At 45.0% G+C, this 576,716-nt stretch overlaps 3 protein-coding genes across 3 annotated transcripts; 2 read left to right on the top strand and 1 right to left on the bottom strand.

The window, feature by feature from the left end:
• Positions 1-21,191: 21,191 nt before the first annotated feature.
• On the bottom strand, positions 21,192-52,184 carry CD9 (CD9 molecule). The gene is made up of 8 exons (XM_054574701.1): positions 51,975-52,184; positions 31,295-31,397; positions 25,189-25,286; positions 24,462-24,536; positions 23,715-23,813; positions 23,485-23,574; positions 22,779-22,862; positions 21,192-21,693 (listed from the first exon to the last, which is right to left on the bottom strand). The coding sequence occupies exons 1-8, from the start codon at positions 52,038-52,040 to the stop codon at positions 21,628-21,630; spliced, it is 681 nt and encodes a 226-aa protein (XP_054430676.1). The 5' UTR covers positions 52,041-52,184; the 3' UTR covers positions 21,192-21,627.
• Positions 52,185-111,419: 59,235 nt separating this feature from the next.
• VWF (von Willebrand factor) lies at positions 111,420-234,156 on the top strand. The gene is made up of 52 exons (XM_054574700.1): positions 111,420-111,620; positions 112,772-112,826; positions 114,373-114,537; positions 121,689-121,791; positions 122,086-122,294; positions 126,211-126,335; positions 138,432-138,648; positions 140,351-140,473; positions 141,276-141,387; positions 142,383-142,429; positions 150,182-150,318; positions 150,813-150,951; positions 152,033-152,133; positions 156,124-156,319; positions 156,866-157,081; positions 160,836-161,076; positions 167,160-167,257; positions 169,532-169,692; positions 177,811-177,914; positions 179,123-179,261; positions 180,416-180,550; positions 182,395-182,541; positions 183,655-183,795; positions 183,949-184,062; positions 185,179-185,335; positions 185,945-186,103; positions 186,765-186,900; positions 188,930-190,308; positions 191,710-191,826; positions 191,917-192,057; positions 192,349-192,492; positions 194,867-195,031; positions 195,961-196,004; positions 196,298-196,475; positions 201,563-201,783; positions 202,846-203,038; positions 203,240-203,581; positions 203,890-204,089; positions 209,922-210,024; positions 210,447-210,521; positions 211,683-211,787; positions 212,943-213,148; positions 214,243-214,392; positions 218,534-218,644; positions 220,870-221,050; positions 221,251-221,291; positions 221,835-221,951; positions 229,830-229,928; positions 230,573-230,701; positions 231,225-231,264; positions 233,211-233,308; positions 233,849-234,156. The coding sequence occupies exons 2-52, from the start codon at positions 112,772-112,774 to the stop codon at positions 234,035-234,037; spliced, it is 8,445 nt and encodes a 2,814-aa protein (XP_054430675.1). The 5' UTR covers positions 111,420-111,620; the 3' UTR covers positions 234,038-234,156.
• A 23,128-nt stretch (positions 234,157-257,284) lies between these two features.
• ANO2 (anoctamin 2) lies at positions 257,285-551,563 on the top strand. Its single transcript, XM_054574699.1, has 25 exons — positions 257,285-257,305; positions 257,799-258,116; positions 313,578-313,676; positions 335,909-336,060; positions 338,864-338,918; positions 341,461-341,512; positions 352,353-352,408; positions 353,580-353,621; positions 360,445-360,509; positions 398,562-398,696; positions 403,314-403,474; positions 408,157-408,239; positions 410,719-410,730; positions 410,955-411,062; positions 474,018-474,095; positions 480,715-480,910; positions 498,593-498,704; positions 500,930-500,987; positions 501,159-501,259; positions 512,847-512,992; positions 534,575-534,727; positions 535,076-535,128; positions 537,123-537,304; positions 549,132-549,237; positions 551,291-551,563. Exons 1-25 carry the CDS (start codon positions 257,285-257,287, stop codon positions 551,561-551,563), a joined length of 2,817 nt encoding a protein of 938 aa, XP_054430674.1.
• The last annotated feature ends 25,153 nt before the right edge of the window (positions 551,564-576,716 follow it).

The raw sequence follows: 576,716 nt of genomic DNA, 5'->3' as shown, positions 1-576,716 counted from the left end.
GGGGTCACCATAGTTGAGTTTTCAGCGTCCTTCTAGAAATGTTTTATGTACATGTAAACAAACACACTCATATACACATTCTTCCCCACCTCATTTATTACAAAAATGTTAGCATGTTATTCCCACTGTCCCGAAGCTTTTTGTTTTTTTTCACTTGTGAATCATTTACTAACTTTTCTCCTTGGTGAGGGCAGATTCGAGACCATTCTTATAACAAGGTGGCCCTCCCTCACTCGCATTCTGAAAAGCCTTTGTGCCAGGGTGACAGGGGGTCCTGGACCTTAGGGAGGGTGAGTGTGTGCATGTGTATTCTTGTGTGTACATCCATGTGTGTGCGAGTGTTTATGTGCATGTTTGCGCATGTGTGTGGCCTGCACACCCCTCAGGCTCAGTTTCCTTCCCACTAAGCAGTATGACAAGAATATTCCTTGGGGGTGATGAGAGGATGGAATGAGGGTGCTCTGAGAAACTGTCTTGTGAATGGTTACGTCCTGTGAATGAGAGGTTAATCTCGGACTGGTGGACTCCGAAGTCTTGTCCATTTTCCCTTGAGGATACTTCTGACCTCTGCTTATCTCTCATCCACCTCCATGTTCTCAGTTGATGGGTCATCTCTCCCACGGGGAGTAAGGAGTAGGTGGTTCCCCCAGCCACCCACCCACACTCAACTACCCGTTTGCTGGCACCTGCCCCACCTCACTCCCTCCCGCCCCCTCTTGAGCACCTGAGGCCTCCTTCAAAACCAGCCCTACTGTTTATTTAGCCTTCCTCCCCAACTCCCGAAGTCTTCAGTCTCTCTCTTAAATCAACATTTGAACATGCTCAGACTTTTCCTGTCTTAATAGGTAAACCCTCTCTGCGGGGGGAGGGGGTGAGCTCCCACTCCTGAGTGTGGGGTTGTCAAAGTAATGCGGTCTCTCTCTCTAGTGCAGAGGGCTGGGGACCATTTTCTGGTGCATGGGGTTCCTGAAGTATTGCAGGGGACTTCTTTCCCCAATGCTGGGGCCCCCTTCCAGAGGGTGGGGCTACAGCCTTAGCATGGGGATCCCTCCCCAGCCGCAGGGAAACTAGGGCTGTCCCTTTGAGGCTCAGGGTTTCCAAAGGAGCTGGGTGTCCTCTTCCTCACTGTGGAGAGGTGAGAGCCACCCTCCAAATCCCCGAAGTGCCCTCCATAGCATGGGGAGCTCCCTCCCCATTGAAGTGGTGCCTGGGCCCCCCTTGAGAATGCAGGTTTCCTAAGTAGCACGGGTGCACCCTACCTACCGAGCGTGGGGATTCCCAAGGTAGCATGGTGGGTTTTCGTCCCCAGCATGATGGGGTGGTCTCCCCTCAGGCATGAGGAGTTTCCAGCGTAGCTCCCCAGGCACCCTCCACTGCGCGCGCGCGTGCCTGTGTCTGAAACCACCACTTTGGTGCATAGGGTTTCCAAATAATGAGGGTGGGGCGCCACCCTTTTAAGTGCAGAAGGGTGGGTGACTCCTTCTTAACACAGAATTCCCAAAGTAGCACGGGGTGCAAAAAGAAAAAAAAATTAAAAAAGAGTAAACCCTCCCATGACCCCATATCACCTTCAGCTGTTTTTCTCTTTGCAGTTCCACTCTCCTTAGCCCATCATATATTTTTTAAATTGAATATTTATTCAGCAAAATGTGTCAGGTGCTGTTCTAAGCACTTGCATGTCTTGACCCATCTAACCCTCACAACAACCACCCAAGGAAGTAGGCACAACTAGTAGCCCATTTTACAGATGAGGAAACTGAGGTCAGAAAGATGGAGAGTGATCACGCTGAATACAATCCACTTACCAGATGTCAGTCCTAATGCTGGTTTCAAAACCAGGCTTGGGACATGCTGGTTCCTTAAATCTTGGCGTTCCTATTTCTCTTCCTATTCTGCCTCCTTTCCTTAGGGGAGCTCATCCCTTTCAATGGTCATTATGTGCTAACTGACTTTCCGCTTATCCTCTGCCCAGATCTTCCTTCTGACCCAAGACTCTGGGCCCTCATTGCTACTCACCGTCTTCAATCGGATGTCTCATAGATACTCAAAACTGCTCCCAGATGAATGTAGGATGTGTTTAGAAGTTTGAATGCCATGCACGCCTGCTAATGGGGGTGGGGAGTAGCGTGGGAAGTGTTTGATCAGATTAGTGCTTTAGAGAACCTCCAGCCCTGTACCCTCCCCTGATTAACTCCTTTCTCATACCTTGGTCTCTGCTTAAGTGTCACTTTCTTGGGGAAGTATTTCCTAAGATCCCTCCTACAGCTTCAGTGCCCTCTCTGTGGCTCTCTGTGTCCTCTTCTGCCTCTATCAGATCACTTCTTATTTTGGATGGTAATTGCTCATTTTCTTTTCGGTGCCCTGTTGCCCCCATGTAGCAGTTTGGCAAGTTTGTTTCCCTTTAGATCTGATGCGCCCCATGCCTTGCACACAGAAAGCACTCCATAAATGTGTGCTGTTCCATTCACGGTGACGTGTTAATGACGCAGACCTGTCTGGAACTGTGTGGGAGGGAAAAGAATTGACAGGTGGTGTGGTTGCTACAAGAGAGGTCAAGGGAGAAGCATGGCAACGGAACCATGGGAGTGCAGATGGCTGTGTGGGCGTGCTTCTGTGTCGTGTCTGGGGTGTCTCTTAATCTTACCATCAAGGGGTGGTGAACTTGGGTTCAAATCCTTACTCCACCACTTACTGCAATGTGGTCTAGAGAATGTTCCTGAACCTGTTTGTTTCTCATTGACACAGTTACCTGAAACTGCTTGGCATAACACCAGCGGGCCAGAGCTCTGCTCCTGGTTTTGTCCCTAACTGTGCAAATGGCTTCCACTCTCCATGCCTTTGTCTCCCATTTGCAAAATGAGAGCTGCGGCCAGACCATTTCCAAGGCCACCTCCATACTTAAGGCCCTTCAGCTTGAGGTACTTTTCTCAGATTAGAGCTCTGGACATTTGACTCAGGAGGAACATCTGTCCCAGAGGAAGATGAGGTGATGTTTCACCCAGCAATCCTACCCTCACCAGAAACCACCGCCCTGCCCACCCAGAGGAGCAATTAGAGAAGTATGTGGACCGAACAGCTCCTATCACAGAGTTTGCTATCACCTCTCAAAAGCATTCTCTTGGGGATTATATTGACTCTGGTCACCTCTCACTAGAAGGGAGGTTGGAATTGCTGATAAGACTCAGAGCTCATAAGACCCCCCCAGGTTTAAAGGAAGCTTATCTCCTTTCAGCCTCACAGCAGACCTGGGAAAAGTGATCTGACTGAACACCTAGCACATGGCAGGTGTGGGGAGGGGCCATATTAGTTAAGTTTCTCCAGAGAGACAAAAACCAACAGAATGTGTGTATACATATTCAGAATGGGATTTATTTAAAGAATTTGACACATGATTATGGAGGTTGGCAAGTCCAAAATCTGCAGGGTAGGCTGTCAGGCTGGTGACCCAGGGAAAAGCCAATGATGTGGTTCAAGTCTGAAGACTATTTGCTGCAGAGTTTTTTCTTGCTCAGGGGAGGTCAGTCTTTTTGTACTATACAGACTTTCAACTGATTGGATGTGGCCCACACATATTATGGTGAGAAACCTGCTTTACTTAAAGTCCACGGATTTAAATGTAAACCCCACCCACGAATACCTTCACAAACACACCCAGATGATGTTTGACCAAATATCTTGGCATCATGGCCCAGCCAAGTTGACACATAGAATTAACTATCACAGAGGCTGTTTAATACCTACAGGTGTTGCAGTGCCCATTTATGATGAGGAAACCAAGGCTCAGAGGAGTAAAGAGGTTCGCTCAGAGCCACAGAGCTCCCGGAGCATGCAGTTATCAAGGAGGCACCGCCTCCAGACTGCACGTGGTAACACTTGAGAAACAACACTCATGTGCTGGGAGCTGAGACACAGGAGGTCATGATTAGAACCAGGTGGGAGGTTGGGTTATTGTACCTCTCAATACCTAGTTAAGATCGGCTCATCCCTTCGCCCCCACTGTGGAAAGTCCAGTGTCTTTCCAAGATTTCTGAGACCGCCTGGGGTGGATGTTGGTCAATCCTGCCTGAGTTCCTGCTTCTGCACAGGAACTTATCATCGTTGCCTGCACGCTTCCTGTTTGTCAGCTAGCAATCTTTCTCCCTCATCCAAAATCTACCGCCTCCCACCTCGCCGTGGGACATCTGTGCTTGTGTCAGGCCTCCCTGATGGCCTAGGGAGATGAAGGGAATTTCACAGAATGGTGATGACAACTGCAAATTGGATATTAGACCAGGTGTTCTTAGAATACAAGCTTCTCTTGGCCATTTCTATAGCCCTGGCTCCAGCTCCCTAATTGCTTGGCATTTCTCCCCTTTCCTTCATTTTCCTTCCTCTTTTTCTTTGCCTTCTCTAATCACTATCATCCTCCTCTCAGAAATATAAATCAAATCTCTTTCATTTTCTTTTGCAGAGGAATTCCTCCATTTCTTAACCATCTTGGTTCCAGGACTCCCTCTAGGTCCTAGGAGGGAGTAAATGCTTTCTGAGAATTCTTTTCCCTCCCTTTTTCTTAATTATATTTTTTTCTGTTACCATTTATCCTCTTATACCCTGTTCCAGCCGCCCCCGCCTCCGAAGATTCTTTTTCTTTTTTCTTTTTAAAAAAAGGATTTTGTTTACTTATTTTAGACAGAGGGGAAGGAAGGGAGAAAGAGAGGGAGAGAATCATCAATGTGTGGTTGCCTCTCATGCACCCCCCACCCCTGGAACCCCCAGGACCTGACCTGGCCTGCAACCCACGCATGTGCCCTGACTGAGGACAGAACCAGCAGCCCTTTGGATTGCACATTAGCACTCAATCCACTGAGCCACACCAGCCAGTGCTTGCTGAGATTTCTTACTGAAAGCAAGCAGGCCTCTGCTTCTCCAGGTGCTCTTAAAAAGGTGGGGTTTGGTTCCTCCTCCTACAGGTGCTGGGATGAGACAGCATCTGAGCCCAACTCAGGCACTGCCCTTCCCAGCACCAGCCAGGTGAGAAGGTCACCTCCACCTGTCTCATCTCTGGCAGATGAACCTCTGTTTTGAGGACAATGTCTCTCAGTCTAACCTCAGCCGGAGGCTCTAGCCTCTGGTCCAACACAACGTTGTCATTTGGCCTCCCCTGTGCTCTGTGAGTAGGCACAGTGGCCAGAGGGCAAGGGGGTCTTGTTGTGAAATTCCACTTGACATTCTGGTATCTGTCAAATTCTGTGCCCAGGTGAATACCCACCATGAAGTCCACAGTATCTCCCTCCTTTGGGAATACTTCAGCCTCTTGCATTCGGAGCTTTTCCTGTACGTCCCTTAGGTATCTACATACCTTGTTCCCTGTTGTGAGCATTGAATGCTGGACATCAAGCGCCCTGAAATGTGTATCCCCAGGTTCCAGAAGCCTTTGGGTTCCTGAGATATGTGTGGTACAGGAGGCTGGTGCTGTGGGCTTTGAAGGCAAAGTAGATATGGCTTAAATCCTGACTCTCTCATTTACTGTGTAGATTTGGATAACTTACTTAATCTCTCTGAGCCTTAGTTTCTTCATTTGTAAAAATGTGGCTCATAATGCATCTGTCACATGGGCTGCTGAGAGGACAAAAAAAGAGAAGATACGGCAAGAGCTTAGCACAAGACCTACCTGTTTAAGTCACGGCCCAGGGAGCAGAGATCCTGGGTCCTGCCGTCTATAACTTTGGCCTCTAGGAGGAGTGGGATCTCACCTGATGTCCCCACCGGTCCCTGAGCCTGGCTTTCACCAGGGTTTAGAAAAGCCCCTGTGGATGCCATTGGGAGATCTGATCTGGTTTTAGTCAATATTACTAAGGAGATCAGAGGGGACTCTATCATTTGTGTAAGTATTAGTAGGTTGACAACCTGAGGCCTGGGGGTCCAGGAAGCTCAAGTTGCAAGTCAAGATGCTCCACTTCACTGAATGATACCCCCAAATGGCCTAGCTTGGGCCATGGGCAGGGGCCCCTCTGCTACTCTGTGTGCCTTCCCCTCTATGTGAGCTGGCCAACTGCACTTAGGGGCGGGCAGCCTTCGTCTAGCTGAATGCTCGTGGTCTCTTAGCCAGAGAGTTTGGATAGAAGAGCAGAGAAGAGGCTCAGTATATTCATTCAATAATTTTTAGTGCCCTAACCAGCGTGGCTCAGTTGGTTGCACATCATCCTACAAAGTAAAAGGTAGTCAGTTTGATTCCTGGTCAGGGCACATGCTTGGGTTGCAGGTTCAGTCCCTGATGGAGTGTGTATGAGAGGAAACTGATCGATGTTTCTTTCTTACATCGATGTTTCTCTCCCTTTCTCCCTCTCTCCCTTCCCCTATCTCTAAAAATAAATTAAAAAATAAAACCTAAAAAAAAAATGTTTAGCGATACCTTCTGTGTGTTAGGCAGTGTCAACTTGAGACCTAGACCTGGTCACCATTTCTCGACTTCCCCATCCAGCAAGCTCTTCAGTCCTCTACTCCGTGCATGGGCTTTACCTGAGGAGCCCTGGGACTTATGAGCAGGGGTCATCCCTGGGCCTCAGTTCCAGGAGAATAGTCTGGAGTCAGCTGGCTCCTGCTGGCTAGTGTAGAATCATGGGAGATTGAGTTGCCAGAACGGTACTGATGGACTGATTCTGTATGACTAAATTTGTTTATCTAGATAGAGGCCCAGAAAAGGATTATTTGCCCAGGGCCTTGGAGGGGGCCATAGTTCTGGGCACTTTGCCAGGCACGGGAACAAAATAGACAATGTCCTTTCCTCCAGGAACTTATATTCTCATTGGCAGAGACAAACTGAGGTCATAGGAACAAAAAAAGGAAGATAGCAGGTTAAGGGGGATAGATTGAGGGGGAGAGATAGAATGAGGAGGGCCAGGTAGGAAGTCCTCACTGATGAGACGGCATTTGAAAAGCAGTGAGAAGTGTGCCTGTGTGTATCTGGGGACAAGCTCTCCAGCCAGAAGAAACAGGAAGTAGAAGTGGGTGCTTGCTTGGCCTGAGCCAGAGGGAAAACCACAAAGACAGAGAGGTAGTGGGACCAGTGTCTGCTGTTCAGGTCAAAAACCTTGGTGTTTTCCTTGACGTCATCCTATCAGCAAATCCTATTATTTTTACCTTCAAAGTTATATCCACTTCTCTCTACTTACTTCCGACTACCCTGGTCCAAGCCATCGTTGTTGTCTCTCACCTGGATTAATTCAATAGTATCTTAACCTGCATCCTTCTCCGTGGTTTCCTAACCATCTATTCCCCAAACAGAGGAGGCTTTTAAAGACATAAACCAGACCAGGATGCTCCTTCTCCTTAAATCCTGCAATGATAGCCCATTTCATTGAGAATAAAACCCAAAGTCCCTGGAACAGCCTAGGAAACCATCTGGTTTCTTGCTTTCTTCCTGACCTGCTCTCTCTCTCTCACTCTGCCTTAGGCTTGCTAGCTTCAGTGCTGTTCCTGGGACCTGTTTGTGCCCTCCTGCCTTAGGCCTTTGCACTGGCTGTTAGACTGAAATAGCTTAAATGTTCTTGTTTATTTCCTAGTTGCCTGTTTTCCCTCTAGTAAATAGCTCTTCACCGGCAGGGCCTTTGTTTTGTTTATTGCTGTATCTCCAGCACCTAGAACAGTGCTCGGCACAGAGTGGGAAAGCTAGGCAACTACGAGGTCTCTCCAGAAAAATCCGAGACATTGTTAATCTAATGAGAATGGTTTGTGTGACATTGATGTAACCTGGCAGCCAAGGAGAGTGGACTGGAATGCGTCTGTGTGAACAGCGATGACCTCACTGTACTAGTCAGTGGGATGGTAGATTCCACTGAGTGAGGATGTGTACTGTGTGGCTATTGCATTCAAAATGACTGAGCGAGTAGAGGAATGGATATGCATCTAATTTTGCATTAAGCTTGAACATTCCTCCATGGAAACTATTCGGATGATTCAGAAGGCCACAGCTATGGGTAACTGGTGATTGGCAGCTTCATCATGACAATGTGCTTATTTATGCATCACATCTTGTGCAGAGGTTTTTGGCAAAACATCAAATCACCCAGCTGATTCAGCCCCCTACAGCCCAGAATTGGCGTCCTGTGACTTCTAGCTTTTCCCATAACTAAAATCACCTTTGAAAGGGAAGAGATTTTAGACAGTTGATGAGATTCAGGAAAATATGACAGAGCAGCAGGTGGCGATGGGGAGAACTGTGTGAGGTCCCAAGGTGACTACTTTGAAGGGGACTGAAGCATCATTGTCTTCTGTGCAATGTTTCTCGCATCTTGTATCTTCTTCAATAAATGTCTCTATTTTTCATAGTACATGGCTGGTTACCTTCTGGACAGACCTCATATTTATTACATGAATCAATTAACAGATTATTATTATTATGAAGTATGTAACCTAAATCAGATAAAGAGGGAGTAAGATCATGAGGGGTGACAGGTAGGGAGGAGATGGTAGGATTGGAGGCACTGGGTTCAAAAAGACTTGCGGTAGTAGAGGCAATGAGTTTAAGTGACAGGAAACGATTAGAGAGTGTGATACAGTCTTGCATTGTGAGCTTGTCATTTGATCATCATAGAGGGCATTATATAAACATGGTTTGCATAGTCTAGTACATACCTAGGGCGTATGGTCTAGCCCATTGCTCCGAGGCTACAAGCCTGTAGAGCATGTTACTGTACTGAATACTGAACTGTAGGCAAATGTAACACAATGGTATGTATTTGTATATGTAAACGTATCTAAATATAGAAAAGGTACAGTAAAAGTGCCATATAAAAGATTTTTAAAAATGACACACCTGTACACACAGGGCATTTGCCATGAGTGAAGCTGTCAGGATTAGAAGTTGCTCTGGGTGAGCCAGTGAGTGAGCGGTGAGTGAACGAAGGCTCAGGCCATTACCATAGACTACTGTGGACTTTATAAATAGTGAATGCTTAGGCTACGCTAAGTTTATTTTTAAAATTTTCTTTCTTCAATGGTAAATTAAACTTAGTTTACTTTAACTTTAAAATTGTATAAACTTTTTATTTTTATCAGGTAAAAATGTTACAGGAAGTAATGTGTTGCACTACAACATTTTGGCAGCTATGATGTCACGAGGTGATAAAAATTTTTCAACTTCATAATAATCTTATGGGACCATTGAACTCATATATGTGGCCCTCTGTTGACAGGAATGTCATTATGTAGGGCTCAGTGTAGCTTTTTGATCTCTAAAACTGGAGTGATGGAATGAAAAAAATCTAGAGCAGTGTTTTTCAAATTGAGAGACATAGCTCCTTAGTGAATCTCAAAATTAAGTTAGTGCACCTATAAAAATGAAGTAGAACAAACTAGGAAATAGCAGAACACAAGGCACGTAGCAAGGATAAGTATTGGATATAAAACCTTATTTCATTTATATGTGGGTATTTATGTATAATGTGTGTGTACACTGAGTCACACATATGGCTGGGACGAACAAGTTTGAAAGCCACTAGGCATGAGAATGGGTGAGGAGGTCAAAAGAGCGAGGGACCAGGTCATTGGGAAGATTTTATTGTGAGTCGTGAAATGACCAAAGCTTTACAGTGGTAGTGCTGGAGAGAAAGGTGTTAATACAGGGTCAGAACTCTCAAAAGATGTCCCAGGCATCTGTAAATGATTACAGCAAGGTAATTCTTAGTCCTTGCTCAACCTTTCCTGCCCTTTCCCAGCTCAGAATCTGCTTTTCTCCCTGCCACCCCCCGACCCCCGCCGCCCCAACCAGCACTTTCCAACCTGTCTCAGTGGCCCTGGCAACCTGCCTCTGACGTAAGGTCACAGGGGCTGGTTTTCCCACTCGTACTCTCCAAATGTGCTCATAAGTGAGAATAGCAACACAGTATTAAAGTCAGCCATCGTTTACTGAGACCCTTTACCTGCTCCATGGCAACCCTGCAAGGTGCGCATTAGCCCTCGTTTTAAGGAGGAGAGCCAGGATGTCAGAGGTTGTCCCAGCTTGGTCTGTGGCAGAGCCAGGATTTAAACTCAGTTCTCTTTCACTCCACAGTGCATTCAGCCTTTGCAATGTGAGCCCACAGCCTCCCTCTCCAGCTCATTGGTTCACACTTACGGACCATCCTCACAGCATGAAATCCAGATTTCTTGGTTTAGTACAACTACAAATCACTACACTTCATGCATGTTGGGTTTTACTGTTCTTTCTTTCAGTGAGTGGTGGTGGGCACAGTGTGTGTTAAGGTAAAGAGCTGATTCAAAGGAGACCCAATGCGGGTAGTGCCTGCATTTGGAGTGGAGAGATACATAAATTTGGGTAGAAAGAATGAGACCAGAATAGGTCAGCCTATGTCAGTCTACTTCGTTTTGTGTTTCCCAGAATTGATTTGGGACTGTTGTGCCGATGGTCTCTATCTGGGTTCCCACTTGCTAATCACTGGGATTCAGGATGATTTCCACAGCATCCCATGGCATGGATAAAGGAGTGAGCTTCGTTTATTTGTTGGGGGGTGGGAGAAGGGAAAATTTACAAGCCCTGGGTCAGCAAGACCCTGGCCTGTTTTACAGGACAAATACAGAAGCAGTCTTGTTAATGAAAGGACCCAGAGGCTGCTTAGGGCTAGTCGTTCTGGATTTGGATTAATCACTGTTGACAGTCCTTGGAAACAGCCCAGTGCTTAGAAACCTTGAGCCTGGGGATGTTATAGTCCTGTGAAGTTGTGGGAAGCTGAACTTGTGGTGCTCTTTCAGACAGCCTGCTCCTGGCACAGCTGACCTGAGGATTTTATTATCTTTTGTTGAGGTGGAGTTCTCACACGCCTATGTAACGGTCAGTGTAGCATGGTGGGCGGGGTGAGAGCCCTGCGATTCCATAACCAGGCCATTTATTGTGTGTCTACTACATGCGAGGCACTTTATATTTGCACCTCATAGGCCAATCAAGTAGGGCTCATGGGTTTCAATCTTACAGTTGCTCTCTTGTCTCACCCTGTTCCTCAGTTGTGTTCTGTGGGGGTGGGGGGGTGCGGGGAGAGTTCTTCTTTGCCCAGGATAGATGTGTGGCAGTTCCATGACTTCCCTGATAACTTTTAGGGTAAAGACTGTCAAATTTAAAAATAAAATAGCCAGCTATTACCCCGCAAAAATGAGTTTATTTGGGAACAGCAGAGGAATTGCAGTCGGGGACATGCAAACTATGACAAACAGGCAAGTCTGGAGAATAAAGGAGAGGAAAGTTATAGAGAAAAAAGAGAGAGTTGGGAGGGGTGATTACAAGGCAAAGTCCACTGGAACTCATACTAGTGTGGCTGAGTTGGTTGGGCATCGTTGTGCATTGCAAAAGGTTACCAGTTCAATTCCCAAAGTACATACCTAGGTTTTGGGTTTGATTCTCAGTTGGGGTGTGTGCGAGAGGCAACAAATTGATGTTCCTCTCACACATCAATGTTTCTCTCCCTGTCTTTCTCCCTCCTTTCCTCTCTCTCTAAAAATAAACAAACAAACAAATAAATAAATAAAATTTATTTAAAAAAATCAGTCCACCGGAGGAGAATAAGAGTTCGGGGTGTCAGTGGCTTCTCATTGGACAAGTGTAGTGGTTTCTCATTTGCTGGGCTGTTGCTGGGCAAGGAGAAAATCTTCCCCTCTTTCTGGGCTTGTAAAGTAAGTTTCTTCCTGCCCACATTTGTAGAATAAATGCAACAGGTCATATCTTCATGAGAGCTATACTTGCAGGGCTTCTTGACTCTATTTGAAAAAGATTTTCCTTTATTTATTTTCATAAGTACTACAGTGACTTTGAGTTGTTAACCACAGCCTTCATTCCAGAATTACAAGGTGCCGTGACAGGGAATAGGCAAAGCTTCCAATTACAGTCAAAGTTATCATCACTTTCCTTGTGCCAGGAGAGGCCTGATGCTGCAAAATTGGTGTGGCCAGCTTTTCCTTTCTTGTCTGCTCACTCCTGCTCACCTAGCTGTGCTTTCTGGGCTAATGGTTGGAGTAGGTTTTAGGAATCTCAGGCAATGGTAAGGGGCAGAGCATGCAGTACGCTCAGAATCAGCCTCTCCACAGCCCTCAGGGGTACCCACAGAAGTCGGAACATGGACCCTCTTTGAGGTCTGAGTCTCGTGTCTGCAGGTCCCATTCTCTGAGTGCGTAGGGTCCCATAACCCCACCTCTTCTCTCTGTTCCCCTGGCATTAACTAGGCTGGTAGCTTTTTCCTGCAGGTAATATTTATGCATTCCCTCATTGTTTTCTTTCTGGCTTTATAGTTTCCAAACTTGTTTAACCAATTCCCTATATTAAACTCCCTCTGATGATTTACCTATTATGGACCTGGTTTTCTTGACCAGACTCTAACAATCCATTGGCGATTTAACAATTTCCAACCAGCCACAATTGAAAGGAGGTGTAAATTATTCTAAACGTAACAGCCAAGTATTTATGGAGAAAATGATTAAACATTTGCTTATGTCAGCCAAGGTGTGATAAAATACTCCTCCTCCTGGGTGAGAGATATCCATACATAACTGCAGTGCTGTGACCGTCCTTCTCTGCCTTTGCTTTAAACCCAGAGGGTGCTCAACAGGTCCCTCATGAGTCAAACTACGAATACGCCTTCCATCACATCAGCATCACCAGGAGAACCTGGGAGCAAGGAAGGAAGTGATAGGGGACTCCATGCTGGTCCAGAAGGAAATGATAGGGTAGCCAGATAAAAAGGGTGGTGGCCACTGAATTTGAGTCTAGGTTTTCTTAGGTCTAGTGGGGACAGGAGGCCTGGTGGAAGAGGCAGCAAGGCTTTCCCTGGGTCTCTTTTGACATCATGGGGTTGGGTTTGTTTCGAAGAGATTCAGAGGATTCCTAACTTTCATTTGCTGAATTACTATCTTTGTATCTTTATTCTCCTGTTCATTTTTGTCCCATTTTGATCACTTCTTCAAAGATTAAGAGAAGCAGACCAGACAGAGTTGGTGCCTCTCTATAAACCAAAGCAATGGTAGCCAGGTAAATGCCGGTGTCTTCTGTCCAAACACCAGAACAACGGGCCACTGTTGCTGCCACTCACCATTGTTTTAGTGAAGCTGTGTGCTCCTCCTCCCCCTCCTTCACTTCTTCCACTCCTTTTTCCTGTCCCCTCCTCCCTTCTCCCCCTCCCCCCTCTCCTTTATCGCCCATTCCCTGTCTTCTCCCCCTTCCTCTTCTCCTCCTCCTCAGCTACCGTCTTCTTTTTTCTCCAGTGCCATTTTAGGGATTTTGGAGTTTTATGCCCCACTTGGCACAGTGCCTCTGTCCTTATGTTTCCTTGTTTAAAAAAAGGGCACATGTGGGACTGGGGAGCAGAGCAGCAAGCCACCTGTGAGAAGACAAAAATGCCAGGGGAGCAGATTAAAGCTCCGGGCATCTCCCAGGCAGGGCTGCCTACCATTTGAGTTGGCTGTGCCTGTGACTCTGGGAGGCAGGGCCTGGACACTGTGGCAGAGACAACAGAAGGGAGCGTGCCCTAGGATTTTGATGCCAAAATCCTGGAAGGGGGCAGAAAGCCAATATACTCCCACAGAGCAACAGTTCCTAGGAATGTATGTGGGGCTCCTCACTGTACGGCCTCTCACACAGCAGCCAGTGGGTTGAGCTCAGAATACGGTGGGACAACGGGACGATGAAGCGTGGATGCTCACGGGTGTGCCCTTGCAGAGCCAGGCTGTGTGGGGGAACATTTGGATTCACCTGCAAGAGACTGAGGAGGTCCTCGCTGTTTTCCCCTGGTACAATCATTTGTCTGCTGTCTTTGTCCCCTTCATTGGCTTGGGGGACATTATGACACATACAGAAGCCCTTACTAAATTCACCCAACAAGCCTTAAATGACAGTCAGGCAAGCCGGTCTCTGCTGAATACTGAAGTGTCTCTAATGAGAAAAACTGTCCAAAATTGGATGGCGTTGGGCATTATTACTGTTTCACAGGAAGGCACCTATGTATGTCATAGTTCAAACAGGAGGTTGTGCGTTCATACCCGATGAATCTGCTAATGTATCATCTTCATTAAATCACAGAAGGACTCAAGCAAATGCCCTTAGTGATCTGACTCCTAGCCTAGGGGATTTAGTAAATCAATGATTGGGATCCTGGCTCTTGGTAGAGAAAATTGTTACTTATTTTTGGAATGATTTTTAATCTGTGTTTTCTCTTGCTTGTGCCTATATCGTTGCTGGGTCATCTGCCTCCTATGCAGCCAGGTAGCTGCCCAGTGAGCCACCTCCACGCTAGCGAAACCCCTTGCTGACCACTCAGAACACGTTGCGGAAGAGGAGTGTCATGTGACATCGTAAGAGGTGGTCATGAACCATGGGGTGTTAGAGGAGGTTTTTGAGAGGATGTGACTGCTGGTTGATCTTGAGCTGGATTTCACCTGGGAATCTCCGCAGTGGTTTTGAACGTATTCCACTCTTGCAGGGTGTGTGAGAACAGCCCCACTAGTCCCTCGCTGCCCTGCTTGGCTGGAATGTCAGCTCTGGCTCCTCAGAGCCTTTCAGAAGAGTGGAGAGTCTACGCTGGGATAAGGTCTGACCCTGCCTGCACTGACAGAGGGGAAGCAGATGATGTGGGGAAATCCAATTTAAAAAGAAAGAAATTGAATTAGCTCTCCAGGGGTTTGCCAGCCAAAGCTTGAGTGAAAACTATTACATTAGCTGCTCAGGCCTCTCCAAGCCAGCATTATGACTGAAAGCAGGGGGGAGGGAGTCTGGGGAAGCGGGTGGAGAAAACAGCGTGGTGGAATAAAGTCCTTAGACTCTTATGATCCCTGGCTTGGGACCCATGGACCTGCAGCCGAGCCTTTGCCGACTTTCCATTGTTCACAGGTCCACATGCGCAATTCTACTGTTTTTAGTGTGTGCTCACACTTGCTTAAGGAGAACACCCCTCAGCAGGCATATTTACTACAAGAATCCCACTGCAGACCCCCTTGGGGTATAGAGGCTATTGGGCGGGTCTCATCTAGGGTGGCTGTCCCAGGTGGCCCTTGACCCAGTCAGCTCTAACCTGGGAAGGTGTCCCAGGAAGTCCTTCCTACTTAGTTTCCTGTGCTTGGAAGGCCATGGGGGATCTTTAATATTGACGCTGCTCCCTTAGCAACAAGCACTGGGGCCAGGGATCCATGGCCTGACATAAGAGACCAGGGATGCTTGTTTTTTCCTCATCAATACCTCTATGTTATAAGTAGAAAAGCTAAGACATTCCCTGAAAAATGAAGTCCATTGTACAATGCATAATTAGTCAAAGATCTGAAATACAATTGGTGTCTTAACCATTTCCCATCTTTAATCAATAAACATTATTCCTCTTAAGAAGAAATGAAAAGTCACCCGTATTAAAATGCTAAAAATAAAGGTGGGCTCTCTCTGGAGCATACTCATGCCTCATCTTGGGTGTGAACTTTTTACTTTCTTCGGATTCTGAGACCGATACGCTGCCTCCTGCCCCAAGGACGCGCGTACATTTTACTTTCTTTCTCCTAAACTCTAAGGATCCCAGTGAGACTTGCAACCAGGGGAGAAATGGGCAGTGGCAGCTCATCCCGGGCTAAGCCCTCGAACCTGTCCCCAAGGCCCCCTTTTCTCTGACTTTTCAGTGAGCTGACAGCAGCCTCACCTTGGCTCACTTTTTCCCTACAGTGTTTCTAGGGCGACAAAGCAGAGCACCACCTAGGCTCTCTCCTGTTGTTTCTTCTACCCTAAGCCCTTCCTTGTTTCACTTTCCTTATTTTTAGTAAACATACTCTTAAAATTAAAAAAAAAGCAAAACTGAAAAACATCATCTCTCTCTAACCTCAACATCTCTCTGACCTCTTCGCTGCATTAACTAGCACCCCAGAATAAAAAGAGTAAAGGATTCATATTTCTTTAAAATGTTAACTAAAATAGGTTTCCAATTTGGTAAACCTGCAACTAATACCATTTCATTTTAAACAGAATTGTATCTTAATCATCAAGCTAAAGTCATAATAATAATGACATTGTCACTTGAAGGTCATCTCAGTCTGCTCACCATGTAATCAGAGACCCTTAAATTAACTCCAGTAGAAAGTCTAAGGGATTCATGGATCCATCTCCTAAGCACATCATGGGATGTGCTAATACACTGGACATTCAAAAAGACAATGACACTAGAACAGCTTATTTAAACTTCTTGTAATAAAACAATACAGAAGTGGAAATCTTTGTGAAATTTTTTGTTTCAATAACAAAATCATTAAAACTTTATACTTGTGTGACACTGTAAGGTTTAAAGAATAAAATAAGCAAGAGAGCTTATTTTAGAGCTTCCCTACTACCTTTGAAATATGAAAGACTGTACTATAACAGTTGCAGGCACAAAGTCCCCTCAGTTCCAAGCAAGTCTAGTCAGCCATCATTATTCATTAAGATAATTTCAAATAGACTAGCTTACAAATAAGCAATACACTACAAGTGCCTCTTTCTACTACCTACTTCTTAGAACAAACATGTTTATACTTCTAACTCTTGTGGATACTATAAGCATGGCGATTGTTTATCACTGCTGGGTGAAATTTCTTGCCTTCCTTCGTGATTTCTTCAGTCTTTTTTCCTCAATGAACAAAAGATTTTCTAAAAAATTTTAACCTTCTAAGTACATCTTATCTCCTAAGGGGGATCCTATCAGCAGTTAATAATGTGATTGGCATCCATCTGTCCACCCCATTTAATGCTCCAAACAAAATTTGTGCAAGTCAGGGAATGGGGCAAAGTTTTCGAGTGGTCTTATTTCATAGAACTCCGGGGGTGCCAACCAAATTTCTATTGATATTTGAAGTTTTGAAACTTTCGGTTGCCTCAGACAGAGATGAGCAGACAGCCGTCCTCCACCTCTGCCAGATGGCCAATTCTTGGGAGGGCGACGGCTCGCCAAGCAGCTCAGGAAAAAGGTGGAGTGGAAGTGGCAGCTGCCGCGGTGCGTGAACGGGGTGAGCCAAGCGCTCCAGTCTGGCAGAGCCTGCAGGTCTGTGTGCACAGTCCAGGGGCGCACACGGGCGTGAGAAGTGGTGCGGACACAGCGGCCGCAGATGCACAGGCGGGGACGCGCCAGGTGACCAGGACTAGAGGGGCGGGGAGGGGGCGGGGTCAGGGTCGCAGGGCAGGGCCGGGCTCAGTCACGGCGGCCAAGTACGCCCAGCAGCAACACTGGGAGGCTTCTTATTGGACGGTGCCAAACAACCTGTTCAGAACCGTTTTGCTAAGACAGCTTGAATGTGAGAGGCAGAAAGATGTAGAGATGATACTGGGGTGGGGGAGAGGAGCAGAGTCCATAGGAAGATGTGGGAGACGAGCCACTGTCTCAGGTCCCGACTTCTCGGCCGGTGGGACAATGTAGGCTAGAACGCACAGAAACTCAGAATTGGTGGTATGACTGCTGAGATTCTGAGCATCCTTCCGACAAACCCCATGATTTAAGGATTTTGGTGCTCTCTTCCTTTGATCTCGAAGAGCCCAAGAATGGCACTGAGAATGAAAAAAATGCAACAATTTCAGAGGTAAAACATTATTTTGAAATATTTTGGGGTTTCCCATAGAAATAGAAACTGTTCTCTTACATTAACCTTTATTAGAGATCCTCCCTAACTCATCTTTGATACCGCCATAATGATTTTTTTTTTTTTTGGCTTAGTGACCTACATCTTTATAAGCGCTCAGGGATGAAAAGGATATAAGAATTCCTCAAGTCCCCATCAGTGCAAGAATTGGCACACGCCCATCTCCAGCCTCTTCTGGGAGGACTGCTACTCCTGGAGAGCCTCTTCTGTTGGAGATTCCTGGTTTTAAGTTTTGTGTTCAGCCAAAATGTTTCCCTTTGAGTTTCACTCATCTGTTCTGTGTCCTGAGACAAACATATACTCCTGGTATAGCCCTTATAACCCTCTAGATATTTGAAAACAAAGATCACTGTGTTGTTGCTCTTCTCCTGGTGGCGACCCGCCCCCCCCCCGCCCCCTCCCGGGAATTCCCTGGTCCTTCACTCTCCTCTTGGATGACTTGGTTTTAGGCTACTCCCCAATGAAGTCTGTCCCCTTCAGGTCTCTGTAGTTGACCACCTCCCTTCGCCCCCCCCCCGCCCCCCCTCCCACGCTCTTCACCTGAGGATATGTTTATTGACTAGAGAGAGACAGGTTTATTGACAGAGAGAGACATTGATGTGAGAGAAAACGAGAGAAAAATATTGATTGGTTGCCTTCTGAAAGTAGCCTGACAGGAGATTGAACCCTAAAACTTTTGGTGCATGGGATGCTCCAACCAACTGAGCCACAGCGCCAGGGCCAGCCACCTTCCTTTTTAAGGAGCGGCTCCAGATTGGAGCATCATCCTGCCTTGGGACCTGACCACGGCATCTGTGACTCTATTGTCTCTCTCCATCTGGACACCCACCTCTCTGGATGGAGCCCAAGATAGCCTCATTTAAGTTTGTGGTAAGCTATAGTTCCATGTCTTATTTCAAATGAAATTGTTTCCCCACCCCACATTTGATGAGCTCTTCCAATCAAAAGATGTTCCAGTTTGTTGCTGTTAAATTTCCTTTTACGATATTAATTCTGGGAGGCATCCTGTATGAAACTGGAGAAAGATAAACCTGGATTCAAGTTTGCATTCAGTATATCAACTGTATGATCTTGGGACAAATATTTAACGTCTTTGAACCTAAAGTTCTCCAACTGTAAAATGGAATAAAACATTCACAACTCATCTGTCCCTTTTCTACCTTCACCGTAGACTGGAAAAATTAAATATGGTCTCAGCCCCCCCCGCCCCCCGCCATAGTTATGAGTACTCATGTGACAGATTTGGGCCAATGATACACAAATGGAAGTTGGCTTCCAGTCTGTTTGAGGAAGCTTTTGCCTTTTAGCTGTAAGTGGTAGCCTCAGCAAGCATTTGTCCTTCTCCATTACTTCCTGCTGTGAAGGTAGAAATGTTTGGAGCTGCAGCAGCTACCTCATGGCCATGAGGGACAAGCCAAGAAAATCACTGAGATGCCATCTTTGACAGTGCCTGGCTGCTAAGTCAACCCCTGTTGTTGCTTCCAGACTTAATACGAGGGGAAAAATCCTATTATCTAACCAGCCAAACGGTGCTTAACCTACTCAAGCTAGGGACTGTGGATTGCTTGACTTCATTTGCTTGTTATTTATTCCTATTAAGATACAGTATTTGGGTATCTTAATACATTATTCCAGACCCTGAAGTCTCTCTTTGAACTATAACTGTGTTACCCAAATTACTGGATATTTCTCAGAGCTTTTTGAACTTTACAGTATTTAATAACATTCCAAGTTATCATTGAAAACATTGGCCAGGATAGGGCAAAGCAGGGTCCCCTAGCTCATTAATAGAGACCTTTCCCTTTGTATGGGAGTGTCTGCCCAGCTATGGATCTGCCTCATCGTGCTGTAAGCCCACCCATACCTCTCCATCTTTGCCCATGAAGCTCATGAGATGCCCACGACTTTTAGTGAAACAAAAATTCCCTGTACTCTTGGAGTGTCTTAATACACTAGTCAAAACCTTGGCCTCACCCTTGCACCACTCTGCTTTAGAGGAGAGCGCCAGGAGTTGGGAATTTCAAAGCATTTTCACTTCTTGAAGGGCACCTGGCGAGGTAATAACCTTTTACTATTCAGCTGTTTTTATTCAAATTTGTTTCACTGGGCTGCCTTAACAGTTGAACTAAGAGGCCAACCTACTCAGCTGTGTATTCCTCTTTTGCTTAAGGAGATTCTTTCTGGACCCACAGCTAATTGTTGCTATTGGCAGAGTCTGTTGCCTTTTTGTGATCTAAAACTTCCTAAAGGCCTTTGCTCCCAAAGCCCTTCAGGTCCTGAAGGCTATGCACCATCTTGGTTTTGCTTAACCTCAGAGTGTCACCTGAGCAGGCTCACCAGGAGTCAGAGCAAGCTTGTTTCACTGGAATGATGCAGGATGGACCAGCTGGTTCCTTTCCAGTGTCTACCAGCTCTCAATGATCCCTCCCCTCTTCTGGTCCTGGGCCCAGTCTATAGGTCAGAGGGTGGCTGGCTCTTTACTACATGCACTCCTTTCCTCTACCTGCCAGGGGACTGGACAAAGATATTTGACCAAAACTGGGCTAGGTATGTGAGAGATATATCAATTGGGTGCCCCTCGCACACACCCTACTGGGGACCTGGCCCTGGCATGTGCCCTGACTGGGAATCAAACCAGCGACCTTTTGGTTTGCAGGCTGGCACTCAATCCACTGAGCCACACCAGCCAGGGCAGCAGTCATTTTGTAGCTCATACAAATTGTTGCCTTTTTTGCTGGCTCACTGCAGCCTCCCCAACTCTTGGACAATGTGTGTTTAGCTATACTATTGCACATAGGCTCAGGGCGTCGGCAGGACCTATACCAACACCAGAGGAACAAGAGCCCACACAAATTTGTCTCTCTTCAGGAGGAGCTGTTCCCTCCTCCCCACCCCCTCTCCCAGATGGTGACGACTCGCAGGGCTACTGCTAACTGGTTCAGATGTGGCTTCTAAAAATCTTGGGCTTGTGAATTCTAGCTTGTTCTTGCCCTCTGCCAACTCACATCCACCTGTCCTTCCTATCTGCCCTGTGGGCTTCAAGCTCCAGTGTCAGATGCAAAGACAGCCATCTTGCAGAGGCTGTTTGGCCAGCTCCAATGATTGTGCAGGGTCAAATCCTTGTAACAAATTCTCTTTCTTCCTCTTTATAGATAATATTTAATATTCTGCTTCTTGGATTGAACCCTAATGGGTACGTACTCATTTATCAACCAACAAATATTAATTGATAACAAATACTGAGCAGCTATTTGCACCAGACACTAGGTTCTAAGTGCTGGGGGCACAGCAGTGACTAAACGAAGTCCCTGCCATCAGGGAGCTCACAATGATTGTTGTATCCCCAAGATACAACACACTGCTGCAAGAGTCCTGGGTTGGGTTTTAGTGTTGACACTATTAATAAATGTGTGATCTTGGGTTAGAATCCCTTCATCACTCCACACCTTGATTTCTTGATTAGTGAAGAAGGAAGACCAACTTTCCAACTACTTCTCTTATAAATGCAGTTAAAGCAAATAGCAGTTGAAAGACATGTGAAAAATACATAGCTCTAAAAAACAAATAAAGGAAGCACAACTCCCCCAAACCAGTCCAGGATATTGTCATAATCTTTTATTATGTATCAAATTGTCTTCAACATAAGTTACAATCTGATTAAATTTGATAGACATTTTTTAAATCTATTCAAAACCAAAAAAATTCTCTTTATGTACAATATCTTTTGTCTAGAGTCTAGCAAATATAGTACCTTTCATTGCAGGATTTCTGCTTAACGTAATAAGCAAAAACAACCAAAAATTATAAACCAAAGCCAACCAAATCCCTTTATCTCTCAACTAATCAATAGTGAATAAAGCATTAAAAAGATAAACACAGAATAACTGCTTTTGTTGTTTAGAAATGCAAAATGAATACTAGAAGTTAGTGGCAAAAAAATAAAACAACAGCAATACAAAAACAATAACAAAACCCCAGGAAAATAACCAACAGTCTTCAGGGGCGAACCTTCCCGCTCAGGAATGCGAGCTGACTCTAGACCATCTCTCGGCTCCTGCGGATATTACAGCAGAGGATCATACTGAAGATCATGCCAAATATCTGAAAAACAGGAGGGAACAGGGGGAATAGCACTGGTGGCTTTGTGGAAGGAAAGCCATGAGTCACTCAGGCCGAGACAAAGGACCAGGAAAATGGTGACCAGGAGGTCAAATGAGTTAACTGTCAAAACAGGAGAGTTGTAGGGATTCTGGGAGCCTGCAGCCACTGGCTAATGCAAGCTACACAGCAACTTCCCTGGAGAACTTCCAGGCTGAGGCAAACTCAGAGCTAAACCGAATGCTTAAATTTCAGATATTCCCAGTCCACACAGGCTGGGACTTTTGCTTCCACCTTTGTGTATTTGTGTGTTTTATATTCTGTTTGAAAAGGTACTGTTATCCCTTTTACTGAAAGCTACTCCAAGCTTTTCTTAGATGCAGATGAGAGGGACAAATAACCACTAAGAATGGAAGCAATTCTCTCTTTTGAGGTAGCCTTGTGAGGAGCAGAGGAGGGATGTGTCTTAAGGGCTCTCCTCACACCCTCCTGGGGAAGGAGGAGAGACCCCAGGGAACCTTGGTTTCTGGGAACTGATTACTACAGAGTAGATCATTTGATGCGTTCAGGCTTCCTTTTGGCTCTCCACCCCTGGATGCCTTTTAGGTGAAATAATTCACATCCATGTGGCTTTTATTGAACTACTTTCTTGGGAAAAAGAACAGGTGCATGATGAAAACATGTTTTGAAGATTATCCCAGGATAACTAATAGGTCTGGGGTGATCTAGATCCTCGCGTGGTCCTACATCCGCCCGTGCACGGTCTGGGGGCTAGCAGCATTGGTGTCATCTTACGCTTACCCCGGAACCTCACTGGCTAAGAGAAGGGACTCTGGAGACACTGAGTTCAGATCCCAAACGCTTCACTCATGAGCTCCGAGACTTTGATTAACTTACTCAACCTCTCTCTCTCTCTATTCCCTAGTCTCTAGAATGGGAATGCTAAGGGTTCCTTCCTCGTAGGTATGGTGAGGATTCCGTCAGTTGATAAATGTGTAAGCATTTAACCCGGTGCCTGGCCAGAGCATGCGCTTAAGCAATGTTGACTACTAAGAGGATACCCCACGCCCCACATCCAGGGCACTCACCATCACCACGGCGATCCCGATGCCCACGGCGCCGATGATGTGAAATTTGTTGTGGAAGACCTCTTTGATGGCCTCAGGGCAGGACTTAGGGGGGCAAACCAAGACCCTGGTTACACACACACCCTGCTCTGGGCGTACCGCCTTCCTCCCACAGCACCCGTTCCACACTCAGAACATTGGTGGTTCCAGAGAAAAGCGGGGGGTGGGCAGGAGTGTTCAGGGGCTTTGGTTGGTGGGTGGAAAGGAGAACCAAGAGATTTAAGAAGGTGAGTTTCTTATATTTGGGTAAGAAATCATGGAAGAGGGGTAAGCCTCTGCTTGGGTTTATTTATTATCTGAGGCTACATCCTATTAATTCTGAATAGATTTAGAATTAGTTCTAGTTTCCAGTCTTGAGCCATTTACAGGCCTACAAGCAGGGGGCAGGATGTGGGGCAGCAGTGGGTAGTTCCAGTGCCAGATCATTGCAGGCAGCTAGAACACTTGGCTGTTTCAATGGTCTGGTCTTTGCTGTCCTTGAGGACACAGAGGCACCAGCGTAGGGGAGAAATGAAACAGTCACCCTGGGATCTTCCATGTGGAAGAATTTATGGAGCACTTGGATGCCTGTCCTCCCAGAACGAGGGGGCAGATTTCACTTCTACCCTCATGGGATTTGCCCAGAGCAAGTGAGCAGGGACCGACAAGTCTTGCCCTTAAAGTTTACCTTAGTTGTGATGGTTGAGAGTACATCTTTTTTGGGGCAGATGTCAGAGATGAATTGTTCCACACCCCCAGCCACACCACAGCAATTCAGCTGCAGAGAGAAGAGCAGGGATGGGGGTAAGAGAAACACATAAAACATGACTGAACTAGAGATGTGCTGGTATGGTACAGCAAATACCCCGTGTGCATGTGTTCTGCAGACTGGCTGGCGTCTCTGCAGAGAAGACATACCGCTAAGTGGATGGCTTTCAGTGTTTCCCTCTGGAGCTCATCCTTGGATTTCAGCTTTTCATAGGTGTCCTTGTAAAATTCCTGGAGTTCCTTAATCACCTATGATGGACAGATAAATGAGAGAGAATAGGAGAACAAATGAACAAATGTCACCTGTGCCCATTCTGTCTTCTTCACACTTAGCCAACAAATTCTTGTGCTTGGAAAATGTTTCTGAGCAGATTGCCGCTCTCTCAGCATCTCTGGGGCCCTACTTTCTTCCCAAGATTCTCTATGAACCTGCTCCTGCCATTTTCCCTTCTCCTGTACCCTACGGTTGGTCCCTTCAGCCCCACTCAGCTCCTTTTCTTTCTAAGGACAAAATGGAATCTCCTCAATCTAATCATAATCATCCTAAGCCATCTTTCCAGAAGAGTTGGGGAAGGGTTGCTGAGGTGTGAGACGCCCACAGACACACACAGACCCAACGGCTATTTCCTGAATGTCTATTATGTGCCAGCTCTGTTCAGGGAACCGGAAGCAGTGGCTGGAACAATACCCGCCCAGGGTAGTATAAACGCTCACATTCCCTGCCCCAAGGAAGCTCACATTCTGAGGGGCACATGGGAATGTGGTGAAATAACAGGCATGATGCAAGCTGACCAAAGTGGCCAGGACGACACCCTTCTACCCTCATGATCCTGCATCCGCAACCTCTCAAACCCGTATCAACCGCACGTCCCAAGCGATCTTACAGAAAAAACCTACCTCGTCTTTGTGCGAGTATCCCCAGATGGCTGCAGCTATTTCAAGGGCAAATATCACCAAGAGGAAGCCAAAGAACTAGAAGGCAAAAAGGGGGCGGGGTGAGGAACAATCCTAGCCAACCAGAAAAATCAGAGTATTCTGGAGAACAAGGAAGAATGACAATTCTCTGGGAACTGGGCATCTGGGGACACAAATGAAGAGGTTCACAGAACTGCAAGAGTTAAGCCTAAGTAAGCGACAGCTAAAGCAGGGGAAGACCTGGGCACAGCTGAGCCCAGAACTGGTATTTCTAAGGAGTTAATTAGGAGCCAGTCGGCAATACAATACCTTTGCTCACTCACAAAATCAGAGATTTGAGGAACTAGGAAGTGAACACTCTGGAGTTTGAGGAAAACTGTAACAAATTCTCGAAACAAGAGAAGGCATATGTACCTATGGATTCAGGGGAAAAAGAGCAAATGAACTGAGTCCTGGCATTTAGTTGCGTTGGGGCGGTGATAAGATAGAGACTCCAGAGAGGAAGAGGAGGAAGGCATCACCACAGAGGAAGAGGACAAGCCTGCTGTGCGGCGAGGAGGCCGCGGTAGGGCCTGGTGTGGAGGGACCCTGGGGGGTTGAGGGCCGCTCATGCCCTTGGGGTGCCCTGTTCACCCCACCCCACCATCTGTGGGACCTTGGGGGTAGGGGGCCCTGGAGTGGGTGTGGGGCACACAGAAGGGACACTCACCAATCCCAGCATGCACTGGGACTCCTGCACAGCCCCACAGCAGCCCAGGAAACCCACCAGCATCATGAGGGCGCCGGCTCCAATCAGAATATAAACTCCTGAGGGGAGAGGACAGAGGACAAGGCATGGAGACATCATCGTGGTGGCCCAGCTATTTCCTACAATTCCTTTTTCCCTCTATTCGACTGTGCTGCCCTCCATCCCTATTGTCCCAATCTCCGGAAGGCAGTGCTTTCTCCTCAAAACGCCGCCCCTTCCACCTTGGCTCTCAAGTCTCCTTCCCACCAGTCTCTCTTCTAGGACCCCATCCCATCAACTCCTCACTCCTCCCTTACCCTCAGCCTTCCTGGGAGGTGCCTATTATCCCTTAACTGGGACCAGGAATTCCCATGGGAACCCCCAGATCCTACTCAGGACACAGACTGGTTCAGTCTGTCAGCGGTTTCTGGCTGGATGAATCCACCCGCACTCACTGAAACGGACCCTCCAAGCTCGGGGTGAATTCCTGGCACTCTCACGAGCCTCCTGCAGGCCTCCACCTGACAGGAGAGGCTGTCAGTGCGAGCTTTCAGCAGCGAGGGGCTGTGCCCATTCAGGCGGCCAGCTCTGCCTGCTTCCCAGAAGGGATGGGTGCCTCCCACCCTGCTGCCGGGGGCAGCGAGGCACGCAGTTACTAACACCCGAGGACGCAGGCTGGCAAAGGTAGCGTAGCTCACTCCAGTGCAAAGAAGACAGGCCTGGTGTCAGGAGGCCCTCGATTTGGTCCTAACTCTGCTACTAATTTCTGTGTGATTTTGGATAAGACACTTTCCTGCGCCTGGGCTCAATTTATTTATCAGTAAAATGAGAGGCTGCTTGCTAGAAAATTTCAAAAGGTCCCTCCCTTATAGCACACTAAAGAGATCTTACTGTTGCAATTTGGTTACTCTAGGTGTGAAAAGGATCAATCCTCTTGTTGGGGGGTGGGGAGGCCAGTGAATGATACTGTTTCTCAGCCCTCAATTTTTGTGACTGACGGAGAGGGTATGTTAAGAAGGGCAGTGACTTCTACAGTTTCTGACTCTGCCCAACATAACGCACATTCCTGGGACAGGGGACACAGTGGAGTATACTAGCCCTAGTCACCCCCTAGGGGATGCCTAGAGGGGCCTCTCTTACAGTTATATTCTGGAGAAGCCACAGTTGTTCTGCATGCAGGCCGCATGGAGAAACGGGCAGAGGAGTCCTGAGCCTCCCCGGCTTTCAGGCATGTGCTACCCACCCTTGGGAGGGGCTGCGGGGAACACCGGCTCTGAAGCCCAGAACGCCCGGGTCTGAAAGCCGCTTAATCTGTCTGCAACACTTTTCTGTCTGACGGTAGTGATGTCCACCATGGGGTTGTTGTGAGGATTAAGCGATACGTAATCACAATGTGCACAACAAATGTGAGCTACTGTTAACCTTAATACCAAGGATGAATTTTTGTACACTTGCTGATCCCTCCCTGCTAACTGGTACCAGGACAACTTTCTTGAAGTAGGGGCCGGACGTGAGAGATTCTATGATGTTTCTGACACAATACACAACAGCATGCTGCAGTGAGAACCCCTGGCAGGTGTCAGTGACTTCACTGTCCCACATCTGCACCCCTCGTATGGGGCTGAGGCTTTGCAGGCAACACACCCCACAGCCTGCAGCTGAAGCTCACGGGCAGCATCGGGCAGAAGGCACACAAGGGAGCATTTGTGTCTCTTCCCCTTTCCCCCCACATCTGTCGTGATGTCAAGTCACGTGGGTTCACTGGCAAACCCCTATGTTGTATGAATATGAGTATTGTTCCTGTGCATGCCTGGCCCAGATTGGGCGAGGGGACAAATGCGGCTTGTCCCCAAGTCAAGTCCCACCCTCCCAGGCAGGGCAATACTGAGGGGCTGCAGGCTGGACTCGGAGAGGCGGCGCAGCCCTGCGCCTGAGCACGGCAGCAGGAGGGCTGACGCGGGGACGCCGGCCTGCCGCGCCAGTGACACGGCCCCAGTTCCTCCCCATCTCGTTGGAGTGACACAAGGAAAGATGAGTCACTCTTGAGCTCCATAGCAGGGGCTGAATAAATAGGAGGTATTAAGAGATCAAAAGGATTTACAAGCATGTGAAATCCGTTGAGTGGGAATGAACAGAGACATGTTTTCTCTAAGTCCAGATCCCAGGTGGTAAAAGCCCAGAGACGCTGGCAGAAGTCGAGGTGTTGGGTGAGCAGCATTAGGGAGCTGTGACAGGAAAATGCATTTCCCGGGGTGGGGGCGGGGAGGGGCGGGGAGGGGGGGGGAGAGAGACACGCCTCTTAATGGGCCTCAGTTAATATGAAATATTCATTCTCAGCCTTAGCAGATGAAGACTTTAGGACAAAGGATCTTGTTGGTTTTAAATCTTGCTTAAGCAGCTGTGGATCTGGGGTGTCCTGGCTTCATCCTCCCCAGTTCCCTGGCAGCTGTGGGATTTTAGCAGCAGCTACAGGGTAGCTCCTCTGCACGCTGCCCCCTGGAAGCCATGGGACCACTGGAGGGTGTGGGCTGCTTCTTAAAAGGGCCATCCAGGGATTCCCCTAGCACGGCTCCTCCTAGCTTCCACCCTGAGCTCGTCAGCAAAGACCAGCCGTGACAGATGACAATGCGTCCCCTTTATAAAACAAGTGAATGCAGGCTCTCTGCCTGACTCATGGAAAAAGTTATTTGTCACGGAGCCTTCTCTAGGATTACTGTATTAATTTGCTTAAGGGCTGTTTATTCTGCTTTTTTTCCAGGCTGACATAGCCAGCTTTTTAAAAAAGCCCTTGGTGTAGCAATGGCAGATGCCAGGGTGTCCTTTACACCAGAAACGGAGCATGTTTTTTACCTGTTTATCAGGGCTCCCAGCTTTGGCTGGGCAGAGAACACAGCCTCCGGTCACCTCAACCCCATCTTGTGAAAAGCCCTCACCACACCTGTTTGTGTGGAGAAGAAAATCCAGCAGAACGTCTGGCCACCACTTGCCTAGGGACAGTTTATTATCTCCAATTAACATCATTAGGGTTCCTAGGAACCCTAACTCTGCTCTCAACAGCTCTCTTGGTCCCTTGCTGTCCCCCTGAAGGCCGTTCTCATTAACGGGCACCACTGAGAACCCGTCTGCCAGGCCCGAGTTCTCTGCCTCAGAGAGGTGGGCGTGTGTTCTCTGCCAACTTCAGGGTGGGGGAGAAGCAGCACAGAACAACAAAACAAACTGCCCCGGGCCACAGGCTGGAACAGGGAAGTCAGCTGACTGTGGGCAGTGTGTTTCCTGGAAATTGTCAGGCACCCCGTCATAAAAGGGGAATCGTCTTGGACTGTGGCAGACGACGGCCTCTGGTTGCCCTCATTAGGTGGCTGTGTTCTGGGATTCTGGGAGGACACCAAGGAGTTAAGAAGGGCTGCTGGCCTGAGACCAAGAAAATGAAGTCCCCCAACATGTTTGCAGCCTGGGATTGCGAATGCTGCTGACGGGCTGACTCTCCCAGGGCCTGACTGCGGGGAAGGCCTATATAAGGCTGGCTGTCAGCTCTTCTGGGTTCACTGTGGACTGTTTTGGATGCTGGAATGTTTCTTTTTCATTTGCTTCTCTGTCTGGTTATGCATTCTGTCTCTACTTTGGGAGCTGCGGTCCTTCTGGGTCCTTCAGGTTTCCTGACGGGTCAGCTGCATGGCCAGGCTGGCCTGTGGGTTGCCCTGCAGATGGTTAGAGGCCCTGTGCCAGGAATGGTCACTCCTTGATGTTGGGACCAGTGGCTGGGGTGGAGCTAGCACTTTACTGGAAGAGGGGTGATGGGTCAATACGAAGGCTGGTGTCACCGTCCAAGTGGGAAGGGGACAGAGTATATAAAGCCTCCTCTGTTCTTTGCCCATGGATGACAATTATTCAGTTCCCCAACGCACTCAGTGAAGGGCAGAGGGCTCTGCTAGACCCAAGTGGCCACCCAGGGGACTGATGTTCTAGTGACACTTCCATGGCCCTCTGTTCCCTGCGCTTCTGCAAGCTGAGCCCTTTCCCGGGCAGGGGGTCTAGCTGCAAAGGGTCTATTCCCTCTGTTGGAGTTTAAGGGGGCAGCTGCCACCGGCCCCCAACTAGGGATTGCTATGTCTCTTTGGGATTGTGCTTTCAAATCCCTAACCTGGTCGCTTAAGGTAGGACCGCTGGCCATGGTGTGGGTCGGGGTGGGAGGGGGGGAGATGGGGAGGGCCTGCAATAACCTAGGGTACCCGAATCTTGTGAGGTTCCCAGAGGCAGGTCCTGACTCCCCGAACAGTATGCTTATCACTCTCCTATCACTCTACATGACTTTCCCACTTGTCATCTGCTGGCCTGGGCCACTCATACTTGGGGTTGCTCTCTTGCAACTATACTCTGGGCAAAGTCAAAGACCAAAAGAGCTCCCGCCCTGTCCCCACTCCTAGGGAACATCCAGTCAGTGCAGTTATTTTCTATTCCTTCGTAGGGGAGACCTGCCCACAACCTAGCACAGGTAATACAAGAAGCAACTACCATGGGACTAGGTTCAAATTCCAGCCCTACCTTTTGATGGGTATGTGCTTAGACAGGTTATTTAACTCCCTAGGCCTTAGTTTCTTCAATGAGATGGGAATCATTCCATGTACCTTAAAGAGTTACCAGGGTTACATTATAGATAACAGCCTGTGTGAGTGAGTAAACAGCACACAGAGAGGGGCTATTTGGGGACCCTATGGGAGCCAGGCCCCCTGCAGAGAACAATGGAGGTATCTGGGGGCTCTGCCTGGAGGATAACCTGCCTGGAATGGACGGCCTGGCTTCCGCATTCCTCCAGTGAATCCGCGCTCCGTGCTCTCCCCAAAGAGGGCTCGCAGCTCCCAGGTGAGATGTGACGTGACATGACAGGGTGCGAGCGCTCAGGGTCTGCCCTCAGCACCCGCCTGCCCCCGCCTGCCCCCGCCTCTCTGGCTCCGCCAGCGCAGCCGGGTGGCATTCCGGGGCTGCCGCAGCCTCACGAAAAGCAAGCTGTTGCTAACACGAGTCAGGGCACTGTGAGGACCAGCTCCCTAAAGACTCTGTGCATAGTTTAAAAAAACATTGTTTTTCTTTCCCTTTTTTTTCTCACAATAGGGAGGCACACCCAAATGACGACAACAAAAATAATAAAAGCAGGGTAACTATCCAGGAGACCGGGTGCCATGCAACCAAGTGGGCCGGGCCTGCTTGGGCGGCAGGAGGAGGGCCTGCATGTGGGCAGCCACCGCGATCTTCCTGAAGGCCTGGGTGATAAGTCTCTTCAGACTGTTTTCTTCATCTTTTTAAAAAAATAACTCTTTGGTGGGTGGGGAGGAAATGACCAAACTTACACTTTGAGCCTGATGACATGATAGCACCATCCTAAAAATAGGGGGCTGCTTTTGTTTCTCGCAAATGAAATGTTTCCTATCCCCAGCCCTGGAAGAAAGGAGAGCCACAGATTCTGTGTGCCGTCCCAGGAACTAAGTGGGCGGCTGTGTTTGACAGGCTTCAGCGCTCTCACTCATTGTACAGAGGTGTTTACGTGGCGATACAGTGGTGAAAAGTGACCGAATGATACTTGGCACTTGGCCTTTATACCTGCACTAGGGGGCCAGAGGGCTGGTGTCTCTGCTAGTCTCTTACTAATTTTACTGTCGCTATCCAGGAGGCACGTCTGTTGAGTCTCAGAGCTCCCATCCAAACAGCGGGAGAGGAGTCACCTCTCCTTTTCCTGGCACTGTGGATTTCCCAGGACAAAGTTTTATGAATTCAGGAGCTGCTTAAGCCTGAGAAAACATGACATGAAGAGAGGATTGGGGACGAGGAGAACAGAGGCTCTTAAACCCTCAAGAATGGCAGCAACTTTAGTGAGCCAACTTCCCATCAGAGAATAGTCGAAAGGCCAGACTTGGCATGAAAAAAGAAACCACATCAATCAGATGCAAATTCATGGGCGCAACAACACAAAAGCAAGGCTTGGAAGGGACGTGACTGGCCAATGGGGTCAGAGCAAATGTCTTTCCCAAGGCCATGCACCTGGATCAACACAGGGTCTCCACAGTTGGAGGGGGCCAAGTCTCCCCATGCTCACCTGTGTAGAAGCTGGAATGAGTATTTTCTTGTTCGAAGATGCTCTTGGTCTGAGAGTCGAATCGGAGCCATAGTCCAATAGCAAGGACTGCAATCCCAGTAAGCTGCAGGAAACACAGGATGTTGGCATTAATCCTGGCTGCCAGGGAGAGCCCCGTCCCTGAGAGCTGAAGGTGAGCCTCCACTCAGTCTCTGTCCCTCACCCGTGTATTTATACTAGCATAGCCAGTGTGGGGTTGGGAGCGGGGGATCAATCCATTTACTAAAAATGTCAGTAAGCTGGGATTGATTACCTACTAGCAGTGCAGCAGTAGAATGGGTTACTTTATGGACAATGGAATACTATACAGCAGCGAAAATGAACGGACTGTAGCGGTGTGCAATAATATGAGTGCATCTCAAGAGGTTAAACAAATGAGGAACCACAAAAATACATTCAACATGATTCCATGTAATTAAATATTACTGTACTACTTAGGGGTGTATATAGATGACAAAGGAAAAAAAGTGATTATTATAAAGTCAGGTGGTGGTGACCTGTGGTAGGAGGGAGGGATTTCTCACAAGAGCACTTTGTGGGGCAGCGTGTGGGGCCCCAGCAATATTCCAGCTTTTGACTTGGGTGACAGTGACATAGATATTCATTTTGTAGTTATTCTTTAAACTGTTCATGTACTACTCCGGGTCTATACCATACAATTAAAAAAAAAAAAGCTGCTCCAAGGGCACGGCCATGCACGAAGGAGGGCAGCTGTGATTCCTTGTCAGACCTCAGAGTCCCCTCTAGGTTCACGTTTGGTCCTCTCCCTTTCCGCACAGGGAAGTCTTACCAGCTGACCTGCCCAGTTCTAGGTGTTAGGTACCTGCTTCCTTACAAGTGATCCTTATAAACATCAGACAAGAAACCTCCACGCAGTCTTCCAATCTTATGAAAATCCCATTTCGTAGGTGGGCAAGTTGAGATACTGGACCGTAAAGGGCAGACTTTCCCAATAAAGAGCCCAGCTGAGCTGCCAAATTTTGGCCTGGCCCTGCTGAACGAGATGCCTGTGGCCTCCTGCCAAGCCCTCCTCCCACCCCCAGGGCCAGCTGAGCTCCGTCTCTCACACTCGTACCAGGACTTGCTGGGGAGTGACTCAGGCTGCAGTGTAGTGGCCAGCTGGACGCATGAAGGGGGTGGGCTATGGGCCAACGCCTAGGCACCAGGTTTCGCCGGCCCACCCTTTTCAACCGAGATGCCCTATGCCAGAGCCCTGCTCTCCAGGAAGCTTGGTTCTCTGCTGGAGGAGCTGGGCTAGCCCAGGGGTGTGGACAGGCCTCTCTTTCCTTCCTTCTTTGCTCTCCTCATTTTCCCCATGACTTGACAGTGGATTTGGATGTGCTGGGTAGAGAGGAAGGATGGCAACAGTGGAAAGGGCAACCCGAGACCTCCGCCAGTGCAGTCAGAACTCTGCCCGCACCCGCAGAGGTGCGCACTGCCCTGGGGTTTCCCCACCGAGGGGCTGGAGTTCCAGGCTCAGAGTTCTACTGCTTTAGTTTTCCCACCTACAAAGCAGGAATGGTGAGATGTGGCCCTTCCTTGCTTACGAAGTACGGCTAAAAATAAATGAGATTATATATTACAAGTATTAGAAGTGATAGTGAGAATTACTGCACTCCTACCCCCTTGGACAGTCACTCCGCATCTTCCTAAAGCTCTCAGTCCTCATCTTAGGGAGGGCATCGCCAGACATCAGTAAGAATGACACAACACGACATGCCCTGTGGTTGGACAGTGCGGAAAAGAAAAACTCATGGGTGCCAGCCATGAAGGAGCAGGAATTTTAGAGTTAAAACAAACTAGAGAGCTTTGGGTTAAAGCAAATGTGACGGGTCTTCTCTCTTATTAAGAAAAGCCATGCAGGTGAGCGAGGGTCTCCTGGCGTAAGCCAAAGACAGCAGACATGGCTCCACGGGGGTAAGAGTCTCTCCGCCATTCCCCTGGGCGCTCCAGTTCCGACCGGGTTCTCCTGACTCAGGAGCACCGCCGTTAGAGCAGGGACGTGGTGGGGCCCTGCTGGGGCATCCCTGTGTGCCGAGCAATAGATAAGCAAACACTAAGTACCAAGTGGCTCTTTTTTTAAGTCCTCACCCAAGGATTTTTTTTTATTGCTTTTAGAGACAGGGGAAGGGAAAGAGACTGAAAGACAGAGAGACAGAAAAAGAGACACACACACACACACACAGACAGACATTGACATGAGATAGAAACTTGAACTGTTGCCTTCTTGTACTCGTCCTGACTGGGGACCAAACCCGCAACCTGGGCACATGCCCTGACTGGGAATCGAAGCTGAGGCTTTTGGTCTATCGGACGATGCTCCAACGAACTGAGCCACACCATCTAGGGCGCAAATGGGTCTTGACTCTGTGGTGTGCAGACACTGGCCTAGCTCCCCTGGGGCCCTGGAGAGTTAAAGAAAGGTGATGCTTCCCTCCTCCCTACCCCAACACACGGAGGCCCAATCAGACCCCTGGAAAATGGAAGAAAGGCCGCAGGCTTCCTTGTGGATGCGAAGCATCCGCCTGAGGACCCTGCTGGCCGGAGCTTCGCATACCCTCGGCAGTAGTTCTAACTTCTGGTGGGCGCTTAGCCACAGACCTTTCCCTCAGTCCTCCCTCTGGCTCCCTTCTTCGTGGTGGTGTCACCCAGGGCGCCTGCGATTTAAGAGAGGCAGCGTCCTTTCTTGTCCTTTCTGTTCTAGGCTTGCCCTTATCAAAGAAGTCTCTTCAAGTCATTTTATTCTTCTCATTGATTAAGTTACCCACCCTACCCTTTCCTCTGCCAGGAAAGTTCTGAAACCTGTCATGAGGAAAAGAACAAAAACAACCCCACCTGAAAGGACTAAACTACAAAAGATGATGGAAGGCTACACCGAGCACAGGGGAGCTTCTCGTGGGCAGGGGCTGGGTCTCTCTGGAGGTGACGCCATGCTTGGATAATGACCAGGCTCCCAAACAGCAAACCTCCAACAAGGCGGCCTCTTCCATTTTTATTACGTTAAGGATCCCGAGCCAATCTGTAGAAGGCCAGTCATTTATCTGGTCCACATGCACTGGTGGTGGGAAGGACATTTCCCGGAGAACTGGAACCAGAAGGGGAAAGACTTCAGTTCTCACCCCAGACAAGGACAAGGCCAAGGTCAGACACAGGAATCTGAGTCCTGCGTGTCTGCACCTTGTCCTGAACCTCACATTACGCTGCTTGGCTGTCAAAGCCAGAACGCTTCGCAGCACTGGGGAAGGAAAAGCAGCTGGCTCTGGCGAAATGGAAAAAAGCGGTAACAGAGCTCAGTCTCACACCTAAAACCTCCCCACAAGTGTGCGGGGAGGGCGGTTGGGGCAGGACTGGGAGCAGGTGGCTCACCAGGATCACGGGAGCCCTGAGGACCTTTCTGATCTGATTACTGAGTTAACTGGCCTGAGAAGATGCCGTGTAAGCTATTAGCTGCCCCATTTTCTGTATTGCTATTGGAGAAATGGCTTCAGTGGTGGGGTCGCCATGGCTGGGGGCATTACAGAGCCATGAAATGGGTATAACTGGCGCCACCTAGTAATAGCCTCCATGTTTGTGTGGGCAGCACTATCTAAGGAGTTCAGGGCACTTCCAAGAAGAAAACACCTTTTGGTGTGGCACAGAGAGGCTCCCCAGCCTCTCACCTGCCTCTTGCCCCCAGCTCCTTGGCTACCAGAAGCAACCAAATGGGACCAGCAAGAATCAAAGAGAACTCTGGCCTTTAATAAAGGGCATCCAGTCAATGATTAAGGGACTCCATAAAATAAGAAAACTGGGTCTGGGAGGCCTAGAGGTTGATGGTTTCCTCTCAGGTTAATAACTGACATGTGGTAGGAATGCCGGTCATCCAGTTGCCATGGCTGCTCTTTGCTGTTACCCACCATTGTAGGTTCTGAGCAGGTTGGATGCAGATGCTCAGATAATTCTCTGCTCACAGAGCCCTCGAAAGGGACGGAGACCTGCCCAAAATCACCAATTGGTCTGCTGGGGATGGAAGTCAAAAATCCAGCATCTCTACTCCCAGACCCAGGCCCTGCCCGGTTGCCTCTCGTTTCCAGTTATAGCCAAAGGGAAACCTTCCGGTTTTGTGGAGAAAAGCTCCTTTGTCTTTGGGCCAGAAACGGTCTCATCCATACTGCAGGGAGAAAAAGGATAGTTTTTTCCCCTTATTGCTTTATTGGAAATGTCTTCATTTCTTCAAAGGATTCATTTTCTTCTCAGAAGATGGGCCATGAGAACAACACAACACATACCAGAGTGAGGATGCTCTACAAAACACTTGACCAGAACTTCTAGACATGGCCAAGGTCATGGAAAACAAGGAGACAGAAACTGGCCCAGACCAGAGGAGATGAAGGAGACTCAACTGTCACACAGTATTGTGGAGGGGGGAATAGCTGGAAAAACTGCTGAAAACTGAGTAAGTCTAGTTTAGTTAACATTAATGAACCAATGCTGGTTTCTTGGCTGTGACAACCGTAACATGGCTGGCAATAAGAGATGGTCCTACAGGGGGAACCAGCAGGGATATGAGGGAACTCTACACTATCTTTGGTATTTATATATATATTTATATATTTTATATAGCCTCCTATATATATATATATTATATATTTATATTTCAGAGAGAGGGGAAGGGAGAAAGAGTGAGAGAGAAACACTGCTGTGAGAGACATCAACTGGTTGCTTTCCATAGACACCCCAAATGGGGACCGAACCTGCAACCTAGGCATGTGCCCTGACCAGAACTGAACTGGTGACCTTTTGGTTTGTGGGATGATGCCCAACCAACAGAGCCACACGAGCGGGGACTCATTGCAACTTTTCCGTTGATCTAAAACTATTCTAAAACTAAAAGTGTATCTAATAGAAAGAAGATGGGGCCTCCCAAGGCTCCCTGTCTCCCTCAAGAACCTGCTCCATTAATCTACCTCTTTCCTGCCTCCGTGCTCCGTCTCTGCCACTGTTTCATCCTTTGCCAACACACATGGGCAGGTCTGTCTACCCTAAAACACCAAACAGAGAACAAAACTTCCTTCAACCTCACTCTGAAAGGCTGTAGACAACTCAGGTCGGTCGCCAACTTTTGAGGCTTTTGCGCTGTCTTCGCATTTTCTGATCTCCCAGCAGCGTGACAGCGATCGCCGCCGCCTTTCCCCCGACCTGCCCCATGGATGGGATCACTCAAAGTTTCCTCCTCTTGGAATGCAGTCCTGGCCTCCAGGGCCTGATGTTCCCCCACCAAGATTTCCTCAGTCTCCACCCAAGGAAATGCAGTCCTTCGGGCTCCACGTTTGTTCTCTCCAGCATCCTCCCCGCCCTGGCCCCCCGCCCCCCGCGCTTGTGTGTGTCTCTAACTTGAGCTTGTGCTCCTTGAGGGCAGGGCCACTTCTTACTCATTTCAGTTGCTCTCCTGCCCCATCCATACTTTGGATAAAACGGTCACTAGTAGATAATTTTTCTGCAAATAAATGATTACTTCAATGAAAGGGAATCTCTGAAACCCACCAGAATTTCCTCTCCTGGTCCTCCCAGCTTGGACAAGCCTCCTTTCCTGTCTGGCTTTTCATCCAGACCCACCTTCTAATATCTCACGAGAAAAGTCAGCCCGCAAAATATACCGAGAAAAACTCACAAGGTTATGTGGTGAACGTCACAATGAGATTTAGGGGCAAGTCCAACAAAGTCTTATGAAAATTTTAAGTCCACGCACTGCTGTCCTTACCCTCGCAAAGGAGTTCCGTTAGACACTCAGATTTTTGGTAAGCACACAACACAGGTAACGCTGCCCCCTGGGGCTTCTGTCGACTTCATGAGACATAAAATGCAGCACTTCTCCAAGCTCAGGCCCACAGCAAACAGTCTCCTGTCTCGTCTCTCACCACTGTAAACACAACGCACTGAAAGCACCCGCCCGAAGTTCAGGATTTCAGTGAAGACCACATGATGGTCTTGCTACAGCGACAGGCCCAGAAATCTTACTCTTAACCACACACCTGTAGATAAAACGAAACGTCTCCAGTTCCAAAGGAGGATTGAAAACAAATCAAAGAGTGAAGCCGCTTAGGGGCACCTGGTTGCTCTGGACCCTGTGCCAAGTGTGCAAAACTGGTTCCAGTTAGAACCTGAGGAGCTATTTAGTAGAGGCGGTCCTGCTGAGGGGAAGATGAGGAGGTGCGACAAGAAGGAAAAGCGCTACTGGCTGATGAAGGGGGGGGGGGGGGGGGTGTGTGTGTGTGTGTGTGTGTGTGTGTGTGTGTGTGTGTGTGTGTGTGCGCGCGCGCGCGCGCGCGCGCGCGGTGTGGGGGGGGTACTGTATCCCATCACGATGTCTGCCTGTGGGTCAAATCCCACTACAGTGAAAATTCCTCTCACAGCAAACGAACCGGACAGTCCTGGTGAGACCTGCCCGTCCACCCCGCCGCCGCCCCCTCCCCCCACCAGGTCCCTTCTTTCTTCTGTAATATGACCTGACTGGTCACATTTGTTTTTTTTTGTTTTTTTTGTTTTTGTTTTTAAAGGACAAACCACTCATTCCGCTTTCTCTATCCAGCTGTCTCAGGAAGCCCAGAAAGTAGTGAGCACATCGTTGTCCACAGTGGTTTCTCTTTGAGCCTGGCCTCAGACTGTGGTCATATCTGTCCCTTTGGGAGGGGTGAGAGGTGGGCAGTGGTGACAGGATGGGGTCAGGGAAGATGGGAGCACTTTCTTTTTTTATGTTCCATTGTCCTCTTAGAAAATGATGGCTTTTTGGTTACTTTGCTGAGCCTGTGGTCAAAGAGATGCCACAAAATTTTTCAGTAAGGGGCAGGTGGCATAACAGAAAGAACACCAAGCAGGAAGCAGGGGACCTTGACTCCATTACTTGTCATTTGCATGTCTGTGTCACCCATGGCCTGATTTACACAGGGTGAATGTCAGAATCACCTGGGGGAATTCTAAACATGTGCCTGTTTCAGCTCCGGGGAGTCTGTGCTCCCAGGCGATTCCTTGCACAACCCTCATAACCCTGTCGAGAAAGGCTGGACTAGTTGAAGGGCGTGGACTCAGGTCTAATTCTGGCTCTACCACCTAGGAGCTGTATGGCACTAAACACTTTCCTTAGCTTCTTTGAACCTTAGCATTCTCATCTGTTAAAAAAAAATTGTATGATTCCTGTCCTGCCTTTGTCCTAGGCAGAAGGTGCATATCAAATGAGGTGATGCATATAAAAGACTCTGAAAATGGCGAAGTGCTAGAGCCAGACAAATTCTGTAGGGGAAAAAAATGATAACAATAATGACCCTTGAGAAAGACACGAGATGACAGTGGGGCGATTCGCGGCACTTGGCGGCCGTCGGTTGCGTGTCCTCCCATGATCTGAGGAGGTGGCTGGGCGGGAGCAAGGCGATTTAGGACACTGGGGCTCTATTTCCTGGTTTCTGTGAGAGTCAGTGAGTGTTGTGTGGTGGGGAGGTGGATAAATTTACCTTCCTCACACCCATACGCTGTCCCTGGAGCTCTGCTAGGATCAGATGGGAACGGCCAAAGAAAAGTGGGGAAGGAAGGTTAAAGGGAGATTGTTGACGAAGACTGGAGGCCTCTGTCCTTCCTTGGATCACAGACTGCTTTCTGTGGGTGAATTAACTCTGTGGAAAGTAGTTATTAAAGGAGCAGATCACAGAGAGGCAGGGGATTTTTACCTCTTCACTTCCTTCAGTAAGATATGCATCAGCCCTGGTTTTTTGTTTGTTTGTTTGTTTTGTTTTGTTTTGTTTTGTTTTTTTAATGTACTGTACTTTGCAGACCTCTTGGCGTGGTTGCCCACGGTGCACAGGAAATAAGCGAGAGACTAAATGCTGAGGATGCAATTACCCTACCAGCCTTTTCTGGAGCCCAAAATACCAGTCACGCTTCACGAAAGCCTCGGAGTGGAGATAAGGGCTTCTATGTTCACACAGGCTTCAACAGTTAAAAACAAGTCAGGCCACCCAGACCTGTGGGCTCCAGGCCTCACCCGTCTCCATGGCAACCCTGGCTCACCACTGAATGCCAAGCCTTGGAAGGGCTGATTCACTGGTCCCAGCACTGCCAGCAAGAACAAACAGGCGCCCAAGCCCCACTGCCTCTTTTAATCCTGTCCTGTAGTAGCTTCCTCCCCCAACTCCAAATGAAGGCCAGAGCTGTTGTCTCTAGAAGGGCAAAGCTACGTGGGCAGGCATGGAGGTCTCAGAGCCCTCCTTCCTCCAGTCCCTCCACACAGTAAAACAGCAACAAAACCAAACTCCACTCTGCTCAGCAGCAAAACCACCACGACTTGCTTTCATTAGAGATCACAAGTAACATGTTGGCTCATGGCAACATTTAAAGATATCAACCAGGAATATCACCAACTTTAGTGTTATTAGAGATGAGTTGAAAACCCTCAGAAATCGCAGTTCTTGAGGACAAGTGCCCCAGTAAGCGTGAGCCTTCTGGGGGCCACTTGTTCCTCTAGGCAACCTCTGTTCTTGGGGCTTCTCCTGAGCTCCCGATAGGAGGGCATTGTCCAGACTACAGAAGGTGGTATCCTCAAAGGCCACTGGGAAGCTTTTTTCTATGTCAGTAGTTTGCACATGTGGTCTCCAGACCAACTGCAGCAGCAGCTGGGAACTCTGTCAATGAGAAAGGTGAGTGGGGTGGGGCCCAGCAATCTGTGCTTTAACAAGTGCCCCCGCCCCCCATGATTCTGATGCTTGCTCAAGTTTGACAACCACTGTCCTAGGTCTTCAAATAAATGCCGAACAATCGGGTAGACACGGAAAAAGCTCTCGCTGGGGCTTCTGAACCCAGAGGCTGGCTTTCTAAATGCCAGTGGGGAAGGACATACAGCCATGGAGCAGGTGTGTGTGTAAGCCTTCTCTGAGCCCAAGGTTCCTGTGTGTCAGAGAGAGATCACAGGCTCAGCCCAACAGGGAGCAGAATCTCGCCATTTCACTTTACACTGTGGAATCTGGAGAGTGTGGCTCAAATGCCCACCTGGCACAGCAAAGCCACGGGGACTCAGCCCGAGGACCATCTTGAACTGCTGCATGGAGACTGCTGAGGGGAGGATACAGGACAATTAAGCAGCGGGGAAACAAGACAGACACTGGCGGGACAACGCCACCTTAAACCCACTGAGCCTGGGAAGTCATAGTGGTTCAAGTCAGAACCTGCATTTGGCTTTCAGAAGCGCATTCACTGCACAAATTCAGCCCTGTGAACGCTCCTCCCCAAGAAGCCAAAATGCCTCCTGCAGCGTCTGAGGCAGGACACCCTTGGTAAAAACTTCCCCCTGATTTCTTCAGCCTGTGCTCTCCATAGGCCAGGCTATGTATGAGGGCGGATTCTTCCTCAAACCATCCTAAATTCTAAAAAAAAAAATTAAAAAAATAGCAAATACATAAACAAATAAATAAATTTTAAAGAATACATGCAGAGGCTGATGGTCAACAATGTTGTAGGTTATTTAGCGTGAGTGTTAACCTGACTCCTGGCAAGCTTTTCTATCCACTAGCAACCCCTGCAGAGGCTAGGGAAAGGAAAAGAAACAATATAATAATAGTAGCAATTATTATCTCTCTGTGTCCCACATTGTAGGAGGTGATTTACATACATTATCTCATTTCATCATCTTGTCACCTTTATTTTATAGTTGAAAGAGGCTCTGCAAAGGCTAGGCAGCAACAATTCGCTGGAAATGGCCCAGGCAGCAGGAGGCTGCACGCACAGTGGGCCACGCAGGCTGCTCAGCTCTGCCCCCTTCCAGGCATGGCGCTGTGCACTGTGCTGCCTGGTGAAGGGGAAGACTGGAAATTCCTAAGAACTTTTCTTGAGAAAAAGGAGGTGGTCTAGACATGTTCAATTTGGCAAGATGCTGACCTAAAACTTAATCTGCCTGCTGCAGCTACGTGATTCAGATTTAGGGCATCAAGCCCAGCCCTAAAGGGAAGGCCGAGAGGCGGGGAAGACACTGACTACTCACCTCTCCTTGGGGTTTCTCTCTCCCTCTGTTGAGCCCTGTAGAGGTGGTGGTTTCAAGCCTACAGTCATTGGGTCCCAGGGACAAGCACCCTTCAGGGCTAACTCTCCCTTCCTTTCTTTTCTTTCCATGGTGCCCACACAAGCAAGTGACTTTGGCTCTGCTTTCCTCTGGGACCTGCTTCATGGTGTCAAGAAAGTTCTAGATAAGAGGGATCCCTCCCCCAACTTTTTAAAAAGATTTTATTTATTTTAGAGGGGGAAGGAAGAGAGGGAAACATCGATGTGTAGTCACCTCTTGCACACCCCCTACTGGGGACCTGGCCTACAACCCAGGCATGTGCCCTGACTGGGAATCGAACCAGCAACTCTTTGGTTTGCAGGCTGACAGCCCCCTGAGCCACACCAGCCAGTAATCCATTCCCTTTTGAAAGCACAAGTGAGCTGAAGGAGAGGTGCTAAGGCTATCCTTCTTGGTTTGGAAGCGGAATAGATTTCTTCTTGTGATTCCTGTTGTTAAATTCCCAGTTAGATTCCAAAAAGGAGCCTCTACTCACTGGGTAGCCTTATGGGGCCATTTCCAGCAAAGTGCCAAACTGGTACCTCTCCTCATCCACCTTTTCCAGAATGGGGAAATCTCTGAAATGGGCGTTTTGTAGACAGACAGAAAGACATATCTGCTAATTCATCTTCTTTAAGGATAAAACCTAGTGGTAAAATTGCAGCTTTGAACAACCCTGCGCAATGTGGCTTTATAGAACTGAACCAATAAGCCATGGATGAGTGTGAACATTTAGGACAAACTTGATCACTGAAAAATTGAGAGGTCTTATAATAATAACTCCACAACAGCTGCAGAAGCTGACATCTGAGCTGCAGCCATGAGCCAGGCATTGCAATAATAGCTTTACATTAAATATCCCATTATTCTTCCTAATGATCCTATGACTTTAGCTCTATTATTACCTTTATTGTCCAAATAAGGAAAGTGAGGCTTAAGGAATCACCAGTTTGCTGCCAGGAATCTTCACTTCTAATGAGTCAACTCCCCCCTCCCCCAACAATCACCATGTCAGTGTTAATACATGTTGTGTGTTACTACATACATGTTGCTTGCTTCCACATCATGGCAGGTTGGAAGGTTGACAACGATAAAAAATCCAACTATCCTTGACAAGCCAGAAACCTTTGGGGGAGCCAACTTCTGTGGCCAGATTAGTGCCCTGAACACTGGGAAGACTATGCTATGCACCTAACTACCTACATAATTCAACATTAAAAAAAAAAAAAATCAAAATGATAAAGTTCGTATACACAAGCCTCCAAAAAAGTGGTTTGCTTGCCCCACAGTTCCTTGGGCTTGCCTGCATTTGCTGGCCTCCTAGGTACACACTAGCCTGCCCCTGCCCCTGCAGCCTCCCTTTCTAGGGATTCTAGTGCACTTGGGGGCCCCCTGGAGGGAGGGCTGATGGCGGCTCAGTAGATAGAGCCTGTGGGTGCTATCCTCTCCCTGTGCCTGGCTCTTTTGAGCAATCATTTTTGAACGTTTAAGCCTGGGCTCGGGCCAGTATAGGGATAGTGGGCACATTCCCTGTGGGAGCGAGTGAGAGATTCCGCAGGGAGAAGAGGAATATTGGAAGACGAGTGCTACTGTAAAGCTGTGACAACCGCTTTGGAACTTAACGGTCCTGATGGCACCGCCTGAAACCCTTCGAGGTAATTGTGACCATCCCAGTCTGAGATGAGGAAAATAGGCTCAGAGAGGTAAACTAACTTGCCCAAGGTCACAGGGTGCGTCTGGAGTGGCTTAGCTGTCAGCTCTCCCTTTCTGTCACATGTGTCTCATCTCTGTTGAAAGGGAGGTAACCTGGTCTCCACTCGAGTGTGGCAGAGGATGAAGGGCCTTGTAAAGTTTTTCTTAGCATCCTTTTATGAAGATTAGGGAGCTACCTGATCTCAGTAAATTCAAGTGTTGAGAAGTCCTCCATTCCAAGAACATCAGCCTCATTTAAAAGACAGAGCCCTTGGCCCTGGCCGGGTAGCTCAGTTGTTTAGAGCATTGCCCTGATTTGCCAAGGCTGCAGGTTTGATCTTTGGTCGGCACATATGAGGGTCAACCAGTGAATGCATGGATGGGTAGAACAACATATCCATGTTTCTGTCTCTCTCACATTAATAACTTAATAAAACCCCAGAGCCCTTATTCTGCCTAAGAGGAGAAAAACGTCAGTTAATACAATGTGCTGGTGTTAAGTAGCTTGGGGTTGAGGGAATAGGAGGGAAGGCCTGTGCCCAAGGTAACCTCTTTCTAAACAAGAAATCTCATTTCAAGTTTCCATTGCCTGCTTGCCAGATGGGTAGTAGTATACACTAGCCAGCCCGTAAATCCATTTTCTGCTGAAAGTAGGCATTCTGATCTTAACCAAAAGTATCTGATGTGGAGGATTGTTTTGGGATGTTTTGCTTTAATTTCTAGGGCACCACTCACTTGTTTTCCATTGCATATGCCTAAGACATCAGGTGGTGTCTGTCTGTCTGTCTGTCTGTCTGTCTCTCTCTCTCACTCACACACACACTCACACACTCACACACACACACACACACTTGCTTATGCACCTTAGCCATGCGGACCAGCTATATCTAATTCCATACATGGAACTGGTTACAAGTTGCTTGCATGGCCCTGAGTAGTAGAAAATGCCCCTTCTTTTACACATTATAAGCAATGTGACGTGGTACATGGATTGGCGGTGTTAGCAAATGGCCTTCCTCCCCCATCATAGGACAGTCTGAGCACCAAACCAGCATGGGGACGAGAGTCACGGTTCCCAAACTGCTGAGCCTAACCTATTTCCTGCCCTATCCCTGCCTTTATTTTAGGTCTCTTAATTATTAGATAGCAAGCACCCCGATATTTGCTATGTCCCACATCCCATTCAAAGCACTTCTCCTGTATTATTTTAGTTCCACAATAGACCCACCAGGAAGTTAACATTAACTTCCATTTTTTCGATGAGAAAACTCGAGCACAGAAGTTAAGCAGCTTCTCTGAGATCACTTGGCAAATAAGTGGCTGAGTTAGAACTTGAATCCCAAATAGTCTGAGTGCAAAGCCCAAATTTTCAGTCATTTTGCTAAACTGTGTCTTTTTGATCCATTTTGTGAATTTCAGAACCTAATTTTTTCACTGTGTCTTTTCTCCCCCACAGCCACATCTGATCCAGTATCAAAAGTGCCATCTTCTATCCTTAAGGGTCCCAAGATAGCCCACCTGCAAGAGCAGAGGGCCCTACACTCTCACTGACAGGAAGGCACCTGCAAAGGCCACGTGGCCCCCAGGTGCGATCTGAGCTTGGCCTCACTCTGTAGACAGGATCTAGTCAGAGAGCCTGCACTTTCTCTTGCTGCCCTCTGGCCTGAGAGCTTTGCCACACCCTTGCTGCACTGGCCAGGAAGTCGGTGTAGACACAAGCATCGGCCTGGGAAACCGATTCTCTGGAGTAACTTGGTACATTTTCTTCTCATCCTTGCTTCAGGACCACTGAAGATGCTGTTGCAGCTGCCCACTGGCCGCTGTGTCCACAGATGAGGCTGTAGTCCATCAAGTGGCCACTGTCCCTGGATCCCCTATAGGAATGATCCCAAGGTGGGGCCCAGAGCCACTGCGCTTTCCACACAGCACCATCCCACCAGCAAAGGGAATGAGACAGCATCACTGCGGATGTGGGCCTGGGACCGCGGGAGGCACCTACAACATGAGGATAAGGCCAGCTTCCCGTCATACTCAGGGTCCCTCCCTAAATTATTGGAGGTAATTTAATTTCCATTTGAAATGAGTTTTCTGGTCTGTGGGAGACCAGAGGCTATCTGGTCTTAGTCAGGGCCATAACTTGATTGGAGGGGGAAAGTAGAATATGAGTAGATCTCCCCAGGTTATATAAAGGAAGCTTGAAAAAGTTTGAGTGTAACATTGTAAATCCACAGTCCAGAAGAAAGTTGTTCATGTTACATTGGGTTTGTGGGGGGCGGGGGGCGGTGGAGGAAGACACTTAACAGGACAGGTTTCCTGTCTCTGCAGTGCCCATTCTGCTCCAGGAGAGCAGAGCTTCTAAGGAACAGGGCTGCTGAGGGGCGCTTGTCACCAATCCGAGAGGGGCACTGATGCGAGGTGCACGTGCACACTGGCACATTGCGACGGCCCACCGAGAAGGGAAGAAGTGATTTTGATTTGAACCTGTGAATAAAAATATCTTGGTCCACTTGGGCTGCTCTAACAAAGTACCATAGACTAGGTGGCTTCCAAATGACAATAATTTATTTTTTATAGTTCCAGAGGCTGGGGAGCCCAAGATCAAGGTGCCAGCAGATTGGGTGTTTGGTGAGGAGTTGTTTCCTGTTCATAAAGGGCTGTCTCCTTGCTGTAATCACACGTGGCAGCAGGAAAGAGGGCGCTCTCTAGAGCCTCTTCTTTTAAGGGCACTGACGCTATTCATGAGGGTTCCATCCTCAGGACCTAATCACTTCCAAAGGCAGGAATTGACAAAGGAATTTTGGGGAGACCCACTCAGTCTATAGACAACTGTCTTTTAAAAACACCAAACTTGTATTGACTTGAAAAGCAATGAGTTCACAACTATGTATGATTTCGCTGATCTTTTCATTTAAAGCTTTACTAAGTCAATTTTATCACTTTTTATGCCATTGATTCAATCAATTCAGATGTAAAGGTGAATTAACACTAAAATGCTATAGGAGTTTGTTTTGAATTCAGTAAAACTGTCTGTATTACTTTATCATACTTTTAACTCCCAGTCAAGGATTTTCTGCTGTGATCCATGTGTTGTGTTTCTGCACTTGGACACAAACATGCAGCTCAGACTGGAGGACAAGCGAGGGGCCGCCTCCTGAGCAGTTTGGAAGCAGTGGCTTGGTAGAAGTCAAGGAATATCGGCTTGCCTGGGCCTCAGGTGTTCACTGGAACCTTGATGTACGTTGGGTAAGCTTTGTATGGTTACTTTCCTAGGAGAGCCAGCAAAAGCCACTCTTTCTGCTGCTCTGGACGATGTTTGGCAAGAGGACTGAACAAGAAGGACCCTAAAATCCCAAATTTTTGATTTTTCTCTAAGCCCACCGTCCTCAAACCTCTCTAGAATCAAATAAATATGGCCTCTCTCCAAGTCACAGCTTCCTCTCACTCACCTTGCTACTTAGCCAGGCTGCCAGTCATCTCAGGAGCCCAAGTCCCCAAAGACCACCTGGGGATAGTCCTTCCTTTCCAGAGTCCTCAGGGGCGGAGGCTTCTAGCCTCCATTTGGTGGGAAGGAGGAGGAGAGAAAAACAGAACTCCACTCCTCCTGAACAAAGGCAATTCACCCACATTATGGGAACCCTAACCCAAGAAGTAAAACTTGGCTAGAAGCTCATAAAGTTGGATTCTTCATGTGGACTAGAAACGTAAACACTCGTTAAATTAATTGAGAGTCAAGGCCACTCCTTGGGCAGTGATGAAGCTGAGAGTCAGAGAAAAATGGCCGGGGCGGGGGCAGCTCCCTAGCCGTGGCTGCCCTTGATTGCCAGGGGGCACTGAGGACTCTCTAACGCCCTCCTCAAAGTCCTCCAATGCTGCTGCCCTGCAATCCCTAGGGAGCGGGGAGGCGACCCGCTTTTCATGGCAGAAACGTGGGATTCAAGACAGAGCGGGGGCTGTCTGGAAGCCAAGGGAGAAAGCCCAAGATGGGGTGTTTATAACCAAAGTCCATGAGCCTCCAGAAAAACAAAAAAGTGGATATAACTGGAGGCAGGTTCCTTTAATTGCATGGAATTCCCTAAAAAGGTTAAGATCTACCAGTCTAGGATGAAAGCACACAGTACTTAAAAACTGTCCAAAACTAAGTATTTTTTTGAGGGGGGGGTGAGGGGAGAAATTACCGGATGAATGTAATTATTATCCAATTATCTCATCTGGAGACAGGACGCTGCTTTCCACAGCTGCATGCCATCACTTGATGGAAAATGAAAATGTCCCTGGACCAGCATTACTTTTTCCAAAGAATGAAATGAAGCAAGTAATCTGCAGTCAGACTTCAAAACCATAATTTTAAAAAAGTGTATTAAGATTAGCACTTTTGGTCTCCTGAGTTCTCTCAGTTGCAAAGAACAGCTCTGGGCAGTTGAGAACATGGGTCTAATAGGCTCTTAGCCAGATTTTCAATGTTCAAACAATGACATCACTGCTCTTCTGTAAGAGGTAAAGATAATTTCTGCAGGGCTTTGGTTGAAAAGACCTGTGGCAGGTCCACAGAAAGTCCTACTGACCCCAACACAGGGGGTGGAGGAACACAGAACCTAAATATGCAACTTCCTGAAACTGCTTCACTCTCCTCTCCCCAACTCAACACAGGTGGATCTGGAACATGCAGCCCCCAACAAGGCAACAGGACCACAGAAGCTACTGGAACCGTGACCTCAGGTCCCCTACCCACAGAGCCAGACACACCTGAGAAAGACCGTAAAGGTTTGTGTTCTTTAGAAAAAAGGTGCTTTTATAAGTCCAAGGTATTATTAAGTTCCAGACTGTGTGACCAATACCAAAAACCAGGCCTCCTGATGAGATGAAATCCAACAGGAAAACAAGAGGCAAATCAAACACAGGATACACAGGACAGTCAGAACAAAAGGGAGGCGCGGGAGCGCTCATTGTGAGGTCTGTGTCCGAGAAGCCTCAACTGCAGAGGAGTGTTCTGTGCCGGCAGGGATGGCCCTCTACAGGGCTGCTATCAAAGCAGTTCCAAATTCGGGTCTTAACTAGCAGCCCCTTCCTTTGAGTACAAAAGAGTAAGGCCTGGAACGGTGCCCATGGGCCACTTTGTAAAGAAAGGGGTAAGGCATGTGTATAGATGAATGCTCCCCATCAACCCCGCAGAAAATCAGGAGTCAGACTCTTTGTTGTTGACAACCATTGTGAAAAAGTAGGGGGAATGCCGTCAGGATTCTGGGCAGGGGAGGGGCCTGTTTTCCTTAGCTCCTTCGGAGATTCGGTCACCTGGTCTCACCTCACCTCTCCCGAAAGCTGCCAGCCTCAGTACAAACACAGCTGGCTTTCCCGGAGCTCCGGTTGTCCGGGTGCCAAAATCAGGAAGCCATTTTACTCAACAGCCCCAGCTGCTTGCTCAGCCCAACACTGAAGGCAACAGTTCCTAGGAGAGGCGCAGGTTGGGTGGAAGGGGCTTTGCCCTCCCTCCAACTAGTCCATACACTGCCCAGACCCAGAATCTCTGCGATGCCGTTTTACTTTTACAAGTGGGGCTGTCTCCCAAACTTTTAGCCACACATAAAATGGAGTTAGTGCCCAATCCAGAGCTGGCAGAATGCCCGTGGATTGGGAGTGTGCTCCTGGGTAACCTATGGTCTACACTTCCACACTTTTTAGGGAATTGGTCCCCACCTCCTCCATCTACTTTCAATTTCTGAGCAACAATACTACAGGAAATTCACTCTGCATCCAGTGCTAAGTGCATCATATACATTCTCATATTTCACCTTTCTCCCACTCTGCGCTACACACCAGCCCCCCGCCCCACCGGCAGGCACCAGCTCCATCTGGTGATGGGTCAATCCAATCCAGAGCCGGTGCTCTGATCACTAGGCTATACCACCAAAATGGCTAAGGACAGTGAAAACAGGAACCTCAGACAAAGAAACCTCACTCAGGAGGTGCAGGGGGAACCATGAGGTTAACAGGAAAGAGGCATAAGAATCAGGCCTCAGAGGTAAATGAATGGTCAAATGAAGCCAAGCTCTGAGGACAAGCCTTAGTGTCCACTGTCCATTCCATTTTGACTCCACTTCGGGTAGTGTGGGAATGTCCTGTTGCGTTAGGCAGTGGCGAAGAGGCTGGAGCACAGAAAGGACCTGCCCAAGACTTCAAAGTGTGCTGGGGCACAGCTGGAGCAGCACCTATCCTCTGAATTCCCATTCACGTCTCTGCCTATGCTTCTAAAAAGCCTCCATTAGGTCCAAGGCAACACCAATTTTTGGGAAAGAGAAGTCCCTTGTTATTTCCATCAGTCAGGGAGGTAGAAGGTGAAAGGCAGTGAACAAAGGGGCAGAGGGAAGTGTGGGGTAGGAACTGAGCCTTCTCAGTGCAGGACTAGGGTTTGGGGGAGAGGCGTGGTGGGGAACAGACCAGGAAGACAGGTTCCTGACCTGGCCCTAAGCCTCGGTTCCCCACTTACAGCTCGAAAATTCACCACTCTGACACCAGTAAAATGTTTTCCTTCTTAACCTTTTTTTAGGGGGTATCCAGGGCCACATGACCCTGGGTAAGTCATTTAACCTTTCTGGGGACTAGTTTCCTGGTCATCAGTAAAATGGGGGTAACACTTCGTTCTCTGGCTATGTATCGTGAGGACTTGGACTTGCAGGCTGCTAAATGCTCCACCAGAGAATCCGTAGTATTCCTTTATTCCATCATCGTTATAGGAACCTTGATGCTACCCGACAATAATTGAGAAAAATGTAGCTCCTGCTTACCCCCGATACCAGATCCCCCTTGTTGGTTTTGTGACGGAGACAAAGGAGAGGACTAAAGCAAGGGGCTGTAGCATTGGCTCCGTCTCTGTGGTCCTGGGCAAATCACCCCCCTCCGGCTCTCTCCAAAGCCATTCGTAGCTCTAAACCCAAACATTCCCTGAGTGAATCATTTCTGTTTTGGAGGACATAGCTGACAAGCAGCACTTAGTCCAGGCAGGGGCAGCTCTGAATAGGGGTGTGGTGGCAAGCTGGAGACAGGAGCAGGCTGAGCAGATCCTGGAGAGGCACTGGGAGCCTCCCATCAGGCTCCTGCGTGTGCTACTGAGCAGATGCGGGTGTGAGGGCTCACGGGTAGTCAGAGGTTCCCCCAAGCCCCAAGCCCTGCTGCAGCCTAGGCGGATGGCTGAGAGCTAACCAATAGACTGGCAGGGGACAGACTGTATTAGGGAAGGAAGAGAGAAACTCTCCAAAGGAAAGAGGTGGGGTGGGGTGGGGTGGGGTGGGGCTGGGTGGGGCCAGCTAGCCTTCTGACATTCTTTTCTGGTGCCAGCAGCTGGTGAGAGGAGGGAGCAAGCCTGGCAGCTAGCTGGCTGGCTGCTGGGAACACCCGGAAGGGGAGGTGCCCACCACAGGAGGGTCTCCTTAAAGCTGGCCAAGGGCTGGGCAGGGGCAAACCTACGTGCCATCCACTTTAGTGCATGTGTTAGGTGTGGTGACTCTTGCAAGAGCAATTCAGACTCTCCGTTGGTCAGTTCCAGAGAGATGATTAAATCTCAGGAGACTTGCCCCAGGTTCATGGGGACCCCGGTGACTGGCTCCAAGGGAACAAGTACATTTTTTGTTCCTAGCTTCTAGTGGCATGCTCCTGTTTTTACACCCATCTCTCTTGGAAAGTTTCCTTTCCAAAGCACTCCTTCCTGACTGCGAATTCTGTTCATCTGTGTGCAGGGGATGTGGCCCTCAGATCCAGGGCACAAAGGTCGCCTATTCCTTGCTTCTGTCTCTGGGTGGTCCCTTACACCCCCAAGGGAAAGTCTGGAGGCGGCGCTCCCCCTTTCCACCGCCTCCCCAAGGCTTTCCATTGCAAAGGCAGAGCGCCACCAGCAGCGGGAGTCCTGGAGCTGCTGGCCAGGTGCCAGCCGCCCACCACCGCCGCCGCCGCCCCGCCCCCAACCCCGTGAAAGTGCGCGCAACGGCCCCACCTTGCCACTCGGCAGGCAGGCGGGGACAGGGGCGCGGCTGGACAGACCCTGGGGCCGGCACCTGATCTCTCCCGGAAATGGAGAGACAGGCTCATCCCACTAAAAGCGCCCACGAGCAACGTGCCCCTCCTTTCCCCAACTCTCCCAGAATTCTCCCCAGTTCAGATACTTATCGCGCTTGGCGGGGGGGAAAAATCAAGACAAGCTAGTCTTTCAGGTAATTTCGAGGGAGCTCGGAGTTTCTCACGGCGGCTCAGAACCAAAATTTGAAAGAATGGGGGAAGGAGGGCGGCTTAAGGTCCCCTCCGAGGGCGGAGGGCCCCTGACTCCAACTCTGTGACCGGGTCCCGGCCACCCACGGCCGGCGCGCCCTTTCCTCTCCAGTGTAAAAGTGCTAAAACCCCTCGGCGGAGCGTCCCTGCGCCACCTAAGACCCTTAGAGCGCCTGCATCCTCCCTTTCTCGCGGCCCCGCCACTTGTAAGACCCCACCCGGTCGGGCACAGGTCTGCCCGCCAAGGTCCTCTTTGGCCAGGCTCTCGCCTTCTCGGGAAAGAAGGTCCTCCGTTTCTCCCCACCGCCTTTCCCTCCACTCCCCTACCCTCGGAGGGGCAGACATGAACTCCAGCCCACACCCCTGGCGAAGGAGACGCCGGGGCCGGTCCCCACGCCGCAGCTCAAGGGAGCCCCGCGCCCCCCCCGCCTGCCCGGCTTCGCGGAGCCCCCTACCAACGTGCCCGCCCCGCCCGTTTCCGGACTCGCGGAGCGGCCAGCTGGCGGCCGAAGTGCCCTTTCTCCTCCGCTCCGAGTCCACCCGGACGGCAGTGCCAGTTACCGACCGCTACCACGGGCAGAGTCCCCCGGGCGGACAGGTGGCCCCGGAGAGGAGCGCGCGGCTGTCACGCTCACTCACCCAGAAGATGAAGTTAAAGCCGAAGAGCAGGTATTTGATGCACTTGGTCCCTCCTTTGACCGGCATGGTGAGAGCTGGACTGGCCTGGGCTGCACTGATCTGGGACGGGGCCGCGCGGCGGGGACACGCAGGAGCAGGTTGGGACTGAGGTGCTAGCAGCTGCGGGTTGTTCTCGGGGCTGCACTTTGAAAAAGTACCACTCCTTCCAGAGAGGGGCGGGCTGCGGTGCGCATGTGCTGTGGATCCCGCCCCCGGCCCGGGCTGGGGCCCCACCTGCCCCGCCCACGCCCCGCGGCCCGCCCCCCTCCCCCAGCGGCCGGCCCCCGCCCAGGTTCCCGGGATCCCTGCCCCAGAGGCCTTCCAGCCCCGCCCTTCTCTTTTTTTCCATTGTCTCTGGCTCAGCCCGCCCTCACCGAATAAACCTTTCCTTCCTTCCCGATCTTCTCTCTCTTTCCAACCAAGCACCCAGGGGTCTTTGCAGACCGCCACCCCCTGCTCCTTTTACCTGAGAGCTAATTGGAGGCCTCACCTTTCGGGTTCTCGCCCTATAGATTATGGCCTTCCCGCCCGAGCCCTCTACTTTGGGAGACCTTCCCCGGGTCAGCTCTCATCTAAAGCCGGCTGACTGCGCAATGAAAGCACTTCTTGTTTTGGCCTCGATTTGGAGGGAAGCTATCAGGCTTCCTCCTGGAGCGGCTCCTTGCAAACCTTCACTCCCTGAGCACACTCTTTTTGGGCGCCTCATGTGGAGTAGGAAGAATTAGAAGCTTGTTGTCCAGGTGGGAAGATAGAAACGAAGGGAAGTGAATAAACGGGGGCAAGGCAGTGGGACTAGAGAGTGCAGCAAAACCAGAAGAGGGGACAAGGGCCAGTCGAAGCAGAAGGAAGCACATTATGAAGAACTCTGTTCACTTATGCTTCTCCTGCCGTTTCTTGAGCATCTGCTATGTTTCATATATTGTACCGTATGCTAAGATGAATTGACCTCTATCCCTCATGAAAGATTCTCAGTTACAGCGTAGATGGAATGTTTGCTGGGGTGGGATGGGGTGGGGGAGATGTAGCCTAGAGCCAGGTAGAGGCATGGGGAGTGTCCCCAACTCTGCCTGAGTCAGGAAAGAGGCATCCCAGGCAGGGGACACTCAAGCAACCAACTTTGGAGGGATAGTCAACAGATGAACCCAGGAAGGAGTTCACGGCCGTGGGAACTTGTGTAAAGGCACAGAGCATGAAGCCACAGGCAGCTGGCTGTGCCCAGAAACCACCAGTAGGGGGTGAGATGGAGAACACAGGAGGAGGAGGAAGGAGCAGAGAACTTGGGGACCACTTAAATGTTGCTTAATGTCAAGAGCAGCTAAGCAGAGGAAGTGTTGTGTCACTGAGAATGGTTGCAGTACAAAACTATGTGAGGCACTCTAATAAGTAGCAAAGCAGACAATGCCCCATTGTACTGGAAAGTCAGAGTTCTCTCACTCGTCTTGGGAGGACATGTCTAAGGAAAGAAAATATTTTGTCTTTTTATAGTCTACTCCCTGCCTCCCCTCACCCCATTAACAAGCACAGCTGGGAGGAGTTTAGTAAATGTTTAAGCTTATAATAGAAACTACTTCTTAGGGTAATTGTGAGTATTGAAAAAGATAATCAACAGCAGGGCTTACTTAGTACAGTGCCTGCTCCAGGAATGCTCAAAAAATGTTGGCTGTTGTTGTTGTTATTGTTATTATTATTAACACTCCAGGAACAATTATGGGAGGGCTATAGTTAAACAACTTACACACAATCAAGAGTTCTTACAGTGCAGGTGGGGAGATCTGAGTTCTGTTCTTGGTTGGACACTTCTGTTTATTTTGGATAAGTCACTTGTTCTTTCTGGGCCTCAGTCTCCTCATCTGAACCATGAACATTTTGGATGGAAGGGGCATCCTGACATTCTCCAGTGCAATAAGCGTCCAGGCCAAATTGTGTTTGTTACAGGCTGTTTAGTTTTACAGGCAACCAGGAAAAGGGGAGATGGAAAAAATATGCTTTGCTTTAGTTGGAAGGGGAAAATCTGGGTAAGCCCCTGAGTCAGAGATCTCATGGTAACATGAGGCCTTCCAGGATTTGTGGTGCTGGAGTGGGAAAACTTTCCCTCCCTTTCCTCACGGCATCCTGTTTCTGGAAAAAACCCAGGTTCGGAGGAGTGTCCGTCCATTTTGGCTTTGTGCTCCCCCTGGTGGTAATATTTGAACATTCAGGGGCCTGGTGAGCTAATGACCCCCTACCTCCATATCCCTGGGATTGCTCATCCCTGCAGCTGTGGGAGGCAACAGGCAGGACCCACATTCTCACAGGTCACTGAGACCCTCCCAGCCACCACGCCAGTGGTCATGTAGAGGCTTGTTTTCTCCTCGATGCTGCTGTGGCATTTGACCCCCTGATTATCCGTCCCTTCTTTCCAGACACATCTCCCTCAGAGTCTCTGGTGCACTCCCTTGGCTCATTCCCTTTATTTCTGGAAACTTTATTTATTTATTTATTTAAAGAAGAAAAGGGAGGGAGAGAGGAAGAGAAACATCTGTGTGAGAGGGAAACATCGATTAGTTGCCTCTCATATGCGTTCCGACCAGGGACTGAACCTGCAACTTAGACATGTGCCCTGGCTGGGGATTGAACCAGCAACCTTTCACTCTGTGTGATGATGCCCAACCAACTGAGCCACACTGGTCAGTGCTAGAAACTTCTTTTCTGCCCCTTTTACTGAGCTCAAATGCTACCACTTTATGAAGACTTTCTTCACTCCAGTGTTTTCCTCCATGGACTACCTTGACTCTATCATGTGTGACTCATTGACCTCCATCAAATTTTTTTTTTTTTTTTTGGGCAAATGAGTCTTTATTCCCGCTGCTGAAAATACACATGCTGCTCTGCTCCTGCCTTGGCCAGTGCCCCAGCCCAGGCCTAGGGCACTGTGTTCGGAGTCCCAGGACCTCCATCCCTGAGTCGTCTGTGTCTGTGCGTACGGAGGGCACTCCTGGGCGACGCGGGGAGGCAGTGCAGGGGCGAGGGGTGCTCACAGGTGCCCCGTCACAACCCCCAGAGGTAGGCAGTCTTGGGCAGGGCGGCAGCACGGTCAGAGTTTGGTGGTCAAAACAGGGCTGACTTGATTGGACCTCGGGTGTTGGAGGGCAAAGATGACAGCATCGTGGACAGAGGCAAAGAGGTGCTGCTTAGTGATGGACGCATCAAAGAAATGCCCGGTCTCAAGCTGGGCCACCACAGGAGTGTGGCAGGCAGCCATGTACACCTCCACCTTGATCTCTTTTGTGTGTGCACAATTTGGTGGTGAGCTCCTCTAGTGTGCACTTGCATTTGATTCATTTCTGAGTTCTCCACAGCGCCCAGTCCCTTGCTGGCCCCGAGGCCCACTGCAAACGTGTGTGGGAAAACTTTAAGGGAGGGGGCCTTCCTCAGGCTCTACTCCTCTGCTCTGTGTGCCCCTCTTTCAGCGCTCTCACTGAGCACTCATCCCCTCTTCTTACTTCCACCATTTCTCTCTTTTTAAAAAAAAATGTAATTAACTTATTTTTATTTTTTATTTTAAAAAAATATTTTATTATTTATTTTTAGAGAGAGGAAGAAGGGAAAAAGAGAGGGAGAGAAACATCAGTCTGTGGTTGCCTCTTGAGCTCCCCCTACTGAGGACCTGGCCTACAACCCAGGCATGTGCCCTGACTGGGAAATAAACAAGCAACCCTTTGGTTCGCAGGCTGGCGCTCAATCACACCAGACAGGGTTAATTTATTTATTTTCAAAGAGAGGGGAAGGTAAGGAGAAAGAGGGAGAGAGACATCGATGTGAGAGGGAAACACAGATCGGTTGTCTCTGTATGCACCCTCTCTGGGGACTGAAACCATGACCCAGGTATGTGCCTTGACTGGAAATGGAACTGACACCTCTTCCCTCTGTGGAACAATGTCCCACCAACTGAGCACTGTTGAGTCAGTGCTACAACAGTGACTTTTAAGGAAAACATTTCGCTGTCCTTTAGAGTTACCAAAGGTCCCCAATTAAAAATATCAGAGTAGGTTATGCTCTTATTGATATGCTGAAATATAGTCTAATTGCAAAGGCTTTCTAGAGGAGTATGAATGCCTATAAGACATTAAGTGGGAGTTTGACATAGGTTCCATCTGCAAGACAAAAGTCAGAGATATTTAGAACATTTTTTGCTAAATATACCCAAATATTTTCATCTTGTTTGAAAGGAATAAGTTCTTTATAACATGGGGTTAAACAAAAAGTAGTGAAAAAGAGTATAAGTCATTGTTTTTGAAAGATGACTTTTATGTCTTCTTGTGGTTCAGTGGTCCATTGTCCTTCTGGTGCTTTCTTTACTCTGGTGTGATGAATCCAAGGTTTTATTCCTGCCAGTTTCACCACAGTTGGGGTGGTGAGGAGTACACCTCAAGGTCTAGTCAATCTTTCTTTTGGTTGTCTTCTGGGGACCTTGTCTTCCAAGTCTTGAGTAGCACTTTATCTCTAAGCTCAAAGGAAAGTAGCAAACCTGCAGGGGAGAGCCCTCTAATACAAATGAGGTCATTTGTTATAACTAAGGTCCACCCGGACAATTTCATGAGGACTCAATTGAATCCCACTTTGAGGAGCCACCCTTATCTTGAGTAGGGCGATAGGTAGAACTTGATCCCAATAGAGATGAGTCTCTTGGCATAGCCTGGCTATATTTTTCTTCAAGGTGTGATTCATCTTCTCTACCTTCCAGAAGCCTGAGGTCTCCATGCTGTGTGGAGCATCCACTTGATTCCTAAAAATTTACTAACCTTCTGTGTAATTTCTGAGACAAAAGCAGGTCTATTATTGCTTTGGATCTTGCCAGGTAGGCCAAAGAGAGGAATTATTTCCTTCAGTAGGGCTTTCACTGTCTCTGAGGATTTCTCAGTTCTAGTAAGATAGGCTTCTACCCATCCTGAAAAGATGTCAACAAAGACTAACAAATACTTTCACCCTTGGACCCTCAGCGTCTGGGTAAAGTCCATTTGCCAGTCCTCAAATGGGCATGGTCCTTGGTATTGTTTACCTTCTTTCTTTCTTTCTTTTTAAAAGAGAAATAAAAAGAGGTAGAGAAAGAAAAAAGAAAGAGAGGAAGCGAAACATCAGTGTATGGTTGCCTCTAGAGTGCCCTCTACTAGGGACCTGGCTCATGTGCCCTCACTGGGAATGGAACCAGTGACCCTTTGGTTTGCAGGCTAGTGCTCAGCCCACTGGGCCACACCAGCCAGGTATACCTTCTTTCTTTTGATGGGGATCTGTCTAGGGGTTGTTCTGTTGGCACACAACATATCTAGCTATTATTTTTCATATGGCTTTAGAAATTCCAGGACTTGTGAGCCACAGTTTCATATACATGGTCAATGAGTCCCTTACATGGTGAGTGGTCTCATGCAAATGCTTCATGACTGGCTCTACTAAATGTTCAGGAAGCAGTATAACTCCTTTCTTATTCTTTCTCCATCTGTTATTGGGACCTCCTTCATCAAAACCCCAGTTCTTAGCTTTCTATAAGTCTACAGTTGAATATTCTGGGTTCATTTGTGACAAGTCTAGAACAGGTAGTGAAGGCATTATAAATGTTCCTTTAGCAGGCTTTTTGGGCTGCTTTATCAGCCAGATTGTTTCTTTTAGCCACTTCAGTGTCCTCTTTCTGATGTCCAGGGCAGTGCATAACCACCATGTGTAAGGTACCTGGACAGCTTCTAATAATTTTGAAATTTCGGCTGCATGCTTAATTTTCTTTCTATTGCAGGTTACTAGTCCTCTTTCCTTCCAGACCAAACCATATGCATGCAAAATTAGGAAACTGTACCTTGAGTCAGTACACACATTCACTCTCTTTTCCTGGAACAATTCCAGTGCCCTCGTCAATGCAATCAGTTCAGCTTTCTGAGCAGAGGTTCCTTGCGGTAAGGCCTTGGCCTCTACTATTCCTTTAAGGGTCACAACTGCATATCCATCCTTTCTGTTTCCTTTGTCCATATAACTGAATCCACCTGCATATAGAATACAGTCTGCCTTTTCTAGAGGATGGTCCTGTAAATCAATCGGCTAGAATAAACTTCATCAATTATTTCAGCACAACCATGCATTAGTGTGGCTGAGCTAGGCTCTGGGAGAAGGGAGGCACGATTTAACTTACAGTTTTGAGGGAGACATTGGGATTTTTGAGAAGAGTTACTTGGATACCTACTCAGTCTTCCAGCAGTGAGCCACACATTTCCTTTTTGCTCTAGTAGGCTCAACACTTGGTGGGGTGCATAAATGGTGATAGGCTGTCCCAAAGAAAATTTTTTATCTTTCTGTAAAAGCTCGCAGGTGGCTGCCACAGCCCTCAAGCAGGCTGGCCACACCTGGACAGTTTCTTTGACAGATATGTGATGGGTTGTGGAATGTCACTAAACATTTGGGTGAGGACTCCTAGGGCAACACCCTGCCTTTCATGAACATATAATTGAAAGGACTTTAGTAGGTTTGGAAGCCCCAAAACTGGTGCAGAAGCCAGGTGCACCTTCAGGGACTCAAAAGCCTGAATGTACTTTTTCACCCGTTCTAAAGCATATCTAACCCTCTGGCCCTACTCCCACTGGAAGTCTTTACAAAGGGTATTGCCCTGTCCCAGGAGTGGCTTGTCCTCCACTGAATTTGGTTCCCTGATGGGTTCAGGGCAGAGAAATCCATTCAGACTCACCTTCTCTGGCTCCCTCAGCTGAGTGAGGATGAAGATCCCCCAGGGCTGGAGGGGCTGTGGGAATCCTGACAAAGCTCATAGCAGCCATAACAACCTGACTCCCTGACCCCTCTCTTCTGAACTTCTGTTATCTGCCACAGGCAAATTCCCTTTTCTCTGGACCATTAATCTGTTTCCTTTTAATCCTGCATCTTTATTCTGTAAAGTCATAAAAGCCTGTATATAAGGTATTTCATTCCATTTCCCTGATCTTTGACAAAACAACTCTAATTGCAGTATAGTTTAGTAACTTAAAGATCTGTTTAGTGGCCAGTACTCTCCTGAGTCCAGATTATATATAAGCCAAGTAGTATTACACATAAAAAATCATTTTCTTTTTAGTCATAGGTTCATAAGCATAGGTCAAACAATCAGCCAAAATTTGCCCCAACGGGCTGTTTTGCAGAATGGAAGCTCCCCCACCATTCTACCAAAAAGAGCTCTCTAATTTCACACAAACAGGAAGCCACAACTTAGATGCCTTATCTAAATTTTAACATGGGACTGTAATCCTGAAACAAAGTGCAGCGATTCAATTGAAATGAAAGTAATGGGGAGCGCTGGGAGTTGGAGAGTCTCCAAGTGAAATCACTAGGCAGCTGCTAAGGAGTCTCCAAAGTTGCACCCCATAGCCTCCCAGTCCAGGCAGCCAACAGGACTCCTCATCAAATACCCAGATTTACTGGAGAGTCCCAAAGCTGTCCTGGAAGGCGTTGCCAGAATATGAAACCAGGAAAATTGCATTCATGCTGCCTGTTACTACCAGAACCAATAAGTAGAGACAGAGATTGAATCTTTATGGGTGCTTTATTCAGATGGCCAGTGATCTGAGAAGACAGCTGGTTATTTACCCTAAAAACCATCTTAACATTGCATCTCAAGCTGACCTTTTTTATAAGGAGATGAAAGGGTAGGTAAGGGGTTTGGAATTCAGGGAAAAAGGTTAGTCAGATAGAAATTGCAGTCTGGTGGTTTTTCTACCATCCCAGTGATGGTGGACATTCCCACTCTGGAGCACAATGGGTCAAATACCACCTTGATCACTTGCGGTCCTCCTGGGGCACAAAGGTTCAAATGCTTGTGGGTCTCCTGAAGTCAAGGTAGGTCCAGTTATACATTCCAGTTCCTGCAACAGCTTTCTATATGCATTCATCAGTAAGCCTATTAACTATAGGCTTAAGCTAAAAATTTTTTAAGTCTTGAGTCCCCCCATCAACTTGGCATTTCCAGTTTATATCCTTCATCTTCCCTCACCTCAGCTCTCTAGGATCTGTTTTCTTTAGAAGACTAGGGGCAGGGAGGTGTTGTAGTTTAATATTGTAGATGTGAAAACTGTCCACACCTGTAGAGAATTTTTATAAAAGTTTACTTGAGCCAAAAAGAGAATAAACCTGGAAGCAAGACTGCACCAGAGCTGAGGTACATGCTCTGTTGAATAATAGTTTGCAGCTTCTTTTGTGCATTTGAAGTTAAAGAGGGACTCTAAAGGTTACGTGGAGGTGGGAAAAAGCAGGGATTGGATTATAGGATAGTTAAAAAGATTATGTTTTCTTTAAAGGGGTTATTTCAAAATGAAACCAGAAAAGTTGGCATTCGTGCTGCCTGTCACTACCAGAACCGGTAAGAATGTTACCAAACAGCAAGTGGAGTCCTGCTGCCCATCGCCACCCTCCAGAGGCAAAGTTTTGGTGACGAAGGAAAGGAGTCTTTATTCAAAAGCTACACAATTTTGGAATAACAGTTTTCCACATGCATTAGTCATTTAAGCCTATCAATGCAGGCTAAAAGTGGTAAATCTTTAGTTACAGCTTTAATCACTTAAGCCTTTCACCTAATCCTAAACTCTTTAACTCTAATTAGAGTTTTAATCACTTAAACCTGTTAATTAAGGCTAAACTCCTTAACACCCAACTTCTATAATTTCTTCCTGAGTTTAAAAAAAAGATTTTATTCATTTGTTTTTTAGAGAAAGGGGAAGAGAGGAAGAAAGAGAAGGAGAGAAACAACAATGTGTGGTTGTCTATTGTGCACTCCTGGCTGGGGACCTGTCCCACAACCCAGGGATATGCCCTGATTGGGAATAGAACTGGCGACCCTTTGGTTTGCAGGTTGGCACTCAATCCACTGAGCCACCCAGCCATGTCATTCCTCCTGTTAGTTTTTAATTATCTTATTTCTATAGGATTAGCTTACAAACTAGAACAACTTAAGGTAGAAAAGCTACACCATTTTGGAAGAATGGCAGGCTTCTGCCTCAGATCTTATTCCCTGTAGGACACTGAAAGAATAACCCTGCCACCCTCTGCCAGGCCAGCCTGATCATAGCTTGTGTCAGAAGTTCCTTCCCATCCAAGACACCATCCACTGGGGAACACAGGCAGCTGCAGCTCGATCATCCAGGCATCCTTGAGGAAGACAGCCCAGGAGCCAGTCTCTGCCCTCCTTTTATTTTCAGGCTTCTGGTCCATAATTCCCTGTGCTCCAGAGCCATTTAGCTTCTCAGAAAATCCCATCCTAAACTGTTTACCATTCCCTTGGGAAACCTCCTCCTATGGCCTCTTGCTACTCCTCCCCAGTGATCTGATCAGATCTCTCTGCATCAAGTAGAGACACGGATTGCATCTTTATGGGCGGTTTATTCAGATGGCCAGCAACCTGAGAAGATGGCAGGTTTTGTGCCCTCAAAAACCATCTTAATATCTCATTTAAAGCTGACCTTTTTATAAGGAGAAGGAAGGGTAGGTAAGGGATTTAAGAAAAAGGTCAACTGGATAAGAGTTGTAGTCAGGTGGAGATTTTCTTAGTACTTCATTATCTGTTGATCAGCAATTCTTTATCTGCACCATGGGCCTTCCCTCCCTGGAACACAATGGCTCAGGCACCTTCTCCAGGTAGGCAGACCCCCTGGGGCACAAAGGTTGAACGGTGACCTCCTGGAGTCACGTGGGCATACATTCCAGTTCTTGGAATAACAGCCTTCCACATGCATTAATCCCTTATGACTATCAACTAAGGCTAAAATCTTTAACTCTTAAGTTCCCTTATCAAAAGGTGTGTTAATCTCGATAGAAACAATGGACAGGCCTTGCTTAAGGCAAAGGTAAAACTTTTACTAAAGAAGTTATATGTCCAGAGTGTAACTACTGTGAATGAAAAACGGGCCACATACTAAACTTGACAAGCTCAGGGGAGGCCTGTATGGCGGCCTTACAAACTCAGAGACCAAGGTAACCACATAGGATGGTCCAAAATTAAAAGTTTCTAACTAAGGTCATTTCTTGGCCATTTGTCATGCCTTAGGGTGGTATTTTTCCCTAACAAAGGTCAGCTTTCACTTTAACTGAGCCTGTCTGTAGTCTTTTTGCATCTAAGATAACATACCTTTGGAAAAGCAGGTGATTTCCTTTTCTCTGTACCCCTCAAAGCACAGCCACTGTACCTGAGCAGAGGCCGCAATTCCCCTCATGGTCATCATCATCATTAATAATTGACCGTTAATAACTGACAAGTTAATTGTTGACTGTTACCTATCCTGTACCCACCTATGTAAGAGAAGTATGCATCTATTGTTTTTACTTTTTCTCCAATCCCAGGGATTTCCCTGCATTGCTTGCTGCTGCCTCCCTGATCTGTCACCAGTGAGTTTCATACAACTCCTTTCTGCCTCCTCCTTTGATTGTAATGTATAAAATAAGGTGCATGACTGCCGTTCTCTGGGGTATTTTCTCAATCCATTAAGATTTTGCTTCCCCACAATTTTCATCAGGCTCAAATAAACTCATAAAAATTCTTACAGGTTTGGGCATTTCATATGTTGACACTACCCACCATGACCTGCTCAGTTAGGGATTTATGATCAGATCTCCCTGTGAGGTTATTTTCCAGAGAATGCTTTTTTTAAATCCACAACATCATTCTTTTGTCATAATTCCTAAAGTTTTTTTTTTTTTTTTTAGCTCTTTTCTACCCATTTTACCTGCTCAAAAACTTCCCAGCTCTGCTTGCTTCTAAATTGTTTTCTATGGCACTTATCACTTTTTAACAGAGGGGAGAATTTTCTTAGTAGTGTACTGTTTATCATCTGCCCCCTCTTACGAGAACGTAAAATCAGCTAGAGCAGGGAGTTTTGACTATTGTGTTCCCAGATGTATCCCAAGTGCCTTGAGCAGTACCTGAAGCACAGCAGGTGCATAATAAGTTTTTGTGGAATGTAAGAAAAGCCAAAGTCCCAATTCTAAGATCATCATAAAGGCCCTCTGCTCTCTTGTCTGTAACCTATACAGTTGACCCTTGAACAACATGGGTTTGAACTGTTCAGGTCCACTTATAAGTGGATTTTTTTCAATAAATATATAATTGGCCTTCCATATCACAGTTAGACTTCCAACTGTTAGTCTAAAAACAGTGTATGTAATTTGTGGTTGTGAGTCCACAGGTGTGGAGGGCAGACGGTATGCATTGTTACATGTCATTTTGTATAAGCGATGTTAACCTAAAAATCAAAAGGCCTTTCAAAGTGAAAGGTAACAAGCATTTATTGAGATCAATAAGAATGGTTATTTGGGCCTCACTGAAGGCAATGGCTATTAATGAGAAGGGGAAGGAGAACAATAACATCAATAGAATGAAAGCCTTTCTATTGGTGCAGATAACATAACATAGTGATGTTAATTCTAAACAATGTTTTTAACTTTCAATCCAGTAGTCATAGTAACTGCTTTCTTGTTACCTTTGCAAATAGTTTTTATTTTTATTTTTTCTTTCAAGAAACAAGTTCGCTTAGGCCCTGTCCAAAGATTCTTTTGCCCTGTCTTTAACATTCCAAAAGTCTGAGGTACAAGGTGCCCAAGGCAGCTCCTCTCGCATGGCAGGTCCATTTTAAAGTGGCTCTGTTCATGCTGTCGTTTACAGGAACTTGAGCATCTGTAGATTTTGGTATCCATGGAGGGTTCTGGAAAAAATCCCCCTTGGATACCAAGGGATGACTGTAGTTAAGTTTTCAGGGAATCAAGAGTTATTCTCAGATTTTTGACTGTACCCCTCAACCCCCACATTGTTCAAGGATCAACTGTATTTACAATTCTGTGTCCTCTGTTGGAATACTCCCTGTATTCCCACATCTACGCCTGGTTCCCACCTCTTCTCGCCTCAGCCCCAGCCCCTGGCTTGCCCTCGCCCCTCTGCCCGGCAGGCAGCCTCCCTTCGCGGAGCCCAGCTGCACTCCCACCGGCGTCCTCAGTCAGCCCAGTCTACTCTGACCCTCCCCCTCACTCCTCTGCCAACTTCCTTCTCAATCACCCACTCGACTCTGGTCAGACGTTTTCCTGGATAGTAATTTCACATTTCATGCATCTTAAAACACACACACACACATACACACACACAAAACACCTCTCTAACTAGATTGTCAGTTCCTGTAGTATCCATCGTCGTTATGTTCCCATAAAGGGGACCTGGTCCCAAGTGGGTCTGCCTAGGGCCAGCTGGTAGTGTGTGGGTCCTTGACGGTGTGCAGGAAAGATCTTACAACACAAGTCCAGGTCATTTTTAGAGGCTGTATTAAGGTGGGGACAGGGAACCAAGGAAGGGTCTAGGGTAGAAGAAGCAACAGGAGAGATGAAGTGGGAAAATGAGCCTAAGGGGCGCTGCTTTAGCTCACTAAGAAGTCAGAGAAAAGGGGGCCTTGGGGACAGGCTCAAGGGGTTAATCCAGGACCAGTTACCGCTGTCCATTGCTCCCTGGTTGTAAGTCTCCTGAGGTCCCTTTGAGTTTAGGAGATTTGTGCCTGTGGGGAAAGAAGAAGGGGAGAGGGAAGGAGAAGGCGCGGGCATGCTCTTGGGAGTGGGGGTGCACGCAGGGACCTTCATTTTGAGGGTTTTCAAAGGCTGAAGGTTTAAGGGAGGCCTTGGGGCTCCCGGGAAGGGTTCCGAGAAAGGGAGAGTATCGCTTGCAGCTGGATGAAGTCTGGACCCCATTGCATGCACACGAGGCCCCTGGTAATCTGGCCTCTGCTGATGTCTGTCTCCCACTTCCTCCCTTCCGACACCTTAAATGCTGTAGCCATTTTGCACTATTTTCCCTTTTTAGTTCCTTCTCCTTCTTTATTAATAACTTCTTTATTTTGGAATAATTTTAGTTTTACAGAAAAGTTGCAAAGATAGTACATCTTACCCCTGTTAACACCTTACATAACCATGATTTATTTGTCAAAACTTAAGAAATTAACATTGGTACAGTAGGATTAACTAAACTGCAGATTGTATTCAGATTTCACCAGTTTTTCCACTGATGTCCTTTTTTTGTTCCAGGATCTAATTAAAGATCCCACTTTCATTCCTTTTAATTCTCTGAACTCACTGGGCTTTGTTCCTGTCTCTCCACCTTTGACCCTGTTATTCTCTTTATATACAGTAACTTTTCTGTTCCTGGCAAACTCTTATTCATCCTGCAGCTTGAACTTTTTAAGGTCAGGGTTAAGGTGGGGAACTTGCTAGGAATGGGGTTTAGGGACCTGGCTGTCAGCAATATTCAGTGGGGAGGATTGCCACTCCCCCTTCCATATGCAGGATCTCATTGGACTGTCATTTGGTTTTTAGGTACCCTTCTTTATGCAAATCCAAGCAAATGCTGACATATGGTATTACTCACTCCCTCCTCCCCCAGCAATGGTTACTGAAGGGAATGTGTCTACAGGGGACTTTCATGGCACAGTGCAGGCTGCTGGTGGCAGAGCTAGAACCGGAACTCAGGTCTCCTGACTTCCGGTGTCATTGGTGTCCTCTGTCCTTCATGTTTTACCTGTCCCCACTTCTTTCACTTGTTCAGTGAGGGTGTGCTTTTGTGTGACATTTGGTGGGTGGTAGGTTTCCTGTGGTTTCTTACCACACTGTATATTTAGAGCAATTGCATTATTCTTGGCTTTGGGGACTTTCCTCAGGCTGCTCCAGGCTAGATTGTCACCGGTGTCCCCACCATCCTTTCACCCACCTCTGGCATGCAGGTCAGGAAACCCCCGGGAGAGCCAGCCCCTGGGCTCCCCGACTCTGTCCATGACCTAGAACTTGGTGCGGGCTTCTGCCACCACCACTGTCCTTTCTGCCCCGAGTCCAAACTGTTTGGGGTGCTTTCCCTCACCCACCACACTTTCAGGCCCTTTAGAAGGCTAGTTCTACATACATTTTCCTCTAAATTTAATTTTTATGTAGATCATTCATTTACATGATTGAAAATAAAAGTATAAAAAAGTAGAGAGGGGAAGTGTCCCTCCTGGAAATTGTTATAGATCAAGAGGGATTTAGGAGACATACCAAGCAAGTGCAGAGTGTGAGCTTATTTGGGTCCTGATTCAAGTAGGGAATTATTATTAAAAAATTATTAATTTTATAATTTTTACCAATTATTACCAATTACTAAATTACCAGTTATTAAAAAAGTCTTGTAGGCAGTTAGGGAAATTTGAATATGGACTAAGTATTAGATAATATTAAGGAAATGTTGTTAATTGTATTAGGTGTGATGCATACTGAATTTTATATGACTAGAATGATATGAAGTTTGGGATTTGTTTTACATTTTTCTGCCTCTTCCCAAAAAGTGAGGATAAAAGTGAAACTGTAATGGGGAATGAATACACTATACTTATATAAAGCTACCCATATTAATCTTAGTAAATATTAAAACTGGCTTGTCACTCTAACCTGATTTCTCTCTGAAAGCTGTAGTTTACATGTTAAAAGTTTCTTTTCTAAATATACTTCACCAGAATTGACAGGTTCCGTTCCTGTGTAAACCTAAGAAACAGCCTGGCCTCGGAGTCCTGCCAACTCAAGGACGCTGACCATAAAGATCCATTTGGGGACCAGCAAGGACACTGCCTGCATGTCCACAGCCCTTCACCCTGATCTTTTTGTTCTGCTTTCCCTCTCTTCCCTCCTCGTAAAAACCCCTGCATGCACTAAGAGGTTAAGTTGTAACCATAACTTAGTATCTCCCAGCTAGTAATCAACTCAAACCCGTGCTTCATTCAGTTCTTGTTGTAGCAGTGAGGTGCGCTGGCATTGGCCACAAATCACAGGCGTCCCAGGAAGGGAGGGATACTAACGCAAATAGAGGGATAGCACTGGAGCAAAGGAGTGAGCTTGGGAAGAAGCTGTGTGACTCCCCTTTCAGACCTGCCCCCGCCCCCTTACTCCCAAGAGAAAAGGCATGTCAGCCTTTTCTCTTTCTTCACCTACGAATTTTTCCTTTAGTGAATTCCCACAACTGCCTGTAAGAATCGCTGGCTTAACCAGAGATGTTAAGATCGACTTTGAGACATGAGTCCCCCACTCTTCCTGGAGTCCCGCACCTGCATAAACCACTTTCCTTTACACTAGCAGCTGTCTTGAAAGTATTGACTTTTGAAATGGCAGGCAGCCAGACCTGCCTTTGGTTACAGAACTAGCTTGGCAAAATGATGGTAAGTGTTGATGCTGGGTGAATGGCAAAGGGATCATTATATTATTCTCTCTACTTTTGTGCATATGAACACTTCTATAACAACAACAACAACAACAATAAAAAAGTCTCCATCCACCCTTGTCCCCTGTCAGTCTAGTTCTCCAATAACCAATATTATATCCTTCTTTATGCAAATAATGTATATTATTACTCACTTCTCCCTCCCCTCTGTTTTTTAGCACCTTCCTACTGATGCACTTGCATTTTGTCTTTATTGTATGTGGTAGGCAGAATAACTCCCCCTCCTTCTCCAAATGTCCACATCCTAATCCCTGAAACTTGTGAATATGTTAACCTCATGTTACAAAAGGGACTTTGTAGATGTGATTAAGGTTTAGGATGTAAGATGGGGAGATTATCCTGAATTATCAAAGTGGACCCAGTCTCATCATGTGGATCCTTACAATCAAAGAATCTTACCTGGCTGTGGTCAGACAGGGATGTGACAGAAGGTCAGAGAGACAAGACAATGCTGGGTTTGAAGCCGAAGGAAGGGGCCACAAGCCAAGGAAAGTGGACAGCTTTTAAGAGCTGAAAAGAGCAAGGAAACACATTTTCCCCAGAGTTCCAGAAGGGAAGACAGCCTTGCTGACACATTGAATTTAGCCCAATGAGACCCAGTGTCAGACCGCTGACCTACAGAAATGTAATATAATATGTGTGTTCAAGCTTGTGGCAATTTGTTACAGCAGCAATGGAAACTGACCACGTCATAACTTGGAGATATTTCTGTACCAGGGCAGAGATTGCAGAAGCATTAGTTCCCCTTTATACCTGGGGTCTGGCATCTGACAGATCTGGACTTGAGACCTGGCCCTGCTACACATAAGCTGTGCAATTTTGGGTGAGTTATATTACCTCTCTGAGCCTGTCTCCTTGTCTGTAAAAAAGTAAGAGCACCTGTCTCATAGGGTTGCTCTGTGGATTAAACCATATAATGCATGCAAAACATTGAGCATACTTCCTGGCACATAGTGAATGCTAAAAAAATGACAGCTCTTCATACCAGCATTAACATTATTATTTTCATAACAAGGAGCTTTCCGTCGGTTCTCCAGGTCTCATCAGCTTTCATGAACCCCTGTTTCTGTAGCAAACATCCCCCCCTTATCCTTTGAGTTTATTTCCTTGTGTGTACAAGCCCCACTTCCCTGGACAGGGGTCAGCAGAGTGAGGGTGGGGCTTTATTCCTCTGCGCTGGGTGTTCAGGATTGTATATTGCCTGAGGGATCGATCCATTCAGAGGTAGCTTCCATGGGACTGCTCTCTCACTCTTTCCAAAGTTGAGGTTCTCTCCCTGCTGTGCTAAGGGCATGTCAAGCGCACAGTTGGTACACTTTTCCTGCCTTTTAGATGAGTGAGGGGTGGCAAGAGTGTAGACTTGAAGGACAGAGACGTGGGGTCCAGTCCCAGCTCTGCTACTTACTTGGCTGGGTGGCCCAGAGATTATGTAAGTCTTTTTTGAACACTGCTTTTAAAAATTTATAAAAAATAAAGGATGAAAACACCTGCCTTTCAGGATTCCCATGGGACTCTGTGGAAAGGATCCCCTACATGGTGAACATTCAATATACCCCGCTTTCCTTCCCTCCTGCTCCAGCCATGCCTCCTGGGGTCCTTAACTGCTTCTTGGGGAGAATGTTTGGAGGATGCCCCACCCCACTCTCTGCTACTCTGGAAGTGCAGGACAGATTTAATCTTTAGTCCTTCCCTGCCCAACCTCAGGCCTTCTTTCCACGTTGGCTTCCCAGCTGAGGCACCCTCTCTCCTCTTTGGGGGAAGTACTATCCTCTCTCACTGCTGAAGACCAAGGCCCAGCCACCCGCCTCCCTGCTTTCCTGGCCTCACTGTGCCTGGTGGTGGGCTGGGACTCTCCTCTCCCTGCCACACAAACCCGCAGTTGCTAATGCTTCTGTTACGCCTAGAAACACCGCCTTATTTTTAGCTCTGGCTCCATCCAGCATACTGCATGCCTCTCAGCACGAACTTGTCCAGATTTGCAAGTTGTTTTCCGAAAGTCTTCAGGCCGCAGAAGTGCACTCAGATAGCAACATTTACATGATCTCTGCCCACTTTCCCCTCCTCTACCCCATTTGTTACTCCGGTCACCCCATTTGCTTGTATATACGTTTCTGCCACACTCTCCCAAGGGTCCCACCATGATCCTGAAAGGTAGGTGTTTTCATTCCTTTTTTTACAAGCAGGTCCTAGCTTTTCCCATCTCCTGTACCTACTCCCTGTCCCTCCCTCCAGCAGAGAGGAACAGTTCCAGGGAAACCAAATGCCGGAGGGGACAAGGGAAGATGGTGGGAAGGAGACATTATTGGCTTTTTGGCCTGTGAGGCCAGCTGGGGACAGTGTTGTTTATGTAACTCCCTGTGCGTCCGCAAAGCACACACCCCCCCCTCCCCACACACTCTGTATCCTGCCTTCCCTGACAGGGGGTTGACTGTGGCTGGATCAGCCTGCTAGCCAAGGCCACAGTGGTTAACCAAGAGATTACTACACTTTCCCTTTCAATTTAAATTTAAGATGAACAAACAACCCCTTTTGGAACAAAGGGTCTTACGCCAACACTGACACAGAAGCCCAGGCTGCTAAACTGAGATACGCAGTGTTTCCCCGCGCCTGGCAGAGTAAGCACATGTGTCTCTTTTCAGGTCAGCTAGATTCCAAGCACCTTTAGCGTGAATCCCACTGTCACTCTAGCTCCTTCTGGGGACTGTCCACTTCTAAGCCTAGGCGAGAAGTTCCTTGAGGGCATGGAACATTTTGTTCTCATTCCTTTATCCTTAGTCCTCAGGGTAGTTCCTTAGGGCCTACTGTAATAGGCAGTTAGACAGATATGAAGGGAGAGGAGCGGAGCAAAGACTTGGGTCCTGGGGTGGGGAAGACCCGGGTACTTAGCAATGGACAAAACAGGGACAACAAGGACCTTGTTCCAGGGTGACCTTTCTTCTTCTAGCATGAGGTTTGGACACTCTGACTTTTCACATTGCTGGGCATGCGGTTTAGACCCCCTGAATTTTCCACCCTAAAGATAACACCTAGATCTCAGTTGTATTTCAGCCCCAGGCCCGGAAAAGCAGCCAAACCAGACAAATGACACCATGGTTGACATCAGGACCAGCTGCACTGATTAATGACCCCCAGCCCTGGAGCCAGCCAATCAATGGAGACATGATCCAGAAAGGACACACCCGGAAAGCTGATGAATGTTCTATTGAGATCCTCCTCTGGAACATCCCCTAAGATTTCCACCTACAGGAGAGAAATAAAAACCCTTTGCACAAAGGATGCAGCATGCAATTCTCTCTGAGGAGCATGCCTGTGCCTTGCCCTTCCCCCTGTTCTTCCCCCACTAGTGTGCACCTCCTAATCTCTAAGGGACCCCACAAGACTTGCAACCAGGGGATCATCAGGCAGTAGCAGCTCGTCCTGGGTTAACCCCCTGAACCTGTCTCCCAGGCCCTCTTTTCTCTGACTTCCCAATGAGCTAAAGCAGCCAAGCCTGGGCTCTCCCGGGGCCTCTTCTATGCTAAGCCCTTTCTCTCCCTCATGAGTATATTTTTGCTGTGACCAATAAAGTCCTGCTTGCTTTACTGCGCTTTGTCTCTTGACTGAAATCTTTCCTCAAGAAGACAAGATACAATCACCAAGATCTGAAAGTAGCCCAGTTGTCCATCAGTAGACGAGTGGATAAAAAAAAAGTATGGGACATTTACACAATGGAATACGATTCGACCGTGAAAAAGAAAATTTTACCATTTGTGACAGCATGGATGGATCTGGAGGATGTTATGCTAAGTGAAATAAGCCAGTGTGAGAAAGACAAATACCGTACAATTTCACTCATATGTGGAATCTAATGAACAAACTGAACTAATGAGTAACAGAGAGAGAGAGCAGGATGACAGCTATTGGGGGGGCAGGGAGAGGTTGGGGGGGCGGAGATTAGGAGGTGGAGGGACTAAACAAGAAGAAAAAAGGAGTCATGGACCTGGACGACAGTGCGGTGGTGGGGGCAGGAAAGAAGATATAAAGGGGCTAAGAAAAAAAATACAGTAGAAAAAAAATAAAAATAAAGACAAAAACTGAGGTCTCTTTGTCTTGCAGGTAACACTACCATATAAGGCACCCTGTGTCTCCTCCCTCAGCACATATCCTTGGGCTCTTGGATGTTTCCTGAAATCAACAGGCGTATTCCCCCGGTGGCCTGGGCACCTGCTGTTCTCAGCCTGGGTCCCTCTCCCTCGGATCCCTCCTTCTTTGGGACCTCTGCTCCAATGAAAACACCTACTTTCACTGATGGCTTCTTGATTTTACATATGACACAGCCCAGCCCAACCAGCATGCCCCATAGCCCTTCCCCTGCCTTGCTCCCTCCTTCGCCCTTATCTCTATCTGACATGGCATACGTTGATTATTTTGGTCTTTGTCTCCTTCCACTTGAATGTACATTTCATGGGGGCAATAGCTGTTCCTTTTGTTGGCTATTGCATCTCCAGGGCCTATAGCCAAGGCACACAGTGGGTGTTAATTTTTATTTGTTGAAAGGAAAGTGGGCACTCATCTGTGCAGACAGATGAGTGACTTGCAGCGGAAGCCTCTCAGCCAGGACAGCTGGGCCCTGGATAAGAGTATTGTCAAGGGAGATTGGGCCCATTGACCTCCTCTGAGGGCAGAGTGGCCACCTGCTAGTCAGGCAGGACATGATGAGTGGGGACGGCTGGTGGGCAGGGGCTCCCCAGGAAGCCACGCTAAGCCTGGCTAGAGGGGAAGGGTCCCTGGCTCAGCAGCCAGCTATTCCCGCCCTCCCCTTCCTGTCCAGTGAGTCAGACAGGCTGGGGAAATGTGCCAGGCAAGTGTTCCTGCCAGGAGTACAGCAGGGTTAGGGGTCAACAAAACAAAGGCTTGCTCATCCACACCTCCCACTCTGCCCACTCGGGCTGCGTTTTCTGTATCTCCCATCTCTGTCTTGGTCCGTGCATATCTGTTACAGGTTGAATTTGTCCCCCAAAATTCATATGTTGAAGTCCTAACTCCCCAATACTTCAGAATGTGACTGCAATTGAACACCATGTCATTGCAGACATAATTAGTTAAGTTAAAATAAGGTCATAGTGGAGTAGAGTGTGCCCCTAATCCAATACGATGGTGTCCTTATCAAAAGACTGCCGTGCAAGCATGGGTAAGTTTTGAAGGCATTTGCTAAGTGCAGTAAGCCAGACACAAAAGAACAAATATTGCATGCTTCCACTTATGAGGCACTGAGAAGAGTCAAATTCGTAGAGACAGAAAGCAGAATAGTGGTTGTCAGAGGCCAGGAGGGGAGGGGAACCTGGAGTTACTGTTTAATGGGTACAGAGGTTCAGTTTGGGATGATCAAAAAGTTCTGGGGATGGATAGTAGTGATGGTTGCAAAACATGGTGAATGTGCTTAATGCCATTGAACTCTACACCTGAAAATGATAGAAATGGTACCCTTTTTATTATGTATATTTTAATATGCACATGAATGCCATGTGAAGAGAAGTAGGTACAAAGGGAAGACACTGTGAAGACAGAGAGAATGCAGTCTGCGAGCTGGGCAGCACAAATGATTGCCCGCAAACCAGAGAAGGCTGAGGAGAGGCATGCGACCATTCTCCCTACAGTCCTCAGAAAAAACCAACCCTGCTGACACCTTGGTCTCAGACTTCCCACCTCCAGAGTGGGGAGACAATAAATTCCTGTTATTTAAGCCCCCCAGTCTGTGGCACTTTGCTATGGCAGCCCCATGGAATGAATACAGTAGTCCCGCCTTTATCCATGGGGACATGTTCCAAGACCCCCAGTGGACTCCTGAAACCACAGATAGTACCGAACCTTAGATATATTATGTTTTTTTCCTATACATACCTATGATAAAGGCACAGTAAGAGATTAACAACAATAACTAATAATAAAATAAAACATTTATAACAATATACTGTAATGAAAGTTGTGTGAATGTGGTCTCTCCTCTCTCTTTCAGGTTATCTTTGCGTACTGTACTCACCCTTCTCGTGATGATGTGAGCTGATACAAGGCCTGTGTGCTCACACGAGGTGAGGTGAATGATGCAGGCGCTGAGATGCAGCATTAGGCTACTATCGACCTTCTAATGAGACGTCAAAAGGAGGATCATCTGCTTTGGGTGATCCTGGATCATTGAGCATGACGATGTCTCTGGTTAGATATCAGGAGCAGAAGATGCCGATGGCTGGGGAAATTTAATATTTTTGGATCGTGATTGACTGCAGGTAACCGAAGCGAGAGAAGGCAATGGATAATGGTGGTGGTGGGGGGGGGCGGGGACTATTGTACAATACCTCTCCTGGGTGATGAATTCTTCCTCTTCAGGTATTCAGGTTATAAGAGGGAGACTATTTTGTGATGACTCTTCTGCTTTTGGCCTTCTTTTGTTCCGTTTGTTCTCTTGGTGTCTCCTTCCCTCCCTTGTCTCCTTCTCATTCTCTCTTTTTATCAGACTGTTATTACCTGTTCAGTGTCTGTCTCCTCCACCAGGCTATAAGTTCAGGAAGCTAGGGATCTTCTGTGTTCATTCACTGCTGTGTCCTCATCCCTTTGCACCTGGAAGCACCCAATGAATGAGCACCTTAAGGAAAGAGGAAGGAGTGAGTCTTGTCCCCATGGGCCTGGTCAGAGATACTTTGACAAAGTGTGCTTATAATAAGCAGGAGCAGTAGAGTCCCCCTTTGACCCCACCACCTGCCCGGGGCCTCTCCTTGGTGGGGTGGGTGCTATTTCAGAAAACCCTGTGGAAGCTGGTCAAGCATCACTGATGCTCTGGGGGCCTGGCAGGGGTCTAGTGGATAAAGCTCTTTCCTTAGGCACATTCAGCTCAAACCCAGGTTATCCAGCCTAATAGGCCAAGAAGAAGGGCTCCCCATATTATGAAAGGCAGAGCCAGGAACTGGATTGGGAAAGAAAAGTACAGAGTAGATATTGGGGTACACATTTCTCTTTCTCTTTATTCCTTCACTACTCTGCTTCTGTGTTGTGGGAATGAAAAGTTGAGGGAGATTAGAAAGAAACAAAAGACTTCTCTTCCTGTTTTATTCACAGATTTAATTAATATTTATGTCCTGACTGTGTGCCTGATACTGTGGCGAGGCCAAGAATGGAGAGACGAATGGATCTAATGACCAACCTCAAGGAGTTCACGGTCTGGACAGGGAGAGAGACAAGTAAATGGTCTCAGAACAGGCCCATGGCTGCTCTTATGGGGTCTATGTTGGTGGCAGTAGGAACAGAGGACACTCTGGGTGCGGGACTTGGTGGATGCTCCATGAAGGAGGTGCCATCAGAGAAAGGCCTTGAAGAGTGAACAGGAGTTTGACATGTAAAGAAGGGGAGGGGGTGGGGAATAGCGAAAGCATCCTACAAGCAGAGGGAATAGCACCTGGCAAGGTGGGAGGTTGTGAAAGGGCTATATTGGTCTGGGGTAATGGGCTGGGGTATGGGGGCAGCGAGAAGCAACTAATGGCACCTGAGGTCATAGAGAGAGTGTGGCCAGAGTGCCCGGAGTACCAGGCTTGAGACCTTGGGCTTGCTCCTGAGAGCGAGAGGAGTAAATGTAGACTTCATGTGTGGGTGCTGGTTATTTTCTGTTTGCACCCCTCCCTGTGCGCCCGCCCATTCTCCACCCTACTCTGACCTCTGTACACTGCTTCACCCCAGCTCCCTGGCTCTCTGGTTGGCGGGCACTTATCCCCACCCCCGACCACATTCCAGGCAGTGGTCCCTTTGTGGCTACAGCTTCTGCCAGACACCCCTTCCTGTGGCTTTAGCCCTCCTTGGCTGTGGTGACAAAGTTTTCTTTTTGCCCCTCAGGCCTAGGGAGGTAGAGACTTCCTGTCCTGCTGTCTCCGGACGCTTCTCCACCTCTTGTGGGTTTTTAGCCCTGTGTTAAACTCTCTTTAGAAAGCTGCTTAGGGTGTTCCCTCTGGTTCTCTCTGGAGGTCCGCCCGGTGCAGTAGCCATGTGGCTCCGTTCGCATTTGGTGGGGAGGGTGTGGACTGGAGTGAGAAGAGGCAGAGGCATGGATGCAGGTTAAGATACTGTTGAAAGTCTGCTTGGGGGTTGGTGGGGGGCATCACAGAAGTGGCAGCTGGGACGGAGGGAGGGGATCAGAGCCAAGAGGCATTTCTGAATTAGAACTGTCAAGTTTTGGTGACACTGGTTAGAAGGGGGAAGAGAGAAGGGAAAGATGGACCCCCCAGTAAGTACCCTGCTTAGAAGACAGAAAGTATCAGTCAACAATTGCCGTGTAACAAGCCATAAAAGCTGATATTTCAGGACCGTGAAATTTTTACTTAACCTCTCTTATCTTGAAAACATGTACGTGACCTCCAGGGGTTGTGGCTTCCATTCTAACAGGGTAAAATTGTTACCCAAATGACAGGAGGTTCAGAGAATGAGAGACAAAACCACTGGATACCAACAAGGCAGATTACGGTGTTTAATTCATGTTTACACATGGGTATAGTCAAACCACCTAGCATCCATTTACCCTTTGGGGAAAAGAGTATCTCAGACTTCCTTTAAGAAACCCCCCTCCCCCATCCCTTGCCCTTGTGGTCGGGTGGGATCGAGCCTGCTGTATGAGTCATCCCTATTGGCCAAAGCCATGGTCTGTTTTCAAAACCAGAGCCAATGAGGCTCAGCTGAGGTTTCTAGGCAAGAGACGGGCTCCTCCCCCAGGGTCTTGGACCACGAACCACTGTTTCTGTTTTGTCATCACATGTGGCCTGAGAAGACATTAGCTCAGGATGGAGATCAAAGCTGAGCTGAGACATAGGGAGAAACCATGACCTTGTGGTAGTAGAAACCCCAGTCAGGCTGCAGCAGAAACCAGGCCAGCCCCATAGCTAGACTTTTCATTTATGTGAGCTCATGTTTGGATTCTGGGCTGTTTTGTTTTGTTGTTATTTGTAGCTGAGAGAGATGTCCTAAATGAAACAATAGCCACCATCAAATTTTGCCTTATATTCTGTTTTTTTTTTTTTTTTTTTTTTTTTTTGGGATAGTGCCCCAGGTGCAAAGTGTAATGGGATCAGGTCCCACAGTTCCCCACTTAGACCAGCTCCTCTCACCTCAAGGCTGTGTTTGTAAAACAAAGTCAGTAACACCTGCTTATCATTGTAAAGGAAACTGAGAAAAAGAAAGATGCACAGCAAAGTGCACTTCAAATTTAATTATTGTTATTGTATTATACTCTCCTTGAAGGCAGAGACTGTGGTGTTTTTGTTTTGTTTTGTTTTGCTTTGTTTTATATGTACCACAGATAGTGCTAAAGTGCCTCACACGAAGCAGGTGCTCCATAAAACAGGTATACCTTTAGTGTGAGGCATATCGAATGCTCTTTGTGCTTATGCTTCCCATACTACAGATGAGGATAATGGAGTGACAGGGGTGAAGGATCCGGCCAGGAGTGCACTCAGGAATCCTGCTCCCTCGATCAGCTGAAACCAACAGTGAAGCTCTGCCTCTCTGAGATGACAAAACACTAGAGGAGAAATCTGGTCGCAAGGCAAGCTTTGTCACCAACCTCCTGGGTGATTTTGGGTCTCAGTTATGTTATCATTCAAAGAGGGCTGATCCTCTCCTGTGAGCATCCATGCCTTCTATGTGCAAGTACTTTGAAGAGCGCACTTGCTGAATCACACGCAGAGATTTAGAGCTGCAAGGCTGCCTCCCTTGCAAGCCCTGCTTGGAAGGTGCTGGGTTAGTAATAAAACTGTGAAGCTTCATGACTCAATACCACCTTTATCCACATGATTCTCCTTGGCTGTGAAATATTTTAGACAGGCACCCTTTCTCCCAGTGATGGAGGAAGAAGCCGAGGCATTGAGAAATTGACTTGCTCAAGGCTATCCAGCTAGTGGGGGACTGTGGCAGAACTCACACCCAAGTTGTATGGCTTCCAGTTCAGGCCCAGCACAGGCCTCTGCTCCATCTGTCAGGAAAGCAGGTGTACCTGAGGGACGTGCTGCCAGATGGGGCTCTACAAATGCTGAGGGGTGGGCTCAGCGGAAACCAGGTTGTCAAGGCCATTGCTGCCCTGGCCACTCTGAGATGGTCTTGCGGTGGCCTGGCTGGAGGGGGCGCTGGAGGCCCAAGTTACCCCGTGGTTAGTTGGCGAGTGGTACCTCTAGCATTCCTGGTGGAGGTGGGGGTGCTTCAGCAGGATTTGGTGACTAGCTTTTCTGGGTGCGAGGGGAGGCGGCAGACGTTGTCTGTTTTGCTGGGCTGTGAATAGCTCTTCCGGCTATTGTGCTTCCCAGTGCCCTGGTCGTGAACATAAACGCAGAGACCAGGATGCCTTTGTAGTAGTCACAGCAACACCCTGTACTTCCCCCGGGCATTCCAAGGGAGCTCCTGAGTGAGGTCTCCAGACAACCACTTCTTCCTCCTCTCCTGGACTCCATCCTCTTCAGGAGGAAGTGGCCATCTTTGTGGTGTGATTTGAGGGGTGTGGGAAGGCCTCTGACCATGCAGCTCTCCCCATGATAGGCAGCCCCCCTTCCAGGTGTTATCTCTTGACCACACAAAATATGAATATCGCAGTGAATAATTTCTGACTTTGGCACTGTTTAATAGCTTCACACGCTTACCTTGTCAATAGTTCTGTGAAACAGATGCCATTGCTATCATCCACATCCCATTAATACGAAGAAAACTGAAGCTTATAGGGGTCTAGAGATGCCCCCAAGAACACATCAGCAGTAAGGGGCAGGCCCAGGGCTCAGACCTTATGTGTCTGATGCAGAAGCCTATGTTCTTAACCGCTCTACCACACTGCCCTTGATGAAACAGAGCCATTTATTCATGAATCATTTTTTAATAATAAAACTTTTATTTTAGAATAATTTTAGATTTGCTTGTTTTGCAGAGGTAGTACAGAGGGTTTCTAAAGATACTATGCCCCGTTTCCCCTATTATTGATAACCTTACATTAATATGGTTCATATGACACTATTAATTAACCAATATCAATATAGTATTATTCAGTAAAGCCCATAGGTTATTCAGATTCCTTTCCTTTCCTTTCCTTTCCTTTCCTTTTCTTTTCTTTTCTTTTCTTTCCTTTTCTTTTCTTTTCTTAAACCTAATGTGCCTTTTCTGTCCCAGGACCCCCTCCCTGATACCACCTTACATTTAATTTCTCCCTAGGCTCCTTGACAATATTGAGGAGTACTGATCAGTGATTTTGTAGTAATTGGGATTTGTCTCATGTTTTTCTCATGGTTAGGCTGTGGTTATGTGGTTATAGGTTTTGGGAAGGAAGATCACAGAAGTAAAGTGCCATTATCATTGCATATCAAGGGCACATACAATAGCATCAGCATGATCTATGACTGTTGATGTTGACCTTGATCACCTGGCTGAGGTAGTGTTTGTCCGCTGTAAAGTTACTCTCCCTTTCTTTTCTTTTTTCTTTTTAAATTCTCACCTGAGGATATGTTTATTGATTTTTTTTATTGGAGGGAGGGAGGATGAGAGAGAGAGAGAGAGAGAAAAATCGATTGGTTGCCTCTTGTACACACCCTGACCAGGGATCACAACCTACAACATAGGTATGTGTCCTGACCGGGGATCAAATATGCCATCTGTTGGTGTACAGGACGGTGCTCCAACCAACTGTGCCACCTGGCCAGGGCCCCCTTTCTAATTCTGTACTTAAAAGTTATTTTTTGAGCACTCAGAGGAGAAGAAACTGGTGACTCTCCTAGAAGCAGAGGGAAGGGGGAGAGGGCAGAGCAGGGTGACAGAAGGCCCAGCAGTAGGAAAACCACCTATGCGTTCCCTGGAGAGGCAGGCAAGGGAAGCTTGACTGCTGAGCTTGGGTCTTATTTTCATGGATTTCATCTCTCTACAAACTGATGCTGTAGTCAGACACAGAGACACACCAACAGAACTGAAAGAAGGTGTATGCTGTTCACCTCTAAACTCCCGTCTACCTCACTGCTGGGCCACTTTGCCTGAGAGTTCAGGAGATACAAATATTTGTTATAAATCCTGAAATTACTTTGTAGATTAGCATCATTAGGTTGCATTATACTTTGGGGTAAGAGTGTTAATTTTACAATAAAAGTATTTAACATAGATCACAAGTTCTGTAACCCTGTTTGGGCACTTCTTCATTTTTATACCATTTGTACTCGTAATCTCAAAAGAAGGAAGTGGCCTGGGCCCTCTCCCAGGACCCCTGAGAGATCCTGCCTCCTCCAAGCACCAGGATGCTAGTGAGACATGAACGGGGGACCTGAGACTCGAAAGATGAACTGGGGGACTTGGAAGGCCAGCTGGCCCAGAGTGGAGCTGAACTCTTGTGGCCAAGTCATGTGCTTCGAATCGTCTATTCCAGAGTGTGAGCAAAACAAGTGGGACTGAACTTGGATCGTTGATCTAGGAGGCTTTGGTCTCAATGTTGGGAGTTACCAGGCAAAACGAAGGAATGCTTTGGTTTGAAGTGACATGTGTGATTTTCAGCAGCTCCTAATACCTGTCACTGTGGCTGACATTAAACAATTCGAGAGAAACATCTTTGGGTATCCAGAGGTCTAGGGGTTACCTGTTAAATGAAAATAGGCCTAAGATATGAAATAAGTAATCCAATGGGGGGGGGGTCAATCGGCTTTTTGAAAAGAGTGGAGCCCTGTGAAAGGTGAACCTAAGACAGAAGTGTGCAGAGGGGTGGTGGGCGGGACAGCGGAGAGCAGGACGGGGCCACAGAAGCGAGACGCCTAGCAACGAGGTGCTACAGGCCTTCAGAGTCTGTGGAAAGCTGTCCTGGTGACGTCCTGTTCATAGCTGGGTGACCTCAGATGAGTCACCCCCCTCATGATTCAGTTTCTCCACTTCTCTGTAACATGGGGACGGTCAGTGAGTCAGTCAGGATGGGACCTTTTTCTTGTCCTCACAGCACATATTTTGTGTCTCTGCCACTGCCACAGCTGCCATCAGCTGACACACTGCCACATACAGAAGCTCAGGGGGCTCTGTATTGAGGGCTTGGCATGGATTATACCTGATTTAATTCTCAAAGCTCTGGAACATAGGCATTGTTAGTGCCCCCACCTTACAGATGGGGAAACTGAGCCCGAGAGAGGTTAAAAAACACACAGATGTCATGGGCCAGGGATGGGTGCAGGGCCTTCACATCCAGGTCGGTTTGCATCACGGTCACTTTTCCTCCATGTGGGTGACGCATGGCCTCCTGTCCTCTTCCTCTTTTCTCTACTTAAACCCTTTAAAAATGTTAAACTGTTTTTAACTAGTGAGCTATATACAAAAAGGCTCCTGGCTCTGGGTTTGGCCTGCAGACCATGGCTTCCTGACCCCTGATAACTTGCAAACAGAAATGCAAACTGCTGCAAAATGGCACATTTTCCTAGATTTGAGAGGGGATGTAAAACCCACTCAGAATCCTGGGTCTGGGAGGGTGACAGGGTTTCCTGTCTGGTGCAGGCAGATCTGGCTTTACTGAAGACCTAGGAGGCTGTGGGCACCAGGGCCTCTCTCAACGCCTGGACTGATGGGCAGCCAGTTACGCCCTCACACCTGCCCTTCTGTCTGCCCAGCCGACTCTGCAAGGAGCCCTTTGCGTGCTCACTGGGCTGGGCCTCTACTTCCTCACTGTGCTGTTTTGCCCTCCTTTCTCCTGAGACTTCTGTTCTCAGTCGGGTAAGGCCAGTCGAGAAGATCCACAATCAACTATTTGTCCCCAAGCCTTTTTGTTAGGCTGCCTTGGTGGCCTGGTGTGGGGTAAAAGGTGCCGAAGCAGGAGAGGCAGAAAAGGGTGGGAAGGCTGCCTCCAGAAGGGAGGAAGGCCATGGCGTCAGGAGGAAGCTGGGAAACCTCTTTGTTGCTAAGGCATCTCAGGGCTGAGGAGGCTTGGGAAAGGAAGCTCTTGTGTAAACACAGGGCATTCTGTTGGCTGCCTTGCATGTATATCATATTCCACCAGTGCCTGTGCGCCTGTGTGGAGGCCGCAGAGGAGAACCGGAGTCCTGGGTTATGGGCAGCATAGGAAATAGTTAAGCCAGGCTGTACCTGGGTTCGAGCCCTGACACCACCACAGCCCAGCTCTGTGACCCGCGTCCATTTCTTTAACTTCTCAGACATTCACTTTCCTCATCTAGAAAATGGAAATGGCAAGACCTATCTTAGCAGGTGTTGTACAGCTTACAAAGTAGCACGATTTATTGAATGCTTCCTCCATAGTAGGCACTTCTCTAAGGGTCTTCTATCTATGTACAGTTTGTCTTCACTATTTGTGGAGTCATATTTTTGAATTTGCCTACTTGCTAAAATTTATTTGTAACCCCAACATCAATACCCATGGTCATTTGAGAACATGTGAAGAGCGCTGAAAAACATAGTTGCCGGTTGTGTGTGACCCTAGCGGAGGTCAAATGGGACAATCCTCTGCCTTCTTGCTTCAGTGCTCATACTGTTCCTTCTATGGTTTATTTGGTGCCACATTTTTCTCATGTTTGGGCCTTTTGGTGGTGATATCAGTGTTCAAAATGGCCCCCAAGTGTAGTGCTGACGTGCTTCCTAGTGTTCCTTAGCGCAAGAAAGCCGTGATGTATCATAGGGAGAAAACACATGTGTTAGGTAAGTTTCGTTCAGGCCTGAATTATAGTGCTGTTGGCTGTGAGTTCAATGTTGATGAATCAACAATATATATTAAATAAAGTGTCTTTAAACAGAAACACACATAAAACAAGGTTATGTATTGATTGGTTGATGAAGATGTGACCATTCTCATGAATAGCATATTTCCCCTAGGAGCAATGAGTGGTATAATATTTGCTAAGTCACTGTTCACAGTGACTTTACAGAACATCACTGCTGTGAAAAACTGTATTGGCTCATTTCGTCACTACAAGGACCCTCCTACTAGGTAGAGCTCTCATTATCATCTCTATTTTATTGATGAGGACACAGAGGCATAGAGAGTTTGCCTAGTTTGTCCGGGGCCGTACAGCTCTACCTGGCAGAGCTGGGATCAAAGCCGGATGATTGCTTTTGAAATAGATAAAGGGGCATGCAGAGAGCCTTAGGCAGGGCCTTGCACATCATGTGCATTGTCAAGGCTCTGCCATGCAATTTTATGGGTGAAAGTGTTTCATATGTTGAAAAATTCTGTACATAAAATGAAAGGATTTGAGCTGGGCTCTATCATGAGAGGCTCATACAGGGAGCAGGAACTTGACGTGTGGGTCAGACCATACTGCTTTGGATACCCATGTGGCAGAACTGTTATTTGTCCACTATATTCTCCTTCTCTTCTTCCACAGTCATTGGATTTCAGTTGGGGACATGATCTCCCAGAACAAAGCCTCTATATCTGGGGCTCCTTTAGAGCCACCGTGGCCAGCCTGCCAAATTCTGGCCACTGGAAGAGTGAGTGCAATTTCTGGGCATGTCCTTAAATGGTAGGGCTCTTCCCCCTATACACCCCCTCGCCCTTCCTTCCTCCTCCTGGCCCGAGCACAGATGTGGTGATAAGCTTGTCTGAGACCTTGCGGTATGGCCAGCCCCCACGGATGTCAGAACAAAAATAAATGGTGCCTGGTTTCTACCATGTGGAGCTGCTGTAGCAACCTGGACCCAGTGTCCACAGTCGTACCTGAGGAAGAAACGCTCTCTATCTCATTTACATCATGGTTATTTGGGTTACCTGTTACAGCCATCAAATCTATAGCCTAACTATGTGATGGTGAACCCAATAATGAAGAAAAAGTGGTAAAACAGTTCTCAACAGGCTAGTTGCTAATGCATTGCTTTTGTTCAAGTATGGGAGCTGGGGCTGGGAAGATGGGAGGGCAGATGGCTATGAGAATTTTCTTGAGAAGGGCCTGGCAAATTGCTAGCCCTCTCTGGATCAGTTTGGAGAGACTTGATGGGGAAGCAGGACTTTGGGGATATTAATGGCAATGAGTACTCTCTCCTGTGCTTATTCATCTCCTGACTTCGTCTCTCCTCTATCATTGGCCAGGCACTCTACTCACTCTCTGTACCTGGGAGTACAGTGAGAAGGAAGAAGACATGGGTCCTGCCTTCATGGCATGATGTAATACAGATTTACAACTCAGGTCATCCTTGACCCTTCTCTCTCTCTCATACTCCATGAAGAATTCATCAGCTTGTCTTGTCGGATCTACTTCCAAACTATACCCAGAATCCTCCTTCTACCTTATCCTTGTCTACCCCAACCCCCTCTAGCCCAGATCTTGCTACTGGAGTCTGCTGCTGTGCCTGCTGTCTACTTTCAGGCCTGACTGTTTGTTTACTTGGCTAGTAGTTTTGGCAGTCTTGGAATTTTCTTGCTGAATAGTTCTTGCTGAACTCCAGAGGATTTCAGTAAACACTGACTCCCAGATACGGGAACCAGAATCATACAGGAAAGGTGGAAGGGAGCCAGAGGACCAGTCCTGGACTTCCCTGGCCAGGGGCCCCCCGAAGTGCACACCCAACTCATTCATTCCCAGCCCCTGTGGGAAGTGAAGTGGGTCATCCTGTGTTTTCCAGTGGAAACTCTTCTTGGTTCTTCTTCAGTGTTCATTTGTTCATGTAGTTGGCAAACGTTTATTAAGCACTGCATGCCACTAGCAAGCTAGGAATACAGAAAAACTTAGCATGGCAATATTTTACAGTCACTGTTTATAGCCTCCCTGTTCTGTATTCTTTCCTCCTCTCACTCTTAAAACTTTTCACTTATCCGTCCCATGCCCTGGACTGGTACTACATGCTTGGGAGCAGGAGTGTGCTGGTAATACTTAACAACTTGCTCACTGGAAAAAAACCCCCTAATCTGTAGTTGATGTGCATGGTGTAAATACTCCTACTATGGCTGCACATAGCAACATTTTCTGCTACCAATATGATGTTCCCACATGCAAAACTGGAAAGAGTTTACACAGCAGCACACCATTATTTAGTACTTCCACCACGCAGATACGGCAGTCTGTATGTAGAATCTCAAGAGTTTAGACAATGGTAAAATGCAAAATAAATAGGAAATGGTGGGTTTTGAGTATTTATTATCTGTTTTATTTTATTTTTTTAAAAGATTTTATTTATATACTTTTAGAGAGAGGGGAAGAAAGGGAGAAAGAGAGGGAGAGAAAGATCAATGTGAGAGGGAAATATCTATCAGCTGCCTCTTTTACATGCCCTGACCAGGACTGAACCTGCAACCCAGGCATGCTCTGACCAGGAATCGAACTGGTAACCTTTTATTTTGGGGAATAACACTCAACCAACTGAACCAAACTGGTCAGGGCTATTTCTGTTAAATATAATTTATTTAATTATAAGTGGATATAACTAAATTTTAAATAATGACCAAATAACAGTATTGAATAACTGATCCACAAAACTGAAAATGTAACAATCAGCTCTTGCAAGACAGTATGAGCTGGTTCCAGCTTATCATGCCTGGAAGCTTGTCAGAGATGCAAAATTCTTGGCCCCACTCCAGAGCTACTGAATCTGAATATTAATGTTTATTTTTAAATTATGTTTTATTGATTGTGCTATTACAGTTGTCCTGACTTTTCCCTCTTTTCCCCCCTCTGCCCAGCATCCCCACTCCCTCAGTCAATCCCCACACCATGGTTCATGTCCATGGGTCATGTGAATAGGTTCTTTGGCTACTCCATCTCCTATACTGTACTTTGCATCTCCATGGCTATTTTGTACCTACCTATTTGTACTTCTTAATCCCCTCACCTATTCACCCATTCCCCCACATCCCTGTCCCATCTGGCAACCATCAAAACGCTCTCTGTATCCATGATTCTATCTCTGTTCTTCTTGTTGCATAGTTTGTTTTTTAGATTCAGTTGGTAGATTTGTATTTTTTGCCACTTTGTTGTTCATAGTTTTGATCTTCTTTTTCTTAAATAAGTCCCTTTAACATTTCATATAATAATGGTTTGGTGATGATGAACTCCTTTAGTTTTTTTGTTGTCTGGGAAGCTCTTCATCAGCCCTTCAAATCTAAGCAATATCTTTGCTGGACAGAACAATCTTGGCTGCAGATCCCTGCTTTTAATGACTTCAAATATTTCTTGCCAATCCTTTCTAGCCTACAAAGTTTCTTTTGAGAAATCAGCTGACAGTCTTATAGGAACTTCCTGTGGGTAACTAACTTCTTTTCTCTTGCTGCTTTTAAGAGTCTCTCCTCTTTAACCTTTCATATTTTAATTATGATGTGTCTTGCAGTGGATCTCTTTGCATTTATCTTGTTTGGGACTCCCTGTGCTTCCTAGACTTGTATGTCTATTTCCTTCACCAAATTAGGGAAGTTTTCTTTCACTATTTTTTCAAATAGATTTCCAGTTTCTTGCTCTTTCTCTTCTTCTAGTACACCTGTGATGTAAATGTTGGACCTCTTGAAGTTGTCCCAGAGGCTGCTTACACTATCCTTACTTTTTTTGATTATTTTTTCTTGTTCTGCATGGTCGTTTTTTGCTTCCTTATGTTCCATGTCATTGACTTGATTCTTGGCTTCATCCATTCTACTGCTGTTTCTCTGTAAATTGTTCTTTATTTCAATTAGTGTATCCTCCATTTCTGACTGGATCTTTTTTATGCTGTTGAGCGCCTCACTGAGTTCCTTGAGCATCCTTATAACCAGTGCTTTGAACCCTGCATCTTACAGATTGATTTTCTCCATTTCATTTAGCTCTTTTTCTGGGGTTTTGATCTGTTCTTTCATTTGGGCCATGTTTCTATATCTCCTCATTTTGACAGCCTCCTTGTGTTTGTTTCTATGTATTAGATAGAGCTGCTTTGACTCTGTGTCTTTGTAGTGTGGCCTAATGTAGTAGATGTCCTGTAGGGTCCAGTGGCACAGCCTCCCCTGTCACCCAACCTGGATATTTGAGGTGTTCCCTTTGTGTGGTCTGAATACATCTTCCTTTTGTAGTTGAGCCTTCATTGCTGTTGACGGATCAATAGGAGGGATTTACCCAGGCCAGTCAGCTGCATGGATTGGCTGTGACCACTTACCACTAACCTCCATCCTCTGTGGAGGATCAGCTGTGCGGGGGCTAGGTGGTGGTGCTCTGACATGGTCTGTAGTTATCTACTGGGTGCGCAGGCTCTGGGGTTTCTCAGGTGGTGCAGGCCAAGTTCAACCCTCACCTGTGTTTTGCCTGGGGCCACCCTGCCTGAGCTATAAAGCAGTCTGAGATGGCTGCTACTTGTGCAGGGCTTGGAGATTCCCAGGCAAAGCCAAGATGTGAATCTTGGCTGGCTGCTACTAGTGCAGGGCCCAGTGCTCACTGAGGCCAACTATAGGATTTAGGAAGTTGTGAAGCATGAGCAAAGGCCAGCCATTTACATGGAAAAACAGCTTGGGTGAGCCTCTAAATTGGGTGGGATAGAGTCTCTGGGGATCTCCAAGGCAGGTCAAACAGTGTTAGCTAAGTTGATGGAATCAGATATGGCATCAGCTTGCCAGCTCTGTAGGGGGAAGATTTAGAAAATGGACAATGACCTTTGCTCAGTGTGATGCCAGACACTTCATTCCCTCCCTTTATGCCACGGGTGCCTTTCAAACTGCTGCCCTGGTACTAGAGCTCAGAGGGAGTAAGTCTGAGGTGAGTCTGTGTATGGGTCCTTTAAGAAGAGCTGCTTGGGACTCCAGAAGTTTCTTCCATTGACTCAGTCCCTGCTAGTTTTTACAGCCAGAAGTGGTGAGGACTTATCTTTCTGGCACTGGAATCCTGGGCTGAGAGCCTGACCTGGGGCTGGAACTCCTCAATCCTGACATATCCCTCCTGAATTTTTATCTACCACACATGGGTAAGGGACCAACCTGTTCCACATCTGTGTCCCTTCTACCAAGCTGGATGGATGTGGTTTCTTTAATTCTGTAGTTGTCAGACTTCTTTTCAACATGATTTCTAACAGTTCTGAGTGATGGTTGTTCTATATTTTAGTTGTAATTTTGATGTGGTTGTATGAAGAGGTGAGCCATGTCTGACTATGCTGCCACCTTGGCTGGAAGTCCCTGTGTATGAATTTTAACACTTTATCAATACCCTCATGTAATTTGTATACATGTTAGTGTTTGAGAAATGTGGCCCTTGAGGTAACCACTGCTTATAATTTTGTTTATATCTTTTAGACTTTTTTTACAACACGGATGCATATAAATTTTATGAAATTTTTCTGGCTTTATCTTTAAACTATTTTAAAAAATAGATATTATTTTTTAGAGCAGTTTTAGGATCACAGCAAAAGTGAACAGAAGATACAGAGGTTTCCCCTGTACCTCTGTCCTCACATGTGCATAGCCTACCCCGATGTTAATATCCCACAGCAGAGTGGTACAGTTGTTACAACGAATAAACCTACATTGACACATCATTATCACCCACAGCCCTTAATTTATATTTGGACTCATTCTTGATATTGTATATTCCATGGAATTGGGCAAATTTATAATGACATGTATCTACCATTATAGTGTCATGCAGAGTAGTTGCACTGCTCTAAATAAATGCTTATAACTTTTCATTTTGCTTTGTTTTTTAATAAAAATAAAATCACATTGTAAAAGTTTATTTTTCCACTTAATAATATGTCTGATAGCTTTCCATGACATCTGTAGAGATCTAGCTATTTTTACTGTCTCCACAGTATTTTAGGGCATGAATAAATCATGATTAAAAAAATCATCTCTCTGAATGGACACATGTTATTTCTCCCTTTTGCTTCAAAAAACCCTAATAATTAAAAAAAATTTTCCTTAACTTTCAATACCTTTATCAAAATCTATCTTTAAGAAGTCCTGAAAATTTATACGACAGGGCTAGCAATAGTTCAAAGGGTCTTCCTTCTTCCCCTGATTTAAATGTTTAAATTTTATCAATGTTTATTGAGATATTTATGCATAAGGTTCTAAGGAAGCTGACAGGTGATAAGAAAAAAAAAAAAGATGTTCTAAATTAAATTGCGGCCACTGGAGAGTGAGAGAAAGAGAGAGAACTGTTTGTGGACCAGCTAACAAAAGACTTCTCACATTCCTGTTTTGCCTGTTGGAATTTTGGATTAATTTCCAGGTGGCTGTTTCCGCAGATTATTTTGGCCACGCACCATCTAACTCCAGGAGCTCTGGGCTTTCTGGACTGCTGCCCACGGCCACTCCACAGGAATGGACATGTCTTTATGGGGACTCTGCTATCCCAGAGGTGGCTGCACTTCACCTTCTCCCATCCCTTTGCCTGAAGCTCATGTAAACTCTTTCAGACTACCTCTCTCTTCCCCCTTCCCCCTACTTGATGTATAAAAATGCTTGCGGAACTCTGGGACAACGGACTTGCTGTCTTTTCCACTTAGCCATGCTGCTGGGAGTTTACACTCCAGGCCCCAAGACTGGTTTTTTGGCTAGCATTTTTGGCTCAATAAAATCTTACTTAAAAAGAGACTTTAGTCATGGAAGTTAAAGATTTTTAGTTTAACATAGGAAATAATAAAAAAAGTTAGATATAGCCCAAGCCTTAAAATGCTGACAGCCTAGCAAAGGGAATGCAATCTGTGGACATATACAGAGATGATAAAATGAGGGAGAACATACACTGTTCTGTTTCTATTCACAGAACACTTCTGACACCAAATACGTGGGTGTTTCCCATTAACCAATTAACCAATTCTCTGACACCAGCTGAGTGTTCTACAATTGAATTAAATTCTGGCACTATCTGCCTGGAGTTAGCATCAGATCCCACAAGTTAAAGGGCGCAGCCACACAAGATTGCCCCCACTGCAGATGCAATTTGCAAGTCCTAGGTCTCCTGTACTTATGACCGAGGGGTTATAAATTGGAGGTCCAACAACCTCCCTTCTTTGGTTTCATAATTTGCTGGAATGGCTCACAGAATTCAGGAGAACACTTCATTTTTTACCATTTTGTTGTAAAAGATACAGTTCAGGAATAGACAACAGAATAGATACACAGGGCAAGGTACGGTGGAGCTTCTGTGCCTTCTACAAACAACTTGATGTGTTCACCAACCTGGAAATTCTCTGACTCCATTGTTTAAGGTTTTTATGGTGGTTCTATTTAATAGGAATGATTGATTAAACGATTGGTTATTGGTAATTGACTCAATCTCTAGATCCTCTCCCGTCCCTGGAGGTAGAGGTTGGGATGAGGCTGGAAGTCCCAAACCTCTAATCATACCTTGGTCTTTCTATAATCAGTCCTCATCATGCAGTTATGTAGGGGTCCCCAAATACCAGCCATCTCATTAAAGTGCAAAAAAATACTTTTCACTCTGGGGATTCTAAGGGTCTTAGAAACTCTTGTGTCAGGAACCAAGGACTAAAACCAAATATTGTAACAATAGATGTTCTTATCACCCCATCACTCAGGAAACTGCAATAGTTTTAGAAGCTCTTTGCCAGGAACTGGGGACAAGACCAAATATGTATTTCTAATTATATCACTACGTAGAGACAGGGCGGTTACAAACAGCTTTGGTGGTATAAGAACATAGAAGTTAGGGAAGAACAACCTCAACAAAGAAACTGGTAGTATTAGAGGCATTAGCCAGAAGTGGGAGGTGTTCCCTTGTCTAGCACCCTCAAACTGCACCACTAGACAGACAAGATGATACTGTCAGCCTTGGGCTCATGGTTGGGGGAGGTGGGATGGGAAGAGAGGAGAGCCCCCGAGGCCAGGGAATATTTTACTAAGTGTAGTGGGCACCCTTTTCTTCACAACCATGCTAAGGTGAGATTCCCCCTCACTCACATTTTTTTTTTAATCTCCAGGTCTAACATCTGTGTCCTTTGTTTCCAGGAACACTGATCCCCAAAGATGCTGAACATTCTATAAATTGGTTTCTCAGCCTCGAGGCTCAACTGGGCCTGAAAGGCTCTAGCTTGTCCGGGTCCCTCTGCTCTGGCAGGAATCTGACTGTGATTATTCTTGGGATGCATTCCAGAGCTGTCTGCAGACCCAAGCCTCGCCTGCATGGCTGGCCTTGGTGCTACACACCACCCATCTTGTCTGTCCTCTTGGCTGTTGGCACATTGCCAGTTGGTCCCTGAACCCTGAATCTCTTATCAGTGAGCTGTGTGGCTCTGAGCAGGCTATTACCTTATTCTACATCCCAGGGTACAGAATGTCCCTCCACCCAGCGGCTTGATTCACCTTCACATCTTGCCAATCCTGTCTTCCAGCCCAATCTAGTAGCCCAAGTCAAATTTGGCTGGAGCTTTTCACTTCACAAACTTAATTCTTTCACCTTCTGTAACAAAGGCCTTACCTATTCCTTAAGAAAGGGTGTTTATTCCCTTGGAAGGAATTTTTTTTCTTTTAAAATTTTATGTATGAAATAATAAATATAAAATACATGTTATGAAACATACTAACAAAATGAACATTTGTGAACACATTACATCATCCAAGAATTAGAATATTGTTGTACCTGCTCATGTGTCCTTTCCCTGTTCCTTATGCCTGCCTCCCCCCAAGAGGTATTCACTATCCTGAACTTTGTGTTTACTATTTCCCTGCTTTTAACAGAATAGCTTCATCATATATGTATAACCACAAACTTCACTTATTATTTACTTTTGCTTGGCTTTTTTAGCCTTATGAGAATGGTGTCATATTGTACACAGAATTTTTTCTTTTACAAATAGTATGTTCTGATCATCCTTACACACATTTCCGGTGCCCACGGATCATAGGGCATGTGAATGTTCAAGTTCACAAGATAATTCCAAATGGTGTTCAAAGTGATTGTGCTAATTTACGTGGTTATGATATTGAAAGTAAATATCCATGATATAACTCTCAAATTATTTAGGTCTTAATTAATGTCTTCTAATAATATTTTGTCATTTTCCATTATATGTATTAAGCATCTTTTGTTCATCTGTTGTTATGTACTTGTAGTTCTGAGTTATGTTAAATAAGTTTCTTTTCTTACAATTATATTTTCTGTTGCTGGTGTATGTAAATGCAATAGATTTTTAAATATTGATCTCATATTTGGTTACTTTGCCAAAATTTCTGTTGCATTTTATAGATACTTTTGGAATAATTATATCAAAAGTTATTAATGATAGTTTTGTTTCTTTATTTTCTCTTTATGACTTTAATTTATTTTTCTTGTCTTGTTGCATTTGCCAGGATTTCCAGTGTGGTTTAAGCAGAATAGATAAGAGTGGGCATCCTATCTTATTTTTTTATTTTAAAGGGAATGATCTTGCATTTCCTTATTAGAATAATGTATCTCATAGCTTTTTGTTAGTTAATCTTAGAGAGATTAAAGAGTTTTTACTATTCCCAGTTTGCTAAAAGTTTTCATAATGAGTGAGTAGATTTGTCAAATGCTTTTCTGCATCTATTAAGAGGCTCTTATTTATTTATTTTTTAAATTGAGGTATTATTGACATACAACATTATATTAGTTTCAGGTGTACAACATTTTCATACATTGCAAAATGATCACCACAGTAAGTCTAGTTAACATCCATCACCATATGTAGTTACAGGAATTTTTTCTTGTTATGGGAACCTTTAAGATTTACTGCCCTAGCAAGTTTTAAATATGCAATACATCATTATTAACTGTAATAACCGTGCTATACATTACATTTTCATGACTTATTTACTTATAACTTGGAGTTTGTACCTTTTGACCTTTTTTTACCCATTTCTTCCATTCCCCACTCCCCACCTCTGGCAACCACCAATCTGATTTCTGTACCTATGAGCTTGTTTTTTTTTTGTTGTTGTTGTTCATTTGTTTTGTTTTTTGATTCTACATATAAGTGAGATCATACATAAAGTATTTGTCTTTCTCTGTCTGACTTATTTCACTTAGCATAATACCACAAGGTACATCTACGTTGTTACAATGGCAAGGTTTTATTCTTTTCATGGCTGAATAATATTCCATTATATATACACAGTATTTTATATGTTATAGATACATATTATATATTATATATCACATTATCTTTAACCATTCATCCATTGATGCACACTTAGGTTGTTTCTATATTTGTGCTATTGTAAATAATGCTGCAACGAACATGACAGTGCTTCTATCTTTTTGAGTTAGTGTTTTTTTTTTCAGATAAATACCCAGAAGTGAAATTGCTGTATCACATGGTAGTTTTATTTTTTAAATTTTTTGAGGAACATCCATACTGCTTTCCACCATAATTGCACTGATTTATTGCACATTACAAAATATCTGAATAGACATTTTTCCAAGGAAGACATGCAGATGGACAACAGGCACATGAAAAGATGTTCATCGTCACTAACCATCAGGGAAATGCAAACCAAAATCACTATGAGACATCACCTCACACATGTCAGAATGACTATTGTAAAGAAGACAAGAAATGACAAGTGTTGGTAAGGATGTGGAGAAAAGGGAACGCTTGTGCATGGCTGGTGGGAATTTAAATTGGTACAGCTCCTATGGAGATGCACATATTTTTATCTTTCATTTTGTTAGTGTGTGGTACATCATAATGATTGATTTTCTGATGTTAAAGCACTCCTGAATTTCTGGAATAAATGAAACTTGGTCATAATGTATTATCTTTTTATGTACTATTGGATTCACTTGTTAATATTTTGTTTAGAACTTTTCACTTTTACCTTTTACTCCATCATCATGAGCAAGTCTAGCTAGTGATTTTCTTACACTATGCATGTCTGGTTTTGGAATCAAGGTTATATTGGATTCATAGTCAGAATTAGGGATGATTTTCTGTGACAGTCTGCTGATACTTCTCTAATAGTTATTTTGGCTTGCTTTCTTTAACAACAGAACTGTAATTTTTAGCTGGACACGTAGATAAAGATTATATTTTCAGTCCCTCATAGGCCCCCAAGTGATGAAATTTTGGCCAGTATCTCTTCATCAGCACCATAGTAAGTCAATTCTTAATAGCTCTGAATCCTGAGATTTATGATTCCTGCTTTGAGAAATAGGTCCTTGACAGCATTTGTTTCTGATAGTGACTACTTTTATTAAACTAAAAAATATGATCTAGTATGTAGACTTTTGTTATTGATTGATTTTTTAGAGAGAAAGAGGAAGGGGGTAGAGAGAGAGAGAGAGAGAGAGAGAGAGAGAGAGAACATGCAACATCAACTTGTTGTTCCACTCATTCATGCGCTCATTGGTTGATTCTTGTGTGTGCCCTGACTGGGAAATCGAACCTGCAACCTTGGTGCATCAGAATGACGCTCTAACCAACTGAGTTACCTGGCCAGGGTTTATAGATTTCTTAATATATATATATATTTGTATATTGAGGTAGGATTAGAGGAATATCTTTATTGCTTCTTGATCTAGATCTGCAGCTTCTCTAGATACATTACCATAGTGGAAAAATGTCAATTCTTTAAGTCACTAAACCAGCCACTTTTTGCATGGGAGGACGTCAATATGAAACATTTTCAGTTTTTAAAAAGATCTTTAAAGACTTTTTCTTCAGTTGTGAGAAAGCTTGCTCTTAAACCATATGAACCAATATGACTTTCATATTAAACTAATGGTATTCCAAACTTAACACTCTTTGTAGTATAATAGGCTGAAGTTTACATTTTTCATGATGATTTCTTTTTTGACCCATGAGTTAATAGTGTACTTAAAATTTTCCAAGTATATGGGAGTTTAAAACAATCATTCTATTTTGTTATTTACTTCTTATTGATTGCATTATACTGGGAAACACATTGGTATTGATTCTTTGAAATTTGCTGAAGCATATTTTGTGGCTTAGTACCTGGTCAATTTTTACAAATGTTCCAAATGTGTCATCCCTAATTGTTTGGATTCTCTATATGAATTCTATGTGTGTCCAATAAATCAAACTTATTAATTGTTCAAATTTTCTGACTTTTCTGTTTTTTGCCTTCTTGATGTAATAATAATAGAGGTGTATTGCCATCTCCCAGTACAATGATGAATTTGTCAGTTTCTCCCTGAGTTCTATTAATTTTTTGTTCTATATATTTTGGACCTACTTTATTACATTTATTTTATTAGGTTTATGACAATCATATCTTCTTAGTAAATTAAATGTCTAAAAAACACTATCGAGCCTCATTTTCTATTCATAATAATGCTTTGTTTCAAAAGTCTATTTTGTCTGATATTAATAAAGCCACCCCAACTTTACTTCAAACATTTCCATGTCCTTGTACTTTTGGTGGGCCTTTTGTAAACATCATAGAATTATGGGGTATCCAGCTTCCAAGGTAGACCCTGGTGGATCTTGTCTTCCAGATCCACGTACTTGTGTAGTCCACTCCAATACTGAATAGGGCTAACTTGTGAAATCAATAAGATATTGTGGAAATAACAGAATTTGACTCCAGAGACAAGATCATAAAGGACATTGTATCTTTAATTTTGCTTTTTCTTGGATCATTTGCACTGGAGGAAAAGCCAGTCCCCATGTCATGAGGACATTCAAGCATCTCTGTGGAGAAGTTGAAGAAGTTGACACAGCACAGCACCGAGAGCCCCTGACAACCAACTGGATCAACTTACCAGCCTTGTGAGTGAGTGTTCCTGGAAGCAGGTCCTCCAGCTCCTGCCAAGCCTTCAGATGGCTGGGGTCCCGGCCAGCATCTGAGAGACCCTGAGCTAGAACCACTGAGGGAAGCTAACAAAGAGCAAAGGGATGTTTCTCTGTTTCTACAAGGAAATACGGTCTCCTGTTTATTTTGAAACTCAGCTCACTTGGTGTGTCTTATTATTTTCCACTTTAGATAGAGAAGTGGCTACAAAGAAATGTTTTTGTGCCCTAAAAAATGACAAGGCCTGTGGAATGATAAATGGCAACAGCTGTTGGACCTCCTTGTTGGAGACATAATAACATGTGGAAGGGATTGGCAAATTGGAGAGAACAAGCCCATCCAAAGACAAAGGGCCCTCATCTCCAGCTGATTGTTCCCTCGTGAAAAGGTGGCCCAGTGATGTAAGACCTGCCAGTTGTCCAAGTCTCCTGGCCACGGGCCAGAAAATCCACTTTTTAATGTAAAATACCCTAAGTTTTTAATATGGACTCAAAATTTAAAAACATACAGAAATGAAACACACACAGAGTCATATAGGCACACTTCTGAGATTACTTTGTGGGAAAGTGAGGGCCAGAAAATTTAGTCCGTTTCTAAAGGCGGAGGAGGAAGTGCCCTGACTCTGAAGCTTCTGCCTGGGTTAGGATCCTCAGAATGAGGTAACCCAGGGAGGAAAGTGTCCCTCATGAATAAGACCCACGTTCATACCTTTTCTTCCCCTCCCTTTAAGCCAAGCTGTGCCCCATTGTGTGATGTCATGTTGATGTCTATATTTATTGCATACATCAAATTATAGCAACTATTAGTAGTGGGCAGGGGATGCCTCCACGTCCACCAGGAGAGGCAAACAGCCAGCCAGAGCAGGAAGTGGGTTTCACAACAAGGGTCACAAGATGTGTCAATAGACACTGCTCTGCCTGGGACAGCGCTTGGGAAATTTGAATTATTAATAAAAATTCTAGGAAGCCAAGTAGCTTTTTAAGAACATTTATCCAATTAAGGAAAGATAAATGACAAGTGTGCTTCCAAGCACCATTATTTTTTTATTTTGAAAAATTTATATTGATGTATAATTTACATAGAGAAAGTAACAGATCACAAGTACACAGTTTAATACTTTTTCACAAACTAAACACCCCCTCTCATCACCAGCACCTGGGTTGAGGAATAGAATATTACCAACGCCCCATGTGCTCCCCTCCTGCTTCCATCCAGTCTCTAAACCCCTCCCTCAAGGGAAACCGCCCTCCTGACTTCTAACAGCCTAGGTTAGTTCTGCCAATGCTTGGATTCTATGCAGATGGAATCTTCAGTCTTGTTTCTTTCACTCAACATTATATTTGCAAGATTCATCCATATTGTTGTGTGTGGGTATAGATTATTCTCATTACTCTATAATAATCCTTTGTGTGAACAGACCACAATGAATGTATCCGTTCCACTGCTGGTAGACTTTGGGTAGTTTGCAGTGTGGGGCTATTACAAATACATAGAAGTATTGCTACATTTGGTTGTCATCTGCAACATACTTTGTAAATTGACTTCTCAATAACTCCCTATGTTTAACTAACTCTTCCCTCTCCCTCTTTTGGTAATATTAAAAAAATAAACATAATTTTAAAGACATTAAGTGTTATTCAAGAACATTGTGAAAAAAATTAGAAAATGCAATATAGAGAAGTTTAAATAAGAAAATTACCACTTCCTGCCAACTACAGATAATGGTGCAAATATGTTAACATATTCCGTCCAGTGTTTTCTTCTCTATATATTTTCCATAGTTGAGATCGTACTATATATGCTTATTCATAAGTATCTCCTTTTTTTTTTAAAGATTGTACCATAAGTATTTCACCATACCATTTGTAACTGTCCTTCAATATTGTTTTTCCTTGCTACGTGATAACCCGTCCCATGTGTATGCCAAAAGCAATTTTACTAATCTCCTGAACTGGGACATTTAGGATGCTTGTACTTTCATTTTGACAATTAGAAACAATGCCGCAGTGACTATCTTGGATGTAGATCTTTGTCTTCATTGTAGATAATTTCCTTAAGTTAGTTTCTACAGGTGGAATTTATTGGATCAAGAGCGTGAACCCTCTGAAGGAGTCTGGTACGTCCCACGTTGCCACATTGCCTTACAAGAAAGTGCCGCCAGCTTTAAGCACTGAGGAAACGAGAGCACACATTTCATTGTATCTTCACTCACGTGGAACATTGTTTTTTATGGAGTATCTTTGTACTGTTTGGTTTTAAGTATTTTAAAATTTCTCTTCTGATTTATTTTTTGACCTGCGAGTTATTTGGAAGTGTGCTTTAAACTTTCCAAATGCGTGAGGATTAAAAAAATTGTCTGGATTAAGTTAAATTTTCAATTTAATTGTATTGTGGTCAGAGAATATGGTGAGTATTATTCTTCAAAATGTGCTGAGAATTGTGCACAATCAATTTTGCAAACGTTAGGATGACTAACCAGCCCAATTTGTTTCAGACTGAGGGGTTTACTGGGATGAAAGACTTTCGGGGCTGAAATCAGGAAAGTCCTTGGCAAACTGGGCTGGGTTGTTTACAGGTACCTGAGAATAATGTCTCTAATTATTGGGTGTAGAGTTCTAAATAAATATATTAGCTCAAGCTTATTCATCACTTAAAAAAATTTTTAAATTAAATTTTTAATTTTGCAAAATTACACATTTGCATGCAATTGTAAGAAACAATACAGAGAAGTCCTTTGTATCCTTTACTAAAAGTATACAGAGTGACAGGACAGTAAAAGTTTCAGAATATTACCACCAGGAAATTGGTATTTATGCAGATTACCTGTCTTATCTGGGCTTTACCAGGTTTAACTTGTACACATAGTGTATGTGTCTGTGTGTGTGTATTTAGTTCTGACCAATTTTATCGCATGTGTAGGTTTGTGTATCCACCACCATGTGAAGATGTGGCCGTCACAACAAAGATTCTCCTGTTGCCCTTTTATAACCACAATCTCTTCCCTTGTGTTTTCCCTTCCCCACTAATCTGTTCATTTCTATACTTTTGCCATTTCTTTTTTTAAATAAAGGTTTTATTTATTTATTTTTAGAGAGAGGGGAAGGGAGGGAAACATCAATCTGTGGTTGCCTCTCACGTACCCCAAACTGGGGACCTGGCCTGCAACCCAGGCATGTGCCCTGACTGGGAATCGAACTGGCCACCCCTTGGTTTGTAGGTTGGCACTCAATCTATTGAACCATGCCAGCCGGGGCTATACTTTTGTCATTTCAAGAGTGTAATATAAATGGAATTATACAGTATGTAAACTTTTTGGGTTGGCTTTTTTTTTCACTGAGCACAGTTCCTTGGCGATCCACACATGATTATCCATGTTGTGGTCAGTAGTTTGTTCTTTTCATTTTTTTCTTTTTAAAGGTGTTATTTATTTTTAGAGACAGGGAAAGGAGGGAGGAAGAGAGGGAGAGAAACATCAATGTGAGAGGGAAACATTGATCGGTTGTCTCTCATACATACCCCTGGTCAGGGATTGAACCCTCAACCTAGGCATGTGCCCTGACTCTGAATCGAACTGGTGAACTTTTGCTTTGCAGGAAGACACTCAACAAAATGAGCCACACTGGTCAGGGCAGTAGTTTGTTCTGTTTTATTGCTGAGTAGTATTTCATGTATGGATGGACCACAGTTTGTTTAACTATTAACCCAATGAAGGACATTTGGGTTGTTTTCAGTTTTTGACTATTACAAATAAAGATGCTATGAATATTCATGTACAGGATTTAGTGTGCATTGAAGTTTCCATTTCTCTGGCATAAATGCCCAGGAGTGCAATTACTGGGTTTAGCAATTGTTTAAAAAAAATATTTATTTTGCCAATTTTATTTGCTAAATTTATGGATAATTGAGAAAGACTTTGATGTTGATTTATCAATGTGTATATGTTGAAGCTATTTTGTAAAATGCATAGAAATTTAGAACTGTCATAACTTTCTGCCTATAAACTCAGAACTCCTGGTCCTGGAATAGTGTGATTCTGGGCTCAGAAATCCTACTGTGCTTCTAGGACCAGAAATTCCACAGGGCAGTTAGAGCGGTTTGAACTTTCCTCTCTAAACTTTATGGCATTAGTAATGTGTGTCATAGTTACTGAGAATGTGAGAAGATTGGTCTGAAGTTGTGCCATTCTTTTGACATGGCACTGCAAGCATGTCATCACCATGGTGATGGTCATGAGGGAAAGAAGCGAGCATAATATTTTGCCCATGTATGTCTGTGCCCCTAGAAGAGAGAGGAAGTAGAGGAGGATAGTTCCCTCTGCCAAGGTGCTGGCTGTATACGATGGGAGCTGGTAGCCTGGGAAACCTGATGTATATAGTTGGAGTGCACTGCCAAGAAAGTCCCCTTTCCTGCGGAGCTCACATAGGAGAAGAGATGCTGCAAAAACAGAAGGAAAAGGCAAAGATGAACCCTGCTGAGACTCTTTCCTCCCCTGAGGCCCCTTGCATTTGCACTAGTAGTCACACCCTGGAGAACTTAACTCGTAGGCAGGCAGAGATCAGCTCACCTGTCCCCCTGCCTCTGGGTGGCAATGTCCCAAGTGCCTCCAACAGTCGCATCTTCCCATGTGTGCTTAGTCTCTACATTGTTTCATCTCTCAAGCCCGGCTCTAGAGGCCCTCATACCTTAGCCCACAGGGATCCCTTTTCCTTGAACCTTACAGCAGTTATTGTCCTCTGAATGCTAGTTTAGCAAAACTGCCTTGAGAGACCTTCAATGAAAGCAGGGCTGTATGGCACGTTTTCTCTGCCTGTATTTAAGTTTCCAATGGCTGCTGTAAAGCATTGCCACAAACTTAGTGGCTTAAAATAACACAATTATCTTACAGTCCTGGAGGTCAGAAGTCTGAAGTGGGTCAAAATCAAGCTGTTGTCAGGGCTGTGTTCCTTCTGTAGGTCCTAGGGGAGAATCGGTTCCTTGCCTTTTCTAGCTTCTAGAGGCCAGCTGCATGCATTCATTGGCTTGTGGCCCCTACCTCTCCAACCTCTGCTTCTGTGATCACTTCTTCTCTGGCTCTGACTCTCCCATCACCTCAAATAAGGACCGTTGTGATTAGACTAGGTTCACCCAGTATAATTCAGGACAAGTTCCTCACCTCCATAGCTTTAACTTAATCACATCTACAAAGTCTCTTTTGCATGTAAAGTGACATTCATAGGTTTTGGGGATTAGGACATGGACATCTTTGGGTCATTATGTGATTGGCTGTTTTCTTAAACCCCATTGACCCCTTCAGTTCCTCATTGTGCCTCTTCTGGAAAAGTCAATTAGCCACGTAACCAGTTGGTCTCCCTTTATTCATCTGGCCCCTCTAAAATCCAGGTCAACTACAGCCAGATTGTTTCACACAGTCTGCTAGATAAACACAAACCCCTCACCCTGGCTCAAGGTTCTTGGCAAATCCTCTTACCACTCTTTCTTGTCTTATCTCCCACTAGTCAACTTTGCCTGCTTTAACCACCAGTCCATTTAGTGATTTATTTATTTTCACATGCCCAGAGCTTTTCTGCCTCTATGCCTTCACTCCTTTCTCTACATCTGGAATGCCCTTTGTTCTCATTTCACCTATCAAAATCCTATTGAGCTTCAAAATAGGGATGACTATGCACCCTGAAATTCCACCTGTAGGAATTTCATACTATGGAAATAATCCTGAGGGTCATGCATAGATAAAGCTTCAAAGATGGCCACTGTAGCATTGTTAATAAAAAGAAAAATTAGAACCAACCAAAGTAAACATATAACCATATGAAACTGATAAATAAATTGTGACTATCATAAAGTGAAATATTACACAGTGAACAAAAGCAAAAACCCCCACAAATTATTAATAAATTGAAAGATATTTATGACATATTTGAAAGCAAAATAACACATTACAGAATGCCCCTGTATAGGATGATCTTATTTAAAATTATATATACATTTCTTAAAAAAAGAAAGTAACATGCTAAACTGTTGATGATACTTGTTTCTGGGTAGTAATATTAAGGGGGTGATTTTTATTTTCTTATTTTTATCTGTCCATTTTTTTCCTTACAATGACCACATGTTACTTTTATGATTATAAAAAAGTAGTTATAATTATTAAAAAATTATTCTACCCATCCTAGCCAGGCCAGTTCACACTCCACCCCTTCCTAAATCCTTCCTTAGCCATCATCCTGGATAAAGGTGAATGCTGTCCCCATGGACCTTCCAGCACTGTTCGTGGGCTCTGAGCACACCCTCTTTATGTTTATTTAAGGAATCACTACAGAGCAACCTGTAGGTGTGGAACTCCTTGTCTGTGGTATGAGGCTGCAGGCTACTCTCTGCCTTGGGAATGCTTACACATCCCATACACCACAACCCGAGGGAGGAAGCCAGGGTGTGAGGCAGGATAACTGGGGGCTCAGTGCTTTGGAGGGTTATTTTCTTAGGGGTCCTGGCCTTGTGTCTGGCTGGTAGTGGGGTGTAGTCTGGAAAGGCAGGCTGCTTTCAAAATTCCATTCCTGTTTTCATGGAACTGGTGGTTTGATTCGGGAGCTAAGGCATTGGCACATCAAAAGTTGCTAAAAGACATCTCGTGACTCATTGTCAAATATACAAAAGCTGCTAAAAGACATCTAGTGAGTCATTGCCAAATGAATACTACGAGGTCATAGGAGGGAATGGTCAACACAGGTCATGGCAGAGGAGACGTGCTCTGTACTGTTGTAGCTTCAGGCCAAGGCAGTGAGGCCCCACGCTGCATATATAAATGTGGCTCAGACACTCCCGTCGCTCAGGGCCATGGAGTAATGTGTACGCTTTCATTTCAAATAGTGTGCTTTTCTATAAAAGAACTTAATTTAATGCCAGGAAGACCAACAACCTCAGTGGAAATATTCACTCAGAAAAGTCTCCCCAGGCAATTTTCAAAATTACTAATTGATCAATTCCAATTTATATATAAAGTATCTATTAAAATCACTGGGCTTAAATTCTCAAATGGAGAACTTGGTGGCTTGGCGTCTGACTTGGGCTTTCCTTAAGAAAATGGTCAAGTGGTGACGATGTGACTCTAGGCCTGCTCGGCGGAGTTCGGGGTCAGGGGGCGGGGACTGGGTCACGCTGTAACCGGTGCTCTCCGCCCTGGGCCCCTCCCACAGCGGCAGCCCCGCCTGCACTGCCTGGCAGGTTTCTGCAGCTACCTCAGCACACCAGATCTCAGCTGTATTCGTTTGCGTTCCCCTGCATTTAGAGAAAAAAGCCTCACTATTCCAGTGAGGGTGTTTTACTGTGCTAAAATAGAAATTTGAGTGTGAGTTAGAAATAGGCAGTGCTGGAGTGTCATACCAGATATGCCAAAATGGGCGCATAACCCCGGTCTGATGTCACCGTTCCCTGACAGAGCAATCTTGTGATTTACTCTGAGCAATTTCCCCCTGACCACAGGGATGCGTGTTTTTTTGGTTTGTTTTTGTTTTTAACCTCTGTGCTGAGAGCAGCTGACAGCTTCCTCAGGTGTTGAGCAATTCTTTCTTGCCAGTTTCAGCCCTGAAGTGACATTTTGATATTATATGCTCATTAAACACCACAGGGAGTTCAGTAAGAATTTCTGGAGTACTGATTTGTGTCATACTCCATGCCAGGCACTTTGGAAGCTACAAAGATGAGTAAAGCATGGTCCCTGTTCCAAGAGAGCAAAGACTAGGAGATAAGACTTAAATAGGAAAATATAAGATGAGTGCCACTAGAGACATCCAGGCTGGGTTTAAAGGCAGGGAAGTGTTCTCTAGTCAGAAAAGCGGGGGACAAGTGAGGGAGGAAAGGCGAAAAGGCTCCTGGAAGTATTACAGGTTTAGTGGGGAAAAACATGGACTTTGCATCAGATGGAAGTGGGTTCGGGTGCTGGCTGCATTTCTGTAACAGTGCATTTATGCAAGGACTAAGTCTATTTGCACTTGGATGAATGGTTGCTAGGAGGTGTAGCGGGTTAAATGTACACCCCAAAAGATAGCTCTACATTCTCACCCCCAGAGCCTGTGAATGGGATCTTGTTTACCAAATGGGCCTTTGCAGATGCCATTAAGTCAAAGATCTCAAGATGAGATCATCCTAGATTACTTAGGTGGGCCCTAAATTCAATGACAAGAGCCCTTCTAAGGGTAAATGTGGTAATTTGTTAAAGTAGCCCCAGGAAACTAATACAGGAAGATTAAGCAAAAAAATGTATAGGAAGCAGAGGACAAATTCTTTCTCTGCAGGACAAGGGAGGGTCATAAAAGGGTGAATAGCAGAGAGGAGGAGTGAGAGGAGAGGGAAGGCACTTCAGATAGTGGAGCCAAGGGAGCCGAGCACAGGAGGTGTCTGGGGAGGGAGTCTGGCGGGCAATGGGCAGGCATTCTGGGGTGCATGGCAGTATCAGGGTGTGCATGTGCACAACAGGGGCCCAGGAGGTAGTTAAATGCGTGGACTACTTGGTGTGAGTCCCAAGAAGATGGGGCACCAGTAATGGAAGAGGTAGGGCTCCTGGCTCACCCTTCTGCCTTCCTCTGGTGGTCATCCTGCACTTGGGCTGTACCTGCCTGGTGCTCGTGATGGAGTTGAAGCAGAGGCCTGGGGAGCCAGAGGCTGCTGGACCCAGATGTCATACCAACAGGGCCTGGACGTTGTTAAACTTTAATGTGGGCTTGGGAAAGAGGAAGCAGCAAGAGAGGTGGACCAAAGATGTGAGGTCTTTGATTTTGTTTTATGAGTACTCCACAATCCCTTCTGGATTCTGTGTCATTCTGTCTGTGAAGAAGGTTACGTTTAATTTGATTTAAAGAAAGTAAAATCATGTGACAAAATTTGCAAATGCAGGTTTATAGACTATGATTTGCATTCAGATTTGAAGATAAATGTTTAAAATTTTGTAATATCTTTGGAAGGCTACCTAGGAAACCGGTAGAAGTATTGCTGAGAAGGAAACTAAGGGACTGGTAGGGTGGACAACTGTCCCAGTTGCTGAGAACTGTCCCAGTTTTAGTAATGAAAATCCCATGTCCCCAAAAGTCCTTCAGTCCAGTGCAAACTGGGACAGTGGTTATTCACCCGGGCGGAAGGGAGATTTGACTTTTCACTGTGAATCCTTTCCTTCACTTTGTGTTTTGTTCTTTTATTTTGCACCTGTGTCTCCTCACCCTCATCCCCTGCCTCAAAAGAACATTACACAATTCTTCTAACTCCTGTACATGAAAAACCAACCCAGCATCAATAAAAATTGAAGTGTAGAATGGAGAAAAACATTCACATATTAATGTGAGAAAAAAAAGAATACTATCTTAAGCTATATAGAGTTTTTACAAATCAATTGGAAAAGATGAACATCTCTGTTGAAAATAAGCTAAAGACACGAGCAAGAAATTCTCAAAAGAAGAAATAAAATGGGCAATATTAAAAAAAACTTCCCCAATAATTAAAAGGATGCATATTAAAACAATGAGCTTATACCGGCATTTGCGAATTAAATTATCAAACAATTAAAACATAACTGTCTTTGTCAGCTAAGGTTACTATCACAAAATCCCGTAGATTGGATGGTTTAAACAAAAGACATTTATTTGTCACAGTTTTGGAGGCGGGAAGGCTAATATCAAGGTCCTTGCAGATGCAGTTCTTGGGGAGGGCCTGCACATGTGGCCAAGAGAAAACTCAGATGCCTCTTCCTCTTCTTATACAGGAACCAGTTCCATCATGGGAGTCCCACCTCATGACCTCATTTAATCTTAATTACCTCTGAAAGGCCCCGACTCCTGATACTATCATGCTGGGCAATAGAGCTTCAACATATGAATTTGGGGCCGGGGGGTGGGGGTGGGTGGTCACAAACATTCAGTCCACAACAATAAAAAAATGCTATGGAAGAGAAGTTGGTATGATTCTTGGCAGGATGTATAAAAGTCTCAACACTTTTTGGGCTTTTTGACTCAACCATTTTTTTCCTAAGAGTTTGTGTTAAGGCAACGTGCCAGGTCACTGGCCTCAGGGCTGTATCTTCTAAATGAAAATTTCAACTGTATAGAAAACTAGAGAGGATAATGTGAAGATATCCATGTTCTAGCCACTTTGGTCCCACTTTAACATGTTTCCATATTTGCCTCATATTTTTGAAATTATTAAATAAATAAAACACACCCAGAGAGGTATAACCCCTTGGGTACCACTCTCTGGATCCCTTCATCTTTCTTCCTACCTAGAGAGCACTCTGTCCTGCATTTAGTGGCCACCACTGCATGCATGTTTACTTTTCCTGCAATTAAACGCATTCATAAACAATAACACTGTTTTATTTTACATGGTCTTTAAGTTGACATAATGCTATCATGCTGTAGAAATCCTCAGATACTTGCTTTTATTTTTTTGCTCACCATTATTTTTGGGATTTATCCATGTTGGTATGCATAGCCTAGATGATTCTTTAACCACTTTTTGGGATTTCATAGAATGAATGTACCCTAATTTACTTGGTCATGTGGTTGAAGTATATTTAGGTTGTTCACATTTTTTTTTTTATTTTTGCGAATTACCTTTGCTGCTACAATGAACATCCTGTGCTAGTTGTTTTGTGCACGTGGGGGAGAGCATATTTGAGTTTAATAGCCATTTCCACATTTTTCTCCAGAGTGGTATACCATTTGTCCTTACAACAGCAAATAGTTCCAGTAGCTCTACATCCTTGCCAATCTGATAGGAAGATAAATAATTGAAGTTTTATTTTGGAGTTCCCTGGTCGTCAGTGGAGTTGAGTGGTTTTTCATATGTTTGCTGGCCAACTGGGTTTTTTCCTTTGCTGTGAATTGCCTTTCCATGTCACTTACCTATGGCCGCTGGATTGTTGGTCCACTTTTTGTTCTTTTTAAAAAGTTAGATATAATTGATATATAATATTATATTTGTTTCAGGTGTACAACATAATGTTTTGATATTTGTATGGATTGTGAAATGCTCACCAAAATAAGTCTAGTTAACACTTAATCACCACACACAGTTACAAAATTCTTTTTTCCTTCTTATGAGAATTTTAAACATTTACTCTCAGCTGCTTTTAAATATACAACACAGTATTACATGCTGTAGAATACATCCATGACTTATTTATTTAGTTTGTACCTTTTAACCTCCTCTACCCCCATCCCTTACCTCTGACAACCACCAATCTGTTCTATGAATCTATGAGTTCAGTTTTTATTCTATTTTTGTTTTCAGAATCCAGATGTAAGTGAGATCATATAGTGTTTGTCTTTGCCTGTCTGACTATTTCACTGAGTATAAGCCCTCCAGGTCCATCCGTGTTGTTGCAAATCACAAGATTTCATTCTTTTTTTTCCTAGCTGAATAATATTCCATTGTATGTAAGTGCCACATTTTCTTTAGTCACACATTCATTGATGGACACTTAGGTTGTTTCCATATTGTGGTTACTGTAAATAATGCTGCAGTGAACATGGGGTACATTTATCCTTTTTTAAAAAAATATTTTATTTATTTATTTTTAGAGAGAGGGGAAGGGAGGGGAGGAGAGAGAGGGAGAGAAATATTGACGTGCAAGAGAAACACGGATTTGTTGCCTTTTGCACGGCCCCAGCTGGGGACCTGGCTCGCAACCCTGGCGTGCACCCCGAGCGGAGCCAGCGACCTCTCAGTTTGCAGGAGGACGCCCAGCCCACTGAGCTGAACCGGTCAGAGCAGGGGCATGTGTCTTTCTGAGTTAGTGCTTTTGTTTCCTTCAGTTAAATACCCAGAAATGAAATTGTTGGTTCATATGGTAGTTCTATTTTTAATTTTCCAGGAACCTCTATTTTATTTTCCATAGTGCACACCAATTTAAGTTCCATCAATACTGCACAAGGGTTCTCTTTTCTCCACTTCCTCACCAACACTTGTTATTTTTCGTCTTTTTGATAATAGCCATTTTTGTTTCTCATTGACAATCTTAAATGTGAAATTGAGCTATTCTTAATCTTTTGTTTCCATATGGATTTTTGATTAGATTACCTAATTTCATGAAAAACTCTGTTATATTTTATTACTGCATTTGATTTATAGACTCATTTGGGTCTATAATTGGTAAATTTACAATATTATGACCTAACATATTAGCTACACAGTATACCTTCCCAATGGGTTTCCTTTAATGTCTTGCAACAAAATTTATGATTTTTCTGCATTTAGTGTTATGCAGATTTTATTGTGTTTGCTGTTTTGCTGATAAGGACACTTTAAAGATTGCATTTTATAATTATATAGAAACATAATAGATTTTAAAAATTAATCCTGTTTTAACAAACTGCTAACTCATAAGATTCTCTTGCATAGAATTCTTTTATGTAGATTCTTTTATGTAGAATTCTCTGGAATTTCCTTATGTAGGTAGTCATATCTTCAAATAATTATTGCTTTTTCCTTTAGAAGCTTCATACCTTGTATTTTCTTTTCTTTTCTTTTTTTCTGTACTGGCTTGGACATCTGTTCCAATGTTGACAAGCAGTGATGCTCTTGGCCACCTTTGTCTTGTTCTGGTTTTAGCAGGGGAAGTGGCTTCTCTTTTACCCTAATTGTGAAGTTTGCTCTATTTCTCAGGTCAAGGATATTACCATCTTTTTGTAGATTACTAAGATGTTTTTGTTTGCTGGTTTGCCATAAATGGATGTTGTTGACTTTTACTCAGAGCATTTTCTGCTTTGCCTTATAATTTAATAAGTTTTTTCTTTATACATTTTGAGCCTATATTATGAAGTACATATAAATCTTTCATTATATCTTCCTGGTGCACTTGTCTTTTAATCATCTTTTATCCTCTTTGTCTCTAATAATGATCTTTCTCCTAAGGTCTGTTTTGTCTGATAGCAGTATTAATGAGCTTTCTCTTGCTTATCATTTGCCTTTTCCATATTTTTCCCTTACATTCTCAGTCTTTATGTTTTAAGCCTGTCTCTTGAACATGGCTGAATTGTCTTTTAAAAGACAACTAATCAGATAATCCCTTATTTTTTATTGTTGTTTACCAAGGATTAAATTTTTATTGTATTATTTATATTATTTGCCCTGCTTTTTCAATGTTTCCTCCCAGGTCAGTCCAAGTTTCCGTGTTTCCTGTTTTTCCCCATTGGCGTGGAACAGGTACATTCGATTCTATTCTTTTAGTAGCCTCTCAAAATTTTGCTATGCGTCCTAGCCTTACCAAACTCTGAAGTTATCACCTCTTTCTTTCTTCTAAGCAACACAAAGACCTTAATACACTTCCACTCTCATCACGCCTCCAATTAGGTGCTATTGCTCTCTGGTATTTTGATTCCATCTTATTTTTTTAACTCTCCAATTTATCATCATTATCGTTATTTTTATGCAATCACTGCCTGCTTATATTTACCTCTGTATTCTTTGTTTACCTTTTCTTTTGGTATTTTCTGTGTGGGTTTAATTTCCTTCTTCCTGAAGTAACTTCTTTAATAGTTCTTTCAGAAAGGACTGTTAATGTTAAACAAACTGTTGTTTTTCTGGGAAAAAAAAAGATTTAATTTCACGAGGTAGAGCAAATGCTACAGTCACCCTCCTGCATGCCTTTGCCCTTAGTTCTCCATGTGTTTCTTGTGGATGGCAGTGCCTGCACCTTGATGCCCGCAGGCCAGGCGTGTTGAGGAGTTAGCACCCCCAGGAGCGGCCCCTGATGTTAATGACCCTGATGGTGTAGGTGTGGGAATACCCCTGCTCTCCTAACCCAAGGATGGGGTCCTTCTGAGGCATGTGTCTAACCCTTTTGCGAGACTTTCCCCATGAGATTAAGCTCGGTTGCCCGTGTGGTGGCTAGCTTAATAAACACGCTTCCTTCGTGCTTTCTCTTTCCTCTATCATGTCCCCACTTTCCTGCCAGTGTTTCCTGTTCTCCCAGATAAGTCGTCTGCAGACTTACGATTCTCAGGGCCTGCTTCTGGGGGCATTCAAGTTAAGGTGCTGCATCTAGTATTTTATATATATATAAACATATATATATGTTTATATATATATATGTTTATATATATATTTATATATACACATATATATGTTTATATATATAAAACATATTTTTTATATATAAAACCACTAGATATATAATATATCTAGTGTTTTATATATTATTATATATAATATATTATAAATAATAATATATAATATATCTAAAATATAAAATATAATACATATATAATATATTTTTACATATAATATATATTATATATAATTATATTTAATAAATATATATATAAAACTTACATTGAAGGATTTTTTTTCAACATTTCTTTTTGGATTTTCTCATTTTATCATGTCTCTTAACACGTTTTTCATTTTTTTCATCTCCTTATCTCTTTGAATAGTTTCCTTAATTCTATCTCCCAGCAAACTTTTCTCTAGAAACATCTAGTGTTTGTACTTGAATTTTTCAATTAATTTACTATGCATTTGCATTTCTAAAAATTCTTTTTCAAGTCTTCCCGTTCTTTTCTCATGATGTCTTATTTTTCTGTTTTCAAATCCTGTTCTTTCGTTTATGATAATTTTAAACACTCTTATTTTTTCATCACTATCTGATAAATTTATTATCTGATGTTCCTAGGGGATCTAATCCTGCTTTTGGTTGTGGCTGCTTATTTTTGTTCATGGTGAATTGCTTTCTCAAGTGTTTTAAATTTTGCAATTTTGAATTCATCCTCTAGAGAGCTTCACCTGTGGGTACCATGTGTGACCGGGGAAGAAACTTTCTCCTTTAAGACAGAGTTATGCTTGTCTCTTCCAGACACCCCAGGTACTTATCTCAGACTAACTTCTGCATCATCCTCTCAGCTTGGGAGTTTTTGGACCATGAAGTAATATCAATGTGAACCTGAAGCCTACATAAGTGTACAAGCCCATGGCTACAAATTCTAGAGAAAAACTTAATTTTCCCACTTCCAAAACAGATGGAGACAGACAAGTTCCTTATCTTCTGCATCGGTGGCTGAAATTTTCTCCTAGCTCACCGTTTGGAAGGAAGGTCCCCCCAGGGTGTCAGCTTCCCCCAGGAGTCTTGTTCCAGTGCTTTTCCGGAGTCAGGCTCAAAGCCTCATTTCCTGTTCTTGGGAGGCACAGCCTCAGGCCTGGAGGGCACCAAGACTGGCTAACCACATAGGCCGGCTCTGCTTCCTGCTCATTTGGGCCCCCTTTCCTCCTTGCTCCTTGGAGATACTCATTATTTTCCTCCCAGTTTTGTGGTGCATTTGAAGAATATTTGTCTTATTTAACCTAGCATTTCAAGATATTTTGTAGTAGATGAATTTTCAGGTTACCCAGCTTTTTAAAAAGCTGCAAATGGAAATCCTTAAGTACCTTTTCCGCTATATTATGCCAGTTCTCCCTCTTCTACCAGTTCTTTCTTGGGAACGTTCCTCTTCCTCTCCTGGGTTGGTAAAGGGAGTGGTGGAGTGTGAGGATTGTGTGTGGGGAGACGTAACGGTTTCCCAAAGCCTTAGTGCGGGCGGCACCACATGAGAAGCAGTGAGGTGGGCTTCCTCACCCAAATATGTCTCAGGCTGCCCCTTGTTGTCCCTGGAATCCCACATGAGAGTCACCTTCCTCCCCTATTTTATCAGCTACCTCTTTTTGAAGGAATGAATTTAGCGGATGACGTTGAGAATTAGGGTCTTGGGAATTGGAGGCTGAGATGAATGATGTGTGTGTGTGTGTGTATGTGTGTGTGTGTATGTGTGTGTGTGTGTGTAGTGCAGTACCTATGTGCATGGTGTGTGTGATGAGTTTGGTGCATGTGTATGTGGTGAGTCTGTGTGTTTTGTGTGTCTCTCTGTGTGTGGTATGGTATATGTCGTGTAGTATGTGTCTGTGTAGTGTGTGTGGTGTGCGGTGTGTGTGTGTGGTGTGTCTGTGTGTGTGTATAAGATCAGGGGCTGAGTGGTGTAAGAATCTTTGGGAGGGCTATTAGAATTAAACCATCCTGGCCGTCATGTATAAAGGCCTGGACTTATGACTGGACCTTTTATCTTTACCTTGTCCATTAACCCTGGCCTGGACCCAAACAGACTGTTTTTGGTCCCTGTTTTCAGGGACCAGGACTGGATCATCCATACCTAATATGGACAGGAAGCATTAGGTCTCTCCTTCCTCTAGGTATGGTGACTACATTGGCTTGGGTTGAGGTATTTTCTAAATTTCCCTAAAATCAGGCCTTGGAAACTGGATCCCAAAGCTCGTTGATCTGGTCTGGACTCCTGCCTTGCCTGACCAGCCTGCCTGGTCATTCCATCTGTGCGGGGAGACCAGAGACGGGGTGTCGGGGGGCACGGGGAGGGCAGGGCAGCTCATTATGGCAGCTGCTAAGAGTTCTCCCACTAAACTGTTCAAAGCCTTATCAGCTTGGAGGTGTTTCTAATACCATTTCCGTTCATTGTTTCCTCTTGGTCATTAAGAGGAGGCCAGTCCCCTGTGTGGGTTGGTGGACGTCACAACTCGGGCTTTATCTTCCTGGCTGCAGGGAAGTCTGCAGCCCTCGGGCCACTGAGCAGCAAGCCAGGGCAGAGCTGCAGCAGTCCCGTCAGCAGCTGCTGGGGAGCATGGCCTAGGGCTGGCGGCACCACTGTGCGGCTGAGTTTTCCAAGCACCTTGGAGACACCCGCAGCCCCGTTTGCAGGGGAAGGTATGGCCTTCTGGGAGGAGGGGTGGCTCAGTTTGGGGATAAAGATCAGGACTGATCCCTCCCTCTGGGAAGCTGGGGTCCTTACTCCCTAGGCTAGACAGGCTTTGTTTAGAGGTTGATTCAAAGCCAGGAACCATCTTAATCGCCCTCCTCCACTTGCCTCTGGGGGTCCTGTGGCTGCTTCTGTTCCTGCCTAGGCTTTCCTGCTTGTGCTACTCTGGCCCTTACTGGGAGCAGCCCGAGGTGCCTGTGTGCGGGGAGGCTGTGGGAGAGGGCATCTGCTCTGGGGCCAAGACTTGGCCATAACTGACATCGAAGTGTTCCTTCCACAGTGCTAGAACAGATTGGGTTTATTTCTCTTTGTTTGGCTGAATGGGACATTGGGTAGGAAAGGAGTTACCCCCAGAGAATCTCAAGTGACAGACTCTGCATTTAATTTAGCAAACTTTTCCAGAGGACTGTGATGGGGTCCCTAAGGGACGTGGGGTGCGCTCTGCCAACCAGGGTCAATTGTCCCTCTCTGGTGGGCCACAGCCTGGGTACCTTTGTCCAGGCCCAAGGCTGCTGGACTCCTCTGCATCTATCAGATCAACTCAGCAAACGCTGTCTGAGCATTTTCTGGGTGCTGGGGATGGAGACAAGTGGGGCGCTCATGAGACCGTGTGGTGACCGACCAGGAAATGTGGTTCCTAAGTGCACTCCAAGTTGGGGTGTCTGGTCCAACTCCCCAGTTTGCTGCCAAAGGAGGGAGGATGGAGAGGCAGGAAGGAGTTAGGTGCACATTAGCTCTTGGCTTCAGCGGGCATGCCAGGGAATGAGGGAGGGCAGGCTGGCCTGGAGGCCTTCAGGGAAGGCGGAGCCTGTCTCCTCTGTGTGGCTCTGAGGCTGCCATTTGGGAGAGGGTGCTGGGGGACCTGGCTCACAGTGATTCTTACTCCTGGGCCTGACCCTGGCCAAAGGTTTTTTTTTTTGCGGGGGGCGGGGGTGGTCCAGCACTCCATGTTCAAAGGCAAACATAGGCCAATGAGGATCACTATTTTCTCTTGCTTAAAAAATAATGTTCTTCTCACTTCATGAAGAGCCAGTAGCACACAGCAGCAGCCATCTGTGGGGACAGTGGTCAGCAGCTCATTTCTCCTGCTTCTTTGCAGATGATTCCTGCCAGGCTTGCGAGGGTGCTGTTTGCTTTGGCCCTCACCTTGCCAGGTAGGTACCCAAGCACTTTTATTCTTCACTCCTGCCCCAGGGCCATTGGGAACAACCCTCTTCTAGACATAAGCAGACACATCCGCAGCTCACCTGGGTGCCCCGCCTGTGCTAGGCTTGTGCTGGCCCTGCCAGAGTCACTAGTTGCCTGGTTAATTCCTCCTGTGAAGGGTCTACGGAGCCCCCAGCCCCTGACTTGTGGCATTCCTCAAGGAGCAGGTACCTGCAGATGTCTTCTCCAGTTGGGGAATTAAGAAGTACAAAGGCCACACAGAGCAGTCCTGTATAATGGGGCTGGAGGAAGGGGAGGAAGGAATCCCAGACGAGGATAGATAACTGGTTTTAGAAGGGATGGTGGACGTCATCTATCTGAACCTCTCACAGTACAGATGGGGAGACTGAGGGTCAGAGAGGAAAAACGACCTCTTCAGAGTCACACAGAGCTCAGGTCAGAGGTCAGTCCTCCTGGGTCCCAGGCCGGCACGTTTCACTGCCCTGCACTGTCTTCCTTCTGTCACTGACATTCTGAGTCTGTGAATGGCAGGAGGGACCTTGGTCTGACACTGGCCTATTTCCACTTAGATCACTCAGGCCAGCAGGGCCCAGCCTGCTGCACACAGGTGAGATGAAACGTACGTGGGCTACACCCTCTACATCCGCCAGCTGGGTGGGTCCTCTGAAGAAGGGACCCAGGAAACTTCAGAGATTTTCTGATGTGGTTGCCCACCTTCCAACACACACACACACACACACACACACACACACACACACACACACACACACAGTGTGAGGGTGGCAGAAGGGTCCCCTCGGAGTTAGCATATGACCTGTAAGAGTTAATACTTTATGGATTCTGTGTGTCAGGCACATAGGCTGATCTGTTTAGAATTAACCTCTTCAAGATACGCAAGTAGATTAATGTGCAAAGATGCTCATTACAATCTATTTATATAACAGAAAATTTGGGAAAATGCTAAGAACCTAACAATAGGAGGTTATACTATATACATTTAGATGCAAAGTGTAATGTAGTCACTAAGAATCATGTTTTGGAAGTATACACAATGGCATGATAAATTCTTGACAGTATTGAAAAATTGGTTATAGTTTGCACAGAATGATCACAATTTTGTGAAACCCCCCCCCCCACAATTGTGTGTACGCTGTAAAACATAATAAAAAGATAAGCACTAAAATGTTAGCTCTAGCTATTGCAACATTTAGAATATTGGTTACAGATGATTTTAAATGTTTTGTGATTTTCTCCTGTATTCTCCAAATTTTTTATAATGAGCATGTATCACATTTTAAATGAGTATGTAAATGGTCTTAAACCAGCCAGATTTCCTGAAAACAACTGTTCTTCCATTGTTGCTATGAGTCCTGGGTCACATTTGGGGGCTGAAAACAATGGCTTCGGTCTCGCTTAGGATGGGGAGTGCTTCCCCACAGCCCGATTTCTGTGAGATGCAGCTTCATTTCTACAAGGCTGGGCTGCTTCGGGCTGGCAGTCCCAGGTGTGCTCACCTGTGGCCTCTCCCTCCAGGGACCCTTTGTGGAGAAGGGACTCTTGGCAGCTCATCGATGGCCCGATGTAGCCTCTTTGGAGATGACTTCATCAACACCTTTGATGAGACCATGTACAGCTTTGCTGGAGACTGCAGTTACCTCTTGGCTGGGGACTGCCAGAAACACTCCTTCTCGCTCATAGGTGAGACCTGGGCACTGAAGGGAGGAACGCTGAGCTCAGCCCCAGCATGTGGGGGCCTGCGGAGGGAGGGGAGTTTCCCTTGCAACAGTGTCTGATTTTGAAGATCCCTGCAGAGAGCAGAGTGGGGAATGGCCTTTCCATTACACAGGGCTCTCCTTGGCTTCTCCCTGGCTCTCTCTCTTCATCCTGGTGGGATGGAGAGTCTTCATGCTTCTCCAGTGATTGTGTCCACAGCTCTGAGGCAACACCCCGGGAGCTCCAAAGCATCAAGAGGAATGATGGCTCAGAAGGTGCTTTGTAACAGGCAAAGGCCCAGCATAAGGGAAGGATCATTGCGTGGTCTTGGTGGAATTCAAGGCTTCATGCAGGGTTGAGCACTTCCGGTGTTACTGGAGAAGTGCTGGTACTGTGCCCATGTCATCTCTGCACTGCCACAGTGGTTCTGAGATTTAGGGACAGATACAGTCACCTCAATTTCCAAAGGGAGACCTCTCAGAGGTTGTCGTACTCTCCCAAGGGCTGACAGATAATAAAAGGAAGATCTGGGTTTTGATCCTGGGTTTGTCAGGGTGGAGGAACTTCCCTCTGTGCTAGGGAGAGGGGGTACTTTCCAAGGCTGGGAGTGAGGCTGGAAGTGGTGATAGGAAACTGTGGTTCGATGACCTTCCCCCAGAAGAATTAAGCATATGTGGGAGGCATGCGAGTGAGGGATGCTACACAGTGTAGCGAAGGCGGGGGCCTCAGCCCTGGGGAGGCTGAGATAGCAATGGACAGACCCACATCGGGGAGAAGACAAGCAACCCCACCTTCCCTAGAAAGTAGAAGGCTGAGGTCCTCCCACTTCAGGTGGTCCCAAGTGTTTATTTTAAGTGGATTTCTCTACTTTAAAAATCATGGTGCATTTGCCGGAGCATGAATGGAAGCTGAGGGCATTGTGCATCGTGAAATAAGTCAGACAGAAAGACACTGTATGATCTCACTTATTTGTGGATTTGAAAAACAAAACAAAATAACGTACCCCCAAATGCATAGGAGAAAGAGGCAAGATTGGTGGTTACCCGAGGGGGACGGTGGGGAGTGGGAGAATTGGATGAAGGGATTCAAGATGTACACAATTCCAGTTATAAGATATATAAGTACTAGAGATACAATGCATAACATGGCGACTGTGGTCAACACTGATGTATGGTGTATTTGAAAGCTGCTAAGAGAGTAATCTTAAAAGTTCTCATCACAAAGAAAAAATGTTTTCTTTTTCTCCTCTCTTTTTCTTGTATCTATTATCTATCTATCTATGATAGCGGAGAGGGTGCAGACCCTGTTCCTGAAATGGGTCGGGGGGTGTCCATGGAAATGGAGGGTAAGGAGAAAGATTTTAAAAGAAGAAAATAATGACATTGTCTCTGTCCTAAGTCTTTGGGCTTTGGTGGTATTTACAGAGAAGGGGACCCTCTGGAGACCCTGGGGTGCCTTGGAGGGGTTGCTGTCTTGACTTCCCACTGTTTTAGCTTAGCTCCACTGCAGACTCCTTACCCTGGAGGTGGGTTTGTAAGCAATGAGATCTTAGTACTAGGCACTGAGTTCACATTCTGGGGTCAGGGGGTTGAGAGCATGTCGGAAAAGCCCCCTCCCCTACTTAAACTCAACTCTGGGCCCCTCCCCCATAAGGGTAATCCCCCCAGTCAGAGGGACTCAAGCTTTGCTGGTGCTTCTGGGCTGAACTGTCACTTCTTTCAGGAAGCACCCCTCCCCTGCCTCCCTGGCCGCTCCAGCCCTCTCCAGCACTGGGCTCATCCATTTGTGCTGACCCGCAGTTTTTTTGTCCCACAGAACCTGGTAGCTCAGTCCCCAGCAGGAAATGGAAGCTTAGAAAGAACCAGAGTTGGAGTCAAAAAACCTGTGCTCTCTGTTCTCCCTCGTCATGGAGTGTCCTTTGGAGAGTGACACAGTGTCTCTCAGTCTCCCTGTCCTCATCTTTAAAATGTACATTCTGTGAGGATCAAAGGAGACACAGTCTTTCCACCTGTGAAGTGTTCTCCGAAGCTTTGTGATTGAAAGCAGCCACCTTAACACAAGATGTGTACTTGTCTTGTGTACAGGATGTGAACTTCATAGAGATGAGGGGCTGCTGGGCCCCTGAGGTCATTTCCATAAAGGTTAGGGTAACATCAGCCCCCTCCCCAACATACCTACATGGGCTTGTGTGGAGGTGTGCCTCTTGGGCCATCCTCTTGTCTTCGTGGCCAAGGAGGAGTCGAAGGGCCGTGTTAGGCCTCTCCGACTCAAAACATCTCAAGTGAGACGCCCGCTCCTATCCTCCCCTTGCCCCCAGGTCCTTATTCTTATGACATCCTGCTCTTGTCAAGTGTCAGTCTTCTGGCAGGTCATTGGCCTAGACCAGGCTATGGATCAGTCACACTTTAATGTAGGTTGGTTTAATTCCCATCCAAAATCATGCTGCTAACCTCAGAGAGAATGGTGGCTACCTTTTCTATTTTTGGTGGAGGTTGCGTGGGTTGGTGGGGCATTGGGATGAGAGAAATAGTCAGAGGAGGCACTGGGGCCAGGGGCAGGGGTCCAGTGGGCTGGGACGCTGTAGGTCCAGTTCCGCGAGCATGACCGTGTCCTCACAGACATCTCTGCTCCATTGTTCTCCAATGACATCCTGTTTTCTCCGTTCTAACTCACAAATTCCCATTCCTCTCTGAGTGTCCGTGGACCTTGTACACATCCTGAGTGAAGTGTTTATGTCTCAGCCTGAGGGACCACTGGGTGCGAGGGGAGGCCCTTTCCTTGACCAGGCCCCCCCGCCCCCCGCCCCCCCCCCCCGGTCAGGCGGGCTCCAGGGGCCCAGGCCAAGGCCACCACCACAGGGAAAAGGAAGAGACGCCAGGAGTCCTGCTTGGAGAGACTGCTCTGTTTAAGCCACACTGCGGGGTCTGGTGCCCAAGCCAGCCCAGAGAGAGCCAGAAACCACCAACAGCGTGCCGAGTCACTTCCCCAGCCCGAGCCTTGGCCTCCATGTCCGTAAATGGTATCAGACCAGGTTTCTCTTTCTCAGAGTTTGGATAATGATCACCTGCATCAGAATCACAGGAGTGGAGGGGAACGGAATGCAGGTTAGGGAGTGACACACTCTAATGTCCCCGCAGCACTCAGAGCTGCTCTGGCTACAGTCGCCAGCCTACTTTCCAAGGTGCAGGGCGTGGGGGACCTTGTTCCCCACCTAGCTCCTCAGTCACTGAGTTCAAGAGCCACGGGGAGACTGTCCCTGGTTTGTTTCAGTCTTTTGGGGTGGAGGCCCAGCCCATCTTCTCCTAGCAGCTGCAGGAAGTGTTAACCGGCAGGTAGGTGCAGTGTGGGTGTAGCTCCTCCATTCTCTCCCCCTCCCCTGGGGCTCACCGGCAATTTCTAATGGCTTGTCTTCCTAATGGCTGCACATTATCCGATTCCCCTGAGTTCTTCAGGGAGGGAATGAAGCAAATAAAATAGAATCTAGAGTTCTCCCCTGCATTAATGGTTAACTGAAAACATAGCACTCAGATGCCCTGTTAGGCAACTTTGTGGTACGAAAGGCGATTTGGACTCGGAGTCAGAAAACCTCGGTGCGGGCTCTGCCCTGAGTGAACAGTTTGTAAACCAGCTATTCTCACTGGGGTAATTCCACCCAGGGAACAGTCAGCAGTGTCTAGAACACTTTGGGTTGTCACAGCTGGGCGTGGATGCTGCTGGTGCCTAGATGCAACTAATACCCTACTAGGCACAGGACGGCCCCACGCCAAAGAAGCAGCCGGCCCCAGCAGCCACCAGTGCCGAGGTGGAGCAGCCCTGTGGCAAACTTAGGCTTTCTGCACCTGTAAAAGGGAGCCAGTCTAGATCAGTGTTTTTCAAACTGAGCCATGACCTATGAGTCACAAAATTACCTTACTGGTTGCGACTGGCATTTACAAATTAAATACAATAAAATAGAAGACATCAGAAAGCATCACAGTGCATGGCACATGGCGAGGGAACATATTATTTTGTGAACTGTGTAAGTGTGTGCATACGGGGCCATAAAGTAGATTGTATTTTCACTCTGTTTTCCGGGAAAAAAGGTTTTAAAGCCACTTGTTTGGTTAGGCTCTGAGATTCACAGTGTTGCCACAGTGTGTGCTTTCTGAATTGACTTCTCCAGGACACACTTCCCAAAATCCTCTGGTGGCCCCCTTGCCTTGGATGAGGAGGGGCTACATTCGGGGCCTCCGCAATTCTGCGGGCTCCTTGTGGTTCAGTCCTCCCTAAGGATCCCAGTCCCAGCCCTGTGTCCCACCCCTGCCCAGATGAGTGATGACCCCATGCAGCCAGCCCTGCACCTCCCTGAGATGGTACCTTATGCAGCGCTCGGTGGGCGGTCAGGCTGCCTCCTCTACTTCCCAGTGCAGATCCCTCCTGGCACCACATAGAGCGGGCCCTTCAAATGCATAAACCAGCACCCGGTCTGAGTCCCAGCTCTGTTATCACTCAGTAGCTCTGTGACAATGGGCAAGTTACCCCGAGTGCCAGCCACCTGGGTGGATGTGAGTCCCACAGTCTCTGCGGCCAGGCTGCCTTCATCATTTCCTTGAACAGGGCGGGGGCTCCAGGCAGAGCCCACAGTGAGAAGGTCGGGGCTCTGTCTCACGTTGTCCTGGTCCCCTCTCATTTGACTTTCTGTTTCTGCTTTATTCTTGGCTTGTCCAGCCTCATAGGCTCTATCTTTCCACCTGGGAGTGAGTGACCTCTGGGCTTTCCTATGCACCTGCTCAGCTCTGCCTCCTGGGGAGAAGCGACCGTTCAGGTGGCTTTATATCCTGGAAGACCTTGAAGAGTGACAGATCTGTAGCTGTGGGGTGGTGGCTTACCTCAAGCTGCCGATGGAATCCAAAAGCCTTCTTTACCCACCCTCTAGCCACACACCCCTGGCTGACTTGTTCGCATAACACTTTCTGAATTTCTGTGAAGGCGAGGGAGAGCCTGCTAGGGGCAGAGGCACACAGGGAGTCCTCTTGGCTCAGAGGCCACATACCGATGTAGTTACCCGGTGAAGCAGGGACAGAACCACTCACCCATCTGCACTGAGGCTAGGGGTGGATGGCAGGGAGAATTGTTTCCAGGCTGCTCCATTTGTTTGTGTTTTCGACATTTTGTTATGGGCATTTTCAAACATATAAAACAGGTGACAGAACAGGACAGTGATGGCCCATACACTCACCACTCAGATACTGCCATCAACATTTTACTCTTCTCTGTCTAGTTTTGTGTGTTTCTCTTCGGCTACCTCCTGGCTGTCAGAAACTTTGCTCTACCTTTTGAAGATGCGCTAGCTGCAGAAGCTGTTGTAAGTGGGAATGCTGGGCAGGCAAGACTGTCTAGTCAAAGAGGACGAAAGCCCTTTACCTTGGCTGGCATCTCCCGTAACTCCTGATGGTTTGTCTAGAGCTCTGCAGAATGTGGTTGGTGGATTTTGGCCTTTCCTGGGGGCCTCTGAGCTGCTAACACTGTATCATTCAAGGCGCTGTTCTTCCAATGGGCTAGTTCAGCAATTTTCAATCAGTGCGCTGCAAGAATTTTTAAAACATGCAACGCCTGAGTCTTCAGACAGGGGCAATGACCTCTTTTCTCGCAGATCATCAAATAAACAAATGACAACAGCCAACACAATGATAGCTGTCCAGTGTGAATAAATTAAAATTATACCTCCTTTTGGTCAGATAGGCAAACAAATGTAATATATTTTCCGGTGTGCTGCAGAATTTTATAACAAGCTTATATGTGCCCTGAGATGAAAACTTTGCAAATTGCCCAGCTAGTTCTTCAGATGTGACAACTCTCACTGATATCTCATCATGAACAAGTCTATTTTCTGGCTCATTCCAGTTGGTTAGGAGTGTGTGTGGGTCCCAGGTGGCCACTGTCCTCAGGCCCCCTTTGGGGAACTCACTCTCACAGACCTCTGTGGGGCTGTGACTGAGGCAACCCTTCCCCCCACTCTCCTTAGCAGGGGCCCCAGCTGTGGCAGTGGGACCACACACCAACAAACCTCCCACGTTTCCTGGGCTTGGTTGCACAGACATTCTTGCCTCCTCTTTTGCAGAGGAGCTGGAGCCCACACTCCTCTGACCCCACTAGGAGAAGGCACATTTCCTCATTTCCAAGGTCAACTTTCCACCTGGACCCTATGTCCCCTTTCTACAGGAACCCCCGGGCACTGTACCCCCCAACCTACCCTCTCTTTTCCCAGCGCCTTCTGTCTTTCTATCCTGACTGGCCACCCTCACCTTCCCTGATTCCATCAGCTTCTTAGTCTCTAAGGCCTGAGGTCAGACTCTCCCCTGATCCTCTGCCTCCTTCTTCTCCATGGCCGCTCAGTTCTCTTTGAATTCCAAGACCTCTGCATGAGGGACAGTTGTCAGGGATAGCGGTGGGAATGTAAGGTCTTCATAACAATGCAAAAATATGTCTCCACCTGTTTTCCTGCTTTCATGTCGTGTCTCTGTTTGTCCTTACAACCAAACCATTGTCACAAACTCAGAGACTAATTTATCATGTGTTTGGCTATCCAAACATCTCTAAGGACAAAACTGATTACTTACTACATCCTTACTAAGTTCCCCAAATGGAGTGAGAGACTCGACCTCTAGATTCTCTAAACACCCAGAGAATCGAAATCAGTAACCTGAGGTAGAACTCATGAGTCTCCATTTTAAACAAAGCACCTGTTTAGGGCTGACCTCATAGAACACTTCAAATAATACATGCTAGAGTACCTGTTAGCAATAACTCACCTCGTTGCTTTTATCTGCTACCCTACGATGTTTTCAACAGATGCATGCTCCTCTTATTTTTGTATTTAGATTATAAATTCCCAGAAGAAAGAGGTTATGTTTTTATATTTTGCTTTTGAAAAATATAAGGGACTATTAGAAGGCTATGTATCCAGAAGACACTTGATGTTTTAGGTGAATAAGAAGATGGTGAGGAACAACATTTTGGGGGAGATTTTTGCTGTCTATTTGTTACATCTTCTGTGGGAAGTGTTCCACTGGGATAAAATTATAAAGATGATGATTATGAATACATTTATTAAGTCTTTTGGATAATGATCACCACTATTGATTCTTGTCTTTCAGGAAACTTCCAAAATGGCAAGAGAGTGAGCCTCTCCGTGTACCTTGGGGAATTTTTTGACATCCGTTTGTTTGTCAATGGTACTGTGCTGCAGGGGGATCAGAGGTAAGTCAGAAGCCCAAAATGTCTGAGTTTAAAAAAGCCTTGGGAATTCCCCTTGCATACACTGTCTCATCTTTCAGATGAAGAAGCTGGTGCCCAGAGAGAGGAAGTAAATGTATCCTGAGGAAGCCAGTATGAGGGCCGGGCCAGAGCCAGGGCTCCCGACTGCTGGTCTAGGCCCTCAGCCATTTGCACCATAGTCTGAACCCTTAGCCTGGGGTTGGGGTTGCAGGATGGGAGGGACAGCAAGAAAATATATGAGAAGCCCAGTTCCTGACCTTATCCTTGTCCCTCCAGCATCACCATGCCCTATGCCTCCAATGGGCTGTATCTAGAAACCGAGGCTGGGTACTACAAGCTGTCCAGTGAGGCCTATGGCTTTGTGGTCAGGATTGATGGCAGCGGCAGCTTCCAAGTCCTGCTGTCAGACAGATACTTCAACAAGACCTGTGGGCTGTGTGGCAACTTTAACATCTTCACTGAAGATGACTTTATGACTCAAGAGGGTAAGCTTTTCTGGGGAGCCATTTCCTGGAGGTGTGGTTATGCTTGTAACATCACAGTTCTCAAACCTTCACCCCGGTTCCTCCCCTGGCATGCCCGTCTCCCTGTGACTTTTCACCTCAATGGACCCTGACACCCTTATCTCTTCACATTCTGTCTCACTGACATCCTGTCACACCCGATCTTGGAGCTCCTCCGACCTTACTTAGTTCAACTCTGAATGCCCTATAGCAACTTATTCATGGTAGATGGTCGGTAAGTGCTAGATGGTGTGAACAAACCCTCCTGAATGCCCACAAAGGAGATTTATGGGTGAAATCAACGCTGCCCCCAAAGGCCAGTTGGTGTGTTTGTGTTCACAAGCAGTAGAAGGTAACATGGACAAAGTGAAAACCACTAGTAGTCTTTAATATTTTTTTGATAATTTCAATTACATGAATCTTTAATTAGTGATGCTTCCTTGCAAAAGCTGAACATTTGTATATGTTCTACTTCTTCCTTTTCACCTGATTACCCTCTGATGAAGAGGTTAGTGTATAGAAAAACAGCTGACTGTTCCTTTCATCAGACTGAAAAATAGAGCATTGCTTCTGTCTCCTCTAGCACTGATTTCTCAAACTTTTTATAATTCAGTGTACATTTTTAAGGCTATGAATTTTCCTTAAGTACTACATTAGCTGCATACACCAATTTTGATATGTAGCACATTTTCATTTTCATCTAGTTCTATTAATTTTCCAATTTCCATTTTGAGTTATTTATTAACCTATAAAATGTGTTGAAAACTTTCAAACACTTAGAATTTTTAGTTATATTTATAACTAAATTTATTTCTCAATTAAATTAGAAATTTGGGTAGATTTGTTTGTGACCTAGGACATGATTTTTTTTTTTTTTGCAATTGTTCTATGTATGTTCCAAAAAATGTATTCTTTGATTGCTGTAGGATTCTATACATACTCATTGAATTAAGTTTGTTAATTGTGTTAATCAAATCTATGTTCTTTTTTTTTTTTAATTCCTAACTTGAGGACATGCTTATTGATTTGAGAGAGAGGAAGAGAGAGATAGAGAGAGAGAGAGAGAGAGAGAGAGACATCAATGTGAGAGAGAAACGTCGATCAGTTGCCTCTCATATGTGCCCCTAGATATTGAACCTGCAACTTAAGTATGTGCCCTGGCCGGGAAGCAAACCCTCAACCTCTTGACGTATGGGTTGACATTCCAACTAACTGTGCCATCTGAGCAGGGCTAAAGTGGATTTTTTTCTATGTTTCATAATTTTGGATGTTGAGCTCATCTTTAGAGGTGTTTTATGTTAATTTTCCAGTGTGAGATTCACTGAATCTCACAGAAGTATAAATTGGAATCCCAATTGTACTTGCAGGCTTTCCCACTACTATAAATTCTCAGAGGAGACTTTTTCTCTCGTAACCAGAACCCAGACCAAAGAAACAAACTATTATTATTTCCCTGTTTCTCAGAGTGGATTTTTTTTCTTGTCAGCTTTCTCATGCAGGGTGCAGCCCTTCAAGAGTCTCAACTTCACAAAGTGGTATCAAGCCCACCTCCCCACGTTATGCAGCCTCTGGACTTATTCCAATCTCCTCAGAGTTGTTAAAACTCAAGCCCCTTGATTGGCAAGATAGTGCCAATCAATAGTGCCTCATTCTAATACCCTGTAGTCAGAACATCAAGTCACATTTGACAGTTCTGTTTTTCAACTTTCTTTCCTTATCCTTCCTTTCCTCCTTGTCTCTTGTAATTCTCTATACTTTTTTTTTGTGAAATTAATCATGGATTCAACAAAATATTTGTTTTTTTTTTTGCAGATTTTAAAGACTTTAAAAATCTGTTGTATAGTAAGCAATAAAACTCCTAGCCCTAGGATATCTTTTCTTTTTCCAGGCTATAAGGTTTAAAAAACTAAAAATAGGACCTATGCTATCAGAGAGAAGGTGGTGCTTTTTGGCAAAAAGTCAGGGATCTGGTGATATTTTGGAAATCCTTCTAAGAGAATTGTGGCTTTAGTTCTTTTTGGTTGGTAAAGACTCAACAATGTTTGTCCTCAGATAGTTAACCTTGCTTCCTGACATCACGGAAGTCAGCCTAGCTGGGCTTTCACTTTGGCTCACAGAGACTTTTCTGATAGCAAGAATATTTGTAATTCTATCTATTAGATATCCTCCTGCCTCATTTCAGGTAGAGCTCCTAGAGTTTCACTTTCTGGAAGGTCCCCAGATGACACAGGGTGGTGGAAGGAGAGCTGAGACCAGGCCCCAGAGGTCTTGATTCTCCCCAGGACTTTCCCCACCCAATACAAAGCTTTTCCTTAATATAGTGTATTAGAAAGCTAGCTAGCTTTTCAGGCAAGGAGTAGCCAAGAACCCAGAGAGCAGCACCTATCACAATGCCAGGAGCACATCAGAAATGCCACAAATTTAAGTGCACTTCCCTTTGGCTTCTCCCATGTATTAGTTTCTGCAATTACCATCAAATTACCACAAACTTGAAGGCTCAAAAGCACAGACATTTATTCTCTCACAATCCCAGGAGCCCAGAAGTTAAAAATCAAGGTGTCGGCAGGATTGTACTCCCTCTGGGGCCCTACGGGAGCATCTCTTCCTTGCCTCTTCCAATCACTGTTAGCGATCTTTGACTTGTGTTAGTATCTTTCTGATCTCTGCCTCTGTCCTCACAACACCTTCTCTGTGTGTGTCTCCGCTCTCCCTCTGCCTCTCTGCTAAATTGCATTTAAGGCTCACTCAGGTAATCCAAGATAAATTCTTCCTCTCAAGATCTTTAATTTAATTTAATCACATCTTTTTGCTATATAAGGAAATATTCACGGGTTCAGGGAATGAGGAAGTAAATGTATCCTTGGCCGGGTGTTATTTTTCTGCTTACTGTACCCAACATGCCAACTGATTATATTTTTAAGGTTCTGTTTTTTCTTTTCTTTCTCCCAGGATAGTTTATTTCTTATTCCCAAGTATACTGTTTGACCTTCAAACATGCTTCACTCTCCTAGACCTGGCTGTGCAAAATGCTCCATTAAGTTCCTTTGAAATGAGGATGCTGCCATGCTATTGGTGCCACTGGTGGCTGCAACAAAAGTAGGCATGTATGGTGCACCATGCCGTGTAGGCCCATGAGGCCCTCACAGCCTGTTGTGGGTCGCTGACAGTGGCATGACTGTTATAGGTACCAAGGCACCGATGCTGTCAGAGCGTGGCAGATGCGGTGATTGGATGACCTAGTCTCCGTGTCACATCTTTACCTTCCTTCTGCAAAAGTGTTTTGAGTATCCACAATCTACCAGATAGGAATTTAGAGAAAAGAGACACAGCCTGTGCCCCGGCTTCCAGAACTGAGTTAAATGGGGGCTGAATAAACACACACACAAAAGTCAACACAAACGATGACGAGAGTTTTGATAGAGGGATGGCCAGGGTGCTGAGACAGCACAGAGAAGGGGCCCACCCAACTCAAGCTACGGGAGTGGACAGGGAGCAGAGTCAGTTCTGAAGGACTTCCTGGAGGAAGTGCTTCAGGAGCTGCATCTCAAAGAATAAGTGGAGGTAGTCAAGGCAGTTAGGGGAGGAGGACATTCCACACAGAAGGAGAGTGGCAGCAAGGGTGTGAGAGGTGTAAATGGACGGGCTCACCCCACATCTTTCATGTTGTCTCCTTCACTGTGCCCATCCATCCATCCCCTCACCACATCCTGGCTGAGCTCTGATGCCCACGCTCTGTCCTATTATGCTGAGTGCTGCAAAGAAAATACTCCCACCCCAGAGGCCTATGCATAAATCTAATGGAAATTGACTCAGGGGATGGCAGACCTGGAGTTTTCCCTCAGATGTCCTGGATCAGGTGTCACTGTGGTTTCATTTTCGTGAAAACTTTTCTCTACAGGGACCTTGACCTCGGATCCCTATGACTTTGCTAACTCCTGGGCCCTAGGCAGCGGAGAACAGAGGTGCAAACGGGCATCCCCTCCCAGAATCCCCTGCAACGTCTCCTCTGAGGAAATGCGGAAGGTGGGTACAGCCCAGGCTGGAAATGGTCTGGGTGGTGCGGGACTTCTGGAATTAAGCAGCAGAAGGACATCTGGTCTGAGGTCCTCTACCTAGAGGAGCAATGGGCCTACCTTTGTGAATCCCTCTGGCTGATCAATGTAGGGCTCCTGTGGGTCCCTTTCTTCCCCCAAACCAGCTGTGGCTAAAGTCTCGTTAACTCTAATTCTAGTGCTATTCTGGTCTTGAAATTCTGAAAATGCATTTGATCTAATGACTTGGTACAGTGAGAGACTCTACTTTTCTGCTTTATACCCAAGGCCCTCTCTCTTGTCTCCAAATATCACCATCATTACATGTCCCCTGTCTGAAATTATGCCAGTAGAAAACAATTCCTATTTAGGTGCTCAGTAAGTGATTGTTTAAAGTACAAATAGGAGAAAAAAGCCCCAAACGGTTACCAACACATCACCAGGAAGAAGGTTACTTTATAGTGGAGGAAGCTGAGGTAGGTGGGGTGGGTGGGGGTGAGCCTGAAGTGACCAGCTTGGGCATTGTGTTAGTTCCCTGAGGCTGTGGTAGGTAGCAACTTATCTTAAATTTAGTGGCTTCCAACAACTGAAATGTATTCTCTTGCAGTCTTGGGGGTCAGAAGGCTGAATTTAGTTTCCCTGGGCCAAGATCAAGGTGTGGGAAGGGCCTTACCCGCTCTGAGGCTCTAGGGAGATCTCTTCTGGTCTCTTCCAGACCTGGTGGCTGTGGGGATCCTTGGCTTGTGGTCACATCATTCCCGTGACTGCCTCTGTGGTCACATGACGTCCTGCGCCTATGGCCCTGAGACTCAGTGCAGATGGTAGCACCTCCCACCCTTCACACGCAGCCCCATTTCTTCCTGTACGGTAGCTGGTTAGCAGCTCTTTCTTCTCAGAGTTGCCCTTCTGATCCCACAAACCACAACCTCCCCCTTGGAGAGAAGAGGGTGGTCATGGGAGGGCATGTAGAACACTGCCCCCTGCCTTTGCCTTCTGCAGGTAGAGGTGGGCTTTGTGTCCCCTGGAGTAAGGTGCTGGGAGGATGACTCTTCAGGTGGGGAAAGACCTCCTGGTGCCTTCCCTCAGTCTGTGGTCCTACCAGAGTGCTCCCAATTTGGGAGGGGACTGGGGAGAAGGAGGCCAAGAACATGGCACTTTTAGCATAAACTCCCCAATTCATTCTTTTTCTTCTCTTTCCTCCCAGTTATCACCCCATTCCTTTTGGGGAGCTGAGCACAGCCCGAGTTTAGGAGAGCAAGGTGCCTGAACAAAACCTACAGTGCTGTGGGTGGCTAGTGGTTCGCCTCCCCTGACCTTGAATGTTTCTAGGCAGGGGTGAGACCAAGGGTGGGGGTGCCTCCTCTGGTGAGGTGAGGTGGGGGCCACGCATATACCTCTTCCACTGAATCAACTCTTTGAGGACAGAGGGGCTTTGGCACATTTTATTTTGCAAACACACACCAGCTCAGTGCTGAACAAATGTTCTTCCACACTTGGAGTACAAAGGAATAGTCTCATTAATCCATAGAAGTGGGAGGTGAAGACAGGATTTTCAAATGGAAAACCTGACACTGAGGCCCAGTAGAGGAGGGAGACGAGGCCCTTGGTCACCCAGGGACAAAGCGGAGGGAAGGAGCGGGGGAAGGTAGGAGGGAGTGAAAATCCATCAGAAACCTTGCTTGTCTCCCTGGGTAACTTTTGGGAGCTCCAGCTGCAAGCTTGCTACTCACTTTGTCTCCTGGGTGCGTTAAAGTCCTTACTAACCAGTGTCCTGGGAGCAACTTAAGAAACTGGTTACCAAGGTCTTAGTGCTGGGCGGAGGCCCCAAACATGCCAGACTTCCCAAGGCACAAGCTCCTCCAAGCTCAGAACACCAGGTTTCAGGTTGTTTACCTGAGGAGCAAGTCTGGCTTTGTCTTAGCCAATCAGGTTGCATTTGTCTGTGATTGGGTCACTCTCATTGGCTAAGAAATACCATTATTCATCTCCTGGGAGGTGATTAAGTGATCTTTGGAACTGTTCACTGCTGGCTTAGTTCCCCTGGGCCTCACCATCAGAAGTCAGGTCTGGTAAATGGAATTGTTTACAAGTGTTTGCCAGTGTGACTCCAAAGCCTTGCACGGTGACAGAATACTATGTGGGGCCGACTACATTGATCTAAGAATTTTCCTTGAGGACCGGCAGAATCTGTTCTCCCACTTCTGTAGTGCTTCCCTGTTTTTCCAAGGTGGCAACAAGGAGTCAACTCATTCTGAGAGCCAGGTCATATTACTTATACCTAGGGGATGAATGTTTCCTTGTTATGCCAACAAAACCCAGAGCCTGTCTGCTGGGACTGATAATGGCTTGTTTGAGTGCATGCAAATTTGCAGTTTTCTCGAAGTTTCAAACAAAGGGCTGGGCTGCTGGAGTCTGGAGCTCAGGGAGCAGGCCTGGTAATAAAAAACCCCAAGCTCTAAGTGCTCAAATAATTGATGTTAATTTGCAGGCCACTCCATTGTGCAATAAGCATTTTAGAAAGATCCTTAGGTCACCTTTTTAAACATTTTGTCTGCCTGGAGAATGTCAGCAAAAAGTGGGACGTTGTGAAGAAGATCTTGTTTTTGTCTGGTAGTCCTGTCTGCAACGTGAAGGCCATGGTTGCAGGGGACTGGATTAGTCCATACAGTGGTCTTGTTAATAAAAAGAAAGACAGTCCTTCCTTAAGACATTTTACCACCACTTGCTGGGAAATTGCCATTATAAATGTTATAAATGCACATAGAATGTACATGTACACATATGATTTCTGTGATGTGAATGGTAGCCCTCTGGATGTGTTGCTGCTGTGCACTGCGTGACCTGCAGAACTGCACTTGATGCTCGTGACCTTGGCCTTTCTTCCTCCAGGAGACATAGTCCCTGCAACTTTCCTCTTCCTCAGGATCACCTCCCCTAGAGTGCGAAGGACATCTCCTGCCTTTTGCTGCTTCTGTCTGAGTGTGAGGACACTTTATGCCGCTGGTCCTCACAGTCCTCTCCTTATGCCTCCTCAGAGTTGGTCATCAAGATGCCCAGTCTTTCCTGAGAAGACTGAGCGCACCAGTTACTACCCAACCCTGGTGGCGAATCCTCTGTCAGCAGCCTCAACCTCAAGCAGGTGTCTGCTGCAGAAGGAATTTCTTTTCATCAATGTTAGAAATAGACTCCTAATAAGTCAGAATGGGGTGAGATTCTAGAGGCTACCTAGTCCAGCCTCTTGCCCACTGCATGCACACTCCCCACAAGCTCTATCCTGATAGGCAGGTGATGCTGTAACCTTGATTTAAGAGTTAAATCTTTGATACATCCTTGCTGAGGTGTCTGGAGGTCTCTTGCAGAGCTTAGCCCTTTGCAGTCCATCCTGGCTCCCTGATAAATTTCTCCTTTCTTTTTATTCCACTAAAGCCCTACCTCAGTGCCCTCGAGCACTGGGGGAAGCAAGATCCTTTCCGTCTTGTTCTCCAGGTCTTATCCAGGAGTTCCCATCTGCTTGTACTCCCATCAGTCACTAACAGTCCCAGGCTGCCTGTTTTCCACAGGCTCCGAATTTGCATTCATTCAGTGAACACAGTCCTTATTCCTGTTGTTCTTTTGCTCTTCATGGCCTCCCATTTCCTCCCTCGCTCCCTCCTCTGAAACAGCACACTGTTCACGGGTAATCCTCTTCCTTCCAGGAAGTCACCTGTCCCACACAAGCTAACATTTGTCAATACTCTTTTGTGTATTTTGAATAACTATACCATGTCCTTCAAAAGCACAAAAGGGCACACAAAATACTCATTTTGTTGAGGACAATGCACTTCACTCTTCATGTTCTCATGAAATATTGTCCAGGCCTTTTATTTGCAAAGTAGGTACCCAGTTCTTTGTATTATTTCTGCTTACAGTCATATTGGGCGGGAGATGACAGGCCTGAAGGGAGGCAATTTAAGCACAGGACTCAGCGAAGGTGCTAAGTGCCCAGGTGGGGTGGGGGTGGGGGGCCGGGTGGTGGTGCCCATGGGCCAGGCCTACATCTGCCACCCTTTTCCCACTCCCTGACTCTTCCATTCACCAAGGTGAGTGTTTGGCCTGAAGTAGATGTTTCTTGGAGATTGGGAAGACTTTTGTTCCATTCATTTGTTTGGTAGGATGGTTGTGATTCATAGAGAGACTGATTGTGGTCAGAGTCTGGTTCAGGCAAGGTCAATAAATCAAAGGGAAGACTCGCATAACCCAAGACCCCCAGAGGAGTTAGTTGTTAGATGACAGCACTGTGACCTGGCCTGGTTTTACTGTCCGGGTGCCCACTCACTGTGTCCCACTGATGTTTAGCTCAGGGTTTGGGTGTGAGCGCAAGCTCGCACAAGCACGTGCACACATGCACATTTCACCGCCCACTTCATCTCTGTTGCTGAGTTAGAACAGCTCTCTCAAGTCTCTCTCTTGTCATATGTAGACTGAGGAGTGAGGATTTACATCGCATGCTTCGCTGAGGTCCAAGAGGCTCGGGTACTTGGTTTGACTTGATCCTCTGTCTTCCTGTACTTATATCCCTGCCCTGCATCTCAGCCTTCCCTGTCCAAGGCAAACAGAACTCTCTCCAACATTGTGTAAGCTCCCCTTTCCTTTAGAGAAAAGTCACTCCTCTGAATGCAAAGTAGGAGAAGGGACAGTGAGCTGATGGGCTTGTGGTGGGGCAGGGGTGACCGTGGTCACTGTGCCTTTGGGGGTCTAGCCTTATAACAGGGACCTGCCACAAGGTTTCAAAGATTTCCCCCAAGTTAAGCAGTACTTGGCCTTTTAGGATACTTATTTAACTAATCATTGAGGAGGATCAGATAAGGTCCTACTGCTCAAGGTTTCGGTTCAGATGCCTCCTTAACATAACAATTTCAAGATCCTTTAACAAAATATTTCCTAAGCAGCTTTCTTTCCCTTCTCCTTCCTCCTGGTGAGGTCAAGAATGAGCCAGAATCTGACAGTGCCCACTAGGACATATTTATTGAAATGTATTGTATGGGTTAGGTGATACTAAAACTGCGCAAAGTGGGCTTGCAATCTCATTCAAGGGACAAGACACACATGAGAAACTGAACAACCATGAGAGATGACTGCACAGGTGCTATGTTAAGTAGTAAACGATGAGTTGCCAGAAGAATGGTAAGTGTAATGGCAGCTCCGGGGAATCAGCTCTGTGATAAGAGCTGATTATCTTTCCTCGCTGGGAGCACGATGGGTGGGGGGTTCCATCCCTGGAGCTCAGGCAGACCCCAGACTGGGAATCTGGGGCTGGTACTTGGCTTCTTGTCCTCCCAGCCAGCTGAGCCGTGAAAATTGCTCAGAGGTCTCCCAGGAGACCAGGACAGAGAAGAGCTTTTTGGAAGGTTGGGAACTTCGCATATTCTCTAGAAGTTCCCACTTCTCTTGAGAGCTGTACACCAGCTATCTTAGAGAGAGTAATGTCTAACTCTGCAAAAACCATCCATTTGGTGAAAATCTATCAACCGGCTTCACTGGGTCTTTGCCAGCCAGACCTTGAAATGTGGGTGGGAATCCCAGGCCAGCCCGAGTTATAAATAGACTAAGGAACCCTCCCCAGCCATCCGTGCAGGCTGACCGATGAGAAATGATGTCCTGCCCTGGGGATGAATTCTTGAACCCACTACTTTGGACCAGTTCAGGCTCTAGGCGCCTCCACACCTCCTCCAGGGGCAGCTACTGGGCACCCACATCAGGGCTGGAAAGATCAGGGCCTGGCTGAACAATCTCACAGTTTATATATCAGCCTCTTTCTTTGTTCACTTTGGTCCTAGGAATGCTCCCCTCCCCTCTCCTTTGTCAGCTGTTTGGGAACAAACACAATAGCTAAGCTTCAGATCTCTTTTTCTCCTTATACTCCCCTGCCCCCATCTGCCCCTGGGGACATGTGTTTCTTTTCTCTCCCTCTCCCTTCAACTGGCGTGGCATCTCCAGGGAAGAGGCCTGGCCTTCTTTAATGAACTGAAAATGTGATTACGATGGGCCACAAGTGGGTCTGCACACCCACCCAGGCAGGGTGAAGTCATGGATTGATGGAGTTCGGGCTGGAGCTCTCTCCAGCTCCTAGCGCCACAGACAAGAGATGAAGGAAGACAGAGGAGCTGATGCCTGGCATTGGAGCTAGGCAGATGCTGGAAGTGTGCAAATTAGCTGACCGCCCTTTTGTCTCCCTGCCAGAATAGTTTAGCAGAGAGCTGAGGAGAAGCCATTTTCGAACTGTTTGGCTCATATTGACAGCAGGCCAATGAAAGCAGTTATAAGCACTTGATTACCTCCGTGTGATCTTATTTAATTTTATTTTGCAGCAACCATCTAAAGTAGGTATTGCTGTTCATGTTAGGGGTACATGCTGCTGTGAGTGACAGGACAGGTAAAGTAGCAATGGTTCACACGTTGCAGAAGTTTATTTCTCTCTCAGTGTAAAGAAGCTCGGGACGCCATCTGTGGTGCTGAGATCCAGTGTCCTTCTGTCTTGTTTCTCTGTTGTTATCAGTATGAGGCTTCTATTTCATGGCCCTGAAATGATGGTAGCTCAAGCCTCAGGCTCACAACCACATTCCAGCAGTAGGACGAGAAGGGAATAAGAAAGGAGCACCCTCTCCTTTAAAAAAATGAAAAAAAAATTGTTTTTTAGAAAGAGGGGAAGGAATGTAAGAGAGAACCACCAATCTGTGGCCCCTTGCACGGCCCAGCTGAGGACTGAACCCACAACCCAGGCATGTGCCCTGACCGGCAATCGAACCAGTGAACTTTCGCTTTGGATGACAATGCCCAACAAACAGAACCACACTAGTCAGGGTCCCCTCCTTTTCTTTTTTCTTTTTGAAATTATCATGTAAATGTATGGCATTTGGTTGCATATAATTAATTAATCAATGGTATTCTTACAATTTTTGCTTTGCTCCTATTCAATCTTAATTTTAAAGTTTTCTGTAATTAGAAAATGAGTCAGAACCAAGAAAACAGGTTTAATTATTTAAAAATACATTTCAGAAAAATTTAAATGCATCTCCTTTTTGTTACCAATGAAGAAATGCAGAGACCAAAAAACAAAAACGTTCATTTGCTTTGTGGCGCCAGACTTCTTTAAAAAACTACAGCGATTTTAAGATATTCCTCTGTGCAAAAGTGTATTTGCAGATCCGTCGGGGAGATTTACAGTTAGCAAAGAAAACATTCCTACTACCAGCCATGATTTCACTGCTTTGTAGCTGTCATGGTGAGATGGCTTTACTCTGCATTCATATTTAGATGGTTGCTTTCCTGGAGAGCCAATCTGGTGCAGGGCGAGACTGGCCGGAGCACTCCTTCCTATTTAGGGCACTTCCTGAAAGTTGCACAGGACCCTTTACTTACATTCTGTTGGGCAAAGCTTCATCATATGGCTACTCCTGGCTACAAGGGAGGCTGGGAAGTGAAATATTTATTCCCAGTGGCTATATGGGTAGGGGAAAATTGAAAACTGAGGGTTCTCTGACTAAGGAAAAGGGAGGAATAGATTTTGGACAACTTTCAGATCTCTTCCACACTTTTCCTCTTTAACCGGTGAGGAAACAGAGGTGCAGAGAGGCAAGATAATTTTCCTAAAGTCATGCCCTTTGGAAGTAAGGGGCTTGGGACTCCACTGCAAGCAGGCTTCTTAGACCTGTGCTATTATATCCATTGAATTACACCGTCCTCTCATCTGATTGTAGAGGAAGAAGGTGGGGAGGGGTTGGTGCATCAAGGATGTGAAACACCATGTAACTTCTGGTTTGGTGTCAGGGCACTGGCCTGTGGGTGGAATCAAGGTTTGAATCCTGCTCGGTTACCCCTTCACTAGTTCTGCAGTTTGCAAATGGTTTAACTCAAGACCCCTTTACACTCTTAAAAATGACTAAGGATGTCAAAGAGATTTTACTTATGTGGGTTATATCTATTGACATTTACAACATTAGTTATTAAAATGGAGAAGTTTAAATCATATTAATTTATTAGAAAATAATCAATACATTATATTTTACATGAGTGACATCTTTTAAGTAAAAATAACTATAAATTCTAAACAAAAAAATGGTGAGGGAGAGGAATGGCATTGTTTCTCAGTTTTGCAAATCTCACTGTCTGGCTTATGAGAAATCAGCTGGATTCTCCTATCTGCTTCTGCACTCAGTCTATTGTGATATTGCACATCATGTAGCCTTTGGAAAATTCCACTGTGTACTTGTGGAAGAATCAGATCAAAGAGGGCAAATAACAACTTAATATTGTTATAAAAATGATTTTGACCTCATGGACCCCTGAAAGGATTTTGGGAGTCTGTAGGGGTCCCCTGAACCATACTTTTTGAACTGCTGACCTAGTAAATTCTTCACTCCATGCCTCGGTGTCCAAATCTGAAATACTGTATTTCTCTCACCTTTCTCTGAGGAGGTTTGTGTTTTTTTGCAGGTGTCTTTAGGCCTCTGAAGGGTCAGTCTGAGGGAGTAGGGAATGTGGTGATCTCTGAAACAGCCCAGTCTGTTCAGGAAACCATTGTAACATAGGAGGCAGGGAGTGGGGAGGGATGAACTAGAGAGGTAGGCGGGGGTCAGGTCCTGGGAGGTCTGGCCTTGCTGCCTTCTGAAGGAACCAGGACTTGGCCCTCTAGCCTGGGCTGGGACATAGCCCGGTTTGCCTATTTTATATTGACCTGGACACACTGGAGGTATAGAGTCACCACAGCCAAAACTTGCTGAGTGAATGTTTGGTCACCTCCTGCCTGCTGGTAGCTCCACCCTGGATCTGAGAGGACACAGTGCCTGCACCAGCTTGGACTTATTTCTGTGGAGACGTCTTGTCTTGGGAACCGGCCTGGGCTGGAGGGCTCCCTGTGGTGGACAGATAAGCCTGGGGCAGGGATGGCAGCTGACGGTGCCACTGTGCTGCAGCTCAGGCGGCTGGCAGTCCTGGCGGCGCTCAGCCTGTGGCCACTCAAGTAGACCAAGCGCAGGCCAGGGCTGAAGAGGAAGACTGGAGGGCTAGATGTGGGGGCTGGGGGAGGGCAGACCTCTCCTTTTGCCTTTCCCGAGAAAGCAACCCTAGCCAGATTTCAGGTGCAAATGGTAGAGGCCAAAGGGATTGTTCTAAGAAGGGAGGTGGCTGTTTCTGCAGAAATCCACTCCATCCTGCAGGCAAATAACCAGAAAATACCCTTCTTGAACGGCTTTCTGTAAACCATTTAGTACCTCAAGGGACCTCCCCGGACATGTGCTGGAGCCCTGTTCCCACTTTTCCTTTGAACAGGAAAAAAAAAAACCGACTGGGGCCAGCTGGAGACGGGCGGTGCTGGACTCCTTCCCGCTGCCGCTCTGACGGGGGAAGGGGCACGGAATGCCTGGGTCTCTTCTCTCCGCTGTCCTGGCTGTGATCTGCGGGTGAGAACCCTGGGTGCCAGTTGTCCCTGTGCCTGTAGGGCTAGTCCTGTGGTGCAGGGACGGCCCCAAGCCACTGTCCTGCAGATCAGGGGATGGCAGCAATCCCTAGAAAAAGACCCATGGAGTTAGTGGCCTTTTGGGTTTTTTTTTTTTCTTTTCTGGCTTTAACTTGTGGATGGGGAAAGAGGTGGGCAAGCGCTGAGCATCTGGCCCTATCAGGGTGGCCCTCCGCTGCCCATTAAGAGTCCAGTAACCCCACCTTTTGGGTGTCATTTCTGATGGGGCAGATGGTATGGCTGAGGCCTCCTTCCCTCAAACATCAGATTCTTAGACCTGCCTGGAACAGAGAGGGCGGTCCTCCCTTATCCCTCTAGTAGAAAGAAACTCCCTTGGTTCTAGAGAGGTGTGACCTCTCCCCCCACAACATCAAAAAATAACAAAAGCAGCTCCTCTGTTCACCATGGAGCCCCTAAGATAGTAGTGCAGTGATCATGTTGCTGTGACAACCATTCACCCTGTTGAGCCCAGAGGGATAGAGATGGTGAAAAGGGACAGAGATGTCCTTCTGTCCGGCTAGCGACCTGCTCACCATTCTGGAAGATACACCTCATGGTGGGAGGAGCAGTGGAAGGGACCTCCGTGCTGGCCAGGGTATCGATGATGGTGGTGATGATGATATGGGGCACCATTTATCACTCTAAACCTCTACACGCATTATTCCATTCACTCTCTACCTCAGCCTTTTTGGGTCGGCCCTGTTATTATCATCATCCCCATCTTCCAGAGGAGATGGGATTAAGTAAGTGGCCCACAGTCACGCCGCTAGTTTGGGGACAAAGTGGAACTTGGATCAGGACTGTGAAGTGATAACAAGTCCAGGGCTGGACTCTTCCTGGCGTTGTCTTCAGAAACTTCAGTTTCCCCTGTGTGAAATGCTTGGGGTGGCAAATGGAGGGATGCGCGTGTCACCTGAGACCTCAGTGGTCACGGGGCCCACGACAGCGGTCCTCATTTGTTGATAGCTTGCTGGGTGCCGGGTCCTGTATGTTTTCACACCACCTATGAGGCAGTCCTGTTACGTCCCCATAGTACTCAGGACACCTTTCTCTAACAAGGTGAGGATGCAGCTCATTCCCCACCACCAGCAAGAAGCAGAGCTGAGCTGAAGCCTATGCTTTTCCTCAGCCACACAATGGCTGTGGGGTCTCCAGACTGAAGGAGGGTGGCTCATAGAGGGAGTGCTGCTGTCAGCGGTTGGCCCCCAGCATACAGAGCCGCAGATCGTCCCCGCCCAGCAGTCTGCAGCAGCTGCAGCTTCCTAACGTGCAGAGGGAACCAGCCACACCCAAGTGCTCGGGCCATCTGGGCCCCTGCCCCCCATACACCCCCCTTTCCTGGGGCTGCTGCAATCGGGCGCGTCTGCCTGGTTCTGATGGCAGACTCTGCCGTCTGGGCGGGGGGCAGGACCCCAGTTCAGTGGCACCATGAGCAGGGCACAGACTTCCCTAGGGCCACAGCGGGTCCCTGTTTCTGGGGCTGCCAGGGTGGTGCTTGCGGACGGTGAGCAGCACTGGGTCAGATTTCCGTCCCTTCAGGCTCTCCACGGCGCCGCAGAAGGTGAGGCCCCAGGCCTGGCTCCTGGCACACCCCGTGGGGGTCATTTCTAGTGGAAACACTGTGTAGAGTCAAACTGAAGACGTTGATTCTAAGACACACCATTATTCCATGTATATCGTTAAGAAAGAAAAAGCTGCCACTCTAACTGTAATATCAATGGTAAGCTGCGCTCCAATTTCAGAGATGTTCAGCTGTAAAAAAGATGAGTGTTTAGAATCATTAAAACACAGAGCACAGAGATGGCAGAGATGTATTTGCTTATATGTTGTATATGCAAATACAACACATAGGAGCGTTTGTTTATACTAATGTGTCACAGGAATAATCAATGACAACAGTTTCAAGCCTGCAAAGTGCTCAAACCCAAAAAGAGCCCATGGCTGGTAGTGTCTCTAGGACAGTTCATAGAATCCTAGCCTGTTTTTGATAATGGGGACTGGTCCTGTCTGGTCCCAGGAATCTCAGGCGGAATGTTGAAAAAAAAGTATTGCTGAATCCTGTCTCCATCATACTGAATTTTAATCCCTGGAGGTGAGGCTCAGGAATGTCTACGTTATAAAACTCCTTGTCCCAGTGAGTGAAGAAGACCAATGTCAGGGAGTAGAGGTGACTTGGTCTGTGCAAAACAGAAGCTGATCAGCCTTCCTGGACCCTGCAGCCACATGAACGCCAAGTTTTCACTATTTTCTCCCTCTCTGCTCTTTCCCCTCAGGGGACACTGACTGCCACCGCGGTTCAAGGGCCTTGGACCCTGCTTTTCCAGGGCTCGGTTTGGGAAGTAATCTCAATCTCAGTACACTTCATGTAGCATGGGTCCAATATCTTTCCTTTGACTGACGGACTGTTTAATTTGATAACTGTTGGCAAACTGCTACCAGGGGCCAGGCACTGTCCCTGTGTGAGGGAGCTCTGTGGGTTTTCGGGGCAGGGCTGGGTTTTCACAGAGCCACACTCAGGAGGATACTAGGTGGATGCAGTGGGGAGCCAGGGCCGTACTCTGCTGCCCTCACTGAGGTGGTGTCTTGTTTCTGCAGGGCCCCTGGGAGCAGTGCCAGCTTCTGACGCGTGCCTCGGTGTTCGCCCGCTGCCACTCAGTGGTGGACCCTGAGCCTTTTGTGGCCCTGTGTGAAATGACTCTGTGCACGTGCACCCAGGGGCTGAGATGCCCTTGCACGGCCCTCCTGGAGTACGCCCGGGCCTGTGCCCAGCAAGGGATAATATTGTACGGCTGGACCGAGCAGAGCGTGTGCCGTAAGTCACTGCCCTCTCGCCGTGGATGGGGAGGTGCTCGGCATCTGGGGAAGAGTAGGGTCTGTCCTGGAGTGTCCCTGAGGAAGCTCTCAGCCTGTGTCATAATTGTGTCCCTTTGCCATACCCCAGCCAGAGAGCGCCTGCAAAGCCGCCACATTTCTGGACCCAGCTCCTGCATGGCCCCTGCCCTTTGTCACCCGGCCATAGAGTGCTGGCCCACAGAGGGAGTCCCCTCCCTTCAAGGCTGTGATGAGGCTTGAAAGGCCTTCCCAGGGTCTCCGTGCCATTTCTCATGTCATGCCGCACGTGGCTCCCCCTGCCTCCCCCAGAAAGTCCATCTCGTGGACACAAAAATGTTCTCTGCCTGCAACCAGAATCTCGGCGGCGCGGCAGCTTCAGTTAGTGTCTTTGCTGACTGCCTGTCTGAATTGATGAAGCACAGGGAGTGGACAAACCGTCCACGGGTGATCCTGGAGATCCTGGCAGGCTTTTATTAAGTTCCTCCCTTTCATTAAATCAGCCTCCTGCCCTCCAGGCCTGGGGCTCACCATTCCTTCCGCCTCACCTCATGGCGCCTGTGGTTTTGATTTTCTAATCTCATTGGGTCCCTAGTCATTGACATTCTCACCATCCCCAAATTATCATGATTAAGGAGGAGCTTGTCCGGTCACCCTGAAAGAAGCCTCCTCTCTCCCCCAGACTTTCCACTGATCAAAACTGTGCAGATGAACAGCAAGTCTGCAATAATTACACAGGTCATATGGACTGATACGATGGGGGAGCCAGGCAAATATTTATAGCACACACACAGTTTCCAGTTTGCATTTTTCAGCGTATAAGTTAGAGCTTTTCGTGTTTGCTGTGGAATGTGAGAAAGGTGGCTGTTAGGCACTGACTGGTTTCTCCTCTGTAAGGTGGAGGGATTTTTTTTTTTTTTTTTTTTTTTAGGTCTTTGGAGGTAGGACAGGGGAGATACCTGATGTTTTTTGGATGAGATGGGGTTTGGAGCAATTGTTTGGTGTCATGAAACCCAGAAAAGAGCTCTGGTCCTTCAGTTGACCTGAGTGTCAGTCAGCCAGGGGGCTGGAGAGAGAGGAGAGCCAGCCCTCGTGCACAAGCTGCTGGGTCCATCGGGGAGGACAGATGTTTAGGTGACACGCTCTGAAGGCAGTCCTGTAGCACAGCGAAAATAAATACAGGGAAGGTGGGTGTGAATGCTATATGCCCTGAGCATTTGAGTGAGGCCAATTTTATGAGAGAAAGGGGCCCTCAGAAGAGAATGTGATGAGGATCTCATTTACTCCTTGCTTGGCCCCGGGAAGCCATTTATTTTCAACCTAGAGGGATTTGGTATCATCCCGGGCGGGGGGTGTTTAACAGAAAGGGACAGAGCACAGGGGTACAAAAAAATGCCAAGTTGTCCATGAAGAACAGATGACCAAGAGGAAGGGGTGGTGGTCCCAGGTGACGCTGCTGGGTCTTAGCCAGGCTCTGCAAGATGACAGATGTGTCTTCAGGGAAGGCATGGTTGGGTGGAAGGGACATTGGCCATTGGGGTGGTATTGGAATAGAGACGGCCCCTGGTCCCCTGAAGACAGAGCCCCAGAGGGGAGCAGACCAAGGCGGCATAAGTGCGCTGTGGCTTGTGAGATGCTGCGTGGAGGGAACTGCTCTGGGGGGACTCCTGAGCTTTCTCTTTCAGGACCAGCATGCCCTGCCGGCATGGAGTACAAGGAGTGCGTGTCCCCTTGCACCAGAACCTGCCAGAGCCTGCACATCAATGAAGTGTGTCAGGAGCAATGTGTGGATGGCTGCAGCTGCCCTGGTAATAAACTTCCCACTTTATTTACTCATCTGAGGCCTTGCCAGTGCTCTTGGCTTAGGGAAGCCAGATGAAAGCCACTTGTGTCTGCTCCCCATCGCTGAAATCAGAGGCCTTTTATTTATTTTTGAAAAGTCTTCATACAGAGTGGTCAGGATTGAGCTGGTATTTATTTTTAATTTATGTTTTCCTGTTGTACACATCCATGAAAGCACCTGTGTCTACGAAACAGAAGGATGGCTTAGGTGCCAACAGTGACTTTGTTTGGGGAGCATGTGGCCCAGTCTGATAGCAATTTTGTAGGAAGTCATTCTCAGGAGGTACTTTGTGAGCTTTGGTGAAAAACCCTGTTAAATTAGTAAGAGCGAGTCCTGTGTGTTTTGACTCATGACTTCCCTACCGGAAGACCTTGAACAAAACTCTTGCCTTGTTTTCATCTTTAAAATGGAGATGAATTATCTTACCCCCTCTCATTGCGTAAATGCGAAAGGTAAACGTCCCACAAGTTCTTTGAGCTTCTTGGAAGAAGTCCTCGGCCTAGACTCATGACTTCCTTTCTGAGAGACCTTGAACAAAACTCTGACCTTGAACAAAACTCTTTCCCCATTTCCTCATCTGGAGAGTAGAGACTAACAATCCCCCTCCCTCATGTTGCCCTAATGGGAGAGATTAACGTCACAGAACAAGTTTTGGGGCTTCCTGGAAGAAGCCCTAGGCTGATGATCACCCATGGGGATTCTATAGGTATGAGATGAATAATGATTATGAAAAGGTTGAGTCTGTGCCTTGATGTCCTTGAACTCAGAGGGACAGCTCCTTGATGAAGGCCGCTGTGTGGAAAGCGCCGAGTGTTCCTGTGTACATTCGGGGAAGCGGTACCCTCCAGGCGCCTCCCTCTTGCGAGACTGCAACACCTGGTAACTGGTGGTCTGGGACAGCTGCCCGGGGGCTGTGGAGGGGAAGCTGGGGGAGTACAGGCAGTGGCAGGTGGAACAGGACCTGGCCTGGGCTGAGGGAGCAGAGCTGGGGATGGGGGGAAGTTTGGGGGAAGCGCAAGGAAGTCAATGATAGAAAGCTAGGATGATATTACAGATATACCTAGAAGGGGCAGGGTCAGGGAGGGAACGACTTTACATACAAACAAGCTTTAATTTAGCTTTCCCCCAAATTAAACTACACTGTGATAAATAGCTCTTTCTTCCTGGACAGGGAGTATATGACAATCAGCAAGCCACAGACAGTTCTTTGCTCCTTGAGATCACTTATCTACTAGGTGGAAGGAGGCAGCGGTGCCCGTGGGAACTCCTGCAGGCCTGCCCTCCAGGGTTCTCTGCAATCAGCCAGGCCTAGCTTGCTTAGCTCAAATCATTTCCTCAGGAAGCTCCTCTGGATGTTTCCTCTGGTTAACGTCACCTGCCCCTGCACACGGGGAATATAATGCCTCCTTTCGTTTCCAGGCCTCCCTCTTCTCTTTGCTGTCTTTCCCTGCCTGGCAGTCTTCCGGGGTCTCCCTGGGGCTGCTGGACACGATTCTCAGTGACCTTTTCCACAGCTTTTCCATCCTCTCTTCCATTAGCTCTGTGTGTGTGTGTACATGGGTGTGCACACGTGCCCTGGCGAGATTGGGGGGAGGAATTTGATTGCTTAGTGCCTGGGTACGGACATAGGGTCCCCTAGCTTTTTTGGTTTGTCTATTTCTCTTCAAAGTTTCTTCCCTTTGGCACTATCTCCAAGGTTCCTCTGTGGCCATAGCCCTGTCCTGTACATGTTTAACCTCATATAGACCCTCCAGCATCAGCGCCTTTCCTCTCCCAGATCCCTTAGGGGCAGTGGTATCTGTGGGGAGCACCCAAACTGTCCATGTACCTGTGTTTACAGAACCACCCATGACCTGTGCTTTTCTCCCCAACAGCATTTGTCGAAATGGCCTGTGGATCTGCAGCAATGAAGAATGTCCAGGTACGCGACCTTTTGCTCATCCTCTGCCTCTCTGAATGGAGAGGTATGTCCTCCCTTACTAGCCACACATCAAGGCAGGGAGAAGGTGGCCTCTCTGTGTGGGCTGGAGGCAACCCCTTGACCAGAGCTCTGGTTTCACATACCAGCTGAGCTATAACCCACTCCTGGGCCAGCTGAGGGAGAACGCACCTGGGCTAAGGTTTCATTGTTCTTTTCTCATGAGAAAAGGATTAAAAAGGATTAAGGTTGAATGAGTTATAAAAACTGTAAGGTCATGGTTGACTAAACAAAGATGACTCAAGTTCTTTGGGAAATTAAGAGGAAGAAGGGTCTATCAATTCTGGTAATTCTCTAAGCTTGAAGTGAGAATTTCTGGAATTTCTGGAATTTCTGGTATGCCTGATATGAAGACCTTGGCATGGCCCAAGAGTTAGGAAAATCAGACCACTAATGATTCCCCTTATCCTGTCCTCATGGAAAATCTATTTAGGAAAAGTCGTCTTATAATCTCTGCCTTTTACTTTCTCTTCTGTTTGGCCCCAAACTCTATATTCTATTTACTGCAAACTTTGCCCATTAGAAGCTCCCTTCTGTCTCACTCCCCAATGCCTGGGGCTCTTCTGACAATTCTCCCCTTTGTGGTCATTCATGTGATGTTTGCTAAGTGTTAGGCCATATGCTAAACACTTTATGTGTAGTGCTTCATCACAACAACCTATGAGGCAGGTATAATTTATTCTCATTTTACAAAAGAGGAAACAGACCCAGAGAGGTTAAATAACTTGCCCAAGATTACACAGCTGCTAAGCAACAGAGACAAGACTCAAATTCACAACTGTCTGACTTCTACTTTTGCCCTTCCCTTTACTTTCCCTCCTAGTCCTTGATTTGTTGCTTTGTAGGAGGGTCTTCCTCATCCTTCATGAGTCCTAGAGAGGCCTCAAGCTTAGTTAAAGACCAGCTCAGCCTCAACTTGTGTGGTAGATACTGCTTTGTGGGTCTCCATGTTTCTAGAGTGCAATAAAAAATTGCAAAGCATACAGCTAGATAACCGTTTTCCTTTCCTGTGGCCCCAAGAGGCCACATTGGCTTTGGTAGGCTAATAGGGGGTTGAGCTTGGACACTGGGAACCTGTTTAGTGTCTGTGGCTTTACAGTTGCTGAAGATCTTACCCAGTGCCTGCTATACTGTGAAAAATCTGGAACTAGCTGAAAAGTGGGCATGAGGGGTAGGTCAATTAATTTGGACCAGGGATGGCTAACTAGCCAGTTTGTCTTCTGTGCAATTCTTGAAGGAAGTATAAAGGATGAAAGATTCCCTTTGCAAGTGATATCAATGCTCCAATTTAACACAATTATACCCCATGAAAGACTGAGGAACCTGTTGAAAGACAGATAAGGTTGCTGCAATTGACCTGTGAAAAAACTTTTAATATCTAAATAATAAGCATTTCTTGTATGAGATCTGTTATCCACAGTAGGTGGAATCAGGAATTCATCTTATTGTGTTTTGTCAGATTGACTATCAGATTAGGAATTCTTAATAACCACTTTCTATAGGGAAGGCCTTCCATCCATCATCCATCCATCCATCCATCCAGCAGTTACTTGAACACCCACTGTGTACATGATGGAATGCTTGGTCTGGGGTAGGCAATAATATCCATTGGTCTTAAATTCAAAAATTAGAAAATAGTTTTGCTGAGGATACAAGAGATTTTCTTGAAGCTTGGATGGGAGGATAACCAGCTCCAACTGTGCAGTCTACTGAGTGGTTTGATATTTTGCCAATCCCACTACTAAGCTATTACTCTGCATATTCAAAGCCTTGGCTCTGACCTTCTGTATTTAGTTCTGGAGTTTAGTTGGTTGTTGCTTCCCAGTGCATTTCAACCTATAGCACACAGGTATGTTTATAAACCTTGCCACGACTCAGCTGTAAGTGGGGCTATCTTATGTTCCCAGTGTGATGATTGCTGGTAGAGCTTCTATTGGGAAGGTTCTAGAAGGGGATATAGTTGGCTCTGCTAGAGAAGCAATGAGCAGACTGGTAGACTGGGGCTTCTTTGCAGTCCCTGGAAGAGCTGATGTTGTGGGTCTCAGAAACAGAGAGCTGAGTTTTGATTCTCTGGAATTAGAGGATAGCGTGCTAGTTGACTATTGCTGTGTAACAAATTATCCCCACATGTAGCAAACAACACACATTTATGATCTCAGTGTTTCTGCATGTTATGAGTCTACATGTGGCTTAGCTAGGTGCCTGTGTCCCAAGGTCTCTCATGAAACTGGTTAAGTTATTGTCTGGGCTGTGGTATTACCTGAAGTCTCCATAGGGGTGAGGGGGTCACTTTGAAGCTGACTCATGCGATGATTGGCAGGCTTTGGTCCATCATTATGTGGACCCCTCCATGGGGCTGCCTCCTGACATGACAGCTGGCTTTCTCTAGGATGAATGATGTCAGAGAGAGTGAGGGAGAGCAGCCCAGTCACAAGCCATGGTCTCTTAAAACCCTGATCTCCAAAGTGACATCCTTCACGTCTGCTGTGTTATATTTTCTAGAAATAAGTCAATATGTCTGTCTATACACGAGGTGAGGGGATCACAGAAAGACATGAATACAGTATGTGGGGACTATGGGAGGCATCTTAGAAGCTGCCTAGCAGAGAGTGTTGTGTGTGGGGAGTGGGAGGGAGAAAAAGTTGCCCAGCTGACTGTCCGTCTATTTGGGGAGGGGCTGGTGCTTCTGTGACATGCTCCTGCTATCTTCATTGCTCACTCGCACCTCTATTTTGGTTAGGAACTTAGGCAGCCCAGGCAAAAACCGTGGTTTCCTCATAGACTTCAGACTCCCTTTCTGTGGCCCTGAGCCTCTCTTCCCTTCCTCTGCAAAACACACCTCTCAGAGAAGCTCTGATAACTTAGTTCTCACTGAACCATAAATGCTTGCTTAGAGTAAATGAGGAAGGAGTGTGCCTGTTAATAGAGACCACTCCTTAAACAAATAAAGCTCTGGTTGTGGAATTTCAAACTCCCAGCGGAGGAGACTTTTCTGCTGGGAAGGTGTAAGTGGAGGACTTTCCATTTGTGGACCGAATCCTACAAGCGTGGATTTGGGATTCCAGCGCGTTCACAGGGCTGAGGATGTGGCCTTGAGGACTCAGGTAGCCTGGCTGGAGTTCCAGGTCCACCGCTCATTAGCTGGGTGACTTTTGGCAAACTGCTTAATCATTGGCAGCCTCAGTTTTCTAATCTGTTAAATAGGGATAATTAATAGCTGCTTCATCCCATGGAAGCTGTTGTGACTTGATGCATGGCGAGTACTCAGTAAATGTTAGCCATTTTCATCTTTACAACCAGAGCTGTTTTATTAGGCAGGGTCAGGCACACACCTGCAGGAGCCTGGAATGGGGAGGGGTGGTGTAAGGTGGGGTGTGGCTGGGGCAGGTGGGGCAGGAGGGTGAGACTGAGCCAGAACCTGCCTTGGGCTTGGTGGTGTGGGAGGCCCGTGGGCCTGCCCAGTCTGGAGGGGGTGGGTAGGGCCTTGATGCGCTTGTTACACATTTGGTTTGGGATAATTTCTAATGCGTTCTAACACAGGGAAACTTCCTTCCTGGCTAACAGAGACAGTGATGAGTAAACCAGGGCCCATGCCTGTCCCATAGAGCATGCATTTCTCGGTACCAGGGAAAGTCTGCTGCGGCCAGCCCCGGCCCATGCTGGGTTTCTGGACTCACACCTTCAGGATAGGCCCGCCCATGGCCGCTTACAGTCACAGCTTTCCTCCGCTCAGTCTGCATAGCCAGACCCAGCTGCCCACGTGGGCCCAGGATCAGGAGGACATCAGGCTTGGGCCTCCTGAAATCAGGCTTATGAGAAGCTGCAGGAGCTGGCCCAGGAGGCACTACTGGGCGGTGTCAAGTGTTCTGGGCTCTGGAGCCAGGCAGGTGCCCATGCGCAAATCTCTGACTCCTTTGGGGCCCTGGGCAAGTTTTTCTCTGTGCTTTAGTTTATGTATCTATAAACTCGGGCTAATAATGACCAACCAGCTCAGGGGAGCAGTAAATGAGATGATACCCACAGAACACTTAGAAATGTACTTTGTACATTTGGCTGAGATTATGTGATTGTGATTTAGAGGCAGGCTTTGGTGAATATTTACATTGGGAGGAAGTCTGAAATGCTTTGCTAAATGTCTCTGGGCTGCTGCTTCTGTAGCTGCCTGGATAAGGATGGAAGTCGATGAGCTGAGCAGAGCAGCCCTTGTTGCAAAGAAAAGGATTTGTTTAGAAGAGAGAACTTGTCTCCTCAGACTTTTTTTTTTTAAATTTTATGTTTTTTAATTTTATTTTTAGTGAGGGAGCATTTTTATTCATGTAGTGGATCTGCTTTAACTTCCGGTTGTTCTACTTCTTGTTATTTTGAGAATCACCTGCTTTTCATTCATTCACTAAACTTTTTTTTAAAAAAAAGATTTTATTTATTTTTAGAGAGAAGGGAGGGAGAAAGGGAGAGAGAGAGAAATATTGATTTGAGAGAGAAACATCGATCGATTACCTCTCATATGCCCCCAACTGGGTATGTGTCCTGACTGGGAACCAAATGGGCGACCTTTTGGGCTTTGTGGGATGGCACCCAACCCACTGAGCCACACTGGTCAGGGCCATTCACCAAACTTACAGTGCCTACCCTCTTTGGCTGGCGACGGGCCCGCTGTTTACTGGGGGCTGCCTTTGGCTGCCTAACTGACTGGGAATGTCTTTGGTATCCTGCCGGCCCGGGGCAGAGGATGGGTGGGCCATGCCATGTGGCCCATTGTTCTGGCTGATGTTCGAGCTCCCAGGGCTACCTGCCACCAGCAGCTTACCCACCCAGGTCTCTGGGTTTCCTGTGCTTGCAGCTCCATCCCTCAATTGTACCAAGGAGATAAGCTAAATAAAATATTTAGATTCTTGATCTTCGAGAAACTTTGGAACATAAATCACTAGGGGTCAGAACAGGAAATCAAATCAGGGGGTTGGATTCTAGCCCTGAACGTTTTGCTTTCGAATGTCTGCACATTCCCTTGTTGACCCCTCTTTTCCTGGACATGGTCAAAGATAAAGGAAGTCCAATTTCTCACCCAGATAAGAGTACTCTTGAGAAAACAAAGGTTGGAGGAAAAATCCTGCCCATTTTGCTTAGCAGAGCCAAAACATTTGAAGGACATATCACGGTGCTTGCAGAGTAATGGTGGTTTCTGAGGAACAGCTGTTTAAAAAAGGCTTTCCTGTGGCAGAAGTGGATTTGGGATTCCAGTGAGTTCAGTCAGCTGCGATGGACCTGGTCCCTTCCTCATTCCCTGTTCTGCTCTGACTTCCATGGACAGGGACCCTCACTCCTGCCCTTCCTGAGGACAACGCAGTGGGAAGGCACGATCTGTTTGTTCCTACTCACAGCTCTTCTGACTCCAAATGTGCGTGATTTTTTTACCCGCCCCCCCGTCCCCCACCAACCAGTTCTCGGACTTTCTGGACACCCGCTGGGCGTCCTGTAATTCAATTCAACTCTGACAGTAACTACCAGAGTTGGCACAGACCATACAGGTGAAGGGCTCAGTCCCACAGACAGCTGCCACTTCAGATGCCAATCACAAGGATTGGAGCCTTAGGGCACCTACTTCTGTGACTTGGCTGTAAATTGGGAGTTCCTACAATACCTTCTTCAGGTTCAATAATTTGCAAGAATCGCTCCCAGAACTCAGGCAAACACTTGACTTGCTATTACAGGTTTTTTTGTTTTTGTTTTTGTTTTTTTAAACAAAGGGTATTATAAAGGATATATAGGGCGAGGTTTGCAAGGGTTCTGAGCAAAGAAGCTTCTGTCCCCGTGCGGTTGGGGTGTGCCATCTTCTGGCATGTGGATAGGTTTACCAACCTGGACACTTTTCAGACAGTTGTTTTGGGGTTTGAAGGAGGTTTTATGATGTAGGCATGACCCATGCAATCAATGTGAAGCCAATCTCCAGCTCGTTTCCCCTCCCTGGTCGTTGGGAGGTTGGAGGTGGGACCGAAAATTCTAGTCCTCTCTAATCATGCCTTGATCTTTCTGTAATCAGTCCCCATCCTGAAGCTCTGTAGGGACCTGCCAAAAGTGGCTTCATTAGAACAAAAGACACTCATTTAAGCCAGGGTATTCCAAGGACTTTAGACACTCTGTGTCAGGAACCAGGGACAAAGACCAAATATATATTTCTTATTATCGCGGAAGGTGATGCTGATGAGAATGGTCTGGGGCCTCCCTACGTGTTCCTGACTTATTCCAGGCCGAGTGTGCCCTCCTGCCCCATGCCATACTGGAAGGGGTCAGCTGCCCTGGGGGCCGGGCAGAGGGACAAAAGCTGGGCTGTGCACCCTGGCCTGACGCCTGCCTCCCGCACCTCCCACCGGAGGGCCAGGCCTGGATTTAAGGCTGTGAGACCTGGCCCCTGCCTGCGCCTGCTCTGCCTGCCTTTCATTGCAAATATGGGCATGAGGGGGCGGGCAGCGAGTGCCTGTGGAGCCTGCCTTTGACAGGGAGGCAGCTGGATTCTCCCTGTGGCCTCTGGGGGCCCCTGACTCTGTGACAGAGCCCAGCACCAGCTATAGGACCCTCCCAGGGGAAAGTAGATCAGTGCCATGGAGGATAGGCCTCTGCTGTTTGGGAGTCAGGGGTACTTCGGCGGGCAACGAGGGCCCCCTACTTTATGGGACAGCCACGGTGTGTATCTATATTTTTCTACAGAGTAGGAAGCAAAATGAAGGGAAATGCATCAAGGGAGCGTGGGAAGCAGATGCCTGCTTCAGCTCCATTGGGTCATTGTGGGCCTTGGAGACGGGGTTGTCTAAGCTGGGGTGGGCCAGTGGGCTGGTGAGACTGGCAGAGGCCCCCTGCGTGGATGCTCTCCAGGATGTGTGATCTCTGGTCCAAAGTGCACTGGGTCAACAGCGCGGGGCCTGGGGGAGGATAGAGTAGTGGTTGGGTGTGTGTGGGGGGAGGTGAGGTGAGGGCCCTGAGTTGCAGGGTGATGAAGGGGAGTCCTTGTCCCCACCCAGAAATGTGTCAGCCTGGGCACAAATGAGGAGCTGGCTCGGGTTGGGGTGAGATCATGGACAGATGGCCTCTGGGCCATTGAAGCCACAGCATGGGCTCAGCCATGAGGAGGTCTCATGGCCGGTCTTCCACCGAGGGAGCGAGGGCGGGTCCTGACCTCTGCCCTGCCGAGCTTGGTTGGCCAGGGCCCTGCCTCCTCCCTCTCTCATCAGCCCTCCTGGCCGGCCTTTCTGCTCGCCTGCATTCAGGGACCCTCCCGGGTGCGGCCGGTCCTGGAGCCCCCACGATGCTGGTGCAGAGGAGGGCCTCTCCTTGGGCGGTGCGCTCTGCAGGCTCCGGGTGCCTGACCCCAGCGGAGCCAGAGGTCCTGGGAGTGGCTGGGAGGAAGGACCAGGAGTCGTGGTGAGCCAAGAGCTGGGAGCTGTGAGCCAGGAGCTCTGGGTTCTGGTCCTGGCTCTGCTACTGAGTGTGGCTCCGTCACTTCCCTTAGTTGCCTGCCTTGATAAATCGGGCATTGAATCGAGTGATCCAATGGTTTGAGGAGCAGTGCCTGACTTGGTCTTCTGGTAGAACTCGCAGACAGTCTTGGCATTTTGGTGGGGGGCACATCGTGCCGGCTTCCCTCTTTGCCACTCCAGACTCTCCCTCCTCCTCCCGCTCTCCCCCTCCTCTGTGCCCCTGCAGGAGACTGTCTCATCACAGGACAATCCCACTTCAAGACCTTTGACGACAGGTACTTCACCTTCAGCGGGGTCTGCCAGTACCTGCTGGCCCGCGACTGCCAGGACCGCTCCTTCTCCATTGTCATAGAGACGGTGCAGGTGAGCTCTGCCAGGGGCTCACCAGGAGGCAGACCGCGGAGGGGCAGGGTGGGGCAAGGGCTTCCGTCTTTCCTAAGCTGCTGTGTACACATGTGTACTTCATTTTTCTAGAGATTGGAGCCAAGATGAGGACATATAAAGTGCACAGGGCTTCCCCTGAGGGTCAAAGTCCCCGATTTGCTTGGGAACAGTAGGCCCAAGGAACAAGATTAATCAGAGGCCTGGGGTCCCTTAGGGGAGGCCAGACCAAAACGGGAAAGGACCTAGGAGCCATAGGAAGCTGGGCAAGGGGATAGACTGGGCTCAGGGCCTTCTTGTCGCCCAACTCCAGGGGGCACCATCGGCAGAGGTCGAGCTGTGAGAATGGAGTTTTCCTGTGTGAGAAAGTCAGAGGCTGTCTGGGGTTGGAGTCTTTCTCTGAGTCTGTGGGTCCTGGACCGGGGCTCTGGGCTGGCAGGGGTGTAGTGACATCGCTTACATGTCCCTCCTGGCAGTGTGCCGAAGACCCTGATGCTGTCTGCACCCGTTCAGTCATTGTCCGCCTGTCTAGCCTGCACAACAGCCTGGTGAAGCTGAAGCATGGGGGAGGAATCGCCATAGACGGCCAGGACGTCCAGATACCCTTCCTTCAAGGTGGGTCCCTCATCCTCACCCACAGCACCCGCCACTCAGCAGCACCCGCTGCTGCTGCCTCTTCTGCGGAAACGTGGGAGAGTGCTGTCACTGGAGGGCAGGCTGGGTACCCTCAGCATCCATCCTGCAAGAAAGAAGGGCTTCCTGGAGGAGGAGGACAAGTGGAGGGAGACGGCCAGATGCTGGATATGAGGAGGCTGCTCTAGGCCTGGGAGGAAGCGTAGAGGGGCAACGGAACCAGAGGATTCTCACTTAGCTTGACTCAAAGGGGAGAATTGAGGGCTGGGTTTTGTGTTTCTGGTTCTACTTTGAGGTGGAAAAGGGTCAGAGGCTGTTACTGAGAGGCTGGGGCAGGGGAGGGCACAGGCTGGTGATGAGTAAGACCCTAGGATGTCATGGGGCAAAGCCAGGTGACCCTATGACCTGTGACAGGAAAAGACCTACCTGTCCAGTGATTTGCAAGGCGCCACTTGTCCTTTTGCCTGGATAATCTCAACCTTCACGCTCAAAGTGGCTCTCAGACCCTTCTCTCTTCTTCATGGCCATCGGCCACCCCGGGGCCCATTTCCTGGCATTGCACACTGCCGGTGACCTTGGGCCAGTGGGCACACAGCATGTTTGTATGTTAGTTTAACGCTGTATGCATCTGCCCATAAGGTGACAAGTTCCTCCAGGCTACACAGCATCGTTCACCTGTGAAGACTGAGTAATTTAGCAGAGGGGCCCAGGGAACGCTCAGGTGTTGGGGGTTCCATGGAAGACAGATCCTCGGCTCAGGACACCTGTGCACAGGCCTCTGCCGCCCTCTTGTGGCAGTAGGGGGAATGGCAGGCTACAGTAAGAATACGGAGGCAATTTCTTGGGGAATCCTACTTGCACTTCACCCATCCTGATCGCCCTTCCTCCTGAGATCCCCTTAAGGTTCATGGCCATCTCCATCTTCCCCACAACAATAATGAATGATTGCTTTCATTGCCACAGTCCTTTGTGAGACACCGCATCTCTCGCCACGGTACATCAGCCTGCCCCCACTCTGCCCTCCCCCCATCTCAGCCTAAGCTCTGTCCCTGATCGGTTTCAGGCGACCTCCGCATCCAGCACACCATGATGGCCTCCGTGCGCCTCAGCTACGGGGAAGACCTGCAGGTGGACTGGGATGGCCGCGGGAGACTGCTGGTGGAGGTAGGTCCGCTCGGATCACTGCCTCCCTGCAGCCCAGCCTTACAAAGTGCCCCTTGTGCTCTGGGCAGAGTGGCTTTGTGTGTGGGAGAAGAATTCATTGCTCCGCAGGCCCTATGCCCCCAGAGCGAGGAACAGGCCTCTCTTGTTTTGAGGGGCTGGTGCGGCTGTCTGGACCGCCTTGTTCGCCCTGGGGGTTCTCAGGTCTGGTATTCCCAAGGCCTTCGGAGGCGGTGGGCTCCCGAGGGGCTGGGAAGGGCAGATTTACTGCCCGGCCTCCTGGCTGCAGCAAGCCCTGGAAGCAGGCTACCCTCCGGGCTGCCCACTCTGGGCAGCAGGGGAAGTTGTGGCTCTTCCTGCCTGGAACCGGTTGCCCTGGGAACCAGATCCCTTACCTGGGCCCTGGGCCTCTGCAGTCCAGGACCACTTCCCCTTGTTCTCCATAGTCATGGAGTCACATCTGGAGCGTGGTCTCTATGTTCCACAGAACTTCCAGATACGTTTTTCTCTGGAAATGTCCCTAGCAGGTATTGTCACTGCCATTTTATAAACAAAGCAAGCAGGGATCCTGGGGGTGGGGAGACGTGTCCGGCACTGCACACTGACTGGCCGCAGAGCTGAGCAGCTTGCGGGTGTCCCCCTGCCTGCTAGACCAGTGCTTCTCGCCTTCTGGTCTTCAGGCGTCTTTGTAGTTTTAAAAAATTATTGAGGACCTCAAGATCTTTTATGAAGTTATACCTATTGATATTTACCTGATTAGGAATTAAATCAGAGGCATTTAAAATACATATTTATGAATTGATTTAGAAATAACAATAATAAACCTACTACACATTAGTATAAACAACATTGTTTGGTGCGGGGGGGGGGATAACTGTGTTTTCCAAAACAAAAATAAGCAGTGAGAAGGGCACCATTGTTTTACAATTCTGCAAATTTATTTAATGGCTGGCTTAATAGAAGACAGCTGGTCTGATGTCCACGTCTGCAGTCTATCTTTTGGAATATTACATGTCATGTTGCTTCTGGAAAACACCACCTCACACTTGTAGGAGAATGAGAGGGAGAGAGCTAAATAACGTCTTTGTATTATGAAAATATTTTGGCCTTGCATGACCCCTCAAAAGGGCATTAGAGACCCCCCATGGGTCCCGAGACCACGCGTTGAGAGCCCCTGCCCTCGGCCATTCCTAGCGTCCCTGGGGAGCGCCCTTCTGTCTCCCTGGGCCCCGTGTTCCTCGGGGCTGGTGGTGTAATCCTGTGATGGGTGTGTGGGGTGTCCCTGAGGAGACCCTGGTTTCCTCCATCCTGATGACATCATGTTCTCCCCCTTGTTTTAAAGTCCCTGAGAGAATTCCAAATTACCTGCCACTTTTTTTTTTCCCTTAAAAAAAAAAAAAAAACCCTTATGGCCACAGACCATAGAGCATGAAGGGATCTTCTTGTCAACCCTTCATTCACAGTTGGAAATAAAAATCCATCATTTCTGGAGCAAGAAAGTGATTTGCCCCGGGGTCTCGTGGTTATTTGGTTACAGAGTGAGGACTTGAACTCAGGTTTCTAATGCCACCTCCTGCTCACTGGTCTTGAAGGAGGTGCTCCCTTAGCCACTTCACTGTCTCACGCCCCGCTCCGCTGCCCAGACGGTGCCCTTGATCTGCGTGACTTCTTCCAAGTCTGCAGGCCCATAACATCTTATCTGGGTGGCAGTTCTCCTCAGGTTCCCCTGTTCTTTGTCTCTCTTCTGAGGAGGGATAGGAAGACCTTTCATAGGAATGGGATGCACGTTATCTTTGGGGGTGGGTTTCAGTTCAGTTAACTAAAAAAAAAGAGGACTTCATCGGTTGAGATCCAGGACAGGGGCAGATGATCCGTGGCTGTGGGAACGTCCTCTGTGTTTTGGCCTGGGGGAAAAAGGGGGGCCAGGAGGCAGGCGCATTGCCATGCGGACCCCGGAGTTTGTGGGGGCTGCACAGTGGAGGACACTAGCTGGAGCAGGGCCCTGGAGGAGCAGGCTGAGCACGTGCACTCAGCCAGAGAGGAGGCCGGCGAGGTGCTGCACGGGCTCCCCGCTCTCCATCCCTCCTGGCGAGGCATAGATGCCCTGTCCCCGAGTGCCGGGAGGCCCAGGCCATGGGGTTCTGTTGGCTGTGGCACACCACCCATCTTAGCCTTGGGCAGAGCAGTATAGGCAGCGTCCTCTCACCGTCTCGTCAGAGGTGTCACTGATCTGAGGTTTAGTTCAGACAGCAAGCGTGTTCTCTAAGTCCTTGCTGAGGGGCTCATGAAGGGCTGGCGGCCAGCCCTGGCCTGGTGTCCACCCCCTCTTCAGCCCCGGGGGAGCCGACCCCTGAGACAGACCAAGGAGATAGAGGGAGATAGCAGTTTAGAGAGTGGAGGGTGAGAGTGAAGGCAGGCCTGGTGGGGTGAACAAGAGGGCGCTTTGGGGCTCGGAGGTTGCTCAGAAAGAGGGGGAGAGCATGCTGAGATGTGGGCAAGGGGGGAGAGTCGTCACCAATTTGGCTGCCTTGCTCAGGGCTGGCCTTGACTGTTGGCATTGCATTTCAGCCTGCGTGGGAGGGGAGCTTCATGCCTTCATGAATTTATTCAATCATTGGTTCCAGCATTCATTTCTTCAACACATCATTGTTGCGTGTTCACAGGAACTCTCAGAGAGGCTGAGGTTGCAACAGTGAAACTAAATAGATAAGAATCCTTGCCTCATTAATTTATATTCTAATGCGGGGGGGCAGACAATACACAGAACCAACAAGTAAATGATATCCTATATCAGAAGGTGATAAGTCCTGGGGAGATAGATAAAGCAGAGAAGGGGACAAGAAGTGCCAGAGTCAGGAGGAGTTACATTTTAAATGGGGCTAAGGCCTGGGTGGCTAAGGGGGAAACACAACATTTGTAAAGGAAACAAGGAAGCATGACTCCATCCTCTTTCTCATTCGTGACATTTACTTGGGTATGTTTTTGTGGGTCTCGAACCTGTCACTGTGTTGTTCATCCTGCGTCTTGTTAAGTCAGAGCTGGAAGCTGGGCGGGGTCATCCAAGGGAGGACCGCACGGGGCCCATGCCAAGTGCGTGAAGGCCTCGGACACAGGGAGCTCATGCAGCGGCATCAACTGCATGCAGAGCTGCAGCCAGGGCTCTGGGGCCCCACCCCTGCGCCATCTTTGAACCGGACCTGCTTTATAGACACCAGCAGATGCCCCCCGCTGTGTATGTGAGAGGCAGGCTCGACTCCCCATGTGGTCCCTGTGCGTGCAATTTGGGCTCAGAAGAAGTGTGACCCCAGGACCCCTCCAGGTCACCCTCAGCAGGCGGCTCCAGAGTCCTCAGTGAGCCACCTCCTCCAATCACAACCCCTAGAGTCCTCTTGGCTCATGGCCTTTTCTCTTCAGTGACAGTGGATGGGTTAAATACAGAAAGGAAGGCGGTGTCCTTTGTCACCAAGCATGAGCTCTGTAAGGACTTGAACCATAACCAACTGAGCCTGCTTAGCCAACACGTGTGACAGATATGAATGTTCAATACAAACATGTTGACTTTGCACTTGGTTCCCGTGGGCATCAGGGCCGGTTGGCTCAGGCATCTGCTCTGGCAGGAGAGGGTGGCTGAGCGCACACTGGAGAGGGCTCCCGCCTGGCTGCTGGTCCCAGCCCTGTGACCTCAGGCAGTCCCTTTTCCCTCTCAGGGACGTGGTCACCATTGATAAATGACTGGATATTCTCTGAAATCCCTTCCAGAATAGCAGGCCTCTGACTCTGCTGATTTAAGTTTGGGGACGGTGCTGGTGGTAAACGACCCTGCACTTAGCCTGCCTGCTTCTTCGGCAGCAGCGCAGGGCTTAGCTGCGGTTCGGTAACTTCTTATTTATCTTTCACCCGGGGAGCATTTTTGATGGCAGTCATCACAATAGCGAAAGGAAACTGTGGCTGCTTTGGCAGCCGCCGCTCCAAGGTGGTCTGCTCTTTCGGCAGCTGTCCCCAGTCTACGCGGGGAAGACCTGCGGCCTGTGTGGCAACTTCAACGGCAACAAGGGCGACGACTTCCGCACGCCCGCGGGCCTGGTGGAGGCCCTGGTGGAGGACTTCGGCAACGCCTGGAAGCTGCGCGGGGACTGCGCCGACCTGCGGAAGCAGCCCAGTGACCCGTGTAGCCTCAACCCCCGCGTGGGTGCGTGAGCCCAGGGGACCCCGCAGAGTCCGAGGGCCCGCTGTGGGTGCATTCCAGTGGACGGCCGCCCACCGTTGGGGGTCGGGGGAGGCGCTCGGTTTTTACCGTCAGCGTTTGCCTATCCGTGGGGCAACCTCTGTGGGCCAAACCCTGGGAAAGGGAAGAGCAGGACCTATTGTAGTTCCGTCCCTCGATCTTCTCAGTCGGTCATAGCAGCAGTCGCCCACACTCTGAATTAAATTATCGTCAGATAAATGCCCTGGGCTGGCCATTTGCAGATTTATCTGCGGCAGCATTTCAGCCCTACCTGAAGGTCCCTTGCTTACCCAACGCATCTCGGAACAAGGAGTGCCCTGGAAATACAGCTGATTATGCACTTAAGCCAAACGTAATTAGGAAAGACTATTGGCTTCGGAAGGTAAATCACAAGGAGTCCCAGAGCCCAGCGTTCTTTTTGCAGAGAGGAGCCGGGATACGGATTTCCGAGTAGGATCCGGTGGCAGGGCCCTCGCTAAGCCCTCTCTCCCCTCCCGCTCTTCCCTGCAGCCAAGTTCGCGGAGGACGCATGCTCTCTCCTGACATCCTCCAAGTTCGAGGCCTGTCACCACGCCGTCAGCCCGCTGCCCTACCTGCAGAATTGTCACTACGACGTCTGCTCCTGCTCCGACGGCAGGGACTGCCTGTGCAACGCCGTGGCCAACTACGCCGCCGCCTGTGCCCGGAAAGGCGTGCACGTCGCCTGGCGCGGGCCCAGCTTCTGTGGTGGGTGCCCTCCCTGCCTGCCACCCTCCCCCTCCCGTGCCCCCCCCCCCCGAAACCCAACAGAATCTGCTGAGGAGGTCCTCAATCTCTGTGCACTTGTTTTATTTGCACCTAGCACTGTCTGCACATCCCTGTGTTCTGACAAGCGTGGGGTGTGGGAACAATTCATTTGCAGCCACTTTTCCCTCCCAACTCCCAGCAAGACACGGTGGTGGGGACTGGCTCGCTCACAGGACATTCTAGCGATTGCGACCTGTTTCAAGGGGCAAGCTGGACCCCTTACCTGGAGGCCTAGAACACGCGTGTCCCTGCCAAGCAGATATTTGCTGTGGTTGCTGCCACCTCGTGTTGGCCACCTGTATGGACAGGCTGTGGAGCGTGGCTCTCTGCATCCCTGCAGGGTCTGTGAAGGCAATGGCAAGGGCACGGACCAGTACTTTGCTCTAAACCTCAGGCAAAACATCGGTGGACTCCTGGCCCAAATCTGGGTCACTGTATAAAGTTCTATGAAGTGGAACGATATCATTGTCCTCAGCTGATTATAGATCTCACTCTGTCCTGTTAAGTTCTTGGTACCAGAGTCGGAATCTGCCCCACGCTCTGGTCCCCCGAGTGGCTAGGTTGTGCTCACCTTTTGTTGTTGTTGTTGTTGTTGTTGCTCTGGGGACACTTGTGAGTGCCCAGTGTGGTCGGGGAAATGGCAGTGGCATAGAACCCGAGCCTTCCTTTTAGAGATGCAGATGGGACTGCTTTCCTCCACGCCTATCATACTGAGTGAAATGGTAATTAGGTCACTGCAGGGGCAACCGAGGAAGGCTTTCTGGAGGCAGTGCACTTGAGTAGGCTTTTAAAAGATGGCTCCCCTCCCCTTTTTGGCAGAAAAGAGTTGTTTCTAACAGTGGAATAGTAGTAGTGATGTGTAGAAGGGAGGAGGGTATTCTGTGGAAGGATAAGGTGTAGTGGATATCCTGATGTTTAGGGCTAGGTAGATGTGCTTGGAGATAAAAACGTTGGTGGTCTTGGTAGAAGCAGAACAATAGGAGCTATGAGAAACGGTGAAACGACTTGGTATCGTGTCCCTGAAGAGAAGTTGAAGTATGGGGTTTATTGAGCCAGCCCATGTTTTGAGTCGAAGCACTCTTGCGTAAAAAAGGAGAGACACGGGTAAGGATGGAGGGGAACAGGTACGTAGATGGGTTCAGTTGTGCCCCCTTGTCCCTCCAGCTCTGGGATGGCACAGGTCGAGCAGCTGGACAAACCAAGGCTGAGACCTTGTCAGCTTCTTGCCTGTGGCTTTCCGGCCATGTGACCTTGAGTCCTTCACTTCACCCGTCCAGACTTCAGGCCCTCATGAGTGCTTGCTGTTTAGAAATGGGGAAAAGTAATGAGGGGTAAATGATGGGATGTTTGTGAATCTGTTTTGCTTGTCCAACAATATTAGAAATTATGCATTAGCCGTGTGCTGTAGCATCTGAAGGATTTCCTAGTTTAGGACATTGTCCTAGAATGCTGAGGACTTACTGAAATATTCTTTAATCACCCAAGAGCAGCTGTTCTTAACCCCCATTGATAGCAGCTTTAGCAGGGACTGAGGGTGGGTTAGAGCATTCTCTGACTCCTGAGTCTTTAAGGTACAGCAGACAGTGCAGGGTGTTGGGGAGAGAAACCTCCGTATGTTTATGTGGAGGTGAACCAGAGCAAAGGCCGCCCAGATGGCATTGGGCTGTTCCTCTGAGCCTAAGGAAGGTGGGCAGGACCCCTGGGTTCATTCTGTTTCCCTTCCTGAGAAACAGAGCTCCCTAAACCACTGACTCCATCCAGAAGAAGAGGTCACACCAATGGGGGACATTGTGGAGCAAGGACTGGTCACGTAGCTACGTTGTGGGATGCTGTGAGGAGATTCGGGAGAAGCACTCACATTTTTTTTTCCCCTTGTAAGTTGGTTGTTTCCTTTGGGAAGGCAGGACTATGGGCTCCTTGAAGGCAAGGACCAAGTTTTACCATCTCTGCCTCGCTGAGCCTAGCACAGCCCTTGGTACACAGTGGGAGCACAACTAAATCTCTCTTAAAAGGAAATGTGCATTTTCCTAGGGAAGGAAAAATTTAATACGGCTCCAAGTCAGTTCTAGAGACTGTCAGAATAAAAGCAGCTCTTAGGTCCAGCTGCTCCTTAATGGGTGACATGTGCCTGATTTCTATCTTTATTGTCCAACTCGCTCCTTTCTTAATCCACCCTTGCCCTAAATACTTATCCAGTGACCAAACCTCTCTGCTGGTTTTGGGGGCGGGGAGGGGAAATCTATGTCTAATATGGTTAGAGAGTTCCCTTTCTCCCCAGCTACCTTCAATGCCAAGCCCAGAGCAGTCGCAGGAGGGGGAGGCTGCACCCCCCCCATCATTTCTGAGCTTCAGGGCAGGGCTTTCTTTTACAGCTTCTGGGAAGTGCTCTGCCCGCGGGTTTCAGTGGGGAAGTGGATTCCAACACCGAGGGGAAGGATGCTGATGGTCCCAGGAGGAGCGCCCCCAGTGAGGTTCTCGTCTCCTAGACGACAGCTGATCATGAACAGGAAAGCATTTTGCTCCTACACGCCCCCGTGAAGGATCGCATCAGCGGGGCGCTCCTGAGACCGCTGTGAGCGCAGCCAGTGGGTTATGTGTCGGCCAGAGTCTGGGAGGGCCAGGCCTTCTCAGCCCAGGCCTGTCTCAGGAGCACCCCTCCCAACAGGAGCCTGCGGAGCTGGGGCCATGTTTTCCCAGTGATGATGCTGTAATAACGGCAGGGGACATTTACCCCAGCAGGGGACATTTACCCCATGCCAGGCATTGCTCTAAACGTGGTTGCTCAACTTAGCTGTCACAACGACCCAGGTGGATGTTGTTATTACATTCCAGGGAGGAAACTGCTCAAAGTCTCATCATTAACTAATGGCACAACTGGGGCTTGAACCAGGAACTTGGGTTTCAGAGCCCCCTCTCTTAGCTGCTTTGCCACTTGGCCACACATCCTTCTGGCTCTTGTCTGTTGTGCTATTTCTATGTAGGAGGCCAGGGAGAGGGAACACTGTGGGTAGGTGTGAGCTGCCTGCTGTGCTGGAGTAGGTGCGAGAGTGTCCCTGCTCTTTGTGACTGATGTGCCCTCAAAAGCATGGTTCCTAAGGGACCGTTTTCTTTTTAGAGCCTAATGGTTAAAAACATGAACTTTGGATCATAGAAAGCTGGGTTCAAATCCTGCCTCTGCTTCTTCCTGTGAGGCATGACCCTGACAAGTCACTTAGCTTAAGTGTCAGTTTTCTTACCTGTAGAAAAGGGGTACCTAACTCACTGAGAGGCGTAAAAGGTATAAAACCTGTGTGAAGGGCAGGATATACAGTAGGCGCTCAGTAAATCATTGCCACTGTTGTTATTATCACTATAGGAGAAATTCCCCTACCCATCAGTTCTAGTTCTCTTCAATATCCACAGCTTCACGGTCCACCAGGATTTCTACTCTGTCCCAGGCTTTGAGAATTCAGAGATGACTGAGCATGGCCCCTCTGGTTAAGCAGAGAAAACATGTGTATCCCTAATTATAACAGATATCTGTGAGCATAAAAATACACTCTGCTCATGGTGGGAAAGAAAATCAGGGACCATACAGATATAATTGGGGGGGTGTCACAGCTGTGAGGGCTGGTGCCCCAAGTCCTAGAACCATATAGTCCTCATCATCTTAATGTTTCCACTGAGGCCTTCCTTCCCCTCCCCTCTCTCCTAGCGCTGAGCTGCCCACAGGACCAGGTGTACCTGCAGTGTGGGACCCCCTGCAACATGACCTGCCGCTCCCTCTCCTTCCCCGATGAGGAATGCAATGAGGTCTGCCTGGAGGGCTGCTTCTGTCCCCCAGGGCTGTACCTGGATGAGAGGGGAGACTGCGTGCCCAAGGCCCAGTGCCCCTGTTACTACGATGGTGAGATCTTCCAGCCCGAAGACATCTTCTCAGACCATCACACCATGTGGTAAGTGCAAGCACCAGGGAAAGGAAATGGTCCTCCAAGTCCTTCATTTCACAGATGGGTAAGCTGAGGTTGCAAGGAAGGAAGGGACTTGCCAAGAGTTACACAGGAAGTCAGGGCAGAGCAAGGACTTCACCCAGGTCTGACTTTCTTATGATGAGGAAAGGATGGTAGGATTGCTTGAGCTTCATTGCCAAGTTTCGTGTGTTGGGCCCCATTTCCCTGCTCTGGGTGTCAGCTTCCCTTGTCTAGAACAGGAAGTGAGCTCTCCTTGTCCCCCTACCTCTTGAGCCTCTTGTCAGTGTCTCAGGTCAAAATGTGTGAACCAGGAGAAAATACATCTCAGAAGTGTTGTCTCAATGGTGCATTGCTGACTTGCTTCGTGCATGTCCCTTAGAAATAGCTCTAAATAGTGCCTGCTTCTTGCAGCCCTTCGCCTGGGCCCTATCTCGTGGCCAGTTTTAGCAGGGTTGCCATGGTCACAAAACATATTTGTAGCAGAACCTTTGTTGAGCAAACACTTCCTTGGCACCTGCTCGGTCCCAGGTGCTGGGCTAGAGATGGGAGATCTGAAGATGAACCAGCAGCGTGGGCCTCAGAGGAGCTGACAGTCTACTAGGGAAGCCAGTTAAAGTGTCCTGATTATGGAAATTTTCACACCGACATAAAAGAGAGAGAATAATGTAAAGGACCCTAATGCATTCATTGCAGTTTCAGTGATTATCAGCACTTTGTTATTTTCAGTTTATCTATTCCCTCCTCCCCTTTTTGGCTGGAATAGTTTATACAAAACCTGAGCTATTCTATCATTTTATTGGAAAATACTTCAATATGTATGTCTAATGGAGAAGTACTTTAAACATCTTAACCATAATACCATTACTAACCTAAAGATTAACAATAATTCCTTGATAACATCTAACATTTAGTCCACATTCACTTTTTTCTGATTGTCTCAGAATATTCATTTATAACTCATTCATTCAAATCAAGATCCAAATGAAGTCTGCACATTGTATTTGGTATGAAGCCTTTTCTCATCATTCCAGTGAAAGTTATTTGTAGCCCCTCCCAATTTCTTGTACCCAAAACAGATTGTTTAGACTTGTATTAAGACAGTTGTGGCCACTGGACTTGGATTTCAGTGAAATGTGTGGTATATCCATCTAGACTGTGACCTTCCCAAGAGCAGAAACATGTGTTAGGTCCTGATCCCCAACACCTAACCCATTTCTGGCAGAAAGTAAGTACAACTGCTGTTTTGAGGTGAAATAACTATAACATTTGGTAGACTCCCTATATCAAGACCTAAAAGACTCCATTTTCTCAGAACAGGGGACGATTACTTCCATTTGGGAGGAATTGGGGAAGACTCAAGGAAAGAGGTAGCTCCTGAGTTTGAGGAGGATTCTAACAGCAGGGGTGGGATGGAGTAATGGGAGGTAGGCTTTGTAGGTGGAGCTGAGTCTTGGGACTGAAACACACAAGGAGTATTCATCAACCACCAAGGTCAGTACTTGGGGGAAACATATGTTGTATGAAGAAAAGATAAGACTGGTGGGAAGTTGGACCCAGTTTCCAGGGTCTTTGAAACTGGGTAAGAACTCATGCTTGATCAGTAAGCAATGGGGACCTTGGAAGGTTTAAGCAGAGGAGAAATAAGATCAAAGTGTAGCTTCAGGAAGTGGGTTCCAAAAGCTGCATGAGGTGTGAAGGCAGGGAGTTTAGTTGTGGGAAGATGTTGAGAGCCTTGTCAAAAGATGGAAAGGCCCTGGGCAAGTAATAGCAGTGGAAATGGAGATGGGGACAGAAGCTAGAGATACTGGGTAGGATGTTTGGGAGGAGGAGGTTTGTTGAAGGAGGCTCCAGGGATTTGAACTTGAAGGCTTGGGAGGACATTGATGCCAAGAACAGCAAGAGGACTCTTGGTATGAAGAAGGAAGACATGAGTTTGGCTTTGGCCTTGGTGACTTTGAGTTATCAAGAGACCATATTAATGAATGAATGGACCAACAGCTGGCATTATGGGTGTGGAACTTGAGTAAGAGGTTGAGTTGGAGAAAAAGACTTGTGTGGTGTTAACAGTTTAGGCATGAGAGTAGCTAGGCTTGCTAAGAATAGTGGACCCAAGAGCAGAAAAGAGGACTGAGTTCAGAATTTGGGGATTCAGAGGGTCAGGGGAGGAGAGAAAGGATCCTATGAGAGAAGCCAGAGAAAAAAGGTGAGCAGAAAGGGCAGAACCAAGACTGGGCGATATCATGGGAAATGAAGGGGATAGGGAAGTAATAACATCTTCCATTGATTTGAGCACTTGGCCTTGGCCCCATGGTTCTTTTACTACCATTGTCTGTCTACAGTTTTTAAGGTGTTTTTTTCTGGAACCTTAAAACCATACTGTTAGGCAGGCAGGGCTTGCTTTTTAAGTCAAATTTGAGGCTTAGAGAGAGTATCGCTTCCCCAAATCATCCAGCAAGTAGCTAGACCCAGGGACTCCCAAACTCTTCATATTACAAAGAGAAAAGGCTGTTGAATTGGGTGATCGGAAAGTCACGGTGGCCCCCATGTTTCAGTAGCATGGTGAAGAAAGTAGCCAGAAAGTAGGAGGCTGGGATGACTTGGAGGGCAGCAAGTGTCAGTAGTTGTTTTTACCATTTTAAAGTGCAAGGAAGGTGGGGGATGGGGTGTAGCAACCCCTGGGTGAACAGGGCTGGGGAGATGGCCTGGCTTCAGGCTCTTCTCAGGGTTCCACATCAGTGACCTCTCCATGACTCCCTCCTTTTCCCATGTCTCCCCTGGAGGCGCCAGGGCAAATCACTATTGACCACCCTGTTTCCCCACTTCATTTAGAAAATTGGATTTCATGGAGCCTGTGAGCCAGAGGCAACTCAGGGCTTGTCTATGGCTGTAGATTTTTCTTGCTTAGACAACACACTTAAAGAATGAGCCCAGCTTCAGCAAATGATGGTGAGGGCCATGGCAAGGGGCTAGGAAGGTGCAGGCACACGTGGGCGGGATGTTTCTTCAGGCCGTTTGCTTGGTCATCAAACAGCTATCACAGTAGAGTGTGTGCTACTACAGACCAGGCTCTGGGCCAAGAATTGAGTTTTAAACCTACCTGCAAGTTTCTTTTTTTCTTAATAAAATTAAGCTTTTGGGTCCTGTCCAAAAGACAGATAGAACATAACATTTGGGGAAGGATATTTTTTAACCAGGCGTTGGTCAAAAACCAGAAGGCATTGGTTCTATATGTGCCCAGACAGGGGAGGACTGATTCTCTTATTCATTCAGCAAATTTTGATTGGACAGCAGGTACATTAAAAATGTTTAAAATCTTTATAATTAGAGAAATACAAATGAAAACAGTGACTATTACTTCCTATCTATTAGACTGGAAAAATTTGCAATCTGGATAATGCCAAGTCAGGGCTATGGGACATGGAGCCCCTGGTCTACTGCTGGTGGGATGTAGGTGGATTCAAAACCTAAATTATAATTTCAAAACCTAAATCTTATTATTTCACATTCCTGCTTGAAATCATTCAGTACCTTCCCCTCAGTAGGCCTTAGGGTAAAGATCAAATTCCTATCATGACTTCTCAGGCCTCAAGCGGACCTGGCTTTGCCTGCTGTTCCTCTCGCCAACCTTCTGACCTTCTCTTAATCTTGAAGATGCATTGTTTCCTTCAAAGTCAAGGTCAATTGCACCTGGGTGATCAACTGGCACAATATATATGCACATTATATATCCACACCTGATATTTCCACAGTTCTGCTCCCGAGCATATATGCGCACTAATGGAATTCTCACACAGGTTCTTAAGGACACATGTATGAAGATATTGATCATAAACATGTTGTTGGTGGTGAGGAGCTGGTGGCAATCTGTGTCTATCACTGGCAGGGTGAAGAGGTAGAAACGTAGTGGATGCTCACTGTAGCGCATCAGGCAACCTTAGAAGCACCAGATAAGTAGGACATGTATTACCAAGGATAGATCTTTAACACATCGTGCTGAATGAAAAAAGCAAAACATTGTGATATGTAAGATAATACAATTTATAGAAACTAAACATCCATGCATGCAAAACAATCACATATTTTATAAGAATAACTCAGGTATACATTAAACAGGAGAATATTGTATTAGTTACCTTATTTTGCTGTGTATAATGAGCACCCATGGCTTAGTGTTACCTATGTATAATGTGTTTCCTTGTTTTTCCTTCCAAAGTTTGGGCACAAAAGTGCACATTATATATGGCAAAAGGCAATATCTCCTGCCTAAAAAAATACTCCCAAATTTAGCAGCTTAAACAATACACATTTTCTGAGGGTCAGGATCCAGGAGCAGGTTGGCTGCGTGGTTTGGCACACATTCTCTCATAAGGTTGCAGTCAAGCTGTGGCCCGAGCTGCAGTCGTTGGGAGATGGGACTGGAGCGTCCATTCCAAGCTCACTCGCGTGGCTGTGGGCAGGAGGCTTCACTTCCGCACCATGCGCACCTCTTCAGACAGTGGCTCATGGCACGGTTCCCCCCAAAGTGAGCGATCTGAGAGAGAGCACCAAGATGGAAGCCACAGTCGATTATAACCTAATCTGAAGTGACTTACAGGATGCCGCTGTTGCCATAGGTCACACAGGCCAACCTTGGTACAATGTAGGAGGAGATTACACAAGGGTGTGGGTGGCAGGGCGTGGGGATCATTGGGGCCATGTAGGCGACTAGATACCAGGAAAGTAGATACCCATGTTAGGGGATGAGGTTGGGATTGGATGGTAGGAATAAAAGAAAATTAAAAAAAAATTGTTGTGTCCATTATGCAAAGCCTGTGCTGGATGCTGAGAATATAATGGCGAGCAAGAGCAGTTATGGCTTCTGCCTTCCTGGACCTTAGAGCCCAGTGACAGAGAGATGTTAATTAAATGAAAACTCAAATACACGTTAAATTACAGTGCACTGAGTTCCAGGAAAAGAAGGATTTGGACTATGAAAGCTTGAAATGCAGCGGGGACAAAGAAGGATGTGTGTATGTGAGCCGAAGTGATATTAGATCAAAAGAAACGGTGTGTGTAAAAGCCCTGTGTTTGAAGGGAGCAATACAACTTCAAGGTGGAAAGAAAGCCACGGGGCTGGAGACGGGAGAGGTAGGCAGAGTCAGATGCATGGGTCCTGGGAAGCCATGGTAGGGATTTGCCTTTTATATTAACACCTAGCGAGGGCGAGTTATTGAAGGATTCCAAGCAGGGTTGTGATCTAGGGTTTGGAAAGATACTTGGGCTGCCAAGAGGAATGTGTTTTGAAAAACACAAGAACAGGGGTGGAAACATCAGTTTGAAAGCTTTTGCACTGTCCAGGTGAGAGGTGACAGTGGCTTGTGACAGGGGAGGTGATATGAATTCTAGAGCTATTTAGGAGGCAAAGTCCAAGGGCTTGGTGATGAATCAGATGTAAGAGGTGGGGAGAAGGCGGTGTCACAGCTGGTCCCTGGGCTTCTGGTTGGTAACCCTAGATGGATGGTGGTATCACGCAGTGACTCAGAGCCCTGAGGACGACTGGCTTGGTGGGGGTCAGGGCTTCCGTCCTGAATATCCTGGCTTTGAAGTGTCTGAGACACCAAAGGTGGCTGTCATATCTCATAGGCCTTTGAATATAGGTCCGAGGTTTCAAAAGAGAGATCCGAGCTGCTGATGTGAATCTGTGAGCCTTCTCTGTAGTGGCCGCTGGGGTGCGGATGACATGCCGTATGAGAAGCAGAGAGAGGCTAGGCTGGATCCCGTAGAGGGGGTGAGTAGTGTGAGGCTGAGGAGGAACGACTGGGAAGTAGGAGGAAAACCAGGAGAAACTTTTTTCTTTTTCTAGAAGAATGGAGTAGACAACAGTGATGAATGCTGTTGAAAGGGGTCAAGTAAAAGAACTGAAAATGGTTCCGTTGAGCTTAGTAACATGGAGGTCCTTGGTGGCCGTAGCAAGCTGTGTTTCAGGGGCGTGATGGGACTGGGAGCCCAGAGAGTGAATGGGAGGCAAGGAAACAGAGATGGTGGTTGTAGCTGCTCTTGCAAAGCCGGGCTGTGTTTTCCCTCCGCAGCTACTGTGAGGATGGCTTTATGCACTGTACCACGAGCGGAGCCCCGGGAAGCCTGTTGCCACAGCGTGCTATCTTCGGCAGTTCCCTGTCCCACCGCAGTGAGTACCGTCCGCCTGGCAGGGCTCTTCTCCACCCTCTGCCCAGACTTCTCACGCGTGGAGTGGGGGAGAGAGCTGAGCTGCCGTGCGATGTGCGTGCCTGTTCAGACACGGGGCAGGATTGCCACAGTTCCCGTTTGTGTGAGTGACTTTCAGGACTAGACATGCCTTTCTTTGCATGTGTAAGTCCAATGATTGAGGCAGGAGGAATTTTATTTTGTGATTTGAAAAAGACTGAATTATCTGCGATATGGAGTCAATGAGACCTCTAGTTTGCCCTTGGTGACCTCAGCCCATGAGCAGCTGTGGCTGAGTTGGTGGCCTCGAATGTGGTGAAAACACCCACCTTCGATGGCCTCCCTCTTCCTAAGGACTTGCTATCAAGGATCCTTCTTTAGAAAGCTTCTCAGATGGATTTGAAAGAGGGGAGTTTGGACCTGTTGCTCTCAGTTTGAAGGTCCTAATAGTTGCTGCTATTTAAGGACATGGCCCAAGAGGGAGAAGGAGCTAGCTGGGCGCTGGTGGGGCCATATTCCCATTTACAGACAGGAGGGCCTACTGGCTTTCAGATGGATCATCCTTGCTTAGAAAGGGCCTCCCAGTCGGGAGAGGGTGCCTTTAGACAGATAAATGGGCTATTTTCAACCTCTAGCTTGACCTCTCTGCCTCTCGCTTTCTTCACGATGCCCCCTCTCCAAGTGGCCCAGCTCTGCACCATGTGTTTGTCTGCCAGCTTGTCCTGGGCGAGAGGTCTGGTCCCCCCACGTGACTGACTGGGGAGCATCTCTCAGCCAGGAGCTGGGACAAGACATTAAGCAACTCATGACCTTGCCCTATTCTGTTCAGCCTGCTATAACGAAATACCACAGCCCGAGTGGCTGGCAAACAGAAATTGATTGCTGAAAGAAGTCTGAGACCAGGGTGCCAGACTGGTTGGCTGAGGGTCCTCTTCCTGCTTCATAGCTGATACCTTCTCACTGTGTCCTCACAGAGTGGAAGGGGCTGAGGCGTTCTGTGGGGTCTCTTTTAAAGGGCACGAATCCCGTTCATTAGGGCTCCACGCTTATGACCTAATCACTTCCCAAAGGCCTCACCTTCTAGTGCCATCATATTGGGGGTTAGGATCTCAAGGGTTTTGGGGGGAGACCCAAACATTCAGCCCATAGCTAATCTCAAGACCACGAAGGCCTGACTCTTTCTTCTTCATGCCCTTTTGCTGTAGCACCTTTTTCACGCTCCCAACCCCTCTCGGTTTCATCCTGCCTCTTGGGTCTGTCTTGATGCTTCCTCTTGCTCTGAGTCTTCTGGTCCAGTCACTGGGAGAGATCATCTCTTTCAAAGTCAGGAAATTCCTAGGATTTTGTGAGATTTGTAAAAACCATTTCACCTTTTAGAGTTTTAGTTTCCTAACAAGAGCTTCCATATAAAAATCAGGCCAAAGAGTCTGCCTTTCTTGTCCTCAGGAGATTGTAAGGGGTGTATATAGGAAGATATAAGGGGTGTGAAGTACATGAGAGTTTTTGAAAGGAAGGTGCTGTATCAGTCATTCGCCGTCATCATTTATTCAGTCAGCCATTGATACCTACTAATTGTCAGGAAATATGACATCTCCATGAACAAAGTAGACAAGAATCTCTGTCTCATGGAGTACGTGTTTTAGTGGGTGAGGCTGAGGTGGGGGTGGAAAATAAAAAACTAAGTAAAATATATAGTCTATCACATGGTGATCAGGAGGGCAAGTGGGAGTCTCAAGGGATGGAATGTTGCAACTGTAAATAGAATTGTTGAGGTGGCCAATGGCTCAGCAAAGGATGGCATGTTAGCGAAAGGCCCCTTTAAAGTTTTTGTGACTAAATTAGTGGTAGCAGTTTTAGGAATGTCCTGTTGGGGCCCACAGAGGTTCCTTTTAAGCGTCCGAACCGCTTGGTCCTTTAAAGCTTGGGTCTGGACATTTCTGCCATGTATCATGATTCATTGCAACCCACTACAGTAGGGTGAAGGGGGATGGGGGGGTGGCCCCCAGAGGGCGGCTGGGGTCAGGAGAGACACCGTCAGTGTGGGCAAAGGTCAGGAGCTCAGCTGAGTGGATGAGGCTGCCACCTGGTGCCACACAGGGAACCTGGCTCAGGAGGTCGGGCAGCACTTCGTCCCAGGGAATGGGAGGCTCTGTGTCTCTGGAATTGAGTGACTACACCTAAGGGACCAAAGGACAGTGTAGAACGTAGGTCTATTCAATCCATCCCTGATGGCCTCTTTCATTTTCCAATCTTCAAGGCAAAAGGAGCTTGTCCTGCCAGCCCCCCATGGTCAAGTTGGTGTGTCCTGCTGACAACCCGCGGGCTGAAGGGCTCGAGTGTGCGAAGACCTGCCAGAACTACGACCTGGAGTGCATGAGCATAGGCTGTGTCTCCGGCTGCCTCTGCCCCCCGGGCATGGTGAGCCACCCGCCGCTGCGCAGGCGTAAGCGGCCTTCCATTTCCCTGCAGGCAGAGAGGCTGAGAAACAAGAGTTAAACCAAGACGGCGACAGTGGGTGGGGGGCGGCGGTGACGGGAATGGGGGTGGTCGTCTGTGGCTCAGCCAGCCGCCAGCGTCAGGATGGGAGATGCTAGGTGCTGGGTTTGATCCTGATGAGATCTGACAAAAATACTTCCTGCACAGAGGTGCCTTAGAGAGCAAAGCAAGAATTTCCAGAAAATACAAGTGAAAATAGGCATTTCCACTAGAATTTTCCCAGGGGCTGCGTTCCATTGTATGATGAGAGGACACACACACATATTTGCATATTATTGGCATATATTGTATGTGTATAGCTTTCTATTTCAAGAGGGGACTTTCATGTCCCTGCCATGCCGTCAGCAAGGCACGGGTCCAACACACCCCTTTCCCACACTGAGCCTAATTTTCCTTATCTGTAAAGTGAGTCGTGAGGTGTTGGCCCACTCTTAACATTCCATGATTCTGAGGCTGGTGTTCCATGTGTGGTCAAAGGCATGGTGGTGTCAGCTGATGGTTGTTGGTACCAATTCAATGCCAACAAGAATCCCCAATTTAGGGTATGGTGAAGAAGAAACTTTATTTAGTGCAAAATAGCTCAATTTTCAATTGTGATACGGCCTGGCTGTGAAAACTGCAAGGCCGTGAGGCAGCCCTGGGGCCAGGACTCTCTCCAGCAAGACAGCTCCGCTCTGCTCTGCTCCTCTGCGGTCTGCTCTGCTCCGCTCTGGCAAGACATCTTTGGCATTTCAGCTCAGTCAGTGGAACACAGTCTTCGGTCATGGGTGGAAAGGAAAAGTGCACCTTCTGAGCCAGAGGGGAGCTGACTTACATGGTCAGAAGTCCCTGCCCCTGATCTCTGATTGGTTGTCTTCATGCAAATGAGGACTCCAAATCCTTACAGTTTGATTGGTCCAAAAGGCATTGTTCTGAGTGGTCAGACTAGTGCTGCTTTGATTGGTCAGAGCCATGCAGCTCCGGTGGGATGGGGAAAGCTTCAGTCCTGTTGGTTGGAACAGGATTCCAGGAACTACTTTATAAAGGCTGGCTCAGGTGACAGAACCACCATGCAGCCAGGCAGTTGAGTGCAGCCTCTCTACAAAGTGCAGTTTGCATGACAAGCCCCTGTGCAGAAATGGCTGCTAGGTTCTGTGTGTGTGTGTGTGTGTGTGTGTGTGTGTGTGTGTGTGTGTGTGTTTAAATTTGAGCCCAGTTAGCCATGAGAAGGTCTTAGTAGGTCTTCTTTCTCAGGGTCCACACTGGTTTGTGGGCTCCTGACTCCTCTGTGCCTCCTGGCGGTGACAATGGTCTGAGCACGCCCAAGTCCTCACCTTCCTCCCAAGCCTAATCTTAGGCTGTTTTGAGTTTAAAAAAAATTATACATATGTTATTCTTGTCACCGTGAAAACCAGGAAAGATTCTGGATTTTTCTTTTTAAAATGCATCTTATCTTCTTGCTTTCCCTGACTACAGTTTCCCAGACCCAAAGTGAGCGGTGAGGGGCAGGGGTGGTAGAGCCAAAAAAGGAGGGGACAGGATGGCTTTCATGGGGCTGGAAAGGGCATTAATGATGCCCAGGCCCTGGCTTGAGGGGCAGGGTCCCGGGCCATGGGAGCTGTCTGCGTTCGGGGGAGGGCACTCGGACCATCGCCGGTGGCCCTCATGGGCCCTGCCTGTTAGGTGAGTGCGGGGCAGATGGTCTGTCTCCTTCCCTCCAACCAACTCTTCCATCTCCAAGACACAGACACAACCTGTTACTCATTCTCCCCTGGGTGTTCCCCTCCGTCTTATTCTCTCAGGATCCTGGAACTGTCCTTCCTAATGAGGGAGCTAGAGATTGACCAGGGAGCACCCCCAGACTAGAAGGTCTTGCTTGGTGCCTTAGCAGAAGGTGGCTATTCAAGGAGGTACATAAGGAGGGGAGAAGAGAAGAAGAGCAAGAAATAGAAGAGAGGAGGGCAAGCTTCCATGTTGCTCCTTTTCCTCCGAGGACCCCTTGTTTTGACTGCCCCTTCACCATACCCAGAGGTGAAATTCTCCCACATCAGACGAGGCTCTGGCAAGAAAAGGGGCATCTTTTAGGCGATTATGTCGGCATCAGGGACTCCTTTCAATGAACTTTTTATTTTAATAAAGGAACTAGTATAGATACTCTTAAATATTAATAACCACAATAATTGCATTATGGTCCCAAATCCCCAGTGGAGAGCGAGATGTGGATGTACAGGATGTGGACATACTGCTGGGAGCTCGCTGGCTTTCCTGAAGCCTCTAGTATAGACAGTCACCGGGTATCTGCCGTGGAGCGGGGTATCTCTCACCCCACCCTCAGGGGATTGGAAACTTGAAAGCTTGAAAGCTCACACTGTAAGAGATTGGGTTATTTTCACAACTGCTTCATTACGATGCTGACTAATGTGCTAATTGCTGAGGCCAGATTCGGCAGAGCAGGAAAGTCTGCGTGATTTATGAAGTGCACAGTGTGTTGGCTGCTGCACAGGACACGTGTTCCTGGACAGAATGCAAAGAAAAAGGATCTGGAAACAGCCTGTTTGGGCCCATCTGACGGTGCAGACATTCTTCCCAAGGGTGTTTCTCTGTTCGGCCCATTCCCTGTGGAAGGTGGTGAAGTTGTGGCATGTTACTGAGGGTTTAGGGAAAAGACCAGGAATTCTGCGTTCTGAGGACTTGAAGGGTGGGGGGAGGATGTAATTCTTTTCTGGGGGGCAGATCTACTTAGAGCAGAAAGAGCCCCTGAGTAGGAACAGGGGTCAGAAGGCCGTGTTCTCAGTCCAGGCTTCACGACTCTCTGGCCCCTTGCTCTTGCACAATCATTCACTCTTGCTCTGAGCCTCAGTTGCATGCCCTGTAACACGGGCCCATAATTTCTGTTCTGGCTTTATCATGCTTGCTGTGGGCCTGAAGGAGTTGTGAGTTGTAGGAAAAAGCACTTGTAACACCAGTGCTATAGAACTGTAGGAACAGCTTTACTTGCTGTTTTCATGAGTAACCAAGGGCCAGTCTCAGAGGCTGCACCCTCTGAGTCCATGGCAGAAACTGATGAAGGGCCTGCTTTCTTAAATTTCCAACCTGTTGTGCACAAAAACTCTTATGAATACAATAGAATGATGAGAAAAAACAAAACAAAGAAAGCAATTATATACAAAATATACGCCCCTCTAATTTTTTTTAGCTACAACAGACACAATACGTTACTCATTCAAATTGGCATATAATTTTCTAAACACCTTCTCTCCATTTCTGTGCTCATATCATCACACGCTGGCACTGGGCCATGGACCACACTTTGAGCAGCGCTGCTCTGGGTTGCAGACTGCCTTTTAGAGCATCTCTCAATGTTCATTGCAAGGCCAGCAGTGTTGGCTTTAAAATGTAGGGAGCAAGTAGAGAGTTCACCCTCTTGCAAGTTGTTCCAGCCCTGGCACCTGTTTAGAGCAGAGGTTTTCCGGTCCACTCCACAAGTTGCAAACTCCATCCGCAACTGGTGCAAAGGTCTCCCTGCATGGAACAAGAGGGTGGGCATGCTCCTGATAAGTGGTCAACATCCTCATAAATGGTTGGTGGAGAAGCAACATAAAAAAGGCACTGAATTGGAGTCTCGAATTCTAGGTTTGAATCCCGGCTCCTGGCATTTTGCTAATTGAGTGGCAAGTCATTTAAAATCTTTGTGTCTGATTTTTATCACCTCTAAAATTGGGTTTGAAGGGTTGTTTGGAGGACTGGATATGACAGTGGCAGGCGCAGGGAAGTTGCTTAGTAAGTGGGGATTTAACGATGGCTATTGTAAGAAGTTCATGGAGGAAAACAATAAATCACATTACAAATAGAGATGCTCTAGGGAATTAGCAGACACTGGGAGCAAGTTTTGAGACCTCAGTGTCCACATTCTAGGGCCCACTGGATCAGTAACATAAAGGGGTTGCACTAGATAATTTCCCAAGTCTTTTTCTTTAGTTCAAAGATACTTGAGTGTCAACTACAACAATTGCCTTTGTTAGAATATTACCTGATTCCACCACGAGGTGACAGCAAAGCACAACCTACTGCCCACTGCTCAGTTCTCATTCTAGCTGTAGATGGAATTCTCTCTAGAGGCACCATCGAGGGGCAGAGCAAGAAGGAACCCCCAAGACCCAGGATTTCAATTCCTCCTATCCCACAGGAGGAGACTGAAGAAAGGGAGGAAAAAGAACCATTCAAGGATAAGTACTTCTATAGTGGAAACCCTGGTTTTCTGACTCCCAGACCAGATCCTTGAGACACTAGGCTATGAGGTGCTCTGGAGAAAATGGGAGATTTTCGCTTACCTTTTACTATCTAGTGAATTGCTGGTATGAGGAAACCTGTCGGCAACTGGGAAGTGCGTTCCTTTCCCTGGTTCTTTGATGCTCAGTTTTCTCACTGGCCCAATATGAAGAGTGCAATGACTTTGGCACTGTTTTTGAAATACAGAGCTTGGGCTCAGGGGCCCATCCAGAGTGGGCTTCACATGTGGGCATTGCAAATCCTGTGAGGTATCATTTAAAAAGTTCCAAGAAAGCACTCCTGTCTTAAAAGTATCTCCTATACTTCCTAGAATTTATCAGCTAATCAGGCTTCCCAAAATGTAATAATCATAAATTCATTTTGGTGAACAAGCAAGAGCTTTAAAAAAGCTCACGATCTTATAAATCCTCATGGGAAGTCATTCATGCCTTAGTGTGAGTTATTTCATCAGATTTTTTTTTTCTTCCTAAACATATAGTTGAAATCAGCTGCATTGAGCTGGAAGTATTGATGGGGTGGGAGAATGTATAAAGGATAGTTGGAAGGCAAAAAAGATTTTGGAGTATGGTGTTCATGTACAGGGGCTGGAGGGAGATGGGGCCTTTTCAGAAAAGAGTAACAAAACCACTTTTCTCCTGCTCCATGGTTTTTGGGGGAGCTGATCAAGAGCTGGTACCATGCTGTCAGTGTGAACCATTCTTGGTAAAGATGACATGACTTGATGAACCATAGCGACAGCTATTTCTGCCTATTATGACATCTTTGAAGGACATCTGTCAACTTTATCTTATCCTTTTGGTGTCCCAAAGGGACAAACCCTAGGCAGTGATGGTTCCCTCCATTTTAAACATGACGTCTAAGGAACCTGCCACAAAGTCCCCTTGGGGACTGCTGAACTGATCCGCCCTGCGTGCCTGGCCCGTTCTCAACCAGGTCCTGTTCATCCTCTGCACTGTGCCTTTATCTTCCTCTCTCCATGGACTTCTGCAGTGCTTAGGACTCCCTGGGTGACTTTGGCTGGGCTGGTGTTATTTGATCTTCTCTCCCAAGTTGGGAACCCCCTGCTGAGAGGTGGCTTGGAAACCTATCCTCTCCATTTAAGGTTATACGCTCTGTCTCACCCCAGCCCCCCCACCCACGGACTTTCTAATCTTTTCCCATGCCTCTGGTGTTTTTCTAGCAGTCCTCACTCAAAAGGTCCTTTCTTTTATTAAAACATAGTTGACATACAATATTACATTAGTTTCAGATGTACAACCAACTTTTTCAAGTCCTGTGCACCTAACGAAGGGATCACCATGATAAATCTAGTGACCATCTGACATGTACAAAGTTATTACGATATTATTGACTATATTCCCTACACTGTACATTATAAGCCCGTGACTTATTTATTTTATAACTGGAAATTTGTACCTCTTATTTCCCTTTACTTTTATTTTATTAAATCCCTTTCCCCAATCCTTTGCCTCTGGCAACAGTTACTTTGTTCTCTGCATCTATGAGTCTGTTTGTTTTTAAAATTTGTTTGTTTTGCTTTTTAGATTTCAAATGTAAGTAAAAATCATACAATCCTATTTTAATATTGTAATCCACCAGTTAGTAATCTCTTTTCACTAAAATGAGACAGGGCAGAGAGGAGCACAGAGGAGCTGGCAGCATAATTTCACAGCCAAGCTAGGCTTTGAGTTTTACCTCCACTGAAGGAGGGATGGCTGCCTGGACCCAGCCCCGGGCCGGGGAGGGGCTACCTGGGCCCTGGTATGCGGGGCTTGTTGTCAGTGGGTTGACTACCTTAAAGAGAAGTGAAAACAACCAGCACGCAGACCAAGAGGCCTGGGAGCCCTCACCCCAGCCCTCTGTAGGCGATGGGACAGCACGTGTTCTGCTGAGGTGAGCTGAGGGCTCTGCTTCAAGGAATCCACCCCTGTGCATCCTGCATCACTTTTGCTCACGTAATGTTTTCAATATGAGGCTTATTTTTGGGTCTCCATTAACCGTAGACTGAGTGAGGATTGGTTCCCCTGCAGATGCATATTTATGTTATTCTTAGAGTGGCCACTAGGTGGCAGGCCTCACCCTTCAGTCAGAGCTGACAAAGCGTGAGAGGATGTGAGAATGCACCCTAGTTGTGATGGCCTATGAAGACTGGCAGACAGATTTTCTTCATTCCCCTCCTGATCCTACCATCTTCCCTACTAGGCACCTCAGCTCATTGTCTTCCAAGTACAGTGGTCTTAGGCGGTAAGAGCTACAAAGAATGTGGTTGACCTGTACCTTCCTCACTCTCTACGCTACCCCCCATCCTGCCCCTTCACTTTGGCTCTAAGAAATCAGGAGACCAACTGAGGCTGGGTGAAGGTGACGGTGAAGTAGTAAAGGCTGTTCTCCCCATTCCCTCCCAACACACGCACGCACGCACGATTTTAGCCTCTGATCCTTGACAGGAAATCTCTTTGTGCAGCTCCAGAACACCAGTTGCCTGGGTTTTGTCTAGTTTCAAGCCCTGGCTTGTCTGGGGAGTGACCGGATCACAGGGAGCCTGAGCCATCCAGAGTAGGGATGTCTCATCCCTCAGGGTGCCTGCTCTAGCACCAGAGTGCCATGGCCCCTTCCCTTGACGGTGACCCAGGGCTCTTTTAGACCCCCTGGGGGAAGGCCACGCCAGGGCGGACACCCAGGGCTGCCTCCTGTAGCTTGGATGGAAGCAGATCTATATGTTAGGGTCAGAGTGGGTTTGGCCAGTTCTTCCTGAGCCCACTGGGGCCAGTCGGTCTTAGTTCCTTTCTCTCCGATCTCAATAGACCTGAGGAGTATAACATGCTCCTTTAGTAACTTCTTGGTGGGAGGAGGGCAGGGAAGTGGAGCGTCCCCTGTGGAGGCCGTGTCAGAATCTCAGGAGACTGGGTGAGGAGGGCGCGTGTGGGTCTGGAACAAGTCTCTGGACTCTGGTTTTGGTCCATCTCTGTCCATGACCAGCATTTAACTTTCACCTCCAAGATATTAAGTGCATTAATAACTGGTTCATTCATTTTATTAATATATTGTCTATTTTCTTCAATTATAAACATAGTAGATGCTCATTAAAGAACATTTGGAAAAAAAGTTTAAAACCAAAAAAGAAAATAAAATTCCCCCATCCTAGCCCACCATCTGGAGGCAACTTCTATATTTCCTTTGTCTTTTTACAAAAATATGTATATATATTTTCATAATTGGGACCATATGTGTATACAGTTTTTTTCTCCCTGTTTTAAAAATTAACAGCATAAATATTTCTCACATCTTTTAAGATTGTCCCAAAGGGCCATTCTAATAGCTCCAGGGGACACCATCACCTGGCGAGTCCTGAGTGGAGTTAATCATGTTTCTATTGTTGAACACTTGGTTGCTTCCATTTTTTTTGGGGGGGGATGATAAATAATTCTATATTAACCTTTGTCCATAATAACTCTTTTTCCTTTGGAGAAATTCTCTGCATGGAATTACTGAGCCTAAGGATGTGTACATCTCAAGGTTTTTTGACACATGCTACCAAAGAGTCTGCGTTCAGGTTCCAGGTCACCATGTCCCCAGCAGGGGATCAGGGCAGAGGGTGGTCAGAGTGTCTTCTGCTGAGCCAGGGAGGATCCGTGTCGATGGGTGCCCGTGTCCACCAAGCCCCAGTCTGGCTGTGGGTCCCTGGCCTGGCCTCTGGCCGAGGCTGCCTTCCCAGCAGGGCTCCAGGTCACTCACTGTGGCCCCCAAGACGTTTTGATTGCTTTCCCTCAGGTCCGGCATGAAAACCGATGCGTGGCCTTGGAAAGGTGTCCCTGCTTCCATCAGGGCAAAGAGTATGCCCCAGGACAGACGGTGAAGATTGGCTGCAACACTTGGTGAGGCCCTGGGAGACGCTTTTGTGGGGACTGAGCCATTGCGGGTGGCGTCAGCAGAGGAGGGGACAAAGGTCAAGATGCTGTGGGGGCAGACATGGCCAAGGACCGCTGGCACTGCCCCCAGCACCCTGAGAGAATGTGACTGCTCTCCTCCTTTTTTTGTCTCTGTTTTTCCTTCTGTAAAAAAGGGGGGAATCTTTAGCATTACCTGGGCTCATTTGCATAAAATCTACTGGAGGTTAGTGTTTCTGTTCAGAGAGATGGGGCCTGGAGAAGATAAGGACCTCGCCCCGTATCACTCATTGCACATGTGACCAAGCTGCCAAACGGCATGGGGTTTGGACGGTCCTTCTCTGGCCTTATGTTGCCCCCCAAGCCTTCTGCCGGCGTGCTTGGAATGGCACAGGTTGGAAAGGGATCTTGTGTGGGTGGCTGGTTCTTCTTCCCCTTCTCCTTGGTCATCCTTCACATCGCCCTCTGCTCTGCTCGCTGTGCCTTTGACGTTGGGGCCGTGCACAGCTTTACGGAAAGTCCCATGCAGACAGGGGCAGTAGGGCGCTGAGCTACCTCTTGGGCCGGAGGTCTGACCTAACCCCCTCTGATGCACAGGGTGGGCTTTCTCATGTCAGTTCTGGTTACCAGGTGGTGCGATGGGGCATTGTGGCAGTTGGCAAATCACTGTAGATTTACCCATGTAACTATGTACACATAGAGCCTCTCCTGGCAGAAGTTCACGGTTGATCACAATTTTCCTGACTCAGAACTTTCCTGCTGTCCTGACTTGTTTTCCCCATTAGCCTCAGATGGTATGCGACCTCAGCGTCTGCTTCCAAAGAGACTCTGTGTCTACACTCAGGCAACCTCCAGGGAGGCCGAGCTTTAAGCAAACCTGCAGCTGGGGGTCTACAGAGGATCTAAGTCTCTTTCCCTGGCTGCCCGGATCACCCGTTCCCTTCTTTGCTTCTGTTTCCCTCTCGTAATGGAGTGCAGCATGACTTCCCTGTCTCTTCCTGGGCTGTGCTTTAAAAATGTGTCCGTTCACGACCGCAACCCCACCCCCCACCCATAATGAGGCTGTAGATCCTCCACTTCTTGAGGCTTCCTGGAAGGTGGGGTGGCACCCGGAACATTCTATGTTCCTTCATGGCCTCCTCATTCTGCAATGCCCACCCCTCACATCTGGCCATCCTTGCCCTCACTGTTCCTAGTGTCTGTCGGGACCGGAAGTGGAACTGCACGGAGCATGTGTGTGACGCCACGTGCACCATGATTGGCATGGCCCACTACATCACCTTCGACGGGCTCAAATACATGTTCCCCGGGGAGTGCCAGTATGTTCTGGTGCAGGTGAGAGGGAGGGAGAGGCGGGAGGGTGCGTCTCTCCTTAGGAGGGGTGGACAGTGCTGGCTGCAGTCTGGGGCTTTCCAGATCAGAGTCTGCTGTTCTGTCCATAGAAACAACTCTGGGGCTGGAGTGATGGTCAAACCTCTGAAAGCGGGGCCTGAAGCGGTCAGAGCTCGAACCTCACAGTGACTGCCCACCTTCCTTTAGTTTTCCTGGGTGGAGACTTATAAAAATAGGAGAGAAGCTCGTTTGCTGACGGGACTGTTGGGGGGCAAGGCTACCGTCATCCCAAATTAGTGCGGAAGCAGAATTAGAAAGAGGCATCTGTGCCTTTGGCAGACACAGCCTCCTCTGTCAGGGTGCACAGTGGGGAGGCGAGTGAGGCTGAGTCTCAGGCTGCGCTGACCCTCCCCGCAAGCACCCTCGCGCAGCAAACAACCCACACAGCCTCGGGCAGACCCCTGGACAGGGGGATGGCGGAGAGGAGCCCTGGAGTTTGCTGTCCGCCTTATGATTCTGCTGTATTCTCCACATTTTCTTTTCTAACCTGGAGCAGTTCAGAATGGGCAGGAAGCGGGTGGGGGCACAGGAAAGTTGGCCAGCAGGATGAGAAAGAACCCTGGACATCCTAGCTGGTGAGTGAAGACATGGGCCCCTCGGCCTTCCTCTCCCATCGTGTGGATTCCTGTGAATTTCTCTTTTTTGACACCATAGTGGGTAAGCAAGGAGATATGGGGCCTTTTCTCTTGAGGATAGAACAGCTCAGCTCTGTGAAGTGTTAAACAAATGTGGTCTTTCTGTCTCCAGTCTTGGGAGGAGGTTAAGTGGGGAGGTAGGTGTGGTCTGAAGGGAGAGCCACAAACCTGTGGGAGCCTCAGCCCCAGAGCCTGAGCTGCGGGCCCGGGGAGCCAGGTAGTGGGGGTGACTGAGCATGCATACCTGCCCAGCATGTGGGAGTGGGGCGGAACCAGCAGCGCCCTGACCGGCCACAGGCAGAGTGCGCTGCGAGTGAGCAGCCCCACCAGGCAACCACGTGCAGAGCATGCTGGGAGTGAGCAGCAGCACCAACTTGCCGAGCCTCAACCACCCAAACCAGAGCTCGATCTGGGAAGAGGTGGCAGGAATAATATTTCTCTCTGGGTACCACTTTCCTCCAGGATTACTGTGGCAATAACCCTGGGACCTTCCGGATTCTGGTGGGGAATGAGGGATGCGGCTACCCCTCTGTGAAATGCAAGAAGCGGGTCACCATCCTGGTGGAAGGAGGAGAGATTGAACTGTTTGATGGGGAGGTGAGTGCCAGCCCCGCTCCTTTCCCCAGGCCCCTTTGTTTCTCTGTCGGCTTGTGAGGAGCAGGCGTCAAGTGTTCGTTTAGAACTTGCGTGAATGGAATACTGTGCAGCCATGAGTGAGTGGAGCTATATCGTCTGACTGTGACATGTTCTGTTAGAACAAGTTACAGGTGCTTATGCATAATGTGACCCATTGCAGTAAAGCAAGGTGCAGAGAGATATGTGTGGAGGAGAGTGGGTGACTTGAGCTGCACAAGCAGAGGAAGAATCAGCACTTGCCCCTGGAGGGTGGAGGGCAGGAGAACTGTCCCTTTTATATATGTGCACATGTAATACATGTAAAATACAACTTTATATACATATATACACATGTATAAAAATATGTGTATTTTGGGAAGTGATGGTATTTTGGGGATTTTTACTTTCATGTTTTTAGTTTTTTTCAGATAAAACTTTTATTTTATTTATTTATTTTTAGAGAGGGAAAAGGAGGGGGAAAAAGGGAAACATCGATGTGTGGTTGCCTCTTGCACGCCCCCTACTGGGGACCTGGCCCATCACTAAGGCATGTGCCCTGACTGGGAATCGAACCGGTGACCCTTTGGTTCGCAGGCCGGTGCTCAATCCACTGAACCACACCAGACAGGGTCAAACCTTTTTTTTTTTTAAAGGAGCTCAAAGAGCAGTAACCAGATGCAGTCCCTGTGTAGTCTGAGCTTTGATGTAGTTCTTAGGGCGCACGTGAGAGCCACCAACGAGATCTCGTGGGAGGTATTGATCTGGGGCTCCACCTGAGACTCTGACTTGTAGGTCTGGCTGGGGCTCAGGACTCTGCATCTGAAGTGGTGGGCAGTCCCTAGACCACAGTTCTGGCTCCGCTGGTCTGACTCTAGCTAGTACTAGGGAGACCCAGGACCTGGGCTCACACCTGTCCTGGTATCTTCATGTTGTCCCATGGCCTCAGCCTGCATCCCGACCTTCTGCAAACACCCATCACTGATGTCAGGGGATGGGAGGCGAATTGCCTTCCCTGTGGAAGAAAACTGCTCAGCAGGTGTGACCTAGGGACTGTGAGTCAGCAGCGCCAGCCCTGTTTCAGAGGAGAGCCGCACTTAGGACAGATGACAGGGTGATGTTGAATAGGAGGTGTGCACAGATGGCTGGCTCTGCATGTTGTGTGTTGCAAAGGAGAGGACCTGTGCAAAGGGGAGACAGCATCTGCCTCAGTTTCGTGAATTAGGGCTCGGAGGAGTCTGCACTGGCAGTGACTCGGCCAGTCAGGGACTCAGGTCAGACTCCTCCAAACTGAAATCTGATTCCTGACGCCAGTGCCGAGCTCCTCAGCCTCTCTGCTCTCTGTCAGCTCTGACTCCTGATGACAGAGGCTCTGGGGATTGGGAGGTGATGGAAGGCAAGGAGAGAGCACACCGCCCATTTCTGTACAGGGATCCATGTTTAAATCAATGGCCTGAATGGAGGTGCTTAAAATCATTGCCACATTAAAAAAACCTGTAGGAGGCCACTTGTATTTAATGATCAAGTGTCAAATAACTCTTTTTGTGGCATGATAGATGATCTTCTGCTAGTTAGTTTCATTGTATTTTTAATCTCATAATTATGATTTTGCTGCCACCTCTATTTCTGTCCCTCGGTCAGAAGAGTCTCAGAGAGTGGCAGGCGAGACAGACACAGAAACGTGCAGGTGCTGGCCCTGAAGGGGCGAGCTCTTACTGAATGCGGCAAGTGGCTTATGGTTCTGGAGAGCCATGGGGACGTGTGTGGGAGAGGAGCAGGCAGGGCGCTGGATACGCCCTCTCCCTGTCTCATGCTATGTCCTCCTTCAGGTGAATGTGAAGAAGCCCATGAAGGATGAAACTAACTTTGAGGTGGTGGAGTCCGGCCGCTATGTCATTCTGCTGCTGAGCAAGGCACTCTCTGTGGTCTGGGACCACCGCCTGGGCATCTCCGTGGTGCTGAAGCAGACATACCAGGTCAGTGGCCTTCTGTCTCATCTTGTGTGTGACTTGTCATTGCGACCTTCTGCAGCTTCCTGAGTAGCAGGAGGTAACACTGCCCCTCCTGACGTCTTGGGGAAGGTGGTTAGTCTGAAAAGGGGATGTAGGAGCAGCATCTTCAGAGAAGGGAGGGAGGGAGATGCATAGGTGTCTGGAGGAGAGAATTTAGGCCCACGCGAGGGCAGGAGGGTGGATGATTAACAAGGGCCGGGAGGGGACAGGGGCCATGCTGTGGGGCTGTTAGGCCTTTTGTTCAACTGTGGGAACATTCCTACACTTTTCCCAGTAACTTATACCCATTGTCTCAAACCAAATTCTCCATATTTAAGCAAAATAGAATAACTCCTATCTCTTTGTCCCAAGACAGGGCGCTACCTATGTTGTAAGAGCATAGCCCCTTTTCCTTTTCAGGTTGAAAATGTCTAGTTCGGCCGGTTGTGTTTGTGTCATTGTTTCCATTCACTCAGTAATTACTTGCTTAGGACTTGTATACTGACATTCTGATAGGTGAACACACAGACAAGTAAGATGTTATGTCAGCCTTGGTGGCATTTGGTATATACAGCATCCTGGCCAGCCTGCTCTGAGCAGGCTGTGGTTCTCCACGGGAGGGGCCTCCCCCTCCCCACCGTCCTCCCCCACCTGCTGTCCATAGGAAAGTAGGGTAAGAGCGTTCTTTCCTCAGCCCTCTCCACTTTCACTGATGCGACGATGAGCCGGCTCCTCTCTCTGCTCAGGCCTTACTGGGGAGAATGATGGCTTACACTGGAGATACCAGGGCCAAGGCTGCCTGACTCCCACTTCTGCCCTTGGCCAACGGCGGGACATGGGCAGGCTGCCTCTCTTCGTGAATGATCCTTTTTCTTTAACTTTAAAAGGAGGTCAGTGAGGAAGGCCGGGAAAAGGCCTTGGCAAGGGCAAGGCTTTGCTGATCGCCCCGGTCTCCTTCTGGGTCTGCCTCCCTGCTCGCGCCCACCCTCCTCTTCCTCAGAGGAGCCCGCCTCCTTTGGTGTCTGGAGCCTTCCTGGCCCCCAATCGCAATTTGCCCTGAGGTTTGCAATGCTCCTGTTCTCAACCTCTGTCCATCAGGAGCAGGTGTGCGGCCTCTGTGGGAATTTTGACGGCATCCAGAACAATGACTTTACCAGCAGCAACCTCCAAGTGGAAGCAGACCCTGTGGACTTCGGGAATTCCTGGAAAGTGAGCCCGCAGTGTGCTGACACCAGGAAGGTACGCTGGGGGTCTCCATGTGGGCCGTGGGTGGCAGGTGGCGGGCCGTGGGTGGTAGGCACTGCAGCAGTGGCAGGGACCTGAAGAGGGTCTCCTGGGTCCTTCTGGGTTGGCTGTTTGGGTCTATTTGTGGTCTCTTGCCCTGTCCCCCAGGTGCCGCTGGACTCGTCCCCTGCCAGCTGCCACAACAACATCATGAAGCAGAGCATGGTGGATTCCTCCTGCAGGATCCTCACCAGTGACATCTTCCAGGAGTGCAACAAGCTGGTGAGGGCGGCAGGCTCACCACAGGCAGGAGAGGGCTAAGGGCTGGCCAGCGGCTTGGGCACTCAGAGCGCGAGCCTCTAGTCGTGGACGCTGCCTTGGAGCCTGTGAAGTGATGCATCTGGTCACCTCTTTACTCCCTTTCTTGTCTTTGGGCTGGGAGAGGGGAAGGGTAATTGACAGTTTTGTGAGGAAAACAATGCTTGCAAGTCATTTCTCTTCTCTGCAAGGCAGAGCTCTTCTGGGTGTCTGCTTCTCCTCTGGCCTCTGTCTTAGGGTTTGTTGCCCTGCAAATTATCTCATCTCCAACACAAGAGCCGGGAGTTTCATTTTCCTGTTACCTCACTATGTCTTCAGGCCCGAGCACCCTCTCCTCTGCCCTCATAAAACCCTTCAGCTCCCAGGTCTTGTCTCAAAAATCCCTCTTTACCTCCAGGGATTTTGGGCCCTCCTTTTATGGCTTGTTTTTGTGTCTTCATCTCCAATGGTGGGAAGGAATCCCCAAACGCGTGCACTCTGCGGTGCAGCACCACCGACGTGGGTGTGACTGGCTGAATGCCTGCATCTCAGTTCTCTCCCTGCCTATCCAACGATTTTCAGCCCCCGAGGACTCCAGAGGATGCTCAGGGTTCCCTGGTTTGGTGGAGAAATTGGGAGAGGAGGCAGTACGAGGAATCAGGGGAGTCAGGATTGTTGGAAGGTCTGGGAAAGAACAACCCACGCAGTGTCTGCACTCGTTCTCACAGCTACTCTGAAAAAGGCCTCTGTGTGTGTAGCGGCATGTTTATGGGGAAGGTGGGAGTGGTTCCTGTGAGTGAACATCGATGGTGGGGAGCCTCCTCTTTATGTAGATTTGGGGTCGGAGTCCAAGAATACTCATATGTAGGCGGGTCCTACTGTCCAGCAAACTTGTCCCATAGCCCCTCAGGGAGGCAACTTGAGTGGATCCTGATGTATCCCCTCTTTCTCCTTGCTGGACGGAGGCAAAGAGAGTGATCAGCATGTGTCCCTGGAGCCCCCATTTCCCTACTGAGACCCCCAGGACATTCCCACCCAGACCGAGAGCCAGAGTGCCTAAGTCTGGTCCTGGGCCTAGGCCACCCTGAGGCTCCCTTGCAGGTGGACCCCGAACCATTCCTGGATGTTTGCATCTATGACACCTGCTCCTGTGAGTCTATCGGGGACTGCGCCTGCTTCTGCGACACCATTGCTGCCTACGCTCACGTGTGTGCCCAGCACGGCAAGGTGGTGACCTGGAGGACAGCCACATTGTGTCGTGAGTCTTGAGATCCCTCAAGACCCCTCAACCCTCATGCATCTAGACTTTAGGACCTTAAAGTGGGGTGCAGGGTGACACCTTCATGGGGAAGAAGGCATTGCTCTAATATGGGGACGGATGGCAGGGGACAGAAGGGAATTCAGACACTGATGTGAGTGAGGAGGGACAAGGATTGAAGACATTACTATATAGAGACCCTTATTCTGGAGAAATTCTGGAGCAGGGAGAGGAGGGGACAGTGATGCAAAGAAGAGGGAAGTGAATATTATCTTTAATTAGACACTCTCATATTTGCCAATATGAGTGATCAACTCATACACTTACGTAGGGTCTCCCTCCCTCGGGCGCAAGCAGCGATTGTTTTTATTTGGAAAGCTGATTCGGAGCCAGCAGGTTCCTGGGTTTGGTGCTTTAAAAGTCCAGAAGCCTCTACCACTGGTGACCCCCGTAGGTCCTCAGTTCCCGAGTCTGCTCGCCACCTCCCCAGCGCCCTCACTGCGACTGCCTCACCGCCGTCTGCGCAGGGCCTTGCTTGGTGCTGGCGCCTCAGGCTGCCCAGGACAGCCTGTGTTTGAACAGTTACATTCTTTTCTTCCGTCCACACAGCCCAGAGCTGCGAGGAGAGGAACCTCCGTGAGAATGGGTACGAGTGCGAGTGGCGCTATAACAGTTGTGCTCCTGCCTGCCCGGCCACCTGCCAGCACCCCGAGCCCCTGACCTGCCCCGTGCAGTGTGTGGAGGGCTGCCATGCCCACTGCCCTCCAGGTCGGTCTCCTGCCCTGGGTGCGGATGGGCTGGGGGGAAGGGATAGGCTGTTAGGAAAGGCGATTGCTTGTCCCGCCTCATCTCAGCCTGGCCCGGTGGTGCCCCCTTCCCGACCCTGTAACTCTGGGTTCTGTTTCCCTGTGTTGCTCCATCAAAGCCCGGCCAGCTATGACACTTGTCAGGTTGGGCTCCTGGACGATGCTTTTGGGTGCTTGCTCATGGGCTCCTCCCCTAGGACAGCACGGTCTGGCCGAGCTTGCTGCAATGTTAGGGAAGTTCTACGGAAAGGTGGCTCGTGTGTCTGAGAAACTGAATTTTCAATTTCATTTAATATTAATTTAAATTTAAATCTAGCCCCTTGTGGTTACTGGCCGCTGTATTGGGTGGCACAGATCTAAGGTTACTAAATGATTCTTCAATGGAACAAAAAAGGCCCTCAGAAGAGAGACGATTTCATTTGAGCTGAGGCTGGGGGGCGGTGAGGCAGGGTGACGGACTCCCCATCAGTTTTTCCAGAGAACGAAGGTTGCTCCCTAAAGAGGGGGGTCTCTTGCCGGGGAGACAGGCAGAGCTGGCTTCTGGGACAGGCCCCTTTAGTTTAAAGTAAGCCTTCCTTGTGGGAAAGGGGAGAGCTTTGTTTCCTAACGACTTTGTCGTGCAGGGAAAATCCTGGATGAGCTTCTGCAGACCTGCATTGACCATGAAGACTGCCCCGTGTGTGAGGTGTCCGGCCGGCGCTTGGCGTCTGGAAAGAAAATCACCTTGAACCCCAGTGACCCCAAGAACTGCCAGATTTGGTAAAACATGGTGATTTGAAGTATGAGCTTTACTATCTTCTCTGGGGGTCTGCTCAGAGAAGCGGGTTTTGGGAAAACTTCCTTGTAATGTGAGTTGAGAGGTAGTTTTTGTTTAGTTTGTTTCCCTCTTTAAGAACTAGATCAATTTCTCCAGAAAATCTTTCTTACAAGCACAGTTAGGCTTCTTCATCTCTTCTCGCTGAAGGATGGGTGAGGTCTGTTATTGTCCTTGGAGGTCACATCTAATCTTGAACAGGCATCTGTGAAAGTCAGGGTTTTTTTTTTTTTGTTTGTTTGTTTGTTTTACTGGAGGTAGAGATGTCGGGGAGCAAAGGGATACTCCTCTCTGATCCCTCAGTGTCCCTTTGGGCCACAGTCAAGGTCCCAGAACAGGGCTTTGTAACTGGAAGGGAAGATACTCAGCGTCACTCTGCTCCCTGAGTTTTCTCGCCTCTGGGAGTGGGGGAGTTTGGAGACAGGGAACGAGTCCCCAGGCGAACCCTGAGTGTTCTCAAGTCCTGCTTCTAAGCAAGGAACATGTATTTGGATGTCGATGTATTCAATACCACTTCTCATGTGAACTTAAACTTGAGAACTTAAATCCACTAGGGAAGGGGCTGTGGCCACAGCTGCCAGAGTCAGATCCCGCCGCAGCCATCTGTATAAACAAGAGCGCACCCTGGCCGGGGTGAGTTTGCTAGCAAACATAGGAAGCTAGAAAGTATGTCACTCATGCACTGTTAACAAAGATTGAAGCAATAAATTGTGTGGACTGCGAGGAAGTAGGAATTAACTTCCCAGGAAGACCCTGCCTACCCACTCTCCCTATGCTGCAAGGAGCCTGTAAGGGGTAAAGAACAAGCCACCCAAGGCTGCACGGGGCAGGAGAGTGCAGAGCCATCTCCCCACCGCTCTCTGCTGGCACACAGCAAGGGGCAGCCACCGGGGTACATGTTACAGCGGCAAACAAGTGTGGATAATAGTTGGAAAGCGGCCTCGAACATGGCCTGGGAAGCACGCCACAGGAACACTTCCCGGGCTCAGGACGCTGCTGCCCTCTCGCCTTCCTGGGGGTGCTGAAGGCTTGGCCTCAAAGGCCAAGAGTTCATAAGAGAAGGTCCCAGCCTGGATTTCACCTGGGGTCTGGCATAGCCTGCTGTGTTCCAGGACACTGGTGAAAGGGAGAAGTGGCCAGGAAGGACTAGAAATTTGGACCAGTAGCGTAGGGATTTGTGTCAGGGGCAACTGTTCTGCTAAAGACTCACGGCACGTGCTTGGGACCGGTTCCTGGCATGCGATAGGTGCTCCCCGTATGTCCCCTGGAGGAATAAACGAATGGGCCACCAACTTACCCCTGTCAAACATCTTGAAGACCCCCACATATTATTCCCAAGTGCTTTGTTCTGCTAGCTAAAGCTGGGGTTTTGAATCTTAATTCATCTTTCCAAAAATGTTTTTAGTCCCATTTTTCCTCTTCCTGAAGCCCTAACATATTAAGCATGGTACAAAATTCATACATTTTATGTTCTGTTATATTAAATACCATAAAGCATTTATCTCCAGTAGAACAATTTACAAGTCCTGGTCAGTGTCAACATTTTAGAGCAATATTTGTCTCTGGGGTTACTTGGCAGAAAGTTTGGATTATAAATAAATATTTATATTGCTAGAGATGTAGGTTGAAAAAAAAATCAACATTCAATGGTTGTGCGGATGGTCTGGAAGCAACAAAGATTCTTTTCCAGGCTCTGGTATAGGTTAAAGCTATGGCTTGTGTAATCCAGGAAGCCTTTGTGGGTGTGTGTGTGTGGGGGGGGGTGTGAGTGTGTGTGTGTGTGTGTGTGAATGCTATTTGGGGACATATGTTAAGAAATGATGTCTCCCATGGGCAGAGAGTGGTCCGTGGGAGCTCTACATTTCAGGTGGGCCAGGCCAGCAGGTGTCTCAAAATGCGTGCTGTGGTTCTGAGCGGGGCTGTGGAGTGCTCAGCGCTCCTTCCTGAACCGTCTCTGTTTCTCTTCCTCTGCAGTCACTGTGATGGTGTCAACCTCACCTGTGAAGCCTGCAGGGAACCCGGAGGCCTAGAGGTGCCCCCCACGGACAGCCCGGTCAGCCCCACCACCCCGTACATGGAGGACACCCCCGAGCCGCCCCTGCACGACCTCTACTGCAGCAAGCTGCTGGACCTGGTCTTCCTGTTGGATGGCTCCTCCAAGCTGTCCGAGGCTGAGTTCGAGGCGCTGAAGGTCTTCGTGGTGAACATGATGGAACGCCTGCACATCTCCCAGAAGCGGATCCGTGTGGCCCTGGTGGAGTACCACGAGGGCTCCCATGCCTACATCCAGCTCCAGGACCGGAAGCGGCCCTCGGAGCTGCGGCGCATCGCCAGCCAGGTGAAGTACGCGGGCAGCGCAGTGGCCTCCACCACTGAGGTCCTCAAGTACACGCTCTTCCAAATCTTCAGCAAGGTTGACCGCCCCGAGGCCTCCCGCATAGCCCTGCTCCTGATGGCCAGCCAGGAGCCCCGGAAGTTGGCCCGGAACTTGGTCCCCTATGTCCAGGGCCTGAAGAAGAAGAAGGTCATTGTGGTCCCGGTGGGCATTGGGCCCCACGTGAACCTCATGCAGATCCGCCTCATTGAGAAGCAGGCCCCTGAGAACAAGGCCTTTGTGCTCAGCAGTGTGGATGAGCTGGAGCAGCAAAGAGATGAGATTATCAACTACCTCTGTGACCTTGCGCCTGAAGCGCCGGCCCCTACTCAGCCCCCTCCTGTGGCACAAGTCACTGTGGGTCCGGTGCACCTGGAGGTTTCATCCCTGGGACCCAAGAGGAACTCCATGGTCCTGGATGTGGTGTTTGTTCTGGAAGGGTCAGACCAAATTGGTGAGGCCAACTTCAACAAGAGCAGGGAGTTCATGGAGGAGGTGATCCAGCGGATGGACGTGGGCCAGGACAGCATCCACATCACAGTGCTGCAGTACTCATACACGGTGACCGTGGAGTCTGCCTTCCGCGAGACACAGTCCAAAGGGGACATCCTGCAGCGGGTGCGCAAGATCCGCTACCAGGGCGGCAACAGCACCCGCACGGGACTGGCCCTGCAATACGTGCGGGAGCACAGCTTCTCGGCCAGCCAGGGGGGCCGGGAGCAGGCGCCTAACCTGGTCTACATGGTCACAGGGAGCCCCGCCTCTGATGTGGTCGAGCGGATGCCCGGAGACATCCAGCTGGTGCCCATTGGAGTGGGCCCTCATGCCAATGTGCCAGAGCTGGAGAGGATCGGCTGGCCCAATGCCCCCATCCTCATCGAGGACTTCGAGATGCTCCCCAGGGAGGCTCCTGATCTGGTGCTGCAGATGTGCTGTTCTGGAAAGGGGCTGCAGATCCCCACCCTCTCCCCTGCCCCAGGTCTGTGGGCGCCTCGCACAGGGGCCAGGCTGGGGGTGGCCTTGACAGAGATGGGACTCCTGGGTTCTAATCCTTGCTCCCCCGCTCTGTGCCCTTGGTCATATCCTGCCTTCAGAGCGCCTGTGCGCGCCCCTCCCAGGCAAGGAGAGGCATCTGGGATCCTCTATTGGGGAGGATCTTTTTTTGTAAATTCAAAGGTAATGCAAGTCTATTGTTAAAATTTAAATAATACCAAAGATATAGAGTAAAGAATATGTACTTATCACACAGCCTTATCCCATCAATCTCACTCCCTGATTGGAAATTACCTGTTAAATTTGGTGACTATCAGCTTTTTGGCCACACTGGATGGATACAGTTATCGTAAGTAGTTGACATTTTTGGGGGCCAGGCCAGGACATTAGGTGACTGGTAACAGGTTAAGTCCTCAGATTCTGTAGCCAGACTGCGTTGTTTTGAATCTCAACTCACTAGCTGGGTGATTTGGGGCCATTTTTTTAGGTATTAATTTTGGGTAAGTACTTCTGTGTATATCAATCCATTTATAAAATGGGGGTAATAATAGTACTTATTTGAAAAATGTTTAGAATAGTTCCCAGCACATAGCAAGTGCTCGAAAAATGCTTGCTACTTCTGCTACAATTATTGCTTTCTTAAGTTCTTAATGGATACTACTGTCTAATCAACTCCTAGTCCTTGAACCTCCTGATCTGGTATGTTTGGGAGCATCCCAGAATAACTAGCCTTCTTTTAGTGTCTCTTCATTCTCATACTTGGTATCAGTGCCTTTGCTTCTTTGTTCTTGTTTTAATCAGAGCCACAGATTTCTTTAAATTCTTGTGATATTTCTGCAGAGGAGAACAGTAATAGCATCATCTTATCAAGTCTCAGAATGGTGTTTAGGCCAGAGTTTTTTCCCTCACTATGATCGTGACTCTGTGTTCAAACAGTGTTTAACATGAATACTAGCCCTTTATAGTCAGAATACTTTAAAACACTTACCTACCCATAAGACCTGAGGACACACAAGCTCATTTTCCAGGGATTTGCTGCTGCTCTGTTTCCTATTGCCATCTTCCTGTTTGGCTGCTCCAGTATCTCTCTCAATTCTAGACAAATTGCAGCCTCCTCTTACCAAGGGAGCAGGTGCCTCTTGCTTTTATCGGGAGGTATTTAAATTGCCTTTGTGTGGTTCTGGAGTCTTCCCAATGCCTCCAAACCTGGGCCCTTCCTTCCTCTGTCGCCCATCTTGCCACCTTGCAGGACCAACGGTGACACCTGCCCTTGATGGTGCCACGTGGTCAGTGGCACCCTGCGTGCTGGCCCATTGAATGCGGGTGTCTGCTGCAGTGGCTGGTCCCCTGCTGGAGCTGGGTTCTCAACCCCCTGCTCTCGTTGCAGACTGCAGCCAGCCCCTGGATGTGGTCCTCCTCCTGGACGGCTCCTCCGGCTCTCCAGCTTCTTACTTTGAAGAAATGAAGAGTTTTGCCAAGGCTTTCATTTCAAAAGCCAATATAGGTGAGTGATGTGCCCAAAGGAGCAGGTTGGAAAGGGGCTCTTTCTGGGGCTCCGCCTGCTCCAAAGTGCTCTTCCGTGCTCTCCCGTTAGGGCCTCAGCTCACTCAGGTGTCAGTGCTGCAGTATGGAAGCATCACCACCATCGACGTGCCGTGGAACGTGGTCCAGGAGAAGACCCACCTGATGAGCCTCGTGGACTATATGCAGCAGGAGGGAGGCCCCAGCAAAATTGGTAATGCGGTGCCGTGGGCTGGGATGCAGGGACTGTGTCTGGTCCTCTTTCTCGGCATAAGGGATGAGTGACCTTGGCCAGTCACTTTGGTCTTGGCCTTAGTTTTCTTTCATGTACAGTGAGGGCCTAGATGCTCTTTCAGGTCTCGTCCAGATCTCACCTATGTGTGAGACTGAATCATTCTGTTTTGGTGGACTGTAAGTCCACCTGGAGACAGGATGCCCAGCTGGCTTCAGAAACTTTATTTCTTGCTTCAGGACTGACTTGCCGTGGTTTGTTCTCCACTCTCAGGGCATGCTTTGGGCTTTGCTGTGCGATACATCACTTCAGAAACTCACGGTGCCAGGCCCGGAGTCTCTAAGGCGGTGGTCATCCTGGTCACGGATGTCTCCACGGATTCGGTGGCTGCAGCAGCTGATGCTGCCATATCCAACCGTAAGTGTCCAGTGGGCGGTCCTGAGACTGTGCGAAACTGCTAGAGGACTGCACACGGGAAGGTGTTACTTTCGGGAGTCCTGGCTGATTTAAATGCTCAACACTCCCGTGTGGACTGGTTTCAAACAGCAAGAAATTATCCAATCCCTGTGTTATTTGGAAACCAAGTAGTAACAATTGTATGTTCACCAGTCATTTGTCTGCATTCTTTAAATTTTAACATTTAATTGCTCCATATTTTTCCTTTGTGACCAAGGGTGGGTCATACTTCATACTTTCCCTTTTTAAAGTGGTGTCTTGGTCTCTCACATGTCTGAGGCCAAAGAGATTCATTATGGGCCCTTGAGAACCACTGGGGACTTTCAGATATTCAGGGCCCTTTTCCAGTACCAGCCTGATGGATTTTGGGGCGGGGAGCTGGATGGACAAGAGACAAAGGCTGCTGCTTTAGGAAGGGGATGATACAGGCGTGGCCCAGCCTTGGTGTCCCATAAAAATTTGTGCTATGAATGTCAACAGAATGTGAGCCCAGACGGGTGGTGTGGCGCCGAGGGAGGGCCGGGTGCATGGATGGCGTTAAGTCCTCTCATGGCCGCCCGCAGAACTGTTCCTCTTTAGACCTTGTTTTGGAGTTATCTTGTCTTTGGTGTCTTCCTGTGACTTAGTCACAATGTTTTCTGTACCACATCTGAACAACTCAAAATGTGCAAATCGCATTGTAGTTTTTCTGCTGCACATCTATTTCTTACACGTACTGGTGGTTCTTTGAATGCAAGGGCAAAGTCTTGCTGATTTTTGTGTCCTCTCTGCGTGATGCACAAAATAGGTATCCACTTGTTCGTTGAATGAATGTGTATGATGTGTTTATGAAATCTACTGTTTTAGGGAAAAGGACTCTAGAAGGGAAAGGATAGGTGCTTGGGTGATACAACCAGCTAATGAGAGCTGAAAAGTTACTGGCAGAAAAATCAGCTCTAACCTTAAGCAAATTGCATATACTTAGAACTTTATGGAGAACTGATTGGAGGTATTTCAGGATGGAGACTTTTCTTTTAGTATTAAGACTCCAAAGTAAGACTTTTGTCAGGAAAGGAAGCAGTTATGTTCTGGGGGTTACAGATGTGATACAGAGCAGGCCATTTAACCATTTAAGGCCTCAGTTTTTTATCTGTAAATGGGCACGCACATACTCATTGCTCAACCCTGTGACATTTTTCTCTTCTCTTTTTACACTCGCCCCCTGGGTGGTCTCCTTCAGGGTCACTTATATACCACTGACTTTGAAATTCCCATCTCTAGCCTGGATCTCTCATTTCAACTCCACCTCGATGCTCTAACAGGCAAGTCAATACAAATTGAATTCATGACCTTGACACTTAAATTTCCTCCTTCCACAGCCTTTCCCATCTTAAAAAAAGGCAATTCCATTCTTGCAGTTACTCAGGTCCAAAACCTCAGCATCCATGATTCCTCTTTTTCTCTCACGCCTCCATCCAATCCATTGGCAAACTGTAGCTCCATCTTCAAAATATATTGAGGACCCCACCACACCACGCCACCCCTACCACGCCACCTGTTTGAAGTCCCCATCCTTTCTCACTTAGATTATCATAATGTCTGTCTAACTGGAGCCCAGCTTCCACCTTAGTTCCCTGTGGTTCATAATCAACACAGCCGCTGTAGTGACCCTTCAGCTCATGTCACTCCTCTGCTCCAAAGTCTTGGCTGGCTTCCCATGTCATTCAGTGAATGCATGAAGTCCTTACTGTGGCCTATGAAGCTTTGCATGATCTGTGCCTCACTCCCTCTCCTGTTTGCTCTGCTCCCACCACCCCTGCATCACACTTCTGCTCTGGAGCCTTTGTACTCCATGTTCTCCCTGCTTGGGATATCCCCTCGGCTCCTTCCATCCTGGCTTCAGATCTTTACTCAAATACCATCTCTTCACTGAACACATCTCCAACCGCCTTGTATGAAACAGTAACTCCTACTTCTGACCCTGAGCACTCCCATATCTCATTTTGTTTTTTTCCTAAGCACTATCCATGTCTGAAATATCAATATTAGATATTTACTTCTTTGTGTGTTTATTGTCTGTCTGTCTCCAGTGTACGCTCCATGAGGACAGGGACTTCATTTGCTTGGTTCACTGCATTCCCACTGCTTAGAATAGTGCCTGATTCCAAGTATGTACGAACTCATTAACATTTGGAGACTGACTGAATATCCCCCTCAAGGGTATGTGTACGTGACCAGTCTGGAAAACATGAGGCTCTAGACAGATACAGGGTGTAGCTTCAGGCTAGTCCATTTTATGCTCACCTGACCAAAGCAGGTTGACGGAGACCCTTCCTTGTTCCTCTCCTAACTCTAGGAGTGACAGTGTTCCCCATTGGAATTGGGGATCGGTATGACACAGCCCAGATGAGAATCTTAGCAGGCCCAGGCGCCAGCTCTAATGTGGTGAGACTCCAGCGAATTGAAGACCTCCCCACTGTGGTCTCCCTGGACAATTCCTTCCTCCACAAGCTGTGCTCTGGTGAGTCTTGTAGTATTTTTTCTCCCTCCTCAAAAAACAAAAAACAAAGACCACAAAACCTATTTCAGAGACCTGAGGGTGTCTGTGCCCAAGATTTGGCCTTGAATGAAGATTGTTATCTAGCCCAGGGCCTTTAAGTCTCTGCTCATGGAAAGTTTGTGGTACTTTCCCCAAGGGGCTATAAGAAATCTCTCTGTGTAGAGCCCTCTTTCCATTCTAACTGCCCATCCATACTTTAGCAGAAAAAGTCTGTGCTTCATTGTACACAGAGATCTTGGATAAAGAAGTGGAAGAGAGAACAGGGAGCCTCAACATCCTGCAGATCATGGTCTTCTTCCCAATGCTCCATATTCACTCTCAGAAAAAATATATATAGGGCTTTGGAAATACAGTAACATAGAATGTAAGATCTAAGCACTGTAGTTTAAATTAGCTGAAGGTTAGAAACCGTGCTTTAACCATATATGGTTTCTTTTACCTGGTTTGATATGTTTTCCTAATGTAATGAGCAAAAAGTCAAAACCTACTACAGAGTTATTGACTTTTCTTCCTGGTAGGAATTTTCCAAATCTCTTTGAAGTTTTCAGGATCTTGCCTCATCCCCTTCCTACTCCCCCCATAGGCGGTGATCTACCAAAGAGGAAAAGGAGATACTGACTGTGAGAAAGCTTTATGAAGCATAGTTATTGCCATGTTATTACTATTGCTAGCATCACCATTATAAATAATCACAAAGCCAGCCTGAAGAACCACGGGTTGCCTGCCTCTCATCTGGTATACCCACACCCTCACTGTTAAGTTCAGTCAGATTCTTTTCAGAGTCAAGTTGACTTCAAGAACTAGCCCAGGTGGCCTAAGCATGCATTGTGAATGGCTTAGAATTTCCGGACAAAAGGCAGGGACTCAGATCTCATTTGTGTCTGTTTCAGAGTTCGTTAGAGTTTGCATGGATGAGGATGGGAATGAGAGGAGGGTAAGTTGCTTTCTGTTGACTTTCAAAGAAAAATCAGAAATGTATATTTGGGGCTCTTGTTCCTCTTGTTAACTTTTCCTTTCTTCTTATGGCTTTGGTCCAGTTCTACTTTTTACCATTACTTCCCGTTTTTTTGGGGGGGGGTCGGATGATAGGGGAAGGTCCCCCTAAGAACCTTGTGTTCTGTGTCCTGACTCCTTGCCATTTAAGCCTATGTCCAAGTCCTGAAGGTGGACTTAAAGTTGGAGTGCCTCATCCTATGCCCTGCCTAAATCTGGTTCTTTCTTTTGCAGCCTGGAGATGTCTGGACCTTGCCAGATCAGTGCCACACGGTGACTTGCCTGCCAGATGGCCGGAACATGCTGAATAGTCATCGGGTCAACTGTGATCAGGGGCCAAGGCCTTCCTGTCCCAACAGCCAGGCTCCTATCAGAGTGGAAGAGACCTGTGGCTGCCGCTGGACCTGCCCCTGTGAGTCCTTTGCTTCACCAGCCTATACAGTGTTAAAGGGACAGTACTTTTAGCTGGGCTGTGCAGAAAGGTAGACCAGAAGCTGACCATCTCAGAAGCACCCTTTCCTTCCTCCCCACATGCACAATGCTACCTTTACCCATGTTCCCTCCTTCTCATGTCCTCTGGACATGTTTTTGTTCAGTCTCGGGAATCCCTGTTCTCATCCCCTGTCTTTGGAGAGCACTTCTCAGGTCATGCATAACCAGAAGGAAGAACTGATTTTATGAGTTCAGGGCTCAGCTTGGCTGTTGGCAGTCTTTAGGAATCTGTGCAGTAGAAGTGCAATAGTGAGAGAGACACCCCCAGAAAACCCCAATCACAGCTATAGCTGTATCAGAGGTGGGTGCAAATAGTTTATCATCATAGTGGCCTGGTTTAAGAGAAGGACATCTTCAACTCCATCTCATACAAGCCTGTGGAGAGCTTTCATCCATGGGGGGGGGGGGTCCTCTGTCACATGGTTGGGAGAATGGCTGCTTATGATAATCATAAGCAGTGGATAGATCATGATTATTATGTTGAACAGACACACTTGTGGGATGCAATAAAAACTGTGTTTTCTTCTTACTCTCCCTTCAGAATTTATTTAGCGGGATAAATTTTCTCCCTGGACTGGATATGAACTCTACCAGACCTCATGTGACTTCTGTTTATCTATAATGAGTTGTATGGTCCCTTTAAATCATAAAAATTAGTCTCAATTTGGTAGTTAGATACCCTCTCCTGTGTAATAATCAAAGTCTTGATCTTGAGTTAGAGCTAAAGCACTTCTCTAATCCCCATTTGGGCTGCCTGCCTCTGGGAAAGGGGTGAGGTCAGCTTATTTCCCAACTTGGAGCACGGAGAGAGGGGAGTTGGAAGGGGGTTCAGCAGGTTCCGGAGGTTCTTACGTGACTGCGCTTCTGCGAAAAGGCTCTGCGTCCTCTGGCCTGGCAGGTGCTCAGGCGGCCGCTGATTCTGGCCTGGTTTCTTGATTTCTTAAGAGTCTCTCTCTTATTCCTCTGATACTCCATCTTGGGGTGCAAGAAGTACTCTATATGCTTTGGCTGGTTGATGCTTCTCCCTGATACTCTACTACTTGTTTTTTCACATTAAACTTGTCATAGACACTCTCTCTTTTGGGGTCCTCCTTGTCCTACAGCAGAAGTTCTCTTGGGATCAGATTTAAAACAACGCCAGGCCATTATTTTTTTTGTGGGTCCTACATCTGGTCCCCAAGACTCACATACATTTTCGTCCCACTGTTGGAGTAGAGTGCTCCTAATTCCCCAGACAGTACAAGTCTCCCTCTTGCTGCCTGGCCACCTCTGGCCAATAGCAATAGCTTCTCTCTTCTAGATTCTTCAGATGTATGTCAGACACTGGTCCCGTGACTGCATGGAACACAAACTCATCTCTAGGAGTGGCCTCTTGAAAGTCCTGCTCATTAGGCTTGGGCGTCCCATTTGCCCCTGGTGGGGCACGTGCGGATGTGAGGCTCACCACACAGTAGCCGCGTTCTTAAATCTCTTCTGAGATTGGTCCATCAGTACCTCTCTGACTCTTTTTATGTCCTCAAAATGAGTGGAAGGCTTTAGGTGTGATAAAACTAGATTTTGGCTATTTTTTAAAGAAACATTTTCTTTTGAATAACTTCAGACTTACAAAAAATTTCCATAAATAGTATAAAGGAATTCCTATACTTCAATCCAGATTGTAGTATCTTATGTAATCACAGCATAATGTGAAATTAACATCAATAAAATATTATTATCTTACTCAGTTTTTGCCAATTGTCCAACTGATGTCCTTTTTTCAGGTGTAGGATTCAACCCAGAATCACACATTATATTTAGTCGTCATGTCTCCATAGTCTCCTTAAATCTTAACAATTCCTTAGTATTTCTTTAATTTTTATGACCTTGAATTTTTAAAAAGATTTTATTTATTTATTTTTAGAGAGGGGAAGGGAGGGAGAAAGAGGGAGAGGAATGTCAATTGGTGGTTGCCTCTCACATGTCCCCTACTGGCCTGCAACCCAGGCACGTGCCCTGACTGGAAATCAAAATGGCAACCCTTTGATTCTCAGGACAGCACTCAGTCCACTGAGCCACACCAGCCAGGGCAACCTTGATGTTTTAAAGAGTTCTGGCTAGTAATTTTGTAGAATTTTCCTCAATTTGGGTTAAATTCAGGTTACATGTTTTGTGAAGAACACCCTAGAAGACATACTGTGTGGTTTTTGGTCTATCAGGAGGAGGCACATGATATCATTTTGTCCCATTATTAGGGATGTTCAGTATCATGGTTAAGATGGTATTCACCTGACTTCTTCACTGAAACATTATTATTTCCCTTCTTGCACAATAATTATCATGAGCAGAGTTACTCTGAAACTATGGAAATGTACTTTTCACCCACTAAGTTGAGCATGCATTGATAATCCTTGCCTGCAACAGCTGTTAACTGTGGTGTTTGCCAAATAGCAATTTCCAACTTCCATCGTTCCCTCCATATTTGTTGGTTTGAATTCTATTGAAAGGAAAACATTTTCTTTTCTGTTGTTTATTAACTCAATTAATTGTTTGTATCAATATGGACCCATGAGTTCTTATTTTATTCTGTGGGATAAATCAATTGTTAGCATTATTTATTTTCTTGTTCAAATGGTCCCAGATTTGGCCACAGGGAGTCCTTTCAGTTGGGTTCTCGCGTCCTTTTGACATGTCTACACCCCTTCCTGTCTCAGATAGAAGCCTGGCTCTCAGTATTCATAATAGATTTACCTATTGGTTTAATTCCAGAATACACAAAAAGTAGTTTCAGGATTGCTAAGCAATACTTTTGTGAAACACAAATCCACTAACTAGAGAGTGTAATATTTGTGTATAGTCCTTTTTGTTTTTAGCCTTTCAGTATATGTAGCAAATTTCCCCCCGAAGTTATTTGGGCTGCCCCTCCCTTCAGTGTAGCTCTGCCATTCACTACCATTAGTTTAACTAGTTTCTGTTTGTATTCCGTTTTGGATTTCCCTCATCCCCATCTTTGCTGATTTTAAGTATTTATTTGATTTTGGTTTGTGAAACATTCTCATAGTTTTAAACGTCAGAACACTACAGAAAAGTTTACAGACAGTCCTTGGCTTACAGTGATTTGACTTAACGGGTTTTTGACTTTACAATGGTGTGAAAGTGATAAGCAGTCAGAAGAAACTGCACTTCGACTCCTGAATTTTGGTCACTCCTGGGCTGGCTATGTGTGCTATGCTACTCTGTCGTGATGCTGGCCCGTGCAGTGGGCTGCAGCCCTCAGGCAGCTGTCGGATCACGAGGGTAAACAACGGACACGCTGCAGTGTGGGCCTTGTGTTAGATGATTTTGCTGATGGAAGGCTGCAACTGTAGGCTAATGGAAGTGTTCTGAGCATGTGCAAGGTAGGCTAAGCTAAGCTATGAGGTTCATTATGTTACGTGCATTAAATGCATTTTCAACTTACGATGTTTTCAACTTACGGTGGGTTTATTGGGATGTAACCCCACTGTAAGTCAAGAAGCATCTAAACTCGGAAATGTTACCCTTCTCTTTCCTTCATCTTTTCTACTCATTTCCACCAATTATTCCCTGGAGGTAGCAGCTTCATTCATTTCTGGTTTATCCGTACCAATGAACTTTGCAATTTTTGATTGAAAATATATCATGGAAATCCTCCTTGTCAGTTCAAAGAGAGCAGGCGAGATAAGAGATATTCACAGAAAGGAAGCAATTCATCTGAGGTCACAGTGCAAGGAGGGGTGGAACTCAGTCCCAAGTTTCTCTGGCTCTGAAGTACTCATTTCGCAGTAACAGTTTATTTTATGGTGGGCAGAAGCATGGTCATTAAGTCGCCAAGTCTGAGCGAACACCATTTCTTTCGCTTGTGACTTACTGCATTCTCCTAGAAGTTAGGGCTGGATTCCATAAGACTTGACAATAGTCAGAGCTGGAGTATTCGGGATCCCTTGCAGCACCGATGTCTACAGGCCAGTAGTGTTCAGTACGGTCACTCGGAAATGACTGGCTGTTCAGGGACTTAGAGGGTTTTAAGTGGAAGAGCGCTTGCAGTGACTGCTCAGTGCCGACAGATGGTACATACAAACCCATCATTTGTCAGTGGCTGTGCTGCCTTGAGGTTCAGGTCTCCCATGCAGGCGGAGACTGCCCAGGCCTTTCTGCGAGTGAGGGGTGTAAGTGTGGCCTCGCTGACTCACTGAACTGCCTCTCAGTCCTTGGGCTTTTATTTACCCACTGCCATAGGTGGCATTATGGTTTGTGTGGAAAGCTCATCTCCAACTTCACTGAGGTCCACAATTAGCTTTTGAATCATGGATGGCAGGGGTGCCTTCCATGGGAGAATTTTCACTGAATTATCTTACATAGATGCAAGATGATTAGTATCCCCAAATGGTGTTTTCATAGGAATCTTGAGAATTTGTTGATTATGTGAGTGAATGAGTGGCAGAGGAGGGAGTGCTGAGACCCACTCATTTGTTTTGGCTTTGGAAATATTTCTTGTGTGTGATCTCTTACGGGATCAAGTCAACATGGCCACTTGTACCATTAGTCACTTGGCAGCTGAAAGGACACATGTGTTTTTAGGTGAACTTTCATTACAATGAGATCGTGAGCTCATGGTTTGCTTAGCTCCTCATGATTTCAATGAGTCATAACACCCCTAGAACTTGACTTTGTTTCCTACGCCAAGGCAGAGTAGAGCATTCAGTTTGCACATTACAGTTTTTTGGAAAATGTGGTCCTATAATTTGCCACATTTTTTATGTAATACTTGCCCTTCTAAGTCTTCGCTAGGAAAACATTTAATGACCAAGTGTTACTTACCTAAGGCCTTCTGCCTCTCAGAATCTTAGTTTCCTAACCTGTAAAGAAGAGGAAAGGAAACAATAGGACCTCAAAAGGCCAGTTCAGCTCTCAGCTCTGTTTATGTGTGTGCAACTTCGTAACACTTACTGCCTCTTTGTATGTGTGGAGTTTGGGTAATGTCATGTCCTTCTTTTGTTCTCCCTTGTCCAGGTGTGTGTATGGGCAGCTCTACCCGGCACATTGTGACCTTCGATGGGCAGAATTTCAAGCTGACTGGCAGCTGTTCGTATGTTCTGTTTCAAAACAAGGAGCAGGACCTGGAGGTGATTCTCCACAATGGTGCCTGCAGCCCTGTGGCGAGGCAGGCATGCATGCGGTCCATCGAGGTGAAACACAACGGCCTCTCTGTTGAGCTCCACAGCGACATGGAGGTGAGAGGTGCCTTCTGTGTGTCCCGTGGCGAGACAGCAGCCACACGGACCTAGCCACAGTTGGTTTTAGCAGATGCTCCTGTTAGGAACTTAGCCTTCTGCCTGGCTAGCAGAGCTCCGCCTTCTTGGGAGGGGCTTATTGCCGTCTCCCTTGTTTTGGTGTGATCTCATGTTCTGAGCCCAGGTTTGGTACCAGTTTTAGGTAGCACTAAATGGTGAAGTTAGTGTTGGTTTCTGGCACTGGTAGAAGAGCGGGGTTGACACTAGTACTGCTTACCCAGCAGGCATGATGAGACCAGTGCCTAGGGCCTGTCTTTCCAAAGGAAAAGAGTTAGTGCCTAATTTAGGGCCTTTGGAAATATTTAGGGCCTAAACAAAATGTGTGGCTCCAAAGTTGAAAAAGAAAACTGCAAAACTGATTGAAATAAATGTTTGGTTAAATGATTACAAAAGGTTATATTATGCCAATTTCTTTACTTGTTCAGTTAGAAATCATAAATATTACGTTATGTGAAAACAACTAATAGATCTCATTTTGTAAGAATTCTTGAATATGCTGAAAAATCATAGTTATATATTTAATGAGTACCTCATAGACAAACATTTTAAAATTAAAAAGAGAAAAAGCCTTCCAAAATTTTTACAGCAAAAATTATATTTATCATGAGACAGGAATACATCTTCATATGTTTGATATGATGTGTGATGGGAGACACTGATGAGCTGGCAAAATAGCAACTTTTCTAGCCTGGGCCGAAGGGGTTGTCCTCCCTTGTATTGTGCAGAGACTCAAGGCTCAAGGTGCACTTCATTCCCTGGGCTATCAGGTTCCAGGTGCCTGGCTCTCTGTACAGCATGATAATAGTCTGCTCTCCTGCCAAGCTCTGGGAAACTCCTGTATCTTAGAGGAGCTGCTGAGAAATAGCAGGGTTTGTGGAAAACACTGGAGCTGAGTGTGGGGAGTGTTGTAGGCTGTTAGTAACTTCAGGGAAAAGCTAAGAGCAAAATTCTAAGATTCCTTATTAATATGACAACTGATGAGTGATTTTCTTCTTCGGGCAGGTGGGAGTGAATGGGAGACTGGTCTCTGTCCCTTACATGGGTGGGGACATGGAAGTCAGCATCTATGGGGCCATCATGTTTGAGATCAGATTCAATCGCCTTGGCCACATCTTCACATTCACTCCGCAAAACAATGAGTTCCAGCTGCAACTCAGCCCCAAGACCTTTGTCTCAAAGATGTATGGTCTCTGTGGTAAGAACACCTTTTTGATTCCCCCCCGCCTTTTATATGTATAAACCTTCCTTGATCTACTCCCAGGCCTCTTGGATGCTTGTATTTCTGGGTCTGGTAGCAAGATTCAGACACTGGTGGGGGAGGGAGAATGACCAGGTCTCTGGCATCAACGTGTTGGCCCCAACACAACCAACTTTGTCTCTTTCCTCATTTCTCTAGGGATCTGTGATGAGAATGGGGACAATGACTTCATGCTGAGGAATGGCACGGTCACCACAGACTGGAAAACACTCATTAAGGAGTGGACCGTGCAGCAACCGGAGGGGACGTGCCAACCGGTTCCTGAGGAGGAGTGTCCTGCCTCCAGCACCTCCCACTGTCAGGTCCTCCTCTCGGCACTGTTTGCTGAGTGCCACAAGGTCCTCGCTCCAGCCACATTTTATGCCATCTGCCAGCAGGACAGCTGCCATCCCGAGCAGGTGTGCGAGGTGATTGCCTCTTACGCCCATCTCTGTCGGACCAATGGGGTCTGTGTTGACTGGAGGACAGCAGATTTTTGTGGTGAGTGTCCATAAGCACCCCTCAACATGGTGAATACCAACTAGCCGTGGGTTCGCTCAACTTCTCTGGGGCTCAGATTCTTTATCTGGGTAATGAGGGTTGAAATCCTGCATTTCTTATTACCCAGGATTCCAGTTAGGATCAGAAGAGATGGTGGATGTGTAAGTTTTTTGAATGTAGAATGAAAGTATGATCATTTCTCTCAGTATTTCCAGTGTTCAGAAAGAAGGTGATTTTAATCACATGTGCCTCTGGTTCCCTCTGGTGGGTATGAGCCCATTTAGAGCCACCTCCTTCTCCATCTGCAGCTATGCCATGCCCCCCGTCCCTGGTGTACAACCACTGTGCACACGGCTGCCCCCGGCGCTGCGAGGGCAACTCGAGTTCCTGTGGGGACCACCCTGTGGAAGGCTGCTTCTGCCCCTCGCACCATGTCATGCTGGAAGGCAGCTGTGTCCCCGAGGAGGCCTGCACCCAGTGTGTTGGTGAGGATGGAGTCCGGCACCAGGTAGGAGCTCTGGTCTCTCCCCTCCCATGGGGCTGCTTCTGCGTGGGGTCAGGAGGATGAAGTGTCCACCAGTGACTGATCCCTTCCAACTTTGGCAGCAGAGGTTGACTTTTATGGCGGTGGCCATTGATGGAGAGGAAAGCAGTATGACACAGTGGCTTTTGAGTCAGATCTTGGTTCGTATCTTGAGTCTATCAGGTATTAGCTGTGTGATCAAACACCAAAGTGTTAACAACACTTTGTTAATATATTACTACTACTACTTTTATCATTATATTCATGTAACTAGATACTATAGGAACCCAGGAGGGGATGGAAAAGAATATTTTATAAGGTGATGTCTACTATTATTAAGATATCTTATATAATTTGCATTGCACAAGCACTATATATTCATTATTTCAACATTTTTCAAAGGTGTGTTTTGCAGGATATTAGCAGTTACCTGTGGTCAAGAGCATTTAAAGAACACTAGCTAAACAAGTGAAACAGGTTTCTTTATTGCAAGACTCTTCAGAGCTTGCAATGGAGTAATGCACGTTCCAGCCATAATATTTAAGAGAGTTTTCACTTCTCAAGCTGATTTGGCCGTGGAACTTGTATGTGTGGTGGATGAGTGAATGTGTGTGTGTGTGCATGTGTGCGCATGTTCATGCAACATCCCCTTGGATTGGGAGCGCACAGAACACACTGATTATCTTATATGGCCTTATATACCTCCAAGACCTCTAAGAGAAAACTAAGGCTTACAAACCTTAGGGCCTTGCCCATGGACTCAGTTTGTAAGTGGTAGAGTTGAGAGTTAGATTCAGAGTTTGAAGCTATGTCTGACTCCAAAGAGCTTGCTCTTATTACTGTACAAAATTGCCCTTTTACTAGGCTGATTTGCTTGAAAGTCATCCATTCTTTTAGCCCTGGTAGGAGTTATTGAGTACATTTTGAAAGGTTCCTCTCCCATCCTAAGACAGCAGACGTATCCCTTCAAAGTTGACAACATTTATATTTGTTGGATCTGGGGCAGCGTGTGTCTGTGCACATGTGAACGTGTGCTGTGGTCCTGTTCTTCATCTTTGACAGTGGATATTACAGAGCGTGGTAGTGGGAGGAGTATATTTGGCTTCTAGCAAAGGAGAATGTGTTTTATGATCACGTGCTGAACCTAAGACCTGGCATCTCCATTATCACCAAGGAGGACCTTTATCATAAGCAATAGGGTTTGGTGACTTATTACTATGTTTCATCACAACTAGGAGAACTCATGGTAAGGCTAGCTAACCAAACTGAGGAATGATGAAAGCAACAATTCCAGTAACTGTGGTATTCTGTCTCTGGCATTGTAAGCCAGGAAATGGACCATTTTATTTTATTTTCTCCAAAGCTCTGTAGAGTTGTTATTACACATCCCACTGAATGGATGAGAAAACTGAGGCTCAGACGGCACAAGGTGGTAAAACTGGCATTCCTATTCACTACATCAGGTCATCCCGTAGTGTTCTAGCTCTGCCATTGATCTCATTGGAACTATGAGCTAAACACTGAGCTAACTAGGTGGCTAGGCGAGCATGAACATCCATTGGGCTGTTACCTGGATGGCTCCATCCCAGTAGATCCTGTTTATTTTCATTGTGGAAACAGATGAACTAAGAAGGAAGCCCCATTCATACTGTACTGCCATATTTCAATTTGCCAAAGTAAGTAACTTCCTGTACTACAATATTCCCCAAATGAGTTGACAGAACCTTACGCTGCTCTCCCTGATTTGCACAGTTCCTGGACTCCTGCTGGGCTCCTGTGATGTGTACCATCTACAGGTGGGGCTAGTATCCAGAGGTAATTTCAGACTAGTTTTGTGGGTAGGGTAAGATAGTCTCACAGGGAGGCAGATATGGTCTCTTCCTTGGCATTCTGTGAGGAGAAGTCAGCTCAAGTTTGCGAAGTGTTTCTGGCTCCGTGAGTGTCAGCTGTCTGCAGGGCACTGAAAGCAGGAAGGTTGTGAATTTTATCTTAGCATCTCTCCCCCTCTTTCCTCCACTCCTCCCCTCAGACCCTATTTTCCCTTTCACTGCTCCCTCACCTTCAGTTTAACACATTGGAACACGCATTTACGTTGTATAAAGAATGCTTCCACACAGTGGAACATTTTTGACATAGAAACCGTCTTAAAAGTAAACTTTAAAATTAAGTAACATAAAATTAATTAATCAAAAACTATGAAAGGAATACAGCCAGTCTTAGTTATTTCAGAAAATATAGAGTAAATGCATGAAAACAAATATCCAGACACCTGCAGTTGCAGCTTTTACTTTTAGAGTAAGAATAAAAAAAAAAACCTAATATGAAAAATATTTCCATTAAATGAATTTTTTTTAACTGAAAAATAAAGCCTAGAATTTTTTTTTTCTTCAGGGAAATAAACCAGGGAATAAATCTCTTGTGGTAACTTCAGAAGGGCAAAATATTTACCAGTTTCCATAGCTCTTGTTTAGTTTACAAAGTGCACTCTAAAGATGTGAGCTTTTGTAGCCGACTCAGAAGGGATCCAGAGACACACTGGTGGTCCCTCTCTCAGTGTGGAGGGGCAGCTGGGGTGCTGTGCTGCGCGCAAGCGCTGCTTCAGTCCGGCACAAAGCAGGAACTGCCTCCAGAATCCTAATGCCTGGAGCCTCCCTCTCTCTCTGCTCCCTGGTATTATGTAACCTATGCAATTCATTTCCATCTTCTCTCCAGCTCTCAGCTGTAGTGCATGATGACTTACTTGTATTCCTTGTTGTTTTCTCTGTAGGCCGTCATTTTGTCATCTTAATTTACCCTTTATCTCCAGCTAGTTCTCATACCTGTTCTGTCTCAGTAATTGTCACATCCTGGACCTGGAACCTGGTGGCTGAGACAGGGCGGCCTGGAGTCGGCTTGTGCTGATGCAGGAGCGCCATCTGCTGGTCCACTTGCTGCACAACACGGCGGGTATGGCCCTGCAGAGCTGGCCGCTAGGGTCTTTTAGAAGCTTAGCGTTAGCAGAAAGGGCTTTTTCAGGGGCCATGGAGTCTGTCTCCTGTCTCGGGCAGGCCTCGTTAAAGCTTCCTGGGAAAATAAAAACCCCTGGAGGAGGAGGTTTAGCACCTGCTTTTGATCATCTCTTGTGGCGTTGCTCACTCTCAGGATAGTTGTAAAGCTGTAGTATTTATTCTTAAAATTTGGTCTCTGAAGTCCACAAAAAAGAGGCTCTTGAAAAAAGGTCCTTTAAAACAGAGAAAAACCCCTTAAAACATATAAAAACTATGACCTTCTCCTTTCGTATCTCATCACTTTTGCCATTTAAAAGTCGGAATACAGACCCCCCTCTCTCCCCCCAGCCCCATTTGCGCTGGTTTCTGGCATCACCGTCAGGGCAGAGAGGCCTGAGGAAATGTGAGACGTTCCCCCACCCCTGCCCCTCTGCCCAGCCTCTCTGCTCCCACCTCAGAGGCCAGCACCCCGGGCCCCTCCCCGGGTCTTCCCAGCCCCTTGCAGAAACACTGGAATAGCAGCCCCTGGAACCTCTTTTTTGGTTTCCTATTCCTAGTCCCTCCCTCCTCCATCTTGCTGCCTTCACCATGGTGCCCGTATTGAACCCTCTCCTTTGGAGGCAGGGTCCAGCTGGCAAAGCTTCAGGGCGGCCCCGTGCCTACCAAGTTAAGCTCAATACCCTCAAATGGGCAGGGAAGGCCTCTACAACTGTGCACGGGCCGCAAGGGCATCGCCCGCCCTGTCCTCACCTGGAATTCTTTCTCTCCCCCTCCCCCCCCAGGCCCTGGCTGCTTCCCCTCTTCACAGGCCCACCTTCGGGAGGCCTCTCGGAGCACCCCAGCCCTAGTGAACTAGTCTTTTGCCCTCCTGTGGCCCCTTTAGTTTTCATTTGTAAAAATAGCTTTATTGAAATAAAGTGTATAGATAATAAACATCACCTAATAACAGGTACAATTTGATGAGTTTCGACAAGTGCGTGCTCCTGTAAAACTGTCATCACAGTCAGGACAAGGACCGTTTTCGTCTCCCCCAAAGGCTGCCTTCTGCCCCTTGTTCATACGTCCGCTGACCCTGACTCTCATCCCCAGGCAACCGCCGGTCTGCTTTCTGTCACTATAGATTTGTTTCCATTTTCTGGAGTTTTATATAAATGAAATCATGTAGCATATACTACTCTTTGGCCTGGTTCCTTTCACTCAGCGTAACACTGTTGAGATCCATCCATGCGTTCGTACGTTCCGGTAGTTTGTTTTTATGGCTGAGTAGTATTCCATGGTATGAATGTATCACACTTGATCTCATGCAACTTTTCCTGCATGAGTCTTATTTCATGAAGTTGACTGTCAGCCACTGGGGCGCTGTGACAGTGTGCATTCAGTGCCTGTCACTCCCGCAGCCCCAGCAGCGTGGCCAGCCCATGGTAGGCGCTGACTGCTGGCGAGCGGCAAGAGTAGAGCATGCGGTTCAAGTCCTGGGTGTGCCAACTGCTCACGGTCCTTCTCTGTGCCTCAGTGTCATCATTTGTACATGTGAATAATAACAGCACTTGCCCAATTGGGTTAAGATTAGTAAGATGAAGTGAATAAATGTAAAGTCCCTAGGGAAATATCAAACGCTAATTATTACTGGGAGGTAGCAGAGCACAGCGTTAAAAGGAGGGATTTGGGGTCCAAATTCTAGCTCTGCTGCTGCAGTCCTGGGACTGCAAGTGCCTCAACTTTCTCCTTTGACAAGTGGGGATAATAATGTAAATGTCCTGCCCACAGGGTTGCAGTAAGGATTAAATGAATCATTTATATAAAGCCTCAAAGCAGTGGCACGCAGCAGGTGCTCTTCAGATGTTGGCTGTTACTGTTTGTTGAGTGAGTGGGAGGCGTCAGGAGAGGATCAGGAGGTTCGATCCTGGGCTGCCTGGGGGAAGGGGGCTATCCTGGAGATCTAAGATCTTTCTGCTCGGGGGACTGATTGCTGACCATGGAAATGGATGGATAAGTGAGACTTTCTTGACCTGGAAACTTGGCAGAAGCCTTTGAGATACTGGATAAGAATGTGTTTATTCAGGGGCAATTTAAGTTGCATTTAATTTTAACTTTGGATTTAATGTAGTGGCTGAGTCTAGGGGAAGACCTAGTCCTGACCTGCAGTCCCCATGTGTGTTAGTGACGGTCTCCCACTCCTCACGACAGTCCTGCGAGGCCAGCTTCAGTGCCCTCGCTTCACAGGTGAGGAGACCACGGCTCGGAGGAGTGAAGCCACACAGGCGTCAGGTCTTCCTGGCGTCAAAGCCCTTACACAGTAGGGCTGCGTGCAACTCTGGGGAACTTGCTTTACCAGCTGGGGGAACCCCCTTCTGAAAGTCATGTCAAGAAACTGAAATCATCTCTACGATCACTTCCAGTACCAACATGGTGACAATTCCGATAGTTTTGCGGTCCTCCTGTCAACTCTTCCCGCCCCATGGTCTTGAATCAATTCCAGAAATGGCTGATGGAGTGATATAGGAATTCTCACTTTCTTGCTTTGCTTACTTTTGGCGCCACCACCTGAGAAAGCAGCAATGACAACTTTCACATTGTTTAAAGTTTGTAGTTTGCCATTCCCCTCAGTTTACAAGGCGGGATGGGCTGTCTTTCCCAGCGTCCCATGCTCCTCCAGCACTTTCCTGCTCAGAACCTGACTCCGCCTTCCACCTTGGGTTTGTTCTCCTGTGCCGCCCTGACAGAGGGGTGGCTCAGGGGAGGCCCACTGGAGGTGGGGGACGTGACTTTGTGTGCTCCACGCTTTCCACCCTCCTGTCCTAGGCTCCTTCTGAACCTCGTTTCCCCTCAGTTCCTAGAAACCTGGGTCCCAGACCACCGGCCCTGCCAGATCTGCACGTGCCTCAGTGGGCGGAAGGTCAACTGCACCTCACATCCCTGCCCCACAGCCAGAGGTGAGTTCATCCTCCTCCGGGGTCCCTGGAGGAAGGAGGGCTCCCTCCAGGCTCTATAGCTACCAGATCCAAATGTGGATTTCCTCAGCCCTGCTTGCATCTCCCAGGACAGCCCACCCTTCCTTACCTCTCTGAGCGGGGGCTTCTGTTGTTTTCACCTGCAGTAGCCATTCTCAGAGCTTAACCTTGCCCTCCTGTCCTGCCTTGGCCCTCAGATTCAACATCTCCTGGAGGGTATGTTCAGGGGTCAGCAGGGCACAGGAGAGACTCATTTTTCGGTGGTCCCATGGCCTGATACCTGCCTCGTGGCCTCCCACGTAGGGCCTGTGCTGGTTTCAGTGGACGAGAGTCTGTAGCCTTTTAAATCTGCTCCAGGCTGTGCCACTGTTTCTTTCTCTGACTTCAGTGACATTCTTTTCCAGCTCCCACATGTGGTCCATGTGAAGTGGCCCGTCTCAGCCAGAACACGGACCAGTGCTGCCCGGAGTATGAGTGTGGTATGTGTCCCACCCTGGGCAGTCCGCAAGGCCCAGGCCCCAGCCGCCGGTCAATGGTGCAGGTGCTGCCACGGGCATATGGTCTTAGGCACAGGGTGTGCGAAGGGAGGTGGGGAAAGGCCGACTAGATTTTCCCAAATATACAAAGGGTAACTTTTAGAAAATAGGATTTGCTTCCTAGAGTAATTCTGCAGTGAATCATTAAATGTCAAATTTGAAAGCGTTAAAAAAAGAATGGGGTAAGCACCAGAGGGTACAGTTGGGGGAACTGCACAGAAATTTACCAAAGAGAAAGTTATGCCACAATAATCTATTTTCCTCTTCATTTCTGAGGATCTAGATGTAGAGAAGGCCACCCACAGGGCACCTTGATTTCAGCAAGTTATTTGTCGAAGGGTTTCATTATTGGTTTGCAAACTGCATTGTGAATAATGGGCTGAATAATGCTATAATTAAATGAATCCAGAGCTGATAGAATTACAGTTAACATGACAGAAGACCTCAGATGCCCTGTCCTGTCCAATGTGTTTATTATGTGGATGAAGACATAAAAAGTAAATATTCTAAGACATTTATTTATCCTGGTGATAGATAGCCTTGTGGGAAAGGAGATCTAACTTGAGAACAGCTTGTGCAAAATAGGTCTGAGAATGTTAACAGTAGATAGAACTGCAGGGATCATTTAGTTCAAGTCGTTCAAGTACCTCGTTTTGCGGACGTTAGTACACTTCTACAATGTGCCAGGCATGTTGCCTTTATTATTTCATGACATCCTTAGACTGACTCTATGAGGTTGACATCCCACCTTGCAGAAAATGAAACTGAGGTCGAGAGGGTTCAAGTGACTTGGCTATGACCTGGAAGTCCTAGCAGATGACAACTTTAATCAATATGAGCTTATCATATGACCTGGATCAATCAATTATCTATTATCTATCTATCTATCTATCTATCTATCTATCTATCTATCTATAATCTATCATCTGTCTATCTCCTCCCTTTCTCCCTACCTTTTTCTGTATCTCTACTTGTATGTCATTATCACCATCTTCCTAAAACTGTGGAAGTCTGCATGAACAAGAATGGAGGGTGCCGCTCACAGGTAATACAACAGCAGACTTGCTGAACTCTGAGTGGATGCTTCTTTTCCCTGTCCCTTAGAGTGTGACCGAGTGAACTGTGACCTGCCTCCGGTACCTCACTGTGAAGATGGCCTCCAGCTGACACTGACCAATCCCGGCGAGTGCAGACCCAAGTTCACCTGTGGTAAAGCCTCCGTGGATAAGGAGGGGGTGGTGTGGCCACTCTTTCCTGGCCTGGGGAAAGTGTCCTGTGTTCTCGTTAACTGAATCTGGGGTTGGGGTATGTCTAGAAAAGAGGGGTTCAGGTCATACCCAGACTGACTCCTCTAAGAATCCTCCCAGCTGGATGTTGCTGAAGGTGTACTGGGTGTGGGCAGAGCTACGGGCACAGCTGTGGGCACGATCCGCTTGGGCTGTATTAGGAAACAGCTGGGTCTGAGATGAAGAAATCTGCGGATCTAATTTTTATTTACTCCCATCCTCCCATACACCATCGAGGGGAAGGAATGTTTCCTTGGTTTGTCCTCATCATTGGATCGTATTCCCAAGTTTATAGGCTCCCCGCTTTGTATGTTTATATTTTTAATCACTAAATACTATAATTTAAGTATAGAGTTGGACTACAGTAAGACATGTCAAGAAATTGAATTCTGTGTTTCGCTACCGAGAATACCCACTTTATTCAAGTGGAGTTTTTGTCCTGTTGATTTAGAATCTCTCTTGAGTTCCTAGATCTAAGACCTCTCGAGTGAAAGGAGAACATATTGTATTTGAAGGAGCTTGTGAATAAGCAGAGGACACAGGATGGTATTCATACAGTACTATTGTGGATTTGACCAATTGCCATCATTGTTTCATTCAACCTTGTTAGAGGACCTAAAACTGTGGGGTATTCTAGGTACTGAGGTGGGGATAGGATCACATAAGCTGCCAGCATAGAAAAATGCTTACCAGCTCATGATGTGCTAGGCCTATCTGGGTCTTAGAGATTCTACATCTGCTGTCTCTTGAGAATCAATAGCTAGGAGGGCCTCACCCCTTCAAGATGTGCATGGGAAGGTGGTAGAGTGGGGATTGAACAGCCTTTACTTCTCCCTTAAAATTCCTAGCTTTACATATCTCCTTTTGGTTAATGTTCTTATTTTTCTGAAGACTAATGTCTTTTTGGGATGTTTGAATACCCCGCAGCCCTTGAACTGCACTCATGTACACTTTGGATTTAATATTCTGGGTCTAGAGTTCCCTGTGTTCTTATTTACTATCTGAACACCTACAAACCCTGGATGATTTCAGTGCTTAGTGTGGAAGGACTAGGGTGTCACCTTGTACCTCCCTTCAGCCTGCAAGAAGGAGGAGTGCAAAAGGGAGCCCCCACCCTCCTGTCCCCCACACCGGACACTGACCCTTCGGAAGACCCAGTGCTGTGATGAGTATGAGTGCGTTTGCAACTGTGTCAACTCTACCGCGAGCTGCCCTCTGGGGTACCTGCCCTCGACTATCACCAATGACTGTGGCTGCACCACCACCACCTGCCTTTCTGACAAGGTAGGGGCTGCTCGCTGTGGCTGGGATGATGGCCCAACACCTACTCCTCATGGAAGATTTGCCTTCCTGCCAAAACAGAGTGCTATATGGCTTGGTGGGTGAGCAGTCCACATTCTCTCTTAGCCTACTGGCAAAATTTAGTTAGCTCAGGAGGTAGTTATAGAGGACCTACTAGGTACTCAGCATGGCTAGGTGCTAAGGTTATAGAAAAAGTATAAGACATCATCTGGCCTTTAAAACGATTATTTGTAGGTTAGCTAAGAGAATAATATGATTGCATGATTATTTTAGAGACTAGTTAATAGTTTACTCATTTGTTAATTGCTATCAATTCATCCACTTAGCCATCCATCCATCCATCCATTTGCCTTGCCTTGCCTGCCTTCCTTCCTTCCTTCCTTCCTTCCTTCCTTCCTTCCTTCCTTCCTTCCTTCCATCCACCCAGTATGTACCAAACAACTACTCTGTGCTGCCAGAACTGGTATTGTGTTAGGTGCTATGGGAGAAATGTAAGCTGCAGTCAACTTATGGTCTTGCTAGTATATATAAGACAATAACCTATAAACAATGCGACAAAGTACCAACACATGGTATGGATATTAAATGCACATAGCAGTTATAGGAGAGGGAGCCACAAAGAAGGGCTCTCATGAAAGGTTTAATTGGCAGAACTTGAAATGAACCAGAACTGCAGAAGGAAGACCTGAGCAGAGTTGCAGCTGCTGGATTATGCAGGGTGAGCACTGCAATGAATGCCAAAGAGAAGCTGCAGTTACCTTTCCCTGTGGCCTGTTAGGGCGAGAGCAGACACTCATTTGCTTGAATGCTCTAGATTTCTGGTCCCTTCTGGATTCTCTTACAGCTCAAGGTTTCTAACTGCCCAGGTTCTGGAGAAGCAGGAGCAGGTCTAGATTTCATGCTTGTTAAAATCTACTCTATACGCATCCCTGCATGTGGGCAGAGACCCTGTTGGTTTTATTTATTGCTGTATTCTCAGAGCATCCTAGAGCAACTTCCAACACAGAGCAGATGCTTTCTAACCTCTTGTTTAAATGAACTGAATGAGTTCACTCATGGAAACCTTGTGTCTACAGGTGTGTGTCCACCGAGGTACTATCTACCCTATTGGCCAGATCTGGGAGGAGGGCTGCGACATGTGCACCTGCACCGATCTGGAGGATGCTGTGATGGGCCTGCTCGTGGCCCAGTGCTCTCAGAAGCCTTGTGAAGAAAGCTGCCAGTTGGTAAGGAGGACTGAAAGGCTAGGCACTGTGTGGGGCAATCAGGGTATGGATCCCACGTAGGAGATCCCAGGAAGAGGCCAAAAAGCCCCTTTAGTAAACTCTTGTTCAAGACCTGGATGAGAGGGAAGGAGGGGGTTGGGCCTGGGGAGAAGAAAGGAGCATGAAGAAGGGATTGCAATGTCATCCTTCTGTGGTTCAGTCCTTGGCTAATGGATGTGTGTGCTCTATGGTCTTGAGCGCTGAGGGCTTTGGAGTTGGTTTGAGCAGAGATGTGAATTAAACTCCTGGAAAAGAGGACTTGACTTTTTCCCTATCTTTTCACCTTAGGCTATCCCTAGAACAGACATATATTCTGAATTTTCTGACATCATCTCAGTTTCAATGTTCTATAGTGTTTTCACATAGATTGGTGGGTTTTCAGACTGTTTATAATTCAAAGTAGACAAAATATGACTACTATTCTCCAATTCAGTTTTAAATTCTTCTCATTGTTGCCTATCCCTGGAGGTTCCTCTGTGTTCTGGGGGACTCTATTTTTGCACATTTAAGACAAATAAGATCCTGGAAAAATGAAGCAGTCCTGTGCAGGGAGAATTGGCGTCAAAATCTGCTTGTTGATTTAATGTTATTATCATTATTATGGGAGTGTTATTAGTAGATAATGATGATGCAAGGAAAGTAACATACATCTTGTGGTTGCTTTTATAAATGTTAACAGCAGAGAAGATAATGCTCTTGATGCAGTTTTAGAAATGTATGGTTTGATGATGGAAGGGAGGGCCTATGTGTAAATCCAGAAATAGGGAGTCTATTCAGCTCACCTACTGTTCTTCCTGCAATGATGGTAATGGGGAGGAGCAGGGTTGCTAGGCAACTTTGAGAGAGGATGATGCTATGGTATCCAGGTGTGTCCTCTGGGAATGCTAAGTTTTGGAAACCTGTTGGTCTCCATCTCCTCCCACAGGTCATGGGAGGCAATGGGAATAACTTGCTATCAAGCAAAGGCAGTACTGTTTAGAGGTCATTTTTATAAAATTGGCACCCAATATATTTAGTGTTTCAGTAGGAAGTTTTGATTGCAAAGAACAGAATCTACTCAAGCTAGCTAACATAAAACTCTCAGGAATAAATATAAGTGGTCATACAACATTTCTCTCCATTTGTCCCATGAGCCCCCGTCTTTGATTGTCTCTGCCCATCTGTTCCAGCTCCTCACTGCAGGTCAACTTCCTCTGGGAGGAAGTTCTGCTTTCTCAGAAATTTTATTTGCATATGGCTTTATTGAATCTGGCTTCAACTCAGCATGGCTTTTCAGATTCAGGGTTATTCCTTTCCAATGTGACTTGTTCAATCTTTTGTGTTTAATAGGTTAACTTCTCAAGAAGAAAACCGATGGGCTCAGCTCAGCCCATGGATTCTCTGTCCTGTCCCCAGTCCAGTCCAGTCAGCTGTTGGGGAGAGTGCAGGTCATATGGGAGAAACTTGGCTCTCTAGAGGCTGTGGTGCTGGAAGCAATTTCAAAAAGAAAATAGGTGCAGGGGTCAAGTGAATGAGTGGAGGAGACAACATCTCTAGAACTCTTGACCATATGTTTGCTCTAGGGAATTGAGTGACCTCTCTCAAAGACTGATGCTCACCCCTTCTGGGGAGGAGAAGGAGGCCTTGTGGTTTAGTTAAAACCGAAGGGTGGTGGGAGGCGGGGCTTTGGTCTGTACAATGTCTTGGGTTGAGGTGGCGGCTTCAGTAAATTGTGATGGTTTCAGACTTTATTCTTCAAAGAGGATGGTATCAGCTCTGGTCTGACACCAGAGACATTTGGGCTCACTTGCCTACATTCATTTGTTGTCTAGGTTGTGACACAAATAAAACAAACAAACAAAAACATTACCACCGTCACCCTCTAATTTTTTCTTTCTCAAGCCATAGTCTGCAGAAATACAATTTGCCCTACCTCCTCCATTGTTCTCTAGTGTTCATGTCAGAAAAAATATGTAAAGCAAGCAAATGGCATTGCTGGCTTCCCAAAGAATGTTACAGGAGTGCCTACCTGCCCATGGCTTTACTTCCTTCTTTGCAGCAGGAGGAATACCCCTCTCTTTTGTACAAACTTTAGAGGGGTTTTTCTTTGACAGCTTATGACCACCTTTTTGACCCCAGAATCAGACTAAATCATGGCATTAGGCACTGTGTTCAAGGAACTGAATGTAATGCATTATATTTTATTCATCTTCATGATACTCCTCCAGAAGGAAGAAGAGGCAAGGCTGTTGTTCCCATTTATCAGATAAAAAGCAGAGCACTAGCACAGAGAATGAAGTTGGTCATAGCTCTGCGGCTCATTGGAAGCCAGTAGACATGGGGTTGTCTTGACTCCTAGACCAGGGTGCCTTCCGTGAGGCTAGATTCACTGGCAGCACCAGCATTTTAAGGGCCCATCTGGTCCAGCGAAGAGACAAGGGACCAGTGCTCCATGACTGTCACCACCATTTCACCTATGGCAACTATGTTTAAAGGATTGTGCTGCTAAATATATTAGGAATTTATTTTTCATTGGCATCTGTCTTCAGATTGGGAGGATATTGGACCTAATATTTCCATTCTTAATTGGAAACCAATGAAAACAGGATGGAGAAGAGAGTAAGGAGAAGGATCTGAGATGTGTATGTTGAAGAGATACAAGGTTGAGGACTTGTAAGGGCATGAGAAAAGAGAGTTGAAAATAGCAGATGAACCCTGGTTGTGCAGCAGGGAAATGGGGGTGTCAGAGGTGGAGGGGATCTTGGAAAGATGGCAGCCAGGAAATTTGCAGGCATGGCTCGCAGGACCTGAGCATGAAAACCTGGTGGGGTTTTGGGAACAAGGCATCTGTCCTCATGGTCATTCGCAGAATTGACAGTGTGTTTTCCCAGATTGGGAGGCAGTAGAGAACACAAAGAATACACCAACCCAGCTTACTCAGCCCTCTCAGAGAGGCACTCAAGAGTGAGGTTGGGTCCCTGCAGGTCAATGACTATCTTTTGGGCTCCCTGAGTCTTTTATGGCAGCTTGTGTATTCTGCCTTAGAGGGTGTCTAGATTGTTGACTTCTTTAAAATACCTAGTACACCATAGATGTACAATAAGTAACTTGAATCAGATGCTAGAAGACTGGGGACAACTCACTGGGCACCTCTGTGACATGGGCCGAGGTGTAAGTAGTCCCATGGAGATGGTATGACGTTGAGCCAAGTCTCTGGAGGGCTTGTGTTCCCCCAGAGAGAGGCACCCGCTAGACTGACATCAAGTGTTGTATGCATCTTGTGACTTGGCCCTGCATGTGAGTGTGCAGAGCAGGCTTGGCCTCCTTGCCCATCCTGAGCCACTTTGCCTTCTCTTTTAGGGACAGAGCTTCAAGATAAAGCCTAGTCTCTTCCCCTGGGCCCTTGGGACAACCACACATGTCAGTGTTTTGCCTCTTCTTTGTATATTGCTTCAGAGTTTTCCATGGAGGGTTTCAGTCCAAATTCCTACAGCTCTGGCCAGGTTGGAGGACCTCCAAGAGGCAAGACAGGCTGGCAGGCTTCCAGGAGGCTGGTCTCCCTGGCAGGTGTTTTGGGGAGGGTTGGTCTCTGTTGCTCTCTCATCTCACCGTGGCCTATAAACTATGTCAAGTCACTCATTGGGGAAACCCAACTCTGCACATTGGTGACAGGTCTTGGGATCAAGGTATTAGCCCTGTTGGAACAGGGACTCGATTCCTGGCATCTTGAATAGTCTTCCCAGTTAGGGGAAGACTATTCAAGATAGTCCCCTAGATTTGGCCAGAGTAAAGATCAGGTCAGGTAGCTCTCACTGAGTGAACTCTGGGCTGTGTGTAATGCTTTCGTAATTTGGATCTTGGTCTCAAGTTGGAAGCTTTCAGAGGCCAGCGTTATGTCTTTTCAGCTGGTGAAACTGAGCCACTAACTCAGTGACTCAATGGTTGATGCTTCCTAGCCACCTCTTAGCATGATTCCAAGGCTGGTGGATAGCAGAGGTACAAATATTCTGTGCAGCTGCCTCTCTGCAAAGCCCCAGAGCTCAGTACACCTGTGAAGCAGATAAGCACGCCTGTGTCTCTGCTGCCGGCCTGACCTCACTCTCCGTTCTTTGTGTTTTTTCAGGGCTTCACTTACGTCCTCCATGAAGGCGAGTGCTGTGGAAGGTGCCTGCCATCTGCCTGTGAGGTGGTGGTTGGCTCGCCACGGGGCGACTCCCTGTCGCACTGGAAGAATGTAGGTTGGGCCTCAGGACGGGTTACCCCTTCTGGGGTTTGGTGCTGGCCTTTGTTCGTCTGTAACATCTGGGCTCATTCCCCCTTTGCTTTCCCCGCAGGGGTTAATTCAGCTGTTGGTGTTATCCAGACATCAGCTGGGCTTACCTCGCCCCTTAGGAGCTAGTTAAGATTGCTCCAGGGTTCCTGTTTCATTGATTTTGGGAGCAGCCCAATTTGCTCCCTAAGAGTTCTGTGAACTCGTGGGGATTTAATGTTCTCCTGTTCACCTGTGAATCTGGGGTCCTGCTTCCCCTGAGCAGTGGTGTAGGGATGGCCTCACCGCCCTGCATGTGCCATGGGCCTGCGACCCCCCAACTGGCTGTGACTCCACAGGCTGCAAGTGCTGTTCCGTACCATGTCAACCCTGGCAGGGTCCTCCGACCTCTTCACTGAGCTCCACTGGAGAAATTTATATCCCAGAGAAACACGCCCTGTTTCTGTTCCCAAAGCCCTTGACCTGTATCTGCAATGTGGGCTGTAGCACTTGCCATATTGGCAGCCCCCCACCCCCTGCACTTGTTTTCCCCGGCCCAGGCGCCCACCCGGCCAAAGCCCCTCTCAAGGCAGCTCAGGCTCTCGCTTTGGATGCTAATTAAGCCATTTTGTGAAATGCAGAGGATTCTCTCCTGGGGGATTTTAGTCCAGGTGCCAGGATGGTAACCATCTCACTCTGATTCATGAGGATCAATGATTCATGGGGAGTGTGGGCCCCGGAACCTCAGGAGGCAGGTGCTGGAAGAGTGTGAGGTCCACCTGGGGGCCTTCCCCTCTGTGTCCCTCCAGTAAGGCCCAAAGGCACTTTGCTTAAAAAGGAAGTCAAAGGTTCAACTCTCTTGCCCCGAACCTGCCTATCTCCTACCCAGGCCCATTGCTCTGGTCTTCCTCAGTGACAGCAGAATGACACATTGAGTTTTTCTTCATGGGTTTCCTCCTCCTCCTTCTAATCTGAGTTCCTTGTGGGTTTCTCTGCCCTGTGTCTCTCCTCCGCACTCTTTTATTTCTTCTGCTTCCCATCCATTCTGGAATCAGGAAGGTTTTGTCCCTCCTCCCTAGACCAGGGTCCAGCTTGCGTGGCGGCTGGCGGCAGGCCTCTTTGGGGTTTGGTACACCTGCTTCCCTCCCTTCACGCCTGGTCCTACATCCCCTTCAGGCTCACATCAGTGACTATAAAACAAAGGGGACCTGCGTTTCTTTCCCCAGTTCAATTCTGCATCTCATCTGCAAGGCTTGGGTGTCAGCGATGGCTCTGCAGCTGCTAATGGGTACCTTTCAGTGACCAGCAGGGGTGGGTGGGGATGGGTCCCTCTTGATGTATCCTAAAGCCAAGGCTCAGCAGGTCAATAATCAGAGGGAGAGGTCTGGAGCGTGGGGCCAGGCCCACAGCAGGAAGGTTTGGTCAGGGGGAGTCAGAAGTCAGGGTGAAGAGAGTGGCTGCAAAGGTCTGGCATTTTCTGCTTTCTCATCTGGAAAGAGAAAAAAAGTGAGCGGGAGCTGAGAGAAGCAGGCCAGGGCCTGAAGCAGGGAGTGGGGGAGTGCACCTTGATGCATCTGGAAGCTGGCGCACACAGACAGCTCTCATGTGACACACCTTCCAGGCAGAACCTTCATGGTGACTTTTCTGAGCCATGTTCTGGACATGTTCAATGCTCTTTGCCCCTGCAGCCAACCCAGGGAGACAGACCACTCATGTATAGCCCTGGAAGCTCAGGGGCCGATGGCAGGGCTGCAGGGGTCAGACACGAGCCCCCCCGTCTCTTGCTGTCTTCCTGCACGGTGGAAATATCTCTGGGTTGGTGATGGGCTGAGGTCCATTCCTCATCTCCTCTATGCCAACCATTCTGTTGCTTCCCGGTCCTAGAGTCTCTGAGCGCAGCTCACAGCCAGTGTTGAGTGGAGTAGGGAGCATCCCGAGCCTCCCCAAGGTGCTTCCTCAGGTGGCGAAGTGGTCTGGGGAGAACATACATCTCTGAGCTAGGATCTTGGTCACGGCGACTTTGACCCAGACTGATGGAAGGATCTGAGATGAGCCCCATTCATTCTCTCTGTGGGCCTTTCCCTGTGGGTGGGACTTAGATGTTAAGCCAGGGCTTGTCTCTAGGGCCCAAACCAGTCCCCTGAGGGAACAGAGCACTCCCACTGGGATCTTAGCCCCAGCCTTTCCTAACTCCTGTGTTCTGACTGCAGGTTGGCTCTCAGTGGCCCGCCCCAGAGAACCCCTGCCTCATCAATGAGTGTGTCCGAGTGAAGGACGAGGTCTTTGTGCAACAGAGGAATGTCTCCTGCCCCCAGCTGGATGTCCCCACCTGCCCCACAGGCTTCCAGCTGAGCTGTAAGACCTCAGAGTGCTGTCCCTCCTGTCACTGCGGTAAGGCATACTGTGCAGGGACCCAACTTCAAGCCTGGTTTTCCACTTAAGGCTCCTGAATTCTCTGCCTCTTTAGCAACTCAGGGAAATGGGCAGAAAAAAGGAGGAGAAGTCTGGGAAGGGATCAACCATGTGCGTGGGAGGTGGGGATTACCAGGGTGTGTCCTGCACGCTCACACCCGGCACCTCTCTCTCCCCAGAGCCTGTGGAGGCCTGCATGCTCAATGGCACCATCATCGGGGTGAGCTGCTGCCTTCTTCTCCACCACTGAGTTGGTGGAGCAGGGGCGGGGGTGTTGTGGAAGGCGTGGACCACTCAGTCATTCTCATGTGGTAATGAAAGAAACCCGGGAGACCTACCTCCAATGCACTTTCATTGCCTCCAGGGCGTCCTCACTTCCTGGAGCCCAGCCTGGGAGGTCTTCCTATCTGTCCAGGGCCTGGGCCCCCTGGAGGGCACGCACCTCCAGGCCCTACTCCAGGGCCTTTCTTCTGCGTACAGAGAATTGCTCCGCAGTCAGTGTGACCATTCCAGTCCATGCCCATTTCCGCTGCCCTGGCTCCCTCTCTGGCATGAAGCTCCCACTCTTACCATGGCCACACCCGAGGTGGGAAGGCAGGAAAGGGAGTGGCCACTGGACAGCAAGAGGGCCCTGATGGTGGCTCAGGGAAGTGCTGGGAGGCTGGCCCCAGCTGGTAAGGCAGACAGCTTCTGGGGCTGAGGGGAGTGGGAAAGTTGGGGGTCAAGGTGCAGGGAGGCCTGATGCTGCTGCCTCTGGTTCCAGCCTGGGAAGAGTGTGATGATTGATGTGTGCACGACTTGCCACTGCACCGTCCAGGGGGGAGCCGTCTCTGTATTCAAGCTGGAGTGCAATAAGACCACCTGTAAGCCCTGCCCCCTGGTAAGAGAGGGTCATCGGGGACCTAGGGGATGGACTGTGTACTGGTGGGACCCAAGCCGTGGGACTTCATTGGGGTTTTTAGATAAAGCTTTCGTTACTTTCTGATTGTGGACAATATTAGACAACCATAATGAAAAGACCAAGTCATCCACCCAGATTTTGTCTCAGAAATTACTTTTGTACACTTTGAACATTTTTTCCATGTTTTTAAATAAACACAATATTTACAAGGCTTGTGATGCCATATTTACAGTTCTGTATTTTTTTTTTTACGTAACATTTAAAAAATCACTACCACTTTTGAAAACATTAAAGATTAATCAACAAATATTTTTCAGACACCTACTATGTGTAAGGTTCTACACAATATTCTTTGGAATGGATGTGCTGCAACCTATACTTTTATTATTGGACATTTAGGTTGTTTAAAACATTTCATCCTGTTTGCACTAGGTCACAATGACCATGTTTGTTATGAATCCCTCCTGAGGGTAAACCCTAAGGGAAAATCATCATTTCTAGTTTGGGAGATGATGACCAGCATTTTATTGTTTTTACTATGGCTCTTATCCCCACGTCACAGAGTGGGACCTAACGTTCAGGAGGATGCCTTCCTAAGAGGAGGCCGTCCTGAGGGGCAGAGAGGGGTAAGGTCGTCTGGAGGGCTTAGGGACAGGGACAAAGGACATTCGTACAGGTGCTTTATACACTCAAGGACAAGAGAATGTTCTGCCTCTGTGTTTTTCATGGCACTTGGTATAGTGTCATGCTCAGAATAAGGGCTTAATAAAATATACGTCAAATGGACACAGTTATTTCTAATAGAATGGTTTAAAGAGAACATTCCTTCCTTTGTCAGAAAGAAGCCAACTGAGGATGTCTTTTTTTGCTATTAAAAAAAAAATACCATTTGATGATTTAGGGTTTTGGGTGTATGGGTGTGTGTGTATGTGTAACAACCCTCTAGAATAGAACTGGACTTGAATCCGGAATGAAATACTGCCGTCTGGAGTTTGTGGCTGCCGTTTGACCTCGGATGTCCTTTGAACTGCCATCAGTGCAGCAAGAGGTCCCCACCAACGCTGTCCTGCGCGGTGGAGGCTGTAGCCAGTTTACGGGAGGCGAGCTTGCGAACTCTGTAACAGCTCCCTCTGGTGGTCAGAGGGTGGCACGGTAACCTCTTCCGCGTGCATAGAAATCCAGCTTTAGAATCCAGTCCACATATAGGTTCTAAATATTTTTAAAATACACCACCCCTTTGGTTTGTGTACTATCCCCTCTTTCCTCCAATATTATGATATATCCCCAGAGCAGTGTACTCACCTCCTCCCTCTTGAAACCACTAAGTTAGCCCTCCTTCTATGTATCTCTTAACCTGTGTTGAAACTGGCCTCAGTTGCCCCCATTCTAGCTCAGCATCCTTAACTGGTGTTATTACATGCCTCTGCAGTGAAAGGCCTCAGGGAGGCCTTTTGCAAGTGTGGGGAGCTGTGGGGAATTAAGGTCAGGTAGTTCTGCTCAAGTTGCCTACATCAGACAAGCGTTAGTGTCAGCAGGGAAGCGAGTCCTTCATTTCCTCCTGTGGAGACAATGCTTATACCTAAAAGGAGACCACCTGAGGGTGGTTTGCATTGGTGGGTGGTTGTCGTGAAGGCTGACAGAGGATCTCTTAAGGAAGGCATGAGGAAGAGCGGTCACCCCAACATGGAACATCCAGAAGGCATCCTGGAGGGGCATGACCCTGAGCTGACCTTGAGCAAAGGGTTGAATGTAGAATAGAGAATCTTCCAGGAAGTGGAATGGGGAACAGACTGGCAGAAGCAAGAATGAGAAATGGGCAGCAGGGGGATAGGAGACCGGAGGGCCTTTGACAGCCAATGGGATCCATGAGAAGTATCTAGGAGATACGTGCAAGGCAGAGTTTAGGGAGGGACACGGCAGGGCAAGGGGAGCAGGACTCATTGGCTGCTCAGACCTAAGCAAGGGAACTCTGTGGCTGGCTGGGAACTTGGCTGGACAGGCAGAGGGAGTGGCTGCCCCCAGAGGAATCACAATGACATTTAGAGCCACATGATTGAATGTTCTGATGAAAGCCCATTCAGGACTGCTCTTCTCCGTGTACGCAGGGTGGTGTACGGAACACATTCCACTGCCTGTGGTTATGTGGTGTTTTATGAACACATATCACTGCCTGCAGTGGCCATGAACCCCAGCAGGGCTCAAATGAGCCCTGTCACTTGGTGCAGCTGCATTTTCGATTTCTAGGGCAGCAGACAGACCAATTAACTCCTTTAAATGGGTTCTGCTGTACTCCCTCCTGCTCCCATCCCTCTTTCCCAACTCCCCACCACAGCTCTAAAATCACTCTCTCTTTCCTATTATCCTGTATCCCTCCTTCCCCACCCACCTGTTCTTTCTTCTCCCATAGCACCCTCTCTTTTTCCTTATTCTTGGCTTAACTGTGCCCTCTGCCTCTCCGGTAGGTAGATTTTGCCCCCATGGCCTCTGTCCCTTCATTTTGCAGCCCCCTCCTCCATTTGTCCTCACCCCTTCACTTCTGGAAAGATTTTCTCCAATTTTATCCTCCCGGGCCTGACTGAACAGGGGGCATGTCCTCTCTCATCTCTTAACATTTACTGAAAAATGCCTCAGTCCGAATTCAAACTCCTATGAAATCCTGCCTGATTTAAGCCCTAGTTTACATCCTCCTACTGATGGTAACCACACACATGCATTCATAATGTTTATCCCATCTCTTTCTCTCTCTCTCATTGACTTCCGTCCTACCTTCCAGGAACTGTGCATTTTTGAAAACTCAGTTTAAAGTTCACCAGTCAAAAGACTACCTGAGGGCGTCACACTTTGGCAGTGACCTTTGTGGAGGCATGTGTGGCCTGGCCCCAGGTACCCCTGTATGTGCTGAGCTTGGTCCTCCCCAGCTTTCCCTATGGCCTACTGCCTGAGGACACATGCAGTTCAGAACCTTGATTTTAGGAGCAGCAAATTGTTTCAGTTCATTTCTGAGGGAGCTCCCCCACCCCTAACGATTCCGGCTGGTTAGGAGCATTCGGCCACGTGCAGCGAAGAGGGAGTGGTGTGGGCGGGGGGCAAGCCTCCTGTCTGGGGGCTCCAGACTGATCTGCTGGACATTCATGTTACAGAAACCTGAGGTTCCCTGCAGAGGAACGTCTACATGGTCATGACTAAATGTGGCAAAATGAGAAACAGAATGACCATGTAGTTGGTTCCTCACTTAACTAAATTTATTCTTTACAAAATTGAGATTATGCTATTTTTAAATTTTTTGAGTGGTGGGGAGAGTTAAAAGAGCTTCAGTTTTAATGCAATGATAAGCAGTGGGTGGCGGCTTTTTGCTTTTTATTTTATTAACGTTGTTTAAAATACTCTTACTGTGCAAAATAATAAGTTGGTTATCCTATATTGTCTCCCAAATTTGGGGGAATTTTTGCAAGACAGAGAAATCATATTGTCTGGAAGCTGCTGCTTTTTCCAATGCAGAAGTATATGAAGGACTCTCATTTTAAGCCTCTGTGAAGGCTTCCTAGCTGACCTCATCTCCTCAATGAATGTTCAATAGGAGTGGCTGCTGAGGGTCAGGTGCTGGGGAGACAAGGATGAACAGCCTAGACATAGTTCGAAATTTGCATGTGTCCCATGGAGAACTAAAAAAATGGTTATTTCAATTGTGTTAAGTGTTATAAAGTGTGTGTGTGTGTGTGTGTGTGTGTGTGTAATGTTGTATCTTAGAAGACCTCTTGAGAAATGATACTTAAAATAATTACTGAAGGATGGGAAAAGGTTCTTTATACAAAGTGCGGGGAACAGCATTCCCGGCAGAGGAAACAACATACACAAAGGCCCTCAAATGAGAAGAAGGGGGCCATGTTCATGGCTGTAGAGGATGCACAGGGTTCGAGTGTAAAAAGCTGGGTCAGAAAATTAGGAAAGACTGATGTCAGGCCTTGTGGGACATGCTAAGGAGATTGGACATTATTCTAGATGCAACAGGAGGCCATAGAAGGTCTTATTTTAACAATTTTTGTAAAATTTATTTTAAATGAGGTATATAGTTTACCTACAATAAACTGCGCAGATGTTAAATATATAGTTTGTTGGAGTTTGATAAGTATATAAACCTTGTAGCTATTAAAATAGTAACATGAAGAAATACAGCTAAATGCTAATAGGGGAGATAAAATGAAATACTAAAAATCAAAAACATGATTAAACCAGAAGACAGAAAAGAATTAACAATAGAACAAGTAACAGAGAAGACAACAGATGAATAGCAAAATGGTAGATTTAAACCTGACCATATGGATAATTACGTTAAATGTAAATGGGCAAAACAAGATACCAATTAAAAATGGAGATTGTCAGACTTAGATAAAAAAGCAAGACCCACTAGTATGATGTTTACAAGAGATGCACTTTCAATTTAAAGAGATAGACAGGTTGGAAAAAAAAGAGAGACAGACAGGTTGAAAATAAAAGGATAGAAAAAGATATCCCAGGCGAATACTAGGATTAAGAAAGCTAAGATGAATATATTAATCCCCCCCGCCGAAAAAAAGATTTTAAGACAAGGAATGTTACCAAATACAAAGAAGGTGAGTTTATAATGATAAAAGAGTAGATTCATTAAGAAAGCACAAGAATCCTAAGTGTATATGCATCAAATAACAGAGTTTCAAATACATGAAGCAAACAATGACAGCTATAGAGGGAGAAATAGGCTTATTTACAATATTAGGTGGTGATTTTAATGTTTTTCTCTCAGTAACTGATAGAACAAGTAGTGGAAAAATCAGTAAGAATATAGGAAATTTGGAAAACTATGTCAACTAACTTGATCTAATTGAAAATGATAGGCCACTACCCTCTAAAACTGTAGAGGACACATTTTCTCAAACACACAGGGGATTCTCACCTATCTTGACCAAACTCGGGGCCATAAAAAAGTTAATAAATATTAAAATTTGAAATCATATAGAGTGTATTCAATGACCACAATTAAGTTAAATTGATATTAGTAAAAACAAGGTATTATAAATGCCCCCCGTATTTAGAAATTAAATAAAATACTTTACAATAATCTATGCATCAAAGAAAAAAATCACAAGTGAAAATAGCAAATATTTTGATGTAGAGATAATAGTAGCTATTCTAGAGACTACAATATGCATCCTTCACTTATCACAGTCTACCTTGATTTAATAATATACCATTTCATGTACAATATACTCTTTTTCCTATACTTTGTGCTGTGATTGTCACATTTTACTTCTACTGAGATAAATTCACAAGACATTGTAATTATTTTGCTTTCAACAGTAAATTATCTTTTATAGAACTAAAAGTGATATTTTATATTTTCCTATGTAGTTATAATTTCTAGTGCTCTCCCTTCCTGTATATCTGAAATTCAATGTTATATTATTTCCTTTCAGCTTGTAAAAGAACTTCTTTTAGCATTTTTAAAAATAGTGTGATCCAAAAGCCATTATATTTCTCAGATTTCATTTATCTGAAATGTCTTTATTTTGCCTTTATTACTGAATAGAGATTTCTGGGTTGAAAGTTTTGAACAACACTTCAAATATGTTGTTCCATTGTCTTCTGGCTTGTATTGTTCCTTATGATAAGTTCATTGCCATTTTTATTATTTTCCCGTGTGCATCCCCTACACCTCCTCCTACTGACTGCTTTTTAACAGTGTTATTCATCTTTGGATTCCAGAAGTTTGAGTATATGCTTTTGAATAGTTTTCTTTAAACTTTTCCTACTGTGGATTCATGGAGATTCCTGGATCTGTGAGTTGATTTTTTTTTTTTTTTGATCAAATTGGGGAAAAAGCTCAGCAAGTATTTAATTTTTTTTTTGTCTTCATTTATCACCTCCTGTCTTTCTGAACCTCTGCATGTATGTTAGACCACTTGATACTGTTCTGCTGGTTATGGGAGCTCTGTATATTTTTTACAATCCATTTTCCTTCCTGTGCTTTAGTTTAGACAATTTCTATTGATCAGGTTTAAAATCCTTTCTTTTCTGCAATTAATCCAATCCAGTGAGTTTTTTAAATTAGGCTACATGTTTCTAGTTCTAGGATTTCCTTTTTTTTAAGTTTCCAGGTTGCTCCTGAAATTCCCCATCTCTGTCCCATTATATCCATTTTTCCTCTAGACTCTTTAATGTATTTATCATAGTTATTTTGAAGTTCCTGCTTGCTAATTGCGGTATCAAGGTTGTTTGTGTGTCTGTTTCTATTGAGTAATCTTTCTCTTGAGTGTTGATCATTTTTTTCCCCATTTCTTTGTAGGAATTTTTTTACTATGTATTAATTAGACATTGGTGTGAAATATGTTGAAGAGACTCTTAATTCTGCTGTTTCCTCTGATAAATGTTAGATTTGCTTCTAACTTAGATTATTCGTGGTTCATCTTGAATTAAAGAAGGTTACCTTTTAAACTATATTAGGGAGGGTCTATTTCAATATTTCTCTTAGTTTCAAGGGTGACACAGTTCTTATATGACATATGTCTTAGTCCTAAAACATAGTTCTTAGTCCTAAGGTCTGGCTCTTTTAAAATTTCAGTGGAAACCTGAGGTGTTTAACTAGTCCTTTCAGCTTGGAGGGATTTGGACTGCAAACCGTGGTTCCCCTGTGGTGTGTGTGAGCTGAAATTTCTCCTCAGCTCTTTACAGTTCCACCTGTTGTTTTGTCCCTGCGCTCCTCAGAGGCTCCTTCATGCATATGTAATTCAGGGATTAACCAAGGATTTGAAGGGAATTTATATGCAGATTAGGGGACTTCTCCTTTTTTTTTTTTTTGCCTTTCTCTTTTCTAAGTTTCCCCCCATTAGTTTTCAGCTATTCTAGGGGTTTTAAACTCTGTCCTCTGACTGCTTAGGCGAATACAGTGGTAATTTTCTGCTCAAGTCCCAGCTGTCTGGTGCCATGCAGAGTCCTCATGGGAAAAGCCATTTAAACATGATTATTGTCCATTATGGTTCCCTCTTTCAAGGATCAAATAACCAATAGTTTATTCCTGATTTTGGCCATCCAGTGTCTTTACATAATTGTTTTAAGTATTTTGTCAATAATTTAGGCTGTCATCTGCAGGAGAGTCAGTACAATATAAGGTACTCTGCCATTACAAGAACCAGAACTCCACTGAGGGTTTTTAAGCAGAGGAGTAACGTGACTAGAGCCGGTTTTAAGAAAGTCATTCTAGCCAATGTGTAGTGACCTGAAGTAGGGGATTATAGCAAGATTAAAGGCAGGAAGACAAATTGAGACTAATATCAGAGTCCAATGGTCGATGATGATTGCTTAGACTAGGTGATGACAGAGGACGCTGGCCATGACAAGCAGCAGATGTGTCTGAGATGCATTTTTGGCAATATTTGGGGATAAGCAGGGGGATTAAAAAAAGGGAGAAGTCAAGGGTGATGCTCAGATTTCTAGTTTGAGAAACTGGGTAATGAAACTATTTACGGAGAAAGGTAAGATTCAACAAGGATAGGATTTGGAGCAAAAATCAAGTTTTGAGATACATTAATAAGTCTTAAGATGACAAAAGATAAATAATTGTTAAGTGAACAATTGAACTTGTAAGTCTGGAGCTCAGGAGACAGGTCTAATTTAATAGGCCTGGCTGCTGGAACTTGAGCGAGATACACATCTGTGGAGAGGGCAGAAATGCTCTCCAGGGGATTGAGAACTGACAAGGGTTAGTTAGAGGTAGATGTTGACTTTCTGAACTCTAGGAGAGATGAGAAGCTGACAAAGTTAGCCTAGCTGTCACTGGGATCTTGTGCGGAGGGTAACCGAGGCTGCTTTTACTCCTGGACACAGGGTTACAAGGAAGAGAAGATCCAAGGCGAATGCTGTGGGAGATGCCTGCTTGTCGCTTGCACCATCCAGCTCAGGGGAGGACAAACCATGACACTGAAGGTGGGACCCAGTTGAACTCAAATGTCCCCCTTGTATCACCATCTGGTTTCCAATTTTGGGATCTTTTCTAAAAGAAAGAGAGACGAAGTTTGAGGCAATATTGACCTCTTTCTAACTTTGTAAAGAAAAGGTGGATAACTTACGGAAGACAAAGAACTGTCTCATTGATGTAGTTCCTTTTCACCCTTCTTGACAAGTTGGTATATGGTGCATGATTTGAAGTTGGTTGAATTTTAACAAATTTCTTCAGCCTGATGTCTGTGAGACTGGAAAGGCAATCAGGGTGAAATAAACTGTAATCTATGAAAGCCAGAATTAACTGGTGGGGTTGGGAGGTGATGCCTGGGTCATCTCTAGTTCTGTTTGATTAGCCAGTTTACCTTCCTATGTCTTAATTCTTTAAGCTTTTAAGTGGTCAGAAGAGTTTGGGGATCTCTACATTTATGCAGCCCTATTCATAGTTAATAAGTTGTAGAAGAGCTCCCCATTTTTTGTGCATTCTGGGTGTGGAGACTTCATAGATACTGTCTCCTCCTTGTTCCATAGTATTCTAAATTGTTTCAAAACTCCATGGACTCAAAGTCATGGTTTGAAGTGGCTTTGTAACCAAACGCTGTTTTCGAATTTGCCTTCTTTGCTTGCAGCGTGATCAGACGTACCAGGATGGCTGTGACAGTCACTTCTGCAAGGTCAATGAGAGAGGAGAGTACATCTGGGAGAAGACAATCACAAACTGCCCGCCCGTGAATGAACACAGATGTCTGGCCCAGGGAGTGAGTCGTCTGCCCTGCTTTCCTCTTGACTGTCTTCATCTCTGACTAAGAATGGAGTTCTTCTGAACAGCGTGCCGTCCAGCCCTAATGTGATTTCCCAGTGCCCAAGGGAAGTCCCTGACCTAGTATAAGAATCAATGAAATTACAGTACCAAGCCTGATGGACAGACAAAACTCTCTGCACTAAACGATGCTTAAAAAAAGAGAAACCTTTCCCTTGTGGAAGGCTGAATGTGTGATCTCTGAATGGGAGGTGAGAGAGAGGACTGATGTCCAGTCTTCCCTGAGAATGTTGATCCTGATGACTCATTTGGGAGAGAATTCAGAATAATCAAAATTGTTTCCGCCTGGTCAGGTAGAGTGGTCATTCTTCTCACACTTGTGGTGGGAAAGCAGAGTTTACACCTGGGGACTTAAACTTAGGGCCGTGAGTCCAGAGCCAGGAATTAGCCTGGGAAGTGACCTGAAAGCTGACCACTATGTACTATTTGTGACTAATCTGGGACTTTGCTGTTTTCTTAAGGGGAAAATCATGAAAAGTCCAGGCACCTGCTGTGAAACATGTAAGTACATTACCAATAGCTTGTCCCTTGAAACCCATCAGACCAAGTCCAGGGACTGTTCTTTGGAGTGAGCTTTATTCCAGAAAAATATTTCTTGATCACTGGCCAGTCATTATGCTCAATCCTGCAGGGATTTATCACTTCTCCCTGAATGTTCTTAGACTGCCCCTTGCTCAAATCCCCTTTCAAATGCCTGGGAATCAGTCTCTTCCCCTGTTCCTCCAAACTCCTCACTGTCTCTAATCTCTTACCTGCCTTTCCCCACATAGATTCTTGGGTTGCTCATCATCCTACCATGAGAGAGTATCTTCTCTCCCCAAACAGAGCTCCTAGAAGACAGGTACCCTTGATCCACGATCTTCACAAAACAGACGCTCAATAGTCATCTATTCATTGAGTGTCACACAGTTATCTCAGAGAGAAAGGGAAGCCATCACTGCGTAACATTAGACACACCATGAGCAGTGGGGCTGCAGAGAACGTATCCTCTCCATGATTATAAGGCTGGTCTAAATTTATTAACCTCCCCTTCTTCACTCTTGGTCCCTCTTGACCTTGCAGTTATGTTATACTGGTTGATCCTAAATAGCTCATAGTAGCAGCCTGGAGATGCGGCTTGACAAGTCTGCATACCAGACAGTGTTCTTACCACACATCTTGTGTTCATGAGCACAACCCTGATGACAGAATTGCTTGCCTGGGCTAATATTTTTGAAGTTCAGTTGTTTTTTTGTTTGTTTGTTTGTTTGTTTGTTTGTTTTGGTTCTGTTTTGGGCTAATAGGCCCATGTTAATTTTGGGGGCGGGGGAGAAAGGAAGAGTGAAAACACGAATACCTTCAGCGTTCAAACATTCATTCTTTTCTTGATGGCTTACTCTGACATTCCCTGTAACTGCTGTAACCAAGTCGCAGACTGAAGAAACAGTCTGAAAGCATCTCTTTCTACGATTCCTGTTTGAATGGTTTAAGGATGTGAAGTCAGAAAACCATCAGAAATGATGAGTTCTCTCAAGGCACACTACACAAGGAATTTGGTTAAGAGACTGTTAATCTGCAAAATGAGCAAAAAAGGGCCTTTGTTGGTTAGTGCTTTTGGGAGGCTGGGACCCTTCATAAGGAAAGTAAGCCAGGCTTGGAGATTTAAATCTACAGAGGAAGCACATAGTATATTAGCCTAAATATGTTTTTTGTATTCATCCTCTTAATGTAGTTGGCAGGCTTTCACTTTAAAATGAAATTATTTGGAAGCTGCAAGGCAAGCTAATATGTAGTTAGGGTGGATTTAGATTAGGAGCCATCCAAGGATGCAGGACTCTGAGCATTCAGATGGGCAATGGTGAGCTGCTGTTAAATCTTAGAATTCTCCATGGGCAGGTAGCATTCAGATCTAAATGCCACTAATACCTGTATGTAAGAAAGCCCATGCCAGTGACCTGCAGGTAGCTATACCCAAAGGGAGGACTCCATAAGGGTTCCTAGGGTCTCCTTGATGCCCCCAGAGACCGTGAGTGCTCTTATATGGCCATGATATTGGCCTTTCCTCTTAACTCAAAGGCAGGGATGGATAGACATTAATTATATTTGTTGGCTACTTCATTGCCCATTAGTTTCTGGTTACTGGAACATGCATAAGAGGATTGCTGAAGTCATTATGGTTTTTAGACTCCTCAATTATATAAAAGCAAGTCTCATCCACCCACATCACCAAAGCAGAGCAAATCTAGGCTCCTCTTGCAATTAAAATTGCACTATTCAGTAAGTTAAACCCAGCAATAACCACATCTCTGAATATGAAGGACAGAGTGAACCAGGGGGACATAATTCCCCTTCCTGTGGCTGGAGTTGGTGATTTGGTTACCATTTCCCACCCCATGAGGGAACCGGGCCGGCAAGTGTTCTATAGAACCCCAGCCGGGCCTGGGTCCCACTGCTCACCCGCCCTACAGGCGAGAAGCCCGACTGCAGGGATATCACGGCCAGGCTGCAGTATGTCAAGGTGGGAAACTGTAAGTCCGAAGAAGAAGTGGACATTCATTACTGCGAGGTAAGCCTCCCTCACTTCGATGAGGCCTCGCGGGGAGGGGAGTCTCCTTGTTTGGAGACATCTCCTTAGTTACATTTCAGAGGGTTTGGAAAATTCACAGGGAGGAGAAGTGAAAAGAACTGGGAGCATTTTATGTTAAAGCAAGTGCTTTATTGAAGTAACTGGGAACTTTTGACCCCAGAAGAAAAAAAAAAACAAACTGAGTAAAGATTCAACAAGTCCTTCAAAGAGAATGGAGAGTTATTTACAGAAGCTGGGGGCGGGGGTGGGTGGTGGTTATGTTTCCTAAAGATCAATAAAACATTCATAGAAATTGCAGCTGGGGGATCGGGGTGTGACGGTACCATATGAACAGAGGACAGGTCAGACGTCCCTGAGATCTACCTTTAGAAGCTGCCTCGTTGTCCTGGGTTTCCTGGGGAGGCCAGAGCTGCCGTGCTCCGAAGAGAGCAGGTTGGGGAGGCAGGCTGCCTCAGAGTCCTCCGTACCCCAGGCTTCTCTGCCATCTCAATCCCCTGTCCCTGTTCTGTTCCACTGCAGGGTAAATGTGACAGCAAAGCCGTGTACTCCATCGACACAGAGGATGTGCAGGACCAGTGCTCCTGCTGCTCGCCCACACGGACAGAGTCCATGCAGGTGCCCTTGCGTTGCACCAATGGTTCCATCATCTACCACGAGGTCCTCAATGCCATGCAGTGCAAGTGCTCCCCCAGGAAGTGCAGCAAGTGAGGCCCCTGCCACCGCTGCGTGGACACTGCTGCCGCCTGCCTTGGCCCAGATGGCCGGAGTGCTGCCCAGTCTTCTGTATGCTCTGCTCTCATGGCCCCTGGGCCCACAATAAAGGCCAATGTCTCATCTTGCAAAAGGCTAATGGTTCACTGTGTCTTCTAGGGTGAGACGACAAGGGTAGGCTGGGCAAATGTAGAGGCTGGTTCTGGCGGAGCAAGCACAGGCTCTACCTGAAAACATTCCAGCCCCACGGCCTGTGGGGAGGCACTGCCAGACTCTGGGACAAAGCTCTGTCTTTGTGCCCATGCAGTGCAGAGGGGAGAGGGGAGTGTGGGGCAGGTCTCCTGGGAGACTCAGCCCCGTGGCTTGAAGTCAAAGGATTTGGCTCAGGAACACTGGGTTCTCTGGTCTCTGAACCCAGGGCCTCAGAGCAGAACAGAGGGGTGGGCCCTGGAGCCAGGCTCCCGCTAAGCTAGACATGGCTATTGCCAGCGTGGCCGGTGTCCTGGGGAAGGGGTTTGCGAGGTGTGCAAGGGTTTCTCTGAGCCCTTAGCTCACTAAGTTCTTGTGTACCCTCTGTGGCCCGGTGGGAGGGAGAGGTGCTGAGGACTGAGGGGACTGCCGATGGGGTGCTGGCAGGTACAGGAACATGGTCCCCCCCCAGGTCGGCCATGCGTGGTGAGCCCCAGACTTGGGCTCAGGCCTGGGTTCCACATAAGGCCCTTACTCTCCTGTGTGGCTTCAACTAAGCCTCTTAGTGGTTCTCAGACTTAGTTCCCTCACCTGAAGAACAGGGATGTGAGTCTCATTTATAGGGTTGGGAGGATAAAATAAGCCTGAAAGTCTGGGGTAACTATAAATTGTTCTTCTATAATGTAAGAAGTGACAAGAATAAAAATGGGGACATCAAGGCTGAAAAGGGGGAAAAGTATCTCTCCCGTCCGTGACAGAGCATTGGGGGTTTCCTCTGTTCTGAGGGGTGTAGAGCTGAGTTTCCTGCAGACCCTGCCCACTCAGGTGTCCTTTAGTGGAGGGGAAGGGGGAGCAGATAGCACCAAACTTCCCCAGTCCCCGATCCCTAAGTGGTGCTGTCAGTCTCAAAGAGAGAGTGTCCTTCCTTAAAATGTAGGGAAAAGTTTATGTGTACATGCTGGCAAGATGATGAAAATTGGGGAGAGCATACCCATGGGAATTAAGAGAAGGTCTGGATATTTGACAGGAATTTGGCGGAGGAATTTGGTGGCAGATTGATCTTCATTCCAGACCCTTTTAACACAAGAGACTCAACTCACTGGAAGGATGATGGAGTTGGAAAGGATTTAGACATCATCTAATCTGCTGCCCCTCCCCTGCCCCTTTCCTGGGGATGAAAGCAGCTTGGAGAACTCCAGTGACTTGCCGAAGGTCACACAGCTGCTGAGTGGTGGGGCCAGGTTCAGAACTCAGGTGCCACCCTGTCTGGTGTGGCTCCGTGGATTGAGCACTGGACTGCGAACCAAAGGGTCACTGGTTTGATTCCCCATCAGTTTGATTACCTGTCAGGGCACAGCCTGGGTTGCCCCAGTTAGAGGCATGTGAGAGGCATCTCACACGTCAATGTTTCTCTCCCTCCCTCACTCCCTCCCTTCCTGCCTCTCTAGCAATAAATAAATAAAATCTTAAAAAAAAAAAGACCTCAGGCATCTTGACACCTAGGCAAGAACCCCAGGGCATGCCACCGGAGCATAACACGGTCTGTTATTTATAGATTCAGCCCTTGCTATCATGGGGACCAGCGACTGCTGCACTTCTCCAGCACTTTTGTTACTTCTGCGGACCAACCTCAAGGGAATACACAGTACAGGCAAATGGCACAGATTGTGTTAAATAGATTTGGTGGGGAGTTTGGTGGGGTAGAGGGAAGAAAAAATGAATGGATAGAAGTTTTATGTAACTGCTCAATAATTCAAAGGTGGTCATCTCTCCATGCATCATCCTGACTCCAACACTGAGTGGCCTCTAAGGTCTCTGTAGGAAACCAGATCCAGTGCAGGGCATTGCCTGTCTCTCTCCTGACTGATCGCCTAACACTCTACCTGGGGGTGAGGTGTTACCGGAGGCACCAGCCAGACAGACTCAGCAGAAAGGCTGCCTCTTTCGCATAAAGTGTCAATTTCCCCACTGCCTCAGCCATCACAACCTGCATGTCTCCTCCTATTTACTGATAGGACAATTCATTCTCAAGAAAAAATCTGAATCAGAAAGGCTGCATACTTTGATTTTTTAAAAAAACGGCAGGGAGCAGATTAAGAAGGATGCAGAAAACGTAGTGGAGGTTGTGGGGTGTGTTTCACAGTCCTCGCTTACTCCGAAGGGCTTCCAAGGGCCTCTGGTCTCAGGGACTTCTCTCTTTTTGCTCACTCTCACACCAGATGAGACAGAGTCCCACGAAGTGAGAGTTTTGGAGGGACTGTGGAGGAGGGAGTATACAGGGACTAGGGGATAAGAAAGTGCTAGGAGAGAAGCAAGGGAAAGGATAAAGGAACTATGGGGGAAATTTTTCCACATGTCTTGGCACTGAAAAGACATGGAGAAGGTTCCTGGAAGTGAATGGGGGAGGGGACATTATTTGGGAGAGAAAGAAGCCGAATGCTCAAGCGTTTGTTTGAGCACCCACTCTGGAGTAGGCCGCCTGCCTTGGGACCCTGGACCCATATCCTTAGAGGCAAATTGCTTGATCTCCCCCCTCCCCACCAGTCTCCTCATCTGTAAAATGGGTATACTAGCAATAATTCATAGAATTGCTGTCGGAATTAAATACTTACTGAGGGTTAAAGCACTGGGAAGGGTGCCCGAGAAAGAGGATGTCCTGTCTAATACACATTTGCCACGATTACTCCTAGGGAGCAGTATAAAGCTTGGGACTGGGACCTAAAACTTACTGTTTTCCCTCTGCTGGGTCCCTGGCTCATTCTGTGCGGCCTGCTCCCCTTTACTGCCTCAGGCTCCTCATCTGTAAAGTGGGGAGATAACATTCTGCACACTGAAGGGCCAGTGGTTATAAATAGCACACGACTTTAACATCATAACTTTTTATTTTTGGGGTCCCAGGTATTAAGGAATTTGTTTAGCTCCAGGGCATCTTGGAATTGTAGACTGCATCATCCATCATGGCCCTTCGGAAGTCTCTAAGTCCCTCCCTTCGCCCATGGCCAGGTACCTAATTGGTCCGAGAGGCGGCAGTCCTCTTGATTTTGGGACTGGCTTCCACAGTTTCCCTCCTCAGCCCTGTTCCAGGGTATCGCTTGGATGCTCATCTACAACCTACCCCTCCTCCCGCCTCCTGCAGCCTTTCTTCCCCTCCTACTTGCCCCTGGTGTACCTATTCCTTCACTCCTGCTCCTTTCAGTCGAGAAAGGTGGGGACAGTTGGCTGCGATCGATTGAAGGCAGGCGCGCAGGGAGCCTCCCCACCCCCACCCCGGGCATTTCCCTGGATAAGGCGGAGGGAAAGAGGCTTTGCGGGTGGGATTGGCAATCCATCAACCAGACGGTTCACGAGATAATCCGGCTGAATATTCACACCCGGCCCAGGTTATGAGGCACCTCCCCTCGGTGGAGGAGAATGGGCAGCCCTAACCGCCTCACCCCTCAGCTCTATTAACCAGGTGCCCCAGTCTCAGCTCTACGGCTGAACGAGCCCTCTTCGGCACGTGGCACTGCCCGCGCCCGTGCGCACGGCGCTCCGCGGGACAGCCGGGCGCGCTCGGCCTCTGGCGGCGCGGGCCGGGTGGCTCGGGGAGGGATTCTGGAGGAGGAGACGGCAGCAGGCAAGGGGCGGGCACGTCCAGACCCAGCAGAGCCGAGATGGAATTAGCCCCGCAGCGGAGTAAGCCTGTCCAGCTGCGAGCGCCACAGCGGGGTAGTCAGGGTTTGGCGTCCTGCGTGCCAGCACCATGGCCACCCCCGGGCTGCAAGGTGAGTGTTCCCTGCTGGAGACCCAGGTCCGGGGCACACGGCAAGTTGTAGGAGGGAGAGGGGCTGGGGGTCAAGGAGCCGGCATCCTAACTCCTACCCTTCGGGATTGGTGACCTCAGGTGAACCCGGAGAGAAGGTGGTGAGGCGAACAGATAGATCCCTTTTCCCGCCGGGGTAGGGGAGCAAGGGACGCCTGAGCAATTTCCCAGTTTTATGGAGGAGAGAGAAGGTGGGACAAGAGGCAGAGGATTGGTAAAGGGTTTTTTTTTTTTTTTTTTTTTTTTTTTTGGTGAGGGACGATCATTTCTTACCTCTGCGACTTTGCCTCTCCATTTAACAAGTTGTTGGATGTTTAGTGTTGCCCAAACAGCTAACAGAGTTTAATTCAGAAACAGTCTGTGTATGACGACAGAGGTTTGGATTGGTCCCAGCAGATTTGACTTTGGCCTCTTTGGAGTGCCCCCCAGTTTTAGGAAGTCCCCCAGCCCTCACCTAACCCTCCTTTAGGAAGGGCATTTGCCTCTCAGGGTGCAGGGAAACCCAGGCATGTCTTTCCTAGGGTTTTTTCTTCGAAGAAAAGCGAATTATACTGACCTTGCCTGTAACAGGGATTTTGTTGGGTGTCTTGTTCCTGGTGGTTTTCAAGAGAGGCATGAAGTGGGAAGTTGCCCAGGCAATTGGCATCAACAATAAGCTGAAGGGACTGGAAGGAGGAGTCACTCTTTGGGAGCAGGTATGGATAGATGCCTCCAGGAACCATGTGGACCCTGGTCCAGGAGAGAAGGTCTCACTGAGAAGGTTAGTTCTAAATTCGAAGGCAAGTGACAGGCAGAGGGAGAATCTTAGACAAAGTCGCAGCCCTCCCAGAGGACTGTGCCAATCACCTCTCTCTGTCACCCTCACCAGCTGCCAGACATCCAGCGCCCTCTTCCTCCTTTCGTTGTGTCTTGCTATGCACCTATCATTTTGGGAACCAAGGACCTGATACGGTCCTTTCTAGCAACCTCCTATGCTCTCTGAATTGCCTCTATGTGGGAACCTGGGCCACTTTGCTGGCTGATTGAAGAGGCTATGTGAAGCGTAGGGTGGGTACCAAACAGCACCCTCAGGTTCTGGTCTAGTTTCCATGTCCTCCTTCTCTGCCATCTTCCATTGCGGGGTAAGGCTAGAAGCCCAGAAGCATTGGGGCCTAAAGTGGAGCTTGTCTATCAGTTTCTCTAGTGAGCCTGACTGAATGCCAAATATTGTGCTCAGTGCTGGACTTACAAAGGTCAAGAAAGGCCCGCACCTGCCTGTCTAGATCTTACGTTCTACATTCATGGTGTCCTAAGATGATCTTAATACTTTAGCAGCCACATGCACTGTTGTTGGATACAGGAAGGAAGAGGTGGGGTCAAGCATGGGCTTGTTCAGACCACAGCAATGAAATTAGCCCCATCTCTACTTCCGATATTTTTAAGATGTACTAGAGGTCTTTCTTTGGCTCCTACTGACAACCTTGCCTTTCCTCCAGAAACTTTAAAAAATAATATATTTCTGTCTGGCTGATGACTTTCCATCTTGGTTAACATGTTGAAACTACTAAAGGATGGTCATTCTCAGTTAGCTGGTGTCAGGTCTTCCTTCTGTTTAGCAAACATAAGAATAAAGCAGACTTCCATGAAATCTTCTGACTTGTTCATTGACAAAGGAATAAAGCCCACTCTCACTGATGCCTGTTATTGATAAACAAATCAAAAATAGCTTTTTTCTAAAAAAAATAACAATACATGTTCATTATGAGGAAAATTTAAATACAAATACATAAAATAAAAATAAGTTACTTGTTTTTAATATTTTGGCAATTATTCTTTGCCCTATTAGATTTTTAAGCCATCATGATTTTTGCCTATATCAGATACATATTTTTATTTATCTTTATTAGTCATCAAACGTCTTAAAAGAAAGGAAGACTTAGATACAATTAAACTTTAAATGAGGATAAATTAACAAGTGTCAAATAATGAAGGATTGGGAACATATTATTATATCACAAGACCTAGACTAAGAATAGGTACTGTAATTGAGTAAAAATTTATCTATGATCTTCCTGACAGGTCAGAAAAGAGACCAGTATGTTACATGGATCTCATTGTCTAATAAAAGGAGACTAGTTCATTAGCATGAAATTTTAAGAAGAATGTCACAGTGATATTTGTGATATTTATGTAAGACACTGCCCAACATAATGAGCTCTAGTTTTATTAATAGGTTTTTAGAAAGTATATTATTTATCACGTGGGCATTTATTATATATTGTATCTGATTTTCTTTTAAATGGGTGTTTCTGTTTTATTCTTTCTGGTTCATTCTACCCTATTATACTTTTAAAAATGGTGTTTGCAAACCATTAGATAACCAGCTAATGAGTTAAACCTATGATGTGAGAAGTAATGGCTGGCAGCGTGTAGAACACTCAGTGGCTAGTAGTGCTTTTGGACTGGTGGCTCTCAACCTCTTTTTCCTCCCCTCTGCAAGACACTTAGAGCCAGTTCTTATACAAGTTTCCACGTTATAATTTCCCTTCAGCCTGAAAATGTCTTTTAGTATTTCTTGAAGTGTCCTGCTGGTGCCAAATTCTCTCAGCTTCTGTTTTTGTGAAACATGTCTTTATTTCAGCCTCGTTTTTGCATGATAATTTCATTGGATGGATGTAGACTAGTGGGTTGACAGGTTTTTGTTTTTGCTTTTTCTTTCCAGCAGTAGGTGTTACTTTATTGGTCTTCATTATTTTGATGGGTTCGGCCTTAATTCATATTTTCATTTTGTTCATTCTTTTTCTTATGTATACTACATTTTTAACCTGGTAACTTTCAAGATTTTATTTTTAGTTTTGGTTTTGAACAGTTAGACTGTTATTATATATTTAGTTGTGATTTGTTTTGTATTTTTCTTGCTCATTTTTATTGACCTTCTTGAACCTGAATGTTACTATATTTTATAAAATTTTGGATGATTCCAGCCACTATTTCTCCAAATATTCTTCTGTTCTATTTTCATTCTCTTCTATTTCTAAAACACTAATTACATCTATGTTAGACTATTTGCTGTTGTCCCATTGGTTCCTGAGACTCTGTTAATTATTTTATTAATCTTTAGTCTTTCATTCTCTAGGCTTGATAATTTCTATTGATCTGTCTTTAAATTCATCAATCCTTTCTCTGCCTCCTCCAGTTGCTGTTAAGCTCATTCAATGAATTTTTTTTAGTTACTATAATTAGTTCTAAGAATTCCATTTAAAAAATAACAGCTTTATTGAGGTATAATCATATACCATAACATTTAGCCTTTAAAAGTGTACCATTCAGTGATTTTTAGTATATTTACAGAGTTGTGCAACCACTATCTAATTTTAGACCACTTTCATCATCCCAGAAATAAACCTCATACTCACTGGCAGTCATTCACCTTTCCCCCACCCTCTAACTCCTGGCAACCGCTAATCTACTTTCTGTCTCCATGGATTTTCCTATTCTGGATATTTTATATGAATGGTGTTTGTGTTTGGGCTCCTTCACTTGGAGTAATGCTTTCAATGTTTAGCTGTATTATAACATGTATAAGTTCATCATTGCCTTTTATGGCTAAATAATATTCTCTTGTATGGATACACCACATTTGTTTATTTATCAGTTGATGGACATTTTAATTTCTACTTATTGCTACTATAAATAATGCTGCTATGAACTTTCAAGTACAAGGTTTTGTGTGGACATGTTTTTATTTCTCTTGGGTATATACCTAGGAGTGGGACTGTTGGGTCATATGGAAACTCTATGTTTAAGTTTTTCAGGAACTGACAGACTATTTTCCAAAGCTGCTGCACCATTTTACATTCTCACCAGCCATGTCTGAGGGTTCTAATTTCTCCACATCCTCACTGACACTTGTTGCTCTTTTTAATTATAGCCATCAACAGCCAAAATGATGTTGAACATTTTTCTCATTGTAGTTTGTCGGCATTTCCATTTCTTCTAAATGTCAACTTAATCTTTGCTAATTTTAAATTAGATTATTTGTCTCTTTATTTTTGAGTTATAAAAATTCTTCATATCATCTGAATACCAGCCCTCTGTCTAGTATATGACTTACAAATATTTTCTCCTGTTTCGCATATTCACTTTATTAATGATGTCTTTTCAATCATTTTTAATTTTTATTTAGGCCAAGTTGTCTGTTTTTTTAATTATTTGTGCTTTTGGTATAATAGCTAAGAAACCCTTGCCCCACCCAAGGTTATGAAGATTTACTGCTATGTTGGCTTCTAATAATTTACAGATTTAGCTATTGCATTTAGGTTTATAATCCATTTTGGAAAAGTTAATTTTTATGTATGATGTGAGGAAAGGGCCCAAATCCATTCTATTGCATGTGGATATGCAATTGTCCCAGCACCATTTCCCCATATCTTTCCCCACTTCTTGCTACCCTTGTTGAAATTCAAGGGCTCATTTCTGGAATCCCAGTCCTGTTGATTGGTCTGTGTGTCTATCCTTATGTCAGTACTACTGTGGCTTTGTGGTACTTAAAATAAGCAAGTGTGAGGACAGTTACATTTGCTTTTGTTTATGTTTTGAGTTTTATTTTTGTATACCCACTAAGAATGTACTTATCTTTACTATCAGAATATATGTTAGCTGCCTTAAAGTTTTGGGGCTTTGTTGAGATCAGTGTGTGTGTGTGTGTGTGTGTGTGTGTGTGTGTGTGATCATGTCCTATTTCTTTTAGAAGCATAAACAGTGGGACTAGGAAGATGCCTGCCCCTCGACAGGCCCAGATCGAGCGCAGGCTCTGACAGTGTGCATGAACAGGGCCAACCCAGCACCTTCATCCTGCCTTTCCTGTGGGGGAAACCTGGAAATGAATCTTCCAAGTGGGCAGGGTAGGGTAAATCGGATCCAGGTCCTTTTGGACCAGGTGAAAAAGGCCAGAGAGCTGCTATCAATTTTTATTGCTTGCTCAGTGTCTCTCTCATGGGACACTTATTCTTTGTATGTCTAGTAAGTTTTGATGGTGAAATAGACATTGTGCATGATACACTATTATCTTACTTTCAGAAAGGTTAAAGAACTAAAAACATTTTTTTTTTCTAGCTGGCAGTTCATTTACTAACTGATAATTATGGTATTTTAAAGATTTTATTTATTTTTAGAGAAGGGAAGGGAGGGAGAAAGAGAGGGAGAAGAACATCAATGTGTGGTTGCATCTTGCGTGCTCCCTACTGGGGACCTGACCTGCAACCCAGGCCTGTGCCCTACACTGGGAGTGGAACTGGTGACCCATTGGTTCACAGGCTGGCACTCAATCCACTGAGCCACACCAGCTATGGCTGATAATTTTGATCTTATTTAGGTTTGGTTGCTACTTTGTTAGGGTATATTTGTGGAAATTCCAAGGTATTTTCCAAGAACTGGTAACTTGGTAAGATTCAACCCCTCAACCCTGTCTCCCTATAGATCTTTGCAAGCCTTGCCCTTCAGATGTTTTAGGGACAGTCTAAAATAAACTTTTCTGTAGTGTGTGGTTCTTATTCCTAAAATGAGGCTCTTGGTATCTCAGCTGGATGCCTGGAGGGTTAGGACATGGCAACGAGGTCTTTGCCGCTCTGGATAGAACTTCAACATCTCCCAGTCCTGTCTGATCTCCAGCCCCGCTGTTCTGAGCCGTGTTGTAGTGGCCTCTCTGGTAAGCCTCACATGTCTTACCCTCTGCATGTGAAGCCTTGCTCTCAGCCAATGACTTGTGAAGGATCCTAAAGAGATATCTGGGAAACTTCCTTCACATAGATTCCTCCCCTCTTGTACTCTACCCCATAATTTCTAGCCATTTTAACTGTTCCAATCCTTGATCTCTGTCTCTTTGGTTCGGAGGGGGGGCTCTCCTCACTTTATTTGGATTCCAGCCTCCTGAAACCCAGTCAATAACTTGTCCTAATGAGCCCACACTTGTGAGTTTTTCTTACTCAGAGATTGCTTTTCTGTGATGATGGATGTTCAATGCCTGAAAATGGTTGACTCATATATTTGCCCTGTTTTATATTTGTTTTTGGAAGAATGTCTACCCAGTACCAGTTATTTTATTTATTGCTGGAAGCAGTTTTTTGTCAGGGAGCTTTTTATCAAAAAGTATTTTGTTAGCAGTTTCAGATGTTAAGTCATTGGCAAGGGCCAGAAATGACAGGGCTCTCGAATATTAATTCAAAGGTGATCCTCATGATTTAGAGAAGAGTGATATTGTTTTTACTTATTTTTAATGATAAACTAAGATCCAAAACTTAATCCTCCTCTTAAGGGAGAGTTGGGCTATTGAACTACCTGTAATCAAGACCAAAACATTTCTTCAAAAATAACTTTGTTATTACTCAAAAATACTTGAATCAACATAAACCTCTAGAATTCTATACCACAAGAGATGGCTTTACTGAGAAATCCCTCTTTGCTTATCTTATAGCTTTTTTAAAAAATTCACTCTTTCACTGAGCACTTACTATGTGCCAGGCTGCCGTAAGGGTCAAAGATGATATCCAATCCCTACTTTAGAGTGTCTCTGTTCACCCGTGGTGGGCAAAAGTGTGAGAGGTTGGTAAATCTGTCAGGTTAGGAGAAGTTTGGGAAAGGCTCTACTGAGTAACGCTCTGACATTGGAGTATTTGACATGGATGGTATCTCAGTGGGCTGGCTTACTGCACTTGTAAGTGGAGTTACTTATTATTATTTACACTTATTGTGTAAGGTACTATATTAGTTAGGATATTGCTGAGTTAGCTGCTCTAACACGTAGACTGAAAAATACATAATGAGTAGAACACATAACAGTCCATTTCTTTCTAAAGTAAGAGTCTTGGGTGGATAAACAATTTGGTGAGGTAGCTCTTTTCCATGTGGCTTTTCAGGGACCCAGGGTAATGGAGGGTCAACCAACTTCAACTATGACTTCCAAGGTGGTCCTGAGAGTTGCTATTCCAGTTGCCTAAAAAGGGGAAAAGAGCATGCAGGAGCCTGCAGGAACATGCACAGGAGGTTTGTTATGGGTCAGGCCTGGAAGTAGCACATATCACTGTTTGTATTCCTCTGGCTGGAATGCAGCCTCATTGCCATATCTAACTGTAAGAGAGGTTAGGAAATATGGTCTATTTGTGTGTTCAGGAAGGAGAGGAGAACGTGGATTTTGGTAAGCAGATAGTAGTCTCCATCATAAGAGGCCTATTAAAAATGATGTTTGGTGTGGTGTGGCATATTTACATTATTTTACTGTATTAAAATGACAGATTTACACACTTGTCTCGCCAAGTAGGCACTGAGATCTTTATGTTTTCAGCACCCAGGGCAAGTAAGGGAAGGAATGTGGTAAATACTTATTAAGTGGTTTATAAATGAGTGAATGAATGAATGAATGAATGAATAGTAATCTAGTATGACTATAGATAGCCAAGACATTCAGTTCCTTTTTTTCTATATATTAAAAAATTTTAATTCAAGTGGTATCTGGCTAGTAGGAGTTAGAGAAAGCAGGTGAAGACATTGTGAGTTTACCTCTAAATATGAAACACATAATTTCACTTGTCCTTGAGACCCAAGCAATTTGATTCTTTTGGATACTACAGATGAAATTGATTTCTCCTTGGGGGACACAATACTTTTCAAGATTTAAGTATACTTCCTTATGAAATTAGTACATTGGGTTAAAGAAATAAGAAAAAGAGAACTTATAAAAATGGATGAACTAGAGATATAGTTTCACATTAAAAATCTTTCTTTTAATAAAAATTTCATTATGAAGGATTTAACGAGGGTACTTGGTAATGAGATTTGACTATGATCCTCTGAAGTTAGGTGAAATGATGAAATTCTACCCAAATGCTACCTTTTTAAAAAGTTGGTTTTCAAATGTGTGCTGTATTATGATGGTCTTATATACCTATCTTGAGGCTCCTCCTGGAATTTTACATATCTCTATTGTCAATTTAGAAGAACATGTTTGCCTTCCCATTTGTTAAGGCAGGTAGACTTGCCTCCAGTTCATCTATAAACTGTGTCAAATCATCTAGGCATAAGTTAACTACACTTAATTGACACTTAGCATTTGAATTTACTTGGATTGTGCAATATCCATTCCTACTCCTGCTGGCTCTCAAGTTTGTGTTCTGATCAAGGTTCTAACGTCTGTTTTAGAAGTCAGGGAGCCAAACTGAAGCTGCAGAAGTGGAGGGTCCTCCCCCGGGGTTGAAGCACACACCGCTTCTGTAGCCTGTGGACCAAAGCATGCTCACGGGTTGCCAAGTGTGGTAGCTTTTCTTCTTCTCCAGTGACAGGCTTTCCTTGCTTTTGGGTTCATGTAGCACCCAGGCCAAAGCAAATCTCTAGTTCTAAACACTTATCTTTACTGGGCTAAATGGCACTTTGTTTTACTTGTATTAAGCTTATGTTGTTTAAGTTCTGGGTGGTTCTCCTTCATTCTGACATGCCTTTTAAGACCTTGTGACTAGATCTGTGCTTGCCTTTTTGATTCTGTTAGTGGTTCTGCAGAACAATGGTCTCAACCCTGGAGGCACAATAGAATCACTCCAGACAAATTGAGGTAGAGCTCAAACATCAGTATTTGAACCTAGGTAGGTAGCTCTAATCTGCATTCAAGGTTGAGAACAACTCTATGTTTCCATTTGTTCTTACCTTTCCCAATTGCTGAATCTCAGTATTTTAAGCTTGGCCTTCCACGACTGCCTCCTCCTCCCCAGAGTAGTTCTTGTTGCTTGTTTCTCCTTCTCTAGCACTACTTCTAGTTCTGTCCTTTGGAATGTGGTGATCATAACTTTACTGACAGTCAAATGGGGATGATCTGGTTTTAAGTAAGAACAATCTGTATTTGATAAATGACAGCAGCCTAGTAGAGGTGAAGTTATGAAAAATCTTTAAAAAAAAAAAAAGACTCTCTTAAGCCTCCCCATCCTCCCTGCCCTGGTTATTATGAAATCTTGAGTCCCTCTTAAAGTCTGACTCAGCAATTATGGGAGTTTCTAGGGTGTCTCAAGTGTGTTCATGAACAATTCTTGAAGCTTCTACATGGAGTTTCCATCTTAGTTGGTGCTTGCTCTTGGGACTTCCCTTTTTCCCAGATTGTGGGAAGACACATGCCCTGCTCCCAAAACTGATTATGTGCCAGGCCCCATGCTCAGGGCTAAGGACCCAGTAGTGAACAAGATGGGCACTCTCCCTGTCCTCAAGGAGAGCACAGTCTAGCAGATGCAGCTTACTGTCCATATGACATGAACTTAGTCATGTCAGTTAACAGTGCTATAACATAGAGACTGGGAATATTTTCTAAAATTTTCAGGTTCATCAATATCCCTCACACCTGCCGAATCCCTCTGCAACCCCCAGATCTCATCCATATCCAAAGGTCTTGGCAGCCTGAGAGGGGACCTATGATTGGAAGAGTGGTCTTAGGCTTGAACCTTAGACCCAGTCCATTTTGGGCAACAGAAATCTGTTCCACCTTTTTGGAGAGGTAAGAATAAGAAAGGGATCATCGATCTTGGTTACACCCAGGAGGAGGAGAAAGGTCAGAGATGGGGGATGTTTGTGGGTGGTAGAGGAGGGTGAGGGACATCGAGAAAACCCAACTACGCTCAGGAGAGGAGTCAATCAACCTCATTAAAGTGTGTGTGTGTGTGTGTGTGTGTGTGTGTGTGTGTGTGTGTATGTGGTGTGAGTAGAGGGGCTGGAGGATGATAATATTTTGCTCACCATTTTAGTATCACTATGCTTTTCATGCCAATGTACTTGCAAAACAGGTTACAGCTGACTAGCTAACAGAACAGTTTTGACCAATTATGTTGTTGACTGGCTACTTCCTCATAACATAAAGGGAGGGACATTTATACTTTAATCTCATCGACCACACTTCAAAATGCAGTGTAGAATGGGCTGCCAATGAGCAGGTTTGGGCAACTCATCCAAGTCCCAGTCTGTGGATTTTGTCATTGAGAAAGCTGCTTCCTGAAATGAATTTCTTATTCTTTTCTTGCCCTTGGTTTTCACTTTTAGGATTTTGGGTCTGAGCATTGACTGTAAGTACCATTTATTAAAATGCCTTTTTAAAGGAGTGAGAGATAAGAATGTCCACTCAGGAAGTCCACGCTTATCAAGTTGTCTTGATTGTCCCTGTTCTTTGCACAGAATAGCCTAGAGGTTAAAAGTGTGGACTGTGAGTATGCCACTTACTAGCTGGTGACTTTGGGAAACTTGCCTGATCACTCTATGCCTGTTTCCTCATCAGTAAATGGGACAATAGTACCTATCTCATAGTGTTATCCTGAAGATTGAATGAGCTGATTCATATAAAGTGCTTAGAACAGTGTCCAGCACATGTAAGCTGTCAGCTGTTAGGGTTGTTGTAGCTGCTGTTATGATGACGGCAGGTCTGTGGGGAAGCCACTCTGTTCAAAATTTACTTATAATAGTGGATTCCCTGATTCTCTCCATCATTACCTCCCAGCATTCACTGAGCTTCTATTGCATCCAGTCTTGTGCTAGGAATAAAAAGACATAACAGACACATTTTCTGAATGTTTTGAGGACTTCCCTAAGTGGTTAGGGAAGGCTTGGTGTACCAGTAGGACTTTATCTGGATGAGATTTAGGCAAGTGGAGAGAACATTCCAAGCAGGGATGATTCCACGAGCAAAGGCACAGCCTGAGGATCAGTCTGGAGATGGGTTTGGCTTAAGAGGAATGTTCTTATCTGATGGACAGATTAGGCAGCAGAGATATGTAACAGCCAGTTGGAAGTCTTTGAATGCCAACTTGTTTGTAAGCCTCAGGGAAATGGAGGTTTTCAGTGGCAGAGTGACCAGTGAAATAAAAGTTTTATGAAGGGTCACCCATAGCAGCAAAGGAGGTAGGGATTCATTTATCCATCTCCTTATCCTGACATCCCATTTATTTTCACTATAGTCAGAGTGATCTTTCTAATGTAATTCTAATCACATTGCTTTCCTGCTTATAATACTTTAACGTTATTATAACTTGTGAAACCAGCATGTTAACAGAGTGGGGATTGGGCTTCGTATACGATTGAGGAGAGGTATCTAGGGGCAGAAGGTAGAACAATTTTAAAGACCAAAGATGAAAAAAAAAGCAAGTCACCTTCTGGAAGCTGCAGGTAGTTTAGTCTCTCTGGAATGTGTGTGTGTAGTGACCAGCAGAAGACAATTGATACTGGGAAGGTTGATAGTAAAGATGGTAAAGGGCCTTATGTCATGTTAAAAGTGTGTCCTATAGATTAGAGGGTCCTTTTGTTACCGAACAAATGGACCTGTGGGAGGGGGGGTGCTCAGATGCTATTACCGACACAACAACACCCCCTTCCCCGGGGTCCCTCAGTTGTAGGTCCTTTGCCCTCTGCCCTTGGAATTATGGCTCTGAATGGCAGAGTTTGGTGAAAAGTAAAGGAACTATTTATTCAAAAGTTATACAGGTTTGATGAATGGCTAAATATCACCCGTAAACCTCAAAATCCCTTTAAAACAATCACCAGCACACACACCGTCTTGCCTTCCCCCTGCTTTGCCCAGTTAGGCCAGTCAGGGGTACCGTCCTTCAGAAGAAAAAGAACAGAAGTCCGGGGCTCGGCTAGGCAGGCCTCGTGGTTCTCAGCACCATCTGCTGCGTCACCGCGATCTCCAGCTCTTAATCCATAACCATGTGGCACCTTCTCATGGCCCACTAGCAAGAGTCCTTTCTCCCCTCTTTCTTCCCACGTGGTCTTCACACTGTTTCCCAGAGATTGTGTCCCTTTTTCTCTCCTGCAGGCCCCTGTCTCTCCTCCTCCTCTCTAGTTACATTCTGCATTAAATAAGTCTTTCAAACCTTCCTGATTAGCTTTGGTGATATGCAAAATAACCCTTTTTACATAGAAGGAATGAGGCTATCCTGTTATTGACATGCAAAATGACTCTCAATGGTCCTGCTCAAGGCTCCCATCCCCCATGGCGGCCCTCCCTGGGGTGGGGAGAATATATTTTTCTTGGACACCCCAATCTCTGGACCCTGTTACAAATACCCTTTGGGGGGGCCCTGTCCGTGTCCCATTACACTTTCTGTTCCCTTCCAATCCCATCACCTAGTTGGACACTAATGGGACTAAGTGGGTGGAAAAGGAGCAGGAAGAGGTAAGCACTCTCTACTCGTGAGGTTGATGATCTGGAAACAGCCAAGCCCAGTGGCTGATTGCAAAGGTCCACGCAAATGATTGCTTTTCTCTCTGCAATCTCCATTCCTCCCTGCCGATTAGGAGATGACTACTTCTCTAGATGCACCTCAAAACTTAAGTTGTCTAGGCGGCCTTTCCTGCTCTAGGCAGAGCTGAGGGCTCCTGCTTCTGTAGGTCCTTGTTCATACTCCAACTTTGTACTTCTCTCATTCGTGAAATTATCTCCTTACTAATTTTCCTTCCTTATTAGTCCTCCCTTGTGAGTGCTTAGGGATTGGTGGAAGATACTATGTTCTACTTAGCCTTATATTTCCAATGTATTATACAATGCCTGGGAAGGAAACTAATCTGGCATGAATGGAGATGTGAGAGATTATATATAGTCCTACCTGCCATCCCTCAGAAATGCTGTTGTTGTGCTTGGAGCATGGTGTGGTGGCGTGTGCAAGTGGGGAGGGGCAGGGGAGGCCGGCTGTGGATGGGTCTAGGAGATGAAGCCGTTTAGATAGGTAGGCAGGGTCCTGATTGTGAAATGCCCCGTATGGGACAGTGTGGTGTTCGTCCTAAGAAGAGTGGAAATCCACTGAATGGGAGTAACTTGGTCAGATTGTTTCAAAATGATAGTACTAGGCGCAGTGTGGAAAGAGGATGGAGGACTGGGAGGACTAAAGAGGATCTGAGAGGAGCAAGGTTAGTGGCGGGGAGACCAGTGAATTCTTAGGTCCACGTTCAAGGCAAGGATGCACCTGTGGCAGTGTCACCATCAGGAAGGGGATGTTTGAGCCTCAAGAGAGAGGGCTGTTCTTTTTTTTATTTTATTTTGTAATTAAAACATTTATCGTGGTGGCATTGGTTAATGAAATTATATAGGTGTCAGGTGTATAATCCTATGATACTTCATCTGTATATTGCATTGTGTGTTTATCACTCAAAGTCAAAGCTTCTTCTGTCACCCTATATTTGACCCCCTCTACCCTTTATTATCCCCACCCTGTTCCCCTCTGGTAACCACCAAACTGTTGCCTGTGTCTATGAGTTTTTGCTTGTTTTATTGTCTTGTTTGTTTATCTGTTGCTTGCAGTTTTATATCCCACATATGGGTGAAATCATATGGTTCTCAACTCTTTCCGTCTGACTTACTTTGCTGAGCATGGTACTCTCAAGATCCATCCCTGTGGTTGCAAATGGCAGTATTACACCTTTTCTTAACAGCTGAGTAGTGCTCCATTGTATGTATGTACCACATCCTTTTTATCCCATCTTCTATTGAAGGATACTTCGGTTGTTTCCACGTCTTGGCCACCATGAATAATACTTCAATTTGAAAACATTTATTCATAAGGAGAGGGCTGTTCTTGAGCCAAGACTATAAGACAAGCAGAGCTGAGGAGGCAGATTTGAAATGATCCTTCTTTTTGTGTGGAGGGAACTGGAAGGTTTTCCTTTGGATTTCTTTGGTTATATGCAGAGGCTGAGAAAGGTGCTGTTTAGCAGGACTTATGGGGCAAGAGGTGAGGTGATCAGCAGGGCCGTTGGTTCCAAATTTTGAGCTCGGACCTTCAAATTTAGGCTGTTGTCCTGGGTCAAATTCACGCAGGGAAACGGTGAGATCTCAGTGTAAGTATTGATCCCAGCTGAAATGAAATCCGTCCATCTCAGGATGCTCGGGGAGGCTATTGTTTCATCTGAAAGTGACAGGGTCTCTCTGAGCCTCCCAGGAAGGCCTGCGTCTTGGTAGATCTCCACTTGGAGTCCTGTTCTTGGCCTGGGAGAATTTGGGTGCTCTGTCTTCCCTCAAGGGGGCCCTGGCCAATCTGGTTTTGCCAGAAGCAATGGCCTTGAAAGGCCAGTGATGGAGGCTACCCGATTTTTCAGGGCACATTACACTTCACCTGCCAGTGGGTAGTAATGAGGCAGGAAGGATGCTGTGAGGGACACGGCGAGGAAGAGCCCAGCTGCCTGGAAGCCCAGCTCCCGCAGGAGGACTTCCCAGCCCTTCTCTCCTGGAGGCTCTGGGCACCTGCTCGGGCCCGGTGACTCACCTCGCCCTCTTCCATGCCTGGCAAGCCCACTTCCTGCTCTTTCTCTGCCTAGCCTGGCCCTGCGTTCCTCTTGCTTGTGCCACCTGGTCCCTTTGAGCCACTTTCTCCCCCTCACCCCATTGCCTACCACACGAGCCTTTCTTACTGTAATAAATTCTCCACATCCTGCTCTGTTCTTCTCCCTACTCAGAGGCCCCTCCAAGTGGCCCCAAAGAACTCCTCCCCGTCCGCACCTCTCCCTTCCTCTAGCGCAGTGTACCGGTGCCCGCCGTTAGAGCGTACGCCTTCAGCTAAGACCCCTGCCCCTGCACACATGCAGGGCTAGTGACATGTGTAGTAGGGTCCTGTAAAGATTTCAGAATGCTTTCGCTTCTATTATCTCAAGGTGTCAGCGTGGACTATTTGTACTTTGGTATAAATCGGCTTCTCCGCCATGACAGCCAACAGCTAAATGAAGAAATGGGCACAGAAGGCCCTGATGGTGGATGGGAACATGCAGGCCTAGAATATGGGGGAACCAAGGCTGGGGAGGGGCCTCGGGCAGGGAAGGACCGGTGGAAAGGCCAGCATTGACAGGACTCCGAAAACAAGCTCCGCCTGGCTTTTTGTTTAGATTTGGGCTTCTCCCTGATTTTAGTCTCTATTATTTTTCCCTCCAAGTCTCTGATCCTATTTCTTAATCTGCCTCTGTAGCACATCCTAAGGTGCCTGCAGCCCAGTAAGATGGTGGAGGTTGGATCTGACTGGAAGGGACAGAGTTTGTCCCTAAAACAGCCAAGACTGGACCTACAAGGGCAAAACAGTGTTTGGTGGTCTCAGATGAGCAAGGAAATCAAATTCCACATTGTAACAAGGGACAGACAGCTGCTGCTTTTCCAGTGTAGTCTAGAAAAGCTTCCAGGAGGAAGTAAATAGGAAGCAGGCAGGTAGCTGGGAGAGAAAGGGAGTTCTGGGGACTTGGAGCAGAGCAGCCGGAATGAAGCGGAGAAGTCAGATGGAGAGGGCAAAGCCCCAAGTGGGATTTGATGTGATCTCTTGCATTTCCATAGCTCAGGTACTTCCAAGGAATGTTGCTCTTTCCTTTTATGGTGTCATCATGCTGGTCCTATGAGGAAAAGATACAGTAATGACACCTTCCCACCTCCAGTCATGGAAGGAATGGCTAAGCACAGAGAAAGTATTTATTTGTCCAAAATTATGGCCAAGCCAGGACTAGGCACGGAGGCTCAGCCTGGCTGCGCTCACTCCTGGTTCCGTGCTGATGGCTAGTCTTGAGAGGGCTGTACAGTGGGAAGGAGAACCGTGTGGTTAAGTCAAGCTTCATGCTTTTCAGGTGGTTCTGTAGAGCTTAGCCTTGTGCTATATCTATGTAGTCCCAAATCACTGCCTGGCATGTCCTGATTTTCTTAGCCTTGGCCTGACAAAGACTGCCCACTGTGGCTTTGGGCCATGCAGACAGGCTGTAGGTGCCTCCAAACAGCAGGCGAAGACCAGGACACTGCCCTCTTTCTCTCCATTTCCTCCCTGCTCTCAAGAAGCGCAGCCCCACCTCACTATCAAGTGTCCCTATGGCACCATTATGCTTCAGTGTCTCTACAAATGGAGCAAATAAGAATATTCAGAAAACTCCAGTTTCAAAGAGATGAGGAATACCAAGAAGAGCAGGAACACGGTTGGAGAAGATATGCAGCACCTTTCAGTTCATGGTAAAGATTTTATACTTTGGCAATGGGGAAGCATCAAAGGGCTTTGAGTGGGACGGTGGAGTAATGTGGTGCACAGTTTAAAAAAACCCCTCTGAGGGTGGAGGAGGAGAATGGACGGGGGTCAGGTGTAGATGTGGGCAGGTGCTGCTGTCAAGGTGAGATTGCCCCCTGTCCACGCCACGACGGAGGCCTTGGTCATTTTCTTTCGGTTATACTTTAACGGTGAAGAGGGTTTCCTTCCCCCAGCCCCAATGTTCCAGTGCCTTACGAGGGTCTTGGATAATTGAAAGAGGGGCTGGTCACATTTGGGGTGGCCATTTGGGGATCTGGGCAGAGGCTTGGGGACATAGGCCCACTGACTAAACCTGGGCTGCCCCAAGGGGTTCTCTTCACTCAGTGACACCAGACAGTAAATGCTGCTCCTTGAGCCCCACTCTCCGAGGCTCCCTGCTGACCAATGGAGTCCACCGATTGGAGCTCAGAGGCCGTCCTCTGATGCCTTTACGTGTCTGTGGGTCCCCCTTCCCTTACCACCTCAGCTGGTGGGACTGCAATCATGTCTGGGGTGGGAGGGAATTAGCTTTATTAGTAATATCTGAATATTCCTGTCTTACACCTTGCTGGCAGATTTTTGAAAGAAGAATGTACTACTTTTGACTTGAATGACTGAAAGAGCAGGGGGCCGCAGCTAGATGGAGAAGCATGTCCTAGCCAGAAGGAAGGATATTCACAAGATGTCCTGACATGGAGCTCCTCCCCCACCGCCCGTCGTCCCTCCGCCAGCGTGCGTGCCCATTCCTGTCTCCTGTTTTCTGTCTCTAGGGAATATCTTCCAGAAGCCACCTACCTTTCAAGATCAGCTTTAGGCTTAATTCCTCTGGAAGCCTACCCTGACCTAGATTCCTGGTCTCCTACAATAGGGACTGGATTCCACAATGTTGAAATAAATGATAAAAGCTTCACGCTGCTGGCCATACTTGTGTTTTCTGCATGAAAGATGCTAAGTTTACCAAGTGCAGGGACCAAATATTCTAGGTGTACTGAAATTGCCAAGCAGAGAGCTGGGCACGTAGGCGCTGCTCCACAACCTCGTAACTGGCCAGAAACAGTGTTTCAAGAGACGAGGAAGAGCTGTTGCTCATTCATTCACTCACTCATTCAGCAGGGAGGGACGAAGGGCTGAATGAAAGGGTGCGATGTATAAGGCATAATCTCCGCTTACACAGAGCTTAAAATGAAAACAAGAAGAATAATGATAATAACCACCTTTTAGTGCAAGTGCAAAGGCTAATGACTGTCCTGGGCACTTTGCATTCCATTTCCAGTTCTCATTCTTATTACAGTCCCACAAGTTTGGGATTCTCCCTGTCTACAGCTGAAGAAACAGGCTCAGAGAGGTCTCAGAGTCAGCATGGCAGAGCGGAGGTCTAAGCCCAGGTGCCAGCGCTGAGGTTGAGTCCAGGCACCCTGGGCTCTGTTGCTCTGCTTGAAAGTGTTTCTCAGAGGTGGGAAGAGACTGAGTGATCAGCGGCGAGACCTCTGCAACTTGTGGCCCCTGTCTGGGATTTTGGTGCCAAGCAGTGTTGGAGGGTCTCATCTCTCAGCCCCCTCCAATTCTAATATGCTGCAGGTCCATGAGCACCTGGGGTCCTTCCCCTGTGCGGTGAGGCTAGGAGTCTCCTGCAATAGCATGCGGTCCTGCTGTGGGCTGTGAGGAGGGCTGTTCTGAGCGGGGCCAAACAGGGGCCTTGGGACTCTGAGGCCTTGGTGGAGCCAGCAGGTGCTTGGGGAGCCCTCAGGGCATCGGAGGCTGTCCTTTTGTCAGAGGACACTCCTGCCCTCGGTGGGCCCACCATTGGTTTGTCCTCGCCTTTCCTCTAGGGGCGCTGCTGGCTGGTCTGGCTGTCCCGGGATGCTAATTTAGCTAATGTGAAATTAGGCTAATTAGTATTAGCACTGAGCATTTAGGCTAATGCTAAAACGTAAGCCTTTGGCATTAATTCAAGGTCTCTCTCCTGACAGTGTCCAACCCACCCTGCCTTGCCTGATGCCACCCTTTTGTGTGGGAATTACAAGAAATTATGACAGCCATGATCCAAAGGGCCTCCTGCTGGCGACTCCAGGCTCTGTGTGAATGTGTGAGTGAATGAGAGAGAGAGAGAGAGAGAGAGAGAGAGAGAGAGAGAGAGAGAGAGTGTGTGCGTGTGTGTGTGTGTGCGTGTGTGTAGTGGGTGAGACGCCCCTTCCCCCAATCCCCACTTTCTTCTCCACTCTCCTCTCCCTTGTGGCCAGTGTGACCCTGGATCTGAGGAGACATGACCATTTTTTTAGAACCACCCCTGTCCCCTCCCTCAGTGCCTCAGTTTCTCTGTGTCCTGGGTTTCCCATCACCTGAAGCGGCTTTGCCGCCTTTGTCTTTCCCTCTCACAGATATCCTCCTGCTCCCTGGCTCCCCAGGCTGGCTGAGCCCTCAGGTGGTGGCCAGGGGTGGGCAGGGACCCAGACAAGGACCTCAAAACCTCAAGGTGCTGGGTCCCCGAGCCCCAGATCTGCAGGGCAGCTCCAAGAGACACACTGGCCAACATTCTGGTGATGAGCACTCCCACAGCAGCTCTGTGAGTACTGGGGTGCCGGGGGGACGGCTCGCCCTGTTGGGGGCCCTAAGGGAGCCTCTTGACTGAGGACACTCCACTTAGGGGGCAGGTGTGTGTGTGTGCGCGCGCACGCATGCATGTGTGTGAGTGAGAGAGAGAGAGAGAGAGAGAAAGACTGGGGGTTTTTATTAGGTCCTTTTCCTTTCTTTTCTCTAAGGCATGAAGCATAATGTCCACACTGGAGTCTTTTGCTCCGAGAAGGGCAGGCCAGGGAAGGAGGAGGTATGAGAGGCCAGGTGATCCCACCTGCTAGGTGTCCACCTGCTGGCAGACTCCCTGGCTCCCCTCCCGCCTCTGCTGTGGTGGCTCTGGAGGCTTTCCCCTGTGCCTGGTTGCCCTGGTGACCTCTCAGGTGGCTGCCGAGGCAGCTGGGTATCAAACTGGTAATAAACAGGGAAACATCCAAAGGGGAGGCAGGTCCCTCCTCTGCTCCGCCTCGTTCTTTCTCCTTCTTTTCTCTCAACATCCCATCTCCACGGGTGTAAGAGGGCAAGAGCCAGTCCCCTGCTGCCGTCGGTGGCAGCATCCTCACCAGTGGCTGGAGAGTATGAGGAAGAGGATGATGTGGAGCTGTGAAAGGCATAGTGTGTAGTGAATCCCTGTGAGGTGGACCAGGTGACCAGAAATTGGCCTTTGTTCCAATGGATCCCGAGAACCTGCCAGTGAGTACTTTGCGTGCGTAAGTATGCATGTTGGCAGATCCGCATGGAGGTGGGTGTGCCACTGTGCATGTGGAGGGCTGTGTGTGTGTCAGAGTGCACTTGCGTGATGTCCATGCGCACAGATGTGTGTGCTGGTGCTGAGAGGCTGGGTGTACGTGACTATGTGTGTGCAGGAGTGGGCCTGTGGCTCTGAATGTTAAGGCAGGGGTTTGCTGCTGCGTGTGCAGGCTGGGTACCTGAGCATATGGGTGTGCATGAAGGCCAGAGCAGGTGTGGAGGCATCCGTGCCTGGGCTGTGGACAGGCGGTTGGAAGGCTGGGTGTGGCAGATGAATTTAGGCCACTCTGTCCTTTCACTGGGACAGTTTGGGCCTCTGGGCCTGAGGGGCTTGCTCCCTACTGCACCTTTTTGGGTCAGAGCAAGATCAGCCTCCTCTGTCTCCTGCCCCTTTCTCACCTGACCTCACTGTTCCTGCTCTGTTTTCCCTGGCCAGGTCATCAACAACTACCTGGATGCCAACGAGCCAGTGTCCTCGGAAGCCTGCCTGAGTCGCACGCACTTCTATGACAACCAAAGGAAGGTTGACTACGTGCTTGCCTACCACTACCGGAAACGCGGGGCGCACCCTGGCCATGGCCATTCACTGGCCATCATCTCCAATGGGGAGACTGGCAAGGATCCCCATGCTGGGGGCTCTCATGACATTGAGCTGGGGCGGCTGGATGCCCTGGAGGAGGAGAGGAAGGAGCAGCGGGAAGAGTTTGAGCACAACCTGATGGAGGCTGGGCTGGAGCTGGAGAAGGACTTGGAGGTGAGGTTGGGCAGGTGTCACAGGATTGTGGGATGGGATGGCCCTGCAGGGCTGGGCTCCTGGGGATCAGCGTCACCTGTAGGGAGGCTTGGCTTTGTTCTGGAAAGTGGCTTTTTTTTTTTTTTTTTTTGGTTTTCCTGGTGGGAAACCAGGTTTTCTTGCCCAAGGACTTGAGGAAGAGTATTGGTATAGTTAGTGACTCTACCTAGGGGGTCCCAGGTAGTAGGAGTGTGTATGTGTGTATATGTCAGTCTGCTGGCTGAGAATCAGCCTAGTAGAGATTTCTTCCTGGTGTCCTGAGGCCCCACCTTGTGGCCTTTTCCATAATGGTTTCCTTGGGATGAAAGCTCTGTTTGCCTGTGGAACTTGGGATCAAAATTCTGCTATGTGCTTGCTTGGGACCCCGGGGGAGTTGATTACATGGGAACCAAATATTGAACACATTTTAACAATTTACAAGTTATATATATTCTCGCCTCTGGTCAGTAGCCAGCTTAAGGGAATCTATGGAAATCTGTTCCTCTACATATCTGTCCCATCCATCCATCCACCCATCCATCCATCCATCCATCCATCCATCCATCCATCCATCCATCCCTCTACCCATCCATGTCTTCGTATCACAGCAATCCTTTAAAAATGATCTGCTAATGCCATGCTCTCCAAACTCATTTCCTACCCCTCCCACTCCTCTGCATCTGCTCCAGCCTTATCTTGTATTGGGCTGGCCAAAGAGTCTGCATGATTTTTTCCATAACATAAAAGACACATTTTCCATTTTCTCCAATAACTTTATTGTTTTGGATATTTTGAGTATGTCGGCTATCTCCTGCATGGTACAACGTGGATTATTCTCGGTGAATGTCTGGATGTGATCACCATCAACTTCAACTGGTCTACCAGAGTAAGGATCATTGTTCAGCGAGACATCTCGAGCATGAAACTTTGCAAACCAGTTTTGACATGTTCAATCTGTCCCAATACCTTCTCCTTACACTGTACAAATCTTTTTTGTGTTTGAGTTGCATTTTTACCTTTCTTGAGATGATAAAGCATAGTATATCAGAAATGTTGCTTCTTTTCTTCCATCTTCACTATTAAAATGGCAACATAAAAACTCACCAATTTGGTAAGTTTTTTAAAAAATGCATGCTGATATGACAACTGTCGCAATACAATCTAACAAAATTGTTTCAAATGAAGTTAAAGACAATTAAGCACTACGAGAGCCATCTTACAGGAAAAGACTAGCTTTTTGGGCAGCCCAGCGTGTGTTGGTTGCCCTCACCTCGGGGCCTTTGGCTGCCCCCTTGGTCAGCCCCCTTCCCCAGGCCTGTGCACACTGGCTCTCTTACTTCACACTTTTGCTCAAAAGCTCCCTCCTCCACACATCTTCCCTGATCATCCCGGTTAGAATTCTTTTGCCGCATTATGCTGTTCCTCGATCCTGCTTTACTTTTCTTCATCCACTTAACCTCACTGCCTGAAATTACACGAAAGGTTTATTTATTTATTTTATCTATGCCTGCACCTGCTCCATCAAGGCAGGGGTCTTCTTTCTTTCTTTAATTTTTTTTTTTTTTTTGGTTTACTGCTGTATCCCCAGCACCTAGGACAGAATCTAAACAATCAAGCAGTCGGTGCTCAAATGTTACTTGAATAAAAAAGTGACCTCCCTGAGGCTTAGGTTCCTCATCTACAAAATAAAAGACACCCTGCTGGAGTGGGTTTTACCCCTCCCATTATTACACCAGGGCAATGAAAACATCCAGCACAATGTTTGATATGCAGTCAGTGCTCAATAAATGCTCATTAGGATTCTTTTAAGAGGTATCATGCTGAGGGGTGAGGGGCCACTCTCATCAGAAACCTGTTTTGTAAGATTCAAGTTAATCCCACCCCCACACTGGAAGGGACCCTCCTCCGCCACCTCCCACCCAGAGGTCATTCATTCATTTCCGTGTCCCCGGGCAGGATTGCCTGTGGCCTGGCTCTGACCTTTGTTGTGCCACTTCTCTGGTTTTTCTTTTCACCAGCGTAGGGACAGTGCTCTTTTAGGGCTACCTGGGGCTTCCTTTCTGTGGGAGTGCTGATTTTTACTTTTGGAAACCCAACGCTTGCTTGGTGCCTCTGATTGGGGTCTGGTGGGAAGGTTTCTTGAGGTACTGGCATGTTCTGGGGGCCCAGGAATGTAACTGAAAGGCAGGTCTGGCTGCCTGCCGCTATGAAAGCCGATACTTGAGAGGCAGGTGCGGATGTAAAGGAAAGTGGTTTATTTGCAGATGCCAGCCACCTGGAAGATGGAGGACTTGTGTCACAAAGCCCATCCCCGCCTCTCAGTGCAGGCAGAGGTGTTTATCAGGGGGGAGAGGGGAACAGAATAAAGACCAAGGGAGGGGGTTGCAAAGTTCTCTATGTGCAGACGAGCACAGTCCATTCCGATAAGGCAAGTGACAGTCCTGTGTGCGTCATCCGGGTTTAGTTGTCCTGGCTTCACGTCATCATGGTTCCAAGGTTGAAGGTCAGCAAATCTTCCGGTTTGGAAGGCTTGAAGGTCGAAGTCTACACCTTTTGAAACTACCATAATTTGCCATGTATAATGTGCACGTTTTTGCCCGAACTTTTGAGGGACAAATAAGGATGTGCGTTATACATGGATAGTACCTGAAATACCTTGTATCTGTTCCTGTGTTTTGTAATTATTTGTTACAGAAAAATTCTTGCACCATAATATATTAAAAAATAAATGCTAAAATCCCTTTATAATACAAAAAACAAGTATCTAAATATTAATGACAAGATATTGAGTTAAGAAATTAAAATGAAAGATTTTTTTTCAAAAGAAAGAAATTTTAGGCCAAAAATGTGGGAGCACGATATACACGGGAGCACATTATACATGGCAAATTACAGTAGTTCTTGGGATTCTTATACAAACCTGCTGTTCATTTACAAGCTACATATTAGTCAGAGTCCACACTTACACAAACAGTGTCAAAAGGATGGTGGGGTGGGTTACAGTGTTCCACTCTTACAGGAACTTTTGCCACTACCACCGTGGCAGGCTGCAGTCCACACACCTGCCTGTGGGTGCCAGGGAGCGGAGGCCTAGACCTTGTTCCCCTGCTCAGCTGGGAAGCAGCATCACGTTCAAGACATGGACTCTGGAGTCCAAATACAGGTGTTCACATCCCAGGCCTGGCATATAGCAGCCTCATGACCTGGGCAAGTGACCTGATTGTTTTGAGTCAAAGTTTCCATGTCTGTAAAGTAGGAATAACAATCCATTCTTCCTTGCGTTTTTATGCATAGACAACTAAAGAAAGCATCTAAAACAGTAATGAGTTGGTGTTACTGCTATTATTACTATTTAGAGTTGCCAGATTTAGCTGATGAAAATTCATGATGCCTAGTCAAATGTAAATTTCAGAGCAATAACAAATAATTTTTTAGCACAACTTTGCCCCATGCAATATTGGGAATGTACTTATACTAAAAAATAATGCATTATTGATCTGAAATTCAAAGATAACTATCCTGTTGACTTTCACTACTCCTACTACTAATCTTGCCCATCTTTGCTGCCCTCCAATATGTTTCATTTTAGTTGCCATTGGATTTTCCTGGCTGTGGCTGGGAATTAAGAAGGACCCGGGATAGCGTTTCAGACTGACCAGTGTTAGATGGGACTGTGGAGCGGGTCCTGGGTTATTGTCCCTGTTGTGTAACCACCAAACACTCCTCCCTCCCAGCCCCCATCACTGGCTTCCAGATCTATTTCCCTCCTCCTTCATGGGGCTATTTCAGGTTACCCAGCTTCCCCGGGGCCCCCCTTCTGTCTTCAGAGCCTCCACCACTCATGTAGCCATTAGGATCTACTGTCTGGCAGTGTCCTCTCTCTCTCTCTGTATTTTCTAAAAATGTATCATTGCTATTGGTATTCGTTCTGGGACCTCTGATGTCGAACTGAGTGAGTCGCACTTCTCAGTCAGTGCACTGTTATCATTGGTCTGCACAAGGACCCTCTCCTTACTTATTTAAATACCCCCTCGTTCTTCACTCTCTGCTCACTCCATAGGCAATCATTCCAGCTCTTTGCGGTTCTGTGAAATGTATAATGTCGTTCTTGCTTTGTGTATTTTTTCCTGTCATTTATGGGGCTTTATTGTTTAGAACAGTTTCAGAGTTACAGAAAAATTAGGCAGCGTTGCTGTATACCCCGTACCCGGGTCCCCTATTATTAACATCTACATCAATGTGGTACATACGACACTATTAATGAACCCATATTGATACATTCTCATTAACTAAAATCTGTACTTTATTTGGAGTTCCATAGTTTTTACCTACTGTCTCAGGGTCCTATCCTGGATACCACATTACAGTTAGTTGTCATGTCTTTTTAGGCTCCCTTGGAGGCGACGGTTTCTCACCACTGCGTGCATTTTCAGTTTACACAAGGCACTCTATTTTATAGCCCATTCTGTTTCCCACTTTTTTCTCTCAGCACTGTACTTTTCAGACCATTCACATTTGGCAGTTTGCATCGAATCCATTTTTTTTCCTAACGGATGAACAGTTTGTAGTCGCCACAATTTACCTAGCCACTCCCATAACGATCATGGATATTCAGGTTGCCTTCAACTGTGTGCCACCTCAACAAGGTTGAGAATGAGTTGTTACCTCTTTCAGGGACAGTGGTCCATAATCTTCTTCATCCCCCACCCCTCACCCCCAGTGCCATGTTGGTGAATACTGGTTAGAGGTGGTTAGAGATTCATTAGCTGGAGCCTGTAAGGGTCTGAACAACTTTCTGGGGGTCTGCTGGGGTCTGGACAGCCTTTCTCCGTGTCAGGATGCTCAGCCTCTGGCTTTGAGCAGCAGCCTGGAGCTGACACCTCACAGGAGCAGAGACATTGTTTGACTGCATGCACCTGGTGGCAGTTTGGAGCGCAGATGCAGTGGCCCCACCTGCTCACTTGTGCCCACCTTTCTGGGCTGAGCTGCATTTTAGGCTCTGATTTCACTTTGATTTTAAGGTACTTGGAAAAAAAAAGGGCTTTTCTCAGACACCTGTTAAAAAGTCCTCACTCAGCCTTACACATCAAAGGAACTTTGCATCCGTCAAACTCTGACTGAATATTGCAGAATTCATTTGTGACTTTTGTATATGTTACTGGGTGTTCTTTAGACAGGATGATAATTGGTGCTATCTTCCATGTGGTGCTTTACTTTTTCATTTTGTGTCCAGATTTCCACACACTGACATTGTCTATGTTCAGATTTTAAAGACTATTCAGTATTCATCAGGCGACTAAACCACAGTTTGCCTCTGTGTTGTTTTATGTTCAGCCTTTCGGTTAGTATTTCATTTAAAGACATCCATGGAGATGTCTATGGATGAAGGTGACACCTGTATCCTCCCTGCTGATTCAGGCAAATGAGGGCCACCTGCTTGGAGACGGGCACCGCTGCTGCTGTCTTCTCTCAAAACTCTCACATCTCACTCTGATGCTAAAACTATGACTTAAAAAATGTCCTGATCCTTAGGAAAACCTTGTTGTTTGGTTTTCTAGGGTGACAGTGTCTCCAGAAGTCTTCCTGTCACTTGCTCCGCATCAGGCATTGAGGGCAGGTTGTTGGGAACCGGAGTGAAGGGAGCGCTCTGTTTCTATGGGGTGAGGGTCCCCATACTTGTGCAGCATCCATTATAAAATAAGTCTATTTCTTCCTCAGGAATGGGGTACTGGTTTACACTCGTAAGAATGGCTATAGTGAATGCAAGGAAAATACAAATGGTGCCCCAGTCCTTACCATTTCTTGGTGATGGCTGTTATGCCCACATGCTTATGGGTAGCAGTCTCACTACTATTGACTTGTGCTAATGACTGGGGAAAATGCGATGATTTCCCCCTGGCTTTGGATGTGTTCCTGTCCCATTTGTCGCACCTCGAAGCTGCTGCGTGCTGAAGCCTTGGGCTTCTCACTTGCTGTCTTTCCTACCCCAGGGGATCTTTAGGGAACACAGCAAAGCCCCAGGAGCCCACACCCCCGGGGCTGCACAGCTCAGCGGGGTAGACCCATGAGGGCTGCTTGGATCCGGCCTCTAAAGGATGGCCTCGAGGAAGTCTGGGGGCGGGCATACAGAGAGAGGCAAGGAGCGGGGGTCAAGTACCCCAAATCTAGGTAAATACCTATTTCTTTTTCAAAGAGTTTATGATTAAAAAAAAATAATGTTCAATATTCTCACAACCCCATTGAGGTGCTTAAGCAGCTATTGCTTCTCCGTCCTAGGAAACCCGAAGTGTCTTGGCAAGCTGGTGAGAAGGAGGGCTGTGCCTTGAAACTAGGTCTCCTAACTCCTCCTCCCCTTAGCCTCTTAAAATAACTTCCCAAGGGTGCCATTTGGGCTACACAGTCAACCAGCCCTGCCACTAAGCACTGCCCCGGTTATGAAAGAAACTGGGCATCGGGTGGAGAGAGGAGCAGCTCGAAGGTTTAACTAGAGGTGGCTGGGAGCTGGGTGTGGCCCTTCTCAAGGTCTTCAGGTCTGGTGTCTTTCCTTCATCTGTTGGCAAGGCCTCACAGAGGTCTCTAGGACTCCTCTGAAGGAGCTGGAGGCAGTTTCTGGTGTGGATTGTTGGCCAGTCTCACCCTATAGTAGCAGAGGGCAAGGGTCAGTGGTGGACCTAGCTCAGGGCTTCTGGCTTGGGCATCCCTCGGCTGGCTCTTTGTTTTGCTGGGTTTCTGTTACCAGATACAATCTGTGAGATATGAGAAAATGGGACCAGAGGCTATTGGAGCTGAAAGGGCTTGCAGTTTTTTTCAGCGCCATCAGAGAGCAGGAACTGGATGTGACTTGTACAAGCTCATGCTGCTCATTAATACTTTAAGGAAATACTGATTATAGAGAGTCCATGCAAACAAATAAGTTAGATGGGCTGACTTCCTTCTGTTAGGTCTGTTGTCCTTGGCATTAACTTGTCTTCCCACAAGGCTGATGTCTAACTGGTGCTTCTGGCGTAACTGTCAGAGGTCCACGGCCGGTGCCTGTTCTTACTTAACCGTATGCTATGCTGGTTGTTAAATATTCTGAGCATCATTTGTGCTTCCTGCTATCGTTTACATCAATCTCTGTATTTGGTGAAGAGACGGTCACCAAATCCTGCTAATCATTCCTCTTCATGGCAGTGCTAGGTGTTTCAGGCTCCTAGACAAACGTGGAGAAGCAGGTATCAGGGAAGAACCCGCAGGCCCCGTTTCTGGCCCCCTCTCCCCTGATTCTCACTTAGCAGACATGTACCGAACACCTACAGGTGCCATGTCCTGGACCAAGAACTGATGACACGGAAGTGAATAAGACATGGTCCCTGCCCTCAAGGATCTCATAATCTATTAAGGGAAGTGAACTTGACCACAGAGTCACACAGTGAGGTCTAAAGTGCAGTAGTAGAGGTAGGAAGAGAGTTCCAGAAGAGTGACTGATGGTGGGGGTGACTTGGAGAAGTCTTAACTCTGCCTTGAAGCTCTTGGCTAAATCACCTTCCTTCTTCCTATCCCCAGATGCTGAGGGCCTCAGCAGAAGTGAGTGGGCTGTGTCTCCTTTTGCAATTAGGTCTCCAGGAAGATGTAGATGCTGGTGAGGACCGTGCATGTTTGCAAGGTTTAGCTAAAGGGTGTGTTGCACATAACAGGGTCTTCCTTTGAGCCTTGAGGTCTGGAGATACCCCGTAGCATATCTGTTGCTTGATGGGTGGTAAGGGTGATTCTGGGGCCACTGCAGCTTTAAGTGTCCCTGGTCCTCACTGAAGACAGGGTTTCCCTGCTACCCCTGATTAGCAGCTCATTAGGGTGCCCCTGTACCTTATATCTGATGAGCCTTGAGGCTATGTGGCAGCATCAGGGGTTCTTAAACCTTGCAGGTTTTGTGAACAGAATTCAGGGGTAAAATTCATAAACTTGAGGGGTTGAAAATTGTACTTTATGTTCACCAATATTTAACTGAAACTTGGCATTACTTCAGTGAAGGATACAGGCGCAAAACTATATTACTGTGAGTTCTTGCAAGTTTGTCACCAATAGAAATAACACATGGATTCATATCACATTATAGTTGTCACACAAATATCCAAAAGCATTTAAGATTATCACTACTTTGGAATTATGGCAATTTTTAGTTGTGCTTTAGGTCTTGCTATTTAATGTGTTGATAAAAAATATGGATATTACTATTTCACATTATGTATAAATATTTTGATAACTATGTTTCTATGTATTTAGTCTCCTCATTATACTGTATAATTATTTCATGCATTAAAAAATACCCTGAGAAGGAGTCCATCGATTTCATCTGACTGTTCTATGGCTCCACGGCCCAAACTAGATTATGAATCCCTGAACATGACCCCTAAAACTTAGGAGAAGCCCCAGGCTCTGAGAGGCCATCCTGCCCGTCAGCTGTGTGAAGGGAGACCAGGTGGGGACACCTGTCAGCTGCTCTCGTGATTCCACTGTCTCAGAGAAGGGTCCTAAGGCAGAGGCATGATTCTTGGGGCAGGTTGACTGTGCACAGCTGTGACATCAGGTGAGCCCCTACATGCCACCTGGCGTCTGCGTGGCTATTTGCATTTGGGAGCATGTGGTTCGGCCCATGGTGTGCCTGAACCCAAGAGGGAAATGCAACAGAAAGAGAATTGGGCTGAGCACTAGAAGACCTGGGTTCTAGGTCCCATTCTGCCATCAGCTGGCTCCCTTCTGGACCTCAACTTCCCTATCTGGAAAAGGGGAAGTTTGGGCATAACCGGGGACCTTCAAACTGTGTACCTGAAAGCACTGGCTTTCCATGACTTCGACTCATGTAGTCTATGCTGAAATAAAAATGGATCATTGTCTCAATTTAATGAAACATTGCATTGATAAAGATAATTTTCTCAACTTAAAATTGCTCTTATGTATCTTTTCCTTAAATGTTTGGAAACTATTATTCCTCACGTGTCAGTACTTATCGAAGACAAAGGAAGTAAGTGAGAAGTAAAATGATGTTAGTGGGAAAACTTAGAATTGGCCAATCATGTTTTATTTTGCAACTTAGTTTTGTGATTTTCTGTTGCTTTTGCTATGGGTTCCTGAACTAAAATCATTCCTTGTTTGGATGTTGGAGTTTCGCACGCTGGTGTTTGAAGGACCGTTGTGAAAGGTTCTGCAGAGAGCACCGTGGCCAGGGGGCGTTCTGCCAGCTCCTGTGGGGCTCCAAGGCCCCCGCCCGCCGGGGCATTCCCGAGCATTCATGATGCATCCTGCTAGAAAGGCTCATCGTGGCTCCAGAAGAGCAAAGGGGGAGTGGATCAGCGATGGCCTTTCTCCAGGGGAGATGATGGTCTTGTTTATATCCAGGCTGTAGACAAAAGCAACATCCCCCATGTGTTCCCAGCCTTCCCTGCTCTGTGCACCGTGATGGTAAGACGCAGTACAGCGGAAGCAAAAGGAAGAGCAGGCACGGTAGTTAGCCATGTCACGATCTTCTGAAGTGGACGGTGCACTGTGGAGACCCCGCCCGTCTACCTCCCATCCCTTTTGACTTGCCCAGGAGTTCAACCATGGCCAGAGTTATGAATCTCCCTAGATAGATTCATGGAAATTGCCCTTTCTGGGAACTCCGGGTCCATTCTGATGTCTCCCAGAATGTGCTCACTGTCCCTTAATCATTGCTGGTTTGGGAATCTCATTTGCTCCGCAGTCCAAGGGATTGGGTGTGGGTCTGGACGACGTGACGGCTGATATTCTTGTAACTGTCTTGCTGAGTTTCTGCTTGGGGATCCATCGCTGCCAGGTGTTGAGGAGTGGGGTAGGTCTGGCCGTGGCTGTTTGAGCCAAAGCTGTGTTTCTGCCTGTCTTGGAGCCCTTCTGGGTGAGAGAACTTCTACTCTGCTCCCCCACAGGCCTTCTTTGGAGGGCTGAGGCTCCCCAGGCCTCAGAGAGGGCCTGAGGGTTTTAGCACCTTTTCAGAAACAGGAAGTCAGAGGGCGTGGATTCTGACAGGTGTGCTGTTCTGTTGTGTCTTCTTTCTCAAGTGCAGACACCAAAAGCCCCAAAGGCGTACAGCTGAAGCCATGGGGCCCTCAGAGTCTGTGTGGGCTCGCAGCTGGCTCCTGGCACGTGGCACTCCTCCGCCATCCATGATTACAGTCCTATGTACGTTGCTGTGTAATGGTCTCACAGTGCTCTGAGACGTTGGAAAGGATGCCTTTGGCCACCTTGGGCCACAGTCTGCGAGTGGGGCCTTGGGGGTCTGGGCTTTGCTAGCAGAACATTTAGGACATCAGTGACTGTCCGTGGGAGCTGCATCCTACCTGGACTTCCCAGCAGCAGGACTTAGTGGGAGGAACTTTGTGTATGGAGGCCAATGAGTGGGATTCGCTGGTGCATACCTGTAAGCAAGTCTCTCAGCCATGCTAAGTCTATTTTCTTAATCTGTGATGTGTAGCCAACACCTTCCATAGGTAGAATGTCATGTAACAAAGTGTCATTATTTCCTCAGTTCTTTGCGGGAATGGTGTGGAGTTCCTTCTTGCTTTGGGTTTTCTTTATTTGCCAGTGGGTCCAGTGGGCTTGCCCACCTGTCTGCATTTTGCTTTTTTTTTTTTTTTGGTCAATAAAATGGTGATGCGTTTTCATTGTTTACATTTTTCTTTTTTTCTTTTTTACTGAATTTATTAGGGTGACATTGGTTAATCAATTTATATAGGTTTCAGGTGTACATTTCTACGGTCCATCACCTGTATATTGTATTGTGTTCACCACCCCAGGTAAGTCTCCTTCCATCACCATTCTTCCCCCCTTTGCCCCCTTCTACCTCCCCCAACCCTCTTTCCCTGGTAATCGCCGTACCGTTGCCTGTGTCTATGAGGACTTTTTTTTTCTCAATCCCTTTACCTTTTTCACCCAGCCCTGCAACCCCTCGCCATATTTTGCTTTAATTATCCAAGTTTTTATTCTCCCTATGAGCTGAGTTGAATTTCCTTCCCATTTTTTGAATGAAAGAACATGTCCAATTGTGGATTAGGCAACCCCAAGGGGAGGCGATGCAGGGGTTTACTGACTAGTTGGGAAATGAGAGATATACTCATAGAGTCACGTATGCTGATTACTTCTTTTCTGGGTTCCCCTTATAAAAGGTCTTGGAATTTCAGTTATTTAAATACCAGGATCATGATTTGGGATACCACTGCTTATCAGTTTCATGATTTTAAGCATTGGCATTTACTTTTTATACTGTTAGTGGCTGAGTGTTTTTGCCAAATTGGCTCACTTTTTAAACCTAAATTTATTTTGAATAGAAATATATTATTATAAAAAATGGAGAACCAATATCCCTGGCCAAAAAGTAGACAATAACTACAAAAATAAACTGCACTAGAGATCAAAAAACATGATTAATTTCTGGCTGGATATAATTGGCTATGGAAGGTCCAAGGCTGCTCACTATTTGTTGAGAGGGAAGCCTATTACGTGGTTCTTCTGAAACTAATATGATATTATCTGTCGATTATACCTCAATTAAAAAATAAAAAAAAATGTTTTTAAAAGGAAGCTTAACCAGTGTCACAGAGGTTAAAGATATATTGGCCTCAAACTGAGGTTTCATCTTTGCAAAATAATTGAAAAGAGACTTTCTCGTTATTTAAAACTGCTATGTGATGCTCTGTTGTATATGTCCCTAATCCCATGCTCCTAGTTTCACACGTGGGCAACAGTATCCATACACCCGCTGGACCTTCACTTGTCCTCCAATATAGTTTGAAGACTTTAAGAACAGGAGTTGTGTTTTATTCTTTATTTTATTTTATTTTTTTGTGCAGTGTCTTGACACTGGTAGATATTCAACAGTGTTTGCTGAATTGATTCAAAGCATGATGTGTAGCAAAGGCAATGCATACAGAGCTGTTCATGGGAGGAGAGATTCCCAAGAGCTGGGTTGGCGGGGAAGGCTTTCCAAGGAAGACGGAAGGCTCTCCCTCCTCCCCGCCCCACCCCCTCTCGCAGCACCCAGATCCTTAGTTTGCTCTCCACCCGAGTCCTCTCCCATTTCTGCTTCTTAGACAGTAGCTTTGGTTCTTCCATCTCCTTTCCCAACAGGTGAAGGAAATACCAGAGCAACCTGCAGCACCCCCAGAGCCACCCGCCCTGAAGGGAGGGCTGAGGGGAACAAAACTAGGGGTGAGAGAAGGAGGGTTGGGGAAGGAGGGAAGGGAAAGAGAGAGAGACAAGAAGTTGAGCTCTGTGTGTGTGAGTGTGTGTGTCTGTGCATGTGGAGAGCTTCTGTGGTGAACCTGAGCCCTTAGGGACTGCCCTCTCATCCAGTGTTGAAGGGATTCTGGTGACTCACTAGGAGAAGAGGTTGAGTCTTGGGGGTTATTAGCAGGTTTTTTTCTTTTTTTCTATTTTCCCTTCCGTCCTTTCCCTCTAGTTCTCTCTCTCTTCTTTCTTTTAGTACCCTCTAGCTCTGTACTGTTGGACAAAGTCCACAGCCCAGGATAATTAGTGTTGTTACGGACTTGGTTATGTTTGTGTTGATGTTAGGCTAGCTGCCATGATGCAATTTGAAAACCCTTCAGGAAAAGATGCTAAAAACCCTTCAGGAAAAGATGCAGACACTGTTTCCCGGGGACAGTATGTCAGGAACTGTCCGAAGACTGTCTTCGAAGGCCTCTCTGGCCCTGGGACCCTTCCTTCATCCAGTCACCAGAAATCTCCTTCCCAGTGTTCTCTCCCTCCTGCCACGGGCCCTCAGGAATCTGGACCCTCCCTCCCTGAGCACTGACTGTTGCTTTTGATGTTATTAGTAATGACAGCAAACATTCATACTGTATTAGGTACATAGAGTAATTCATGTAATCCTTACAAAATAACATTATAAAGTCTGTTACTGCCCCTATCTTGCAGATAAGAGAACTGAGCTTATATAACTTGGTCAAGGTCAAACAGCTGGTGCCAGTAAGGGATTCAGACACTGAGTCTGAGCTCCCTGTCATTGCAGTGTCCCACTTCTCCAAGGCTAAAGCTTCTCTGCCCTCTGAGCTTGGTGTGGGGGAGGGGTAGTCCTTACTCTCATCACTAGGGGTGTCAGCAGCTAAAGCAGGTTCAGGAAAGAAGGGCGGAGGGAGTCTCTGAACTTGAGAGTATTCCCTACTCACGTCTTTGTCCCCCATTTTGCCAACTCTTATCTTCGCTCTTATCTACCTACGTGGGAGGTTGTGGGTTGGGAAATAGCTGGATTCCTGCAGATACCTTTTAATTACCCAGGAGCTGTGTTTGTGGCAGGAACCAATCTGCTCAGGACTACCCCTGAGACAGCTGGATGGATTAGCATCCAGCAGGCAGGGGTAAGAGGTGGCAGGGGCTCCCAGGAGACTGAGGCTGGGGCATGACACAGCAAGAATTGGAGAAAGAGTACAGGGTGCAGGGTGGTGTGCAGGCTACCTCAGGGCTCCAGCACAGAAGAAAGTGAGCCAGCAAAGAATGTCAGCTCTCGTTGGGAACAGGGCTGGCATCGGGAGGGATGATGCTGGCACCAGGGGACCTTGGTCTTGATGTGCTCAGCTCCCCCTTCTCCTGTTGCCTCTCCCGCCTGCTTTCCCCATCACTCTGCCTCCTTTGCATCCTCTCAGATGTTTTTCACTTGGACCCTTCCGTAGAACTCTGCTTGCAGTCATTGCACTTCTACAAGGGATCAAAGCTTTAGGCAAATAAATGGTGGTATACTGGGCATCAGCAGATGGAACAGCGGGGTGGAAATCACATCATCTGGCTCTTCCCTTTTCCCCATGGCCCCCCTCCTTCCTTTACCCCAGCTGTCATAAGCTGCTTACAGTGGAGCCTAATGCTGTAAGAGCCAGGCAACATGTGGGATGGGACGCTCCTCATGTGCAGAGGCTTATGCTGGTCTGGGCTGAAGGACCAGGTCGCTGACATGGTCAGCACATTCGGAGAGGTCAGCGTTTAATGAAGGAAACAGAAGGCGGACGGTTTCTCAGGGTCATGCAGGATGACCCCTGCAAATGTGCAGGTTTATTGCCTGTGTGGGCTGCTTATGGAGGGTGAATGGTTAATCTGCTAACAGCCTCTTGCATTCTGGGTCATTCCCTCCTGCTGTTCGGATGCTCAGGAAATGGAACCTAATTCAGTCATTAATCTTAGCCTAAGCCAAGCTGAATCAGACAGACAGGCTGGGACCTTCCTCCTTCCGACACAGTGTCGTTCCCTCCAGGGCCAAAGGGCTGTAGTTTATCTGCTGTAGCTCTCACCTCCACTGGTTTAGGTAATGGCAAGTCGCCTGCCCAGACCTTGTCTGCACACATCCTGACTGTCTTGCTATAAAGACTAGAACCGAGAGGGGCAGGGCTGGAAGGTTTCCTGAAGGAGAAAATCCTGATGTAAAGCAAAGTCAGAATGCCAGACTGAATCCAAACCCAAGCTCAGCCACCAAGCCATGTATAACCTTGGGCAAATCCTGGGATGTCTCCAATCACGGCAGTCTTATCTGATCTGTTTGAGTTGTTTCAAATAAGACTGGCACATTACGGGTACTTCTCATTTGCCAAGGAAGCAAATGATTAGATAATGTATATCAAAATGCCCAGAGCAGTGCCTGATGTCAGGCATATGCGAGAAGTTATTTTAATTGGTATTCTAGTTCCTTAATCTCCGCCCCAAAGATCCTTGAAACACTTGTCTTTTTCCGGCCTGTAGGTGTGCCTGTCTATACATTGGAAGTACTCTCCCATCCTAATTATCTCTGTTCCTCTGCTGGCCTGGACTAGTGTGAGATCCGACACCTGCCTGCTGTCCAGGTGCCCCAGAGGACCCCTTACAAAGACAGCTGCTTTTCCCAACATCTTTCTAGAGTCTCTGGAAAGCTCGCCTAAGAGCTAAGACCCCATATCAAATACCTCACCAGAAAGCTGAGTGGTCCCCAGGAAGACTCACCTCGAATCATTGGACTGGTGAACAGGTCGTGCACTTTAGTGCCTGGTTTGAGCTAGAAGCCTAGGCTGCTATATTGAGCAATTCTCATCATATTTTCAGTGTATTAATGTACTATATTTTGCCATGCGTAATGTACACTTTTTTGCCCAAAGTTTTGAGGGAGAAATAAGGGTGTGCATTATACATGGGTATAATGATTACATACCATGGGCATAATGGTATAATAATCTCATGTATAAGGCACACAAAAACATGGGTGTGCATTATACACGGGAGCACATTATGTATGGCAAAATATGGTAGTTTTTTTCAATCAGTCGAAAGTGGATAATCAGCCTAATTTGTCTGCTTTCTAACCTGGACTTTTAATCTCAAGCTTGTTTGAAGCAAGGCACACCTGTACCTCTCTCATTGTGCTTTAGCTGCAAAAAGTGTCTCCTCCTACATGTCTAGCACTGTCTAGCTTAGGAACCTACTAGAGGAAGTGAGAATGTAAATGGCCTCTTTTGCTTGTTCTGGCAGTATCTCAAAATTCAGGAGGGAAGTTCTTCTTGAGGTCTAACTTCAATCCCTCCAGAGCAACCGTATGTTACTAAAGGCACAGGTTGGATGGCTCGCACTTGATTGGCCCCTCTGGGTCTAATGTACATGGGGATTTGTCTCGGGGGCCTCATTTTGAGGCTCCCATGTCCTCGGCAATGGAGCCAATGGGGAGGATTGGAAAATATCTTCCTCATGGGCCTGAGGAGGAGGGAGTTTGTCATCTGCAGGTTGGATCTTTTGCTGGCCTTCTCTCAAATTACATGACTTCCCCAAGCTCTTAAATTTTGGTGTTTTTGGCTGATTTGTGTTCTTGCAATTCTTGTCTTCTGTGGCATCTGTAAGCAGGTCAGCTCAGCGTTTTCTGCAGAATCACTCCTGTTGGTGGACTGCATGAGATGTCTGAAGGTCATCTTGTCCACGCCCCTGCATCTGGAATGGGCTTCCTGTGTCCCATTGCTTCCAACATCTTCCCAGACACTTCTCCATCATCTCAGATACTATCTCCCTGTGCCTCATAGTGACAAGGTTCTTTCTAGAGTCTGGCTTGAACGTTTCTTGCTACCATCTCAACCCCTTGGTCCACATAGTCGTGGCCCCTAGGGAGGCAAAGAACAGCTGCTTGGCTCCGCCCCTGTTCCTTCCTTGTTCTTGTTGGGGTATCACCTCCATGCATCCAGCTCGTGAATCCCCCAGCAATTTCTTTGTCACTAGATCACATTGCAAGCTCCTCTCCAAATGCTGTCTGGCTGCTTCCTGTTCCAGGCATCTCCCTCCCACCTGAGTATTTGTGTTTCTGATTATTTATCCCCAGATGCAACGGCCACATTTTTCCAGGTTGAATCTGCTCGTTGTTACTTCCTGCCTGGGTTTGCTAACATCTCCAGGTCCCTTTTGCAGCCGGTGCTGCAGGATTACTCGGCATAGAAATGTGAATTTCTGGCCCTCAGAAAGCAAACCATGAAGGCGGTGGGATGGGGAGAGCCGGTTCCCCTGCTGAGAGGGGCCCCACCCAATCTGAAGTCCATGGCCCTCCCCAGGAGAACGTTGGAACTGACGAACACTGAAAGCCACCGAGTGCTGCCAGCAGGGGGATGACCTAGAATGAGACCTGTCCCAGCTGTCCAGCCTTCTCTTAGTTTCCTGAGCTGAGAGCAAGGAGACACCTTCCTGCCCTCTTGGCCTTGGCTCTTTCCAAACAGCCATCACCAGTTCTAATTAAATACTCAGCAGATGAAGTGACCGGGCGCCAGATGAGGAGGCTGGGGGCCCGTTTCCTATCTAGGGCAGGGGCTGAGCCAGGGTGGTAGGGGCCACAAGTGAAATGCACAGGGAGAGTGAATGTGCCCCCAATATTTCATTGAAAAGGAAAAGTTTATTTTATTTTAATATTTTTCAATTTTATTTTATTGTAAGCCCTGATTGAGAAATCCAGAGTTGGAAGGGACCTTTGAGAGTCTTTAATGCTTGTCTCATTTGACAGTTGGAGACCCATGGAAGTTCACTAACTTTTTCAAGTTTACAAAAGTATTTTAAACCATCCTTTGACTTCCAGATGGGTGCTGAGTATTAGGTATGGAAAGTTTAAACTCTTGTGCCTGGGAAGGGCTCAGAAACGGATGCCTAGCCAAACAACCCAGTCTTCTACTTGTCCGCACCTTTTTACCTTGAACCAGAGCTAGAGGGAGAAGTTGGGTACGGTGGTAGGCTCCAGCCTCCCAGGGCTCTTGGTGCACCAAGATGAAATGGAATTCCAAGGGTGTGAACGGAGGTGAGCTGAATGCTGCTCCTGAGAGACTGTCAGAACTTGAGTGGCAGAGGGAACAGGATAAAAGCGTGATTCATGCGTCCTGCCCCATCCCGAGTCTCTGCCTCTGTACCCTACCACAGCTCCTGAGTTTTGAACATGTTGCTTCTAGTTAGGAGTCTTCCTCAGATGCTGATGAATTTGGAATGACTTTAAAATTCATCTGGGGAAATAAACAGCTGCAGCTTGAAACACAGACACACACACTTGTGCTGCTGTGTCCCCTACCTCCCCCGCTGACCCCCTCCTTGATCTAGGAAAAGTACACACACCCAAACCGTGTAGAAACACAGAAACCCCTGTGAATTATGTGAATGATTTGAATGACCACTCTGAAAAGGAAGAGGGATTAGCTGTCCTGCAGACTGGCAGATACCGCGCCAGGACACTGCGTGGTCTTAAGATCACGTGTCTGGAATCCTAGGGACCTTTGCGTCCCTGGTTTGTGAGCTCTTTGCAAGGCGGAGCTGTTTCTCTCTCATTTAAGAACGTTCTACTTCCCTAGGGAAGTGGGGAGGAGAAAGGGAACAAACATTTGTGGTCACCTGAGTACATGCCAGACTTTTATTTTCTCTTAACAAAATTATTGTGAAGTAGCAGTTGTGCAATTATTGTTCCCATTTTGTAGAAACAGGATTTCAGAGATGAAGCTGGGACTCTGTTTCAGAGCCGGGCACTGCTCTGCTGTTGTATTCCCCTGGGTTCTGTGGACTTGCCTGACCTAGGACCTCAGAATCCATGGTGGGGGGTGGGGGTGTAGCGGCTAACCCACTAAATGCATCTGTTTCCTCCTCTGCAGGTGAAAATGATGCAATTTGGTTCTTTGGCTGAGTTTTTAGAATTCTCAATAACATGAAGTCTGTAGTCCGCTGAGATGTGGTCAGAGATGACTATTAAAGAGAGATTTGCTGGTCCTCTAAGCTGGAAGTACTGACTAGAGCAGCAATTTTCAATCTTTTTTATCTCCTGGCACACATAAACTAATTACTAAAAGTCTGCAGCATACCAAAAATATATATATTTTGCCACTCTAACAAAAAATAGGTATAATTTTGATTCATTCACACCAAATGGCTATTGTTCCCTTAGCTGTCATTTTAAAATTTGACAATTTAAGGGAAAAGAGGTCAGTGCCCCTGACTAAATAGTCAGGTTTTGCATCTTTTAAAAATACTTGCAGCACACTGGGGTTTCTGCGGTGGCACATGGGTTGAAAATTGCTGGTCTAGAGGGACATTTTCATCAGCAAGTCTACAAAGCACCTACTATGTATGGCCGCCTGTTGGGCAGAATGCAGAGTCCCACTCAGGCAGACGACGGTAGAGTCTCTTCCATTTCAGCAAGAGACTGCAAGCTTCTTGGGCTGCAACTTGCTTTCACATGCTCCATTTTTTCCTATTTTTAGAAACACCTCTTTAAACCTATTACCCCTCCAGTCGTGACCTGCTCACTCCTCCTCTTCATAGCTAGGGTTTAAAATAAAACCTTTTTATTGAAGTGTGACATAGAAAAATACTCAAATCACAAGTGTACAACTTGATGAATTATCACTGAGTGGATACACTAGTGTAACCACCATTCAGATGAAGAAAGAGAACACATACAGGCTCCAGAAGCACCCCTGGGCCTCTACCCAATCACAGGCCCTCCCTCCCGCAAAGGTCATGACTTCTAGCATCATACATGAGATTTTCCTAGTTTTTGAACTTTATATAAATGAAATCACACAGTATATTTTCTGTGTCTGGCTTTTTTTTTTTTTTTTTTTTTTTTTTTTGCTCAACCTTGATTGTGTGAGATGCATCTATACTATTGTGTGTAGTGATGGTTTATTTATTATTATATTGGTATTTATTTCCTTGCTTGAATGTACCTCAATTTATTTATCCATTCTACTGTTGACCGACGTTATGGTTGTTTCTTGTTTTAAACTATTAGAAATAGTGTTGCTATGACTATTCTTTTTTATATCTTTAGGTGAATTCATTTCTAATGTGTATATACTTAGGAGTGGAATTGCTAGGTCATATGGTCTGTATATGTTTAGCTTTAGTAGACACTACTGTATAGTTTCCAAAGTGTTTGTAGCAATTTATACTTCCCATTGGCTATGTATGAGAGTTCCAGTTTCTACAGGTACTTGTCAACACTTTGTATTGTCAGTCATTTATATTTTAGCCATTCTGATACATGGTGTGGTGGTATCTCAGTGTGGTTTTAATTTGTAATTTCTGATCACTAATGAGATGAAAACTTGTTCATATGCATTTTTCTTTTTCAGCCATTTGGATATCCTCATTTGTAAACTTCTTGTTGAAGTCTTTTGACCACTTTAAAATATGGGTTATCTGTCTTTTCCTCACTGATCTGATGGAGTTCTCCATTCATTTTTGGTACAAGTCCTATGTTGAAAATATGTTTTGCAAATAACTTTTTTCCACACTGTGGTTTTCCATTTAACTCTTTAATTGTGTCTTTGGTGGATAGAGGTTCTTAATTTTATTTTAGTCCTATTTATTGATCTATTTTTTATGATTAATGATTTTTGTGTTCTGTTTAAGAAATTGTTGCTATCCAAGTCATGAATGTATTTTTTAATGTTATTGTCAGCACCTTTATTGGTTAACACTTCACATTTAGATCTACAATCCACATAATCTAGATTTTTGTGTGTGTGGCATGAGGTGTGAGTCAAGATTAATTTTTTTTTCACATGGATATCTAATTGACCCAGCATCATTTATTGAAAGAATTATTCTCCCTCATTGCTTTGCAGCATTATTTGTATCATAAATCAAGTGTGTGTGTCTGCTTTCTGGGCTCTCTAACTTCATTGTCCGCTTGACTATCTTGTCTTAATACCTTACTACTATTTTTTTGAAGATCTATTTGGCTTTTAAAAAATTTTTATTTATTTATTTTTAGAGAGAGGAGAAGGGAGGGGGAAAGAGAGGGGCAGGTACATCAATGTGTGGTTTCCTCTCGCTTACCCCTTGCTGGGGACCTGGCCCGCAACCCAGGCAAGTGCCCTGGCTGGGAGTTGAACCGTTGACCCTTTTGTTCACAGGTCAGCGCTCAATCCACTGAGCCACACCAGCTAGGGCTATTTAGCTTTATTAAGCAATTCACGAATCAGGCAATATCTCACCTAACAACTGGAAAGGCACTCCCAGTGTCTCATTATCTTAATAGCTGCACTTTATAGTAAGTATCTCATAGACGTTAAAAGTATTTTTACTTACTATTTCCATTTCTTTACCTCTTACTCAAGTTACTTCCATCTGCCTCTGTCCCCACCACTCTGTCCCAAGGGTTCTTATATAGATGACAAGGGTCCTCCAGTTGGTGCTAAACCTAACAGAGTTTTTTTTAGTTCTCAGCTTCCTTAACGTGTTTGCCACATTCAGCACAGTTGACGATTCCTTCCTGTTTGAAACACTACTTCCCCTGATTTTTCTCCTACTTCCCTGGCTACTTCCTCGAAGACTCCTTGGTTGGGTTAGTCTGCTCTGATTTTTAAATGTTAGCCTTCTTCAAATCTCATTCCAAGGCTCTCTTCTGTTCTCATTTTGCAGTTACTCTCCAGATGATTTATTTTATTCCCAACATTTTGGTTGCCGTCTGTAGAGTAAGAGAGCTCACAAATTAGTATTTCCAGTTATACTTTTCTTTAGAGCTTAAAATCATAGATTGCTCCAATTGGAATTTTTCCTCAGTGGATCTCTTCCTGCATTATTGTTTCAGTCCAGTTTTCTTCTCTTTCCTACCTCTTCTCTATGTACGGAGATCCCAGCCAGATAGGATGAGGGATTCAATTTCTTTGAGACTCAGTTACCAAAAATAACTAATTGGGGGGAATTATTTCTCTCAATCACAAGAAAGTTGGGAGAATTACCTGAATTATTTCTGTAAATTTCTTTGCTCTATTTATAGATAGGTAATATCGCCACAAAATATTAATTGTTATCCCACTTAGGGTGCTGTTAAGCACTCTCATCTTTTGTGTTTCTCTGTTTTCATCTTCATTCTGACCATATGGGATGGTGGGGCTTAAAAGGAGGGGGAAACGAGGGCGCAGAAACATCAAGTGAATTCCTCCCACTGCAACTGGTGGGCAGATCTAGGTAACAGGCCCCTCAGTTTTTTTCCATCAGATTCCCCTCACAAAGAGCATTAGTTATTCTCAAAAACCTAGAGGTGCAAAGCCAGCCTCCAGCCTTGACTGTTATTAGTCCAGGGGAGGGAAAGAGGCAGGAAAGGGCTGCCCCTTTGTTCCACGGTGGGACTGAGGAACGAGTCTATTTACACTATGGCTTAGGCCCTGTGGTTCCCCCGATCCTTATCAGAATCACTTGAGACCCTTTCTAGGCCAAAATCATCCACTGTATCTCTGAAAGCTGGGGTTTCAGCATCATAAGTAAATACTAATCAGGATTTCAATTAAATTTAAAGTTTTTCTTTTCTGTAGTCTATTGGTCTCAAGTTTGAGCATTATCAGAATCAACGGAAAAGCTTGTTTATGAATATATCTCCTCATATACTTTTCTTAGTGGTTGCTCTAGGGATTACAGTAGATTAATTTTCCACAGTCCACATAAAATCACCTGAAGGGAAGCGTAGACACCTTACCACCTTATGACTTCCTTTTGTCTCATAGTTTTCTCATGTATTACAGTTACATAAATTGAAAGACCCACCAGCAAATGTTATATATTTTTTACTTTTAACCATCAAACATATTTTTAAGAACTCAAGAAGAGGAGAATAGTTTATTTTATTTACTTAGCTATTTACCATTTTGGTGGCTTTTTCATCATTCTTGATGTTTTTGAACCAGAGCCAGAGGGCTTCTCCTGGGGCTCCTTCTGTCTAGGCTGAGGAAGCCCACTTCTTGATTGTGGACTGCCTTGAGCCTAGGTGGGGGGATAGTGTGGGGACAAAACACAAGTTTCGTGTTAGTTCATATTTTGTTCTTTTCTCCTAATCTTCCTTCATTCCTCAGAATTCTCAAATAGCTGCTCTATAGATTCTGTTCTGAATACGTAGCTACATTCAAAAGGCAAGACACAGGGAGGGTGCGTTCCTGGAGGGCTTGTCTAGGACAGAGCTTTGCAGACCCTACCCTGAGGGTTTTGACTCAGTCATTCTCAGGAAGACCCTGAGAATTTGTACCTCTAGCAAGGTTCCAGGCCATGCTGCTGCTGCTGCTGCTGCTGCTTGTCTCAGACCACATTTTGAGAACTACTGATAATAGTGTGTCTTTAAATAAAGTTGGGAAGGAAAAAACCTCTTTCTCCAGGGTAGACTATAGATCAGATTCCTGCAGTTTCATAACATTAAGGTCTTGATGGTATACTATTTAATAAGCAGAGGTTAAAAGGACAGTTGAAATCTGTTACTTGAGCACGTAAGGAGATTAAAAAAACGTTGTGGAGTATGCTATAGATTAGTTGGCCAAATAGGAACTCTGATTGGTGCTTTACTAATATAGAACTCAAACCCTGTGGAAGTGCTGTGATGGTGAATTTCCATTATGAAGATATCTGCTTTAAGTATGTGTATTTTAAAATACACACTGTGTATTTTAAAGCAGAACATCATGGAGCATCTGTTAACTCTTAAATTTCTTTGTTTACAGACTATGTTTTTTTAATACAGAAGAGACAATAAGAGGAACTAAATTTTGGTCTCAATTCTGAATAGCAAGGAAAAGCTGATTGGCAAAAGAGGAACCCAGCTGTTCGTGCCGTCTTGGCAATGAGGAAAGCACAGAACACAGGGCGTGCTTGGACACATGTACCAGACTTTTCATGTACATATTTTTTAAATAAAAAAAGGTAGCTATGGTCTGAATGTGTATCACAGGAATCAGCATTTTAGAGAAAAGAAACTCAGACAATGGTAAGGACTTCTGAGGTGGCAAAGACTGAGAAGAATTTGAAAGGAAATGGACTCACACAGCATATCGGGATTGTAAATAGACGCATCCCAACCATGGAAAGAGCAGACTATGATGAGGTCGGAATGCAAATAAAAAGACAAACACTTAGAATGAAGTGAGTTAGGGAGGCCCGCATCTTATATGAGCTGTAGCTTGTGAAACAGTGTTTTTTGTGTGACTGCCCGAGGCAGGAGACAGCAGGTGGTCCAGCCTGTGAGTGCAGAGCTGGACATGCTGTAGTGCTGGAGAGGAAGACAGTCACTGGAAGAAAGGGGCATGAGCCCAGATTTCTGTGTGAGACCATGCAAGGTATTTACCCAGCACCAACTGTCAATTAGTGGCTTGTCAATTCAGACATTTCACCTTTGTGAATTCTCCCCCTCTTGCCTCCTCTGCAATGCCCGTTTTCCTCTATGTACCTTTATTTTGTGCCTTGTTTAAATTTGTGTGTAATGAAAATGCATGTTCATCTCTACTTTGAGGATGGCGACTCTGTCTTTTTCAATTCCACTCCCTAGACCCTAACACAAGGCTTGATAAGGGTTTGCCGAGTAGACTTCTTTCTATCTCACACTTTGATGTGTGCCTTTAGAAACCCCTAGAAGATAGTCTCAATAATAATTAACTTCAGATTAGGGTATTTATAAAGAAAAGGCAGTCTGTGGATTTGTTCTTGAGCTAAGGGTGGAAGACCCTCTTCTGATGGCCCAAAAACACTTAAGATAGAATCTTATTCCACTGCTTACTGCTCTTCCAATGTGACCAGCTCAAAGTACATTCTGCTTTGGCCTGTGGACTGGCGTTGAGGGTACCAGCATCTCTCAGAGCCACTGTCATACTGGAGGAATGAGCTCTGCAGTCATAGGAGGCCATGTTACCTTCCCCAGACCCCTGGGGGAAATTTTCCGATTTGAAGAACTCAATACTGGTGGGAATTATCACCTCTGGGCAGATCTGGTTTTCCCAAGATGCTGTTCTAGGCATAAAAGAAAAAAAAAAAAGAGTGGAATTTTAAGCCTCGGGGGCCACAGATAAGAGAAGGCACAGACCTGATGAACTCTATTTCCCTTCTGTGTACTTGTTTTTGCTGTCCACAGACACATTCCTCTGATTGTCCTTCATTTCTGAGCTCTCAGCCCCAGGGGCCTGCAGTATTTGCACAGCTGCCGTGAGTCCTCCACGCCACCAGGAGGCAATAAAGAACCTTGCGGGCATGCTTTGCTAAGTGAAACTTGCAAGCCATAAAAGCTAAAGAAAGGGTTTACTTCTCAGTCAGGTACCAACTGAAAAGGCTTCATTTTCACTCTACTTGGGAATCCCACTTCGTCATTTCTGGCTTAATTGTCTATCCGGTGGGTGACCCCATACCCACCTCTAGCACTCAGAGTGGCAAAGGGGGCTGTGTAGAGAAAAGGAGGCATGGTCCTGGCTCCCAAGAAAACCACAGTTTTCGGAAGGAGATAAAGACAGAAGACACTTGTAGTTTAAGAGTCCATCCTTGTGGAGCTGTCCTGACTTCTTCTGCCTGGGCTCATGGGCACTCAAAACTGGCCCATATTTTAGCAAGTCTCATCTTGTAGTGCAATTACTTATTTGTCCCACTCTTCCCAACCATGAGTAAGCTGGTATCATGTGGAATTAATCTCTACATCTCTAGGGGTGAGCAGAGTAGCTGTTAGGCACCCATGCTTTGGGGCTAAACACAATTCAAATCCCTGCGTACCTGCCAAAGGTTTTATCTTTCTCATTAAGATTTTGCATTTGCACTTATAAAAAGTGGACATATCAGTACTATGTTTCCCACAGAGCTTATGTGAGCGTTACAGAAGATAATACTTTTAAGGAGCTTATCGTTACGCTTGGCATATTGCAAGCATTCAAAAAATTAGTTCTTCTGCTTCCTGCTTTCTCTTCTTCCTCCCTTAACTTCCAGAGCTTCTCACAGTGCTTGACACAGAGAAGGTGTGTGTAAGATGTTAGTTGAATGACTAACAAAATGACAGAACAGAGAAAAACAGTTGTGACTCAGCGATATGGTTACTTGGGCCTTCTGGAATAGTCATCCCCATTTCCTTGGACACTGGTGGCAACGTTCTGCAGAGGAATGGGGCTGCCTCCGGGAATCTCAGTCCCCACTGAGAAAGCAGTGGCTTCCCGGGGTCCGTCTCAGGGCCCCTTTGTGAGTGATCTGCCTTGAATCATACATTTTTACTGAAGGTGCTGCTATGGCAAGTAGGGTTACTTACTTAAATAATTTAATATGGGAAGATTTAACTTTCACTTTCCCATATTTCAATGAATCCATCATTACATTTCACTGGAGTTTGAGGCCAGTGAATGTAGCCCCTTTTCATCTGTGGATTTTATTGTTTATTCCTTTCACTCGCACCCCTGCCACCAAGTTTCAGACCTAATTCTTAATTGTTATTAGATTCAAGAGATATACCATTTACTGTCAATTTGTTGTGGTTGAATATATGTATTTTGAATCATATATATATAATATATATGTATATATAATATACATTATTACATACAATTTTAAATAACAAACTTTATCATTCTAAACATTTTTAAGTGTACAGTTCAGTGGCATTAAGTACATTCACATTGTTTTGCAACCTTCACCACCATCCGTCTCCAAAGCTTTTTTATCTTCCCCAGCTGAAATCCTGTACCCATTAAACACTAACTCCCTGTCTCCCCATCTCTCTACCCCCAGGTCCTGGCAAACACCATTCTACTTTCTGTCCCTATGAATTTGACTTTTCTAGGACCTCATATAAGCAGAAGCATACAATGCTTGTCTTTTTATGACTGTTCTTTGTGTCCTTTTATTTCACTTAGCATAATGTCTTCTAACACTCACCCATGATGTAGATGTGTCAGAAGTCCCTGCCTTTTAAAGGCTGAATAATATTCCATTGTATGTATATACCAGTTTTGTTTATCCATTCATCTGTCAATGGGTACTTGGGTTGCTTCTATGTTTTGGCTAGTGTGAATAATGCTGCTGTGAACATAGGCATACAAATAGCTGTTTGAGTCTTGACTTCTCTCTGCTTTTGAACTTTCTTGGGAGGGTCAGGGTGACTTAGATTTGTAGGCTTGGACAGGCCTGAGAGGGCCTCTCCTCCTAAAATTCAGGTCTTGAATTCCAGGTCAGGATTTTACTCAGAGTCCTCTTCGCCCACTCCAGGCATCTGGGCATTGTTGGTAATAGGATCTGCAGTTACTTCTGGTTGATGCACCGATAGACTCATGTCCCTTTTAGTGAGTATATGTTGATTTGTGATCAGAATCTGTGAGCCAGGTGGAGGCTAGACTATACTAGCTCAGGGGCCTTATTAGCCATGGACAGCCCTCAGAGTCATTCCCATTGTCACTCAGTAAGAATTGTACGGTTCAAAGAAACATTCCAAAGAACTCAGGCCATGCTGGTAATATTGCTTAGTGGTGAAGAACTTGGGTTCTGGATTTATATTGTTTGGGTTCAAGTCTTGGCTCTGCCACTTACTGATGCCCTGGGCATGTTACCAAACCTTTCTCAGTCTTTTTTTTTTTTAATTTGTGGGAAAAAAATACTAGTGTCTTTCTGCTGGGTTTGTTGACAGAATTAAATGAGATAATGCTTTTAAAGCCCCTAGTACAGTGCCTAACATATGGTAAGTTGCTCATTAAATATTAGCTATTATCCACTCTTATTCTTACAGTCACCTCCTTTTGCACAGCCGTGCTCCTTAGTTAGTAAGCACATACCTTAGACATAGCCTGTGTTGTTAGTGCATTTTCCATTCAGTTGCTCTCTTTCTGCAAATTCCTGAGATCAGCTCATCCAACCCAAAAGCTTGGTGAAAGCCCTGACACCTTGTTAAGCCTCACTCCTTCCTAATAACTTTCTATATGAGTCAGGGGCCACCCTGAGTGTTTACACTTTCAGACCCCAGGGTGGGGAAGGGGTGGTGGCTGCCACAGACTTCCAGGCAGCCAAGGCCAACTGGAGAGGTCAACCCCACCAAAGGCAATTTCATCCGGCTTCTACAGAATAGGAATATTAATCTGACATGAGGCCAGAGCAGGCTGGACCAGAGGGAGATGAAATAGTTGAGCAGGAATGTAGTGCTTTCTGGTGGATTCAGGCGATGGATGCTGTAGCAAATCGGAACCAGATTTTGAACATGGTGGTGGTGGATTGGAAGGTGGTGTTCGTACTTTGGGATCCCTGTATTCTTCATTAGCAGCCCTGCCCTGGGACTGTGTTTGTCCTCCTTCACCACACTGGGAGAAAAAAATGGGTTTGTGGGTCTGTCTGCTGGTTTCCCTTTGTTTTTGTTTGGTCCATTTTCTCTCCAGATGACCTAAGAGCAATCTGCAGGCCCAGTGTGTTGTCTTAGGCCATGGGTTGGAGAACAGGGCCTAAGTGATTGCTGTTTCTTTCCAATGGCAAGGTGGCAGCACCCTCGTGGAGCAGGCTGAGCTTCCTGGCGCAGGCGCTGCCCTTGCCTGCTCACCAGCTTTGAGCCGGTATAGAAAGTGTGAGCCGTTCTGGGCCAGGACACAAAGATGGCCTCTTGGCCTAGTGATCTGACCTTGCCTTCGGGCCACCTTGCCATCTGGTTGTGATCGCTCTTCATCAGGAGAGATTTGAGGTTATAGCAGCAGGAAGGAGGAGTGGGGGAGGGGTGAAAGGACAGGCTTTCAGGCCTGCACTTGATATTCAGTCTGCAGATGAGGCTGGTCAGGTAGATGGGTTGAGCATGACGCCTCTGAAACTGAAGCTGCCCTTGAGCTCTGAACGGATGCTAGTAATTTCATCCTCTTCTCTCATGAATTTTACAGTGTCCTTGAGGCAGCAGCTAGAATCACTGCCCACATTGGCTGTGATCTAGTATCGTCTGGTGAAAGGCCCAGATTCGAAATACCCTTCTCTTTATTCCCTGCTGGTGGGGCCATGGAATGTCAGAGTGAAGTGGCCAGGGTCTGGTGGTAGATGTCTGGGTGTTCTATCTCCATTTTTCACTGGCTGTGTGACCCAGGGCCACATATCTAACTTTTCAGTTTCTTTCTCTGTAAAATGGGGATGATTATTATTATATATGCTTGTCAGGGCTGATGTGAGGATTAAGTTAGATACTGCATGAGAAGGGTTTAGAGAAGTGTCTGCAACATAGTGGTTGAAATTCCGAAAAAACAATCCTGTAATTTCTCCTGGGACTATACAGTGTACCTGTCTTTGTGAGATTTATAGCTTTAACCAGTTCCCCGGATACAGGTACAGTGTACCAGAGCTCAAACCTTTTGATTAGGTAAAAAACGATGGTCAACCTACGTTTGCTATTTTAGTTACCAAATTATAAATACCTGGCACGCTAAAGTACATTAAATAAATCCAGAAAATGTCAAAGCTAGAGATGACCTATGACATCAGTCATCCCATTCAAACTTCTGATGTCACAGCAACACCGGGGCCTAGACAGGCATGTCTTGCCAAGGCTCCAACTCCAGGCAGTGAAAGAGCAGGGACTTGGAGACAGGAGTGTTGAGCCCAGTGCTCACACTGCTTCTGCGTGGGGCCTCTTCCCCAGGCTCAGAGTATCTGGCGTAAGAGCCAGAGACCTGGCAGCTGAGCAGGCATCCAACACACTCACATATCCAAACCCACCCAAGTGCTTGTGCTCTTTCCAATTGATGGAGTCAAGGACCAAGCAAAAGAAATTGCCCAGGATTAAACAGCTATGTCACATTTCCGTGTGTTTGTGTGGAGTGGCGGTGAATTTATGAGTAAGCTCCGAGGCTGAAGGCATCTCCAGGTCTGCTTCAGTGACAGAATAGGTGGACCTGTCCCTGGGGGATATGTCTTCCTGCTGGGTGAACCTCCGTTTTACTGGAGTAAGCACAGGCTTTGTGTGTGAACCCCAGATATTTAAGTGAGCCCAGTTTCACCACCCTACCTGGGAACTGACAGGAAGCTGGGGAAGGGAAAACAGAGCCACCCTGATATTTTTGGCTTCCTCCACAAGCTGTGTGTGCTGGTGGCTTCCAGCAAGGCCTGTGACGGGCACTTAACACCCCTGAATGATCAGGGGGTTAGAACCCTAGCCAGAAGGCCACAGGGAGGCATCCGGCTGCACACACCCTTCTCTGTTCTCCGGGTCTCCCTATCTGGTTTTAATCTCATCCTCTTTTTGAGGATTTCCCATTTGTCTCTCTTCTGCCCTCCTTCCTGTCTGTCATCTCTCCAGTGGACAGCACTCCCCAGAGAGGACCAGGCAATGCCCCTGACCCTAGTTTGAACAAAGTCTCGCCTTTTCTCTTGGGGCCTTTGTCTGTTGCTGGGTTTTGAGTCAGGACAACAAAGACAGCTCTGTCCTTGACTCTGGGCGCTTGCCTTTTCTTTTTTCCTTTGCTCCTCCCTAATTGCTCTCTCAGACCACCCAGCTAATGCCTCTCCTGTCTTTGATGTTAGTTTCCTCTGAACCTTGGACAAGAAGACCTGTCACATGGCTCTGGTCCTTTGGCCACTAGTGCCTCTGATGTCTGACCAAACTGTGAATGTCCTCTATCTAGCCAGCGGGCCAGGACCTGAGGCTGGCACCATCCCTACGCCATATAGATCCTAGCCTTTCTGTTTGAAGCTATTTTGAGGATCTGTAGCTCTCAAGTGCAAAGTGGAGGAGCTAGAACAGGAGGAGTTCTGAAGTCAAGCAGTCTCAGGAAGTCACTCAAACTTGAGTTTCCCATTTGTAAAATGGAGACCACACACCTAATGCTGTCTATCCACCGCCTCCTGGTATACTAGGATGGATGCTTGAGTTGATGAGAGGCATCATTTCTTTCAGACCACAGGGGAGGTGACCACTGCAGTGGCTGAGTTGACACAGGTCAGGATCTATTACTATTGCTGTCGTAAAACCTCAGTATGAGACATTTTTGCCTGTTCCTCTCCTTCCCATCCTTAAAGGTCCTTGAAGATTCCACATTTGTTCTCAGTGCCATTCAGCCTTCCTCCTCCAATAGTTGTTTACACTTTGAAATCTCTTTTTCTGTCTCCCTAGCCACCCCTCCCACCCCACCCCACCCCTCACATCCAACCGTAGCCTGAAAGTGTTAATTCAGTTCTCAGCCCCAGCCAGGAAATCTCTATGTGCCAGTAGAGTTAGCCCAGGATGAGCATTATTGAGATTGCTCATTTCTTTCTATAGCTTCAGTCTCCAGCCTGGAATGGAACAATGAGACCAGAAGTGTTCCAGACACATTGTTTGTTTAATAAAGGAGCGTTCTTCCAGCTGAACTGTATGGCTATTTGATTTTCTGGTTTGATTGGTTAACCCTTATAAGTGGTTTGCATTTCTCTTGTTAGAACTGGCAGGACTGGGGGTGGGGGGATGGTGGTCTAGGGGTCCATGAGCCCTTCTGATTGTTAGATCATTACTGCCCTGACCCTGGCCTCTGACCTAGTCAAAAGGTCTGTCCTGCATCCGGAGAATTGGTTAAAGCTATAAATCTCATGAAAATGAGCGTGCTGTATTGCCCCAGGAGAAATTACAGGATTGCCCCTTCTGAATTTCAGCCCCTTTGGCTTTGAGAAGGCTGTTGATTTTATTATTGATCATTGAGTTTGATCTGATGCATTTCACAGAGACTTGGCTCTCTGGTTGAGCTGTTGGCTCCAGGGGCAGCAGCTAGGCTGATGACGAGTTTTTCCATTCCCCCCGCCAGATGCAAGAGGTGGTAGGGTAGATGCAAACTTACTCCTCCCTTCCTTCTGGAAAGTCTGATTTAGATGCATGCATATGTGAGTTTTTTAATGTTATTGATAGTGTACATTAAAAATTGCCCTTGACATACTGCCAGAGGAAGGGGGATAGATGGAATGACCTTTGAAAGACCCTTCTTGGTAAAATAGCTATGAGTATTTTTCTTGTTATTCTGTGGACCATGTATAATTTTTTTTCCCTGAGGTCACCTTTGTCCAACTCTCTGCCTCTGGATAGAACCATCACGAGTATAATCCATTATGCAGACAGTAGGTTCAATGGGGGGTAGTCAATATCTCATCCATCCACCTGTCATTTATCAAATATCTACTAAATTCTAGGGACTATGTTAATCTGCTCCCTGTTGTCTAATTTCATTTGATATTTGTATTCAGTGGAACCTAGAAGACCGTTTCAATACTTTTTAAACTTGATCTTTCTTTTGCATCTGACACATTTTGACCACTTCTTTCCACCTGATATTTCTCTTCCTAAGGTTTTCAGGGTCTGTAATGTGATTTGTCCTGGTATTTCCTTTGCTTCTATGGGCATCCTTTTTATTCTCTCATTTTTCCTTTCCCCTTTATCTGCTTTTGAAGTATCTGTCTTTTGAGTTCTGTCTTAAGCTTTCTTTTCTCCTTTTACTTTCCTTTACTCTTCTCTTTAAACACTCTTTCTGGGCAATTTCACCCATGTCACTATCTCTAAGTTACTATCTACTTACATATGATAGCCGTCAAATATTCTTATACCATGTGCTCCAAGCTCTTATATCTGTCTCCTGACTACAAATGCTGGGATGTCCAGAAAATCTCAAACTCAACATGTTCACAAATGAACTCAGCATCTTCTCTTCAATTATGTACCTTCCTGAGTCCATCTTGAGGGTTGTCCTAACCATTCTCAATCATGCCAGAATCTGAAAGCTGCCCTTAGATTTTTCCCTCCCCTCACATCCATTTGGATACCAAGTCATGTCAGTCGCATTTCCGATATCTGTTCCCACCTCACCTTCCTCATGCCACCACCCTAATCCCAGCGCTTGTGATCTCCCTTCGCATTATTGCGGTGTTTCTTAACTGGCCCCTAAGATTTGCCCCCGCCACCCCGACCGTCTTTATGTTGTATCAGATTGGCCTTTCTAAATGCAAATATGATCAAGACAATCCCTTGTTTAAAATTTTTCAATGGGTTCTAAGCACCTAAGAAGAAGTTCACACCCCTTAAGCATGTCATAGCAGGTCTCTTGCCTATGTCTTTGCTTTATGTCCGGTTAAGTCTCTCTGCTCTCTGACTTGACCCCAGCAAACACCATAGGTTCCAGTCATACCAAATCACTTGCCCTGCTGCTTCTTGACTCCAGACCCTTGCCCTTGCTCCTCCGTCTATCTGGGATTGTCTTACCTCCCTCAATATATTGGTTTTAGCACACTCTTTTCTGTGAAGTCTTCCTTGACTCCTAAGTTTTTTTCCATCCCACTTCTACTGCACCTTGCAAATGCTGTAATACTTTGTTTTCATGTCTGGTTTCCAACAGACAGTGAGCTTCTGGAGGGCAGGGATGGCGCCTTTTATCCCTATTACCTAGTGCTTCTTCACATGGGTTTTGTATCTGGAGAGGGCTCAGTTTGAGCCAGATAGCCCCTAAGATTATCTTTTCTTTTCTGATCTGTATCTCAGCTACAGATACTTAGTCAGTTCTCTGTTTAGACTTTTTCTTCTATCTTTTTCTTTAGACTTTTTCTTCTATCAGAAAATATGAGGACCTCTGAAACTAGCTTTGGTTCTCATATTTGGCTACAGTCAACTCTTCTTTATCTGCCTGAAGCTTCATCTGCTGTTTTGATTATTTGAAGGGAAAATTATTAACATGGACTCAGTTTCACTTAGGTCTTGATCCTGCTCCCTTCCTTTTTGCACTATCTTCCATCCTGAGAGCAGGGAATGCAAACAGCATTAATACCAAGCCATGTTTTCAATGGAGAAGTATGAGGAGACACTGTTACATTTTTGTAGCTGCACCCCCCTGCCCCCCATGCTTGTGGATGCACCAACCATCCCACTTTTAATGTTCCCAGTGGCCAATTCCACTTTCTTTCTTCCAACCAAATGTTAAGGTCACACAGAATATGGTTAGCAATTGACTTCAATATCAAATTTTAGAGCATGCCTTCACCCCCTGCTCTATCTCCCATGGAAAGTGAAATTATAATGAAGTTATTGGGTTCCTTCGGGAAAGTGCCAAATCTCAGTGCCACTGTCCCTGGCTTCTCAGGAACAAATTGCACCATTTCCAGCAAGTTTATATGTTCACATAGGATGCTATGTAAATCAGCATGGAATGAGATATTACCATAAATCTGTTGGCTCACGTAGGGACCACTGTCTAGCTTTGTTGGTGTTGGGTACTTGTTTCTACGCTGTGTGGACCATGTTTAGGAGAAAGTCAACAATGCTAATATCCAGACATTCATATTGTAATGAATTGTCAACTCATTAAATATTTGAGGCAGGCTTACCATTATCCAGGCCTTGGGCTAGAGCTGGCAGTACGTTGGGGAACAGAACTGGTCCCTGCCTCAGGGGGCAGCATGATATGGAAGGGCATTAAAGTCAGGCAGAACTGAGTGTAAATCTTGATTACATCACTTCTTACTCGGTGATCCTGAATAAGTTATTCCACTTTTCTGAGCCTCAATTTCTTCCTCTATAAAAATAGGATTATTCTATATCCCTTACAGAGTTATTGTAAGAATTAGAGAGAAAATGCAGCAAACATAACCTTGTTGGTACAGTGCTTTACACTTAACAGACAGACATATTTACTGTTCACTATTACGTTAGTAATTATAGCAAAATACAAAACCCGTGCTCTCTGGTCTGCTTTCGCTTATAGTAATTGCTACAATTTTTAGTGTCTATTTCTTGACACTGACTCTGTTCTTACTGCTTTACATGTATTAACACACTGAATCCTTACAACAATCTTACAAGGTGGATGCTTGTATTATTTTGTAGAGGGGGAAACTGAGGCATAAGAAAGTTGTATAACTTGCTTAAAGCCACACAACTGGTGAATGGTTGGCTGAGGATTTGAACTCAATCAGTCTTACTTCATATTACATGCTCTTAATCACCTTATTCTACTGCCGCTCCATGAAATGCTCAGATTAATAATGTTTCTAAGTTAATAACTGTATTTGTTTCCTAAGGCTGCCGTTAAAAATTACTTCGAACTTGTTGGCTTGAAATCACAGGCATTTCTTCTTGAAATAACAGGTGTTTCTGCTCCAGAGGCCAGCAATCCAGAGTCAGGGTGCTGGCAGGGTTGGTAAGTTCTGGAGGCTCTGAGGGAGAACCGTCCCACGGCTCTCTCCTAGCTTCTGGTGGCTGCCAGCCGTCTGCATGTGGCATCCTCTGGCTTGCAGCACATCACCCCGGTCTCTGCTCCTGTCTTCAGATGGCCTTCTCTGTAGATCCTTTCTCTTACAAGGTTGCGAGCCATTGAATTTAGGACCCACCCTATCCAGTGTGACTTCATCTTAACGGATTATATCTACAATGATCCTGTTTCCGAATAAGGTCACATTCTGATGTTACGGGGGCACATGAATTTGGGGAGACTATTTAACCCACTTATAATAACCATTTGCTTTTTACTTTAAAGTGGGAATTGCTGAAGTCATGTTTATTTACTATCTTATTATAAAAGGCAGGTGAAATAATTAAAACAATGCTCTAAGAACCTAATCATATTTTAGAACATGACTTTTACTGTTGTTTGGGCCATTGTCAGGCAGTGGACTAAGATGAATACTCACTTCCTTCTTAGTTGGCCCTGGCCCTGGCCCTGCCCCTGCCCGAGCCAGATTCCATGATCACTCACTCGTATTTTGCCCCAGGCTTCTCTCTAATCAGTCAAATGCCTTCATCCATTTTTCATCGAATGGGGCCTTGAGCTCTTTTTCTTTTCTAATTGCTCTCCTCTTCATAGGCTCTGATTTTGCTGTCCCCTTGAAATGCATCAGTGAGAGTAGAGGGGAGTCTTTCTGTCATTCTGGATATAGCGTAGGTCGCATCGGCCTTTTTATGGTAGCAACGTCCTAGGCCTGATTGTACTGCTCACTGCAGTGATTTTGAGCAAGTCACAGCCTCTCTGGGCTTATTCTGCTCTTCTATAGAATTAGGATCATCATGCTCAATCACAAGTGCGTTGTGACTCAGGTGGCCCAATGTGTCTGGATGCTCTTTTCTTACCTGCGTGGCATAATGAACATGTTAGCAGTAGATATTAGGCTGTAGGTTCAGATGAAAGGGACTAGAAACTCCACAGATGTCTGCCTTCTGTGGTTGCTCCCAGTCCCCAGAGGGCTATTAGTTGGGGATAGTTAGCGTGGGAGGTGGCGAAATGGATCCAGGAGGTGGAGTGTCTGGTGCAGACTTTTGATCAGGAGATTCGCCCTTTGATGTGGCAGAATGGAGCTCCCTCCAAGAACATGCCGAGGCCAGCAGGCCAGTTCGCCTTCCCCTGCATTCCCTGGCAGGTACAGTACAAACTCATGTGGCTGGGTGTCAGCCCTGGGCCATCCTCCCACTGGGGACTGTCTGCTTTGTGATAGCTCGTGATCTGTCCTAGTGCTGATCTCCTTAGGTCATGCATGAGATGTGAAACATGTACCACCAGATCAGAGCATTAATAGAACAAGCATTTGTTGGATACCTACAATATATAAAGCATGATATTAGACTGGGGTTGAAGAGTTAAGACACAGAGCCCGCTTTCAATCTCACAGTCCAGTATAGCAGAAAGACAGGTAAACAATTACAGCAATGACGGAAGGGCAGGCGGAGGTGTGACTATCAGTAAGTCCTGCCCTAGATTAAGGGTTGGCAAACTCTGTCCTGCAGGCCAATCCTAGCCCACCATCTATTTTGTAAATAAAACTGCACTGGAATCCAGTGATATTCATTTATTTATGTATTGTCTGTGACTGCGTGTGCAATTCAGCCACAGAGGTGAGTAGTTGTGACAGTGACCACATGGCCAGCAAAGACTAAAATATATACCATCTGCTTTTTTATAGAAAAAAATTTGCTGATCTTTGTTCTAGATAATGGGCCAGCTGGGAAGAATTCTGAGCAGAAAATAGATATGAACCTTATCCTCAGAAGCTTTCTGGATTTGTGTGTTCAAAGAATACACAGAATTCAGAGAAAGAAAAAGGGGAGCAGGCTGGGGGAGAGCTTCGGAGCTGTGTGTGAGGCTTTGCCTGGGAAGTGAGATGTCAGAAAGCCTGGCAGGTAGACATGAGGTGCTGGGAGGAAGCTGTGTGTCCGTACGTACTTGCACAGGTGCGCGGCAGAACTGAGAGGGAGAGAGAGGCCAAGGCCAGGGGGTCAAGCAAGGACAGTGGGTGATTATAACAGGGGATTGCACAGATTCAGTGTAAAGCATCAAAGACGCGGACAACACCTCACCCCACCCTTGACTGCATAAGTGAAGAGAAGTGAGGGAAGGGAGACGGCTTATCTAGGCCCAACCAGCTAGTGAAGTGCTGATCAGTTGCTTAGTCCTGCCTCTCTTCCCCAGGTGTGACCTGAGCCCTGGGAGACTGACCCCGTGGACCTAGCTCTTCTGAGAAAGGGCTGTGAAGTTCAAGTTCCTCCCCAATATCTCCCCTCATTGAAATTTTCTGCAGCGCCCAACTCCTAGTCTTATTTTGTAACCTCTTGTAGGGTTCCTCAGTCTGTAAGCTGCTTGAGGCAGGGTCTGTGTCTGGTCCCTCTCAGTGAAGCCCTCCTTGTTCTGGGAGAGATGTATGAACACACTGAGCGTCAGGCTCTCTCTCCCCCTTTTCCTGAGCACACAGATGAGAGATGTGAGCTTCTGTGGGTGTCCCTTGCTTGGGGTGGGGGCAGAGCAATATGTACTCCACAGTGATGGTTGGTGTCAGTGGGACTGAGAGGCCTCTTGAGATGTCTGTGTGGATGTCACGGACCCCTGACTGGCTTTGCAGCCCCCCATGCAGTTTGTCACACATGCCCTGGCCACATGCAGAATCATTCCTCCAAAATGCTTCATCACCTCTGAGCAAGGAGCTTCTTCTTTAAATACTGAATGTCTCCCAGGCAGCCCCATCAGCTCAGGTGGGACTCAGTCGAATGCCATGCCTCTTCAGTGATTGACAGAAACACCTCATCTGTCCTGAGATGTTGATGGAAAGGCAGCCAGAGATGAAGCTCCTACTCAGCCCATCTGTAATATACAGGACATGCTCCTCAGACCTCCCTCAAGCTTTGAGAGGACTCTCCTTGGCTTTCCCTAGCATGCTGGATGGGCTCCAGGCCCAATCCCTCCAGCGAGGCAGGGATGGGTTGGGGATGTGGACAGGGAGGTGAATACAGCAGACACATGGAACAAAGCTAGTTGGACAGTATTTGCCCGCAGAGTCCCAGACTTTTTTTGCTACCTGTACAGCAACCCAAAAGTTGTCCAGAGTCAGTAGCCAAGTGGGCCCCATGAAAGAACCAGAGAACAACACAGGTCAAAATTTCAAGAGCCTGGGGACACCAGGTGTCATGAGAGAGAAAGCAAGCGATTTAGGCACTTTCAGGCAAAAATGACGCAGTCCTGACTCCTTACTCCCTCACTTTATCCTCCTTACCTGGTCTTATTTATTGACAGTAACATAGAAATAAGGTACTTGCTGTCTAGCCCAGGTTACCAAATATTGAAGGAAGAAAAAAAGCTCCCCTCCCCACTCTGCCCTGTGTAAACAGTACCCTGTCACTAAAGGAAATAACAAAGATGCTTGTTCACCTGCAATATGTACGCCATGAGCCGTGTTTCCTACCCTTCACTTCAACTTTTTGCAATGGCCTTACCTTCACAATGGCCCCACGAAGGATGCCATTTCCTCCATTCTGTGGAGCAGAGCTCGGAGAGGTTAGGTCACTGCCAAGGCCACACAGATTTGTAAGGTGGTCCGTTTCCAGAGCCTGTTCCTTTTCATTATACCCCGCCTCCTCCCAGGTGCACGGGCACATCCCTTTCCTGGGAAAAGAACGTTTAGGAAGCTTGTCCAGACCCCTGGCAGGGCTGGCCTTCTCTGTGGGTAGAAAAGGAGTTCTAAGCAGCATGATATTTTAATGAAATAAGCTATAATTCTATATCATAAAATCCATATTTCCAAAGTATACAGTCTAGTGGTTTTTAGTATTGTCACAAACTTGTGCAACCATCACCTAGGTGGTGTGATTGAGCGTCTCTAGAAAGGCTCCTGGGCCTTCCTCCCCTCTCCCATCAGCCTCCCCATGGCCTGATGTCTGCGTGAGTCAGGGTGGGATAGGGCATTCAAAGCCTCTGTCACAGCTCAGCTGGGTGGGATCAAATCTTCATCAGCCTTTCGTGCCCCAAAAGGGTTGCTTTTTCATGGACTGACCAGCTAGTCACTTGAGAGCCCCCAGTGAGGGAACCTGAGGTTAGATTATGAGCTTCTTGAGGACATTCCAGGGCCTTCCTTAGCTGGACAGGATGTGGGTTCAGTGACAGGTAAGGCAGGTGAAGGGATGCCTGGGACACAGACCCTTCAGAGCAAAACAGAGGCAGGCAGAGGGTCCTATGGGGAGCTCTTGGAAACAGCTGGGTACCAGGAGAGGGAGAACCAAAAACCTATTTTGCCCTAGCTCATTTACCTGGGCCTGGTTAAAGCTGCCTGACATCCGGGAACTAGTTTCTGGACTGCCTCTCTTGAATGCAGGATAATAAAACAAGCTTAGAAGATTGTACATCTCCAGCTTTCTCTGGTCGCAAACATTCATGAAGCTTCCTAAGCATGTTCTGTGTGGAAGGCCTGCGAAAGATTCTAAGTGGGATACTCTGGGCTTGGCAGCCAGGGCCAGCGTGGGTCTCCTTGAGAGCCAGGATTAGGAAACCTGGATTCTTCCATTACCCACTGGTAGGTTCTGATATTCCTCCCTTGGTCCCATTGGTTCCAATGGATCATTTGGAGTGCTTACTCTACCTTAGGCCCTGTGCTGGGGCCTGCCTGCTTGATTATGAGACAGGGGCCAGTCTTTAGGAAAACAATATTTGACTTGGGCCCTTAAAAATGTAAATATCCCTGGGAGGGGGTTCTGCTTTGGCCCCCTAGCCATTTACAATGCACGTATTATACATCAGGTTTTGCTTTGGGACCATGGCAAGGATCGCAGCTGCTGCTGTCCTCTATCTCTGGCTGTTTCCCTGTGGGTCGGCTTCCAGGATTAAGATTGGGACCCCAGCTGGCCCATGTGGTATCTTTGTCATATGGCACAAATTAGAAATAGGTGTCTCTCTCTCTCAAGATGTCTTAACTTTTGTTTTTGGAAAATCATCTTAATATGATGATTTTGTTAGATCAAGACACTTTCCTGCCACCTGTTAGAAAACTGTCATCACAAATATACAAACTCTAAGATATCTTCTCTATGGTTGGTTGCCCCTTAACATGGCATCTTTGTGCCGTGCATGATGTGCACAACTGTGTGTGGTCGCCTTGGTTAGAGTAAGGACTGGAGGTCAGTAATTACCTTTGCTGCCTGGTCCCTGCTGCATCTCTCTTCCAGCAGGAAGGGCCCTCACCCCGAGTAGGACCTTTGATATTTTTGAGTTTTAGAGTATGAGGACAGGGATGGGAGCCATGGGAAAAGAAGAGAAGAAGAAATACGGTTCTATGCAGATGGTGAAAGTCTCTGTCACTCTCTGTGCTCTGGCTCAGGAGGCTGGAGCTTTGCAGCCCATCACATTACACTTGTGCAGAGTGACTGAACTTTGCAGAAGAGTAAGCAGAAAGCAGGGACTGAGGGAGCTCAGCTGTGACCTTCCTAAGGTACCATGGATGGGAAGTGCAGAGCTGGTACCTGGGCCTGGGTTTCTATGTCTCATCAACTTGTCCTTTTTTCTCCCACGACCCTGAGGGGCTGAGCAGCACTAGAATAGTGTGGGCACGGATGAGCAGGGAAGAGTGTGGGCTTTCTTTCTCTAGAGAACTCTCAGAACCGTGGAGTGTCCTGTTGGCTTGGGATCTAAGAAACCTGCTATGCACAGAAGGCACTCTAAACATACCTCCATCCATTGGCCTCTCTGAGGGGGATTTTTCAGCACATTTGGCTTTTTATTGGGTTGGCCAAAAGGTTCATTTGTTTTTTTTTTTTGGAGATGGCTTCAGTAGTGCTTAGCTGTCTTTTACTTCATTCAGAACAATTTTGTTAGATTGTATTGTGACAGCTGTCACATCAGAGTGTATTTAAAAAAACAACGCAATTGGTGAATTTTTGTGTAGCCATTTTAATATTGAAGATGGAAGAATATATGCAACATTTTTGGCATAGTATGCTTTATTATTTCAAGAATGATAAAAATGCAACTGAAATACCAAAAAAAGATTTGTGCAGTATAAGGAAAAGGTGCTGGGACTAATCGAATGTGTTAAAAGTGGTTTGTGAAGTTCCATGCTGGAGATTTTTCACTGGACAATGCTCCATGGTCAGGTAGACCACTGAAGTTGATAGCGATCAAATTGAGACTTTAATTGAGAACAATCAATGTTTTACCACCTGGGAGACAGCCGACATACTCAAAATATCCAAAGCAGTAAAGTTATTAGTGAAAATGAAAAATGTGTCTTTTATTTTATGGAAAAAACTTAAATGGACTTTTCAGCTAACACAGTATTTCCTCTCCTATTGTCCCTATGCTGAGCTTCAAAGCAAGTTTTGGTATTTGCTTCTTTCATTCCTTAAAACATGCATGTTTAGTGAGAACTGTGGCTTCTGAGGGGCTCCTGCCCTCCCTCGGAGGAACGTGACATCCCGACGGCCCCCGCCGCAGTTAGATTTCTCTCCAGGGCCAGCGAGCCTCACTCAAGTTCCCTGAGAATGAGTTTTGCCTTATCCCCGTGATTGCTATTGATTATGATTATTAGTTATGGAGTTTTTAGCTGAAAGGGGGCAGGTGTCTCAGGGAGACCCCTAGAGAAGCCAATCCCTGTGTCATGGCTAAAATCAGAAGAGTCATCGTCACGCGAGAGGGCACATGTTTCATCATGTTCCCCACACTCGTTATCCATCCTTTTCCCCTTGAACCCTAAGCCACCTCTGATGTGTGTTCTGATCTCCATAGGGATTAAGCAAACATGATGCATTTGATTCAGGGGCACCTGGCACTAGGCGCTACGCTAGCATTGAGGGCCTCGAGTTAAAGATGGGGAATCCTCATACATCTATCATTTTGACCCGTGAGAGCCTAGAGAGAGACGTCCTTCCCTTGGCCCTGTGGTGATGCTGGGAGGAGCGCTGTGGTGCTGTCTCCTTGGAGATAGGGGAGCAGACTTGGAAAGGTGCCTACAGTCAAACACGGTGCTGCAGGTCACAGGTGAGTGACAAGCGAGGAGACTGGTGATGCGCTTTAGGAGTCCGGAAGGGCTTTTTGGAGAGCGTGTGACTTGAGCTAGAGCTTGAGAGGACGGTTGCCTTTGGAAATGAGTCCTGGAGGATGCCACCGGGCCCTGCCAGAAGGGATGTGGGCTCCAGCTCCGCCATGGCCAGCACATACTCCGTTTGGTCTCAGCGCTAGGCTTCTCCACCCCTGCTTATTGCTCACCTCTTGCTACCCATTGTCTCACTTGCCACCTGTCACGCACCCCACCCCAAGCCTTCATCTCCTCAGGCTTTTCCCAGCTCCCTCCCCCCTCAGTGTCTATGTTTCTGATTATTCCCCCCAGTTAGAGTTACTTGCATTCTTCTGCATTGAATCTCATTTTGTTATTTCCTGTCCCATATTTTCTAAACTCCCCAGGTCCCTTCTCATTTATTTCCCCATCCTCTCTGGTGCTGTTTGCAGCACCGCCCAGTTTGTTATCATCTGCAGATTTAATTAGCATGGTTGATGATCCCTTTTCTTCCAGACTAGAGGCTATGGGAAGGAACAGGCGGTCTCAGGCGGGGCCAGCCCACAGTGGTGTGTGTGACAGGGTCACGGCTGTGGAAAAGCCTCTTTTGGCTGTGTAGAGGGGACATGTTCCAAACCAGGCTCTCGCCTCATATAGGGAAAAAATGCCCCAGGAGCCAGGTTTTTCTGGGAAAAAAGGGAGGATGCTGGAAACTGGATTGCACAAACCCCTCAATTCAAATTCCACTGGCCAGAGACACCATCTGTAAAATCCAGTTATTATTAGCATTGCACACCTGTTATGTGCCAGGCACTGTGCTAGATGTCTTTCCTGTATCATTGCTGATCTTCACAAGCAGTCTGCAAAGTCACTGTTGCTTCTGTACTATTATGTTCTATTTTACCAAAGAGGAAACTGAGTTTCAGAGAGACTAATAATGTATCCATGGTCATACAGGGAGCAAATGGCAGAGATGGGATTTTAAGCTGAGTCTCTCTGAGCTCTTCCTTTGGTGCACCTTGCCTCTCCAAGACCCTGGCCCACAAACCACTCTAGGCTCATGGATTATTTTCATAGCACTCTTGGCAGATGGGCTGATTTTGGATATTTTTGGAAGGCCACAAAGTAATCAACTCCTCTGTTCTTTTTTATCCTCATAACAATGGATCTTTTCCTGAGAGTCTTTGATCAGCTCATTAATATCAGATTCAAGATCTAGATTTTAGCTAATGTAATAGCCTTTAACTCAAAAACCAATCTCTTTAAGCTTTATCTTAATATCCCTCAAGTCAGAGTCTGCCGGGTAGGGCTAGGGGACTGGTGTGCTAATTGCTAACACTGGCTTTCATGTCAGGCCTGACAGATCCGTGGGCAACACAGTGGTTTTGACCTCAGCTCCCTGAGCCCTCGGGCAGTGACTCCTGATGGAGTGCAGCATATTTCAGGAAGGGTAATGGGTGTGACTTTCCAGTATATTCACTGAAGCACGTTTGGCATCCCTCCCTCTATCCACTAAGTGGTCATGGTACTCACTAGTCATTGTGATCATCGAAAGCCCCATCCATTTCCAAAGGGGATGGTACAACTCTTGTGTTTGTATAAAGATGACTCAGAGACCATCTCAGGGACATAGATGGGGGGGTCAAACAGGTGGCACACTGGCCCTCCAAAGCTCAATTAGGGTAGTGCCTTGAAATATTTGGTTAGAAGAAAGGGTTCTTTAGCTGAAGTTCCTTATAGCTAGTGCTCTAGAAGATTTTACAGCTTCCTTTTTCATGATCAAAGTGGACCCTGTCTTCCTATATAAGATCTCTGTTATGAAGGATTAATGACTCTTAGAAGAAAGAGTCAGAGCCCTGCCTTTAAGGAATCTGCCTCCTCTGATCTGGAGGAGGTCACAGTGGCACATGGGAGGCTTGCTCCCTTGTTCTGTTGACCACAGCCCACTTCAACCCCAGAGCAGATGGACAGTCACTGCTCATTTATTGCATTTCTTGGTCTCCTTGGAGAATGGGAAGATGTTCTCAACATGAGCACCACTGAGAAGGAAGGCATTCTCTCAGGGTTCCCTGATAAGGGGGACTCTTAACATTCTTTATCCTGCTAGAGATATAATGAATCCAGGCGAACATACAGCACTGACCCATCAAGATCACTATTGTGAGGTCAACAGCAGCATGGCTAGCCTTCATATGCTGTGCTTTCTTTCTTACACTCTTTCTCATTTTATTGCTCATTTTCTGTGCCACCCACAATCATTTTTGCGTCTGTAGATCCCATCACACAATGTTCAAAGTTCAACTCAAGCTCCTTCTCTTCCATAACATCATTTCTGGCTCCCCTCACCCAGGGTTAGCTCTTCCACTGGTTTCTTGTATCAGTGAGAACTCTTGGTTGCATTGCAGAAAACCCAACTCAAACTGGCTTGAACAAGAAAGGGAATTTATAAGCTCATGTAATCAGAAATCCCAACAAGTAGGTCTGGTAAGGCTTGATCCAGCGGCTCAAATGATGTTCCTAAGGATTCCCTATTTCTCCATCCTTCTACTCAACCTTTTTCAGGGTGTACTTCATTTTTTTACTCAATGATCCCTTGGCTGACCCTGGCCTTCCTTTTTTGGAGCAAATTGACTGCTTTCTCCAGAAACCCTGGCCAACATCTTCTTGCATCTTATTGGTTCTGATTGCATTACAAACACATCCCAGAGCCAATTGTTTGGGCTAGGGGGATGGATATGCTGATTGGGTCAAGCTAATTGGTCCTGTCCTGGAGTTGATGGTGGGGTCAGTTCTGCTGAAAACATATGGCTGAGACTCAGGAGGAATATTTCTCTCAGAGCAAAATCTGTCAATTATTGATGAGTGAAAGGGAAGACAACAAACAAATGAGCATTTGTTAGTAGTCCTATCCATTTGGGCATTAATCATTGCAGTTATGACGTTATTCATCTGTCTAGTATGTTAGAGATCATTTATCTGGTTTCCAAAGAAACTGAAAGATGTGTGATGGTATGATGGCTTATATTTCTTCTGTATACCCTTAATTCTTAGCACATTGTTGACACACGGTTGTTCCCCAATAAATATTTGTTGAATTGAAATATGTTGGGAGGAGTGAATCATAGGAAATAGTGTAAGTATTACTTAGGGGAGAGATGAGTCACTGCTAAGAAAAATCGAAGGCACATCAGTATGTGTGTTGGGGGGAGGGGAGTTAATTACTGATAGCATGAGGGTTTTATAGAAGTATCTTGAGAAGGGAAGAAAAGTATCAAGATAAAAAAATCACATAAGTTTTGAGTTAGGAGGGACAATAGAGATATGGGTACTTTTAGAGGTAATATGATGAGCTATTAAATGCCTGGAAATGCTTCTCTGAGTGGGACATTTATCATATGGGCCAAAGGAATGAAGGTCAGGAAGGTGATACTGCACATTCCTGCCCAAACGTTTGATGGCTGTTGAGTTCACTGGTGCTCATTGCTGATCCACAGGTGACTATAATTTATTGTCCAATCTGGGACATTACTGATAATGCTAAAATGCTAAACTAGATAGGCTGAGGATGCCAAAGAAATAAACTGGGATGGCCCCATCCCAACTGGGATCTATTGCTCATCCTTGGTGTAAGTATCTATCAACCACCCGACGAGAGAACCTTTTGCCCTCCACTCTGCATCTGCCTTCTATTCCTCTGGGCACTGATATGGTTGCTCTGTCCTGGCCGGGGTGAATGGGAAGCACACGCATTGGTGAGAGTTAGCGTTCTGCAGCATGTGATTCTACTTGCGGATATTTACTGTCCAAAATAGTTTTGCTGTGACGACTAGGAAAGGGCAGCATTTTTCTCTGGTCTTTCCTCATGGTTTATCTGTGACCTTTTCCCCTCTGTTTGGGGCTGGGCCTGTGTGCCTGAAGCCTGGCTGTAAACTCCCTAGCCTTTTTTAGTTGTGGGAGAGGACTTGTCCTTTCTGCCAATATCTTTAGTGCTCATGGATTTTTTATCTTCTTTTTTGATAGAAATTTGGTCTCCGGCTCCTGAATTTTGTTCAGCCTGTTACTTTTTTGCATTGTAAATTCCAAAGAGAAACATTCTGTATTACCTTTAACCTCACTTGGTGTTCAGGTGCATGCCAAGAACTATGACTCAGTTATGATTTCTCTCAGGTGGGATCCAAGAAGCATGGAAGGATGCCCATAGAGGTCAAAGGCATGTGTTCTGTGATTCTAGGAGTAGGGGCAGCTCTTCACTTTGATTGTCAAGGCAGAGATTTGGAAGTGGCTTCTGTGGGCTTGCTCTTAAAACACACACACACACACACACACACACACACACATACACACACACAGACATGTATATACGTTATTGTATGCAAAATACTTTCATGTATATAATTTTGATTCTGAGATATCATGAAGTCATTAATAGCTTTTTAATATTTATTAATTAAAAACTATATTATGAAACATTGTTAAATAAATGATGTTTCTTTGATATAAATAACATTTTAATGAAAAATGATGATAGTTTTCAAAACAAAAAATTGTGGGAAGTGTGGCATTGTTTTATGTTTTTGCAAATCTTTTTTACCTAGTTTTATTGAGGTATAATTGATGTACAATAAACTGTAAATATTTAAATAATATGTTGAGTTTTGACATATATACACACCCATGAAGCCATCACCACAAACAAGATAATGAACATATTTTCTCCCCACTGAAAGATTCCACATGTCCCTGCGAAGAGTCCATCCTCTCCTACAGGTGTTGTTATTCATTACAGTCATATTTTTAAAATATTTATTTATTTATTTTTAGAGAGAGGGGAAGGGAGGGAGAAAGAGAGGGAGAAAAATATCAGTGTGTGTTTGCCTCTCACATGCCCCCAAATGGGGACGTGGCCTGCAACCTAGGTATATGCCCTGGCTGGGATTGAACCAGTGACCCTTTCATTTGCAGGCTGGCACTCAGTCCACTGAGCCACACCCACCAGGGCTCATTACAATTATTTTAACATGGCCCTGAGTTTCAAGAGCTTTGTTGACTTATCCAAAATGGTGCAGTGACAGAGCTGGGGCTGAAGACCAAGTACTCAGGCCCTAGTACCCATGGCTCTCCCATGAACTATCCTACATGGTGAAGAGTTCCCCCCATTTCTTCTGCGGGCTTTTTGAAGTAGAGTGCAGTCAGGAGAACGCTTAGTCCCACTCTGCTGCTGACTCCCCATATAGTACTCCTTCTAGGGCGCTGTGCTGCCCTTGGGGGGCCACTGCAGCTCAGGGATTAGGTGGGAGCAGGCTCACTCAGCCCTTGCTGGGTAGAGGGTCTGACTTCTAAGTGTTCCTGTGTTTCCCTCACTATTTCATCTTCACCTGGGCTTTGAGCAGAGAGGTGTCCTGGGTGGCTCCTGTCTGGAATGCAGTGACATGTAAAGAGGAGAGGAGAGACTGTGGTGGCAGGTCCAGAGATAATCTTTTCTGGGCACCTGCCCATTTTTGTACCTACCTCAAGGGATCCTCTCAGCCAAGAATGCCCTCCCCTTCTCGGAACTTTGTCGATAGCTTTTTGCTTTGAAAAAAATATGACGAGTGGCTGAGTTTTTATTCACACAGGACCCTGGTTGGCTTGTTCCCAGTATTTGGGAGCTCGGTGAAGCCTTTTCTATAAGAGGGGTCATGCTGCTGGTATTTTGGGATCTCTGGGACAGGGTTCAGTGGGCATTTGGTCCTGCCCTTCACCTGTGCTGATGACTGGCCCACCCTTACCAGGGCCTGGTGGGGAGAGGGTTGAAGAGGAGAGGCCCTCGCTCTCATCCAGGGCCTCCCAGGAAAGCAAGGTCTCATCTTTCCTCCTCCTGTCTGGACATTCTTCCCTGTGCTCAGTTCCAAGTTAATGTGTCTCTGGGGTTCCCTGGCCATAGGTTGGAAGCTCCTGGTAGCTGAAGGGAAGCGAAGACTTTGGTCTTAATGACGGTACAGGTAGAGCATGGTGCTCTTTAAATGGAGCCGTTGTGAGGACCATTTCATTTCCTGCTCTCATTTCAAAAGTCTCAAGGCTACACCCCACACCCCTCCTTAGTCCGCGATGATGGCTGCCCTGGCCACAGTCTCAGCACCACCTGGTATAACTCCTCCAGCTGTGTGAACATCAACCACGATGATCTGAGAATGTGGGAGTCCCTGGGGGTTTCTCTCATGCTCCCTGTCGGATCGTGTGCCATTGGTCCTTGCTGATTCAAGGTGACCTGGGCTGCCGCTACCTTAGAAGATTCTGCCCTGCTCTGCCCCTCTCCATTGTCTACATGCTCATCTTCCCACCCTTCCTCTGGCAACTCCATTCCCGGGCCATGATGTGCTGCAGCTGATGTTCTGGGCTCACAGCAGGGGCTGGGACCAGAGTACACTCAGGCGTCTGGGGTCAGTATTGAGGTGGTTTGGCAGGACTGTGTGGGAAGGAGGCTGTGGAGTATCGGTTTCCAGTGTTTGGCTGGGGCTGCCTCCCATTCATTCTTGTTTCTCTAGAGGGAGGACGTACTCTTGTGAAGCCACATGCAATCTTTGGATAACAACAGCAAGCCATAAACAATATGGATGCTTTTACCAGGAAGAGCGTGTGTCCTCTAGTCCCTGCAGAGGGCCTTGGGCAGTAGCTGGAGCACTAAAGAGAGGTGGCTAGGGGTGCAATTATCCCTCCCTTGCCGCCATTCCTCCATCCCTCATCCACCTAATCTCTTGTGAAGGGAGGGGCTTCAGGTTGTCCTTGGATGGGTTGGGAGCCTTTGGGGATGTGTGATATCATTCCCTCACAGGCACTATTCGAGGGACCCCGGCATCAGGAGACCTGGATTCCATTTGGCTGTGCTACTAACACGCTGTGTGCGCAAGCCCAAGCAACTCAGCTTCTTGAGCTCCAGGTCTTCACCTCTTACTTGAGAAAGATATGTTGGGTGTCTTTGGAGATTTCTTTATCCAGAGTCCCTTGGCCAAATCGATTCACTCTTCTGAGATTCACTGTGCCCATCAGCTGGCTCTGCTTTAAGCTGTCAGCATGGAGAATAGCAGCTGAATATCATCATGGAAATCCATGTTTTCCCAGTAAAACATACCACAGTAAATATACCAAGTAGATGGCTTTTGCCCCTTCATTTTCTTCCCTACCCCTGATCCATTGCCTAAGACATGGATATAAGGCTCTTAGACCTGGAGATCAAAATTAAGGTCAGATGCAGCAAGGTACCAACAGTCTTGGTAAGTAAAGATACCAAAGACTTTTACAGTTGACATCCTTTATTTTCCAGAGTGTCCCTGACTCTTATCCTTAATACTATAACGCTCTTATAAGCCTATAAGGCAAAGAGGTGTCAGATATATCCAGTTCCCATTCAGTTCAGGATGTTTTTTTTTTTTGTTTGTTTGTTTTTTTAGCATCAGAATGAGGGTGTGCTGGCACGAGGTCTCTAGGAGAGGGAGCAGAGATCTGCAAACACTGTGAGGACCAGGGGCTACAGATAGGAATGGAGAGGCCCTCCTGCCAGGTCTTCATAAGGTTCCTGATCAGGTGGAAACTTGAATAACTCTAGTTGTCAGCATGAGAAAGGATTCAACAATGCCACTTAAAGATAGCTAAATTATTCTCTTAAAATGGAACTAGACTAAATTTGGTTGGCCAAAATTACCTCTTACTTTCTGGACTATAATAGTCAATTTTTAGACATTGGTCACAGGATCCAAATAGAACCTACTAGGTATATATGTGCACTGACATTACAATACATACTTACTGAGCATTTACTATGTTCTAGGTACTGTGTTGGCTGCTGAGGACAAAGCAGAGAACAAAACATGTTTTTTGTTTGTTTTGTTTTGTTTTTTTCCTCATGGAGTTTAAAATCTCCCCAAGGAGACAAATGTTAAACACCCACTTACAGTAATTGCAATAGTGATTGGTGCTATGAAGGAGAAGGAGAGGAGCTATGCAGGCAAGAGAAGAACCAAGGGGTTCAGGAAGGGCTTCCTGGAGGAAATCATGTTTCAGTTGAGACCCAGTTAGGACTTGGCTCGATCTGGGGGTGGGGAGGATTTTGCAGTGAAGGAAACAGAGTTCGAGGAGGTTCTAAAGTAGGAGGCTGGCTGGATGAGGAGGTACCCAAGTGCGAAGCTTGTAGGAGTAGTTGGAAACCAAGGACAAGAGCTGTGTGGCTGGAGACCAGGGAGGAGCGGGAGAGGTCTAGTGCCTTAGAGGATGTGCATGTGATTAGGCCTGCTGTTGAGGCAACTTTAGAGAGGGAGAAAGGGAGAGAGTGAGAGCTGATTAGGCAGGACAAATTCAAAATTCACCAAAATTCAAGATGGTGACCTTGCTTTGCCTCTTTGTGAACTCAGTTTTCTCTTGGTTTACTTAGTGGCAAGCAGGTCTAGGAAACAAACTGAAAATACAATGTAAGAGAGACTGAGAAAGATGAGAGGCAGGTTATAATTGAGGAGTATTTATTTCCTTTGACTAGAGTACTAATACTCTTTTCTTCGGTGCCTTCCTCCTGAATCCTAGGAATTGGAGAAACAGGATTTGTAGGGTTTTATGAAAATGAAATTCTGAAAGAAGTTGCATTATGTGTGTTGGCATTTCAGCTGAACTGGAGAAACTTTCCTGCCCTGTCATATATTTCACATCTCTTGCCACTGAAATAGTTGCTTCCCTCAGATGGACATGCTTGGGTTTTCCTAGAGGAATCTTTGTACACTGGTTCTCCTTTTTCTGAAGACCAGAACCAAATTATATGTTACAACTCATTTTACATGGACTTAAATTTTAGTTGCCCGGTGGGATTTTGGAGCCCCGCAAGATGATGCAGGGAGTCCAGGGGTCTGAATACCTGAAGGTCTGCGATCCAATGTGCGTTCTTGGTTTTGCACAGGAAAGAATTTGAAGATACGCCAACATAGAGTTTAAAGTGAGAGTTTCTTAGTGAAGCAATGAGATAGAGACTGGCAACTCCACAGGCAGAACAGCCCTTTCCTAGTGGGATTTACCTGTTTTATTGAGGTTCATTTAATTAAGGGGTAGGGCATTCAATAAGGGGGAGAAATATTCAGGATTTTCCCAGGAAAAGGATGGAGATGTTTTGGAAGAGCCCCTTCAGCCATATTGTGTCCTTATGTGGGCTTTCTCTTTCTGATCATGGCAGTGTAGGGTGTGTTGTTTAGTATGCTAATGTATTACAATGAGTGCATAATAAGGCTAGGGGTTACTGCAAGGTGAAATTAGTTCCCATGTTGGATTGAGTTGATCTGCTGTCAGTTCTAAGCCATAAATCTGTTGGGGGTTGGTCTAAATATCTCCATGGTAGTCCTGTAGCCCTTTATAGGTTACAGCTGTTTTGCCACATACCCTATTTCACAATCACATCGATTACTTATTTGTAAAATCTCTTCTAGGGATGAGTTATATGCTCTGATGGCTAATCTTTTATACTTTATGTTGTATTTATGTTGGGTTCATAAAATAATGTTTTTTGATTTTATCATCAAATTCTGAAGATATTTTGAAACTGTGAATTCCTTTAGGGTCCCTGAAACATTTTGGAGATGGAGATGGGGGATGGGTGAAAAAGGTGAAGGGGAATAGAGTCAATGATATTGTGGTAAGTTTTCAGGGTGACAGTTAATTACTAGACTTGGTAGGGTGATCACGTTGTAACATATGTCAAATCACTGTATCATACACCTGAAACTAATATAACATTGTATAGCAATTATACTAAAAAGATTGGGAAAACACCCCCACCACAGAAACAAAAACAAACAAACAAAAACAAACCAAGAAAGTTCAAGGCAGTAAACCAGGATTACTTATCCACAATTTTAATCTAACAGGAATTGTTTTTCTCTAAGTCTTTTCTGTCAATTGCAGGAATTTAATGAGGACCTACTGTGTGTCTGGAGTTGTGCTAGATGCTTGAGGAACACAAAAGAAGTTTCAGATACAGTCTCTGGAAGAAGCAGTCATTTTAGTGAGTAATGGCTGCCATCTATTGAATGGTCCACATTCCAGGCCGTGTAATATAGACGTCATATACTTTACCTCCAGTTGACATGACAGTCCTGAGATGTACCTTTTTCTCCTTATTCCAATCAAGAAACTGAAACTTACTTAGTTAAGCAACTTGTCCAATGTCCCATGGCTGTAAAATCGAGGATTCAAATCTTACTCTGCTTGAATCTGAGGCTGATTCTTTCTACCCCCTACCATACCTCAAAGAATCCAAACACAGGGCAGAATGGAAGTCTGTTGGACCTAGAGAACAAGCAACTTTTTTTTCTTCTTCTCTTTCTTTCTTCCTCTCCTCCTCCTCCTTCTTCTTATTTTTAATTCAATCTATGTTAAACTCCAATATTAGATTCCTGGATTAGTGAAAAGGGCTTCTGCATTTGGTGATGATTCTATTCAGGGGTTTTTGGTTTTTCTTCAGGAAACATAGCCAGTCACACCAGCTAATATTTCACATGAGCTCTCAAGTTTTTCTTTTTATAAGAAGGTAATAATATTGCATGGCATAAAAGGAACATGATGACTAGCTGTTAACGCCACAAAACTGCATTATAGCTTTTATATTCACTTACAATTTCCATCTGAAGAAAGTGGAGAGGAAGCGTGCTTTGCTGGAGACAACTAATGGCCCCATGTTGGGAAACAATGTTGCACTAGTATAAGGTTGGGCTGCAAATGATAAAGCCTCTAAAATTCACAGTGGCTAACTAAATAAGGTAGAATTGTATATTTCACATAGAAATCCAGAAGACAGCCCAGGGCTGCTGTGACAGTTTATAGAACAAGACTGTTGGTACCTTGCTGCATCTGACCTTGATTTTGATCTCCAGGTCTAAGAGCCTTATATCCCTGTCTTAGGCAATGGATCCGGGGTAGGGAAGAAGATGAAGGGGCAAAAGCCGTCTACTTGCTGTCTCTGAAGAGGTGGCCAGGGAGTGCCTTACAACACTTCCGCCTTCACCACATTGGCCAGAAATTAGTGTTATGGTTGCACCTAACTGCAAGGGAAAAAACAGTCTTTAGTCTAGATGCTATATGCTTATTTTAAAAATAAAGGAAAGGAGGATGACTGTCAGGGGACAGCGAGCAGTCTGCCACCAAGGCCATGGGATTTGGCCCTAGCCTTTCTGATCCTTTCTCAAACTTTGAACATCTGTAGCCACTAAATGGACATTTGGTGCACAGTGGAGCCACTAATTCTATATAACGTTGAAAAAAATATTCACCACAAATTAAAAATGAAGACAAAACAAAATACATTAAAATCAATAATAGTCTTGATTTCATCTTAGTGCGAGGGATGGTGCTGTTTGCTTCTTTCACCGAAAACATCATTTCTGAGGCCCTAATGAAGAGCTGGGCTGTTGGTCAGCTGTAGAGATCTTTTTTCTTACTTTTTATTTTCGCTAAATTAGAAAATCTGAATTACAGTTAGAAGTAGCAACAAGTGATCGATGACTCTGTCTATTAGTTCTGGATATTGCAACCATAGATGGACATGGAAATTGAGGAGATTTCTCGCTGAGGGCCACTTCCCTTGTTTTGTCATAACTATGTCTACTTGGCAGCTGAAAGGTTGAGTATTTCATCTTAGGACTGCCTCATAGATTCTTTACCCATGTTTTGAGTCAGTTTTAGTCTAAAAAGCTTGTCTTTATGTCCTGTTGCAGCCCTTGGATGTGATTTTAAACTGTGCTCAGTAACATGTCACACCTGCCTTTGGTGAGAGGAGGAAATCACCTGATAGAGTGTAGACGGCCTGAATTACAATACTTTTTGTCACACTGTCTGTGTAACTGTGGACAAATTATTTAAATATTTCCTGCCTTGGTCTCCTCAACTGTAAAATAAAGATGGTGACATTACCTCCTTCACAGCATGGCTGGAAATATTCTGTGAGCTAAAGCATGTAATCGCCTGATTCTGTCCTGACACATGATACACAATTAAATAAGCATCGTGGTTATTGTTATTCTTTTCAGGTATATGTAAACTCTAGACTATCCTGACTTTCATATCATAGTTTAATATTCTTGCAAAATCCTGGCTTCTTTTTTATTCTTTTATCTTATAAATCATCTGCTTTTATTCCTGAAGAAAGGAAAGGTTCTGGGTGTTTAAATTACTGAATATATTGTAGAGCCACCATTCAAAATCATAGAAGTATTCTTCATTTACATTATGAACATCATAAAATGCCTTTTTATTTTATTCATCATTTCAAAAACATATGTGAGCCCCATGATAGTCAGCGTACATCAGTGGGGAAAACAGTCTTGTCACTTAGTTCTCTGCCTGGCACGCTGGCAAGGCAGGTGGTCAGAGGCTGTGTGTGGATGGCTTCCACTATTATCGTCAACACTAAACCAGGACTGGAGGGTGAGTGGTTGACCACCAGCTGGTCTCTGTGAATGAAGCCAGGGAATGATTTTCAAAAGGAACAGCTGGTTTTATGTGAGCAGTGACATCTTTGTTGAACACACAGTTGGTGCCTTCTCAGTGCTGGTCTCCTGTATCCTGCTTCACAAAATACTCAGTAATTTAATAAAAGCCTCCTTTCCCCTGTAGCGTGAGTTTTCCGGGGGTAAGTGGAATAAGCTGCAAGCACGCCCCTCTGTAGAGCACACTCACTAGGTCCCCAATTCCCACTCTGCCCCTCGGAGGCTGTACCCTAATGCATGTTGGCCAGCACACCAGGATTTTCCCACTATGGTGCACAGGTTTGAGGTGATTTCCAACAGTCATTTGATGAGGGAATTTTGCTATTATTTTGTTCTACTTTCTCTGTGGACACAGTGTTCATGGTTAACTTTTCAGATAGTCTCAGACGTTTCTCACAAATGATAGGGCATTTGTCCATTTTTCCTACTTGTTCTGGTCTCTTTCATTCTTTATGGATAAAAGTAATTAAATTATTGTCAGAAAGTATTTTTATGCTGTGTGCTCTTGTTCTGAAAAAACAAAAACAAAAGCAAAACAAAACTGAGGCTTTATTCGGAGATGAGTAGAAACTAATGGCTTCATGTCATAACCTGACCAATATTTATAAAAGACACTGCGATCAGGGCAAAATGGATTGTTGAGTCATTAAGTCCTAATTTTCAGTCCTGAGTGGTGTGGCTCAGTTGGCTGGGCATCATCCCATGAAGAAAGTTTGCTGGTTTGATTCCCGGTCGGGGCATGTGCAAGAGGCAACAGATTGATGCCCCCCCACCCCCCTTTTTCTCCCTCCCTCCCACCTCTCTAAGAACAAATAAATAAGAGCTTTTTAAGAAAGACCTAATTTTCAGATACTCATCACTGCATTTCTGTTCCTTACTTTTCATTTTTGGGTGAAATCAATATACTCACAGAACCATTTGACCTGGGACATACTCGTACATTCACACTTTATGCTCACACTGGAGCCCTGTTCATGACTGATGTTTATGTTACTATCTGGAGTTATACTATTTACATTGTTACTTATATAATTACTGTTAGGCTTAGGTGAACCACTTTTGTGGTTTGGGGCTATGTCCAAGCACAATAGTAGAATAAAAATATAAACTTAATGAGAAACAGTGAAAATATGTGAATGGAGACAAATGGCAGCTGTCACTGAACGCTGGAAGAAGTGAAGCAAGTAACTGCTGTTAAGAGTTAATAGGATTTTTATGAAAATCATAATTACTTATATTTCAAATCTGTCAACACAATGGTTTAACTTTTCTTTTCCCCTGAAGCTACGAACCCCCAGGGACCACACTCTGGGGACGTCACCCTATGGGTCGTATGAGAACGTTTCCGGATGGAGTATGGGTAGGAGGTGACTGGCCCCTGGTGAAGGTTAAAGAGAACAAAAACCAGAAACTGAAAAAGCTCCTGCTTGGGCCTTCTAGTTTGGGGAGCCAGAAATTTAAGCTATGTTCTTATAAGTGTTTCCATTTCTTCTTCCTTTGTACATTACAGAGTAAAAGCCAAGGATCCATCTTTGTCCGGATACACGCCCCGTGGCAGGTGCTGGCCAGAGAGGCAGAATTCTTGAAGATCAAAGTTCCCACCAAGAAAGTATGAACATGTTTCTTCTGAGTTTGGGGACCTCTTGAGGGATGGATAAATGTGAATAATTTGGGAACAGGGTGAGGTGGGACAGGGGGTTGATGAAGTTGAAATCACACCTACCTCCCCAGGGAGCCTACGCATGGGGCAGTGATGTGGGTGGGGCAGGAAAGGGAGCTGGGGTAGGGAGAGGGACTGGGTTTGGAAATCCTTTCACGTCAGAGCTCCATCTGGGACGTTCTCCATGAGAAGCCAAACAGTGCCCTGATCCAGCTTCTTGATTTCTTCCATTATACTTCCTTTCTCCCTCTTCTTGGGGTCCCAACACTGCCAGGCATTTATTTTAAAGCGAATGTAGCAATAAGAGCAGACAGCAAACCATGCTGTTGGGTCAGCTGCATGCAGGGAAAGTGCAGCAAACTTGCTGCGGATATTCTCGTTGTGACTCTGCCTCTAAGCATTGTGATTGGTGGGTTTTGCTGGCCTCTTCTGTACAATAGAAATCTCCCCATCAGAAGAGTTGATCAAAATTATTTGGGACTAGTTTTGAAATGTTCATACCAGTGTCCCACCTTGGGATTTTGATTTTTTTGGTTGGTATGAAATGAGGTTCTGGCATCAGTGTTGTGGAAAAAGTCCCCAGGAAGTTGTGATCCATATCGGAGTTGAGAGTCACATAGTTTAGATGATTTTTGATGTCTTTTTCAGCAGATATAGTCTATGTAGAATTTAAAAACCTTTTCAGGGAATTCCTAGGTGACAGTCTTCTTGTAAAACAAAATCCAGCAAACGCCTTCAGAAAGAAAAAACATGGCCACGGAGTCACCATTCTCTTTATTAGGCATTTCAGGGGATATGTTTGGGTATTGGCTTTGGCCATTTGAGTTGTCTCTAAGAAGGGTTGTGTGGCAGATCATCCAGTTTAGCTTTTGAGTTTAACCGTGAGTGGTCTATGGTGGTCTCTCTCTTTATCTGTCTCTATCTCTCTCTACCTCTTTGTCTCTGTATCCTTGTCATACATAGACCCCCACACGCACATACACGTACCCATAGTGTCATTTCACAAGTGGCGAGCAACCGTTGCAGAAATCATCTTCCTCATTCTAACTCCCATACTTTCCACCCTCCCCCTCACTGACAGAACTCCACCTTGCCTTCTGTACCACAATATCACCTGCCTTTGTCACCATCTTCGCTATCATTGGCATCCGTATAGTCAGCAATGCCATTCTGATTAGCTCTGTTGGCTATGCTTACACTGTCTTCACTACCAATAGATTTACCATCTCCTTCAAACATCACTCATCAAGTACCATCACATGTGATGTCATTGTGAATCCCTTACTCAGGGAGGATAAAGTCTGGGGGTTCTGTTTTATACAGGTTTATTAAGATAGATAATACCTCCATGGCAGGTAGACACATGACTAGTAAACAATGAACAAACACAGACATGAATATTGGCTACCAACTTCTGCCAGTAAAATGCTTTGGGGTCACATGCCTGAGTGTTGTGGTTTCCTAAGGACCACACCATGATCTTTTCTCCTGCAACTGTACTGCATTGTCCTTTGTCTCGTAGTTTTAAACCTTTCCCTCCAATTACTGCTGTCCTCAGATGCAGTGTGTCATCTTTGTTCTAGGTTTTCGTTCCCCTTCCACTGATGTTCTCCTAGTCTGCTGGCAACATGACCCAAGCCTTAGCCTTGGATAGATGCTTCTGCTTTTCTCTGATGATGTCCTACCTTGGCCAACCCTTTGTCTTCTCTTTACTCTGTCTTCCTTCTAACTTCAGTATATATATTTATTCTCCTTTCTCTGGTTTATCTGACTATCTAATGTTCTGTTAATCTCTAAGATGCTGTTTGCATCTTACTTCCTGTGTTTTTATCTTTGCTGGCTGGTCCACGGAAAGAAGGTGAGCAAAACTCTTAACGCCCATGCGACTGCTTCTGTCCCCAGGACGAGCCTGTTAGAAAGAAACCTAGAGACACGGGAGAAGTGTGTATCCTTCTACTCACCCCTCTTTGTTTCTCTTTCCCATCTTTCACTCCTATGCTTTTTCTTTCCTTCTTCCCTCTCCCTTCCACCTCTCTCTCCTGATGCCCCCCACCCCAGCCTTCCTCTTGGTTCCTTGAACACCCTTCCACAGCTTTCATTTCTGTACCACTTTCTTCTTTTTCTCATTCCCAGACTCAGTCCCCAAGTAGCCCCTGCTGCGTCTCCCTCTGGTCTTTGCTTGGCTTTTCACAAGCTCATACCTTTGAGAGCTTATCTGCATTTGGAGTTTATATGAGCCCCAAACATTTATCCTATTGGAACCTACCATCTATAATTTAGGTGGCACCTGCATTTGAATTTGTAGATGAAATGATGAAGGCAAGGATATATTATAATATAGCTATCTTTGAGTTTCCCTCCATTTAAAATTTTTTTTTGCTTTTATTTTTTATAATTCAAATATGTTTGACATATAGCCTCTTATAAATTCAAGATGTCCAACATGTTAATTTGATACATTTATCTATTGTAACATGATTGCCATTGTAGCAATAATTAGCACCTCTATTACATTACGTAATTATTTTTTCTTTGTAGTTGTTGGAATAAGTAAGTTCTAGCCTCTTAGCAAGTTTGATGATTATAATACAATACTGCTGTCTATATTCACTCTAGTGCTTATTTACTCTAGTGCATTAGATCTCTAGGGCTTATTTACTACTTGTGGCAAGTTTTACCCTTGAACATCTGTTCTATTCCCTTCCCTCCATTCTCTGGTAACTGATATTTTACTCTTTGTTTTTACAAAGTTTAGATTTTTAGGTTCCACATGTAAGTGATATCATTCAGTCCTTTTCTTACTCTGATTTAATCTCACTTAACATAATATGCTCAAGTTTCATCTATGTTGTTGCAAATGGCAGGATATCCTTCTTTCTCATGGCTGAACAATATTTCATCCTGAATATACACAGTGTCTTCTTTATCCATTCATATGTTGATGGGCACTTATGTTTTTTCCACCCCTCCTTCCTTTTTATTTTGGAGGCATAGTATGGTAGACACTGCACTAGAGAGTCCTCAGAAGGCCAGACTTTTAGCCTTGGTTCTGCACTTATTTGCTGTGTGACTTGGGGGTATCACTTCATCTTTTAGAGCTTCAGTTTCCTCATCTGTGATATGGGCATAATAATACCTGCCCTATTTTTCTTAGGAGGTTGTTGTAAGAATCTAATTCTTAACCAGTACTATGGCAGTACAGGAGTTTGTTATTGTATCTGTGTTCTCAAATCTTTTTTTTGCATATTTGAGTCCCCAGTCAGTTTCCTTCCTGACCCAATAGGCAGCCAACCTGATGGAAATCCTACAGTAGGAGAATCTTTGGGGAGACCCTGAAGGGCACAGAAGTAATCCACGCTCTCAGAGAGCTCAGAGTCAAAGGCACAACAGGAAGAATGCATGTGCCCACACATCAAAACACTAATTCTACAGTTTGTCATATAGCAACTCCTTAGCCCAGGACAGATTCCGCTTGTAAATATGTCGGTCCAGGGAATCAGGAGAACAAAGCCAGTTGGTGGCTCCTGCCAGGCTCCATGTATAACAGAAAGAACATTTCCCTGTAGTTTCTGAGCCCCAGATGTGACATAGCTGGACAGTTCTGGTATCCTTCTGTAGATTCAGTCACATGACCCTAATCTTTGTATTCATAGACTGCAGTGGCTTTTTGTTGACCTCACAGTGGGTGTCATAACCAGGGGACCGAAACAGAACTTGGTGTGCTGGGTAGGATGCATATGTTTTTAAAAGTTAATCTGAGACCTGATTGCAGGGCAGGGGTGGGGGTGAAAGCTGGTTCCTGATATGAGAAAGGAGCACAGAGGGAAGGATGAGACAAGAACGTCTGTGGAGGACAAGTGTTGTGCCTAGTGGCATTTTTCTCCTTTTTAAATGAGTCTGGAAAGTGACCACAATGAGAAGAAACTACATTTGCAGAGAGCCACACCCTGGCGACTGGGGGAACATAGAGGAAGACTGAGGCATAGTATGGGACCATATAAGCGTCCTCCAGGCCTGTGGAAGCTTGTGTCATAACTCAGTGGGCTCTGGAGAGACCAGGAAGATGGGGAGGAAATCACGAAATCAAGATCTCAAACCTGGACAAATCCATCGTAATGTGTCTAGGGATTCAGAGTCTTGAGCACGGATATTAACTGGGAGGGGGAGACTTGGAAGGAAGCATTTGTTTTCCAAAAACAACAACAGAAGAGCCAGCATTTATAAGGGACACTCATCCATGCACAGGAAGAGGGTGGGAAGGCCTGGCCTTTGGCCCCAAGCAGCCTGGGAAGGTTTGAAATGGTTGCTTTCTCACCTCTGCTCATTACCAAGGTGGCCTTTCTAGACTGTGCTCAGCATCTATGTTTATTTCTCATTCACTTTCATATATATATGAGTGGATACTCCCCTTCCTTACCTCTTAACATTCTCTTATTCTCCAAATGCTGCCTACAGCAGAGACAAAGCCAGGAATGGATGAGGGGGAGATAACCAAGTCCATTTTTATCAAGGAAATCATGTTAATTCAGGCAGAGTCCACTAAATTGCTAAGTGACATGTCTGGGATGGGTGAAAGTCACTTTTGTCCATTCAGTCAAAGCTTTTGTAGCTATTATTAATAGTGTAAGTAATATCGTACGGGTCATGCATGCTGTCCCCAGCAGCTTGTAAGGACTTTAGCTTTTGAGTCCTTCCCATGCAAAGAGATGCTTTTAACTTCCAGCAAGTTATGCTATTCTTAGGAGTCTAGGTTCAGAGCTCCCCTCATCTCCAAACCAGGAGTAATAAATGTCTCTGAGAGCTGTTGTTAGGAGCAGTGATGATATACTTAGGATGCCTAGCATAGAGGCACATGCAACACAAGATAATTGCTATTATTGCTGTTGTTGGTATTGTTGTTCATATATGATATGTTGGGTAGCACAGTTGGCACCAGATTGGGGCTGCTCCTTCCTGCTATTTCCTTTCACAGCCAACATCTGTAGTGTTGGGGGCGGGGAAACAGGCCCAGTCCTTTAAATCGGCGAAGGCAGCCAGAAGCCCAGACACGGAATCAGAGAGGCGGGAACAGATGGCCTTCGGACTGTGTGCTGGGGGATTTCTGTTTCCTACAGCATGGGTCCTTGGGGCGTCCGTAAACATAATGGCTCCATGTGCGAGGTCTGCAATGCAGTCCTCGGGAAGTCCAGCAGGCCCCACAGCCCAGGAGGGACAGCTTGAAGGCACCCATTTCAAAGGACAGACAGCAGGTGTGACAAGAGGAGGCCTTGAGTTCTACTCCTGGCTCTGCCCCCATGAATTTAGGGTTGATTCATATCTTAGCTTATTTCCCAATACAGGACTGGAGATGGATTACAACCAAAAGCATAAATACAAATGGATCGTTTAAAAGGACACATAAAAAGGAATTATGTAATTGAGGAGGAAGTAGGGAAATAATGATAACTGAAATAAAAAGCAAGGATGATTAAAGCAAGTGAGTCAGATTTCATTCTGAGTTTCCTGGTAGCCAAGGCAGAGACAACTGTGGCTCACATAGTCTATAGAAATGAGCATCTGTTTTGTCGGATGAGGCAGATCTTTCTTGTTATTAAAACATCGTTTTTATATAAAAGGCATAAATAATATAAGGGACATATTGTCAGTAATGAGTTCATATAAGGTGCTCGAATGTTCTTTGTATAACCATTTCTTAATTTGATTCTGGATAAAAACTGAGGATGTAATGTCGACCTGTATTTCAGAGAGGGCTGTCCTACAAAATAATATAGGTAAATTTCTGATGCGCTAACTTGATTCAGAGATAAAGGTTGGGGAAGAAATACCAATCATACTTTTATTCAATCCATGGAATCCATGTTTTGAAATATTTTAATCTACTAAATTGCATATATTAAACAATAATTTATCTTCTCTTTTTCATTAACGGAAAGAAACCACCTATAACTGCCACTGATTCAATGTAAGGAAATTGGTGTTACCTCGCTGAACTAATATAATTCCAGTTAAAAATCAAAGAAACTTAACATTTTTGTTAGCCTGAATGGCTCCTTAAGGAGGAAATATTAATCCTATTAAGCTTTGTCAATTATTGGAAGTCATTCTCAGAAGCCTATCCCTGCCTCTCTGGTGATTCTGATTTGATAACCGTGGCTTTTGCAAAAGTTCCACAGGACGAGCCTCCCTGTAGTTCATGGTGCCCACTCTGCTTCAGGGACCTGGTCCAGATTGGAGGCTTTTATTAATCAGGGTTCTCCAGAGAAACAGAACCAACAGGATGTGCATGGGTGTGTATTATACATGTTTTTTTGTAAGGAATTGGCCCAAGTGACTTGGGAGGCTAAGAAGTCCCAAGGTTTGCAGTTGCCAATCTGGACACCTAGGAGAGCCAGTGGTGAAAGCTCCAATCCAGATGCTGATAGGCTCAAGATCCAAGAAGGGCCAATGTTTCAGTTTGAGTCCAAAGGCGGGAAAAGATCAATGTCTGAGTTCAGCAGGCAGTGAGGAGGAGCTCCTTCTTACAAGTGGGAGGGTCAGTCTTTTTATTCTATTCAGGCATTTAACTGATTGGATGAAACCCTCCGCATTAGGGAGGGCCATCTGCTTTACTCAGTCTACTCATTCAAATGTTTATCTTATCCAAAAACATCCTCACAGATACACTCAGAATATCTGGGCATCCTGTATCCCAGTCAAGTTGACACATAAAATTAACCGTTCCAAAGCTGGTACTTCTAAGGCCCATAATCCTCTTTGTAGTAGGTTGAATAGTGGCATCCAAACATGTATGTCCAAATCCCAACCCTAGGACTTGTGAATGTGATCTTATGTGGAAAGTGGGTCTTTGCCGACATAATTAGCTAAGGATCTCAAGAGATCATCTTGGACTTCGGGTGCACCCAAATCCACTGAGTCTACCCTAAGAGAAACGTAGGAAGAGTTTTCAGACACACAGACACACAAGGGAGAACTCCATGTGAAGATGAAGCCAGAAATTGGAGTGATGTAGCTCTAAGCCAAGGAGTGTCTGGATGCATCAGAAGCTGGAAGGGGCAAGAAGCTTTTTTCCTTGGAGCCATAGGAGGAAGCACAGCCCTGCTGACACGTCTGCTTTAGATGTGTGTCTTTCACAACTCTGGCAGAATAGGTTTATGTTATTTCAAGGCCCCCTCCTCCCAGTTTGTGGTAATTTGTTATGGCAGCCCAATACACTGTCCCTCTGGGCAGAAAGCAAGAAACAGACCACTCAAGACCTGGCGCTCTGGTAGGCTTGTTGGCTTGCTCTGTATCGCAAGAATCTACTTTTCCTCTTCTAATGTTGCTTGAAATAGGCTTGTTCACTTCTTGATGCCGGGTTTTGGGTTTGTTTGGAGGAGGGTTTGTGCAGGCGTCCTCCTGTATGACCTTGGTGTGTCTGGATCTACTGCACATTCCGTTCCTGCTTTGATGAGATCGGAGAGTCTTGGGTGAGGCTCACTTTAGCATGGATGGTAGAAGGACACCCGGTGTGACTAAGAAAAGCTGCTTGTTTATTTCAACAATTAATTTCTCACTTATGTGTCTGTTTCCAAAGATTATCATTGGTTTGATTAAGGTAAAGCTTCTGCTTCAGTGAAGGGTATCTGTAAAATAAGGATGTTAGCATGTTTTAAAGCTTGCCCATATTTTATACTTTAAAGGGAAAGGTTCATAAAACGACTCTCAACAATGTAAATCAAAATAAAATAAATACCTTAAGAAAAAAACGAGTAACCCAAAGACATAAGTTGATAAGTAGATAATTACATTAATTGTTTTAAAGATAGCTGATGCTTCCTATGTGCTGTGCTCTTTGATAAGCATTATTTTATCCTCACACTAACAATATGAGGTATGTGTTAGCCTTGGCCCATTTTGTAGATGAGGAAACTGAAGTTCAGAGAGGTTAAAAAACTTACCTAAGGTCACACAGCAGGAGGGGATTAGATCCAGGACTCAAAGTCTTTTCTGCCTAGCTCCAAAGTCATGCTTCTACCCTCTCACTTCACATGAGAATCCATAACGAGGGCTAGAGGGAGCATAGTCTAGAACAGAATTTCTCAAAGCTTAAACTGTAGAATAATAGTCTTTTGTTTTAACAAAAACCCCCCCACAATTCCATAATCTAACAGACTCTATAAAGTCTAATTATTACAACTTATCTGACCAATTAAAAGTTCTGAAAAGCTTTGCAGGAAAGAAAAGTGTTCTATTTTGTTCAACTTGTTTCCTGCTGAACACTGATGTGTTACTAATAGGTACAGTAGCAGGTATCCTGGGAACCAGAGGTCTGCAGAACATACTTATGGAAATGCCACCCTAGATTAAGGTATCTGGGATTGGCAGAGGTAACACACATTTTTATTTTTTCAATGTCACAGACTAGCTCATTAAGTTATTTAACAGTCGTGGATTACAGCTTTCTCATCTGCAAAATAAGGAGGTTAGAACCTAAATTCTCTGTAACAGCTTTAAAATGCTATGGTCCACATGTAGGCCAAATGACAACTTGTGAATTTTTTCATTCTTTCTCTCTTACTGCTGTTAGTGGAGGGAACTGGGAACAGATAATCTTTGAGGTCATTCACTGATTGTTTTCATTTATCTAAGAGCAAAAATGTCCTCCATCTGCCACTTCGTCAAAGCTGTGTTTTAAATGAGGTAGTGCACTGTGTCTGTGGATACCTGCTTCTCACCAGGGGCTGCCCCTGAGCCGTGAGGCCACACCCCTGGTTTTCTCTGAGTTCTCTTGCACACGCTGGACCGCTCTTCTCTAAAGCGTGCCTTACCGTGGAACCTACATCAAGCTCCCTGATTTAGACTTTTGTCAAAAGGAGAATACTTTTCTTTTTCCAGGGACTGAACCTTTTCAGATGCTTTGAATATTTGCCTCTGGTCCTAGAATGATCTCCCCACTCTCCCTAGATAAACAATAAACAATAAAGACACTCATCCTTTGTGCCGCAGCCCAAAGCTCACTTCCCTCTTAGCCCCTCCTCTGTTCTTTTAGCTGAACTGTTGTCACCTCTCCGTACAGTGAGTATTTTTCTTACCTGTCGATTTTTATTTAACTGCTTTGGGCACTTTACTCTTGTGTCTCCAAACGTACCATAATCTCTCCAAAGCAGAAACTATAGTTTATGCTACCTGTGTATTCCCTGTAAACTCTGGTATAGTGTTCCATAACTAATAGATGCTCAGTAAATACCAGAGGGATCGACTGATTGATGCCAAATAATTTCTGTTCCCGCAACCCTAGGATCTTCTTGTGGCTGTGACCCTTCGCACAACAGCAGGGATTTCAGCTCCACACAAAAATTCATGAACAGGAGAGACACTCTTTTCCCTCCTTACCCTGACCAATTCCATCTTTTATTAATCGGGTGGTAATTTAGGGCTCTTTGGATAGTTGAGTGAATTCTCCCTGGTGACCAGAAAGTAAAAAAGCAGGAGAGATCCCACGAGTGTTATTAAGGATGGAGAACTTGTAGAGCCTGGGTCTTGGGCAGGGAGTCACTGTGTCTTCAGCCTTCAGAATGCCTTGCAGCACAGATTCCTTTTGTTGTTATCATCAGTAATGTTTAAATGAACCACAATTGTTGCTGTTTCCATAAGGTTGGCTGTAAGGCGGGGCCTTTCTCCTGTTGCCATTGCCTGTTCCCAAACATTTGTTTTTAATAGATGCACAGCTGAGAGGACAGGGTTTATATTTGATATATTATGGGCTTTTTGGTGCATACTCTTTGATTGCTATTTAAATCAGCTGGAAAGAGTGCAGAATACTTTGAATTTTTGTTCTTTTTGTTTTCTGTAATCCTTCTCATCTTCAAAAATCAGGAGAAATAATTGGTGCCACCTAAGTGCTGCGGTTTGAGTAAGGAACCCGAGATGGCACATGGCCACGTTCTAGACGTGGTACAGGCCTGGTAAGACCACACTGAGGCTGAAAATGCGAAAATGGAATGACACTTTCATTAACAGTGAGGCTGAAAATGCAATGGGAATTGAATTTGATTATTTTATTAAGTTGTTTTTAGACTCATGGTTAAGCAAATACTGAAATAGAAGTGGTGGTTTTCTTTTTAAAAGCCTCCTTCATGTCTATTGAAACTATGGTAGCACAGGCCAGGCTAGGGCTGGCTGGGGCCCAGATACTGGGCCCAGCGCCGGTGGGGCTGAGAGCAGAAGAGAGGCTGACCATTGAACTCATCGCCCAAGGTGGGGCCCTTTGGGAGTGAAAGAGCAATTGATAATTATGCCGGGACACAGTGGGAAGTGCACATTGTCCTGAGTATCTGGGGCACGTGGTCGCTCTCCATGGCTGCCCAGCTGGGCCATGGCGGCCCCCTGCGGGTGTGTGGGAGAGGCTTGCAGGAGGGGCGAGGCAGAGAAGCAGCCAGGGTCAGTCAGCTTCCGGCCCTTGGGGCTCATGGGCAGAGCTCTTCTTACCCAGTGCTGGTTCGTAATGGCTCTCAAGATAGAACTTACATGTTCAGGAATTTTGGAGGCTGGTTCTTATACCATTGGTAACTTCAAATTGTGCGTGGTGGGTCTACAGCCGTCCTCCCTACCCACAGTTCTGCTTTCCATGGTTTCAGTTATCCACGGTCAACTGCAGTCCAAAAATATTAAATAAAAAATTCCAGAAATAGACAGTTCATAAGTTTTAAATTGCACATGGTTCTGGGTAGCGTGATGACAATCTCATGCCATCCTGCTCCATCCCACCCAGGACACAAATTATCCCTTTGTCCTGTGTCTCCACCCTGTTTACACTCCCTGTCCATCAATTAATTAGTCTTCTTGGTTACCAGTACTGTATTTTCTGGGGCGCGCGTGCGCGCGCGCGTGTGTATGTGTATGTGTGTGTCTGTAAAGGGGGGGCACATTCATATAACTTTTATTACAGCATATTGTTAAAATTGTTCTATTTTATTATTCATTATTGTTGTTAATCTCTTTCTGTGCCTAATTTATAAATTGAACTTTATCATAGGTGTTTGTAAGAAAAAACAGTATGCCTAGGGTTTGGTACTCTGCATGGTTTCAGATATGCATCGGGGGACTTGGAACATATCCTCTGTGGATAAGAAAGTTGGGGCCACTACATTTATACCATAGAAATCAGCACATGTTACAAATTAGCAACCTTGACTGCCCCCAACCAGAGAGGCTGGTGCTTTCTAGCACTTGATGGATGAGGGCGCCGAGCAGGGGAACTGAGTGCAAAGGCCGGGTGGGACCACCGAGAAGATCTGTCCTGTGGCTGGGGTAAGGTCCAGCCTGAGGGTGTTATGTGATTTCTGCCACAGGCATTGAGTGGCAATTAGTCAGAAAGGGGGCCAGAAATGACAGTGTCTATGCCAGGGACTCTAAACAGATTCTGTATCTGCTACCTCCGATACAGAAATTGATTTCCCACCACCCCCCACTTGCTCACTCTGCTCCAGCCACACTGGCCTACTCACTTTCCTGCAAAATGCCAAGCATGTTTCCATCTCAGGGCCTTTTTGCTTGTTCTTCCTCCTGCCTGGAGACCTTCTCCAGATACCCCTCACTTCCCCGAAGCCTCAGCTCAAATGTCCCCTCCTCGGACAGGCCTCCCAGCCCCCGGTTGTGAGGCAGGCTCCCCTGCACCCTTCATCTCTGTCTCTTGTTTTTTGCTCAGCTACCTGATACTGAGCCACGTGTATGAGTCTTTGTTGTCTGTATCCTCACTACACTGGCAGCTCCATAAGGGCAGGTATTTTGTTTGGCTATATTGGCAGTGCTAGAACAGGGCCTACTATAGAGCAAGCACTAAATTAGTATTTTTTTTTATCGTTGTTCAAGTACCGTTGTCCCCATTTCCCCCCTACCACTCTCCCCTGCCCCACAGGCCCCCACCTCCCACCCTCAGTGCTACAACAGACACACAGATCAATGGAACAAAATAGAGAGCCCAGAAATAAACTCATGTCTCTATGGTCAATTAATAATCAACAAATAGTGTAGAAGCACAAAATGGAGTAAAAATAGCCTCTTCAACAAATGGGTTGGGAAGACCTGGACAGCTACATGCAAAAAAATGAAACTCGGCCACCAACTTATACCATACACAAAATAAATCAGTTAATGAGTGGAAGAATGGGCCAGACACAGGAGACCCGGTCCATTGGTGATGGCTTGCTGGAGAGGGGTGCCGAGATGGGTCCCGAGACTCCATCGAAGGGCCTTAGGAAGGAATGCTGCAAGCGTGGGGAGTGGCAGCATAGTGGTGCCTGTCCCGTAGTGGCCACACCAGACCTGGGTCCTCAGTAGTCTCTTTAGTTAGCAAAGAACATGTAGGAAGAGTCTAATTGTAGCTGGAATGGGGTTTGGTTGTTTATAAGGGTTTAAAGTCCTCTGGAAGTTTAGATTTTTATCTGTCCCTCCCTCCATCCATCCATCCATCTATCCATCCATCCACCCAATGAATATTTATTGAGTATCATGATGTATGACATACTCTGGTGAGGGCTGGTGACTCAGTGGTGATAAAAGTAGGCTGTGGCTTCATGTCGCTTCAGTGTGTTGAGGATTCAGAGGTTAGATAGCTAGCTATGAGCTGGGAGGCACCCACAGGAGAAAAAGAATGGAGTGGACCGAGAGCCAACCAGAGGAAACTAATTTAAGTTGTGGTGGGGGCAGGGTGCAGGAAGGTGGCATTTGAGCTGAGGCCTGAGGGCTGGGTAAGAGTTGGCCAGAAGAGGGAAGGACCTGTCCTGCAGCCCAAGGTAAGAAAACCCTGGCCTGTGTCGGGAGCTGAGGGGAGGCCAGCGTGCCAGTGTGCATGCAGCACAGAGACTGCGGGCAGAGCGGGCTGAGGCCATGGTGGAAGCAGGAGGCACAGCTTGTAGGGGCTCAGTCAGCCATGTAAATAGTTTGGATTTTATCCCACTTTTTAAAGTCAGCAAACATTCATGTGTAGAAGACTTACTAAAACAATTAAAAACTATAAATGAGTGCAGAGTTAGACATCAGAGAATATGTATTTTGTAAATATGTTACTGTCTACATGCAGCAGTGCTGCAAACAGGAGGTTGACCTGTAGGCACAGGTAGGGATGAAGGCACTGATCAGCTCCTGTTTTTGGTGTGCACAGAGACTGCCTTTGGGCTCTAGAATGCAGCTGATCTTAGCAGCTCATCATGTTGTTTGTATTTAATTGGTGAATGGCTTGACAATCACTTACAAGGGCCAATGTGCTTGTATGTGGAGCTCCTCAGACCCGGTCCTGTGCTTCTGGGTGTGTGTGTCCCTCCCTCTGCCCTCTCAGGCACCAATGGGGACAACAGTGGATGAATTCTGATGCATCTTTAGCTTCTCTTCTTTATAACTTCTTTAGTCCACAGGCTTCCGCTCCTGTCCAGCTAGTGGCTTGTGGTGCCACCTTCTATACTACCGACGTCTCTGTGTGTCTGAGCCTTTTGACATTAAAGGTGAATAGGAGGGTGTGATGATAATCTTCAGCCTCTCAAAATGAGCGAGACTGACCCTGAGTTATCCAGTGATTGGAGGAGCAGAGAAAAGCAAAAACAAATTCAAAGAGACAGATAATCCGAATTAGTGCCTGTGGGGCTGTGGGGTGTAAGCAGCACACGTGTACGCAGCAGGGCTCGCTCTCCATCTTTCTACCTGCCTGTGTTTTTCCTGCTAAACTTTTCTCACCAGTTGCAGAGGGAGACCCTCTTAGGTCACTATCGATAAGTGACTCATGGGTAATCAAGATTATATTGTTTGTGTGTCATGTTGTTATATCTCTTACCTTCCTGTGCCTTGGCTTCTTTATAAAATGAGGACAGAAACATGTGTATGTCCCTGTAGCATTGGTTCCTTGCATCCCAGAAAGGAACATGATTCCAATGTAGAAAAAAAACAAATCAGTCCTCAGACCACACTGCTGTGCCTCTCTGGAGGGGAGAGACAGAGCAAGACAAGGGCAAAAAAGAAGTAAGAAGAGAAGGAATGTCAGTAAACCTCTTAGACTGTGACAATGAGGCCAAAGCGAGCTTTTATGAGAACCACATTTGAGCCCTGGAATAAAAAATAAGAGCAACATACTTTAAAAATTATTTATGATTTTAAGCACATGAAAGGCGTATCGTGTACCCAGGGAGGGCATAATGGGGAACAGCTGGCTAACATGTGTCTTGCCATTTCTGAGGATGTTCATAATTCTCTGATGTCCAAGAATAACAGTAATAATGATGCTGCTGCTGATTGTATTAATAATAATAAAGAGGATTGGGTGCCTTTCCTGGATCCTGCTGAACACAAGAGAAGAGTCCGGGCTGCTGGGTTTGGTGGGGGCCAAAGGGAGTTCCAGTCTGCTTCCTTCTCAGAAGATCATGGAGCCCTTCTAAGGATCAAAGGTTTAAGGAAAAGGTCTGGATGGGCGAGTCAGGAAACATGGGTTCCAGGCCTGGTTTCACCATGAACTCTGGCAATTCCCCCACCCGTCTCAGTCTCAGTTTTCCCATCTGTAAAATAGCAGTGCTAATACTACTTGACAGGCACACCTTGCAGAATTTTTGTGGGGCCCAGTGAAATGGTGCCCCTGGAAGGACTGGATACATTGCAAAGTGTTCTGTCTACGGAAGGCGGCATCATCATCTTTGTACTTCTTTGGTGCTTGGCTCATTCATCCACCAAGCTCAGCACCAGGCATGTAGGCACTGGCTAGAAATGTTTGTGCTATGAATGAATGTGTCTTTTCTATTAAATCATTAAAGCTGTAGAATGTTAGATGTGGACAATACTTTAAAGGCAATTAGTTCCAGTCCTCTTTGTTATGGTGTGTTAGGTGGGTCTTCAGCAGGCCTCAGTCTCAGGCTAATTACCCCCATTACTGAGTGAGCACTCTACCCAGTGCCCTGGCAATAATGAGATTTTCCATTCTGGCTGTTGGGAATAGGTGCTATTCCCAGTCCTTTCAGTTCTCTCAGGCCCATGCTGCCAAATACTCCGGGGGACCTTCTGCAGATCTCTTGGGGTCTTTGTGAAGTTCTCTTTCTTGGGCATGCTCTCTTAGGAACTCTAGTTGCTTTGGTTTCTCCAGACCTATGGTTCTTCTCTGTAGCCCAGGGAATTTGCTGGCTTCCACCGGTCTACCCTTCCTGCATTGTGGCCCAAAACCTCTCTCAAGGCACTGAGCTGGAGCAATCATAGACTCAGCTTGTTTGTTTCCCATCTCCCAGGATATTCTGATGTCCAGTAGGTGGAAAACTGTTGTCCTATTCTGTTCAGGCTGCTGTAACAATATACCACAGACCTGGTGGCTAATAAACAACAGAATTTTTTTTCTCTCAGTTCGGAGGCAGGAAGTCTGAGACCAGGGTGCCAGCATAGTCAGGTGAGGGCCCTCTGCCTGGTTCACAGCTGATGCCTTCTTGCTGTGACTTCATATGGTAGAAGGGGCTAGGGAGTTAGTTCTCTGGGGTCTTTTTCAGGAGAGCGCTAATCCCATTTGTGAGGACTCCACCCTTATGACCTAATCACCTTCCAAAGATCTCACTGCCTAATCCCATCACTATGAGGAGTAGAATTTCAATATATAAATTTGGGAATGGGGTGGGGCACAAACATTTAAACCACAGAAACTATTATCTCATGTTTTTTGTCTGAATGTTTTGGTTGTTTCAGGTATGGTAAATCTGGTCCCTGTTATTCCATCACAGTGGGCAGTGTGGAAAGTGAAAGTTCCCCAGTTCTCTCTTTAGAGATGAAGAACCCAAGAGGGAGGGTGACTTGCCCAGAGTCACACAGCTAGTTTGTATCAGCAAGGACGAGGACCCAGGTCGTTCAATCCTTAGATGTTATTGTGTTCCTGCTGTGTTCCAAGCACACAGATTATAGTCCTTGCTCTCTCTAAAAGCCCATACTCTGTTGGGGAGACAGATGGGTAGACTGAGAATAAGAGAAGAGCATGACAAATTTGATGACACAGGTATTCTTTCACAGGGTACTAAGGAAGCATGACAGGAAGTGAGTAGCTAAGGAAGGTTCCCTGGAAGAGTTGATACTTGAACCTAGTGGTGAAGGAGGAATAAATAGGTGAAAAAGAAGGGGAGAAGTTCTAGGAATAGATGGAACGTATGCAAAGGTGTGGAGATAGGAAGCAGGTCCTTTGTCCTCCATGCCTAGTGTCGATGCAAAGTGGCTCTAAACCATACTGTCTCTTGCAAGGTGCCATGGGGCCATCCACTTATGCTTTATTGTGTGTATGTGTCTGAATACATCTCCCCAAAGTCCCTGAAGTCTGGGAAATCTCTTTCCAATGTAAGTCAGCCATGGTGTTTGAGCCTGGGCATATTCAGTTGGGGCTGTGGAGCAAATGGTACCTTGAGGTTTCTGGTGGGATGCTGGCCTTCTACACCTTTGATGTTTTTTTCCTGAAGGCAGACAGTATTACTCCCAGTGATTGGGAGCACCCTCCATCAAGGAACAGTTAAAATCTGTGCTGATACCCTTCCTGGTCCCTCTACACCATATTGTCCCTTGCAAGAGGACTGGGCGCTGTGGCCCTGTGCTGGTGCACCTCATCCCTGTCCCCAGGGATACTGGCATCGTCAGCCCCTATGCCCAAGAAGCTTTTTTTTTTTTTTTTTGCAAGTCCATGAAATTTCCATTTTATTAGTTTTATATCACACTAGTTCAAGTGCATGTCTTTACAACTACTCCAACATAGGTTCTCTGGAATTATTTCAGTTATCTGTAACGTGACTTTACCAAAGATGTTCTAAAACAAACATTAAATTTCAAATTATTAACTTTTAGATGAAAGGCAAGAGAAATAAAGTCATCAGATGATGGTTGGGGTTGTTCATTTCCAACAAGCGACTGTGTTGAAATGTTGCTTCTGATACAGCAGTTATAAATTAGAATCTTCAAAAATAAGGGTAGAACCAAAATATAATAAAAAGAAGCTTCTGTAGCTTAAACCTCCCACAGTTCTAAACCTCTAGCAAAAACAAGGTGTAGTATCTTTCCTGAAAATTAAGTGGGTTTCCAGTATTTCCATGCAATTGAGCTTTCAGGGAGAGGTGTTCAAGACTTATTAATGTAGATGCCATCTTGGCTCTGATTGCATTAATTATGCCTGAAGAGTTTAATACCCATCCAAGTCCAAAGGTGGAAGAACACATACACTGGTATGGTAATGGGCAAGAGCAGGCTGTAAAAACACAGGATGGCTGTGCTTGTGCAGCCCTGTGGGAAGTTTTCTTCCACAGAGACTGAGTAGAACAATCCTGCTAAAGAGACCAGTGGAGTAAGGACAGTCAACGTAGGGAGAGACAGAAACATTCTTCTCTCCCACTTACTACCTGCCACCCTGACTTTTTTTTAAAGGTAGATAGTATTAAGAAAATTTTGTTGTGTATGTGGTTTTTAATTATGATTTATTGCTGCTCCGTATCTTCTTGCCTCTTACTTTGATGTGTCATCCTCGCTGCCTGTGGTATCATATTAGGAATCCCATCAATAATTGGATAGGCTATTCCCAAGTCTTCATTAATCAATTATGCTGATGCTAGAGCAGCCACTGCTATACCTCAGCCAGGGCCTGCACTGCCACCCTGGGCAACTTTGCCATGGCCACCTTTGATGCCATCTCTAAGACCTACAGATTTCTTGCCCCTGACCTCTGAAGAGAGACCGTGTTCACCAAGCCTTCCTGTCAGGAATTCGCTGATCATCTTGTAAAGACCCACAGAAGAGTTTCTGTGCAGAGGACCCAGGCTCCAGCTGTGGCTGCCACAAAGTTTTACAGAAGGAAAATAAAGTGAATGAAGTCTGATAATAATAATAATAATAATAATAATAATAATAATAATAATGATAATAATAATAATAAAAATAATGAGACAGTCAAAACTTGTCCTGGTCCCATTCCTGGTCCCTCTAAACACAGAAGGCAAGTGCCCAAGCAGTTTGGCCTTTTCCTCTAGTGAGCTCTTCCAGATACACTACCAAGATGAAGGTCAAGAACTTATAAGAGGTTCTTAGCTATCCTTCTTCCAGAACAAGGCCCTGAGACAATTACTGGATTATTAATCTATACCAACTGAGTACAGGCATTCCTGGCCTCTGCCAGGGCTGGCGTTCCAAGTGCCTTTACAGCTGATGAGGACAGGAAGGGAAGCCTTTCAGCCAGATAGATGCTTCAGACTTTTGTTTTGTTTCTTCAGCCTGGCTTATTTTTATCAAGGTCTGTTAACTTATGGGTATTGTGTCCCCAGCCTGGGCTCCTTCAGTGGCAGTAACTGCTGTCATTCAATGTTCATTCCCCAGAGACTTTTCATTCATTCATTCATTCATTCATTCATTCATCCTTTCATTCATTCAAAGACAGGGAACAGTTTGGACAGTGTCCTGCCTTCATGGAAATTATGCTTTGGGGCAGCTGGACATTAATCAAATAATCACTCAAATAAATGTAAAATTAAGACTGATAAGGGCTTTATGGAGAGGCATTTGGCCCATGGAATAAAATGTGGAGACTTCTACAGAGTCCTGTGGGCTGTATTAAGAGTTTTGGTCTTTGTCATAAGAGCAATGGGTAATTGTTGAAGACTCTCCCCAAAGAGGTGACATGGTCATATTTTTTCCTTCAGCACCATCACTCAGGCTCCAATATGAGGAATGAATTAGAGGACAAGAGTAGGGTTGCCAGATACAATACAGATGCCTTAGTTACATTCAAATTTTGGATAAGCAACAAATACTTTTTTAGTATAAATATGTCCCAAATAAAAATTATGGTTGTTCTTGTATAAGTATATATATATTTTTTATCCTCACCTGAGGACATGTCCATTGATTTGAGGAAGAGAGAGAGAGAGAAAGACAGAGAGAGAGAGAGAGAGAAATGATTCAACATTGATCGCAGATCAATCCCCTAACCCTTTGCGGTACAAGACGATGCTCCCAGCAACCAAGCCACCTGGCCAGGGCTATAAGTATAATTTTTAAGTGTAATTATATCCCAAATATTGCATGGCGTATATTTATACTAAAAAATTACTTATTGTTGATCTGAAATTCAAATTTAACTGGACATCTTGTATTTTTATTTGTTAGCTCTGGCAACCCTAAGAAAGAGAAGATATGAGGAGATCAATTCTTGCTGTAGTTGAAGGCTCTTTAGGAAGCCACAGGTGGAAATGGAGAGAAGAGGACAAAGAAGAAATACCCTTGGTCAGTCTGAGTCTGTCATTCCAAGGCATCTGGAAGACAGAGTCCATCAGCTTCCCTCCTGCTCTGATACCTTAATTTTCATGCATACACCATTTAAGGCACATGATTATGGGTATGATTAACACATCATTGCAGTCTCAGTGCAGGGTCCGTGCCTGGTCAGAACCTGCCCTAAATGACCTATGAAACATGTGCTGAGATAACGTGAGGAACTCATCTTTTTGATCCCCTCCCTCCGGGCCCAAAGATGCCTGGAAGGTGGGCTATTTGCATTGCAGTGACCAGTGTGTGTGAAGGAGAGCTTTGGCAGAAGCAGTATTGTCAACTGCACACTGTCATTTTCCTATGATAACTCATGCTTTAGCAAATAAAGCAGGAGAGTAAAACAGTTAAAAACACTGGCTTTGCCAGGGGGTTCAAATACTCCAGCAGTTACTATCTGGCTTGCGCTATCTGTGTGATCTTGACTGAGATACTTAACTTCTCTTGGCTTTGCAGTATGTCTTTCAGATTAATGCTAATGTATATCAAGAGCCAGGCACACAGGAGACACTTACTAAATAGTATGTGCTCCTAGAAATAAACAGTCCCCTTGTTTCAGAAAGCTGGTTCCCTCTGCTTCTTACACAGCCTCACCTTGAGTTTGTCGTTGTTCGAGCCCTTTGCTGATTTCCCATTGCCCTGTGTAGCAGGATCTCGGTGCACTGGTCTTAGTTTGCCTTTCTACCATGACAGTTACTATGTCCCCATTAAACTCTCATGCTCCAAAGAAACCAGGCAGCTTAACCCTTTTGAAACCCAACTTGAACTTTTCCACTTTTTTTTTTTTTGCCTGGAATGTTTTTGCCTATATCTGTTTAAGCCTTATTCTTTACAAGTATTTATAAGATCAGGTGAATAGAAGTGTGATCAACTAAGATAACATATGTGTAGAAAATAAAATAAATGCCCATCTCTAGAGAAATGACTAAACAAATTAGGATTCATGTCTACTGTGTAATATTATGCATTCATTAAGGTAGTTCTACCTGAACTGACCTGGAAAGGTATATAACTGTGAACTATCGCTAAGTGAAAAAAGCAAATTATAGAAAAAGATTATAATCACAGTTTAAAAAGGGATTCAGCTGTACATGCATTTCTGAAAGAGTTGGGATAAAACATGCTCAAATTGTTAATAGAGATTTCTTCTGGAAAGGATTAGGTTGGAAGAGAAAGAAAATGACATTTAGTTAATATACTTACATGGTAAGGGTTTGTCTGTTTACTAGAACTGTGTTAATTTTATAACTGAAATTAAATCAAAATGCATAGAAAAATTTATTAGAAGAAATAAACTGTGGTTGTGTTTCAGTTGTTAGATAGGGGTGGTTCTTTCCGTTCCCTCAACTTATCACTATGATATTAAAGAACAAACTGATAACAAAAGAAGGTTACCTTCCTGTTAAGGTCCAACGGAAATACTACTCTCTCTGTAAAACATTTTTCTGATCCCTCAACTAAATGTGCTGTCTCTTTCCTTTGAACCCTCAAAGCATGTTGTATGTCTTCTGTGGCTTTTATCTCTATCGTTTAAGTATTCCATTCATGTTTTACTGCCTGTCCAGATTTAAGCAACTTGAGGATACCATGATAGAGAAGAAAACCAGCTTTCAAGTTAGAAGCTCTGGATGTTGGCTCTTGTTCTAATTATCTATTGCAGCATGACAAATTAGCCCAAACTTAATAACTTAAAACATAGTCATTTTATTCTATATTACAAGTTTTTGGTCAGCAACTTGAGCAGAGCTGGACTGGGTGATGCCTCTGCTTCACTGAGTCGACTGAGGTGGTGTTGACTGAGTCACTTGGTGGTATTTGGCTTGGGGTTGAGTTGAATGGGAGAGCAGCCAGGACACTGGCTAAGCCCAACCCTTTTCCCTTCTAAGTCCTCTCTGCAGACTTCCTACAGGTGGCTCAGGGCCCCGAGAGACCAAGGCAGACCAAGGCAGAGCTACCTCTCTTCCTAAAGGAGGAAAGTGGCAGAGTGTCACTTCTGCTGGACTGGTCAAGCAGCCAGAGCCTACCCAGAATTAAGAGGGTAGAATAGAGATGCTACTTTTTGAAAGGAGAGTTTGTGTAAAAAAATTCGAAAAGGGAATTTGTGTAAAAAAATTTGTGGCCATCATTAATCTGTTACAGCTTTGCTGTGAGTATAACCTCTGTGTCTCATGACAACATCTGTGAGTTAGAAAGACCAAAAGTTATAACGTATGCAAAAGCCTTCTGTCCATTATAAAAGGCTACGTGAATTATGAATATCAATGATTATCTTGGTACTAACTCTATGCCTCACTCAAGGCGGATACTCATTAGATGTTTAGTACCATTTATCAGATAGTTCCTAAAGAGAACACACAAAGAAGGTAATGCAACCTGATCACACAGGGGTGTGGTATAGCTGTGGAGTATGGATTTTGGATTACGTTGATATAAATTAAATTCAAACTGTCACCCAGTAACTATCTGTGTGATCTTTGCTGGCTCATCTCACCTTTCTGAGCCTTGATTTTCCCATTATAATAATTATTGTTTATTTAGCTGGGTTGCTGTGAGGAGCATTGGAGCTAATTTGCATAAAATGCTTTAGGATAGTGACTGTCACATAGTAGGTCTTCTGTTTCTCTTACAATGATATAACAAAGTCATATAGAAAGTTTGGACTCATTGCTCATTTCTTTACCCTGGCCATCTCCATTTGCCCAAATAGATGGAGTCCAGAGCCCAAGTCGTGAAAGCAGTTGGGAAAGGGAATGACCCTACTTCTTGTTTCTCCCAGCCTCCTCCTCTCCCCAGAGCGGTTCCCTCCATGGGTTCTGAGCCCCATGAAGCTTTGGTTGGTAAGTCACTCTTCTCTGAGTGTTGGATGTGGCTTCTTTTCAAACCTGTGGCTTTACCTTTCATAGATGTACGAGATCAAATCAGAAGGCTGCATTGCGAAGAAGTTCAACGAGATTCTGCAGAAGCTGAGCTCGCCCCTGAAGCCCAGAGTTCCAGACCATAGTAACAACAGGATGAAAAACCTCTCCTACCCATTCTCCAGGGAGAAAATGTACCTGTGAGTGTTAGAACTGTGGGGTAGGGTTGTGAGGGGGGACGGAAAAGAAAATCAAACACTGCTCAGTCACAAAGTAAGTACCCCGTGCCTGGGAGATAGGAGAGGAAGCATATTCTCATGGTGAAGTATTTCCTCTGTCTCCTTCCCTACATGAGATTATCACAAATAACTCCTGAATAATTGTCCAGTGGCTTATGGAGAAACCTGCCATTTCAGTTATTTTGCATGATGGGTGGAGGATCAGGAAGCAGACAATAAAGCTTGGGACTCAGATACCTGTTTAATTCCTATGAAGAACCATTCTGCCCCGTTCCCAATCTAATAGGATTTTAACATACTGTGATAACCAGAGAGAAGATGAATAAAGCTTCTGGATTTCTGTATCCTCAGCTGCTTACTCATGCACTTATTGACTCGGAGGAGACCCCCTTCCGACACCCTACCCTGGATGAGGGAATAAGAGCTCTTCACAGGGATGGTTGTTTGGGAAACCTTAGGATGGGGGAGTCATGCTTGGGAAGTGGCAGGTGCAGCAGCAAAATATTCATTCTGTTTTAAGAGCAAATGAGAAAATAAAAGACGATTGGGAATGATAAGAGAATTAAGCAAGAAGGACAAAGGGAGGGCCATGGAAAGACAGAGAAAATATAAGGATTTGTCTTCTTTTGAGGAGTCAGCCTTCCTGCAGCTGTGTTTTTGCTGTCATTGGATAGTATCTCCTACTCATTTTTGCCATGTTAATTAATGATTCTATACACATATATACGCTGTTCTTTTTGTGTGTATTTTCTCGTTGAATCCCCCTTCCCTATGGTTCTGATATCAATTCTGGTCACCCATTCCAATATATTGGTTTGTTTTTCCATACGACCAAGAAATTCTCCAACACGAGCTGGGTGAGAACCCAGTCTAACTGGAGACAGCATCAAATTTCCCAGGCTGAGGTCTCAGTCCTACAAGACTCCCCCTCCCCCTACTTCAGATGCCAATTGTAAGTCCAGCTTGTTACCTGTGCTCCTGACTGACTGACTATAAATCAGAGGTTCCCATGACCCCCTCTTTGGGTTTGATTAATTTGCTGGAGCAGCTTCCAAAACTTAGGAAACCAGCTTACCCACTAGATTACCAGTTTACTACAGAAAGTATTAAAGGATACATATCAACAGTGAGATGAAGAGGTGGCAGAGTGTAAAATCCCAAATGAAGGAACTTTTGTCTTTGTGGAGTTGGAGGCTGACAGGCAGCATGTGGCAGAATTCTGGCTCCCCAACATGGACATTCTCTGAAACCGCCCCTTCTGGGTTTTCATGGAGGCTTCATTCTATAAGCATGGTTGATCAAATGGTTTACTATTGATGATTGATTCAACCCCCAGCCCTTCTCCCTTCCCCGTAAATCAGGGGGTGGGACTGAAAGCTCCAAACCTTTATTCACAGTTGGTTATGCTGGCAACCAGCCTCCATCCTAAGTTGCTTTCCAAAAGTCATCTCATTGACATAAACCCAGTGGTGGTAGAAAGAGGCTTGTTATGAATAACAAACACTCATTTCACATTTACGGCTGTGAAGTGATTTTAAGAACTGAAGACAAGAGACCAAATTTTGTAACAAAAGATGTGTCTGTTGCTCTGATTGGTCAGAAATTCCAAAGGTTTTGGGAGTTATGAGCCAGAAACAGCGAAGACCAAAATATGTATTTTATAAATCACAATTTTGCAACCTCCTGCGAGGTAGCCGTCCAGATGTAACTACCTTGTTTTTATAGAGAAGAAACCAAGGACCAGGGTCTGCCCAAGGCTATACAGCCTTAAGTGGCTTAACTGGAACTGGCATGCTGACCTCCTGGCCTGCTGTTCTTTCTACACTCTGTTTCTCCCATGCTTCCCCTTCCCTGGGTCTTGCTTCTTGCTAGCCCTGACATCGAATGGCCCCTCCCACACAGCTCCATTCATTCAGCCTCTGTGGTCCTTCAAGTCTTCTTGAAGAATTTTCTGAACTTTCCAACAGAATATGGTATCCATCCTTGGAGTTTTCATAGCAATGGTCTACACATTATCATGTTCTACTCTGCATCAATTATTTGGAAACATACCTACCCCAGTGAGTGGGCTCCTAGGTGGCTGGGAGCATGTCTCATGCATCTGTGTGTCCTCTAGCACAGTGTCCTAAGCACAGTTAACTCTACACAGGGGTGTTATTTTTTAATGAAAGGTTAATTACTTCAAGTTTAGAACAGATATAGGCCTTGCATAATTATGAGTCTGATACCTAACTGATATGACATGGTGACAACATTAAATGAAACTTTGAAAAACAAATAATTATAATCCCAACACCCTGAAACTATACTCTTTTGTTATTGTTATCTCATACTGTGTCCAGTAATCTTTTTAACATTCTTTTTTAAAACTTACCATAGTATAATATTTTTCTATCATAGTTTCACATTTTTCTATTTATAAAGTTTCAATAGTCATTATTTTCAACAGCTTCATGATAATTTATTGTATAGATTTTGGAATTGCATCTTATCTCCATAACTTTATTAAAAGTAGCTTTGTGATGAACATTTTTATTTATGGAACTTGTTTCTTCTGTTGAATTTATTTTCCCTAGGATACATTTTTGTGGTAAGTTTTCAGATTTACTGGGTCAAAAAGAGTATAAACATTGTGAATGTGTGTGTGGTGTGTCTTAAATCTTGCTATGTTGTTTTCTGAAAGTTTGCTGTGGGCCTGGGTGACAGTGGTCTCAGGACAAGGGTACTAAAATTAGTTGACCTTCCGCTTTCTTGATGTCTCCAGGTACAACATCCAGGATAAGGACACCTTCTTTGATAATGCGACCCGTAGCCGCATTGTGAGTAAACAGGTTAACTGGGTACCCAACCAGGTGTGGTGGGCCCAGGAAGGGGTGGGGAAAGACCAAGTACCCAGTTTGGCAAGGCATCTTCTTCCCCTCCCTGCTACCTCCCATTGTTATTTGCTTGGAGTTGCCTAGCAACTGAAAGAAATGTCCAGGAGCTTTCTTCTAATCCCAGTAGCAAAAGAAATAGCAAATATCTGCCCTCACTCAGAGTTGAGAGGAGTGTCTTCTCATTAGAGTTCCCCACTTCTACCCTCCTTGGAATCACAGATACAGGGACTCCCCAAGCTGGTGGGGACTTTCAGCTCTTCTGGAAACTGAGGCTCTGAGTAGCAATGAATTGAAACATTATTCACACAGATCATTAGCGTCCGAGTGAGGACTCATTGCTGGGCCACCGGGCTTCTTTCACCTGCAAGGGAGCCCTGTGCATTTCGGTCACAGGGAAATCTAGACCAAGCCAGTTTGTCCAAGAATAAAATGACCAACCCATTCAATAAGAGCCAAAATTCATGACTATAGTGGTTCTTTTCCAGTGTATTTGCCTGAAAAAAATTGAAGTCGGGTTTTTGAAGTTTGCAGAATGATGGACGCCAGTGAAAATCTGTAATATGCCTTGTGCTCCTCTGGCCCCAGTCTGAGCTGTAGGGTGATCAGCTTATTCAGTGATCAGTGTATTCTCTGTCTACCTAGAGAACATTCGGCCCATGGACAGAGGAGAAAAAGAGGGTCCACGGAATGCTGGACACTTACAACACAGAAGAAACTTGGCAGTGCGTTTCCATTGATCTCTAAGAAAGAATTTTAGTTTCAACAGAAGGAGGAATGAGGGTTAGATACTTAGCAGAACTTCTAAGTAATAGGGTGATAAGAAGGATAAAAAGAGACAAGTGATTAGAGAAAGGTACAGAATATTACCAAGGCATACAGAAAACATGGCCTTGACTCATTGTTTGCAGGATGGGCAAGAAAATACTTGAGATCCCTTAGCCTAGTGTTTTAGGAAGGTTTAAAATGAGCATATGATTTCTTTCATCTTTTTATGGAAAAAAATTTAAACTTCTCTCTCTCTCACTCTCTCTCTTTTTTTTTTTTTTTTGGTTGATGCTATTATAAGCCACTCAAATATCTGCGTGGCTTGAGTGTCATGTCTGTGAGGGACTTACGGGGTGTTGTGGCGATTACCCGAATAATTGCAAAGTGCCTGTAAAATAATACAGTGCCATATAAATGCTGTTCTTAATTATTATTGCTGTTGAACTACTGTACTGTATTATAAATGAATTGAACATTCCTGGGCCCCATTCTGCTACAAGTTATTTATTTACCACTTCCTCTAAGTCCGTGGCTGGAATATGAGAGTGTGAATGATGATGCAGTAAAACATCTCCCATTCATCTCTTCTAGAAGCTTCTTCCTTTGCTTCCTGCCCTTTTTCCAGTCCACCCCACACTGAGAAGAGGGGAAAGCCTTGAGTTTTGTCTTGGGGTCTCTTCTGCTCTGGGACCTCGCCCACACCTCTAAACATCTTCCCTGTGCCCTTTCTTTGTGGGCATCTGAACAGCCCAGCTCTTTGTCCCAGGACAGACTTTCTTGCTGAGCCTCTCTTCGTAGCCTGGCATGGGCTTGGAACCCACTGGAGGATAGTGGTTGGCCGGCAGGTTTATGCCGGCCTGCCCGTGTCCCTGTTTTTTCTGCTGGGGATATTCTCAGCAGCCCTCCCTCCCATGTGAGCCCCATAGTCGGGGCTTGTTGGTCCATTATGTCATGCAGTGGTCATTGAGCGGTCAGCCTGCCAGGGACCCAGGGTGTGCTCGGAGTCATGGAGTCTTGAGGAAGTGTCTGACATACACTGACTGGGGGGGGGGGGGGGGGGGGGGGGCAAGATGGGACTCAGGAGAAAACCAGGGGGGAAATAGTGCCAATGACCAACATGTAGGTGACCCTTTTCCAGTTTACAAAGCTCTGTCATGGTTTCTGAAAGCAGCTCTGTGAGGTAGCTCTATTACAGAGGCAGCAACGAGCCGTCACGGAGCGGCTCAGGACCCCTCTGCTAGGAGCCAGGACTAGAACCGGGTTTTTCTCCTTCCTTTTCCTGTGCTTTCCCCAGCATGGCACTAATCAGGGCTGGGGGAGAGGACATCCTCCTCCGGATCTTCCTTGAGGTTCCCCCAGGGGAAGCAGACACCGCATCCCCTGCGTGACCCAGGCCCCTCCTCCCAATTCCCCTAGGGGGCGCAGTAGGGGTCTAGGCTCCTTGGTGTGTTTTTCTTGCCTGCTATAACTGCAATTTATAGCCTTCCCTTTCTTAATTTTTTCAGGGTGGGGCAAAGTGGGGGGCAGTGTGTATGAGGAGGTTGATTGTTTCCTCAGAGCACTCAAGTTTGAGTAGGTTTGACAAGCAGTCCACGAACTTGGCACATGCTTGGCTTCCCCCTCTCTGTAAATGGGTCCAGGTGCCTGGTCCCCAGTCCGCCCCCCACATGTGGTGACGCATGTGGCCAAGGTCCTCACAACCTGCTCTCATCCATTTTAGGTGCATGAAATTCTGAAGCGCACAGCCTGTTCTCGAGCCAACAACACAATGGGTAAGGACCCCTTCCGCCACCCGTGGGCGTAGTGCTGATGGGGTGCTGAGGGGGCTAGAGCTGCCCTTTCAACAGCTCAGTTGGTGGGCAGCAAAGAACAAAACAAACAAGTGCCCCACACAGAGGGGAGGAGGCTGCTTTCACTTAGGCTAGGACACCCTCCTTTGCCCCCCAGGAGCAGGGGGTGCCCCATTTCTTGGTGGGGCTGGGGCTGCTCCCCAGACTGCTGTAACTTCTCCCAGATCTTCATTCCAGAAGAAAGGCATCTTAGAGGTCCTTTAGTCCAACCCCCTCAGTTTATGTGTGAAGAAAGTGACCCCCAGAGAGGGTGAATGACTTGTGTAGGGCCACACATCAGTTTGAATGTGCCTCTTTTAAGTTTGGCATTCTTGTCACCAAGTCTGGCTGAATCTGTTTGCCTTTAGCTTTTTTTTTTTTTTTTTTTTAAATGTCAGGGTATTGGTCTTTGAAGCAGGAATCTCAGCATTTGGGAACTTGCAGTAGACGGCAGGCAGTCCAGATGCTGATGGATTACATAGAGACCCACGTAATAGCAGGGGTAAAAACGTGAGCTTACACACACAAGCACATGCCCTTTTCACAAAAAACACTCCGCAGGTTGAACTCTCTTTCCAAAGGTGCTACCGTCAGTCAGAATGGCTTTTGAAACCTTTGAGAGAACTTCCTTCAGATTAAACTCTGTGTTGACAAATCTGTGGTTTTTGAGGCAGCTTCAAGTTGAAAAAAGTCCAAAGTTATTTAGAGGCAAGTGTAGTGTATAAGGTAGGCAATGAGGAATAAAAATAGTGATGACAGCAATAATAGCTATTATTGGAGGGGTTATCGTGGGGCTCCTAAGCTGCCTCACAGTACTGAACAGGGGCTTCGGTACTGAGGGGAACAGTACTGAAAAAGGAATTGGAGCAGGTTTTGTATGGTGTTAGCATTGTTAGAATAGTGCAGAACCTCCCAAGGGGGCAATTATGTATGACTCTGTTTGCTTTGATGTGTTCATCTTGCTACAAAATTCCAAATAACACTCCAAGTTTTAAAAAATCAGATCTTCTATGTAATGTTATTTGTCTGGAGCATGGTGCTTATAAGTCAAGGGCTTGAGTGACTGAGGTGATTAATTAGTCTAGTTCAATTCCATGGAACGAACAGAAGCGCTTGCTTTGAGTAGCCATTTGTCCTTGGTTATGAGGATGACCAGAAGAGTCAAGAGACCTTAGACTGTATTTTGTACTTTCTCATGGCCTCCATCAACAATTTTGAATTTACCCTCACTTCTTGACCAGTTCGCTGCTCATTTCTATTAATCTGCCTTTTATCCTTTCACATCCTCCCCAATTTGACCAAAATTACTCACTCAGATATCATAGGTGACTTCATACTTCTCCCATTTCATTGCCTTTTTCTTAGTCTTCCTCTTCTTAACTTTCTGCATCCTTCCAAGCCTTCTTTACTGAGCCTCCATTTTCTGCGAGTTGATATCCAGGAAGAGGCTCCTGATTTACTGATCTCCTGTTCTTCTGTTTCTACCTCTGGACCACATTTTCTTTGGTTCCTTTCCCTTCTCCCACATTTTAGATGTTATCTCCATGTTTCTTTGGTCTCCTTATTCTCTCTGTAAAGATGACTCACAACCATGTATTTTTATTTCTCATTTCTTCCATCCGCTTCACACCCACATTTCCAACTGCTGGATTGATACCTCCATTGAGATGTTCACCAAAATCTTAAAATCAATACATTTACTATCCCATTTCTGTCTTATTCCCTCTCTCTCCTGTACCCTCTCTCTCCACTGCTTCTCTTCCTGTAATATGACTACTAGCCTCTCTGTTTTTGCTCATGTTTTCCCTTTGCATGAATGTCCTTCCCCCAATCTCATTCTTGCCCATCCCCAGACCAAACATCACTGTCTCACAAGTTCTCTTTTAATGCCCTTTTTTTCCGAATCTTTCATCAAACTCAATCTCTTTCTTGCTGATCACCTGTGTCCATCCATGGCTTTGTCTCTTAAGATAGTCCTTGAGATGTGTCTTAATCATCTTTATGCTCCAATACACCTACCTGTCTGCCTTGCACATTCTGCTCAGTCAATTTGGTTCGATAAATTTATTAAACATGACTACCCAGCTAGTCTCATAGCACTAACTGTTCAATTCCTGACTTTGTGTGTCCATGGACAGATGACTTAACTTCTCTGCAACGTGGTTTCCTTTTACGTAAAGTGGGGATTGGGGATAATAATACCTACTTTGAAGAGTTTTTGTAAAGATTAAATAGGAAGCTGTTAGTTTGTCTGTAAACTGGAAAATCCCTAAGATCCTAAGTTTATTTTGAGAGACAGTTTCTAGAGTGTTGAAGGGTCATTAGAAACCTTCTCCTTTAACACTGAATTTTCCTTTGAAGATCTGATGTTTTTTGTGATGCCTCAAAGTCAAACATCTTGAGTTTGTTGTTGTTGAGTAGTTTCAAAAGTTTCTTTCTTTTTTGACATTCAAAAAACATTTTTTGAGCACCTGCTATATGTCAAATGATGTTATAGAAACTGAGAGATGCCAAGATGAATTTGACCTAATTTCTACACCTGAGGGGCTCTTAGTTTTGCCATGTAAACAAACATATAAACAGATAATTATGAGATAATCTGGTAGGTACAATAATAGAGACACATTCAGAGAGCAAAAGCAACATGGAGGAGGAATCAATTAACTTCCACATATGTGTGTAAGTATCAGTAAAGATTTTTTAATGTTAGTTTCATGCCCAAGAGAAAGAAGCATGTCAATAATTCTCATCTCAATTACAAATGGGTACAAAGGAGATAAGTGATTTGTCCAGGGTCACATAGTGAGTCATTGTCAGAATTGGGTCTACAACTTGGGTTTCCTTATTCCATTCCTATTTCTACTACCTTTGGGATGCTAGGAACCAGAAGTGGAGTTAGGGTAAGTCTTTAAAGTCTGTTACTCCAGAAACAATAGTTATCTAGCCATCAGTTTATAGACTCTTGAACCAGTAGGGATAGCCTACCTTCTTTTGACATAGAATGAACCTGCGATCCTAAGGCACCAGCATACTCCTGCTAGGACCCTGGCAGGGAAAAGTGGAGAAGTGAGCTTAAGGTCTGTCTCCACAAAATCCTGTTAGACTGTGGCAAGTGATAGTGTGTTCATTAGCCTCAGCTTTCCTTCACTTATAAAATGATGAAAAATTAAGAAAAACTGAAGCTAACAGATACTATAAAGTCTCTTCCTTAGTGCTATTTAGTATATTTTAAGTTAAGCCTTAAATAAATGACTGCCTATACAATAAAATTTAAAACCCTATTGTCTGTGTTTTAAGCATGGACATTATGGAAAGTAAGTGATGAATTATTTTCTGTCTAGGTTCTCAAAAGTAAATACCCAATTACATGCTCAACATGTTCATGCAGATGCCCCAAAAGAACCTCTCATAATGTGAACCAAAAGGACCACACAGGTTTCCCTTTGGGGAACCACACAGTTCTCATCTGTGTGACCCAGATTTTGATAAAGACTAACTCTCAATTTCTCAAACCAGAAAATATAACAAAGTGCTATTGAGTTGACTAACCTGTCAAGCATCTCTAAAATTGGTACAATTTTTCTCTTTACAACCATTATCCTAGTCTACATCAACTGCCTTTTATTTTTTCACCTGAATTACTCTCCCAACCACTGACATCTTCCTATCTCCAGTTTTGTGTGTTTTAACCCATTCTGTAAGATGTAGCCTGTATGAGCTTTTTAAAATGAAAATGTGATTATTTCACTGGCCTTTTTGAAATGGTAAAATAGATCCACATTTCCCTTAGGCAAAATGCACACTCATTAATAGTTACATGTTGTTATGCACTTGATGTTTGTTTCCCCTGCCCCAAATTCATACATTAAAGCCCTAACTCCCTTTCCACAAAATAAGTAGCATCTGGTAGTTCCACAGTAGCTACTGATGATTTACTAGCTTTGTAACAAGGGACATATGACTGAACTTCTCTACTTCCCAGCGGAGGAGAACCCTGCAGGCCAGTTTTCACATTGTGTGACTTCTGTCTAGGAAAATCAAGTACTTTCTACTCTCTCTGGCCATCTTAAACTCTCCTGCTTAGAAGATCAGGAAGAATGAAAAAATATGATAACACAGTGAGGCTTCAAGATTATATGGAGCTTTGAGCCATGGGGTAAATTTTGATTTTTTTTGCCCTTCTTTCTGATTGTATAGAGAAGCACAAATGGCATAGAATTGACTTAGATCCTCCAGAGGATTATTGCTTCATAAGAAGGAAAAAAGAAAAAAGAAAAAAAAAGGAGAACAGGACAGTGCTCAGAATTGTTTTTCAAGGTATTTTTGTTGATTCACACCCTTGGCATTAACTTTTACATGGTCACTACTTTTGTGGCTAACTTACAAAGTCTCTCCCTTTGTACCCGATTACAGTGGAAGTTAAAAGATTGGAAAGATAATAAAGATTAAAATGAGATGATGGAAAATATACTAGTTATAATAATAATTCAGAAATACTCTCAGTTTTTTAGTATCATCACTTCTTTTCTTTGTGGAAAAATCCATTGTTTTGAATGACTACATTTTGCAAAGCTGTATATAAGTTGGATGTATTGAATTATTTATACTCCTGTCTTGTTCCATAAAATTTCTGAGGTGGCTTACAAGAAAAACAATAAAACAGCATAATATAAATAATAAATTAAAAAATAAAAAACAGGAAAAGCACAAATTAAAATGGAATGTCAAAACTAGGAGGAAAAAAAGACTGACTACAAATATTCAAACCATAAGGCCGTCTATTTTCTGCAGTTCAGCTGCTGCAAATTTGACCTGGAACCAATGTGAAAGGGGAATATGGTTAGTGGTTTAGCTCTTGATGTCCTCAGCAACAACTTTTTGTATAAAAACTTTTCTAAAGCCTTTCATACTAATCTCTGCTTTCTTATATATATGAGATTAACATATATTCCCTGTATAAATGGACACATAACCATGTTCTGATGATGACTCAGAATCATCATTAAGAACATGTTTTTTTTTTTTTTTTTTTTTAAATGTTTCTTCAAGGGCTATCAAAATACTGCTAGGGTTGTTTGCCCTATACTCTCTGCTTTCTTGAATTTTTGACTCAGGTAAGCTCCCTTCCTGAGTTTTTTGTTTTTTTTTGTTTTTGTTTTTTGTTTTTTGCTTTCCTTTATGAGAGACAGAAAAACAATCTTGTTAGAATTTCAGGTAAAGAGAGAGTGAAAATGCACTGAAGGAGGGTCTGAAGGATCCTGCTGTGGTTAAGGTTCCTAAAATTGGGGAATGGGTTTTATGAGATCTAGATAGTTTTTCTTCTGGGTTTTCTGTTGTGAGAGCTGAGATAATCAGATAAGAGATGTTTGTACAAAGAAGGTATTACTGTAACCAATACCTAAGGACCAAATAAATTATAAGGACCCCTTGCAAGTGTGTAATAGTATGCTTTTCTTTTTTTGTAGTAGTAGTATGCTTTTTAAAGCGCTTTTACCCTCATTATCTCATTTGACCTGGTCATTTGCGTGATACCTTAAACTACTATGCAAAGTAGGTCCAACAGATGTTAATTAATTATAACAGAGAGAGTTTCTCAGTGCCCACAGTTAGAAATTCATAGCCAGACCTAGAACTTGGGTGTCTTGGCTCTTCTTCATAGTTCCTTAATCAATTAATAAACAAACGAAGCTATTGAGAAAGGTTTCCCATAGTGGTGGAAGGTGAGGTCTTCCCGAAGTTAGTTAGATCCATTCATTCATTCAACAGATTTTTATTTAGTACCTATGATGTGTCATTTATATTCGAGAACTAGGAAATAGAGTAGTGGAACATCCAGACACAACAGACAGCAATCCCTGCCTTTATGGGCTTAATTTTGAGGTAACATATGAGGACAAGAGGATATAAGCCACATGGTTGTCTGGCAAGAGAGATACATGCAAAGCAAGCAAACAGTACAAAAGACATGATGGGGCCCACTCCAGAGAATCAGTTAGGGTTCCGATAGGAACAACTGACACACTCAAATCAGGAAAATTCAGGGTTGGAATATTAATAGAGACACCATTTACAAAGGTGTAGATAGGGAATTTCTCTCTAATTTACCTCTGGAAGTGGGAGGTTATGGACTAATGTACACATGATGTTCAGAGACTAAATACATTTGTGAATTTGGGTTCTGCATGGTGGCGGTAGCATGTAAGCCATCACAAACTTGGCCCAGCCCCATGAGGCCTCCTTAATCATAATGTAATGTCAGCTCTCTGGGCCCCGGGAGTGTACCCCATCACGGAAAGCCTTTAAATTGCACTTTGCCATGGAAAGAAACCCAAACCTTGATCACGTCAGAGGAGGGCAGACACCTCTCCTGTTCCTCCGTATGGAAGTTATTGTTGCTTTTTCATGGACAGAAAATTACAGATTGATGGAGCAACATTTTCATAGACACATTGGTGTAAGAGCATTTATACAAATGTATGCTTTAGGCATCTCTCCTCCCCACTCAGGAGACGATGTCTTAATTATTTCGACCGAAGCCAGACCATGTTGTGTGCTATAAACATCTGGTTTATCATTCATCCAGCTGAACTGGTTTATATTTTGTTAAAAGAAAAGGCTTTGGATTAAAGGCATTTAAGTAATTAAACACATGTCAAGACAATTTGGTGATGGGTAAATATAGTCTCTGTTCAATGCACCGTCTGGGGGCTCTGGTTTAGATTTACCTCCGGCTGGAGTACAGGGATGAAAGCAGAGCACCGGGTGGCACGGGCCCTGTTCTGGGGGATCAAAACCAAATGGGTTTTCAGGAGTTCAGGACCATTCCTATAAGTACCTGTCCCCACGGAGCACAGTTTCCTTTGAGTTTGGCCTGGAGGGAATAGAGCTGTAGTCCCTGTCACCAAATGCCACTTACAGACTTAATGAGACTCTCTCTGGGAGGCAGACATAAACTCTGCTTTGATTTATCCTTTGTGTTCAGGAAACCAGAGACATCTTGGAAGCTAAATGCTAGATTTGTGTGATGAGTGTGTGTTTTCAGGTACCAGTCCTGGACCTGAGCCCACTGTGCTCTGTTCCTTGGCCCAAACCTTATGGATGCAGAGGACTGGTGTTGGTAGGCCTGGTGGGATCGGGCTATGCGGAGCTGTGGCCAGTGCTGAGCAAAGAGGAAGCACAGACCTTGTCCTTTGGGCATTATAGTTCTAACAGCAATAGGTATGAAGTATCTGGTGATTTGATGGGACTTAGAGATCAGTGAGGGGGTCTCCAGTGAGCTATGCTTTGAGCCGAGGCACTGCTTCTCTCTGTGGTCAGAGGGAAAGAAAAAAACGCCCTCCGTGCATTTTCCTCTTCCTGGCCCCCTTCCGGGACTAAAGGAGGAGAGGTTGGGTCTCTCTCTGGGTTTAGAGCAGAGAGGAAGGACTATGGATGTGATCCTGAGGAAGAAATCTTTGCCATTATGGCCAGATGGATGGTGTGTGATGGAACCAATTAATCCGTTTTTGCTGAAAAGAAAGGAGAGAATTCAGAATTTCAATTTTCAAAGCAGAGGCTCTTTTTAAAGTAAACGCTTGATTATTTTCTTCTTTCAAACTGATTTCCATGCTTGTTTGGGGGTAGAATCTTGTTTTCTGAAGTCTGTGGGTGACCCAAGAGGGAAAACAATTCCTGTTCTTGGGTAAAGTGGTGGATGCACAGTGACTTTTCAGCTTGCCTCAGCCCTTCTCATTCCTCTTTCTTTTATGTCTTGTTCCCCCCTCTGCTCAGCAGCCAGTGATTGGGGTTGCCCAAATGACACCAGCTGAAAAAGGAGTCTGTAGCCATGGGGGACAGAGATGCGGTCCATGACAGCATGTGGGGGCTCTGGTGATCTGGGTTAGGATGACGTGAATCATACGGGCTCCAAGGCAAAGAACCATTTGTTGGGCATCCTGTTAGGAAATGAACTAATGAACTGGAGCTTAACTTTCTTCATGAGCATCGAGTGTCAAAAATTGAAATAACGAGGAAGGTGGGCTATCTGTGATAAATGGGAAGAGTCACTGAGATAAGTTTAGCTCTAGGGTGGTTACTCTTTTTATTTTTAAAGTGTATTTTATTGATTATGTTATTACAGTTGTCCCAATTTTTCTGTCTTTGCCCCCCTCTGCCTGGTACCCCCCTTCCCTCCAGTAATCCCCCCTCTTGTTCATGTCCATGGGTCATGCATGTAAGTTCTTTGGCTTCTCCATTTAATATTATTGGATAGTTACTCTTAACCATTTTTCCTCCTGTGTTCCCAGCAGGGAACTAAGTGCCATAAATAAGAGACAAAGATAAGAGGGGAGTGCTCTCTGACCTCAGATACCTTATAGACCTTTGGGGGACACAAAACAGTGAGCAAAAAAAGTTCTAGAAGTGAAGCGAGCTGCCTGCTTTAGGCATGCACTGCCAAGGAAGCTTTGCTTGAGATGGGGTTGGGGTGCAGGGCTTCAGACCTCTGAAGATTTGAAATCTTTCTCAGGATCTGGCAGCAGGACCCAGGAGTCCAGGTTGTCAGCCTAATACTCTCAGACACTCAGCTACTGTGCTCAGCAAAGCTGAGAATTAGCAGAAGAGTTCAGCACCTGTTTAACTTTTCCCACGCAGTTTTGAGGCTGTCTTCAGGGTGTATACTGCTACTGTGGCAACCATGGGTGTGAGGGCGGGGGAGGGGGAATTAGTTGGGGCTGTGCATGGGGTATGGTCTAGTTGGAGCCCTACTCGCCTGTGATGCTTCAGCCTCTATCCATGTTGACAGCCCTTGTGTAGCTTTGAACTACCCCCACCCCCTCCTGACGTGGGACTCCTCCCCTTGATTATTGTAGGGTGGCTTCACATTGCTGTGGTTATGGCTCTTGAACTGATTAATGATGCTCAGAGTGAAATTGTAGTCGTGCGAGTAAGACAAATCTGCAGCTCATTGAGCCTCAAGGCGCCCCTCCCCCCACCCGCACTCCTTTTACCCACTCTCTGATCACCCCACTCTCCCTAGTTATTTCTGATGTTTTATGTTCATGCCAAGGAGGAAGCTTAAAATGAGGAAAAGGACGGGCCCCATGGTGACGCCGCTGCACCAAACGTTCAGCCTCAACTCACTGGCAAGGGCCACTCTGGCTGAGCACCCACTGTGGCCTCCCAAGGGCCTCTGCTCCCACCTGGGGCCCAAGGCTAGTCTTTCCTGTGCCCAGCGTCCTGGAACTGAGTGGAATAGACACAAGGTTTGAGGAAAAGGAGGCTGACAGAGGAGAGAGGGTTGTTTGAGAGCCTCTGGCATCTCTGGGCTTGTAGATGGGGCCATGGGTAGGAAGGGGAGGTGGAAAATCATGAATTTTAATGAGGAACTGTTGTTTAAATTCATTATCCAAACCTGCCCTGTATCCAGAGCCCTGAAAATGCAGATTTATTTAGAGTGTAGACATCATGAGTTTCCCTCCAAAATCAGTATTCTCTTCTAACTACTATCTATAGTCTCTCTAGAAAGATTGATTGAGGGCAGGAAGTGCATTTGAGGTGAGGGAAATCATGGTGCACCGAGACTTGCCCCTCCTCCACCGCTCTGTGATTAAATGTGCCTTCTGGCATGGCAGGATCCTCGGTGCTGGAGTTGGTGAGAAATAATCCTTTCCATCTGGGAGCCAGTGACCCAGGACGGACTATTCTGAGTCAGACAGAACATACAGACCACTTTATAGTCTCTGAATAGAACCATGAATGAAACATGTAAATAACCATGTCTCCATGCTAAGCAGAATGCTCTCTGTTGTGAGTATATTGGGGTTACAGGGACAGAGCCATTCATTCATTTAGCATATATTGAATAGGGTTGCTCTCTGCAAGTAGTATGAAATACTACTGAGTTTAAAAAACCAGTTCCTTGTTGTTGTGTGGTTTTCAAACTTTGTAGTCTCGGGATCCCTTTACACTTTTAAAAATTATTGAGATTACCCAAAGGGCTTCTCTTTAGGTGGGTTATATCGATCAATATTTATTATATTAAAAGTGAAAACTGAGTAAATTTGAAAGGACAAGGATATGCAAACATACATTCCATTAGCTGTCAGGAGGAGGGTGTCATCACGTGTCACAGAACTGCACTGTCTACTCGCGAGAGAATAGGAGTGAAAAAACAAACAATATCTTTGTACTATTATAAAAAATAGTTTTGAACCCCTGAAAGGGACATGGGGGACTCTCAGGGCCCTCCAGACCACATTTTGAGAACTATAGCCCTACTGCCCTTACCCTGGACAGCTCATGGTCCACAGACTAGTCAGGGACAGTGAGAAGCACCGCTCTGTGAAGTAATAGGAAGGTTCCAGCGATGAGTTCAGATAAAGTGCTATGTGGTGTTCTGAGATATACTTTTATTGATCATAATTACAGTAATTGATATAGTCATTCCTAGGCTATCATTGAACATAGATTCTCAACTGGTTTTTGGTGGCCATGGAGGTGGTGGTGGAGCAGGAGAGTGACTGGACTGGAGGGAGCTGGACGTGTGAGGGCAGGAGGAATGCGAAGTCTGAGGAAGCATATCTGATATCAAAACATGCCTTTGTATTTGGGGAATGAAAAAATATTGCTCTTACACCAAAACTGAAGATCGACAAAAACACATGTAGACTGGGAGGCCATAGAGGAGAGTGCAGTGATTCCCAGCTGAGCGGTGGGTGAGGGTTGGGTACATATCAAAAGGCAAAGGGTAAGACCAGAAACCCCTGCCCTCGAGTTATTATTTTCATCTTCCTTTCTTCCATAGGTATTAACTCTCTGATAGCAAACAACATCTATGAGGCTGCCTACCCTCTTCATGACGTAAGTACTGTTTCTGTCGGCATGCTCTCTGTAGTCTTAAAAAACTTGAAAACCGCAGGCGTCATACTGGGTGGATATATGTGAAGTGAGGCAGGAGTGAATGATGACATTAAAATACCTTGGCTGGTTCTGGACTGCTCATGACTGACCATAGCCCTGGTTTGTTTTTGACAGTGGTCTATCCAGTTATTTCCCTAATGGCAAAATGAACTGGTTTTGTTTGAGCTTCCCTGACACTCCCTGTCTTTGTTTGGGGGGAAAGTGTGAGAAGACCAAGTTGGCCTGCAAGTGGTTAAAGGGAGATGATGTTGGAGGTGGGTGGATGGTGCTGGAAGGAAAATATATGGCCTGGATAATATACAACCTGGACAGTCAGACCCTTAAATAATTGAAAGTGATGTTTTGTGTGTGATAGTTTTGTGTAGATGTGAAATTCCTCATCCTTAATATGCAAATATATACTGTCATTTTTTTAAAAAAAATTTTACATTTTGAAGGAAATCTCTCAAAATTCCTTATACTATTGTTTGGATAAGTTAATACAAAAGATTGTTTAGTAAAGCTTCCCTTGACTGGAAGTCATGTTATAAACATGACATAATACAATGCAATGACATTCTTTAACATGACTCATGAAGAACCTAACTGGCTCATGACCTGAATACCCTATGGTGGCACTGTTGATTTGATTGGTGACTTCTTTAGCACCTGTCACAGAGTTGTGCCAAATGAGGTGACCACAGTGGGGATCCCCAAATGCCCAAAGGAATTTCCCAGATGACAACCTTCTTCTCACTGACATCTTTACTATGGGCCTATTTGAGCTTAGGTTCTGCCAGTTAGGGGCAGGGGTTAGCAGGGCATGGCACAGGGTGATTTTGCATGACATGACTGTTTACAGACAGGCTGCGCCCTTGCCTCTGCTATGAGGAGGCACAGACTGATCTCTGGAGCATCTCAGGGGAGTAGCTCTCTGAGAAGCTGTCCAGAGGAAACATTGCAAGCGTTGATGATTAAGAAAGTGGAACATTGGCTCCTTACCATGTCGTGTTTTTGACCTTCCTCAAATAAGAATGAAAAAGAGGGATGACGTTAGAAAATTAAAAAAATTTTTTTTCTCTGTTTTTAATAATTCCATTGGCTTTCTCAAGCACCTCTTTCTCTCCTACAGGGTGAATATGACAGTCCAGGGGATGACATGAATGACAGAAAGGTACGCCGGTTTTATGCTGCATTGAGTTCTTTGAGCACAGAAGACCATGGATGGGTGTGGGACTAGATAGACGTGTCCTAAATGTTCAGTTTATCTCCTTATATGTTTTTAGCAATTCTTCCACAGCTCCCTGCCCTCTGGGCACTTGGGAGTATGAGGGTCACTTCTAGCTATTGACATGATTGTGTGCATGGGGTGCTGCTAGTATTTAGTGCCTTGTGGACCAACTGTGCTAACCATCTCACACAAAAGCGTGATCCCATTCCCTGACGAGAAGGCCTTCTCTGAGAAACACTGCAAGTCTAAATTCCTTAAGTTATAGATGGGGAAGCTGACACACAGAGATATTGAGCACCTCGCCCATAATAACCCCACCATAATAAACAGAACTGGGGCTTGGAATACTTCTGACTCTCGAATCCTTCTAAAAATGTATTATTATCCATGCCATTATCTTTTTCATGGAGTGGGGTCATCTTTAAGCTCTTCTTACTCCGTAGGCAGACAAGTGGGGGATAGCCATTTCCAAATTTCAGATGAGAAATCTGAGGGGGAGGGAGGCTCATTCATTATGTGTATCTGGGCAGCTAGGAATTAGAGGTTATAGTTCAGGGAGGGAAAAGTCCCTTTGGAAGCATCTCTCCTATGCCAGTCATGGCTTCTGACTGGACAGCTCTCTCCCCAGCCGTCCACTCAGATCCCATTTCTTCTGTTTGCTGATGCTCTGGGAGCATGGGTGTGTCTCCTGCTCTGCCATGGCCTGGTGCTGTAGGGATCACACAGCCTCCTTTAGAGGTGACGGCCCCATCTGGCTGTCAAGACCCTCTTGCTATCCGTTCACGAATATTCCCCCAGCTGTCAGCCACTCTGATGAGCAGAAGAAGGTGGGCAAGGGCAGGAGAGGTGAGGAATTGAAGCCCAAAAAGTTTCCCTTCCCCCAACTCTGTTGTCTGGAAAATCATTCATCCCCCAAGTTGCCTTTAGAGCAGCCTTCTTTTTATCCTGCCTATTAGTCCCTGTTATGAAGTGTTAAGTATTAAAAACATAAAAGGTTTTTTCCAGAAATACTGCTGTGATTGCTTGCACATGTCCCCTCTCTGCCTGCCCAGGGAATCTGCTCTAGTATTGCGATGTCTTAACCTCATCTGTTTTCTATCTGATGCTAATAGTCTTGGTGTTTAATTTCCTGAAAAGTCCCGGATCAGATTTAAAGGAAAAAGAGGAAGCCTTTCTCCCCACATCTCACCTCGCTCACCCCAACCATTTTTTGTCCTCCCACTCTCTAATTTCACATTCCTCCCCTTTAAAAGAGTGATCACCACCACTACCCACCTAAGAAACCTCCCACTGGGTGGGTGATGACCCAGCCTGTCAAGGTGGAGCACTTTACAGGAACATTCCAGGGACCAGAAACACATAGCAACTCATGGGAGAAATCAGTTAGCCCTCTGATATCATCACAGAGGCAGAGGGAAGCAAATTGTATACTATCCAAAATATATGTGTATTTGTCTTTGCAATGATACAATATATTATTAACAACAAAACCTTTTATCAAAACACTTTCCTCCCAGAAAATGTTTTCCTTAGGTCAGTAGAATTACTTCCAGTGTGCAACCCAACTGGCTGGATGGGCAGAATCTGGGAGTTAGGGAGAGGCCAGCCGTGTGAAGATGCACCTTGGTGTCTGATTCCCAAAGTTTACGTTTAAAAGGATGCGCAGTAAAGGTGGACCAGTGTCCTTGAAAGACAAAAGGCTCCTTTCCTGTGGCTTTCCCTAGGGTTTGCTGCCAAGTCCTGGTGTCCTTGTTTTCCTCTGCCAGGGTCACAGGAGGGAAATAAATACACTTTGCTGTGATGAGGAATAAGAGAAACCATGAACCAGAGTCAAAGCTTTTTTCTGCCCATTTGGGTTGGGAAACATATCCAGCAAGGTGAGGAAACTGGTTCCAGTGTCCATAAATATTTGTCATGTCAGGACTATAACCTTGGTGTCAAAATTCCAGCCAGAGCCCTATAGCCGTTCCTTGTATGTGGTGAGGGGAATGTTCCTTCCTTCAGTTTCAGTGCTATATGGGTGGTGCCTAAACATATCCTAAAGAGGAAAGAGCCAAAACCTCTGAATATGTATAGCCTATTTATTTGTTTTTGCATTGTAGAAGTCTACTGTTCATTGAGAGGGCGGCAGGAAGGATTTGAGTTTGAATGCAAGGGAGAACACTTGACTTTGTTGCTGGAGGATGTGGAGCAGGGTTGGAGGCTGTGGTGTGGGATGGCCTCTCTGGGGATACTTTGCAAGGGCATCTCAAGCTGTCCACCCTGCCAGTACCTGGATGTTCTTCTCCATTCTTTCCTGCAATCTGCGGCTATTCCCATGATCAGCTGGAGGCCCAGGCTCCTTGTATGCAGATCCCAGGCAAGCCCAGAGGCCCCTGAAAAGGCAACCTCCTTCCTTCCCAGCTTGCCTCAAGCAGTTGTGCAGTCTCCATGGACTTGGCCCCAGCTAGCACCTGGAGGGCTTTCTCTTTTTCATCCTGGAGGGTAATTAAAAAGAGGCTCCCTCCCTCTGGAGAACAGGGGTTTTCCACCTTTCTAGAAAGCAGGGCAGCAGGAACAAGGAACAGCATGTGTATGGATGGGTCCCTCCTGGCTGCCAGCAGCCAACTGATTCCACGTTAGCCAGACCTGTCTTGTCTTCTCAAGCATCCCATGGGAGTGACTGTTAGCATGTTCTGAGGGCTGTCTGACTCCCACTGGCCCCTGGTGGCTTCCTTCCCACTTACTAGGGGAACCCAAGGCACAACATTGGAATGATTTTAAACCCTTGGTCCTGGATTTTTTCAGCTTTTGCAAATGATTGTCTTCTCTCGTGGACAGTTATAAAGTGACCCACTAAAAGGTGTGTGAAGAGAGTCTGTCTCTCTGACTCTCTTGTTTTCACATGATTTCTTAGTTTCACTTGGTTTTTCCCATCCTTTACAACTTCCATTGTACCCTTAAAGGAAAAGACCTAGATAGTTGAAATGACTTGCCAAAAATCCAAAGAGGTCATTGCAGGATCTAGGCATAGAATTCCATTCTCTCCCATTCAGGTCCCCCCTGTCCCATCAGTGCCTCTGAGTTGGCTGCAGTGGGTATCTTTCTACCTGATGCAGGTCCAGCTTCTCCCTGAGGAGCGTGTGGCCTAAGAGAGGGCCACGAGTTACAAACACCCTGCTGTGCTCTGGCATTGCGAATGGTTTTAACAGTTGGGTTCCTTATAGTCTCAAGAAACACTATACTTAAACCAACTGATTCACTGTCAAATGTGATTCCTAAGGAGCAGGGCTGGCCACTGGTGTGCTGTGGCCCATCAGATGGGGTGGTCCCTGAGGGTGGTTGCTTCCTGCCATCAAGGTCTGGGGTGAGACCAACAAGCCTGAAATTACCCCTGGAGCCCCCAAAGTAAGGCACTGTCCATAGAGAAGGAGCTGCAGACTGTCCTTGATCTGCTTCCAAGCTTGGCCAGTTGGGGTAGAGGACAAACTGTAGTTCTAAGGGACAAAGTGGATTTGCTCAGAGCTGCATTAGAAAATTCTAGACTCTGAAAGTTTAAAGGGATTGTCACAAGTTACTGTGGTTGTCCTTTTGAATTTTCCTTTGAAACATTGCTATGGAACAGCATACTCCCCTTTACCCAGGGAAGCTAATCTGTTCTGGGACCCTGGAACCTGGGGCTTAGCATGATCCACTTGGTCTCTAATTATGTGTGATTAAAATGTTTGTAGAGGTAGGGGAGGGTCTACAGCACTCTGCACCCCTCTCCCTGCCTCCGCTGCAAGGCTATAAGAGCTGGCCTGGGCAGAGCCACATGATTGTCCACGCCCCAGATTTACTGCTCTGTAGCTCTGGTTCTCCTGCGGGGCCACCTAATGATTTCTTCTTCTGTGTTCATCTAGCCTGTTTGCATCGAGTTCAAAGAGCTCTCTTGGCTCATCCTCACTGTATCCACAAATTTGCAGATACGGTTCTGTGCTCAGAGGGCACCACGCTGATAAAAGCACCTTCTGGAGGTTTCTTATAGCAGATCTGGGATCCCACCAGGGGTAAGGCCTGTGAGCTTGGCTCAGTTTGGGCCTGAGCCAACTGGGCCATATTGGCTTCTTGGAGCATTTCTAGTTTTTCCCTCCCGGGCAGTAACAAGTAGGTGTTCTCAGGCTCAGATTTTGTCCAGACAGGTGACTTTGGAGAGGAATTTTCTCTAGAGAGTAGAGCCTTTGAGGCAGGTAGTGACGTCCCCCAGCCCTTAAGGGAGGACTTTGTCTGTAGCTCCTGATGCAAGCTGGCCTCCCTTCAGGCCACAAATGATGTCACTGTGACAACCAGGGGCTGGTGAGTCCAGAGTTTACACTGGGGAGAGAGAATAAAAACCCAGGGCAGTAGAAATGCCAAGATGAGTGGGAAGAAGGAAATGAAATAATAACAATAAGATTAGTAGATCTCGCCATTCCAGAGCATTGCCAGAGCTCTTGAATTCAGATCTTCCTCTGCCCATTATGCACATTGCAATTTATGTCTGGGTTTCTTACTTAGCACATGGTGGTAACTGTGGGTGCAGTTTATTCTACCAGGATCTGTGCAGTTTCTGGTTCTGTTTTTTGCTGTTGGGAGAAATTATGACAATAAAAGTCTATAGCCATTAAATAGCAATGCCAATTCTTAATTCTGTTTTCATATCATGTCTTTAAAGATTCTTAGATGAAAGGATGGCTTCCTTGAACTGGATGTACAAAATACCTGATGGGAGTAGCTTTTCCTTGACAGAATTCCAGGTGAATTCTGTGTGGTATATGAGGAGATGCGATGTATAAGGATGATAAAGAATAGAGAAAAACAAGGTAGCAACTGCATTATAAGTCTGTTTAATGTAGACATATAATTTGATTCTGCACTAGTAGCTATTCAGCATGGCCATCTAGATGATGTCTAATGATGGTTTGTTACCAAATTACTTCACTTACTTGTGGATGACCTGTGAAGCTCCCTGGCCAGGTACTTAAACTAAAATGTGGTTTGCCCTTGCAACTGATACTCAGGTTTGTCCATGTACCAGTTCTGCTAAAGTTGCTGTGAAAACATCACAAGATGGCATGGCCTGATATGTTTGGTGCATTGTTTTCTTCCTTATCCCCTACAATGTGTTCCGTTCAAGGTTTGCCCCCACCCTTCCACTGAAACTACTCTTGTCAAAGTCACCAGTGACCTTCACATCGCCAAATCCAGCAGTTGCTTCTCCATTCTCATCTGACCTGATCCATCAGCAGCATTTGGCACAACTGGCCATTTTCTTCTCATCGAAACCCATTGTTTCTTGGCTTCCTAGACACCATGCACTTCTGGTCCTCCTCCACATCAGTGGCTGTTCCTCTGTCTCTTTTGTTCTTCTTCATCATCTCCTTGACCACTAAGCGTTGGAGCACCAGGCCCGGATGTCAGGCCTCCTCTGTGTCTACTCTCCCTTCCTTGGTGATTGCACCCATAGCTTAATGACTTTACAAATCATCTCTTCTCCCACAACTCCAAATTCACATCTCCAGTCTGAACTCTGCTTTAAACTCCAGACTTTTATAGACAGCTGCTTACTCAATATTCCCCAAGTGGATGCCTAAAGGGCATCTCAAATAAACACATCCCAAACCAAACCTTTGGTTCCACCATTTTTGACCTGTTTGTATTATGATCTGCTTCCCTTCAGTAGATAGAATCACCATTTACTCAATTGCCCATGTCAAAGTCTCATTTTCTTTCATCCTATATCCAATCCAACAGTAAATCTTATTGACTCTACCTTTAAAATATAAGCAGAATCAACCACTTCTTGCTACTTCTCCCACTACCTTCATGGTTAATGCCATTGTCAATTCTTCCCCGGACCATTGCAATAGCCCTCCTACTCCTATGCCAGCCCTCGGCCTATTCTCCCCCAGCAGCCAGAGTGAGCTATCTGCATTCTAAATCAGACCATTTTTCCCTCACTGCCGCAAACCTCCTAATGACTCCTTTCAAAGTCCAAAGATTTGAGCATGGCCTACAAGCCTCTGAGTGGCCACCCCAGTATTTTCTGACATTATCTCCCATTATTCTCCCCCTGTTCATCTCAGGGCACACCGCAATCACTATTCAGGGTCCTTGCCCAAGAAGAGTGTTCTTCTGCCTGGAACACTCCCCTACTTCCTTCAGGTCTCAGCTCAAACATCATGTCTTCAGAAAGGCCTTTTCTTGTCATCCTATCTAAAATAGCACCACCCCACTCCCCTCTTTCATATTCTACTCCCTCACCTTGATTTTTCTTCATGACATTTATAAGTCTTGTATGTTTGTATTATACTTGTGTCTGCAAACCAGAGTGTACACTCCGTAATAGCAGCGATTTTTTTTTTTTTGTTTATCCAGTGTCTGGCCAGTACTTGACACATAGTAGATGTTCAATAAATACTTGTTAAGTAAGTGAATAAATGAATACCAGCTCATTTCACTGGACTAAGCAAGACAAGGGAATAAGAAGGTGGGATTATGATGACTAAGCATAGCATTGCCTTGGAGTATGATATTATTTAAGGAAGAAGTCAGCTTCTATAGTCTCCTGCCTTTGGACATCTCCCTTGAGGATGTTTCATGAGAATTTTCCTAGAAACTGGACTTAGGAATTTCAATTTTGACTTGCTAGTCATCTAAATAAAGCCATTAAGATGGCTTTGGGGAGTAAAATCTTGACTCTCTAGGATAGACAAAGGTGAATAGTTGCTCTCCGCTTCTAATCTGTTTCCCTGTTTTTCTTGTTTAGCTGCTATATCAAGAATGGGCACGCTATGGAGTGTTTTATAAGTTTCAACCTATTGACCTCATCAGGTAAGATGTGGGAGAAGATTCTTGGGAAGACTCTAGAGATGCAAATCCTGAAAGATATCTGTCCACCATCTTAGCCCCTGGCAGATCATTGAACAAGTAGAGGGATCTTCTTTGCTAGGTTGTATTATTTCCATGCTGTGTCTTATGGATGGGGAAGCAGCTCAGGGACAGGAAGGAGAATGGAGACTGTGTAGGGTAGCAGATAATGTAGATTGATACATCATGACTTCCATCTTGAGGTCCTTCAGCACTATGGTCTCCCTGCCGGCTCTTTTGTTGGGAGGGAAGGGCACATGCAATTATATCTTTTATTATTGTCCTTCCTATTTGTCCTAGAGAAGGACCTGGTTGAAGAAGGAGCCTTGGGTTATGCCCAAGTGACCACGGTTTGACTAAGAGAAGGGGAGACCTGGAAAATCACATGAGGAATAAGCTGGCTGGCCTGAGAGGGAATGTGGGCTTTTTATGGCTTCTCCAAATTAGAAGGGAGGGGAGACTGGGTCCTGGTGCCCCTTCCTTCAGTGCTGCCCCTAAAATGATGCTCTGTTACCTTGAGAATTTCCCCTGCTTCTGCAGAACGTTGGTGAACAGTGCTTTTAAAGAACGTACTAGAATGCAGTAGTCAGGCTAGTGTAAATTGAGTTGAGGGCTCTAGAAACTCAATGAGTTCTTTGAGTTCGGCCTCTTTCCCAATGGGAATATTGGAAGACAACACTGTCGAGTGGGGAAACACTGAGCTGAGAGTCTGGAGACTGGGTTCTCAGCCAGGCCAGGCTACTAGGGGCTCTATGTTTCTTTGGGTAAGTCATGGTCCCTCTTTGGTCTTCAGGATCCCAGTTGTCCTAAATTGGGAGACTGAACTGAGGGATCTGTGAGGATATTTGCTAGAGCATGCTTACTTGGAAAAGATGACTCTGGGCCCATGACTGAAATAATGGACTCACTGCTGCAGCATCACTGTGGCTCTTCTAATGAACTAATTAATCAGCGTGCAAACACAGAGAGTGTTCCTGGCTGATTGCCCTGGGCTGGGACTGTGAGAAGGGCAGCAGCCAGAAGGATGGAGTCCAGAGGGAGGAATTCCAGCTTCTTCTTGGAAGAAGAAAGCAGCCTAGGGGCCACAGTTTGGGCAGGCTCACCTCCCACACAGAGATGTGAGGGCCTTCCCAGGGAACTGGGAGCTTGGTTGGACGTCTCTTGACAACAGGTGTTTGTTCCAGCTGAAGACTGTTAACCGAAGTGCAGTTAACTGTTGGGTCGGGAAGCAGGGCCACTGGGTGCTTGTGACCGAGGCTCCCTCATCCCGTACCTCCCAGGCCCTGGCTTCCTTTTATGAGGCAAGGGCCACCTAGACTGTTCTCTGGGCCACACCAAGGCTGCTTCCGCCATGCCTGGTGGGCTTTGATCTTCCTCTCTGCATCTCAAATGGCCACCCACTCTGTCGCCTGTTTTCTCCAACTACTCATTTGTTTTTTAAAAATATGATTAAAAAAATAAAAATTCTCCTTACCAGAGAGCCCTGTCTTTCCCCCAGAGACTTCAGGTGACTGCCCGCCAGCTAAGTGGAAAATGGCTCCAATATGCACTTGGCTTTGGCCACCAAAGCAGCCTCACCTGCAGGGGAAGAATTGCCTTTGGAGCAGAGCCCTGCTCTGGGGCCTGGCGGTTCCTGAGCACAGAGAGCTCAAATCTGTCTAGACGGGGCACGGTGCACTGTGGAGCTGGAGGCTGGCCACTGCTCCTCACGGATCAGATGGCTAGGGAGCTCCCACAGCCCTGGGCTAGGCCAGTGGCTGGGCCAGGAGGGGGGAAGGCTGCGGCCTCAGGCATCGATCAGATACTGGCTGGAGGGAAGGGACGCTGGGTAGTGTGTGTGGGGAGTTGTCTGCACAGAGATAGAAGGAACTCCCTGACCTCACAGGGCTGCTGGAAATTGAGAGAGTGACAGTAGTAGGGAGAGAGGGAAGGGGCAAGGGCACTACGGACAAAGGTGAGTAAGCAGAGACAGGGACGCCGAGAAAAGGTGGCTGGAGGGCTTGTAAAGAGAATCCTGGGGTGGAGGGGTGGAGGGGTGGAGAACAGCTTTCCACACTCAGCAGGCGCCCCCTAACCTCATTCCACACTCTCTTCTAAGTGGCCCATCTCATTTCCTCTGATTCTGTCAAAGTCATCTCTGTCCTCTTACCTGCCCTCTCTCCCGCCGCCCACTCCTCAGTCTAATACCACGCCCCCCAGCCCCCAGGGGGCTTCTTCAGCACTGGTTCTCCTTTCCTTCACTTCTTCTCCAGCCTTCCTGTCACCAGCTCTCAGGGCTGCCCATGGCGGCCTCCCCTGAGCCTCCACTCGCCCCACACTGTGACAGGGCTGTTCTGTTACTACTTACTAATGTGAATTGTACCCTCTTTGTGCCTCATATGGAAATTACACCCATGTGGTCTGTGCTGAAAGATGGACAGAAGCAGGGGAGTCTGATACAAGCTGAGTGTAATTCGTTCAAAGGCCTGGCAGGAATATTTCCCCCTATTACCCGGGGCACCCGGCTCCTGTGGAACCCTAGTGCCCCTCCCCACCCACAGCAATCCTTTGGACCATTCTAAAGTACTGAGAGCTCAGTAGGGGTGGGAGATCTGTTTGCATTTTGGAAGTCTCCGGACTAGGTGTCCTTCCTCCACAGGACTTCCAGCCTCAACTTGAGATATGGAGTTAGAGGCTCCTTTCCCAGGTGGTGAAAGTGGGCAGAGCGGAGGCGAGATGCCCTTACCTGCACCCCTTGTGCCTGCCTGCTCCCGTTGCACCTTCAGTCATGCCCAGCAGGCTGCACTGTGAGACTGCTGATGTGTCTGTCGCTCCAGCCCAGCTGGGCTCTCCACCTTTGCTCTAGAAACCTCTGGGCCTGCAGGCCTGCGCTGACTGTGACTCTGTGTGTGTGTGTGTGTGTGTGTGTGTGTGTGTGTGTGTGTGTGTGTAAGGGTTGCCTGGAAAGTTCCCCAGGAAAGTATCCAGCAGGGACCCACTCACAGTAGATTCTTCCAGGAAACTCCAGCCAGCAGCACTTGTGCCCTGGCAGAAACAGGGTTTGTGACTAAGACGGTGAGGGACAGGATGTCTTAGCTGGAGGGAAATGGCTCTTCTAGTCTTTTAGGAGCTATGAGAGGGTCCTTTGCCACCAGGGGTGTAGATTTCTGCCTGTGCTGCTCTGGGCTAACATACTAACATCCCAGGAGGGAAATAGCCTTTGTTTTCTGGGGAACCTGGGGCCCTGGGGCCTTTGTGGTTTGTACAGGTGTGATCCAGTATTCACCAGCAACATGACCCATCTTTTTACCCAAATTAATGTCTGCTCACAGGCTGATTTTCTTAGCTTGGAGGTTTTGATATGAATGATACGAAACAGACTTTAAACATCTGAGTTTGATTTAGCTCCTTACTATACTTTGCTGAAGTTGATGTACAAAAAGTTTATTTTTAAGCATCTGCCACTGTCTGCCTATGACAGACAGCATGAGGAAGAGAAGTCTACTAGGCTCAGGGGGATTGCAGCCCGTTGATTTGGGGAATTCACCAAGGGGATCATCTGTGGCCTGCATACACCTCACCAAATCAGGGTTACGGTCTGGAGACGGGTAAATGGCTCTCACTCACTCATTCCCACCTCTTTCAGGGATGCCCACCTTATGAGTGAGGTTCCCTAAAACTCAGGCCCTGGACATGAAACCTGTCTGTGCGACAGCTTTGGAGTTCTCTTAGAAATGTTCTGGCTTGAAACTTTGAGACATGAACACCTCTGCAACAACCTGAGGCTGATGTCTACAGGATCATACCATCTCAAGAACTTTTAGGTGTCATCTGGGGACAGCAAGAGTGGCATATGCTGCCCCCTTCCCCCAGCCCCTCATGCGTCTCTACCATCTTAGACTTCCAGTGCTCTACAGGCCCACTCATAGGGGGCCTGTCCAGAACCCTGGCATCACAGGAATTGGCTCTCCCTCCTCCTACTGCAAGGCAGATGTCCTTGTTTTCGCCAGAGTTCTCCAGGACATCCATGAGAAGGCTGTGTGATTTAATCCATCCCTCTCAGTTGGTCTCTGGGCCCCACTGGTACCCTCCTGAAATGTGACCCATCCACGCCCTCCAGGAGGGAGATGGAGGGAGCCACGTTCTTTCTTAGGAAGCTTCTCAGCAGGCCAGGCTGGTTTAGGGGAGGGAATGAGGAGGAAACAATGTTAATCAACCTGTGATTAATTATTTCCTGAGCCCTGGTGCCTCCTCCTTGATCCTTCCCTGGGATTTATAAAGGCTACTCAGCTCAATGCAATAAATATTTACTGACTGTTACAGTGGGCAAGTCTCTGTGCTCGGAAACATGGGTGGTGCAGCAATAAATAAGGTGAAGTTTGTGCCCTAAGGATCTATCAGTTATGTAGGAAGACAGACATGCAAGGTAGGATGAAGTGAGGGCTTTTAAGAATTACAAGTATAAACATGATAGTTTAGGACAATGAAGGAAGAGGAATTGCTACTAGCACAATATGGAGGACTTCCTGGAAGAGGCAACACTTGAATTAGAAATGTTGTTTTCTGAAGGACAAAGATTAAAGATCCTGAATGTGTCTTCATTAACAGCCTGGACTACCCTGTGCATGGATTTCTTGTTTAGCCTGATATTGGTGGCCAGAAATCACATTGACCCAGAGTCTGATTCTTCTGATGTTGATTGGGAGTGGTAAGATCAAAAACTTGACTTGCAAACCTACCCTGTACAGATTCTGTGCCAGCCTGGCCCATGTATCTTGACCTGCCCTCTAAGTCAGCAGAGAATTCAGGGTTGGAAGGAGGTGAGGCTGAATCCAAGAGAAGGGACTAAGGAGATGTGAAGAGTGGGACTAGCACCTTGGTATTAACATAGGCCTCAGTACTTAAAGTATTGGATTTAGCTGGGAAGTATTTTGCAGGATGGAAAGAAATATCTTCTGGCCCTGAAGATTATTTTTCTTCCATCTCTGAGGGAGTGGGAGCAGAGTAGACAGAGAAAAGCAGACAGTAACTAGTTCAGGCAAGGCAGAAACGAGGATAACGATGTTCTGTGCTGTTATATTTGGGCCCATTCTACAGATCAGAAAATAGGTCAGGCTGGTTATTAAAACTAGCTGTGAATAGGCTCTATCCTGCTCTCCTTTCTCTCTCTTCCGTCACTTAGGGTCACTCACTTCTAGTTTGCACCCTCCTGGAGGGAAGGCCATTGGCCTGTGTCTGGTCAGTGGACCAGCTCCAGTCCAAGACTGTATCCAAAGGCCATCTCAGTCTCTGAGAGTGACCTCTGAAGCCTCAGAACAACTTTCCATAGGTGGTGGCTCCTGTTAGATCAACCTTTTAAAATTTTCCTTCCTGTTCTATCAGCCATTGGGTACAACGGTGGATCCCAGGACCCCAGGAGGCTGCACGTGGCCTCCCAGAAACCCATGGGAAGAGTAGGGAAGGAAAGAGTTACCTGGCTCACCAGCTCACAGCTTCTTTGACTCCCTTATGTCTTGTCCTATTTCCCAAGGAGGCTCAGAAGCTGATATTAGGCGGAACATATAGGACGAGCTTTCTATTTCGTATCCACTTGGCCCTTGCATGCAATAAATGCTCACTCACCCAGGCGCCTGGGACCACACCAGAGCATCACAGAGGTGGAATGAGGTTAGAGGTCAGCCTCCTCCATGCCTGGCCGAGGAATGAATGAAGCATTCCTCTTCCAGAATATTTATTTAGCAGATTCTCAGCCTCTGCCTGACTTTTCATGCAGTAGGGAGCGCCTTGCCTCAGGGACTGCTCATTTGTCTGCTGGACATTTCTAGCCACTTGAAATGGTCATGGAGCCAGAGCCAGAGACCTGCCGACTGCCCTCCTTTTGTTCCAGTTCGAGTCTCTGGAGCCCCAGGAACAAGAGTACTCTGTCATGTAGGTCAGGCCTTTCATTATTTGAAGATAGCTATTGTGTCAGTAACAGTTCTCATATGCCTAGGCTTTCTTTCCTCTAAACAAAACACTCCTGGACCTGTGTGCATGTCCTCATGTGACGTGGGCTCTTCAAACAACCTCATCATCATGATCAACCTCTTTGGGACTCACTAGCCTGGGAAACTCAGAGCAGGGTCATTCCACACACATCACCTGGTGTAGTGAAGCCAACACCTGCTTTTCACGGACCATCTGTCAGACACTTGTGCCGGGGGTATGCAGGTGAGTTAAGCAGGACCCCATTCTCAAGGAGCTTGAGTTCAACATCAAATCTCCAAGCTTGTGGATGACCTGGGTTTTTCTGGGAAATGAAGGGACAAAATGCTGGAAAAAAATTTCAAAACAGTAATTGTGAGGATGTAAACTAAAAACACATATGGAAAAGATGATGGGGGGAAATTGATCCCCCAAACTAGTCATCTGTGATGATGGGCTCAGGGGTATCCACTTTGCCTCAGGCATAGTTTGTTGGGGGCGACTGTGACTTTCTGAAAGCAGCGATTTGATGCGTTGTAGTAGCCACAGACCCCAGAAATTCTCAGAAAACATTTTAAGACCATATCACTTAGGGATTTACCAAATCATGGCCAAGCCTCACATGTCCAACTCAAATCATCAGGATCAAAGAAGAACTCAGCCAGGCTGGGAGTATTTCAGGGAAGGAAAAGAATTGTGATCGAAAACTTGGAGAGGCATCCACATGAAGACAGATTTAAACAAATGAGCTCCCTATTCTAGGAAGAAAAGGGAGGAGTGAGGCTGGCACTTACTAAATTAAAAGATAGGTAGAGTGTGCACATGTTTATCAAATCCTGACATACTTGCCTAGGAACAGGGTTGAGAAGCAGAACTCAGTTTTAGCTCTGGCTTTGTTTCTAGTTGAAGTAAAGTTTATACAAACCATTTTCCCTTGAGCCTCAGTTTCCTCAGCCATGAAATAGGGATCACAATGCCTGTCCTCTTTGCCCCATTATTTTATTGCAAGGATTATGACAAAGCATTGCACAAATATTGTGGCGGTGGGCCTAGATTTGGTTAAGTAATTATTTATCTGCTCCCTGGGGAAAAATTATAGTATTCTCTAAAGTAACAGAATTTTATATAGTTCTTTAGCTCAAGAATTTTGACAAATGTTGTATAATCATAAAACTATGTTTTTTATTGTAAATCAATGCACTGTATCTATGAACTATGCACTTTGCAGGTATGAGCTCTGCCCCCTCCCAGTGACCCTGCAGAGCGGATATTCTTACCTCCATTTATGGATGGGATACAAACTCAGTGGGATAATGTACTTCCCAAAGCCATGGAGCAGCCCAGCTGGGATTCAAACCCAGGCCTGTCTGACTCCAGAAACTATGATTTTTCTCTTGTGCCATGTAGCTGAAGGTGACATGGAGCTTTGTCCAGGTGGATGTCTTGTGATCTGAGTTTCTAGTGTTAATCCCTTTAATTAGCAATTTCTTAGGGGAAATTGGTGTGGCCTGCTGGTAAGCAGGGCTGCCTGACCATAGTCAACCTTGCTTTACCACGGAGTTGTCACTGTGGACATTCCCCTGTGCTTAGTGGGAGTGATGTGTCACTCTTGGGGACTGATGGGCTGGATAAAGTTGTTTATGCCTCTGTTAAATGAGCCCAAAATGCCATGTTTTCTATTTCTTTATTTTTTATAGTCCTTTATTTTTCTAACTTTTCCCATGTTGTCAGGTTGTCAGCTGTCCCTTCTTGCTTTTGTCAACCAAGTAGCTTCCTTCCCAACCCTAGTTTGCTGTGTGTTCTCAGTTGCATGTTTAACAACCAGACACCTGAGCAGGTTAGTATTGTGCACCAGGTAAGACTCTTCTACAGCCTGTCCCAGAACCTGGCTCCTGGGTGTGGGGTTTTGCGGAGGGTCTGCTTTTGTCATGGAAATGTCTCCTTTTCCTTTCCCAGTGAGAGTGAAATGGTGTTTTTGACACTTATGAGGCCTCAGAGATGGGACCAGAGTGAGTATGATACAGCAGGTGCCTTCACTGTGAAGGGCTTCATTTTGTTCTCCTTGTTTTGGGAGGTCCCGAGAAACTGAGACTATCAAAGATTTTTTTTGCAATAGAGCTCAGAGTGTGTTAACATGAAGTGGGTCCCTGCATCAAGACTGTCCTGGATAAAGAGCTTTGTCCTGGCTATGGTGTCAAAGCTAAAAGAAGGAGGAAAGCAGCACGCTTCGAGTGTAATGATGAGACTTAAAGAGCACTTCTGATGGAGGTCACGAGCTGTAAAGGAGCACCTGACAGGGAACTCATGCACACAGCTGTCTGTAGAAAGGTAGGGTCACAAGGAAAGGTTTTGAAGGGGCTCGCAACTGTCTTTAGTGTGGTTGATGAGAGAAAAGCGAGACTATGGGATATGTGAGTTTTGAGTGGAAAGCAGAGGTTTGAAGGAGAGAGGAAATGTGGTTGGGGGATTTACAAAGTTCAGAATAGGGCTGAGAAGAAAGCACCGTGGCTACGGGAAGGTTGGAGGAGATATTTGAGACAGTGTGGGGTCGAAGGCCTAGACAAAGGGATCGTGATAATGGGAACAAAAGAAATGCTGTCAAGTGGTTTCTCTGGAATTTAGGCAGGTGGCAAAAAAAGCTTGCTGGGGCTTCAGGACTTACGTACTCCAGCTGTGAGGTGAGAGTGAACACTTAGGAATTCAGTTTTCCTCTCACCCATTCTTGGGAAACTTTGGGTAAGTCCTCCAGCCCCTTTGGGCCTAGTGCAGTTCCTTGCCCTGGCAAAGCAGTTGGAATCTTTGCGTCTCCTCCACAAAGCTGGCAATGGCAGGTGCAATCCTGTCTGTGGGAGTTAAGAACCTGAGGTAGATCTGAGGGACTGATCTTGCCCTAGAATGAGCGAGGGGGGACTAGTGTGTGGATGAGTAGTTACCATGGACACGGCCCAACTGTTTGATCCCATGAGCCACTGTTTCACCACGTGTCTCTGGAACCCCCGAGCTCCCCATTTCTGCTAATGATATTCCCTTGAGTGATGTTCTCCACCCACACCACATGGGTATGTAACCAACATAAACACAAAACGTCTCAACACATGGAATAACATCGGTGGAACACACGTTACAACAACAACCTCAAGATAGCTATATTTAATTAGCCCGGCACACCCAGGCTATTCACATAGGCACATGCCTCTGTTTTAGAAACGGAAAACCACAGCATTTAGTGGGTCTGGAAGTCACAGACATAGCAAGAAAAACAAAACAAAACAAAACCAAACTTCAAGATCCCTGCCCGGGAGACTGCTGTCCTCTAGTACATTCTTGGGATTATCTCAAAGTATTCAAAGACATGGGTAGTTGGGTAGCTGCCAAGGATTGCTTCTGCCCCTGGCGGAATGGTTGGCTCAGTCGTGGAGGGGTTGAGGTGCTCACTCTGCGTCACCCAGCCCATTGAAGGGCCTCAGAAATCCTTCTTGAGGGCTCAGGACTCCAGGTTGTTGGCTCGGCCTCCTTGGTTTCTTTCATTCAGCTGACAAAGTCAGGACAGACAGAGAGGGGATTGGAGGACTGGGATTTTGAAATTTTTGTTTGGGCATTTTAGTCTAGAGGAGAGTAAGGGCAATGGCTTAGTTTCCAGCTTTTATGGAGTCTAACAAAAAGGCAGCATTTCTTTAAGTGGATATTCTGCCCAATCTTCAGCCTTTGGGCAAGAAGGCAAGCTGCTCAGTGAAGAGAAGTTCATCAGCCATAGACTAAGGGTGTCTGTTTGCTCCATTAAGGGGCATTCAGCCTCCTGGAAGCCCCACCTGGGTTCCTCTTGCTGAGGTTCATTCCTTTCATTTTTGCTCATTCTCCATGCTTACTCCAGGGCCTCTTCCCCTTTCTGTCACATTCTGTGAAATCACATCCCCCTTGGACATACTATCCCTTCTCTGAACGTTACATGGGAGTCCAACTTGTGGCCTGTGGGCGGCATGCAGCCTAGGATGCCTGTGAAGAGGCCCAACACAAAATCATAAATTTACTTAAAACATTATGAGATTTTTTTGTGATTATGTGTCACAATGTATATAATGTGTGGCTTAAGACAACCTTTCTTCTTACAGTGTGGTGCAGAGATGCCAAAAGGTTGGACACTACTGGACATTAGAGGGTGAAGTTAAGCCCTTCGATGATCCAGCAGCCAGCCAGAAGCATCTTTATGGGGACAATGTGAAAGGTATAGAAGAAAGAGCTCCTAAACTCAGAATTCTTACCATCTAGTTGGGAAGAAGACTCAAAATTTTGGAAAAAGAGACTTAAGAGGTTAACAAACCAACCCAAAGTTAGCAGCTTACATTTTCTTGCTCTCGTATCTGTAGATTGAGTGGAAAAGCTCCTTCAGGCTGAGGTTGGCTGGGCGTGGCTCCAGGCTTCAGACTGTCTTCTGATCTCCATAGATCTTCTCACTCCCTTCAGATCAGACGTTCCTCTGATGGTGAATCACAAAAGCACAAGAAAAGGGGTGGAAACACAGATCCTCTTAAGGCATCACTGACATCACATCCATTAGCATTCTGTTGTTCAAAGTAGTGGCATGGCCAAGCACAAATACATGCTGCTAGAAGTATACTCTTTCTTAACAGGAGAGGTAATCTTTGCTGAGCAAACAATCTAACAACAGGTGTAAACCAGGACCATCCTAGGAATAGCTGGACCTGTGACGCTTGTGATTTAGCAGGGAAGACAGACAATATGCAGTGAATTGTAAGTGTGACATGAGTGACAAAAGGGGATGTGGGGTATAATAAGAATGCAGATATAGGGCCACCCATCCTACTGGGAGAAAGTTTCCATGAAGAAGTGACATTTGAACTAAGATTTGATGCACGAATGAAAGGGAAGATGAGCCAGGCAAAGGTGAGCAGAGAATAGTGACAATAGCTGATACTACATGACACTTCCTGTGTGCCAGGCACCATTACAGCCCTTTGTATTTGCTAACTCACGACAACTCTTTGAGACAGATGCTATTATACTCATTTTACTTTGAGGAATTGAGACACAAAGAGGTTGATAATTCACACAAGGTCACACAGCTAGTAAGAGGGAAGATTTGAGCTTTTAGGTCCAGCGATGGAGTTGGTACTCTTCACCACTTTGTGCATTGCTCCACTGCTGGACAAGGGGGCCTGAGCACTGGAGCATTAGGTCTAGGGGGCAGCAGGCTGGGTTGAAGCAGGGGCTGGGTCCTGTTGGGCTTTGGACTTTATCCTAAGGAAAAGAGTATATCTGAAGGGTTTGGTTTATGTGGGTGCACATGTGTGGGTGACATTGACATGACCTGTTGGCTTTTACTTTTGAGGACTTGAGGCTCTTCTGTGTGGGGCACTAATGAGGACCCGAGACTGTACATTTGTGCTGAACATGGTGGAGCAGCTGGGAGAGGAGTCTGGGGAGAAGGACTGCTTTTCCTCCTGGACGTCCTCTGTCCTTCGGAGAGGATTTGTCGGCATTCTAGGTCATATGTCTCTGTGCCAGAGTCTTTTTCTTACCTTCACCATTTCACATCCTAACTAGCCCGCAAGTCTCATGAGACTGTCATCAGTGGGTGGGAACCATCTCTCCCTGTTCACCGGTGGCGGATGTCTTAGTGGTCATGATGGTGACCATCGCTGACAAAGTGCTCTTCCCCCACACTCACCATGAGCCAGTGTCCCCATGCCCTTTGTGGACACCGTCTGGTTGAATCTTGATGGTAACCCTGTGACATCGGCATAATCATTGTCCCCATTTTCAAGATGAGGAGGGCACTGCAGCACAGAGTTGATAAGTCACTTGCTTGAAATCCCAGGCAGTATAACTCTAGAGTCCATTATCTTAACCATTTTGCTACATTTTGAGGGAGGAAAACTGTATTGGTGAGACACATGAGCTGCTTCCTAAAAGGAGCTCAAGGAAGATACTGGGGGTTAGTGGACAGATGTGGTCAGACGTACAGATGGAATGGAGAAGGGACTCTGGAACCTTTGAGAATAAAACAGATATAATTGCCATAGATCATGGGGACTTCAGAATTTTAGACCTGGGAGGGGGGGGGTCTTTGAATACCATCCCCTTATTTTGTAAAAAAGGAACCAGAATCTTCTAACAACTAATGAGGCAGAGAGACAGAAGTATCATGACTCAGGCCACTTCTAAATAAGGCATAGTTAACCTGTGCTGTTATAACCTGCTGACAATTAATATAGAGAGGTGAGCTGGGAGGTAGAAGGATGTGTGGGATTAGAGGTGGTGGATGATGCTCTGGGAAGGTTGGCTTACCTGCTACCTTCCTCATATAACAATAAGGGGATAGGGCCAGGTGGTCTGTAATGGCCCTTCCAAGGTCAACTTTCTAGACTCTATGGGATAGAATCTCAAGCCTGAAGCCAGGCTAGGGGCAAGGCCCAAAATCACAAGGGGGCAAGTTGAACTAGGGATTGGAAACCAGGAGTCTCGACCCCAATTCTGGACTTAGTCTGTTGGACTCACCACCACCTGGGACACCCCCACTCCCATCTACCCCAATATATTGGATTTCCCTTTTCTTCTCCCCCTTCCTGAACACCCCCATCTCCGTTTTCTTTTGCTTCTCCGGCTTTGATCACATCTGGAGCATTTTGTAAAGTTGATGAGTGTGTGTTTTCCTGTTGGGACACATGGTGTATATCAAAGGCACTTAAGAAGGTCTGGACAAGTGGAAAAGCCTGCATGGCATCTCAGGGGCCTCTGGCCTGGAGGGTGGATGGCAGCTGCCTGGCAGGGACCTGGCATAAAGGCTACTGACTCTAGGGGAAGGGCTAAAGGCTCAGCCTAGGGGCTGGTGCTCCAAATGACTTGGAGATGTCCCAGTGGGGTTGGTGTAAGGGAACTGTGTGTATATGTTAGTGAGCCCATGCATACATGTGCATATATGTGTAAGAGGACCGGAAGGGCCCTTCTGCCTCATTGCCATGGGTTGCTGCCCTCAGGGTTTTGCTCTCCATGGTAACTAGGGCTCTTATCTGCACATCTGCACAGTAATATAAACCAATGATGTGTCACCTATAGGTAGACAGTGGGTGATGAATGTGACATGGGGCAGAGAGGCAGAGCAGTGCTCTGTCTGTGAAAGGTGACAATCATTTCCAGTGAGCCAACCAGCAGGACAAACATACAGTGTGCATGGATGAGATGCAAAGTGGGCTTCCCATAGCGAATGAGCTGGGAGCATGCCCAGCCCTGTGTTCCTTGGTCATAGTTCTCTTTGATATCCATTAAACCCTTGGTACAGGCCTTTAATCCTCAGAGCGCTGGGCTGAGGTCATGCTTTCCCTACTCTTCTTCTTTCTCCTTTTTATGGGTGGAGGGGTGGGGAGTGTGCCCAGTCAATGCTCTTCACTGTTCATTTGGAGTCCGACTCCTGACAAGGAGTTTCAGAGCTCATCCTGTTGCCCCTGGAGACTGCCTCCTCAGCCCTCCCTGTTCCCTCTCAGGGCCTGAGGTATTCATCCCCAGGTTTCACAGCTGTGTGCATCTTCCTCTAAACCTCTCCAATTTCCTCAAACTTTCTCCTTCTCCCTCCACCAGTAACCTTCAGGCTTTATTCTTTTCCCTCCTATCTCCTTTCCTTATCCATCCATCTCAGCTACTCTGTATCTGTCCACTCCTAGTGACATCTTACAGACTTGGGAGCAAGTTACCCCATCTGGGTCTGCTGAAGGTCATCTTGGAACGTGATAGAAGTATTTATAGACCCAGGGAAGGGGTGGTGCTGGGGAATGCCACACAGAGTTCAGCCTGGAAGGTTGTTTATGCTCTTGGAACTCTAACAGAGAACAGCTCCATCTCTATCCATGGTTCAAATTAAATTGCAGATGCCCTTGAACTCAGGGTTAGGAACATAAACAACTAGTGGGTCATAGACTTCAAGCAGCGTAGACAAGCCTGGCAGGAGAGAGGCCTGGTGAGGGCTGGCAGCAGATGGATTTTCCAACTGATGTTTTTCCAGGAGGCTTCCCCTACTTTGTGGATTCCAGGCATCAGAGCACCTCTTTTGGCCAGCACATCTGGGAGTGTGGCTCCTCCTTGGTTGTGAGACAGTTGTGAGGGGCAAGAGGAGAGATTTCCTAGTCTTTCTTCTGTTGAACTTGTCTCACACAGGGAGGAGATTTAGAAAGAGGGTGGAGAGCTGAGTGAATGGCCTGGAGAATCGCACACGGAGTCTGACATTTAGATTCCTGCTGTGACGCAGAGACCCAGGCGCCTGGACCTGGACCTCAGCTCAGGACACTGTGATCAGGACTTAGTTTGCAGCCTCCTGCAGGCTGTGACTTGCTCATTGATTCACTCCACATTCAGAATACTTGATGATTCAACAAGCACCAATACTGTGGCAGGAACCATCCTAGGCAGTAGTGATAAGAATATCCTGTCCTTCAAGGAGCTTAGAGTCAACTTGGAAAAAAGGTAAATCAGCAAATACTACAGATGGGTGATGACTCTTGGACAGGACATGTGCAGTGGGCTCTAGGAGGGACAAAAGAGGGTTCCTCTTTGGTTCAGGGGGTGAATCAGTCAGAGGAGACCTCCTGGAAGATGCAATGATAGCTGAATTTGAGTAGACTTGATGTTAGCTCTGGCCTGTGTGGCTCAATTGGTTGGAGCATCATCCTGTAATCAAAAGTTTGCAGGTTTGATTCCCAGCGAGGGCACATGCCTGTGTTGTGTGTTCAATCCCAGTCAACGTGCCTATGATCCCTAGTCGGGGCATGTATGAGAAACAACCGGTCAATGCATTTCTTTTGCATCAATGTTTCTCTCTCCCCCTTCCTTTTTCCTTCACTCTCTCTAAATGCAATAAGATAAATGTCCTCAGACGAGGATTAAAAAAAAGTTAAATAAAGAAGATGACATCAGATGGATGGAGGAGAGGGGGATGGGACACCCCCCCTTGAGACACAGAGAACAGCATGAATTAAGGCATGAAGTGCTGAACACAGCACAGTCATTTGGGTTTGCAAGGAGCTGAGTATGGCTGAAATTAAGACTGTATATGAGGGTAAGGTGGGAGGGAAGGCAAAAAAGTTAGGCAGGCATCAGATCATGAAGCCAGCCTGAAATACTTAGCTCAAGAGATATGGAAGGATTTTAAGAAGGAAACTGGTAAAATCAACTAGAAGAATGTCATTGGAGGGATAGAGAACGCTCCCCTAATTACTTTTCCCAGAAGGATGGCTTAGCCAGGGCAAAGCAAGGCCTTGTGGAAGTGGGACATCATCTGGATCTCTAGTAGGGAAGAGGGTACCATAGTGGGCTACTGAGTTGTCTCCCCTGAGCAAAGTTTTTTCTGGGTCCTTGCAGAGAGAGACTTCAGATGAGGAAACTGAAGCTCAGGGAAGCTGGGGCTTCTGAATGAAAGCCAAACAGGAGTAATAACTCACAGCCTTGCTCTAGGGTGGCCCTGTCTTCTGCATTTTCAACATTATCTGTTACCTGTGGAAATGAGTGGCAACAGTATTCATGGGAACATATACAAAATCTACGCAGATTGCAAATTCACCATCACCCTGGCATTCCGCCATGATGCATTCTAAGAGCTGGATTTATTTATTTGTGCTTCCTCTCTTTCTATTCTCTGTTCCCCTGGGGATAAAGCTTATGAGGAGGAACATAGGCAAGACTGCTTAGCCAGCATCAGTGGAAGGCTGTTATCATGGGGTCTTGTCACTAGTTCTGGGTCCTTGAGAATGGGAAGCATACTTATCAGATTTTTCACTGGTATGTAACTGGATAAAGTGGTTACCTTGCAAGATAACAGAACCAAGATTCAAAATGTTCTTGACAAGAAAGAACCCTGAGCCAAAATCAACAAGGTGAAATTTAATAGTGGTAAATGTAAAAAGTCAGGTTAATAACAGTACAGGACCAAGAGGATTTGATTTGGCAGGCACTTGTGTGAGGCAGATGGGGCAGAGGAAGGGGGTGAGTAGACCACAGCTAAGCATGAGCTCTCAGTTTATTGCCAAACATGAACTTGTCTTACACTGAAGTGATGAACTCATGTGGTACAGATTGTGGGTAATTATGGTGTCACCACCCTTGAGCAGTCAGTCCGCCTTGGAAGGTTGTGCTCAATTCTGGATGCCTCATTTTAGGAGATATGTTGACACTCAAGAAGATTCATAAATATTGCAAGTTGGTGGTCCCAGGGAAGATTTCAGCCAGTAGACCTTTCCTTTAAACTTGGTCTAAAAGATGTTTTAAAACCATTAAATGTGACTATCTTCAACTGGAACCTACGTTCTCTAGTTCCCCACAGCTTCCAGCATTCCTTATCGTCTTATATCCAGCACTCACATTTCATTATGGCCTTTATGCTACCTCCTTAGACTTGTGACCCTGAATTAAAGCAATTGTAGCAGCACACCAGACTCACCTGAGAAACCTTTTGAACACACATTTCCTATTTCCACATATGATCATGATGGAGTATCTAGTATAGGACTAGTTGTTTTCTGCCATCAACAACTCTCAAGTATTTAAAATATATGTAATAGCTGTTTTTAGACATTAAACAGCAGTCAGAGAATCCCTGAAAGAACAAGGTCATCCCTATAGCTGCTCTGGACAAGTACAAAATAAAATAGCAAAAGGATGGACTTAAACACCACTATATTTGGCAATTACATTAATTATAAATAGCCTAAATATCAATATTAAGGTAAATATTATTAGATTGGATGAAAAGTGATACTCAACTATGTGCTGCCTACTAGAAGCATACTTTAAATATAAAGGCACAGATAAGTTAAAAATAAAAGGGGGAAAAGAGATGCACTGTGTAGACACTAATCAAAAGAAAGCAGTAGCTCTGTTAATATCAGACAGAGTATGTTTTAGGGCAAGGGATTATGAACAGAAATATGGATAATAGTTATGTTGATATAGGGGACAACTCATTAAGAAACTGTAACAATCCCGTCTGCGACTGTGTGCATCTGACAACAGAGCTCTACAATACATGGAGCCAAAACAGACAAAACAGAAAGGAGAAACAGACAAATCTGCACTTATATTTGGTGATTTCAGCTCTCTCAGTAATTGATAGAACCTACAGACAATCAGTAGGGAAACAATGGACTTGAACAACATGGTGAATGAACTTGTCCTAATTGGTGTTTATAGAACACTGCAGCCAAACTGCAGCAAACACTTTATTTTTATGGGCACATGGACCATTTACTGAGCTAGACCATATTCTAGCTCATAAAACAAGTTTCAATGATTCTTAAGAATCGAGGTCATATGGCATATATTTTCAGACCACAGTGAAGTTAAGCTACAGATCACCAACAAAAAGAAAGGCTCATCTTTCCTCCTGCCCCTCTGTTTATGCAGGACCACACATCATCCATCTGTGCGAGCTGACCCAAGCCAATTCAGGCATGCACAATTCTTTCTTCATAGACACAGTTAGCCTCTGAATAGTTTTTGAAATAAGTTACATTTATTAGCATAGCAAGTGTGAAAAAAGAAATAGTTCATAAAGACCTGTTCAGGATGTCTAACCTACTGCTCTTTTATATTTTCTGATCATCTCTGTGCATGAAAGATTCATTTCAGGCAAAAATCTCAATTCTAGAGACAGAACTTTGTCACCCTTATAACCAGTATTGGGGAAACAGAATCCAGAGACCCAGCTGGACATGGGGCTATTTAGGGGTTTAGCCTAAGACATCACCTCTAGGACATGGGGTGTAGGCCTCCATGGGTATTTATAAGCAAGGGAGTAGGTCTGAAATATGCCTAGCCCTTCCATATTATTTGAATTCTTCCAATTTCACCAAATGAGAGCCCTTTTCTAACATTTGTTATGCAACTCAACAGGCCATTATTTTTACCTATGAGAATCCATTTCTGACACCCTGTATGCTAATATACCAAGCTAGGCTTGTTGACAGAGCAAGGAAAGCAGAAATGCCACCTGTGATCAAGGGCTTTCTGAATAGAGCGCCAGCTGAACACCTGGGCCATCTTGCCTGGCACCTGCCTCATAGCTTCAGTCAAACAAGATATATCCTCCCACACTTAGTGTGATGAAGTGTTTTAAAGTCAGTTCCACACATTGTAACATTTTCCTAGACGGTTTCCTCTTCTTTTAAAGATGTCCAGGAAAGGACGCCCTTTAGCCTCCCCCTTACAACCTATTCCAACATCTCACGGAGTCATTAAGGTTTCCTCTTCCCCTTCCAAAACGGCTTCCAGGAACGTCTTTATTCCTGTTTTCAGAGCCTTCTTCAGAATGTGCGCAGCTTCTACTGCCCTCCCTGCCTTGTAACTTTGATTTAAGACTCGCAGCTCCTGCAGGCAGAGAGTGGGTTTGGCTGTAGTTCACTGCTGGTGTGTTTACAAGGGAAGAATCACCCTGTAACCACGTAAATGGCTATTAACTTTCTGTGGTTGTCGCACTAATTGTTTTATACTCAGATAATGAGTTCCAACTATCACTTTGTTCACTTGTAGTCTCTACTGAAATCAAAGGAAGGACTAAACATGTTGGCAGGTAGGACCTATTAACGAACACTTCTCCGTTTTCTTCTATGAAGTATTTTGGAGCCTAAGAAATCAGACATTGCTGCTGAGAGGCCAGGGCCTGGGCTAAATGACTCCTGTAAGATGAGGAGAAACTGATTTTATTTGTGTTTTCCTTTTTATTTTGAATAATTTTAAAATTACAGAAAAATTTCAAAAATAATATGAAGAACTCCCTATTGACAACAGTCTGATTTAATTGTTTCATATTTTGCCACATTTGCTCTCTTTCTCTCTTTCTTACATATGAATATATTATTATTATTAAGCAATTTAAGAAAATGTGGCAGACATCATGCCTTGTTACCCCTAAAAACTGTGTATTTTCTAAAAACAAGGACTTTTTCTTGCAGTGTGATGTTCAAAACCAGGAAATTTAACATTGCTGCTATATCATTATCTATTTACTCTACATTCTATATGGAAATTTCAATTGTTCCAATAATATCCTATATTTTAATATATAGTTGGTGTATCTCTTTAGCTTCCTTTAATTTGTCATCTTTTCTTTGTCTTTTGTGACATTGACATTTTTGAAAAGGATCATTTTGTTAAAGGTCTCTTACTTTGGGTTTGTCTGACGCTACCTCCTCATGGGGATCAGATTTTATATTTTTAGGAGGAATCCTTACATACGTGATGTGCATCCTTTTCAACACATCACAACAGGAGGCCCATGCTCTATGTGGGTCCCTTTTATTACAATGTTAACTGTGATCACTGTGCTATGGTGGTATCTGCTAGATTCCTTCCCTGTAACATTACTGGTTTTCTTTTATAATTAAGAAATTTATGAGGGGAGTTTCTGAGACTGTGTGAATATCCTGTTTATCAGATTTTTACCCATTGTTTTTAGCATGCAAGAGTTGTTTTTGGATTATCGTACCTATTGAGACCACATCTTGAAGGAAGAAGGATCGGAGGAACTCTTTATCAAATGCTCTGCTTGGTCCCTGCTCTTTAAAACCATGGAGTAGTTTCTGAGGAAAGGAGGCTTTTTAGTTATTTAAATTGAGAATAGAGAAGATAGAGTAATGTACTCTTAAATGACTGTGTGTATATATGGGGGGGGGGTGAAGAAAGGGAGCAAAAATGTGGAAATGAGAGAAGGAAGCTTGGCTAGAGAGACAGGAGTAAAGAAAATCTCCTTGTTGAAGGAGCACTTGATATGATATTGTCAAGGCACAGTAAGTTTCCATAATTAATCAAATTAGCAACCCGTCAAGTTTCTTATTTTAGATACAGAATCCCGGATCTAGGAGGGTTCTCCAGAGGCCATCTGATCCAACCTTCTGTCTCTGGACAGAAATCACTAGAAACATGCGGTGGGCTTTCCTATCCTTTTTCATCCTTCCAGAGGGGAGATACCACCATTTTTTTCTTGCATAATGCAGAACTGGGGACTTGGGGAGCACGAAAGAGTCAGATGAGACCCCTGCCTTTAAGGACCCTTTAAAGAACTCTGCTAAGAGAGATACCTCTAATGACTGTTCCCCACTCTCATCAAAATTCTATCGGCATTCCAATTTATCAGTTGTCCTGTCAATCTAAGAATTGTTTCCAAGGTTTTTGGACTGCTCTGACTGGACTGTGACACTCCCCGCATAGGGCACTTAACAGTCAATGTCTGAAGGAGTTCCCGGACCCAATTCCAGCACCAGCAGGGTGTCTGAGAATTCAACTCAGTTCTGACACTGTCTACCTAGAAATAGAAAATGGTTCCACAGGTTAAAGGCTCAGTACTATAAGACTTCCCTCCACTTCAGATGCCAATTGCAAGCCTAGGTTGTTTGTTACCTGTGTTTCTGACTGACTGCCTATAAATTAGTGGATGCTATGACACCTCCGTGGGTTTGATTAATTGGCTAGAGCAGCTCACAGAACTCAGGACAACATTTTATTTAACATTATCACTGACTTATCACAAACAATATTAAAGGAGGTGAATCAATAAGCAGATGAAGCAATATAGAGAGAGGGTCTTGAACAAAGGAGCTTCTGTCCTTGGGGAGCCTGGGGCTCAGCACAGTGCCACATGGAAAGGAAATGTTCTGGTTCCCAATGTGGAAGCTCTCTGAAAAGTACTAATGTGCTGTCCTTTTGGGTTTTTATGGAGACTTCATTATGTAGTCATGCTTAACAAAGTTATTGGCTATCAGTGATTAATTCAACCTCAAGCCCTTCTCCCTTCCCTGGAAATCAGGGGGTGGGATTGAAAGTTTCAATTCTCTGTTACTGGAGAAATCCTGGTTCTTCTCGCTGATGCAGTAAAGAATTACAGATCAACGAGATTATTGGCCTGGATGCAAAATTTATTAGTGTTAAATTCTAATGGGAGAGTAAAAGCAAGGGTGGCCAGAAGCTGGGTGGCCAGACCCCAGGTAGCCAGGGGTCCCCCAGCCAGAGGCCAAGGGGTTAGGGCCCCCATGTGGCAAAAAGAGCCAAGAGAAGAGAGTGAATCCTTTGTCTGAGGACTTATATAGTTGGCAGGGTAGGAGTGAAGAAGTTACATATTGATTGACAGGTAAAGGTGGTGCCAACTTTCCCTCAGGGACATGTGACTATCCAAACAAATGTAAGCTCAAATCTTTATCTTGCTATAGACTCTATTTGTTCATTTTGCATATGTGACGGGGGTGAGCAATTAACAGAAGCTGTTTTAGGGGCTTTTCTTTGAGCACTTTACACAACCCCCACTGCCTTTCCCCCTTTCCAGGCCTTGGGATGAATACACAGTCTCAAGGTTTTCCTTTTCCCAGCTAGTGGAGATGATACACAGACTTTCAAGGGCTCCTCCACTCCTGCACTATCTTGTTGTTCGGAATGTCTGACAACCTTATCAAACCAGACTCAGGACAGCTGGGTCAATGAGTGCCTTTACTTTTAGCCTCCTGTATTAAGTTCTTTATTTTATTGCAAAGATGAGAGCCCTGTCTTTATTTCCCCTTTGGCCACTCGTTCTACCATAATATAACCACTTGGTTGGCTCTACTGGCAACCAGCCCCCTTCCTTGGGTGGTGTCCAAAAGTTACCTCATTAACATACTAAGAGACACCATTGCTGCTCTCCTTAGTTAGGAAATACCAAGGGGTTTGGTAGTGGTGCACCAGTCAGGAACTGTGGAGGAAGACCAATTATATTTGAGAAATATATTTTGGTCATCTAAATGACCAAGTATATATATATATTTCTTACAAATCACAGTATCTCACTGTCCCATATTGTTTGTTACACTTTCATGTAGAACTGGTCTTGGTTTGAGATGATCATATTTCATTGATTTTTAGAGTCTACTGATTATAAGATACACATTTATATCTTTAATACTTTATGAACTATAGTATAAGAACATTGGTGGTAAAATCATCATTTCTGCTCATTCGTTCATTCACTTAACATTTATTCAACATAAAATGTTGTGCAGTTTTTGTGGGCATGTGTGAAGAATCCCCTTCAGATCTTAGCTGAAATTCAAAAAAATAAAGAAAAAATGGAATTGAAACTTGAGTTTGTTCCACATTCTGTCATTTCCTTTATAATCGTGGCTTTATGATTTTGGGGAGCTCACCTAACTTCTCTGTCTCTCAGTCCTCATCTATAAAACAAGGCTAATAATACCCACCTTGTAGTGCTGTCATTCTAAGGGTTGGAATAATATTTGAACATCTTTCATCTTAGTGTCTGGCGCATGATGCAGCCCTTATTAGAGTAGGACCTCAGTAAATATTTGTAAATAAAGTGATTTACAGGCACGCAATTTGTATGCCTTGTTGTAAGAGTAAATTACAACTGGTCATTCCTTTTGATGTTGAAATTACATTCCCTCCACTCTATTGGAAGCCGTCTTGTCTTACTTCCAGTGTAGATGGAGAACAGCTGGACACCAACCCTTTGATATAGTCTGCGGACAGAAATTGATTCACCCCTACACATTGGTGTTGAAATTGGAGGGAAATAACGTGTCACCTTACCCGTGGAGGTGTCAGACATTTGGGGGACATTTCTTTCTCATCCCCACTGGCATACCACATGTCTGCTCCCACTAATGGCAGTTACTTTCCTGGCTGTCAGCGTTAATGACAGGGATGGGTGCCATTGCCATTTGGATTTGTTGACCAGAAACAATTGTTTTCCTAACATGTCCCAAGCTTGCTTAAAACCACACTATGCACTTTGGTCCCTGGCTGTCCTTTAGTTTTTTTCCTTTTCATTTTGAAATCTGTATGTGTTTTTCTGGCACATGGAGAGGAAGATGGGGGTAGGGAAATACAATCAAATCCATATGTTTGTGATGCATTTACCCTGAAAGCATTGTTGGGAAAGAGCCTTTGGATGACTTAGGAGATATTGTTATAAGTCCCACATTGGTCTCTTGATCTCAGTCCATGCTGCCACGTGCCAGGTTCTGAGAGGATCGAGTTCACATGGGGATACTGCTTTCTTTTATTCTCGTTCTTGCTGCCTTCATCACTGAGACCTTGCCTCCTTCTCTGCATATTTAACATGAAGTGAAAGACAAATGATTGCATCTTCACTTCTCTTTGCAGCCTGAATAGTCATAGCTGATAATTGCTACCATGACCTCATACCCCATCTAGAGACCATTTCTTTTATCATCTGCAATCCTGAGAATTCTTAGTTGGTGCCCTAAGTGATAGCTAAGTGCCTCCTATGAACTCCTTAACTCTGATGTCTTTTTTATGTTCTCCAAGCTCATGCCAGTTTTCATATCTGATTATTTTTAATCTCATTTCCTTTCTTTCACCTCGGTTCTTTTTGTATGTATTTTAAAGAGCTATGTATCCTTCATGCATTTGCTGTTGTATGTCCAGGGTTCTGAAAACTTTGAGAGACATTTGGTTAAAAATTTTTGATCTTTCACTAAGATCTGGAAGCTGAGTTCTTTGGGGCCTGCCACGTTCAGGAGCATCTGTTGTCAAACCTGGAGTGATCCTTCAGGTTATAACATTGTTCTGTACTCAGGTACCTCAGGATTCATGCCTGAGATCTGAAGACATGTGACCTTAGCCTCAGACATGAGAACTTAAGCCTCAAGTTCTGCTAGGATTCTACATTGGTATATCAATGAGAAGAAGGTACTGGGACCAAGAAGGCATCTAAACTCAAGGAAACCTTAAGGAAACCCCTCTTCCTCTAGTCCTTAAGTTAAAAAAAATGCTGGGAGAAAGCTCATGTGAGAGGAGCGACAAAGGCTACCACATGTATGTTATTCCAGGAAATCAGGAGCCTGGTCACAGGGACTGGGGCTGCCTCTGATGGCTTTATTCCTAACTTGCTTCTCTGCAAATCACCTGAAGCTTTCTTTCTTCTACTTGTCATTACCTGACACACAGAGGTGCTCACTTCACATGTCCATCATTCATGCATTCAACAAGGATTCATCGTGTGCTGGGAAAGGGCAGAGCCTTATGTAATGCCCAGGTGGGGAGAAAAAGATATGTAAGCCCTTGAGATGTTTGCAGTTAGGCTGGGGAGACAAGACACAACCACTTAAATAACAAGAAAGTAGAGCTGAATGAGTTCAGGCAATGGTGGCAAAAGGCATAGCGTCAGTCCTAGCATCCTCTGTCATAGCTACTTGGCTTTGGACCAGTTTAAATCTGTGACCTTCACTTTCTTTTTCAAAGAGTGGTTGAGAAGATTGGATGTGAGAGGGTGTGTGAAGGTACTTTATATACTATAAAGTACTGTGCAGATTGTCAGGATGGTTGATCATAATAATAGAGCAGCAGTACAATGCAGAGGAACTAATTTCTAGAATGTAGCAGGTGAGGTATAAAGACATACATCTGCCAACAATGCTCATTACTGGTGAGGGGTCTGAAGAAGGAATTATTTGGTTAGAAAGATGGGAGGGGCTTGAGGAAGATTGATAGTCTCCATGGCAGGCCTAAGCATCTTTACCCTAAATCAGAATATGTGAAGATATGGTTTAGATGGTGTTTGCTTTGACAACTTTTCAAGTTGCTTTTATGTCAAAGCATTGAGCTCATGCTCCATGGTTCCTTACTGTCATTTACTGCTCACCATGCCAAAGGCTGCAGCTAAGGGAGAGGACATTCTCGGAGACAAAGGAAGTCCACTTTGGAGAGAGTAGATGGAGAAAACTATTCTGATTCACTCCTAAATAAAAATTTATGGTGCTCAGGCTAATGTTAATAGTTGGAAAAACAATTTGGAAGTTTTTTTATTTTTATTCTTCTATAATTTTTAACATGACTCATATGGGCACACCTTTTGGGTCAAGATGAGACAATGGAGATTATTCCTGTTTTGTAGGATTAATTTTTTTCTCTGTGCATATGCATGCGCTATATACAATTATCCATATTCTCTTACCTATTAGTCATAGTCTAGTGGTAGAGGAGGGCAGTACAATTAGCAGTGGAAAGAAAGGATTTGGAATTGGCAAAACGGGATGCCAGTGGACGGGATCAAAGACTATCAAGATGGACTTTGGTTGGAAATTCAAATGTGTAGCTAACTGAATGGGGACCTTGGCATGGGATTTAACTTCTCCGAGGCCTTTTTTTTCCTATGCAAATTGGGGAAATAATTCCTAACTCATAGGGTAATGATTAAACCATTTATGTATGTAAAAAGTCATATAGGTACTCAATAAATGTTCTTTTTCATCCCTTCCTTGGTGAATGAATGAGAGGGGAGCTGATTTGGGAAAAGAGAAGTCACCCAACAAGGTGCATGCCCAGCAACAAAACAAACAGGGTTATTTTAAGGTGAGAAATGCACCAGGAATTTGAAAGAAAAACAACCAGGGCCCAGTTGAGATTTCACATGGGTGAACACTGAGGGAGAAACGGGCTGTAGAGCTCAGGACGGGCATGGCCTATGTCTCCGTGAAGAGCAGACATGGCTTGGAAGGGCTGGGCTCTAATTTAGTTTTCCTAGAGGTTCCACCATAGCATCAGGCGTTCTTCAAAAATATCAACGCCAACATTGCGCATGAGCTTTCAGTAAAAGCTGTGCTGCATAACAAGACATTTCTTCTTCGACCTTTCAATATAAAATATAACTTTTTTGGCAGAATTGTTACATGTCATAATGCTAGCCTTTTTCTCAAGAATAGTGAAAACAACTGACGAACAATTCTTTTGTCATATAGAAAAGAAGGTTTATTTTTTTCTGCCACCTGCATGCATTATGGAATAGCAAAGCCAAAACAGTTCTTTAACCTCTTCTTATTCTAATCTCTGGCCTCCTTTCTTTTTGGAAGACTGTGAAGTAGGGAAGCCAGAGTATTATGTGTTGTTGTGGAATTTTAAAAGCACTTTTCCTTTTGCTGTCTCAGTGGATATTTGTAGCTCAGTGGGAGGAAGGTCATTTTCATTTAGCAGTGACACCTACTTGCTGGGGGGACCTTGCAGCAGAACCGTTCTGTGACAGCTGTGCAAGTTGTTTGCTGAACAGGGCACCGGGCCAAGGGGGCACAGGGAGCTGAATTCACCCTGTGCTCTCATCACGTCGTGAACCCTGGCAACTCTTTCTCATCATTCTGAAGGGGGCTTCAGTTTCTCCATATGCTAAAATTAATTGTAGAATACTTATGCTAGAAGGATTATGTATTTTTAAGTCTATATCCTCTTTTTTCTTAACTGGATTGGGAATTAGCACACAATGATGATGATGACGACGACGAATGATAGCTAACATTTCTGGGTTTTTGCTATGTGCCAAGTGCTGTTTCAAGCAATTGACTGTATAGTAACTCCTCCAACTCTTCAAACAATCCTATGATGTATGGGCTTTATTTTTCCCACATTAAGCTCTGGTCTTTACTTGTGGCTCTGCCTGATTGTTGGTGACGGTTTTGGCCAACTCTGGTAATGTCCTTCAGCCTCAGTCCCCTAATCTGTAAAATGAGAGGATTGTAACAGATCAGAAACTTCTGAATCCTCTCATTTTCCTCCTTGGCTTGTATTGCTTAGGAAAGAGGTAACACACTAAAGTGGGTAACTGAGGAGGAAGGGACATCCACAAGGGGTGGGAACGCCCCAGGGATCAACAACAGTGGGAGGTGGTAGCACCTTTAGGCCCAAAGGAGCAAGAGGGTATTGTGATTACAGAACCCAGAGAGGGTGGCGCTGAAGCTACCATGCAGGGGGGCCTCTGGCAGGAGCTGGGGCCCCTGCTGCCAACTGAGGGCTTTGTGGCCAGACAGTTGGGGTAAATCAGTGTCCCATGGCCTTTATTCCACCACCCTTTCATTTCTTGCTGGTGCCTGCCATTGGTCAATCCCGCAAGCAGAGAGCCAAGGGGGCTGGTTGATGCAACCCACTGAGGTCACTGTGCTGGGGCACAGACCGGGTGGAGCCAGGTGGAGAGTGGGTCTTCAGCCCCACCCACGCCACCTTGATGGCAGCATGTGTTAATTCTCTGAACTCCCTTAGGAATTGTGGTTAAGTCAATGCTATATGGAAAATGATGAAGAAACGATTGTAGGTAAAAATATTTTAAGTAAATATTAATGTGTATTCTACTATAAATGAATTACATACAATATTTTATAATATTCTTCATACATGAAGACAAGTTTATCCTTTTCCTTTGTAATGAAGGTGGCACACACTCTTTATATTACTACATTAAATTATCCAAGAAAAAAATGTTCCAACAAATACATTTTTATTTTATGTTTTTTAAAATTTTTGAATCATGTTTATTCTATTACAGTTGCCTCAATTTTTTTCCCCTAAAACCCCCTCCACCCATCCCACCCCAACCCCCACTCCCACAGTCAATTCCCACTCTGTTGTCCATGTCCATGGGTCATTCATGCATGTTCTTTGTATAGTCCTTTCCCCTTCTTTCCACCATTGTCCTCTTTCCCCATCCTCTAAGGTCACTTTCAGTCTGCTCCATGTTTCCATGCCTGTGGTTTATTTTGTTCATTAGTTTATTTTGTTGAATAGATTTCACTTATAGGTGAGATCATATGGTATTTGTCGTTCACCAACTGGCTTTTTTCACTTAGCATAATATTCTCCAATTCCATCCATGTTACTGCAAAAGGTAGGAATTCCATCTCTCTCTCTCTTCCCCTTCCTTTCTTTTTTCTTCCTCCCTTCCTTCCTTCCTTCCTTCCTTCCTTCCTTCCTTCCTTCCTTCCTTTCTTTCTTCCTTTCTTTCTTTCTTTCATTCTTTCTTTCTCTCTCTCTTAAATGCAGATTGATTTTATTTTTTTAAATGTCAAACTTAATTATAAAATATTGAAAAATTTAAAACCATTATAAAGTCTCAGCAATTAAAACAACATGACACCAGCACAGAAATAATCAAGTAGATCAATGAAATATAATGAACATTCTAGAGACAAATGTATATATCTGTCTAATAATGTAATATATGATTAAATTGATTTTCAAATCAATGGGGAAAATAAGGCTTATTCAACAAATAAGGTCCATGGGCCACTATTACTTGAAATAAAACAAATATAGAGCCCTATTTCACACATCATACAAGAAATATTCAGGTAGGTTAAAAATCAATATGTAGAATCTGAGGAGTTTTAGGAGAAAATACAAATTAATATTTTTCTAAATGCCCATCAGTAGATGATTGGATCAAAAAATTATGGTACATATACACAATGGAATACTACGCAGCAGAAAGAAAAAAAGAACTACTAAACTTCGCGACAGCATGGATGTAACTGGAGAGCATTATGCTAAGCGAAATAAGCCAGGGGGCGAAAGACAAATACCATATGATCTCACCTATAAGCGGAACCTAACCAACAATACAAAGATACAAGGAAAATAAGACCAGCAACACTAAAAGGAAAAGAAATCAACAGAGACAAGAGGGAAGGGGAGGGGCGGGGAAAAGGAAGGGAAGGGGAAAGTCAAGGAACATATAGCAAGGACTCATGGACAAAACCAAAGGGGAAGAGCTGATGGAGGGAAGGAGGGAGGGGGCAAGGGAAAGTGGTGGGGGGTAGGCAGAGACAAATGTATTTGAAAAAATAAATAAATTAAAAAAAACAAAAACAAAAAAAACCCTAATATTTTTCTTACCCTGAAGTAAAATATTCAAACCCAGAAGCTATCAAGTAAAATATTGACAATATGACTATATTAAACATTTAAGACTATATAGTAATATACATATAAAAAAGTTAAAGGACAAGTAATAGAATGGGAAAGTATTTGCCACACATCTAGACAAGGGTTAATATGTTTTGTTTTGTTTTGTTATTTTAGGGAAAAGAATTTTACAAACCTTTAATCGATAAATGGATAAAGAATACCAAAAAGTCATTTAAGGTTTTTTTAAAATAATAGAAATGGGCAAGAAATATACAAAAATAGGTTTAGTTTCAACAAATAATAAAAGAACATTAATATAACACATCCTTGTCACAATCAGATTAATAAGTATTAATCTTATTGGTATCAACTATTAATACCAATACCAACTATTTGTGACTGTGAAAGGAATTGGGTATTCATAGACTCTTTTTCTTCGTCTTCTTAAAGCAGTCCCTTTAGCATATCTTGCAATGCTGGTTTGGTGGAGGTGTATTCTTTTAGCCTTCTTTTGTCTGGGGAACTCCTTATTTTGCCTTCCATTTTAATTGAGCGCTTTGCTGGGTAGAGCAGTCTTGGTTGCAGGTCTTTCCTTTTCATTACTTGGAATATTTCTTGCCATTCCCTTCTGGCTTGGAGTGTTTCTGTTGAGAAGTCAGCTGCTAGCCATATCAGGGCTCCCTTATATGTTACTACCTCTTTCTCCCTTACTGCCTTTAGGGTTTTTGTTTGTCTTTGATATTTGCCATTTTAATGATGATGTGTCTTGGAATGGGCCTCATTGGGTTCCTCTTGAATGAGACCCTCTGTGCTTCCTCTGTGCTTCCTGGACTTGTGTGACTTTTTCTCTCCTCCAATTATGGAGGCTTTCCATCATTACTTTTTCAAACAAGTTTTCTATCCCTTCCTCCTCTTCTCCTTCTGGTGCCCCTATTATATGGATATTATTACATTTCAGATTGTCCTGCATTTCCCTAAATGCCTCTTCATTCTTTTTGAGTCTTTTTTCATTCTCTTGCTCTTTCCGGGAGCTTTTTTCTACCTTGTTCTCCAGCTTGCTGATTCGATCCTCTGCTTCATCTAGCCTGCTTTTGATTCCTTCTACTGTGTTCTTCAGTTCAGAAACTGTATTCTTCATTTCCTCTTATCTCTTGTTGATAGTTTCTATGTCCTTTTTCATGTTGATATCATTTGCAGTAAGTTCCTTGTAGTTCCTCTGTAGTTTTTTGTAATCGTCTCTGAGCTCACTGAGCTCATTGAGCTTCCTTAGAACCGTTGTTTGAAACTCAGTATCTGATAGTTTGCTTGCCTCTATTTCATTTAGTTCTCTTTCTGGGAATTCCTTCTTTCCCTTCAAGTGGGGGGTATTTCTTTGTGTTCTCATTATTTGTGAGACTCTTCTTTTTTGCTTCTGCTTCTTAAGTTGATCTGTCTTGATTTCCTGACTTTGTGGTGTGAACTTCTATGGTAGGAGACTGCTGTTTTTACTTTCTGGATCTACCTGTAATGATGTCAGATGTCATCCCGGTCTGACCTTAGGCAGCCTGTTCCAGACTTCCAGGAATCTACTGTGTGTAGCTGTCTCCTTCAGCTGTTAATCTAGTCACTCTGTACTCAGCAGGCCACCTTAGACAGCTCAGCGTGGAGCGGAATCCCTCCTGGGGGCAGGGTTATTGGGTCCTCTCACGCTGCTGCAGTATGGAGGAAGCGTCAGCACTGGGATCCTGCCAACTACTCTCTGTGTTGTCTTCCCAAAGCCTCCATCCCCAGTCTCTCCTTCAGTGTCTCCAGACCATTATCTGCACCCTTTCGCCAGGGATCTACTGGCTGTGGCTGTCACTCTGCACTCAGCAGGCGGCTTACACAGCACAGGGTGGGGTGAAATCCCACATTGGGATGGGGCTATTGGGTCCTCTGATGCCGGTGCCACTCAGGGGGAGGGGTCTCTGCCTGAGGATGATGGCTGTTGTCGCATGGGGGGTGAGTCAGCATGAGGGTGCCACCAGCTATTCTCTCAGTTCTCTCCCCAAAGCCTCCTTCCCCAATTTCTCCTCAGGTGTCTCTAAAAGACTCTGCCCCTGCCTTTGCCGGAGCCTAGGGTAAGTGGCTGCAAATAAAAATTTATCCATTGGCCCTGTTATCTGTCTCTGATAGAGAGCAACCCTGCTGCTTTTCCCAGCTGGTTGTTTTCTGTGTACTTTTTGGGCCCTGGTGCTATGGACTGGAGATCCCCACTTTTGGTTTAGACCCCGCTCTTCTCAGGGGGATCCAACTGGCCCTTTTAATATCCTTCTGGTGCTGCCATCCTTGGGCATCCTGCCCATCTTCTTGAGTCTCTACCACACTCCTTACCAGTTAAATTGTGCTAAAGCCAATTCCTCTGTCTCCGAAGTTACAAGACTCCTCTCTTGCTATTGTTCGGTTGTTTGTTCCAGGTGATTTCTTCACAATTTAGTTGTAATTCCAGGTTGGTCCTGGGAGGAGGCCAGTGTGACTTCCACTCACTCTTCCACCATCTTGATTCTCTCTCAAATACATTTTTAAGTAGCAGAATATGTCATCTTTGATTTAGGAAATTATATATATAAAAATTAGATTAAAATTTATCATCATATTATAGCTTATTATTACATATTATATTATATATTACATATTATATTATACATATATAATATGCTATATATATAATATATAGCATATTAAAACAGAAAAAAACTCTTATGACTTGAAATTTGGCATATTTGCACTTTAAGCGAGAACTTTAGGTGGTTTATTATCTAATATTTATCCTTCATTCCTAAATGACAAGGTAAAAGAGAAAGTTTAAGGCTACGATTGCGAGGGCTTTTCTGCCAAATACACACAGTAGTTGGGGACAATCTTTAACTCCCAATAAAAAGCCAGTTGGATATAATTGGCTATAATAGCTCCCCATCTTTAACATTGGTTTCGGTAGTGACATATCTCTATATGTCATATGATAGTTTTGATCAGTTGTATACATTTTATGGATCGGTGTGAATATCATCGAGTCAAATTTACTGAGTTCTTTCTTGCCGTTTTTATGCTGTACATTAACATGCTATATTTCACCATCAGTGTTCCTTCTGTTTCCATCTTTATTTAAAGATTGGTCATGGGTAAAAATAAACCAAAACAATATTTAAGAATGAAAATGAAAACAATGTAAGATAGCCAAAACCACTCGATGATAAATGATAGGGGGACTAGCCATGAACATGTGTCTCTAATTACTGTCTGCTGTGTACTTGGAAGCTCTCATACTGCTCATTAATAAACAGAAACTGTCTAAATAATCATTTTATGTATTGTGTATTTAACAAATAGACTTTGGAACACATGCCATTACTGCCTTTTCTGAAGTGAATGCACTTCTGGGGGTAATAGGGCTTTGTAAATCACTGAATGGAGAATTTCATTTTAGCTGATCCTTAAGGTTCTTTACAGTTTTTCATTAAAGTAGAAAATAAATCATAGTACTTTGCAAATTTGAAGGCTCACGTCTGCATTATCATCTACCCTGTGACCGAAGAGACACATGTCATGCATAAAGTATAGGCTTGAAATCTGGTAGCCCTAGACTGGAGTCCAGATTCTATCTTGTTAGCTGAGCGACCTTATGCAAGTTAATTTCTCTGAGTTGTGCTCTGCCCCGCCCCCACCCTGCGTAGGAGAGGGTCAGGCCTAGTAACCCCCTTATGCGGTTATTGTGAGGATTTAGTCATCCATTAAACAAATGCGTATTGAGCCACTACTATGTCCCAGGCATATTCTAGGCACTAAGTGGATAGAACAGAAAAAGTGCTCTCCTGAAGCTTACATTCTAGCAGCAGAGATGGACAAACACACCAATATATTTAGAAAACAATGTTAGATAATGGTAAGTGTTAGGAAGAAAAATGAAGCAAGGTGAGAGGTTAGGTGATGCTGGGATGGGGTGATTAAAGATGTTCTTTCTGAGGAGACGATGTGGGAGCAGAGACTGAAAAAGTGAGTGTGAGCTCTGAGCAAGGGGCACTCCAGACAGAAGGCACAGCTGCAAAGGAGGTCCTGAGCTGGGTGCAGATGTGATGCATATGAGGAACACAAGGGGCCAATGAGTTGGAGCAAAGCCAAAATGGGGGGACATCCGGAGATAATGAAATTAGAATTTTGACATGTGCAGGGCTCCAAGGTCGAAACCGTGAATTTCCCAGGGGATGGCCTTTGGGTTAGAAGCTCCGTCCCCTCTTTGGTCATAAAGATGCACGTACTTCATCCTTAGCTGGATACTAGTTTGTAAAGGGAACAGTGCTAGGGACACCCTTGAGATAGGAGAGACCATTCTGACAGGGCGCTTGAGCCTTATATTGACTGAATATTTAACCCATGTTGGCCACATCTCATAGTTTCACTAAGGAAAGGCCTTGGCTGACTTGCCTGGCTTCTTCTGTAGCTGGGAAATTATAGGCTGTCTTTTAGAGAACAACCATTGTGAATTTTAATTAAAGGCTCAACACTTTCTCTTTGGGCACCTGCCCATAATGCTGCTGAGGGCACCTGAATTTTTTTGCCTTTAATCCACCTCCTCCTGAGGGGCCAGGAAAGCCTGACAGCTTTTTGTGAGATCAGAAAGGAAGGCAGTGTGGGCTTGGCAGGAGCTGAGAGCCAAAGTTTCCTTCTCCAGCTGACAGGGCTGGCTCCCCTGGAACATGTCCTCTGGCACATTGGCTCCATACTAATTATCTCCTGCTCAGCTTCTGATCTGATCACTTGGGAATGGTGCAGACATCCTTCGGCCTTCATCACTGCCTTGGGCTGCTTGTCAAAAGCCAACCTTGCATTTCAGGGCTGGCTGCTATGTTCTAAACGCCTTGTCTTCTGTTAGCCTGGCCTTTGTGCTTCATTCAGGTGAAAACTGCCCTTGAGGTCTGGTGACAGACTGCACCTGAAGGATGTGTACGTCTGACATGGATCAAATGCTGTCTGGCTTGAAGGCAAGAGAATGGACAAGGTGATCTCCAGGGACTCTCTTGGCCTACAGATTACAGGACATGTGGTATCTTTTTAAAACCATTTTAAAATCAACACAGTATACACACACACACACACACGTGTGTGTGTGTGTATATATGTATATTATATGTATATATACTATGTATATATGTGTATATACACACACATATACATATATATGTATATAAAAATATGCAGCTTGCTGAATTTTTGGAAAGTGAACACCCCAAAACAACAATAAAAACATTATTAGCACCCAAAGGGTCCCCCAGCTCCCCCTGCCACCTTCTACTTATTTCCTTCCTAAGTAAGGCTAACTACTATCTGGACTTCCAGTACAGTTATTTTGTTTTTGAACTTTATATGAAGAAAATTATACAGTATATACATTCAGTGTCTGGCTTCTTTTGCTCAGCATTATGTTTGTGATATTTGTCCATATTTTTGTATGTTCCTGTAGTTTCTTCATTCTGATTGGGCAAGTATATCACAACATATTTATCCATTCTATTATTTACAGGCATTTGGGTAGTTCCCAGTTTGAGGCTACTATAAATAGTGCTGCTGTGAATATTCTTGTATGTGTCTTTGGGTGCACATATATTCATTCCTGCTGGGAATATACTTATGAGTAGAGTTGTTGGATCATAGGGGAAGCCCATGCTCAGCTGTAGTACATATTGCTAAGCAGTTTTTCCAAAGTGGCTCAATCTGTACACATCCCACCAGCAACATGTAGTCTTCTGGCTTTTCCACATTTGGCCAAAGCTTGGTATTTTTCCTTTTTCCTTTTTCCTTTTTGCCATTCTCACGAACCTGTAGCGGTATTACATCATGATTTCATTTGCATTAATGTGGTGATCTGATGATTAGGGAGGTTGAGTACCTTTTTTTATGTTTATTGGTCACTGGGGTATCTTTTTTTATGAAGAGGCCCTTTGAGTCTTTTGCTCATTTTTCTGTTGGAATATTTGCCTAAGTTTTATCGATTTGTAGAAGTTCTTTATGTATTACGGATATAAATCCATTGTTGGATAATGTATGCAAATATTTTCTCTTATTCTGTTGCTAGTCTTTTCACTCAGTAGTGTCATTTGCTGAACAGAAGTTTTTCATTTTACTCTAGTGGATCACATGGATTTTCAGAATAATATAATCAACAGTAGTTAATTACTTGCTTACTGTGTCCTCATATACCTTGCTCATTTAATTTTCACATTAACATTTTTAAATAAAAATAATGAAGCTGAGAGAAGTTGAGCAATTTTCCCAAGTTAGGAAATAGCAGAGGCCAGATTCATACCCACCTCTTCCCACCCCAGAACCTATGCTCTCTGATCTCTGTTGCAGCGCAAAGGGAACCAATTAATAGCCCCTGGTGACTGTCCAATCCTTGGATGTTTCTTCTTTGGCTTGCAGATTTGTATTTCAGTCAAATTAGTTGCCATCATTAAAAAATTAAAATAAATACTGATTTTTAAGTTTTCTTGGAAAATTGTGCGATCTGGCAATACTTGTCCCATTTCCCCACATGTCAGCCTGGGCTGCTGGAGCAGAGTAGTTACTGCCCCTGAAGATGAACCAGAGCTCTTTAGTTCTCCACTGGGGGAGCTATGGTTTGTCATGCTTGGCCTTCTTCAGTCATTTTGTTTCCCCCCTGGCTCCTGGTTGTACATATTCCCTTTGTTCCTTTGTTTATTGTATCCTTCCTTCTTCATTTCCCCCTCCCATACTTCTCTACCCCTGCCACCCCAGCTGAACCAAAAAGTTTCTCTTTCCATCTTTGGTTTTCAAAAGTGGGATTATGATGTGTTTAGGTATGTGGGTGTTTATTTTTATTTTTTTATTTATTCTGTTTGGAGTTTTCCGGAATTCTTAGATCTGTGTTTTCATAATTTTGATTAATTTTGGAAAATGTTTAGCCATGATCCATTCAAATATTCCTTCACTCCTGTTCATTTTAACTCCTGTTCTTTCTTTCTTTTTTTTTTTTTAAATATTTTATTTATTTACTTTTAGAGAGAGGGGAAGAAAGGGAGAGAGAGATCAATGTGTGACAGATACATCAATCAGTTACCTCTTGCAAGTCCCCAACTGGGGACATGGCCCACAACCCGGGCATGTGCCCTGACTGGGAATCGAACTGGCGACCTTTTGGTTTGCAGGCTGGTGCTCAATCCACTGAGCCACACCAGCCATGGTTGTTTCTCTTAATTCTTCTGGGACTTCAATTATATATATGACAGATATTTTGATATTGTGGTACAGCTGTTGATTGCTAGTTTTTTTTCTTTTTGAACTCTTTTTTCTCTTTGTGTCTTAGTTTGGCTATTCAGATATTATTCAGGTATATTGAATCTTTGGCTGTGTTTAATCTCCTGCTAAGGCACTCTAATAAAGACATTTTCATATCTGATATCATTTGTTGTTTTATTTTCTAGTATTTTAATTTTACACTTTTGCATTTCTGTCTCTCTATGGAAATTCCCAATTTTCTCATACACGTCGTTCAGCTTTTGCATGAAAGTCTTCTTTAATATATTAATTTTAATTATCTTAAAGTCTCTGATAATTTTGGCATCTAGATTAACTTTGGTTTTGTTGATTTCCTTATTTCTTGACAATAAATATAGGTTTATTATTTTTTATGTGTTTTAATATTTTTAATTGAATTCTGGACATTGCACATGAAAGGGCAGTAGAAACTGAGGTAAATGGTGTTTACCCCTGGAAATGTGTTTCTGTCTCTTCTGTCAGGCTGTTAGTGAGGGGAGCAGAGTCAATGCAGTCAGAGGATGAGCTGGGCTTGGATTTTGTCATTGCTATAGTCACCTTCACTGTACTACAGATTTCAAATTCCTTCAGCAGTGGGTTGCTGTCTCCACATGTTTTGGAGAATTTGTTCTTATTGTTTCCTTTCTATCTTTGAGCTCTCAGTAGTCCTTTGCCACAGAGGCCTCTCTCTCCTGCCCCTCCCCCAACAGCAGACTCAGTGCTTAAGGCTTTTTTGATTTGAATGGGAGATGGTCCTGGAAGATGGGTGGGCTTCCATGGCTGTGTGGAACGAAAGGTGATTTCTCCCATTTCCTAACTTGCCTATTGTCCTTCTCTTAAGTACCATGTGGTAGTCATTGGATAGGATCTTATGAATGAATGCAAACTTTTTGTGTGTCTGGAGCTCGCAGTTATTCTAACCTGTCATGCTAACCTACACTCAGCCTTCCAGAAATTTAAAAAAAAAAATTTCTCCGTTTCTTCTTACTCACTCTTATGGTGACTACTTTTCCTCCATGTTCTGCCAGATGTGAGACTGTTGGTGTGTGTGTTCAACCATCTTTCCTTGGAGGGGCTTTTCTCTCTCACTTTAAAATTTAGTTCATTTGGTTCTCTTGCAACTTCCACTCTCTGATGGGTTTATGAAAAGTTTTGATTTCATAGATTATCCAAATTTCTCTTGTTATTAGCGTAGAAGCTATGTTTTCTTGCAGTTGTCTATATCCTAACTGGAAGCAGCACCTCTGGTAGTAGAAAAAGAATTTGTTTACTGTTCGCCTCACTCTTAGTGCCTCATCCAAGAGTGGGCTGAGTTCCCCTTTCCCTCCTGGACTTTATGTCAGAGGATCTTGTGAATTAAAAACACACTGCTCCTCTGCGGATTATATTTTTCTCATCAGGTGTCCATAACTAATATTTATTTAAGGGAAAACCCCTTTTTAGAGGTTTAATGTGATAACTTACTAACTTTATGAGCTGGGGATAAAAAAGATATGACTTAGTAAATTTTCTTTTTAAAATTAATCATTTTTAAGAAAATTATGAGTCATTAACAAAGTAGAGAGTTAAAAATAGAGAAAGATACAAAAAAAACAAAGAAATAAAAACCACCCATAATTCCATTAACTAAAAAACCATTACTACTATTTTATCAAATTTATTCTAGTCAGTTTTCTTTGGGTATGTTTATGTTAGTTTATCTACAAATGTATACATGCTCAAGTATATGATTTTGTGTTTTGTTTAAATAAGCTAGCTTCAAAAGGTGTCCTTTTTCTGTGGGTTAAGTAGTATGGCACTCAGGAAATGATGATGTGTTATCCTTGTTTGGTGAAGATGCCAAAATTTATGGAATATTTTTCGTTTGCTGTCAGGGCTGGATTCCTTCTGGTAGCTATTTCACATGAGCAGCCGGGACAGGTGTGTATATGTTATTCCAATGGAATGTAATTCATTTCAGAAAAGACCAGTTGTTGATTCCTTGTGCTGAGGTCCCCCTTTCCTCATGTAACTTCCATTCCTTTTTATTTACGCTGGCTCATTGTCAAGTTCAGAACCAGCAGAAATGAGAAAAGTATATAATGCTCTTAATATGTGTTCTACTTTCTTTTCCAGAAAGTATTTTGGAGAAAAAATTGGACTGTATTTTGCTTGGCTGGGATTATATACATCATTCCTCATCCCATCTTCTGTAATTGGAGTGGTTGTGTTTCTTTATGGATGTGCAACCATTGAAGAAGATATTCCCAGGTAAGACAATTCGAAAGAAAAAGGCTCATTCCCATGTTAGTAGTTTGAAGTTTCATCTTAGTTGCAAGTACATTTCACACATCTCCTTCCAAAGTCCTCACCTCTATCTTTCTTCCCCTACCACACATGTAACTTGTCTGCAGAGACAGACATGGGAGCTAAAGATTCTGGAAATTACTTTATAGCCATGCTGGGCATGGCCCACTTTCTTTCCTAGTCAAGCTCTTCTCCAGGGCCAGGGTCTGATGTGGGCAGGAGAGTAATGCCTGATGAAAAAATTGTGCCTGAGAAATGCTTTTTGCCCCTTAACCTCATGAATTCCCCTCCGCCCCCGATTTTCCACAAAATCCATAACAGGAAGGATTGAATGGTATTGGGTACAGGTCACATGTCTCTAGGTCAAACACTGTTGGGATAAAATGCCATGAGGCTATTTGTAGAAGCAGGCAGCTTTGGAGCTGAGGAAGGCTCAGCCTCTGGCTCAGGAGTCAGAATCTACAGGAGGTGACAGTTTCCATGGTGGGGCTCTTGGAGAGCCAAGACACGGAACAAAGTCTGGTTCTTGCAGGGAAGACAGAGCCTGCAAAGAAAGTAAGCACTAAAAAAATAGTTGCTTACTTTCTTTGTCCTCTAGCACTAGGGAAGAATTAATACTTACCAAATACCTTGTGTCTGGTGTGATGCTAGGTGGTTTTATGTACTAATTTCTTTGGTGCTGTAGAGATCAACATTATAAACTATGTAAGTGAGTTATTATTTTCATCTAACAGAGATGGGGAAATAGATGATAAGTGAGGTCACATAATTTGTCCAACTTCAACAGCTCATAATTGTCAGGGTTGAGATTTGACCTCTGATGCCTCTTGCAGCTCCAGAGTCTTTGCTTTTCCCCATAGGCTGTGAAGTCTTGCAGAGGGCTCATGTGCTCCTCGGCAGTCCAGTAGCTTCAACTGGCCTGGTCTGATGCATTCTCAGATGGCTCCCGTGTTTTCTTTGCCCAGTTGTGATCTCTAGAGAACTGGACCTCAGGTTGATCAAAACTGGACATCTCCATACTGTGCTTAAAGAACCAATGCCAGTATAGTGGGTGGGGCATCAGTGTGCTGGTTGTGTGTCATCTGTTGTGAAACAGCTATGTGGCCAGAAGCAGTTGGTCAAAATTATTTTGGGCTGCTATTCTGTTAGGAACAATGAACCCCCTCTTGCCCTTCCTCCACTTTCCCAATTTTTTAACTCCTACCAAACATATACATGCTGCAAACACATGTAGCCATGCACACGCACACACTCATATATGTGCAGAAGTGTAGGGATGTGAAATGTATTATCATTGCAGATGTATTATAGTGCCTGTCAGAGTGTGGGATGTTTTTTTTTAACAGAGGAAATTTTTTTTTAATTTCTGGAAGGCTGAGTGTAGATTAGCATGACAGTTACATGAGGAACTATGGGTAGCAACCCATTCATGAGTTACAGAATCAATTTAACCATTATATTTTATTGTATTTTCTCCATTATTATTTATTCCACTTATACATGCCCCTGCAATCACCACACTGTTGTCCATGTCCTTGAGTCCTTTTTCCTTTTTGCTTGATCCCTCCTAACCTGACCCAGAGCTGTCAGCCTGCTCTCTATCTATGAGTCTGTCTCTATTTTGCTTGTTCAGTAAATAAACTAGACTACGACAGGAGAGAATAGAGTGAAATGTAATATTAGTATTAATCACAAGAAGGAAGTGTAAATATTGTTGCATAAGATTTTATTCAGATATACGACTATGTTTATGGCAAGATGCAAAGATAGGACTGAGGGGTGCAATGTATCCTTCACCCAATTTCCCCGAATGGTTGTGTCTTATATAACTACAGTACAATATCAAAACCAGAAAATTTACATTACGTGGAACTCTAAATGGTACCTTTTATTGCCAATAACTTTGATATGTGAGATACAAGTATCATTTGTAAGTAATAATTCCATATGTGCATGATACATCTATAGAACTTTCTTTCCTCTGCTTACCAACGGATTGGTTCCATTTGTTAGGCATTTGCTTACATGGGTAGGAAAGACTGGAGCATTTAAAAAAAACTGATTAATCTAAACCATATTGAAAAAAATTGGTTACTTTAGGTCTGCACCTTAGTAACAGATGTTCTGTCTGAGTTTCCTGAATAATTGCCTACTTACACCTTCGCTCTTTCTCCTAGCAGAGTGCTGTACCACCTAACTTGTGAGCAGTGAGTTCCTCATTAAGAACACCACTCACTCTGGGCTTTTATCAACCTATGCTTTCTAGAGAAAATGACAAATTGAAAAAATACACTATTAGATTTAGAGCCACAGTTACTTCTAACTAGAAAGCTGTGGATTATGCAGTTAGTGAATAATCTAGATGTGATTTCAGTTCTAGGTAAGCTGCCTTCACCTTTCAGCTTGTCTAGAGGCAGCCTCTCTCAGACAATACAAAGTCATTTTAATATCATCCTGAGGCAGAATTTCTTCAGAATTGTGTTCCAATTGCTTAACTGAGAAAATAAAACCAAAGCCCAAACCAAAACAACCCAACTCAGTGCATACTAAGCATTCTGACTTCCAATTTAAGTGATTGGAGAGTATCCATGCTACAGCGCTGCCGTTTTGTACAAATGATTGATACTTGACTGTACTCTAATTTTAAAACAGTCATTTACATAGTAGTTAAGTTTCAAAGTGCTCTGCACTAAGTTGGTTGCTAATACTTTTTTGTTTCTGACCATTTAGCACTGACTAGATTTGATTAGGAATAAGCTGACTAGGATTATCCCTCCCCCAAGTCTATGTGTAAAAAATACCCTGAACAACAAAGACCGTGACACACAAGCTTGAAGGTCAGCCCTGAGGACTCAGATATTCTCACATACGGCTTAAAAGCACAGCGCTTTTCTAGAACTTAAACAGACCAACAATTTTCTGTGTGAATTTGTTTTCCAAGAGGGTGCTCTCCTCTCCAAATGTAGCAACTGCTTCTCAACTATGTAAGGAACACTTATCTGACCCAGAAGACTTAAAATAAACCTCACTCTCCAGTGAACAATAAGAACGTGCCCAGGTGAAGCTAGCACGGCCGAACCGATTAATAAGATATTACTATTTAATATTGTCGACGTGAATGAGTCACTGTTATTGACACTTGCCAATGGAGACCTTAGCAGCGAGTCAGTGGGGGAACTAGGATTTATCCTCAGAGACCTGGAGTTTCCATTCTCTCACACAGAAGGCCTTTCCCTGCTGTGGCCTTAATAGCTCATTAAAAACAAGCCCGAAAGCTGGGGCTTGACAGGCAGTGACAGCCTTCAGTAAAACCTTTCAGCTTCTTAATGAAGGAAAACTAGATCCAGGCATCCCTTGGACTACTGGGTTAAATCTCAGCCCTTGTTTAGCACACAGGGTACCAGCTTACTGACCCTGGCCATGGCCTCCCACTTGCCAGCCATGCTCTATAGCACCCTCTGCTGCCTCTTTTCAGAGAAAACTCAGCTGCGGTTTTCAAAGGGGGATCCCCTGAACTCCATCCCTGTCTCCAGCTGCTCTGCAAGAAGAACTAATGCTTCATTTTCATGAAAATTCAACTTCTCCACCCCTTTCCCCAAAGCCATGAGCTTAACTGTCTACCCATTCCCCAGGAGGAATATTACACCAGGGTGACAAGTTCATGTTTTTCCTCATCAATATATGGTGTGGATAGATATTGGGAGGCCAGTTAGGGCTGGTAGTTCCTTGGTTCTTATTTACAAGCACTCATATGAGTCTGAGTGTATTGGCTCCAGCGAATCACCTAATGAATGAAAGGAATTTCAAGTATGTTCATCAGTCCATTAAATAGAAATGTAATGAGAATTGGTTAGAATATAGGTGATGGTTATTTGACTCATGCTTCTGTCCCAAAGACCATGGAATCTAGACTTTGGAAGAATTTACCTTATTTTTTTTTTCATTTTCCCTAATCCCATTTTATGGTCAGGATAATTCTTATTAGGTGGAGGTTATTAATCCCTATTCTACAAATGGTCTTGCAGATGATGCACTTAGAAGAGGTCTTCCCATCCATATCTGACTTCATTCTCCTTCACATGGCTTCTTCTTCCAGCAATAAGAGCTTGTGTTTGTTTCTCCTAGTGATCAGTCTCACACATTTGTGAGATAGACCAGAGGTTTAAGAAAACAGGCTATGCTTGGAGGGTGATGAAATCTAACTTCAGGCGGGTGATTTATCCCCAGTTGTTGGTGCTTCCCACCAACCTCATCCACTCCTCACATTTTGGAGGAGATTTATAAGGCATCATTCAGTATACAACATCTTTGACACATGGTCACTAGCTCTCTGTTGAGATGCTTCTAGTTACAGGGGGCTCCATACCTCAAAGGGTGTCCCATTTTTTTTTTGGACAAAAGACAAGAATAACACTCTCAAGGTAAAAAAAAAAATCCAATCCCACCTTCTTTAATGCACCTCATGTATGGAGATGATAAGCTCAGCCATGGATTCAGAAGTGGCAGATGTTTTGGGGCTGATTTGTTTGGGGTGGGTCGTACAAGAGCTTTACCTAACCCAGTAGCCTCTGTCTACTGCAGCAAAGAGATGTGTGACCAACAGAATGCCTTCACCATGTGTCCTCTGTGTGACAAGTCCTGTGATTACTGGAACCTCAGCTCAGCCTGTGGTACGGCGCGGGCTAGCCACCTGTTTGACAACCCTGCCACTGTCTTCTTCTCCATCTTCATGGCTCTGTGGGGTAAGTGGTTTTCATGAGGCTTGGTTATAGGAATGGTACCTTGAAAAGGGCATAGTGTCTGTACTCCAGTAGCTCTATTCTTCAGTTTACTTCCTTTAACATTTAGGCCTTGTATCTTGAGAAGTATTTTAGGGACAGTAGATTTATCTCCTTTACTCATATATTCAAATAGACCTAGGAATATTCTCATTTTTTTGAATATATATATATATATATATATGTATCCATATATATATATACATACACACACATATATATACACATAATATATAGTAATGTTAACCTTGTATTAGTCTCATTGTATGATTTATTCAGAATTCGAACCAATGCATATTTTGAAAACCCCCAGTCCACCTCTGAGGCACAGCCAGGAAATCTACTAAGACATGTAAAGTCATAGATGTCAACCAAAATAACACTCAGAGGGCTGGGACCATGGCCATGGTCGCAGAGGTAACTGGTGGTAAAGGTGGGACTAAACCTGGTCTCCTGACTCCAGGTTCAGTATAATTTCTAGAATATCAATGGTGTAGGCTGTAGAGATTTTACTTAGAGCAGAGTAGCATTTTCAGTATTTTCAACAAAGGGATTTGTGAAGGAAAGAACAAATAGTTCCTTCACTGTCCTTTTCCTCACTTTCATTCCCCACCCTCCACCCCAGAGTATCAGGATAATAGACTTTTTCTGAGCCGTAGCCATCTGGACACACACACACACACACACACACACACACACACACACACACTTCTATTTTCACAAACTGAGATAAACCTGGAATAATAACCTTGTCATCACTGAACATTTCCAAAAAGACACACCCATGTATATTTAAAAAAGGGACAAACTCAATATGTTTCAGCCCATCTTGAATAGCCACCTGCTTTTTACTCATCATGGATGTGCAAGCCCTTAGCTTTCCCTTTGGATCACAGACCAGCAGGGACATGATACTGCTGCACAGCCTGCTTGATTTATCATTGACTCCATGAGGCCTGGAGGACGTGCCAGGAGGGGGCCGTGAGTCACATCCCTGAAAGTGTGAGGAGGAGAGAGGAAGAGGTCTGTGCTCAACAGTGCTGGGAGAACCGAACACACTGTCCTCCATCCCCTGTAGGGACTTCTACCTGGGTGGAGAGAGAATCAGGCTGGAAAGATGCCTATATTCCTAGGCCACCAAGGACAATTTCCAAGGGCACTATATTCTCAGGGAGAACAGCTGCTGTCCAGGGCACAGAGACAGTGGTCATCTCAAAAGAGTGGGGACAAGAAGTGGGAGGAAATGGCATTTGTGACCATATAGCTCTGGAAATGTTCACAGGAAGGGTCAGTAGGACAAACTGAAGTTGAAGTTTGTTACCTGGGAAGTCATAGGCAGCTTTGACTTCTCATCAAGCAAGGGCATCTTGTAATTACTCTAAAATTTACTTGAACTGATTTGGAACTCAGAATATGCTTTCATTTTCTGATATTTTGGGACCCTAATGCCATTAACTTGTCTTACTGATATTACAGTGACCAAATAGCTGAAGTTTAATAACACTGGGTCCGTGATCCCTTAAGAATTTTGATGAGCTGCATAATTCCTGGTTACAGAGAAACTTGGTTTTCAATTTTACTTGCCTATTTTCAAGCCTCAACAGCTTCCTCTTCTTTCTCAATAGCTATAGTGAATAGATACCTCCCACCCCTTCTGAGATCCTCAATAATTTACTACCCCAACCCCTGGCTCCTCTCTCTCTCATGCAGCAGTGTAGGGAAAACAAAAAGGGTGAGATTGTGTCAGAGCTTCCTGGCAAAAGTTAGGGTTTGGTGGTGTTTTTTCTTTTTTAACAGCCGTGCTGTGTTTTATGTGATTGTATATTTGGTTGCAACAGCCAAGAGCCCCTGGGCATGATTGCCTACATATTACAATTAAAAATAATAGTAATGCCTCTCATTACCATGATTATTATGATCAGTGTTGCTTTGCTGGGTGGGCCTGGGCCAGGGCCCATGCCTGCCAGGAATAAGGCTGGGAAGAAGTGGTTCTCCACAGAGAGAGACTCAGCCTATTGTGGGGTGGGAGTGGTGGTTGCCAAGATGGGGGTGGGGGTGCATGGAGGGTTCTAGTCAGGAAGACCTGGGTCTGTTGGAGTCTTCAGGCCCAACTCCTCTGCTGTTATGGCCTCAAACTCAAGGGAACTTTGGAAAAAGAGTGAAGCTCTACTGAAAAGAAAAGTAAAGGGACAGGATTTCTAAACTCTTTTTTGACTTAGGGGACTACCTGATGAATGTCTCAATCCCGCCCCTTCCAGCTATGGATCCCATAGCAAGCCAATGTGAACTCAGCACTTTGCCATCGAAGTCAGTACTCTTAACTCAGGTGTCATGTAACCTGGGGCACAGTACTTAACCTTTTGAGCACTCATCTCAGGTGGGTGAAATGGGTGAAGTAATAACCATCCCATAGTGTTCTGTGGCAAGTGAATGAGATGTGTGTGCAAAGCACTTGGCACAGTACCTGGCACACAATACGTGCCAGGAACTGTGAGCAGCTCTTCACCATTATTAGGGCCCTCCCTTGTCCTCATAGCTCCTCTTTCAATGAATTTTTTGCCTGTCTTGTCCATTCCCACAGTCTGACTTCTGTCCTTCATAGACATTGCCGTCAGAAGCCCCCTGAGCCTTGCTGTGTGCAGAGCCTTCCCAGGCACTGAAAAGAGCATAGGAGGAGGCGGGATTTTCACGCACCCCCCCTCCCCGCCCCACATTGCATCCCCTGGGGCAGTGCTAGTCTTGGGAGGTCAGGATACACTTACATGAAAGCCTCAAATCCTAGGAGAAAACATACAGATTAGTTCACTGTCATGTTGCACCAAGTAAAACAAATGAAGCTTTAAGTAATTGCATATTTAACCAATCTGTGGTGTTTGTTATATTCAGCACTGTGTTGTGCCCAAGGTAAACAGAGGCAGCTAGGAGTCAAGAAAGAGTTTACAGATCTGTTACTACACTACAGGCCTGAATGGCCGCCAGCAGTCCAGTGCCTGTGCAATGAAGGGCACTCTGGCTCCTATTGGATGTGGTGTAGAGGTGTAGGGGTGGCATCAGGGAGGGCCATATCCCTTTCCCTTTCTCAGGCAGCAGACCCTGAGAAAGAGAGGGTGCCCTTGAGCCTGATCTTATGGAAGAAGTAGGACCTGAGCTGGTCAGGAAAGGGTGAGGGTAGGCATTGCCAGGTAGCATAGGAGAGGGGGACAATTTGCACAAGTTGAGAATGAAGAGGACAGAGGGAGAGAGCATCAGCAGCAATGCAGCTGTAAGGTGTATGCTGATAAATGGCGGGAATAGATGTGGACAGGTGGGTCTGGCCAGATGTACGGGGTCCTAATATCCGGAGATAACAGGCCATAAGAAACCATTGAAAGTTTCAGTGAGGGGTGGGGTGAGGGGATGTTGGCATCCTTCCTTTCCCCACCCCTTCTTCGCTGCCTGAACGCTATTGTTCTTCAAGACTCAGCTCAGATGCCCTCTCTGACAGCTAGCACTCCCTGTCCTGCATGTACACAGCCTTTTATCTGTGTCCTTCTTAAAACCTGGTCACTCTGTGCCTTGTATTGCAGTTATTTACAATCTCTCCCCATAGACTATAAACAACTTGAGAGCAGAATCCACATCAGAGTCCTCTCATCTCCTTCCTGATGCCTAGAACAGTGTTTTGTATATTGCAGAGACCTTAGTGAGGCCTAGGGCATTCAAGTTTGTTCAAATAACAAGAGATTTATTGTAAGAAGGCAAGACGCAAGCTCATGGGTGCAGGAAATAGAGCCAGGTTTCTGGGGAACTGGAGCTGGAGTTGCTATCAGAAACCACAGCCCTTTCTCCTTTCAGGTTCTGCTTGATTCCTGCTTTCTTTGTTTCTCTTTGTGTCTCTTGGTTTCAGTTTTCAAAAGAGAGAATCTGGTCCCTTGGCAGGCTCTAGATCAGATGTTTAATCTTTGTATTATAAACCATGGCTGTAGAATAGAGGGTGTTGGTATTTTTGGAGCATGTTGGGCTGGCCCTTCAAGAGGCTGTGGTTAGAGGAGGCAAACTGACCAATGTGTAGACATGGTAGGCATTCAACAAATAGTGGCTAAGAAATGGACAAATGAATAAATATCACTTAAGATAGATTAGTCTGTCAGCTGCATGCAAGATGGGTTGGAAGGCTGTGATTCTGGAGTCAGGTAGAACTATTAGGAGACTGTTACATAACCTCAGAATGTGATTATTAGGGCTCAGAACAGAAATGGTGCTGGGGACAGAAAAGCAAATAGGAGGGAAAAAAGAGCGTGCTGAGGGAGGTGCAGGAAGAAAGACTATGCATACACACAATGGGGTTGGTCCAAAAAAGATTACGAACTCTTTCATTCTTCTGCCATCCTTCCTCATTTCTTGAGATCAATGTTTACCCTATTCTCATAACCTAGACATGGGGAAAGGTGTGTGTGTGTTCCTTTAAGTATTATCTACTCAGCTCCTAACAATATGGAATATTTAGAGCATTTCTAGACAAAAGTCTAGGAGGAAAAGAATAAGTGCTTTAAAGAGAGCTCCTGAATTTGAATTCTATAAGTTTATTCTCTACTACGATTGGTGAACCCAAAGAGTACTCAAAATCTGTTCTTCAAAATTAACAAAATTTTTTCTTTCCTTTTAAGCTACCATGTTTCTTGAAAACTGGAAGAGATTACAGATGCGACTGGGCTACTTCTGGGACCTGACTGGCATAGAAGAGGAAGAAGTGAGTTCTTTTGCATGCTTCTCTGGGTTCTTGCTTTGCTTTGACCATGCATATAGAACATTCTGAGTGAGATAACTACTTACATGTACTGTCACACCAGCCAGTCAGTGGCTGGGTCTCACTGTGGCAGCTCTTTTAGCTTGACTTTTATAGGCTAAGCATGATTGATATGCAATGAGACCAAGAATTCAGGGTCCCCCTCTACTCTTGAGCTGTAAGACATTGGGCCTGGTGGGTAGCCAGACGTCCTAGTGCCCCTTTCTGGGAAAAGAGATGGCACAAGAGGCAAGCCTTGTAGCAGCCTTGAGGTTCCACTCACCATACTTCTATGTCCTGTGTCATTGATTCTAGTGACAATACATTCAGAGAATAGGAGTCACTTCCAGAACAGGAAATGTCAGAATGCCTCTGTGAGCCTACTGAGGGTCAAGTGAGAGGCATGAGTGCTAGATACTGGTTGTCTTTGATGCCTATGGAAGAAGAAAACCACTAGACCTTTCCAGTGTAAGCCAGTATACTATGTGAAGCTGGAGTATGACCTAAGGGTAAAGGGTAGGTTCTTCTAGAATCTAGTTTTATGGACAGATGATACAGGGCTGGGCAAAGGTAGGTTTACAGTTGTGAGTATGTGAAACACAAAGTTTATTCTTGTATTATTATTTATTAATTATCGTATTATTTTCCATATGAACAATTGTAAACCCACTTTTGCCACACCCTGTATTTAAAGGATAAAAGCAAATCACCCTTCCCTCTAGGCTCTCTTGTTAACTAGGGTCCCAGTCTTGATGTTTGCCAGCTGACAAAGAGCAGTGTGACATACTTGCTCACAGTCATCTCTTCCCACATGCAATCATTGACTGAAGAGCAAATGTCAGTATCAGGTAGGAGTTCCTGATGTTGTGAAGATTGTGTATGCGGTACTGGGAACAGCATCTAGAAAGACCAGGAGCCACTCCCAAGTGCCTAAGTACCCCCTTGCAAAGGATGACCACAAGCAATATGGCACTTGCATAGACAGCACGCCTTTTTCTCACTCTCTTAACAGAAATGGATGTGCCTTGCCTTGGCACAGCACCTCTGACTCTGTGGTCCTGATGTTTTATGGCCAAGCAAGTGAAATCCCCAATTTAGTCTTGTTCTCGAGCCTCTGTGGCTCCCCATATCTGTAGTGTGACATGATTTTCTCCATAGTGCTCTAATTAGTCAGCTTGCATTTGAGCATATGGACATAGTAATATATTGAGTACATATGCTCACTCTGTCCAGTCCTTTGCGTTAAGCATATGTCCTGAGACTAACAGCATCATGGATTCCATGACAAATGAGAGAGAATACATGGGCTCTGCCTTCAGAGAGGATGGAGTAGTTAGACAAGGCCACACTCTCTAAGAGGTCCCAGGAGCACCTAGGGCCTGACTGATAGAAGTTAACTGGGCAAGAGCAGCCCACTGAGCTGAAGATTGCCCCACTTCAGAGCAAAAGACTCTTGCAGTCTGGCAGGTCTCCCTTCAGCCAGCACAAACAGGGCTAAAGGAGCCTTTCAACAAGTCTCTTGGTGGTGTCCAGCTGGTTCCACAGGGAGGCCTCTTGGGCAGGAGCTGCACTGACCCAGGGGGGTGACTCTTGGATTTGGTTGTTCCTTGGATATTGGATGATCACGCTGGGCTTTAAAAACTCTTGAATAGCATCCTCTCCTATCATATTAATTATGTTTATTAGTCACATACATGGTTTCTCCTCTCCACCCTCTAGGAAAAAATGGCACATTTTGGAAAAGCCAAAGACAGGCCAGGAGCCTAGCTTGTTGGCTTCTGGAATCTCCAATGGAGTTATAATTCCTGCCTAGGAATTATTGGTAAATGATGCAGGAACATAAAGTCCTCACACCTGTAGATATTTGTCCTTGGATGCTGCAGGGAAGACCTGCCAATGAGGCCAGGTGTACACTGTTAAATTCTCCTTGAAGTAAGTCAGGCATCTTCCTGCTCCAGCATCTGCCTTGATTTGACCATGGTCTTCTTGATTAGTTAGGTGTGCTTTCCCATGCCTGGTGACTCACTATTCACGTTTGTATTGCTGAATGGCTCAGAGATGTCTCTTGAGCACCGGTGCACTTGCCAATGAGTTAATCACTTAGGCTGTACAGGAAACAGGTCCAGGCAAGTGAGTTTTAAGATTCCCTATGGCCGCCTTTAACTTTGATTTTTATTAGTTGCCATTTTAGCTTATAGAATAATGCAGCAGGGAGGAAGTTTTTTTGTTGCCCTAACTCCCAGCTGTGGGGCACATCTGTTTCTCCAGCTGAGATCTGGCTCATTGAAACTTAAAGTTTGAGGTCTGAGGATAGTTGGTGGGATGAACAGATGCATCCCTCTGCCTTAGTCAAACTGCTACGCAAAGCATGTGGCTTTTTTTTTGTATCAGCTGCCGAGTTAACATTTCCTCTCTCCTTTCTCAACACTGGCGCCATCCTTAGGAACGTGCCCAGGTTTGGTTTTCAGTGTGGTAACAAGTGTTGTGTATCCCGTCTCTCTCCCGCGTTGTGTTCCTGGTCTAGACTCTTCATGATTATATGTAGTGTGGCAATTCATGTCCAGTAGAATCCAGTCCTAAGTCCTGACTTTACTGTACTTGTAGTGTTTGGTTATAACCCACAGACCAAGGTTGCTCTTCTGCCTGTTTACTAACCACTCTTTGACTTTTGGGTTTTAGGAACACTCCCGGCCTGAGTATGAAACCAAAGTTCGAGAAAAAATGCTGAAGAGTGACAAGTCAGTTGTCCAGAAATTGGGGACCAACACGACTGAGAGTGAGGATGAGGTAAGATGCTGGTGCTTGTTGCGGACTGTTTTTTTAATGTCTTAAGATCCTGTTGTCATTTCATTTGTAACTCCTTCATGGCAGAGATGGGGCTGTGAGAAGGGCTTGACAGGATGAGACAGGATGGAATGAGAGCATGACATCTCTGATTGTCCTGCAGTCAGAGCTCATGGGTAGCAAGCTTTAGCTATGATTTGATTTGTCTCTCTTTCCTGGGTGGTATCTGGACAATATCGAAGAGCAGCTTGGAGAAGAAAGAAACAGTTGTCAGGCCTGGTTCCTGTGGACTCCAACACCTAAATATCTAATAATAATCACTACCACCACCATAGCAACCCGCACAATGACAGCTAACCTTTATTGAATGCTTGTTCTAGGCTAGGCTCTGTTCTACGTGTCTTATATTATTTTATTCTCACAATAAATTTATGAGGCTGGCACTATTGTTATGCAAATGAAAACTAATGAAAAAAATCATGTCCACAGATTAAGTCATTTGCCAGAGGTTGCTAAGCAAGTTAATGGTGGGTGGGTCTGAGATTCCAACCCAGGTCCATTACTGACAGTTTATACATCCAACTACTTTGCATACTGCCGTTCTTGTGCAATGTTTAAAGCAAGAAATGGCTCTCAGGGCCAGCAGAGGCAAATTCATGCCTGTATTTGCTTGAGCTACTCATATAATATTCCTTACATTTCGTCTTATCTGGGTAGGCCTCCAAAAGTAGGAAGGTAATGATGAATACGTCTTCTGAGTCATATTTCTGAGTTTTATGGTGGCATTCAGACATTGAAACAGAGCTTCAGAATCTGCGCTGCGATCTGTAAATACTCATAGTGTGTGTGAGAGTTGGGTGTACCATGCGGGGGCTCCACTTTGGCAGAGACATCTCCTCTGAGTGCCACTGTTCTTTGAAAGCATGTGTGTGTGTGTGTGTGTGTGTGTGTGTGTGTGTGTGTGTGTGTGTGTTTATGTCTTTCCTAATCTGGTTCCTGAAAAAAAAAAAAACAACAAGATTGAAAATCTGTTGTTTTTGCATGTATCTTTTCCCCATCTTGGAAGTGAATTCAAATTTTATTTAATTTTACATTCTTTAAGTTGAAACCATTCATGTTAACATGCAAATTTATTCAAGCATCAAAACAGAAGAATGTGTTGTTTTTGAGCCCAGAACACTGGCTTTAGAAAAAAAAGAAAAGAAAAGAAAGAAAACAGGACTTTGAAGAGAAAGAGGGTGGCCCTTTGAGTTATTTTTTTCCTAGACAAAACGTTAAATTCAAGACCACCAATTATTTAGGGAAATAATGAATTCATTCTTAGGAAAGACTAATCATTACTACCACCCTCATCTGAAAGCAAGCATTTGGTGTCCTGTCCGCTTCGGCAACTCCAGGCAACCTTCTTTCTCCACCTCAGGGCAATGTAGAGTAGATAATTTTAAGGAAATCACATGTAACTTTTATTGACCACTGACTCATTTAATTTTAATTCCATAGACGGGAATGTCAAGGAGCTGGAATTGCATACAGTAAGGCTGTGGTTCTAATACAAACATTGCTTGGATATATATGCATGATAGGTCAAGTAACTCTCAGGAACCATGAATAATTGAAAAACATCTGAATGCATTATGAATGATACATATGTTTATGTTTTAGCATTCAACGTCTATTTTCATTGCACTGTTGAGAATGCAAAGCTCAAAGCATCTAATGCCTTATGGGCATCTGGGAGGGGGCGGAAATGACCTTCCCAAATGAGCAGTGTAAGATAAAAATGGCCTGGAATTTGATTGTTACCATCCTCTGTGTTCCCTCAGTTCTGTTAATATTGTAAATGCTTCTGTTCTTGTTGCAAATCTAGCCAAAGATGGGGGATGAGGGAGGGAGGAGCACATTGTGCTGCCTCATGGGAAGGATGCTGCTCTTCCTGCCAGAAGAGTTGTGGTCAATACTCACTGCAGGACAAGGCTCTGGAGGCACCATCACATGTGGGACCTTTAGGAAAGGTACCTTCCTCTGGGGAATAGACAGGGACAACGAATCAAAGTCTAGCTGATGGTCTTCCATGGCTTCTTTCATTCCAGAGGATTACCTTTGCTCTGCCTTCATTGTAACCCTGAGGCTGCCTAGCCTACCTCTCATTATTTTCCTTCCTTTTGAATGATAAAAGCTACCATTTATTGAGGTCCAGAGTGGTATAGGAACTTGCTGAAGACCACATAGCTAGTTGTGGGAGAGCTGGTAATCAAAATCAGCTCTGCCTGATCCCTAAGGCCCATTGCTTTTTTTTTTTTTTTAAGATATTAAGTCCATTTTAAAAAACATCTTTATCGAGATATAAATCCTTATACCACAAAATTCACCCATTTAAAGTATATAGTTCATGGCTTTTTAGTGTATTCACAGATTTGTGTAGTCATTGCCAAAATCTAAGTTTGAAATATGTTCATCATTCCCCCAAAGAAACCCTGCATCCAGTAGTTACTGAGTCCTGGAAACAGCTAATCAACTTTCTATAGATTTTCCTATTCTGGAATTTCATATAAATAGAATCACACAAAATGTGCTATATAGCTACTTTCACTTCACAAAATGTTTTCACGGTACATACAAGTTGTAGCTATATATCAGTACTTCATTTTTTTTATTGTCAAGTAATGCTCTGTATTTTGAATATATCTCATTTTGTTTAAATAACCATCAGTTGATGGTCATTTGGATAGCTTCAGCTTTTGGGTTATTATAAATAATGCTGCTCTAAGTATTTGTGTACATGTTTTTCTGTGAATGTATGTTTTCATATATAGATAGATAGATAAAAATACTGGGTTATATGTAACTATGTTTAACATTTTGAAACTACTATACTAATTTCCAAAGTGATTGTACCATTTTACATTCTAACCAGCAGTGCATGAGGGCTCTAAATTCTCCACATCCTCACCGACACTTGTTGTTATCTTTTTTATTTTATCCATCCTAGCTGTGCGAAGTGGTATTTCATTGTGGTTTTAATTGTCATTTCTCTAATTACTAATGATATTGACTGTCTTTTCATGTGCTTATTGTCCATTTGTTTGTCTTCTTTGCAAAGATGTCTCTTTGCCCATTTTTCAAATTGGATAATTATCTTTTTATTAATTGTTTATTTATTGTTGAATTATTTACGTACTCTAAATACCAGTGCCTTGCCAGATAATATGATTTATAAATCTTTTCTCTCATTCTGTGGATTATTAAAAATTTTATTGATGATATAATTTAAAGCACAGAGTTTTGTGATGTAGTTTAATTTATCTCTTTTTCCTTTTGCCATATGTGCTTTTGTGTCATAGCTAAGAAACTATTGCCTAATCCAGTGTCATAGAGATATACTCCTGGGTTTTCTCCTAAGAAAATCTAGCTCTTAGATTTAGGTCTGTGATCCATTTTGAATTACTTTTTTTTGTTTGAAATGAGTAAGAGGTTCAAAAAGTTTTTTGGTTTTTTTTTTTGCATGTGGGTATTCAGTTGTCCCAGCACATCTTTTGTTAAATTTGTTTATATTGTATTCTTTTTTGCCTTATTACAAATGTCATTGCCTTCTTGGTTTTAATTTTGGATTGTTTATTGCTAGCATATAGAAATATAATTGATTTTTGTATCCCACAGCTTTGCTGAACTTATTTATTGATTCTAATAGTTTTTCATGGATTCCTTAGGATTTTCTATTTAGAAGATTATCTTATGTGTGAATAGAGATAGTTTGACTTCTTCCTTTCCCAATCTGGATACATTTTATTTTATTTTATTTTATTTTATTTTTTTGTCTAATTGCCCTCGCTAGAATCTATTGTACAATGTTGAAAAGAAGTGATACGAATGGACTTTCTTATCTTGATCTTGATCTTACAAGAAAAAAGTCTTTCATCATTAAGTATGATGTTAGCTATGACACACTACCTTTTAACTCTCTTTATGAGGCTTCCCGGAGAACGATTTATGTCTGATCAACATAATGTTGATTTGAAATGATATGTTCTAACTGTAATAGGGTGATAACTACATGTCCACATTGGAGAAAGGTGACAGAAATAAGGGCCAAGGGTTCGCTGGCTTATGGTGCTTTCACTAGACAGCTGAGTCCTTCTGCCTCAGTCTTCACATGGGGAGACTGGATTTTAGCCTCTGTGATTTTCTTTGCTGATATGAGAGGTAATGTTGGTTATTAGGCCATAACTTCAGGGGATAGACTGTTTCTTTATCTTAGATGGTGGGAATTTGCTATTCTTATAGCTATTTTTATGATTTTAAGGGTATGGTCACAGTGAAAACGATAACGATAAAATTACAGGTAATATTTATGGAGTGCTCACTATGTGCAAGGCTTTATAGGTTTTATTCAATTTAAGTCTCAAAACCTTATTACCTACAACTTACACAAGAGAAAACAGAAGCTTAGAGAAAGAAATAACTTGCTTAATGCTAATGTGAACAGAGCCAGAATGTGAGCTGGGGGGTCTGACTTAAGACCATTGCTCTTGACCACTGTGCTCCTCTGTCTTTCAAATGTTTTGCCTCAACAGATCCTCAAACGCTTCTAAAAAATTGTGGTTGGTTCTTCTTCTTTATCCTAAAGGCAGGAAGGACTGTGGTATTTGTTGGAAGGATGGGTATGAGACAAACTTGCTATCCTACTTTTTCTTTAGTGGTTTGTGTACATTTTGGTGGGTGATGCTCTGTTTCCACCCGGGATAACGGTGAGTAGAATAAGCTCAGTTTACAGCAGGAGGCTCAACAGACAGCAAGGGGAATTCTGGAATATAAACACAGATACATATTGTGTTTCCAAGGAAGAATACAGGGTCTGGAACTTTTAATAAAAGAATAGGCAATTTTTTTTTTTCCTGGATTAGTTTCAGTCTTTTCTGGAAGAGTCTGTCCTGGGCACATTTGGAGGTTTCCTCAAGTTTCTCTCAAGGGCAAGATTTTTCTCTGTTCATACAAGATGATAAAGCTCTAAGTAGAGTATAGATCTAGGTGAGTTGCTGTAGATGGTGGATTTGGGGAGCCATCCTGATCTTTGCTTCTTGTCGTTCTGACCATTTACTCAGCCTCTTCTAATTCCTACTCCTGGCTCCTTTCCTTTCAGTAAACTTTGTATGGGTTAGGGCAGCATTTTCCAACCAGTGTGTGGCAAGACTTTTTAAACATACAATACCTGATTATTTAGTCAGGGGCACTGACCCCTTTTCCCTTAGATTGTCAAATTAAAATGACAACAGCCAATGCAACAATAGCTGTCCAGTGTGAATGAAACAAAATTGTACCTATTTTTTTGTCATATCAACAAAAAATACATATTTGGTGTGCTGCAGAATTTTAGTAATTAGTTTATGTTTGCCATGAGATGAAAAAGGTTGAAAATCTCTGAGTTAGGGAATAGTCAGAAAACCAGAGCTCATGCCACATAGTTCAATAGAAGGAAAATAATACAAGGAACTAATTTTAAAGGTGTTAGACATGGGGAAGTTGAGGCAAATGGGATGGCGAGGTAACCCAGAGATAAGCAACAGCAGGGAGCTGCTACCACTTGTAGGACTGGAATGAACCCAGGAGCCAGGACCACCCAATGGGCGCTGGAATCCTTCTGGAAATGCAGTCACTTCTTGACATGCCATATGAAGCAGACAGAGAGAATGGGGAGAGGGACCCTGAATTTCCCCTTTCTGCCCTCCAGTCTTCCACAAGTACCCCACCCCCATCGCCATTGGCCAAATGTAACCAAAACTCAGCCGGTAAGTTATTCTGGGAACTATTTTTCAGGAGTCAGTATCCTAGCACACTGAGCAAAGGAAGGGAAGGGCAGGGAGCAATCTGAGAACAAGTGGACTGACACAAAAGTCCAGTCAATAAGTCAGCGTAATTTTAGGACCTACTAGACACAGATCACTTAAGCCAGGTCCTTGCTTTGAGGAATAATAAAAATTTGGCAAAAAAATCCTAAGAATGCTGGTTATTGACATGATAAATGAGTACACAAATGATCAGTTGTTCAGACCATTCCTGAGTTGTTGAGAATGTTTGTGTGCACAGGGGTGGGTGTGTTAGTGGTATGAGCATGTGTGAGAGGATATGTTAGTATGTGTGTGTGAGAGACGAACACATGTATGATGATGTCATTGAAGTGACAAAGGTCAGATCAGATAACTGGAAGCTTCAAAGAAGAGGGGAAAACATTTTTGTGTCAAGGAACAGAGCACAGAGCAAGCTGGAGAAAGAGCAAATGTGGCCTGAAAAGAATCCTCTCCTATAATACATATCACTGAAAAGACTTTAATACATAACCCTGTTTAAGTACTCCCAGGAGTTTACCTCGTGGGGCTTGTTGTCACCCAAATGTTTATCCACGGATTCAGGCACCTGTCCTCCCATCACAGCCTGGTGCTGCCTGCGGTGCTACATTTAATGAATGTTTTATGGGGAGCATTGAAACTAGAACATGTGCCAAGAGGAGGCCCGTGGATGGATGGGTGTTAATTTACTGTTCAGTGCACCACCCTGGGGACAATCTTTTCAAAAGAAAACTCATCTAAACTTAAAGCATTGAAACATTTACGACCGATTCCTCTGGCAGGCTCACAAACAAACATGTGGAATAAATTATGCATAATTGTAGGGCCTTTGACCAGGAGGCTGGGACAACAGCAAAAGGAAGCTCAGGACTGTCTTGTCAGAAAGCACAGGGGAGAAGAGAGGCCCAGGCTGCAGGGATGGAGGGGTTCTGTCTGGGCTTTCACTCTGGGCCAAGGGATATGGTGTAGGCTTTCCACAGAGGCTCTCAGTGATTTATGAGAATCTGTGGACCAGAGTAAAGTTTCCTCAGTCTGTCTTTTGAAAGCACTAAATGACTTAGCTATTTGAGGGTCTAAAAAAACATGACTCTGAGTAATTCTCTCAGACTGTTTCTTAAGGATTAAGAAGTTTCCTCATTAGCAAAGGGAAGCGCTGGTAACAGAGAAGGATTCAATTTGTCAAAGATTCACGTAGTGAGGAGCTAAGGTGAGCCTTGAGCCTGTGTCCATTTCTGAGATTATCTCTTTATTATCTGGGTGTTTCGTGGACTCTTACTATTATGGGCTGAGTTCTGAATTGTTGGAGTCATTCTGGGCCTTGGTGCTCTCCTCCACTCCTGGGTGACTGAGGAATGTCTGGCAGGGAGAGGGGCCCAGGTTCGACCCCATGCTGAAGGGCACGCCAGAGGAGTCAGGCAATTGGTTCTCAGGTCAGTCCTTAGACCGAAAAGGACTAACAGACTGTTCTGTGGAAAAGAGTAAAGTTTTTGTGTATAGAGCCATATTAAAATTGTGTGTGTGTCGGTTGGGGGATTTTTTATAATTACATAAATTATACATGAAACATTCTCAAGAAAAAATTCCATATTTTAGAAAAAACAAACGTCTCCCTAGACCTTATCTCCTCCCAATGTTTTTTGTCCTCTAGAGGCAGCCACAGTTGCCAGTTTGATTTGTATCTTTCTGGGCATTTTCTTATGTACTTTTATTCATATATGAACTTGTGTTTTGTTTATGAGTTTATTTATACACACATGCAGGAGGAAGTCACGGAAAAATGGTTTCAATATGTTGAGAGATTTTCTCAAAGTGTGGAAACACTGTTGCCCATACTCGGCCCCAGGGCACCCCAGAGTGCCACAGTGAACTCACAGAAGTGTTGTGGTGTTTTTAAACATTTTTGAGGAAAGCCCAGCTATGTATGACACCTGTCAGACACCACGGGAACTACTACCTCAGCAGTGTTGATGTGAAATCTCACAATATGCCTTCCAGCGTCATCATCTCTTAGCGATGGCCGAGTTTCCAGAGCGGGCAGTGCCAGCCCTGCCCTGAGTCATTGTGGAACAGGAGGTGAGAATGGTCATATCCATTCTGACTCCACGGTTAGGGAAGTTGGATAGTGTCCAACAGGTAAACACACCCTCTTAATAAGTAATTGGGGTTAAGAATAAAATAAAATACTATTTTTTCTTTCAATTTATGTGTATTTTTTCCCAAATGGCCACTAAGTTGTTAAGACATAAATATTTATTAAGCTATTTAGACTTAACTACTCAATAAATGGAACTGTTAAGTATTTCTTTGAGCCTAGGGACATTGTGTAAAAATTACTGAGCCATTCAGGGTACTGTGAACTGAGGACGTTTGGGAAGTGCTGCGTAAAGAACTTTCTAAGGTCTATAGACATTGAAGAGTGAAGGAGACAGCCAAGAGTAGAAAGCCTGACAAGGATGAATAGTGAGTTTCAAAGTTGCAGGAATTTATTTGGTGTTGGCAACAGTTCATGGCTAGGAAAATGCCAGGTGGACTGCTGCTTCTACACTTGCTCTTGGGCCCGCACTGACTCTTATCTTGGGCTTTAGAGTTGATCTGCCCCAGCATATCTTCTGTCTCTGTCTCTGATTAGGTCTCTCTCTGTCTCGCTGTCTCTTTTTCTCTCTCTCCTACTCTCTATGTCTTTATCTGTGTGTGTGTGTGTGTGTGTGTGTGTGTGTGTTAGGAGAACACTGAGGGTGTCTGATTATGGATATTCTTTTAAGTCTTTGGAATTTAAAAACAAACTCAACAACTTCTTATCCACAAGACTTTGCTTTACTCATCGTCTCCAGGGTGGCTTAGACTTCATGGAGAGGATGCCAGGGGAGCATAGAATGTCTCCATAAACATCGCTCTTCGTGGAGCATGTGATTGTGAATTATTCCTCCCAGGGAGAGACTGCTCGGGTGGCCCAGGCCGTCAGAGGGGGTCTCTGGCCCTCTTCAACTGACAGCCCATTCTCAGCATCAGAAGTCCTGGCTAAAATAAGACCTTCTCCTCTGCTCATTGTATACATTTCTACTGGCTTGCATCTAAATTAAGAAGTTACAAATAAGGAGAGTCCTGAGGCCTGAGTTACAGAGGAGACGCTAGAGAGAGCCAGGACAGCCTGTGAAATGAGAGTGCGGTGGGGGAGGAGCAGCTGTCGGAGTGAAGGCTGGGCAAATTCGGGCTGGCATTTCAGAGCAGACCCTCACAGAAAGCTCAAGGCCCAAATATGTGCAATGACTGGGAATGTTGGAACAGCAGAGTCGCTAATGGAGGCCAGTGCATACCACTGGGATGTGTGATGTTTGCCACTATTGACTTGCAGTTTGGACTTCTTTCTTTCAGTCTAAATGATTTTTCCATATACGGCCTGAAGCATGTAAATTAAATTTATCTTGTTCTCCCTGGGCCAAGGTCATTATTTCACTTCCCTAGAATTCATTGGAAGCACACACAAGCCTTTCAGTTTCTTTTGTACTCTTCCCTTCATGGGCCAGAAGATCAAAAGTGTTGGTTTAAATAATTCCTCTGGAGTCACAAGGCTGTGATTCTTTTGACATGATAGGCAAAAGGAGCTGTCAAAGAAAATGAGTGGATTGTTCTTTCATGGACAGAGAAGACAGAGGCCTTGAGACCATGGTCTTCTAGCAGTCATTACCCAAGCTGGAGGGAGCTGCAGGAACCTCCCTCTCCATCCACCACCAGGCCTGCTCAGCCACGCTGCACTGGTGAGCAGGGGCCTCTCACCTGAAGCATCTGCTGCGGGCCCTGTGTTCTTCTAGGATACGACTTTCTTAACTTCCACGAAGAATAAGGAACTAAGAAGGAAAGAAAAAGGGGTCTTTAGTTTAGGTCCTACCAGATGCAGACCCTGAGCCAGTGATTCAAGTGCAAACTTTATTTGGGAGGGGGAAAAACCAGTAGTGGAGTAGGAAAGTGACAGAGAAGGGAAGGCAGCCAATGCATTGTCAAAGAAGTTACCACCCCTGCAAAGGGGTGGCTCGCTCCACGAATGGTCTGTCATCCACAGATTGTCCAAAGTCAGTTCCTCATCTGGGGAGCTGCTGCTGCTGCTCTTCTTCAAAAATTCTCATGCTTTCCCAGCACTCTCATGCCATGTTAAGGACTTTATGCATCATGATTTTATTTTTGCCTGGTGTGGGGCTGGCAGCCTTGTGATTTTTGTGGCACCTTTGGACCATTTACATCCCTATGGAAGAGATGTACAGTACATGACCATGAAAGGGTTAATACCCATCAAAGGCCAAGCAATCCTGCTTCTCAATGGCCCAGAGTTTGCCCAGTTCTGTTCTGGTTGGATCCAACCTCATGATTCCCCAGGAAGGCCAGACAGTGTGGCATCCAGGTGTCTCTAACCATGTGACATCTAGTTCATTTTTATCATAATGGTGCATAGTCGACCAGCCAGCTTACATAATTTTTAAGCTGAATTTGGGCATCTGAATTAAATTTAGAGAGTTTGTGGAAGGACATTTGTTCCGGAAATGTACTCAGCTAAATATTTGCACTCCATAGCATGGAGCTACTCCCAATCCAGAATCTCATAGAGTTTGTCTATAAACATGAATGAATTAATCCTTCCAACACCACTGCACGCTCCTTGCCAGCTGTATTATTTTAAGGGAAGTGACCGGCCCACGGACCTATAGTGAGTCATGAAAGAGCTTGTTCACGAGCAGATTGTTTGGACTGCAGGGCCTTGGATGGAGCCAGAGACCACTCTCAACCCTTCTACTCTCAGTGCTTGGGGTATCAGGATGAGGGTCAGCAACTACACAGTGACTCTGGAGATTCACAACCACCTTTCAGCTCAGCATATCCTCCTTCTATGTCTTCCCCACCAGCCCCCTAAAGCCATGGCTTTGTCAAATTAAGTAACTTTTATTTTGTTGGTATATAAAAGTAGCTAAGTATAGAAAATATGAAAAGGCAAATAAGTTATAAAGAAGAGAAATAAACTATCCATTATTTAATCTTTCAGAAAAACTACTGTAAATCCCTTTTTAATGTATATTTCCCCAAGGTGGAAAAAGTTATGCCACATATTTAGTTTTATATCATGATTTTTTTTTACTTAGTCTTAGAACATAAGTTCCAAATCTAACTGAATACCATTTGTGAGCATTATTTCAATAATTGCATACTATTTCATGTATAAATGTAGTATGGTTCTCTTAGCCCTTACCCTATAGTTAACATATGATGAACACATTTATAATTTTTCCCCTGAATTTTGGTTTATTTGGGTTAATACATCATATGACTATATTATAATTTTTTCAGTCCTTATCCTATGGTTGAACATATGGTGAACATACTTGTACTTACTATTTTAGGAGGAAGAGGAGAGTTTGGGTTATTTCAGGAGGGTTATATTAGTTGGAGAGATTACTGGAAGCTCAAGATCTTCAGCTACTGGATTCTTAATGACACATGCTTTAGTGCTTGATGAAGGAACTACATAGATATGGCCTTTGACATGTGTCTGGTATGTGGAGGAGCTTTAGTATAATTGCTTCTCCTGCTGCTGCTCTATCATTCACTGTGAATTAAACTGGTTCAGGTCATTTAATGCATGTCCTTGGAACTCTTTCATTGACTTGGGTTCCCCTTCTGGAAGAGCAGGAGGCCTTTGTTCATATGTGACAAGGAGAGCAGATGTTCTGGAGCATAGGTGGGTCATTATTTTAGACTCTGGAGTCCAGTTCTGTCCAGGGAGCCATTTATCACATCCTGGGAATGGGTGGGTTACTTATATCAAATCCTGGAACTGTCCACATCTTCCAATCCCATCACTAATGTGGAAAAATGATTCTAGGGCAAAGGATGGATCATGAGTGCTTCTCCAATGAAGACATTTCATCAGTTGAACTAAGGCCAGGGTTTGGCAGGGGAAACAGTGAGACAAATTGTGAACTATGGTTTTAGCTCCAAGATGAAATGTGTCCCGGTTGGTGAATAATCAACTGAAAAAGTATAAAACTTCCTTTGATAACTTAAACTTCTGGAAACAATTTAGAGGTCAAGTTGGGTCACTCTGACTTCTGAGAAAGGGTAAGGTTTTCTTGCTGAGATGCTGATTGTTTTTTTTTTTTTTAGCTTTACAACATGTACACACAAACAGTGTTGGCCTATAAAAAATATTATTAATCTATAGAAGAGCACTCGATAAATAATATGATATTCTTTACTTTAGTACCAATTTTTATTAGACTGTAAACTCTCCATTGATAGTCATTTTATCTCCCAGTAGTACCCAGGGTGTGCCTTCACGCCCTTTTGATGAATCATGAAAATGCAGTATTAGCCCCAAAACTGATCTAATAGGGCTCTTTGAATTTGGAATGCATTTTGTGATTTTCTCTACTTTATTTTTCAATTATAGATAGTTTAGGACAGTGGCTCCTAAGAAGTTCATGCTGTGATTCTAAAGTAGTCACCTTTGAAATTCTAAAAATATAAATTCTTAATTAGAGTTAAAATGAGTAGTCCTTGAGAAAAAAGAAGAAAAGGGAAGATGGAGAGAGGAGAAAAAAGAGGAGAAAAATAGAAGAGTAGTAGGAGGAGGAGCAAAAGGAATGACAGTAGTTACTACTACTCATGAATAGCAACAAACACCATACTATAAACCCTATTCTCCATATTTTTTTAGGCTTTATCTTATAAATGGAATTTTGGGGGCTATTTCTATCTCTCTGGAGTTCCAGACAGGGAAAAAAGATGGCAGTAGCACCAAACTTGTCACACCTGAGGTTTGGCTGATGATTCTTGGGCCTGGTGTACACCCTGCCATGGCCTCAGCTCTGGTTGGAGGTCCTAGAGTCAGCCTTTCTGCCGTCTCTGTCTTGATTAATCCCCATTTGGGTGGCAGAAAGTGACGTGAGCTCTTAGCTGAGGTTCCTTCATTACTTTCCTTTGGACTTCAAGATTTGAGCACGTACATAGAGATTGGGGCCTAGTGTGAATTTGGCTAAAATGATCTTGTGTCCTTTGAGCCTTTAAACAAAGGCCATTTTAGAGTGATCTAGTAGAGTGGCAGATAATCTCCACGTGGGAAAGTGAAAAGAAAAAGCCAGAACTTTGGCAGGCCAACAGAAGTACAGAGGTTGTTCAAAGCCAACAGGCTCTGGACCAGATACTGATACTGGATCTTGTTTCTTCTGGTTTTAGAATCTTTCCCGCTGTCTCCTTTCTCTGGCAGAAGTGGGGAGCTGGCAGACAGAGGGAGGGCCAGAGGTGGGTTCCCTAGAAAGTTATTAGTGTCTTTGGGCCAGCTGAGCCCTGGGTGGAAGGGTGGAGCTGGGAACGCTCCCTTCCCCAGACTTTCTTAGCCTATATGTGAATGGTGGGTGGGTAGAAGATGGTTTCAGCCTGAGTTTTCCTTGTTTTGGACTCAGAAGAGGAGTGTGGCAACTTGAAATCTTGAAGTCTGCCACGTGTTGTCTTCTGTCTTTCTCCCAGGAAGCTCCATTAACCTTCCCTCTTTGCATTGACCTCTCTTGGCCATTTAATTCATGTGTTGTCACAAGGCTGATCATAATGTTGGCACATGGGATTGAGGGGATTTAGCCTTCCCCTTAGCTACCTGCCAGAATTTCCCCAAATGAAAACCATGACTTGGACATTTGCTTTCAGGAAGGAAATGTTTAAAGTACTTTGAAACCCAAGGAGACATTAAAACACTAAAATTTATCTTATATCTATATCCTTTGGTTAAACAAATGAGTAAAAAAAGCAAAACAAGAATAAATACTTGTTTTACTCTTGTCAAATGACATCAGTTTTGACAGACTCAGTTGTCTAAGCCAGAATGTTTGGAGCGATCCTCAGTTGCTCCCTTTCCCTCACCCCCACATCTAATGAACCCATCTCCATCAGGTCTAACTACTTAATATCTCTTGTATTTATCCTTTTTTCTTTATCTCCTCATCACATCTTCCCTAGCCACCTTTAGCGACCCTGTAACTTGCCTCCTTGCCCCTTGTCAGGCCCCCTTCCAGCTGTTTCAGAGGGATCCATCCAGAATGAAAATTTGATTATGACGCTCCCTTGCTCAAAATCCTCTAAAGCTCTCCAGAGTGTTTGGGATTATCTTCAAGCTTCTTGGCTTTACTCACAAGGTCATATATGACCCACCTCTCCAACTTCACTCCCGTTCCATCTGTCCTAAGCATTTCCAAACTACTTGCAATTTCTCTGAGTACATCTTGCTGAATCATGTCTCGGGGCCTTATACACACATCTCTTTTCTTGGAATATGCTTTCCCCCTTTTAATCTAGTAAACTCCTTCTTGTTCTAGAAAATGTAGGGCTAATGTCATCTCCACTGGGAAGCTATCTTTTACTTCCCAGGGAGACTTAGCTGTTAGCTCCTGCATTCATTTTCCAGGACTGCTGTAACCAATTTTCACAAACTAAGTGGCATATTCTCACATGGTCCTGGAGACCAGAAATACAAAATAAAGATTTCAGCAGGGCCACACTCTCTCCAAAGGCTCTAGGGAAGAATTATTTCTTGCCTCTTCCAGCTTCTGGTGGCTCAGGGCATTCCTTGCTTGTACAGTGTAACTTTCCTCTCTGCCTCTGTCTTCACATGTCTTCTCTTGTGTCGATGTCTTCTCTCCTGTTTCTTATGAGCACGCTGGTTATTGGATTTAGACCCCCACACTAAATCCAGGGTGATCTCATCCTGAGATCCTCAGTTATATCTGCAAAGACTTTTTTTTTTTCCAAGTAAAGTCACATTCACAGGTTCTGGGGGTTAAGACTTGAATATATTTTGGGACACCAGTTACCCTGCTACATCTATATAGCACTGTATACCTTTTAAGAGGAAGTTTTCCGTTAATTGATCTGTGTGTGTGTGTGCATGTGTGTGTGTGTGTGTCTGTCTATCTGTCTCTCAAGAGAAATATCTTTCAGGGCAGGTCTTCTGTTTGACTTTGTATATTTGACTTCTAGCACAGGGCCTGGCTTCATCTCAGCATGACTTTTCAAAAAAAGATTAGTAAATAATTACTTGTGGGCTGAGAGTAGTTCTTTATCTTGAGCTGATATAGGCAAACTAGGAGTCAAGAACTTGGACAACATCATTTCTTGAAAGCCTCTCTAGCTCAAGAAACCTGTTTCTGCAGTTTTGCTTGGGTCAGAAGTACATTTTTAGGTTAATTGATTTCAAGAAATATCCAAAGGAAGACCTTGGAATGTTATAAATTGTAGGGAGATGTCCAAACTAGTTCATCTACATTCTAATGTGTATGGTTTTGTGCATGATGAGGATGTGTGCTTTTTTTTTTAATCCTACCAAATGGCTGAGAGGGAGCAGTTTAACATTTTTGAGCATGTACAGGCATTGCTTGGATTTTCCATATATCAAATGAAGGATTGGCTTTCAAAGGAGAAGCAGGTCTTAGGGAATTGGTCAGTAAATGAAAGTGCCCTTTGTTTGTGAGACCTCTAACTTTTATTCTCTGGGCCTCAGTTAATTATTTTTTAAAACAGAATTGATAAGAACATAACTCCAAAGTTCCCGATTTTCTTTATATGCTTGTAGTTAGAATTGCCCTGGGAATCTCAAAATCCCACCTACCAATCAGTTAGCAAGTGATTAATGTGGCTCTAACCTTATCCATAGGGCTGGGTAAGTAAAGCCATTCTGTGAACATCTTATAGTCCTTTGGAAAAGGAAGCTTACCTTATTCAGAAGGTTCTCATCTTTGGTTACAGAAGCCAAATGCAAAAAGACACTTCTAGCTCCTGTGTACTACTGCCTTCTCTTTCTGAGGCCTTCCATCCTGATTCATCTTAACAGGACTGTTTATATAAAAGAACCTATCAAATCACAGTGTTCCTTTGGAAAAGGGAGGATGCAACTAATTCTAATTTCTGGGTAAGCTATGTACAAAGGCTTAAGTGTTCTCGCCCATCTCTGCTCTATGTCACTGACAGAGAGGAGTCCTGAATGACGGGCTTCCTTCTCTTTGTAGAGCATCAGTATTTCTGAGGGCCCTTTGCAGAAGAGAGGACCCATCTACTCTCTGCATGGCAGTCACCTGCTACCAATTTGCCTGGCATTCTGGAATCAAAGCCCCTATAATCTTGGGCTTTTACGGAGGTCTTCCCATCTTCAGAGAAAACGTGTAATCACACTAATCTCTCTTTCAACTTCTCACCACTTCTTAACATCTTTCTTCCTTCACTGCCTCACTGTCAGCCTCCTGGCTGCTTTGTAGGTCAAGGGAAAGAAAGAATGTCTGCATGTAGAGTGTACCATTGAGAGGAGTGGCTCCAGATGAGAGTGCAGGTCAAGAAAGAGCCAGATCATGCAAAGCTTTGTAGGCCTGGTTAAGGATTTGGCCTGTTTCTTGAGACAAATGAAACGTTACTGAAGGGTTTTAAAATTAGGGACACATGTAATTGAATTTATATTTTAAAATGCTCTGGCTGCTGTGTGGAGTATTGAGCATGGACATGTGTGTGGACGTCGTGATAATAGTATCTGCTAAGACAAGGAGGTAGCAGCAGATAGAAACTCAAGATACTTAGTGGGTAAAGTTCGCTGGGTTTGGTTAGAAAAAGGTCATGAGTTCAATTTTGGACATATTGAATCAAAGTGTTTATAAAACATCCATGTTAGAAGTCATTTAAGTAGTTGAGTCCAGAATTTGGAAAACAAGTCTAGGCCAGCAAAATAAATTTGACATTTTGATGGTATTTAAAACATGGAAGTGGACAAAATTGAGAGGGATATCTTGTCTGTCAATAAACATCTTATTACTTAGAATATATCATTTAGAATAAAATGAACATAAGACAATTTACCAGCATCAAATAGAGTGGTGTAAATTCTATATATACTATCTGTTCAGAGAAAGGAGAGGCCAGTGGAAAGCTGGGAAGGCTGGGAGTGTTGGAAAATGTTTTGAAGTTAAGCCCTTTAACATACATGGAATTTGGATAATCGGACTGCTATGTTAGAAAGTTGACAGAGTCTCCTGGGGCTGGGAGAGGGGGAGACCTGGAAACTCATTAGGCCTCTGAAGAAGATATCTAGGAAAATCCTCAATGGCATTCTTTCATAGTATAGTTTAGCTTCAAGTAGCATTTCCCAAAATGCAAATATCAGAACATAAGTGAAGGATCATAAAGAAAGTTGTCTTCAGTGATAAAATACATTTGATAAACATAATATGTGGTGAAACAATAGGAAATATAAATATCAGTCTCTGTTTCTGGTTCCTGACACAGAGCCCTTCTAAACAGGGGTGCAAGGAGGATCAAAACAAACAAAGAACACTAATAAATTAGAGAATATCTTTGCAAAACAATGAACTAATGGTTCAGTGTTGGTCAGGATTTTGTGAAGGGTCATTCCTTTTATTGTTGGTGAAATAAAAATTAATACAGTCTGAGAAAAAATTGGTAGAATAAACCAAAATCCTTATAAAAGTTACTTTTCTAAGGAGATTTAAGAAATTTAAACAAAGATAATATAGAAACATTTATCAAAGAATTATCAAATAAATCGAAAATTTTAAAATAATCTTATTGATCAATGTAAGAATGGCTTTATAAATTAGAGCATATTGACCTTATGCAATATTAAAGTCATTTTTTAAAAAAGCCTCACACGCAATAGAAGATACAGATGTCATATTATTAAGCCGAACACCTGAAATTTATATAATGTTAACCAATGTTACCCCAATAAATTTAACAAAAAATTTTTAAAAATCCTTCTCCAAAAACAGATATTAGAGATTTAAGGTAATAAGTACATGCTTATATTATACTATTATGTTTTTTAAAAGTAAGATTAGCCCTGGTTGATGTGGCTCAGTGGATCGAGCACCAGCCTGTGAACTGAAAGGTCACCAGTTCGACTTCTAGTCAGGGCACATGCCTGGGATGCAGGCCAGGTCCCCAGTTGGAGGCGTGTGAGAGGCAACTGCTAGATCTCTCCCACACTGATGTCTTTCTCCTTCTCTTTCTTCCTCCCTTCCCCTCCCTCTAAAAGTAAATAAATAAAATTTAAAATAAAATTAAAATAAAAAAATAAAAGTAAGATTAGATTCAAAATTGTACATGTAATGTTATCTCACTTTTATAAAAAATGGAAAGCTTTACTGTTAAATAAAATTGAAGATTCAGGGCAGATAAGTCAGTTGGCTGGTAACCCGGGTCTTCCAGCTAAGTGAAATGAATGAGCATCTCTGTGGATTACTGGCTTCATGTCCTTGGCTAAGTTATTTAACCTCTCTGACTCTCATTTTCTTCATGTATAACTTAAAAGATAACATCATTAACGCAAATATGATTTTTAGGGGATGTTTACTATGCACTGGGCACTGTTCTAGACCATGGGATTACAACAGTTAGCAAAGCAAAGTGCCTGTCCTTAAAGAGGATCCATTCAGATGGCAGGAGTATAGGCAATTACAGTGATAGACAAATAAATATATACTGTATTGTTGGTGATAAGTGGTATAAAGAAAGATGAAACAGAGTAAGTAGATAGAAAGAAATGGGGCAGGGTATGGAGGAAATGTACTATTTTTTAGTAAGGTGGACAGGGAAGATCTCTGGTAAGGTAACATTTGAACAAACATCAACGTGAAGTAAGGAAACAAACAGCGTGGATATCTGCAGAAAGAGCATACAGGCAGAGAAAACAGCAAGTGCAAAGGTCCTGGGGCAGGAAACTTCTTGATCTGTTTAACAATCAGGGGGCCAATGTGACAGGAATAAAAAGAGCAAATGGGAGAGTGGGAGGGGATGAGGTCTGAGAGGTGATTGGAGGCAGGATTGTAGGGCCTTGTCCGCCACAGCAAGGACTTAGGGTTTTATTCTACGAGATGAGCAGGGCTGCAGGGTTTTAAACAGAAACATAATTGATAATATTTGTCCTTGAGTTTTTGTAAGGAGCAAATGAGGTAATGCATATGAAATTGCTTTATGAACCGGAAAGTTAAACTGAAGAACATTTCCAAGGTCATGTAACTGGCCAGGCAATTGCAGAGCCAGAACAGAACACAGCGTCCTTGACCCCCAGGCCACCCCTCTTTCCATGGCATTCTTGCTCTCCCTCAGAGAGCATGGGGCCAGTGTCAGCCTAGGACCAGGTTGAACCCTTGAGCAAGTTCAAACTCTCTTTCTTTCCCAAGCCAAAGGGCTTTGTGAACCTCACTGTCTTGGCAACATTTGACTTTTGGAAGAAGCTACAGGAATTTGTGATCTTAAACGGATAGAAAGAAAGGAGCTGGAACCATCTAAGGCTGTCCGGTCCTGGGCAGAAGAGGCTGTCTTAAATTAAACACAGACTGCTGCTCAGGGCTGGACTAGAGAAGCTAAAATATCAGGACTTAGGAGGAAAAACCAACAATTATGGTAGGTTTTGGAGAATTCCTTTAATATCTATTTAGGAAACCACAGAATGGCCAAAAAACAATAGAGATAGAATTTGTAAAGTCACGGTTGCTTATCTAGTTTTAGGCATGGATTAAGCAGATGTAATAGTGCATGACTTGGGGTACCCATATCCTACAGGTGATTATATCTGGCAAGGACTCTGCCTGGCCCTCCATTAGTGTGAGACTCGTGTGAGCGTGGAGGGTCAGCGGGGGAAGCCACATGGCAGTTCTTGCCTAGGGAGCCCAGGGTTGGAGGGCTGGTGCCCTTGTGTCTTTGTTGTGTAAGATGGGTTGACTTTATAGTCTTCCCCTTTTTTTTCTACCCTCCTCTTTTCTTCTTTCTCTTCTTTTCTTTCTTCTCTTTTGCCATGAGCAGAATACATTAACCAACATTTGATTTGCCCTCTATTAAAGTTTTAATTGCTCGTAAGATAACTACCTACACATACAACCCTGAGTCCACCCCTTAAAGGAAATAGCATCACAGAATCTCCATTTCCAATAAAATATACCTTATATCCCTACTAATGAACCACAAACTCTTAAGAAAATAAAGTGTCATAATTTTTTCAATGAAACTTTGTTGGATTCAACTGTATAAAAGCCATAATGATGAACAATCTGTTAGTGAAATTATGTATCTTAACCAAAAGTATGATTTTTCCCAGAAGTGACAGGCAATTGACATCCCAATTTCAATTACTTTAAATAGGTAAGTCTTAAAAACATAACCACCTCAAGGTCTGTCTATCTTTCAAGTCATTTTTGTTGTAATCTATGGTACCGTGGCCATCAGTTTACTTCTATCTGAATCTTAGCAGACTCAGAAATGGGATTTTCTCCAAAAGCATCGGAGACATGGGGTACAATTGGAGATAGATATAGGATGTGTATATAAAACACACACACACACTCTCTCTCTCTCAGCTCACTCTGGGGTTTCTAAGGGCAGAATCAGGTCCAAGTGGTGGAAGTTTCAGGAAGACAGATTTCAGATTCCTTAGAGGAGAACTTTTTAAACAGTCAAATCTGCACACCAACAGAGTTGGCTGCATCACAAAGTTCAGTAAAAGGCTGTTTTTTTCAAGGACTTTGTAAATGCCAGAAGCTTCCAATGACAGGATTGTTATAAAAAGCACCTTATTTTATTATGCCTGCCCATTTAAAAACCGTGCTTTATAAAAAGTAAAGAAACAGCTGCTGTTGTAGCACATGGCAAGTGTGACCTGCTGAGCTGGGAGTGGTGGTGGATGATGTCGTAGAAGTCACATGGACCAGGTGGGTACAGGCTGTGACCGATGATGATGGCAATTTTATAATGCAGAAGTCTCAAGGGGTCTCAGACATCTCTGTATTCTGACAAGTAGCGAATGCTTGGAAATATTTAATTGCAATTCTGCAAAGTTATTTTATGTAATACACCCCTCCCACCACACACACCTTTTAAAATCTTTTTGTTCTTTTGGATCTAAGACTGAAAAATTAAAAAAGAGGGCTCATTACTGTCAGGTCAGATCCTGAGCATCCTAGATAGGTAATCTTCCACTGTGACGAGCTCCCCGCTTATGGAAGAGATCAAAGAGAAGGCAAACGGATATTGCCAGGAACATTAAATGAGTGATTTCCACTTTGAGCAGTTAGAGGAAACTGATAATACGCTTTAAAGCTGTGAAATATTTTGAGCACACAGAAAAGCCTAAAAGAATAAACTAATGTATACCCTTGTAACCACGACACAGTTTTGTCATAAAGGACATTTTGCCATATGTACTTCAGGTTGTTTTATTTTTCTCAAATGTCATTACAAGTATAATTGAAACTTAAATATATCCCTTTCTTTCACACCCTTGCTCCTTCTCTTTCTAGAATTACACAATATTCTGAACTTGGTGTTTACCATTTTCATGGATATTTTTGTGTTCTACTGAACACAAAATGGATGTAAATATGATGTAGTATTTTTTTTCCTTTTTATAAACTGTCTAAAGTGTATTCCACTATACATAATTTTTGTTGCTTGCTATTTTGCTCAGCATTGATTTTGGACTGATTCATTTTGATATACAGAGCTCTAGTGCATTCATTTAAACTGAATTACCATATTTCTTAGATTGGCTTACTGTTATTTTTCTATCATTTTTCTTATTTAAGGGCATTGAAGTTGATTTCCTATTTCCTGCTGCCAGTGATGCAGTTATGAATCCTCTTACATGTATTTGGGAGCATTTATGTAAGAATTTCTCTAGGAAAGGAATTACTTATTCTTAGATGATACATATCTCTATAGGTTGTCATCAAATCGTTCTCTAAAATGACTGAATGAATTTATAATTCCACAAATTACTACATTACCACCAGCTCTTGCTGATTTATATAGCAGATTTTAATATTTGCCAATTGATTATGAAATGGTGTTTCATCACAGTTTTAAATTTAAATTAGTCAAATGTATTTTTTGATTTGTGCTTCTTTGTGTTTTGTTTAAGAAATTCTTCTCTACCCCACAGGATCACAAAGATAATCCTTTGTTCCCTAAGATTTTTAAAGATTGCTTTTTCACATGAGCCTGGAACTACCTGGCATTTATTTTTTTATATAGAGCACAGTAAGGATCGATTTTCATGGTTTTCTATAAAATGGTTTTATTTAACATTTTGGGTGTTACTAGTAAGAACGAGCATCTTTTCCTTTGTTTATTGACCATGTGAATTGTTTGTTCTTTTAGTTTGCTCATTTCTTTGTTGAATTGTTTGTTTATTGATTCATAGGAATTCTTTATATGTTATGATGCTGTCCTTGTTCGTCATACATATTACAGATAGCTTTTCTCAGTCTGTGGTTTGTTTTTACTTTGATTTGGCATTCTGTGATAAATATTTGCATTGTTTTGATTGATAGAATTTACTTGTAAAACATGGTTCTGGTGTGTACTCTGTAGCAGTGGTGCAATTTCTTTATTGATTTATTAGGTCAACTTTGCTAAATGTAGTTTTAAATTTTCTTTAATCTGCTGAATTTTTGTTGTCTTGCATTATCAATTACTGAGTGTGTTTTGTTGAAATCTCCCCTAGTGTGGATCATTTTTGAAAATTCACTATATACAAAGCAAGAATCAGGTCTAAACATGCTTTACAGAATTTGTATTATAAAAATCACATGTTCTGACCACAATACAATTAATTTAGAAATACATTTTTAAAGATTACCAAACTTACCCCCATATGTTTGAAATTTAAAAGAAGTTTCCTCCAAAAAACTCATGGGTGGGAAAAGAGAAAATGATCGGAATTTAATGATAACGGTCAAATATTGAATTTATCAGTTTCTCATGTAGTTTAAGCAACTTTTGATTCTTATTAGTTGCCTATTCATTGAGAACTAGGAGATGGTTTCATTCATTTCGAATTGGTTCTTTCCTTATTGTACCATGAGCTCAGGCATGCTTAAAGAGAATATGGTTTAATGTATTTACCAAGCTTTAGTGTGTTTTCTATACTTGAAAAGGGGTCTTCTCCACATTACGTTATTACTGCTAGAAATGGAAGTACCTCTTAAATTTTCTCTGTAGAAAATCCCATTTTCTGGAAATAATGAATTTTGGGTTTTTTCCTTTCAAATTCTTACATCTTATTTCTGGTTTTTTTCGCTTTTTGTATGGCCAATGTGTTTAGTACAGTGTCGAATAAAAATTTAGGAAGTCAGTATCCTTATTTTATTTCTGATTTTTAAATGGAATGCCTTTGATATTTCATCCATAAATAGGATATTCACAATATTTTTTGAAGTTGATACCATTTATCAAATTAAAACAAGTTCCCTTCTGTTCCTATTTTGCTAGAATAACTTAAATAAAATTATCAAATGCTTTTTCTATGTCAATTCAAATAATCATGTGGCTTTTCTTTTTTAACCTTTTGGAGGTACTGAACTCCATTAGTAAAGCTGCTAAGTTAAACATAGTTCTGGTATAAAGCAACATGATGCTGCCTTATTTTAGTATATTTGCTGTATTTGGTTTGCTTTTATTTTATTTAGGATTTATACATACATATTTTTTTTTTGGTGAGGTTGGCCTAGAGATTTTTTCTTATACTGTGTGTCTAGTTTTGGTGGCAAATGATAAAAACTTCATGTCATGAGCTTGGAGTGTTCATTCTTTTTTATTCTCTGCAATACATTATAGAAGGGCAGGATGATTTGTGTCTCCAAAATCTGATAAAACTTGTTTGTAAAATGTCTGGGCCAACTGCTAGGTTTTTGTGGATAGATTTTAAATTTCAGAATTTTTTTTTACTGGTTTTATTTTATTCAGGTATTTTTTTTTTCTTCTTGATTCCATGTTGTTAAATTATGTTTTCCTAGGAAATTGTTTATTTTGTGTGCATTTTCAAATTTATTGGTATGAAATTCTTCATAAAATTGCCTTTTGAAGTTACTAATAGATGTTGCTTTTCCAATTATATTGCTGTTGTGATTCCAAATATTGTTTGTGTCATCTTCTTTTTAAAAATCTGATCAAGCCCTGGCTGGTGTGGCTCCATGGATTGAGTGCCAGCCTGGGAACCAAAGGGTTGCCAGTTCAATCCCCAGATGGGGGCACATGCCTGGGTTGCAGGCCAGGTCCCCAGTAGGGGGCGCACAAGAGGCAACCACACATTGATGTTTCTCTCCCTCTCTCCTTTCCTTCCCATTTCTCTAAAAATAGATAAATAAAATCTTAAAAAATAAACATCTGATCAGTGCATCAGATGTTTATTTTATGAGACTTCTCAAAATAAAAGAATTTTAATTTTATTTATTCTTTTTATTGTCTGTCTCCTATTTTCTTTATTCCTGCTCTTCTATTATTACTTGCTTCCTCCTTTTTTTGGCTTATTCTGTTGTTCTTTCTTGTTGGACATTTCACTCATTCATTTCCAGGCTTACATCTTTTCTAATAAAAGCATATAATTTTAAAGTTTAACTTATTCATTTATTTGTTCATTCCTTAATTAAATAAATATTTTTGTGCCCAACACTGTTCTAGGTTCTGTGGATTCATTAACACACAAAACAACCCAATGCCCTGCCCTCATATTTTTAAAAATCTATTTTGAGTTCTTTATTCCATGAGTTATTTAGAAGTGTGTTTTACATTTGCATGGATGTAGAGGTGGGGAAGTGAGTATCTTGGCTATTTCTAATTTACTTGCATTTTATTTAGAGAATGTGGCATGTATAATATTGATTTTGGGGTACTTTTGAGATTTGCTTTCTGACCTGGAATATGCTCTTTATTTTATATTTTAAAGTTTCATGTGTGATTGAAAAAAAAAAAAGCCTGCCAATGATCCAAAGGGTTTTTTCAACTTGGAGATTTAATGGTTCCACATTGATGTCAATAACCTTGCCTGATCTGGCACGTTGTTTGAAGTCATAGTTAAAAATGGCATAATTCATGTTGAGACTGGTTCAATATTGAGTCAGGAGTGGTGCTTGAGTGCCCTCTGCTCTAAGACAAGAGCTCACTAAGGACTAGCCCCCTCTTCTTCTAGGGAACAGTGGGGCAGAGAATCATAGAATATCAAAACCAGAAAAATCCATGAGAGATTGTCCACAACCAGCAACCTAGCTTCTTGAGTGATTGTTCAATAGACACTTATGTAACACTGAAGTCTGCACCAGGCACTGCCCTGAGTGCTTTATAAATACCAACACAATGAATCTTCAGATCACGCCTTGATGGAATTTATTATTCCCATTTCTCTGATGGGGTAACTGGGCCACAGAGAGATTAAGTCCTAAACTTTCAAAAACAGTCAGTGGCAGAGCCAGGGTTGGATTCTGGCAGCCTCTGATCCCAGGAACCCTGCCCTCAGTGGTTCCTCCTACACAGATCTTATGTTAACCTCTTGTGAAAAATACATACTTGGTCAACCTGCCACAAACTTCCAGTATCAAAATGCCTCTGGGAGAAAGTATTGAAAGCCATATTCTTCACATGCCTCTAGGTTGATTCTGATACATAGTCAGGTTTTGGAACCACTGTCAGGCTGTTCCCTTCATTTTTACAGGAGAAGCTGAGGTTAGAGAGAAAAGGGATTTGCTCATTAGTTAATGGCATATAAAGGAAAATCTGATTCCCTGACTCTTGGCCTCCTGTAAGCTCTGCGTGGAGATGCTGGGGAGTTCAGTGATGCTAGCTTTCCCATAGGAAACCTGGCCCACCACCTGTTTATGGATCCAAAGGGCTCATCCTTTCTCCAAGAGAATCCATGGACACTGCCTCCATCTGACTTTCCTTCTGTCTCTCTTTGACTTTCTCCTTCTGTCTCTGTCTATTTGTTTAACTGTCTCTTTATCTTGCAAGTAAGGAATTGAAGCAGAGATCCTGGAAGCTTAGGGGTTGGTGTGGGCTCCAGGGCACATTCTTTTGTAGTGAAGAACGTTTTAGAACCGAATAGAGCTGGCTGAAATCCCAGATCTGCCACCTGCTTGCTTTGTTGTATTGGACTATGACTTATTCCCTCTATTTTTTTTTTTATTTATAAAAAGAGGCATAATGATATTGACCTTGTAGTATATTGAAAAGACTAAATGAAAGCACCCGTGTAAAGGCCCTGGTATATGGTAACAACAACAGCAACACATATTGATTGAGGCCCCACTCTCTGCCAAGCACAGATCTAGGTGCTGGGGAAACAGCAGTGAAAACAGCGGACAAAATCCCTGCCCTCAAGAGGTTTACAGTCAAGTAGTGAGAGACAATACATGAATAAACAAATAAATACATTCTACGTTCAGTAGCAATCTGTAGTATGAACAATAATAAAACAGAGTAAGGGGGTAAACAGTGAAGTAGCAGATAGGGTGGTTAGGAGTGCAGATGAGGGGTCAGGCCAGGTGGCAGTGAGAGGAAAGGCTTCCAGGCAGAGGGAGCAGCAGGTGCAAGGCCTGGACACAGCAAGCTTGCTGTGCTCACGGAACAGCAAGGGGCCCAGTGTGGCTAGACCACAGAGTTGTTAGGAGAGGAGGTGCCTGGAGATGGAGGCAGGGAGGTAATTGGGGTTGGATCATGGAGGGCCTCTATACCTTTTGAGGGTCCTGGATTTATTCTGAAATGAGAAGTCACTGGGACTCTGAGTAAGGACTGACATGATCAGACTGACATTTTTGGACGTTCATCCTGGTTGCTTAATGGAGACTATACTTGTGGGGGGCAAGGGCAGAGCAGAAAACCAGTGGGAGGTTATTGCAGTGGTCCAAGGGGAGAAAACAATGGCTTGAACAAGGGGAGTATCCATGGAGATGGGATGTGTTCATATTTGGCTAGACTTCAGAAGCAAATCCCTCAATATTTGTTGATGGAGTGAGTGTGAGGTGCAAGAAAAAGGAAGAAGTCAAGGATGAATCCAAGATTTTGGCCTGAATAATTGGAAGAATAATGGTTAAGGAGGAAGTCAGGTGTTTAGCTGTAAGCATGCTTATCAATACGTTGTGACAGCTATTACCCATTTGTGTGGAGATGAAGAGAGGGCAGTTGGCTTTGTTCTGGGGAATGTCTAGGTTGGCGAGTTCTCAGAATTTAGGTAATTTTTTAGTCATGAGATTATTTGAGCTTCACAAATATAGATAGAAAAGAGAAATGCCCAAGAACTAAGCCTGGGCCTAGTTTAGAGACCAAGTTGATGGACCTATCTCATCAGGATCAACCAAAGTGCCTGAGAAGTAGCAAGTGAGACAGGAAGAGAACCAAGAAAAAGTTGGGGTACCAGAGGGGCAGGTGAGGAAAATGCCTCAGGGAGGAAGAGGCCACTGGCTGCATCCATTGTTGCTCTCAGACATGGATGTTACAGTGTGGTTGGTGCTCCGCATTGTCAGTTTTCATTCTCCTCCTTTTCTCAGTCTATCTTCTCACCATGGTGGAACTGTTCCCCTACACTGTCTGCCTCATGACTTCTTTTGTCCTGGAATGGGGCACAGATGAGGGCTTCTTGCCATCACTTGCAAACCACCAAGGCTATTGACATCTTGCTGTGATCCAAGCTATCTCTGGATGCTGGGGTTTCATGGTAAGACTGCACAGAAGGAACATGCCACCCTACATGTGTGTCTTATGAGCCAGGACTTGGTCTTAGATTATTGCAATTATTTAAGCCTGATCCTGGCCTAAACCCAGTCCTGGATCAAGGATCTTGGAGCCCATTTCATAGAGGAGGAGCATAAGGAAACCCACAGTGACAACAGAAATTCTGGAGTCTATATGTATCTTTGAATCTAGCACTTAACTACCAACCTGATATCAACCAACTAACAAGTTAATGGCTTAAAGAATAAAAATATTTTTCCTTATCTTACAAATCTCCAGCTTAAACATATACCTTCCTTGAATACCTTAAGGACAAAAATCAAGTCACTTTTTAATTCTTTTTGCTTCCTCATACCAAATACTTAATGCACCAATAAATACCTTTGGTTCTACTACTGAGCTATGTCCCTAATCATATCGCCTCACACCCTCCCCACTCCTGCAAACCTAGTCCAAACCCCCATCACTTCTTGCCTGAATTATTGCAAGGACCAGCTGCCTGCTCTGTCTGGTGGCCTCATTCCCTTGCAGCCTAGTCTCCACACATTATTCAGAGTGAGCTTTCCGAAGTACAAATCAGATCATGTGGCTCATCCACATAAAACCCACCGGAGGCTTCCTCTATCATGGGCTACAAGACCCCACAAGATCTGCCCTGGTCTCCCTTTCTCCCTCCAAACTTTATCCTATTCACAACTCTTGAGCTGCTTTTGCTCTTTTTTTCTTTCCCTCAAATAGAATAGTTCATATCTGCCTCAGGGTCTTTGACTTACTGTTCCTTTTTCTGGAAGTTTCTTTCTCCATGTTCCCTTTGTCTGCCTGCTCTCCTTCTGCTCTCAGCTCATCACCCTCTCAGCAAGATCCTTCCCAGCCCTAACTATCCAGAGTGGTCCTCTTGTCTTAGTCTAGGTGATGTTCCCCCATAATACCAGCCAGGACCTGAAATGGTTTTATTTATTTCTCCCTTCTTTGCTGATTCTCTAGCCCCTCTTTACGTGAGCTCTGTAAAGATGGGGACTCTGTCAGACTTGTCACGGCCATGTGCTCCCTGTCTGAAGCAGTGCATAGCATTTCACAGGTGTTTAATAAATGTCTGCTGACTGATAAACAATCTGAACTTACGAAATTATCTGTAGACTTAGCTTCCGATTTCCATTAGGTGTCCGGCTTTATTTTTATGCTTAAGATGGGGTAACTTGTTCCAGCTATAATAAAAGTTAGTGATTCTGCCTGTATCTTTGAGCCAGTTGAGTCCTAGAGCAAGGGGTCCTCTTTTCCAAGGTAAGAGTTATGGAGTGCAGGCACCTCAACACCCAGCCTCACCAACCAATGCCCAAGGTGAGGTGATACTTAGGGTGCTTGAAGTTTTCCTCGGATGGGAGGAAACCTTGGGCCACCACTCTTTGAAATTCTTGTTCCTGGGTAACTTGGCTGATGCCCCAGCTTGAGCTAGAAGAAGCCAGGCACAGAGTACAGGAGATTTTCACCCTGCGGAGGATGCAGACTCTCAGGAATCCATGGAGCTGGCCAAGCTATGTTAGCACGAAGCTGGCCAAGAGCTTCAGTGGCTTCATTTTCCTGCTGGAGATCCAATCTCAGTAGCAACTGCGGATTCCCTAATTGCAGAGCACTGTCTCTTATTTGACTTTTTTTTTTTTTTTTTTTGAGTATGTTGTTTCGAAAGATCCTGAGTGAGAAAATAGTGAGGCTCAAAGGTGACCAGTTCCAAAACCATGGATTTGGATCCCGGATGTGGGACTAGATTCATAGTAGTGAGACTCCTGTCCCCTTCCCCTCTGTGTCTCCATCAATACTATAAGTAAGTTCTGTTGAGGGTGTTGCATTAAGGAGCGACTTCATCATTAGCCCCACCCGGTCAATGGATTCTCAGATCAAAAATCTACTTCAGTGACTTTAGAACTAGGGCCTGTGGAGAGCTGGATTCTGCAAGTGGTCACAGCTAAACTCACACACTGCCCGTGCTAGAGTCTGCCTTATGTCATCATCTCATACAAGCAACATCTTAGCTCCCTGGGTTGGAAAAAATCATTTCCCATTAGAATACTCAAAGAAAAGAAGAAGCATGCAAAATAAGTTTATATTCAACAACTATTTCTTATGTTTCCACTATGTGCCAGCCACTGGACTGGTGACTCAACAGGTCATCTCTAATGTCTTCCTGGGGCCTAGGAAGGACAAAAACCACGCAGGGGGGACCTCTCTCAGATCTGCCCATTGCTGTGGGTACCGCAGCAGGAGTCTAAATTCACCTGCTTGTGTGTCACACGGGGATTAGAGGGGAGCAGGTCTCAGAGGTATGGGGCAGCCAAACTCAGAAATCCCAGTGAGTGTGGGGCAAAGGTAAGAGCCAGTCATGGGAGTGGGCCAGAGTCACTGAGAGCTTAGGAGCAGGACCTCTGTCACCACCGGCAGGCTGGGGAGCCTGGCCCTAGAGGTCATACGTAATGAAGAGCTGAGGAGCCAGGCCCCCATTTACAACAGCAGATTCCAGGTTCCACCCAGAAGGTACGGAATGAAGCCAATGTCCCCCTCCTGCCAAGAGCCTGCTCTGTGCTCATAACCGCATTGCCTCTGTCTACTCCTGGGCTTTGACTCAAAAGTGATCCCTTTTCTTTTACATTTATAACCTCTAACTCCTCTCCCCAAACTCAGGTCAAAGATTCTGCTCTCCCAATCAAATTATTTCTCAAATATGGTCCCTCCCTCCAGTCATCTTGCCCTTGGTACAGATATCTCCCTTTTTTCCCTCACTTTCATTCTTCTTGAAGTTTCCACCTTGGCTTCCTTACATCTCATTTGCCCTTTAATAACCTTGCATTCCTCCCCAAATCGTCTGAAACTTGTCTCTAGAGATGATTTGTCACCTTCCTAATCAATATACCCCGTGGTCTTCACTTTCCCTTTCCTCATTTTTATCTGCATCTCCGTTTCACATCTCCAGAGACCAAGTCACTGATCTGAGGGCTTGGCCCCTTAGGACCTGCACTTCTTGTGCAGGATTTAGGAGACTGGTGTGTTGATCATCCGGAAATATGTGAGGTGGAGACATAGTGCCTTTCTGGCACTTGAAAGTCTCTGACAAATGAAGGCACACCCATGGGTCAGGGTTTCCTTTTTAGCAAAGTGAGGGAACAAAGAGACTGAATAGAAGAATGCCAGACTTGGATGAACCAGGCGCCACCCAGGCCCTCTTACGCATTGACCTGTTTGTAGAGTAATAAGCAAATCTGGATTAGACTGTGTACCGTTGTGCCTGTGGTTTGGATAAAGCAGCGTGCCTAATTGAGATTCTCACATTTTGGGTCTCAGCCCTTTATATCCAGTTCCCCCGAGGACCTGAGTAGGTGCAGATGAGATTAGATTAGTCAGTACTTTAAGCCTCTCTTAAAAAGGAGTGCAGGAGTTAAGCCTTTGTTTGGAGGCAGCTGGGGCTTTGAGGATTGACTGGAAGAAAATCCTTGTTGATGGTGACAGCCAGGGCTTTGGGTTAATTAAGAGAACCCTCTGATTAGAGCAGAGAAGGGTAACTGGTCTTCCTGATGAGGAGAGGGCCTCTTGGAGCACTCTCTGGTCTTTGCCACTAGGCCAGGCTTCCTTCCCTTTCTCAATTTCCCAAAGCATTGCACGTTCCAAAGCCATCCCTGCTCCGCAAGCAAAATAATGGGTTAGTCCCACCACTCAGGCCTTTATCTGAGGGTAGAGTTTGACATCTTCCTCACTACAGTTGTTTCTGAGTTGCATTTTATTCTTCATTTCTGTTCCCCTATAAAGTCTTAATCATTGAGGTAGAAACCAGGAAGAAGAAGAGAACTTGGGGCAATGATTAGTACTATTTCTTAGTGGTCTTGTTGAATTTTTCCAGATATTCACAATGATAATACTTCAGTCCTTATAATACGTGCATGTCCTTCATACTCTTAACTCTCAGCACAATGTCAAGACAAAGGCAGGAGTGGGAACCAGTGCGGGGCATTGAGCCAGACCTCCCAGTTTCCTTCTCAGCAGTTCTGTAGCTGCTGTGTAAATTTGGGAAAGTTCTCTCCTTCTCTGTGCCTGTTCTCCCACATATTTAACAGAGGTAATCATGCTGGTCCCCACCCTGCCTCGGAAGGAAAGAGAGGATGAATGAGCTCATGTCTGTAAGTGTGTGGAATTCCTTGGAGGAAGGTACTATGGAAAATCGCAGATGTTGGGTATTTGTGCAGCACTCCAAGTTCTTGGGAAACACAGCCTCGTGCAGAGGACACCTTACATGCTGCTAGGACTCGGCCTTGAGCCACAGCATCCATAGCATGCAAGGGGGACTGGCTGTTCCCCAGACTCCATGCAGGACCCCACCTGACCAGCCTGGACAGATTGATGCCAATCCCATTCGTACAGTTTCTTAAGCAAGGAAATTATACATTATATTGGAAGTCTATCCCTGGGTTTCAGAAATCCTCTTGTTAGGGCAGTCTTCTCAGTATGGAGCTACAGTAACTCTCACTTCCTTTTGTTCTATATTCAGTGGGATGAAAGAACTGCAGATCATTCAGTCATATTTATTTACCTACTATTCTCAGCCAGGCACAGGATTAGGTGATGAACAGGACAGACCCTTTTAGCTGAAAGTCCAGTAAAAAAGGCAAATAGTTAAAAAGTGTATAACATGAACTGTGCCTAATTTTAAGAGGTGGAGATAGTGCCTTGTCCAATCATTTATAACCTAGCTTAACTCAGTTTGTTAAAACAATGATACTCAACTATTCTCAGTGTAAGACATGCCAAGTGCTTAACTCAGTTGGTTATAATGATTATCAACTTTTAAATGTAGCCTCACTTTCTTGTCTTCACTTTTTCCTCCATTCAGTAGTGTACCCATCAACCTCTCCCTCCATCCAGCTGAGGGTGAGTGCATACGCAACCATATGTTCCTTGAGTCTCCTTGAATTTGGATCTTTCACCCTTACTGTCAAGAATATCTTTGCAAAACACCCAGGTTTTCAGAAATACCAAGCTGTACTTGGTAGAAGCAAATGAGGTCAAGGTAACAGAGTAGATTCATTATATTTCCATTGTCTGCACAAGGAAGAAACTAAGGATATTTATTGAATTGGTATTACAATCGGTATTATAATTATTACAAAAGCTTAGGAAAATAGTGTTCTCACCAGTGATGGTGACCCAGCCTGCTGGAAGTTAGAGCAGCTGGCATCCTTGGGTGGGCTTCTTGCTGAAAGGTTTTAGTGTCACGCACTAGCTTCCCAGGGTGCCCAAGATGGGGATGGGTGACTCTCAGCGTAAAGGGCCCCAGCCTTCCAGTAAGGTGCCCCTAGACCTTCAACAGAATGAATTGCTCCCCCTTTGTGCTTCTATAGGACATTAATGTATTTCTAGTATTACCAATAACAATAGACGCAGAGGAGGTGCTGTGAGCCTGATGGCTGCACACCAACACAAAATGTAGGGTCAAGGCTCTGTCCTGGCTCAACACCCCATGCCTGTTCTATTCTCTAAGAACACAACGCACTTTGTTCTCTCATTCCCAAGCCCTCACGAAGGTCAAAGGCTCTGCTGGGCTCTGGCTGTAGGTCCTGGGGGAAATTCTCTGGTCAGTGTGAGTGGTACACCCACATCATACAGCATGTTGTCATTAAACTGGTTTCTCTAGGAAAAGAAAAAGAAAAGACTACCTTTGTGATATAAGTCTTTGCCCCCTTTTAGATTATATTCTCCTTCATGGGGGGAACCATGTCCAATTTGTCTTTGTCTCCCCATTTATCTAGCACATAGTAGGTGCTTAATAAGTGTTTGTGAAGAAGGAATATAGGAATTTTATGTATTGAAGTCTATAAGGAGAGCGCTGGAAATTCCTGCGCATGGTAACTATTTAGCACCACAAGGAGACAGGTGTTTAACAAAGTTTGTTGTTTTTTTTTTTAATGCAGACAATGTAGGTCGTAGTTCTGTAGGGATGAACAGATATGGCTGAAAGCACACATATGCTTTGCATTTTTGGAAGCGCAGTGGGCAGGTGGTGGAGGGGAGGGGAAGTGGAGCTCTGCCCTTCCAGAGAGCTGCCCCAGGCCCCAATCCTGCAGGAGTCTGTCCACCTGCTTACTGTGTGGAGGTTGTCCCACCTTGTCTGGGAGGCTGGCTAATCATGCTGCCTGTACCAAAGCTGTCTCTCTGTGGATGGGCAGGAACTAGTCTCAGTAACATTATCTCGTCTGCCACTTGAGGGGAGTGCTGCTCCAGCTGAGGGATTGGGGAAATGGCCAGCTCCCCTGCGGGCAGAGCAGCTATTTCCAGAAGCTGTGCTGGTGAGAGAAGGCTGCTATAGGCATTTGTCTTGTCCAGCCCTTGGCTCTCCCTTGAGGCCTCTTTTTGTTCTGGATAGGTGGAGGCAAAATAGTGAGGGAGGGAATGTTTGTGAAGGAAAGAACTTGATCTGACTGAGAAGGGTGGACTGTCACGAGACCTTGCTCCGCTCATCCTTTCCCATGTTCACAGACCCTTGGGGACATGCCAAGAGTCTCACTTGTGCACTGTGAGCCCCCAGCTTTCCTACTGGTCTTCTCCAGTCCTCTGCAAAGTGGCTAAATGCAGAGACAGCCCCATGTGCCTGACTGCCATGAGGGACAGGCCCTTTTCCAGTACAGCTTAGAAAATACTTGGGGTGTTCTTTGCCTTTCCTCCTGTGGGCCAGGCCAGGGGCGAAGAGAGCTTATTCCTCATAACCAAACCAAGGTGGGAACAGGAATTCTCTCAGTCACACTGAATCTCTGCTGTGAACAGATCTGGCACTAAAAGAACCTTGATTTCTTGAGAACCTGGCAGTGCCTGATGCAGAATTCAACCTTTTCCCTATACTCTCTCATTTACTCCCCTTTACGTAATCCCCAGGAATATATTAATTACATACATTGAATAGAGGGTAAAATGGGGGCTCACCAAAATAGATAACATGCCATCATAGTCCAGGGTAATTAGTATGGAGCCTTATTTTGTACCAAGGGCCCATGACTTCAAAGCCTGTGCTTTTGAACCACAGTTTCAGCACCAGCCTCTCTCTAGGACCTCCAAGGGAAGATGAAAATGATAAAAAAAATATGGACCTTATTCTTAAGTGAGTCATGGTTGAAATGTGAATCAGTATCACCACGTGGAACAGAGGTGCCAAAAATATCTGAGATTGGGTGGCATGCCATGTCCCACATCCTCTGAGGGACGTAGATGTTCAGGATGGAATATGATTAGTAGAGACAGATTTCTGAGAAGTGATGTTTTTGAGGAAGACTGAAGTCAAGCTCAAAGGCAACTTCTCTGCAGAGGAGCAGTAGTCCCAGTTGGGAAGCCAGTTGACTTTCAATCAAGATCACCAGCCTTTCCAGGTCCCCTGAGAGGCACAGCTCCCTGTACAGTGCCCAGACTTTCCACACCAATTTATTGTTGTTACTCAACTGCTTCCCCACTGGATTATCAAACTCCTGGATGGCAAAGACCTTCTCTGGTTCATTGCTGAATTGTCTGTGTCTAGCCCATGGCAGGAACTCAATGAGTGCTTTTGTGAATTGGGGCTCTAATCTTTAAGAGGAACAGGAGTCCTGCTGCTGTCAATGACCCCGGTGTTGGAAACCCCAGAGCAACTGGCATTTCTGGTGGGGCTTCTTGCTGCCAGATCTTGGTGCCACAGTGAGCCCAGGAGCCCAAGGGCCTGGTGGAGGTATGGGAGGGACCCCTGGCATGAAGGGCCCCAGGGCAAAAGCCAGGCCTGCCTAAGCTTTGAGTGTGATGGGGTGGTAGTGAGGAGGGTTGTTTACAGTCCTGCCCTCCATTCCCTCCTGTCCCTGCACACACCTGCCTCTGTGAATTATAGATGTTGGGACACTGTGCCATAGAGGCAGAGGGAGAACCCAAGTGGAGCAAGTTCAAAAGAGATGAAAGTAGGAGTGGAGGCAAGTCAGCTGGGAGGCCAGGCCTTGGAACAGCTGGACTAGCAGGTATGCTCATGTTGAGGATGGGGACCACTCTCCAAAGCCTTGTCTTGGCCTCCAGGAAACCCTCTTAGACCTCTCCTATTCATGTCGAGCTCTCCCTCCTCTGAATTCTCTTATGTGCATTATCTGTTTGACTTTTTGGCATACAACTATAATGACTCTATTTTCTGAATGGAAAATCAGTATGTGTGATCTAGCAATGAGACTAAATGTTAAAATTGAGGTTGTCCAGAAAAATCCACTGTATGTGGCCAATGCAGAGATGACTCTACAGCCCCCACTCCAGTGTTTGGTTTGACTGTTTAAATGTGTTGTTACTTGTTTATTTTTAAAGACCTCATGGTCTAAGCCTTGTCTCCATAATTGATTAAAGCTCCCTGAGGGAAAAGGGTATACATTTAGAATCTCTTACAGAGCTCTGCCTATTTATCCATGCTTTGGAAAGTGGGATAGAGACGTCTGAATTTTCCCTCTGTTCCTTGAGCTTGGTTCCCTGCTCCCCAAAATAAGGTCATTTAGGATTTAGCCTGAGCTGTGTTTTCCATCTTTAATTGTGGGGTAAAGAAGAGAGAAGTACATGAGAAGACTCATGAGGATAATAGGACATGGAACTGGAGAAAGTATGTCTCACAATCCAGGAGGAGGATATATTTTAGAATGTACAGAGTAGACATGGGTCCAAGAGCTCAGCAGAGAGGCAACAGCCCGAAGGGATATTGGTGACATCATCACATCCCCCAGTGCTCACAGGGTCCTATAGGTCACCCTTCTTCTTTGCTTTCTCCTGATAACTATAGACATCCCAGTGGGAAAAGAAAAACTCATTGTCTTCTTGTCCCTCCATCTGCCTTCAAATAAGACCAAACTTTACCCATTCTACTCAGATGAGTACCTCGGGTGCCCCAAAATGATATCAATCAAGTGGTTAGCTTCTTGAAAGTGGAGAAAAATAGTTTAAATTTTATTTCCTACATGGCAGTAGACATACATGTTAAGGATTCAGTAAAGCCTTAATACACAGGGAAAGAGATAGCCAGTTCTCCTCCGTCACTTGCCTTTGCATACACAGGGTTCTTCCAGTGCCTGCCACAGTATTTCTTGGTTTGCAGGATGTGACCTGAGCTGGGGACAGAAAGTTCTCAAGATGTTGGAACTGAGTCGCATGAACGGCAGGAGCGCTTAGCCTTGCTTCCAGCCTGTGCCCCAGCCTGTGCCCATGGCTGCTGTAAGCAAAGTTCTCTTCACCCCAGACCTACCACCTCGCAGGCCTCCAGCCCCTATTGTCATCACTGACCTTCCACATTCCGCCCTTTTTCTGAGCCAGAGAGAGAGAGGGAGAGAGAGAGAGAGGGGGAGAGAGAGAGAGAGAGAGAGAATATGAATACAGCCCCTAACTCAATAAAGAGCCTAAATATTTGTCTAGTAGAAACACTCATTTATCTCTTAAATTCTCAAAAGACCAGAATTCACAACCCAGTTTTTTGGTTTTGATGAATATATGAGTTCGGAAAGATTTAAGAATCCAAAACAGTGGAATAGGAAGCCTAGAAAGACTCACAGGTCTTCAGATAAAGGATTCAAGACCCTTAGATCTAAACTTATTTCTATGCATCTGTTTCCTCTCTTCATCCTTGAAAACAAGAAAACTCTATGACAGAGAAGGACCTGATATCATTTTGAAAATAATCTACTAAGTAAAACAATGGACCTCTTCTTCCATAATTTTCTCCAAAGATGCCCCCCACCCCTTTGTTTTCTGGCACAGCCCATTCTTACTTCTGGACCCATGAAGGAAACTTTCTCAAACTGACTTTTCTGCTTTCCTGGGGCTTAATCAGAGGGCATGTAGGTTTGAAGGTTGAACAGGGAAATGAGAGAAAAGAAGACCTGTTAAGGACTCTTCGGTAAGAGCTTAATAAATATCCTGTTGACTCAAAGAAAAAAAAAAAAAAGCCACAGGGGCTTACAAGTAGTAAAGGGCTCCAGGGAGTAAGAAGAGGATATGAAGCTGAATAAGGAAGGAAAAGGTTAGAAGCGGGGAGTAAATTTCCTGCGGGATGGAAGTGGCCCCCAAAGCAGCAGGGAACTTGTTCATTAACTTGTACTGCGATTTTCACCTTTAACATTATTCCCAGGGATGTGAGCGGGAAAACAAATAGGGTCAGGATTTCTTAGTCATTGAATTTCTTCTATGCCTGGCCCCAAAGTTGTCCTTATTTGTCCAGGGACATCCTTCTTGGGTCTCATTCTTGTGGAAAATTGATTATACCACCAGCACTCGGCCTCTCCTTGATCCTTCTGTCTTATGACCTGGATGTTACTGAAGCAAAGGTCACGAAATCCATAAAATTCATAGCAAATGGGAGAGGTGGAAAGGATCAGCCTTATTCATTACCAGCACTCCCCTCCCCCTCCCCCATGTTTCTTTACAGAAGAAAACACAGAGGGTAGACAGGGCAGTGACTTCCTAGAAGTCATGTGGCTTATCTGAGGTCTCTTTTCTGCTTAGAGATCACCTTTGCATGTGGCGCACAAGGGTTGCCTGGTGCAAAATCCTTTGTGCAGGCTCTGTGGGTGGTGCCAGTGGTACCAAGGCTTTGGACAAGTACTGCATGTCTCCTCTGTTCTGGGTGTGTCTCAACTCCAGCCTGGAGCAAAAAGCTTCTCCCCTGCAGAGCATGTCTCTCATCCAGAGGCTAGTGCTTGTAAGAAAGTAACCTTGTCTCCCTCCTCTACACTGAGACCACCTGTGAGTCACCTACAACATTGATCCACTTGAGCAGAATTCCAGCAGGTGGCTAGCCATGGTGTCGCCTCTCTGCTTCTTATCATTCCCTGGGACCTTTCCTTTTGTCATTGCATGGCCCTGAGTAGACAGAACCCCCAGAGTTGGAAGGGACAACCTATGGGTTCCAGTAAAATTGCTACCATGTTTCTGACAAGTGTTCATTTAGCCTCTGTTTGAATACTTCTAGGGATGGAGAATTTACTGTTATAATGCAGCCTATTCCCCCTTTTGATCAGGAATCCCGTGATTCCCACGAGTGGGCCCACGAGCTACTCTCCAAGCCCACAGACAGAGGCAGGGCCGTCTTCACAGGGCAGTTCTTCAGATGTCTGAAGTCAGCTGCCCTGCCTCCCTTGACTGTCCTCCATTCCTACCAGTGTCTGATTTACTTCAGCCATTCCTTACTTAACCATGTTTTCAGAGCCTTTCCTTTTCTAGTCGTCCTCTCACATTCATCTATGTCCCTTTTAAAAAAGAGGGTGCCAGGGAAAAACTCCAAAAGTAGATACAGTTGCACTTGTTTGATTTGTTCCAAATATTATACATCTGTCAATATAATCCAAGTTTTAGAGTTCATGTTACACTTTTGACTTATGCTGAACTCAGATTCAGCAGACACCACCTCCCCCCAGCCTTGTTCCCCTGAGCTATCAGTGGTGTGGGCTGGACTCAATCTCATGCTTTTCTGAACTGAAATGTAGGTCCTTAGAATTGTCTAATTCAAACCCAACTTGTTAATTTCAGCCAATCTTGCTAGGTGACTAAGATCTTCATGAATACGCCTTCTGCCAACGAGTGTGTTATCTGCTCTTTCCAGCTTGGTGATATTTGCATCTTTTAAGGTGGCTGTCTTTGTCTTTATCCAAATCATTGATTAAAATATTGACCAGGAGAAAGCAAATGACTGCAGCACACTATCAAGGACCCTTCTTCATTATTTCATTAATCAATACTTGGGTATTTTTACTCAGCCAATTGTAAATATACGTGATTCCATGTGGTGCAGAAGATCCCTACATGGAAGATGGTGTTCGGCCCACCTCAGCGATGTGTTCCAGTAAATCCCTGGGACAATTTTAACCTCAGTCCCCTGTGTTAACCTTGATATGTCTTTTTACACAGAGGCTGTGGTCACAGACATGCCAGTCTTTTCTTTGGCACAGAGGGGACCGATGATTTGGCTTCCTAACCCAGAGCCCAGAGATACCCTCACCACCCAGTTGCTGCCCTGAGGATTTTGGCTCTAGTAAGGCTGGGCTTAGAGCCAACTTCCAGGCTCCAGTCCAGGGCTCTGGTTGGACAGCCCTTCAGAATTCCTAACATAAATGATCCTGTCACATCTGGTGGAGGGTGGACGTATAGGGATCAAGCTATGCATCTAGTGTTCCAATCTGAGAGTCCTTCTAAATTAACATCAGAGCATCTTCAAGGCCAGCCCCAGGAAACACATGTCAAAATCTGCCAGTTTCAATTATCCTGGGGTCACTACCACTGCAGTGAGCCTGGAAAGGGGAGCTTCTCAGCAAGGAGCCAGGTTGCATCAAGGCCCCGGGGGTTTGATGGCTTCGGGAAGGAAAGCCATGTGTTCAGAGTCTCACTCTCTTCTTGCAGTGGGTTTTCTTCTCTTCCTCTTTCTGATCTTCACTCCTGCTGATCTCATGCACAGTGTGCTGATTTGCTTTCATGACCTTTCATTCATTCTGAAATGCCTCTTCGCTTTCTACGCTGCTCACATCCTCCTCAACATTCCAGGAGGGTATAGACTCCGGGAGAAGGAGAGGCTCTCTAGGGATATTGCTGCCATCCTGGAAGGAGGAGCTCCAGAGAAGAGGGCCTGTTTTCCACTGAAGGGAAGATGGGACAAGTGTTCCTCCTCTCTTTCCAGGAATGAAGTACCTTGGAAAGGTCAAATCCTCTCTGGTGGTGGTTGCCTTCATTTCGGATAGCCAAGCCTTCCCCTGCTCCCTGCGTTAGGAGAGACCATGGGTAGGATGATGTGGGTGGCACGATGGTGTCATGAGGGATGAAGCTAGGAGGGGCTCTCATGAGCTGCAGTTCAGAGGAAGGGACAATACAGAGATGTTCCCCAGGGCACCCACCTGGGGAACTTAACCAGGAGGAACCCGCACACAACTGGAAAGTCTGTTGTTCCCCTTTCTGCAAAGTCACTCATTGCTAAAGGGGGAGAACAGGAGGGGTGGAGAGGGACCATGGATGCTGTGAGGTTTCTTCTTCCTCAGAAGAGCATACCAGGTCCACATGGATACTAACATGATCCTAAGTAATAAATAATAAAAGAATAAATAAGTAATATATGGTAATACCTTTTTGAAATCCCAGAATTTAAATTCTGACCTTGTTCCCTTCTGGTATATATTGGTTTGCCTTTCCTGCTTGTCTCCTGTAGGTCTGACTTCTATATGAACAGGTTTGTCTTTTATGCCTTATTCTCCTCTCCAGGGGTGCCGGGGCCTTCCCAGCATCACCCCATTTCCCCCAAATGTCTCCTGAAGCCTCTTCCTTTTCCTGCACTTTTCCTCTCCTCCGTCCTTGGAAGTTCCATCTCTTCTCGAGCACCTGCAGCTCATATGTTTTCTTCTTTTCAATTTGCTGTTGCTTTGCAGTACATTTTTTAAAAGGACAGACCTTTTATTTTTGGCATTTTTATTTTCAAAATCTTAGGATGAGGGGCATTTAAAAATAACTTACTATTTTTTCTTTTTGTAAAAACAATCCTGGTTTACTGCAGAAAATTTTGAAATGACAAATAATTACTTTTAAAAAAGCAAAGAACAATCATTTTGTGAGAGTGATAATTGTCACATTTTGGTATGTTTTCTTCTCTTTGTGCACATTGTGTGTCTGTTGTGTAAATAAACTGGGATGGACTGACAATTTTGTGACCTGATGTTTGCAGGGTGCTTCCAAAACCAAACAGAGTGGCATCCTTCGGTTTTCACCTCCTGTGTGTACAAGATGATTGTCCAGCAGGCTTGCCTCTTGGCCAGGCCATGACTGAGTGTTATCGCTTTCCCCCATACACTCATGAGATCTTCCTGTGGCTGACGCCTTTCCTAAGTGTGTTTCTTACTATCGTATCCAGGTCCTCAGAGAGCTTCTTCTCCTTTAGGAGAGGTCTTTGGTGGCTCTTGCTAAACAACCTGCTTTCTTCTTGCCTCCCCCCCGGCCCCTGACCCCATGCTGCTCACTAATGTAGGGAGAGGCCCTGGTGAGGAAAGGCAGCAGAATGGTGCACAGGAGTGGAAGAAGTGATGGGGCTTTAGATATAGGAGCGCCCTCTCAAAGAGGGGTCTGGAGAGAAATCGTGGTGTTAACTACAAAACAAGGAGAGGTGGGATGTAAACATCCCTGCCTGAAGAGGGCTGTTCAACCCAAGTAGATCTGTCCTACTCTCCACAGCTCTGAGGATGGGGAGAGCACATGAGATGCACGGATGGCCAAGACAGGTGAGAATGTAGAGATCATGGAGACCTTTATTTCATAGACAAGAAAACTGGGTCCCAGAATGGAGAAGTTGCTCTTATAGCAACTAACAGCACAGCTGGGACTTGGGACCAGGCCTCCTGACTCCCAGAGTGGGAGCAGATCCAAGAACGGACCCAGCCAGTAGAGAGACATTAGATCAGATGGCCAAAGGCAAGTGTGGCTCTTCCTTGAAAACCACTAAGAAAAAGGCTCAGTTTACTTTCTCTTCCCCATAAGAAAGACTTGGTTTGGTGATATGTGGGCCAGAGGAGGTGATGACTATCACCCTTTCTCCTAAAAGAAGCCAGGCAACCAGGAAGTGTTTCTTAAGTGCCTGATTTAAGCCAAGACTAAGACTAAGAAATTCTGTGACTAAAACATAGTCCCTGCCCTCAGAGAGTTTAATCAGTGCTATATGTGTGGGAGAGATTTTGCATGTTATGGAACCATAATAGAAAATGATGGATAATAATGAGCTGCAGATGGCAGAAAACTTTGGAACAAGATTATTTTACAAGGATAAATTGGATTTATGTATACACAGTAGCAGAAGAGTGTCACATCTGGCTAAGGAGTCACACTGACCTAGGCTCAAATTCCAATTTCTCAGTTCCATCCATCCATCCATCCTTTCATCCATGCATCCATTGATTCATTCACTCACTCATTCACTTACTCAGCTAATATTTATTGAAGGCCAGGGACTATTCTAGGTCTGGGGGATACAAGAGTGGATATAATAAGCAACCCCCTGGCTCTCATGGAGTTTACATTCTAGTAAGGTTGCAGAGTGACCTTGGGCTACTCGACTTTCTATCCCTCAGCTTTAAAGCTGGAGTACTGACTCCCATCACACAGGGCTATCATGAGCAAGTGACATGAGTAGGAAGATTGAGTGAGGAGGCATACATAGTGTCCTTCACAGTGCCCAAGCACTTGTGAATGTCACCTGCAGACTGTCAATATTATTGTTGTGATGATATGATTACTATTATTAGAGAAGAAGAGCTAGTAAGCAGTATTTGGAAGTGGAAGATGTCTGATGAAGAACAGAAGGAAATAGGATGGAAATACAATGAGGGAGAAAGCCTGGAGGGAAGGAATCAAAAGCCAGTGAGCAGAGTTCAAGCCTGATGCAGTAGGTAGTGGTGGGGGGTGAATTACAGATTTCTAAACAGAAGCTATAGGTTCCTAAGACCCATCTAATGATGGTAAAATAAGTAATATTTATCCAGCACTAACAACCTACCAGATACTCTGCTGCACAATTTGCAAGGACAATTTCATTTATTCCTTATAACTCTCCCAGAAGGTGGAGGTTTACAGATGCGGATACTGAGGCTGAAATAATGACCTAGAATTAAGCAGTGTAGCTGGGATTTAAATCCAGCACTGGTAACCACTACACTCAACATGGCCTCCCTGAAGTGTGGTGGCTGTGGCTGGCAGCTGGCAACAGAAAAAGCACTCTAGCTCAACAGAGTGCTACACTTTTTCCGGGGGGGCGGGCGTCTTCTAAGGGAGTGGGGCCCCCACAGTCAACGGAGGCTGTGACCCTACAGGGTGCCTCCTGCAGCCATCTCCTGTATTTGAGACAGTGCCACTTGCCGAAGCTTTTAAATACCTCCAGTTTTGGCTGGTAGGGAGAGATGTTCCAGGGTTGTGTATGGGGAGGGTTGACGTGTTTATGTGACGGTAATGACTACGTTGGCTCCCTAAGGGAAGATTAGGATGAGAGCCCAGTTCACAGTTTGGGCCCTTGAACTTAGATTCTCTGGTGGCCTGGAAAAGATGTCTACCTTGCAGGTTACTTCCAAAAGTTACCAGCTCACAGCAGTTTCGCTTTTCTCTCCTTTCCTTTGCCCATTAGCTACAACAAATTTACGGCAATCTACACTGGTGAGCGGTAGTTGTCTACATCTAAAGCAGCAACTAATTGCCAGGAAGTTCCCTTCCCTTTGGAATCCCTGTGTACATATTTTCTTCTCCAGGGGATCACCCTCTTTTGCATGTGACTGAAGTAAGCACCACAGAAATGTGACTTTCTTTGCTCTGGTTGGTGAGGATCCCTAGGAGTGAAGGGCTGGGACAGCGGTTGTTCCTGGAGAACCAGAGGGGCCTATACAGGTTGCCCTGGGACAGGATTTTTCCTTTTTTCCCCAAACTTTGCTCTGTCACTAAACATACACTTGACCTGCCTACTCTTCCAGCTTAGCTCTATCTGTGGCCAGGCCTGAATATTGTAGTCAAGTCACCATTAGAATCCACATGATCCCTAAAATGAGGATTGAATGAATACCAAGGAATCCATTATTGTCTGCTTCTCTGGTGAGAGAGGAAGAAGTGATCACTGGCTTATAAAAAGCTTGTGCTACCAAAGTAAACTGTCACTGGGCTGGCTCTGAAGGGGCCAGTTCCTTGTTTCTTTATGAGTAATCTTTTTAATCTAGGTTTTATTAAGTTGGAATTTAGTGATCATTCATATTCAACTAATATTTATTTTATGAAGTAGCTACTATGTGCTGGGCTGGGACTTTTACATAGTTAGGCCATTTAGTCATTTCAAGAGCAAAGCGCTCAACGTTTACCTTTGCATGATCTATGAGAAAAAGGTTTATTAAGCAAATGAGTGCTGTGTGCAAGATTGCCAGGGGAGATTATAAACCACTTAAGAGGACAAACTGCTTCCGAGAAGCCTGCCAGGACTTCAGAAGTATTCTCATGTGGGCAGCTGATCCAAGAGACAGGATAAAGTGAAAAGGACCCAGGACAGAAAGTCAGCAGAACTACATTCCATTTCTGGTCCTTGGCCATGTCCCTGCCACTGCACAGTCATCCGGTTCCCATTACTCCCCCTCCCCCAGCACAGTCATTTGTCCAGAAAGGTAACATAGCCTTCCTCAAAACCTTGCTGAGGATATAGAACAGGATGTGTAGGGTGCCTCCTTTTGTGTAAAAAAGGGAGAAAATACAGATAAATGTGTACACATACTTGTACTTGCTTCTGTATTCATAAGACATTCTGTAAACTTAGTCAAAAAATAATAATAGTGGTTTTCTCTGCAAAATGCGAAGAGGTAAGAGAACTAGGCAGGTGAGCACGTAGGTGGGAGGAAGACTCCTCACCAGGGATACATTGGTCTTTTGAGCCATAGGAATACATTGCCTACTTAAAAATAAAATTATGAAAAAGACTTTCTGAAATATAGGTATAATATGCAGAACTTCCATTTGGGAATTTACTTTGTCACTAACTGTCCTAAATACTAATGTTGGCTCTTTCTGTTTGTGATTGCTCTCAAACTACCTTTAACTTGTTTATTGTCTAGACTCTTGTCCGAGGTGGATGTTATTCCTTAGTACCAGGTCACTTGGCAGAGATTTTTGGTGTATTGGGTCTCTGTTGCTTTCTTTGCTTCCTTATCTCTGCAAACATGGATGTACACATGTGCACACACGTGTATGTTCCCCCAAGACACAGATATATATATATATATATTTTTATATATACATAAAACATGACTCTTTTATACCAGGTAGCTGCCATCAGGGGTCCTCCACACTAGACTCACACTTAACTTAAAAGAAAATGAGCCTAAGGCAGCACATATTGAAAGAACTTGATTCTTCAACCCAAGGGCTCTGCTTTTCAAATCGAGAGTGTTCAGAAAGGCACGGGGTGTGGAGCAGTACGAGGCCTCTGTTGTCAATCCTAGTCCCTGCCGGCATCAGGCATGAGCAGCCTCCCTGAGAATGCACTGACAGCACAACAGGCCTTGTAAACGGTCCGCAATTACAGAGCTCGGGTTTGACTGTTTTTTTCCAGTGTCATAAAGTTGATATATTTTCACATATCCTTGGATTGGAGGGTGGGGGCTTGGTCATGGGTTTAGCTTTTGCTCTGCTGATTGCCTCTTGGTTGTGTGAAAAACCCGGAGATGCTGTGGAGAACTCGGTGCATGGGGAATTCAAGCGTGTTTTGAAGAGTTCATGGACTTAGATAGCAAGATAGAACTTAAGGTGGAAGGGTGGAGGAAACCTTTAGGGGCTGTCCCTTCCAGCTCCCAACCAGGGTGAAACACTCGGGAAATGCCATGCACAGTGATGTGTGTGAAAGCAGTGTGTCATACAACAGGCACCAGTGGGAGTTTCTGAGGTTGGAGAGGTGACCGGACAATGTTTTCCAAGCTCTCTTGTGTATTTTGGTCTGGCCAACCCATGTGTTGCTGCGAGAGCTTGAGAAAAAAAATTAAAGCAGGAGAAGAGAAAACACAACCCATTTGGTGACTTTCTTTTAACTGAGTAGGAGAGATTTCTAGGACGTGGGCTTTGGCAAAATATGATCATAGTAAAGAAAATGGTTAAATATGTCTCCATGCTTTTTAGTATTGCTGGTGTCACTTGCATTATGTTATTTTTTCCTTCAAGGGTTATTTGGGGAAAATTGTATACATCCCAGGGTTGAACATCTAAACAAATGCAAGCTGCAGCCAGCCCCAGAGCTCCAGATGGGCATGTCCCTAGAGTGGCCTTTGTGAAGTATGCTTTTTCTTGCTCAGCGGCATCTGCCCCCTCTGCCCAGACACAAGTGCGCGCGCACGCGCGCGCGCACACACACACACACACACACACACACACACACACTGTTCCTCCCTTTGCAGACGAAATGAGTGAATCTATCTCTTTCTTTATTCTAGAGCAAATCCTTTTGAGAGTGAATATGAGTGTGATATTTTTCTCTTTGTACAGTTTGCTGATAAATTGTAAAATATGGTGAGAGAATTTGAGGTAGTCGCTGGGGGCAGGACTGTGTGTTACACACTCTTGGGGTCTCCGTCAGTGCCTGCCCCTTGCCTGCCCCGTGCCCTTGGGACTCACCTGATGTTTGCAGATGGTGACTGTGACTTTGAGGGGACCCTGTATTCCTTTAATTTCTCAAATGCAGTGTGAATAGGGGTCCCTGACCCAGGAAAGGAAGGCAAAAGCTGTTTCCTGTTATCTCCTCACTTTTCTGCAGTGATCTTCCTCCCATTCAAGCAAACCTAGATCTTCCAAGAACATGTTTGGTTCTTTGACCCAATGAGGTTCTGGTGAGCAGGTACCAGCCACACAAGACAGTCACCTCCCAGAGACGGGCAGCTGGGAGTGTGGGAAATTGCATGGAACCCAAGCCCTGGACCCAATGTCCCTTCTAACACCCTGTGGAACCCACATGGTTTTTTAGTTCTGTGCCTTGATTCTTGGTAAAGTGGGACTAGGAAGACCTCCCTCACATTGTTGCCAAGATGAATGTTTTAAATACATGTTTTATTAGGACATTTCCAACATACACAAAAATAGAGGAAATAATAGAGTGAATCTTGATGTTCCCTCACTCAACTTCAATCATAATTATCTCATGGCCAATTTTGTATCATTTATACCCCTGCCAAAGATTCCCTCCCCATTATTACCTCCAACACCAGAATATGAGGATTTAATGGAATGAAACAATGGCAGCAAATGCCTTGTAGAATGCCTAACAGCTAGCAGGTGCTTAGAAAATATCTTTGGAATCTGAACTTGTAATAGTGTGAGCTTTATAATCATTGCTCCCTGGCATGTCTGTAGGAGGCCTGAGGGTACAGTATTTCTCAGAGTCTTACAGATGAGGAGACCTAGTCTTGGGTCAAGTGATCTGTCTAAGGTGATGGAGCCAACAATGAATGTGAGGCTATCACTAGAACCCAGGTCTTCCACATCCCACATGTGTGCTCTTGGCTCTGTGCTCTGTTGCCTCTGTGTTATTTTTTTTTCCTTTTGAATATCTTCTTAGGGAGGAACAGGAGACTTGTAAAATTTTATGTGGGCTCACAGTTTAAAGAGAACTTGTTTATGGGAGTGTAATAACCACATGTCCATGCACACAACTGCTTACCATCTTCAAAGGATCAGCAAATCCAGTTTAATCCATCAAACACTTAGTGAATTACTTTTTGCCTTGATCTCTAGAAAGTAGAAGATCTATAAGATACAATTGCTGCTCTCAGGAAGTTCACAGTCTCATGTGTACCAAGACATCTCGATAACAAACAGAGCAGGAAGCAACGAGTGCATGCCAGCAGTGTGGACCACGTGCTGAGGGTGTGTGAGGAAGCTTGTTTAACTCTTAGTTGCTAATACTTAAGGATTATAAGTACTTCCAAAAGTTGCAATGCTGGCACCATGGCAATTTGTGCTTACATTTACACAATTCTGAAAGCTGACTACTAGATTTTAGGATATCTGTATAATCTTTTTATTAATTGAGAGTGTTCATTAGGTTAGTTTAACAGACCCCTCAATGAAGAATGGCTCCAACAGTGGAAGTACTGTTTCCTAAGCTATCAACCAACATTATCCACCATGGACTGCGAAGTTGGGAGGATCACCCTTACCTCTGACACCAAGTGCAAATTTGGGGGTGCCCCAGACTACTCTTATGTGTGATAACTTCCTAGAAGAACTTACAGAACTTACTGAAAGCTGTTGCACATACAGTCCAGTTTGTTACAGGGAATGGATATAGGCTAAAACCAGCCAAGGGAAGAAGTACAGAGGATGGAGTCCAAGAAAATATTAAACGAAGGACTTACAGTGTCCTCTCCCCATAGAATTGAGACAGTGCCACTTCTCAGCAGTGATGTGTAACAATACTCACCAAGTATTGCCAACCAAGGAAACACCTCTGAGCTTTGGTATCTTTGGATTTATTGGGGCTTGATCCTGTATGGCTGACCTTTAGTCTTCAGCCCATCTGGGGGTAGAAATGATACCGTGTAGCCTAAAGACCCCATCATATCACATTGTTAGACTGCTTCCTGGCCAAATGCCCCAAGCAAACAAAGGCACTCCCATCAATAGACCATTTGAAGGGCCTAGAGATCACTTCCTGGCAGCTGAGGGCAAAGGCTAGACCTCAATTTGGTTAAGTTTATTTCCTTACTACATAACCACCATAGAGTCTCCATTTGAAAATGCATCAGTGGCCAGCTTTGAGGGGAGTTGGAAGCTTTGGGGGAAGAAAGGAGATGGATGTAGTGGTGAGCATAGTTCTGAAAATCATTTTACTTTTTCAAGGTAAAATTCGGTAATAAGGAATTTAAGCTTTTTTTTTCCCCTTCTAGCTTATGAAAGGTCAAAAAGCAAATAAGTTGCAGAGCTGAGGCTAGAACCTAATTTCAAGGGTTCTTCCCCAACAGCAACCCATGGCGATGGTGAGCGCTCAAATCTAGGCAGCCCTGGGGTAACTGCCTGATGGGGTAATTGTCACTCTGCGGAAGGAGTGAGAGAAGAGGGTAGCATGGGTGCCCCCAGACAGGGGGCTTTCTTTCCCTCCTTTCGTCTCCCCCTCCTTCTCTCCCATCAATACTTATTGACTCCATGGCAAATGAGAATAGAAAGAAAACAGAGGAAGGGAAGAGAGTCTCCTTGTTTCTATCAGGCATTTATTGCTCTGGTAGCTTTCTTCCAGGTTGCCTACTATTCTGAGGGAGTTAGATTTCCCTCCTCTTTCTTAGCCTCGATCCTCACTATTTTGTTTCTGTGTCATAAACAATCACATATCATGCATCATCCATAAATTCTGACCTGGCTTGTGTGGGATCCCAGAGAGCCCTGGCTGCCCTTTGCCCCGGGCCTGGAGATGAATGAGTGATGGTGAGAGCCAGGGGAGGGTAAGCTCATGGTAACCTGTGCATTTTGTTCATTAAGAAAAAGGATGTCCTGTACATGTTCTGGGGGCCAACTCCAGCCAGTCCTGGGGGTTAAGCGCTTGGGATGACTTGAGCTCATTGGAAAGAAAGATCCCCAGCTGGTGGCACAGGGAGGCGGCTGTGCCCTGTGGTGCAGATGAGGGGAGCCTGGCTGGAGCAGCTGAGGCTGCAGATTCCCTGGCAGTCACATCCCAACCATGCAGTGAGTCAGGGCCTCAAGTGCAAAAGGGTGATGTATGTTGACTCCCTGGGTCGGGATTGGGGACAGGAATGTGGAACGGGCTGCGGAATGGAGGGGGTTCCCCCAGGCAGACACTCAACTGTGTCTCCCTTGGCTCCTGGTTCCTGGCTCCAGGTGGGGAAAGGCAGGGCCAATCTCTCTTTCTCTCTGGGGCGTGAATGAAATCCCTCCTGGGCATGGGGTGCTCGTGTCTGGGTTAGTCTTGCCAGTCTGTCTCTTTTTTTCAGGAAGAGAACTATGAGACAGATGGAAAGAGAAACTAGGGAAATAAGTAAGCTTGCTATTTTCCTTAATGCTGAAGCTGGAGATTGAGAGACCAAGGGTAGAAAGTGAGGTCATTGAACTGACAGCCCAGCAGTAGGGAGTCTGAGGGGGGTGGTTAGAAGCTCAAATAGTTAGGAAGATGGGTCCTTGTCCTGGGCTAGTACCAGTTTAAGACTCAGAGCCGAGAGGCAGTATGAGAAAGTTCCAGAGTATGTTCAACACTAACTTGCAGACCACACCCATCGCTTCTGTTCATTCTAGTGACTCCTTTATTCTCTGCGTTTCATGGAGGCATGCAGCAGCTCAGGGAGAGAACAGGGGTGAGGGGCCTGTGGAAGGAGAACAGCACTAAGATGCAAGGGGATGGATTACTGATCGGCTTAAGGTCAAATCACTATTTGTTGGCTGAAGAAAAAAGTGCCTTGCTGAGGGGCAGAAACTCTGTGTTGTGATTCCAAATCAGGTAAGGGGGTAAAGCAACTTTTCTCAACTGCTGCAGAACTGGGCCATCGGCTACCACAGAGCTTGCATGATCAATTGAGTCTGTGCATGGAGGATTATACAGAGATACTGCAGGTCTTCTTGGAGCCTCTGATATGCATTAGTGTATTAGATTTCCTAAAAGAAATAGGCATTGTGCATGGAGAACATCTGTGACTACCTGGAAAATCCGGTTTTCTGAAAAGCACAGGGTAAAGAACACAGAAGAGCTGAAAAAAAGGGGGGGCGTGTTTGGAATTATTTAGACCTGGATTAAAATCTCAGCTTAGCCACTTGCTAGTGTAACTCTAGTCACTTAACTAATTTTCTTGGGTCTTAATTTCCATGTATAATATGAGACTATTAATTCCTAACTCATATAGTTATTTTGAGAAATAAACAAGATCAGATATGTAAAGAATCTCAAAAAGTGCCTATAATGTAGTAAGCATGCACTAAATGATGGGTGGATGGATGGATGGAACAATCAGTCTTAGACCAGTGCTTTTGCTAAGTAGTCATGGTTCTGGGGCACAGCCAGACCATTAAGCATGAGTTTGTGTGTTTGTGAGTGTGTGTGAGTATGCACGCATTCATGCTCACACACATGCACATGTGCATGCAAGGACTCATGCCTGAATTTTCCTGAATCTTCTCCAAAGACATAAAAGTTAGGAGCTCCTCTACTATGCCTCCACAGCAACCACTTCCCTGCACTGTAACTGTTGCCCATCTGTGTCTCTCACGACACCGAGAGCCCTGGAGCACAGAGGCCACAGTGCAGGATCTGGAACATAGGAGATGCTTATAATATCACAGTAAAAGGACTTGGCAGTGCCTCTTCTTTGTCTGGGCAGGCCTGACCCCATCACTTTATTAATATACCTTAACCTGCCTCGAGTGTCAAAAATAAATCCTCTGAACTCAACAGTGACAGTGGACCTTATGACATGGGCAGAGTATGGAATGGGACGGGATGTGTTCTGGGAGCTCTAACAACACAGTGGGTTCTGCCATCAGCATCAGGGGGTATGAGTTTGGACTCCCCAGGTCTTCCCTTTCTCACAACCTAATGTGGTGGGTGGTCACATGCAGCAGCTGCTGTGGGTTCTGAACTGCATTCATGGAGTTGGCCCAGTCCACCCTTCCATGCTGGGACCTGCACATTCTTAGTTGGCTCAGTAGCCCTCTGAGTGCAGAGTCTCATTCTGGACCCTGTGAGCCTAAAGCGACAAAGGAGAAAGCTGGGCAGAGAGTACCTGCACATTCCTACTCTATTTCCTCCTCCTCATGGATTTTTCTTCCTCTTTCTGGCTCCACTACTCTCTCTGCATCAAAGCTGACTTTGGTCAGTGTCCTGTGGCTTTGTCCAGGATGTCCTCATTATAGCAGGACAGAGGTAACTCTTGCTCAGCAAACCCAGAGAAAAGACATGAATAGCTGGGCAGGATCTCACCTCACTTACAGTCCACACAAGAAGGAGGATCCCTTTTATGGATCATTTCACTAATTAATTTTAGAATGGAACAGTATGTGTTACAGTGGCCCGTGTGTGTCTACAGCAAGTTCCAGGGCCAGCTTGGGAGACTCGGTTCTCCTGGTCTAATGGAGGACGCCTCCCTTGCCCATGGCCCAGGTTTGAAGAAGATCTTGAAAGTGCTTTTGCTTGTCTTACCCAATTTTCCTTTCTGGGGTCCTTTCCCATTTGTGCTGGCCCTTGTTTTTAATGAAGAGGAACAGCAACTAACCACTGTTCCTTGTAAGTTAACAAAATCTGAAACCAAGCCAACAAACAAACATTGCATGCTAAAGGAGCCAGTGTTACAAAATACCATGATGAGAGTTAATTGCAGTGTCTTTTTACCAGTTTACTGTTGCTGCAAATTGCTGAAAATTGTTTCTCCTAGTTAAAAACAAACACTGTTTTAGATGTATATTGTCTAACCATGGTGTAACAGTGACGGCTCCATCGCTGGGTGGTGGCTAGAAGTGACTGATATTGTTAACAAAACAATGAACAAAGTGACCTTACTCTTCTGACCAGAACACGTGGGTGTTGGCAAGATTCATTATTTATTCGTTTGCACATAAAATATTTCAAAGGGAACAATGTTTAAATAAAAGTTACCAACATATTTCCAAATGCCATTTTTCACACGGAGAAGCCTGACACTTCTGTTTTGAGTGGAGGGCGGTGACCATCTCTTAATATAGAGTCTGTTTTGGTGCTCTGTGTGTAGTGGGAAAATTTAAGGCCCAATACATTCATAAAATTCAAGGCAACTGCATAAATTAAGTAAGACTATCAGATGCTGCCTAGCCTTCTCTGACATGTCAAACTAATGGTTTGAAAAATCAAACCATGCCTTGGCTGCTGGCTTCCCAAGCATGGCCAGTGACCAAGCCAGTGAATAACCTTCAGTTCTTGCCCTTTTTACTTTGTGAGCTACCAAGTGGGTCTGAAATTTATCCCTGGACTCACGTTTGATCAGTGCCTGCTCTCGGCCTACAATCGTCTTGCCATTGGGGGAAAAGGAGGGGAAGGAGCGTGGACAGGAACCAGTTGGTAAGTGGTCTGGGCCTGCAGTGCAGCTGATGTGATGAATTCTGTGTGGACACTGTACATGAGGGAATTGTCTCCAAGCTTGTTTCCACCCTGTGAGCACCTCTCAGAGAATCCGTTCACACAAGGACAAGCCACAGGAATATAGGCTGTGGGGGAAAAACAACAAAAGAGGGCTGAGTCTTGTAGAATGGTATTTCCCAAATTGGGCTGATCTACAGTGTTGCCTGTGGAGCATTTGCAAAAACAGATCCTTTCACTGCCAGGATTCTGATTTAGTAGACTTGGGGCAGAGCCAGAAATCAGCATCTTTTGAAAAGTCACCTACGTGATTTTGACAATTGGCGAATGTGGGAGTCATGACATTGCCCTGGCTGTGCCATTCCCACCTCACTTTTGCGTAGCAGCAACCCGTCTTCTCCATGGCCTGAGCATCTGCTGGGGCTGAGCCAACAACTCTTCCTTCCTTTTCTAGGGCTGAGGACCTGCTTCCCGGTGTTTCCACCTGCCCCAGCACAGTAAGGTGTGGATACCCCTTGAGAGCATCATAATGGTACAGAGGGAATAGATAGAAACAGGGATGTAGAACCACTCATTTTCTTCTATATTTGTTTAGTAGAAAAAATAGGAATTATGAGTATCGGGCCTAAAAAAAGAGTAAGGAGGGATTTTATGAAAAACCTCAAGTTTGTAAACTAGTGTTCTACAGGTCAGTTCTCCATTCTATGGGATAGAACATAAGGAAAAGACCCCACATTGAAGCTGGAAGCTTGTAGGTTAGACTAAGAAATAACATGTGACCTCAAGGGACAAGACACACTAGAAGGAGCTCATTGTGGCTACAGGATCTCTGTTCCAAAGGTCTTCATGATTATCCAGAACACAGCTGGGTATTACTCAGACTAAAACTCTTCCCTGTATTATTTTCCATTCAAAAAGCTGTCCTTATTGCTGCATGCTGATGGGACGTGCACTTGACTGTTTTTCTTAAAGTGTTGCAAGGTTACCATAACCTTTTGTACTTTCCCCTTAGGTTTTGGTGCTGGTGTGTAACCTGAGACAGTGGCACAAAATTCTTTCATGGGCTCTTCCTGTGTGAAACTAGATTTGACCCACCCAGAGAATAAGTACTCAATCCCAACCTTATGAACATTGAGTGCTACCCAATGAGCTGGGCTATTGTTTCCAGACTGATAGTCACCCCTGAGTCACACATACAGACAAAGTCCCAGGCCAGGCTGGAGCCAGCAGTTGGAGATCCAGTGGTGAACTAGAGGCTGACTGCTGTCATGGATCCTAGGTTTTCCTAGAAGAGACAGGAGATAAATAAATAGGTAACTTCAGACAGTGATGTGTTGTGATAGAGAATAACAAGACCGGGGCATGGCCTGGGGCATGGGGAAAGACCTCACTATATATGATGTTAGAAATGAGAACAGAATAATAAGAAGAGGACCCAGCTGGGCAAAGAGATAGCAGAGGAATCTTACAAGAGGTCTTGAAGCAGAAACCAGCTTGGTGTGTTCAGTGAACAGGAAGGAAGCCAGTGTGGCTAAAATGGAGTCAGCAAGGGATTGAATGGTAGGAAATGAAGTTTGAAAAGAGCTAGAGACCAGATCTTGTCAGGCCTTGGAGACCATGGCACAGGCTTTAAATGTATTCTAAGTCCATGGTCTTTTGGCTTAAGGCCTCGTGTGATGTTCTAGGTAAGTTTATATATTAAGGATTTAGACATGCAGCACTAGTGAGTCGAGAGGACCTGCCTGCAGTTTGAATCCTGACAGGGCACACAGTAGAACAGTTAAGGTTGGAGTAAGGGAGGGAGAGAAGCTCAGCCAAGCACTGGAACCCATAAAGGCTAGGGAAGCCCCCTGGGAAACAGAGAAAGTGAAGCAGCAAGCTGTCTGGGGAACCAGAGGCAGCCGAGTAAGCATGCAGGACCTCAGGATGGGAGACAGGGAGCCAGAGTCTGTTTTTCTGTGTCTGCTGGGAAAACCAAGCAGTGGGAAGAATAAAGAATATTTTCCATTTTAGCCACAAATTACACTGCATTCTGCCCTGGGTTTCAGGCATGCCTGTAGACTTAGGTGCTATGCCACATGACTGCCTCAGTCCTCCTAGATTGAGGCTCTGTCCTTAGAAGCCTTTATTGCTAGATAACTCTGGGGGGTCAGTCATGGGCAAGTTCATAGGACTGAGGGTCAGGCCTAGAAGCTCAGCCTGAGGCTGTGTGTGCTTGAGCTGTGAGGACCAAGACCATTCTGGGGGCTTACGTGATGGTAATAGAAGCTGTGGAGGATCTTGTACTCAGTGAAGGGAGGGATATGAAGTCCTATCTGCTTCATGCTCCTGGTCAGGCCATGAATGCTGCCATGAGGAGGAGTTATTTTAGGAGAGAGAACAAAAGGGAGAGAGAAGATGATGAAGTTGGTAGGATCTCTGTTTTTAGAGTAAGTGTTGTTTGTGAGAGGTCTTGAAGGCTCATCTGGGGAGAGGGACCAGAATGGCAGATCAGGGTCACACTGGATGATCGGATGGCTTTGGAACAGAAAGAATGGCCCCTGGATTTGTGCTGTAGGAAGCATTGCCCAAATTGAACTTGGGGTTTCCTTGTCATTTGGACCCTTATTTGATCCTTACTCAGACACAACTGAATGTGGATCACGACTTTTCTTTAGCTTTCCACGTAACTCCTGTTTTAAGTCAGTCTCCTAATCTCACTCTTCGTAAGGCCCCTGTCTGGGACCACCTCCCATCTGTCATGCAATTTTTCCATCTTCAATTCACCCACATCGTTATGATTTCCTTCAGAAACCCCATTGAGGCGCTACAAGTCTCCCTATCTCCAGTTCTCCATGGTGTTGCCCTTGACTGTGGGGTGCAGGGCAGTCATCTCCAGGTTGATAGAAGACCTCCACCTACTGTAATGATTGGATCCCTTGGCTCAAGAAATCAAAGCAGACAAAGCATGCTGAAGAAAGGGGTGAAGAACTGTCGATCTGATCCCCACCTACCATTGGCCTCGTGAATTCCAATAGTGTCGAATTCCTGCTTGCCTCCTGGCCCAGAGAGAGAGAGAGACCCAGGTGAGGCTCGTGAAGTGTCACCAGGATTGTTTTCAGAGCTGAGGTCCATGGACCTGATAAGAGAGAGACATGTTGATTCCACAAACACTCACTGAGCTTATACCATGTACCTGACACTGTGCTTAAACCCCAGATACATGGAGATGAATCAAACATGGCGTCTGCAATCCTGAAACTGACAGTTCGTGAGGAATAAAGACAAGAAAATCATCTTGTTGAAGGAGGGTAATGAGGCTGGAGATGGGAAGGATCTGAACTATGGCATGGGCACCAGCAGTAGAAAGTGGAGGAGTGGCAGACTAGGAGAATGTTTAAAGAGATAGGGTCTCTAGGCCCTGAGACTGATTGAGGTAAGTGTGTGGGAGGAGGTAGCCCAAGTGAGTACCTTGGTTTCAGCCTTTGGTTTCTGCTCAAAGGGCCATGGTTCAGTTCACTAAGTTAGGGAATATAAAAGAAGAAGAAGAAGGTTTAAGGGGTAAGATGATTCACTCATCTGGGACATTTTGAACTTGGGAAATTCCACTGAAGATGTCCACTAAGAATTTGGACAAATGAGTTTGGAGCTCAGCTGAGAGATCTGAGCTGGTGATAGAGATTTGAAAGTCCTCACCAGGCGGGTGATCAATAAAGCCAAGATTTTAGCCAGGAAGAGGGCCTTGCATGGGGAAGGATTAGTATTAAACTCTGCTTCAACCCTTTATTCCCTCCAACTTCTTAAGAAGGCAAACTACAGCAGCTCTCTCCTCTCACCTCCCTTCCACTTCGTCATCATCTGCAGTCTTAGTTTTGCTTCCATCATTCCTTTGAAACTATCTCACAGGTTGCAGGTAACTTTAATGGCAAATGCAAATAGATAATGTTGCTGCTATTAATGTACTTGATCTCTCCTCAAGAAAACCTGTGTTCACTTCTTGAAACTCCCCTCCCTGGGCATTTGTGGCAGTACTCTCTGCTGATTTCCTTCCTATGGTGTGGCTGCTCTTTGGTCTACTTATTTTTTAGATGACAGGTCCCTGGAGAGGCAGCATCACAAGGGATCCCATCGATTCCAGAGCTGCAACTTATTAGCTTGTGGCCAAGTGCATTAACATTCTGAAGCTCACTTCCTTTCCCCAGCTACAGAATGAGGATAATAATCGCAACTTCCAAGGTTATTGCAAGAATTAAATGGCATCTAAGGCAATTAAAGAGTAGCAGCTCTTATTCTTCAGTGTGTTTATAGGTGAATGGCAATACCTAGCAGAAAGGAAATGGTTTAAGAGTGTGGTTACCAAAATGTGGTCACCTGACCAGCAGCATCAGTAGCACCAGCGCCAGTATTCCCGAGAAACTTATTAGAAATGCAGATTCTCAGGTCCACTCCAAGCCTGCTGAGGCTGGGGCCCAGGAGTTTGTTGTAAGAAGTTTTTTAGGTGATTTTGAACATGTACACTCATGTATGAAAACACTAGTTTAAGATAAGGAACAATGAAGTCCTTGAGGAGAGGGTAAGATCCAAAGGAAAGGTGGAGACTGGTAGTCAGTTGGAGGGTGGAGGCATGTCTCCAACTGAGATGGGAAGGTCAGAGATTTAACCTTTAACCCTACCAGAAACCCTGCTGCTGTCTACAAACACTCTACCCTCTGGTTACTCTGAACCACTTGATAGTGCTATATGATATGATAGCACAGTTCTTTTGGGCATGGCACTTTCTCTGGAATACATTCATTCCTCTTTTCATCCTAGAAAACTCTTATTACCCTTTAGTCACAAGTGAAATGCTCCCTCATGTCTGAAGTCATCCCTTATTCACCTAGGCAAGTGGTCACTCCCTCCTCCATGTCCCCATGACATGTGTCATATCATGTCCTAATTTGTGTTCATCTTACTCTGTTTCTTCTAGTAGTTAGGGCATTCCTTAACGGCAAAGAATGTGAGCTATTCTTCTACATATCCCCAGGGCATAGTGTAGGCACAGTGCTGGGTACTCAGTTGATATTAAATGAATGCTTCTTGTATAGAAGAAAGAGGAGTAGTAATAATAACTCATGGTTATACAAAACTTATGTTTCAAGTACTATCACATATACTCACTGAGTGCTTAGTAGGGGAAATTTGCCAGCCAGCCTAGTAGAGATGTGAATGTAAGGGTAGGGATAAGTTAGATAATATGCTCAAGCTTGGTCAGCTAATAAAGAGGTAGAGACAGGTTTTATTCCCTGTCTCTACCTCTTTATTATTCTCTATTTCCAAATCTATTGTTTTTCCCTCTCCTTAGCACTGCCCCTAAAATATTTGGAGGAACATAGGCTTAATGTATGCACATCTCAGTAGAAACTGGTCTGACCCTATCTATTCTTGACCTGCCTGATTTTAGGTGGAGATGGTGAGGCTGGTGATGATGAAGGGCTGCTAATGATGATGGCAGAGCTCAGCTTCCGGCCTCTTGTTGGCTCTCCCAAATAAAGAGGACCGCAGCCTGCTTCCTTTCATTCCCAAGTCCAGTTCTTCCCCAAGCAGGATGCCTACTGATCACTAGGCATTTATCATCTTCAATGTATTGGTTTAACACTGGTATGAGAGAGCATCTCTTCCTTACAGCCCTGCTTTAAGCAAATGCAAAATAGAAAAGTTGAGATTAAATCTTAGGGGAACCTGTAGACACTGCCCCCTCAAGGAGATAGAGTATAACTCCTCACTCTTTAAATGTGAACTGAATGTAGTGACTTCCTTCTAAAGAGTAAAGTATGGAAAGGAGAAAAAGAGTAACTATGCAGGAGGGAAACCTGACAAAAAACTCTACCTCCACCAAGAGATCAAAGTTAACATTGTCACTGATAGGTCATATTATAGCCTGTATTGTTGATATGAAGGGATGAATACGGCACTTTACCTCTGCGGTCTTCCTCCTCCAAACCTACAACTTCAGTCTAATTGTGGGAAAAACTTCAGACAAACCCATATGGAGAAGCATTCTACCATGTACTTGACCAGTACCCCTCAAAACTGTCAAGGTCGTCAAAAACAAGGAAAGTCTGAGAAACTCCATAGTCTGGAGGAGCCTAAGGAGACACGGTGACCACAAACAGTGGTTGGATAGGATCTTGGAACAGAAAACAGCCAGTGGGTAAAAACGTAGAAAATACAAATCAAGTATGAACTTTAATAATAGCTTGCAGTATTTGTTCATTGGTTGTGAAAAATGAACCCACACAACATAATGGAGAAAACTGGGTGTGAAGTGTGTATGCATATATAGAGGAAAACTTCAAAGATAGTATATAGACTATATATTCTGAATATAAATATTTTCAAAAGAGCAATTCTATGGTGTAACATGAATATCACTGTGCTACTTGCTATTAGAGAATTGGAATAGGAGCCATAGTATGAGAACAGAAACAGGATAACAGGGACAAAGAAACAAACACAGATGACAACTAGGCTCATGTCTTAACAATGGTGACATTAGCTAAGTGCTTGCTAATCACCTGCCTTTGATATAATCATGAAGCTGATTAGGCCTTACTTTTGTGTAACACCTTACAGTTTACAAAGCTCTCTCACAGGCATTCACTCATGTGATCTGCACAATACCTCTGTCGCTTAGGTGGGACAAGAGTTGTCATCTCTGTTTTAAAAGGAAAGGGAAGCACTAAGAATTCTCACCTACCTCTGTGTGCAGGTGCACCAGCGTGGCACTCTCTGTATGTTGGCTAATTTATATAAAATGCATGGTAATTTGTCATGTTGCACATTTACAGATCAGGAATATAATTACAGATGAGGAAACTAAGGTTCTGGAAATTTCCCAAGGTTACTTGACTAGTTAATGTTAGAGCTAAGAGTTAAGCTCAGGTGTTCTGGTCTCAAGGCTGCTTCCTTTTTCATTACACTGCAGGCTTTTTATGTGATGATTACATAGAGTGTAGTTAAAGTAACAGTGTTTTACCATGAATCTTCAAATCTTTAATTTGCCAGTGAGTGGAGAGTTTCAATTAGCTTCCATTATCAGAACCAGTTATTATATGTGAAGTCTGCTTTACTCACTGTCATCTTTACAAGTAACTCTGCGAGCTTGGAGGGCAGTTGGTAATCTTTGTGTTTCACTTGGCCTCTTGTGTTTGGATAGTGTCTCATGTACGAGATGGAAACTATGGCTTCCAGAAAAAAGGGCTCATCAATGTAAACATGAGAGGGGGTGATTTGTCAACAAGCACTAGAACATCTATGTCAAAATGAATAATATTCTTTAAGGTAGTTGCTTTGAGAGGACAACCAAGTCAATCACTTTTTAGTTGTGTCTCATTTATATGCAAAATAGTCATGCCACCTGCCTTGATAGGGTTAGCATTGAAATCCTTCTGTTTCTGTGGTGGTCTCTGAGCTCCTTCTGGGCAGGGCTGAGTCTTCTCCCCACTGTGTCCTCAGTGTCCAGCACAGGGCCCAGCCCTCCAAGATGCCCAGACCATGTTTGTTGAGGGGAACTGAATCAAAGCTCATTCTCCAGGACAGAATTGTCACTGCAAGGTGGAGGCTCGTCCAAAGACATCTCATTCCCCTTGGTCCATGGACTGAAGAAGGCGGACAACCACTGGACAGGAAACCTTAACAGAGGCTATCTCAGATGCCTGACTCCTCCACAGGATTCTTAGTCATCCTCTACAGTTGTATTTATTTATTTGAGTCCATGCCATCTTGGGCCATATTTCCTGCTCCTCCGTTCCTACTTCCCTTTCCCCTATTTCTTCCTGGACTGTCCAGATCTGCCTTGAGGACCACCCTGAACCCAGTCTCACCTTTACTAACATATGGTTGTTTCCTCTTTCCTTCATCTCAGGAACCAAGCACAGGTTGTTTTTTGTTTTTTGTTTTTTGTTTTTTTTCCCTCTCCTTGCACTATTCCTCACTTGGGAATCCTCTGGCAGAGGAACTGGTAACATGGAACCTATGAACCAGACTTCCCTCTTTTCTACTCACCACTGGTATTTTAGCACACATCTGGTTTTCTGGGTTTTAAGGCAGAACTTATCTCTAGGCCAGAGACCGGAAAAAGGGTCAAAGAATCATCAGAACTTTCATTATAATGAACCTCAGGAAGAGCCCTGCCATGTACCCTCTTCTTTTCTTTGCAGAATCCCTACTGGGTGCTGTTATCCACCAGCCCACCTTCAGCTTTCCTCATCAAAATCTTATAGGAAAATATCATTAGTGGGAGTAAAACTACGAATTAATACTGAAGCAACAAGAAAGAAGTGTGACTCCCTTTTGATGTTTGGTCTAATGTAGAAGAAGATAAATGAGCATTGTTCCAGTCCTTGTAGAAATAGATTTATAAGCTGTCACTCATCCAGAGTGGTCCCAACCTGCACTTACCTTGTTCTCAATTGTGTGATGAAAAGCCTGCTGGGCTAGGAGTTTAGAGCCCTGATTCTATCATGAGGTTTATGAAAAACTGAGTATCCCTTGTTTACACCATCTGTAAATGAAAGTGCTAATTATTAAATGACTTCAGCCTTAACACTCATGTCCATCCCCATTTATTAAGCCAGCTCAACCCTGCGCTCAGCTCCAGACATGCAGGAAGAAAAACACATCATTTTTTTCCTCAAGTTCCCCACAGGCTCGTGCCCAAGATAATCCTCACTCCCACATTGGGAAGTGCTTCCTAAAGCTTTTAGTATGTGGGTGTCACTTTCGCTTTCTTAGACTGTGAGGTCCCCAGGGGCAGTGGTCAAATCCACTTTCTTCTGTCTCCTACCATTCCTGCCAACAAGGTCTACACCCCGTGGGTGCACAAAGGTTTTTAGGAAGATGTCTTCTAGGCCACAAAGGCCCTTGGCCTACAGTACAACTTTCAAAGGCTAGATGGCACTGTTGCTAGAGCCAAATCAGGTGTATTCTGAAATAGTGGTCAGGAGGGAAGAGAGATTAGAGGAGGGGGCCCTGGAACATTCAGAGGCTAAGTTTGGTTCTGACACATCGCAGAAATGCAGGACTCCTACCTCACCAGCACCGAGTGCTTTGCCACTTTCATGGCATTTTTACAAACATGGCATCAAATGGTCTTTAGAACAACCCTGTATCACTTATCATTTTATAGAAGTGCAGCTCAGAGAAAGCAAGTGGCTGGACTAAAGTTACATGGCAATTAATTGGTGGAGATTTTTACCATTCATACATACCTTGTTGATATCACCCAACCCCATGAAGATTGTCAGAGTAAGCCAAAGGACTCCACGTCAGACACATGGTTGTCCCAGAAGGGCAGCTTGGGTGCACTGCACCCAGTCTGAGGAGAAAAGGTAGAGCTCTCAGTCAGACTGACTGCAAGGCATCGGCTCAACCTGTATCTAGAAATGTCTGCATCTGTAACCAGGAGAGAACACAGTCGTTTTGGGGTAAACAAATGACAACACATAAAAGTTCTTTCAAGAACAAAAACTGTGGGTAATTTGTCCACTTAATAGGACCTATGGTTGATGTTTTATTTAGAGAATGCTCTATTTTAGGATGTTGCCCTGCGGTTGGGTTGTATATGTCATTTGTCCATTGCTTTACCATGTTCACATGTTTCTCATTAAAACAAAACAAACAAAACCATGCCGTGTGGTAGGCAAGATGAGTGTTGCAATTGTGCCCATTTTATGATAAAAAAAATAGAGGGTCCAAAAACTTAAGAGACGTTCAAGAGCGTGCAGCTGATAAGTGGTTGAACTTTTTAAAACTTCAGACCAGAATGAGGCAGAACTCAAATCTTGTCCTCTTTTTGCCATAGTTTCTTCAGGCTACCTAGAAATCACAAAATTAGGAGAGCTGTTGTTAATATGGAAGGTAAGGCATTGGAGACTAGAAAAATACATATATAAAATGATGCATGATTAACGATATGCAAGTGTATGCAAATTAAGAGAAAATTATTATCTGTTATTTGTGCCTTCTTATTTTCTCTACTCTCCTGTTTCTTCCCAGGATGATGATGAAGATAAGCTGACCTGGAGAGATCGTTTCCCAGGTTACCTGATAAACTTCGTCTCCATCTTGTTCATGGTAATTTCCTTGAGGGAACATCTGCCTATGACTTATGCTTGTTAGATCCTGTTAAATGAACACTGTGGGTGTGTTTTTCTGTTACACTATGGGAATAATGAGAGGCTAATAAAGATGAATCCCTCTGTAGAAGGACAGGATCTTATCTGATAGCGAGGCCATTTCTGGTATCCGTCACCTGAAGAGGGGAAGGTGATTTTCTCAGACAGAACACCAGACCTGGAAGGGGTCAGTGGCCTTCTGTAGCTATTGAAGGAGTTTCTATCTTCCTAGAAAGGAGAGGGTAGAAGGTGGTTCTATCTTCCCAGCCTTGACTACAGATGTTTGAAGTTGGAACTACATGCGGTAGGTTGGTGGTGAGATGGTACCTTCTACATTGGGACAGACCGAGACCTTGGAAGAAGTAATCAGGTAGATGGCTATAGAATTGCGGCAGCTTGTTGAAGCTGTGGGCTGGCTCTCTCTGATGATTTGTGGAATAGAACAGAGTCTGGTAGCCACAGGAGACAGCCAGCCTGGGCTTTCTAAGCTGCTTCTTTAGTTTGCCAGTAGTTGCTATGTTTATTTCTGTGTTCTCCCTGAGTGTTTGAGAGGGCCTGTTTGACAGGCCCAGATTGTCTCAGTTGTGTCAAGGAAGGTAAGGAAGGGGTCTGTGATTCATATTTGAGTCATATCAATAAAGTGGTAGAAGGCTGGTCTTGGGAGCCAGGATGAGTGATCCAAAAGTAAGTGAAGCTAGAAGGTCTGAGGATATTTGTAACATCTCATCTTGCTGAAAATAACAAAAGGTGAAACTCAGAGGACTGAACATGGGCCACTGAGACATCTGCCCCATCTTTATCGGTAGACTCCTTCTAATATTCAAAACTGGAACTTTTGTTTTAGAAAGGAGTTGTATTCCTACAGTATTTCTAAGCAGGACCGCATATTAGTTGTAGGGTGGAAAAGAGTTTGCTTATTCCAAAAAAAAAAAGGGGGGGGTACTGAAATGATTATAATTTTCTGGACTGACTGGCCACAGGTAACTCTGATCCTGGCCTGATGTTATTGTTGACATCCTGACCATTGAGGACAGGAGCCAAGTCCTAGTCTCAGAAATTTAAAGTGAAGGAAGCATCTATTTCAACAACTTCTCTCACAGATGAACTGCAGAGGTGATGGGTGCCTTGCCAGAACTTAGAAGTCTACATTTGTTATCTTCTCATTGCTTAACAAGAGCAGGACATGTAGAATGTATTCAACAACATGTGGTGAATTGCAATGTGTTACGCTGGAATGATATAAAGTTTAATTTAGCACTTCAAAGCCTCCCACAATATGCATCTTGTTGTCAGAGATTATTCATTCATTCAAGAAATATTTAATGGGTGCCAACTATGTGCTTGACGCTATTCTTAGGCCTTCGGGGTAGAGCATAAAATAAAACAAAATAATCCCTCCCTTAAGGAGTTTATAGATAACAAATATGTACATAAATAAGAAAATAGCTAAGTAAAATACTTCTACCTCCATTAGTGATAGGTTAGGATGTTTATAGTATCTCATCTTGCTGAAAATAACAAAAATAATATTGGATAAATATATTTTTCAATCTTAAAGGCTTGAAGGATTGACAGAATAATAAGGCTAAGCTCTAAGGGAAAATGGGAGGTGCCTCCACCTTGAGGATATTTTCCCATCTAGGCCAATGGCTTTGGTTTTGGAGGTGTTATGGGGGCAAGGAGGGTAGAAATCAGGGGAAATGACTCACTCAAAGTGGGGATTCTAACAGGAAGTCATCACCAATTAAACTGGAACTCCAAAAGGCTACATTCTTAGAATAAAGATGATAGAACTAAGTCAACCCCATTTCCTGTTAATGGGACTGCATAGAAAACTATGTTCTAAGTAGAACAGGGAGAAAGACAGAAATATGTCCCTGAGAAGTGGCCACGGGCAATTGCCTTGTGGATTCACAGCCTAGTTCATCACACGAGAGGACCAGGGTATTACCCTGGAACAATGTGTGGCACATGAGATCAAGGGGTCAGGGAGGTGTTTATAAAAGAGCGTTCTGTTATGGAATTTGGGCAACAAACTGGAGTATCAAATATCGTTCCCTCCTCCGTCCCCTGTGACTAAACCTTGGCAGAAGATTTCAGGACCTTGGCCATGAGGACGATTTTAGGGATGTCAGTCTGCCAGATCAGCTGGGGATGTTTTTCATAGGATGACAAGAGCCAAGAAATGTCACATGCTGTGCCCTTCTTCCCCACCATGATAGAGACCTGCATGGATAAAGATAAATTTACTCTTTCTTCTCCAATCCAGTATGCTGAGCTAAAGTTTCAATTTGAATTGACCCCCTTTGGGTTTTCTTTTTATATGACAGGGGATTAGCACAGGCAATGTCCTTCCTTTCTCTAGAGCAAGGTGCCTGAGCCCTCCTCCTATGCCCAACACAGCCACTTACACTTGTATATTGGGAATCAGCCATCAGAAAACCTCTTCCATTGCTTGGATTATTGCAATGGCCTCCTAACTGATCCCCCTGCTTTTACACTGTCCTCCCTACTGATTTTTGTAAAATCTAGGTCTGATAGTAGCACTCCTTTGCTCCAAACCCTCTAAAGTTTTCACATCTCATGAGATGTAGAGCCAACTCTGCAGGGCTGGTTCCCCTCCTCTCCACCCCGCCATGTCCCGCTCCGACTCTCCCTTTGCTCAATCAGGTCCTTGCTGAAATGTCACCTTCTCACCTAAGCCTTTCCTGACCACCCTATTTTAAATTGCAATATTTCCCTATAACCCTGTTCTGCTTTATTTGCTTTCATAGTGTTTATCACACCATATATACTCTATATTTTACCTATTTATTAGTTTATTGTCTATCTCCATTAGAGGATCAACATCCAAGAAGTTTGTATCTTTGTTCACCAGTATATCCTTGACACCTAAAATGGTGACTGGCACATAGTAGGTACTCAAGGCATCTTTTATGAATGACTGAATGAGAAAATAAATTAAGAAGATGCCAGAGACAACTTATGTCATTAGTGTGTGTATTTTTAAAAATTGAGCTACTATTATGTGCCATGCCCTAGACTGGGCACTCTCCCACTAGTTTCTTCTCGCAGAGGTTGCTTCTGCCTGTGCATTTCTACTTACTCCTCTTTATTCTTTCCTCCAAGCCTTTCCCATAGAAAACAGTCCCAAAGCTGCTTCCATGGAGTTTCCTCTCACTAATCCCCCTGCTCTCTGCTCAGAGCATACCAGAAGCTGAGGCTGGTGACTCTGTCCAGCTGCTACTAGGCTCAACAGTTGTTATGTGCAATGGTTTTCTTAACTTTGTTTCAGAATGCAAGTCCTAGAGGGTAAGGATCAAACTTGCTCTCCTCCCTGTCTCTCTTAAAGTGTCAAATAGGGCTATGGACTTTGTAGCCTGGCTTCCATTGCAATTTGGCTGTGCCCAGAAGTAAATTATGGGATTAAAACACCAAAAGCAACAAGGACCATGATAATGTGACCATGTGTGGAGGATCAGCAAATCTTTACCAAACAGATTCCGCACCTGAGGCACCTCGATGAAACAGCTGAAGTCACAGGATGCAGCACAAAACCAAGCTGCGCTTTTGCCCTAGGTCGGGGAGACTGACCACAAATATGAAATATACCCAGCACAGTGGTTTGCACCATAAGTGGTCAGAAAATATTTATTGAAGTTAATCAATAAAATCAATAATGCAGCCAAAGTGGTGAAAATAGTGCTGGACTTAGTGTCAGAATCTGTGAGTTCTAATGGGGGTTCTAGAGAGATAATGGGAGTCAGGATGGGATTGTAGACTTTGCAGCCATAGAGCAGGGTTCAAATCCTGGGTAGCACTAAATTGCTTCTACAAAAGAAATATCTTCTGTGGTAATTATAAGGATTAGTGCTAGTGAAAATATGCTCTGAATCAGGACAAAGAGAGGCTACACATGGATCTGCTGTTGTTGGTGACGATGTTATTACCATTAGTATATCAGCTCTACCATGTACCTTCTGGACCTGGGACCAATCACATTGCTGTTTCTTAGGCATCAGTTTCTTATATGTGAGATCAAAGGCTAAACATAAATCTCTCGAAATGCTGAAGTTCTTTTAATTCCTACCATGATCCAGGAGACCAGGGTCATTGTCCATACCTTGTGGTCTTGAACAAATCTGTTTTCATGCCAGTTTCTTCATCTGTATGATGGTCATGGCACTGGCTGGTGCTCTCCAAGCTCTTCCAGTTGGAAAACAGTGAATTTTGAGGTGCTTATGGGAAAAACCGAAGGGGAGGTTCAGAACCTGATTTCTGTAATGGGATGGAAAATCCAGACCAGAGAAGTTAAGATTGTAAAGAACAGCATCAGAGGGCTGGGAAGGGACATAGTGGGAGTGGGGCTGGGGAGGTAGACAGGGTAGGAAGAAGGGATTTCCTAAATGAGGAGGGCAGTGACTCTAGAACTTGCAAAGGAATCTTGTTAAAGTGCAGATTCTCCGTCAGCAGGTCTGCAGTTGTGCTAAAGATCCTGCACCAAGCTCCCAGCTGATGGAGCAGGTCCCAGGGATCACACTTCGTGTAGCCAGCAAGAGCTTTCTTCCTTCCCCATTTAGCAACTGGGCCTCTTAGAGAAGGAGGAGAGAAGCTGATCTCCTGTGCACTCGTTTCTCCACGCACCACCCCCAGTCTCCAAAGCAAAGGATGTTTTTGCCATTGTTGTTTTACCCCTAGTCATTCCCCCAACCCCAACCCCAAATACATATACACACACTCACACACTCACGCAGACACACTCACACACACTTCGATGCCCTGGCCGCCCCCGCCTCATCATTGCTTCCATCACTGACCTTCACTGCAAAAGTGATTTTGGGTAAAAAGAATCTCACACCATGTTTTCCAGGCCCTTACTGTCTGGCAGTGACAATCCCAGAGGAATGGGAAGTGAAAATGTCGACAGTGCTGGAGAGCGGCGATGTCTCATCCTGGTTTTCCCACTTACGTGGTCGTGGTTGTCATTCCTCCCTCGTCCTGGAGCCGGGTGTTTCTGCTGCTCCTGCCCCCACCCTGCATCAGAAGAGGGGCCTCCCACAGAGCGATTTTCCCATCCCACCTCTCCTCCACCCAGTCATACACATGTATGAGTACACACACATGCGCACATACACACCCGCCCTCTACCCAGAGAACAACACCATCCTCTCTTCCTCAGGGAGGGCTTCTTTTTCACACCGTGGCCCTCAGGGCAAACACTAATATTTGTAAAGCACAGGGGGATAAACGGCTGAGGCTGCCGTCAGCACACCCCAGGCATCAGCCCCTCCAAGTACCCTGCCCCCAGAGGTCTGAAGACATCCATTCCTCAGACACATCTGCAACCCATTCCCCGTTTGCAGCCCACCAGAGTGTCGGTCACACAGCTTGCAAAGCCCAAGCTTGAGCCCCCTCCCCGCCCCTCCTCTGTATGGAGAGAATGGACAGTCCAGGAGAGCTTGTGTCTTCAGAGGGAACCTTTATACCTGCTCCTTTCTCTCCCCGTGTTTTCTCTTTAGCCCTCCATCCCCTGCCCCCAGAGGAAATATGACCTGAACAGCCTCCTTTGCAAAAAGAATTCTAAGAAAGAAGACTTCACTTGACTGGAACAAATTAGACTTTTTTTCTCTGAGCAGGTTAAACACCTGGCTGCTCTCTTTCTTCCCCCTGCCCCATCTAGGAGGCTTATCCCGGGCCCTTTCTTTTCCTGACATTTGTGGTTCTGGGAAGTAGCCCTCCCTGGGCTGTGATGTGAGAGAGGAGGGAGCCAGTCTGGGAGAGTGCCATGGTATTTTTAGGTTCTAGAGAGGTAATGGGGGATCCTTCGAAGGCAAGTGGCTGCTAGACTTTCCTTTTAAACATAGCAGCGAGAGATTTCGACACCACGTGAGAAATCTGAGTTCTCCATTTCAGATTGCCTGGTAGAGAAACTCGGGTGACTTTTTTTTCCCCTTGGGGACTGACAGTGTGAAAATCTCCCTCCCGTTTTCTGACCCTTTCTTCTTTGGTCAGCCTTCTCGCACCCACCCCATCAAGCTCTCACCCCTTCTCGGCTCAATCACCTTCAATGGCTCACTATTTCTTTTCATTGAGTCCCAGTTTAAATCCCGTTGCTCCACAAACTATTCCCTGAGCACTCAGATCTACTTGCTCCTCTGTATTCTCAGTCCCTTGAACAACTATAGTCTTCACTTAGCACTTAATACATTCTCAGGTATTATTGAGTGTGGTTTAACAGAAATTCTTCTTTTCTCCATAGTAAATTGAAAGCTCCCTCATGAAAACAATCACATCATGTGTATCATACACACCACAGTATCCAATGTTTCTATTCCTAGTTCTTTGTGTGCGTTACAGGCCATTTGGAATCTGATAAAAATGGGAGACATTATCTCCTGAAAAATGCACCAATACTCAGAATTTGAATGAGTTTAGAGGGTTTGCAGTTCCCTTGTTGCCCACCAGCGGACTCCAGGTTAAGAATACCTGATGTAGCACATAGCACTGTTGGCCGAGCAGATAAGAGGTGCTTAGTAATTATCCACGGATGTGTGACTCTTGCTGTTTTTCCTCTACAGATTGCCCTGACCTTCTCAATCGTCTTTGCAGTCATTGTGTATCGTATCACAGTTGCAGCTGCTCTGTCTCTCAACAAGGACACGCGTTCCAATGTCCGGGTGACAGTGACAGCAACGGCAGTCATCATCAACCTTGTGGTCATCCTCATCCTGGATGAGATCTATGGTGCCGTGGCCAAGTGGCTCACCCAAATAGGTACTGTGCCATCGCATCACCTATTTGCCCTGGGCCCCCTTGAACATGGTCAGTTCAATGTGGGCAACACTTTACGTGGTAATGACCCAACATGAGAAAAGGAACGGGAACAGGATGCTTTGTACAGTGCATCTAAATTGGAGAAATGAGGGAGTAGAGTGGTTATGTGCTGTTATGGCCTACCAAGGGCTCCCCTAGGCAGAAATTGTTCTCCAGCCCAGGTCGATTGCCTCACTCTCCCCTAAGAATAATCCATGGGTCTATTCCCTTTAGCCTAACTTAGAAGCAAGCCCAGTTCAACGCTTCCTGTTAAAAATCTCAGAGTTTCAGCTCTCCTCATTTTCCCAGCAGCGTTTATAAAGTTGAGAAAGCCTCTTGATACTTGAGCCCGAGAGGGTCTTATCTATCCCCACATTGTCAGAGGCCTCAGAAAATCCACACATTCCCTGTGCACCAAGCAAACTTCAAAGAGGCATATCAGACTTCCCAAGCTTCAAGCCAGTGAGAAAAATGCAGTGGCCTCAATATTCAGACATGTCATTTGAGCTGCAACCTGCTGTTGCCTGAACACCACTTTTTGGCATTTGTGCTTATTAGGTGGGGGGAGGGCTGAGAGCCGAGACCCTTTCCTCATCGGATTTATTCTGGGTGGCCTGGATGCACTCCCTTTCCCTCGCAATCCAGGGAGTAGGAGTCTCGGCCTCCTATTCACCTCCGGGAAGTTGAATTAATGATATGATGTCTTTAATTCACTGACCAGTTAGAAGCTAGACACTTGATAGGATAACCCCCTCTTTGAGAGAGCCTTCCCTGGGGGACCAGAGAATTCCGGAAAGGCTTCACTTATTCCAGTTACTCGTTCAGTGCCTTTCCCCGGCTGGGCCTCTGTTCACAGTGAGCATTTACCTTTGGTTTCTATGTGGATGTAGGCAATTTACCATCTGGAGTGGCACTTCTGCTCTCTTTAGCCTTGTACATAATTGTAAGTGTTATCTATATGCCTTCATAAACTTCTTGAGACAAGTAAGGAGAGCATTTTACTTCCGCATATTTAGTGGTATACGGGGTTCTATGGAAGCACTTAGGAGGACCAGCCAACACTCCTGAGGGCCCAGGGGAGGCTCGGAGGTAGAGGCCTCCAGTCAGAGAGCTCAGAGATAAGTGGTGGTCCGATAGGCATGTGCAGGGGGAGGAGGGGGTGGGCAGGAGGAGAAGGTTCCTGGCAGAAGAGACAGAATGCGAAATCCAGCACTGAAGAGAGAGATAAGATCCCTCAGGGTCAAGGAGGGCACACAGAGAAGGGGCATGTGCCTGCGCTTATACGATGGGTAGGTGGGTAAAATTTTGGCGGGCCTAGATACCAGGGAGCCGAAGGAGCAGAGATTAGCATACGGAAGAAAGAAAACATGAAGCATTCCCAGGATGCCGTTGGAGTGGTTGTTCTAGGGTCTGTGGCATGTCCAGGGCACAGCATAGTGGGAGACTGGGCCCAGAAAGTTGATGATACCTTTTTTCCTGTGTTTGTTGGAAGACCTCAAATGTCAAGCTGAGGACTCTGCTTATTTTTTAGACAATGGAAAAATATTTGCAGGAGTTCAAAGGGGCATCTAACGAAAAGTATCCATCGTCCTGGCCCGAGTCCTGAACTAGCTGAGAAATGAAGCAAAGGCAGATGTAGACAAAAGCCAGGATATCACCTTTAAAGTGGAAAGGACTCCATCAGCGGAAGCGTCTTAGTTGGAGAGCCCAGTAGGCTTTCTAATTCTGGATTGCAGACCGATAGACCCTCCCAACAGCGGGCAACAGGGGACAGGGCAGCCCTGAAACTCTTAGGACAGACGTGGGGGGCACAGAGGACAACTGCTTCCTGCAGACCCTTTGCTCCTCAAAGGAAGGGCAGAGGAATGGGCAGGCGAGGAGTGCCACTGTCACCTTCCAGACTGACCACTGAGATAAGCTATTTCCCCTTCTGTCACCCAAGACGAGAAATGAGTGAGGTGGCGGAGATGAGTCAGGACATCGCAAATGATCACGCTCCCTCCATGTAGAAGAAACACCAGCAGCTTAGAGAAATGTCGCCTCAGCAGCTCCTGACTCAATTGCTCCAACACCACTGAGGGTCTTTGGAAGGGTGTGATGTGATAGGAGCTGTGTGTTTGCAGAATTACTTGGGCAGGGATATAAGATGCCAGCATGGAGAAAGGCTGGAAGATCTGATGTAAAGATTACTGAGCATGTGGGCAGGAAGCAGGGAAGAGAGGAACAGGGAATGAGGGATGTAGAAATTTCTTCCTGCTACCCATTTGCATTACTTTATTTCACTTTTCTTACACAGCTCCAGAGAGTAGTAAAGACACAACAGAAATGGAGTGGTTGACAATCAAAAACTCATTAGCAAGTATTTAGTGGGCACCTCCCGCATACAAGGCTTGGCATATTCTCTTTGCATTGGGCCCCAGAAGAGTTTCCATACAGTGAAGCTGCATCCACTGTTTCTAATGGTATACCTCACCCTAAAAGTTCTGGCCCCTTCAGGCTGCTAAATCAATGCCCAGTTCTCCCAAAGAAAGTCTGTCAATTGGAAAGGAGAAGAAATTCTAGCAAGTTTATTTTGTTTTTTGTGCTAGTAATACTCATAAATTGTTTTTAAACTAAAAAAAAAAAATTCTGTATCCCATTTCATCTTTGCAAAAACTATGTGTGGTCAGCAAGGGAAGTGTTATATCCTCATGCTAGGAAGGTTCAAATTCAGAGTCTGCCTCTAAAATGCAAGTGTCTTTTGTGCTATTTTTATGTACGTTTTTTACTGTCTGGATTGAAGTGGTGTGTTGGATCTCCACTCAGGAACCCATGCAGACATTATTCCTGATGGCTGCTCTTGTCTGTCAGACTGGACATCCTTAGGGGCTCAGATAGGTGCTGCCGTGCACTGCAAGGACCACTGAATTACAGAGTCCACTGGGAAGAACCTGTTGCTAGCCCAAGCTCCTTGTCCCTCATAGCCCCAGCTGTGTGGCATTGGGCAAAGAGGAAACTTTTCTGGATCAAGTTTAATTGCTCCCTCCTCTACCATTTCCTCCTTCCTGTCCACAGATTATCATCCCTATCTGGACTGTTGTCACAGCTTAATGACCGTGCCCTTGTGTTTAGCTTCTTTTCTGTGGGCCCCTGTCTTAGAAATCCCCACCCAGTCAGCCTTTCTCAAACAGCGGGTTTGGGGGGCATCAGTCCCATTCAGTCCCCTCAGAGCACTTCCTCTTGCACATCAGTCAGAAATAATCTAACATTTGGGGCTCTCAGCCACCTTCTTCCCACTGTCCTCAACTCACAGTCACCCAAAACCACCTGTCTGTGTGTTGCCACCCATGCTTGCTCAAGCTGCTGTAACCATTGTAATGACCCCCGGTGACCCTCTCTTTAAAGGGCCTCTCAAGGCCTGCCTCCCCATGAATTCTTTTCTGGACACGCAGCCCTCAGTGAGTTTCCTCCCATACACTTCTGAACTCCTGGGCCACAGATCATTCATCTATTTATTCACCCCTGATGTTGACTGAGTGCCTACTTTGTGCCAGGCCAAATTCTGGAAGCACAGTTGTAGACAAGAAAGACATGGTCCCTGTTCTTCTTGGACAACACTGTGGCGAGGGAAAGTTAGGCAGTAGACAAGAGCATTTCATGGAAGGTGAGCAAGCAAAACAGGGATCACTGTTGGGATTGTGTACTTTGAATCAGGTGGTTAGAAAAGGCCTGTTAAATTGGGAGCATTATAGGTGAGACCTGAACAACAGGAGGGCACCAAACCACACAGAGACCTGACAGCAAAGGCAAAAGCAGAGGGGACACAATCCCCAAGACTTGGTGGCTTATAAACCAGCGGGGCAGGAGTCACTTGGACTGTATTATCTACTCTGCTCACTGGAAGTGACCATGTACTGCCCAATATCATTACTGTATTTGTGTGCGTTTCCCAGTAATAGAATAGATGAAGTTGTGCTAGCATAATAAACGCATCAGAAGATCTCAGTTGCATAATGTGAAGTTGTTTATTTGTTCTTGCTCACTCTACATGTCTAGTGTGACAAGCCAGGGTCTCTGCTTCACACAGTCACTCAAGGACCCAGACTGATGGAGTCCACATGGACACAATGTTAGCGAAAGAGAGAGCTGGGGTGGTCGGCAGGAGTCACACAGAGGCTGTGAAACACTTCAGTCTGGAAGTGTCATCCATCACTTCCATCATCACTTCCATCCATCACTGGCGAGGACCAGTCTAATTATGAAGACAGTGGAATATATGGATGTCAGTGGATATTTTTTGAACTTAAATGGTCTCTGCTGCTTGCTGCAACCAGACTACCAAGTCCTGGAGAATAGCTACTCTGTCTTACCTTGCTGTTTATGTACCTCACAGTGCCTGCCTTGTTGTAGATCTTAGCATAAATTTGTTGATGAAATCATTGGCAAAGTCATCTCTCTTTCCATTCAAAAAGTTCTTTTCAAGGAATATCCATAAGCTAAGCATCCTGTAAGTCTCAGTAGAGGCTTCGATGAATGTTTATGTATTCATTATTTCAACTCTTTGCCTGCTTACAAAAGAATTTGAGAAAATATTGAGATGAATAGGCAAATGCAAAGTTGTCACAATGGAACTGTGACTAAGAGGTGCAACAGAGATATCAGAAGACTTGAATTCTCCTTTATGGCAAAGAGTTATACACACTAATGGAAATGGTTGTGCAGAGCAGGGGATGACCAGCATAACTGCAGGCAAAGGGATGGTTTCAGAGTCCCCTGGGCCTCCATGGGGACACGGGGCTGTGGATAATGCCACCCAGTGGAATGAGGATTCTGCCAGGCTTAGGGCTTCCTTTGCCATTCTCACGCTAGGTTTAATACCCGTCTGGCTCCCTGCCCCAGATCTCCTGATTGATGAGGAGGCTGTGAATACATACTCTGCTCACCAGGTGCAAACAGCTGGTGTAAACAACACCAACACGTTCCCAAGTGTTTCCTGCAAAGCTGGGTGATGGACAGCCACTTTCTTCGGAGCATCCCTCAATGTGCCCAGGTGTCAGGCTATCTGAGGTTTATCCTTGCCACAAACAGTTATTACAGAAGACAGAACTTGTTAAATGCCTTGAAAATGATTGACTCAGCAGGGGTGGATAAAGACAGTAATTGTCTTCCTGGCTGCCATAATAACAATGCTCATAGGCCTGGGTACAAGACCTGCTTTAATCTGGGACCACACAGCACTGATGACACAGGGATCGAGCTGAAGCCTACAGTGCTGGGATAAGTTGTTAAGGAAATGAACAAAGTTTTGGAGCCTGGGCAGCCACAGCTCACAGTACAAAGTGTACAGCCCAGTTCAGCAAGCACCAGTAATTGAAATTTGTGCAGATCCCAGTGAATGGGTAGGACGAGGACTGTCTTCATTCCCATGATCTGTTCATTCCTAAAGGGGTCACAGATAGTGGTTACAGGGAAGAGATCTGGTTCCCAGGGTAGGAAAAAAGCAACAGCACAGGTACTCAGGCCAAAAGGACAGGATATCACGGGAAGCCAGGCAGCAAGAGTCACCAAGCAGAAGAACTCAAGTTATGCTTCTGTCCTGTCTGTTTGGGCTGCTACAACAAAACACCACAGACTGGGTGGCTTATAAACAACGGAATTTCATTTCTCACAGCTCTGGTCGCTGGTAGTTTGAGATCAGGGTGCCAGCAGGGTTGGGTGCAGGCCGTCCTCCAGATTGCAGATTTCTCATTGTATCCTCATGGAGAGAAAGGGGCTAAGGGTCTTTCTGAAGCCTCTTTAATAAGGGCACTGATCTCATTCATGAGGGCTCCACCCTCATGAGTAAGCATCTATCAGAGGCCCTACGTCCTGATTCCAGGATTCCAATCACAATGGGCAACATGAATTTTGGAGGGACTTAGCATTCAGACTATAGCAGTTCCCTCCTTAGGTCAGGACACAGAGATATACTACGGCTTTGCAACAATGAGTTTCTGAGCCCACGCACTGGGGAGCAAGATGTCTAGTGCTCCTGAACACCATAGGGCCTTATCATTGACTGATGTAGGCATGGGTCAGGCTTGGCCTGGCAAGGGGGCCTATTGGTTCTCTGGCTGTGGGAAATTGTTCTGGCTAGGGGCAGAGTGGAGGAGGCAAGGGTGATAACCATGCTTCTAGGCTGAATAATGAAGATGCCATCAGCTTGTTTTTTATCAGCATCATCCTCTAACTCCTGCTCCTCCACTGCAGCCTCCTCTTCCCCTCCCTTTCAAAACTGTGCAAAGTGCTGAGTTGTGTGTGGAGCTGTGCAATTCATCCTTCACTCTCTACTGAACCTCTTCTAGTTACAAGGTTGGGCCTGTTGTAAGTACTCAAAAAATGATAATTGTGTTAAATCAAAGTCTTCCATTCCTATGAAATGGCTGTGTTTCTGAGTCCTTTAAATATTGTCGATATCCTCCTCCTCAGTTGTTGCTGCCCCAGATGCTACTGAAGTTGGGACAGGGAAGCGAACAAAAGGAGGGTGTGGGGAGAAGCACCTGGTTTTTATCGAGCACCTGCCATGTTCCCGGCACTTGTGGGCGTCATATATACATTGTCCCACATAAGTTTCACCATGGTGCTAGCGATCAGTCATCTTGCATTCTACTTTCGAGAAGTCAGCAGAGGTTTAGAAACTTTCCCAAAGCCCATGGTTAATAGTGGTGTACATGAGCGCATGTGTGCATGCATTAAACACACAAACCCCCCAATCCCGTGCCAAGCACTGTTCTAAGCACCTTATGTATATCAGTATTTTTAATCTTCAAAACAGCCTCAGTAATGTAGGCAGTCTTAACACTCCCATTTTAAAGATGAGAAGACTGAGGCACACAGAGGTAAATAACAGGCCCACAGTCATGTGGTGAGTCTGGTCGGTGTTCTTGCTCAGACCATGACCCTCTATGCCTGTAGAGTGTCCTTGTTCCTCAGGAAATTCTAAGTGGATTGGGAAAGCAAAAGAAAACACACTAGAGGCTCCAAAAGATTTAAAATGCAATGCACACACCCATGTGAGTGTCAAGTGGTGGGGGTCTCTGGGGACAAGAAAGGAGACTCAGTGGAAGCCAGCTCTGAGTGTACTGTCACTTGCCTCCCAGGCCTCCATGCAGGAGGAGCCCTCTGTAGATTCAGAGACTTTGGGGCCCCTCATGCTTTATTAATGTAAAAAATAATTGAAATGCCACCGGAAAGTCCTGAGTCTAAAAGTTTGCACCCAGTTCTAAGTCAGCCTCACCATAAGGTGATGTATAACTATTAAGGAAGGAAGAGAGGAAAGAAAGCAAAAAGAAGGGGAAAACTTGATACCAAAGGCTGCTGGGACGTTAAAAATTCTTTAAAGAAGAAAATTTGGGGTATATATGGATGGATTTAATTTGCCATCACACATGCGCAACGTGTGTTTTTATAGTGCAGGGTAAAAGGCCGGCTTTGTGGGCTCAGAGCACTGGTACCAGGGGTCAGCTTCCCGGAGCCTACGCAGGAACGGACTTCCAGAGCAAGGATATGTTTGGGTGTGTGTGGATATGTGTGCTTGCCTGTGGCCCAGCCTGGGACCTATGGCTACGTGGAGGTGTCGGGGAGACCACAGTGCTGGTAATTTGAAATCTGGTTTGAGAGTCAGGTCTGCTGGCTTGGATTCCTGCTCTGCCACCAGCTCCTGACTCCCTGTGTGGCTCTGGGCAACTGAGGAGAAGTCTCCTGCCTGCCCCTTCTGTAAGGCCGGGGAAAGGTGTAGAGAGAGTGGATTCTACCATTGCCTGAGGGCCCCCTCAGTGATGTTGGCTGAAAGCATTGTAAACATCTGGGAAGGAGGGAGGATGGTGGGAGGCTGTTACTACTAATAAAAATGACTGGGATCATGGTTTTAGCCCACGTTTGTGTAACAACTTAATCCAGTATGTGAAGCAGTAACACTGCTACTTATGTATAACTGGGAATGCTGCTACTTAATATAACTTGCAAGAATTCCTTCCCAAACTAGAGCTATAACGATGAACATGTCTCTTTCATTTTTCTAATCACTGACACCCCCATCTCTCTTATTAGCAAGAAGTCCAATATATTCTTCTCCTTTTCTTTGAGTTTTATAGGAATGCAGAGACTTAAATCATGAAAAAGTAGAGCAGGGGTCGTTCCCTGTTTGCCAAGTTTCCTCTCCAGACCCCTGCTCCACCATCTATACTGTGTTCTGTGCCCCATGAGGTTCAGCTGACTGTGTCACCTGGCTCCCCTATTCTGGGTCTGGGGTTGGGGTTCAGCCAGTAGAAAGCAATGGGAGGAGTTAGAGGGCAAAAGGAGAGTGAATCGGGGTTATTTCTTTCCTGCTTCTTCCTTATCTCTGGCAAAACTGCATCCTTTCGTAACAGCTTCTGCAGGATGGGTCCTCCCTCACGGTCCTCCTTGGGCTTCAGTAACACCTTTTTCTTCTTGTCCCGTCATTACTTATGAGTAGTGTCTTCATTAGAATCATGTTCTTTGAACCATCTGGGGTGAATCCTGTCTCCTGCTGGCATCCGGGCAAACAGAAGGGGTCAGCCCCGCATCCACGCTTAAACAGGGGCATGCCTGGAGTATGACCAGCCCTTCACTTGTTCAGGTCTCATTGCTACACAGCAGTGCCCTTGGATGCCAGGCCTGTCCATCTGACTGAGGAGGCTGGACCACTGCTGAGATGGTCCCTTCATACGGCAGGTCCTAGGCTCTTCAAGAAGGCATGATCCTGTCCTTCAGAGTAAGCTCAGCTGAGGGTCCCTGCTTTCAGGGCACATAAACACCTCTTCCCCCATCTCCAGAATGTCACTCATCACACAGACCCTGAACCAAGGACTCCCTTCCCTCCCTGGAAACCCACCCTAGGAGCATACAGCTTATCTTCTTAAACTTTCAAAGCACAGATCTCATGATACCCCATTTCGTTTTGCTCTGAGGGAAGTGACCCTCGCCACCCCAGGTGATGCCGAAGTGCTCCCCCCTGACCTTCTAATAGGGCTCTGTCAGGGATTTTTAGGTAACTTGCTAGCACCTCTCTCACTAAAGAGAGGAAACAGTGTACAAATTAATGTTTAATAGCATGCCTTGCCACACTGTAATGACAAAAACAATTGTTTGAGACCTTATACTATGCTTAGTGCTCCCCATACTTTCTTTCATTCGGTCTTCACACCAGATGTTTCAGGAAGGTGCCATTTTAGGAATTAGGATGATGGGGCTCAGCGAAGTAAGTCACTTACCTCAGGACACAGGGACAGAAAGGTCTGGCTTCCAGCCCAGGGTCTTTCTCTATGGCGCCCTAGCCTCGTTCATTGTATTATAGAACACAGAAGACCAGAAGCAGGAAGGACTTAGGAAATCACTAGTCCATCTCCACCATGAGGCTGTGGCTTGCTTGAAGTTCTGGTTCCTCAAAGATGGCCAGGTACTTTGAAGAATGATTCTCCATCATACAATGCTCTATCCGCCCACTCCCCTGCACCCCCGGGGCATGACTCAAGAAAAGACAAAAGCACAGAAGTCCAAGGATGTATTATGTCCAACTTTGAGCTCTTAATTTTTCCTCCAAACTTGTTACTTTTCAACATTCTTCCCATCTCAGGAAATGGCACCACCAGCCACTCAAATATTCCGATGAAAACTCAAGCATCATCCTGGATCTCTCTCTCTCTCTCTTTGCCTCTAGAATCCATTCTGTTAAATATTGATTATCCCACCTTCAAACATATCCCAGATCTGACCACTGTGCACAAATTCATTCTTATGTTGGTCCTCTCTTACCCGGACAACTATACCCTCTAGTTATCTCTCTGCTTTCATTTCTGTCCCCTCCTCATCTCCTACCACACATATGAAGTTTATTTTCTGTGATCCTTTTAAAATTTAATATCACTATACGTCTCCCCTGAACAGAACCCTAAGGTGACTTCCCATTGTGCTTCCAATGTATCTGAAGTCCTTCCTGTGGCCTGCAGAGCTCCACTAACCAGGCCCTGCCTTCCTCCCAGTTCTACTGCCTAATACTTTCTCCTGGCTCAGAATGCTCCAGTCACGTAGGCCTATCTAGTCCTTGTATATCCTTAGGTCTCCCTGACGCCAGGCCTTTGCCCTTGCTGCTGCCACCCTGAGTTCTCCCCAGGTCCTCCATGCTGAGAGGTCACCTCCTCAGAGGCCTTACCTGACCACTCTGACTAAAGCAGTCTTCCTGTCACCTTTTTCTTCTCCTTCTCATCCCTCTGCCTGTTCCTTTAATGCCCACTGCTCTCTGCAATGGTCTTATTTGTCTACCTCCCTCTTCTAGACTCTAAACTCCACATGGCAGGGAGCTTATTAGTTTGGTTCACCGCTGTATCCCCAGTGCCTGATGCCTGGCATTTAATAATCACTTGATAAATATTTGTTGAATAAAAAAAGATTATGATGGAAAAGGTGAAAACATTTCTTCTGGGCTGTCTTCCCCTGGGAAGACATGAGGATGGACTGAGAGTGGCCTTCCTCCATTCCTACTCACTGGGGGCTTGGTTTCCAGACCAGTGTATGCATTCGCAAGGTGACCCGCTGGTGTCCTGGAAGTGTCTGGGGTCATGAACTGGGCACATTACTCTCTCCACTCCTGTGCTTGATATGGGGAGAAAAATCCTCATACGGCAGTTGTGACAGTCAAATGGGGAATCCATGTAAAGGGCCTGTACAGTGCCTGGCACACAGTGGGCACTAGATATGGGGTTTTCATGATGGGTCCATAACGGAACTCTCTCTCCCCCCCACTCTCTCTCTGTCCCTCCCACCACTCCCTCCCTCCCTTCTTCCTCCCTCCTTCTCTGTCTCCCCCTGTCTCAGTGCTTTCTATTTAGTATCCTTTTTCCTTAAAATGAGATGCTTCTGGGGTGCTGTCACCTTGGGCTAGGCTGTTGGCACAGCAGGTCTCACATCCCTTTATCTGGGAGCAAGAGCCATCTTCCCGACTCTAAGGGAGGGATCCCTTGCGCCAAAAATCCCCCCAAAAAACAAACAAACAAACAAACAAAATGAAAAAAACAAACCTCTCTCAGGCTACAGGAGGATCTCAGGAACACTCATCCTTAATCTCCAGTTCTGGGGCTCTCAGCTCCCTTAGGCAATGCACTGGCTGCCTAATTACCCAGCTGGCTGGGTTCTCCTAGGGTGATTCCCTCCCCATGGCACAAACAAGGCAACAACATCACACAGGAGGCTGAGACACACACCCCTCCTCCCCACACACCCACAAATGGAGAGAAGGCCAGATGGTTGGGCTGTCGTTGGAAAACATTGCTATTTGCAAAAGCTTGATCTGCCCTAGGGGAGAGGCAGGGTGAGGAGCAGGCGCCTCTGCTTTCTGACTCAGCCACACAGGTTCAGGCCCTCCTTCTGCCCAGAGTAGTGCCAGGGCTGGGACTACTTGAAAAACACGGAGACTTCTTCTCATTTTGTCTTGTCACCACCATTATATATCTACTGGCTGGATTGTTGGGGACATCAATTAGGAGGACCTGTTTTTCCAAAATTTAGATTCTGCAGCCAGCATCCCCTTGCTGGCCATTCTGCTTCCATGGGATTACAATGGCGCTCTGGAGACTTTCAGTTCCTAGTTGGCCCTCTGGGACTAACTCAGGCTTTCATACTAATTATTTTCCAAGGCAGTTTACAGCTGGGTCATTTGTAGCCGTATTTTTTCATGACACAGCACCCGCAGAGGTTTAACACTTAAAAGAAAGCGGGGTAGGTAATGGCTTTGCACAGAATTCTGATTGTCCTTGCTGGTCCTAGACAGAGTCTGCCCTCTGACAGAAATCTGTTTCTACAGGTCAGAAGCAGGTGAAACCCTCAGATGGCCCCTCATCTACTTGCACTGGCTTTCTGGGGGCTGCGGGATATCAGGAGCATACAAAGGATGGAGAGGGGCTGCCCTGTGCCTACTCACACCCTCTCCATGCTGACTCTCTTTACAACCTTGTAGCCGTTGCAGTCTAAAGGCACTGTGGAGTCTTATGAAGCACACCAAGCCTGGGCCACTTTCTCATGGGGCTCAGATTCAGACCACTTTCAAGGTTCAGGTCCTGTGAGGGGATCTACTTAGTGGCCTGAGCGCAGATCATCCTCCTTACCCTGAAGACATCATCTCTCTCCAAGTGGACTCCATGAAAACTTGTTCCATTTCTCCAGTCACGTAATCTCTGTCGTGTGCTGGCGAGGTTCCTTATGTTGGCCACTGAAAGATCCCCAAATCTAACTGGATCTCCAGGGCTTTGATGCTCCCCTCTACCCCCCAATTCTCTCCCTCCCTTGAGGTGTTCCCTGAGGACCTCCTTTTCCAGCAAAGCACATGACATGGTCAAAGAGCTTCTCTGAGGTGGGAGTACCCAGCTGATTTAGTGGCCTATCAAGTGAATTTAGATTGTTTATTGGAAATGCCCATTATTTATGGTGGCTCGTGGCCCTAAAAGCACAGGCAAAGGCTGTTTTAAAAATAAAACTAATAAATAATAACTCGGCCCATGATTTATAAGTATGGAGGAAGGGAGCCATTTATTTCCAGTTGGAGCAAAGAACTTTGAAAGAACCGGATTCTCCTTCCAGAGACCTTGGAGGAAATTCCTGTAGGATTGGGAGACTGGAGTACAAAGAGTTCAAAGGAGATTAGAAAAGAAAATCAAAGACATGTGTCTCTCCAGACCTCTTCCTTAATCCCCCTGTAGCCACAGTTGTAATTTTTCCAAGTTTTCAGCTCCTCAAACACAATTCCTTATTTTGGGGTCACATTGGTTTTAATTTTCTTATCCACAAAATATTTAACAGTGAGAAAAAAGATTGCAGATGAGATGCAGTTAAATTACTATTGAACTTGCACTTGCTGCCTCAGGCACACTGGGCAGAGACTCAGATTTCTACTGAAAAATTTTTTCCTTCCTTCCCTCCTTCTTTCCCTTCCTCCCTCCCTCCCTCCCTCCCTCTCTCCCTCCCTTCCTTTCTTCCTTCTTTCCTTCCTTCCTTCCTTCCTCCTTCCTTCCTTCCTTCCCTCCCTTCTTCCTCCCTTTCTTCCTTCCTTCCTTCCCCTTCTCCGCCTACTCCTCCTTATATCCCTCCTTTATCCTCTATCTCTGTCTCTATCCTCTGTTTTTATCTCTTTTCCCAGCCTCTCCTTATTAACTGAGCTACAACAGGGCACCATGGGCAATCTCTGTTCATGCCTCGGTGCCCATCTTGATGTAAAACTCAGCCCGTGTGTTCATCCCAAAGAACACATCCAGAATTCTTCAAGTACTGGTAAGGAAAACAGTACTTGATAGTACTGGTAAGAATTTAATGAATCTTTACTGAAGCTTCTATGGAGAGGCAAATGAAGGGATCATACTACAAATCACACAGTAGAATTTAATGAAAATTTCCACTGGGCATCTCTAAAACCCCCAACCCCCAGCCTGTCACTTACATTTCTCCTTTGGTGGCAACCCTCTCATCTCTCTCTCTGTCCTTCCTGCCCCCTTTGCACTGGCTCTAGGCTTTTCTGAGCCCAGTACCCCCACCTTGTATCTCATGTAGGGAAAGGTAACTCTCTTTGACTGCCCCTCTTTTGTGTCTTCGTATGCATTATCCTGCTCGCTAGACAAAGGCCCCTTCTTAGGATTTGCCCTCTTTAGAATGTGAGGGAATTTTTAGTAAATAATAAAAAAATTTCACTGTTCCAAATAATGTTTTTTCCCTGTCATTCATTCATTCAGTACAGTAGAGTACATCTGGCAACAGCTGTGACCATGCTCATTGTAAAAAAGCCATACAAACTGTCCATGGTCGGGGTGAGGTGGGACAGGGTGGGGAAAGTGATCAGGCTCACAGCCACATGGAGATTCAGAGTTATGAGATCTTAAAACTAACAGTGACCCGAGAAATTGTAGGCAGGCATTTCCTCCAGGGCCTCAGCCTTCAGTCAGAGAGAATAAGAATCAGGCTGGAGATGTGGGTGTGGGTCTTGAGCCCAGTGAGGAATTCATAAGCATCAATCAACAGGGAGGCACTGACGTCTTTGGTGGGCAAGATTTGTAGCAGGGAGGGCAAAGGCCTGAGAGGTTAAAGATCTGAGGGCCTTTCTAAATTATATAAACTAAACAACTAACAGAAGTGGCAGTGTTAACTGTCAATGGTGAGTTCAAATCTTTATCCAAATGCTTATTGGATGAGTCAGTGCAGGGTTGGCCAGGACTTTTATCTCATGGGGCTGTGCTTGCGTCTGTCTAGGCGTGGCAGGGAGGAGAGAACCACCAAACTGTCTATCAGTCAAGGGCTGTCATGGTAGACTTGTCCAACTTCCTCTCTTGCAGAATTATGACAGTGTCTCCAGATTCTATGGCAGACCATGCTCTTTTCAAACCTGCCTGGAATACCTCAGAAAGCTGGGCCAGTGGTTCTTTGGGGGTGGTGGGAATAGGGGCCATGTTGATCCAGCTTTCCAAGCTGTGTGTTCACCATTTCCATGCTCAGCATTGGCCAGTAGAAAGTGATCAGAAGCCAACATGCAAATGATACCCAGATCCTCAAGGGGCTAGACATATGCACTAACCCCTGGCCACAGACTGCCCAACTGTGTTGTTGAAAAAAAGTCTGTAGGACCTGGATGGTGACAATGATGATGATAATAAGAGCTGTCATTTAGTGTGGTCTTTCTTGTGCCAAGCATTCTCATTGAATCTTCAGGGAAACCCTGTGAGGCAGGGTTTCCTTTTGATATAACTTCACTTCTCTAATTACATACTGTGTTTAAACTCAAATATGTCTGATGCTAAAGTCTGCACCTGTAGCCATCTCTGTAGCCATACAAAACAAGCAAATAATCTCTCCCCTTAACACACAGAGGGGCCCCAGATAGGGTAATGAGGTGTTCTGTAGGCTCAGCATGGCCTGCCAGGGCCTCCGGGGCTGTTCTCTCACATAAATGAACTGAAGTGGACATCAGGATGAATGGGAATTTGAAGAGTGAACCGGTTTTCGGTATTGATGGGTTTATAGGAGTGATCCCATATTTCTCAGGGCTCAGGGGGACTAAGACACGTGAGTAACTCTGATTTCCCTAGGCCCTTTCTGCCTAGGGGGGAAATCAAGGCAGGATTACACATGTGATAGTAGCATTATGGGATCTCCAAACTTTCTCACTCCTGAGTCTCCTCCTGGGCCATGGATCTTTGAGGGCTTATATCTGGCCTGCCTGTCACAATCTCCTTAGCAGAGGTTCATGGTTGGGCCACTGCTGATGCTTTTGGGAATTACCTTCTAATATGCAAGATGGTGTTCTGGGATTGCAAATAAATGAGGGGCTCACTGTGCTGTGTGGGAAAGCAGACATGGAAATGCAGCATTCTTTTCCAAAGGATCCCCTGCTCTGATGACAAGGGAGATGATACCTTGTCGCTCACAGAGAAATCTGGAAGAGAATTGGCAGTTTGCAAAAGGCTTTCAACAGAGACCTTACTAAATACAGCTCTTTGAAGGAAGTGATAAAGTCTTCATTCATTCTGGCAGGGTGCCTGGCACACAGTTGGTGTTCAATGAATGTGAACTGAACAGTGACAAGTATTTTTTAGGTGCATCATGTTAGATTGTGGGTGAAGGGTGGGGAGGTGGAAGGGGATGTGTGATGTACACGTTAATCAATCCACAATCCTGATTCTGAAGTGCGGGGTAGTAAAAACTGTCTTTGGGAGCTGGCAAGTCTGGGTTCAAATCTTAATTTTTTCACTTATTGGCAATGTGATCTTGAGCAAGGCATTAACCTCTCCGGGCCTCAGTTCCCTGTATCCAAAAAAAGTGAGACATGATACCTCTCTCACATAGGTAGAGGAGGATGAACTGAGACAGCAAACACATGCACCCACGTGCAATGCGTCCTGTAGCGCAGCTTATAGCAGAGGCCCTGGTGCAGCACGCATATCCCCTTGGCCCCTGGAGGTCACTGCAGCTCTCTCTCTGCGGGGGTTCTCTGATTGTGGGGCGATGCTCCGTCCACGCATAGGACAAGCTGAAGTGCCAGAGAGTCAAGTCCAGCAGTAACCTTCAGCCAGTGAGGGACTCTCTCCTGCTTGCTCACACCTCAGTGTGATTCTTAATTGTGCTTCACGCAGTCTCCTATAGCAGGTCCCTAGTGGAAATGAGTCTCAGTTGTCTGGGGTGTTAACCTGTTCATGGACACATCCATGTTGTCTTCCCTCCCTTTGCTTTCTCAACATCTCACATCCTCACAAAGTTTCCTTGGGCACCTCCCAAATAAACTACTAACTCCCAAATCCTTGACTTAGAGGGTAATCCAATCTAAGACACAGACAATCAATGAAAGCTATGATTACTGTGATTTTTCCTAGAGTATGAAAATAGGTAATTAATACAAAGAAATATAAAATACTATAGGAAAAAAACAGAGGACAATTACTACCAGCTGAAGGCATCTGGAAGGCTTTGGGAAGGAGGTTATGTGTAACACTTGATCTGGATGTTAAAGATGGGAAGGATTTGTTCATGAGGAAATAGATCAGAGAAGGGCACTTCAGGGGAGAACAGGGTTGTGTGTCCACTTTAATAATGATTCCTACAAAAGCCATGTGTGAGTCAGGTGGGCAGGCAAGCCAGGTAGGTCCACACTCCAGTCTCATCTGGACACAGAGCTCCTTTGGCCACATGGCCCTAGCACTTGGGCCCTGTGCTCAGCACACTTTCAGGCTAAACTCATCAGTGCACCTGATACAGGGTTAGTACCTTCCTTTTGCCTCTGAAGTGTGGCCCTGTAATCTCTCTTCTTTGTCAAGCTATTTGTCATGGTCTATGGAGACCCCACTAAGCACCCTGCACAGCTGCCCACTGGGGCATCCCATGGGTCTCAAGTCTTCTGAAGTCACCCAGGAGGTTTCTGCTCAGTGTGCCTCAGGGTCCTCTGGTAACATCATCTGTCTCCTGCTCAGACCTGATAGAACACACTGGCACTAGGACCCCTGAGTTTGAGACATTAGTCTTAGGCTGTTCGTTTTACTTATTTTATCTGATGACCCTTCATCATTTGAGTGAGTGAATGCAAGGTGTCTCAGCCTATCTAGAGGACATACAGTTGAGGGCTTTCTTGCTAAAAATGAAGGTGGAGAAAAAGAGGAACAATGCCACTTGCTCAAGATAAGTCTTTGCTGCCACTTTACTCTAGCTCAGTGTTGAATAGGCCTTTTTTTTTTTCCCTTTTCTTTTCTTTTCTTTTCTTTCTTTTTTGTCAGGGACTATTGTTCAAGTGCAATCTTAATTATACAGGTAAAAGCTAAGTTCTCTTGGTGAGTCAATGCGGAAGTACTGCCTGCCCAAAGCCTTCTTTGAGGAGCATAGTGTGTAACCGTTGGCTGGATGGATAAGAGAAAGGAAGTGGAAGGAGAAAGGTGGTATCTGATGTACTCTGGGCCTTTTTTTTTTTTCAGCCTCATATTACCTGGCAAACCATTTGGGACCTCCCAGATGAATTCAATTCTAATGTGTCAGAGAGCTGAATCTCTTGGTTTCTACTCTGAAGGAGAGACAATGGCTCATGTCACAGAGTCAAAACTTGGAGAGGTGAGAAATCTCAGTCTCATCCACTTTGCTCTTCTCTTTCAGAGGTTCCAAAAACAGAACAGACTTTTGAAGAACGCCTGATACTGAAAGCTTTCTTGCTAAAGTTTGTCAATGCCTACTCGCCTATCTTCTATGTGGCCTTTTTCAAGGGGAGGTGAGTATATTGGGTCCTATATAGAAGTTGGTCATTAAGCCTGGGTCCTCCACTGAAGTCAGCCTGTCTCCATTGTTAGTTCACACCCTCAGCCCCATTCCCCTTTCCCACCCTTACCTGGCTGTTCAGGAAACAATGGTGTTAGCACTAAACCATTTTGTATTAACATCTGCATATTCTGATAAATGGGGAAATTCTACAGGGATTTGGCTCTGGGCCTTGAAGAGTGAGTCTTAGAAGAATTTGTGTCTCTCAGCTTTGAGGATATGGCAGAAGAGGATTTCATGTCTCGCCAGAGGCTCTTAGGTTTTGCAATGCAATTCTGATGCTAACTACCCAGAGTTAGTGTAAACTTCACAGATTAAGGGCACAGTCTTCCACAACACTGTCTTCACTTCACACACTAAGCCACAAGCTATGGACCTTCCAGTCCACTCATGATTTGGACAGCTAACCCCCACAATCACTAACCCTTCAGGTTCAATAATTCACTATAACAAATTACATAACTCAGGAATGTGCTGTACTCAAAATTACAGTTTTGTTATAGCAGAGGGATACAAATCCAAATCAGCAAATGGGAGAGCCACATTGGGTGAGGTCTAGGTGGGTCCCAAACAAAACTTGGATGTTCTCAGAACATACCATCTTCCTGGCACATTGATATGTACCACTGATCTGGAAGCTCATCCAAGCTTCATGATACAGAGTTTTACTGAGGTTTCAGTATGTAGGTATGATTGATTGAATCATCAGCCATATGATTAAACTCAATCTCCAGTCCTTCTATCTTCTACTGAGGTCAGGCTGCTATTACCTGGCTCAAAGCCCCAGCCCTCCAATCCCATGGTTGGCCTTTCTGGCATGGTCTCTTTCATCCTGAGTGAACTCATTAGCATAAACTTAGGTATATAGTCCCAAGGGCCCACCAAGTATAATAAAGACACTCCTATCAGGAAATTCCAATGATTTAGAGGCTCCTTCCAGGAACCAGCAACAAAGGCCAATCAAATTCATTATATAATAGGTCTTGATGTAAAATCACTTTTGATGAATATTTCTGTGGTCAGATCAATTGGTGACTTACAAGGAGATTTCCCAGTAAGCATCAGCTGTGTCAGGAAAGCTTCCCTTGAGCCAAATGCTCATCGAACAGACATTGGTAGCAAGAACTGTCATCATCCACATTTGATAAATGTGTTTATGGCCCAAACCACAACCCCTTCCCAGGACCTCTGTCCTTGACTGTTATGAAATTATAGTAGCAGAGAAACTGTTTGTATTAATGAGTATATTCTTCATGGGTATTTCCCATCTAGATTCACTATGAATAACAAATGGCATACATATGATCTTCTTGGTGAAAATAACTAGGCTCCTGGCTTTAGATAAACTTGTGGTATATTGAAAGAGTAGCCTTAGCAATAGCACATTGTAATCTGCAATAAGTACTGTAATAAGAGGTATAAAAATGAACAGAGACAGGGGGACTTCACAGAGAAGCAAAAGTTTAAGCTGAGCCTTAAATAGTTGAGTAGGATTTTAACAGGTGGACCCCGGAGTGGCATTTCAAATAAGTAGGATTCTTCTGATTACCTGTCTAGATCCATGATTGGCTTTTACCTCTGTGTTTCCCCCACCTTCCCAGTCTTCTTATTCCCCAATAAAATTGATGTTGCCTTGAAGAAGAATGAGGCAGGCTTCTTCCGTTCCTTTAAATGCATCAGTAGGAAGTCTGGATTTTTCTTTTCTGTTCCCAGGAACCTCCACTTAACAACTTTAGTATGTCTCACCCTTCATTTCCTTCAACTTCCTCTCCTTGAGGATTTGCAATCAGAACTCAGTTCTTGAAACTAGTTGAGAGAAGAAGATATGTACACAGTACACTTACAGATAATCCAGACTTTGTTGTGATTAAGCTCAGAAGCCATCACACACACACACACACACACACACACACACACACACACACACAAACTCCCTCCATGGGACCTTCTCAGCTCCACGCAAGCCTTACCCCCATCCCTGGGAGGTGAACTTGAGGTTTTATACATAATTGTTAGCTGAAAACAGGGTACAAATTGTCCCTGGGTGATTTATCACCTGCCCTGGCCAGTACTTTCAAAAATGACATTGGGCAGTGGCTATTCTTCTGAAGGCATGCCCTCAAGCAGCCCTGACTTCCTCTCTCTTCCCCTAACTCTTCCCACATTTTTCAATTTCAGGTTTGTGGGCAGACCTGGAAGCTATGTTTATGTGTTCAACAGTTACCGCATGGAAGAGGTAAGTGTAGTTGACCACTGGTGTTTCCTGCCTAGCTAGTGGTCAGTAGGGGCACTCGCTTCACCCCCAGCCCCATCCTTGTCCCCCTTGCACCACAGCTCTGAACTCCGGCCTTTGCTTCTCTGGGCTCACCTGGTCTAACCCCTCCTTCATTTTTCTCTTCCTCTGCAGTGTGCTCCTGGGGGCTGCCTCATGGAGCTCTGCATTCAGCTCAGCATCATCATGTTGGGGAAGCAGTTGATCCAGAACAACATCTTTGAGATCGGAGTCCCGTATGTAATGAACGCTTCTCACCTCTGTCCTTGTTGCCAGAGCCTAGCTCAGCAGGGCAAGGCTTTCAACAGGATTTTCATGGCCTCCCCTCTTCTCAGATAGCTTGGGAATTTAGTCCTTTGTCCACTTGCCAATAACTTTTCCCATAAGGCAGGCCTCCTACCATAAGTGTGGTTTGCCAATCTGATTTGGGATGTTTGAGGCTCACAAACATTAAGCACTTCATTAAGTACACATAACCAGTAAGTGTCAGAGATAGGAATCAGGTATCTTTGACCTCAATGTGTCTAATATTTTTAGTGCTACCTGTTCCCCTAGTGAACAAGTAAAAGAGATTTTTCAGCAGGGTGGATAGTTGAATAGGAAAGTTTAAAACAAAATGTAACTGTTTAGGAAAATCTCTAAGGAAGTCTGGAATATATTCTTTTAGGGGGAGAAGGATGCATACTCATAGCTGGTGAAACACAGAATAGATTTTCACGTGGATTCTCTCGCCCCTGCTGGGTGGGTTTATACAAATTTTATAGAATTAGATTTTACATTGAAATAGTGGTGAAAATAAACACTAACTCACAGACACAAGACCTAAAGAAAAGAGTATGCAGCAAATGAAAATCTATATTCAGGTCAAAGAAAATGTAACCTGTTCTGCCTTTCATTTCTATTGCTTTATGGTGTTAAAGAAGAATCTGTTTCAGAGGACATTTTCAGTCAGTCCAGCATCAGAGAGCCAGGGATGACTGGATGGTATTTAAAGGCTGGGCCAGTTCTGCCTAGGATGACAGGTTGGACAATTTGTATCAGGCCTGGAGTTCTTTGCAAACCCCTTGCGAGATTAACCATTCTGGGATGCAATAGTCAGTCCTCCCAGGGTTAGCTGAAGATACTGCCACACACTCTATCTTTCCATGAGTGATTGACTATGCACATTGTATTAATGGTTCTGAGAAATCCTGCTATGAAGAAACTTGTTTGATCCCTTCCTTTCCAACTGTATTTGTTCAAGTTCTTGGCCATCTTAGTTGTAGATGTTGGGATACACTCTGGCTAGTGAAGAAGCAAAGGAATTTAAGAACAATAGTGGCTAACAGAATATTCTTTAAGAGTCAGAGAGCCAGGCTCTGAGCTACATAACCAGGAATAATAATGTCCACACTGCAGGAGGGCTTGCAGAGAATACCATAGCTTTCACTTCTTGGCTCACATGACTCAGACATTAAAAGATGAGAATTGTATACCAAAGAATCACACCCACAAACACTGCAGTCTGAACTTAAATAGCTGTCTTCATCAGCTTGGGCTGCTATAACAAAATAACACAGACTGGGTGACTTAAACAACACACATGTATTTCTCATAGTTCTGGTGTCTGTAAAGTCCAAGATCAAGGTGCCCGTAGATCTGGTTCTCGACGAGGGCCCACATCCTGGTTTGCAGATGGCAGCCATCTCACTGTATGCTCACATGACCTCTTCTTTGGCTGTGTGTGGAGAGAGTGAGATCTTTGGTGTATCCTCCTCTTCTTATAAGGGCTCTAATCCCATCGTGGGGGCTCCATCGTCCTGACCTCATCTAAACCTAATTACCTGCCAAAGGCCCCATCTCCCCCACCTCCTACTACCATCATGTTGGGAATTAAAACTTCCAACATATGAATATGAGGAAATACAACCATTCAATTTGTAACAACAGCCTGTCTGGGTTTGTTTGTTTTTTTTTTCTTTCAACCTAAGCACAAGATTTGCATACAATTTAACTTAAAAAATTTAAAAATATATATATGAAGTAGCCCTTGTCTTCTCAGAGCTTATCTTCTAAGTTTGGGAGACAAAACAGATAGTATGTGACAGGTGCTCTCTGTGTGGTGCAAACTCAGAATTCAGACTAAGTAAAGGATGGGGATTTGGGAGCAAGTGATCAAAGAAGGCTTTCTAAGCCGAGGGGTTTTCCAGGCTGTGACTGTCTCTTGAAAGGAGGCTGCCATCATCATATGTAATGAGGTGGCCTGCAATTACTACGTTTAAAGAAATAGTTTTTCTTGGGTGTGGATATCATGTCTAAACAAACAGCAGATTGAATCAGGCTTATCAAAATCACCTCCTGCCCCAGGTGGTGCTACCGATGGAGAAAAGTAAGTCTCACAGAGATGACAGCTCCCTGATCAAAGTCTTGGAGACTGTCAGGGTTGTGGCAAGAACTCAGAGTCTCTCTAAATCTATTGCAAGTTTGCTGAGTCCTGGGTTGCTTGGGCCAAATGGAACCATCAGAAGGTGTATGATCTTTCTGCTTTCTCTAGGCAGGGTGTCCAACCAGTGGCCCAGGATGGCTATAAATGCAACCCAACACAAAATCATAAATTTACTTAAAACCTTTTTTTTTTTTGCAGATCAGTTTTTGTTAGTGTTTGTGTATTTAATGTGTGGCCCAAGACAACTCTGCTTCCAGTGTGGCCCAAAGACGCCGAAAAGTTGGACACCCCTGCCTATGGAAAAGTACACCAGAGTGCCCTGCCTCCATGGGGGGGGGGGGTTCCTGTAACTGTCTGAAAGGTCTCCAGACCACTGTCTTCCTCAGAAACACACTTGAAGAACTAAAGTGATAATGGAGAAAATATAGTTTATCTGGAAAGAAAACCCTTTTTAGTGAGAGCTCTACTTCAAGGGATGAGAATCTTCAACATTCTGTCTTAAAACTTTGCCATCCCAATCCTCAGAACAGATCTCAGCATTGACCACCATTAATTAGACTGAATGCTTAGGATGGTCTTCTGTCCCCACACGGGACAACCTCAGGTGGCCCTCGGGTGCTTGCTTCTCTTGGAGGAGGATTGGTGGAAGCATTGGTCTGGGCGTCTTGTTCCACCTCCCTGCTTGGGCTACCCTCTGCTCATCAGTCAGGAAATCATCAGTCTTTAGAGCCTGAGCCCTTTGAAGCTCGGCCCTGTTTCCCAGCTTTCTGACTGAGAGTCACTCAGTGACAGTCATTAAGCAAAGATGGTGAAACACATGGTTGCTGTTCTCTAGTTGACCATCTCAGAGAGACCACGGTTGTTATGGACAAACACCCAGAAAATGTAGAGACCTAAAAAAGAGGTATCAAAGCCACATCTCACCCTTGTGATGCCATGAAATCAGCCTTTCCACCACTGCTACAGTGGAAAGTCTACATTCCCCCTCAACATCTAGGAAAGACACCTGCCCTTCCAGTACATTATTGTTCTGCTCAGGATGGAAGAGTAAACAGCTTGTGGGCATTGGATACCCATTTTTTCATTTCTGGACATCTGGTCTAACATTTAGCTCTTTTACTCTGGACCAAGCAGCCTTTTATACAGTATAAGTGAGGCAAAAACTCTGGCATCTGTTGGGACAGTGTGTTGGCATGGTCCCCACCCATCAACTCCATCAGCTCCATAACAGATGAAGTTAACACACGGCTGTTTGCCTTGAAGGCAAAACTTTCTGGTTTATGCTTGATGTGTGGTTAATATGCCACAGGTATTTGATGGCAATTGCATAGTAACTCATACAGCTTGTGGACAAGTCACTTTTTTAAGTCTCCCTGTCCTTATCTCGTGATGAGAATGATGGCATTAGAACCATCTCCAGGATGCTCTCATTTTAGCTCAGACATTCTTCGAACCTCTCCTCTAGTCAATGAAGCTAGTCACTGCTGATTCCAAGCACAACTTTCTACTTCAAAATATTTTTCCCTGTTCCAGTTTCTAGTCTTCTAAAGGAAACACACAACATAATTATGAAGATGAATGTAGGGAAGTCGAACAAAAAGTTCTTCCATCAAACCCTATGTCCCTTTATCTTCAAAGATCTTTATCTACAGGTTGTATTTTGAGTTTGGTCACATGAAATCACTGTGACTATGATTTGTGGATTTTCCACTCTCTATTCAGAACCTGCTCTCAATAAATTAGACCCATCCAGTCCAGCACTCAGCACCTAGCAATATCCTTTTGTGTAGCATGGTTGAAATAACCAAGAAAATAAAAAGGAGTCTCTTATAGCCAGAAGAGAAATGACAGTTGAACCTGACGGTGAGGAAACAGCAGTGTAAATTGTAAAAATTAGACCCCGTGGTCTTTAGCTCTTGGGTGGAGGTGACACATCACTGTAGGGCAGATATTGGGTGGTCTAACAGATCTGGGTTCAAATCCAGGCTTTACAGTATAATTACTGTGTGACTTTGGGAAAGTTATTCTAGAAAGATTTCCATCCAACATGGTTATGTGAAAATGCAGTTTGGATATATGCTCAGCTACCTTGAAAATGGGAATATGGACATCTGAGAAAAGAAGAACCATTCTTGGGGGTTCCAGGTGACCAAGGTGTTGCTGAGTTTTATTGACTTACATGTTTATACGTGATGCATTGTAAGTGTTTCAAGTCCAGGAGTAGACTGAAAAGAGCAACTCAGGAACATGATTTTCCTCTTCTGTTCTGGGCCCAGTGGCTTTTGGTTTAAAATGGAGCTCTTGTGTACCTTCAGAGCCTGCCTCATAGTTTTTACCCCCAGGGAAATAAATATTAATCTTAGGGACCATACCTGATTTTTATATAAAGACGCAAGTCTGAGGAGTTAGGTAGGTGATCATGCTAGATAAGACTGTTTGGGGTAAAAAATATCAGAGTGACTGTCTATAGCAGTGATTTTCAACCATTGTGCCACAAAGATTTTTAAAACATGCAATACCTGACTATTTATTCAGGGGTGCTGACCTCTTTTCCCTTAGATTGTCAAATAAAAATATATGACAACAGCCAACACAACAATAACCACCCAGTGTGAATGAATCAAAATTATACCTATTTTTTTGTCAGATCACAAAAAAATAATATATTTTTTGGTGTGCTGCCAAATTTTAGTAATTAGTTTATGTGTGCCATGAGATGAAAAAGGTTGAAAATTGCTGGTCTAGAGTATTCATCATTTACTTCTGAGAGCAATTTTTTAACATTCTTCCAAAGAAAATTTTAAAATGTGGAAGACTATCTAATTGACCTTTATTGTAGGTCAAACCATCCACTATAATTTATCTCTCCCCTTGAGGGTACAGCCTTTTCATTAGATTCTGTGTGTGTGTGCTGCAAAAAGTACAACTACAATTTCAATGGCTTTGAGAATCTTATAGTCCAGCAGGCTTCTTGAATTAGAACATTGTTTCCCTATCTTCAGTCACTTATGAACCAACTTTTAAATTTTTTTTCTCATTTCTATATGAATAGCTGTTTGCATATTGATTCCCTCTGAACCAATTCATTTTTTATTTAATTCCATAACATTTCTGAGAGTGGGAAATGAACACTATCAGTTACCACAAATAGCAAATAACAGTAGAAAGAAATACAATAAAAATAGAGCGCTATTAACCAAGGACATTAGCCTAAGGGCTGTATTCTCTATTTTAAAGAAAGATGCACAAGCTTGGGGAGATGTTAACGACACACCAGCAGCAGACTGGGGTTTCCTCTTTGACTGCAACCAGTAGGACTGAATGAGAGCAGAAAAGGAAGTAACTTTCCCTGATGCTCTAATGAGATACAAGGCCAAGTGTAGAGACCTTCCAAAGGTGTCATATGCACAGCTAGTGGAATGTGTCCTTTGCTGGAATCACTGGTTTAGAGCAATATTATCACTTCTTAATCCCATAGGTCTTCATGAAGCTGGCACAAGGTAGCAGGCATGTTTAAGTCCTGCACAGCCACTCTTTGAGACCGTGGGTAAGCTTCTGCGGCTCTCTAATGTGGCAGATGTCCCAGGCAGGGCCGCTGTGGAAGCCCAACTCTGTGCCGCTCCTTCCATCAGGCAGCAGCACATCTCACCTTTGCTAGGCCTGGTTTGGAGACCCTGGATATAGAAAAACAAAGTGCTTCCCAAGGGAGCAGTAAAACCAGGGGCACCAGGAGCTTTAAAGGCAGCTCTGGGACTAATGAGGATATGATCACAGATAAAACTGGGTTGTGTGGTCTGGCCTTGGACTATTCCCACGCATACCACCAAGGCTCCCAGGGCCTGACAGAGTTGTGGCAGGTGCTCCCTGGAGAGGAGCCAGGCGGTCAAACACTATGGGCCTCAGAATAATGCAGTGACTTCTGAGGTGACTTCGGACATGGTGAGCAGCAAGGCAGAACCTCCTCTCATGCTATTTATTACCCAAGCCCACTGTTGGAGATTTCCCTCATCCCCAGCCTCCTCATACACACCTCACCTTTTCCTCTTCCATCTATGTTTGTGCCAAATACCCTTTGGAGCCAAACTGCATGGTGCCTCTGAAACACGCCATACAACATCCCAACTCCTTGCTATGGTTTTATCTCAGGCTAGGTCCAGTATTCCTTGAAGCAGAATTGGAAATGGGCCTTGCATTATCCAGAAAGATGTGTGCCTGTGTGTGTGTGTGGTAAATACTTTTTTTCAAGTCCAAGATTATCTCCTGGGCATAGGCTGAGATGCACAGAGCAGATAGAGCAATACTTCCACTGGCAAAACATCCGCCATCCCTATTTTTACTAAAAGCACAAGATCACTTCTCAAAATAGCTGGAATATAACTCTGGACACAGCCAGTAAGGTTTTATAAACTTTCTGCTCTTTTGGAGTAACTGTGATAAATATTACATTTCAAGACATAAAACAGTCTCTCTTTAAAGCCATCACAGGCAGAGAAGGTCTGTGTTCTCCCCAAATACAGTGGAATCTGGCCATGAATCCGGAGTTTAAGGAACAAATTTGAACCTTGTCAGGTGTCAGGAAAAGGAATACATAGCTCAGAGGTTGATGTGTTTCTCTTCTTTGACCCATTTAGGGCTTGGTTTTGCCTTCTTTAATGAGGCTTGTGGTGGCTGTGGAGCCAGGGTCTGAGGACTGCAGGCTGGGTGGGGCTCAGATTCCTGTGGCTGGGAGGCCCCAGGTGAGACAGACACTCCCCGTGGCCTCAGGGTGAGCCCGTGGGGCACAACTGAAGGAAAGGCTCTGAGCCTTCCAGACAGTTTTTCAGACTTGTCATTTAAAAAGGGACAGGAAAATAGCAGATGAAAAGGATGAGGGTAACATCAAAGGAGTTATTTTAACAAGTACATCATACAGTCGGAATCATAATCTGAAGTTTTCCAAATGGCCCATCTGTATATTATACAACTTGTAAGATTCCTGTTAAGTCCCACTCTTGAGGGACTGTTTGCATTAATTTTTTTAATGGTCACTGAGATCTCCAGGCACAAAAACTTCTGGGAATAATGGGTTCACAAGGTTTATTTGTGGGGTTTTCCCCTCATTGTTTTTGACCTACCCCTGGTGTATTATACCGCTGACCACAAAGTTCTTCCTGACGCTCTCCTGCTGCCCTCTTCCTTGCCATGCGGCCTTCCTGTTGGCCTTCTGTTCTTGTGACTGCTCCTTCCTTGTCCTTTCAAGGCTCCTTTCCCTACATCCATCCCTTAATTTTAGATATTTTCCTCCTCTGCTCCATCCACATGTGGTGCTCATTTAGGGTTTCAGTTGTTCTCTCCATGATGATTCTCAGATCTTGAGCTCCAAACCAGACCTGTTTTCAGAGCTCTAGACCCGTATACAAAATTGCTAACTAGACATCCCTACTTGGTTGTCTCATGGCTTCCTCCACCTCAACAGGTCCTCCTCTTCTTCATCAAAACTGCCTCTTCTCTAGTGTTTCCTGTCTTAGCAAACTATGTCACCTTCCAGGCACATGCCCAAATACCCTTCAATCCTCCTTCTCCTTCCCTTCCCACATACAGTTCACCACCAGCTTTTTTTTTGTTTTTGTTTTTAAATTTTTTTTATTGTTGCTCAGTGACAGTTGTCCCCGTTTTTCACCACAAGCTTCTTACCTATACCTCCTAAGCGTGTCTCACCCTGTCTACGTCTCAACCTGTGCACCCATTGCAATCACCATAAACTCAGCTACTATAATTTCTTACCTGAGGTACTGCATTAGATGGCTTACAAGGCCTTCGGTGCTGTAAACTTGCCTTATCTTTCAAGTCTTATCTTTTGTCACTTTTTCTCTCCTGCTCTATGCTCCAAACATTTTGAGCCACTCATATTTGCCTTTGGCTGTTGCACAAATAATTTCTTGGGCCTAGAACATACCTTCACTTGTCATATCACTGTCCCTCTTCCCCATGCTTCTATCATCTCTCATCATTTTACTGGTTTATACAGCTCTCCCTCAGGGAACACTTCCTCTGCTTTAGGCCAGGTTAGGTTTCTTTGTTATGTCCTCATAATTACCTAACCTCCTTCCTTCATAATACTCATTATACATTATTAGTAACACTTACTTAAGTGTTACTTTTCCAGCTAGACTACCTCATTAAATGCATCAGATGGTTGGATTTATTTTTTCCTGGAGAGCATATATTAGGAACCTCCATTTTTCTGTTTTAACTGGAATCATGTGTTCACTAAACCTTCTGTAAAGCTATTGATCTGAGTTTGATCTAATGCTCCATTTTCTAATGGATTCCTTGTTTGCTGGATTATATATTGTTTTCTTTCTTCTTTATATCTTTGGTTGAATTTCCTCCTGGAATTTCATGAGAATGGATGCATAGAAGGATATCTTTTAGAAAAACTTGCATGTGTGAAAGTGTCTTTATTCCACCTTTGCAACTGATGTATAGTTTGGCTGGGTATAGAATCCTGTGCTAAGCTCATTTGCCTCCTCAGTGTTAATATATTTCCCTAAAATTTTCAAGTGTCAAGGGATGATGTTGAGAATTCTATTATTGTTTTGATTCCAAATAATTTTTAGATAATTTATTCTTGTCCTACTGGACTGGGAAGCTTTTGGAATCCTTTTCATCATTCTGAGAGTTCTAAAATCTCATGCTGAAGTGCTTTGGTGGAGGTCCCTTTTTAATATAACCATTATACTGAGTAGGTCCTCCCAATCAGAAAATGCATGTCTTTCATCTCTGGGACATTTTCTTGTATTTGTTTTGTATTTTCTCCTCCACCATTTTCTTGGTCTTCTTTTTCTGATTAGATGTTGGAGTTCATAGATTTGTTCAATTTTTTATCTTTTCTATTTTCCATTTATTTGTCTTTTGTACTATTTTTTCCTGAGTTTATTGATTTTTAACTTCCTATCATTTTATTGGGTATATTTCAGATCTAGAGTTTTCCTGGTTCATTTTCTCCTCCAAATAAACTTTTTGCTCCTGCAGGTGTTAGAAAGTGGTAGTCACTTGGGGAATATGGGTGGACAGACACATTAGGGGCTACTATTCATTAAAAAGGGTGTTGACCAGTCACTACCCCCTGCCTTTGGGGATACCTGGTGCTTGCAATTCCTGAGCCTTTCTGAGATTTCACAGCATGAGTTGGCTTGCTTGTCTCTGCTGTCTTTCACTATAGGCACTTGGTATTCACTAAGTGCCAACTTAGACCATTGCAGCTTTGCTAACTCCTTCATCCACTGTTCATCTTCCAAAATATTCATTACAACTCTCATGCACTACTGTATTCATGACTATTTTCTTTAGTCTCATGGTTTTACACATTTTAAAATTCATTCACTGTCATTTTTGTAGCATTTCAGAAGTAGATGGGGATATACACATATGTTCTATTTTCCATGTTTAATTAAAACCACTGATTATTTTTTATTAAAGGGTTAGTCAAGTTTCCTGACAAAGTCTCAATTTGAGGTCTGGACTTCCCTTCCACTTTCTCTCCCTCCTTCCATTCTTTCCTTCTTTTCTTCTCTCCTCCTCTCTTTAAATTTTTTTTCATCTTCTCAGATAGCGTGTCAGCTGGTCCATGTTATTTGGCTTCAGAATCATTAGGCTCCATCTGGGTTTTTCTCCATTTTTTTTATTATCACAGAATTATTGTTTGCTAATTTATTATAAAATATTTTACTGTTGCTTCTATGAATCTCAACTCATTCTTTAAACCCTCCTTTGATGATGATAATGATAATAGGGACAATGATAGATATATTTAGTGAACTCTTAGCATGTACCAAGCCCTAAGTGAAGCATATGACATAGATTATTTCCTTGGACTAGCCCTAGGGGCTAGTTGACATTTTCTCATTGATAAGAAGCTAAAGTTTATGGAGTTTTAATAACTGCCCAAGAAACTGTAGTTAGTGAGTTGTGAAACTGGGTTTTAAAAAACTATTTCCTGACCTCAAAGATCAGACTTTACACACTACACTATATTACATCTTGATGGCAAATGATATTAGACAAACACTGATTAGAATAAAATTTTGAATGATTAGATTTTCATTAACTGTCAGAAGCACTTTCTAACAACAGAATGAAATGCCTAATATTAACAGGAGTGCCAGTCTGGAAATAGCTAACCAGGGGTTGGATGGTCATGTGTGAGGAATGCATAGGGTAGGGGTAGTTTTCTGCATTTAGGTGGAGCATGAACTTCAAAATCCCTTTAAAATTTTCAAGTCTTTGATTATGTCAGTTCTAATGTTGTGTGCACATCCATCTCCTGGAAACTTTCTCACAGAATGGTTAGCAGAATTGGCAGCCTGTTCCTTTACCCAATTTCATTCTCTATATATTCTGTATCAATGGGAAGCATGAAAAGACTATATAGCCTCAGGTATATTTTAACATTCAATATTAAAATAATAATAGCTACCATCTACTGAATGCTTACTATGTCCAGATATTATGCTAAAAATTGTATAAACATTCTTTCACTTAGTCCTTATACCAACCCTGAGAAGCTGGATTGTTACTGTCTTGTTACCATTCTAGACCAAAAAAAGTCATGCATGTGATTGACTTAGTCAACTGGGGTTGCATAACAAATGCCACAGACTGCGGGCCTTAAACAAGATAAATTTATTTTCTCAGAGTTCTGGAGAACTGACAAAGTTTGGTTTCTAGTGAGGGCCTTCTTCCTGGCCTGCAGACAACCACTTCCTCACTGTGTCCTCGCGAGGCAGAGACAGAGAAATCACTGTCTCTTCCTTGTCTCATAAGACGGGTAGTCTTATTGGATTAGGACCCTACTTTTATGACCTCATTTAGCCTTAATTACCTCATGAAAGCCCTATCTCTAAATATAGTCACATGGGGGTCAGAGCTTTGACATATAAATTTCTTGAGGAGGATTGATTTCAACTTATAGTATTGGTAGACAGTGTTTAGCTTGGCTTTAATGGAGAGATGATGCCTGAAAATTTAAGACCTTAAAATGTTTAAATTTGGAGAAGAGCATGTTTCTACTATTTTCTGGACACACTCTCTTCTCCATGAAGAGAGGGGATGGATCTCCTGTTAGATGATAGGACTGTTCAGTATTTGGCAGGAAGGGCCAACTGTCTTGTTGTTTATTAAAAAGCAGTAAGAATTCAGTTTCTTTCCTGGTCTTTTGTGTGGTGAGTTTTTCATTACCCCGATAAAGGACCTTCTCAGGTTGTCTTTAAGAGAGAACAATTCTCCTTAGTATCTCTCTATCTGTTCTTGGATCAGGGATGACTTCAGTGTCAACATTTAGTTTGTTTCTCCTTTCTGTCTGCAGAACTAACTCTGTCCTCCAGAAGCTTTTGGTGACTGGTCCTTTTCTTTTCCAGGAAGCTCAAAAAACTATTTCGGAAGCTGAAAGATGAGACAGAACCTGAAGAAATGGACTCTGCCCATTCAAAGCATCCAGAGCAGTGGGACCGAGATTATAGCTTGGAACCATATACTGGACTGACTCCAGAGTACATGGAAATGAGTAAGAGCATGTGATCTTTCCTTCCTGGTACAGGTTCAGACAAGGGGTCTGGGAGAGGGGAGGGGAGGGGAGAGGGCAGGGAAATGACTGCAGCAGCCGCTGCATCTTCCTGTGCTTCCTGGTTACACAAGGCCACCTGCAGTGACACATTAAAGTTGAGGAGTATGAAACAGGAAGAACCCTGGGATGAGAACCAGGGGCAACTCTTATCACCAAGTTGATACTAGGATGTTGCCCTCTTCTCCTAGGGTTTCCTTTCTACATCTTGAAATGAGAAGTTTAGTCTCTCAGGTCCCTGCCCATGGTTTTATCACTGATAAAGCTAAAAGATAAACAGTGAAGTCTGAAATTTGAGGATATAGTTTCCCTTAAGGAAAAGTAAAATAGTCCTATGACACTGGGGACAAGGGTATATACATATTTGACATGGAGAATATAGGAGTCCCCAACTCTGATCAGGTAGGGCTGGGTAAGATGTCAACTTTTCCCTAAAAAACATGGTGATGTTTTGTGTAGAGGGTGAGAAATAGATTTTTGGCCACTGAGCCTCTGGTTGTTCTTGGATAAGACTTTAAAACAGAGGTGCACGTAGTACAGACCAATAGAACATGGTTATTTACATGCAACTAAGACACCATGAGTTTTCCATTATGAGAAGTGTCCCAACTTAGACCAGCTGCCTTCAAACTCTTGGCTATTTGTGAATAATCCTGATCTTTTATTGAGGTGGATATATGAGAAGCCTCTTTCCAAGACTTGGAACTAATGAATTAAAAACATAGGACCAAGAGGTCAGACATATCATCTAAACATTTACTCTGTCCAGAGTGTTGGAGAAACATCAATCATGTCCAAAAAAATAATCACTCAATACTTAATATCATTGTATTACCATAATGACTCCTGCCTCCTTTGTTTAATCACTTTTAATAGGGGACTGCCAATGCCTCTCTGGGCACCAGGTACTTCACTTGTTATTTCTAATTGATATTTATTCTTTTCTATTTGTAAAAATGTGTGCATGTATGTTAAGGGTAGAAAGGAGGGCAAGAGTCTACATTAGATGACCTCAAAAGTTTTGTTCTAGCCCTGGAGATCTAAAATTCCAGGCAAAGCCTGAGCTTTGTATTCTAAATAAACTCAACAGAGAAGAAACAATTATTGTCTGCTTCAGGAACAACAGGCAAAGAAAATATCAAGACCCAGTTTATGTAAACACATAGCTCCCTTATTCTTTTCACCTTTAGTTAAGTGCTACCTCTAATCCCTCTCCAACCAGATATTTACACATAGATGATTACTGGTATTTCAGATGCTATTCTATGCCTGCCATCCTCTCAGAAAGAAACTGCTGCCAGAAATTGAGGTTTCCATCTGGGAAAGGGCTTACTTGAGGGATCCTTGAGCTCTGTCTCTCAACCTCCACCCTCCATCTCTAGTCTTCTACCTCCACCATCCAATTATCTGTAGGTTTTACATATTGTCTGTCTATATAGTTGACTATTTTAATGCTTCCTCTTTTGAGTGATTAAGAGCAGAGGCCATTGAGCCATATTTCTTGGGTTCAGATTCTGGCACTATCACCAACTAGCTGGGCAACTTTGGGTAAGTGGATAATCTTTGTGTCTCAATTTGCTTTAGCTATAAAAAATGATAATAATATCTACCTAGTGGGGTTGTTGTATTTAATTAATTAATATCTGTGACACTCTTAGAAGAGTGTCTAGCACATATAAAACTATGTTAAGTGTCAAGTGTTGTTTCTCTTAATGGTCCTGGGCCCTAGGAAGGCAGAGTGCAAGGAAATATGGGCCCCTTTTTCAGCTGTCATGTCACTGAATAGATAGCCACTCTGTATTCGAACTTGGGCACTTACAAATTAATGAGAAGAGACAAAAACAAAAACTAGAAGACTTGGTGATTTCTGGAAGAAATTCACACCAAAAAGAAAGAGAGTGAAACTTATTCTATAGATTACACACACACACATACACACACACACACACACACACACACACACACACACCCTACTTATAGAATAAGAATATAAGGGAATAAAACAATCATACAGCAGAAAGCTTGAAAATAGAAAAAAGAAGGCATACTTTCCCAAAACTTCCCTCATTCAAGTAGAACTTTTATTAACATTTTGATGCATACTTCTGATCAAGATGGAGGCATAGGCAGAAACACTTTGCCTCCTTGCACAACCAAAAGTAGGACAAAAAATTTAAAAACAAAAAATAACTAGAACTGCCAGAAAATTGACCTGTATGGAAGTCTGACAACCAAGGAGCAAAAGAGGAAACATTTACGCAGACCGGTAGGAGGGGCAGAGACAGGCACTGGGGATAGAGAAAACATGTGGCAAGGCGGCGGCTGGCAGACTGGGTGGTTCCACATTTGTGTGCAGATAAACCATGAGGAGCAGCTGGGGAACAAGACAGACCATGCAATCCAGGGTTCCAGCGTGGGAAAGAAAGCCTCAAAACCTCTCGAGGTAAAAACCTGTGGGGGTTGTGGTGTCAAGAGAAACTCCCAACCTCACAGAAGAGTCCACTGGAGAGACCCACAAGGTCCGAGAATGTACACAAACCCACCCACCAGGGAGTCAGCACTATAAGGGTCCAATTGCTTGTGGGTGGTGGGGGAAGTGACTGAAAGCTGGCTGAGAGCCAAGCATGTGGCACCATTGCCTCTCTGACCCCTCCCCCCAACTTAGCGTCACAACACAGCGACCTGGGTTGCCCTGCCCTGGCGAATACCTAATGTTCTGCCCCTCCCAACATAAGAGGGACACTGAGACAAAGAAACATAGCCCAAATGAGAGAACAGATCAAAACTCCGAATATAGAACTAAGTGATGAACAGATAGCCAACCTATCAGATGTACAATTCAAAACACTGGTAATCTGGATGCTCACAGAATTGATTGACTATGGTCACAAAATGGAGGAAAAAGTGAAGACTATGCAAAGTGAAATAAAGAAAAATATACAGGGAACAAACAGTAAAGGGAAGGAAACCGGATCTAAAATCAACAAATGGGAGCAGAAGGAAGAGATAAACATTTAACCAGGACAGAATGAAGAAACAAGAATTCAAAAAAATAAGGAGAGGCTTAAGAACCTCTGGGACAACTTTAAACAATCCCATATCTGAATCATAGGGGTGCCAGAAGGAGAAGAGGAAGAGCCAGAAATTGAAAAGTTATTTGAAAAAATAATGAAGGAGAACTTCCCCAATCTGGCCAAGGAACTAGACTTCCAGGAGATCCAAGAAGCTCAGAGAGTCCCAAAGAAGTTGGACCCAAGGAAGCACACACCAAGGCACATCATAATTACATTACCCAAGATTAAAGGTAAGGAGAGAATCTTAAAAGCAGCAAGAGGAAAGGAGACAGTTACCTACAAAGGAGTTCCCATAAGACTATCAGCTGATTTCTCAAAAGAAACCTTGCAGGCAAAAAGGGGCTGGCAAGAAGGGTTCAAAGTCATGAAAAACAAGGACCTACATCCAAGATTACTCTATCCAACAAAGCTATCATTTAGAATGGAAAGGCAGATAAAGTGCTTCCCAGTTAAGATCAAGTTAAAGGAGTTCATCATCACCAAGCCCTTATTATATGAAATGTTTAAGGGACTTATCTAAGAAAAAGAAGATGAAAAACTATGAACAGTAAAATGACAACAAACTCACAATTGTCAACAACTGAACCTAAAAAACAAAAACAAAGCAAACACCTAGAACGGGAACAGAATCACAGAAATGGAGATCAGAGTGGGGGGGAAGAATGGGGTAAAAGGTACTGGGAATAAGCAGCATAAATAGTAGGTACAAAATAGATGGGGAGGTGAAGAATAGCATAGGAAATGGAGAAGCAGAAGAACTTATATGTATGACCCATGGACATGAATAAAGAGGATGGCGGGGTGCTGGGGAGAGGGGCAGTGCAGGGTGGAGGGGGATAAAGGGGAGGAAAAAAATGGGACAACTGTAATAGCATGATCAATAAAATACATATTAAAAAAACAAAAACGTTTTAATGCTATTTCTTAGACCCTTTTCTTCTTATATCTGATTTTAAAAATAAAGTGATCATATTCACACATTTGTCTCCCTTTTTTTATTTAGCATTATATGACTATTTCCAAGTTGTCACATAATATTCACAGTAAATAGCTACATAATAAATAATCCGTCTCATAAATGTATCATAGTTTATTACATATCTTTCAATGAAGTACATTATAGGCTCATTTTCTAATTTTTCCCCTATTTTAATGATCTAATATATATTATCTTCATATATATAATCTTTTGCACATTGGAAATAGTATTATTTCCTCAAGATAGACTCCCACAGATGTAATTACTAGATTTGACATATGGCCATTGTATGGTTCTTGATTTATTTTACCAAATTGCTGTCTGAATGATTAGTTCATCTACCTACAGGCAATATACAAAACACCCTTCCAGTGAGTACACATTATTCAGTAACTGGAAGTCATGTGATATGGAAGAATTATCAGTGTGCAGTAAGCTTGAGATTCTCAGACCCTGTGCCTACCTCATTCCACTTTGTTGGCCTGAATATTCAGATTTATCTTTAAGCTTTTCACAGTGCTTCCACTGTGAAGTCTTCCTAGACAAAGCCCTGTTTCTCCTGAGAGGAATCATTAATTATTTGTTTTGTCCCAGTGTTGCATTTGATAGACACACTGAAGGTGTATCTTGCAGAATCATGGTAATATCACTCACACATCTGTTCTTCAGCAGACCCAGTCTATAAGATTCCAGAGATCAGTAAGTAGGAACTAAGGCTTATTCATCTTCATATCCTCCAGAGTCTGTATATTTCTTGGCACATAATCGGCAGATCATATGCCTGATAATCAAAAACAACAGTGAGTGAATGAATGAGTGAATTTATTAATTAATAAATAAATTAATTAATAATTAATTTATTAATTAATTAATTAATCAAAAACAACAGTGAGTGAATGAATGAGTGAATTTATTAATTAACAGAGGTAAGTTTCTTGTAACTTTAAGTGGCAAATGAAGGATCATTTTCAAAGCCGGGCTTGGTTGTTGATGGGTCAAGGATGTTCTGAAGAGTTTTCTAGCTCTGAGTAGGAGGTTGGGGTCAATCCCCACGTTCCTTTCTGGTTCTGAGGATTTACATACCAATAATAAGAGCAAGGTAGAGCATGTTAAGGAAAAGGGCTAGCAAGTGCAAATATAGGTTTTTGGGTAGGGAGAGTTCAGGTAAACACCTGGGATTAGCAGAGAACCCTGACTGCCAGACAAATTTGCATTTCATATCAGGCCAGAGGAAATAGTTATAAAACCTTGGTCAATGCTGTGACTATGTATGAACTCTGTTTCCCTTGAGAAAATGGGCATCAAGTGTAGAAGGGAGATAGTAAGACTAAAGAAGGAATGAGGAGACACAGGTAGACTCATTCATTTATTTATTCATCAAACATTTATTAAACACCTAGAAGAACAAGTTTGGAAACCAGAACAGTCTCTTAAACAATTCAGGTTGATGTGGATTTGGTCAACAATCTAACTGATGTTGATCCAGCTTTGTCTGGAGAAGGAAGTCTGACCACACAAGGGTTTTCCCAGCTGGGTTTCATAGAAAGTCACCCATAGAATTCTGTAGGCCATTTTGCTGTCAGTCATTTTAGAGACGTGACTATTTTATTTTGTATTTTATGTAAGTACAAGGACAATGGTTCTGAGTTAGAATCCTTTCGTTTTTTCATCTTTGGATTATCCTCTTCACCCTTCAAGGGAGTATTTGCTTCCATGTACAATCAAAGGCTGCAGAATAAACTTTAGTAAATAACAACTTCATCCAGCAGTGTAGGTAGGATAAGTGTGGGTAGAGGTGGGTTCTGGAGTCAAACCACCAGGCTTTGGATCCTAAACCTCCTGGATCTAGTGACATGACACTGACCTTGATGTTTAAAATCACCCAGGCCCAATTTCCCCATCTCAAAAGTGGGCTTGATGATAATAGCACCTACTTTATTAGGATGGTTCTGAGAAATAAATGAGGTATATAAAGTAAGTAAAAAGAAACAAACAGTGCTTGATGCACACAGGCTCTCAATGAACATTAACCACCATTGTTATTGTTAGGAGTCCAATTTCTTTCTCTTTAATCTAGAAATGGACTAAACACAGTTTGGAGCCCTTGAATGTAGTAAGAACTGGAGGGTCTTCCCATCCCACAGTGTGAGGTTAGGCAGAAATGTTTAAAGATGGAGGATATCAGACTTGGAAGTGAATCTGGCTTAACTTCAGAAACCTGAGACACAAACATTCCAAGTTTCTTGTCCCTTCAGGAAACCCAAGCCCTTAGGGCTCTATGTGACAAGTCTGCCTTCTCAAATGCACTCTTTTTGTCATCTGTTCATCTAAAACCCACAAACTTTTGTTGTTCAGTCATCACCCCGCAAAAAATCACTATTGTTTTCCTAACTCAGGAATTCAATTATTCTCCGTAGGGTGTTCCTCCAGCTTCTTAAATGCAGTCCAAGCTCTGGGGTCCTTGGGCTGTTAAAGTGGGCAATGAGAAGAATTTCTTTGGTTATTCACACAGTTATTAAAGGAAATCTCGTTTTTCTCAGTCCTGAGTTTTCATCCTGTCAAACTGTGATAGAAAGGGAGGTGTGTGGATGATTGCATATTTACTTACTTACTTATTTGGAGTGAAAGCCAGGTAATTATCCTGGAGGGCCCAGGGCTGCTGGTCTCCCCTGCTCTCTGGGTGTGTATTCCAAGACCTGTGAGAACCCCCCAGCTGATGACAGTGCACGGGGCAGGTCCGCCTCAGAGACCAGGACATCAGCCCCCTTGCAGCTGCATCCCAGTCATCTCGTGATACTGTAAGCTTGAACTCCTGGGTTCAGAAGGACCATCCAAGACTTGACATAGACCCTGTGGTCTTCTCCGTGACTCCTCTCTGACTTTGCATCACCTTCAGCCGGGGAGAGGCCTGCTCAGTATGATCCTGAGTCTTTTTACTTCTGGCTCCTTACCTCAGTAGCTTTGCCTCTGCTAAGGAAGTTCCCACTGAAGTCCTCACCACTCCTCCCTGACCTGCCACAAATGCCTCCGAGCTCCTCTCCCGACCTCTTTTGCTTTCTCCCTTGCCCTTCTTCTCACTTTCAAAAATGGCTTTTCTAAAATACAATCCAGAGCATGTTATCACTTCTATTTAAAATCCTCAATACTATTGACTTCCTTTAAGATAAATGTAAATCCCCTAGCCTAACAGATAAGGGCATCCATAAGCTGCCTCCGCCTGCACTGCAGGTCCTTCATAGTGCCACATATTCGCATCTGGTTTTCCCGTTACCCGGTCTGAATTTGTCCTCCGCCTGCAACAAGTACTTGCTGAGCTGTGCGGGCTCAGACGTACCTCTTGGAAGCCTTGGTTCTCTCATCCTCACTTCCTCTCTTCTTTTATACTTGTTTTGATATAGGAGAAAATGTGAGTGCTCTGGAGGCAGAGACTGGGCCTTATTCCTCTCTCGTCACAATACTCAGCACAGTCCCTGAAACATAGTAAGAGCTCAATAAAATATTTCTTGAATGAATGGCTCTTAAAATCCCCTTCCTTCAGCGGCAGGGAAATATGAGACACCATTTCTCTTTATTCTGTGATATGTGGGCCAGCCTCCCTTTATATTTATATTTATATATTTTTTATTTATATTTATATGTATTTTTAATACGCAGCAATTTTCATCTCCCAAGAGCAAAGTAAACCCTGTTTATTATCAGGGCGTCCCTCAAAGAAAAGTCACTTCTGGTTTTAATTTGTTCCTTTGCCTTCAGGGATCGAGTCATTAGCGGAAGTGGACAGAGTGGAATGCTCCCACTCAGACTTGGATTTAAGCTCAACTCCAATTTCAAGTCTTTTTCTCCGTACACCACATACCTCACCCCCCACCCCCGACCCCAACCACCACTTCCAAGTCATCCCTGAGGGCAATCGTGTGTCAGGACCTGAGCCAGGCACTGGGGACACAGAGGCAACAAGTGGGCCCCGGCCCCACAGACCTTAAGGATTTAGCGGCAGAGGGAAACGGACAAACTGTTACAGGAAAGGGTCTCATTGTCATAGAAAAAATGCAGCTCACTGCTTGCTTCAGAGAGGTTAGGTCTTGGCAGCTTTCATTTGACCGAGCAGAGGTGTTTTAAGAACTGTCCACTCTCATGTTCCTTGGGCCTGGGCTTGCCCACTCACTGAACATCCTTGGGTTTTAGAAACTTTCTGCTGACGCAGCACAAATGCAGGACTGGAAACGAGAGGCTCATCTCCCAGCCCCTGTCTCAGACTTGTTTTGGGACTTTGGACATGGCCAGGAAGAGAATCCATCTCAGGGAAAACATTTCTCAGCCCTCTTGACTGGAGACTTAGTTCCTTTGACCACTTTCTGAGTTCTCTACCACATGCGTGGCGCCCCCCATCCTCGAAGCCCCCAGCTGGGAAACCTCCACGTTGCCGTTCCTTCACCCTTCTGCAGCTGGGTCATTCCCCTGAAATATCTCTGAAAGCTGCTCCTGCAGGTAGCCTCTTAGCCTCCCACACTTGCTGCTTTTTCTACTATATCCTCAACACAGCTGCTTGCAAACACCATCCCCCTGCTACCCTGTTTATTCTTTCTGAAGGGCAGCGTTGGTCTTATTCATTGTTCAGAAAGCCCCAGAGTCCTATATACTTAACAAGGCCTTCATGGGACATCCTGTCAATGTATTTAACCCTAAGCCCTTTTGTGTGTCCTAGGTCCAGACCCAGAGGACCCCACAGCCCATTTCTCACCCACAGCCTACATTTCACTGCTTTCATGCCTGACTTTGCATATTCCCCTTGCCCTGGCATTCCCTGAGCCTTCCCATTCACATGACCAAAACCTGCTCTCCATCAGCTCCTCCCCAAAGCACCTTCCCTTCCCTAACCTCACTCCTCCCCCCATCCTCAGTATTTCAGCCCCCTCCCACACAATATTTCAGACAAGCCTCCTCCTAAGTCAGTGATGCCTGTTGGCAATTAATTTCCCGAAGGCAGGTTTCCCCACTGGCCAGGGCCTTGTACGGCACCCATGACAGCCTGGGTAGCCAGTAGAGGAGCCGCTGAATGACTGAGTAAATGAGGCTATCATTGATCTAGCATCCCCTTTCTCTTATCTAGGTTGAAACAATCCCACTCCTAGTAATGCTGACATCAATTCTCATTTAATGGGCTGCTAATCCAGGGAGTGGATTATCAAGAATGGTGGTTATCCTTGTTTCTCTTTCTCTACCTCCTCCTCCTTTCAGGTCTTCCCCTCACCCTCCTCCCCTTCACTTCTGCCTTCTCCCCTCCCCCATTCCAGGCCTATTATGAATTCCCCTCCAGTGAGGAAGCCAGGGAAATAGGAGAAGGCGTAATGTGAACCCATCCACGCGGCTCATAGGTAGCAGCTCTGGGAAACAACTTGGTGGGAGAGAAGACTGAAGTCCACACGTGTCAAAACTTAGTTGGGGGCAATTGTTTCTGCTTATCCTCATGGATAACTAAGACTGGGTGATAGCAGCCATACCACTACTGCTGATTTCTCTGCCCCTTTGTCTTCAAAGGGAAAGTCCTTTTTATTTTCAGAAAAATGCTGTAGGGCAGAGTGAGAGCAGCATCTCTACTTCTTGTCTCCCTGGGGTGTTCTTGGGTCCTAATCCAGCTCTGCCTTCATCTAGCAGTATGACCTGGGGCATATCAAATCATCTCTCTGGGCCTCAATTTCCTCCTTGACATTACAGTTGACCTTTGAACAATGCAGGGGTTAGAGGCACCCACCCCCAACATAGTAAAAAATCTGCTTATAATTTCTGACTCCCCAAAACTTTACTAATAGCCTAGTGTTGACTAAAAGCCTTACGGATAACATAAACAGTAGATAAACACCCATTTTGTGCATTACATGTATTATATACTGTATCTTTACAATAAAGTAAGCTAGAGAAAAGCACATAATGAAGAAAATCATCCGGAAGAGAAAATACATTCACAGTGTGGTACTGCATTTATTGGTCCCATTAAGTTTTAAAAAGCCTGTGCAGTTCAAACTGTTATTCAAGGGTCAAGTGTATAGGGAATTAGACCAGACGATGAGTTTTCCCTTGCAGAGATGCAACCCACTGTTCTGTGGTCATAATCAATTGTGTAATGAGTCACAATTAACGCATTAATACTACTAATATATTTTTAAAATATAAAGTACAACAGTCACTATCACATTCTCACATTCTTAGATTATTTTGGAGTGAGAGAGCAAGGGACGTTTCAAAACCTGACCACACCCATTGAAATGAGTGGTGTGCGTAGTCATTTCTCATTGAGTGTCTTGACAAGAATAAAGAGTTTCAAACTACTGAACCAGGTGACCTCCAGGGTCTCTTCTGGTGCTGACACCTTAGTCTATACATTCCAGTTGGAAAATGCTCCTGAAAGCCAAGAGGCTCAATAGGTGATGCCAGTTGTCTAAGGTCACCCCAAGGACTCATTAGTGGAACTGAATCGATAGCCCTTTTCCAGACTATTCAGGACCTGTGGGAACTTAGACTTCAGTGAAGGGATGAGGTGCAGGGAGGTTTTTCCTTCCTTCTCAACAGGCTGAACCTCCCCAATTCCAGAAAGGCCCTTGTCTTGGGCTTTGAACAAAAATGAGAGCAGTGAAAGCAAAGCGGCCCACTCCCTCCAGTGTACTTGACATGGTGATCCCTGGCACTGCTCTCAGCTGTCAGCTTCCTTCCCAGTGATCCCCAGGACCACCCATGCAGACAGGAAGTGCACTGAGCCCACTCTGAGCCTGTCAGTTGTAATGGTGAGGCAGGTCATCAGTTGAGGGAGGCAGCAGGGAGAGATGTATTATATTTACGTTTTTCTAAATTGTGCTGGAACTGGGGCCTAGGGCCTACAGGCATGGGGGAGGGGCCATGAGGTGAAGGGGAAGCTGGGAGTGAGGGTAAGTCTGGGAGGGGGCGTTGGGAGGAGGGAGTTACCTCTGGGCAGGATCCGTGGTGGGGATGGGCTGGCTCCAGACAAAGAGAAACCTGAGAGTGAGGGATTAAGCTGGAAAAACCTGTGAGGGGAGCAGCGAGCTTTCGAGGGAATCTCCAATATCAAACCCTTTTCCTGAAGAGCTTACTAAGAAGGACTTCAAGGGTCATTCCCCATCCCCCATCTCTGAGGGGAGAAAAGAATGCTGGCCCAGGAGCAAGTCTTGACATTAATCATCACTGTCCCCAACCCCAAAATTGGACTTCAAAGTTGCAGAGTTTTCCTCAGGGCCCGATGAGAGGAAATGCTTCAGTCGCTTTAAGAGCTGCAAGCGAAGTTATCTGGACACTTGAAACAGTTTGACTTTTACAGAGTGGAATTTGGCATAAAAACATAAGCCTCATTTTAGTCCTGTAAGAGTTTACTGACAAGTTCCAAAAGACTCTCCTGATAAACTTTTATCACCATTTTATCAGATAAATCAGTGATGTGATTGTCAGTTAGTCTCACCTGAACACCAACGGCCCAGGTTCATGTTCTTTAAATTGTGATAGGAGCTTCTTGAGAGCAAGGTTTGTGTCTTATTTATTCACAGCATTTAACCACAGGCCCTGGCATACAGTAGGTGCTCAATAAATGTTTGGTGAATAAGGAAGACAAAGAATAAAAAAGGTCATCCTTTAGTGAAGACCTTGAAGATAAAGGGGAATTTATAGACATCATTGTTCATCAGGTCTCTCCAGATACACTCACTGACTGTATTGATTTAGCTGGGACAGTCTAATCCCCTTTCTGCTTCCAGGGGCCAAGATTCCTTATTTTGAAGTGCTTGTAATTAGGGAATGCTATCCTCTTAAATGAAGGCAGTTTTCCTACAGCAACACAAAATGATGGACTTATTATCTAGGTAGTTCTGGCAATACACTCCATGTAAGTCAACTACTGCTATGATAACACTTTATAAAGTCTCAGTGACTTTAGGGGTATTTGTTATAAACTGAGACAGAGAATAAAGAACTATGGAAAAATCTCGCTCCAGGAATCGCTAGGTACTCCCTGCCCGGAAATGACCAGGTAAAAGTGGCTTCTTATTAAAGAAAGAATAGAAGGGACTGAGGCTTCAGATAGAGTGATGGCTTAGGTGATACCCAAGATTCCTTCCAACTCTGGTATTCTTTGGTCATGGGTGGTAGGAATCACACTGGGTAATTTTCTAGCTTCCCACAGAGGCTGAATATATAAATCTAGTCCCAAGGCTGTGTTAGCTGTAAGTGATAAAATATTCCAGAGTATCTGCCCAACCATCAGCACTGAAGCCTGCATATTCTGTCATAAAACTCCAAGTATTTGTGCTACAAGGCAATGGCTCCAAGAATCAGGAAATTCCTTTCCCTGGGGCATCCTGTTTATACAAACTGAGTCATCCCACTGGATAATCAGGCATCTGCCATTTTCTCCAAATGGCACCTAAATGCAGCTCAGGCGGTATCCAGGGGTGCATTCCAGTGTTTCTGGGAAGTCACGTGAGTCACAGGTCATTCCTCTCCTTTTGCATCTGAAGCACACGCTGCTTATCATTATCTGTGACTGGAGTCCTTCTCCCCATAAACACTTAAAAGAAAAAGAAAGAATATATCTAGATACCACGCCCCTCAGTGTACCACAGAAAGCTACTGAGATGCAGGAGATGCCCAGTCAGTGTGTGGAAAATGAATGAATGAATGAAGGGCAGTCTTTTAAGTTAAAATTTAATGAAAAAGCCATCATTTTCCAATTCCTCTTCTCGTTTTAACAACTAGGAAGCTCAGACTGAACTTTGTTGCTCAACTATAGCCCTATTATAGGTCCTTAGAGTTTGCACATTTGTTTCTCCCTCCTTTCTCTATACTTTATTTCCTTTTTTCTAATATTCCATCAATCTAATTGTGTATTCTTTTGTTTGACTTTTTCAAAACCCTTTGGGAAGATGTAAGGACAAAGGAATAAAACAAACAAAGGTCCTCAGTTATAATTTGTTGCATGGGAACATTTTTCCAATCATGACTAGTTTCATTGATCTTTGGCCTCATTGACCGTGTGACCACAGTACAAATGAGTGGATGGGAAGATGAATGGGTGAAAAAAAGGATGGATATAACTGTCCCTCACATTCCTATTTTGCAGGCAGATAAAGTAAACAAGGGAGAATAGGTCAGGTCATTCACTGGTTCACTCAATAAACATTTACTGGAAATTTGCCATGCAGTTCTCTGGAAATCAGAAATGTAACTGTAGATCACATCGACTCAATTCTCTCTAGTTTTAAGAAGCAGAATTAGGTATAAAATTTTTATACCTGATATAAAATTTTTGAGGTCAGCATAAGTGCAGGCCAGATGAGAGCAATGATGCAAAGAACAGCAGTGGTAGAAGACATGTATATGTGGATGAAGACAGCGTGGAGAATGAAAGTATCTGTATAATAAGATTAAAAATCAGACTGTATTATAGGAGATCCAATAGAGGAAACCTCAGATATTTGAGAGTAATGAGGGAAGGGGAAGGGACACTGTCACATTAGGGTTGAATATTTACATTTTCCTGTGGTAAAAGGACATTGAATTTGACATCACAAACAATTTTGTTTCCCAGCTTCATCAGTTGGTAGGTGTGTGGCCCTTGGAAAATTATTTCACCTCTCTGAAACTCAGTTTTCTCACCTGTAAAATGGAGATAATGATACTTGACACAGAAGATTATTTATAAACCTAAGAGCATGTGACGTGTTCATGATGGATGAAGCTCCATGATTTCTGAGGTTTGGAGTTTTGCTTAGAGGACATGGAAGGGAAATAATGGGCTGATTTTTCTGGAAGACCAGAGTGCCCATGCCTTTAACTGCTCCCTGTCCACATTCTCCTGCCCTTTTCTGTGGCCATCAGCAGGGTTTATCTCTGAAGGCTCCCCTGACTCTCGCCTTGTTCCCCAGGCAGAGAGGAGGGCTTCTCGTGGACTTGTCTGTGTCACACAGTCAACCTGAGACTCACTGTTATAGCTAGACTTTAACTTCTTGAGTAGCAGGACTCTCAATGAGTCATTGATCCTCTCTACTTCTGAAGAAGCTAATATTTTACCATGGATGTGGGGGTGAGGAAAAAGTGGGGTTTTCTTTAATCACCAAGAAATGAAGAAAATGTGCCTTGCTGATTTGTCCCAGTGTTACCTTGATTTGTATGCAGTAAACTCAATACTTAAGGTGTTAACATTAAGCATGCTCCTTCCTGTTATGACTTCCAGGGATTCTGAATTGAGCCTGATCCATTGTATAAATCCTGGGGGACTCCATGCAGATTGAGAGGGAATTCCATTTATTGTCTTTATTTCCTAAGTAGTTTGTGAATTTGCACCAGCAAATTTGCAGGCAAGATATACCATATAGCAAACCTTCAGATGCCTCTTTTACTTGTTCATTAGGTCAAGCCCAGTGGTGATAAATCTGTGAAGCCTTCATGGACCTACTGGTGAGAGTAAGTTACTGCTGCCCAGTGGTCCACTGCATTCCGTCATTGCTGCCCCTAGAGCTCTAACTCCATGACACACACAGGGTTTGTTTACATGTCCATCTTCCCAACTGCACACTTGGAGCTCTTGGAAGGATGACACAGTAATCTAGTCATCTTTGTTTTCTAGCAGTGAGCATGGTACCCAGGATATAGAATGGACTTGATAAATGCTTTTTGAATAAATGGGTGTATGAATGAATGAATGATGGATATTGAGAACCTTCTTATATTTCTGTCATGACTTCTACTGTTTTCCTAAGCAATAGAGGACCATGCTAAAGAGCCAGCTTATGCCTTTCTTCTCATCATTTTAGTCAATCAACACTTGCAATTCTTTTTCACACTGGACACAGCCTTGAAATATGAGCTAATGAAGTAAACAGGGATAAGTTTTCCTGGCCGTTTTTTTCATAATTGTTTATATTAATGAGTCATTTCTAGCTGAATTTTTAAGTACCTGCCTCCTTGGTTAGAAGACAAACTCACAGCAATGTGTCCCTCAGTTATGCCCTTGTATTGCTTATTAGTTTTCTAATAATCCCTTAAGAAGACTGCGTTGCTTTTGCTAAACTATAGAAAGTTAGAAACAAAGATATAGTTATTTTCATTGGAGTTAGACTTTCCTAACTGACTGTTTTTACTCCAACTTTCTTCAAAGTCTTCTGTACAAATTACTGCACTGAGAACTGCTGTGCGGAGGTGTTTGTACTTCATGTCTCCATCTCACCTCACCATCACTAATGCAATGCTTTCCATTTACATAGTTTCATTGTCTCTTACAGTATTTGTTTTGTGTTTATAGCTGGTGAAAATATGTTTGTATTTATGACACAGATAACCTCTGAGCATCTGCTACTGGGACAGGGGCCACATTAATGGTGAGGATTCAGAAAAGAATAAAATATGTTCATGGTCTCAGGGGACTTACCATCTAGAGAGCAAGTCAAATAAACAAAGAGAGTAGCATGTGCAAGGCATTATGGGAGCGAAGAGAAGAGATGCCCATGGTGCCCACTGGCACTAGGGTGGAGGAGAGTCTTTTTAGAGAAGGTTAGGTTTGAGTTGAACCTGAAAGATAAATAGTAATTCATCCAGCAGACAAGAAGAGAGGGAAAATTACAGACAGTTGTAGTATGTACTGAGGCTCAAATATGTGGAAAACATGGTGAGTTTGGGGAAGTACAAATGGTTTTGAAATGGTTGGAAAATAGTCAGAGTTGATCTTCAAGCATAGCAGCTAAATATTATCCCTGAGACCAGAGCATAGATGGGTAGGAATGTGTCTGGAAAACCAAGTTAGGGTCAGGTCACAAAGAGTCTTGAATACCAGACCAAGAATTTGGACTTGTGTAATATATGAATGTGTGTGTGTGTGTGTGTGTGAGAGAGAGAGAGAGAGAGAGAAAGAGAGAGAGAGAGAGAAGGAGAGAGGAAGGTGGGAAGGTAGATATTTTCACTAAAGAATTTTAAAATAAATAAATAATCAGAATTGTTTTCTATCAAGAAATTTTCCACCAATTCTGGCCAGTCCACTCTATTCTCCCTAAAATACTTTTTTTTTTTTTTTCTTTAAGCAGATGGTCCTGGAATGTCCTTGCTGGATGCCATCTTGTTTAGTTTAATCCACTCCTCTTTGTTATTTTAACCTAAACCCAGGTAATCAAGGCCAAGATTTTAATCGTCTCCAGCATCAGGCAGTAAAGGGATGGTGGTTATTTTAAAAAGTCCCTGGCTGCTGGGAGTGAGAAGAGAAAACCAAAGGGGTTTGTGCCCAGGGGTATTTCCAGGCCTTGTGCATCCAGCTCAGCCTTTCTGGGGCACTTTACAGCAGGCTTTGTAAAGATTTAGCTGAAAATCAACTATGGATTCCTCCTTAATTGACTTGGCCAGGTTTAATCTGTTACTGGTCAAGCGACGCTGGCTTCTATTATGCAGTGCACTGAGGATTTCTGGCATTGCTCTTATCCTAATGAAGGTTGGCTGTTTTTAGAAGCAAATCTTGGTGTGAGTGAAGGCCGGTATCAATGTGTCCTCTGAAGTGAACCCAGAAGGACGCTCATCTGATACAGCACTTAGACTTTTGACTACACAGAGTGAGTCTTGGATTTGGCATTTATATGCAGCAAGTTTATGTTTTGTTTTTGTTTTTTATTTTTTTCTCCCTAAGATACAATAAAACTTCCTATTTGTTTCTGCCTCTTTGGGTTGATCATGGAAATGCTCAGGGTCCCCAGTTCAAGGAGGCAACACCTACAGCAATGGAACATCTTCAGAGAGTAGCTTCTCTTCACCCAGGAGACCAGGGAGTAACCTCAGAAGATGGGACAGCAGTGTCCTGTCACTCCAGGCTTAGCGCCACTGGCCTTTGCTGAGCCCCCTGCCTTGAGGCTGTCCAGTCCTGAACACATAGATTTACATGGCCAGGGAGAGAGATGAGACATTGCGTTGTGGGGTTGAGATAATTTATGGGCACTATTAGCATTGAACCATCACTAGAAGTTGTTTGTGTCAACGAAAGAGGAACAAAGGGAGCCTGTGTCTGGAGAGTTTGTGAAGGCAGAAAAGCAAACTATAAGGGCAAGCCCAGAGGAGATGTTTCATGTGAAAGAAAGGAGAGTAGTAGAGTCCCATTTTTCCTATAATCCTGGAAGGACATTGGATCCCCTAGAGCCACTTGCATGAGTGTGGTGAGGACATGCTGTGTATATTTACGGTCACTCAGAAGTAACCCGCCCTTTCCTCACCCCCATCAGTCACCTTGCCAAGCCCTTGCTGGGGGCTTTAAAGAGTCTGCAGTTTTGCTGAAGGAAGTCACTGTGGGAAGAACATTTATACTTACAGAGCTAGTTCATAGAATCAAGATCAACTTAGAACACTATAAACAAAGATATAGTCATATATATACATAAACATAGACATGTATTTTACAGGTTTTAGAAAAACAGTCTAACATCTGTTTTGCTTTCCTCATTAATTCCATCCTCCTTTACCCGCTCTGCCCTCACCCCCACCCTCAACTCTAAAGTAAATTCCTCAGCAAAGCCTCATTTAAAAGATGCCATAGACCCTGCATTTGAACTGGCTCCCAGAGCTTGATTTTGAGGATTTCTCCTCCCCAACCCCAACCCAATCTCCTTTGGCCTTCTAGCTAGCCAGGCCATCATTCCATGGCCCAACCTTGACAAATCTGTGCCTTCTGGTGCATCTAGCCACCAACGGCTCCTGTCAGTCTTGTAGGGTCTGCTGAGCATTCATAGGACATCAAGGATGATGGCCATGACAGGGGTGTATCAGAGCAATAACACACAGCTGTGGGTCCCAGCAAACTGCCAGGTCAAAAGTCATTGTGCAAAGGTCCCCTGTGCGTTCTCTTTCATGAAACTTCTACTATGTTTAGGGCTATCCCTCTGTGAACTTTTTTTTTTTTTATTTTTGGATTCTGGTTCTTCATTCTTCATTTGAATATTCTAGAACAGCGATTTTCAACCAGTGTGTCACAAGAATTTTTAAAACATGTAATACCTGACTGTTTACATTCAGGGGCACTGACCTCTCTTCCCATAGACTGTCAAATTAAAAAATGGCAACAGCCAACACAACAACAGCTATCTAATGTGAATGAATCAAAATTAAACCAATATTTTTTGTCAGACTGGCAAAAAAACATAATATATTTTTTGGTATGCCATGGAGTTTTAGTAATTAGTTTGTGTGTGCCATGAGATGAAAAGGTTGAACATCACACTGTTCTAGAATCTTGAGGTGGCATCATAGCAAATCAGACCTGAAGGGAGTTTAACCCATTCTCTTCAGCTTATCAACGAGGATGCTGAAGCCCATTGAAACAGAAAGAATTGCCCAAGAGCATGTAACCAGTGATATCCAGGACTAGCAGTCAGGCCTCCTGACTCTTGTTCAGTGCTTTTAACTTAAATTGGTGTTTGTTTGGCATATAAGTATCCAGTATATGTGGTCTGTCCTGGAAGTATCAAACCATGTAATATGAAACATAGAGACATTTATTGAAGAAAATACAAGATACAAGAAGCATTGTACATAGGACAATGACGCCTTAATCCCCTTCAAAATAGGGACCTTGGCACATCACACAGTTCTCCAGTTGCCATCAACTGCCCTGTCACATTTTTCTTAATCTCATTGATGGTCTGAAGTCTCTTCCCTTTCAAAGGTGATTTTAGTTTTGGGAAAAGCCAGAAGTCACAGGGCACCAAATACGGGCTGTAGGGGGTCTGAGTCTCCTGGGTGATTTGATGTTTCACCAAAAACTCTGCAGAAGGCATAATGCCTGAGTTGTCGTGACAAAGCTCCCAGTCGCCAGTTGCCCATGGTTGAGACCTTCTGAATCATCTGAATAGTTTCCAGGGATGACTGTTCAAGCTTAACACAAAACTGGATATAGATTTGTTGCTCTACTCACTCAGTCATTTTGAATGCAACAGCCATACAGTACACATGCTCATGCAATGGCATCTACCACCCTACTAACTAGTACAGTGAAATCATTGTTTACACATGAGCATTCCAGCCTACTCTCCTTGGCTGCCAGGTTACATGGATATCACATAAACCATTCTCATTGTATTAACAGTGGTTGGACTTTTTCTGGACATACCTCATACATTGCAGCCATCTGTATGTGCTGATATTTATTCCAATAAGAGTAAAATTACACATAACAGGTAACATTATTGAACAATTATTAAATGGCAGATGTTGTTCTAAGCACTTTGTATATGCAATAACATTTACCCTTATGACAACCCTATCAGGTGGGTCATATTATTATCAATTCACAGTTGAACTACCTGAGACATGGAGAAGTTAAATAACTTGCCCTTAGTATATTTTATTTATTTATTTATTTATTTTAGAGAGAGGAGAAGGGAGGGAGAAGGGAGGGAGAAGAGAGAGAGAAACATCAGTGTGAAAGAGTAACATCGACCAGTTGCCTCTCATATGTGCCCTGACCAAGGACTGCACCCGCAACCCAGGCATGTGCCCTGAGCAGGAATCGAACCCATGACCTTTTGCTTTGTGGAATGATGCCCAACCAGCTGAGCCACAGTGGTTAGGGCTGGGGAAACCCTATTAGATTGTGACTTTCCTGGGACTTGGGACTGTGTTTACATCAGGAAATATGTACTGAGCCTCTGGAATGGATGAAGCCCCTGCCTTTCTAGTAGGAAATAAAGGCATGTGAGTAGATCAGTCACAGCATCACTCGGTGATGGCTGCAACAGGCCTCCACAAAACGTGGCAGGGGGCAGAGAAGGGGGTAATGAAATGGGCTTCACCAAGGAGGTGGCATTTGAGTGGCCTTGGGGATGATTTGGAATTTGTTAGCTGGAGAGTGAGTGCTTGTGCACAAATTGGTGGAAGGACCTAATGCGTTCAGGGAAAAATCAGGAGGGCGAGAAGGCAGAAGCATGGTGGCTCTGGGGGAGATATTGTCAGATGGGGCTGGAGAGGCAGTTTGGGAGCAGACTATAAAGCAGCTGTGTCCCAAGATAAGGAATTTGGATTATATCCAGTAAACAGAGGGGATCCAATAGAAATTTTTATGAGAGGTGAACTGACAGAATCAGGACCACAGGGATGGTAGAGCCATGGGAAGGCTGGGAACAAGGAAACCAGTGAGGAGGTTGCTGAGGTTGTCCAGGTAGAAATGAGGGCCTGGACATCTAACAGCCATCTGATTGGCACAGGCTGCTTACATTTGGCTCTTCCCACTACTTCCATTGCTTGGAATGCTCTCCTTAATCCAATCTTGCTGGAAGTACAGGCCCATCTTTCAAGACTAAATATAGGTGTTTGATACGGAGACTTTCCTTAGTGCCCACCCTGGACGGGCTTGCACTCTCTCTCCTTTGGTGCTCCGCTGTCTCTGGTACATTCTTCTTTCTCCCTCAGCACACATAAAATCGTGTTGCAAATCTTTATGTACATTTCTCTTTTCTGCTTACATCCAGCTCCTTGAAGGCAAACCCGGACCTTTCCCTCCTTAAATACTTGGCACAGTGCCTGACATTCAGTGAGCTCTCAATAAATGTGAGATGAATGAATAAACATTCTAAATAAAGACGGTGACAATGGATATGGAGAGAAGGGGCCAAATTTGGAAGATGATATTTTTAAGTTACATCAGGTACATGGAAAATGATGGCTCATGGGCCAAATCCAGCCCACTCCTCTACTGCTTTTGTAAATAAAGTTTTGTCAGAACACAACCAACCCCATTTGTGTATGTTTTGTCTATAGCTGCTTTAATGCTACAAGAGCAGAGTTAACTCTTTGTGACAAGATAAGATGGCCTGCAAATGCAAAAATGTTTACTGTCTGGACATCTGCTGATAAAGTCTGTCGACCTCTGAGTTAGGTGACCAGGGTTAGTGACTGGAGATAAAGGGTGATGGAAAGGAAAGAGACAAGACTCCTTTTTCTCTTATCTCCTCAACTGTGCCTAATACAGGCGCTTTGATCCCAAGTGATGGCATTGACCCATAGGCCTGTAGGAACTGAGAAATGCCCATGATGGCGGGACAGGAGGAAAAGGGAGCCTAAGAGAGCAAGGTAGAGAAGAGACCCCGTAGGAAGAGACCAGGGCCCTGGCTGATGCGGCTCAGTTGTCTGGAGTGTCATCCCATAGACCAAAAGGTTGTGGGTTTGATTTCTGGTTAGGGCACATATATAGTTAGTGCGTTTGATCCCCAGTCGGGGCGTGGCATGTATGAGAAGACAACCAATCAATATTTCTCTCTCATATCAATGTTTTTCTCTCTCTGTCCCTTCCTCTCTCTAAAAGCAATGAAACAATGTCCTCAGGTGAGGATAAAAAATAAATAAATAAAAGCAAACAAACAAAAAACCCCGCAGAGACCAGGGCCATAAGCAACAAAGCAGAATTGATCTAAGCCCTGCTTCTTCCTGGTTTCTCATGCCTGTGCTCTCTTTCAGTTGTCCAGTTTGGCTTTGTCACCCTCTTTGTGGCATCCTTTCCTCTGGCACCTGTGTTTGCACTCCTCAACAATGTCATTGAAGTGCGGCTTGATGCAAAGAAGTTTGTCACAGAGCTGAGACGGCCAGATGCTGTGAGAACCAAAGATATCGGTATGTCCCCTGCTTAGAGGCAGTGGAAGACCCATCCCCGCTCACCACCCTCACACTGTGTCAGGAATCCAGAGGGTTGGGGAAGCCCTTGACTCTTCATGCCCCTGAGCTCCTCATTCTCAGATCCTCAGGTACTGGGAGGCCTTCAGAGGCTACATTATCCACTCCCAGTTGTCCCCTGGTTTTTAGACGAGGGAGCACCTAAGCCTCTCTAGACAAGCCCACTCCCAGGGAGCCCAGCAAACGTTCCCCAGTCATGTGCCTGCAAAACATCACCCTGAGCCACAAGGTTGTCATCGCTGGGCCAAGGGCGGGAGTAAGCCAGACGCCCTCCTTTCTCTCTTACAGGGATTTGGTTTGACATTCTCTCTGGAATCGGCAAGTTCTCTGTTATCAGCAATGTAAGTACTTACATTCATGACACCCTAGCTCTGTGGGAAGGGCTTTCCTGAGGAGCTGAAGTCTTCCAAGCAGGATACTGGCCCTTATTACCTCTCAGCCTTTTCCATTCGGAGCTTTATTTAAAGCAGCCCCCTGGTTAATAGTGCATACAAGCCTTTCTAAGTCATCATGCTGTTGCCAGAACTATGCCACCTAATTGTAAATCTCACTAAGAGAAAGAAGGGTAATCACCCACCAGAATGTAAAACTTTGCCTTAAAAGTCAAAATCAGAGTTTTTCTCAGAGCCAACGGTAATGAGGAAAGAATTCCTCATATCTATCCATCTCTTTCCTTTCTTTTCTACTCCTGAGCTAAACAATGCCTGGAGCATTGCCCAGGCTGCGATTCCTAATTACAGTTCCTCCAAGTTGTCATTGTGAAGTCTTAATTATCCCCACGGACTCTGGCACTATATAGGTGAAGATAGGACATGGAAGAAGAGGGGTTCTACCTGTTGTGACCTCCTTAACTGCCTTGCCAGACATGTCCACATTTCAAAGGAAATCCTGCGGGGCCCAAGCCAACAGCTCCGTTTGCTTCTGCCTTCTGTACGGATGGTGGCCAGGCAGGGCCTCCTCTTCCAGTCTCCCAAGAACACATCAGCCAGCTCAGTGAACACCAAGACATCCACGGCCTGTTTTCCCTTGGGAGAGAAACGCTAACTCCAGCTGGGACCTGGTTCCCTAGTAAGAACACATTAAATGGCTGGAGAGCTGTGAGCGGAGGCAGAGAGAATCAGCTCATTGTGTTTTTGAATGTAGGAAACACACATTTTGAAAAATAAGGTGCAATTTGGAAAATATTTAGGTCAATAGCTAATTGGGTGTTGTGTCAACTAAAAAAAGGGGGGGCCCTAAGTACTAAGCACTTTCCATCTATACAATAGAAGGAAAGAAATTGTACTTATCTGGCCTCTCTAAGACTTTCTCACTTATCTGTAAAAATGGGAGAGAATAAGAATACCTACCAAATAGGATCATTTTGGAAGTTAGATGGGATGATGAAGAGACAGCTAATCGGTTCTCAGTAGTTGTAGCTGTGATTATTATAAGTATGTTACTTATAAGTATGTTACGTATTATATGTATTATAAGTATGTTACTCATTCTCAGATATGGTTATGGCCACATACACTCATATACACATTTAGAAAACAATACCTAAACTACATTTTTAAAAAGAGCTTTAATTGTTGGTGTGGAATATAGTGTAAACACTCACCAAAAAGAGTTAAGATTTCCTCTGCAGAAAGTACCTCCACATTCAAACATGTAATCATTCTTTTGTCATTTGGTTTGCTCCATAGACATTTATAGAATGCTTAGGTATGCCAGATGCTATGTTGGCTACATGTGGTTCCATCCAGCAGGACCTTCTCATTTCTCCTCGATGTCTCACTTTTCCTAAGTAAAATGAATGAAAGAATCACTTCTATTATATAATGTGTCAAAAAGCGCCAAGAGGTAATGGTCAAATTGAGGAGATTGAGGAACCATATCCTTTATATTCCTGGCTTTCCGATGTCATTCAGGGGCAGATATATCTGGTCATTCAGAGTCCTTGCCTATTGTATCTATGTGACATTTTCATCACTCTTGGTAACTTTCTCAGAAAATCTTCCATTCTACTTTGGATTGGCCAATACCAAATATCTCAGAGGTGATTTATTCCCTCCAGCACCGAATGGTCCAAAATGGCTTAGCATCCTTTGCTACAGTGGTTGTAACTTATTCTTTTAACAGCTACTGTCTTGTGGATTTACTTACACATATCAAAGAAAAGCCAGGTCAGTCAGTTGTGTGAGCTCAGGGATAAGGACTTTTCTGTCAGTCAGAGCAGCACCTCTGGATGGGAAGCCCAAGAGGGGACAGTCTCTCAGTTAGCTGGACCCTGTGCCAGCTGGGCAGTGTCCATCCTGACCCATCCTCAAGTGCTTTTGGTTTTGTTCCTCAGGCTTTTGTCATTGCCATCACCTCTGACTTTATCCCCCGCCTTGTGTACCAGTACGCCTATAGTCACAATGGGACTCTGCATGGCTTTGTCAACCATACCCTCTCCTTTTTCAACGTCAGCCAGCTGAAGGAGGGAACGCAACCTGAAAACTCACAGTTTGACCAGGAGGTTCAGTTCTGCAGGTAAAGTAATCCTGAAGAGGAGGGAAACAGAGGACCTCAACTGGTAGATCCAAATAATTATCTGGATGACCTAGACTCAGATCATTCTCCTTTCCCCCTGTCTCTTACCCCATGCCTAATTACTATAAATCCATTTCCACGCATCAACAAATACTTATTGAGTGCCTTTTGCTAGCCACTGTGGAGCAGACAAAGAAGTATATAGCCTCACCTTTACCATCAAGGGGTTTATGGTCTGGTTGGGAAGGAAACACGCAGGACAGAAAAGACACAGCAGGTTATTCAATGATTATATCTAGTATGGACCATAAACATTGTGGTTATACAGAGAGGGAGGTCAGTGTTGGCTAGAATGGAGAGGGAAGGCTTCCTGGAGGGGCCAAGAGGGATTCTAGGACAGAAAAAGAAATATCTTAGATGAGGAATCAGCATGGGCAAAGTCAAGGGGATGGGGATGAATCTGGGGTGTTAGATAAACACATAGGGGATAGGTGATGTAGTTGGCAAATAGGGAATAATATAGACCATTTATATATATTCCTAGGATAATAAAAGCCAACAAACATTGTTCAACTTGAACAGGTAGGAGAAAGTAGTTGATGTGAAATTTTGAAATCTTACAAGAATTTTAATGTGATGTAATATGAAGATACTGACTTTTTTTAGTGCCAAGGAATGATAGGATAAAGGGTAGGCTTAGGAAAATCGATCTGGTCTTAGAGAGGAAGATAAACTGGAATTGGGGGAACTCAGGGAGAGTAGCTGAGCTGCTACATCATTCAGACATGAACCATGGTGGGCACAGACCAGGGTGGCAGAAGAGGAAGAGAGAAGATGAGCTATTTTATTAACATATTGCAAAATTGGTGAACAGAAACAAAGAGTCCTAGTCAAGGATATCTCCAAAGTTTGGACTAAAGTCAGAGGACTGGAAAATTGTGGGTCCATTCACAGAGATGGGGAAGATGCTAAGTGAATCTGATTTTATGGTGCAGCTGATGAATTTGATTTCAATCATATTGCATTGAAAATAATGGTAGGAAGTCTAAGGGGAAATTTTCACCTAACTCCTAGACACAGTAAGCTGTAATTCGAGAGAGGCCCAGATCAGAGTTATGATTAAAAACCATTAACAAAGGGATCATTGAAGCCAAAAAAGAAGAAGAAAAAGGCAAAATAGAAAACTCTCCTTCTTGTTTACCCAAGATGGACAATGAAGAGAAGATCAGAGGGGACTAAATTATTTAATACTTTTGTACCCTGGTGAAATGATAGCCCCCATAAAGGACTTAATCAAGGATCACACCTCATAAATTAAAAAAAAATAGAACAGTAACTACAACAAAAATAAAAACCTAGGAAAAGGTGCTGTTAGGAAAATACAGGGCTTTCCCGAATCATCCCCAGGGGTATCTGATGTCAAAGCTGTTGAGGACACCATCGAAGAAACAGTGCGTCTGCTGTGTTTGCAGCAGTGGTGACCCTGGGCATGTCTGTCATGCCTTTCCACCAGGGACACTTTGGTACTCAAGATCAGCCATTTGTAAGATGCCTTCTTCTGTTCAGATTCACAGTCTGAGACCACAGAAGAGAGAGAGGGAAAAAATTGGTCTTCCAACCCATGACTCACTTAAACAACCTTATTAATTTGCAATTTAAATAGAAGGGTATTCTGGACCCAGGAGCAATAACTTTAGGGTTCAACACCAGCCAACCAAGAAAAGGCTCAAAATCAGAGACCAGATAGATCTAAGAACAGATGAGTAAATTTATTCATAGATAGCAAATTATAGCAGCCTTGGTGTTTCAGGAATTTTCAAATCCGGGCCTATGAAGACTCTGGCTCTTAGACTGAAGCTGTGCCCGGGGGCCACTCCTCTGTATGACTGGAGTGCCAGACTGTCCATGGTGCTGGAATTTGGTCTGTGGATCAAGCAGACATAGATCTACTGCACAGAGAGTCTGTACCAGCTCTAGGCCTTTACTGGTAGCATCTAGGTCTGCTCCTGCAGGGCCCATGGAATCAGTCAACAGGTTTATATTAAACAAGCAGACACTGAAAAGTGAGAATTATACAATCATTTTAATAACTAGAAGGTACCACAGAAATCATCTATTGAAACTCCTCATTCTACATAAAAATAAACTGAGGCTTAGAAAGTTGAAGAATTCTCCAAGATTACAGAGGCTTCTAGTGACAGATCTTGAACTAAAATTCCTATCTCTCCAAGAACACAAACCTCCACCCCTATGGGCAGAGGGGGAGCAACACTAACGTGACTTATTGTATGGGGAGGCAAGACGAACATTATCTGCTTCTTTAGTTAGTCTAGAAACACATGTTTGTCCAGAACACTGAGGTTCTCTGGCCTTGCCCCTGACCATCAGAACTTTCAGTAACACATACGACTATGATTTCCAAATACAAACTGCCTTAAACACAAAGGGACTTTAGTGGCATTTTGCGCCACTGGGGTTGGGTTTGGGGGTGAAATCATCTCCAACTGAAGCACATGATCTCTAAGTTGGGGTAGTTCCTTAGAGAGAAGAAAAGATGAATGGATACCACTCAGCTAAAACAAAAATGCCCAGGACATCAGGGATTAGCACACATGGATCAGATCAAGGTTTCTCATATATTTCTTGCCTATTTCTATTATTTTTCAGAGTCTGCTTTCAAAGTCACTGGGTTTTTCAGCCAGGTGTAAAACCCCAGTAACTCTTCCCTCCATTGTTTCCATGCAAGTAGATGGGATCATGGTTTATCTGTGGCCCATTTTTATTTTATTTATTTATTTGTTTGTTTATTTTTTGCTTTCTTTTTTTATTTTTATTTTTTAAATTTATAAATCATGTTTATTCTATTACAGTTGTCTCAGTTTTTACCCCTTTACCCCCTCTACCCATCCCACCCCCACACCACCCTCTCCCACAGTTAATTCCCACTCTGTTGTCCATGTCCATGTGTCATTCATACATGTGCTTTGTCTAGTCCCTTCCCCTTCTTTCCACCATTGTCCTCTTTCCCAACACCCTCTGGTCACTTTCAGTCTGCTCCATGTTTCCGTGCCTGTGGTTTATTTTGTTAGTTTATTTTGTTGAATAGAGTCCACTTATAGTTGAGATCATATGGTATTTGTCTTTCATCAACTGGCTTATTTCACTTAGCTTAATATTCTCCAGTTCCATCCATGTTGTTGCAAAAGGTAGGAGTTCCATCTCTCTCTCTCTCTCTCTCTTTCTTTCTTTCATACAGATTGATTTTATTTATTTTTTAAATGTCAAAGTTAATTATAAAATATTTTTAAAAATTTAAAACCATTATAAAGTCTCAGCAACTAAACCAACATGACACCAGCACAGAAATAATCAAGTAGATAATGAAAGATAATGAGCATTCTAGAGGCAAACGTATGTCTCTGTCTAACAATACAATATATGATTAAGTTGATATTTCAAATCAATGGGGAAAATAAAGCTTATTCAACAAATAAGGTGCATGGACTACTATTACTTGAAATAAAACAAATATAGAGCCCTATTTCACACATTATACAAGAAACATTCAGGTGAGTTAAAAATCAATATGTAGAATCTAAGGAGTTTTAGAAGAAAATAGAACTAATATTTTTCATGACCTGAAGTAAAATATTCAACTTCAGAAGCTATAAATATTGACAATATGACTATAATGACTATATTAAACATTTAACTATATAGTAATATACACATAAAAAAGTTAAAGGACAAGTAATAGAATGGGAAAGTAGTTGTGATACCTCTAAAAAATGGTTAATAAGGTTTTATTTTAGTTTTTTTGTTTTTTTAGGGAAAAAGTTCTACAAACCTTTAATCAATAAGTGGATAAAGATACCAAAAGTCATTTAAAGCTTTTTTTAAAAATAATAGAAATAGGCAAGAAATATACAAAAACAGGTTTAGTTTCAACAAATAATAAAATAACAAAATTACACACCATTGTAATGATCAGATTAATAAATATTAAAAATTGGTTATATCAAGTATTGGCAACTCTGAAAGGAACTGGGTATTCATAGACTCTTTTTCTTCATCTTAAAACAGTCCCTTTAGCATATTTTGCAGTGCTGGTTTGGCGGAGGTATATTCTTTTAGCCTTCTTTTGTCTGGGAAACTCCCTATATCGCCTTCCATTTTAATTGAGTGCCTTGCTGGGTAGAGCAGTCTTGGTGGCAGGCCTTTTGCTTTTCATGACTTGGAATATTTCTTGCCACTCCCTTCTGGTTTGCAGTGTTTCTGTTGAGAAGTCAGCTGCTAGCCATATCAGGGCTCCCTTATATATTACTACCTTTCTCCCTTGCTGCCTTTAGGGTTCTCTGTTTGTCTTTGATATTTGCCATTTTAATGATGATGTGTCTTGGAGTGGGCCTCAGTGGGTTCCTCTTGAATGGGACCCTCTGTGCTTCTTGGACTTGTGTGACTTTTTCTCTCCTCCAGTCAGGGAAGATTTCCATCATTACTTTTTCAAACAGGTTCTCTATCCCTTCCTCATCCTCTTCTCCTTCTGGTATCCCTATTATATGGATATTATTACATTTCCGGTTGTCCTGCATTTCCCCCAAATGCCTCTTCATTCTTTTTGAGTCTTTTTTCATTCTCTTGCTCTTTCCAGGATCTTTTTTCTACCTTGTCCTCCAGCTTGCTGATTCGGTCTTCAGCTTCATCTAGCCTTCTTTTGATTCCCTCTACTGTGTTCTTCAATTCAGAAACTGTATTCTTCATTTCCTCTCGTCTTTTCTGGATAGTTTCTATGTCCTTTTTCATGCTGATACAGTTTGCAGTAAGTTCCTCATAGTTTCTCTGTAGTTTTTGGTAATTCTCTCTGAGCGCACTGAGCTCATTGAGCTTCCTTAGAACCGTTGTTTGGAACTCAATATCTGATAATTTACTTGCCTCTATTTCATTTATTTCTCTTTGTGGGGATTCTTCCTTTCCCTTCAAGTTGGGGGTATTTCTTTGTCTTCCCATTATTTGTGAGACTCTTCTCTTTTCCTTCTGATTCTTAAGTTGATGTGTCTTGATTTCCTAACTTTGTAGTGTGAACTTCTATGGTTGGAGACTGCTGTTTTTACTTTCTGGATCTGCCTCTGATGATGTCAGATGTCATTCCTGTCTGTCCTTAGGCAGTCTGTTTGAGATTTCCAGTAATGTACTGTTTGTGGCTGTCTCCTTCAGCTGTTAACCTAGTCACTCTGCACTCAGCAGGCTGCCTTAGACAGCTCAGGGCAGGGCGGAATCCCTCCTGGGGGCAGGGTTATTGGGTCCTTTCACGCTGCTGCTGTATGGGGGAGGAGTCTGCACTGGGATCCCGCCAGCTACTCTCTCTGTTCTTTCCCCAAAGCCTCCAGCCCCAGTCTCTCAAGTGTCTCCAGGCCTCTCTGTACCCCCTTTAGCCAGGGATCTACTGTCTGTGGCTGTCACTCTGCACTCTGCAGGCGGCTTAGACAGCACAGGGTGGGGTGGAATCCCACATGGGGGCGGGGCAATTGGGTCCTTTGATGCTGGTGCCACTCAGGGGGAGTGGCCTCTGCCTGAGAAAGATGGCTGCTGCCGCATAGGGGATGAGTCAGCACCGAGATCCTGCTAGCTACTCTCTCTGTTCTCTCCCCAAAGCCTCCTTCCCCAGTCTCTCCTCAGGGGTCTCTAGCTCAGTCTCCCCAGCCTTTGCTGGAGATCAGGGTAAGTGGCTGCAAATAAAATTTATGCGTTGGCCCTTTATAGGCTCTTTGTGTCTCCAGCCGCCTGTCTCTGGCAGAGAGCAACCCTGCCCCTTTTCACAGCTGGCTGTTTTGTGTAGTTTTTGGGCTCTGGTGCTGTAGGCTAGAGATCCCCGCTTTTGGTTTAGACCCTGCTCTTCTCAGGAGGATCCAACTGGCCATTTCAATATCTGTCTGGTGCTGCCACCCTTGGGTGCCCCTCCCACCTTCTCAGGTCTGTACCGCACTCCTTACCAGTTAGATTGCACTAAAGCCGATTCTTCTGTCTCCAAGGTTAGAAGGCTCCTCTCTCACTATTGTTCAGTTGTTTGTTCCAGGTGATTTCTCCACAATTTAGTTGTAATTCCAGGTTGGTCCTCGGAAGAGGTCAGTGTGACTTCCACTCATTCCTCTGCCATGTTGATTCTCCCATTTTTTAAAAAATTCTGTGACTGAGTGGCAAAATTATCAATGGGTGCATGCACAGGAAGTGTATTCTATATTTCTGCCAAGAAAATTTATTCACAGAAAATAGATAATTCCAGAATCAAACCAAAATGATTTTTGGAGTATCTGATTATTTTTTCTTTATTCAGTACCAGTGGGGGTTATAGGTTCACTAATATAACTGGTTTTTAGACCTTACTACAGGCTTGACATTGGTTATATGATAGGGAATAAGACAAAGTGCCTCCCTCAAGAAGTCTAGATAGAGGAGATAAGTAAGTAAATAAGCAACTAAAATATAGCTTTAATCATTTACAATAGTGTCAGTACAGGGAACTCTGGTGCTCCTGAGGACAGAGGCCATCCACCTGGCTCAGACTTAAGTGTTCAGGGAAAGCTTCAAGGGAGGCAGAACCTGAAGAATGGTCAGAACAAGAGTGGCCAGAAGGATCATCTTGTTGAAACTCCTCATTCACATGGCTACGCTGACCTGGGTAGCGAGTGGGGTAGGAAGAGCAATGGTGGGTGGTAAAGGGGGTCAGTGGAGAAGGAGGTCTGGGGTGAGCAGTGGTTTCCAGGGGAAGAGGCCAATTTGTGCTCAGTGGTTGGGGCCAGAGTGAGAGAGACTGGAAGGAGGCACAAAAGCCAGACCAAGAAGAGCATATTGGTCATTTGGAGGTATGTGGATTCCTCCTTGGGGCAGCACGAAGACACTGAGAGGGTTTAAGGGAGCAATGATGAGGTCAAACTTTTCCTTGGTGTTATATCTGACTGCAGTGTGAAGACTAGTATGTTACATTAGGAATAAAGAGATGCCTGCCCTGCTCTAAAGTATGTGCAGATGCCAGAGAGCAAGGTCAGCATATCATGTAGACAGACCCTATCAAGTAGGTATATTTTTCCAGCTACATTTCCTAGATGGGTGAGAATTGTTGTTGGAAATCTCGGAGTCAGATGGGTCCTACTGAATGCACGCTGTGTGAACTTGTCTGGGTCATCAAATTCTCTGGAGATTTAGGAGGTGGAGATATAACCTACTGATGTCTTTGTAAGCTAGGAATCATCAGTGTGGCTAAAAATAGAAATAAAGGAGGGAGAGGGAGACAGAAGGAGGGAGAGAGAGAGAGAGACAGACAGAGAGGGAGAAACAGAGAGAATGAGAAACAGAGAACTCTGTAGCTATCCCCGAAGTCTGTATTTAAAACTGTTTCCGTGGTGGGAAATGAAGTTTGCCCTGATTTTCTGGCAAATAGTGTTGGGAACTCAATGACCCTTCTTATTCTTAGCTTTCAGTGACCTCTGGAGATAAACGTGGTCAAATAAAACTGAGGTCTCCAGCTCCAAGCCAGCCTTGCCAGGGAAGAGGTATCTTAAAAATAGCAATAAAAGTTAAGGCAAGTCTCCGGCTGCCAATTTGAGATGCATTCCCAGCATTTTTGGAGCAATGTTGGCCTGAACCATCTAACCACTCTGGCAGGGCTGCCCCATAAACAGTCCTGTGACGTCAATCTGCAGGCATGATTAGCGCCCATTTGACAAGGTTGAAGGACCACTGTGTCCTGGAGGATGGATGACGGCTTAAGCTCCTGGCTCAGCTGGAAGGGAGCAGAGAGATCTGCAGGGCAGGACCTCGCCAGGGATCTGGGTCTCAGAGCCAGAGGAGTCGACCTGGGCATGGTTAGCCCACTGGGTCTATTTGGAGGTGCTGAGTCTGAAGAAACCACATTCTTGGGTAGTTCCTGCTAGGTTTTTCTGCAAGGGTGTAAGTTCTTTCATATCCCGAGGTCCTGTAAAATTCTTTGAAGAGGTGAGTTTCCTTCCAGCCTGTGGCTGCCTCTTGTCTGCTTCTTGCTGAAACCAAAGGTAAAGTCAGCTTTTCTGGGTGTTGCCTTTCCTGATCTTTATCAACCACTGGATCGACATGGTTCTCATTAGTCCCTAATTGGCTGTGCTATTTTCCCTTGTTAAAGGCCAATTTCAGAAGGCAGTTTTAAAGAGCTCAGATGGTATGAAAATAATGTATATAACTGTATTCAGTATTAATATAACATTAATTTCCATTGGGATTATTCCAAAAATTTTACATACCAGTGTTTGGATTTGAGCAATGCATTTACTAATGCGTAATGTAACTAAAACTTCAATTAAAAAAAAAAAATCACTGATTGTTGATGACAGACTCCTAAGTCTGTTACCCTTCCTGCCCACAGCGATTTGTTACATGAATTGTGGCACATGGCACTGTCACTGGTCACCCCTGCAAGTGAGGATGAGAGGGGGACAACTGAGCCAGGAGTCTTTTTTATTATAAATGAATAGAATATATTTCTATTCATAATTATAAATAAATAATATAACATATTATAAATAATAATACATTTATTATAAATAACAATGTATTAAATATATTTTATTTTATATAAATATAAGGCAAAGACTCTCTTTTTGGCCCCTATCCCAGTCATTCTCTCCCAGAAGAAACCATTGTGTCTATTTTCTGTAGAAGTCTCCAGAAATCACAGTCACATGTTTTATCTTATTTAATTCTCACTGACTAATTTTGATGTTCAATGCGCACAAATACACACGTGTGTATTCGTTTATTCACGGTTGGGGTGAGCCAGCTGGAGTGTGTACTGTCTGTGTACTCAGCACCGTGATACGCATTTTGTTCTCTCCTCTTTATGGGTTACAGTGCTCAGGATCAGAGACGTGAAGCAGCTCCTTCAGGGTCTTACAGCTAATAAGTGACATCATCACTCCAAGTGCTCGCTTGCTTTTTAGACACTCTAGTTGTTTCATTATGAAAGATTCTCCTTATTAGAAGACTAAAGATAACTCTCAAAATTAATGTTAAGTCTAAAAGAATATAAAGGACTGGAGGGGTGAGGGTGAGATCTAGGAACGGTTCCTAAAATTATATCCCTGAGCTTAAATCCCAGCCAGCAGATGCAGGAAGCGACCAGATATCGGGTCCCCCAGTGTTTGGCTACTTAGTGGGACTGCGGGAGAACCAAGCTCCTTAAACCAGGGGAAAGGGTCTGGTTTCAGAAAGCACTTGAGCTGATGGGAATGAAGCAGAAGTTAATTCCCACCAGCCTGAGGCTTGCCTACATTTACATGAACATAGCTCCTGAGAGAAGCTGTTGCGGCACTGGCTGACTCTTTTTGATCCATATCAGCATCCCAGGAAACTTGGAGCATCTACACTTGAGTGCTCAGAAATCCTCCTGGAAAGCCAGGAGGAACTGGGAACAAGGGTGCATGTGCTCTGCCCTCTTTTGACAGAAGGGGTGTAGTTCATAAGTTACCTTCAGTCAAAGGAGAAAGAATAACTACTGTTTACTAGGTATATATCTCATAGATCAGGTGGTATGCTGAGTGCTCTTCCCTAGCCTTTCATCTCATTACACCTCAGTGAGATGGAGAAAGTTGAGGCCCATTTCATAGGTGACAGCCTTGGCCATCGGAGCATTAGGCCACTTTGTAGAGGGCATGGAACTGAAGTGGTAGAGGTGGCATCAAGATACCTGACTCCAAAGCCCATGCTTTTTGCAGATTCTGTGCCCTGAGCTTAGAAGCAAAACAGACAAAGCAGACAGCTGTCACCATGGTGGGCATAAGTCTATTAACTGCTTTGTCTTCTATGGACATTTCTAGTCTTAAAACTAACTAGCTCTTGTTTAATTAGTGTCTTAAAGTTACTCAGGGAAAACATTGGATAGACTTAGGATGAAGTTTATTTTTTAATTATGATATCTGAATTTATATTGCAATGTAAACAACCAATCATTTATCTGGTAGCTGAGGCTTATCAGAATCAGTATTTTTCAAACTATGAGTCATGGTTCATTAGTAGGTTATAAAATCAATCTAGTGAGTCATGATCAGCATTTTAAAGAATACAATAAAATAAGACAGGTGGAATAGAATTAGAATAGAATAGAATAGAATAGAATAGAATAGAATAGAATAGAATAGAATAGAATGGAAAAATATTAGTGCATTGTACACAACAAGAGTAAGTATCTTTTGGGTAATTTTCATTTCAGTGACATATATTTATATGTGTATTAATTTAAAATGTATTTTTTACTACTGTAGGTCACAGTTTTTAAAAAGTTAGCTTTGGAAAGAGAAATGTGAACAGATGTACAATTCATTAAATCGCATACTGGTTTTTTTTCCTGTGGATAGCTTGTCCTGTAGTCCCTCAGAGCACCATTAGCCCATTGGCCTAGGAATATTTCAAGTAGAGCTTTCTGGACATATCTATATGCTAATATTTCCCCAGATCCTTGATTAGATGGATGTGCCTGTTAGATTCAGAACATGTTATGGACACTCAGGGAGGGCAAAGTGACATTTTCAAAAGCTGTGGTGAGTTAGTAGCAGAGGTGGGACCAGAATTCGATTATTTATGGATTCCTTCCAGACTGGAAAAAAGCAGGGCGAGCAATGGCTCTCATAACTGAGGTCAGTGAACATCTGTTCCTTCATAGATGGAGCTAGAGAACAAGAGAAACAGAAGGGATCAGGCTAGACCTGGGGAAGGATTTCCCTGTGGTAAAGGAGTGGGCGTGTGTATGTAACACCCCTCCTCAGAGGTCTTGAGAAGAAAGAGTAGGCTCAATTCCCTTCTGCTATGGGGTCCTTTGGTGGGGGTGGCGGTGCGGGTGCAGCAGGAGGGTGGGGGCCTCAGTTTTTTCCCATCTCAGGATGTCCTTATTCCGTTAGCCACGCTCTCACTCTCTCCTATTAGCAAGCATAATTGGAGCTGGCCGTGTTTCTGTCCTCAGCCACGGATGGATGTGATGAATGCCGTGGTGTTTTGCTGGGCTGCAGTTAGCTTTGCTTTTCATTCGAATGTCAAACCAAGTCTGCAACAGCTGTGATCAGCTGTTGGGAGAAGAGGAGTTGAGTGGGGAGGGGGCAGCTCCTGGCCTCCTGCCCAGCTGTAGTCTAATGCTTAGTGTCCACCTCTCAGTTTATCTCTTTCTCTTGCTGACTCCATCGCTGGGCTTTTTTTTTCTTCTATCTTTCTATGGGCATCTCTTTTCAGGTTTGTTTTTTTTTTCTCTCTTCATCTCTCCTTGGGCAATTAGAAGTCACCACTCTTTGACATGAATCTCTCAGAACAGCTGGTGCATTCAGGGTAGGGGAAACTACAGAGAGCACCCACTTCTGAATCCCCCACCTCCAACCTGCTACTGGTAATAAGGTGCTCTATGGAGATAGGAGAAAAGCCTGAATTCAGCCAGACTTAGATTCTTGCCTTGACTCCACCTCTTGTTGGCTCTGAGACCTTGGCCAAGTACTTGCAAGGTAGATTCACTCTTCTGGGGCCCTCTCATAATTCCTGAGCTCCTCTGGAAGGAGAATCCAGACACCAGAGGAAGCTTTTGGGCATGTTGGAGAGAGAATAGGAAAAAGATTTCTAGTCTGACATTGGCTTTTTGGACATTGGTATTTTTATTCCATAGACACTTGCTGGTTGGGTCATAGATTTCTCTCTATACCCCCTATTTCCCAAGTTGGAGAGCCAAGGGCTTGCCTGCTGCTTTGGCCCCTGAGGTTCCCCCTAGAGTAGTACCCCCCTTCCTTCATCTCTTCTCAATTTTAACACCACATTGCTCTTTGGACAGGTTTAAGGATTACCGAGAGCCGCCATGGGCCCCGAACCCATATGAGTTTTCCAAACAGTACTGGTCTGTTCTGTCTGCTCGTCTGGCTTTTGTCATAATCTTCCAGGTGAGTCATTCAAATAAGGAATTGCCTATTAGAATTCAAGCTTCAAGTATAAAGACAGCCATGTCTTCTTGCCTGCCCCTCATCTCTCGGCTTTCATGGCACAGTGCGGCACAAGGGGGCTTCACACATGATTGCTCCCTGTCCTGGGCTTCCACAAATTGATGGATTTGCAAAAAGAGACTGAAACACAGAGTAAGGTTACAAGACAGATGTGGAGTAAGTTGCAGGGTGGAGATAGATTCCCGTTTCAACCTAAGACAACGAAAGGAAGTGGGAAGAGTAGTGGAAACCAGAGTCTCAACTCTCATGCCAACAAACAGCCCCACCTGAACCTTTCTTCTGGATTTCTCGGCTGGCTCCCTCCTTTGTTAGTGTTGTTTTTAGCCCCTGAGACATCTGGTGAGAAGGGCCGCCAGAGCCATCCCGCCATCCCTGAATGAATAGCAAACTTGAACCCAGTGATTCCTATCTCTGACAATAGCAGCAGCTCCAATTGCACCGCTGAGGTTCTCTGAGCACGAGGCCCCCCTTCCCATTTGGGGTACTGCCGGTCTTCAGGCAAGGCTAGAGCGCAAGCCCAGATCCTTTTCTCATCAGCTCCCTCAGGCTTTTGTATTCCCTGAAGGCAGATCTCTGGAGGGCTCTAAAATATCCTGCCCCCGACCCCAGCCCAGGAAGTGGAGAAGCCCACTGGCTAGTCTTTCACCTAAAAAAGACAGCTATTCTTCCTCTGGAGAGATGGGGCGATATATTTGAAAAATTGCTCAGACATCACCCTGTTGTCCCGCCTGTGGTTGTCGCCTCACTTTGCCATATGTCATATGTAACATTCGCTCATGCTGTAAGGAGTTGGTGTAAAAGAAGAGCGTGTATGACTCGAAGCAACTCTGGATTGCCTAAGGCAGCCAGGGGCCTCTGGAAGCAGCAGCTGGTTCTCAGATTCTCCCCCTAGGCTCCTAGTAGCAAACAGGGTTCAAGGCCAAGCTGGGAACATGCTTAGAGCATGGAAGACAGCAGTGCCCTTACTTCATTCTGGGCCTTGTCACTGTCCTCTGTATCTCAGAGAGAAGACACATTAGCATCTAATTGTTAGGCACAGAACACACAGTTGGAGGAGTGTATGGGGTAAGGCATAGTTGAAGGTAGCTTGCGAGATGGATAGGAACCACATTATCAAAGTAGCAAACACTTGTTTGGCCATGATGGCACTGTTATAACATATTCAACCACTGGAACAGAAAATACCTCCAGGGAAACACAGTCTTATCCTACCTGCATTTACAGTGGAGGGGATGTGGCTTAGCAGACAGAAGGATGAAGCAAATTACAAATGGGCACAAAAGAGGCAAGGGGTCAGTGGTGATTTAATTATTTACTTACTTACTTAATTAATTAATTAAAAAATGAGAGGCAGGAGGTCCCAGACAGACCAATGTGACTAGAGTGGCCAGAATGGAATGGAGAACAGGATGCAGTGAATGTGAGTAGTGGGTAGGGTCTGCTGGGGCCAACATTCAGTGCAGAAACCAAAGGTCCATCCCTGATCTGGAGGATAGAGGGTCAGATGCAAGAAAGAGAGAAGAAACTGGCCCAGGGAAAGTCCTGGAGAGGCCACTGGGCCTCATGGCCACTTCCCAGGAGCTCTGGAGCAGGGTGCCTGGAGGCCTTGCAGCCAAGAAGCCAGAGCAGGACATGTGAGATGGGCTGGAGGAGAGACAGAAGCATTGGCTGACACTTATGGAGTCCCGCTGTGTGCGAGGTATTGATTCATTTAATCCTCAGGCAACTCCAGGAGGTAGGTACTGTTACTATTCCACTTTCTACAGGGGGACACCAAGGGACAATTATGTTCAATGACTAAGATCACACACTAGTAAGTAGTGGAGCCAGAATAACACAGAGGTGTCTAGTCCCAGGCCTGTGCTCTTCACTGCTGCATGCTACCACCGGCCCTGCTGCTGAGATGGTCACTCTGATGGGCAAGGGTAGACAATGGTACACTAGTGTTCCCAGGCTCAACCTCCCCTCTCAACCCGTCTCTTGCCTTCAACAGAACCTTGTGATGTTCCTGAGTGTCCTTGTCGACTGGATGATCCCAGATATCCCCACGGACATCAGCGACCAGATCAAAAAGGAGAAGAGCTTGTTGGTGGACTTCTTCCTGAAAGAGGAACATGAGAAGCTCAAGCTGATGGATGAGCCAGCCCCCAGCAGCCAGGGAGGAGGACACCAGAGCAGGAGAAGCCGGGCAGCCAGCTCAGCACCCTCCAGCCGCAGCCAGCCTGGCAGCATCGCATCCTCTGGTTCTCAGCACACCAGTGTGTGAGCGAGCCAGCCCCACTACCGAGGGATACTGCAGCAGCAAGAGACCATGCACAGGCACCTCTGGGCATCTGCACAGCACGGTATCTGTCATCTGCCCGGATCTGGCACAAGGGGGTCTTGAAAAGGGTGTGTGTGTCTGTGAAGAGAGAGAGAAAGAATGAGCTCAGGGAGGAAGAGAAATGATGCTGCTGCTGCTTAGAAACTTCAAGCTTAAGTTTCCTTTAGGTCCTCTTTTAGCTGTAGCCTTTTGGAGGATTGGTATTACTTTGAGTTTATTGGTGAAAGAATTGAGTCTCTCTACCCCAGGATTCCCGGTCACTGAAACCAAGGGTCTTATGACTTTGAATAAATTTAGCTTTAAATCTTAACTGTAGAAATCACATCCCTCTCTCTTGATATATACATACCCTCAGAGACCTAGCTCCACCCTTGCCCCAATAATTAGCAACCCCCAAGGCAGCAGAAGACACTGGCCAGGGCCTGACTAGCAATCACAAGGACTGGACCTCTGCAGGCTAAAGATAACATCTTAACCTAAGATATGTTTCACTTCCTGAGCCCTAAGGTGGAATGACTCCCTGGCTACTCACCCATGAAACTGGACAGAGGGACACCAGAAAAGAACTCAGAACTGTCTTCAAGACCTGAAGAAATGATTCATTACCCTACCTCACCTCTGACCAATCAGCTCCTGGCATGACCCTGAACCCCTAACCCACATGTCTGGTGATTTTGCCTGAGATGATCTAACTTACACTCTTATCAGAGAGCTGGAGTTTTTTTTAGAGCCTAAACTCCCCACCTCTGTTTGACCAATTCAATATTACACTATTTTTTTCTTTCTATACTGCAAAGTTCTGTTCATGTACTTCTTTGGGCCAGTGATGCAGGCAGAGAGACTCAAGGAAAAACATTGGGGTTCCGGTAACATCACCATGAGCCTTCCCTACATCTCCTCAGGAACACTCTAATGTCAGATGGCTGCAAATTGTAACGGAAGCATGGTCAGCTCCCTGTTTTAGCGCCCATCGTGAGTGATGATCACCCCCTTCCACCATTAGCCCGAGGAAATCCTGAGTCACTTGCAGCTGGGGCTGTCAGAGCTTCAGTGGATGCAAATGAGGTACAAGGCTGATTACGGTGGCCACTGGACCTGATGGTGAGCCGCAGGGTTTCAAACCAAGGCTTGTCTTCAGTTCATGTCGCAGGGATGCTTTGAGTTAAATGCAACTAACCATCAGTTTGTGCAGATTCAGATTTAAAATAATAAAATAAATTAAAACATTCTTTATAAAGATGCTTCTCCTCGTCTTTTGTTTTCCCTCTCCCCTCCTTCACGCCCCCAACCAATATTTATTGAGCACTTACTATGTGCCAGGAATTGTTCTCAGGCTAGAGATACGTGAGACAAAAATCCCTGCCTCATGGAGTTTATGTCCTGGGGAAGACAGACAATAAGCTGATGAATGCATAGTAATAAAAGCTATGGAGAAACAACAGGGATAAGAGATACAGGAATTGTGAGGACAACACAGGAGGTGAGGAACTTAACAAGTTATATACGAATTCATTTCAAACCCAAGGTAATTACGAGCTTATATCTTGCAATGCTAACATCATTGGTTGGTACCAGCCTCCCAGAGCTCTGTGGTGAGAAGACTTTCAAATAAACTTAAAACCAATGGCCAAACATCATTCATCATTACCTTTCACACATCTCAATCCCACCTGCTGCCCAGAAACCAGCTGCGCAGTCCTCTTCCTCTGGACCTGGCCCCAGTTCTACAGGTCGATCTGACTAGAGCCTAACTCAATACCTGAATGGCAGCAGTAAAGAGGCCCATGCTCCGGGGGAGAAATGAGCATTGTCCTGCTATTTCAACACATCCTGTGATGCAAGGGCCTGTGGGTCCATAAGCTGGTCATCATTGCCGCTCCCCATGGCTTGTTTTCCCCCGGCCACATGCAGGATCGCACTGCTGCCAACCCTTGCCCTGGAAAGTGGGCCCTTCTTTTAAAGGGACACCAGAGCACAGATACAGCTGTTAGTAAGAGCAGCAGGCACTCATGTCCCCCGTCACTCGTACATAAGAAATCCCACAATAAATTTCAATTACTTCACACCTTAATGTTCAACCTGGTCATGTGAGCCTAGAGTCAAACCACAGTAGTATAAAAACATTGCATCACCTTACAACAGGCTTCCATTAATCTGGGGAGTGGCCAGCAGGAGGAAAATTTCACTTCAAGGGGCATTAATGTCATGGAGATTCCAGGCCCATAAAAAGGAGGTTTTGCCCCCCAGTGATTCCTACCAGTGTGGGCAGGATTGATGGTCCACAGTCAGGAGGTGGCCCCACCACCTGGGCACCCACTTTGCAGTGAACAAACCACACTTAAGCCCATTGGTTGCCCATGGCTGGTTCAAGACCCCATCGTGACTTTTTCTTTCTCCTGCCTTGATGCTAATAGGATTTTGAAATTTATTCTTGTAGTTAAAGAATATCTCTGGAATATGTCTTGATAGAAGTGTCTTTTATTTGCTATACCTGAAATGGGAGAATTACATTCAGTCTGTCTATTCACTTCTGGGAAGTGTTCTTTCAATACAGGAATGGATTCCAGTGTATCCATTCCAACTGTCTTGGTTACTTTAAGAAACCACAAATTTTAGATTGGTTTTCCAGTTTTTGAAATCTTCATGTCCACCTCTTCCTTTTCAGCATTTTATTTCTACCCTTCAGGATCATGCCCATTCCAAAATAACCCTCCCACCAGAATCAATCCATCTATAGCAGGTCCTCAAATAATATCATTTCATTCAATGTCATTTGGTTATGTTGATGAGAGGGAAAAAAATGATTCTCACCTGGGGCCACTGTCTGTGTGGAGTTTGTATGTTATGGCCCTGACTGTGGATTTTCTCCAGGGATTCTGCTTTCCTCCCACATTTCAAAGATGTGCTTGTTAGGTTAGTTGATGTGTCTAAATTGTCCCAGTTTGGGTGAGTGGGAGTGTGTGTGTGAGTGACCCCATAATGGAAGGGCCTCCTTCTAGGGTGGGTGCCTGCCTTGTGCCCTGAGCTGCTGAAATAGGCTGTGGCCACCTGTACCCCTGAACTGGAATGAGTGGGTTGGAAAAGAATGATCTTACTTGTTTTTATTAATCTTTCTTAAATTTATGTATAACTGACATTTACTTTAAATGTTTAATATTGAAAATACGTGGGTCTTTGTTTAGAAGTTTGGTGATTTTTTTTTTTTGACTAGAAATATTCCAAAAGAGCTTAACTCTTATTTATATCAATTAGCTTATGGTAAAATTGGTTTCATCATATGTATGTCATTTCACTTAAAGTCACGCTTTCCAAAAACTATTGAAGTGAAGGCTTACTCTATAGTCTCCAATAGATTATTCCAGCAGTCTCTAAGCTCTCACTTATATGAATCCTTCATGGATAATCTAGAAAAGAGGTGATTTCCCCTAACTTCTCATAACCCTACTCTTTTGAACTTCCTGTGCCACTGCTGGCCTTACCTTTCTTTATCTGAAGTATGTATTTACCCAGGTACATGCCTTGCTAGTAAATGAAGAGGTTGGCAGGCACTAACTTCCATTCCTGCCCTGACAAGTGCAATTCTACAGGTTCACCACAGCATGACAAAAACGAAGAGTATGGGTGTGTGTTGATGGCTCAGTATTATCTTTCACATTGCCATTCTGCTCATCTTTCACAACTCAGGCCCTGAGGATCTGTGTCTGTGGTGTCCTAACTCAATTCTGTCCATATAAGCGTTGTCGTAATTTCCACATTTGCCCCCATCCCCAGTGATATCTGATCTGCTCCGCCACAGTAGAGGGAGCCAGGGAGCAGAAGTCCCCTCCCCCTCCCCCTTCGAGGCTAAGCCACATTATGGAAAACAAAGCAGAAGCTTCCTCAAAGTGCCTATTTGCATATCAGGTTAGCCTCCTGCCCCACGTCCCCTTCTTCCCTGTTCTGCACAGCAGTGAATGGCAGCGCCCCCAGAATGCTATCCCCTCAGACCACGTTCTCACCAGAACTCTCACCCAGTCACAGTGGAACCCACTTATTCTTCTGACCTCCCCATGTCTTATGCAGCTTTATCTGCAGAAAGGACGTGGAGGGCAAAAGTCCAATGGAAATTAGAAAACACAGTTCTCCATATGAGTTTGGGAGACTTTGTGTTTTATTGCCCCACCTTTTGCTCACTTCCCATTGGCCTAACAGAGCAAGGAGTGGAGGACCAAGGCATCCAAGCCAGGATATCTTCCTCAATTAAGAGAATGAAGCCACACACCCTAAGGAATGGAGGCAGGTGTTTGACATGGATCCCACATCATAACCTGCTCCTAGTTTTCTGCCAGCATGATGGACTCTGGTTGGTCTGCCTGTAATTCTTCAGAAAGTATATGTCAACTTCTATCGAGAACCACATCTGCTTGGTCTGAGCAAGGCCGCTAGCTGAGAAACAGGTGAGGCTGCTAAAACAGGCCTCTTCAACCCTTCTCCATGGGCCTCATTCCTGCTACATTCTCAGGAATTTTTCTCTGTCTGCCTTATCAGCTTCAAACCTGGTTTTCTTAACTGCCAACCCCTAACTTCACAGCGCTCCACCTGTCTCCTTTGATTTTTTTTCCTTGCCTAGATTTATGGCCCGCTGTTTTATCTCCTTATCATGCTGCAGGGGCTGGGTTCCTGAAGGTCTCCAAACTCTTTCAGCCTCACCACATGTGCCAAATCCAGCCCTTACCTAGGAACTCCAAGATATTTGTAGTAAACCAGGTTCACCAGCCTAGACCCCGCTTCCACACAGGGACCATCTTCTCTGGGGCCCTGGTGGTCTCTCCTGCCACATTAATCCACTCTGATAAATACCTACTTTGAACTATGAGTTTAGAGTCTCAAAGAATCAAGAAAACTCAGTTTGTTTTCTACCCTCCAAACCAAGCTGAATCAAAGGGTTTGACTCCCAGGCAGCAGAAGCATCCATTCTCTCTCTATGCCCTGGGCAATGCAATCCTTCATTACATAAAAGGAAACCTCTGTGCCAGACTTTCCTGAATCCAGAGGCTTCAATCTGACATGGCAGAGATAGTGTGTGGGGTGATGGCAGAAGACACTATCATTGTGTCACACACAGAGAAAGCCCTTGGGGCTTCTGCTCAAGGGCCCAAAGCAAGGACCTTACCAAGCTGGAGTGAGACTATAGTCAGCCTCTTCCCAGAGCTGTGCTCTTCACCGCTCCTCAGAGAAAAAGGAAAAGTGCTTTTCTCATCCTTCCATGTTCGTATAGAGTTTGCAGAAGAGGGGTCTATCATGTGGTGCTGAGGGAACTCACTCTAATGGAAAATGCACTCTGTTTTGCAACCAGACTTGGATTCAAGTGCCCACGCTCCCAGTGGGGCAAGCCCCATAGTTTCTCTGAGCTGCTTTCATCTGCACCAAAGAAATGATACCACTCTGCCCTGCTTCCTCCTCAAGTTGTCCTTGGTAAGTCCCGAAGCACAAGGTCAATATGAGAAAGGGATGTTATAATGAACACATACATTTCTAAGAAGATGAACATTATCATCAATGGCTAAGAGAAATGTAGGTCCAGTATGAGATCTATTGGTAAAGACAGTTGTGGCCAATAATAGTAAACCTAAAGTCCAGGTGGGGCAATTCCCAGATGCGCAGAAATGGAGGGCGGGCAGAGTACCCGGCACTGCCTGGTGAGAGTTCTTGGCATCAGCACATTTGCTAAATTCCATTTCAGGCTGTACTTCCAGATGTGAAAACTATGGAGGAGGACCTCAAATGAGATGTCACTGCCCAGGATTTGCTAAAGAATTATTGTCTTCTCCCCCTCCCCCAACTTCTGTTAACATGCCTTGGCTTTTAAAACAAATGCCTTCCTTGCTTTGACGTCGAGTAAGTATGTCGCGGTTTTTTAAAAACATTGCACCAACTCCATCAAAAACATATCAAGTGATGCCCAAGTATAAGTTTCAGTCTCTAGACCATGATTTTCAGAAAATGCATTAATCTAAACTAATTTTTCATGGTTATTGTGGTTTCCTTGAGTGGTTCCTTATAAATGTCTACCAAAGAAAAGAGAGTTTATTGTGGGAACAGGGGAGACTTCAGATTGAAATGCTTCATCATCAAGACTGAAATTTCCTCAGAAGAAAACTGGCTTTTCTACTGATCGTTGGATGATTACTTCATAGCATCACAGCTCATCTAGGATCCAAGATGGCAACTCTGGTTAAGCTACCGCCTGTTCAAGATGCCACATGGAGGCAATTATGTTCCAGGATCACTAAACCAGAAATTGTCAAAGCACCTTTCAGAAGATCTGGCAAACAAGAACAGGCTTTCTGAAAGGTGTCTTCCATCTATTGGTGAAAATTTGCCATCTCAAATCTATTTCCAGTAAGGATTGGAAGAATCAGATGCAGACTGAAAAGCACCAACTCAGATGAGAATTTATATGGGAAAGATATTATGTAGGCATTTGTCTGCCCCTTATTGGGGCATGTGGGCAGCAGAATGTGGATTGGAAAGCAAAGGGTCAGATAAAAGCATGTCTCACTAATAAAGATTTTTTAAAAACAGAAGATATTTCTGTTTCTATCACCCACTTTCAAAAGAGATTTGAAATTGCTATTAGAACACACAAGATAGTTCAACTACTTGAGAGGGGGACAGAGATAAGAAACTATATGCCAAGTGTGTCAGGTAATGGACAACGGAAGGATTATCAATTACTTACATTATTAAAACAGCAGAGCTGTATAGCTTCACTAGCTCACTTGACCCCTTGAGTTACATGACCCTGACTGTTAGAGCAGGAGCACTGCTCCACGCTCTCTGTGGCTCCTGGCCGCCTGACCTTTCGCACTGCTCGTTTCATGTGGTGCCCAGTCCTAGCCTGGCCCCTTTCTGTGCCTGAACTACCCCCACTTGGCTGAGATCTGGGCCATCCTTCATTCTAGGGCCCAAGGCTCCTCCCTCGAGCTTATGTCAGCCTCTCTCCTGTCCCTGAGCCTGTACTTCTTAGTGCAGGTAGGGAGACTCCTGGTCCACTGCAGTCACGTCTACTGGGCTCAGTCTTAGAGTTCCACCAACTCCCTTCATAAACGCTCTCCCAATTACTTCCAGGGCTACATACAAAGCCTGGGCCTGGCATTGGAAGGTGTGTAGGGAGAGTGAGGGAGATGGGCATGTATGGATGTAGCAACCACTCACTGGGGTTTGTTTTGAACCAGGTGCATCATAGTCATTATCTGTAATCTTTACATGACCCATAACAATACCCCCATTTTATGAATGAAAACCTGGTGCTCTAAGACATTCTCTAACATACAAGGCCTCCTATCTAATATATTCGTGGGCCAGAAGTGAATTCTAGGTCTGTCTCAGAGGCTCTCCTATTTTCTCTCTGCCAGCCTGCCATCATTCCTCACCCCCTCTTTCCCTGCAATGATTTAGTTACAGAACCTCTTGACTTTGGCCAAACCTGTCTGTTGTCATCCCTTGTACATTCCCATCTTCCTTTCCTGGGCTTTTGCTACAACTGGAAGGCTCATTTCTGGTTTGCTGCCAGATAACCTATGGTCTTAAAACCTGACCCTTCGTCCCCACCAAGGCCTATTCTTTACACTCAAATAGCTAGCCTATTGTTTATACTGAATTTCATAGAGCTGGTCCTCTCCCTCCTCAGCTCCTCACTCTTCTATTACCAAACTGCAACCATGCCTTGAATCTACAGGCTTCATGTTAGAGCACTCAGCCTGAGCAAAGGTACATATGGCTCACTCATGGGCTTGACTCCCTAAAAGGAGAATGGGCCCATGTTAATTGTCTTTAGGACCCAAAGCCTAGTACAGTCCCTGGAACATAGTCCACACTCAATGAAGATCGGTACATGCAAGGAAGGAAGGAAGGCAGGAACTAAGGAAGGGAGGTAAGAAGCAACGTGGGCTGGAGTCCCCACTGTAGTATTTAGGAGGTGGGTCAGTAATAAGGCTTCTTTTGGAAAGCAACAATGACCAGCCAATGCCTTCCCCTTTCTATACCTCACTGCCTCACTCTCTACAGCTATATTATAAATACTCAGAGTTGATATTTCATTGACATACCAGAAGGACCATACTAAGGACTAAAATATTGAAATAATTTTGTATTAGATTATAAATAGCTTCTGCACCCCTACTAAGTTCCCCCCAAGTATACTCCCAGGCCACCCCAGCTACACCCTGAAGGCTTCTTGGTCCTTCCTATGACCCTGGAAGTAAGGAGTCATGCTTGTCACAGCACGGGATCTCAAAACCCTGTAATCAGTAGATGTCCAGGCTGTACCAAGTACAAAATGTTTAAATACCTCTGCATAAAAGTACCAATTCCTGGATGCCTAATCTTGGGAGTAATCAATTCCCACTTGCCCTCTAGCCTACCCCACTCAAAAACTCCCCTTCAGTAGCTTTAAATCATCAGAATTTGCTCAGAACTTCTGGGCAGAGGTTGTTCCCTCTTGTCTCAAGGCTCTTAAGTCACTGCCGGTGGCCAACATAAACAAACCCAGGAGGAATTTGCCTGAGTTCATTCCAAAAGAAACAAGCCAAGCAGAGTAGCTGCCTACCTTTGCTTTGATTCCAGAACATAAGTGAGATGCAAGGTGGGAACAGCTTTGGCATCTGTCAAGTTGGCTTCTCAATGGGAATCTTATCAAAAACTTTTGGACCTTCCAGATTTCCTGACAAGACTGGAGCAAAGACAAAGGTTTGTATGTATCCAGTTTCTCACATGCCCCCTTCTTCCTCTCCCCTCCCCAAATCCAAGTTTCTTCCTAAAGGAAGAGATAATTATTGTTTCTAATCTGATCCCAAGGAAATGTATTAATCACAGCAGGCCCTTCATCACATTCCCAAAGCCCTGGAGATCTGCTTCCTTTATTATGCTATAGTGAATATATTCTGAGCCAACTGGGGTCCTATCCAAGGGCAACTATGTGACTGAGATGCATCTGCACTCAAGGTAACTTATCTTTTCTCAACATTATATAATGGATTAAAATACCAAGAAGCCTATTTTAATGAACACTTGCTATCTTCTCCATATAATAAATCTTTTCCAGGAGAAAGAAGATGGCACTCAAACTATTTTGCCTGCCTCCACTTAATTCATTTCTATCCCCTCTCTCTTCCTGCCAAGAAAGAATTCTGAGATGCTAAAGTGTGCCAAACTCTGGCCTGGTTGGTGGTAATATGACTCAGAGACACACTGATAATCCCCATGGCTTGCAGATTCCTCTGCAGGTCACCTCCCCCTGTTCCCAGGCCAGGAACCATGTGAAACTCATCCCAGACTCGTGTGCCAAAGACTGAATGAGCAAATGAGCCCAGGGCCTGGAATAAATTAGCTCAAGAGGAAAAGAAACCATGTTCCAGAAAAGAGAGAATGGCAACTGGAGTAAATAATACAGACCATTCTTCAGATACTATATTGTCCATGGCCAAAGGTCTAGCCACAAGGCCAGTATCATTATAGCCTTGGTGAGGGCAAGGATGGTGTAGAGAACATTTGAGAGGGGACCAAAGGCTAGTTATATACAACTTAAAGTCAGAATTTATCTGATTCAAATTGTTTTTTGGAAATGGAATTCCATAGCCAGCAGGAAGTATGCCCCAGTGGCATGGGGTGGCTGTGGAAGGAACTGAGACAAGTGGGTTCTGAGGCCAGTGTTGTTGTGCCATTGTCCCAGGGGTAGGATTGGGGTGGGTGGCTCCATAGCTTCCAGGGACACACCAATCTTTTCTCACATAAGGCTTCTGTGCTTGAGGTTCCTTTGACTGACCCTAACCCTAATTCTGACTTCATTCAGGTCTTTGCTCCACTGTGACTTCCTCAGAGAGGCTTTCCCTGACCACCCCAGGACTTAGCACACACTGGTGACATGGACTATTCCTGGGAGGATGGACACAGACAAGGCAGACAGCCCTACGAATGGCTTGGCGCCATTTAGTCAGAAAATTCTGGGGTCCTGCATATCTGCAAAGCAGTCTAGGAGGGTGTACTCCTCACTGTGTGGGAAGGGGCATGACTGGGAGACACAGGGAGCAAGACTTACCCTGCAGGATCAAGAGGGTTGGTGCTGCTGAGCTCCTCTAGGCCACCTCAGACTTGCAACATGGCCTCTGCTCCAGCCATCACTTTATTCTAGGGAAAGAGAAAGAGTAAAGGAGAAGGTTAAAAAAGAAAACGCTGCCAGTTAAGGTAGCCTCCTTTCCTTTGGAGCTTTCTGGAAGCCCTACCCTATAACTTCTGTTTACACACTGTTGTCCAGGACTCAGTCACATGGCCACCCTATCAGAAAGGGAGCCTCAGAAATGTAGTTGTCTTTGCTGTGCACTTGCCCATCTCTCAACAAAGTCAGGGTTCTATCGGTGAAGGGAAGGAGGATAGATTTTGCATAGGCAGTTATTACTCTCTGCACTCATCCTTCCGAACGTTCCTCCTGGACTTTAAAATGAGGAAAACAGAAGGCTCTTGAAGTTCAGAGTGAATTACACGGAAGCCTTAGGGAAGGTAAGGCTGCTCATACAAGCAGGAGACAGATCATAATGAACCTTGAATGCCAGACTAAGACTAATGGAGAGATTCTAGGTGTGGTTCATGAAGCCTCAGGTGGTGATAGTTTCCAGTGTGTGAGCTCACTAGGTGTTGGGCACAAAATCAAGTGCTTTTAAAGACATAATTTCATTTGATCCTAATAACAGTGCCATGTGGTGGATTTTGTGGTGTCCATTTTACAGAGGAAGAGCTTCAGGAGGTAAACGTGTCTTGTCAAAGACTGTAAATAGTGAAGCCTGGCTTTCTTCCTATCTGTACTTGATTCTAAAACTCATGCTCTTATCCACCTGCAACAGCCTCTGGGCTCCGCAGCCCAGTTCCTTAAATCCTTCAGCCTTTGCCCTGGTCTTCCATTCCTCCCACCACCACCCTTCCTGTTCCTTTCCCCAGAAAGGCCCCTTCCCTCTCTGAGTTCCTTGCAGCAGCCCTCTTGCTCATTCTATCAATAGCAGTCTATGAAGCCTAGACATCAGGGTTCAGGGCTGTTTCCGTCCTCCAGTCCAGTCCGATGTCATAGTCCTGCCATAAAGAGTGCTGATGTTGATGATGGGGAGAGGACAGGAAGGCTCAGCTCCCTGCCCCCAGTGAAGTCTGGGCAGCCTGGTCACTTGAGTGCTTCCAAGGGCCTGATGGGGTGAGGTTATATTGCAAATTCCAGCGACATCCCTACATACCCCACTTCTGCCCCATGGTGGGTGTTTCTAAGATCCAGCAAGCCAAGAAATGTAGTAAAGTGATGTGGACTCAGTACAAGTGTGTAGCTACCAGGAGAGTGACTCCACCTTCCATCTGCAGTCACCAGATCTTCAGACAGCCATACCCCTCCTGACATCACTCCATGAAAGAAACCTACTGTTGTAGCAGATACAAGAAGGATGGAAGGGAGGAAAGAAGGGAGGGAGGGAAAGAATCAGCTTGACTCCAGACTTTGCAACCTACGGGGCACTTGAAACTTCAATGTCTAGATCAGGCTCCAACTCCATTGTACAGGGTTCCCTTTCCCAAGAATTTCTGGTAATCCCCCAAGGAATCATGGCTTGTACCATCCATGTGCCTCAGCTGCAACAGACACCTTAGCCAGCAGCTTGGCTCCCACTGTCATTCTACTCCTTGTCAGGTCACCTCTCACCCTCACCTTGAGCTGCCGCTATCACAACAGAGACAGAGACCCATCCTTTAATACTCTAAGACCAGAACATCAAGAATCAAGTTGATCAGGGCTTCACTAAATATAAAACCTTATACAAGTATATTTTATTCAAAATTGCAAGTGGCAGAAACCTTACTTGTGTAACTGGGAAGTTCAGGAATAAAGTTGAGCTGAGGAACCATGAACACTTAACCAAGTCTTCCTCCCTCCGTCTCTCCTCCCCCTTTTTTCCCCCTTTCTTTGGTTCTCTCCATTTCCATGGGGTGAGGGCAGGAGGGCATGGCTGAGGATAGCCAACTGTGTGGCTGCAGAAGGAAGTGGGAGTCATTCTCCTGCACTTATACTTAAAAGACCATGGAAAAGCTCTGATGGGGTGACAAGCCTTTCTCTAGGCCCTGCACAGTAGTCATGGTCATCATTTACTGTGTTAGCCACGTCTGGCCACAGAGAGGTTCAACTTGGACTATGGGAAGCTGGCCATTTCTCCCTTTGTCATTTCTCCCAGGTGGTCTGAGAGTCCTCATGTAAGTTTGGTTCCTGGCAGCCTTTCCTGATAGCCCAGGGCTCCCCAGGCAGAGATGCATCAGGGCCCTCTGGAACCCCAGTACATGACCTGGATGCTCAGAAATGAAACATGTCTCCTCTACAAAATAAGAGGGTGGGTCTAGAGTAAATGTTCAGGTCTTTCCGATGTTCACAATTGGTGGTTTCAGGGTGCTGAAGTATTGGGAGAGCTCATTACAATGATTTCTGGGCATTTGTTTGGAATATACTTAGTATAAAGCCCCTAGTTGGCAAGCGTGATCACCAGATAAGGGAAAGTGTCCCTCCATACCTCTCTAGATGCGATGATAGCAGACAGTTATCGTCTCTGTTTTACTGATGAGGTGTAAGCAGGGAGCCTGCCTGCTAGACCACACAGCCAGTGTAGAGGAGACATGTTTCATTTCTGCAACACACTGGCTCCTGCTCTTAGCCAGGTGGCTGAGGCACCCAGCGAAGGGCTGTGGCTGCCTAGATAAGAAGATCCCTGGAGAGGGGGTTCAGGTCTGGCGTGCTCTCTGCCCTCTTCCCAACCTCTGATCCTGGAGCCAGCTGATTTCATCTGACACTCATCAGAGTGAGTGTAGAATGAATGCTCTTTCTCCGGGCCTCCACTCTCCCTCCCACCCCTTTGCTCCCCATGTACATTTTACCTCATGCCATGGAAATCATCTAATCCCTTCTTCCAAATTTTCTCTCTGCTCAGATGTTCTTTTGTGAGTTTCACACGTGATGACAAGGGAAAGATAAGACGAGTGGGGGTGGAGACAAAACTACATTCTGATCTTGTTGTCTGTGCTGCCTGAATGTGTCAGAAGAGTTCCATTTTTATTGTTACATGCTGTGTGTGGGGGGTGGGGGCGGGGGTGGCATTTGGGAGGTGGGTGCAAGAGATAGGTTGGTCCAATGGTTATTTTTCTGTGTCAGTATCAAATCTTGCTAAACCATTAGTTGTCAAGTCTTCTCTGAGCATTTACTCTTTGCCTGGTTTGGAACAAAGTGTTAACAGAGATAACAGAGGCATGAAGGCACTGAGATTGAGACGGGCAATTACGATTGTTCCATTTATCTGTTCTCCTTCAGAGCAAATTTCCTTAAAAGAGTTCTAAGTCTTAATTGTATCCACAGGGAAGAATTGTCTCCTATTCTCTCTTGAACTTTCACCATCTGGCTTTTGTCCCCACTACTGGGCAAGGTTACCAAAGCCCCCGATGCTGCTCCATCCATGATCGGTCTCAGTCTCTCTTACTTGATATAACAGTTGCTACAGGGGGTCGCAGCCTCCTCCTCCTCGATACACAGCCTTCATCTGACTGCAGGCCATTCCTCCCCTTAATTGTCCTCCTTCTTCACTGTTCTTGCTCTGCCTCCTTTTCAAGTTTTTTGGGTTTTACTGTTTTGTTTTGTTTTTTACATCTGCCCCAGGGCTTATTCCTTGGATCTTTTCTTCTTTCTCCCTGCCTTTAATCTAGTAGCAGGGTTGCAAGTACAAACTCCAGGCTTTTCTTGCTAACTAACTATTGGACATTATGTGAAGGTCAACGTTTATCTCAACTTTAATATCTCCCCAAACCAGATTCCTCCTGCAGGATTTCCAACACAGTATATAGTGACTGTGCTTTCCAATCGCTTCACCAATAAGAACCTTTCATTGTCTTGCCCCTCCAGGGCCTCACTCAGTGCAAAGGGTCAGCCTTTCATCCACATGCCAGGACTGAAAGGCCACCCACAGTCTCTCTCACCTCAGTGGATGGAAATTCCATCTCTTTAGTTGCTCAAATCAAAAGCTTTGGCATCATCCATGCCTCCTCGCTTCCTTTCATGACCCATATTTTCACCATCAGCTAATGCTGTCCTCTCTATTTTCAAAATATATCCAGAATCTGACCACTTCTTGCCAGCGCTATCAATGCCAAACCTCTGCAACCTCCTCAGAACTATGACAATAGCCTGCTGGGCTCCTTGCTTCAGGCTTCGCTTCCTTACTGTCTTTTCTCAACCTTCTCCACATCACAGCCAGAGTAGCCATTCAAACCTGGAAGCTGCCCATGCCTTTCTTATGCTCAGTACCAGGAAGAGATATCCTTTCTCATTCAAAATAAACGCAGACAAACAAACAAATTACTTACCACCTGGTCTGGATCCCTGCTCCCTCTCTCGCTTCCTCTGTTACACAAGGTGATATTAAAAATGTTTAAAAGGCACAAAATGGGCTACATGGGCACGGACCAGTCGGAATGGGAGCCCACTATAGGGCTGGAAGGGAGTTGTGATGGTGCCCTGCTGTGCTGGGCTTTACTCCTGGAGATGCTGGATATGAGGAGTTCCAAGGGTGAGGGCTGGTGTGGCCAGGGTACGGTGGGTGGCACTTGAGATCTTGGCACAGTGCCTATTTGCCAACCAGCTTGGGAGGTTTTTAGTATTTTCATGGTTGGTACTCCCATATAGGTGCATATTGGCTGAACATCAGACTTCGTTCTGCTGTTTTCCTCCTACTTACTCTGCTCCAGCCACACTGGCCTCCCTTACTGCCACGTGCCAAGCGTTCCTGCTTCCTCTGTGTGGGTCCACTTCTCCACATACCCACCCTCTCACTCCTCCAGACCTCCGCTCAAATTCCACCTTCTCAGAGAAGCCCATCCGGACCAAAAGAGCATCCCCAACACCCGTATCTCCCTTGTTGGTATTGTTCTCTAGAGTTCTCTCAACTATCTGATATGCCCTAAATTTCACTTGTTTTTTATTGCCTGTCTTCTCCACATGAGGGAAGGGGCTTTGCTTTACTCAGCACTTAGTAAGTGCTCAATGAAATTGAGTGAGTGAATAAATGAACATTCTGTTATTAAATAAGATGAATAATTAGTACAGACCATCCCTCTTGCTAGGCTAACACTCAGAATAAGGAGGCACTTTTTGAGAGTGAGAACTACTCACAGGTTGAACGAGCTGTTTCAGAGCGATAGCATGCTCTCCATTTTGGGAATCTGTGCATTATGTTGCAAGATATGGGCTCTACCTACCTGAGCTTCAACTGATACAGCTCATTTAACCACTCAGGGCCTCTGTGTCCTCACCTGTAAGACGGGATATCACTTGTGTCACAGGGATGTGGTGACAGTATATGTGAAGTGCTGATCATAATGCTCCACACACATCTGGTGCATAGTTAGAGTTGGTTCCCTTCCTCTTCTTTCTCTTACCCCTACAGGGATGTGGTGGTCCCAGATGGGCATATGGCCTGAAGAACACAAGGGTGGATGGGGGCATAGATTCAGGCAGGGGCTGAAGATGAGGGTAGTGGCAGAGCTTGGAGCCATGGCTCCTGCTGGGATAGCTCCCAGGCCTGCTGAGTTGGAGGGCACAGAGCAGGCCCCATCTGTGCCACCAGGCCTTCTGCGATGCACTGGGAGGAATGACAAGCACTAACCCAGATCATACATATTCAAAGCCCAGTCTGGCTCTCTGGCACAATGGGCCCGAACAACAAAGCAAGCAACAGCTTGCCTCCTTGAGTCAAACACTAACTAACTAGGTCGTTTAGGTCTGAATTGATAGGGTAGGATGGAGTCCCAAGGAAATACTGTACCTGTTTCTTTGAAGTGAATTATCTCTAAATGAAATGTTCTTACCCAAGATTCTGTGACTCCCAAGGTATGTTTGGATAGGATCTATCCAAGATCCTGGATGGAAAAAAATACAACTCTATTTAACTAACCTCTGACTAAGTGTAGCATGTCCTTCTATTTTGAGTATAAGTACCAAATCACACTGCTATTAGTGGTAGTGAGGATGCGGTCAGCAACAGAATTCATGGATAGTTTCATATCATATTCTTGTTGCTGCAGATGTCACAAAATATCATTTACATTCATCACTACTTTGAAATGTGGCAGTTTTTAGAATTTTTGCAATATCTTACTATTTAATAAATTACTAATGCTGTTTTTAATCATATTTTGATAATTGTGTTTTAATATCATTGGTTTTATTTGTAATCCTATGTGTTTCATTATGTTATGTGGATCTTACAAACATCATTCTGAAAAGTGTTGTAACTGTGCAGAAACTTCATTTCTTTAATAGGACACTTTCGCCTTTCTTTCCTTGTGATTCAAACTGGCTTTATCCCGTACCCTAACTTATCTGTCTTCTTCTCCCTTGCACAACCACTCCCTTAATCTTTTCAGGACAATAAGGTTCTGGTCAGCATCAAAGAATCTTAGAAACAAATCCTCTAGTCTGTTGACCACAGAGACAGAGTGTCAGGTCAAACTAGAGATAACATCTGGGCCTCAGTCATGTCTCAGCTCCAGGCCCAGAGAAGCAGTGGAAACAGGTAAAGCAATGTCATGGCTGCCATCAGGGACAGGCACACTGATCACCTACCCTCTACCCTAGTGCTGACCGCTCAGTAGAGACCTCAATCCTGACAATAACCCTATCTCCCTTAATTGCCATGATTAATGATTTCCTCCCTACATAATCCGTCCCCTGGAAGCCATCAGGGAGCCAAGTCTTTGAGCATTAGCTCACCTTTGTCTCTGGGCATGGCTACTTCCTAAAAATAAACCCTTTCTTTGCTGCAAGCTCCTGTTGGTATCTTATTGGGTTTTGATACACACAGGCAAACAAACCCCTTTAATCTAGTAACAGTGTCTATGGGATTCAACAGACTGTCAAAATGATCTATGGCTTAAAATCATTCTTTAAACCATCTCACTCAAATCCTCTCTGAACCACCTGGAAGAGACAGATGTATGTTGCGTTGTGTCTTGTGTGCGTGCACGTTCATGCATGTACCAGACACACATGTAGATGTGTTTGTATTCTTGACTCAGAAATAAACCATAAATCAATTTCATGAATACCCTCCTTCAGATCAAACTTTGATCCTTTCTTTCTGTCCCCAAACCAGGTTGCCTGGTGTCAGCAGGTCTGGAAGATAGTTACCTATCATGTATTAGTCTTCTCCACACCTCAATGAAGTCACCAGGGGCCATCTCCTCTCACTGGTGACTGGCTGGGTCAATGGACTTCTTATTCCTGGGCCTATTGTCACAGCCCTGTCATCAGCCATTCACCCAGGACTACATTGGCACTGATTATCCTCATGAGCTTTCTCATCTATCCCCATCTGTTATTCACAGAAGGTTCAAGCTTCTTTTTAGATCCAAAAACTTTACTCTACTCAGAAAAACAAAATATGGTACCCTCAGCTGAACATTAGTAAATTGTCAGGTCCCCATATAAAAAGAAAGATGGGAACTTCAGAAGAGCCCAGACCTTTGCTACAGGTCATTTCTCTTCACCCCTACTTCTCTGGTTTCATTGGCAGGACTCTTCCACTTGAAACCACCTGAGCATCCACTTTTGCTATTTCTTCACTTTAGTGGGATAAGAGGTAAGAGAAAAAGATGGCCAAGAATACCCTTAATTTGGAATGACTGCAGGCCAGAAAGTTTCCTCCTCAGGCTTTGTCTTGAATGGCTTGACTGTAGAGGCAGAGACCAAGGAATCAAAATACAGACATGGAATAAGCAAATACTGTCTTTGGCCTCGAGGATACAATGGTGAGTAAGATGATGTCTTTCCTCACATGGAGTGGAAGGTGAAATATAAACAAAGGAAAGAGAATAACATAATACATTAATGACAACCATTTAGTTGTAATGACAGGAAATCCAGTTCAAGCTAGTTCAATGAAAAAATGATTCGTTGGCTTATCAATTAACTTAACCAATGTATAATCAACTTCCCCTAGATTTTGCTACAGTAAGAACCACATCCAAAATTTCAGTGTCTTACATGTACAAAGGTTTATTTCTTACTCATGTTATATGACCTTCATAGGGTAAGAAGTCTGCAGCTCTGCTCTTTATCAGTCTTTACTATTGGACCAGATTGAGAAGGTAGCTTCCTGGTCTTGTGAAAGAACTAAAATACATCCTTGAAGCCATGCATTTATTAGTTCTTAAAAATTCTGTTCACTTCAGCTTGCATTGATGAAATGCTCACAATGGCTTCTACTGGTCAAAATAGTCATATGGTCACACCTGGCTGGTATCATTGGTGGTGGGGCATATACTTCTCCTACAAGAAAGAGCATCATGGAGGAATATGTAGGAGAATACCCAGTACTGAAAGCCAGCAAATATTTTAGTCACTATTACCATCCAACATAATTAACTTTTATTGAGTATTTATTTTGTGTCAGGTGATGAAGACATAGCAGTGAACAATACAAACAAGGTCCATGTTTTCTGGGAGTTACCAAATTCCTGATGATGGTGGGAGGGTATAAAAAGACATAAAAAGAGACCAATTAACAAATAAGCAAAAAGAATCAGATTGTAGTAAGTATCATAAAAAAATTAAGCAATATGATGAGACACTGTGCTTGGTGGGCTACTTTAGCTCAACTTGTCAGAGAAGGTGATATGTATTTATTTTAATTACAGTTGACAATATTATTTTATATTAGCTTCAGGCATATAGACTAATGGTTAGACTTTACATAATTTAAGAATTGACCCCCCACCCCCCGGTAAGTCTAGTACCCACTTGGCACCATAGTTATAAGAATATTATCGAGAGAGACTCAAGATAGCAAAGGAGTGAGTGGAAGTCACACGGACCTCCTCCCAGGACCAACCTGGAATTACAACTAAATTGTGGAGAAATCACCTGGAACAAACAACTGAACAATAGTGAGAGAGGAGCCTTCTAACCTCGGAGACAGAAGAATCAGCTTTAGCACAATCTAACTGGTAAGGAGTGCGGTACAGACCTGAGAAGGCGGGTGGGGCACCCATGGGCAGCAGCACCAGATGGATATTGAAATGGCCAGTTGGATCCCCCTGAGAAGAGCAGGGTCTAAACCAAAAGCGGGGATCCCTAGCCTACAGCACCAGAGCCCAAAAACTACACAAAACAGCCAGCTGCAAAAAGAGGCAGTGTTGCTCTCTGCCAGAGACAGGCGGCTGGAGACACAAAGAGCCATTTAAAGGGCCAACGCATAAATTTTATTTGCAGCCACTTACCCTGGTCTCCGGCAAAGGCTGGGGAGACTGAGCTAGAGACCCCTGAGGAGTGACTGGGGAAGGAGGCTTTAGGGAGAGAACGGAGAGAGTAGCTAGCAGGACCTCGGTGCTGACTCATCCCCCATGTGGCAGCAGCCATCTTTCTCAGGCAGAGACCACTCCCCCTGAGTGGCACCAGCATCAAAGGACCCAATTGCCCCGCCTCCATGTGGGATTCCACCCTGCCCTGTGCTGTCTAAGCCGCCTGCTGAGTGGCAGCCACAGAAATTAGTAGATCCCTGGCTAAAGGGGGTGCAGAGAGGTCTGGAAATACTTGAGGAGAAAATGGGGAGGGTAGCCAGCGGGATACCAGTGCTGACTCCTCCCCCATATGGCAGCAACGTGAGAGGACCCAATAACCCTGCCCACAGGAGGGATTCCACCCTGCCCTGAGCTGTCTAAGGCAGCCTGCTGAGTGCAGAGTGATTAGATTAACAGCTGAAGGAGACAGCCACAACAGTAGATTATGGGAAGTCTTGAATAGACTGCCTAAGGACAGACAGGGATGACATCTGACATCATCAGAGGCAGGTCCAGAAAGTAAAAACAGCGGTCTCCTACCATAGAAGTTCACACTACAAAGTCAGGAAATCAAGACACATCAACTTAAGCTGAAACAAAAAAGAAGAGTCTCACAAATAATGGGAACACAAAGAAATACCCCACAACTTGAAGGGAAAGGAGGAATCCCCACAAAGAGAACTAAATGAAAGAGAAGCAAGTAAACTATCAGATATTGAGTTCCAAACAACGGTTCTAAGGAAGCTCAATGAGCTCAGTGAGCTCAGAGACGATAACAAAAAACTACAGAGGAACTACAAGGAACTTACTGCAAACTATATCAACATGAAAAAGGACACAGAAACTATCAACAAGAGATAAGAGGAAATGAAGAATACAATTTCTGAATTGAAGAACACAATAGAAGGAATCAAAAGCAGGCTAGATGAAGCAGAGGATCGAATCAGCAAGCTGGAGAACAAGGTAGAAAAAAGCTCCCGGAAAGAGCAAGAGAATGAAAAAAGACTCAAAAAGAATGAAGAGGCATTTAGGGAAATGCAGGACAACCTGAAATGTAATAATATCCATATAATAGGGACACAAGAAGGAGAAGAGGAGGAAGGGATAGAGAACTTGTTTGAAAAAGTAATGATGGAAAACCTCCATAATTGGAGGAGAGAAAAAGTCACACAAGTCCAGGAAGCACAGAGGGTCCCATTCAAGAGGAACCCAGTGAGGCCCACTCCAAGACACATCATCATTAAAATGGCAATATCAAAGACAAACAGAGAATCCTACAGGCAGGAGGGGAGAAACAGAGAGTAACATATAAGGGAGCCCCAATATGGGTATCCACTGACTTCTTAACAGAAACACTGCAAGCCAGAAGGGAGAGGCAAGAAATATTCCAAGTCATGAAAAGCAAAAGCCTGCAACCAAGACTGCTCTACCCAGCAAGGCACTCAATTAAAATGGGGGCAAAATAAGGAGATTCCCAGACAAAAGACAGCTAAGAGAATTCCTCCACCAAACCAGCACTGCAAAATATACTAAAGGGACTGTTTTAAGATGAAGAAAAAGAGTCTATGAATACCCAGTTCCTTTCAGAGTTGCCAATATTTGATATAACCAATTTTTAATATTTATTAATCTGATATGACAATGGTGTGTTATTTCGTTATTTTAATATTTGTTGAAACTAAACCTGTTTTTGTATATTTCTTGCCTATTTCTATTATTTTTTTAAAAAGCTTTAAATGACTTTTTGGTGTTCTTTATCCATTTTTTGATTAAATGTTTGTAGAATTTTTTTCCCTAAAAAACAAAACAAAACAAACCATTAGACCTGCTTTAGATGTGTTGCAAATACTTTCCTATTCTATTACTTGCCCTTTAACTTTTTTTATATGTATATCACTATATAATCTTAAATGTTTAATATAGTCATATTGTCAATATTTTACTTGATAGCTTCTGGGTTTGAATATTTTACATCAGGTCATGAAAAATATTAGTTTGTATTTTCTCCTAAAACTCCTTAGATTCTACATATTGATTTTTAACTCACCTGAATATTTCTTGTATAATGTGTGAAATAGGGCTCTATATTTGTTTTATTTCAAGTAATAGTAGTCCATGTATCTTATTTGTTGAATAAGCTTTATTTTCCCCATTGATTTGAAATATCAACTTAATCATATATTGTACTGTTAGACAGATATATACATTTATCTCTAGAATGCTAATTATATTTCATTGATCTGCTCGATTATTTCTGTGCTGGTGTCATGTTGTTTTAATTGCTGAGACTATAATGGTTTTAAATTTTTTAATACTTTATAATTAATTTTGACATTTAAAAAATAAAATCAATCTTCATTTAAGAAAGAAAGAGAAAAAAGAGAGAAAGAAAGAGAAAGAAAGGAAGAAAGAAAGAAAGAAAGAAAGGAAGGAAGGAAGGAAGGAAGGAAGGAAGGAAGGAAGGAAGGAAGGGAGGGAGGGAGGGAGGGAGGGAGAGAGAGAGATGGAACTCCTACCTTTTATGACAACATGGATGGAACTGGAGAATATTAAGCTAAGTGAAATAAGCCAGTTGATGAAAGACAAATACCATATGATCTCAACTATAAGTGGACTCTATTCAACAAAATAAACTAACGAATGAAATAAACCACAGGCATGGAAACATGGAGCAGACTGAAAGTGGCCAGAGGAGATGGGGATAGAGGACAGTGGTGGAAAGAAGGGGAAGAGACTAAACAAAGAATATGTATGAATGACCCATGGACATGGACAACAGAGTCGTAATTGACTGCGGGAGTGGGGGGTGGGGCTGGGATGGTTGGAAGGGGGTAAAGAGAGAAAAACTGAGACAACTGTAGTAGAATAAACGTGATTTATAAATTAAAAAAAATTCAAATAAATTATCAACTATATTCCTTAGGTTGTACTTTACAACCCCACAACTGTGTTGAGAAGGTGACATTTAAAATTAGGTCAAATGAAAGGAAAGACTCAGTCATGTAAAGAACCCTAGGTTTTTCCTATGATCCTGTGATAAAGGAAAGTGTTTGACTCCACCCCTCTTGTTGCATGTAACGATTGCTGAAAAGGATTCTGACTGGCCAGATTTGGATCACATGCTTATCATAAAACAGACTGGTCACAGAAAGAATGCTGTCTTATTGGCCAGCATGGGACACATGTTTACTCCTCCAGTGGTGTCCCTTGATTGTCAGGCCCATCTGAATCACATGGAGTTGGGTAAGGAGCAAATCACATAAAGGAGGGACTTGGGGTAGAAAAACAGTAACAAGTGTTGACTACTGGGGAACAGTGGCAAATGCTGGTTAGTCAGGCAGTCATGGAAAAAAATGGCTAAGATTCAGGACCAGAAGACCTGGATTCCAGTCACTGCTCTGATAGGTATTAGCATGGACCCAGGTCTCAGTTTCCTTATGTGGAAAGTCATGGGGAACAGGGGGCAATTTCTTAGCTCTCTTCCATTTTATGACTGTGATTTTGAAGTACTCTCTCCTATCCTTGATTCAGTTGGGATGTTTTGGCTACAAGTTATAGACAGCCTTGACTCAAGAGTTTAAAGGATAAGAAAATTCATTTCTTACATGAGAAGTGTCAAGCAGAGACAGCTCAGTATGGCAGGGCTTTGGCTCCTCACCCTGGAATTCTCCTGGCTCTGTCTCCTTCTGACAGCTGGCTTCACCTTCAGGCTGACTCCTCTCATGGTCACAAGTTGGCCGCAGCAGTTACTGGTATCCTATTCAGACATGACAATGCTCAGCAGAAGAAGAGAAGCAGCTCTTTCTTGTATCTCTCATTAAGAATGAAGAAACCGACTCAGTCTCCCCCAAAGAACAGGCTTTTGGGAGATGGGTACCTGAGAAATTTTAGGGTTCTTTTAAGAAGGACAAAGGAGAAGTGATTGCTGAATAGGTAATACATAAGGTTTGTTTACAATTCTCATTTAGGGTTGGCTCCCCCAAAAAGAACCCTCTTTCCTCCCAGCCCTGATTCTTTCTGCCAGCAGGGGTGAGAAATATGGTATTTCTTTATTACAGCTCTAAAAATACTGGAATGATACAGCCAGCACAAAGATGATAAACTTCCTCCACATGTGACTCTAGATGGGAAAATATTTATTTTTAAATTTTTATTTATTTGAATTCTGGTCAAGGTGGAGGTAAAGGTAAACACGCCTCACCTCGATGCACAACTATAGCAAAAAATACAACTAGGCTACAAAACAAACATCACCCAGAATTGTCAGAAAATCAAGCTGTGTGGAAGTCCAGCAACCAAGGATTTAAAGAAGCCACATTCATCTAGACAGGTGGGAGGGCCAGGGATGTGAAGAGACATGGAGACGGGAACAGGTGGTCCCACATCCTCGTGTGATAGATAAAAAATGGTAAGGATACCTTGGGAGCAAGGGATCCCACCCTCAGTCCAGACCACCCAGCCCAGGGTCCCAGTGCCAGGAAGATAAGTCCCCATAATTTATGGATGTAAAAGCCAATGGGGTTTGGGGCAGCAGAAGAAACTGTGTCCTCTTAAAGGGCCTGTAATGGACTTAGGACTCAGGGAAACCCACCCTCTCTGGGAAGCAGCACCAAGGCAACAGCTGGAAGGGCATCAGTGGCATATGGGGAGAAAGTGAAGTACGAGTGCCAGGAGGCAGCGTCCTCCAGGGCAAAACCCCAGAGGCCAGGCAGCAGCATTGTCTCTTCTGTAAGCCCTACCCAACACAGAACAACAGAGAGGTAACACAGGTTGCCCTGCCTTGGCAATTTCCTAAGGCTCCAACCCATACAACTTAATAGATTCACTAAGACAGGGAGTCAAAGCAGCTCTACCTAGTACACAGAAACAAACACAGTGAGGCTGCCAAAATGAGGAGACAAAGAAATATAGCCCAAATGAAAAAACAATAAAACTCCAGACAAAGAACTAAATGGAATGGAGATAAGCAACCTATCAAATGCACAGTTCAAAATAATGATTATCAGGATGCTCCAGGAACTTATTGGATACTTCAATGGCATAAAAAATATGCAGGCAGAAATGAAGGTTACATTAAGTGAAATAAAGAAAAATCTACAGGGAACCAACAGTGGAGTGGATGAAACCCGAGATTCAAATCAACAATGTGGAACATAAGGAAGGAAAAAGCATTCAATCAGAACAGCAGGAAGAAAAAAGAATTCAAAAAGCCAGGGACACCCTTAGGAGCCTCTGCAATACCTTTAAACATGCCACCATCTGAATCATAGGGATGCCAGAAGAAGAGGAAGAGCAAGAAATTGAAAACTTATCTGAAAAAATAATGAAAAAAAACTTCCCTAATTTGGTGAAGAAAAAGACATACAAGTCCAGGAAGAACAGAGAGTCCCAAACAAGATGGACCCAAAGATGATCACAACAGGACACACCATAATTAAAATGCCAAAGGTTAAACGTAAAGGAAGAATCTTAAAAGTAACAAGAGAAAAGCGGAGAGTTACCTACAAAGAAGTTCCCATAACACTATCGGCTGATTTCTCAAGAAATTTTGCAGGCGAGAAAGGGCTGGCAAGATGTATTCAAAATGATGAAAAGCAAGGACCTACAACCTAGATTACTCTATCCAGCAAAATTATACTCTATCCAGCAAAGCTATCATTTAGAATTGAAGGGCATATAAAGTGCTTTCCACACAAGGGAAAACTAGAGTCCATCATTACCA

Source organism: Pteronotus mesoamericanus, unplaced genomic scaffold (assembly GCF_021234165.1).
Source record: "Pteronotus mesoamericanus isolate MK-2021 breed Mesoamerican mustached bat unplaced genomic scaffold, CSHL_Meso_final contig_263, whole genome shotgun sequence".
Taxonomy (NCBI): domain Eukaryota; kingdom Metazoa; phylum Chordata; class Mammalia; order Chiroptera; family Mormoopidae; genus Pteronotus; species Pteronotus mesoamericanus.
The sequence above is the reverse complement of the archived record's forward strand: the minus strand, read 5'-3'. Positions and strand labels throughout refer to the sequence as shown.

Excerpts from the sequence above, each read along its gene's own strand:
- ANO2 (XM_054574699.1), top strand. The coding sequence starts at position 257,285 with ATGGATCCCGAGAACCTGCCA. Across the intron at positions 258,117-313,577 it reads AGCTGGAGAAGGACTTGGAG|AGTAAAAGCCAAGGATCCAT; the intron begins GTGAGGTTGGGC and ends TGTACATTACAG. Across the intron at positions 338,919-341,460 it reads ATGCGACCCGTAGCCGCATT|GTGCATGAAATTCTGAAGCG; the intron begins GTGAGTAAACAG and ends CATCCATTTTAG.
- VWF (XM_054574700.1), top strand. The coding sequence starts at position 112,772 with ATGATTCCTGCCAGGCTTGCGAGGGTGCTGTTTGCTTTGGCCCTCACC. Across the intron at positions 122,295-126,210 it reads TGACTTTATGACTCAAGAGG|GGACCTTGACCTCGGATCCC; the intron begins GTAAGCTTTTCT and ends TTTTCTCTACAG. Across the intron at positions 195,032-195,960 it reads CCTCCACAAGCTGTGCTCTG|AGTTCGTTAGAGTTTGCATG; the intron begins GTGAGTCTTGTA and ends TGTCTGTTTCAG.
- CD9 (XM_054574701.1), bottom strand. The coding sequence starts at position 52,040 with ATGCCGGTCAAAGGAGGGACCAAGTGCATCAAATACCTGCTCTTCGGC. Across the intron at positions 31,398-51,974 it reads GCTTTAACTTCATCTTCTGG|CTTACTGGGATTGCAGTCCT; the intron begins GTGAGTGAGCGT and ends TGTTTCCTGCAG. Across the intron at positions 23,814-24,461 it reads GATACTCGCACAAAGACGAG|GTGATTAAGGAACTCCAGGA; the intron begins GTAGGTTTTTTC and ends TGTCCATCATAG.